At 37.0% G+C, this 523,848-nt stretch overlaps 2 protein-coding genes and 1 long non-coding RNA gene across 4 annotated transcripts; all 3 read left to right on the forward strand.

Annotated features, from left to right (window-relative positions):
* The first annotated feature begins 123,515 nt into the window (after positions 1-123,515).
* Positions 123,516-125,432, forward strand: LOC135410697 (endogenous retrovirus group K member 7 Gag polyprotein-like). The gene has a single exon (XM_064647405.1). The coding sequence runs from the start codon at positions 123,516-123,518 to the stop codon at positions 125,430-125,432; it is 1,917 nt and encodes a 638-aa protein (XP_064503475.1).
* A 9,257-nt stretch (positions 125,433-134,689) lies between these two features.
* Positions 134,690-432,692, forward strand: LOC135412059 (gamma-2-syntrophin-like). 2 transcript variants are annotated; one of them, XM_064650434.1, is made up of 29 exons: positions 134,690-135,152; positions 235,539-235,676; positions 249,565-249,621; positions 249,708-249,765; positions 264,967-265,010; positions 265,121-265,162; positions 283,209-283,296; positions 288,679-288,770; positions 302,553-302,680; positions 309,442-309,571; positions 315,964-316,002; positions 324,111-324,227; positions 331,472-331,543; positions 335,566-335,775; positions 349,613-349,705; positions 353,784-353,894; positions 393,760-393,853; positions 396,091-396,175; positions 398,819-398,988; positions 401,339-401,471; positions 406,218-406,347; positions 409,041-409,247; positions 415,475-415,990; positions 420,541-420,799; positions 421,322-421,492; positions 422,988-423,225; positions 426,301-426,509; positions 427,025-427,195; positions 430,319-432,692. In XM_064650434.1, exons 1-29 carry the CDS (start codon positions 135,081-135,083, stop codon positions 430,477-430,479), a joined length of 4,035 nt encoding a protein of 1,344 aa, XP_064506504.1. In that variant the 5' UTR covers positions 134,690-135,080; the 3' UTR covers positions 430,480-432,692. The 2 variants fall into 2 exon arrangements, with proteins under 2 accessions (XP_064506504.1, XP_064506505.1); XM_064650435.1 differs by lacking the exons at positions 393,760-393,853; positions 396,091-396,175; positions 398,819-398,988; ... (8 more) ...; positions 427,025-427,195; positions 430,319-432,692 and adding an exon at positions 359,793-376,158 and having other exon boundaries at positions 134,707-135,152.
* A 43,061-nt stretch (positions 432,693-475,753) lies between these two features.
* LOC135410622 (uncharacterized) lies at positions 475,754-486,506 on the forward strand. The gene is made up of 3 exons (XR_010428790.1): positions 475,754-475,972; positions 483,418-483,491; positions 486,288-486,506. It is a non-coding gene; the product is annotated as an uncharacterized LOC135410622 (long non-coding RNA).
* The last annotated feature ends 37,342 nt before the right edge of the window (positions 486,507-523,848 follow it).

Below are 523,848 nucleotides of genomic sequence, written 5' to 3' on the forward strand. Positions count from 1 at the left end.
GCTTATACGTAATACTAAAAATAATAAATATTATTTTCTATATGTAACTATCAGTTTTCCTTCTATCAAAGGTAGACAATCTGCAAGTCCTCTTTCTCCTCTTCATTTTGGGATAGAGGAAATCTTCAACACGTGTAATTCACTGCTGACATCTGCCATTCCACATGCTTTTTAGGATAATAAAATGGCTAATGGAGTTTTTTTGTAGGAATAATTTCTCCTGTACCTGTTACTGGGCAGACGTTTTGGACACAGAAGTGGGGCCAATGGATTTTTCTGTGTAATCTCTGAGCAATTCAGTGTTCACAAGTACACACTGTATTTCTGTGACATCTCAGAGGTGCCCAGTTTGCCCTTTTAAAATTCTTGAATTTAGCTGATTAAAAGCATCATACAAATAATAACAAAGGTAGTTTTTCCAACAGATCAATGCTGAAAAAGGTAAATTTGCTCTAGAGAAAACAAAGACAAAAGTACATACTGGTGTTAAGAAGGCCATGCCCAACACTGAGAATCTGGTGACAGCAGATGAAATGTTCAGTTCCTCTCTGCCAGCAACAGAGCTTGAAATCTCTTAAGGGCTTTCAGTTTCTTCAGCAGCCCAGGTTCTTCAGTTCACCAGGTTCTGGCAATCTACTACTTTCTCCTTATCAGGAATTAACTTGGCAAGAGAAAGGGAATTAATCTAATATGTAATTAAAACAGTCATTTAGGCTAATCTTTTGAATAAGTTGCAATTATCTCATTAGCAAATGTATGTAGATATTTTGAAATGCCATTTTGATAGTGTTATATGAGCAATTGAAAAGCCTGAATTTTGACTGGCTAAACACTGTGTTTGCACACACAGGATGTAACTGTTAGGCTGAAAGGTACAATTCTTACAGAAAGTGTGTTAATGGATATATCCAAATCTCACAAACAAAAGTGTTTTTCCTCTGCTTTTATAATAAATTAAGAAGTAATTAAATCAATTTTTCTTTAATCCTAGCTGAAACAATAGGATCCCCCTTCCATGGTGCAAACTACTCTGGCAAAGTCTGAACGGGAACTCAGCCATGTAGTCTGAAAGATTTCCTCTGAGACTTTTTGCAAATGTGATGGCTTTGGCAATGTTTTGATTACAGTTGACTATCTGAGTATTTGTGGGATCAACCAGAAAGCAAGCTGACAGGCAGATACACAGTGTGAGTTTGGTCTTGAGAGAATGGAGTACCTTTAATCATAAGACTGTTTGGAAAGAGAGTTTTAATTTCTGAACAAGGAAACTTTTGGGTTTTGTTTTTACTTCGAAAGTATATAAGTTGTCCAAGAGCTTCCCTATTCTTCTGTGATAGAAAGCTATGACAGAAAGCTTTTGTCTTTATACTTGCTAGCAGAAAACCCTCCTTCCTCCTCAGCCCCTTAGGCACCCTCTAAGCATCTCATTTTATTAACTGGAAGGGCATAGAGCTTCTCACTGGATACCCTGAAATAATCCACGTGGACCCCAGCCACTGAAAAAGTGTTCCAAAATCCTACTCAGTTTGACTTAACATGGCTTAACATGGTGAAACAGGAAAGGGCAAATACTAAGTCAGGGGAAAAGCAGGTTTGAGAGATTCTGGAACGTGAATAAACCAAACACTGTTGCTAGTTGGCAAAAAAATAGGTATTTATTAGGAAAAGGTGGCAAACAAGGAAAAGGGAAAAAAACAGGCGCCTGAGGGAAAAGGTTCAGGGCGGAGGAAAAAGTGCACCAAAAGACCCAAGAAAGATAGCTCGACACCTTACTCACTCAGGTGTCACCTGTAAGAAGGTCTTACCCACTCTACCCAGTAATAAAGCTTCTTTGTAGCAGCTGCGTGTCCTGGAGGGGTGGCAGGCTCCCACTTCAGCAGGCGTCCCCGCTAAGAGCAACTTGGTCCATCGTGAAGAGCCAACGACACCCCAAGAAGCGTCTCTGCTTTTTATAAAGTTTTTTGAGAGCACCTGCCCCGGGGAGGTGTGGCCAGCACCACCCCGTCAGGGGTTCTCAATCCCACCGCCTTGGTTATGTAAGTGCACCCCTCCTGTGCGTGCGTGAGCACTTTGGAAATTCTCCCACGCAGGCGCAGTGAACTGGGGGGGGGTCTTTCCAATTGAGGCTGGGGGATTCCTTCATCACCTTTCTCATCACTTTGTCCTCCAACTGCCCCTGACGAGCAATTGATCAATCACAACAGACCAATTAAAACAGTTTACACAGAAGTTCTCCCTCCAAGGCCAAGTTCACTGCTTTATCAGAAGACTTGGCAGGAGAAAACACATATTTCCCCGATACACATGGGAAATCATAACACAATCCTACCCAGAGTTTTAAAAAAATAAAAGAAAATTAAAAAAAAAGACACTTCTCAGGGTAAACGTAGAAGAGACCCTCCTAAAATAAATAAAATTATAAAACTGGCTCTTTTATTTTGAAAGAATCTATCTGGAACAGACTTTAAACACAGTGTTAAACACCAAGTACTGACAACCTTTCTACCCTGCTTTTAGATGATAGTTTCATGTGGTCACAAATATTAAACTGAAATATTAAACTGAATATTAATAAAAGCTGGGCATTTTTTAGGCCTGAAATAGACCATTTCACAAATCAATTCTAATTTCTTGAAATTTCAAAAAGTAAAAGAAATTTTATGAAGATATAGAATTTTATTAAAATGTAATTTTAAGCTGTCCCTTTATAACTGATAAAGAAAAACGTAGCATGCATCATTGAGTGGATTCACAGATAATATGGTGAAGGAGTCTACTCTGTTTCCTAAGAATATCAAGCTCTTAAGGAAAATTAAGTTGAGGGATGACTGGGAATAACTGAGAAAATGACCTTTTGAATATTGAGTAACTAATAGAATAATTTAGTGTAGATTAAAATGCAAAACAGTGTGAATGTGGAAAAAAAAGAGCGAACTGCATCCACACAGTGATGGTCCTGCAAACTCAGGAATGAAACCTTGTAATTAAAATTGGTAAATCTATTGAAATGCTAGTTCAGTGCTCAGTGGTGGCCAGAAAAACATGCTAGGGTTTTTTAGGAGAGGAATAGTGAAAAAAAAAAAAAATGGAAAAGAAAAAATATGAAAAATATCCTGAGTAATACTGGCACTTTCCCAAAGGACTACCCATCTTTGTTAATTTATACCTTCTAGGTTTGTGTAGCATTGGCAGTGTGGATTAGAACTTCCATTTGGTGGCACAAAGTGAGATATATATCTGGAAAGCCTCAGCAGAGCACTCAAGGAGCTGTCAGCACGCAATAGTTCCCATCTGCCTTTGCCCTCCATTTAATGAGCTGTGTTTGCAGAAAGTTATTTGGAGGGAATGCACAAGTCTTTCTCTCCCCATTCTCATCTTCAAGAGTACTTGAAAATAGACTTTGCATTTTTCTCTGACAAACCATCTGAGTGACAGGAGAAATAGAAACTACAGAAAGGGCAGCTGCCATAAAAACAAAGGGGAAAATGACACTGCCACTAACAAAGTTACAAGCTAGAATGTAGAAGTAAGCAGAGATTTTCCCTTAGCCCACAACCCTAATAAAATCTTCTGGGCTTCAATAGAGGAGAGAATAAGGAACAGAAAACTTAAAATACAAATACAAAATACAAATCATAAAAAAGCCTAAAAGCATTGCTCCAGGTACCTTGGGGTAACCACATGAGTACAAATATGCTGGCTGGTCCTGCCACTACTACTGTTGCCCATGTAGACATGACCAGGAAAGCTGGAAGAAATGCACCTTAAAAGTTCCTCTTGGATAGATGTCATTCATGCCCTATGTAAAAGCAAGATTCCTACTGGTGACATGACCACCTTTAGAGCATGTAGAAGAGCACAGACAAAGAACTAACCTTAAGTTCCTCATTTCGAATACTAAGTAAGTTTATCATAAGAACCAAATGACAATAAATATGAGAATAGGATACAGACAATACAGCAAAACTGTGTAAATATATGTATATATGTATATATGTATATATGACAGAAAAGTGAGTCATATGTGTTGTTTTGAATATATGTCATTTGAAGGCTTTATGTAAGTTACCCATTATCGCAACTTTTCTCACATTATCGAAAATACGTATTCATTGTCTCTTTCTGTTCTTTAGGATAGAATATACTTACATTATTCCATAATGTGATTTCTATCAATAATGTTTATATGGAATGGTCCTCCCTACTCTGAATGTTCTCTTCCTTTGATATGTGAACTGTATGCTTGAATGATCAATGCTGAGGTTTATCTATGGGCTTAACTGTGATTTGAAAATTTATAATGTAAATAAAATCATGATGTGTAGGTATAAAACAGACGCTTGAATTACAGGTGAAAAATAAACTTGGAAACTATGTGCCCATATATTGCCTATAAAATGTATTTTTCCAATATTACATGTGATGGTCCGTGGCAGCCATTCTCTGACTAAATGTGTTATGCATAAAGTAAACAAGTTCTTATGATACTAAAGCAATGCCCCAAAAATACATATGTCAGAATATAAAGCAAATATATACAAACTTTGTCAAAAAGTACAGTCACCCAGAAGAATGTAATTCAGATGAAGCTTCTGCATAGAAATAAAAGCAACTCTAAATCATGTGATATTGTTTTGCATTACTCCTTTCAGCTTGAAGCACCCACAGCAATGATAGGTGGCAGATGAAGATGTAGTGAAGTGGAACTAAGTGGATGTAGCTCTGTCATTGATCCTGCTTAATCTGGTCTGTCTGTCCACGATTTCTCAATGCCAAACAGCCCATTTACAGTAGTAATAGTTTTGAATGTGCTGCATGGCTCCCAGAAATCCTAGGCAACTGTCCATGATTGCATGTACAGGCTGACCTACAGATCTAAACTTCTGTTTTTGCACTTAGCGTGAATTCTCTGCAAATGTATAATAGGATCCCTTTGCATACTGACTACCCATGCAGTCCTTGCTAGAACAGGGACTAAATTCTATTCAGGTTTACCCAGACATACAAACAAGTTAAAGCACGTGCTTCATTGCCACATGCTGCAATCTCGAGGCAAGGATCAAGGTACTCCTGTTCTGAGTGGCTGGCACACACACAAATCATGAGGCAAGAGAGTTTGTTTTGTTAATTGCTGTCTTCAGCTACCTAATGCAAGGGCACAGGAAAAGGAACTGTACTCTTTGTGAAGGCACATGATAACAGGAGGAAAGGCAAAATCCACAACTTGGAGCAAGGAAAATTCCTCTTAGATATAAGGAAAGACCTCACAATGTGAACAGCAAAATATTGAAGCAAGATGGCCAGAGACATTGCAGAATTTCCATCACTGGAGCTGCTCAAAACTAAGCCAGACAATACCCTGAGCAACCCGACCCATTGAGCCTGCTTCAAGAAGGAGGTTGGATTGGATAACATCCAGAGGTCCTTTTCAGTTTACATAATTCTGTGAGTCTATAATCTGCCTGAAAGAGACTGAAATTGGCTGCTGTTTCTGACAGAAAGAAAATCACACTCTATCACCTTGTCATCTAGACGGTGTCTTTGCTATTGCTTAGTGTAAAATAAATGCAGTATAAAGCAAGCTTTTGTTTATCCCTTTTTCATCCAACAAGACAATAATTTATTTCAGAGACTCACTTCATCCTGATAATCATCCCAGCGTTACCTTCCTCTTCTCCCCTTTGTTATTTCAAAGCTCAGAAACCTGTGTCAGATTCAAGGTTGTTTATTCAAATAAAATCAATTCCCTTGGAATTACTGTGATACAAAGTCCTTATAATTTTACAGTTGATTTGGATTTAATTGATTATATTTGTATAAATTAGCCTTAAAAATTGTTTTATTTAGAAGTTTTAGAAGAGCAAACCTTTTTTATTGATATAGACTTTTTAGGAAGGAGAGACAGAAGAAATGAGGAGGCAGTGTTGCCCTCTATGCCAATGACCAGAGGGAGTTCGTGGACCTCTGGGATCGGATGAGGAGCCAACTAAGAGATTATGGGTCAGGATTAAAGGGAGGGCACGGACAGGTGACATTACAGTGAGGATCTGCTACAGGCCACCTGATCAGGAAGACTGAGTGGATGAGGCCCTCTACAGACAGATAGGAGAAGACTCACATTCACAAGTCCTGGTCCTGGTGGGGGACTTCAGCCACCCCGACATCTGTTGGAGGGACAACACAGCAGGGCATGAGCAATCTGGAGTGTCCTGGAATATGTTGATGATAACTTCCAACAACTTGGGGGTGTTCCTGGATGAGAAGATCAACATGACCTGGCAATGTGCACTTGCAACCAAAAAGGCTGCATCAAAAGTAGCATGGCCAGCAGGTCTGGGGAGCTGATTCTGCAACTCTGCTCTCATGAGACGCCACCTGGAGTACTGCATGCAGCTCTTGGGCCCCCAACACATGAGGGATGTGGATCTGCTGGAGTGAGTCCACAGGAGAGCCACACGGATGAACAGGGCAGGACTGGAGCACCTCTCCTGTGAAGAAAGGCTGAGACAGCTGGATTGTGCACCATGGATATCTTATAGCACCTTCCAGTGCTAAAAGAGGCTTACAAGATTGCTGGAGAAGGACTTGTTACAAAGGCATGTAGTGATAGGACAAGGTGGAACAGCTTTAAACTGAGAGATTAGATATTAGGAAGAGACTCTTCACTGTGAGAGTGATGAGGCACTGGAACAGGTTGCCCAGAGAAGTTGTGGCTGCCCCATTCCTGGAAGTGTTCAAGGCCTGGTTGGATGTGGCTTTGAGCAACCTGGCCCAGTGGAAGGTTCCCCTGCCCATGGCAGAGTGGTTGGAACTAGATGATCTTTAGGGTCCCTTTCAACCCAAACCATTCTGTGCTTCTGTGATATGATCTGGAATTACCTGCAGGACTTTTTTTCCCAGTAAGCTTATTCATTCAAAATGATTATTGTATATATATTTATTTGTTTTAAATAGTAAGAATACACATATATTGAGTGTCTAGAAGAACTTAACTCATTGATTTGCCTTCAATAATATAGCTCCCGCACTCTCTGTACGTAGTATAGAACATCTTGCCCCCTCAAAGTGTAATTGAGCAGTAGGATACAGATTCTAATAGCACTTTTAGGCACACAGTGTCATCATGGCTAGGCTTCGCGAACGAAGATTTAGGAAGGCTCTATCCACATTTGTTACAAGCACGCTGGTGGCTAAAGAGGCCAGTATGAGATAGATGTATCCGGTTGCAAAAGGCACAGCAGAAAGACTCCTTAGGTGGTATATTCTGCAAGGCACGATTCTTTCTGCATTGTCTTTTCTCCTCGAGAGTGATCCTGCGTGCGTTCTCAAAGGAAACAGCAGCGTTATAGATGGTGTGTCTCCAGGCCTCCCAATTTGAGGCCAGAGTAGACCAGTTCTGGTGATCAATATGGCCAAGGTTGAGATGTTGTTTCAGGAAGTCCTTGTATCTTTTCTTCAGGGCTCCTCTCTTGCGGCAGCCAGTGGCAAGTTCACCATAGAGCACAATCTTAGGGAGGCAGTGGTCCTTCATCCTTGAGACGTGCCCTGCCCATCGCAGCTGTGTTCTCAGCAACATGGCCTCAATGCTTGTGACTGCTGCTTGTTCTAGAACAGACGTATTAGTCACATAATCTGACCAGTGGATGTTTAGGATACATCTTGCCCCCTCAAAGTGTAATCAAGCGGTAGGATACAGATTCTAATAGCATTTTTAGGGACACAGAGTAATGGTCCAATAAAGCTCCATCCCAGATATAGAAGCAAAAACTGGAATGATTTATTGAACACATGAGTGCTATTTAAGGGTCTCAGGGGCTTACATGCTAATGGGGAAGCAGGGTTATTCCAAACAGGGGTTTCCACAATCTATTAGCATTTCCAGTAACAGGGGTGACATAAGGGGAAAAACGATTTTACATTTCTCAGATACAGTATTTACATTTTGGGGAAAAAGGTTTGATATTTCCAGTAAGCAGGATTACATTGGGGAAGGGTGATCGGCTTTACCCAAAAGAAGGATTTACACGGGGAGGGAGAAAACAATGGGATATCTGACAGCATCATGCAAAGTCTCTCTACATCCTCCTGGGGGAGACCAGGACAATGGATCTTGTCTGGTCTTTCAGATGGTGGGTTTTTCCTCAGGTCCTGAGCCCAAGGTTTCCTGTTTAATCCTAGCAGTTCCTTTTCTGTTGGTATTCAAATTTCAGACTGCAACAACACAGCTCCCAGTGAATTTTGGTGGACCATTATAGCTCTGTTTCTGGTTAAATGAACACAAACATACAGAATCAGGATTTGGATGAAAATACAGTGATCAGATCATTTAGAATGTATTCTCTCCAGTTATTCTCCTTTTTCTTTTCCTTAACACAAATGACAAAGTGTTTATTCAGTTAAGTGTTAGTGATAACCGAACATAGAAAATATTCTCTGTTTTTCTGTTTTTCCATCTGTAGGACATTTTGTGAACAATAGTTCTGGATACCTAGCTTAGACTTCTTTCCCAAAATATTCAGAATAGATTCAGTGGTTTTATTCAGCTCATGACATTTGAGAAATTATTCTGAGGTCAACACTGCTAGTTTTGCAAACACTCATGACAGTACTACTTTTTAAATTAACTTTCTTCTCAGAAAATATACCATATTAAAGAAGACAAAAATTCCCAGAGATTCCTCTCTTGCTCTCAGGGAATATTCTGCTGCTTTTGTGTAGATATAAACATTAATATAAATTTACACCTACACAGGTGACAGCAGAGGACATTACTCAGAGTACTCTGTGTCTGCAGTACTCCTGGGGTAAACTTCTACATAACAATCACATCCCATATCATCATATGCTTCTTTTTTCTCAAACATTTGGTACATATTCCTCACTGATCTATTTATCCTGATATTAGGTTGGTTAGAGCATGGTGCTAATAACACCAGGGTTGTGGGTTTGATCCCTATATGGGCCCTTCAGTGAAGAGCTGGACTCGATGATACTTGTGGGTCTCTTCCAACTCAGAATATTCTGTGATTCTGTGATAATAACTTTAAAATTGCAAGTGACCAATAAGAAGGTCAGCAGTTAGTCTAACAAATATAATTTTTTTAAGAGTGCTGGTAATAAGATCTGTTTTGAATCCTGATACAGGTTCTTTTTGCAAAGCTCTGTGTCCAGACATTTTTTATTAACATTTGAACTACTTGACTTAGCCAGAATATTAATGCAGCAAGCTAGCATTTTCTCAGTGTTGTACTACTATCTCACAGTTACAGTTGTGTGGTAGCCAAAAGTATGTACAAGCAATATCTTCAAGTACCACAGGAAACCTAATCAAAAGAACTCAGTAGCTGTGTTTTTGTCTTTGGTTTAGTCTATAGCTGGTGTTAAAATCTGCTTGGGGTTTTGTGCTATATGCATATTTAGCAGCTGCACCCTGTCAGTACAAAGAGCTCCTTAGGAGCTGTCCGCACATTTTATAGTTTTGGATCTGAAGTACCAAAAAATGTTCCAGCTGTAAATAATCAAGCTGGCATTCCGTCTGGAAGATATAGACCATAAACTGTCTCTGTCAAATACCTTCTAATGTTGCCTCATACTGGTACTACAACCTGCTCTCAATGCTGCATGAAGTTTACCAGCTGTTGGGCCTGTGCTAATATGCCTGGGCACGCTGGCCACAGGCTGTCACCCTGCCCACATTACAGGAGGAGCACATTCTGGTTTTGTGTATTGCCCGGAAAGGTGACCCAAATGGGCAGTTGAGACTTGACTGAAGCACTCAGGCCATCTTGCTTCAACCATGGCCATGTAATTTAGCGATGCTTTTCTGCAAGGGTTTTATTTCTGGTTGAGGAGACTCAGCGCTGACTGGAATCAGAGATGCAGCTCAGAAGCACAAATGCTTACTTAAATATCCATTAAAATGCTGTTTGGATAGCAAATCTTTTTAGTTCATTAATAATAATCAGTATGATGTGATTTATTCTGAATTTCTACAGCTAGAACCCCTATGAACCAGAAAAATGGAGTTGAATCATTTTATGTTTGTTTATATTTAAAAAAAAAAAAATCAGGCAAAAAACATAAGCAAATAAACTCCCATGGCTGCTGCTCCAGCCACTCACAATCCCAGGGCAAAGATAGTTACAACAGAAGGACAAAACAGAGTATAGAGAAACTGGAAAACAAGGTAACAGTTTACAGAAGGTGACAAGAAAGGGAGGGAAAAAGCCCTATCCATTTCTTAGGTCCACTCAGGAACATGTACAACCAACTACATATCATGATCTATGTAAGCAACATACCCTGCCTCTCAGCAAAACTTGTTACGTTAAGGAACATCCTGTACTTACTAGATAAATATCCTCAAGGCTGCCTCATATACAGTTAGCTTTAAGTGAGGACGGATCTTGAACCTATTTGCACTGTCCATAAACATTTTATATATATTATATATATATGTGTGTGTATACATATATATATATGTAAGACATGAGAGGCCATAATCTCAGCAATATAGTTATCAAAAGCAGATCAGAGGAGGACTTAAAAAAGAATAATAAAGTAATTTTGCAGATATCTAGAATGATTTACAGACATCAGAGAAGCTTGTTTGAAAGTATAGCAAGAGCTTGGGAGAGTCTAACATCAAATGTTGACCAAGGGTTTGAAATGGTCACTTATGGTAATGACTGGAAGGTTAATTAATCCAGGAATAAATTATGAAGGACCAGGAAAGCAAAGACAAATAGTTAATCCCTGGAAGACAAAAAAACTGGTGGAGACATGAAGGAGAGGGGCCTTGCAATATAGGGCAAAAATGGGGAAAATGGGTGAAAAAAGTTGTTGGGGTAACAGAGGGAGGATCTTTATTATTTAACTGGGAGGTGTTAAAGAGAAAATAAAGAAAAAAAGCATACAATATCTGTAGAAATATTAATTACTTTGGTTAAAACATTTCTTCTTTTGGGTCCTTAAATTTAAAGAATCTTGCTGATGTTTACAAAACGCTGAACATTTTTCAGAGAATCATTTGGATATAAGTGTAATTCTTATTCTATATTAAAACATTACAAAGGTCTATACATCACTTGGCTCTCACTCCAACTAAAAAAACAGAGCATTACCATGACTTCAGTGATGCATAGCCTGTGCAAGCCCTCTGCAAGGGCAAGTTTCACCCTAAGGGAAGGTTAGGTAGTACATCGTGTACTTAAATGAATAGCTTAATTCAAAAATTCTCAAAATAACAACACTGCCAGCCAATCTGTGCAGAAACATATGAAAGATTATTCATGAACTGGCTCTCTGATAATAAAATACCTACAAGATCTGCATGTCCTTATAATCAGCAAGTCACTTCTGCACAGTGAATGGACATATGTGGCATTTATTAATATAATAAATAATAAACACGCATGACCCGGTTGGTTGAGGGTCCAAACAACCAAACCTGTTTATTGGAAGCAAACAGCAACTTTTTTATGCACTTTAAAACAACACATGATTCTCTTAACCAATCACCATGTAGTGTCCCAGTGCCCATGTGTGCAGGCGTACATTAGGGACTTCATCTCCCAGGATGCCCCTTCCAGCATCCCTAGAACGTGTCCCCTACAGATGTAAAAACCTCCAGCATTCCAAATCTGTTTCAAAGGAGGCTTTTTATACACCCGCAGGACTTACACATATTGATGAGATAGGATTTGCTGTGGGGGTCCCCAGACTGCTGACTTTGATTTCTTCAAGTTGTATACACAACTCCCCATTTAGACTATTACCTCTCTCTGGTCTATTGGGTACACTTCTGTAAGTCACTGAGTACACCATGGGAAAAATAACAGAAAAATTGAAGTCTTAACCTGTCTGGTGCTAATCCAGGATCTGTTTGCCCACTTATACCAGTTATTTTTTCAGCTGTTCCATTAATCACACTAGTCTGGCAACAAAAAAAAATGCATTCAACTGCTATTACTGCTCTTTTTGTCTTTCTGTATTGTCTTCTCTGTGATTTTATTATGACTACATGAAAATGAGAGTGTATCTGGTTTTGGTTGCTGCCTGTCCTCATCTGCATTTCATTGCCCTAAATCTGTGCAAATCCAAGTTAAAGCAAGTTTCAGCATGAATTTGCAAGTCTTTCAGATTCTGTTTCTGAGAAGTAAGTTTGAAATGTGAATTTCGTTTTTTTCAGTGTCAATATAATCTCTTCTGCTTAAAAGAAAAAAAATAGGAAAAATAATATTTTCATTTTTCCTTTTTCTTTCTCCAGACTAGGAAATCAGTTAAAACATAACGCTTTACTTTCCCATTTTTCTTTTCACAGGGAAATATGAATGCTCTTTGATATCAAGCTATGACCTCCAAAAGCTAGAATGGTATCAATATACTCATGTTCATGCAATGCCAACAAATAAGAATCTGTCTCTTCCTAACTAATGGTAGATGTCTCATTAAGAACAGGAGGCTATCAGTAATAAAAAACTATTGCAATTATCAACATTTTAGTGTAAATGAAACATAGAGGGGGTGAATTTTACTCCTTGATATTGAGGACTGAATTCCTTATGACTATTGCCCCCTAGGAATATACCTTGGTCTTTTCTATTACAATCCCTTTAGGGCCATGAAAGGCAGTAATTAAATCCCCTTTTACCCTAATCTTCTCTAGGTTAAATAAACCCAGATCTCTCAGTTGCTTTCCATACACATTATGTTCCAGGTTCCTAATCATCTTAATGGTCTTTTGCTATAATTGATCCACGTTATCATTAGTTGACCAAAACTGTACATGGAATCCAAAAATGCAGCTTAGTAGGTGTTGATAGCGGAGAATAATCCCTTGTCTTAACCTGGACCAGTCAACTGACTTCTTCATTTTTGCTTATACTATCTGCCCATATATTAAAGCCTATTCCACGTTTTACTTATTCAAAGTAAGATTTTTAGAATACTCTCTAAGAATATTTAAAGAGAATATTGTCCAATTGTATTTTGAAATTGTACAATTGAACTATTATACAGTTGAACTAATCAACAATACTGTTGATTAGTTAGTTTTGAAGGAAACTCTCAGCTCTAACAGTAAACTTTATCATCAAGAACTTTATGAAAACTTTAAAATGCTTTGATAAAAAAAATTTAAATAAAAATTTAATCTTCTGATAGTTTGTTTTTCTAAGGATATTCAGTACATGTGTGTCATCCATTCACATTTTTTTTCCTCTTTGGAAACTGTCTTCACAATAACACTGAATAATTAAAGTCATAAATTCTTACGCACTTTTTATGAAATTACTTTGGTGAAGGAAAAGAAAAACATTCAGATATATGTTTGCATTCACAGGATATGTGTTTTTCTTCCACGATAAAAACAAATTTCAGAACAGTTTTGTTATTCATAGCCAATGCTTCAAGCTACACCTAAATTGATGAAATAACAGAGGATTTTAGGAAAGAGGGAATGTATGTGTTTTTCTTATAAGAAATTTTAATAAGTAAAGTCACTTTTTGACTTCATGTCAACCAGTCTATTTTATCTGGCACAAGGAAGTGTACCTGCTGTTTTAATAAATTTTTGGATTCCCTCTGCTGGACTGTCAATGGTTGTTAAATTGATGAAGGCCACTCAAGGATCTTGTAATCAGTCTTGCAAATTTCTAGTAGAGTGTAACTCTAATAAGCTCAGACTTGCATCTGAAATCAAATTTTTTCCATACAGTTGCAAAATCTCTAAGGAAAGTTTCTAGCACAATTGGTTCTAAATAAATTACGAGACACCTGGCTGTCTAATGAGGAAATTAAAGTACAAGACTGAAAAATCTGTAATTTTACAATTATTAAAATGGTAACTTCAGTGCCATGATCACAGGAAGTAAAAATGTGCAGTATAGGAAGTGAAAATCTAAACAGACATATTTTTCATTTATTTTAGGCTTATTAAAATAAGGTAGCATTAAACAATATTCTTAACAGGCAAATCTATCAGTAAATATGAGTCGGTGACTAAATGTGTCACTTTGCTTGGTTTCTTTGTTGTATTCCAGGGACATCTTGAGGTATCACTTTCAAAAGTATTTCTATTAATGCCCATTTTGAAGGTTCTTGGCCATTTGCACTTGCCCCTAATATTGCTCCCTGTGTAGGGTTTTCATGACAAAGTGTTGGCAGCAGGGGGCTGCAGAGGTGGCCCCTGTGAGAAGAGATGTGGGGCCATGCCTGGCACAGTCACTTCAGTGGGCTTCCAAACAGACCCACCATTGACAAAAGCTTGAGCCCATCAACAGCACTGGTGTCACCTCTGAGAAAATATATTTTAAAAGGTTCACATAGCAGCTTTGAGAAAAAAGTCAGAAAAAGGTGAAAGAAACAATGCTGCAGACACCAAGGTCAGTGAAGAAGGAGGGGAAGGAGGTGCTTCAGGCACTGGAGCTGAGTTTCCACTGCAGTCCTTGGTGCAGACCATGGCTGTGCTGCTTCAGCCTATGGAGATTCACGGTGGAGAAGTGATCCACAGTGGAGAAGAGATCCACCTGCAGACCATGGAGGATCTCACGTGGCAGCAGGTGAAAGTGCTCTGAAGGAAGCTGCATTTCCTGATTGCCCATGGCAGAGATGAAGTTTTATAAACTGACACCATTCCCCATCCCCCTGTGCACTTAGGGGAAGAAGGAGCAAAGATGAGCCTGAGAAGAAGAGGGGGTGGAGGGAAGGTGCTTTTCATTTTGCCTTTGCTCCTCACTATCCTTCTCTATTTTTAATTGACAATAAACTAGTCTTCCCAGAGTTGTGTCTGGTTTACCTGTGATGGTAATTTGTGAGCAATCTCTCTGTCCTTGTGGTGGTCCATGAGGTTCTCATCTTATTGTTAAAAATAAGAAAATTATCTCTGTACCTTTGAGAAGAAAGTATGCTAGATGTGGTGAGTTACTGTATATTACTGTATATTCACTGAAGTACTGATAGAAGAAGATATAAGAGACCAGCTGTGATTTTCATCTCTTTTTTTCTTTTTCTGACTTACTGGAGTAGTTAGAAAATGTCAATTTTCATTTAAAAAACAAACTTTCTAGAAATACAGTGCAAAGTGAGAAATTATTACTGGAATATTATAATAAATTTAATTTTCTTCTTATAAAGGAATTTATTTCCTTTTCTATACATGCCATAGGACAGTTCTGCACTCTGCAATGGTATTTGGAGCATTTGGAATTTGCATTTGCATCGTAAATACCATTTGCCATGGCATTTGGATTTTTAAACTTTCTTCCAATTTATCCAAATAGCTGTTTGACAGTCTCTAACAGGCTTTGTTTCTGAAGTACAGAAGTTCTTTCCTTATTTTCATAGTCTGATCCATTGCTCCCTCCAAATTCCTAGAAACAGCAACTTCAATTTTTGACTTTCTAGCAAGACCTTTAACTTCCTCCAGATGGGCATAACTTCCTACAATGCCTGCTGTGGCAGTAGGAAATATGCAAGAAGGAGGAATATATCCTTACCCCTAAGGACAGGAAACAAAAAATAATCAGAAAAAAACCATATTAGGCTTTTGCTTCCTGTAAACCTAGTTCAGATATGAGGGTGCCTGGCTATTTACATCACTAGATAAAAATTTAAATATTCAGACTCTCCAGAATCAACCCAAATTTTCTAGTATAGTCAGCAAAGTACTAAAATCAGTTTTATATTGAGACCTGAGTCTCAAGTCATGTACCATGCATATTAGGGTGGATTTTTTTTTTAGTGTTTTTGTATGTGCTATCAATGGTGCTCAGGGAATCTGGCTTAACTGAGTTGGATATTTTGGGGTGACTTTCAATGTATTTTGAAATGGTAGCCTATGTTTAAATATAAAAATAACTAAGAGTCAACAGCTTGTTTAACCTGATGGTTTCCTGGGGCCCCATCCAGTTTGAATGATTCTGAGATTTTGCAAAAGTGATGGATGTAAAGGAAAGAACTCATAGATTATATGTCTGTAAAATCCATAAGTGACGCAGGTTGTCAAGAGCACAAATTTTGAATGTGAAAGCCATCTGCAGAGGTTTATGATAACTCCAATTCTTTATGGTTGAGGGGATTCTGCAACTCATCAATGAAAAAAAATTGAGAGAACAGATCTCGAGTAACCTCCTTAGTGATGACCTAATCTCTTTTTGTTCCTTGCTATTGATGGTACTTTAACAATTCTTACTGTGGGCAAGATAATGCCATCAATTTTTAAGCAGAAGTCCTCATTAATATAAATGGGTTTTTCTACTTAGCAGGAGATAAGGGCCTGAGTTTTTACTCTGCCTTCACTATCTTTTTTCCTTCCTTTTTTTTTTCCATCCTGAACAAAATGGATTTTTTTTACGTAATATTCTACTTTCATTTGTTTTTTTTTTGCTTTACTCAATTACTTGATTCATCTCAAATCCATCACCTTGATGGATTGTAACTCTCCCACCTGAAGCAGTAGTGCACTGAAATCTGTACTTCTCATGGACTCTTTCTTCCACTTTTCCTCCCCTTCCAAGAGTTAATTCTTTGCTCCATCAGTTGTGTTCTCTGCTCATTTCTTAAAAGGAATATGTAGTAGAAATAATTGGTCTCCACTAATCAAGGAACTGAATTCCTGTCCAAGTTACCTGAATATTCTTCACCATAGATAAAAATAAAGCCTTCCACATTATTAAATTTAAACATACTTACTTACATTATTATTTGTATATTTCTATTTTATTTTTATTCAGTATTTAGCAAGATGCCCAAATTAGATGGAAAAAAGCTGAAGTGGGCTCTTATTGATATAATGGAAAATTATTTTGAAATACTACTTATAACTTTGCTGCAGAAGTCATTTACCACAGCAATAGAAAACTAAAACAAAAGATGTAGCAGAAATGAGAAAGTATGTCACTTAAGAGAATCTCTTCATAAACACTGTCAGCATAAAGATTATATTACAAACATGTTTTGACTTCTTAATGAAGCTTTGCAGGAGTATTCAAGGCATTTGAATAAATGCTTTAAAAAAATACTTAATAGAACATACAAAAATCTACTCCTTAATGTCACATCAGACTTTTCTGTGACTCTGCTCTCACCACTTCCATCTGTCCACCTCCTTACCATGTCCCTTCTCTTGTAAATCACCCTTTTTTACCATACAATGTAATTTCCTTGTTCAAGCATTTTCTTATAATTGTGTAATTATATTTAGTGTAAAAATCATCAGAGCATTAGACTTTGAGCTGACATTCAACCTATAACTGCTATGCTTATGTAATCAGACTGTTCAGAGGCTTACAAATGGAGTACATATTATTTATATTTACACCAGGGCAGATATCTCTGACATCCAGGCAAATAGCTGTCAAAATGTCAAGTTCCATTTCCAAAACAAGGAAGGTACTAAGTCTTCTCATTTAAAAGGTTGCAGGAAGGATTTTGTATTCCACTTTAAAAATTTTCAGGACCTTGCTGCACATTTGGAGGTTGGAGAGCTGATAAATACTGGTCTTGAAGTTGTAAGGATGACCTTGGTTGTATCTTCCATCAGTTCCATGTGCCACAGTATAGGAATGATTGGTGATCTCATACGTCAACAATCTGTAACTTCAAGGAGCAAATCACTTGGTGGAGTAGCATCACGGGGAGAGTTGTGCTTTAGCTATTCCAGCAGAGGCTGTTCTGTTGTAGGTAGAAATCTGCATTGACGTAAATGGGTATTTCTGACTACTAATCAATAAAAATATCTGACCTTCAATCTTCTCTGTTTTCATAGTGTTTATCTGTTTTCTTTCTCCTGGCAGATACAGATTGGTTTTCTATGCTGCCTTTGGCTTCATATGTTTTGAGGCCACATCATCAGTTTCCCTCTATGTCTAATCTTCTGTCTCATTTTCTATATTTTTTATCCTATATTGGTCCTTTGCAAACTTGTGTTAGTTTTTCCAGAACAGATAGAAAAGTCTTATTTAAATAGATTGCAATTAAACAAATTCAGTTTAGGAGGTTAAACTGTCACACATTTCAGATTTTTTTTTTCTTCAAAGGTGCAATATTGGTTTTCCAATTTTTTTGTTCAATTTCTTATTAACAAAGTTATACATAAACTGGACACCAGTGTTTTCTGAACAATACTTTAAGAAAGGATTCTTCATCTTAGTAGAAAAGTACTAATGAAGGGATCAAAAATTAAATAAAATCAGTGATCTGACACAATTTCTTCATGGTGAACTAAAAAACAATAGACTTATTAGTGAGTTCTCATTGGTCTTTTCATTAATATAATATGGTTTTTTTGAAAAGGGTTTACAGCATCATGGATTTTACTCAGTCCCTGGTGCTCAAATCAGATCTGAAAATTGATTTTTATATTGGGTAGTAGCATGTCTGGAGTTTCCAGAGAACAAGTGGAGTCACTGCATGAGACAGAGGATAGGCACATAACATTCTATCCTGTCCTTGGACAATAACTGCTCAAGAATGGATAAGAATCCTAACAAGTGACTCCCAAGTTTGTAACTGCTGCTTGTTTGGATGTTCCAGCATGGCTGAAATTTGAGATTTGATCCTGGGAGCCATCAAAGAACTTCACTAGGCACCAACTCAGCTTCTAAGACTTTGTTTCTTGGCTAGTACAAAACAGCTAACATTATCAGCACTTGGAGATGGGGAGTTCACAGCACTAAAATGCAGTAAGTACTACTCACAGATCATATAAGACAGCTTATCTGAAATACTGTAATAGGTAACTCAGAATTAATTTATATGTGTATATATTGCTCTCACATTATTTAAAAGATGTCACGTTATTGCAATAAATCTAGAATTATAAAACAAAGTCTATGATTGATAGAAGCTGGTGCTAAATAAAAAAAATATATGCAAAGAGAAGATACTCTTGAATAGTTATCTTTCTTTTAGTTATCAGGTGAGAGAAGACTTTTAATTAGCCTATGTGGTCCTTACAAAAAATGAAATTTAATTAAAATATTTTTTTTTCAATGAGTATAATTGATCCCATTTAACTATCTAAAATGTATTTAATTCTTTGAACTACATAAGATATCTATCCCAGTAGGGAAGAAAACTACTTCTGTGTGCCTATTTCTCTATATTGACAGTAAACAAAGACTAGAGTAATTCTCTTAAATGCTGAAATTTACTGTAGCCATTTCCTTTCTTTTTGTAACAAATTGGTATTATAAAGAAGAATGTATTTCTCATCTTTCTTACTTTTCACTCTTTACCCTTATTAATATCAGCCCCTTAAAACCTTTTAGGACACAGTGACTTGAATTAAATAGTTCTGGAAAGTCCATATGAGTTGAATAAAAGCTAAGATGACCATTTTAATTTCTTTGCTGCTTATGACCCGCTAGCAAACCTGCCCTCCAGACTGCACAATAATTAGAAACTAAGGGTTTGCAAGATAATGCCTTTCTTCCTTTCTTTCTGTACACTACATTGAAGATAAAAGCCAGCTTGAAAATATAACAATCCTCCAACATTGTGGTGGGTTGACCTTGGCTGGACACCAGGTGCCCACCCACTCACTCTACTCCCCTTCCAACCTGTAAAGAGGAGAGAGAGTAAGATGGAAAACAACTTGTGGGTTGGGATAAGGCAGTTCATTAAGGCAAAAGCTTGCTCATGCAAAAGTGAAGTGAACAAGGTTTATTCTCTGCTTCCCATTAGCAGCAATGTCTGGCCACTCCCGAGCAGCAGGGCTTCAGCATGCACAGCAGTTCCTCAGCAGGCATCCATTGGAAGCAATAAATGCCCCCATCCTTGCTCCTTTCCTTAGCTTTTATATCTGAGCTGACATCATATGGTACGGAATATCCCTTTGGTTAATGTGGGTCAGCTGGCCTACTTGTGTCCTCTCCCAAAAGGAATGTTACAGTGCTGATGCTGTGCTCTGCAGCAGCCAAACACCGGTGTGTTATCAACACCCTTCTAGCTGCCAATGCAAAACACAGCACTGTGAGGGCTGCTATGGGGAAATGAATGCCAGCTCAGCCAGACCCAATACAAACATATATTGATTTCAATTGATTTCCATTTTACAGAGCTTCATAATGTCCTTTAATTCTCAGCAAAGAAGAATTCATGCCCTTATAAAACGTAATCATCATAAAATGAAAAATTGTTTAATTTCTCCTCATTATTTCATTGTATTATGTGGTTCTCCCCAGTGCAATACTTCTGCTGGAGAAAAAAAGAGCATAGTTATGGAATAGCAACAGAGACTGATTTTTTTGCATCTGTAGATTTCTTGCAATGGATGCCACTCTTCATTTTCAAATCCCTCTCTGTGGGAGACTGTTCATTAAATCAACCACTGTAATATTGCTATAATGGAAGTTAAAGACTAACTTGACAAGGTGTTGTGATCAAAATAATTTTTATGTAAAAGTTAAAATTTAAACCAGATCTCTCTAGACAAGGTTTTTTACGTTGAAAGCTACTAAAAATAAAAATTAAAAAAAAATTAAAAAATTATTTCTCATTTGGTTTCATCTTATTAATGTACCTTTATGTTAGAGGAACTATTTAAAATAGAAGCTAAGACAAGATTTTTATGTACAGCTGACCATTATGTGTCAAAAGTATACATATTTTATTTTTTTAATAGGAAACTCATTACAGAATTGGAGAGGGTAAGAAGAAACCTCAGAATACAGCATCAGGATAAAAAGAAACCTCAGAATACAGCATCAGAAATATAAATTCATAATGATCTGAAATCCAAAGGTGGTACATATGCAGACTTCCATGCAGTTAATATAAAAGCTAGAACATAATCTACTGCTGGACACGCACTCAAGGGAACAAAAAATTAGTTAGTTTGAAAGAGGATTTCAGGGCAAGAGAGATTGTCAAACTGTACTATATTAGTGCTAACAGAAGCAAATTATTCATCTGACATATCTGGTATCCAAATAGTTTTGTAAAGCATTGATTGATCTAAGTTGGCTAAGTTACAGTAAATGTACATACTCCCTGTATTGCTGGGGGTAATTCAGCTCTTTCTCTTCCTTGAACCGAGGCAAGAAACTTATGTCCTAACTTAGATGCTTTAATACCTTTAAAAAAACTTGCCAGACATAATTATATTCTATTTTTATTTTCTGTCTGCAGAGATATCACAAAATTACTCTAACTCTGATTAGAAACTAACAGTAGGTTCCACCTGTCTTTGAGTGGCCACAAAAGCTGGGTAATGTACATGATTTCCATACTGATAAATGGCAAAAAAATTCATTTGTATGTATTTTTCCTTTGCCAAGATGATGACTTCAGTGGAATTAAAGCAAATGGCAAAAGAGCATGTAGAAGTACATCGCAGTCAGTGTTTTCAACTGTCATAGTCCAGTCTGGCTTCCAAAAAGTAGTTTGCAATTAATAAATTACTATTTCTAGTATTATTGTTCAGTTTTCAGCCAAAAAACTTTTATACATAAAAAATGTATGCATTCATTTGCAGCTGTGCAGGTTGTTTCCAGTGAGTATCAGACTTCACTATAATATGTGACATATATTGTATATTGTCTCTGTCACCAGTGACATGTTTTAAGAGAAATTGAATAAAAATAGAATAATAAAATGGTTTGGCTTGGAAGGGACTTTAAAAGGTCATCTAATAGAACCCTTTGCAATGAGCAGGAATATCTTCAGCTAGCCAGCTTTCTCAAAGCCCTGTCCAACTTGACCTTGAATGTTTCCAGGCGTGGGGCATCTACCACCTCTTTGGACAACCTGTTTTAGGGTTTCACTTAGTTTTCATTTTAAAAAATTCCTTATATCTAGGCTGAATCCATGTTCTTTTAGTTTAAAACCATACCCCCTTGTCCTGTCACTACATGCTAAAAATTCCCTGTTTTGCTTTTATGTAGGGCCCTTTAAGTACTGAAAAGCCACAATAAGGTCTCCCTAGAGCCTTCTCCAGAATGCACATCTCCAATTCTCCCAGCCTGTTCTCACAGGGCAGGTGTTCCAACCCTCTGATCTTCATGACCTTCCTTTGGATGTGATCTAACTGGTCCGTGTCTTTCCTGTGCTGTGGTGGTGACCTAATTGTGACCTTCCAGCACCTAAATGGAGAGTACAAGAAAGATGGAGAGAGACTTTTTATAAGGGAACGTAGTGACAGGACAAGGGGGGATGGCTTCAGACTGAAAGAGGGTAGGTTTAGATTAGACACTAGGAAGAAACTCTTCACTCTGAGGGTGGTGAGGCACTGGAACAGGTTTTCCAGAGAAGTTATGGATGACCCATACAGAGGGTATAGAGACTGGAAGACTGAATCACACTAAAAGTACACAGGTTCTGTTCTAATGGACAATATTTTTTTTTTTGTAAATTACTTTATGTTTTTTTCCCACAAAAATGTATGACTAAGCAACAGAGGGAAAACTGTTTGCTGGTTTTGGCAGGGAAAACCTGGGCAGATGGAACTCATACAAGGAGATTGACTGTTCATTGAGATGAAATGGGAGAAGTTCCTGGAAGGCTATTCCTTGTTAAGCAAGTGCTGGCTGACTGTGAAGCACTGCAGGACTAATATGAAGTCAGTCCTTACTATGAAGAGTACTGTTCCTAGAGACTTATGGGCTCTGTAGATTCTGTTAAAGCAAATCAAATAAAAACTGCTGAAAGTTTCTGAACAGAAATCAAGCTTGGAAGAAGGAATTTTTCAAGGTTTTGTGAAATCTATGGAAGTTTTGCCATCGATTAATCTAAAAGATATGAGGGTTTGAGAGGACTTTATCTGAAATGGTTCTTCATTCATTACTGTCAACATGAAATGCCTAAGGATCTGGGTAAAGAACAGGGATTCTGATCAGCCTAATTGTTTACTTCACTACATCTCTTTTTTTTTCTGCTTTTTAAGGTTTTGCATCTCTAGGTGTTATGTCGATGATTCTTTGTGGTCAGATATGCAAGAAAAATCCAGAATGACAAAATTGTGAATGAAAATAATAAATGGTGTTGCAAGGGAATTAAATACAAATCATGACAGGCTACTTAAATATATAAAAAGCCAAGAGCTCTCTCAAGAATTACTTGAACCATTAAGGGATGAGTGGGAAGCTAGTGACAGATACTGTAGCTGACAGCCTGAAAGAATTCTTTGCTTCATTATTCACACAAATAAATGGAGAGTCAAATCCCAGAGAGTAAGGAACAGTAAATTTTCCTGTGGAGTGGAACAGAGAAATTAGAGGCTTCATGTCTGTACCAGACCAGATAGTTCAAAATAGTGTATTAAATATGGTAAAGGTATTGAGCCTATGTACCTTATATCAGTGAATGATGATGGAAGTAATAGGGGATCCAGGAAACTCACCATGCAGACTTTTGAAAGTGTGGTCTTAATGGTCACTCTGAGCAGAGTCTAAAATAGAGCCCATCATTTGCACTTAATAGAGGATAGAAATTGGCTTTTTGAGGAACAAAGAGGTTTGAAAACATTAAAGTCAAAACAATCTGAATAGGAATAGGGAAGCTCCCTCCACCATCCAGAGCATCCCTCCAACTGTTGTCCCAAAAGGCCTGCCTCTATACTTTCTCCCTTCATCCCTTTTTAATTCAATCACTGCTGAAATTCCACCGTTGTTGTGAAATTCTCTGTTGACACGAAATTCTCTAGAGGTGTGTGTGGCATTCTGTCAGCCTAATGGAATAATACAGAACTACATGAAATGAAGCAAAAAATACACTAAGAGCAGTGGATCCTCTGATGTGGACTAAGAGAGTCTGAGAGGGATCGTGGGGCTGTCCTTAACGCGCACTCTGTAATCCCATAGCAGGCTTCATTTGGAGTCTGTGTTGGTTCTGGAGAACTCTGAGAGCTGTACCATCCTCACCATCACTCTACTGCTTCTAGTGACAGTCTTGATTGGTTACTGTGTATCTCATGACACCACTTTTGCCTACCCATTTGTCCCAGCTACAGCGGCTCAAAGGGGCTGTTTAAAAGGACTCTCAGTAGCAGATGGGACATAAGACATGGTTAGGAAATACGCAGAAAGGAGATTTTTTTATCCCATTTACTTTTTCCTACTTCATTTTGTTTTCTTAGGCAAACTCTCATTGAAATCCCAGGGAATTTTTTTTGAGTACAGCTTTCTGAACTGAGCCATTCTCAATTTATAGAAAAAAAGCTCTCTTTTACATGTTGTAGTCTTAGTGCAAGATTGGGATGCTCCTGTGATGGCACTGTAATGTTATTGCCTTAAGATCTCTCAGTCAATATGCATTTTTTACCTATTTCCTATTAAGGAAGTATTTATATCCCTTTTTTGGGTTTTGCTCCAAAACTTGTTTCCTTTATTTTCCTTTTACAAATAGTGTTCTATGTTTGACTATGTCAGTCAATGTTGATGAGTCCTTAAGTACCACAAACATTTATCTGAACGTGTCACAGCCCATTATTAACATGGCTGGATTTATACCTAAAGTTACCAGGATAGATAAAATTTATTTCAGCATTATTAAAGTAGTGTGATAAAGTTGAAAAGCAAAAAACACAGGCCCCAGCTTTGCAAATAATTACATCTGAGCTGCATTTTCATCATATGAGTTGTCCAAATTCCTTAGTAGGATCACTTACCTGCTCAAATATCTGTTTAGCTGATTGCAGACTGCTACTTTATTTTCTAATAATGTTGATATTTATTTTAATTTTTTTTTGTTATGGCTTTTGATAATATACTTTCAGTTTTATATAAAACTGTCTTTTATTTCCATATCACTGGAAAAAGTGAACAATTTTCTAACCTTATGGGACACTTCCTACAGCTTTTAAAGTATTTTAATGGTATTACTGTAATTCAAAATGTGTTTAATAATGTAATTCTGAATAAAAAAAAACCTCTCTTGCTAAAAATAATTGAAAACCCAGTGGGGACCTTTTAAAGAAATTGTCTTAATTAAAAAATCAGATATGACAGTGCATTTCTGTTCACTTATTTTACACTCCCCGAATTATAAAAGTCTCTTGGTTTTCAGTCTAGTAGTATTAAATTAAACTCAAAACAAGTGGGCAGAATGCATGTTTTGTATTGATTGAGTTACTAATGAAAATGGTTTCATCCCTTGAGAATACGTGCAGCCTCACGTTCTTATTTCCACACTTTTCAGGGTCCCATCCCTATTCCTATTCTTTCACAGTTTTAGAACAGTGCACTGCCTTCTAGTAACTTACATTTTATACATTTTGCCTTCCTCCCTAAATGTATTCAGATAAAGTAATATTGGGATTATATATTAAACAAAACCTTCAGCTAGCACAAATAACTGATGTCAGTGCAACTATGTTTATTGACACACAATAATGATTTGATCGCTCCAAGTACTGTTCAGGCTGGGCAGTCTGAGAGAGGCAAGTAAAGCCAAAGTTCTCTGTGAGAAAATTGAGGAACAACTTGTCTTTCCAGTAACAGAACATGTTTCAGTTCAGTTCCATCCACGTCTAAAGAGTAAAGCAGAGCAATGGTATATACACATGAGTTAGAAAGGTCATTTATCAGGGGACAAGCATTAAATAACTGGCTATTAGCAACGTGTTTTTCTGGAAGGAGCTTTCTTTTTTTTTCTTAGGGGAAATCAGCATTTTGGAGGAAAAAGGTATGCAGTCTCCTTAAACAGAACATAGAAGGTCCTGTCTGTTTGAAAGGGAAACCTTCTGTCCTTTGAGGCTGACCTAGTTGCCCAGAGAGACTGTGGAGTTTCCATTCTTGGAGATATTTGCAAAGTTACTGCACATGGTCCTGGACAACTGCCTTGAGCAGGAGGTTGGACAAGATGACTATCAGGGGTACCTTCCAGCCTCAACCATTCTGTGTTTCTGTGGAATGTTTTTGGTCTGTAACTCTAATGGAGTTTTCTGTTTTGATTTGTAATGGGTAATTTTTGAAATTATACTGGGTTTTAATCCTATGTGGGCAACTACTTTTTTCTATCCAAACTATTTGTACATGAGAAACTGTTCTTTAAAACAAAATTAATTAAAATATCTTCCACACTAACTTTATTAGAAGTGAAGGAGAATAAGGAGGAGAAGAAAAAGAACAAGAATTAAGTCCCTCTGTCTGCTCTAAACTGAGGGTTTTTTTCTAGATTTTTTTCTCATCTACTACAGTCTGTGTAAGATCACAGAGCTACAGAATGGCCTGAGTTGGAAGGGATCTTAAAGATCATTCAGTTCCAAGCTCCCTGCTGTGGAGAAGAAGAGCTTTTGTTAGACCAGGTTGCTCAGAGCTCCATCCAACGTGGCTTTAAACACTTCCAGGGATGGGGCATCCACAACTTTCAGTTTAAAGCCATTCCCCCTTGTCCTGTCACTACATGTGCCTGTAAAAAGTCCCTCTGATAAGCATCATATCACTGTCTGCTCAGTGTAGCCTGCATTAGCAAGTATGCTATTCAAAACCAACACTCAGTAGATGGGAATTCTACCAAAAAATGGAGTGAAATATAAACAAAATGTGAACTCTGAAGTACATTAAATGGAATGAAAATGGGATTAAGCTGGCAAATTGATCTATAGCAGTTCTGATGGCTTGGTTTGAGAGAGCTGGAAGTATTTCTTATATGTCTGGTTTATAGTCAAGGGAACCTTTTAGCTTTTTATCAGACAGTAAGAAGTAAGCAATGGAACAGCCACAAAGATTTTTCATCAATCCCTGATGCTGGGACAAAATGTATAACTTGCAGTGAAGTTTTGTGCACTCAGTGGACTGAGAATGCCAGCTTCTCTACTTTGGCTAATTGGTGGAAATAAGGTAAAGGCCATCTTGTTCATTATCAGATGAATATATCTTCTGAAAAAGATTAAACGTGTCCCTACGTCATCTGAGGGCAATACTCCTATGCACTCTCAAATGTTTTTCTAAGTGATGATGTCATTAAGAAAAAATGCATTTAAGAAAAAAAATCCCTTTCTTATGGAGATTCTTTTAGAAGACAAATTTTAGAATCAGGAGGAACATCTGGGACTGAATGTCATGTTTCAGTTTTGCTACAAATATTTAAGATAAAGCAAGACTGTGGTGGGGAGGAATAAATGACAATGAAATTATGAAAACAGAGAGAACTTATCATGCTGATTACTTTGATTCATTCCACCACAGCAGCAGCAGAAATTATTCATAGATGCCAGTTGGAATCCATTTATGAATGCTTTTGAGTACTCATCTAAATCATAAACAATTTTATATGTTTCACATATTCATTGCTTAAAATCTGAATGCACTAAAAAATTGTCAGTTCCTTTTTGAAAATCTCCTTAAGTCTTAGTATTGTGATGCACATATACTGAATGCCATTCTGAAGTTTTACATCAAACTTCTTATCGTGGTATTAAAATGCTTCCCAGTAATGATTGTTACTCATGTTGCCACAATACCAATCTTTTCTGTTATTCTCAGTATCACATACAAATAATATAGAATGTCTAATCGTAAGTCTTGATTTTAGTAAAAAACATAATAAAAGCTTTGAAAGAATAACTTTTTCCAGAATTGTCAGGAACAGTATGTGCATATTTAGTTCTTTTAAAAAGATCTGTCATAAATCTCACCTTAAGAAAAATGCTACCTTATTCCAGAGATTATTCATGCCTTGTCAGAATAAAAGTGATGAGGCAATACAGTCGATCTGATAAAATACCAAGTTGTGACCGCCTTGCCTCTGATACTGTATTTCATGGCATACAGTTATCAATATCCTGTGCCTTCTGCAGCCATATGACATTCACAATTATGCATCAAACAAGGCTGTGTTCTGTCTCAGTGAAGAGCTTCAAACTGTGCTGAGATTCAGTATTATTTTTTGATTTTCATAAATCAGACTCTCCTCAGAGATATCACCACAATATAGGGATAGGGATATCCCACAGATAGGGATCTAGAAAAAAAATTATGGTCTTTTCTTAATCACAGTGATATTAAGGCACAGTTGTTCTGTTCAAATTTGAAAGATTTAAAGCAGTGGTTAATCTGAATTACACCTAGTTGAAACATATTGTGGTTACATGCACAAAGCATATAAAATGTCTAAAATGCAACTAAATGTTAATATACTATGGTATAGATGGAATAGGGACCAAAGGAAAAGACTGAACACTCTACTCTTATGTAGAGTGTTGGTTTTAATTTTGTAGGTTTTAGTATTGAAGCTGTTATTTATTAGAAAAACAGTCCATTGCATTTGATATGGAAAACATTTCTTATTAATTAATATAAATTACATACTGAGATTCATCTTACCATATCTGGTATGTCATGTATTTGTAGGTTATGAAACAACTTTACTTTTAACAGAAAAGGCTAAAGAAGAAAACTTCATAGACTCGTGAAAAATGCCACAAGTGCAATAGTATATCCAACAAAGACTCCATCTCTCATCAGTAATGATGAACTTCTAGTACCTGAACACTTCACTGTCTCTACAGATAAGTTAAGTAGGTAACAACAGTTAAAGCTACTAGTCTTTAAGAACAGAACATTTGAAAGTGCTGTATGTTATACTAGTATAGCATAAACACTGAGACGAACCCAAGCAAAGTACAAGGAAAACAAACATTCTGAAAAATACAACAATTAGCAAACCCAGAAAGTTCAGGTAAATTAAAGTAGACCAAAAATGACAGTCAATATAGTCAGGGTTACCCAATGCAATCAACATCTTTTAAAATGCATATAAATGGATTTCAGTCATTGAAAACATTGTCAAGACCTAATCAGGTAACAAAATGCCTGTTCTCAGTTTACTTCTTCATGAGTCTGTGGAGTTAATGCAGTTATGTCTTATCAAAAAGTATGCAGTGTTGATTTCATTTGCAACGCCTGCAATACTGTATTATGCTAAAAAAATATCATTTTGGATTTCATTTGTATCTTATAAAGAATCCTGATGTGTGCATATATTTATATATACATTTTATATTAAAACATTCAAAACATACTTCACGGTAGTAACTTAAAATGTGTATGGAAGGGAATACATATGTAAATGTGCAATAGTTTGCAAATATGTCAAATTTTACAATAGTCATAAGTATATTACTAGTTTTATGAGTTTCTAATCCAGTTAATATGGAAACTACTTAAATAAAATTTTAAAAATTGTTGATCTTGCCTCAGAGGGTTTTTTTAAGGAAGAAATCCTTAGACTTTGATGCTATAATTGTATAATCATGATGTCATTTTGTGTAATTCTAAAAGGTTTATAAGTGTTAAATCTATTAAGGCATTTGACTCTGAGATTTAAAGTTCATCATTTTAACATCAAACCTATATAATGCTAACATATATCTTCACTGCTTTGTGGAGGTGGATGAATTTTGCTGAAATTTATTCAGAAGACATAATTGAAATTTGAACTGTGATTTCATTTCAGTCCTACCAAGTAGGAAGAAGTAAGACTCCAAAAAGAATCTTCAGAATCCAGAAAATGCTTTTCCTTGTGTTTTAGTCTAATATTTCAAGCGGCTTCTGAACAATAATTTTTACTTTGGACTTTTGGTTTTGGAGTTGTTTTGGTTTGGAGATGTTTCTAGAAATTTTTGTGAGAGAATCCAGTATTTCCAATTTTCAGGATTCAAAAATTAATTTGAAGGATTTCAAAGACCAACCATGTCTGAGAAAATTACAGACTTTACCACTGAGAGAAATTGGAAGGTTATATTTTCAAGTTTGCCTTGCTAGCATTAATAGAAGCATTCTGTTCTTGACTGATATTACATCTAATAGCTGGATCATAGTCCCTGGAAGTTTTAAGAAAAGAAGAGGTTCTATGTGATAGACTGAATTCACAGAGAAAAGCAATGTTTTTTTTCAAAAGTAGCACAAATATGTGGGAAATCTTGTAAATTCTACTATGAGTCAGGAGGCTGTAAAACCAGAAGCATCCTTGTAAAATGTAAGCTTAAAATTCAACAAAAGTTTATAAAGCCTGTGGGTATATAGAGTTCTTGAAATTCTTTAACATTAGGTAAATCAACATACCTTGAAATTATGACATCCCACTCCCTTGCTGCCACTATTCATATCTCTGTTTCTCTGCACCCTTTGTCAAAAACCTGTCAAAGATCAACACACTTTAGAAGGGCTATTTAATGAAGTTTTGTATTTACATTTGTGCAGAATGAGTGCTGAAGGTTTCACACAAAGACATTTGCATAATAAATTAGATCAGAAAATTGTTCTCATGTTTTCTTCCTAGGGGACTGATAATTATCTAAGTGGTGCACATAAAAATACCTATACAGGCAGAACACCGTGTGGTAAGTAAAGAATGTGCACGCTATGGATGTAGTGGGAGAGAAGAATATTTACAATTTTTTAATTTAGAATTGAAAAAGAACCAATCAAATTGTATCTTTGCTGTACAAAATTTCACAGTTCATTTAGATACAAACAGGAGGAGTAGGTGGTTACAGATAAGCTGAGGAGAACAGAGGGATAGAAAATGTTTATTACAATGGAACTTGGGAATTGGGGACATACAGTTGGTCTTCCATTCACAGAAAGTGGAGACAAATGTGTCCAGGTCACTAAAGAGCTGTATCACTGCCCTCTCAATAAGAAAGAAAAGAAATTAGGGCAGTGGCGATGGCAGAAGACATGTTGTGTTTCACAGAGATATAGGAAGATACTATCAAGTCTTCACTTGGAAGTAAAGTCACAGTTCTAGAGCCAGAGTACAAAATCACTTTTAGAAGAAGCTGAAAGATTTCTAGGGAGCCTGAAACAAAATGTGACTCCCCTCATAGATCATTGCCATGCATAACATGCAATTAAGACCATAGCATAACCACATGAGGAGCAGCAGGCACTTCAGAGAAAGGAGTATGACTGGATCTCAGTTGCATCTTGGCTACAGCAAAGAAGGGTCATTTGTAGAGAGGAATAAATTTGACTCAGGTTTGGGGCCACAAGCGGTATAATAAATATAGTCTGATCCCTTTCTGGAATTCAAAGGAAGGTACGTGGATCATACAGCCAATTCTTCCCCTGAAGAGACACATCCCCACTTGGAATCAAAGCCTAGCTCAAAGTCAACATATCTTTTTTTTTTTTCTGTTTCAGTGGCAAACTTTACACAGTTTGGTATCTACTCATATACTGCTTTATAGAATACTAAATGAGCAAATAGTGTTTAATCAAACTATTTTTATTATCTCAGGATTTAGCCAGAAACCACTCCTCCCTTTTCTCAGGTTTATTATACCATTTCTAAGCACAAAAATTTTTTTAAGATATTTAAAACTGGCTTGTGAAGTATATTCTACAGTAATACTTTAAAAATATTTTTCAATGCTAAATATTATTTTATGAAAATATACTTCTTTTTTTTCCACCCTAGAAATGTAAAACACTTGAGAATTTTGCAAGTCACAACTTGAGATAAATAGATTAAATAAACAATTAAGATAGAAAAAAAACCCAGATTTTTCCACTGGACTTTGGGGGCTGGATTATGTTTTTTTAACTTAGAGAAAATTGGATTTACAATAACCAAATAAGATCAAAGTCTTCACTTTGGGTAAGCAATCCTTGAAGAATATTTCTTGTCTTCCTGTCTATATGATCTAGATCTGAATTTAACATTCACATCAAAACGAAGAGGGCTTTAAAGGATTGCTATGCACCTGTAAAATCAATGTGGTTTTTTCTAAAACTCCTTTTAATTTTCCCCTTGCTTTCTCCTCTTCCCTCTCTCTTTCTTTCTTGTAAACATTTTCAAAGCTGCCTTAAAATCCTTTTTCAAATCTTATCTTCTCCCAGCCTTTTCAGTGGTGCCTTCCTTCTCTAGGAGACAATATATTCATTGAAGTAATACTGAAGTACTGCAGTGCTCAAACAGATACTCCTGTAAACTGTGTGGGTAGAAATCTACTTCTGCCTAAAACACCACTGACTTCAGGGGACAACAAAGCTGCACTATGCTAAGCAAAACAGAAGTACTGCCAAAGTGCAATATTTCCTCAGGCTTTCTGAAAAATGAGGACAAAACCTGGTGTATGAGCTTCGTTTGTAATAAAACAGGCTCATGAGCTTTCTTTTCTGGATCTATGTTAATGAAGGATAAGATGCATAGAATGACTCCTGCATTTGTTTATTTCATGGCATTTCTAGCCCCAGGCTTGTATAAAATTATGTTGCATTCAGTACTTTAAAGTTCTGAGAACCAAATACAGCAAACTGTATAACTCAGGAACATACAGATTCTTAAAAAGGTGTTGTTTCATGGCATAGAGTAACATAGTTTTACTGTGCTAATTTTTTATCAAATATAACAAGCTCTCTTTCACCATTTGAAGATTTGAAGATAAAGCAGACTCAACCCCTTGCAAAAATGTACTGTTGCTGTAACAGTAAATTTACAAAGCACCTACTAATAGATAGTTTTGTTCTAGATGTTCTCTCACTCTCTAATTATCAATTGTCTTTAAGGGGGAGTATAACATGACTTCTTCTAGGCAATTTGATATTATATCTCATCTAATGAAACACTAGAACTTCAGTAATTTTCCTATAATCTGGAGAGGAGTATCTATAATTCTTTTTAAAAGGAATATACAGAAAACATAATAGAGCATATCATCAACACAATTGCTAGTTTTGAAAAAAAAAAAAAACAAAACACCCAATCATTATATAAAATCACATTTTAGACCACTTGCTGTGTTTCTGTGATGTAGCACAAATTTTCTATACAAAGAAATCTATAATAAAGAGCTTTAAATACCAGAATGCAAAGCTCCAATTTGAATAGAAAAAGAGCTTAATAGCTTTCCTGATTACAATTAAAAGGTTTGTTCAACTCACTGTCCACAGTCAATGTAATTAGCACCTCAAATAACACTTTAATACAATTGAACTGCATAATAAAACTTCTTCACCCTGATAATTAACAAGGTTAAATGTCATTTCTTTAGCACAGAAAAATTACTGTTTAAATACTGCCCTAGTAAGATTGAATCAAATCAAGAAAACTAATCCTCAGTAGAAGCATTTATTTTATTTGTTCTTATTTACATGTAAAAAAAAATTTTCTAGATATTCTATAGGGATTTTCATAATTACATATACTCAAAATAAATTAAAAAATTAATATAAGAAAAATTAACATAAACCATGTTTTCAATAATATTTTTCCTCTGTGTTGTATTTAAGAATAAAAGATATATTTCACATAAAACTGAAAAATGCTGATGTTTTGTATGGCAGATAATCAGTGAATACCTTTGTTTTTCATCTTGCAGTTTGAAGGCATAGTGTATTGGATTATCAAATGAGATCACATTGCTGTCTTATTTCAGATTTTTACATTCTTTGATGACCTCCGTTAGACTCCTTTTAGACACCCTCTGGTTGCATGAGTAATTTCCACTCTGAGGGGGAACTATTTTCCCAAATATTAAAATTCTGACCCTGTACCACTGCTGCTGTCTCATTCTCTGACCATTTATTAACCATTTGTTTCTTTTTAGGGTCAGAGTCAAAAAAAATATAACCCTGGACCTCTGGAATATTTCATGAAAGCTATCTTCAACTACCATTCTATGACACAGTCACTTGGGGTGATCTTTGTTTGACTGGTGATATACGTATGAGCAGTTGCTTTTTTACACAATTTGCCACAGTGGGAATTTTTGTCTAGATGTTTTACCCAGTATGTGTTAGTCAGATCTGGTCTTCACCAGGTCTGGATTTAGTGCCATCCTGTCGCTCCATTCTGTGCTTATTTCATGGCAAAGTCCTTCTGTGGCCTTAACAGTTTTGGGGACAGACAACTGATCTTTTACTCCTTACAACACTCTAGGTATGCAGGCTACAAAATAAATGTTAATAGAATTTATTGGGTGAGAACAGAATTACAACCTGTCTGTCATTCCAGACTCTCTTATTCTCATTGTTCCCCCAAATCCCAACTTCCTGTGCTATGCTGGTTAGATCCTTGTAGTAGATGTTCAGTTCTTGGTGGTTTTGGGACGTGTTCCAGAAACAGCATGAAAGAGCACAACAGTAGTGTACAGTAGTATATTTCTGATAAGAAACCAATGACTTGTTCCCAAGGCTGTGGTTATTAAACAAAGTTCTGAGTGAGGAACTGTAAGGGGAAACCTAATAAGCCGAGTTGAATGAGTAAGCTAACTAAGTCATTGTGTAATTAAGTTTTGAGAAGAGACTATTTCCATAGGCCAAATTCATGAAAAAGAAGACTTCTTTACCTGATATATCCCCATACACTTCCTGAGGTGAGCAATAATAAAAATTCACTTTTACATTTGCAAACTCTACATTGAATGGCTGGTCTTTCCGAAAGTGAAAACATTGTCTAGTTTCTCATTAATACAAAAGTCTACCTTCACTATGGAAGGGCAGTGACTCTGACTTTGGATTGCAGATATCTGTGAAATTCTGAGTTTTCTCGAGCTGTAGAACACTAAAAAATAAAAGTGACGACAGTGTCACTGAGCAGGTATAAATTTGATCAAAACATCGTCTAAGGCCTGTTACCTCTGCAGTGTTACTGCTCATGACCAGAGGATCACTGACCAGGAGGAATACAGGGTATACTGTTACAAAACAATCCTGGAAAAAGGTAGTAGACCAGCCAGACACTCTGTGTTACCTTAGCCATGAAACGAATGAAATTTTTGTTGTCAATAACAGTATATTCCCATCTCCCCATAAGCAACTGAAGAAACTTGCTAATCATTAAAGACATAAAAGAAACTCAGGTTGTCAGTGGAAAGTTTAAATGAAAAATTGAAATTTAGTATTTGTGGAGGGAAGGGCTACTGTGAACAGTAGTAGGCATTTTTTATCAAGTTCAATTGTGTAATAGGTATTAAGGGAATACATGATATTGCACAGATATATTTAGCTATTTTAATAATTGGTCTATACCTAGAGACAAAGGAGAACAAACAAAATATTAATAGTATTGAATAATCAGAGTTCAGCATCTTTTGTATAAAGAAGCACTTTTAACTAACAGCTAAATAGTCATCAGCAAAAGCATTTTCCAATGGCACATGGAATGGAAAAGTTAATGATGTAGCATTACTTCTTCAAGTAAGCAAAAAAAGATTGGGCTCCTCCTTTTAGCTGTGGAAGTAGCTGTCATTCCAGGGACTAGGCCTGCAAGGTGCTGTGTATCATGAGCTTGATGATAAACCTGTTCAACACTATGGCAGAAGCAGAGAAGGAGTCATGGTCTGAGACTGTTTATTCCAGTGGGTTTGTCAGATTTAATGAAAACAAACAGCAGCATAGGAATGAGTTGAAAAGGGAGAGCTTCTGCCTTCTGATAATTACAGTAAGACACTAAGGAAAACATTTTTTATGTTCAAGCCACATTCTTAGAATCCTTTTACATTTAGTTTGCTGTAGTAGGCAGATAGCTCATCATGTAAAGATTATGTATAATTGAAATGAAAATGGTAAACAATGCAAAAGTAAATTTGGTAAGCTTTGGGAAAAGTCTATTTACTTCAGACTGCAATAACAGTGTCATATATTGTTTTATCGGCATTCTTACAAAAATGAAAAAAAAATGCCTTTGGCATATATACTTTCAGTAGGGTTACCACTTTCAGTGGCAGCTGGGAATTAGTCCGTAACTAACTATATTTTCTACCAGCTGTGTTCTATACCAGACTGGATGTTGTATTTGGTCATTTAGACCTTAGAGCACCTAGTACCTAAAAGGGGCCACCAAGAAAGCCAGAGAGGAACTTTTTATAAAAACATGTAATGATAAGACAAGGGGAATGGCTTTAAACTGAAAGATGGCAGGTTTAGATTAGATATTATGAAGAAATTCTTTACTGTGAGTGTGGTGAGGCAGTGGAACAGATTGCCCAGAGAAGCTGTGGGTGCCCCATCCTTAAAAGGGTTCAAAGCCAGGTTGGTTGGGGTTTGAGCAACCTGGTCTAGTGGAAGGTTCCCTTCCCATGGCAGGGGGTTGGAACTAGATGATTTTTAGGGTCCCTTTCAATTCAAACCATTCTATGATTCTTTGATTATTAGGTCAGTTAATTAAGAGTTTTAATTTTGATGTCTTATTTAGCTAATGTAGAATTAAACATTTTGTTAAAATTTATGCAATATCTCGGTCACACGGTGACCCTGACCCTGGTCACCTTCTGTGATGTCATGAAGTACTCTGAAAAATTAGGCACTAATGCCAGCATTAAGAATGGAAAACTACTGTAAAAATTGGCTATTCTTAGGGGAAAAAAAAGTCACTCTACAGTATTGTGTACTTTTTAAAATAGACAGTTTGCCTAAGGAAATCTGTGTCCTTTCTTCATTCTCTAGGGATAGTTGTTGTATCTTTTTCTATCCTTCTTGCTAGATTTTTTATGAGAACAGAATCAAAACTACAATGCCTCATCTGTTTGGGTTTTGTTGTTTTGTTTTGTTTTTCAACACTGCTAGATGGATCTGAGCTAGCTCTGACTGGAAACAAGAGTTTAAGCTATTTGTTGCTTATCACACAGATTATTTACAAGGCACACATCTATAACTCAGATACAGAAGGTAAGCATATCTCACATCTTGTCAAAATGCCACACTTCCTGTCAATTACATGAACTCTCATACCTTTTGTGAAGGAACAGATCACATACCTGAAACCGGGACATCCTGATCCTGACAGTTCAGCTGGGGAACATTTATATTCACTGATTGCTGCTATCACAATATCTGCTTTGAAGACATGCACACACATGAGAAAAAGCTGTAAGACTAACCTAAAGGCACGAACTGAGCTGTTTGATAACTTATACCTGCTTCTCCAGCTAATGTCCTCAACTGAAATACCAATCAAATATTATTCATCCCAGGGATTAACAGTTTGTAATTTTTTCTAAATATGTTCTATATTTTTAGCCTGTATGATTGATCAGATGTTTAGAGTATTGGCAACACTGATCATTTGAAAATCCTTGAAATATCACATGTTAAGCTCATTTTAAGCAAAATGCTTTTTTTTTTCATACAAAGCTTCAGGATGTCTTAAGGTCTTCAAGATTCCTCTCACAGTCAAAAGGGAATGGGAAATCTGCTTTATCCTAATATTTTTAAAAGTGAGACAAGATTATTACATCCTTGTGTGATTCCAGGAGTGAGGGATTTAAATGAGATTCCAAACACTGTAAGAAAATAAAACTGAACAATTTTCAAAAGAGACAGCCAGCATAAAAATAAAATGGAGAAAATGATATCACTTTTCATTATGAGTAAAACCGGTTTAGAAAATTAAAACAAGGATAAATCTTTCTACTCTGTAATCAGAAGAGGAAGCAGAAGGTGTGAATTCAAGCTAAAGAAGCAGTACCAAGAAAAAACTGCTTCTTGTATAACTCCCCTGTAACCATCTTTGAAATTCAGGAATCCCTCACAGCACTGTCTGTAACTTCAATCAGTTTCTTGCATGATTATCTGTTCAGTCTGGCAATTTCTCATGTCATTCCTCATTGTACCTTATGTCCTTTTCAGCTGGCTTAATCTTAGACCAGGGGCTAATCAGCGGCTTAGGCACCTGCCTGCAGCCCTAACAGTACATATCTTCTCGGTTTTGGATCACAAAAATAAACAGGAATTGAAATTACACTGGAGGTGCAGGAAAACTCTGGATAGAAAAAGATCTTGGAATGATTTCTATTTAGAAATTTATGGTATAAAATTATGTATATTTGAGTCACCAATCTTGAAAAGTAAAACCAAATAAATATTTTCTTTGGTGCAATTAAGGGATTGTACAAAACTGACATTCAGATGACAAATAGATACCTCAGTTTTGTTCTGGAAATTCATCTGTTTACTTAAGATGCATTCTCTCATAGATCTTTAATCTTACAGTAGTGGCAGATTTTTTTGCATCTCTACCATAAAACTGCCCTTCTTTAATATTTTTACAGCAATTTTTAAATATTCACTTTCATAATCAAGTATAATTGTTGGTCTGCTGCCTTTTATGAAAGCACTTACTCTGTATTGCACCTACACTTTAATTTTTTTAGCATGGGCAGACTGACAGAGGTGAGCAGATGCCAAATAGTCTTTCATTTTGTTATTGCATTTCCCATATTTTTCCCTTATCAACAGCTTTTTTCAGTTTGCCTACTCTTGATTAATCTAAGCCTTAATCATTCTTCTCTTTCATTATATATTATTCTGTTTTACATGTAGTTGGATATATTTTATTTGAATTGCTAAAATACTGGATATTTTTGAAAGTTGCTGGTTAGTTTTTTCCAAGGTATGGGGTTACAATTCTTCACACTTTCTCAAAAACCAATGTTTCCTTCCTAGAAAGAAACAGAATAAAGGGAAGCTGTGATGTTTTTTTGAAAAAGCACTTCCATTCATTAAACTGAGTGGGAAATGACCAAACGACTTGGATAGAAACTTGTGATTAGAGTAGAAGTATATTCTGACAAAGAATTGCGCAGCTTTGCCAGAGGAATGTGAGACTTTTTAAAAATGTAATGTGCGCTTCAAATTGATCCACAGGCAGAGGACTATTTCACCATCAATGATGATAAATCATTAAGATGTGGGCCTTTGGCAAGTTACCACACTTATAAAATGAATTATAGTCACTCTATAGTCATATAGTCATGTGAGGGCCAATAATTTTGTGCAAACTCTTATCCTGTCCAACACATGTTACTTCCTTTCAACACAAAACTTGAGTAACAGACACATAAAGCTGAGGACAAGAGTACTTTCTTGAAAAATTGTATTGTTCATAGTTCAGAACATATCCGAACTAGGTCAGTTTTTATTGGTTTGGTTTGGCTTTTTTAGGTGAAATGCATTTCTAGGTTTCTTTGAGTTTTTTGGTTCGTTGGTGGGTTATGTTGGTTTTTTTTACTTCACATGTGTTGTTACCAGCTTCTTACCAAGCATAACTAGATAATAAAGAAGAAAGCAGAAAGACCTTTCTCAGTTAGTTTAGATAAAGTCCTGCAGAGGCTGGTCTGGCTCTGGTCTTGAATGATCTTGAGAGACTTTGTCTTCAATTCTGTTCCACTTTTTATAAAAGTAAAATACAAAGTTTCTTGTTTATCTCAGAGTGGCACGGGGGTTATACTCAGAGGTGGCTAACCACTGGAAGTGCTCCAAGGTCCATTCTGGGACTTGTCCTATTTAATGTCATCAGTGACCCAGCAATGGAGCAGGCAATGGCACTGGAGCACACTCTGATCAGACTGGCAGGGGACACAGTCTGGGGAACACAGATGACCCTCTTGAGGGCAGGGCTGCTGCACAGACAGCCCTGGAGAGGCTGGAGGAATGGGGCAACAGAAACTACATGAAATTCAACAATGAAAAATGCAAAGTGCTGTACTTGGGAAGGAAGAGCTGCTGGCAACAATACCAACTTGTGCCTGACCACCTGGGGAACAGCTCTGCTGAAGAGGGCCTGGTGGGCCTGGTGGGCAGGTAGCTGAGCCTGAGCCAGCAGTAAGCCCTGGCAGCAGGGACAGCCAACAGCATTCTGGGCTGTGATAACAGAGGCATGGTCAGTAGTTCAAGACTATGCCTGTAATACAACATCCAGTTTTAGTCCCATAGTACAATAAAAACTTTCATAAATAGGAGAAAATTCAGTACAGACTCACTAGGATGGTCAAATCCTGCAGTACTTGCCCTGTGAGAAGAGGCTGAGGGACTCAGACATGTTCAGCATGAAGAAGACACAGCTCTGAGTGGGAGCAAATTAGCAGCCCAGCAGCAACTACAAGGAGATTATTAGGAAGAGGGAGTCAGACCATTTGGTGCATGGCAGCAAGAACAAAGTATCATATGTGACTTTCTGACCGGACATGAGAAGAAACATTTTCTCCATGACAACAGTCCAGCAGTAGAGCAAGTTGCTCGGAGATGTTGTGCAGTCTCTATCCTTGCAGGTTTTTGAAATGAGACTGGATAACATCCTGAACAACCTGGTATGATCTCATAGTTAACCCTGATTTGAGCAGGAAGCGGGACTAGAGACCTCCTAATTTTCACCCTAAGTTATCCAAAGATTCTGTGATATTCTTGTGAATAAAACAGAATCCTTAAAACTGCCAAAAGCAAAAATGAAAACAGTACAGGTGTAGTCAAAGTGCAGTCATGTGTTAAACATAGGCATCTCTTGGAAGATATTTTATTTTACTTACCCAGTCAGTATTCTTGACTGTCATCCTTTGTGGCTACATTAGAAGCAACCTAAAAGCCCTAACTGGGTCTCTTTGCCATTTAAATGTGAGATAAAATACATGCAAACATCTTGGTACCAGTATGTTCCAGCTGCTTTCCAGTGCTGAATTCAGTTCTTATAACAATTTTGACTTTGTGTACCTCAGAGACCATCCACATAACCAAAGAGTACTGTGAGCCTCATTGTGCCAATCTTCTTGGCTGAAGCAGTCATTAAAGGCATCAGCCTGAATTTCTAGAGTAAAAAGTTGAGTGAGATCTGTTTATGCTTCTGGTTACTTTGCTTATTTCAATGAGCTTAATAAGGCTTTAATAGTCTCAGCATTAGACAAGAAAAAGTGGAGGTTACATCCTCTTACAGAGATAATCAAATCACATCTTACATACAGAAAAAAATAGAAAAGCTTTTGAACATACCTCACTTTAGTATAAAAAAAACCCTATCCTCCTTCCCTCCAAACTGTGTTTGACTATATCCAGAACCTATTATACTCACAAAATTGTATTACTGGTTAAATATTATTCAAATTGGGGAATAAAAAAAATTATATATTATCTACTAATCCAAAATGCAATGTTTTAGAATAATATACAATTTCTCCAAGTTTTGTAAAACAAATAATGAAAGGATTTATTCCATATATGAATTGCTAGGAAGACCAAATCTTTTGTTCCCTGAATTTTCTCAGGGATCTGTAAACTTAACACTGACGCATTTAGACAGAATTGAATTTTTAATAAAAATTTTACTTAAATTCTCCATAGATGTAGTGTGAATTTCCACACTGGCTTCTTCAGGAAATGTTGTAGTGTTATGTCCAAACTATGTTGGTCTCCATTCACCAAGTGAAGAAGATCCATTGAGGATGTGCTATCCCTAGGAAGTTTAACCATCTTTTCTACAATCACCTTTGCCAAGTTAAATTCCACCACACTGCTGGTAGAGTAATAGGAGGAGATTCTGAGCAAAAGACAGAATGCCCGAAAGCAAGAGTATGTCAGATGAGTAAGGATTATTTGGTCTCAGAAGCAATCACATTAGCAACTGCCAGGATAGATATACTATTCTGAGTTAAATGATCTGGGGTACTGGAAAGCTATGCTTTAATTTGAGGAATGCACACAAGAGTCTCCAGATAGATCTTCTCCACTGGCACGTCTGTCTCCTCTCTTATCTCATTCAGTTGTGACAAATTGGAGAAAACCGTTGGCAGGGACAGCTATTGAGTCATCCAGCTTTTTAAAATGAGTCTGACTTCATCTATATTCAAGTAGTTTAACCTTAAACCATTTTTTAACTAAACCAGTAGAAAACATACATTTAGATAGTTTCATTCCATATCAAGCATATCATACTTTGTTTAATTTAAAGACTTTCTGAAATGTTCTAAGATAGATTGAAAAGGCCTTTTATTTTTCTTTTTTAAGCAAAGTGCAAATATCTACCTTTTCCAAGCACAGACTTACTGTGAGCCTGAAAGATTATGAGGAGGTTGTATTAGGGTGACTTAGTCTCTAAATTAGCATTGCTGGTAACACAGCCACACAATAAAACCACTCACAATACTGTGCAATTTGGGCATTAACATCAAGGCTGCATTCAGTTCTGCACAGGATTTCTGCTAAATGTTTTTGCAGCCTGTGTTCCTAACAGAGAGATGTGAGAAGACACACTATTCCTGCCCCTCAGCCCATCCACTATTCCCTACGTACTTTTAAAAGATGGGCATTCATGTCTTAACTTTTTCAGAAGTGAATTCTCTACTCAGAATTCCTCCCTACAGGAACATGGCAGGTTCAGTTTCTTTCCTCTTTAAAGTGAATGGCTCTCACACAATTCCCAGTTCATTCTGGATTCAGCAGGAACTGCAAGAGGCTCAGGAAGGCAGTAATACAGTTCAAAACTCAGCAGGAGTCTTGGACCCTCAGAGAGTCAAATAGAGTCTTCAAAATGCAGCCCTTCCTGGTTTCAGTTCCTGCCGAGTGCTGTGAAAGCCCACCTTTTGCTGAGCCGGAAGCCATTACCCCATCTTTTTGTTATCTCAAGCTTAGCTCAGAGGTATTTCAATAGTTGTCTTCACTGCAGCCATAGAATATTTCTTCTGAATAGATTTCTCTGGATAGGAATAGGAACAAGGCTTGCAAAGTACTGCATGCATTTGTCTTTGCACTCATGTTTAAAAATATCTTTCTAAATTATACAGCTCAAAGCCAGTAACTGACCCAAATATGAAACATATTATAATTACATCTAAAATAGAGAGGTAAAAAAAGCAAAATTAAAAAAAAACAACAACAAAACAAAACAAAAAAAAACCCAAATCAAAACCAAAACAAACAAACCAACCAACCCAGAATATTTTTTAATGTACATCTGTCACTCACAGCAGAATTTCTCTTTTGGTATTTAAACATTCCAGTTATAGTTTGAAAGAAATAGTGGTATGTATTTTGGTGGTGGATCTAATATAATATTCTAATCTCAACAAAAAATCAATTTTTGAGAGAGCAAATCACTCTTTGGAGAGAGAGGAAGGTGATTTCAAACCAATTTTATTCTTATGCTACTACTGTTGAGAGAAGTTGTGTGGCACCACAGCAGCAGTTACTCCCAGCTCTTTGTTAACATGTCTAGCCTGAAAAGGAAATGTTCATTTACTGGTTTGAAGGACAAGAATGTTTTTTAATGTCATGTTTAAGTAATGAATAACGGGATGGATTACCTTGTTCTAAAAGGCTCAGAGATACTTTAAATTGGTGTGATAGAATCCTGATCTTCTCACAGACTGAATGTAAATTCACAAGCAAATTCTCTTACGTGAATAATCCATCTCCTGCTGATGTCACTTTGACAGAATTAATAGATAGCATTCTCACCAAAGTGTATCATATGTAATATTCAATGAGATCAGAGACATTGAATGCTAAGTGTGATTTTTAAACTAATTCCAGGTTATATGATGGCATAATACACATCTTTTCTCTATACTGAAACTCTGTCATGTCTTCTATAATCCATCTGGCATAAAGACAAGTGTTTGATAATAGAATCTTATGCCATACATTTTAGATCAATCTCCAGGTATTTCACATGAACCCATTTCACTGTTTCCAGAAGTCTATGGAATTATACATAAACAGGCAGATTATGGTAAAACACTGGAAAAGATTGTCTATCCCATTCTTAAAGATGTCCATAATCTCCAGAAATGCGTCTATCAGAAATAGTATCATTTATATAGTGCTGAAACAGAATTAGGATCCAGATCAAGCATTAGGTAACTTTCCAAGAGTCCATCAGTTCTCCAGTTCTTTCCTTACATATAAATGACTTCTTTCACCTACAGCAATTGATGTAACAGAACCTCCATATGTTTATAACAGCTGTGCAAAGTATTTTCTGCCAAGTAAAAGCATGTTTTATTTATTGTGTGTATGAGACAGGGACATACAATCATGCTTTATAGTGACAGAAATTTAACAAACTCAAATTCTTTGCTGAATTTTTTTTTCAACACCTTAAAAACCTCTTTCCCAAGAGTTTTCACTTTCCAAGAGCTTCTGTACTTTCCTTTTCTTTGTACTTTCCCTTTCTTCCTTCAACAGAAACTTATGTTTCCTGTGAACAAGTTCCAGTACCTGGATGTAAGAAAACCCCTCTTGCTTCTAATGGTCAGCCATTGCTTCTTTCAAGTTCTTAATCTTCTTTGCCCAATCCATTCAAGTATCTGCTAAGCATGTTTCTAGAGTACATAACAAATTGTACATTAGAAAGTTGTCAAATGGGGCATTTCTCTTGCAAGATCATATTAGCATCAGAAAATGGAAAACATTTTCAGTAACTATCTAAAATTCTGCAATAAGATTTCCAGATTGTATTAGTAAAAACATACCTTTTTAAGAAGAGAAGGTAATTTTGTTTTATACCTCTATTCCATATCTTCTGTCAGTAACATCTAGGAAAAAATCAAAAATTTCTGCACAGAACATGGTACAAGATGAAGACCTAAATGACTAACAAACAAAGACAGTCATGTTAGATTGCAAAAACTGATATAAATTATTAAAAAAAAATTAATTAAAATATTTTTTGTCAAGCAAAATGAGGAGGAACACCTAAATTTATCTCCTTTGTTGTTTATTTAATATAAAATAAAGACAATAAAAATTTAGGATTAAAATACACTTAGAAATGTTTTCAGCTTATAACCTTTCATAAAAGTAGCACACTTGGAATTAGATTGCTTCATATTGAAGTATTTCAAGAAGCTATTTTAATAAAAGATCATTCTGACCCCCAAGTTGTATTCTTGTGGTAAGGTAATTCCCAGCTTCATACCTTAATCAGCCACTGAAAAAGCTGTATTTATAAAATGTTGATTTAAATTCATGTTTATATTATGTCTTTAATTAAAATTTTTTAACATAATTTGAAAATTTTGTACTACTATCTGGCCATGTTTCTGAAGAATGGATACAAGCTTCACCATATAAATAAGAAAATCAATTTGTATCTCACTGTGACTGTAACTTCACTACTGCCTGAAAAGCAGTAAAATGTTTCTGATTTTTGTAAAAGAACTAAAGACTTGTACAAAGCTACTTAAAAAAATTGAATCCAATATATGGCTTACTGAATTAACATACTTATATAGATCTTACTTGCTTTTTTTTTTAATACCTAAAGTATCAATTAATGAAATTTAGTGGCCACTATTAGCTCTTCATAACACAATAATGTCTTTCCAGAAAGTAATATCTACCTCACCAGTATAATTTTCACTTATCAACCCAAATATACGAGAACTAATGAATGTTGGTTAAGTACAGTTTCTGGGCTAGAGAGAAATAAGAGAAATACGGAAGGTGTTCCAAGTACAGTAAAGACCTATTGATGTCCATAAACCTGTTTTGCTAGATATTACAAGTATAGACTCAAAAATAATTTACATATGCTATCAAGGTAGGGGGGAAATGTATTACAACACTTATCCTACTGTTCCTGCCTGAACTGCCTCTGCCAGGTGTAAGTGCTGGCATCATGCTGATGTTTCCTACCCACTCTGGACAGTACAGCAAGCAGAGGTACTTTTGTGATGAGGTGGGACAGCTCACTTGACTGCATTGCTAGTATGGATGGATACAAGCTCTTCAGAAAGGGCAGACTGGGAAAACAAGGATGGGACAGTGGTTGCCCTCTATGCAAAGGAGCAGCTCGGGCTTATGGACATCTTGTAGGGCACTAGTTGAGTGAGCTTGTGGGTCAGACCAGAGGAAAGGCCAATGAGGATGATGTCTTGGAGGAAGAGTATTACTGACCCCCACATCGTGTGTGAAACTGCACAAAGTCATCTTCAAATAACTCAGCCTTTAGAAATTCCCCCCCTTCAAGGGATACTCAAAGTAGGCCACCAGTATCTACAAGGAGATCATCAGGAAGGTGGAACCAAACTCTTCACAGAACTTCTTGTATGTGCTGGAAGAATGAGTGACTATGAACACAAGTTGAAATCAGAGGTTCAGACTGAACATAAGAAGAAACTTTTTCCCCATGAAAACAGTCCAGCAGCTGAGGAAGTTGTTCAGAGATGTTGTGTAATCTCCCTCTTGGAAGTCTGCAAGACCATAACGTATAAGGCCGTACCCTCAGCATCCTGCTCTGACCTCATAGATGACCTTGCTTTGAACAGGAGGCTGGACTAGAAACCTCTTGAGGTCCCATTCACCCTGAGCTGCTCCATGATCCTGTGAAAATGATCTGTTTCTAAAGCTCTGCTATTTCACCATTGCGAAAGCATTTGCAGTTATATTCAGTAGGAATATGACACACATGTTTGTTATACCCCTTCTGTATCATATTTCTCAACATAGGAGGCTAGATAATAGAGCCGCTCCAAAGACAAAAATACTACAGATTTTATTACCAGTGAGATCAGAAGAGTCTTTTCAGGATACACAAAGGAAATAGGAAACGTACTGTGGTCCAGAGCTTGAGGGTCTGTAGTATTTACCCCAAATAAACTGTTATCAAGGAGAGTGAAGTTCATATGGAATGCAGAGATACACGGATTTTACAGGTCAGTACACTGCAGAGAAGAAAGCCCTGGACCATTCTTGCCAGCAACATATAACTTTTCAATTCTGATTGAAAAGTCAGTGGTCTAAACATAAGGGCCTGATTCATGTCTAATATTAAATGTAAATGGACGCATTTAATTATAGAACTTTACCAGTCTAAGGGAGGAACAGGAGATGAGGTAACATAATTAATTTATTTAAAATTCCTAAAATGAAAAGTGTTTATAAACAGTGTCAGTTTTCCACTTAAGTAAAAAGATTTCAGAAGCACTTAAAAAAAATTATATATATATACTTTTATATATATTTATATATATATATTTATATTTATATATATATATAAATATATAAATCATATTGGAATCCAGATCTGCTTGACAGATCTCATAAAACCACTTGAATACAGAGGAAAGCCAAGTTTGTGTTTATCCACTTCAATCTGGGATACTTAAGAAATCAGCATTAGACACATAGGACTATAAGTTGAAAATTAATTTTCTTAAAATAATAAATTAGAGGGTATTGCTTAACCATAAACCATAAAAGTAGGCAAGAAAGATAAAAAAGGAAAAGTATTCAAAGTTCTAGGAAAACACAGGGACAGAATTATCTCTGAGAATAATAACAAAATTAATTACCTGTCTTTTCACCAGGAACATTTTCTTTGTTATTTTTACTGAAATAGCAGGTACCACAAACCCTGACTCCATTGCACTTCATGCTTTCCCATATGTGAAAAGACTCTTGATGTCCCAAAGAGCTCACAAACTGAAACAATGTGTGAACATGGAAGAGGGAAGTGGAGCAGTGGGAAAGGGCAGCACAATAACAAACTGAGATGGGTTGTTATGCACTGTCCCTAACACATTTAATCACTAATGGGCTTTCTAAGAATCAGATTGTGTAGCCTTTGCTTGTATATTAATTGGAAGATTTGACCCTAAATGGGTTATTTTTAAGCCCATATCCCAAATGATAAAAAGTAAAGGAAACATATAGGAGACATTATAGTTGTTGTTTATCCTATGGTATTTTTGCAAGGCACCCCAGAGCACTCAGAATGCTAGTCTGAGTGTTGTGTAGTGTTATGCCTTCCCATAAGGTACCAATGTGTTTACTGAAAGGCACTGAACCCTTTTATTGGAACAGAAAGATCAAAACCTTTTGGGGGAATGTAGAAACTGCAAAACAAATCAAAGTCTTTGCCTTCTCTTTTTTTTTCCGGTTTCTTCACATTTGCTATTTCTCTGCCTGCAAAGAAAATGCAACTCAGAAATACAAAAAAAATTCTTCTCTTCCCATAGAGAGTTTCAAAAGAAAACTTGCTTTTAAAATGTAAATCAACCACTGTGTTAATAGGAAGAGAAAACAGGTAGGGGGAGGTAAACACCAAAAAGAAAATATATGAGATAAAATAAAATACCTCTTACTATTAGCTAAAGTAGAATGTAAAGGGATCAGTAGATATGCAAATATGCAGTATACAGATTCTTCAGCAGACTTTGGTCCTCTGATGAATAGAAAAATATGCCAAGTATTTCTGAAAAGGGTGTAAATAAATCAGATGTCTCAAGTTATGTAAAAGTAATTTCTGAAACTGGGAACCTGTCAATTGATGCACAAATAATGTGTGTAGTAAAACAATCTATCTATTATTTATGGCTGTAGTTGGGGATAGAAACAACAAAGAAAAGTTTATTCAGACAACAAAGCAGTTCTGAGTAATGAACCTTAAAAGTACATATGGTTGTGATTTTCAGAAATGACTGTAATAAAGGAACAACTACCATTAATTTTAATGAGTACTGAATGTTTTAATGATCCTAGACAGCTTTTAAAATTTCATATATCTTTTTTCTGTCTTATCTGATGGTTCAAAACAAGGCCACAGAGGTAACTTTAAGTAAGAAAGTATCAATGAAATTTTCTTCCTTTTTTTTTCCTCCAGCTTTTGAAAGTCATCAGTGAGATGAGTTGTTTCAAGATTTGAGGATTTAGGGAAAACTCAGTTGTTTAACAGCATGAACAGTAATGTCACAAAGGCAGTGAAGATATCTAAAAAGAACAAGGGAAAGGATGCTGCCTACAGCAGCAGCAGAGATTTTGACAAATGGCTGATATCAAGTAGACAGCACAGATGTAGGTGTCTTCAATTCCCTGACCAGATCAAGCCTTGTTCTAACATTGCAAATGATTGAGAAAAAGATATCTGAACACTCAGAATACCCGCAGAAAAGCTAAAAGTAGTCCCAGTGCTCCATGAGCTAGAGTCACACTTCACATGAATTAGTACAGGTCCACTGAACCCAACAGAGCCAGCCCAGTTTACACAGAAAAAACAGCAACACTATGAAAAAGAGAGTCAATGGCTACAAAAGCCGTTATATCCATGGAATCAGTAGAAAAACTGTTCTTGTAGCACAGGACACACAGTTTTAGAAAGTAGCCCACATGTTCTTTTAAGGAGCATTCACACTGTCTGTCTTTTGCCATCCAACCTTTGTGGCTAAGGAGTCTCCCTGTGTGGTCAGCAGAGAGCCATGAGCTCTTCCAGAAGGAAATTCAGGTAGCATGAGAGATCTTCTGCCCTAAACTGAACTCTGGAAGTGCATTCTTCTCCTCTGTGGCTGCACACAGATGTTATTGCTACCACCCTCCTGCCCTGGATTCACAGTTAGATTTTATGACTCCCTGCCTTTCTCTGCTGTAGAGCACAGACATTTTCCAGAGAAACAGCTGCCCAGTGCAATGTCCTTAAACTTACCAGCTATTCACCCTAATCCTTCAGAGCACTATTGCACAGTATTTAGCCGAGAAAACCAGAGTCAACAATTTTCTTTTGTCCCTCCTCACACAGATTTCAAGCCATATTAACAGGTCTTTACTATTTTTTTTAATATCATACGAAAAGCCAAAGAAGACTAAATTCACTGATGGTTTCTTAAAGAAGGATGTAAGTTTTATAGTTGAAATAAAAAATAAAATAAAAAACTTGTAGAGGAGAAAATGGAAGGTATGTGTGGGAGGGAAAAAGAAGAGGGAAGGCTATTAAAAGTTTTGCAGAAGTACATGTGAATGTACTGAGGCTAATTCAAATTGAAGTTTGAAGTTTGTCCCAGTGCAGCTGGGGTGGGTTATGGTGGTTGTCAGCAAATCATCATTAGAATGTTACAGACTCCTTCAAAAGACAAAGACAAGAGGAAAAGGACAATGAGATAATCCAAAATGTACTACAGGGTGTGGGCTGAAGCTGAAAGTAAAATAAATGGTCCAGTCAATTGAGAACTATAAAGTAAGAAGACTTTCAGTTACTCCTATTAAAACTCCTTCAGGCGAAAAAAACCTGTTTATTTTTCTTAAATAGGAAAGATGCTAATGTTTCCAAAGAGTCACCATTGACAGTAAATGCCACTTTATTCATTAATACCATGTGCAGCAAGAGGAATGTTCTAGTCCTTTTAAAATGACAGGATTTTGGAGAATCAAAGCATCTTAGGGATACATGTCTAAAAAAAAATTTTTCTTTTTCTTTTTTTCCTTTTTCTTCTTTTTTTTTTCCTTTTTCTTCTTTTTCTTTTTCTTTTTTTTTTCCTTTTCCTTTTCCTTTTTCTTTATATTAGTACCACTATCAGTGTTCCCACTAAAATAACCATGTACTCTCCCTAATTGTGCAGGAAAGAGGCAATTATGGGCTAAAAAAATACCCCTGAACACTCATACTTTATATAGTGAATTGATTTGCTAATGGGATATTTTGCCAACACCCACGTGTTTTCTTTAAACCTTACTCAAAATTCTTTTGGTTTTTGTTTCTGCTGTATATAAAGTAAAACAACTTTTCTTTGTTTTCTTTTTTTTGAAACAGCCAAAGACATGAACCTGTAAATTTCCAATATTAGGCCTTAATTCCTTCTCCCATCCTGCAAATATAAACTACCTCATAACAGAGCTGGATGAACAGCTGATCCCCGTGGCAATGGATATATTTATGATAGTTTTTCAGTCAAAATCATGAGAACTATGTGATTATCTTTACTTTGAGCATTAGTTAAAAGAAATTCTTCATAGCAAGCCACACAAGAAACACTTTTCTCTTGTCCTTGGTAAGTCTCAAGGTCAGTAATACCGAGTAGGTTCTCTATTCACCCCTGCATTTAATTTCATATGAATAATTCTCACTGCTCCTGTACAAAAACAACAACTTTCATGCCTCTCTAAAGATTTTCTCTGCTTTCATGTATTATATCAAAACTTCATACTCTGATTTTAGTAAGAGACTGTTCCAAATTACTGCAAAGCACAATTTTGCATACTTGTGTAACACTGTGTGCCAAATTTCACTTTAGATCTTGTAAGTGATGTTCAAAGTCAGTTTCTAAAGTATAGAAAAATGAATTTACTCACAATTTATATCTTCCACTCTTGTATGATGGTCTGCATTTATGAAACTCAATCACAGATCTTACTGTATTTTTTTCTTACAGTAGGTACACTTGCAACACCAAAAGAAGCTGTTCATACGAAGGTAGGTGTGATTAGAGCAGTAAAAAGAGTCTCAGTCATATATAACAGAAAAAAAAAGAAAAAATACAAAACCAAACCAAACCAACAACAACAGCAATCAAAAAAAAAAAAAAAAAAAAAGAAACCAACTAAACATATGAATACATGGCTTCTTTGTAAGGGAAATCTTTTCTGAGATGTTTACATTCAGAATTTCAATATTGTAGTAGCCTTCCATCATCAATAATTGTAAGAAACTGGTCAGCTACCCCTACTAAAAGAAGCCACTAATTGCACTTAGAAGTTGTCAGATTTCTCACTATTTCTTAGCATTTGTCAGAAGATATTCCATCTGGGAGAGCTGAGTAAACAGATGAGCAAATATTGTTCGGACAAATAACTCTGAAGATGTATTTTCCTATTTTAAAAAAAAAAATCTTTGAAACCTGTGATTCTTTCCTATTTTCAGTGATGTTTAGATAAGGGGACCTTTTTATATCAGAAAATTTCTGTGTTAGATTTCCCCAAGCAAAAATATTAAGTCTATCTCTAATTGTGAATATTAATATATTCACGTGACTGGTAAAGAAAATTTGTAAATTCTGTAAGGTATTCCCTAAATGTGTGAATTTCAGCTTCACAACCCTAAGCTGAATATTTGGCATAATGCCACACTTTATCATGATATTGAGGTACAGTACAAATTTGATCCAGTTTTCATTGGCTTTACCCCTTGTGTCTATTTTTTATCCTTCTAACCTGCAGTTTTTGAAGCCTCATCAATGTAGTTCTGTATATATGGTAGCCTGAACTTGAAATACCGAGCTGGAAGAGAAAATACGGACTGCCACGATAGGTCAGTGTTATGTGCCTAGACTGAAAAAGTCACAGCTTTAAAACTAATGTTTTAGTATGTTAATAACGGAACAAAAGTCCTAAATACCTTTCTCCATCTCCTACGTTTTTTTTGATAATTCGTAAACCAGAGACCACCTTTGTATGTTATTTCTTTTTGTTTTGCAGTTGACTGCCTCCATGCATCTTATATTCTTGAAGAGACCAGTTCTTTTATGAGTTCTCAAGAGTTCTCATAAAATCATTGAGCATGCAAAGAGGCAATGTCACTTTTCCTAACTTTCTGAAAACAGATACTTTTCCAAATGAAAGCAATCTTGATAGCTTTTCTGTCTCACTGTTGTCTTAATTTCCTTGGAGAACTTGAAAAAAACTCATCTTACCTAAAATAAACTTTAGTTATTTAAAAGTTACACTTATATCTAAACTGTGTCTAGTCTCTCAGCAACCAATAATCGTATTTTTTTTTTGTTATATTACTTGCCCACCTGAGGAACCTATTCTAGAGTGAGCATAGGAAATATAATTAAGTCTGGCTAAGTTAGACAAGATGCTTAACTTTAGATGCTGTAGTTATTCTCAGCAGTATCCCAATAACACAGTCAGACAGTGTGTACTGAATATTAAATACTGCCTTCTGAGCTTATGCTCTATAGTATCTTTGAAAAAGAGAGAGACACAGATGAGTCTTGGAAGGGATTTCTAGAATCTGAACTCTGAGATAGCACTCTCATGCTAAATAACATGTTTTGGAAAGCAGCACAAGAAACTAAGTTCGACTAGAAACTGCAAGGTAACACTGTGAGATCTGAAGAGGACCTAAGTGTGCAATATCTGCTAAGCCAAAACTGAAGCCTGTTGCCTTCTGAAGAGGCCAGGAAAAGCATGAAGGGAGGGCAGTACTAAGAATGTATTTTTCATGATTTTACAGGTAATGTGGTAGCAGTCTATTATGGGTCTCAAACATTTAGCACACTGCTAAACCGATTCATCTATTACAAGAAATATAAAACTGAGTTTAGACAAAAAGTTAGTGCAGTAAATTAATAAAGTGAATGCAAAGTAACCAGTAACACGTCAGGACCCTGAGGCCATCTCCAGCCCTTAATGTACCTTATTAGGATTCCCTTACCCCACCCATTGCCCATGACCCCATTTCAGCCTCTGCCCCAGTGCCCCCAGCTGCCCTCGTCCTGACTGGGAGTTGGGATGTGCTCTGGCTGCCAGACCCTGCCCCACTACCCCAGGGAGCCTCCACTGCCCCCCGCGCCCTGACCTGAGGAGCTACCAACATGCACTGCTCCCTGAAAATACACATAGGGAGAGAACTGCAGCATAAAACTTTGGAGCCAAATAAACAGTGTGGGATTTAGGAGCTCATTCTCCCACTTTACAGCCAGGTATGAACTTACATATGTTCCTTAACATCATTCACACAGAGAAATATGAGAATGTGTGGCAGAAGTAAATACTAGCTGTTCTACCACAGTCACATGCTGTCGCCAAAGCACATACAGACTCTCTCATCACCCATAAATTATAATTTCAATCTTCAGCTTCAGCACAGTACTAAAAAGTATCTAAGAGAATACAGCACAATTTTACAATACAATACAAGCAATTTCATTGTTTCATACAATAAAAATACAGCAGCTTCAGAAAACTTAATGATCAACTTGAGCTATAGAGCTATTGTTCTTTATCATAAAGATTTCATGAGTCAGCAACAGGAATTCACTTGTTGTTGGTATTCAAAGATGTCCATACTATGATAGTGCAACTTTTTTCATTACAACAGCATTTGCATCAAGCTGATGTTGGAAGCACTATTGTGTTTCTAAACAGTTTTTTCACACCCTCTAATGCACAAAAGGACTTCTACAGGTTGATTGTCAAGGCTGGACCAACTTCACTGAAAATCCACTCACACTGGAAATAGTGATAAATTGCCATCTGCTACAATCACTTATTGCTGTAGGTGGACGTTTGGGTGCTTTTCATCTAACCTATCTTTAGATATCTACTGCAGAGATACCTACCTGTGACCTTCCCCCTCTACGATCCCTTCATAATTATTATAGTAGAAAGAAACAGACACTCTAGGGCATGATTCATATGACCTACTTTAGGCATCTACTTTGGGAGGAGATGAATTGCACCCTAGAGGTGTCAATATCTCCTTTGATTATAGTTTTAGATCACTAGCCTCATGTACAAAGAGATGTCTAGATTTGGCCAGATGAATCTCACCCTCAGTGACATGACTGAATAGGGTCTGAGTCAGGCAAGATTTCTCTGAATGCAGCACAGAACTGGCAACGGCAGAACTGTAAACCATCAATGACCTTGAGACATCTTGTCATTCTAGTCCAGCATAAAAAAGGATGTTAGCATTCTTTACAGTATTGACTGTATTTTAACTTTTTGTCAGATTAAAAAAGTATATGAAATTAATTGCAGAATATAAACCACCTTTTTCTTTGATCATATTTTCAAAAGAGCTGCACTCATAAATCACATAGATGTTGTATTATGTACTGGTTTAATATAGTAACTATTTTCATTCAGGTCAACATATTTAAGTTTTTTCTTGTTGAAAAGTTTTTTTGATGTTTTTTATACTGTCTTGTGGATCCACATGTCATTTCACAGATTTCAAATTTTTCACTACCTAATACTCTGTTGAATGCAGAATGTATTTTATTCTGTACAATTGCAGTTTGAGTGCATATTACAACCAATTATTCCTCATTACAATGTAACTGTCTACTTATGTCAAACCTCATTACCATGTCTTAGAGTCAGAATTCTGGTACCCAGGAGTTTAAAATATTTGAATGCAAAGTAAGAAACCCAGAGAACAACAGTCTTTTGTTTATTTTTAGCATGCCAGTTTCATTAGACTGACATTTTAGAAAAATTTGACTCCAGGACCTCAACTTCCTTGCTCTGAGATAGCTGGATGCTAGTGTTATGAAATAAAGTAATACGTTTACTGAAAATTTTTGTAATTATATTGGCATGTCAGGAAAATCATTCCTCAGATTGAGATTTTTATGTGTTAGAGAATAGCAATAAAAATAATCCTGATCATCTTTAAAAAATACTATTTTGCATCTTACACTTTATGAGTACACAAAAAACTGCAGTTAAAAAATGTGCAGGGAATTTACACTGAATTTCTCTTGAACAGTAGGATCCGAATATTGTGTAGGTGCTCATGTAGCTAACAGGTTAGGGAAAGAATTTTAAAACTTACTTTTGACATAACCTACCCTGAAAGATTCTTGAGATCTCCAAGGGTCCTCATTTTCGACACTCTCTGGTTCATAGAATCATAGAATATCCTGAGTTTAAGGGATCTATCAGGACCACTGAGTCCAAGTTCTGACCCTGCACAGGATCCTCCCCAAGCATCACAGCATGTGCCTGAGAGCATTGTTCAAATGCTTCTTGAACTCTGTCGGGCTTGTTACTGTGACCACTTCCCTGGAGATCCTGTTCCAGTGCGCAACCGCCCGCTGGATAAAGAACCCCTTCCTAATATCCAACCTAAAGCTCCCCTGACACGGCTTCATGCTGAGGAACAAGAGGCTAGAAAAAAGGGACCTGGTGGTCCTGGCTGGACTGCAAGTTGAATATGAATCAGCAGTGCCCTGGCAACCAGGAGGGCCAGCTGTGTCCTGGGCTACTTAATTTCAAGCTGCCCAGCCACATACTATCAAGCTTACTACAAACCAGATTTTTTTTTGGCTTTCTGGATAATTTCTATTTTGCTTGAATTTGTAGATGAAGAAAAAGAAATAACTTATTTCAGTTGCTGTTGAGGATCACATATGGCTAAATAAAACAGATGTATAGACACCAGCACATGTGTTGAGCTAAAGCTTTAGAAAATATATTAAAAAAAAGTGTTAAACATTACATTTAGTAACTACCTATGTTTATGATTATATGTGGATGTGTACGCACACATGTATGTACATGTGATACAGGTTATTTTATGGAGAGATATAAATTAAGGAAGAAATTCACGTCTGTGGAGATTTAAAGCAAAGAATTTCAGTGCAGTCACTCCGTATTGATTAGTTCATTATTGATTACAGCACTTTTCCAGGGAGATCCTGGCAATGTTCCATCTGGAGGGAAAAAAATGTTCCTCTACATTATTCACTGGTAGAAGGGAATAGATGTTTACTTCATTATCTACCCTATGAATAAAAGCTATGTATATAAAATATTATCTCTTTACAAGTTGCTGCAGCAAGTTATTTCTCTCTAAATCTCATACATGACATTTGCTAACAAAGCCAGACTAAAAATGTCCAGAAATCACAAGTTACACCAAGTACAGGAACCTGATGCTGTCATCACTGAAACTGCACAAATCACATGTAACAACTGGAAAATGCTGGCATAAGGACTTGTAACTTTTTGATGGTTGTTTCTGTGATGGCTAAAGCTGCCCCCTTCTCTCCTACTCAGGGCAGGAGCTCTGGAGGTGTTTGGGGTGTAAAGTCTGCCCCACCCTGAGGTACCTCAGCAAAATAGCAGCTAAAGGAAGCATTAGTTTTTTGCCTCAAAATACTAAAAATAGTGGGTTTAAGTGTCAAAAGAAAAAGAAGCTGAGGAAGAGAAGAAACAAGCACTGTCATTCACAGTGTACAGTCAAGAGCACATGCTTGTCCAGTGAAACCCTTTGAAAGAAAAGCAAGGATGTAATTGTATATTGCATTACTGTCACTCAGCTGGATATCGTACACCTACCTACGAGTTGTAACACATATCTGACTTCTTGATGTTTCTGGTGCCTTCTTTTCTCCTTTTATTTTCCTTTCAAGTTTGTTTTTTCCCAGCTGATTTAATTTTTATACTCTGTCTTTCATTTCTCACTGCATGTTCATTTGCTGTTTTTTTCCTGGTCTTTCCTAGTTAATCTCTCAGATGTTTTGAATTAAGATATCTTCAGAAAGCATGGAGATGCTGCATCTCCCAGAAGCCAGTAAAGAGAACACTGATAACTGTCTCAGGCAATGCTGAAAGTTCCATATTTTCACTCAGAATAACAATTTTACACTCGCTGCGCCACTTAAAGCTTTATCACTGAGACAGATCTGTCATCTCTCCAGCAAAAAAGCCCAAACTTACAACAACAAGGAGATGCATAGCACCATTGTCCTTAATATTAATAACTCTAGCGTCCTGGGAGTGCACAAAGCACCTGTCTCTGGGCATATGGGTACAGTGCACTGCTACTCTGGAGTGCCAAGATGGGGGTGAGGAACCAGATGAAGCTCTGCGCAGAAGAACTAGATTAAAGTAAAATTAGAGAGGGAGGTTGGGAGAATAAAAGAAAAAAATATATATATATATTGTTCTGGTAAACTCCATGGTTCAGTTTCAGGAAAAAAACACAAAAACTCCAGTGATGATGTTTTATCATGCACACCTTGAGGAGTCATTGTCAAAATAACTGTTTCCTTTGGAGTCAGTTCTGTCTCCTTTCCCCAAATTAGGCGAGTATTTTAGGTGAGCCATCCTTCTGTGGCTAAAAAAGGGAAAAAAATTCTCAGAACAAAAAGATATCTGAAAGTCTTTGCTGATGTAATATTAATTTTCAAAACAAAATATTTTAGCATAGTTTTAATATTTTTTTAATGATTTCACATTTCACAAACAAAAAGGAACCATGTTTTCACTTCACTGTGTTAACATTAGTTCTGCAATTTCTTACTTTGTTTTATTTGGCAAGTTCTTACCACTTTCACTATTTACCTGAGGGCCTATTATACTGTTAACAAAAAAACCCCTACACTTTTGCACTGTTTATATTTGTGTTCATTAAAAATTTGAACAAAATCAGTTTTATTTATTTTTAATGGAAGAACCACTGGCTTTATGAACAAGAATATAAAACTCTTAATGATGTGAACCAAATGTCATGACATATGAGATATGGACTACTACTCTGTCAGATAAGTGAGCTTGGATTTTGCTACTGAAATATAGGAGTCTTTGCATTTTTATAGATGAAAGTACTTAAAAAAAAAAAAACACAGATTTGATTTACACTAAGCCACAAGAGGATCAAATAGATTGAGTGTATAGTTGTTAAAATGCACCCCTTAGATGTCAAAAAGGCTTTTCAATGATGGTGTAAATTGGATTGACTGAGATTTTTCTGCTGGTACAGCCAAGGCAAGAACCATTACACTTCATGAACATTACCCCCTTCTCAGAAGTAAAATACACTTTTTTCCACAAAAAGAGTGGAGACACTTTACCTTGCCTTCATGCCTTTACAGAACAATCTATCACAGAATCACAGAATCAACTAGGTTGGAAAAGACCTTTGAGATCATGGAGTCCAACCTATGACCTAACACTCCCTTGTCAACTAGACCATGGCACTGAGTGCCACATCCAGTCTTTCCTTAAAGACCTCCAGGGATGGTGACTCCACCACCTCCCTGGGCTACCCATTCCAATGACCAATCACCCTTTCTGTGAAGAAATTCTTCCTGGTGTTCAACCTAAACCTCGCTTGGCACAGCTTAAGACTGTGTCCTCTTGTCCTGTTGCTGGTTGCCTGGGAGAAAAGACTGACGCCCACCTGGCTACAACCTCCTTTAAGGTTGTTACAGAGAGTGATAAGGTCACTCCTGAGCCTCCTCTTCTCCAGGCTAAACAACCTCAGCTCCCTCAGCCTCTCCTCATAGGACTTGTGCTTGAGGTCCTTCACCAGCTTTGTTGCCCTTGTCTGGACCTGCTCAAGTACCTCCATATTATTTCCTAAACTGAGGGGCCCAGAATTGGACACAGTACTTGAGTTGCAGCCTTACCAGCGCTGAGTACAGGGGAAGAATCACTTCCCTGGTCCTGCTGGCCACACTTGTTTTGATACAGGCCAGGATGCCATTGGCCCTCTTGGCCACCTGGGCACACTGCTGGCTCATGTTCAGCTTCCTGTCAATCCAAACTCCCAGGTCCCTTTCTGCCTGGCTGCTTTCCAGCCACTCTGTCCCCAGCCTGTAGTGCTGCAGGGGGTTGTTGTGGCCAAAGTGCAGGACCCAGAAATCAGCTTCAGTGCACTTTCTTAATTTCTCTCTTCTATAAATTTGTGTTCTTCATTTATCTTTCTATTAAGTTCACATATCAATGAAGTTCCAATATGTTTCTACAAAATAATAATAATAATTTCTGCTTTTGTACAGTCATGATTACGGAAATAATTATATTTTGCATATTCCTCACCCTGAGCACAGCATGACACTAATAATTTATGTTAAAGCTTTTAGTTCAGGTTACTTAGTGACCACTTTTTCTACTCTCAAACTCTTTTCCTCTCCCACCTATTTAATTTTGATTCCTTGACTTTTCTATTTCTCATAGAAGGAGAATGGGAAGGAGAAAAAGAGCCCCCACAACGGTCTTTCTGTTAAAGGTGACAAGCTTCTTTGATGAAGGATCTGCAAATGTTCTAGTAGCATGTTTTGTAATTATGCAAGTATTTCACCTCTCTGATGTTTAGTTATTCTCATTTTACTTATTGTAACACATTTGGTGTTTTCATCTACATTGAATTTGCATTCTGCTGAGATTAATTTACTCTTCACTTCCACTGAATAATATAAACTGTCCTTATGAGAAGATATTCTCTTTTTTACACTTACTGCGATTAATTAATTTTAAAGCAAAATGTGTGTATTCAAATTATGGGGCCTTAGTCACTTATCATAGGATCATCCTAGAAACAGAATGGTTTGGGTTGAGAGGGTCATCTAGTCCAACCCCTCTGCAATAAGCAGGGACATTGCCAATTAAATCATGTTGCTTGTAGCCCAGTCCAACCTGACCTCAAATGTTTCCCAGAGGTGGGCCTTCTACAACCTCTCTGATCAGTTATGAAGACCATGAACTTGATAGAAACAACATAAAATATGGTATGATAAATACAATGAACTTTAGTCTCTTGAAAAATTCAAAATCTGATCTGAAAATTCCATCTTCTAATCACTGAGTTTGGTAATAAATTTGACAATTTTATTAAAATAGAGGCAATAAGTTACTCTTTGTTCTCGTAAAACATTTCAATGCAAATAGAATGACTAGACTAACTTGCCAAATGATCTTGAAGATCCTTAATCAAGAAAAAGTCCTACAGATATACCTTTGCAACAATATAACATAAAAAAAATAGAGATAGTTTATTTCCTATGCCAGATCTTGCAAAGGCCTTCAGTTTACATAGAAATTGTTATCCATACAATTGATAATTTCATGGGCTTCTAACACAAAACAACTAGCACAAAGACGACTCTTCTCCCACATATTCTAAAGAAATCATGTTGACAGCATCTATTATGGAGACTAAGGTGTCAGATATTCCAAAGAGCCCCTTCTATTGCAATCACATCTAGTTTAAAGAAAAGGTATCTTCATTCTCCACTGGAAGAGAAGTATATTAATAATTTCATAGAATAGCCTAACATGATCATAAACACATGTATGAGCTCCTCACACACATCATGTCCATCAAAAATTATGCTAGATGTATCAGAAAACTATAAATAGTATACTGAATTTATAATTCAAAATTTTTGTAGAGCTTATCAGGGACTTGCTATTATAACAGGCAATTAGAAAAAAACAAGTTTCAGTAGCTTTTTCATAGCACTTTCACTGAGTGTAACGAATCTGCCTTTGCAACAGATTTGATAAGTGTAAACTCAATGTAGCTCAGTGACTTGTTTTTACTGTTTCCATAAAACATTAATAAAAGCTTCATGATACATTATAAAAATAGTCTCCCTTCAGTGTTTGAAGAAAAAGTGGAATAATCCTAAAATATTAGAAGGAAAATCACCCAGACTAGATTACCTAAAATAAAACTCTTAAAGGAACGATATTTCAGGGAAGATGGAACTGTTCCAGTGTTTTATTTTAAAGATCAGATATATATTCCCTAAGTGAGTTTTACAGATAAGAGTGAAGGAAAATGTGCATAGATAATATACGTGACATTTCAAGGGAGGTATTGCTACAGATAAGCTGCAGATAAACATTCTCTAAAAGTGTATTATGCAATGTGCCATAAATAGCTTTTATTAAAAATAGCCTGTCTACTTAGCAAAGAATTATAGGTTTACTACTACTATTAATACCAGTAGGAAGAAGAAATCTAAGTTTAAGACAGCAGGCAAAATTGCTAAATGATTTAAATATAGAATAAATAAACAAAATATGAGAAACCATGGTGATCTTTGAAAAACTGTTTTGAAAGATTTACGGAAGAACACTTTGGAGGAGTTAAGAGAATGAGCAGGCAAGGCATGAAATCTTCAAGACTCAGGCTGAATTCCAGTAATGGGAGAAAAGACCACATTCTCATGGCTGAACACTTACAGATTAGACACACCTTGGATAACTAACCAAAGGAGGTGGACAAACACAAACTCAATACAAGAATTATTAATTTAAGGTTATACCAGTATTGTTCATTTTAACACCGTATATAGAGGATTTTGAGGGAAAGAACATGAAATTAGTAATAGGCAGTATGAATTTTACTATGGAATTCATTACTTTAAGCAAAATTTATGTGCAGATTAGAAACATTTCTTATTGTATACATTGCTGTACATTGTTACTTTAGTTTTTCACTGTTATTTTCTATTTATAGTGTTCATGCTAATGAAAACCTATTAAATCTAAGTAGTCTCCTCTTCCACATTACATGCAATATCATCTTGCTTTAATTAAATTCTATTTTGAAATAATTAAATCTTAAATTCCACACATACAAAATACAGACGACAATTATGATGTAAATTTTAGATATTAAAATGACTAAACTATTAAAGGATTTTTAATATTTCCTAGTGCATTCTCTGAGTGTCCATTTCATTCACCTGAATATCAAGACTTGTGCAATCAGCCCACAAAGATACTTTAAATTTTCAATTGAAACTTTAAAAAGTGTTTGTCTTCACTGTTCACTTAATTTAGATTCGCTTTTTTCACACTGAAGAAAATTTTAGATTTGTCAGATTCATTTTAAATGCTATTAAGCTTAAAATTAAATTATGTTGTGATTGAGAAGGAAGAGGTTAAGTTTCTGAGTATTTTAAAAGATAATAAAATTCAGAAAATAAGAAGAAGTAAAAATAAACCAAGGAATGTGATTTGGGTTTTTTTGCTGGTTTATTGGTTTTGGGGGTTTTTTTGTTATGCTTAGTCCTTGGATTTCTCTCTAGCTGTTCCAGGTTTCCCCAAGGTTAGTTTATAACATGGAGTTCTGTCTGTTCAATAGCACTTTGATCCCATAGCACTTTAACCTCCTTGATTCTAGAGCAGCTAAAGCCTGGGGAGCCTTTTCCTCCTCTTGCACCTTCTCCTCAGTTCCTCTGTTCTCCATTAAAAATCAAAAGAGGAGGCAGGGTTCTAGTCTTAGATGTCATCACATTTATCAGAGGCAGACTGAGCTTCTGTGAGTTACTGAATAGCTAACTCATGTGTTTATACAATAGAACATTTCCAAAATGAGAGACAGCGTGCTTAAATATTATTGACTTGATCCTACTTGCATCCTGAATGTGTCTCTCCCATTTTTTAGAGGAGGAGCTAATGATGAAGCTAGTAATTACTGGCTACCCTTTGCCATTTGGACCAGAAAAATCTATCCTGAACCTGAGAAATCTTTCTTTACTTGCTTACTGGTGAAAGTGTAATTTTTGGAAACATACCATTTTCATCTGACAGCCTGGATTTTTATCACAGAAACTGGATACTCAAAAAGCCCTTGACAAGCTTTAAATGGAATTTAACATACCATAGAAGTTCAATATTTTGTGGCTAACATTGCTGTAACAATGAATGTTTAAAAGCTAACTAAAATGTTTCAATAATCTTCATTTTTGGAGATGGCAAGAGGAAAATTTGATGAGACCTAATATAAAAGTTTTAAATACTCTGCTTATTCTGAGTACCTGCCTTGCTCCTGATCTCAAACCAGATCTATGCATGACCCCATGCCATAGGTAAGATGGAGAGAGAATCCCAGGCATATCACTGGAGTATCAACTTTGTTTTCCTTTAAAAGCTCCAGGGTCCTTCCTCTGCACCCCTCCCATTAACATCCCCCTCTCCCCTAGTTGTTTCTGCTTCTAGGAACCTGGTATGCTTACTTGTCACTGACCACCCCTGCTTATCTGCCTTCACCAGGTTCATCACTGGTGGGTGATGCTGACCACAGAAAAGAACAAGGGTCCAAGATCAAGGCCTGGGCATCAAGGATGAGGCTTTATCACTGATTTGCTGAATAGCAATATCACTGGTCCTGAATAGGGGTAGCCATCTGTCAAAAATTTGGTTGGGCAGCTACAGGTAAAAATGTTTGCCAGTACTGCAATGGAATTAAAACATACCAAAAAGTTATCCTGGAAATGAGAGAAAACAGGATGGATGTCCATTTCTGAATCACAAGAAACAGACAGCTGGTGTTCAAATACTGGTCTCGTGGGAAAGTGATATCTAGCACATGTAATATCAGATTTTCATTGCAAGTTTGCTTAGACTTGTTGGGCAGAATGAAACTGTCCATTTTCCCAAATTCAGACAAAAGAAGTATTGTTAAATTACCACCAACACACATGAAGAGATCGCAACACAAACAGTATTTATAGTCCTTGGAACCAGAGATCAGATGAAAAATGCAATTTCAGATGAAATATGAATTATTATTTATATGACTCCAGAAAAGTGGATGAAACTTTCTTTTCTTTCTGTCTTTAACAGAGTTTAAATAAGAGCCATTGAAAGTGAATTATATACTAAAATCTCAACATCCATAAGCAAGTCTTAGAGATTAAAAAATGTAATTTGTGTTTTTTACTAGAACCAGTATTTGTGACTTTTATACCTCAAAGACTCTCAAAAAAATACCCCTGTCATAGTAAATTATCATTTGCTTTTAACAAAAAGGTTTTGTTTATTACCAAGACATTTCCCACAAGGGAAGAGCTGTAAAAATACCTCAGACCATTAACTCCTGCATAATTATAATTAATTATTGTATTACAGTAGAGTAGATATGCAAAAAGCACCTCACTGCTCCATTGTATCGGGCATTCAATTTACACAAACACAAAGCACAAGAAACAGCCCTTGTCAGGCAAAGATTCTGATCTGAACAACACAGAGGAACAGAAGGTCAGAGATGAGAAATTTGTACAAAGTCACATAGAAAATAGGCACTGGACCATCAACCTGAATCCCAGAACAGTTCCTTTTCCATGGTGCTTGATTATATGTGTGAGATAATTTGTAAGGACTCTTTAACGGGCATGAAGTATTTTCGCTATACATAGATCACTAAATGTTGGTCCATTAATATAGGCAGATGAAGTGGGCAAAAATATAAAACTCTGGATGTCTTTTCTTACATACATCTTTTGGAGCATGCATTTACCAATTTATAGGACAAGAATTGAGGTTCTAGTGAGCAAAGGAGCCATTACATTGTTATATAGTGTCTTGTTAAAGGTTGTATTATATCAGTGACTTTCAATGAGAGTTATACAGGACATTTTGAACAATTGTATTGTAAAATCAGACCCATCACAGGACACTAAGAAGCTGGTGTTCTGTTAAGAGAAACTGATGTAATTTTCAAGGAAAGAAAAAAGCATCTATACAGAGTTCAAAGTTCTTGGATGAAGGAATTTATTCAAGGGGATCAACTAATTGTGCTATCAAAAATGTAGCACATTTCTTATACAGAAAACCAGAAACACTTATCATTTGCCTTAACATTACATTGATGTAAACTCCAGAAGGACCATCTATCTCTAGAGGAAAGGTGTCAGTTTTATCAGGTGGGAAATAATAAATGTCAACACAAAAAACAACAAAGCAATTATATTTAACAGTCTGATGACACTGACTGGCAGCAGTAGTGACAGAGATACTTATTTCATAATGACCTACAGGTTCATTTTAAAAAGCATCCTTTCAAAAACTCAGGTTTTTTATCTCATCAATTTCTAGCACTAGGAATAATGAAGTTCTTGTTCCTTGTAATAGAATTGCATTGAATCCATGTTCAATGAGTCGTAGACACTGTATATTTCCCCTTGGAGAAAGGCAATCAAAGCAGTGACGTGAAAACTTCTGCTGTTACTTTCTGACCACAAAGAGCATTTTCTGTATGTATTTACAGCAGCATTTGTGGGTCCCAGATGATTGTTAATAACCCCCTTTTCTGCCTAGTGATTCTTAACCGGTAATGGTAAGAAACACGCTACCTGCTCTGGTAAAAGACAGAGAGAGGAGCAACAAGGAAAAACATCAAAGTCAATAATATTTAGTTCGGAAAGAAAAATAAGAAGCCTGTTTCAGAAGTATTAAGTGAAGAATTGTACAGCAAAAATGAGCCTAATTATTTTATCTTTTTCTTTTTTTGGGTTTCTTTGTTTGGTTGGTTTTGTTTTAAGAATGCCATGCTATGTTTCCTGCTTTTGTGAGAAAACAAAGCACTGAAGACACAATTACTACATTTTGAAAAAGCAGATGCATATTCAATTCCCTTTTAAATATCTAGACATCTCAGAGCAGGGCTGGCTACAGGATGGACAGCAGGAAGCCACATCTCTAAGGTAATTGCTAAATTCTAAAAAGTTCAAAGGAAACGAAAAAGAACAAAATATGCAGCCCTTAAGTGAACATCTTCAAGAACCTCAACATTATTAAAAAGGGTGCCTACACACAAGAAAGCTGTAGAGGGACTTTACACAAGGGCATGTAGTGATAGGACAAGAGGAAAAGGCTTCAAACTGACAAAGGGCAGGTTTAGATTAGATATTAGGAAGAAACTCTTCACTGCAAGGGTGATGAGACACAGGAACAGGTTGCCCAGAGAAACTGTGGATGCCCCACCCCTGGAAGTGTTCAAGGCCAGGGTGGATGGAGCTTTGAGCAATGTGGTCTAGTGAAAAATGTCCCTGCCCCTGGTAGTGCGGTTGGAATTAGATGATTTTTACAGTCCATTCCACCCCAAACCATTCTATGATTCTATCATAATTTTCCAGAGCTTAATATCTGGTTTGTCAGACCACATACTTTGTCAATAGTTTAACAGAGTACTTGTTACCTACTTTGCATTCATGTTATAGTTTCTATTGTTTCAAAACTTTCTGTCTGTTCTTCCTTCCTTTTGCACTATTCTTCTTTCCTGCCGGAAAATTTTGAGAAAGTTTTCTTCTTTTCAACAAAAGTATAACATATAGAATTTTGCCTAATAATTTTATTAATTATATGTATGCATATATATTTTGCTAGATTTCAAATTCTATTTTTTCCTTTAAAGGCATTACATATTTTTCCCAACAGGGCTATAAAGAAAATTAATTCTGAAACAAGTTTTAGCGAAACTGTTCAAGGTTCCTAATTTGAACATACTATTTTTAAAATGGAAAATTCCAAATAAATGTATTTTTTTTAAAAAAAATGAGGTGTGAGCCAACTGTTAGACTGGGAATAGTTTATGAACAAAGTGGGAGAATGGTAAAAGATCATAATTCTTTTCCTCTCTGTTTTCTTTTAAGAATAAAGGTAAGCAAGAAAATGCTGTAGCATTTTTCAACTGAGACCCTAAAATTGATGGATTTGAAAACCCCTGAGATCCATTTATCTATCTCCAAAAAGAATATCAAAATACCAGCATCAGATCTGTCATGAAGTTCAAAGTCTTTTGAGGCCTCTTATTGAGAGATATAAAGCATTATTATTCACTGACCAATTTGCAAACATATGTTGTTGCTTTATTTTTTTTTTATTTTAAGTGACTGGAGCAGGTAAGCATATGTCTACTAAAATTAATGTTTCTCATATGACTCCCTTTTTTCTTTGTCAGACAGCTCTGCACTCTACCATGAAGAAAAACCTATCAAGATACAATGCCACTACATCTGACAAATGGGAACATCAGGTTTTCCAAAGTTACTGCTCTTCTACATTCTAAAATTTATCTGAAAAATATTTTTTTTCCTTAAAATCTGGAAGAAGATATTACAAAATACCCTAAAAAAGGCTAGATTCACTTGCATTTTTACTGCTCTAGAGTAGGGTCATTTTGGTATTTACAGAAAAGAATTATTCTTTCCCATCTACACATCTATGTGTATAGACATATTTTCTCATTGTGTTGGATTATTTTATTACTTTATCCTTCTATTACCTGAAGAATAATAAAATACTTTTATTTTGAATAGATGGTACAGAGACGCTGGGTAAACAAGGTCATTTGCCCTAAACCACTGAAAAACACTAAAATCAAAATTGCTTCTGTGATCAGGGAACTACTGTGCTCAGAGAACAAAACAAGCTACAGAACCTGCCTTGGGGGATTTACAGAATTTTTCCTAGAGGTGAGCTTGACAGAGAATATGAGTCTCCAGAGATTCATCTTCTAGCAACAATGTCAAATGTCAGAGAGACATTTCTAGCCTTCCTGCTCCATTTCAATGGAAAACTTGTTTTGCTACTGTATTTCATTGCACTGTCACTCTGCAGACCTCCTGCACTGTTTCTTCCTTCTCCTGTACAGTATCCTCAGCCATCGCCATCTCCTCCTCACCTCCTAGTACCTACCCAACACAATCAATGCATCACACAGAAGAGTTTATGTGGCTTGGCTCCCCTCAATGGCATGTCTCATTAGGCAACTTTGTTTGCTTCATCAGAAGAAAATTACTGAAATGACACTTTTCCAGGCTTACTTACTTTTATATATGCTATTTGACAATTTTTTATTGACTACATAGGAAAACAGGAAAACTGTCCATAGACTGCTATTTTACTGATGCCAACCTGACAGGTGTTTTTACTGATTCCTCCTGGAAGAGGCAGATACAGTACCTATCTAACTTGGAAATCTTCCTACTGTAAGAAACAGTTCTGGATTTTAATTAAAAGAGCTATTTTCTTTCTTTTAATATTGGGGAGAAAAAACGTAGACTCGTTCTTTTTAAAACACCATCTATGACCATAGGGGACGGTAGAGTAAATTTTATTGAAAAGATCAAAGGTCATATCAAACTACAAATGTTTTAAACTGTTCAATTCTAGTATTTTGTACAAGTAGTTCCACACCTCAGGCTACTGGATATTACAAGAAAAGTTATCAGCATTTTTTAAGAGAGCATATTTCTTTTGATACTCTATGCTATAAATTGTATTATTTCAGAAATTAATTGCAAAGTAGTGGAAAATGCTTCACAGTTCTTTCTGTGTACCTTCTTTTCCTTTTTTTGGTTTATAATACCTGATTTATTTTTTTTTTCTGAAAGACCTTGATCTTAGAGATGTAAAGCTAGACGATGCTTCCTGGAAATCAGTTTACAAGGTTTGTCTTCTTACTTCACCTTTGGAAATAGATTTTTTTTCTTTCCAACATTTTCATGCTCAGTAGAAATATAAAAGATATATTCAATTCAATATTTTTCACAATATTTTGAATAATATCAGTTGTTCTTTAGTTGGTTGAAAAAAAGAAACTTCCAGAGCTACAGTTCTCTGCAGACATTAAGCTCCTGGATTCACAGAATATTATGTGAAATTTTTTTAACTCACGATGGCTTTGAATTTCCTTCTACACTGCATGGAGTTACTGTTTTTAATAATTATTGTAATCATTACTTTTAATCCAGGGAAGAAATCTCTGAAGAAGGTTTCCCAGACCTATCTAAATCACCAGGTGATTCCCTCATGACATGAACTTTGAGATACCATACACAGAGTGTGTGAGAATTGTTATATGTAATTGGTTTCTGCTCCAGCTGATCCTGCAGAGGCTCCAAATGTGAAGAGTCTGAGAAGGAAGACGAGCCATTCATGTTCTTTCAAATGATTTAATGGTTAAACGGCATTATTAAAAACCACTATTTTTTTCATCTCTTCCTTTCTATGGGAAGCAATACAGATTCCCAGTGAGAGGTCTTGCATGTCAAAGCTTGTATGGCAGGAACAGGTATGCCTAGATTTCCCAAACTATGCCTTCCTTCTAAGATTTTAAACAGGATTCACATCTTCATGGCCAGGTGATATGGTTTGAAGCTGGCTCCCTGCCAAGTCTCCAAACCTTACCACAAGAAGTCCCCCCCCAAACCTCAGGGAGAAGGGAAAAAAAAACAAGAGAACCGAAACGAGAGAGAGACAGCTAAAACAATATATATATATATAAATACATTTACACTTATATTACAGTTATATACAATTGAAATATATATATACAATTTCAGAAGGAAAAGGGAAAGGGAAGAGGGAAGGGAAAAAAGGAACAAAACCAAAATAAAATATATATATATCCTGATCAATAGCCCAAGATCTAGCAACTAAAAGAATTAGCAAAAGAATATCTTACTACTCTCCTTGGGACAACGGAAAGTCACGCTGGAACGATCGCCGGCAACCTCCGTCTCCCAAGGTCAGCAAGGCCTTACCAGGCCTCGCTCCCCAACACGGCAGACTCAACAGCAGGGAACCTGCACCTCCAAAGCCACCAGAAGGAAAGAGAGCGAAGGCCTTTCCTCCTTTCTTCTTATACCCTGGCTTACGTAAAAATCGTAGGGAATACCGGGTAAGTCTGGGCACCTCCTTGGTTACAAACTGGTCACCAAGGAAGGCCTAGACTAAACTGCCACACCAGGTCAGTATTGTAAGACAAAAGGCTACTCCAGATAACTGAAGTTTTATGTCTCTCACCTTGGAGAAAGATTTACAGAGTCCTCTAAATTTCATGATATTACTTCAGATCACTCTTACACAAAAGAACTTTTAAAAAGAAACTTTTTGCATATAGCAAATATTTAAAAAATCCTTTCTTCTGTATTCAAGAAACATAAAGCTTACTCAGGTATGCTATTTTAACTATATCTGACTCTTCAACTTGCTCTGCTATAGTTCAGGGCTCATTAACATTTCCATTATAAGCCTTGATTACTCTGGCTGAGGATATCAGTTGTTACCAGCTGCATATCAGAAAATAAAGCAGGTTTTCAGCCTTGAATATATTTTAATTCATTATTAGAAAATTTGAATGTTTGACTGGTGGAAGAAGTACTTTATTCAAGAACAGATGCTCAGATTCAGTTTCAGTGAAATGTCTAAAGGTTTGTCCTATAATAATTTCTAACTAAACAAACCTGGATTAAGGAATATTATAAGGAAAACACTCAGTGGCCCTTAACGTTTATAAAAACATGAAGAAGGCTAGAACGTTTATAAAAACATGAAGAAGGCTAGACTAAAGGTTTATGTGGTGCAGGATCCTGCCTCTGACAAGGAACAAGAGAAGATGCTCTATACAATCCACTTCATCCTTGATAGAAACCATTGCAAACATTTAATATCAGAGATACTTAAGTACTTTTCTTGTGAAAAGACATACTTTAAAGATCCTCATAAATCTAAGCCATCGCTTTGTAAAACATGGCAAAAGCTTGAATTTATGAAGGCAAAATCTTGCTTGACACATCTGAAAGCCTTCTATATTGAGGTAAATAGATTAGTGGATGAGGAAAGAGCAGTATATGTTGTTTACCTTGAGTTTGGTAAAGGCTTTGATACTGCCTCCCGTCATTTGGAACTGTCTCCCTTAAAAATCATCATAGACAAATTGAGAAAGTATGGGTTACATAAGTGGACAATGAGGTAGATTGAAAACTTGATGAACAAGCAGCCCAGAGGGCTGTGATCACTGGTAAAAAGTGCAGTTAGAGGCAAGTCACTAGCAGGGTACCCAAGGGATTGATACTGGATCCAGTGCTGTTTAATATCTTCATTAATATCTTCATAATATGCTATGGAACATAATACACCCACTGCAAGTTTGCAGATGATACAAAAGTAGGAAGATAGTTGTCCTGCTTTTCAGAGTGACACATACAATCTGGAGAACTGAGAAGAGACATGAATCTCATGAAGTTCAACATGGGTAAAGGAAAAGTCCTGCACCTGGTGAGGAATAAGCCTATGTGCCTAGGGCTTGACCATTTGGAAAGCAGCTTTGTAGAAGACCTTGGGATCCTGGTGGAAAACTGGCCATAAGTGGCAAAAAGTGCCAACAGCCTTCTGCCTTCTGGTCTACATTAGGCAAAGCATTGTCATCAGGACAAGGGAGGTGATTCTTCCCCTCTACTCAGTCTTAGTGTGATTGTATCTGGTATGTCCCCAGCACAGGAAGTATATGCACTTACCAGGACAAGTCCAACATAAGGCCAAAAAGCTAATGAAGAGACTGGAGCATTTCTCACATGAGGAAAGGCTGAGGTAGCTGAGACTGTTCAGCTCCATGACGAAAAGAGTCAGGAGGATTTTGTAAATGTGTATAAATACCTTGTGGGAGGGAAGGAAGAAGAGTAAATAAGAGGAAATACCTTCTCATTGGTACCAATTTGCAGGCCAAGAAGCAACAAGGACAAATGTAAACACATTTGTGAAAATACTGTACTGCCTGAACAGAAGAAAACATTTTTTTTAATCTGAGGGTGGTCAAACACTGGAAAAAGTACTAACAGTCTTGGGCTCTCTATTTGTTGGTTAAGATGCACCAATATCCAATATCATCATGTTCAGGAGAGTATTTCATCAGCATATGGGAGCCCTAAGTCAGCCCTAACAAAGATTTGACTATCAGCTTATCCAATATTACATGAAAGATCCCACTACCATATGCAATTTTTTTGTACGTGGTAAGCTTTCCTACAGGGTCTGTCCAGTTGGAGCAGAAACACCTATTTTGAGATTTTCATCATCTCTTCGTGACCTGAAGGCTAAATCTTCAAGAAGGTTTTTTCATGACACGCAGGAAAGTTTTTCTGCTTGTGGAACTGGACACTGAAAAGCAGCTGCCTAGGGAAATTACGTTCATGGGTCTTTAAAAAGGAACTAGGAACTACTTCATAGAGGTTATATTATTAATGACACCTAAGCATCTAGGTACCTAGCAAGACAAACACAGACTGAGAATCTGGATCTATACTCAGTGATGGATTGTGACCTACAGAGGTTTAGAGGTGATAATTTTTGGAAGTGTCAGAATTTGCTAAAATTAGTTTTATGATTTTATTATTTTAATATAAAGTAATTTCAGCTATTTACAAAGGTCTGGACCTGCAATTTTAATCAGGCAGCTGGCCTTTGGAGTGATTGTGAGTATTTGCCCTTAAAGCGCATTAAAGCTACATTTTGGATGAAGATTTTGTACCTTTTTTTTTTTTAAGTTTTGTGTCTCAGCATGCCACCTCTTTAATATTGCAGTGCTTAAAATTTAAAACTCCCAGTACAATTCCTTGCTGGTGTTTCCAAGTCAGCAAATTAGCAGCCCAACACATATTATATAGGGAATAGCTCAGCAATAGAATCAAAGCTCCTCAACATCCTTCTTTTTTTAGTTTTATTATGACTTACTCTGCTGAGTGTGAACCAAATGACACATTATAAACCTCAGAGGGTCTTTTGCAGCTTCTGCTCAGACTTGAGAATTCCATCTGTTCTATTAAGGATCATTAAAATCAGGAAGTATTCCAGGCAGTTTCTGTAAAACCTAAAAGCAAAAATTATTATATTATTATAATTAGTTGGTTTTTTCTTATTCAACCAGAATAGTTTTAATCAGCAACTGGCAGAGGAAAACTCCATGGGACCTAAAGACAGAGGAGCTCATTAAATTACATAGGGAAGATACTGCATGTTCAACTCATGGTGAAAAGTATATGTTGCTACAGCAGTGAATTGGTTTTGGCACTAGACTATAAATTGTTTTGTTGCAATTTTATAAAATTAGATTTTAAAGAAAGAAGCTTATCCTATGAGGAGAAAAGCAAAAAGCTGTACAAATTACGTCTGAAAACTAGCAAACATACCCATGGCCCATTCAGGATCATAAATTTTAATAAAAATTTACATCTGTAGTATATGAATGTAAAAAGATTGTACTTACCTGTTCTGAATAATATGTCTCCACTTCTCCACTATCCCCAGCTATATTTTCAAATGAACTCCATACCATCTTCAAATTGTACACACTTAGCTCTTCATCTGGAAGTTGTATACACTTTTTCAAACACATTTGAACTTAATATACTTCAGGTGGTGTCATATTATTACCTGAATACAGTGTTGTCAACACTTCGTCATCACAAATCTGGAAGACTTAGTATTTGAAAATCTAACACAGTATTTATGCTTCCTTTTAGCATAAAGGATTTCAGCATATAGGAATCACTCCTATAAAATACATTAAGCGACTCAGTCTCACTGAAAATGATTTGCATGGCCAAGATCCTCCTTTATAATACCAATAGCCCATTAAGTCTCTGAATATGCAAGACTGATTCAGCAGGAAGCAAGGATATTATGCTGTTTATGGACATCAATTAGTTTATGTTAGACAAGTTAACAATTTAAAATTTTATTTCTTTGCCAAGCAAGCATGCAATTTCCTCCATGCTATCTTGTGAATAGCATATATCTTAATATTTTAAAAATATTTGAATCACGATTAGTATTTCAGAGTAAAAGTGGCATAATAATTCCTTAGATCAGTTCAGTTATGGTCAACTTACTGGTAAAACATATGATTTCAGTATGACTTTCTTTTTATTTATTAACTTTAAAAAAGGTTGCAGTTCAGTAAATCTCAGTGGTTTTTATCATTCATGTAATTATATCCAATTCTGTGCAATAATATATCTGATTAAAATTAAATAATTTATCTTCTTCATCCTCAAGAACTGCCAAGAACAGATTTGCAAGCATGAGTGTTGTGGAGGGATCATAAATGGTTAACAATGCTTACATTTGTCTTTTGGTTATACTGATAGATGCTGATATCTTTTCCAGTGATAACGAGTTCATAAGAAGGATTTTCAGAGGTAAAAATGTCAGGTTTTTAGGAAGAGTGTAATAACAAAAACACTGTTGAATGCATTCTTGCTTTTGCTAAAACGAATAGTGAATAATCCATAATTGCTCTGGAGTTTTTCTTCTATTTTATACTTACCTAAGCATCTTTATCTCAAAAAAACCCTCCAAACACGAACAATCCACCGAGAAAACTATTAGATTATCCCAGCGTTCTCTAAAAGAACCACATGCAAACACTTGTTTACACCTCTATATCTAGAAAGCTGGCAGGTTTTTCATATATGCTCCCTGTTATTACCAAATATAAACAATGCAATAAGACATCTGGTCTTCTAGGAAAGTTAAAATTTCCTGAAAGTTTTATTGTATGAATTTCAGAACTCTAAATTTTAAAATACACAATTTTCAGAAGAATACAGTGAACAAAACTGCGAGATAATTAATTTATATTTAGATTTCCCAAGTTCCTATGCAAATTCCACAGAAATTTGGAAAATGTGCAAATGGAGACTATTGTTTATAATGAAATTAAAACTAGGTTTACGTGATAAGCTATGACTATAAATAGTGGGAAGACAATGAGAGTCTAAAATACAAAGTATTTAAACCTATGCAGCGCAGAGCTAAAAATTAAGTAGGAGCATCATAAGGGAAGCTCTGGATATAAAATTTAGAGTCAAGGTATTCAAGGAGAGCTGTAACAGAAATAAAATTACTGAACTTCACAAAATTAACTGTAAACTTGCACTTGTACCATTTACTCAGTGGATTATTCCATTCCCTCAAAGAAACTCACTCTGATTAAGTAGACAAGGGATTCTACTAAAAAAGCAATCAAGACAGCCAAGAAACTAGAAGACATACTTGATAGTTTTCCATCTCTAGTTCCTGAGATAAGGGATAACAACTTGACTGGTTGAGTTCTTCAGAGTTGATTACGCTATCTTTTATCAACTTACCTCCTTTCCTTTGGTTAGCAAATCATATGCAATCCGCTTAAACCAGGCTTGATTGTCCTTGATTGTATCCATTATTCATGGGTGTTCACTAAAAAATTAGATGAATATGTTTCAGAGATGGTTCATGGGCTTTGGGTATTTGCTGTTAGTCAGTCAGGTGTGATGATTTTTGCTCTATAAATGGATAACTACTCTGTTACGAAAATCACGCAATGTCACATTCCCAGAGCATCAGTTATTTGTACTAAAATGAGTTTGAATTTCAGATGCACTATCCTCCCTATCCCAGAGAATTGACTCAAGTTTAATGAAAAATGAGTATTGATAATCTCAGAAAGTAAAAAAGTACAATTACTGAACAATAGAGTAAATTGCATTGTTTTTAAAAATTTGGACAGAACTTTAAAATCTTTCATTTGCTACTTTTTGTGTTTGTGACTGATGTCAGTTTTAACTTTGCATTATCTTCCTATTTAAACCATTGTGGATGTCCTTGTGTGTGTCTCTATCTCACACATTTATTAAACTAAAATAATACTTAGTAAGTATCAAAGTCGTTTAAATGACTGTGGCATGTTGTTGCCTGGAGGTGTTTGTTCATTCTTAGCCAAGGTTCAGAAATTTTACAAAGATCAAAAAATAATCCACCCAGCCACAAAACCAGACATAATTTCCAAACTGGAATTGGAACCGGTCAAAAAATATTAACAATCATCTAAAAATGAATAAGCTCATTGATTTCCAAAATAGTATATAGGTGATGACCAGAACCCTAACAATCAATTAAGGCAACAATTAGTTTTATTTAAGTTCAAAGGAAGCCATTCATCACAGATTTATCACATATCGTTTTTACTTTTTTTCTTCTTTTTAAAAAATAAATATTTATTAGCTAAGAAGCAGAATATATCCTGGGCATTTTTTTTAATGTCACTAAGAATAAACAGTAAATTACCAAAAGAAAGGTAAATGCATGTTCAACACAAACATATTAATAAAAATTAGTTCTGATTCCCTAACAATTCATGAAAAAAGACTAATTTTGGTTTAATTAATTGTTTACTCTCAACATCTTTCATATAGAGTGAACCTTCTCAAAATTATAGAAAACGCTGTTACATGAGAGGTTTTTTTGGTACCTATATTACATACCCACTGATTTCATTGACATCTTCATCAATTCTACTAATTAGCTTGTTTTTATATATATTGACTCTTTTCATTGACTTTAGCAGAATTCTACAAACTCGTTTAGTGTCTTAATAGACCATATATTCAATAGCTCAGTAATTTATTCAACCCGTAAGGCATTGTTCCTTGACTTTATTGCCCATTATGTACTCCACATAACAAATTCTCTTTACTTGTAACAAACACTAATCAAATGACAAAGGCATTCTGGCAGTCTGCTTCAAATATTAAAGATTTATGTTAACAAGATTAACATAACATAACAAGATTTTATAATCCTTGTTCACATGGTATTTAGACATTGTGTAGATTAATGCAATCTCACTCCTACAACTGTAGATCTCACAGTTCCTTCACAGTCAACTTTATTTCCCTTTGGTTTTAACTAATTGAAGATAACTACTCTACATAACTGGTCATGGTATCAGCTGTGAAAACTCCTCCTGTCAGAAAAGAGGAGAGTCTTTGACTGTCAGGGAGATTAGCTCAGTTGGTCAGAGCATGGTGCCAATAACACCAAGGTCATGGGTTTGATCCCTGTGTTGGCCATTCACTTAAGAGCTGGACTCAATGATCCTTGCGTGATTCAGCTGACTGATGCAACTGGTAGATATGAACTCCCAACTTTATGATAATACATTACAAAGTTGAAATGTGCTGTTAGAACAAAACACGGAACAAAGAAGTAGTTTCCCGAATTTACTGCAACACTTATTAGTTGCCCACATCTAATAAAAGAAAATGCTACCATAGTGCTACTTATTAATATAGCAAAGCAGAAATAGGAAAGATCAACTTCCTTTTCACTTGTCACAGCCTAAAAGAATACACATGAACCTTTGTCATAGTTACCTTAAAGAATGATCTCCCATGTAGGTCGAGTAGTGTTTATTATCATCAATATTAGAGGGTACACCATATCTTTTTTAGTACTGCCTTGTTTTATAATTCTACTGTTACCTCTTGTTGGAAGGCCTTTTTTTTTCAGATTAAAGAACATGTAAATACAAGGAATGTCATACTGCCTTACAACGGCTGTCCTGAGACAATAGTCTTTCCCGGCCAGGGACAATAGGGGTTATGGCTTAGGGAGAACCTTGCCAGCACCTGTGATCTATTCCTGTCTTATTCCTCTAACTGCCATTTTTAGATGCCTGACAAAACATTTTGATCCCTGACTATTCTGTACTTTTGTACGGAAATATTTTGTCCACATATTGAATTTTGAACTGAGCATCTTAACACCACTCTCTCTCCTCTCCCACTTTTTCCAAATTCCTTCTTCCACGTGTTTTGAATACTTTCTAATTTTTTCAAAATCTCTTCAACTTTAGACTTCAGAACTGGATGAAAAAACAGCTGCATTGATGTAATTGAAAAAGGCAATATTAATTATTTCTTCCTGGTGTTCTCCTGGCCTCCTAAAGCTCCTGTTCACTCTAGCAACATAAAGAGATTCCCTGTTCAACTGGTAATCTATTATTACCTCTCAGTCTTCCCTTTGCACTGGAACAACATATCAGCCTTCATTCATTCAAGTCTATTCTGTTTCTGGAACATTCATCTATGGACTGCTGTACTGCAGTGGAATGCAGACTAAACTGGATTCGATACGTGAGGTGTACCAGTTTATAGCGTATTTATATGCTGCTTCTCTCTAAAGGGTTTATTTATTTATACTCTGTAATTTTCTCCATATTTGAAGCAACATTGTAAAAGTAATTGTCTTTTACAAGCTAAACTGTCATGTTATTGTTCCAGAATCTGTGAATTCTGATTTCTGTTCTGCTGCACACTAACATGAGACAACATGAAGGTATCTTGTCTTCAAGGCACAGACATCTTTGCATTTGTTCATAGTTTTTTCAGTTTTCCATAAGTCAGGTATTTCCTAGAACCCTTCCCAGTTCCAAGAACGGATCTTTTAACTTGATAACTACCAAACTTCACTGTTAATTTGTAGTCTTGCTAATGAAAGAACAAATAACATTGAGATGTGAATTGTTGTCTTAAATTAATTGTTTTAAAAGCAAAATAGACAATTCTACTGAGACAAGGGATGAAGGGAAAGCAGAAACTCTAGAAAAAACTAGGAATTATTGGATACTTATTATTTTATTCCCTAGTACAATAAGATCCTTCTGGGGGATAAAATTGACCATTACTGAAATCTCTTGTCATTGCCAGCTCCTAATCTGCTAAACCCATCTGTGTTATTTAGATGTGACCTTCTTCCTGTTTTCCTCTTACCTGCTGTATTGTTTTTAAATGTTGTATCTTCAAAAACTAACTTCTTCACAGTATTTCATTGCCTCCACCCAACTACCCTTATTCATTTTGCCCAAGAACCTTCCTGCACTCTTAGCACTAATGACTTGTACTTGTCAGTTCTTCTCTACATAGTTCTTCCTTTCCTCTTATTCCCAATATAATGAAGGTAATAGAGCAGGAATATGCTCAGAGGTGTTCAATGTTCTGACAAAAAACAGGTCCACCATATTTTTCAGGGGTTTAGGGTAGTAATGCAAGAGCCTCAGTTGGTATCTCCAGCTGCAGAAATTCTTCCCCCAGCAACTTACCCCTTGTTGCCTGAATTGTTCTGAGATAGACTTGTTGGGTGAAATAAACAGGAACGATATTCTCCACTTTCTTAATGATTTTCTTTGTGGTTGTAGGCCTAAGAAATATTGGGAAGTAAGCAGATGATGAAGAAGGGGTGGTCAACCTCCAGGTGCTGAAGGGCACCCTTCCTTCTCCCAGTTCTTCAGTGTCTCCCCAAGCTACAGTGGATAGAGGAGAGGATGGCAGAGGCAATGGCAGGATCAATTGCAATCATGGGGTGAGTCAGACACACCTTCCCTTCTGTGACCAACTGGGCATTCCCTGCTGTGGCTTCAATTTTAATTTTGACACCAGACATTCTTCCTTTCTGCTGTTAAACTATGGGATTATACACTTTATCATTAGTACTGTAAAGCTCATTGCATGCTTAATGTTCTGGTTTGTCCTAATGGTGGAGGTGGTAGCACTGAATCACTGGAAAGATTAATCGTAGTAAATTTGCCTTTAGTGTCCCAAAAGAGACGTGAATAGCAACTGCAGGTTACTTACTCTGATAAAGTCTTAATCCATCTGCCTTAGTGGTTTCCAGAAATATTTGGTGGTCTTAAAGCAGTTTATACTGCTTATCCTAGGCAAGACTTCTTTTCATTAATTAACTGCTCTCCTTTATGTCCCTTATGTGTTCTTTACAGCATGCTTGTGTGATGTCTCCCATCTCAGGCAGACATAATTACATTGAGATATGAAACATTTACTATTGTGCAGCAAGAGAGGCTCGTGTATCAAGGATGTAATTTCTGTCTAACCTTATCCTTAATTCTGCTTACGTTCTATAGATAGTTGAACCAGATAAAAATGGTAAGTGACATGCTGAATTTCAGTAGCATATATTACATTTTGTTTCTTTTTGTCACCAACCTCACAGTTTCATAAACAAGCTCACCTGTTACACAGTGTTAGCTGAATTGGTAATCAGGGTGCTAGAAATACCAAAGGAAGAGCAATACCATTTTAATTGCACAGCCTGCTCTGGCTGTAACAGGGGAATGTCTGTTTAAGACAGTGCTTATCACACCATATCACATTTTAATAAAAAAAAAGTTACTTGAAGCCATCTATTAACAGTCACGTCAACAAGCTTTTTAGAAACAAAAAATTTCAATTTCTGAACATCTCTGAAAAAGGCAGAAAGTGCCAAGGATGCAAAAACAACACAGGTCTTACTACCTTGTGTAATATCTGTCTCTTGTATCCATATTCACATTTGGTCCTTAACTGCAAGCTTTTCTGGGCAGTCCTTTTTGGTACACATTCACTGCTTAATAGAGGATATATATATTATCAGTGACATTTTGCTGAAATCTCTTTAAAAGAACCCGTGACTTCGTACAGTGTCTCTGAGCAAACCATAGAAGGTAGATATTGCTTCTTTGAAGGGGTGAAATTTTAAGTCCTCTCAGTTTGGACTAGACATCTATGGGTAATGTTCAGTGGCCCCACACTTTTCTCCAATGTGCCTTTGACAGAAACTTTGCCTTTGTAACTACAGTGTCATGACCAGAAGTGAATTGCAGTAATATATGAAAGCTTCCCAGAGAAACACTGTTTCCCTGATAATTTTGCCCAAGCCAAACACAGAGGAAATGCCTCTCATGAAAGATATGTCACTGCTGTTCTTGCTGTCTATATTTTCCTTTTCCTTTTCCACTTTTGTTTATTTTTTTTCTATTTATTTCACCTGATTCTTAATCTCACTCATTATTTAAGGTAGTTGTGCATTAGGGAGCCCTTCTTAGCACCACTTGGCTGTAGGAGAGCTCGGAGAACGTTTTGAAAGCAAGTGCCCAGGGGCAAAGACGTACACATGGATCAGCAAAGGGAACAGAAGTGAGACTGCCTCCCCAGGCCCTCATGTAGAACATGCATTTCAGATGTTGAACTATTGCAAAATCAATCTGGTAGATCTCCCATTAATCTCCTATTAACTGCAGGCAGCAACTGCAATTATCATGGAAGTGATGAGAAAGATGTTATAACCACTTAGTTTGTCTTCAGTTGTTGTCTGTGCAGGGTGAGGCTTTGAAAATTCCTGCTCATTAGCAGTATTGAAATTAAAGACATTGTTCATCTTTCAACATAGCTCAAAACACAATTAAAATAAAATAACAGCTAAGATTTGGTTATTACAGACAATTTTTAATCCTATCTTCAGAAAAAAATCCTTTTAAATTCTCACATTAGCAATGAATTTAATTTTGATGTCTGCATTGCCTTTTTCAATAGCAGCTGATTCCTTTTTCTTTAAAAGAGTGGTGAAAAGAAACGTCATGAACCCCATCATAATAAGTCCACAGAGATATCTTCCTGCACACACTTCTTCATTTACTTTTACCTTCATTATTCTATTGATGATAAAATACTACTGGATTTGAAATTACACTGGACATTGCTAAAATTCATATGATGAATATTACAGTTGCACTAAATAGAAAATATTTATATATTTTTATCCATTTTCCTCACATTTGTAGTGTTACTGTGTATGATGTGTCAGCTGGACTATATGTTAGTATATATTATCTATTTGTTATGAAAACAGTACAAAATTCTTTTGAACAGGACTAGAAATGTAACATTTCTGTGTTTCTGCATGATGAGAATATATTTTTGAAAATGCAACACACTATTTGTTTTTAAAAGTTAAAGATAATAGTATTCCTATCTTTCTCTGAAAGTATTCATGTTGTACTGTCAGGAAAGATTACTGTCCAGAACTGAGCAGCTGTGTGATTTATTCTCTACAGATATACCATAATATTTGACTATTAAAGTGTTGGTGCTGATCTTCAACAACAGACGACTGGTCTGAAGGTAGTGAGGTATCTCAGTTGATTGTTCACAGTCAGTTACAGACTGATCTCCTCATTCTCTCTTTCCCCCCTTCCCACTACTGCACTTGACTAGTCTTTTTGGTGGAGAGTTGTCGTGGGGTAAAGAGAGTTTTCCCCTGGAGTTGGAAAGGGGTCAACTCCAGGGTGGTGGTGTTCTTGATGTGGAGCCAATCAGAGCTACATTTTGCTACTGTGAAAATCAACATATTGCAACAGGCCAGAAAAGAAAGGAGATGAGGTAGCTGGAAGAGAAGTAGCCATGTTGTGAAGCCATGAGGAGAGAGGGGCCAGGAGCCCTGCTGGGGGCCAAGGCCCCCAGCCCCAGCTGGGGGCTGCAGGAACTCAGAACAGTGTTAAACTGTGCCAAGTACTGTCGCTAAGAACTGGGGGAAGTTTCCTTGCTGTGAGTGGACAGCCAGAGACACTGAAAGCGGTGGAGGAGCAGCACTAAACAGAGAACTGCGGCCGAGAGCCAAAAAAGATAACAAGCGGCAGAGATGCCACGGAACCAAGCTGAGAGATGCAGGGCTGTCTGACGGAGAAAGAGAGGACCAAGCTCAGCGGAGGCTGTTTGGGGGTGAGACTTGGCTGTACTTTCCCCAAACCTTTGGAGATCCTTCTTGGAAGGAGGGAGTGGACTTCCACTTGAAGGGAGTCCTGAAATGCAGCAGCACCGGAGAGGGGAGCTGAGAAGCTCAGAAATATCCTGGAGCTGGACCGGGATGACCAGGAGGAATGTGGGGGGGCGGGGGGGGAAGAGGCTTTCCTTTCCCCCCTTCACCATACTGGCAGTTTGAGATGGAGCAAAGGAGCTCTGGTAGAACGCTTGGGGCAAAGACTGAACTCAGAGCTGCCCTAAACGTTCTGACACAGGAGAAGCTTGAATCCCCTGAGGAAAGGACTTTCACAGGATGGCCTGCATTCTGTGATATGACCGTGGTGAAGCGAGTTTTTGTCTCTGCTGGCAGTCCACGGGCGAGACCTTTGGTTGGAGCTGAAGGGCTGAGACAGGTGAGAGAAAAACCCCTACATTGTAATGAAGAGAGAGAGAGATATTTTCCAGCTACAATGGAGTGAACCTGCTGCTTGGAAGACAAAAGATTGTGCTGCCCTGAAAGTGATTTTCTTCTTTCCTTCTGAACTTTTATTGGAGGGAAAGAAGGGACTTGATCTAATGTAAATATATTGCTTTACCATAGGAGAGATAGTTAGAATAGTTGTATATAATGTATTATAGTATTTATTTGTGTGATAAACTGTAATATAATTCCCTTCCCCCCATAATGAGTTGTGTTATGTCTGGAAAACCCTCTCACACTGAAACAAATTGTGGGAGGGGGGCTTGGACTTGGAAATTGGATTTTTGAGGGTCTCAAACTATGACATAAAGAAAGACAGATTCTGGAGATGGAGCATTTAAAGTTTTGCTTTACACATGTTTTGTCATTCCTCTTTCTTCTTCAAGTTTATTTTTCCTTGAAAAAATAGAAACAGAGCTGAATTTTCTTAGATTTTTTTCACTCAGAATAAAAACTATTATAAAAATAAAAGAACATTATTAATTCATTCAAGGTCTGATATAAAATAAATAAATTGGTTTAATCATTTTAGACAAAAAATATATTCCATATAGTATGTCATGTATGAACGAGTATATCATGAAAGTTATTTTAGTATATTAGCATGCAAGCATAGTGCATCTCTTGTATCAAATTAAATTAGCACCTTTTCTGGCAATGAAGTTCAGAATTAAAATATTTTAATGTATTCACTATGTGGCTTGAAATCATTCATAGAATCTAAATTACTTTAAAAGCTCATAAATATGAATAATCAGGGGTTTTCTGCATTAGGTTTGTTTTACATTTGTCTTTAAAGATAGTAATAGAAAATTAATCATCTAGCAATGTATCAGCCATGTTATATTACAGTCATATTAGTAGAAAATACAATTTACAAGAAATTTTAATACTTCTAATTCAAATATTTTTCAATTACAAAGGGCAGATAGCATGTCTGATACCTTTCCAAAACAAGCTAGACTACTTACTTAAATGGAATTCTTCTCTTGAAAACTGTGAGAAGAGATCTGAGATTAAATTCCAAAGAATTATTTTCAATACAATTTTCTATATTTCCACACTTGGTAAAGTGTTCTGATTGGAGAAAAAACACTTGTAAAGTTTTTAAAAACTATTTGAAAAGTTTGGAGCAGTAAAAATTAGTTCCACACAAGATGTCTCTCAGGTATTGTGTATATGTTTCAATCAAACTTTGAAATTGCACATTTCATGAAATTACTAAAATATCACTGATTTTATTAATAGATGAATATTGTACATAGACTTAATTATTCAGAATACTTGGAATTCTTAATATAAAACAATACATGAAAATATCTTTTCTAATGAGTCTCTGCATTTGCTCCTAAACAACAGTTTAATATATATCATTTTATGGAACTGTTACTTAGGTTTACATTTAAGATTGTTCCATGATGCTGTCACAAGCAATAATTTGCTTCTCAGACTGATCAGTTTTCCAAAGATGGGAACAGTTTTATGTACATTTGGGGTGAAGGTATCTCCAAGAACATAGGCTCTATATGCTAAGATTACCATTTCATCTTAGAACCTTACACATGAAAAAAACCTGACCAAACTAGATGTATTCAGTTGGCTCCATCACTAATATTTATTCAGGCCAGGCATAGGCCAGTATCTGTAAAGGACTGGGACAGAGGACTGTCCTGACGTAGAATCACACAAATGTTGGTCACTAGCAGGCAAGTGCTGATGGGAGGAACACACTTTCCTCAGCTCTGCACATGGATGCAGGGTTTCCCTCACTCCTCACAGGCTTTGTAAGCTAGAGAGAGCCACAGAAAGAATGGATTTGTGGGAAAAGTGGTGTGAAAATCTTCACTATCCCAGTTAAATCTAACTCCACTGAAAAGCTGGTAGCTGAATGGAAAATGAATAAATGAGGTGTTTTCTCAAAGTGCCACGGAAGTCAAGAGAACAGCCACTAGAATCCCATAACCCTGCACCTAAATCTAGAGCTTAATAACAAAGTTTGATCTTTACTCTTAAAGATACCTTCCTCCTTTGCAGTAAAAATTCCTTGAATAAAAGACTAGGAGATTCATATTTAATTTACTGAGAATCTCTTTCTCAGATAAATAAAGCATGCAATTTGGAAAGTCAATATTTACTAAAAGTATTCACCATGTAGTCACACCTAAAATGATACAGCTCTTTGAGTTTCATTTTCTACCTACAATAAAACATAGATGTCATCAGAAAATTCAAGTAGTTTGCAGAAGAAATACTTTTATATCTTGCTTATCCATAATCTGTTGCAATATTACAAGCTAGTGTCTGCCAGTAATCTTTAGTGGTATCTAGGGTATTCTAAGTTGATTTTATTGCTCTGCATATGTTTGTATTCAAATGCAAACCCAACTACTATTTTAAACCTCTGAATCATCCTTTCCATTCCATAAATTCTCAAGAAAACAAAACAAAAAGAAAACATGCTTATTTCTGCTTTATTATGTTGTTTCTGCAAACATGAAATGCGAAATCATGGAAAATTATTTTACCATCTATTCAGCAAATTCTTAGACTTTAAGAATTTAGATAATCTGGACAACTATCCAGAATCTGAGGTGCTCATAATAGCTGATCTTCAGGGGCCTACATCATTATTGAAAGTTTTTATGCTTTTTTTCTCTTTGAAATTTGTATGACTACTCATGTTTCATTGTATTTCATTGCATTTGAACATGAAACAAATTATTCTGTCATAAAATTCTATAACATTTTTTCTCAGTTATTCTAAAGCAACCGTGTGCTGTAGAACACAGACAGTTGGTCTCTGTGGTACGCAGCTCTAAGATAACTTCAGGCCTTTGGTCTGACCTCAGGCACAGATAAATATGGAATGACTCCATGAAGCTACTCTGATTTTACTAATGTAAAAACTATTGGGAGCAGAACTACATTCATCCAGGCAAAACATTTTTTCTGTTCATTTACAGAAGCTTAACATAATTTGACTCATCAGGCATTAGCTCCTCGTGTTTGTAACTGTAGTTGTAGAGGGTGAAAAATAGCACAGGACCTTCCTTATCAACATTTCTATTCCAATAAAATAGAATTTCTCAATATATTATGAAATCAAATACTATCACTTGCACTGTGCAAGCACAGGTCAGTAAGAGCTAAAACATAAGTGTGCTAACACCCTTTCTGTCAAAATCCAAAACACTGCCCTATACAAGCTACTGTGAAGAAAATTAAGTCTATCCCAGACAGAAAGAAAAACAATACATGGGGAAATGTTACTATATCCTTATATACTCCTCCCCAGATATTTGCAACTGGCCACTGTAAAAGTTTTTATAGATGGATGCCTGTATGCTTTAGCATTGCCATTTTTATAACACCATGTCTCCTCATGGCTTTAAACTTTTATTACCAATACTTTTTGAAGAACAAAAGAATCCTTTAAATTAATACTCAACAGAGGGTATCCATTTTTCATATGGGCAACATCATGAACCTGTGCCAGGATCTGCCAACAAACCTGGAGTATGGCATACTGTTTTCACACCCCTTTTATTATTCACACACAGATTTTCAGAATATGTCAGGTTGTAACATTCTTATAGTTTGCAGAGACCATGTGCACCTTACATACAAAGTTCTTTGCTTTACTGCATCCCTTACTTTATATTAAAAAAAAATGAAAGTCTAGTAAAATCCATCAAGATGTTAAAGCAGCCCTACATAAAGTTATGCATCTTCTGAGATTTTATCTTGGCATACGGATGTAGATGATGACACAGTATTTTGGAAATAACCATGTCTGAAACTGTATATGAGGGGGTTTATTTCTTCTTATAGAAATGTTTTGTAGAAATGTTAATACTTGCTACAGGGTTCAGATTACTTTTTACATTTTATGAGTTAGAATTGTTTATAAAAAGCAAAAGAAAAAGTTCAATGCTGACTTTAATACTGAAGTTGCCATAACAGATGCCCTATAAAGAAAAAAAATTGTCTCAAACCTGTTTTAGAAAAGCATTTGGACATATGTTTGACACTACTAAAGACATATGCAAGAACTGTACAGTTTCAGAAATATATTAAAAAAGTATGAAGTACAACTCTGGCAAATATTTTTTCAGCCTATCCATATCTGTTTGAAACTTTTCATTATCTTATTTAATAACACATTCCATACCATTATATCAGTGGTGTCATACTGCAACTCAAATGAATCAAGGGCTACTTTCTCAGTAAGCATAATACAAGAGATATATGTCTGATTATACCGTGCAAGCTGCTCTGGTTTCTCTGAGAGTGAGGCAGTTGAAGCCATCAAACCATCTTTTGCTTCTGTACTTGTAGCAATTTTTCTTTGGCAAGCCCAGGTTGAATTTTCGGACACTATTCCACAACCAAGAGTACATTTTTCATGCTTCATTTTAAAAGAGAAAAAAAATTTTTTTAAAAATCTCAAAACTAACCAACCAATCAACCAACCAAGCAAACAAAAACTGGGAAAGGACACTAAAAAAAGATAGTTAAAGAATTATAGAGTGATTTTTTTCTGTATCTGAACCTATTTACTCCTTTTAAGTAGGCTAATCTACATTTTCCTAATTTATTTCTAGTAAGAAGATACTGTTGCCTGTTCAATTTTGAATGCTTCTTCTATACACTTATAGCAAAACCATGGGCTTACTATCTTTCAAAAGAATAAATTGAATAGCATTGTACACAAAATGAGATGCAGTTCTAAGTCAATAAATCATTCATTCAAAGAACCCAGGATTATACTACATTGTGCTGAACTGTCTTTATGCATATGCATTTTATTCTGATCCTGGCAAATAAAATTTATATATGAATGCTATCAAATAAAAAACCTGGAATTTTACAATTCTTATTTTTGCAAAATTTCATTAGAATCTCTTACGTATATAATCCTTGTTAACATTTTGTCTACAAGATTTTTAATTTAACTGTTATTTCAGATGTAAATATTTATCAAACTTAAATTAGTGAAGGCTTTAAAGGGCAGTGACAATTAAAACATAATGTGTATATAAAAAGAAAACAAAAAACTTACCAATTGTAAAGTCATCTATTTTATATCTGACACTATTTCTATTATTATCTATGTTGTATCTAATACCTCTGTTCTTGGCTACATCAAGAAATATGATTCCTGTCTTTGTTTGTGCTCTATCCTCATTTTCCACTGAAAAGACATAAATAAAGCACCAGTTCAGCAAATCTGCTGTTCTTTTATCCTTTCTATCCCTTTTCAGCCACAATTTCAGTGGAGCAATTTTCTCTTTTATCTTCAGTCTCCTGTAAATATATTTGAAGAATAATTTACTATTAGCTGAAAAGCACTCTGCAATTCAATGATTATTGTATTTTGGTGTCCATGATTCTCTTTTTAGTATTTTTCTGATTAGTTTTATGTCTAGTTAGTAGACAGCTCGTACTTTGAAAACCTTACATTAATATTTTACTCTGAGGTCAAAAAGCTCTGCTAACCTGGATTCGGGATTTGAACATGAGTCTTTCAACCTATACCACTCAGGAGGGAATACAGCAGCGTTATTGTTAAAGAGAAAAAAAATCATATACCATGAAAATTTTTAAAGTATGTAAGCATTCATATAGCTCTTGTCATCCCAGTATTTAGCTGCTCCCCAAATCTTTAAACAGACCAACATATCTCACTGCATTTCTCCTCTTGTATTCCCTATGAAGGAGACACAGCTGGATTGCCATGACAGGAAGTTACAAAAGGAAAACAAGTAAAAGAAATAAATGCTGGTTTTATTATGGGATTTTAAAATTTAAATGATTTTTGTCTGGTGCATCAGTGAGCATCAATTCTTGTCCACAATGAGAGCTTGGTCCTCAGAAGCTCATAAGCCTTCCAGGACTGGCTGACCTCTCCACCTGTGCCAACAACTGCAGCTGAATGGAAAGAGAAGTGATCTCCGAAGTTGTGAGGGACTGGTCCATGAAAAGAATCTTTGAACTGCATTTTACAGACATATGCTCTTCCTTTGTTACTTTTATTCCATTTCTGGAAGCAGCGCTATTTTTTGATCCAGCAATTGAAGAATGGCTCTGAGGTATCATCCTATGTAGTCCAGCAATTCACATTTGAAGGAAAAACAAACAAAAAAATAAAACTCCAAACCCAAACCCAAAACCTAAACATAACAAACACCAAACTTGCCAACTGTGTCAACTTTTGAATGGCTACTTAAGGATTGTCAGATTTTAAAGATATCTTAGAAAAGACTTCTTGTGCTATAATCTTTGAATGTGAAGGTTTGAGAATTTAAAAATTACAGTTGAAATAGTTCCAATACAAAAAGTAGTCTTTTTTTATCATGCTAAACTTTCCTCAGATGCCACAGTCACAACAATTTTAAAAGTTTTTGCCTAAAGGTTTGGGATATTTAAACTCCATTCTCTGTGTTGGATTGATCAAATACAGAATGCTCTAATTCACTAATATTATACTGAAGAAACATCCTACTGTTAAATACTAGTTCATATTAGTTGTTATTTATGACTAGTTATTTATTCATGAAAATATTCATAAATCTTTAAAGCATTACAACATTAGGCATAAACAAGGGTGTTTCAAAAATACATTCTAGCTATGTTTTTTCCTTCACTACTTGCCATTTATTATTCTATATTTTTTAAAAAGTTTCAGTCATCTAATTAAAGAAAAATACATAATTTGATTTTTGAGATGTATCACATTCACTGAGTAGTCAATATAAATAGTTCATAAAGAATAGATAGCTAGAAAATTTTTGAGAAGTCATTCATTTTGTCTGTCTGAATAATGCATACATTACGCAGAAACAGAGAGAAATTTTGTATAATCTTTATAAACCGGAATAAAAACCACAGACTCAAATACAGCCAAGAACAGATTTCCAGAGAATAATTTAACCAGCAGCACTAATGACACACGAAGAATTGTAGCATACGGTAACTCAGTGGTGTTCCCCTCAGTATTTCATTTGTCTGGTCAAACACTATGAAAACTCATAAGCATATGCACATATATGTATATATAAATTCAGAGTATATTCATGATATATATATATATTTAGTGTTTATTATCTATTTTCATTTCATAAGTAATTTTTCTTTTTGTCTACTCACATCTTCATAGACTTTCTACATAAGAGCCTACAAAGCTCAGGTTACAAATTATTGATCACAAAGAACTCCAATAATAAAGTTCTTTAATATATGTGAGCATATTTTTATACCTATATATTACAGACATTGTAAGTCAGCAATAAGGGCAGACGGAATGCTGTAAACTTTTAATGATGATGATGAGCAGGAGGTGAGGTACTTGTAAGCTAAGCTGAGTTACTTTCAGAGCTATACAGTAAGGTCTATGTCCCTTTGTCTAGCCCCGCTATTCATTTTTCTTCCACCATTCTTGGTTACTTTCCTTTATTTCCATAAATGCTTCTAAAATAGCTCCTTCCTATGAAAACTGTTTAAGAATTGTAAAAAACCCAAACAACTGAAACCTATGGAAAAAGCCAAAGCTGTCTATTCAAAGGCCATCTGACTACTTTGAAAGGCTTTCTTCAATTGCTTTGAATTATTATGAATGTTCTAATTTTTCCAGGAATATATAGATTTCTAGAGTGATAACTAAATTAAATAAATAATTTAAAAATTTCTATAGTAGGACTTTTTTTTGTACTATTAACTTCTACTTAGCTTTGCCTGTTATTTCAACCTAAATAGTGATATATCAGTGCTCACCATTCTACAGCACTGAATATGCCATTTCCTGTTTTATTTTCCCCATCCCTTCAGTAAATTCTGAAATATGGTACTTCAAACCCCTGATGAATTTCCACTTCAGTGTCCCTAATATTAATCTCATACAGTGCTTATATTTGAAAACATGAGAAAAAGATGAAAGAGAAAAAGACATTAGAATTCTTTTTAATATATTATGCTCTGCCATACCAGCATAAAGCTTATAGTTTTACTGCTGTCTTTAGTGATGAAACAGAATCAAGTCTTCAACTCTCCTTGTTTCCACAGTTATCTCCCTTAGGGATTTTGTTCAATTTTATTTTTAAAAATGTTAAGCTTTCATTAATGATTTTTCAATTTCTAACCTGTCTTTGTCAGCTGCAGCAGCAATATCAACTCTTACAGAATCCCTGGTTAAGACAAGGCAAAGGTTGGGCTTCTGTTGGTTTGCTGTTATGTGACCTCAATTCAGCAAAATACTTAAATATAATTACTGACTTCCTGTATACACACAGACATATTGACTGACTGAGACTAAATTCATGCCTGAAATCAGAGACCTACACAAATTCCAGCATGAAATTATGTTTGTATTTGAAAAAATCTTCTAGACAAGAGCAGTATATTTCAAAGAAAAATGGAAATTTGAAGAATGCCACTCTCCTTTTTATTTCTTTGGGAAAATCTTCACAGCAAAGGCACAAACTTTGCCTATTGCTGTATGAAACTCTGTGGTAGAATCAGAGTTTGCAACTGCTTATGCTTTTATAGATACTCTGTTCTTGACATACACAAGCCATTTTTTACTCGAATCACTACAGAAAATGATAGAATTGGCTTGTTTATTCCTACGTGAATAGAATGGAAACTTTTGAGAACTCATAAAGTGTTCTCTCTTTGGGCAATTTATGGCAAGTAAAATTAATAGCTGGTATGAAGAAATTGTTTTCCTCTCATGTGTTGGTGTTACTTAAAGAATATATGATAAGGCTTCACTGCTTGTTGTTTTTATTATTCATATTGTGCTAGTACTATGCAAGTTCTACCAGAATAAAGGCCCTGCTAAACCAAGAGTGTATTCTAGACCCATGCTGCACTTACGTCCCTTAAAGAGCCAGAAAAACAAAACACAGATATCCACCTCCTTGAGTCGGTAGATGGGAAAGCACTGACCTTTGCAGGCAGTTTGCATCTTCAAAGGAGGATCAATTGCCTCTGGCATTATCATTAAGTTTCCAGGTGAGAGAAGATTCCTGAGGTTCAATGCTTAAGTTACTTCAGTCACGCAGACTCTCTAGTGAGGCAGTTGAAACAAATGATAAATGAACAATTCAAAAGACATTAGTCTTCAGTCTGGAATTAGGGTTGCTACCATCAATGGAATCCTCATACCACTCAGCACGTGAGTTTTACTATCTTCTCCACATTTTACATATTTCTGTGATTAATTATATTCCAATTCTCTGTGGAATTAGCATGGGATCAAGACAGATCTTGAACAAAAAACCAATCTGAATTTCTTAATCAAGGGAATTTGTCTTACTGTGGATACACAATTTAGAAACACAAAATCACAGAATCACGGAATGGTTGAGATTGGAAGGGACCTTTAGAGGTCAGCTTGTCTAACCCTCCTGGCTTGAGCAGGGCCACCTACAGCCAGTTCCCCAGGACCATGTCCAGATGACTTCTGAGTATCTCCAAGGATGGAAACTCCACAATCTCTCTGGGCAACTTGTGCCAGTGGTCAGTCACCTGCACAGTAACAAAGTGTTACTTGACGTTCAGATTGAACTGTGTTTCAACTCGTGCCCATTTATCGCTTGTCCTGTTGCTGGGCACCACTGAAAAGAGCCTGGCTCCGTCCTTTCAGGTATTTATATACATTAATGAGGTCCCTCTGAGCCTTCTCTTCTCCAGGTTGAACAGTCCCAGCTGTTTTAGCCTTTCTTCACAGGAGAGATGCTCCCATCCTTCCATCAGTTTGTGGCCCTTCAACAGACCCTCTCTCCAGTATGTTTCCCTCTTGTACTGTCAAGCCCACAAACAGACACAGCACTCCATGTGGGGACTCACCAGTGTGAAGGGTGAGTCCCTGCCCAAGAAGTGGAAGGATCACTTTTTCTGACCTGTTTGCAATCCTTGGTCTAAGGCAGCCCAGGATACACTTAGCCTTCCTTGCAGCAAGGGCATACTGCTGGCTCCACCAGGACCCAGGACACTGGAACTCAAACAAATAGCCTTTTCCCCCCCCATACTGTAAAACAGATCTTTGCTTTTAAAAGAGTTTTTAAGCTGATGTAATATATTTCAGCATACCAGCTTTAAATTACATTTGATTTCTTAAGCAGTTAAAAATTATATGCTATGATTTCTGAATAAACAAATGCTAAGGAGAGTGAGGGAGGAAGTAACTACTTTACAGAAAGTCAGAAAGAGCTCTAACATCATGTGACCTAATCTGTGACATGGTCTAATCTTAAAAATTGACTGAATAAAAAGAAACTTAGCATATAGTCCTCTCATTATGTTCAGCCTCTAGGCTAATTTTTCTAGTATATGTTTTTTCATTAGATTAGGGACTTTTACTCGCTCAGAAGCAGCACTAGAAGAAATTAATTTTCATTAATAGTTTTTGTGGAAAAGCTAAGCAGAATTTTCTGTGCCAGATTTCAATTACTTTTTGCTTTCACTTTTCAGCAAGCCTAAAAAAATAATAAATACTAAAAAAATAATAATGTATTTCCACTCAATGTGGTGAATATTATGATTCTCCTATTGGCAAAAAAATTATTCTCCTTCATCCGTAAATATGGTTTTATTTTTTGACCTTCAGCATAATATCATCTCTTGACAGTTTATTATCTTCACCCATACTGCCAAACTTAAGGGTATATCTGTAGGACATAGCATCACACCCTACCTCCAGGGCAGGGTGTCAGATCAAACAAAGCAACTGAAGGCTAAGCCAAGTAGAACCAACAGAATATATATTTCCCTTTGAAGATAATAACAATACTTTTATATGTATAACAACACTAGATATGAGAGTGATCAGTTTTGCACAGTGAGTTCTGAATTAGGCATCTACACAATTAATGGCTTTCTTATCTTCAATGTAAAGATGGCTCTACCTATGCTGCTAGTTGTGGGCAGCGATCAGTTGTTACACAATTCTATACATGGTCAAGTAATACCCTAAAACTGATCCTATTCAGCCTCAAAGATCTGGGTTTGGGTTTTTTGAAGCAATCAGTAATTGGTCAGTTACAACTTACAGTTATACCTTTAGGCTTCTCATGTTATCCTGTTCTTGTACTTTCATGGCTATTCTGTCCTTACACCTTCTGAAGTCTCTTTTGTAGTCTCTGTTTTTCCTTATACAGCCTTGGAGAGGTGAATTGCTGATAACATAACTAATCTTTGATTATCTCATTCTGATCATACATCCATCCTCGCTCAACGGTCATCGAACAGCTCACCTCATAAACATAGTGGACTATTAGCTGGTATAGATATTCATAATACTTTGGTAAGCATCATTAGCTACAGGAATATGACTGGTATATTATTAAAATTGCCTTCCAATGTAAGCAAGTTGCCATGGTTTGAAGTCAAGATTCAGATCAAAATGAGAAGGTGCTTGTCAGTGGCTGAGCATAACTAACTCACCCCAAAACAGAGGTTATAGTAAGATTCATTACTAGCACATCTCTGTGCTGGCTTTGAATGCAGAAAAAGCTAGAGCATGCACATCTACTATCTAAACAATGTCATCATACCTTACAATTTTCTTAAGCAATCTGGGGACAGAAACGGTTCTCCAAATATCTTCCACATATTGCAGGACCTTTGGATGTACTATGAATCAATATCTTATAAGCAGGTATCTTTAGTTGTCTCATAATCAGTGAACTTGAATTGTTCAATATTTCTCCATAAATTGTTCTTCATAAATGCACTGTACAAACTGCATTTTTGACCTAAAATTTTTAGTAGAATTTCTTTTGCATATATGAAAATTTAACTTTCACCGCGTATAAACTGAGCTCACAACTATAAAAAAAGGAATTTGTCAATTACAGTTGGCATGCTGTGACCCTGATGGAGTAAAAGTATCCTCAGTTACTTCTTTAAAGTCACTTTATGCCAGATAACCATATGAAAGAAATGAGAAAATTAATAGGATTATTATGTCATGTTGGGTCATTTACATTGAGGAAAATTCTCCAGCCCTATTTCACTCATTAATCTTTTAACTCTTCAGAATCTGTGAGTTGGGTTGGTAAATGATACAGTCAGAGGTATCAGAATATGTCAGGTATATTTTGGGGCTTGAAAGAGTTCTCCTATGCTGACACAGTGGGACACAATATAAGACACAAATTTAGGTATTTGCCCATAGATGTTTACATGTGCAGCATGAGTCTAAACTCCTGTTTTGCCTACGGGATAGCATGGGATGAGTTTCATCAGCCAAAATATAGGGATCCGATATTGTGTGAGATGTTCCAATGTACTGGAAATATCTGTACGTTGTTGGCAGATCTGACATGTAACTTCCAAGAGATATTGGACCTTTTAAAGCTCTATCTGAAAGTCATATGGGCAACTTTTGGGCATCACAAGTGGGACCAGATGAATGTGTTTAAGAAACTGAATTGAATCTCTGTATGTAACCATCTGTGTTAAACCAGGACAGAGCAAGGAGTTTACCCTGACCAGTCACAAAGTGTTTTCTTTAAACAGTAAGATGAATTGCTCTCGAGGCTCTATTGACTGGATTGACTAGAACACCACTCACTAAAATAGGCTCTTAATTCTTAGGCAAAGGGATTGGTTTGGGTATGCAGACAGAAGTGTCAAGTACCACTTGATATAACACTAGAATATCTGAGTTACCTACATGTAGTTGGTAACATGACATAGGGAACAGGGTAGATGTAAGCCTTTCTGAACTGCACACCAGCAGAAAACTTCAGACCACCTCAAGCAGCACTGGACATCTTGGTGAAGGTGATTCAAACACCCAGTATACCTGTTGGTATATACATGTAGACGTAGATATGTCAAACTCAAACAAAATCTTTTCCCATTATACATGACATTCCAAGAGTGCAACTAACATGGAAATTAGATGCTATAGTGCTAGTTTTGGTTTTACAACTGTTACTTGTGTCCTTCACATAATTTTGGTAGATTTGGAAGTAACTTGTAATAACACAGGGGTTTTGACAGTTTTGAAGAATAAGTTATGACAATAAGAGCCAACCTATGAAGTTACTAGTAGACACTCTCATAGGCAGGCCTGAAGCCCATTACACTTGAATCTGGACTTTGTCAGACTGGGGGTGAAGCAAGATACCTCAGAATATATATATTTGAAACAGAACTTCACAGTGAAAACTTTTGGGCCCTTTAGTTTCCAAATAGTAATTATTCAATAGAGGGAAAGTAATTACCTTGAAAAGACAAAGAATAAAGTACTCTCTTGGTAGAACTTCTACAAACACATAAATGAGAAATGCAATGGAGAAAATGTGTGGCAGGGTCCATTCATTGCCATTGTCCAATTTTGACTGCAGAAGCTTAGTATCAGTCACAAGGCTAAACACATGCAATTCTGTGGTTTCTGGTTTGCAGCTAGTTCAAACTGTGAGACTAGCTCCTCATGTCTCTTTAAAGGACTGTTCCATCACTATAATTCACTTCCTAGGCGGTTTTAATACACTTCTCTGAATGACTTTAAAAAATGCAGTATATACTTAAATTGCTATTTATGCATTCAAAGTGAAGATGACAAAATACTGTACACCACTGTGAGACTGGCAGCTTAGAATTTGAAAATTCAGAAATAGAAACTGCTAAAAAACAAGATAATTGAACCAAATAATCTCTCTGGAGATCTAGATGTGGTAACAAAGTCTGACTTCACAGTAAGACTTTCGAATCTATAAAGCCATTAATAAAAGACAGATCCATCTAAATGGACTCAAACCTGTGAGGAAAACTAGAATACTATTAACTGGAACTACAAACTTATATTTACTTTTTATCTGAACAACCTGGTGATGGACAGTATTGCCAAAAAATAACATATTGCAGAAAAGCAGTTGAGAGAAACCAAATCAGAACTATCCAAACAGGTTTAAGACGACATTAAAGTACAAAGTGAAAAATGGGCTGTGGCTTCCTCAACTCTAAAAATTCAATCAAATTGGACTATCTATGTCTCTTTCAGTCATCTATTTTCTTCACAATATTCATGGAAAAATATTCAATAAGGTGCATTTTCCTGCTATTTCTTGGGCGTTCATTAATGAGTTTGGTGTTACGAGTATACTCAATACACTGAAATATTTTGGATCTCATTTAGTAGCTATTTGATACAAAAGTTAGGCTCATTTTACAAGGTATCCAGCCCCCACAAAAGGTTCACTTTCATGTGTACTCTTCGATAGCACACGACCGTGTTGACATACACAAGCAGAAAAAACACTTATCATCATAATAGGGACAGTTGTTCAGCCTTCAACTACTTGTTCCACAATCCAAAAAGTCCTTAATTGATATTTTGGTGATTAAGCAGGGAACAATCATCATTATATCATTGTCAATGCCACAGCACAGTTCCAGGGTTGTTCTCTAGTGTTACTCATAAAATAAAAGTCCATCAGGTGATTGCAGTGATCCTGACCAAAAATACATTGTTTAAGGTTGATTTAGTGATACATATAGATTGTGTTGTGCTGCACAAATTCCATGGCTGCACAATAACCTCTACTGTCTCCTTATAACAAACAAGCCTGCGGGCAGCTCCCACTTGGTACCAGCAATTATGCCACCTTCATAGTCTTCATCAGGAAACGTGCACACTCTCTCACTGTCTCTCTCTCTCCCCTCACCCCTACCCCAGTGCAAAACAGCAAGGTGATGTCTGATCAGTGCAAATCACACAAGCACTAAAATTAGTAGGCACAATATGTTTGCTTCAAGTTCTTGTATTAAGGTGGCACAAATACTGTATTGAAGTACCACAATATTTTTGTGAATTCTGAGTACCTTTCCATCTTCTCTCTGCTCCTGAGAAACATTTACAAAATGCAGGTTTCTTAGTGTTATGTGTATAATCTGGTTGCATTATGCAAGGATCTGTCTAAAGGTTAATGGAAGAATATACTTACAACCCAGCATCCAGGCTCTACAAAGTTCTATACAAGCTACTTCTTGGATTAACATAGAAAGTTTTTCCCATAGGATAATTAGACTGCTGATGTTATTCACTTCAAAGTGGCACTTAAATAATTGTGATGACATCTGCTAAGTGCATCTTGAGACACTCCTTTATAATTAATTACTCATTTTCATGAATCATGCATCCATCCAAAGTATACCTGTTACCAGTAAGATGGTGGTAATAGAAGTTCAACAGCATTTTTAAATTTTTTTAGTGCACTGTGGGGTTGAGATTTTTGTCTATCTTTGGTGGACATTATATCTGAATTATTTCAGTCAGACACCCTGACAGCCTTGATTCCCTGAGCTGTATCTATAACTGCTAAATCACTGAATGTTCAGGCACTGGCAAAAGGCTCAAGTTGCACAGCCTGCAAAGCTGGGCAAGGGATGCTTTTTGTGCAAAATCACTACTGAATATATGTGACAAAGGACAAGACTCATGGTACACTTTGCCTATGTGCTGAGTGCTTCTGACACAGATAAAAATATATTATTTTCATAGTACAATGTGCATATGCATTTTTGCCTATTTATGTTTGTTTGGTTTCTTATTTTCAATAAGAATTCCTGTTAATCTATGGATGCATAAAACTTATTCTAAAATAAATATAATATTTGCTTTATCATGCTATAAGGATGCTTTTCAGATAGGAGAATGTTTTTCTAACAGAATTATTACGAGTACACTATCACTAGTGAATAATAGTACTTTATGGGAAGGTTATCATATCTAAACGAAGTCCTTAGATATATATATCTTCAAAAAGCATTATTAGAACTTTTCACCTAAGGGGTATCATAGGAGAAATGTCTGGCTGTGGCTGATGGACTAATAGCTATGTTTGGTGAGGTGACATGGCTCTTTTTCATTTTTAAGTGGTATGTAGGTCTCCCATATTTCTCTCTTATCCTCCAGTCTAATTTTTGCTAGATGTAGCCTTCCAGAGTAGCCTACTTTTTACTTTTTGTCTTGTTGGATACAAGGGGACTAAACAGAAAAAATACTTTTTCTGGAGTTTCTACCATAGAATCCTTACTTATTGAGAAGGAATCTGAAAAACTATTTTGCTTTCTTCATTTATAGGCAGGGTGATGTCTGAGATGCAAATTTCACAGCAACTAGGGCTGACACATATGTATTATGACAAAGGCCAAGAAGCTACTTTACAAATATGAAATAAAAACTAAAGCAGTTGCAGCTGTTGCAATACAACAGCTATTTTTAAATATCTTTAATCAGTGGTATCTTACTGTGATCTTCATCTATCTAATAGAAGGATACAGAGCAAAAAAAGGCATTTCTTTGAAGTGTGGAGAGATGTGACAGGGGACAATGGACACAAGCTGCAACAAGGGAAATTTTGACTGGACTTATATTCTCCCCCAGTGTGGTTAAGCATTGTCAAGGATGGTGCAGGAGTCTCCAGCTTTGGAGATGCCAGCTCAAAGCTCAACAGGATGAGGCCCTGACCAACCTGCTCTAGCTGACCTCACTTCAATGAGGAAGTTGTACTAGACGATATCCAGACATCCCTTACAAACTAAATTCTCCTATGATTTTGTGATCTACTTCTTGTTCTTTCCCTTCACCATGAATAGGTTTGACCTGTGATTTAGTCAGCTTTCCTAAAAGCTACACAATATGACAAATCAATTTTTATTTAAATGATTACTCTTGAAAAAACTTTAATGTTATGACACGTCTTAAAATGTGTTATAGCTTTGTAAGAGCCTTGCCCTGCTATTTAATGTGGTAAAGCTGTCAGTGGTAAAGCTGCTACTTTATAATGAATAATGATATTTGTATAGAACTAGCACAGATTTTGCACTCCTGAAATTCTATGTTAAATGAAATCTAATGATCTGGAGATGTCACTCATTTTGCAGAATGCAAAAGATTTAATGCCATGCCTAAACAAGTTATAATTGAACTGTCCAGAAATTTCAATTGCATGAAAAGAAACAATAGCCAGATTTTGTATTGCCCCTTCCCATAATACAATTTATGTTCATTCTTTTACTGTCTGGCAATTATCATCAGTAGCTTACCAACAAGCTTATAAACATATCATCATCAACTAAATTTATACACATATTTTTAGGCTGTACATGAATTAAAATTTCATGGTGAATAAGATTTTAGTGAGATGGCCACTGACTACAGCCTCCAATGAGATTATATTCCACTGATCACAACCCTCTGAGTTCTGCCATTTGGCCAGTTCTGCCATTGGTCCACTTCACTGTCCATGCATTTAACCCACATTTCCTGAGCTTAAGTAGGAGGATCTTATGGAAGACAGTGTGAAAAGCCTTGCTGAACTCAAGGTAGACAACATCCACTGCTCTCCCCTCATCAACCCATCCTGCCATGTCATCATAGAAGGCTATCAGATTAGTCAAGCATGACCACCTTGTTGAATTCATGCTGACTACTCCTGATGACCTTCCTTTCCTCTACATGCTTGTTGATGACCTCCAGAATGATCTGTTCCATCACCTTTCCAGGGATGAAGGTGAGGCTGATTTGTTGGTAGTTTCCCAGGTCCTCCTTCCTGCCCTTTTTGAAGATGGGAGTAACGTTGTCCTTCCTTCTGTAATCTACTGTTCTCCATGATTTTTCAAAGATGATGGAGAGTGGCTTAGCACAACATTTGCGGGCTTTCTCAGCAAGTGTGGCTGCATCCCATCAGGGCCCATGGATTTATGGGTGTTAAGTCTGTTTAGGTGATCTCTAACCCAACCTTTTATAAACAAGGGGAATTTCAACAATCAATGTTATACAAATGAAAATTATGAAAATTCTTTAACTTCTAAAATCTGAAACTACTTCTGTGAAAAAAAATGTTGGCAAGGGTATTCAGCGCTACAGAGCAGCCTCTATATGTGGAAAGACCATCACTGAAATGGAGCTCTACGCCTGGGAAAAAAATCAAATATGGGATACAATGAAAATACAGAAAAAGTTGAAGAGAATACTAATTTTTTTGTAACACAAGAAGCATGTGGCACTTAAAGGAAAGGTCATGCAGTAGGTTTAAATTTGCAATAGGCATTATGTTTCTTTACTTGCTTGTTTTTTCAAATAGTGCATGACTAAATTGCAGAACTCATAGCCACGGGATATCATCCAAAAGTATATATGCTATTAAAGGGTATGGGACATTCATGTCTGTGAAGGCTGATGGGCCAGAGAAACCTCTGGATTACAAATTCACTAAAACACAACTTGTTCAAAGACAGGAAGGTTTATTGAGCTCTAGATACTCTAGATATCACATAGTTCTTATATTCTTTCCCTAAATATCTTCTGCTGACCAGATCTGAGGTAGGAGATTGAGTTATTTTGTATGGACATTTGACCTACATGTACAGATCAAAGGCTGTAGCTAGAAAACAGAGTAGAGAATGTATCCAGTCAAAGCCTGAACCACAGGAATTTTACTTGTGCTGCAGATGCATACTTTAAATTTGTAGCTCCAGGATCCAATAAAAACAGTTATTTCCTCCTATTTTTCTTAAAATAGAAACATATACTTCCATGAGCAATGGAACTAGTGATATTTGGTTTCATTTAGAGTTGTGCCTCCTGGTTAACTTTGAACTTAGAAAAAATATTTGCCATTGTTGTGGCATTACAATGTACCAGATCATTGATGTCCAACTATACTTCAGTTACAGAAGTAGTATGGTTTCTTTTCTTTATTCCATGGCAAATCCATTCTTTTTTTTTTATTACTATGTTGTGACAGACCCTTTAAATGTCCTCTGCCCTTGCTTTCTGTAGTAACCTGCAGCTACTGCTCAGTGACACATTTCTAGCATTTTTTCTTCCCTTTGACTGTTCACAACCACTACCTGGCTATGATGAGCTAAGAAATTTCAAACACTTTAAAACTATTCTACCCACATAAAACAGAGAATGCGATCTTATCATGGTTAAGACAAAATAATTCAATATTAAATGACAGTTATTTAAAGTAGATTTGTATGTTCCATTTCATCAACTTGAATTATGCTTTTAAATTATTCTCAACATTTAGTAATTATGCAGTTTTGACTCAATCAAACTATATACATAAGCAATAGTGACAGTGAGCCTGTCACCATTTATTTTCAGAATTAGCACACCACTGAGACAAATATAGGAGTACCCTAAATTTCAGCTATATGTTTGTTCTCATCAAAGACTCAGAAATGTTTAATTCTTTTTTATGAAAATCTGAACAACATATGGGAAAAAGAAAGTAAAAAAATAATTAGTCCTATTTTCAGTGCACTCCCAGGCAGATCTGGCTCAGAGATTTTGGTTCTGCAGGGATGCAAGTCCTAATTTTTTTCCTGTCTAAACTAAAATGATTCTATCAACTTATGAGAAGTTATGCTTTATAAATGTAACTTATTTAATAGATAATACTGCAAGACAGACAACGGTCTTGCTGAAATTACTACTTTTGGGAGAAAATTCTTCTGTTTATTCTGGCAGATAGCTCTACTGGTGAATAAATGATCAGCTAGTTTTGTACATCCTTGAAATGGACATATACATTTGCATAGGTACACTAGCAAGGTCAACAGGCATTTAATGTATAAAAGACAAGAAAATATTATGAACAAAATCCTCTTTCAATTATAATCTCCTTCAGTTCTAAGTACATGACCTTTAATAGCCAATTTTCCTCAGCTATACTATGTCTTTGCTTATTTTATTTTACTCTTCATGGTCTCCTGCTGGTCCAAATAAGAGCTTCCCAGATATTTGAATCGTTACAACACTGCATTTTAGGTACTTCCTATGGGAAAGCGGAGTCATGAAAACAACAGTAGAAAATGATCTTCTTTTAGCCTGAGTCTGCCTAGCTCTATCTGAGGAACAATTTACTTATATCTCAAAGTAAGAACAACAATTTTGCTCAGGACTGTTTTAGCACCTTCTGAGTGGCTGCAGTGCAGTTGTTATACTACTCATCGTTCAAGACCCATGAATCCCAGCTAATGAGTTAATTTGTGGCACATCCACAGTGAGGCTCAGCTGGCAGCCGTATGTCCTCTCCTTTCTTGGCCGCTCTCCACTCACTGGAGAAGAAAACACAACTACCTTCCTATGTGCTCTGACCAGCTGAGGTACATCCTTGTGTAGGACTCCAACCAGCACAGTCAGGGTCATATATACTGCCGAGGCTGCTCACCTGTTTCTAGTGATCCCTAAAGGTGGGAGGAAAAGGGCACTGGGTGCCTCAGTAATCTGCAGCAATCCTTGCACAGCCAAACTTCTTTCTCCTCTGGCATGGCTTTGATAGCACCTTTATTCCCTGAATTTCCTCCTTTAACTCCTCTAACTTTAACAACACGAAGAAATAATCGTTCTTCAGACAGAATTGTAAAAAGTTTGCACCTGAGGCTGTTAGATGAATGGTGGGAATAGGCTGTGACATAGGCAGCAGTTTTGGGCTCCTGAAGTGAGTGAAGGCCAGCAAGCTTGTGGAAACTGCTGCAATCTTGAAAAAGAAAAGTCAGGTAAGTAATTCCTTGCACTTCATTCTGCCACTGAATTAATTATGTGGAAAAGGGGAAGCTGTCTCTGACTGTCTCATTCCTTATCTGGGACCAAAGTTGTGCTTCCTCACCTGTGTCCCACAGATTTTTGGAACGTGAGATGTTGTTCCGCTCTAAGAAGAAACTTAGAGGACTATTTTGTTTATTACAAAGTTGTTATGCAACCTAATTTGTTGTTTAGGATTTCTTATTCAGACTTAAGCTTTGCTCAATCCTAACCCTTCGCAAAACAGTGATGCAGCTGCTTAATTGAGGTGCTGTAGTCATTTTGCCTATGCTTCTTGCCATGGTGGAAAGGAGCATTGCATGAGCAATGACATACAAAGTTATCTATTTATCTCTAAAAACTGCCACCAAAAATAAGGAATATTGGCAGGTCTAACACACATTTATGTGTTATATTATAGCTGAATAGAATAAAATCAGGCTTGCTTTTAAAATGATGAACAAAACCACCTATCAAACTTTCTTTTATGAAACACGACGATGTCAGTCTTACAATGTGATCTAAAATTTCATTTAATCTTCTTCAGTTATTGTATTTGTCTTATTATATTGCAGCAATTTAGAAAACTAAAATAAATAAAAAAACTTCCAAGGAAACTTATAGCTAAGCTATAAAACCATTTGATACAAAATTTATGTTACCAATGTGAATTTAATGTGGCAGCTTAACATGCAAAAGTAATGTAAACAGAAATGTAAGGTAGGCAGAGAGTGAGATGGCAATGACTGTGGTTGGCAGGCAAGGAAAGGAAGGGGCAAAGCCCATGGACTACTGTGGGAGAAGTGAGGAAGCAGTACCTGGAATAACAGGAGGAAAAACATCTGGTCTCAGATTTGGAGGCAAAAGGATTAGAAATCACTCATTAGGAATAAAGTATTCTCTTCAGCTTCTCTTTGAGAAGTTTTCCTGTTTCTTTCTACATATTTGCCACTTTTGTGTATTTCTGTTGCTTAAAATAAGTGTTCATAGCTATTTCTTGTACGCTTTATTTTTAAAGAACTAGCGGTAGATAGGACCCTCCTTACACCCTTATTTCTAAGTTGCTGTTTCAGGTTTAAGTGTTCAGCTGTGAGTTCAGTATTTTGAAAATTTGCTGCTTTCACACTGCTCTTTTAAAGAAAATCCCACTACTGAAAACAGAGATGATTTCAAAAATTAGCTAAGGGCATTAACTGAAAGAGTTGCTGTTTAATATTCTTCTATAAATAGCATAGTGTTTCTCTTCTCCAGAGACCAGCTGTTGTGTCTGTTTAAGAAATACACACCTATTAGACAAAAACCTGAACAAACAAATGTGATATATATATCAATTTAAATATATATAGCTTCATATATATGTATTTGGAATGTATTCAATAGATTCATTGAATTTTTTCAGTAAATAAATTCAATGAGTTTGAAATACATATATATTTCAAGAATATATATATAAAATATATTTAAAATATGTGTGTATACATATGTAAAACATATTAAAAAAAAGATATATATCAAATTTGGTGTTTAAAGGATTGGACTGATATTACCACAGCAGAGCTTTTAACCTCTAACGGGACTTGGGACTTGTTAGAGAGAAGCAGTCCTCAAGAGCCTATTCAGAATCTTTCTTCTGGGGCTTCTTGAAGTTCGGGTAGTTTCAGACTACTTGTTTGTTCTACAGCTGGTCTTCCAGGAGAAACTGCTACTTAACATTAGCTGCAATGGATGAATCTAAAAATACAAATACTTTTATGCCACAGGTAGTGCACTGACATTTTAGGAAGTAGGCTGACCTCAGTTGTTAGACAAACATATCCACTGACCGTGCTTGAAGTGGTAAAGTAAATTGTAATGTAAGTCATATGAGTAAATCCCACAGGATTTCCTCAGTACTTTCCCCTACTTGCAGAACTCATTATCACTAATAGTGAGGTGACATCAGGAAAAAAACAGGTAGCCTAAGAGCACCACTTGTTTTGTTTCATAAGTAAAGGTTAGCTGTCTATGTCACCTGAAAATGTTTATATTTCACTGGAATCTCCATGACTGTGTTTTGGAAATTCACTCAAATGCAGGGGCAGTTCTTCTCTGAAGAGCAGTAGGGTCCAGTCCCACAGGAACTTCCTAATCCTCAATAAAATCTTACTAACTTTTGTTTTTCCCCCTTTCCTAAGCATGGATGGGCCATGTCAGCACTGAGCCCAGCATCATGGCACTCCAAGACATTCACACTCACAGAAGTAGATTGCACCGCCTAGTGGGAATCCCCACCAGCTAAAAATGGCTGGAAGCACAGTTTCAGTGATATTTGCCTCGTTGTGATTAGAATAGTTTCCCTCTTTCAATTGAAATTCCTATTGTTTAGAGTTTCTAATCTTGCTTCTTCCTTTCTTAGCATATGACTATATGAAGTGTCGAAACACCTGAGCTCACGCTTTCTCCTGCTAAAGCAGGATGTACAACTGTTGCATATAGCAGAGATATCTGAAAAGATATTCTATCCTGCCATCTATAGCTTCCCCAGAAAACCTATAGCTGCCAAAGGAAGGATCAGAGGGGTCCTATGTAAAAATCTCTGAAAATATCAATTCAGCCCCAGCAAAATCATTTACATGTTGCACAGCAACGAGGCACTTCTGAGCCGGAGCTTAAACAGAAACAGATGGATGTGAATACTTCCTCAAAGCCAGAAAAGAAACAAACATATTTACGGTAGAATTATTTCCTGGCTTCCTCAATGCCAGGAAAGGACCCAACATATTTGCAGCAGAAATGCAAATATGATTCCTGACTTTTGATTCAGAGGTCTAATCTACAACACCTCAGAAAATATTCCAAGTCACTGTATCTCTATATAGCCACAACACAACCAACTACCAGACCCTAGCAGACTTTTGGTACAGGTCAAGTAAGAGATCTCCCAATGAATTAATGATTATTTGAAAGAAGTGTGCCTCTGCCATCCTCCCTCCAAATTTCAAGGCTAAACTTTTCATTGTGGCTTGCTAACAGCTTCAGTACCGTAGAATGGTACTTGGCACATTTAATTTGCTACTATAGGTATAGCCAGAGGGTCTATGAGGAGCGTTGTCAGAAGCATAGCAGATTTGAGACATCATCTGAACTACTGTGATTCTTTAAGCTCACAGAGATTGTAATACAGGCTTCCAATAATTATATGTAAGAAAACATGAAATATGGCTTGAAAGAACTCTATGGATTTATTTCAAAATCTATATATTTTTATTAGAAACCAGAGAAACACAACTCTAAAGTAAAACAGTGAAGCACAGTAATTCTGCAGAGAATTTATAGCATAGTAAGTACATACCTCATATATCATCCTCAGATTCTTACAGATAATATTTTAATTGTACTTTAGCCAATTACATATTTCCACACAAACAGAAAGCAATAACTAAAACAGCAATAGGCTTATTAATACTTACAACTTTAATTTTCCAGTAAAGGAATATAAGGCCATTAGTGAGCTCAGAACATTGTCCCTCTGGAGTAAAATAAACTGGCTTAATATTTTTGGAGCTGCTTAAAGCATAGAGCTACTGTATTTTCCTCAAATTAAAGTATTTTCATTTTACTGTGCTGAAGAAATAATCCCTCAAGTATTTATACTGCATAGATATACAACAATTGGTAATTTTGTTTAATAGTGCATAAAAAAATAAGGATAATGGATTTTGAAAAGTAAGCTTCAGCAGCTTCAGGGACCTGAGGAGGCTATATGTAGTCAAAGTGTTTGAATGGCTGCTTAAAATTAGTTTCCTGGTTTACACAAGATGTAATATGCAAAGACATGGTCCATTGATCTTCTCTCTCCATTTTAAAAGCTTGCTATCTATGTTGGTAGCTTAACTGTTTGTACATTACAGTCCTTTTTCATTCACGAGCACCTCAAAAAACTCACTAACTGTGATGGTGGAATAAAAGCAGAAAGGGCAGAACCAAAAGAAAGAATCTTGAAATGTTGGTACAGAAGAAAAAGTAATTACAAGGTGGAAGCAGTTTAGAATTCAAATACAGAACTGGGAATGCAGGTGAAATAAAGACCTGAAAAAAACCCAACAATTCGTCTCTCAATGAAGGTGAGAGAAGTCACAAAAAGCAATTGCATAAATATATTTTTAAAAAGAAATTGCTGTCCAGGAGACATTTAACCACTTTCAATTAAGTCTGGAAGAACAAGTTATCAGAAAGAGCCACAGAAATTTGCAGATCATTGCATTCCTAACAGGAAAAAAGCTTTTGAAAAATCCTCCTTTAACTTCATAAAGCAGGAAAAAATAAAAAGCAAAAATATTTAAATCCGATTTCTTTGATCATAAGCTAAACATCCAGTTTGATTATCTTTATGCCCTGCTTGGAATCAGATATTAATGGACCTCAGTAGCCCAAGGCTAAGAGAGTGACATTAGAAGAGGTTGATATAAGTTCACTAAACTAATTCACTATACTGTAGTGAATTAGAAGCCAAACCAGTTCACTCAGCTTGGATTGCATGTTCTAGCAAGGCAAAAGGGAGGATTGTACTGCAGAACAGAAAATCAGGCTCCCACACAGCCATCTACTCCAGTAAACACACAAAATACTAATAGCTTAGCCTTTTCGGCAAGAGACAATTACTACAGTAGATGTGGAATAAAACACCATTTCAGTGTCCTGCCTTTAAAGAGAACTGCTGTAAGGAAGGTTGTTAAAATGTTCGGACTAGAACAGCACATGTTTTCTGGAAAGAGGAAGCAGCACAGCCAAAAACAGCCACAGGCTGCATAAAGATGGCAGCACCTGCAATCAAGGATAGTTCTGATCACCAGGAATGATTTTAGATGCATCAGTATCAACAACACTTCTTCACAGAATTTGTTTGGGAAACTTTCAGGGTTGGATTTCTCTCATCTAATTTTAGGCTTATACCTTCCAGACTTCTGAGATGGTCCCCCAAGCTACTCAGGCAGTCAGTGTTGGAAAAATAACTAACCTTAAAAACCTAATTCATTTGACTCCTCCTAAATAACTGTTCTATGAAGATGTGAAGTCCTATCTTTGGTATTACTTTCTTTATATCTTTGCCTCAGCTGCAAAAGTCCACATGTATCACTCAGATGTAGTTTAGGTAAGTTATATAACATTAGTTAAATGTATTCTAACTCAGACATCACAAGCACTCATGAAGACAGAAACAAAATACATACATAAATTAAAAACACAGTTTAAAGAACAAACTAAATGAAAGTAAATTAAATGAAAGAAATTTAAAGCCAAAAAATAGGAGGGAATACAATCCCATAGCAGATATGTTAGTGATATCATGCTAAAGACCATGACAAAGAAGAAATATCAGAATCTTAAACTCTGTGTGAATATGCATTCAAGAATTTTCCAATCTATGCTGCAAGTTTTGCATAGGTTTATTTATGCTGAAGAAATAATTACAACCTGCTTCTGGATTCTTGTTCTCATTTTCACATTACTTTGTTTTAGGAACCTGAAAAAAGAAAAGCAGTCTGCAATATTGATATCTACTAGACATGAGTTCCCAATTTGATAATAACAGGAAAGAAATCACAAGTAATTATTAAGATTTTAAATATTTTGCAAAAGAGAATGGTTTTTAAGTACATACCAATATATGTGCTGTGTCCACATCAGCACATGAGAGGCAGATTCATAGGGAAGATCTTGGTGCTCAGGACCCTGCATTTGCCCTATATTCCTTCCAAAGTACTCTTATATAAAAGCATTGTCACTACTACATAAATTTGCAAGGAAGAAATAAGTTTGGGCCATCTGCTATAGAGTATGTTTCCTAGATTATTAATCTTGCATATTATCTATATTGACTGTGAAAGATACTGTCATACATCTAGCTGTGATCAGGCATTTGTCTTGATAATAAAGAGATGGTAGTACACACATAAACTGCAAGTATGAATAGAAAAGTGTGGGCTTCCATCTTTCTTTCATGAGAGGTTTCTTTACGACTGAAAGGTGATTTTGCATCACTAAGGCTATTTTCTGCTACCTGCTACGGAATAACTTAACTCTGATCTTCTAAGCAAACAGCTGGGGTTGTCCTCCTTGCTGTGCACCAGCAGGCAATCCAGTAAATGTGCAAGTGTGTCAGTGAAGTCCATGAGCAACGAAGTGCATGTACTGTGCGAGCAGCTGCCTGCTACTAACAAGAGCAGCTTGATTTTGTTAATAGCAACCTAATGACTAAAGGGGGTTTTAAGAAATTCTGGTTGTGATCTGTGTTTTCCCCCAGCTCAATCAGCTGTCAGAGAAGGGTGGTCTGTCCAGCACACCTTTAGCTATCTCCAAGCAACTATCAGAAACCACCAGACAAATGTATCAACTTCTGTGAAGTTTCATACCTTTGGCACTTACGTTTTTTTTCTCCTTTGACTATCAAAAGGCTTGGATAGGCCTAGAATAAATACTAAGCTTTTAGAAGTTTGAAGCAGGATGAAAACTTGCCACAGTGATGTCAAAATAATAAGTAAAATCCTTCCAGTGACATTGCATATTCCACAGTGGAGATGTGTGTATATCACACATATAAGAATTATATCCAAAAATTACTTCTTAGGGAGTTACTTCTCTTAGAAGATTTGGCATTTCCCTTCAGAGTGATAAAAAACAAAGGAGGAGTTTGCTAAAGCAAGTCCTATTTTGAAACAGTTAATGCTCTAAAATTAGAAATCCTGAGCACCCTAAACTTAGTATAAACTTCTTGTACATAATCCTCAGCAAATTAATCAATTTAGAGAATAACATTTCAATTACATTAAAAAAAAGTATGACTGCATCCCTGGATTTTAAAATTCTTTTGACTAATTCCAGATACTGTACAACCATGAGCATAGTCAAAAATGTTAAGTGAAACATTCACTTTAGCTTATAGTCGCTCAACTTTGCATATTGAATATGCTTTGAACCTTCAAATTTTTTACGCTGATGTGGAAATTTGCATCTCTTAGTGGTTCCAGTGGAACATAACATTAAAAGGTGCCATGAAATTGCATAGCCTGACAACCTGTAAATCATGAACTACAAACCTTAACTCTGTTTCTTCTCTTTTTGGTCTAATAATATGCTTTTGAACTAAGAAGCACTTGCATTTTACTATTCAGTGGTTTTAAACTGATACTTTAACTTTGTGCTATTTTTTTTCCAGGAAAATGAGGAGTAAGAGATTAGAGCAAGCTGGTGGACAAAGAAGGTAGAGAACAGCTAAACATTTTGAAAGGAGGGACGAGGAGATAGTGCTTTTGTTTTTCTTTCAATCCTACCAAGCATTCTGTCATGTTTAGTCTTACTGTTCTAAACTGCCTATGTCATTCCATTTACTGTATCAACTACGGCAGAGAGGCATTAAATTCAATAATGGATGGGTCTGTTGCAGTCCTAAGAACAGTCATAGAAAGCATTCAACTTTAAAAATAAACATGCAAAAACATGTGAAAGTACTCCCAGATGAATGTGGGTTTTTCAATGTATTTAAGAGTTCTTAAGTTCCAAATATTTAAACAAATTTATCATTTCCTAATTGTTTCTCAATTATCAGCAAAAGAATTAATTTATAGTCTCAATATTCTTAAAGTCTTTACACTTCTCAGTCTGTGGTTTGTGATTTTCATTAACCTGTTCTCCCCAAAGGTCACTTATGAATCTGTTTGCTTTCATGGGAATACAAATACAGCCTAGTCACAGACCTACAGTAACTGCATCTCATCCTTCTTTCCTAATTCATTTTGTTTTCCTCTTGGTATATTCTCTGGGGAGGTCATGCTTCCTCATGCTGCACCAACACTATAAAACCAAAAAATGCAAGCTTTTTGCAGTACTAATCTCACTTTCCTCATTTTGGTTGTTTTTTTTTTCTTACCTTAAACCTTGTAGTATTCAGAACATTACTATAGTATCCCTAGTTCTGAGTGTGAGTAATAATCTCTTGATGGCACCTACCCCAGCATGCCAGCATAAGTAAAGCCATCCTATTGCTGAGACACTGAGGTTAAAATTAATTCAGATTGATGGTGCTTTATGATTATTCTCTTTAGGTTATTTTGGGGATTTATTTACTGCTTCTGCTTCTCTATTTCTGCTTTTTAAGATGATTATCTTTACATGAAAATCTTTATTTACATGAAACATCAAAATATTTAAACTTGTTATCTTTTAAACAAAAAACTAATACTGTATTTAAAACCCTTTGTTAAATAACATTTTAAATTAATTTCAGATCACAATATTCTCCTTATCTATTCAAATATTCTGTTATAGTAGACTTTAGAGTTTTACAAGTGATGGACACTTCTTAATCTGGTAAGAAATTATTTCATTAGCTTTCTGATGTATTTTACATCGGGGGGGAAGTGATGCCTCCAAGATTAAGAGTTTCACCTTTGCCTTAAACATGTTAGAGCTAATTTTGTAGACAGTTTCCTCTGAGATCCGGTCCTCAGTATATCAGCACAGGTGCCTGAAAAGGTTAGTGCCTGCAATCACTTCAGTTCAATAACTGATCCATACAAAATGCATATGTTACATGTGTTGTGATCGAAGCACATTTTCAAAGAAAACACAGAACCCTTGGATTGTTGGTTTGTTCTCCTTTAGGAAAAAAGGACTGCAAAGAGCCCCAGATATGTTACTAACTGGTGGGCAGTCATTCTTGTTTGCTACAGGGTTGGATTACAGGTCAGGAATACAAAGGCTGCTTTTCTATTCCCACTCCAGGTGTAGAAAACTGCCATAAACCCAGCTGAGTCTATGTTGAAGGATTACATGGGAATAGTCTTGTAGTAGCTTCTGCACAAGATCTTTTCCACTTCTATGAATCATGTGAACAAGAAAAAAAGGAGATAAGGATAGCACTAATTTAACTTTAGCTAATGTCAGGCCTATAATGTATTAAGGACAGCTGGCTTTCTGACAGTGAGTTTTTGGATGAGAACTGTATGAATAGTTTTCCAGTCAAATTATCATTTTAATGTCTGTTAAAAGGCTTGGGTACAATTCACAACTTTTTTTATCCTTCTATTTAACCTTAGGGAAATTGCCACGTGTAATTTCCAAAAATGCATAAGCCTTTCACTATTAATGGACTTCTTATCCTAAGTCAATTAAGAGCTTACTGAAAGTTCTGCCAAGACTTTTCCTCCCAAGTCTGTCTGCCTTTTCTTTAAGTTTCAAGAGGAGCAGTTTTCCCATATGATCTTTTTTTAAAACATGTCTATGTACATGACTGGGAGCTTCTATACCCTAACTTAATACAAATAATTAAATAAAAATACTTAATATCCAGATTGGTTAGAGTTATTTTGTGGAAAGTCTCTGTTCTTAGGGCTGAATAATTGTAAATCAATTACAAAAGTTAAAATAAAACTCCTCCAACATTTTTAGTGACAGAGGTATCTATTCCCTCACTGCAAGCAGTACCCCAACAGGATTTTCAAAATTAAAATGATGAAACATTTTTGTAAAATGTAGTAAGCCCTAATATACTACAAACCTAGCAAAAATGTAAAAAGTAAACCTATTGTTCATAGCCAATATGTGATTTGTGAACTCTCACAACTTGGTTAACTCCAAGCAAATGTTTACTAGAACATGCAGAGGGCACTTTTCCACTGCAAGAGGTCTTTTACAAGTTTCAGCACTTGATACCAGCTGCAGTGAGAGCAGTTCTGTTAAAAAAAAACCAAAAAGTAGCAGCTGGGTTTGGTTTGCTTTGTTTTTTTAGTGTTAGAGAAACATTTTTACTCCTTTTTATCACAGTGTCCTAAAAATCAGTTAATTTAGGTTTGAAGAGAAACAAGAAGCTTGTGGGATGAGATTAGGTCTAGGAAACTGTTCCTCAAAGTCTGAAGTTTAGAAAAGTGATGGGCAAGTGAAATATGTGCTTTGACCCCACACTGCAGTTATTGCTCTCTACAATGAAAAATTGATTTTCAACACACGTTCTTAATGTGTTTTCTGAAATGCATTAAAATTTTTGAAAATGCAAGAAAATCCATGGATTTTACTTCTTTAATTTCCAAATTTCAGAATTTATTTAAATATTTTGATTTTAATTGACTTACACCATAACCCTGCACTTTGAGGGGTTAGATTTTTTTGTTTCTTCAGAGTACACTGGGGAATCTGTGCACAGAAAGTCAGATATTACAGATGCTCCTTACTTGAGTCTCTGTGTACCAAAGGGGAAAAGCAAACTCCCTGCAAATCTTTTCACACACAAAAATATGTATTTTTGCTATTCTGGAGAGCAGGCTGAAAGCAGAGAGAAGCAGAAATGGTTTTTAGTTAGGTGACTACTTTTACAAGATTTTAACTAATCCTGAATCCATCAAATGAGACAGATTTAAAATTACTGCAGTCTACAGATAGAGAGCCCTAAATTCTTGTCACTGACTGATGCTGTGTTTATCATTAAACATCTCTACTTGTAATAGCACTGAGAAAAATGTTATTATGCTGCCAAAAAGATGAAGTATTAGCAGCAGCAGCAGCAGAGGCAACATCCTATGTAAAAAGGAAAAAAAAGAAACACAAACCCCCTTGTGTTTTCAACTTTCGAGCTCCCCTACAAAAATGACAGTGTTTTTTAAAAGGTATTCTGCCATAGCAAAGACTGAAAGGCCCAGAGATTGCAGGCACAGTCTCTTTTTTAGTGGCAGTTTTACTCATAATTATAATTATAGTTATAATTCCATCTGCATATGCCAAGGTGCCGTGCATTCCCCGAGAATGAAAAGGACAAAGCCCTTGGAGAGGATGAATTTCTCTTTGTCAGCTACCCTGGCCAGGCAATGGGAGCTAGATGGGACAGTATCTCCACAGAAAATACCTACCTATATCACAGAAGCAATCTTGCTTAGGGTGATTACTCAGCTATGCTAGCCAATATGGTAACAAATCATGGTGAGGTTTTTATAATATCCAGATTGCATTAATCCTAAATAATTTAGTGACCTCTTTGTTAATTTCTGTAAGACACGTTATTTTAGTTTATTCAAATTAATACACTATTTCACCTGAGGCAAAATGTGGAGAATGGAATAACGATGACTGGTCATTACATTTTAAATCTGAATTGTAATTCACATTGAACTGTGATAATGTCAGCAAATGAACACAAAGGCTGAAAAGTATTTTTTAAAATAACACTGGAATTTTAAAGGAGGAGTAGTCTATTCGTACTCTTTTAACCATGAAAGGCCTATTTCAAGATAAATAGAAGAGGAATTGTAAGAAATGTTAGTATTAATGTAAAATTCATATCTACACTGGGTTTCCAAACACTGCTCCTGGAAGGTTTTTTATGACCAATATTAGCACTTACTCAAAAGTGTAAAGTCTTGCACCTGAGAAAACATAATCCAGGAGTGCAGCACAGGCTGCAATATGCCCAGCTGCAGAGCAGCTCTGTGGAAAGGGACCCGGTGACAAGCTCAATATGAGTGAGTGGTGTGCTGCTGCTGTGGCAAGGAACACCAACAGGATGCTGGGTTGCAACAACAAGGGCATCACCAGCAGAGACACAGAAGTCATTGTCCCATTCTACTCAGTGCTTGTCAGGCCACACCTGGAACACTCTGTTCAGTTTAGGTTCGTGGTGTGCAAAAAGATGTGGACAGACTGGAGAGGGTCCAGAGAAGGGCCACAAAGATGATCCAAGGACTAGGAAGCCTGACATATGAGGCAAGGCTGAGAAAGCTGGGTTTTTTCAGCCTTGAGAAGAGAAGGCTTAGGGGAGACCTTATCACCATGTTTCAGTATTTAAAGGGTGGCTACCAGGAAGATTGACATTCTGTTTTTACAAAGAGTCACAAGGAGTAAAGGGTACAAGTTACTCCTGGGGAGATTCTGGTTGGACACGAGGAAAATTTTTCACAATGAGAACAATTAGCCATTGGAATTATCTTCCCAGGGAAGTGGCAGATTCCCCAATGATGGAGACTTTTAAGATTCAGCTGGACAGGGTGCTGGGCCATCTTGTCTAGACTGTGATTTTGTCAAGGAAGGTTGAACCAGATGGTCCTTGAGGTTTCTTCCGATCTGGTATTCTATGATTCTATGAAAATAGTAATAGCACAAATTAAACACAAGCCTTAACAGTTCAAAACACATTCACACATTCAAACAGACATATTATCAATGGTACACAAAACTGGGCTTGCAAATTAGAGACTGCTTTTGAAAATTTCAAAACCTAATCATAGAGGACTTGTATGATGAATTTTAGTAGAATGGTCTAATATTATTGGTCTCTAACACTGAAGGAAAATATCAGATTCCTCTAAAACTTTTTGAAATAGAGAGTAGCAGCTGATTATCGGCTTCAGATTTTAGTTTTTATTTCTTAGTGATCTCAGTGAAGCAAAAGATGGATCCTTTAAGAAGTGAGAACAGCTTCAAATACAAAGAAGTGTGTTTGGGAAACAAAACTTGACAATTTTAGTTGTAGTTTTATTTAAAGTTCTTAGATTTAAGCAACCCTGAACTACAAGCAGGGCAAGAACTCATGAACTGGGTTACCATACTAAATGTGTGTTGGAACTTTGGAACTAGAGTTGAGCTTCCATTCTATGATGCAATGGAAAAATATGCTTCAGTATGGTAGATGTCTTTACATTAAAGGAAGAGTCAGGGGAAGGGGTTTTTCTGTTTTGTTTTAACAAAAGCATCTGACCTTTCTATAAGAAGACAATCTTTATGTTGTCTTGAAATTTATGGATACACAGAAGCCCCTATTATGCTATAAATAATACACTTTTGAGATCAAATTTTTCTTAGTTTAAAACTAAGCAAATTTTTTTTGAGCATAGCAAATCACTTGGCATAGGTTGGTATCAATTCTTTCAGGTAAAATATTTACCTAACAGATTAATTATGAGAGCACTAATTATTCTATATTTCTGTAAGGCAAAATGTTTCTGTCTGGGAAGGCTTTATCATTATGACCTAGTGAGGCATTTCTGTCAGGCACTAAAATTTAACATACAAATTCATTGAACTACCAGCAAACTTTGATGTTTAAATTCTTTCTGCTATGAAATGGGATGATCTATTATTTTCTGAGTAATCTTTGATGTTGGCAGTTACACAAATAAATTAGGAAAATCCCAGCGACAGGAAAAGTGTTGATGAATTACTGTATTGCATGAATAAGATTCTTAAAAGTGCAGATGAGTGACTCCCTATAAATAAATATATGGTTCACATAAATTCTTGTTAAATTAAGCTGGACAGGTATGTTGCCTAATCAGTACCCTATAGCTACAGCACAGATGTATGGAGAATTAGTTTTATAAACAGAGTTTTTTAGGAGATGACTTACTATTTCTTTGAAGTGGCGATTTCTGTTTCACTCAGTAGTGTGACATATTTTTAAACTCATATAAAACAAAACACAAGTTGCAGATAATACAGAGCAGAGTAGCAAGATTGTTCAACATCTTTTTCTGTTGTAGAGGTTAAAAGTCTTAGCAAAATACCTTGACCTAGCCTCAAGTATTTTTATTAAATTATCTAATATTTATAACCCTCAAGTAACAGAATCAATCCATCTTACTCTTCCTATGAAACACTGGAGATGGCCTATCGTCAAATGCTATAATGGTGAGAGGAAACAGTCTACTTTGCTCTGGAATTTTCTTCCTAGTCAAGGGAGGGCACAAGTTTGGCTTTTAGGTCATCATTCAGTTTCAGAAAAGCTTAGAGGTTTAGTAATCAAAGGTCTTTCAATGAGACGATATTGAGCATGAACTGTTAGTTCTCACCTATATGCTGTTCCCCATACAGAGTTGTTCCTTTCTACATTAGAGGAAAGTCCTAAGCGAATTGCTTAGTAATGTTTTCATATTTACTCAGGAGAGAGTTGGAAGACACACCTACACCACGCTTGGGTTGGCACTGTGGAGTGGAGTCTCAGTGCTTAAACCGCCTTTGGGTATTCTTCCAGGATGATGATGTGTTATCTGGAAATAAATTGAAAGGTGCTCTCTCCAACTGCTGGAACATTCAGCTAAGGAGGCCAGAGAAAACATGTACTATGTAGGCATAAGGTCCTCACATCTGTTCTCTATCTGTATCATATTTTTGGACAATACCAATTACATTACTGCTTGGGTAGTCATAGCTGGTAAATTCGAGAAGTGATGGAATACTAGGGGATATGTTGGGTTGGCTGATGGTTTTTCTTTATAGCATTTCAAATCTTCCATTTCCTGGGACATACTAAATAATTTGTATCAATTTCAATTTATGAGGGATTTACTAGCAATACTGTCTTTGTAGATTCTCTGTTCTATCTGCTCCCTTAGCAGCCCATTCCCCTTTACTAGGTAATTTTTAACATTGGTTTGTTCAGGGATGTGGTCTACAGCAGCAGAAGTGATTTGGCACAACTCAAGGGGTAGCACACATAGGATGTATGTGAAAGTTTCTTCATCAACTCCTATCACCAAATTACTCTCATTGTGGAACTATGTATTCATATAACATGGCTATTAAAAGCAAAAAAGGTTTTCTCACCTTACAGGACTTTCTTTTTCAGACTAGGTACATATATGATATACGCCCACATAAACAGGTTTGTCCCTCACTTTCGAATGAATCATAGGATTTTACCAGAAATTCATCCTATTTAACACTGATTTGTCACTCCTAAATTTTAAACAGCCTAGGCTAATGCCTTTTCTCTTTACTTAATCAATTATTGATTTTTTCCCTATTCTTCCACAAATATAAGATCTCAGGCACTGCCTCAGAGAAGAATAATTTCTGTACTATTAAATGGAATAAGTGCCTTGACCTAATTCTGTTAACTATGTCCTGAAATTATTTCTCAAAATTCCTGGTTTGTTTGTCCCAAAACACTCCTCTAATAAAAAATAAGCCTAATTATATGAGGGAAAATAGGAAAAACAGAGATAATAGTTGTTTGCCCACTGACACTTAAGAAGCCAAAGACACTTTTCTAAGTAAGAAGATTTTGTTGCTATTCTTCTTTAGCTCCGCAATGTTATTTCCTCGACCCTCCCTTAAGCATAACAGACAAAAGTTCCTACTCAAGTTTGACACTCTTTCATTACTGTGTATTAATACCTGAATTTTGTAGGGAGCATAGATCTGAACTTCAGGTTGTTTGGCACTTTGAAATGTAGTTGGAGTCTCTGGGTAGATCTTGAACTATTCAGTAAGCCAGATTGTTTCTAGAGTTCTAGAGTTCTAGAGCTTCTTAAAAATCATATTAAATTACTTCATTTTTAAATTCAGATTCCTTTTTCTTGATGTTGCTTTTCTCTGGGTATAATTAACAGTAGTATCTTCAGTGCCAAAAATACATTCGAGCTTTTGAAAAACACTCTATTTCCATCAAAATGATAATGCAGGTAAACACATTGCTGCATTATTTTTAAATATTGCAATAGAAGAGTAAAGCAGTTCCTTAATTTATAGAACCTAAAAGAGTCCACTTTCAAAGGAGAAGAAACAAAGTTAAATAGAATGAAACATGCTAGCAGTTAAGTAAACAAACAAACAACTAAGTCCTGTCAAGACTTGTGCAGAAGTACTTTTTCTGCTTACTACTCAAATAGCGATCCCTACAATCCTTTTTCATCCTTCCATAGATAAATTCTAAGTAAAAAATAACCCTATTTATACTAATTATCTTTTGCCCAAATGATCCTCTTGCATAAAAACTACTTTTTGTAGTATATCCTTGGTGACTGGAGAGTTCTTCAGCTCTCCGATTTGTTTACAGCCTATCCATATATATCAAACTGGATTGAATTTCAGATCCACCTAAAACTGTAAATGCCAATTGGTATCAAAAATAGAAGGATGCTAGCAATTGGTAAGAGCCCACAAAAGTCAATGATGATTGCAAGAAAAATTAGAAGAATTCAAAGTCATGAGTGATCAATTAAAGTATATATAAAGCATCAAATAATAATTATATGCAGATTATTTTAACTAAGTGATTGTCCTTGCTTAATAAAAACTAGATCTGAGTGGATGGAGAAGAAGCCGTTCACCTGTTCAGAATAGGGCTTTGACACAGCATTTTGACACAACGTATGACATCTACAGCTGTATCTTTGTCTCACTGAAGCTCATTGAAAAAAAAAAGAATTTAGTATGAACAGCTCACCTCTGACAGAAAGAGTAGCAATTGAATCAGTGGCTAGTTTTATGTATTGTCTTTCAGTATGTTATACCAAAATTATTAAGAAAATCTGAAGGAAATTAATGATCTGTTAATGAATATGACAGTTTCATAAAGGAAATCACGAAAAGGTGGGAAAGAAAGCAAGTATCAGGATTACAGAAAGCTTCTTTAAATTGATTAAATTTAGAATTTCTGCTGTGATGTGGCCTCAAAACTGTATCTAAGCCCTACCCCTACTATATATATCCTACCTGGATTTAGAAAACTCATCATTTTACATTCCTCATACAGGTTATCTATAGCACATTAGATACAGGTCTCACACTTAGTGAACTGGTAAAAGTCTGAGAACATAAACTCATTTAAAATACTTGAAATTTGAGAGGGTTCTTTCTTCCTGATAGTATATCAAAGTTATTTCTACTTTGATAACCACCTTCACTGAGGTACTAAGGCCATTTGGGGCATATTGGGCCATACAGTATTTTTAATGCATCTAAACCAGCTGCCATCATGTTTGCATGCAATTTATTTTGGTAGCTCCACACATGCATCTCCAATTACTATAAGATATTTTAGTGTCAATTGGTGCCCAGCTTTTTGGTCTTTACCTCACTTTAGAGAAAAAGCCTGTTCTCCAGAACAAAAGCCTCCCCTTACCTGCCAACCAGAACTGAATCAGATCATCCATTAGTGCTTGTGCAAGTGTGTGTGTGAGATGGAGTAAGTCCTCTAGAAGCTTCTTCAGGAATCCTGATCCAGTAGGGTTTTATTTCCTCTTCTCTATGGTGGAAAGAGCAGTTATACCCCTGAGCTTTATTCCTCCCTTGTATATTTTATCCCCTCTATAGAGCCATAGGGTTTCATTTCTTATCTCTTTGAGCTTTGATATTTACTCTATAACTCAAAGCTCTAGGGAAGAGGCAGAAGAATGCTCTGCGGCCAAGGACATTTACAAAGGGTTCTTCTGATTACTCCTCCTCATCTACAAAACAGACTTACCACAGATAACTCTCGGCTCTCTTTTCCTCTCAAATTTTCAGCAAGTCCTTTCAGCAAGGTTTGCACCGCTGCTTTGTTGCACTGAACCACAAGCATTTGTTTTGGCTTAACAGAACACTCATCATATGTAGAGCCACGAATTTATTAGTAGTCTAATTAGTGTCTTGGCAGTCTAATACAACAAAGACATATATTAATCCAGTTACAATGATACTAATACATGTATTCCAAATTATCCAATTATTGCTAATCCCCATTAATTTTATTCTTTCAGTTGTATGCTTTCTGCAATCTAACCCTTCTTCTAGTGTCACATTTATCCTTCCCATGACTTTCAGGATCCTAAAATTGACACTGTCAGCCTCACTTCAGAAGAGGAAGGCTTTGCACTGAGTCACCTGTGACCTGAGTTCTTTGCTGGGAAGCCTGCTCATGCTGTTCTCTCTGCTCTTGGGTCTTACGGTTATTTTTATACAGGTCTGTTTGATCACCCTGCTTTTTTCTCTCAGTTTAGTTACACAATGACCAATGACTTTTTCATTGCTACACTTCATTAGACCATACATATAACTGCAGTCAGTGTTAAGTTAAAGCAAATCCCAGTTGGGCAATAGCCTCCTAACTCCTATGACATTTTGCTGTTACACACCCACAATTGCCCAAGTTGCCACTGAGAATTCCTGAACTCAGTCATTAAGTTTATTAGAAGGCCTGTGGTCAGCTGCTCACAGCACAAGGGAGTATAAAAAGTACTGGCTGCTTTTGTTTAGGTTCACTTAATATTTGCATTTAATTACTCTGTACAGAGAGAAAATAAGCTCAATTAGCACTTCATTTGTCCATTGTATGACTGTAGAAATAAAATAAGATTATAAATAACTTGGTAAAGGCAGCTAAATGTCTTTGGAAAAGCTATTTGGTACGAATATTTGGCATTTTTTTTCCTCTATCTTATAATACAAGCATGACTGTAAACCTTAGAGCTTAAAAGCTAGAGAAAAACTGGTTAAAAAAAATTAAAATTTTGTGGTGCCAGCACACATAGTAAACTTTTGCACTGCTATAGAAAGATGAGCAGAAAAGGGATATTACCACTGCAACAAAAATTTTCTTTTATTTTCTATTCTATTTTGCACGGGGACTATTTTGTATAGAATCTCCTAGCATTTTCCAGGCAATAAAACCAGCAATAAAATTTTCACTTTCTTTTGATCGTCCACTTCTACTTTTTTCCTAACAAAGAATGTCTGTCTCAAATGAAGCTGCAGACACTTTCCTCTGAAAATGAGCTGTGAATTGATTCAAAAAGGTACAGGAATAGGATAGGATAGGATGGCATAGCATAGCATAGGAATGCAGCTACTTGAACAGTTCAAGAAATTTATTGCACCCTTGGTTCTGTTCATGAATTACCCAAAAATGAAGCAATGAATCCATAAAAATTCTGAGCATTTGTACTGAAATTATTCAATATACAAGGCCATGGAATTTTTGGCAGAAGTAGGCCATGAATTATGTACTCCTAAGTTCCTATCTGATTTATTTATTTATGACACAAACCACATAACATTGCCTTAGTTCACTGATTATAACCTACTACTGTTTTGACTTACAAACAAGTTTACTTTTTTTGTGAAACACATTTTCTTTCTTAATTAAATGAGTCTTGGTTACTTGAATATATTTATATGATAGAAGAGATTTTGGTCAAGTACTGTTGAAACATAAATAATGAATCTAAGCAAACTATGTGATATGACAAATAGCTCACAATTCATCTTATACATTGGTTACCAAACGTAAAGAACAGAAACCAGTGCAAAAGGGAGAGCTGAAAAGAGCATCACATGCTATCACACTGTGATGGGCACTTTCCAAGAAGGAGGGATTTCTACGTTCTAGTGTCTGTTTCCAGAGCTAGCAACTATTGTGATGCCAAGCAATTTCTGGATAAAACTGAGTAGTGACAGGTTCCCACAACTCATCTCTTCACCCTCTCCCAAGCTGAGTACTCTTTTGTGCTTTCTTTGGCCATAAAATACCATATTCCCTCTTGCATACTGGCAGCTTCCACAGAATGTCTTGGCATGCTGCTGTTTGTAGAGAACCAGCTCACACAAAATACTCCAGTTTGCAGAACATCAGCTCCTCCGTTTGGTAATACAAGGCAGATTTCAAGGACAAGCAAGTGAAAAAAGACAGTACATAAGAATGAGTATTTTAGCAGCACCTACAAGAAGCAGTACTAAAATCCTGCTTGGTTCCACAGTCCCATTTAGCCAACTGCTTGCCACTTGCTACTTTCTTCTTTTCCTGAGGCGGTGATAAGCACTGGAAGTCTACATTGATGTTTTCAGTGTTATCAAAACTGTCTGATTTTGAAGAATACATACTGATCAGTTCACTATCCCTCTGTAAACACCCACTGGGAATATATCTTTCAGATGTCCAGTCACTCAGTTACCCATTTTTGATCGTCTTTCATAGTAACTTGCTCAGGGCAGCAATGACGAATTGCTCTCTCGAACAGCCTGGGATACTGAACTCCTGATTGATGCAGTCAATACTCATTCCTGCGACAGTGACAGCCAAAATAGCACTGGTTTGCCCTAGCCAATCCTTAACTTTGGCAGCAGGGTGCTTTGCTAAGGTGTACCTGTTGGAGGAGATAAGGAGGAGTGGGAGCGCTATGAAGCGTGGAGAAAAATCTATAACCCTTAAATGGACTTAAAAATACCGGACTGGACAAACAATACTTATTATGACACCCACCGAATACGTCTGTTGTACCCCAGTTGCTCCCCAGTTTGTTGTTATGCTGTTATACTGTTCTATGTACCCAAGTTGTTGTTTTGCAATTTTGTCCTCCATGTTGTCCCCTTCTTCTTCCCTCAGGTTTTCCCGCCTTTCCCCTATTTTCCCGCTCCTCTGCCTGCCATTGGCTAGGTTTTGGTGCAGTGCAGAGGTTGCACCCATTGGTCCTTACCCCCGGAGACATCCAAACCCCTCCTTTCCTGACCCAGCTACCCAATCACCTTACCTCCCTAGTTGTCAATCCCATGCTCCTCCCTAGCCCAAGTTCCACCCCTTGTCCAACCCTATATAAGTTGTTACCCTCCTAATAAACGTTGGCATTGCTTCCCTCACCTTCAATCGTGTGAGAACCCTTATTGCAGTGCTCAACCCTATCCTTTATCCCTGCGGGTTGCGGCAAGTGGCGCCCAACGTGGGGCACGGTTGAAGGTCCCTTGTATCAAGGGAACTCCTGTGCCTTCACCTGGGATCAGGCAGCGTCAAGAGGGACGACTGTTCCGCCAACCCTCCCTCGAGCAGCAGACGGCTACAGACTCCGACGGTCGTGTGGGTCGCGCACCAGACAGGTGAGCCTCGAGGGACATCCCTGACACCCACCCTTCACTCCACACCCCATAATTTATTTTTAAGAGAGGAGTAACATCGGAGAGTGTCCCCACATTACACCATGGGTCTGACACTCTCCACCTCTCAAAAGTTTGTGTATAGACGCCTCAAAGACTTCGTCATCGAGCACGGCCACCCGCTCGATAAAAAATCAGCCAAAGCGTTAGCGAGGTGGCTGGACCGCCAGGGCTTTGCCATACATGATACCATCTCAATCGACAAATGGCAAGCCCTAGGATATAACCTGTGGCGGGACTCTGACAGAGGCAATAAATTAGCCAAGGAGGCGTTAATTGCTTGGAGGCTCATTCTGATGGTGCTACAGCACCAAATGATGAATGCGAACACCAGCCTCGCCAAGGACACAGTTAAGGACATGGACACTAAAACTGACTCTAACGGCACACAAAATGGCGGGGAGGACACAGACATAGACACCACCCTAGAAGATGGCGGGAGGGAGCGCGGAAGAAAGCGTCGATCTCAAAATGGCGGCGAGGAGGGACCTCAGCGACACCCAGAGAGAAGGGGGGAGGGTGAAGAGCGCGGGAAACCAGCGCGGGAAAAGAAGAGGCGGGCCCCTGTAGCTCCACCCCGTGGGCCGCCTCACCCTCCTCCCACTCGCGGCGCGAGAAGTCCCTCCCCCGACGCGCCTTCCGACACGCCCACTTCCGCCACCCCAGTCTCCTCCCCGGACGCGTCCCCTTCACGACATCAGCAGGAAGTAGTGGGCGGGGCTAGGGCAAAGGCCAAGCTCTCCTTCCGGAAAGATGGCCGCGCCCGTAGGCCCCATGGCACCAGGGCCTACCCCGCTCACCGGGACTCAGATTATGACGATGGATGGGCGCCGCGCTCCCCGGAAAGGCAGTCCTCCGTTCCGGATATCTGGGAGGCCTTCCGGGAGGAAGCGGCACGAGCCCAAGATGTTGAATTCCTCAGGGCATTTCCGGTCTATTACGAGGAGGGGAAACCCCCCGAGTGGAGACCGGTGTCCTATCCAATGTTAAAGGACATCAAAAAGGCAATCGTGGAGTATGGGTTGGGGGCCCCATTCACTATAGGCCTCTTGGAATCCTTCTTCCTTGCATATACGCTAATCCCCTATGACATTCGGGCCGTCATAGGAGGTCTTTTCACCACCGTTCAAGCCTCGGTTTTCGAGGCTGAATGGAAAAAAAGAATCGTTGCCTTTGTCAACGAAAAAATGGAAAGAAGGGGGATTCCAACCAGGCAGGCCATTGACATGCTTTATGGCGAAGGGAATTACTCCAACAGGGGGGATCAGACCCGATTAGACCCCAAATTATTAAATACAACCAAAGAATTGGCTTTAGAAGCAGTTAAAAGAGTGGCAGACGCCTATGTGCAGGCGCCCTCTTTTACACTGATAAATCAGGGAACCAAAGAGCCTTTTGTAGATTTTATTACAAGGCTCAAAGAGGCAATTGCTCGGCAGGTCCAACAAAAGGAATCTCAAGAAATTCTATTTAACCGATTAGTGATTGAAAAAGCAAACGAGGACTGCCAGAGGGTTTTGAAAATGCTTAAGGATCCCACCCTGTTGGAGATGATAGAGGCCTGCAAAAACGTATATTCCAACGCCAATAAAGCACGAGTCATGGCCGCTGCATTCTCAGGGCCCCAACACTGCTTTGAATGCGGGGAAAAAGGGCACTTTAGAAAACATTGCCCAAAATACAGGTCGGAGCCCAACCTGCCAAACACCTTATGTCGCAGGTGTGGGAAGGGGCGCCATTGGACCGCCAATTGCAGGTCCAAGACCAACCTTAATGGTGAACCCCTCTCCCCAAAACCATCTCCCAAACTCCGTAAGAAAGTGACTTTCTCATCAATGCCCAACCTAAGTCACTGTCCCTGCGAGCAGTCGGGAAACGGGGAGCTGAGCGCCAGGGGGGGCGCGATGACACAAGTTGCCCCCCATTCCATCTTGCGCCAGCCACGCCCAGCTACCCCGTAACTCGACTACCCCCGGCAGACCCTGTTCCCATTCGGGAACAGTGTAAAACCGTACCATGGATTGTCCTACAAGTCATACATCCATCCACGCACTTAAGTTCATACGAACAACTCGCAAGAGTCATACCATCTAACCCCGTGGACCCTGATTTAACTTACCTAGTGATATCACACTTTTCAGCAGTCAGCAAGGGAATTGTAGTCGTTCCCACACTCCTGACGGGCTTGGCACATAACAACATTGCCATTTGTCTAACTGTGCATCTTCCCCCCGTACAGCTGGAGGACCGCTTCCCCGTGGCGAAGATGGTCTCCACTGAAGACTTGCTGTGCGTCTTATCGGCGGATGAGGAGAAGAGGCAGGAAGCAGAAAGGGAGGTCCTATGGACCACCACTGTAAAAACATCTCGCCCACTCCTAACATGTTTTATTTACTATCCACAGCCAAAAAGACCACAGCGAGTCAAGGTGGAAGGCCTACTCGACACGGGGGCGGACGTAACGATCATAGCCTCCAGGGACTGGCCACACGCGTGGCCAGCACAGACAGCATACGTCCGTGTGAGCGGTGTGGGGGGAACACAGCACCCCGTCAGGAGTCGAGAGGTTTTAACCATCTACGGGCCGGAGGGTAGACCAGCGTCCCTCCAACCGTATGTACTGAATATTCCGGTTACTTTGTGGGGACGGGACGCCATGGAGCAGTGGGAGTTTAAATTAGGCACCCTGACTCCAGAGCCAAATTTTTAGAGGGGGTCACTGAAGTAAAGCAGCTCCCCAGACTGAGCTGGAAGACCGACACGCCAGTCTGGGTTGATCAGTGGCCCCTACCAGTAAAAAAGCTGCAAATTCTGAATAATTTGGTTGATCAGGAATTGGAAAAAGGACACTTGGAGTCTTCCACCAGTCCCTGGAACACTCCAGTGTTCGTAATTCAAAAGTCCTCAGGTTCCTGGAGATTTCTCCAGGACCTGCGCAAAGTAAATGAGGTCCTGGAGCCAATGGGAGCCCTCCAGCAGGGAATGCCTTCACCATCCATGCTCCCTGCTGAATGGCCCCTGGTGGTGATTGATATAAAGGACTGCTTCTTTCATATATTTCTTAATCCGGCTGATTCGGCTCGATTCGCTTTTTCAGTCCCTGCAATCAACTCTTGTGAACCTCACCGCAGGTTCCAGTGGCGTGTGCTTCCCCAGGGGATGAAAAATTCCCCAACTCTCTGCCAGATGTTTGTGGCAGAGGTGTTGAGGCCAATTCGGTCACAATATCCGCAATCAATCATCTTCCATTATATGGATGATGTATTGATTTGCGCAAAAAATCAATTGGCAGTCAATGAAACACTAAATTCCACAATCTCGGCACTAAAAAATAACGGATTGGAGATTTCCCCTGAGAAAGTGCAAAGGGAAGCACCATGGAGGTATCTCGGACTCCAAATTAATGTCAAAAATATTAGACCTCAATCAGTGACGATTGACAAGAATGTCCGAACTTTAAACGACCTCCAAAAGCTGCTGGGTGCGATCAATTGGATCCGACCTGTGTTGGGGATCACAACAGGAGATTTGCACCCCCTTTTCGAGCTGCTAAGAGGAGACGCTGATCTGTCCTCCCCCCGTTGCTTAACATCTGAGGCCCTCGAGTCCCTTGCTGCTGTTGAAAAGAAGATCTCCGAAAGACAGTCAAGTAGGAGGATGGAGGGACTGCCATCCTCCTTAGTAGTCATAAAAGAACAGAGACAACCGTTGGCCCTCCTGGGCCAATTTACCGGCGGATACCGAGACTTTTGCTTGTGGGAGTGGATGTTCCTCCCTCATCAATTCGGTAAGACCATCACCACTTTAATTGAAATGATTGGAAAAATAATATCAAAAGGTCGCACTAGGTGCTTAGAACTTAGTGGGGAAGAGCCAAATTTTATCTACCTCCCACTAACTTCTGAACACTTAGATCAACTGCTGCAGACCTCCACTGATTTTCAAATAGCCATCGTGGGCTACCCGGGAGAGATTCGGTTACATCTCCCGGCGTGCCCATTTATTCAAAGATTAATACATCTTCCAATTCGGCTCAAAATTATGCAATCTGAAAATCCAATTCCAAATGCAACGACTATTTTTACCGATGGCTCGGGGAGAACCGGGAACGCCGTAATAGTGTGGAGAGAAAACGGTGATTGGCATCAAGATATCCACAAAGTTCAAGGTTCTCCTCAGATTGTGGAACTCTCAGCAGTTGTACGCGCCTTCCAAATTTTCAGTGGTGAGCCAATTAACATCGTTTCTGATTCGGCTTATGTAGTGGGCGTGGTAAAGAGAATTGAAAATTCCTATTTAAAAGACGTTACCAATCAGAGTTTATTCCAATTACTAACCAAATTGTTGTCCTTAATAGAAAATCGCGAATTCGGCTATTACATCGTCCACACCCGCTCGCACACCACTCTACCTGGTCCTGTGGCGGAGGGGAATCAACTTGCTGACCATCTGGGAGGTATGGTTGTAACCCCCAATTTATATCAACAGGCGAAACTCTCGCATGAATTTTTTCACCAGAATGCGCGATCGCTACAAAAGCAATTCGGACTCAAATTATCTCAAGCAAAGGAAATCTTAAAGGCTTGCGCTGACTGCCAAACACTTACACCAGTCGTCCCAGAGGGGACAAACCCAAGGGGTTTGTCGCCCCTGGAGATCTGGCAGTCAGACGTAACCCATGTGGCCGAATTTGGGAAACTAAAATATGTACATGTGTCTATTGACACATTCTCTAAAATGATTGTGGCCACCGCGCATCCTGGGGAGAGGAGTAGTCACGTCAAGAAACACTTCCTGTCTGCATTCGCAAGGATGGGAGTCCCAAAACAGATTAAGACCGATAATGGACCCTCCTACGTGTCTGCAGACACGAAGAAGTTTTTTGAACAGTGGGGGATACAGCATACCACAGGGATTCCCCACAACCCCACAGGTCAAGGTATTGTGGAACGTGCACATCAAAATGTTAAGAACATGCTCAAAAAACAGAAAGGGGGGAGTATTGGCCTCTCCCCCCAAGAAAAATTGGAGAAAGTTATGTATGTTCTTAACTTTCTCAACATGATGGAGGACACAGAAACTCGCGCAAGCAAAAGTCCTGTGGATCGCCATTTCAGAACCACAACATCGGTTCTGACTGATCAGAAAGCCAAAGTATTATTTCGGGACCCACTAACAGAAAAATGGACGGGCCCTTTCCCCTTAATCACCTGGGGGAAGGGCTACGCTTGCGTTGCAGGTCCTGACGGGCCAAAGTGGGTCCCTGCCCGACGAGTAAAGATCTTCCGGGAATCAGCGACAACCACCACCTAACAAGAGACGCTTTACGACATGATGCTTCATACACCACCTCTCCAATGGATCCTCCTTGTGGCTACGATCATCCATCCCGCGACTACCATCCCGCTTCAAGGATGGATGAATCAACCAACGCAAAATCTTTGGGTAACGCTGGCCAAGGCTACGGGCACTGACACCTTATGCCTAGCCTTGACCAGCGCAGGTAGCCCCTTTAAGACGTGTTTGATTGGGATCCCCGTCACCCCATCCGAATGGCCCGCGTTTGTATCAAAAACGCGGGCCCAGGGACCCCTAGAACTAAACTCCCCTAACATGGCGCAAGCTATATCATCACTCACCTTCGCAGACGTCCCATTTCAAGAAATCGACCTTTTAGGTTCGCTCCCTTCCACCGCATGCATTATTTTCCACCGGTACACCCAACCTGTTCTGTTCACCCCTCTCAATGTCACAGCCTACAAGCCCATCTATAAAGGGACACACTCTCCGTGGTGCAATGGCTCAGTGGCCACTACCATACCCACCGAGCACATCCCACGGAACATGAGGCTCCCTAAGGGATTTTTCCTACTGTGCGGGGATCGGGCATGGCCAGGAATTAGGGCCTACCCGGAGGGAGGTCCTTGCACAGTAGGAAAACTTGCCCTGTTTAATCCGGCTAAATTCTATTTTGAAAATCAATTAGTGCACCAAAAAATAAGAGCCAGAAGGTCCCTTTCGTTTTCTATGGGCGCTCCCCTACGCTTCCCTAAACCTGTTGCTCCCAAACCCGCTGTTTCTGAACCAATAGTCGTTTCTAAAACCCTCCCTGAACCAGAACCGATTCGGATGCAAAATTCTCTCCCTGCACCTCATGTGAATCTTGGAAGGCCACAGTATTGGCCAACTCCTCTGCCCTTCCCCGAGGATTGTGACTCCAATATTCACATTTGGTCCAGAGTGAGAAACTTCTGGGCGTCTTTCCCTATCCCTGGGATAGGGACAGCGCATGCCCTCTCTCTCCTCACGCACCTTGGATGCTGGTTGACCAAGGAGGTGAACGCTACCACCCAGGCGATAGAGGGCCTGCTCGAAGACACCCAGAAGTTAAAAGAGGTATCTTTACAAAATCGAGCCGCCATTGATTTCCTTCTCCTGGCACATGGCCATGGGTGCCAGGAATTTGAAGGCATGTGCTGCATGAATTTCTCGGACCACTCCGAATCTATACATCAGAGCATCAACCAGCTTAAAGGATTGGTCCGAGAAATTCATCAGGACAGAGGAGGCGGTCTCGATAGCCTCTTTGATTGGATTCAGATGCCAAATTTTCCCCCCTGGACAAAGAAACTTGTTATGCTCGCTGTTTTGTTTCTTTTTGGTTTGGTCTCTGTTTGTGTTCTTTTACCTTGTCTAGTTGTTTGTCTGCGGAAGATGTTACTTAAGACCATCGAAGCGAACATAACCGCCGTTGAAAGAAATAAAGAAGGGGGAGATGTTGGAGGAGATAAGGAGGAGTGGGAGCGCTATGAAGCGTGGAGAAAAATCTATAACCCTTAAATGGACTTAAAAATACCGGACTGGACAAACAATACTTATTATGACACCCACCGAATACGTCTGTTGTACCCCAGTTGCTCCCCAGTTTGTTGTTATGCTGTTATACTGTTCTATGTACCCAAGTTGTTGTTTTGCAATTTTGTCCTCCATGTTGTCCCCTTCTTCTTCCCTCAGGTTTTCCCGCCTTTCCCCTATTTTCCCGCTCCTCTGCCTGCCATTGGCTAGGTTTTGGTGCAGTGCAGAGGTTGCACCCATTGGTCCTTACCCCCGGAGACATCCAAACCCCTCCTTTCCTGACCCAGCTACCCAATCACCTTACCTCCCTAGTTGTCAATCCCATGCTCCTCCCTAGCCCAAGTTCCACCCCTTGTCCAACCCTATATAAGTTGTTACCCTCCTAATAAACGTTGGCATTGCTTCCCTCACCTTCAATCGTGTGAGAACCCTTATTGCAGTGCTCAACCCTATCCTTTATCCCTGCGGGTTGCGGCATGTACCTATGCCTCAACAAGGGGGTCAGGAGCGGGGACAGTTCAGCAAACTTTTTAACCATCTCTCCCACATGTTGTTCAAGCAAGCTGTCTGCCCTGAAAGCATGAGATGCTTATTTCAATCACCCTTTCTCAGTGAACAATTGTTCGAGGAAGGTTTTTGTTTGTTTGTTTGAAACACAGCAGTCTCTTGCCTGTTTGAAATACAGCAGTCTCTTGCTTTCATTTGATGTTACAGAAAATTTTACTGTCTCTTTCCAGTTTGTTACTGCTGTATGTATAGTTGCGGTTTCTTACCCTACGAAATGAACTGAGGAAATTTCTGGGACAGTGAGTTACAGGGTATTTGATACATATTCTAGATTCGTGAGAGCAAGGAACTGTTGGTCATTTGAAGCAAGAGAAAATACCTGTAAATTTTAGTGATTTATCAGTGCATATTTTAAGCAGTCTCTGGAACATTACTGTCCTCTGATAGACTGTCTAGTTGTTATTCCCTTAATTTGCCCCTCACTCATAAGCTTGACACAATAAAAATGGCAAGTAGAGAGCAGATTGAGACAGAGGTCTAATGGTGATTGTCAGCATACTAGTGTCTTCTCAACTCCTTCTCCTAAACTGGCAGGTACTGGTGTCTAAATGGCAGCATCCTCATCAAGAGAGGCACCAGTTTCCTTGGGATGTGGCATTTTCACTACGCCTTACATACAGCTTCTAAATCAGAAACTTCTAACTAGTATTTCTTCCCCATAGCTTTGATCTCACCCCACAATACAAAATTAAATGGAGCAGCATTTGTTTTGGTAGTAAAATATTAAATATAATGAAGTTCACAAAGCACTGAAATTTTACAAAAGGGCCTTTTCTCTGATTAATACAGGAAATATTAACAACTAAAAAGTAAAACTGCATCTGTAAATCTTGGAGTTTATATAAAGACAAATTCCTTCACTAGCTTTGTGAATGTTTTTGTGTAGACAGACATGTTTGTAATGCCTACACCTCCTGGAAAAAACAAATTATACTCTTTCATCCACTTCTCTTGAAAAAGCCTTTAACCTTGACATCTAGTTGGCTTAGTAAAATAAATTATTTATTGTTTTAGTGCTAATAGTCTCCTGTTTCCATTCTCTAAGCCAAGTATCATCCCTGTGTGTGTTTGTATGTACAAATGCAAGCGTGTGCAGGAAAAGAGAAGGAAATAAAGACAGGTCTGTAATACAATATCTCCAGATTCAGCAGTTTGCATCTGTCTTCATGCACGCTGATTTTATTAAAATCTTTTGCACAGTTTGCAATTTTCCTGTTGTCAGCCAAGTCAGATCTTAATGAAACTTCCTGGGCATTATCTAATGTAACATCCTAAAATCATGGGTTTGACTTAAAATCATGATTATTGAAAACATTTCACATTCTCTTGAACCTTTGTCTCTCTGTATGATTACTTTCTTGATATTTTGCAGATTTTTACGAAATCTCGTGGGCTAAAAGTTCCAAATTACAGGATTTATTGTAATCCAGAGAAATAAAAACTGTCATCACTAAAATATCTACTTGACAACTGGCTTCCAATTTGCTTTATTTCAGAAACAGCAAAAGCAAAACCTTTTGCAGGATCAGAGATGCAGTGAAACTGAAAAAATACAAACACAAGAAAGGGAAAGCTTTCCACTACTAACAAAATGAACAAGGCATCAACTCCTAAAAAGCTCATACATTTCTTAAGCTATTAAACCTGATCATCCCTTGAAATAAAGAAAAGCATTAGATGAAACTATCACAAACTGGCTTAGTTCAAATTAGGTTCGAAGTAATTAATATTTTTTCCTAATCCTCCCCCAAATTATATGTACCCATGTTCAGTACAGCAATACCATTAGAAAATATAATTCAGTGATGTGTACTCATTAATTTCATAAAGAAATTTTATAATCTCATTAATAGTTCATTAGCTGTCTGATTCTCTCCAGTTTTTCGTAAATTCCATAAATCATTTATGTAAGTGTCAATCTTGAGATAAGATGTTCAGGAAGTCATATATTTTGTCCAACTGACAAAAACTTTTAAGTTTTAAAAGTACAAATTGTAGGTAAATAGAAAAATTCCAGAAAGTAAGGTTTTTCTATTCTACTTATCTCTGTAAGTCATTTCCCATATATATTCCCTGTACATCATCATACCGCTATGCTATTTATTTTGTATTTACATTAACTTGCATCTCCACTTCTAAATCCCCACTTATGCATCATATTTATGAAGGGAGACCATGAAGAAGAACCATGAGAAGCAACGCTAGATGTGATAACAAGTTAGTAGTCACAGCAAAACTATTGTTCATACTAAATACTCATCAGGACTGCTGCTCGTGTTTGTTGATTCCTGGCAACTCCCAGTCCATGGAGCCCAGAGCAATCCATCTCCAAACAAGTTGCAGCTCATCTGTGTGGCTTTGCTTTCTTTGATTGTCTTTAACCTTAAGCAGAAAGGCTTATACCTTCCATAGTGTCAGAACACTCCACAGGCACAGAAGTTTGTATGGTAGTGTTAGGCAGTGGCAGTGGCCCAATCTCATCTCTTCCAACATTTCACACTGCCAGGGTGTTGTCACACAATTTTCTACAGACATGGAGTGAGATAAATGGCTTTTTATGCATAGGATAGATTGGGGCAGATTAGCTTGAGTATGAGCTTCACCTCTTTAGGAGAATAGCATTTGACTCCTTGCTGCATGTCAAACTCCAGGCCTCTGCCACAGCAAAGGAAATGACCCAGGTACAGGTGGAGGTCCCCGAGCACCCCTTGAGAACTGAAACTCCATAATCCTACAGAGAAAACTGCCCTCATGTCCACCTCTTCCCATCTTCTGCAAGGCTCTAGTGAAGATCAAACATGTGAAACATGTGAAGATCAAACAGTAGACAGAGATAATGTTATAGGTATTTTTTGATAGGGAGACCTAGGGAGGGAGGAGTCCATACTAGGGTAAAATACAGCAGTGAGGAGCAAGGTTTCATATGGATTTACCTCCAAGCAGAAGACAATGCACATTTCTTTCCTGCTTAACCAAGAGTTAAAATCAGTGGCCGCTGCTTTTGAGGGAGAGAAAAAAAAGAAAACCTTTAAAAGTAACTTTAGAAAAAGTCTGACCAGCTCCAATCACCCTTTTTTAAATTATCTATTTGCGTGTGGTAGCTTCTCATCTTTGCATGACAGGGCAGAGGCTTCGAAAGGGAATGGAGGTGCCTTTTCAAATTACACGTAGATAAGAAAACAGAATGGCATATGCCTAAAAAACCTAATATTTTTAAGTACACTGATGGGAAAAGTTAACAGCTTTCCCCTTATTCCCCTGACAGGAGAAAAATATATCTACTAAGAAGGTAGTACATCAAAGATCAGGATGAACCTCTTCCTAGGATCAGCCTCAACATTGCCACGACTAACCTACAAGAAGCTCCCCCAAAACTGACAACCTGGGCCACGGACCATGGTTAGGAACTCAGATGCACAGAATATCAAAATCTGATTGCAATATTCATGTTTGGGAACTTCTCTTGGGAAGGATAGACTGCCCTGCGTTATCCCATGCCAAGGCTACGAAGAATACTCGAGGGATACCAAACTGCTCTTGGTTTTGATTCAGAGATCGGCGAGCGAGGGCCATGTGCTTTACTGCGGTGGAGACCGTGCGCGGCTGTGGTTTATGACCTCGCTATGGCCGCGGAAAAGCGGAGGGGCAGCGCTCGGAGTGGCAGCGCCCTCACCCCCACAGCGCCCCACATCGCCCACATTCCCCCAGCAGAGCTCCCCTGCCCGACAACTTTTCCCACAGGAGGGGCGCGGGAGGGCCGAAGCCCCAGCCCGCCCTCGCCCCGCGGGGCGGCGCGGGCGGGCCGAGCGGGGCCGTGCGGTGTCGGGGAGGAGCGCGGCAGCGCTCGTAGGAGCACCCAGAGCTCGGCTGCCGGGATGCGGCCGCAGAGGGGAGGGGAGCGGGAGCGGCGGCACCTTCCCCCCGGAGAAGAGCCAAGTTAAATAGCCAGCGCCACGCCGCCGCCTTCCTCTACCCTCCTGGCTCCGAGCCTCCGGCGAGCCCCCACGTCCCATCCCGCCCCGCCCGGGCGGCGGAGCCCAGCGCGGAGCCAGCCTGCCCCGCGGAGCCCCGCGGAGCCGGGACGTCGGCGCTGCCGGGAGGGGCGGGCGCTTGGGAGTCGGTGCCGGGGGCACCGCGTCCCGCCAAGCCGCCCGTGTGAGAGGACCACGCCAGCTGCATGGGAGGAGATGAGCGTGGCGGGGAAGCAGCCTCCTCCAGCACCGCTCGAGCGGCCCGGCAGCCTCCTCGTCCCCACCTGGGCAAGTATCCGCTCTCCCCTCCGTCCGTCCCGGTGCCAACTCTCCCCGGCGGGGCGGGGGTGGGGAGGGTCCCGCCGGCGGCGCTGCCCGGAGGGCGGGAGGGAGGCGCCTGCGTGCAGGGAGCGGGGCGGTGCGGGCTCGGGCTGGCGGCGGAGCTCCAGGAGGGACGAGGCGGCAGCTGCCGCGCGGTTCTCTCGGGCAGGATGCCCGCCATCCCGCCTTTCCGCCATCCTCCATCCCGCATCCCACCTTCCTCCCGCAGCCCCGCACCGGCCGCGGAGACGAGGAGCCGGGCGGCACCGCTCTCCCACCGCGGCCGTGCGGGACTCGTCCGGATTGATCGCGATCCCGTGACAGGCTGCAGCGTGAGGGTCAAGTTTCCCGGGGACCGCGTTGAGTCGCTCGGTGTGTAACCTAGCTGCAAGCCTGTGCTGACAGAATAAAAGATCGGCTACTTCGATGTATTTAATAGCACCTTAGGCACTTTTAAGAGAAGCCCGTGTAGGAGTTAGAAAATAACTTGCTACTTCACAGCAGCGTATTTGGCAAATCATTCACGAATGATGCCCTCTGACGGCGGTTCTCCACTGTCCTGGTTTCTATAAAATGTAGTAGGTCTGCCCTGCGGACCTTTTAAAATCATTACAAGCTCTGTGGTTTAATGTGCCGCTCTTTTTGCCATGTAAAGTTGTTTTATTGAAGCGTCATCAAAGTGGTTTTCAATCATCAGATAAAAAATTATTCATTGCATATATATATATATAAAATATTTACCATTGCAAAAATAAACAGCCCTTTATTTTTCTTTTTTGTCCTGTTCTTTGAGCTATTTCGGTGACCACAGGCTTGCAATTTTTAAAGGAAAACTGTGTTCATCTTTCTCATATTTTATCCAGAGTGTTATTGAGAATGTGTCTCAGTTGCATGAAGGCTAACTTAGAGACATGTTCCCTCTTCACAGTGAATTCATAACTGGTTTGAGCTTCTGTAATCCTAAGACTGAGAGTAAATATTTGGAAATGCAGGTGCAGAAGCAAAGGGTAGAAGATACCTGAAATTGTAAGCACGTATGACAATTGCACATAAATCTGCGGAAACAAACTGTTGTCTTGTCCAAGACAGATTTTGTATTGTGTATTTGTATTTATCTTTTGACTGTGTGTGAAGAGATGCAAAAATTTAACCTTTGGGTTTTTAGAATTTCTGTAATTCAAAAGGAAATAATGGAATCAAACGTACTGTAGAATTCTTGTATTTTAAAAGCTGTTTCACAGCTCTCAATTTGTAAGACCTGTTCATAAACTACAAAAATAATCTGTGCAGCAATTATCTAAAATGTTAACAGCTGAGTAGGTTGTATGGCAGTTCAGAATATTTCAGCGTTAAAGGTGAGGGATAATCACTACGATTAGGTGAAATTTTATGACTGGTATTCTTGAAGTTGTGTTAAATGTATATATGTTTAAGGCCAATAGGACTTGCCATTCCTGCTGTTACCCATTGGGACTTCTGCCTGTGACCAGACTAGATGCTTAATGGATGGTGAACTGACCTTTTGGACAAGAGTGTAGGAACTAAAGGCTTGTGGCTAGTTTACTTTGACCCTAAATCAGAAATAGTGCTATGAATCTAAGGCTTTGGCAGCCTATCTGTTTCAGCAAACACGGAACAATTTAGCCTCACTTTCCAGACCATTTTAAGTAGGGGTGTATGATTGAAAGAAGACATGAATATATAGTCTTAGTAAAAAAGCCATATAGACTCTTAAGTTCAACAAGGACATCTTATGGCAGATACTTAGGTGAGTTTATAACTGCCTGGCTCCCCAGAGATGCCTCCTACTAAACTTCTGCAGAGAATTATGCTCAAATGTATTAAAAAATAAGAACTTGATTTTTAATTAACAGTCTGATAAGTGCTTGAGCTATCTGACAGTATTGGAATCTAGGTCTGTTTAATTTGCTAAAAGAAAAATGTGTATTTTAATATCTGTGTATTGACTGTGTACACATTTTTCTTGGAAATAAGATGTAATAGCAGTAGTTACTATATACTAAATACTGCATACCGAGTCCAATTAATTGTTTGAGCTTCCGGTAGCTAGATAGTCTTAATACTTAAAAGATAGATGGGTTGTTTTTGTAATTTTTTTCTCTCTTTAGAAGAGAAAAAAATACTACCGCCTGGAAAGTTACTCAACATGCTTTTAAATTAAAGACAGCATGCTAGATTTGAAATACAATAGTAATATATTTTGTATGTGTGTATTTTTAACACTAACAATGTATCTAAACATTTTGAAGTGCAGTTGTTTATGTTCTGTTTTGTAGAACTGAGGTTTCAGTCAGATCTTGTCTGTAATGTTTTACCAGTCTCTTCATAGTGTAATTTCTGATACCTGTTTCATTCAGTGTCAGATTCTAATTCATCTGCTTTCAAAATCTGTAGTGAACTTTTTGTTCTGATTTCTCATATGGTCCTTTCCCTCTTTGCCCTTAGAAATACTCAAGGGGTCATATCCCTTAGGAATTGTCACTCATTATGTTAGAGTGCCTGTGCCATGATTTTATGTGGATTTTATTGATCTAGTGTGCGTTAGGTACTGTGGTTTTTATTGTGTTGCTAGAAGCTTGAAAGGGAATGATAGCCTTACTGACACTTGTACTGTTGATATACCAGGATTTTAAATGAAGAAATAAATGTACAGTCTATTGCTCTGTATAAATAAACCTTGTCACTAGTTGTGGGTTTTTTTTAAATAGGGACTTTTCTCTTAAACTTGTACCTGTTATAAGTAGTAGACCCAGTTTTCTAATAATTTCCATACGCAATCAGAAAAAAAGCTATCAGTAGACTTTTTTTTCTGGAAAAAATCCCAAGAAAAAAAGGCAGTGTGAAACTTCTTTGGATAACCCTCTTTTCTGGAGTTACCCAAATTGTGTACTCAATAAGAGAAGCAAATGCAGCACATGCAGATTTTCTGTTCCTTTCATCCCCTGCTTTTTCACTTCGGCTGTGTAGTTTACATACTTGGTTATAGATGCTGATAGTTTTTTGCTAAGTTTTTTTTTTGGAAAGCAAGTCTTGGGGCACTGATGTTTTTTCAGCATTTGGCATCTTCCAGTATAGAAGCTTCCTGAAAGTGAACACTAGGTGTCGTGTTACCACAAACATCGGTATCTTGTCTTTTCCTTCTCTATCTTTTCCGGGTCAGCATTTAATCTTGCCATTTTTGTAAAGTAGATGACCCCATTAATATTCCAAACCAGTATTTTGGTAGGTTTGGAAATCATTCATTCATCCTGATGTCACTTGTAGGAAGGTCATCTTTCCTGTGTTTTTTATGAAAAGTTATATCATCATTACTAAGGTGGCATAGATTTCAAAATTATTTCCAAGATCTGTCTATGCCACAATACAAATAAATAGTATATACTCATTAATTGAAGCTTTTTCTTTCAAACACTCATTTTCCTTTAGAATTCCTTGCTGGGCAAAAGCTGGTTTCAGAAAGTTTTGTTGTGAAGGGAACAAAATTTGTTTTCTGATTTGGGGATGGAAAACACAAGAAAATAGGTGGGAGGGGGATGGAGCTAGGGAATTGGATTTTGGGACTATCTCAAACCATGACACTGAGCCTCATGATAGAGAGGGTATGTCCAGGTATTCTGTTGTGTGAAGCCTAATAGTTACTTTCCAGTGTAAATTTTGTTGTCTTCCCACTTATTTGGAAGGTGGTTTTTTTTCCCTTAAAAATCTGTGAAATTAGTAGTTTCAAGATCCTATTAAAGAAATTTACCAAGCACTTACTAAATATCAGAATGATGAAATTTTTCATGTTTCTTCACTTGGCTTCCTTACTGCCACAAATCAAAACTAAATCCTGCTTTTACCTGTTCATATCTCCATGAAAACAGTTATCGAAGTGATAAAAAACATATTCAAGCTTATGACTTTAACATCTTAATGGAAATAAGACTTCTGCCCACCTGCTGCTTAGGAAAAGAACAGCATTGGTATTCCTTTTACACCTCAGATCTCTGTTTCATATTGTAAGCAGGTTTTTTTTCTGATGTTTTAAACATTTTATGAGATGAATATAAATAGAATCACTTTCACTTCAGGATGCAGAGACTGCTGAGAATAGAAATGGTAGTAGAGCTCAGCAGAAAGGAGCAGGGCATGACCGTGTTCGTACAACACTGACACCTAGTATTGCTTCTCAGTGGCATCACAATAATAGAGACAGCAAACACAAATCAGACTCATTCAGGGTGAAAGGGGCCTTGTGAGGTCTGTGAGCCTAACCTTCACCTGAAATCAGCAACTCTGTGGAATTCAGATTGAGTTGCTCAGGTCTTTTTCCCATAGTGTCTTTAAAACCTCCAAGGATGGAGACTGCATAGCCTCTCTGGGCAACCTGCTCTCTGCTGGATTGTTTTAATGGTGAAGCAGGGGTGCTGTTAGCTCCTCCCTTAAAGCCACTACTTCTTTAGGTTCAAACAAGCCCATCTTAGCCTCTCCTCACAGAGGACATGCTCCAGCTGTTTTGGGCATTGATTGGACTTACTCCCATTTGTCAGTATGCTTCTTGTATTGCAAGGCCCAAAACTGGGTGCAGTTTAGTGAATGCCAAGTGAAGGGAAGTGATTACATGGATCATGTCTCTTGTTGCTGATGCTGTTAGCTTTTGTGGCTGGCAGCATGCACTAGTGACTGCTGCCCAGCAGGACAGAAGGATCCTTGGTTCTTTATGGTATTACTCTTCCCCACACCTCACACACACGTCCCTTCCCAATGTCTTAGAGAAAAATCCTAAGTTTTTAAAAAGCAGATGGCTAGTATGTGTGCCTCTTCTTTTCCTCCGTTAGTTAAGAGTGAATGCATAACTCCAGGGGAATTTAGCAGATTATTGCACTTGCCTTTTTGTGTGCTGCTTGACAATTTTTGGATTTTTTTTCACCACCAAAAGCAGGAAAAGGCTGATGCTGACTTTCATCTGACTTTAAGATTCATTCACTATTTACTATAAAAATTGCATGTTAAAGTAAAGTAGTAGGAACAATCTGGTTTTACTTATCGTTCATATTACTGATGAAGCTGACAGTTAAAGCCAACTGAGGCCCAAAATTGCTTTTCACTTCAGTCACCCTTTGTCAGGAACATTAATTTACTGAAGATATAATCTAAATTTTTTTTGGTCTGTTTTCTTTGAAAAAGGCAGGCAGATTCTACTGTTTTGAACTTCTCTGTACCTGCTTGTCTGAAGAACAGTGTGACTCCAATGAGAGCTGTCATGCTGGATCTCTTCTGCCACTCTTTATTTATGTATATCAGCAGGCAGATTTCTGTAATGAGATTTACAAACTCTCTAAAGAATATAACCTTGGAAAGCTGGAACCCTTTAGCCCAATCCAATCAATATTATCTCATATATCATTTTCTTGTGAAGTTCAGATTGTTATAGGGACAAAATCCATTTGTAGTATTTAGAGAATGTAAAACATCAGTTGTTTTGTACTGTGTTTAAATAGGCATTGTACATGCTCATGCTGCATGATACTGTAAAGCCATTAGCCTTGTAATGCTTGCCTCCACCATGCCAAATTTGCATGACTGTTTTATGCCTGTTGTTTTGGGATTTTTACCTTTGCACAGTTTATCTGAGAATTTTAAGTCACCAGATGATTAAAAACTGAGGACAAACTTTTTCCTTAAACAGGCAAGTTCTGTATAATGCCATCTGCTGTGCAAAGTGCATCTGGAGTAGCTTTTTTTCATGGCCACTTAACATCTGCACTGTAAACACAGTTCCCAGAGTATAAGTGGTTGAATTCCATAGCACATCCTTGACCGGAAGCAATACTGAGTTCCACACTATATTTACAGCAGAGAGGGTTAATTGATTTGTTGAGGGCCACAGAAGCAGTGTTATTCTGGAGGTGGAGTCAAAACTTTTTGGTATCACATCTTTGTCAGCATCTCTGGATGATTCTTCCTTCCTACAAAATGGCAGTTTGGTGTTTGTACCTTTTGATGGGAATTCCCTTTTATGCCCAGTTTTGCAGGAGGCCTAGCAACAAATGGAATGAGTTCAAGTGGGGCTCAATGTAGCTCAGCTTCTGTTTTGGGATGGGCAGTTTTTACATAGCCAGTGAAAAAAGTGTTTGCTGCACTATGCATGCTGGTGAACAGGGCTTCCACAGTGAGATTACTGTGGTTCTTCCTAACAGTTGTTAACATCTATCTGTACACCAGATAAACTGTAAACAGTAGTATAATAAGTTTCAGAGTACACTGTAAAGTGGATGAACATTATTGTTCCTGCTTTCATCAGCGGCGAAGCTGAAGGAAAGTGATTTTAGTTAAGGTTTTTGAGTTGAAGGTTTTTTGGGGGTTTTCTTTGTAAATTTGGATTGAGGAATTTGTACTTCAGTACTTTACATTTTGTGAATACCTGGTGAAACTTCTCCAAACATTATGTAGAGAATGTTTTAAAAGTTTTCTTCTGTATCTCAATTAGATTTTTTTTTTTAGTCTCGGTAAATCATGCACTATCTTGTCCTATCCAATGGATGTGGACTTCTTTGGAGAACGCCTATTCATTTAACTTATGAACACAAACATTGGCTTGTGCTATTTATCTAACTAAGGACTAGTATGTACAGCATCACTATGAATATGGATATGTTATCTAGCTTATATAAAGCTAATATGTAGCATGAAAAATAGAAGAAAAGGCATACACATTCAAAACAGTGCTAAATGATATGGGAGATAGTAAGGAATATTATTTTGTTTCCTCTACAGAAGCTGTGTTTTTTCCTCTAGGTGTATGTAAAAATGTTAAATTTATTGGAGGAAAGTATCAGAAGAATTCATTTCATATTGGATATCACAAGGACACATGCATATTTGAAAGCTCTTTGTCACAATCATGTTGCCATGTTCCTCTCCAGCAAACCTGCTCAGTCAACAAGCAAAGGGATTTTTCATTTGTTTCACTGACTGCAGCTAAGATGTAGATACTAAGGAAATTCATGGACACATCTTTCTATACAAATCCTGTCTTAACAGTATTAAGTCACATTTTTAGAAAGGCTTTAAGATTACTCATAGGTGTTTTGTGTTAATAAAATGCCAGTTTCTTCTATACTAGTAAAATACTCTCTTAAAGCAGGCATAGCAATCTAATTTTATGTGATGTCTTTTCCTCCCTTTTTCTCAACACATCCTGCTGTCTTAGGCATTTTTGTAACTGCAGCATTTAGACACTCTTCTGCCACCCTTCACAAGCCCTGATGGAAAGGCAATATAATGATATGCAGTAATCTGCGCTGTGTGATCATTTCCAGAATACATTTGAAGCATAAGTAAGCATATGTTGCCAGTTGAGTCTGACAATATTGTTTTGTGATGTAGCTATTGCTTTTTGTAAAACCTTCTCCTTTTTTAGTTTTGAATTGTCAGGGTAGTTATCAGTGGCATCCTCACACTGTTTTATGCAACTATTTACGGTACTTTTCATTAAGAGATGAATTATTTACTAAGGCATCTGGTGCGTCATATGGTGCATATGCTGGATGTGCTAAACAGAATAGTCTTTTTTGAATAATAAGAGAAAAATTACATTATGTAAAAAGATTAGACTTCTTAGTGTGCTTTGAAGAGTAACTGTACTGTTCTAAAGTTTCCAAGCCCATTATTCAGGATTTTGTGATCATTAAAGGAATCTTTGATTCTTTCTAGTGGAACATGTGTGCATGCCTGCATGCATCTGTACTAATAATATGTGAAAGGACATTATTTTCTGACAAAAACTTTTCATACATAGGCTAGCTATATGATACCTCTTCTGTGACTGATAATCACAGAATATGTTATGTTAGTACCATTTACAGTTCATGAGGGAAGAAATTCTTACAGTCTGTAGAAATTATATATTCTCCAAGATTATCAAACATTAAATGAAAACCTTCTCAGTCTTTCAGTAACCTGTAGGTAATAGATGCACTTCAGTCCACCGTATCTAATTCTGTACAAACCTCCAATTTTCTTGGTATATTTAAGACAAAGATGACACTCATTTTACATTAGAAAATTACTGAAATCTACTGTAGCCAAAATTACAACTGACATCAGTTTAAGCTTGAGTTAAAAATTCGTTCCATAGTGTCATCTGCAAGGGAAGGATGGCAGAAATTGGATATGGGCCAATTTATTCACTCTTTAGAGTTATACATCTTTGCTCCCAATCAAGTAGAATTCAATATGTATAACACTTCTTACTTATAAAGTTTCAGAAGATGAAGATTAAATCTATTCAGTGTACCTTCCATTTACAAAAAATTAATTTCTTCATTGAAATCAGACTTGCAGAAGTTTTAATAGCTGTAGCTTTTTTGTCAGATGGGACATTAACAAAAGCATGGCACCATCTCTGTTTAAATAACTGTTTAAACAACTGAAGTTGGAGATGTAGCAGAGTAGTAGCAGGATGTGTTGGTCTCAAAGGCCTCCCAAAAGCAATATGGTCTTTTCAGAAAACATGCTGAATCCAATAAGAAAGCTGTCTGCTTTAAGCATAATTAGCTTAGAAATATGTGGATACTCCTAAAGGTAGATGGTCCAGGAAGCAAGTAAGTCTGAGCTGTCAACATGCTACCACAGCAACCTACTGGTGAGAGTTAATATGCTGATATTGTTCAGATCTGATTTGCATACATAACCCAAAGAGCTCTCTGTTATTTATGACAGAGAGTCAGATAATGTAAATTGTAGCTTGGACAAATGCTTTCTTCTCCTAAGTTTTACTACCTGTAATTGAACCTTTATAGGAAGAAAACAAAACTTAGATTTCTAATTCTTACCAAAGGCAATCTTGTAACAGTTGGAACCATCTCTGACTAAACCCTCAAGAATATTTCTTTCATATGTGAGGAAAGAGGAAAGAATGGGTAATACTTTACTGGCTCCTAGTCTGGAAAAAACCTAAACCAACCACAATTGACAAGCTGAGTTGATTTAGGTTTTTTTTTTGTGATCGCTTCAATTTTTACTTTATTGTGTGACTAATTGTGCTTATGTACTATTGTGCTTATTGACTCCTGTACTTCTGTGCTTCACTAGCTTGTGCTCCTTCATCATAACCTTTGCTTTACACCTAAAAAAATAAATGTTGGGCTTTCTCATTAGTTGAATATGTACCTTGTTGTAGGTGCTCCATTTCACAGTTTATCACATCAGCTGACATGAAGTTAACAAAAATGAAGAGAGGTTCTTTTTCTTCCTAAAGAACAGAAACTTTATAGGGTAGTTATAAAAAGAGATGGATGTGCAAGGAATGAGTAAGCAGAGAGGTGTTACCTAGACTTCAGGGAGTACTGGGTTGTTTTTTCTGGGTTACTTGTATATCCATTTAGTAGGGAAAATCCATACTTAAGTTTCTGCTACCTCTGTTTCTTCTTTTCATCTTTTAGCAGTTTGACAGACTTTTATGCATGTGACAAGGTTAACTTAGTGTCTGTTTGCTATAGTTTTCATAGCTAAGAATAATTAAATCTAGTAAACCTGCTTGGGTTCAATCTGTATTTCTCATAATTCCAGTGTAATTTTAATCTGACCGGGGTCAATCTAATTCAGTTTCATAAAAACATCTTATTTCATCAATTTATAGCATAAAATGAAAACTTCATCTTTTCAAATTTATAAAATTTCCCCTGTATTAGTCCAATATGTGATTCATTGCCAAGTGCCACAAAAAAAGTGCAAAGAGTGCTTCATGTATAATTTTAAGCAATTAGTGTTAAGGCTGAATGCTCTGGGAGAACTATAAAAATATTTTTTTGTAAGGCAGACTACTCTGCCTTAAAAAAAGTTATGACTTAGCCCAGCATATCTAGCAGAAGTAAAACTAAAACCCACTAACTTATTGCCATGGTTTATGTTACTAAGGTGTGAGATTAACATAATACCGTCCTATAAATTCTTTTCAGATGGAATTTATAAGAGCTAAAAAGTAAATTGTTTTGCAGAGCATCATTATTTTTGAAGTGTTTCACACTTTGGCAAATAGGGGCCAGCCAAGAGAGCTAAACAGCATAGTCTTTATTGATAGTATTGTCAATATAAATTGAAAAACTATTGTCCTAGGCAGAATGGATCTTTCCCATTTAAATTAAATAATCAAACCATTCTCCAGAATGAAAGATGAGAGAACATTTTTAAGGTCTAAGAATAGCGTTTCTCTGTAGCTGACTTGTCTGACTATAATCTCTGCTTTTATTTGTGATGTTGATGTTTCTTTAGGAGGTCTTCTGCTCACTGATAACTAATTCTCTATCTTACATTTAATTGGATGTGACTTAAAAGAACAATCAAAGCAGTATTCTCTGTTCTCTATATATCATCTGCAAGAAATAGTAAAAAGTATTTTCTTTCTTAAATGTAATGGAAAATTGTAATCTTGAACATTATTGCACAGAATAAAAATTTAGATATGCTAATTGTAAATTGCAGTCTAACACTCATCAGTTTGCTTGATATTTACAGATCAAATATCTTGTAGACCTAATTATATGTTCTTATATGAAATTAATGTGCTTTCACTAATGAGTTCCACAGATATTTTTTATGACTGTTTCAGTTAACTGAAACATAATAACTTGTCTTAGTTTTTCAAGACCTAATAGTCTTCCAGTCTCTCCACTGGTGGCACAGGAAAAACTGTTATTTAGAGGTACAGCCCTATCTTGAGATCTGGAAGTTTTGTTGGATGTCAAGTAACTGCTGTATAAGCAGAATAATACTCCATTGAACCTTTTGGAGATAGGTTTTGGTATCCTTTCTATTCTATGGAGGGGAGTTACTGACTACTGACTGTACTTACTAAGGTGGACATGGCATAGCTCCAAGCACTAAAATGCATTTGATTGTACTGTTAAAATGTTAGCATTTTCCTTTGCATAATTTTGTCCTAGGCTAATTAACAGTCATCCAGATCATATCCAGACTGTGTTTTGGGACTAACCATTCCTGTGGGCGGCACAATTGTGGTTTATGTCTTCAGGGAGCGCAAAAGCATTTAGATTCACTGATACAAGTTGTGCCACCTGACCTCCAGGCCCTCAGTTGCTTTATTTGCTCATAGAGATGACACTGCTTAGACTTGTCCTCTTTGCTGTAGCTGTCCTGTTTGTCATTGTATTAACCTGATGTGCTCAGAAGTGTTTGAGACTCACTGACCCATTTATTCAGAGGATTTTACCACCAGTGAACTGCATAAAAGACTTTTTTTTCAATAAGTATTCAGACTGTGGCTTGCAGAATGAAGCATAAAATGCTGATGGAAAATAATCCATTCTGAAGAGTCTTTATTTTATCCTAGGACATGTGCATTAATATTTTACTTTGGATTAGGAGCATGATTTTCAGGTGAATCTCATTATCGTCCATATTTATTGCCATGTAGTCTGTGTTGTAAAGTGGTTTGGAGAGCATCAAAGTTATATCCTGTGTTGGCAAGTAGCACGTCTAAATACAAGCAGATTTGTGGAATAAGGCAGAGGGACTGAACATTCACATTTCAGTTTGATTTCAGATTAGCTCTAGCCTGATCCTGTGGACTGAATGCCTCTTAGTGCTTGGTCTGTCTAGATTTGCCCTTGAAGCACCTCCAGCTTGTGTGCTCTGAGACCACAATACGATGGAGGCCAAATTATGAGAAGTAGGAATGACTGGGGCAGATTTACTTCAAAAATCTGCTTCTAGTGTGAACTAAAATGGTTGATGCAGAAGCGTCCAGGGTGAATGTCTTTCAGATGGAACTAAACTGAAAAGTGTTTCATAGATGCACTTGATTAATTGCAGCCACTAATGAGGGTTCAGTCCATAGGATCATGCTATAAAAAGTCCAAACTAAAATCTCTCCAAAATGTCCGTGGTAGAAGTGTTGCATCCCTGACAAAGGCGCTTTTACTCTGCAGATCTGCTTCTTTTTTAATGCATTACTAGCCTGTATCTGTCTAGATACAGGCTCAGTAAATTTGATTCTATATTTTATATTTCAAATGTGATTAAAAGATGAAGTCTTCTTACTATCTGCTCTCTCTCTCTCCTGCTCCCCTCCCTCTCTCTGCCGTAGTGAACAAATGAGGAGTGTAGCGGTCTCTTCCTTGCCTACCCTGCAAAACCCCCATCTTCCTTAGAGTATTAATGAATAGCACTGAAGATCAGGCTGCAAGAATAAATAGTGACAGCTCTTTTACTTCCTCCTCCTTACTTTTTCTTCCTAATTTTCTTATGTTTGAGAGAGTATGATTTGGAGAATTAGTCTCAGGTGTGCTATGAAAAGTAAGATGAAAAATATTCCTTCAATTTGCAAATTTTCTTAGTTACACAAACTGAGGAACTCTGTAGAGAAAAGAACTTTTACTGCATATTTTGTTCTTCGTGGACTGCAGAATAGTCATCATTACTTGGTGATTTTAAGAAATGAGGCAGGGCAGATTAGCAAAGAATATTCCAAACAGTAGACGTGGGTAATCTTTGACGTGTGCAAAAAGCCATTTTTTTTGCTAGGGGAAATTGTTCTTCTATTAGTAGATCGGGAGAAGTTAGGAAATAAACTAAAGATGGGGGAAGAGTTAAAAAAATCTTTTGAAAAGAATATTTTAGAAGTTTTAATTCTAGCTTAAAGCATGCTTTAACAAGAGATGACACCTATATCCTAGGATTATTATAAGGCTTTTTCTGCCTTCAAAAAGCAATACATGAATGTGACCGCAGCGCCCAGTACCCTAAGCACTTAATTCCCAGTTATTCTCAATTCCTGTTGCATGTTACCAGGTGTTGCTGGTGTCTTGACTGTTAGTTTGTCAAGCATTTAGTTATAGTGTTAGTGAAGAGAAATAAATATATGACATGAAGTTTTCTCATTATGGATCATCTGAATAGCAGGAGAGAGAATGTTTCTAATTTGATCAAGTTTAAAGAGCATATACATGTCTCCATGCCTTACCTGTGTCTGTTTATAAACTTTCCTCACTATTCAGGTTTGATATTGTACTTTGCTGTCATTTTGCTCTACTGTTCTTGCTTCTGATCACTAAGGATGCTCCTCCTGCCTGCCTCACTACCACCTGGAGCTCCCTCCTTACCTTCCCCAGTGAAGAAGCCCACTCACTGCTCCCTGGCACCTGGAGACCCAACTTGATCAGTATCAGATTGAATTGTTAATCTGCATGTCTTTCCTCCTTTTTTTTTTTTCCCCTGCAGGTGAAGTCTGCTGTTATTTTGTTTGGTCTTTGAGATGGAATATTTGCTCTTTCCAACAGCTTTTTTTCTGTATCTGAAGACTATCAATATTATCTTCTGTAGTATAAGCAGCATCAATCCTCTGACTCTTTGAATCATGAGTTTCTTTGCTATTGACTTCTTTCAGTTGGCCCATATCTGTCTCTAAGAACTGTTTACAGATCTCCAACTGTGGCCTGGTCAATATGCTGATACTCTAGAGGTATCTCATGAAGAACTCAGAATTACACATTCTGGAGCATGAAGTAGATGATTGATTTCTGTTTAGCTTGTGATTTTCCCTAATCATGCAGTTTCATTGATAGAAAAAAAGATGGTCTGATGGTTTTGTAGCTGTTTCTTTTCTGTTAAAATGGTTTTGTATGCTTGACTGTAGTTTTTCTAGCTTGGAGATCTACAACCTTTTTGATAGCAGAATCCCTTCATATAATTGCGAAGTGAATACTGTTTTAGGGATAGTCACCATATTCTGGGTATTAACAGGTTCGTAACTGAATTGATCACGACAAAGTTTAAACATTTATTTAAACAATAATTCTTTTTATAGCAGTGATAACCAGTTTAAATATTTGAGTTGGAGCTACTTGTGTGATTTCTGCATGGTATGTTCTACAAAGACTATTCAGAGCTATACATAGCAACCAAGTCCATAGATCTTTTACCACTCATTTGCTTGGTATATATAAGAACAGGAATATCAATTGTTGTTCAGTTTATTTCATGAATTCCATGGGAGAATTATTCTGCTTAAATTGCTGCTTCATTTTTCTGGAGCAAAGTAAACTGGCAATTTGTGATTCAGGAATCAGAAACCTTTCAGGAATAGTATGCCAGATAGTATGCTACTTACACCCACATGTGTATATGTCTCTGCATTTTAGGTTTTTCTGTTTCTCCAGGCTGAAGCTAAGTTTCAGTTGGAGCTGGGAGACTCTGCCTCTTGAAAGTAAGATATCTGAAATATCTGGGTGATATGTTAAAGATCACGATTCCCAGATCCAAAAAAGTTATACGAGCAATCTGTTCCTATGCAATTTCATGATGAAATAGTTATTCATGTATTCAAATTGTGATGCTAATAATTATTTCTAAAAAGAAGAAAATGAAGAAACACAAGCAGATGAAGGCCGCCTTTCCAGAGTTAAATTTGTCTTAAGGAGAAAATCAGTAGAAGACTACAATTTTAAGGATTATTAAATGTTCTTTACTATCTTACTTCTTCTCCAGAGTATTTTGACTATTAGAGTTTTATGAAGGAGAATAAAGGAAGGCTCAATTACAGACATTGTTTTAGAGTATGTTAAATAAAGATTTGGCCATAGTATTTCTCTTCTTGATCAAGAAAACTGCTTGATCTAAGGAATATAACATCTTAGCGTATCTTCATACTCGTAAACAAAGATAATTATATTCTGTCTTGCTGTGACTTAACCTAGCTGCATGAGATTACTTCTGTAATGGTGAAATTTGTAGGCAATTAGGTTCAACCATCTCTCCAGACAGAGTGGAGTGACTGACTAGAAACCACATGGAGAGAAAACTCCTCCATGAGCAAGAATGTCCATCACAATGCTTAGAATGTCAGGTAGAATTGGCAGGATAAGAACTTTGTTAAACAGGGGTCTCATGACTATGCCTTGGTGCAAATATGCAGCAAAGATGGACTACAAAGGAGGAATTTGGAGACATTGCATGGTTGTGTGGGAATGGCATCAGGACAGACAAAGCTCAGGTGGAGTTAAGATTGCAAGGGACACTGAAGGCAACAAGAAGAGCTTCTATCACTGTATTAGTATTAAAAGGCTGAACAAGGGAAATGTGTGACTTGCTGAATGGGACAGGTGAAATTGGAGACAAAGCTGAAGTACTTTGGGATGAGAGGAATAGGCCTAAAATTAAGATGAGAGGAAATAGCCTCAGGTTGTGCATGGGAAGATTTACATTGAATATTAGGAATATTTTCTTCATTGAAAGGGTTATCAAGCATTGGAACAGGCTGCCCAGGGAAGTGGCAGCCCTGGGCAGTTAAACAACTCCACTCCCTGGAGTTATTTAAAAGACATGTACATGTGGCACTTCTGACATGGTTTAGTGGTGGGCTTGATAGTGTTAGGTTTATGGTTGGACTTGATGATATTAAAGGTCTTTTCCAGCCTAAATGATTCTATGGTTCTGCTTGGTGCCTTCTTTCTCTTAGTATAAAGCTACCAGGTGTCCCTGGCCTCTGCTTTTCAGGACAATCTAAGGAGAAGAACTACCAGGAGTGGATGAGGATCTAAACACAGTTTCCCTGCAAGAACTCCATGGGGCCTGATAGGCTGCATCCAGGAGTGCTGAGAGCACTGGCTGATGTCCTTGCAAGGCCATTTCCTGTCACCTTTTAAAGATCATAGGCTTTAGGGGAGCTTCTGGCTAAGTAGAGGAAGGCCACCATAAAAACATACGGGGAAATACAGGATGGCAGCCTCACTTTGGGGCCTCACAGTATTGTGGAGTGGATCCTCTTGGAATGTGTGATGGAGATTTCATAGGCACATAAAGGAGAAGGTGATTGTGAACAGTCAGTGTGGACTTAGTAAGGGTTAAATCATGCCTGATCAACCCGGTTGCCTTTTATAATAAAATGACGGGATTTATGTACAAGGAGAGAGCAGCAGATCTTGTTTACCTGTACTTTAGTACAGCTTTTGAAACTGTCTTCCACAATATTCTTGTAGCAAGGACACCAGTGCAGTATAATAATGTTTCAATTTTGTCAGTGAAAAAAACATAAGGTTGCATTAAGGCTCTTGCTTCTTTGAAAATGCTGAAAATAAAATTTATTAGAACAGAAGGAGATCTAATCCCTAGTCAAAATATGGGAAAGCCACACAATAAAATGATCATTAGTCCAGAAATACCACATCGAGTGGACACTGTGTTACTAAATATCAACTAAGAATATTGTGTTTTCTAATAGAAAGATTTAACGTTATGGATATATAGCAATGGGATAGAGAAAGCATTTTCTAGGAGACTTCTGAAAACTAACTTTTAATTCTTTTTTCTATAATGTGAACTGTATGATGGCTTTCTGGGCTGCATGTGCACATTGCTGGATCATGTTGAGCTTCTCCTCACCCAGAACCCCCAAGTTATTCTCAGGGCTGTTCTCAATCCTCTGTCCAGCCTGTATTTGTACTTGGGATGCCCTGACTTGGGTGCAGGACCTCTCACTTGGCCTTGTTGAGCTTCATGATGTTCTCATAGGCCCATCTCTCAAGCCTGTCAAGGTACCTATGGATGGCATCCCTTCCCTCCAGCGTGTTGACCGCACTACACAGATTTGTGTTGTTGGCAAATGACAGCAAATTACCAACTTAAAGTAGGCAGAATTTTTTAATGGTGTATTACTGGGTCAGACACAACTATATTTCAAATTTAAACCTAGTTTTGCTGTTCCAGTTTTTAATTACTTACTATCAGATCTTTTAAAATAGTAGCTGAGACGGTGAGATAAATGTGTTGTGGATTTTTATTATCCTGTTCAGGATTTTTATTATAATAGAATTACTCAGATCATTAACCAGCTGAACAAAAATTGAAACTCAACCAGGACAGAGAACCAATAAACCTGGTTTGTAACCATGGAGAAAAATTATATGCATTTAAAAAGATGAAAGACTAACTAACTAAAACATGCGGAGATATAAAAAGAATGAAATGTACTAAGCAAAATGTGAGGGGAAATACCAGAAAAAAAACCAAGAAATGAAACATACTAATTATTTTCAGTAAAACCTTTTTTTCTTCTGCAACTGTGGTTGCCACCATTTTCTAGATGTAACTGAAATATTGTATTTTTTTCAAGGACTAAAACAGGAAGCAGACCTCTTTTCTATATGAAATTCTGTGTGGAAATTCAAGTAAGTAACATCTGCAGTTATTTCACAATTTATATTAACACTATACCTTAATTATTTCTATTTTCATCCTTACAGTAATAGTAACTCAATATAAATTGTTACACTTTTGTGGCAGTGACTTTAGATCCACTGGATCTCATTAATATAAATGCACTTTCTGAAGGATGCATTAACTTCAGTGAGGGTGCACAGTTTATAAATGGGTATGAATTTTTGTAACTAATTTGTCAAAATTAGGCTCTAGTCTTATTTTCCCTTATGCATGAGTGTGCATCTGCATATTTTGTTTCTTTTCTGCCTGCATTACCCCTCAGTAAATCTGGCGATTTACGCGATCAGACTGTGCTTTGCATTTATGAAGAATTTCAGAGAACATGCTTTCATGCATGGAGGCTGAATATAAATATCTTAAAGAAATGTATGGAAACAGTTTATTTTCTGGGCTGTTTAGTCCAGAAGAAAACAACATACAACAAATTCTGAAAAGTTACTTTTTCAAAAAATGTTATGCAATTCAGATTTTTGCTTGAAATTACTTATAATTTCAAAACAGAAAACAAAGAATTTTTTTACTGTTGCAGATGATGATAATTAATGTTTAGTTTGGAGGTTTTCCTTTATTGGATATGGATTTTAAAAAACTCATTAGTTCCATTAGTTCATATAGTAAAAAGTTATTTGCGTGATCATTATATTTATTATCTGTGAACAAAATAAATAACCCCCCCGTTATTTCTGTGTGATCATTGTATTCCAATTATCTGTAAACAAAATAAATAAACCCCCCATTATTTCTGTTTCACAGGACTGTTCTAAATTTCTATAAAGTGCTTCCCTTCTATAAATACTAGCCAAGATAGAAACTGTGAATGGTCTTAACTTTTTTAGGATAATTCTGTTATGTTTTTCTATACTAGGAAAGATATTGCTATGTGGTTTTGGGTGGGAACACTGGGTTTTAGTGATTCTGATCACAGATGTGAGACATCAGACCATGGATCCCAACTGCTTAAGGACAGTGGTGCCAGCAGGTTTCCATCAGGCTTGATGATCTGCTCATTTGAACATTGCATCCTCATAACCTAAAGTGTAAAACTGAGGATAAATACAAATGTTGTTTCTTACCATTTGGCATTCCTCTAACTTTGCATAATAGCTAGTGGTTTCTCTAAACTAGCTGTTAATGAGGTGGGCTCGTACCAAAGTAGCATATTCAGTAGCTAGTTTTGTAGGATTCTTAGTATGATTTACATTTTAAAATTTGATTGAAAGCGTTTGGAAAATGGAACAGTTTTGATTTACTGTCATTCACCCTTTCAGTCAAACATTTTGCAACCTTGTACTATTAAGACTGTATCAGCTTTTCTCCCATAACAAGGGTACTTTTGGCTTTGTTTCCTGATCTGACACTGAAATGCTAGATTTTTGTCAGATATTTGGGTAAGACTTCAGCCAAAATAAACTATTCCTTGTGTTTATAAATTTAAGATAAATATTTATAAGTGTTAAAAAGCTCTGAACTGAAAACAGATTTTGAACTAGTGGAGGTAGAGGATGAAAGCCAGTATTTGTTGAATATCCCTTCCTCTGGGAATCTTTTCCTTGCATGCAAAGCTTGACTCTCAGTGGCTCCATACTCTCAAGTATTAGATAAACCCCTTCTGTGTTGTGCAGCAGAAAATAGAGTTGTACATGAATATGTTGTTTCCTGCATTCTAGGATGTTTTTTTGGTCAGTGTCCAAGAATGGCTATTTACTGATGTCAAGCTTAGCACCTTCCAAACTACATTAAAACCCAATTTTAATATTGTAGTCTAGATTCAATATACGTTTTGACTCTGAAAATGGTAATTGTATATGTATTCATAGAGTGTTTGTTGTGCAACAACACTTTCAGACATACCTATTGTGGGAAGTCAAAGTTTGGGTTTTTTCAGTTTGTTTTACCTAATAAGTTTCTTTTGGCCAATTAATGTTGTGCAGACAATGTCACAAGTCTTTTCTATTTTGACTATTGCATAGACCTACTTCTGCAATGTAATTTATAGTAATTGGATTACTGAATGACTATAATAGTTATCAAGAATTGAAGTAATAGATATAGGCAGAGCAATTTCATGCTTTTCAGACGAGATTATATTACATTTAGGATAGGTCACAAATGACTTGATGCCTTCACCAATTTTAATTAACTTTAATATCTAAGAAGAAAAAAGAACATCGCTAAATTGTCAGTCATTGTAACTTTGGTTGTTATTTTACAGTGAGCAGTTTTCTATGTTAAAGATTTTATCTTTTAATTTTTTTGACATCATTCCTTTTCATGGTCTTTACAAAGCATTATTCTGGGCTGTCTTTGAAAGTGAAGTGCATGATCTGCTGGACTGAGATCGATTTTTTGTGAGCCTCCCAATGACTTTTCTGTTTGGGAGAGGACTCGTGTTGAAGCTTTAGTGCATGTATTTTGATGTTTTGTCCATGAAAGACATTTAATGTGTGGCTTGAGATATCTGTAATAAAATTGATGAGTTTTAGGGTTAAATACAAGATCTCATATTCCTTCTCCTAAGCCATGGAAACCTGCTCAAAGACAATGCTTACAAAGTAGGCAGCTCAATGCTTGTCACTGCTATTGTGCTAGTTACTGCCCTTGCAATTTCATCTCTTCTGTATGCATGCCACTAAACTTAGTGTTTTCACAGTTCTAACTTTTAGACTTCTGTGTCATTTACTTATGTCACTAAAGCTTGCAGGAAACCTCCCAGCGTGGCAGATATCTGCACAGATGCTCATTTTAAGCATGACCCATCTCTGTACTGTAATAGCTGTGCCATGGTGACAGAGGTTAGCCTAGCTATATTGAAATAGTTTAATTTTCACAATTAGCTGACCATTATAAATAGAACTTACTTTAAGGCAGAGAAAAAAACCCCCAGAATATAGAATCTAAGTTACAGTGTGGCACTTCACAAAACACTCAAGCTTTCAAAACCAGAAGCAATGAGTTTTGGTAGTGGGAGTCTGAATCCTGTCTGAACCCTGAGAGCAGCACTGGGCTGCACTGCCCCTGCCCAAGGCCCAGGAGCCCCATTTCAGCCCAGCCTGGCACCCTCTGAATTCTTGTTTGGGTGTCCTGGATTGGCCTTGTCCTGCACCTTTGCCTGATGCTTGGTGGTCCATTGCCAGGACCACCTTCGCTGCCAGCTCACTGCCCCCTTGGGAGCACCCCTTTCTCCTACTGCTCCCAGACACTGAGTGCCCTCTGTGCAGGAGCTCGCTGTGACAGCTGGGTACCTGCCATTGCCACAGGGGTTGCCCAAGGCAGTGTTTAGTCCTGTACCTGGTGGTTTTCGTCAGATAAGGAATAGAGTGGGATAAATGACAAGCAGGTGGCACTGATTTTGTTTATAGAATAGAAAATATGTGCAAAAAATACAATCGAAGGGATTTTATTTTCTGCCCCAAACTTCATTATATTCTATAAAGTTATGAATTTCAAAACTTTAAGAAAAGAAGTGAAGGTTTATAACAAAAAGCTTTATTAAATACACTGCCAGTCAAGTAATCTTTCAGGAGGCTGCTTGCTGTAGCACTTTTCATATTCATTATTACAAACTAAGCAAAATTATGCAGACTGTAATAACAAGTACTTTTTGTAACCTAATGAAATCATTTCGGTTTTGGAATATGTTTCTCCTGGAATTTATGGACAACTCATTACCATTTTGGCAAGAGAGATTTAATATTTCTGACTTCTCTGATAGGTGTCGTGTTTCAAGTGATAATGAGTCTGTAACTTTACTTGGCAGTTTGCTTAATGATCTGGTGAGTGTAATTTTTTCCTCTGGTAGGAAGGCTAATGTACCCTATTGCAGCTGTTGCCTCTTGTTCTGTCACTAAGAACAAATGAAATTAATTGATTCTGATTTTCTTTCAAATCTGTAATAGTACATTACAAAATAGTTGTCATCTCTACGGTCAGAATTTTGTTTCTAATGTGTCTGTGCTATCCAGTAAAGGATCTGATAAAATGACAACAGTATTTGGAGATAAAGAATCAAATGAATATTTCATCTACATGTTTCCATGTAGAAGTGATTTTTTGATTTCAAATCTGTGTTCTGGAAGAAGTTTGACCAAAATCCAACATAAAACAGGGTGGGGTTTTTTTCTCATTTAAATAATAAAAATTGATATTAATTGAAATTTTTAAATAATAACACATCTATTTTGATCATTTCAAAGTATTTCTGTAGACAGTAACAGTTTGAATTGAAAAATCACAACTTCATCATAAAGTAGGTTGGGAGATGGAAAATGCAGATGAGAAAAGTTAGGGCAAATACAGGGCAGTATTTGGTTCTCATTGGAGCCCAGAGTTCGCATCACAATTGAGGACAGTACTATAAAGTGTAATCTAACTATTTTTAGCAGGAAATTCATTCTGAACCCCAGTAATGTCAATGACAATACTGCATTACTAACTGCTCTCCCACCGAGATGAACAATGTATTTGCTTTGATGTTCTTTTCATACTTCCTTTTTAAGACTGTGATCCAAGGAGCATTCACATTTGCACTGGAATGACAGATGTTCTATAGCACTGTAAGAGATGTACCACAGAAATGTTGAACTGAGACCACAATTGCTTCATGTGATTGCAATGCCTGACTGTCAGCTATCAGTGTAGAGGTCCCAAAAAAAGTCTCACTGGATAGTATATGAATTAGTTAATTTATTGTGTGGAGGAGCTATATAGTCCTCATTGGAAAGTTAATTAATATTTTGAGATCAGTTACATGCAAGTGTGAACAATGTTTCCTGTCATTGATAATATAGTTTTATGTTGTGCATGCAAGTGGTTTTCATAACCTCATGTGGTCAACAGAATTTGGTTTAATACTCAACTGGAGCATTTTTGTATCTTCCTCTATCAGGCTCATAAGGCTTTAATATTAAAATTAAGAGGAAAAAGTAGGAAACTAGCTATGATAGAGGAAAACTTGAAGCTATTTCTCATGACTTTTGCAGTAAGTGACAAATTAAGGGATTGTATCACATTTTTGAAGGCTGCACTTTCTATTAGCATGGCTCTGCAGTCATGATATGATTAAAAGCTGAAGGCTACAGCCAGTGCTGAGCATGTAAGGAAGGCATCTGTAGCACACATAAGTGTCTACTGCTGGCTCTGGGCTGACACTAAGTTGAGGGTTTCAGGATTACTGTCCCACATGTTGCATGTAAAAACAAGCAACATTCTCACAGCAAGGAATATGGTTAAGTAGGTGCAAGTATATTAAATGCATCTGAGAGAAGTCCTGTGACACTTCTCCAGCGAAGGTGATGAAAGACTGAGAAAACGTTCCAAGCTGGATGTTTACATAGACCCCTACTCTCCCTTCTTCCAGACTATTTGCTTTTCGTTGTAGCATCATAGAATCCTGCTATCTATCATAACAGCCAGATCAGATGAATGCTTTTGTCATTTTCCTGTTGTTCAGTATAAGACAGTAGACATTGTCTTCTCATTTGATGGAGAAGAGGGACTTTGATCAAGTTCCAGACTGTGGGAGAGAGCCAGTAATTCTGCAGTTTCAGCTGGGTGTGTGGGGGTGTGTGTGGGATTGTTCCTATGCTCAGTTTGCAGCTGCCTGGCAAAGTCTAACATACTTGTCTCCTTATACTGATAAGCGATTGTGGGGTCCTCAACATTCAATAGTTGAGTCATGGCAGGACACTAGTAGACTCGTCTTTCTTGTACTAAGTTTGTTTTCAGACTTAATTGCAGTCTCTTTGTAAATCCAGGTGTCTCTGTGTCCTTTTTTTTGAGCCTACCACGCCTAATTTTAACTAGACTAGCACATCTGTTCTAAGTGTATTGTGCTTTTAAAGCAAGAGTGTTACGTGATGTTACTGAAACATCAGGAATTATTGTACTAGTGTTCTTTTCATCTGTTTTCAAACCTAGATTTGGCTGATTTAATGATTTCAGCAAGGGGGGTTGTGTGTGTGTATGTGCTCGGAGTGGTGCTGGAACGTAATTATGGAAGTAGAAGAGGAAAGTAGAACAGGAAAGAGTGAAGAAACCTCTTTCCTTTTGGAAATAATGTGGAGAAAATCCACATAATCTACCATTATATACAGAAAAACAAATCACCTAGTAGTATTATATTTCACTCTTCAGTTATTTCGGAATTTTCTACATTGATGTGAAAGGCAATGGTGCAACTTTGAAATACTGCCTTCTTTTAGCTGGGTTCTGAGAGCAAAACTGAAGTTGTTATGTTTTCCTGTCATGTGAGTAGTTGAATACTTTACAGTGTCTGTCAACTCCAGGAAGAATTGAAATTGCTTCTCTTTGAGTATATTACAGAATGAGGTCTTCATATTAGAATGTTACCAAAAAAAAATACAGGATAAGTGTTTCTTAGGATTTATTTTGCTTTAAGAATGACATATTTTGGGCACTAATCAGTTAGCCACTGTCATCTTAAATGCCTGATTCATTTGAAATGTGAATCAGTCCCTCATTTTGAGTCTTAGTTCAGATTAACTGCAGGTTTAAGGATATACACTTGAGTCTCTCATTTAAGGTTTTAAAGATCAAAGAGTTGCTGTCTAGCTTCAAAGTGTGTTACTAAAAACCCTACATAAACAATTAAACTTGACTCAGTGTCTTTGGAGAGAAACTTCTTAACATATGTACAGTATGGTCGTTAACACAAAATCAGAAGTATCTTAAAGGATGGTTTTATGTTTTTAGTTATTTTAGAACATTGGCAAGTTGTATGAACACAATTCAGTGATAACTACTGAAAGAGACAAAGGTTGGGAAGTAAAAATAATTTCTTAGGAATAGAGTCAAGCAACTGAAGCAAGAACTTTTCTGAACTTTTTTATGTTTGTTTTCTGTCCTTAGTGAGTTGCTGACTAATTACCTATGATGAAGGTTATCTGAAAGAAGCAGGGCATGTTTTTAAGCTGTGTTTCCTGAGAGACATTTTCTTTTCATAATACACATCTTAGCTGAATTCAGCTAGTTTTAATTGAGTAAATGTATACCCATAGATTAACTTTATTATTCATGTTGTGGAATAAAAATGAATTGATACTCACATAGTCATTTGGGAACTGAACTTTTGCTTGAGGCAGGGGGTGTAAGACAATGAGAATAATTTTGATGAAAATTATAACATCTGATAAAGTAACATTTATACAAGCCCTACATATACTTTCTATTTACATGCCTTGAGACCCAGTTATGACACTTCATTCCTTTCTGTCTTAGTCATGTAATCCCAATTTTAGCTGATTTAAGGTGATACGCAGTGGGCCTCTTCTATTTCACTGTCAGTTATTCCTCTTTTAACAGTGCTTGGTGAAAACATCCCTGGCCAGCTACGTCCTCGTGTCTTTGCAGGACTCCTCACACGTCATCAAGACTTTCCTCACCTATACCTCTCACCTTGACCATGTACAGTTACAGATTTTTCATCTGTTGTTCAAGAAATGTTCTTTGAACTGTGGCTACATTAGGTGTCTGAGGCTGCTTCTCTGAGATACAGAGGTACATTGCCACCATCACAGGTGGTATGAACAGGTGTAGGAACAACCGATGTCTTCGTCTTACAAATAGACAGTAAGAAGCATTCAGGACATAAGATGGAGGTGTCTTCAGAAAAGTCTTTATCTTTCTGAAATCCTGAAATAACTATTAATTCACATTACTTTGAGAAAAATTTGTGACTATAAGTATACTGATACTTTGTATTAATGCTATGAAAAACAATTTTCGTGATACTGTGATGCTGTGAAATGACCCAAATTCAGAAATGAGTAGGATGGACAACAGGAACAGTTTTGTTTACTGCAACTTGTGTGTCATGAAATAGCCTGCCACCAGCACGTATGAAGCATGTTTAAGGCAGTGTCACTTAAGTATGGTTTTCTTACTCTCACAGAGCTGGGCTCTGGGCTTGCCAGGTTTCAGCCTGTGTATAGCAGAGAAAGGGAGAGCAAACACCTGCACAAGAAGCCCAGGATGATGGCCTCACTGCCAGGAACATGTACACTTGCACATATAATGGGAGAAGCATATAAAAGGTTGCATTCTGGTTTTGCATTTTTCTTGCATCTTGCACTGAAAGACTGATTAGTAAGTGTGCACTTCTATGAGATCTGCAGTTACATTCCTAGACACGGTTAGTAGCCTTTAGGATTAGCCTCTCAGCAGTGCTATTAACATGAAAGACTTAAAAAGAATTTTCATTTTGAAGAAAATTAAAGACAGAATAAACCTTAAACATCATATCTTTTACTTAAGAAATCTCTAGTGGTAAAATTGGATTTATAGCTCTCTGAAACTTGTGATCAAAGTTAATGTGGAGAATAAATTTGCAGCTGCCATTGCAGACATCAAAAAAAGATTTGTATGGTTAATTGTTGGTGCCCTCCTCTCAAGCATTTTGTATGTCTTATCAGAATGTCTAACTGAGATACAGTAGCCATGAATATCTGACCAGTGGGAAAATTTTATGCAAAATCTGTGCAATCTTAATTTAAATGCAATTGAGTGAACTGATTTTTGTAGAAGGAGCATCAAAAGATGCAAGTCAGTGTCTTGTATAGTTGAAAATTCCAGTATTCCTTGCATATAATTTCTGTCAAATTATTTGGGGTAACACACATTCAGTTTTTCGCACTGAACAGTTATATCAGTCAGCTGCTTACTAGTCTTACGTGTCTGAAAATCATTGAAAACAGCTTTAAAAATCAAATCTGGTAATACTTGTGCAAGGTTCTTGAATCTTTTAGCTTAAAAAGGGTGTGTTGCCTCCTCAGTGAAGGTATAGCCTGGGTACTTCATAGAATGGTTTGGTTAGAAGGGTCCTTAAAGATCTAGTTCCAACCCCCTGCCAGGGGCAGGGACACCTTCCACTAGACCAGGTCGCTCAGAGGTCCATCCAACCTGGCCTCAAACAATTCCAAGGATGGGGCATCCACAGCCATTCTGAGCAACCTAATCCAGTGCCTCACCAATCTTATGGTGAAGAATTTCTTCCTTATACCTAATCTAAATTTACCCTCTTTCAGCTTAAAGCCATTCTTCCTTGTCTTATCACTGCATACCTTTGGAAAAAGTCCCTCTCCAACTTCTCTTCTAGGCTCTCTTCAGATACTGGAAGGCTGCTGTAAGGTCTCTCTGGAGCCTTTGCTTCTGCAGGCTGAACAATTGCAGCTTGCTCAGTGTGTCTTCAGAGAACTGAGAGTTAATTGCTTTATTTGTCACAGATTTTTTCTTTAACAAAATTTTAATGCAGAGCTGTGTTAGGGCTTGTGCTGAAACCACGGTTCTTTCGAATTTTAGTAATGGCTCTGAAGTTAACTGCATCTGTACCATCTCATGCTTGGAACTTGATTGTGGTAGATTCTTCTGGAGCAATACAGGGAAAGCTCATGTCTGACTGCTCTGTAGCCTTTAGTCATGCCCTTCTTTCCCCTCCTTGTCTAGGTATCTGCACAGCCAGCAAAAAGTGCTCTGCCCCATGAGCCTGTTGCATGTAATGCTTTCAAGACTCTAAAACAATTAGATGTTGTGTGAAAGGGGATTATAAAGTACCTGACATGAGGGATTGCTGACATGTACTACATTTTTACTTTTTTCACGTATTTAGGAAGACAGTATCTTTCTTACTGACTTTTCTATCTTCTTCGCCCTTCTAATTAGAATTATTTTTGATTAGTGAACTGTCCTGATATTGCATAGGCAGGAGAATAACTGACTGTTCCAGGTATAAGTCTTAATCAGCTTAAAATAGAATAATTTAAATTAATTTTTGAAGGGTCGGTCTTACTTTTCCAAAAAGATGAAGAATATGAATGTTTCAATTTCTGTAATGCTGTACTATTGTGGCTGTCACTCAGGCTTTTCCTGCTAATGCAATGAAAGACTAATGTATTATGATTAAGTAAAATACTTCTGGCAATCCTTTAAGGCAAGTAAATTAGTTATGAAAATATTCTATTTTAATAAAAAAGCATTCTGTTTAATTTAGAAACAAATAGCAAATCTCTGTAATGAAGAATGCTTTAAAGATACTTCCTTTTATATTTAAATTACTTTTTGAAAGAGAACATCATAATATACTTTTTGGGAGAACACAGCAATAATATCTTAGTGAAACTTGTTTAGTTAATATGCATCTCAAAGGCTTATGAATTATACTCTAGATGCTTTTAATAAACAGCATTTTTTGTATTGTTTAATAGTGATAAAATAGGAAAATGTACATGTTATACAAGAAAATGCATATTCATGCTATTAATATTTTTCATAAATAAATACTTTGGGATATTTTGATAGCAGTTTGCTTTTGACAAAACAGTCTGATGAAAAGATGCATAGTCTAATTTACTGCTCTTCTAATCTTTCATCAACACAGTTCTTGTGGGAAAGAAAGGCACAGTGTATGAAATCATTCTCCGTTCCTAATTGATAGAGGTCCTCAGCAGATATTAGAGAGCAAAAAATGAAAAAAAAATATACAGAGAGTTAACATGTTACAAAGAAAAGCTGACACATCTGTGAGTTCCTACCTGTGAGAGATCTTAGTTTTACTGGGGTTAATATTGTTCCTGCTGACGATGTTAAGTTCTGTTCATGCCAGGTAGCACACCAGTGGGGATGATCCTGCAGAATTAGTGCAGATGCACCCACTTTCTCATAATCACTGTTAAGGGTTGGATTTTTGGTCTTTCAAGTTTGTAAATGGAGATATTCAGCATGAGTCAAAAAGGTGTTATCAAGCCCTGTGTTTTATTCCAGCTACTGGCTGTTTGGCAGAAAATTTCCTCATTTACAGGTTGTCCTGTGTGTGCCTGTACACATACAAGACAACCAGGAGTTCAGGTCCAGCTGGCATGGGTTTAGGAAAGTCGAGTCCTACTTGACCAACCTGATCTCCCTTTATGACAAGGTGACCACCCTAGTGGATGAGGGAAAGGCTGTAGATGTAGTCTACCTTGACTTCAGCAAAGCCTTTGTTACTATCTTCCACAGCATTCTCCTGGAGAAAGTGGCAGCCCATGGCTTGGACAGGTGCACTTTTCATTGGGTTAAAAACTGTCTGGATGACCGGGCCCAGAGAGTGATGGTGAGTGGTGCTGCATCCAGTTGGTGGCCAGTCACTGGTGAGGTGTTCAGTATTGGGCCAGCTCTGTTAAATATCTATTGATGAGCTGGATGAGGGGATCAAGTGCACCCTCAGTCAGTTTGCTGATGATGCCAGATTAGGTGTGTGTTGATCTGCTAGAGGTAGGAAGGCTCTGCAGAAGGGTCTGGACTCACTGGATCAATGGGCCGAGGACAACCATATGAGGTTCAATAAGGTGAAGTGCCGAGTCCTACACTTGGATCACAACAACCCCATGCAGCACTAAAGGCTTGAGGAAGAGTGGCTGGAAAGCTGCCCAGTATGAAAGGACCTGGGAATGCTGGTCAACAGCTGTCTGAATATGAGCCAGCAGTGTGCCCAGGTGGCCAAGAAGGCCAAGGGCATCCTGGCCTGTATCAGAACAAGTGTGGCCAGCAGGACTATGGAAGTGATTCTTCCCCTGTACTCAGCACTGGTGAGGCCTCACCTTGAATCCTATGTCCAGTTCTGGGCCCCTCACTACAAGAAAGACATTGAGGTGCTGAAATGTGTCCAGAGAAGGGCAGTGAAGATGATGAAGGGTCTGGAGAGTAAGTCCTATGAGAAGCAGCTGAAGGAGCAGAGTTGTTCAGCCTGGAGAAAAGGAGGCTCGGGGAGGATCTCATCACTCTCTGCAACCATCTGAAAGGAGGTTGTAGGCAGGTGGTGGTCGGCCTCTTCTCCCAGGTAACGAAAAACAGGACGAGAGGACAAAGCCTCAAGCTGCACCAGGGGAGGTTCAGGTTGGACATCAGGAAGAATTTCTTCACAGAATGGGTTCTCAACCATTGGGAAAGGCTGCCCAGGGAAGTGGTAGAGTCACCATCCCTGGAGGTGTTCAAGAAAGGACTGGATGTGGCACTTAGTGCTATGGATTAGTTGATGTGGTGGTTTTTGGTCAAAGGTTGGACTCGATGATCTTGGAGGTCTTTTCCAACCTTAATGATTCTATGGTTCTGTGATTAATGCACACGAAAATACTGCCTTACAACATATTCTGAATGTTAGGAATAACTTCTCATGATATTTTTGATATAGAAACCAGCACTTTTTCTTTCACAAGTATTCTGTTTCTAAATCTACTTTAGTTCATGTTAGCAAGAAGGTTTTAAATTTTTTTGCAAGATTTTAAAAACTAAGCTTTTCCTCAAAAACACTTTTTTTTTTTTCCCCAGTCCAGGAAAATGACATGACAAGTAACTGCATTCTGTCACTTCTTGTCAGTTTTGTTCCTTTTTCTTCCTGGAAAGGAAAGCCTTTGTCAGTTTAGGGAGAGCTGTTGTCAATTTTTTGTTCTTTAATGGTGAATTAAAGTTGGCTAAGGTAACTTCTGTGTTAAGTCTGATGAAAATATTAAACTATGAGCTAAAAAGAGAAGGCGTAGAGGGATTTTTGTTTGTTCTGTTCTGTATGAATGATCTACAACTTCAACAACTCAATGTCCCTAATGAAAAGAAATATCAGGAGTATCTTTTTTCACACATGACAGATTTTTGGATTGGTTTTCTTTCAGCTTGGACAACTCTAAAAGCACCTATGTTAAATAGTATTTAAAGAGGAGAGTTTAGTTTTATTTATGTAGTTTCTGTTAAACTTTCATTTTTACAGAGGAAAGGGAAACCATGTTTAGCAACATTCTGTAACTTAAATAATTCCATTTTTTAAGACTACAATTTTATGAGAAAACCAATTTTTGCTAAGGTGCTCACAAACACCACTAAATTTGATTTCAGAATGGCGTTTCGGATGTGCTGAGTTGTACTTTAAACAAAATTTAAACATGCAAAATGCTTTTGCTTGATGAATGTGGGAGAAGTATTTTATTATTCACTCTGTTGTAAAAGCAAATGCTACTTTTAAATTAATTTTAAGTCTATTAAAACATAGCATTGGTGCACATTCTACTTTGGCTTTTGTATATTTGGATTAAATCTTTGAAAAGTTTTACTTTTCTACCTGGCAACTTAAAAGAATGACTGTTAAAAAAGTTAGCATTTTCTTAATTTTTTTTTCACTTGCAATATATGCTTATTATTTTGTCTGCTTCCTATCGATCAGTGGTTCTCTTACTACAACATAAGCTACAAAGCAAAACAAAAGATGGAACACCAAATGTTCTGGTTTTCACAAGTCATTATATTTAACATTAGGATTAGATATTTGAAACTGCTGATGCTTCATACACTTGGCATTGCAGATTTGGTCTAAAGCCAGTGTCACATCAGTATAGATCTTCCTGTTGACTCTAATAACCATTCATTTTCAGAAAGCATAGGTATATACAGATGTTCTCAAAATGGTTTCTGACTTTGTGAAAAGGCCATCTGGTTAGACATGGAGGTTTCAGGCAGAAAACTTGGCTACTCTGTGTGTGTGCCAGATCCAATGGAGCATTAAACCTTTCAATGTATTTTTGTGTAGCAACTGTCAGGAAGAATTCATTCATGTATACTCTGTGAAATCTCCAGAGGCCTCTATAAAACCATTAATATATCATTATGCGTTATGTGTAAAGACCCTTGTGACTTTATCAAATTCTCTAAGTATAATTGCTTGGGATTTTTTTCAAGATTATACAGAACTAGTATGCTCAGTATGCAATCAAGCAACTGATGTGCTCAAATTTTATTTGCTTTACATTTTACAATGCCAGTGTAACATGTCTAAAATTCAGCAAGACATAAAATGCAACCAGGAAAGGGGTATCTCTTCAGCATTGGGGAAAGAGCATGTACTCTCTGTTTCATTTGTTAAATGGTGAAAATATATGTGTGTGGAAGAAACTTGCTAATTTGCATTTGTCATGTGACCATTCTGTCATTCAAACACAAAATTCAACATCTTCATTCCTTCCAAGCAAATATTTTACAATAGTACTCTGGTTTAGGTCTTAAGTTATTGACTTTTCAACATTTTGTAAGATAAATCGTCGCCTATATGTGACTGCAGAATATAATCTTAAATAATTAAAACTAAGAAATAAATTCTCACATTAGTCTGCATTTTTTTCTGAGTTTTTAAGTCAGTCTATTTTAGATTGCATTAGGAAATTCAAACTAAGAATTACTGAAATGTATGCATGTTACACAAATAAGTTGTTCTAAAAATGAAAGTAGGTCAGATTTCTGGAAACTCCATGCTTAAGTTTGAGTGACTTCTGATTAAAAGAAACTCTGCATCCAGATACATAATGAATGTTTATTCCTAGCAGTTTATTTGCTTGTATTACTTGAATTATACAGCAGCACTGTCGTGTTGCTTGTTCAGCACTATTCTTGTTTAAATCTTGTGTAGCTACCTTTTAAAATTTTTGCATATTGTTTCTTTATATACAAAACACATAAATATCTGATCTTCACTACCAGTGATACATTCACAGATCAGAATTTAAATTCCGGTATGGAAAGGAAAATTGCTCATAATACAGTCTTGGAGGTAGTTATTTTTTAATCTTAGTGGCTTGTAAATGAAACATTTTAATAAGACAAAGGAGAAAAGGATGGTGTAAAGTCTAAGGATTTAGAAGCATTGTAGAAAGAAAGAAGAGACGTCTCAGTAGCTCATTGTAGACATTTGAACTGAAGACCATTGGATCCAGTGGGTAGACATTCCGGTGAGGTCTTTCAGGCAGGTTGTGTCAGTTCTTAGAGTCACGGAACCCCTGGGGTGGACAGGCATTTCTGGAGGTTCTCTAGTGCAGCCCCTTGTTTAGAGCACACTCATCTGGAGAATGTTGCTCAGAGCCGTGTCCAGTCAGGTCTTGCATATCTGCAAGACTGGATGCTCCACAGCTTCTTAACATTTTCCAGGGCTTGACCACTCTCACAGTAAATCTCCTGATGGTACATCTCAGTAAGACCAAGAGTAGAGCCACAGCAATGTATGACCGTACTTGCTACTTCCCATGATAAGGGATAAGCCTTCTCCTTACTGCACTCCACTGTAGTTTAACTAGAGGGCTAAGGTGTGGCTTGTCACACTGCTGCGTGCTTTTTGTCTTTTCTTCTAAACAAAATGATGGTTTTTCTTCCATGTCGCATGAGAATCACTCAGCCTGATGGCAGTACTGTTTTTCAATTCCTGTGGTGATGACAGTGTTTTAGATTAACTCCAGGTCTCATGCTTGATTTAATGACCTCAAAGAGAATTCACTAATGTGAAACTACTCAAATGCTCTTGGTCATTGACAGAGAAGAACAGCTTTGCTCAGAAAGACCTTCTTGGGAATTGGTTCAGAAAATATATGAGACTGTTTCATGCTGTTAGACACAAAATAGGGTCTTGTTGCTAGAGCAGACCACAGAGAGTCTGTACAGAAGTCTGAGTGACTAATTTTGTGGAGGAAAAAAAATTGATCTCTAAAGAATAAGGACAAAATGTTTATACTTTTCCAATGAAAAAGGATTTTGGAAAGCTTTAATGTTACTTGGAAGTTAGAATAAAAGGAAAACAAAAACCTTTAAACAGAATGTTTCCAACATGCTTGGGGAAGGAATTTGGGTACCAAGAGCCTCAAAAAGAAAGAGGGCTGCAGTAATCATACTTTTTAATTATTGTGGGTTATATGGAAGTGGAAAAGACAGAAACTTGCGTGCTAGTTTTGTATGTTTTCAACTTTTTCGTATCAGTGGGGCCTCCTATAAAATCTTACCCTTCAAGAGGAAGGCTAATGAAAAGTGTTTGACAGAATGGTGGTTCTTTCTATTTTATTTCACAACTTACAACAGGCTCTGTTATTTTTAAAGAGCAGTTAATCACACAGGCAAGTGGTGTCCAAAAGAGCATACCTGCTATGTACCTACAGGTAGGCCTGTAGCCTGAACTATCAGGCTTAGGAAATTCAGCTAACCTTGCTTATACAGATATTCTGTGTAGTTTCAAGTATACAGGTTTTGTTTTTTTTTAAAAAAAAACAGAATAAGCAAACCAATTTTATTTATTTTTTTCCCCTTTCAACATGGGAAAATCTTTGTGTTAAAAGGGATGCAATGGAGGTGGGCAAACGTGTATGTTGCCTTTTAACTTTCAGTGTCATGTAGGACAGTTTTGAGTGTATGCAGTATTGAAGTAGCTGAGAGAGCAGCCTCAAAGTAACACTGAACATGACCACAAGGAAAATACATTCTCGATCTGTTCTTGGAATTCGAATCTGAGTCTCTGAGGATCATCTGTCAGTGTTTAAAATGTAATTTCAGCATGTCTTTAAAAGAATAAGATCACTGAAATTTAGAATGTTTTGTGTCAGTTATCAAATAATACTGCCCAAAGTAATTAGAGTGTAATGTAAAATATGTTCTCATTAAGAAAGTCTGTTTGATATTTTCTCCCACTACTTTTATCTCAGGTGAAAGTTTCATTGTAAGCCTAAACTCAGGACTCTTGAGTCTGTGTCCAGTCTTTTCAAGCAATCCTAATTAAAAAATGCTTTATTCAATACATAAATTTTATTTTTATTTGCATTTCTCTTCTGGAAACAGCCAAATCTGCAGAGAGAAAAGAAAATTAGTCTATTAATTGTCTAGGATTTCTAAACATAACAAACTGAATTAATTACAGCAGTGTTCTATTCCTTCAACTATTCTTGTGTGCAGAGTAAGGCTGGGAGTACTTAATGGGGTATGTTTAACTCAGTATTTTATTACCTAAAACAAAGCCAAGGCTAATAGGGGAGAGAGTATACAGAGAACAGTAGTATCAATAAATACATAAAGAGAATAAGAAGAATGTTACCCAGAAAAAGAGTGTCAAGCTGTTGTGCTGTACTTTTCCTTTCTAAACCAAGAATTTTTCTTCCCTTGCATGGCATAGAACCCTGACTTATATACATAAAGGATGTTGAAGAAGACACATAAGAAGAATAATATGCATTTTAAAAGAAATTCTAAATAGGAACTTAAATATGGGAAAGTATCAAATTATATCCCACACTAAATCAACAGAATGGTGAATACTGCTGATTCCCTAGAATTGTCAAAAATAAGCGTGATCATATATAAAATTGAAAACAAAGAGGATGACTGCACCACATGCATCATTTTGTAATGACTGGATGAAGCTTCGCCTTACTCAGTATGGCAGTTCTAGGCAAGTACAAAATGTGCATGGTTTTGTATGACATGGTTGGCAGTAGGCACAATAAAGAAATTAGTGACTTCAGGACATTTCTTTCTATCTGGAATATTGTACAATAGTTTAGTCCTAATTAAGTAGCTTGGCTATATTTGGGTACCCCTGATATGAGCCAACTGTACTAAGTGAAAAAATTTTCTCTAGTTTGAATTGGTTTTTTTTAACAAATGATTAAAAATCACTGCACTGCAAAGTGATTATTAACACACACTCTGCAGGCAGAAGAAGAATAGAGAAAATCTTTTCAGTAAGTGAGAAGTCAGTAATTCAGTGGATAATATTATTACCCCTGATTTTGAGGAAAGTAGTTATTTGAATTTTCATCTGGATTTCTGATAAAAAGATGAATATGAGCATGGTGGAAAGAAAGAAAAATGTTAGGGAAAAGTAGATAAGAGAAGTGATTGGGGAGAGATAGAACTATCAGTTGTTAAGTAGAAAGATGTGTACAAAAAATTGTTTTATCTAAATAATTTTTAGTCTGAGTCTGTGTGAGCATATTTTGCACTTCCATGTATTTAAGGTTCAGATTTTTATTTCCATCAGTTCAGAACTCTGTGTTCAATATCCTGCAGATCAAAGGCTTTCTTGTGTTTCTTTTGGCAATAAAAGAGTGTAATTTAAGGTAGGAGAAGAAATTTTGAAGGTTGAATATTACAGGCTTTAGGGGTAACATTTATTTCTAAATGTTAAAACACCAGCAGTTTCCAGCATCTTGGTGTAGCTCAGCAAAGCCAGTCTGAACTCCACTTCTGAAGAATTTTTGATGGAAGGAAAGGCAATTTGCTGAAGAGATACCTGGCGTATCTGAATCTGGTATTTTAGCTCCCCAAAGCAATACAGATAGATTAGTATCTTTAACCAATTGTTCTCACAGAGAAGTGTAGTACTCCAGCCATTTTAGAACCACTCTAATATTTTGCTGCTTCTCAGAGCCAAGCTGCCTCACGTATCTCTCTCCTGTTTCACAAGCATTGACTGCTACTCATTCCAAGGCACTCCTTTAGCTAGAGTACCAAATACCTGTTTTTAAAGGGCTTAGATTCAAAATCAGGCTTTTAATGCTGAAAATATGTATTTTGGAAGTCTTCTGTCAGTTAAGCACTTGCGTTACTCTCCACAGTTATGAAATTAACATGACTCCCTGGGATATATTCCAACAGTGCAGTCGTTAAAATCAAACAAATCCTACTTGACTGACATGTGCAGTTTTAACTCTTTCTGAGCTTTATGAAGATACTCAGCAGAGTTTGCTTTTTGAGCAAGTTTGCAGTAATACCTTATCCTGCAAAGCTTTAAGTGAGCTTTGCTGTCACTGCAGCCCAGTGGTTTCATTTCTATTTATAGCAGGATTAAGCATAAAGTGTTCTTCTGAGTTAATTTCAAAGCTGAAAAACCACAAAATACAAAATGTCAAGAAAAACACATTTATTGAATTATTTGTCACCTGCTCCTTACATTCCAACACCAGTGTGAGCTGTTTTGTTGTTTTCATGCAGACACCCATATGCAGACACCCATATGCCTTGTCTGTGTCAGATGGACACATTTTTTGTTGAGTTCACACTTTGGTGTGGTATATTGATGGTTTTAAAAGGGCTGTCTGCTTGGGTGTTGATGAAGGTATGGCCAAAGTTGTTTTCATAGAATGTTTTGATCTGTAGATTGTGTCACTATGTAAGACTGTCAATAGGTATTTTCTTATATGCTACGGTTTGGGTTTTTTAAAATGACTAGTCACTATAATATTGGTCTTTAAAAAATACTCTGTAGTAATGACTACAACTTTTTTATTATTTCTAGAAAAAATATGCATAAATTATTCCTTATGATATTTTAGAATTGCTCCCTACTTTTGTTTGTTCCACAGCAATGGAGAGAATTCAAGATCATTACACCATTTCTGTGTCTGTATTTGTGACATTATCCCTGCTTGGAGTGTCCATCCAACCAGGCTGGTAAACTCTCTTGGAAATGGTCCCATGAGTGTGGTCACCCCTTATGCTGCTCGGGGATTGGCCACTGCCAATGCTGACTCAATGTTGAGTTTGTTAGGTCCTGGCTGTAAACAGTCATTCCAAGTTAACCTGGACAAGTGGAGCAGTAATCATCTGAATGCCTGATTGACAGTAAGCACAGCTAAAATAAGCATATATAAGCTCAGGCCAAGACAAATCCAAACCCTTGGAAGTGCGGAGACTCTGCACCATCAGTTAGTGCAGACCCTGTGACCACTTAAAGGAAAGACACAAGCCTGTTTCCTGGGCTGTTATGGAAAACCACAGCATTCTGAAATCTGGATGTTGTCTAGATGCAGGAGGCTGAAGGTTGATGGGTCTCAGACAGTGAGAGTGTCCTTTTGTCTTTTTACAGCTTGTGATCTCTCAGTGCAGTGGTTTGGGGCCAGAGAGCAAAGTTGTTCAGCTGGTGATGCCACTATACCTGGATGTGGAGTATCCTCCTTTTCAAAGACCCATGTCTTTCAAACCTTTTATGCGGCCTTGAAAAGCCCTGCCTTTTTACAGATTTACTTTTATTTTTAACACTGGCTCAGTAATAAAGGTGCTATAAAAAAAGTACCAAACAGAATGACAGTCAAGGTTAAAACTGTAAGTTAGCAACTCTTTCAGATGATGTCCATTTAGGTTTTTGCTTTGTTTAGTGTAATAGTGAGTGCAGAGGAAGTGTCTTGATGTCTTGCCAAGTCATACACACCTTTCTCCTTGCCTGTGTACAAGGGTACAGCATTTTGCTACAGTGATAACTATTCCAGGGCATTGCACCTTGATAGTCTTCGCTGGGATTGTGTCACCATGAAGTCTAGCGTTGTTTGACCCAAAACAACCAGTACTGACTCAAAGCCTTCTCAGGCAGAATCATGGGTTAGAAAGAGCCAGAGGCTCTGTGAGGCTTCTGTGACTGGGATAGAGAGGTAGAGCTTAACTGTAAGGACACGGGCTGTCAGCGGGACAGAGAACAGTCCTGGCACATTTAATTCATGAGTCTAGTCATAGTTTTTGGACTGAAGCCACTTGGGGCAGCAGCCAGCAGAGTAGACAAGGAATACACAGACCACAGACTTCTGCAGGGTCACCCCAGCTCCGAATGAGAGCTGACTGCACTCTTCACCTTGCAAAATATTTTGCTGGGGAACTGGAGCAAACAGACAGAATATGTGCTCTGGGCAGTGGTGCATCACAGTCAGCAAACTGGGAAGCCAAACATCATCCTTTTTGGCACAACAAATTTCTCTGTAACATGGCCTGGGGCTGTGCTGCTCACTAATTAAAATCTCTTGCTTCTTCCGAGGACAGGGGTAGAGGTGCTCAGGCACCTGCCCACTTCTGTGATGGTGTCCCTGTGAAGAAACAGAGCTGCTGACAGAGTGAGCTGCTAATTTAATCTCATCTGTTACTCATTCCAGCTAAAGAAGGAAGAGCCTTGGGCAAGATAAATAGATAAGGTCTGAATATGGAAGGGATAAGTTTTGTATCTGTAGGTTGTAGATCTGTTTTTCTTGCAGGTTGGGGATTCAGGCCTTGTTGTGAGAAGATAGTTGCTAGTGATGCAGTGAAGTGAGAATGGATGATGAAGCAAAACTTAAGCTGGGGCCAGGATGGACTGGGAGCAGAGCCTTGAAAGCATGGCTCCAAGGTGATCAACTGACCGTTGGATCATTCTTCAGGTCCCTTGGCCCAGCCTGGCCAGCCACTCAAGACAGGTGTAATGTGCTGTCTTGAAATGTGCATATTTTTCTGGTACTTTAGTCAACCACTCACAATAAAACCACACTGAGTGTAGCTTGTTTCTTGACTAATTACTTCTTTGGGTAACACACTTTTCTTTAAGATTATATAGACTAAAGGTACTTATAGGATACTCTGAGAAGTCCTTCTGAATGTGCTTGCAAAAAGAACATATTCGTGAGTTTCATAATCCCTGCAGCAACATGATAAGGCTTTTCCATCCTCTAGACTTACAGTGTAGATTTAAGATATTCAAAGAGCTTTTTGAAGTGCCATTCTCTTCAGAGCTGATAATTAAGGCAGATGATGAAAGGAAAGGGAGGAGTCCTGTAGAATTAGATAACAGCCTATAGTTAGGTGGTGATGGGAGAATTATATGTTAGAATGGTGACTCTTTCCAGCCATCTGTAATATATGTAAACATGTGGTACTAATTATGAGTGGCATTATATTAAATTAAAAAGATTGAATATATATTGTTTTAATGGATGCTTCATTGTATTAATTGTTTTTCAGCAGGCATCATCTGTTCCTTTAATCTTGAAATGATAATGCCTGTGCCATATGTTGTGCCGTCTTGCTCAGCTAGTATGTAGACAAGGAAGGCTTCTATGTTTTGTTTCAGAATGGAAGTTTCACTGTTGGTTTGGGGTGTGTTTTTTTGTTTATATGAAGAGACTGTTTTGGAACCCTGAGACTGGTAGGGGAATTTGTAATTGTTCATTGCGTTGTTCAGGGTACAGGAGTGGAATTTTTTATTCCTTTGAACTAAACAACTCTTAAAGAAATATATGGGCTTAATTAAGAGATATTAATAAATATTTTGTAAGGACTGCCTGAAAATGTCCACAGTCAGACTAAAGGATGGCAGTATCTAGGCCTTAATTTGGAAAGGGGCACTGCAGATGAACTTTTGCAAAACTATTTGGCAAGCTGAATTCCTTTCTTGTCAAAATATGCCCATTTCGCTTTATTTGAGAACTAAAAAGTAACCCTTACTTACAAACACCTTTTAAAATGAATTGGAACATAGGGATTGGAGTTTTCCTCAATAAAACATTAATTGCAAATGAAGCCAATATATGCCAATGCATTCTTCTATAGTGATTCTTAGTTGCAGTTTTGAGGAATGCATTTTCTGAGTATGTGAAATGTGTAACACTCCAGATCTATAGTGACTTTGGAACATTTGGCATATGTTAATTAACAGGGACTGTGGTTTTGGAGAAAACTCTCTTAGACATGAAAAACACAAGTGGATTCTGTTTTGACTAGCATTCTGTGTTTGCTGTGTTTGGGATTCTTTTTAACTTTGGGTCCTGCTATGTTTCTTCACAGTAAGTTGTCATGCTGATACTTCAAAATTGTTTGGTAAAAGCATTATGTTCATTTTTATAATCTTTAAGCATAATATACTTTCATAATATGTTGCAATTAGATTTTATATTCTCTGATGTGATTGTTTTCTAACAAGGCTTTTTTATAAATAAGCATAATTTTGTTAACATTTAGTGTAAATGATAACATATAAATATTTATTGAACTATACAACATACTAGAGATTATTATTCCAATTTATTACTATTGCTGCCTCACAGAAGGGCAGTGTTACTAATATTTCATAGATGGTTGTTTTCTGGTGGGTTTTGTTGTTTGGGTTTTTTTGTTTGTTTGTTTTTATTTTTTTGAAAATAGTAGTTACTCCATAAAAAATTGGTAAAAATGTTAATTAACTCTGCAATTTATTAAATGGTTAGTGCACACTTTTAACTTACAGTTTGTATTAAAAATGACAAATACTACATTCAGTATTTCCTGTCTCATGTTTGGAGCTGATGCAACTGTGTGTGTGAGGCTGAATTTTCTATGGTTATGAGGTGAAAGTGAAGCTAAGTATTGAGCAGGGAGGAAGGGACGCAAAGTGAATTTTGTGAGGATGCTAACCAAGGACAAGTGACAGCTCACTTAAAAGTGGCCAATGTGTTTTCTGCCCCATGTGTACCACCTGATAGGCAAAGTCTTTGGTCACCCCTGTCTCCTAACCTGTTCTGGGGCATTTGCTGGGGAATGCTAGTTAGCACAGGCAAAACTGTACCAAGGAGTAAGTTAACCTTTAATTAGTATGGGTGATTCCTGTCCATGTCCCAGTTCTGGCTCATTTGTTAAAATGAATATGCTTTGGGAAAAGTTGTAGACTTTTTTTAAAATTCATCATCACTTTTGAGCACTGATCTGACTCAGATCATTTCAGCCTGTCATCATAGGTTGGTATGAGGGCCTTGAATTGCAACCAAATCTGTAATAATTGTTTGGGGAGGGGTTTTCTGTGGGCTTGTTCTGTGCAGCTCAAATTACAGATCATTAATGGTGAACAAGGTAAATACTGTTCAACATAAGAAAAAATTGATAGCTATAAACAAGGAATTAACTAGAATGGTGGTGGCTGATGAGAAATTTATAAACTGGACATTTATTCACTTCATTGGTTTATAGGTCTATGTCCTTATTTTTTCCAGTGGATTTGTGTTTAAAAATGGTTATATGCAAAAGATCAAACTCTCCAACACCTTTTAAGGTCAATATAACAGAGGATTTCAAAAGCAGTAACTGTAGAGTTCTTTTCTGTAGAGTTCTTTTTTTCAGAAAGGCTTAGATTGAAAGTCCCATCAAAAAATTTTAGATTAATAATTTATATAAAAGATGAGTTAAATATTCATAGTGAGTATAGGAACTATGTGTCCCACCTTAAAATACTGTACGTAATATAGCAAAAATCATGCTTCCAGATTCAAAGAAACTACTGCTTTTAGCTTAAGCATATTTAAGTGGTGACAGACAGAATAAACACCTACATAACAAAAAGGATCATGGAACTTTTCAGTTTGGAGGGGGATCTCTGGAGATCATCCAGTCAAACCCATCTGCTCAGAAAAGAATCACTTACAGCAGGTTGTTCAGGGTTGTGTCTGGTTGAGTTCTGAGGATCTCCGAGGCTGGAGACTCCACAGCCTCCCATGGCAATCTGTTCTAATGTTCAGCCACCCTGTCAATAAAGTAATTTCTTTGATGATTAAATGCAGTTTTCTCTATCTCGATTTGTGCTTATTGACTCTTGTCTGTTCTGGATCTGTCTGAGTTAGTCTTCTTTGCTGCCCCCATCAGTATTTATATATGCTGAGAAGGTTCCCATGAGTCTTTTCTTTCAGTGCTGAACAGTCCCAGGTCTCTCAGCATCTCTTAATATCAGATGCCCTGTAGAAGCCCTTTGTTTTTGCTCTTCACACCTTTCACCAAATTTGGCTTCCGATGGGCTTTGGCTTTCCTAACCCCATCTCTGCACCTTGAACAGCATCTCTCTATTCCTCGTAGATCACCTGATTCTACCTCCTGTATACTTCCTTTTTCTCGCAGTCCAGTCAGAAGCACCTTATTTACCCGTGCAGGCATCTTGCCACCTTTGACTTCTTGCTTGTCAAGATCAGCTATTCTTGAGCTTGCAGGATGTAAGCCTTGAAAAATCAGTCAACTATTCTGTGCTTCCCTTGCCGGGACTATATCCTATGGAATTCTTCCAAGCTGATTCCTGAACAGACCAAAGTCTTACCTGGAGCCCAGTGTTAGCAGCCTGCTTTTTGCTTTCTTCCCTCCTCTCAACATCATGAATGCTACCATCTCAAGGTCACTGCAGTGAAGGCTATCTGTGGCCTGCACATGCCCAACTGGAGCATGTTTTTTACAAAAAAGTTATGAATAGAGCCATAAAAGAAGTCTGTTAGAGCTAAAGCTTACTAAAAGTAAAAAAAAATGAAAAAAAGGGGTCCATATGGTCCAAATGTCATATTTGGATCTGGTCATAAATTGCATTTCTGTAGATCTCTGTAGAGATTTTACTAAGTTGTATTTAGGCAGAGATTTCATTAATTTTAGATTATATTTTTTAATGTATTTCATCCATTGTGCCAGACACTGGTAAAAAAAAAACCTATTTTTGACAAGGGGTTATTTAAGTTTTTAAATGTCTGCTACATATGCTGTGAACTCTTATTTTGGTAGCACAAATGGAATTCACAAGTAGCTCCCTCACAAATTGTTTTGACACTGAAGAAGAGAATGTATGCCTTATTGGGGAGAAGAATCTTTCCTTCACTTTACATATTTATTTGTTGCTTAATAGTTAGTTCAGTGACTGTTAGAGTAGGACAGCAAGTTCCTTTTGTTACAAGTACTTCTAGTTTGGGGGCAAAAGTCCTGGAGCTTTTGAATTGTGTTGGATATTAAATTCTGCTCTTACTGATCAATTAAAATGAAAAAATACAGAAGATATTATTGCAGACTAAGAATGTTCTTTGTTCCACATGATATTTTTTAACTAATTTGAATTAAGTTTTTTCGAGTATGTTTTGGTTTGCTCTTCATTAAGATAATGGTATTATTGTAGCCTTTTCCTTTCTGACATTTTTGGTGTTTCTTGAAGAAATGTGTTTTCTGTATACATCTTTTCTTGAAGGGAAGAAGAAACAGGTACAAGGGTACTGTCTTCTGTGTCTATGCCTCATACAACCTGAAAAGTGGAAAGTAGTTTCAATCTCTTTTTTTTTTGCCTTACCATTTTGTATTTAGATACAGAGACTACTTAAAAGCATTAGAAGCACAACTAACAGAGATTATTTAACCTGTAATATCTCTTAGATGAGCAAATCAAAACATAAAAAAATGTGAGGTGTGGAAAACTATATCTCTGTAGAAGTAGTTGCTGAATGTTTTTTTATTTGGTGTTTATTGAGTAAAATTATGAAGATAACACTCTTGGACTTCACTTGGCCTTACAGTCAGTAGATGGAGGAATATGGATGAGAATAATGGTAAACCACATTTTTCTATGAGCGAATGTGTTCAGAAAGATTCAGTGCTGTTTTATCAGTCATGTCTGAAATAATGAATATGATCTGGTAGGTTTTAATATGTGGAAGTAGTCCTAAACTCTGCGAATTGCATTTGGTAAGCAAAGAGAATTTTTAAAAAATGATACTATGATTTCTTGTGTACTGCAAGAGGAGTTTTAAATTAATTTTCTGTCACTAGTGGAAAAGATAATTTCTTACTAAAATCTTGGAACTTGTACTTTATATTTTAAAAGATAATGGGAATACATAGACATAGTTAACAATAAATTATTCTAAAATCAATGAAGCTCTATCCAGTGATCTCAACTGCAGCATTTTTAGTAGGCAGTGGTCTGTATGTATTATAGAATCTTAATTTTTCTTGCATCTTCTTCTAGAATATTTCATTAACTTTCAGAGTATGGATGATAGTGTAGATGGTCGCATACTAATTCAGGTTCTCACACTTACATACACTTACATATTAGCATTGATTCTGGCTATTTTTGGAGGTGGCAAAATTTTGTATGAACATCTCAGTTTTCTGAGCAAGGTTTCTATTGCAGTCCGAAATTCGGATACCAGCAGAAAAGGAACTGCTAGAATTAAACAGGAAACCTTGGGCCACAGAGGCTGGGGAAAAAAACTATTATTTAAAAGACCAGACAAGATCCATTGACATTCATTTCATGTGAATTGTCCTGATCTCACCCAGCAGAAAGCAGAGAGACTTTGCATGATGCTATTAGATATCTCATTGTTTTCTCCCTCCCTATATAAATCCTTATTTTGCGAAAAGCTGACCACCCTTCCCCAGTAAAATCTTGCTTACTGGAAATATCAAATCCTTTTCCCCCCAAATGTAAATACTGGATTTGAGAAATGTAAATCCATTTTTCCCCTTATGTCACCCCTGTTACTGGAAATGCTAACAGATTGTGGAATCCCCTGTTTGGAATAACCCTGCCTCCTCAGTAGCATGGAAGCCCCTGAGACCCTTAAATAGCACTTGCTTGTTCAATAAATTATTCCAGTGTTTGCCCCCATAGCTGGGATCATGATAGCTTTATTAGACCATTACAGGTTTCTGTGCTGCTAAAATTACTAAAAACAGACTGTGAAATTTCTCAAACGAAGCCTGACTTCTTTTAGTTGAACAGCAACACCTTTTTGCGTCAGTTCTCAGAAAGATTATGTTCTTTTAAGTCAGTTAAATGCTTCCTTCTTATGAAGGTTTGTCTGATTTTATCTTACAGCTCTGTACTACTTGTGATGCTCAGATACGGCATCAGGAGCTGATGTTTCTACATTACAAAACCTAAGATCAGTAAGATGTTTTACCTAGTGCATGTTGATGCTGCATTTTGATACTTGGCATCAACTAATTTGTGTCTTTATGACTGTGAGGAGCTTGAGGCCACCACTGAACCCATTCCAAAGTGAGTTCAGTGTATCTAACTGTCTGTATAAAATCTTCTCTTGCCTCAAACATCCTTTTGAAACATATGCATCAATGAAATCAGATGTAAGATCTGCTTTAGAAAACCGTAGATCATTTTCGAGGAGAGACATGGCAATTTTTTGAAAGTCAGATTTCTGTGTTTATCTCAAATGTTTTGGTACTTAAATTTGCTTATCAGAGTACGAAAACAATTTGAAGTACCTTGGAAATAAAGATGAAGTTCTTGTTACACCTGGCATATTTTCTAAACGTCTTTCCTCTAGACAGATTAAACATTGGGCAATTTCCACCCAAAAGGTAATAGAGGGGATTCATCCAAGAATACTCAAAGAGCTGCCGATGTCATCGTGAGGTCTCTCAATGATTTTTGCATGGTCTTCGGGATCTAGAGAGGTCCCAGTTGACTGGAAGTTTGCCAACTGTAACTGGAAGCTCGTCCCAATTTTCAAGAAGAGCAAGAAGGATGACCCTGGAAAGTACAGTCCTGTCAGTCGCAGTTTAGTGACTGTTAAAATTATGAAGAAGATTATTCAGGGAAGTATTGAAACACACTTATGGACAACACAGTCATTGGTCACAGCCAGCAAGGCTTCATGAGCAGAAAGTCCTGCTTATCAAGCCTGATTTCCTTCTATGACAAGGTAACCCACCTACTTGATCAAAGAAGCCAGTTGTCATCTTTTTGGATTTCAGTAAAGCTTTCGATACTGTCTCTCATAGAATCCTTCTGGACAAGGTGTCCAGCACACAGCTGGATAAACACGTCAAGCAGTGGGTGAGTAACTGGCTCACGGTCAAGCACAGAGGGTAACAGTGAATGGGGTGACATCAGACTGGAGACTTGTCACTAGTGGGGTTCCTGCAGGGCTTCATCTTGGGCCCTGTGCTCTTCTAAATGTTCATGAATGTCTTGCCTGCAGGAATCGAAGGGATACTAAATAAGTTTGCAGATGATACAAAATCAGGAGGAGCTGTGGACTCCTTCGAAGGGAGGGAGGCCCTGCAAAGCAATGTGGACATCCCAGTGTGCAACAGGTATGTTTGTCTGCTCTTTCTGGGCAGTAAAATAGATCATCAGGCTGGACCTGAGCTGTTCCCTGCCATTGGCCTCAGTGATAGACGATGATTATGGTTTCATTTAGTTAATTTGTGTTTTATCCTATGGTGTCTGTTAGCTTGCTGTGGGAATAGCAGTGAGGTCCCTGATAGCTTTTGTTCTCTATGCACTCCTGAGATGTCAGTACTGTAGTATTTATATTTAACCTGGTTTATGGTTTGTATGATACCCCTGATGAGTATAACAAATCTTATTAGTATAGTAGAAGTAGATTTTTCCCATTGTTACATTGTTTGTGTTCCTGACCAGAAGAGGTGTGATATTAGAGGGTATATGAGAGCAATACAAATTGACATTATTGGCTTCTGACAACCTTTGTATCCAGCTGAAAATTTTCTGTGGAGGATGGGGTAGGGCAGCACGAGAGCAGGTTGCTTGAAGGCTATAAAATCCCTTTCCAGGAATGATTTTCAAGACTTAGTTAGACAAAGAAACATCTGAATTGGTGACTTCATGCTAGATACTCTCCTATTTAAAGTTCAACACCACACAGGATACATCCAGAGGTTTTTATCAGCACTATCCTGTGTCTTTCTTCTGGAGTGGATCAGCCAGACTCCAACCATGTGGTCACTCAGTTCAGCCTATTACTCAGGGACCTTCCATGGGAAGGAGTGGGCCCAGCATGGTCGTTCTCCTTCTGAGCCATGTATTCCCAGGTGCTCCCATATCAGACCTGACTTACAGAGGCTTGCAATGTTTCCAGTGGAAAATAAGTTTATTTAGCTATTTATTTGCAATTTACTAGTGGCCTGGTGTGATTTCCCGTGGTTCCCTTATCTGAGCAGTAACAGTAATGTATGGGTAAGGCAATACGGGCTTTTAGATTGGGTAATGTCACCCATGCAAACATGATGCAATTACATGTGGGGAGGGATGAATAAATACCATTCTTAGATATAATTTCCTTTGTCTCTAGGTTACCAGACAATCCATATTTTGAGCAAAATATCCTTCACTTGCTTAGAAAACTGCAAATACAGAAGAATCCATTTACCAAACCAGTAGCAAGTAGACATAAAGAGAAGACAGGTAAAGAGAAGGCATCAGGGAGAGACTCATGTTTGTTTTATGGTTGAGTGGTGCAGTCTAATTATGGGCAGTGCAGTCAAATTATGGCTCCTGTTTATGTCAGCAAAATCCCTGAATCCGAATAGAAGACAAGATGAAAAAGTAAATCTGATTGGGGATAAAAAAAGTCTTTTAATAGGAAATTAGTTTTGGGAAACAGCATGCTTTAATGTTAAAATCTCAAGAAATTATCTGTGAGATTTGGGGAATGCATATCTTCTGGTGTGCAGTACTTTTACACAGACATCACAAAGTTAAGACTGTCAGCCACCCATTTACAGTTTCTTTTTAAAAACTACTGGGAAGATACATGTTTTGGGAGGATGTAGTTTTTCAATTATTTGAAGTCTGGGAAGGGTAATACCTGGAAGAAAAAGTGCTTTTGCTCTCCTATGGAGTAACACACAAGGTTGAGCAAGTTTAATATCTCTAAGTGCCTTTTTCATGGAGATTATTCCAATGTTGGAATATTCCAACTGAGAGCAGGAAGAATGTTTCCTGTGCTATAGCAGAAGGCTATAAGGTCATTTGATCATCTAGAGAAATACATTTGTAATACTGAAAACATTCGCTTCTCAAAAGAATGTAACTTTTTTTTCAGACATTCTGCCTTTTCTTGTCCAAATTCACGGACTGTGCATCTTCTCAGAGCCCACTTTTCACTCACATATGCGATGGTGTATACCACTGACTACTGAACAGTAACTCCTCTGAATAACATAAATATAGAAAGGCTTCAGGCGTTCAGTAAAATACATTTCATTTTATGCTGAAGGAAAGAACTTAATCCTTGGGAACTTGCATGGTTCTAGCAGATAAAATTAAATTACTGAAACATGAAAACCTGCTGTATTTAGAACGGCCTTTAAAAATTATTTTCATGAACAGAATTTTCATGTGGAAATATTATTCATTTAGCATCTGCTTATGCATGTGATTACTGACCTAATAATTGATTACTCAAACTATAAGTTTATAAACATGTGTATCTTTGAGTTTCACAAATATATTAACTGGCTTTTTTTAATATTTAAAAAATTAATTAGGTGTACGAAACTAGATATTTTTGTTACTTTGCTTTTGTTTGAAGACAAAATGTAATGCTTTAAAAATGAAATGTGCATATTTAAATGATTAAGAACAATACTCTCTTTTAAAAAGATGATTTTCCATTCCTTATAGACCAGCCTCTCAGTGAATTAATGAGATTTTGACAGATTTTCTCTATGTAGAACTAGGTTTCTGATGAAGCCCTTATTGCTAGTTCAAATGAGTACTCTCCTTTTTAAATATAAAGGTACATGCTCCTTTAGTTGAATGATTAAAAAATAAATAATAGGACCAAAATCCATATAGCAAACACTATTTGTATTCAGTGGAGACAATGCAGGGAAATTAAGCTCTGGATACTTCTGGATTTAGAAGAATATGTATATGTCTATCTTCACTTGAAATTCGCCATTCTATTTGTCAACTGCTGGTTACAAAATACGTATTTAATAATTTTTACACACATAAGTAGTTGAAGGCAAAAAAGGATATTCTTAATACCCTTTCTTTTGAAGAAATAGTAGAGATTAATACTTATACTTTCTTTTGAAGAAATAGTAGAGATGTTCATCTCCCATTACTGATTTCTTTTTTTCCAGAGGACTTAACTGTTGTCAGCCCTTTCCAATAGGATTTGGGAATGAATTAGTATTATTAGTAAGTAAATGTGATGTCCTGTCTCTTTGTCAAGAAATATTTTATCACACTTGCTGTGGCTAATTTGCTCACAAAGAGATAACTGGCTAAAAGATGAATCAATCCAGAAGACAGAAGTGGTAAAGAGGGCATAGGCAGCGAACCTTGATTATAGAAATATTACCACTAAGTAATAACACCAAAAAGTGAGCCTGATTTGGAAGTCTAGTTGTTACTGGAGATTCAAGTTGGAAGTAGTTGCTGGAAGTGCTCTGGAGTTTGTGTTGCTGGCACAATAGCTGCTGAACTTTGAACATTGGCTGAAAAAGTAGATGTGCACCCCATGTCCAGGGTTTGGTAAGCATCCAGTTAAGTACAGCTATGGGACATCTAACAGTACTCCAGGATTAAAAGTGGATAGGACTGATTTTGGCCAAGCAGGATTGTTGAGAATCTGAGATGTAACTTTCTGTGTTTGCACTGCCTACAGACCAGCTATTTGCAGTCCCACAGCTGCTGGTTCCAAACCAGGAACCCTATCGGAGTAGCAAACTCACACCTGTATCACAAGAAATATTTTCATTGTCTGTGACTGACTATGGCTTGTCTTACCTCATTTGGCTTCCTGACAAGGCTTGTCAGGCATACTTTGTGTGCACTTAGACTTGCCTGGGGCTCTGTTACAGCTTCTTCAGTTGCAATAGCAATTGCATAATGACTGGTAATTCTTTCCTTAGCTGTTTTTATTTTAGTTTAATTTTGTAGGATTGTGTAGTGAAAAGCCATTTCCCCCCCACATACACTTCTATGACTAATAATGTAATGAGAATAAGTTGCAAACTCCACATAGAGTAAACTATGACCGTAGGAGAAAAGTATAGAAAGGTATACCAGGGGCGTAGAATGACAGCAAAGGAATTAAATTGCGAGCACAGAAGATGACACACAGATCCCAGGGCTATAAACAGCTCAACAATTACTAATCATGGGGGGAATGAAATCCTTGAAACAAAGTAAAATTGGTTTTAGGAATTCATAAAATGTCCAAATTCTAATAAAGCATGCCATTATATTAAAGTTAAATGGTACACAGAATTCCAGACCAAAGAAGAAAAAGGGATTTTTTTTCTCTCCCATCTTTAGGGGCTTCATGATCTCAGCTTTCTTCTGTTTGAGTTAGTTGTATTTAATTTCTTTCTCTGTGGAGAAAGACAAAATTAGGAAAGATAGCTATGCAATGAGATGCTTGAAAAAAAAAATCATAGACTTCATCTCAGTCTTGGCTTAACTTCAGCAGAACTGTGTAGGTATGTGCCTAAACATAAAAGTTACAGAGAATCTGAGCATGAGAGTGTAGTTCCTCATGATTTTATTTGGAACTAAGTTGAAGTCGAGTTTTGCTGACCAGTTCTTTTCATTAAGCTATTTTACAGCTTGGCACCATAAAGAGATGCTTTGTAATAACTGAAGAGGTTGCAAATTTGGGGATTGGAGGTCTGGTTTGGATTCTTAGAGTGCCTTTGCCACAAAATAAGTTTTAATTAAACCTTGAAGTCTTGTTTACCTAAGTGTCCCATTGTAGTGCTTGGAAAGAGTGCTTTTAAAATGAGTATGTGTTTATGTTACTTTTTCACCATCTTGTGTTTGCATAGAGTGCAACAGTACTCTATTATTTGTTAATAATCTATCAGTTTTGATTTTGTCTGCCTTGTGTGGCAGACAAAACATTAAATTTTAAATTTTAACATTAAAAATAATTAATTAATTTATGAATGGTATAATAATGATTTTAGTAAGTATTCATAAATCATAACATACCTATCTATTAACTAAATCTTATTGCAAGGCTTGTTACTGAAGTTCTTGCAATATTCCATCCAGTCTCTTCTTTTTTTCTCCGGATTCCTTTACACATCTCTATCAAAGACTGAGAAACAAAATATTCTTAGCAAATGAGAAGGCATTTATGATGAAAGAAACCTGATGGAAAAATGTTTCATCTTTTCTTAAAGATATTTTTTGGACCAAGTCCTTGGAAAAGTCCAATGTATTACAGAATCCCAAATAATTTGTGCAGCAGTTGTGTATAGTTACATTTAGTATTTGCATGACCAATAATTTTTAAATTTGCATCACATGCGTTCTGAAATACAGCAGCTGACTTAAAAGTAGTGTTGGTTTTGTGGTCTAATCAGATTTCAAGTTGGATATAGGCACAGTCTAATTTTTCTCAAAAATCAAATGTTGGAGTAGTTGAAAATTTTTTGATAAACATTTGAGCTTAATATTGTGAAGTGTAATTGCCTTCACCAAATTCACTAAATTATAGGTATGTATTCATGTAAAGCCATAGGTTTATGTAATTGCAGATGATTGGCAGGACTGGCTAGCGTGGTCTTAATTTACCAGTGCCTTCTCTCTTTCTAACTAAAGATATTTAGAATAGGGCAAGTGCTTGTGATAATTCTGCTATAAGGCAGGTGAATCTGGACTAAGTTGTCCAGAGGACTATGCAGTGAGATAATATGTAACGCATAGTCAAAGATGTAGAAAAGGTGTCTAGTGGAAACAGTAAGACCTTGTCAGGGCATGAGGGAGAAATGGAAAATATGGTAAGGAGGGAGAGAACCTGATAAAAAGAAAAAGAGACAAAATGGTATCAGATATTTTAAAAAGTGGGAGTTCACCTAAAACTGCTACTTAGAATAGCAGTTATGTATACAGACTTGACACCTTAGCAGCATCCTTTGCTTTGCAAGTAATGTGGGCTGTGTATTGAGAAAAAAATAAGAAGCAGTTTGTGTGCAATTACTGAGGTTTTGTCTTGTAGCATTCTGTGATTGAAGGATAGCATGTATGTACTCATTGGTGTATTGTTGTTGTGATGTTAGTTACCATAGGATGTTTTATACCATGAATGACATGTAGGATTTTCTTGACTTGTTTGCAGTTTTGATCATGTCTGAGTATTTTTGGGTGATGATATGTGGTAAGGACTGGAAAAGGGATACAGTCATGCAAGTTTCAAGTGAAGATGGATCATGTGGCAATGGTTTGCTTGCTAATAGGTCACTTATAAGAGGGATGGAAATCCTTGCAGGCAATTTCTACAGGTATAATTAACATTTTTTATGATGTCAAATGTTGTGGAAAATGTTTGTTATAGAATATGATACAAGGATCTTCCTTATGCTAGTATGGTCTTCCATTTATAATGAAATTGCAATATTGACTCAGAATAGGTGTCTGCAGAAACATATCTGGAACCCTGTTCGATCTTGCATTAAGAACTGAGGGGAGCTTGGCAATCAGTTTTCTGCTCACTTTTTTTGCTTCGTCTTTAGGTTTCATCTCTGCTTCACTCCTACTGGCCTTTATCATAGCTGTTAGCTCAGTGGGGGAATATAATATTGCTTCTTGGTAATACGGATTGAATGCTAATGTGAGTAAAACTCCTTGTACCATAAGTATTTTATAGCTACATTTATTATACACGTTGCACATAGTGTGCTTCAGAGTAATCAGAAAAGAGTAATGGATTTGGTATGTTATTCAGAGTTAATGACATCATAAATATCCTTTTAGGAGGATAATACACATAATATACAGGGCACATAGTATGCAACTTGTCAGTGCAAACTTTGGGGAGAATACAATGGCTATGTAACAACTTTATAGTTTCTATGGAACAAGTGGAGAGTGAACAGTATCCTTCAGGGCTTAAATATTTGCCAAGGAAGAAATGTAATCTGTGCACTGAACATTCTCAGAATTCTGAATTTCTGAGAAAATTAAATAATCTTTATAATGACATGACTGCTACGAGCTGGAGTTACTGTGGAGACTTTGTGAATTGGACTACCAATAGGAACAAAAATCATGTAATCATATTACGTCTAGATGAAAAACAGTTTGACATTACACTGTATCTTATAAGCACAAATTGAAATAATAAAAATTAATTTCAAAGTAGAGATGGACCATCGAATGGTAGTAAATTCTTATTCATTGGCTCTGTCACATAGCAGTACTAAACCAGTAATAACATTAGCAGAAACTGTCTTTAATAAACATGTTTGTTATCAACTCTGTTCTTTCTCTGATGTTTTGCAGAAGTTCAGAAACCTTTCACATAGAAAGTCATCTTCAATCCGCAGAAATATTTCTTCCACAAAGGGACTATTGAAGAAAACTGATTAATGCCTCACAGATTTTATATATCATACTAATAATGGCTTGAAAATTTATGTTCTTCACTGCAGAGTACACTTTTGAATATTTCTATTTCTCTTGCATCACTGGTCGGGGGTTTTTGTTTAGTTTTTTGGTTGTTTATTTTTTTCCCCCTCAAAGGAGCCCTTGAAACTTTTTTTAGCCAGCTTTTCAGTCAGCTCCCATGGAGTTGTACTTGGCTTTTCCAGAATAATAAACATGAAGTCAAATGTTTTTAATGAAACCATTTTCTACACTGAATAGTTGGAAACACAGCGAGTAAATTTTATAATTTCTTCCAAATATTTTACTTCTTGCTTTATCTGTATTGTGCCAATCCCATCAATATTTAATTCAGTCTATACCACAACAATGAAACTGGCACTTTTCTGTGTCTAGATGAGCTTTCTCAAGCATTCATCTTTGCAGTGTTTTTGAAGAGAAGCAGACTCCCTATCTTCTTTTGCAGTAATGTGCTAAGATAAAACCCTAGATGGAACACTTTTCTGAGACTAAAAAGTAATCAGATGAGACAGCCTGGAGAATAGACTGAGCATTAAGATTTGATACACAGGTCTCTGTGTGAGGTAACATAAGCAATAGATGATATGAATGTGTGTACAAACAGATCTGTTTCTTACAAACTTTAACCTCTGGTGCACGGAGTTGACACACCCCTGTGAAAATTCTTTGTAGGAGAACGAGGAGGATTACTATCAGTTGACATAACAACACTGACAACTGAAGTTAGCTGCACCTAAATGCAAGTTAGAAAATCATTTGTCTGGATGTCACAAAGAGCATCTCTACAGTAGTGTGGTGGTGTTTTTAGGCTCAGCCAAGATTGATGCAGATAAGCTGCCAGTTTCTTTACTGTGAGCTACATAATCGAATGAAGTCCTTCATGTAGTGCTGCTCACTTAAATATTGTAGTCAAATGAATCTGTTGGGCTTTTATAGCTGTCTCCCTACAAAGGAGGCCAGGAGTCAAGGATGGAAAACTGATCTTTGTGTGCTCAAGATTTGCAGTACCTATAGGTATGCTTCAAATGCAAGATAAGAAAATCATGGCCAGTCTTCACGAACGAAGATTTGGGAAAGGTCTTTACCCTTCGAGCCTGCGCAGTGGATTTTTTTTAGGTGAGACACAGTGTGCGCTGAACTGAGCCCACCCGTTAATCTTGAGGTTCATCTGCCGGGGCAGAGCGAGCTTGGACGGTGGCAGTGAGGTCCTCAGGACGTAGGTTTGTTTAGAGTGACCTTCTCTTAGATGGATGGCCTTACAGGGCTGACGAGCTCCATCTGCCTGGGGAAGTCCCCTGACCGGGAATCAAACCCGGGCTGCGGCGGTGAGAGCGCCGCATCCTAACCACTAGACCACCGGGGGCCCCAAGATAAGAAAACAGACGTTAAGAATAGAACCAGGAGTTTCTTACTGAGGTTGGAGCTGCAGTCTGGGCCCATCAGTCTGTTTCTGGCAGTGACAATGCAAGATGCTATACTATATTCTAACTTTGGAAACTGTTTTCCTTTAATGTATCTAATTTCTCTTTTTGATGATAATGCTGATAATGCAGATAAAGCTGTCTGCCTGGAGAACCAGTTTGATGACAGATTTCCCGAGTTCACTATTTGCTGTCTAAATGAGGTATTTTTGTTTGTTTTAAAACTTATCTAGTTGATGTTGCACTCTGTTGTTGTGCAGAGCACAGGGAATAGCACTCTGTTGTTTTTCAGAGCACAGGGAATAGCACTCTTGTACTTACCTTACCTGCTGCTGTCCTGATTTTACAAACCTTGTTTGTAATCTCCAGAGACTTTCACTTTTGAGAGTTCCAAATTCCTTTATTTCTGTGAAGGGCAGCTGCTCCACTCCTTAGCTGTACACTTTTAGCTCTGCTTGTCTTCCCTGAGATATAGAGACTGGAACTATGTTTAGGAATTGTGATATGTCCCATGGAAGCTTTGAATTTTATCATTAAAAATTGAAGAGGTTCCATAATAAGACTGGTGTGGTTTGTTGTGTGCCTTTTGGTGTGGATGATCATAACTTTGGTATTCAGAATCACTGTTTCTTTAATCAAGTAATACTATACTTCAGCTTAAGTAGCAGAGACTGTTTTCACATGCATTAATTTCATAACAAGCCCAAAAGTGGAGAAGATGGTGCATCAGTTCTTTATCAGCTCAATAGCAATGACTTCGTGAAGGAGTTATTATAGAACCTAATACATTTTTTGGCAAAACTAATGTTACTGATTTCTTTTCAAAACTGATCCAGGAACTTCTTACAAGGCTGTCTTGCAAGTATGGGAGTTCCATATCTCTTACTTTCAACTTTTTTTGGTAGAGAAAATCAACACTTTTCATTGCTATGCTGTGAAATTGTTGCACTATAAATTAAAAGTTTATTTTAATGACAGCTTACGTGTTAAAGGTTTTGAGGCAGTATAAATGTAAAGTTTAGTTAAATTATTTTGGAGTGAAGTATAGTTGAAAATACTTTACTTCTTAAGGAAACTGATATATTCAAGAAACATGTCAATGCCAAGTGTGTAAGTAAGCGTATGGGTTGTCTAATTGCATTAATTAATTTTACCAGACTAAATGTGTTTTGGAACTGCCAGGCAAACTATTTTGCTTTTCTATTACAATTGCAGCCTATTATATATTGAATTTTATTTACCATCGGATCATAGAATGGTTTGGGTTGCAAGGGATCTTGAAAATCTTTAATTCCAACCACCCCTGCTATGGGAAGGGGACACCTTCCAGTACACCAAGTTGTTCAAAGCCCCAGCCAACCTGGCCTTGAACCATTCCAGGGATGGGGCAGCCACAACTGCTCTTGGCAACCTTTCCAGTGCCTCACCACACTCATAGTAAAGAATTTATTCCTAATATTTATTCTAAACCTGTCCTCTTTCAGTTTAAAGTCAATCCTCCTTGTCCTCTCGCTACAGGCTCTTGTAAAATGTCCCTCTCCAGCTTTCCTGTAGGCCCTAATGAAATAATGGAAGGTTGCTGTAAGGTCTTCCTGGAGCCTTTTTTTTCTCCAGGCTTAGCAACCCCAACTCTCTCAGCCTGTCATCATAGGAGAGGTGCTCCAACCCTCTGATCATATTTTATATTTATTATTTTTTAATTTTTTTTCTTTTTAGAGTTTTAATACTTTACAAGAAATTAATCTGAGTTTATACAAAGCTACAGTTTGGGTTTTGAAGAATTTCCCTGTTTCTCTCCAAAATACCCTAGGAAGGGAAACTTTATAGCTTAAAGAGCTGAGACTATCTTATAGAGAGAAGTGATGTAGGCTCAGAAGACAGCAGTTCCCAATGAAAGCATAGCAATTGCAGTGTATTTATACCTCTGCATACTATCTCCTTCCATATGTTGGAGTAGCTATTTCATTTACACATCTCTCTGCCAGCATCCCTGTAATTTCATTATGCATATTCATCTGCCATAAACAAACATGCTATGAATATTGAAAATGTGTGCGTATCTCTGTGTATAAGTGCCTTCAAATATATCTGCTTGTGGCTGAGCAGAGGAGGAAAATATATACTAAATTGAGTCTTTTAGGTACCTGTTGTAATCATATAAATAATGTGGAATATCAAACCAGATTTTTGATAATTAATCTGACCAAAATACTTAAAAATTTACTTCCATCTTCTATCGTGTTAAAAGAATAATCTGAATTTATTTCTTACCTTTCAAGTTAGCAAGGATTTTTACACTTAGTGTGTTGCAGTACTGTATTCTATGCAGACAGAAATATTCAGAGATTTTATGTTCAGGCTTCACAACATCACAGATCACAGAATCACAGAATGGGTAAGGTTGGAAGGGACCACAGTGGGGTCATCTGCAGTCTATTCCAGTGCTGAGTCACCCTCACAGTAAAGAAGCTTTTTCCTCATGTCCAGGTGGAACTTCCTCTGCATCAGTTTCTGCCCTTGCTTCTGGTCTTTTTGCTTGGCACCACCAAGAAGAGCCTGGCTTCATCTTCTTAACACTCTCCCTTCATTGGCAGACATTGATGAGGACCCTCTCGGTCATGTTTTCTCAAGGCTGAACAGGCCAAACTCCTTCAGCCTTTCCTTGTAAAAGATGTCCTTTTAATTCAGAGTATGTGTGTGTGTTTTGTTGGGGTTTTTTTTTATGAGAATGATTTAATTTGTAGATAAACATTTGTCAATTCAGTCATTCAGTGAATGAGTTTTAATTTTTCCAGAAAAAAAAGGGATTGAAATTTCATGAGTCTGAATTACTGTGGTACAAAATTTCCAAAGAAAAGGTCCAAAAAATGGAATGGGTCTCAAAGTTCCCCTGTTGTTGAACAAGGTAAGACTTTGATACTACAGGAAAATTTCTGCTTTTGCAAAATTGTCCTAAAGATTTTGTTATCTTTGGCTTCTCTGGACACTGTTTGGACACAATTTTTTACAAGAAAAATTCTCTACCACTGTTTATCTCTCAACTTGATATGCCACTTTCCATCACTTTTTCCTGTTCTGTGCAAAGGGTTCTGGAATCGGTGTCTAGTTTGAAATTTGGAGATCTGAAGGATAGTAAAGGTTAGTGAAAATTGGTTTTACTGTTGGGTTTCTGTGGCCAGGTTTTGGTAGGGGGGCATCTACAGGGGTGGCTTCTGTGAGAAGCTTCCAGAAGCTTCCCCCATGTCCAGCAGAGCCAATGCCAGCCGGCTCCAGGACAGACCCACAACTGGCCAAGGCCAAGCCAATCAGGAATGACAGTAACACCTCTGCGATAACGTATTTAAGAAGGAAAAAAAAAGTTGTTGGGCAGATGAATATTGCAGCCAGAGAAGAGCGGCGTGAGAACACGTAAACAACAATGTAGACACCAAGGCCAGTGGAAAGGGAGGGGGAGGAGTTGCTCCAGGTGCCCTAGCTGAGATTCCCCTGCAGGCCATGATGCAGACCACAGTGAGATCTAACCCAAACTCTGCTGTGGCTACTGTACAGTTATGTATTACATATCTACCTAGATAACCACAGCTGAGCTCTGTCTAGTTTTCGTTTTTCCATAACAAGCCAAACACCCTCTCCTGATCCTGTCCTGCAGCACCTTGTCCTCTTGCCTTCTTTCTCAGCCATTTTCCACATCCGTTTAACTTATGCTACCCTGTGTCTGAGATGTCTGAGCACTTTGCTGCTTGGAAAAGTGGGCAGAAATTGCTGTCTGTGAGCCACTTGATGCCAACTCCCATAGTCCTCCAGAAGCTTGTCAAGATTTTAAGAAATGCTGCTGAAGTACAAAGAGAATAGAAACTCTCTGGGAGACCTTCAGTAGCGGTGGAATCTTTCTTCGTGCTGTAGGGAGGCAGTTAGTGCCAATTTTCTTCTGTCTTAAATTAAAAGAGTGAGTACATGGTTTGATACAGTTAAAAAAGTCCTACTCTTTCAGAGTACATTTAGCCTATAGTCAGTTTCTATTTTATTTTCTTGTCAGTTGAGCTTTAATTTTCAAAAATAACATCTAAAATTTCCCAAGGATTGTTGACTTTAATGCATTGTTCTGATTGGCAATAACTCTTAAAATAAAATACTTTTTTTTCCCCCAAAAGAACAAAAGTATAGATTTTATTAGTGAAAGAAATGGTGTAAATGTCTGCTGTCCTTTCAAGTTTAGTAGCTATTAAAAAAGCTTGTTGGCACTTTAAATCACAGGTTGTACAGCAGATACTTTATTGTTTTCTCTTAAGTTCTTTTTTAGTATTCCAAAATGGCTTCAGATGCACAGTCCTATATTTTCCAGTCTGGAATCCACATCAAGAATAAAAAACTTTTTTTTTTTTTTTTGTTTTATTGTTTCATCTCAGACAGCAAAAGAGAAAGGTAGAACTCTTCTTTGTAGAACAACGAGTGTTATTCCTTCTAGTTGCTAGTAGTAAATCCTAATTTCATCTTTCCAAGTTTACTTTAATAGTGGGACTGTGTGCTTTCATATATTGAAGTAGATTTGGGGTTTTTTTAAATTAATGAAAAAAGTAGACATTTTAATATTCTTGCATTGTTTTATTTCTTGGACTTTATTGTAACTTTGTGCTTTTCTTAGTTTGAATGTGGAGGTGAAATGACTTGCCGTTGGAAGTATTTTTGCATAAAAAACATTGATAGTAATATGAGATGTTTTAAACTACTGTAATATATAGAAACTAGTGAATTAAAGCAATATTCAAAGCGAACTGGTGATATAGAATAATGGTCTTTCAGGTGTTACATCTGCAAATGAACAGAGTTCTTATCAACCTGTCAAAAGTATGTGTGATGCAGCATATGATTTGTACAAAAACTGCATCCAGATTCTCTAAGAACATTGGAGAAAACTTTGCTTGTGGAACAGTGGGGACAAAGCTGTGATATCACAGACTTCTGTCAACAAGTGACTGACAAGTGCACTACAGATGACTGAATCTCTTCCCTTTATTGCCAGCCTCTCAACATAACAACTAAAAGAGAGATAGAACATTATTGTAAAGTAACTTATTAAGTGAAAGAAAAGATGAAATTTTGTCTGTAGAAACTACAATGACAATTACACGATCACTATATTACTTGGCAGGTTTGGGGTTTGCTCTGTGGAGTTTGAGAGTGTAATTTGTATTTTTTATTGCTAAAAAAGCAAGAAATAAAGTTACTGGCTGAAACTAGATGATCTTTAAGGTCCCTTCCAACCTAAATCATTCTGATATTTTATCAACTAAATTTAAATATTAGTGATTTAGAGTAAAACTTGGAGTTTCTGTTTTATTTTGCCAATCTAGCCTTCATGAATAGCTATTTAAATTTTCTCTCTATTTTTTTCTTTAAACTCAAAGTCTCATGCATTATACTTGATTTAGAACCCTTGGGAAATATTTTCCAGCTATTCTGTGTAATATTTTGTTCCTTTTGACAATTGGCAAATTCAGTGTTGCCTACTGTTACACCTATTCAGTGTCCTCACATACTAGTTCATTAAAATGTCACTATCAAGTGTTTTGTGTCCAAAAATGAAACCTCTGTCTATTAATAGATGTTGCTTCTTCAAGTTAAATAGTAATTTCTTAAAAATATTGAGCTGTAATTTCGTTTAGGTCAGAGAAGATGGCAAAAGTGAATATATATATATATATTTGTTCATTTAAAATCAGTTCTTGTTCATATGAGGAAGTACTGGTTAAACTGAAGCACTCTGAAAACAAGATTTCTTAGAATCAAAAGCTTAAAGAAATTCCTCCAAGTCCTCAGTGGCACACACTGCTGTGCCCAGCTCACAGACAGGTAGTGGAATTACTGAGAGGTTTTGGTTGTACTAGAGGCAGATCTGTTCCTGCAAGGGATTATAAACACTGCCAAGAAGTTGACAGTTACGGAAGTGTTTGTGTTGGAATAGGTAGAAACATCGAACAGAGGGAAGCTTCCTAGTCAGTGGCTTTTTTCTGTTGCTGCTATTTATGCATTAATCAGGTTTATTTAGGGATAGGGTTGGCTGCTTAATTTTGCTTTTTTTGTAACACTTGTTCTGATGAAAATGCTACCATCAGCTTGACTAGATCTTGCGTCCCTCATGTCCCCTCAACCTGAGCCATGTTTGACAGCAATTATATTCTTTTCCTTTCCCTTCTTCTTGCAAAGCAAATTATTTCCTTGTAATGTACTTACCTTTAATTCAATCTGCCTTGAACAGAAGTCTTTAGAATAAAGCACAATTTTAAATCTTTAATGTGTTCCAGTTTGAAATTACCTTGTGACATTTATTTTTGCTGTGATTTGCTGCATTGGTTGTTCAGAGAAACTCTACAGCATTCCTTCTCTTCCAGCCGTGGAGATCCTCATGTTTCTAGTCTTGACATTCTAGCCTTTAACATACTACCAACTCTTAACTATTTTCTTGAGAAGTACAGTTCCTCCTCTTCATATTTTAAGCTTTTTTTGTACTGAGGCTATCTCCTATCCCTGTGCCATTATCAATTTTCTTTTAAAATAACCTTATAAAAAATATAAATGCAGTATTAGGTACATTTGGTCAGAAGAGTATCCTTTGGGGAATTCCCCAAGTACCCTCCCTCTAGTTTCATGCCTTTTCCCTTGAGTGCACTGTGTCACTGTTTTCTTGACTCGTCTCCCGTTTTCTGTTTTCTTGTTTTACTGACATCTAGGAAGGTTAGCTCTATCAAATACTTCTCATCTATAGTGTCAGGGTAGATACCAAATTAAGTTGTATAAGGCAACTGTTGTTATAATGATAATGTGGTTTATCACATTTTGTATATACCCTTTAATTATTGCTTTTATAAATTTTACTGTCTCCTTGCATGGCCAGTGAGATCAGAGTAAGAGGTCATTCTTGCCAATCACCTTCCTCTGGAAGGTAATACAAGCACTTTACAGACACAGTAGTCTCAAAATCTTTATAAAAGAAATAAACTTACATAATCAGCTGTAACAAGTAAGCTCTGTTTTGTACAAGCAGAGAGGAGTATAAAAAATTGTATGTGAGGTAGCATAATTTATCTTGCTGGGAATTATTTTTTATAATGGAAACATCCCATAACAATGCAAACCTGCATGTCAAAAGAGCTGTTAATTATCAGTTATCCAGTCTTGTAAAAAGGGAGGTGAAGTAGGGGTGGTTTACCAGTGTTGGATCCTCATTTCAAATTTCTTGACATGTACTCAGTTTACATCACAGTAAGCTGACTGGGCAAATATACTGGAAAAATCTGAGCCCTTCTACTTTATTAACACTGCCATGTATATAGGCGCACATACATACGTATTCGTGTGCATGTGTAAATATGGGTATAGACTAATGTGCATAGAAATATGGATACAATAATCTGAATGCCTTATTTTATTTTTTTATTTATCTTACCCCCTTATAAAGTTTTAAGGGAAAATAAGTAAGCCTTATACTGAAAAATAATATCCAGAATTATGTCTTTAGTTTATTAAAGGGATATGTAAATTCCCATTGCAAGATTCTGAAAGCCATGTTCTGTTACACTAAGTAGAAACAGAAACCTTATCCGTCAGCATTACCCGGCTGTTTGATCCACTGCCCAGTTCACCTTCCTTGAGGCTCAGTGTCTCTTTGGAGTATGGAACAGTAGGATGAAGCACATGTAGGCAGAAATTTAAATGAACTTGATAGGAAACAAACTTTTATCTAAATGAGCACAGGGCAGGAAGCAGTATAATAAAAGCAGTCAAATTTGTGTCAAAAGTGGTTTTTTTATGTCTTGATCTTACTGTCTTTCTGCCTTGATGATGAATAGCGAAAGTTAGTATGGAAGTTAAAATATTGGAAAAAATTATTTAGTTATTAATGCCTTTTCTAATTAACTCTCTGACCACTTCAGCAGGCTACATTATTGAACTAAGCTTTGAGTTTTGTTTGCTGTCTGCTCGATATCTGAGTCTTCTTCCTCGTTCTGAACACTGGTATCAAAGATGGAACCAGGAAGGAGTTTGCATATTGGGATCCATTAGAGTGCAGGAAAAAATATAAAAATGAAATCGAAAGGTGACACAATTTAAAATCAAGCTCTCCAAACGACTTTGTGAACACAGGCTAATGATATTATAAAGTTACATTTAGCAAATGGGTGTAAATATGCATTGCTGTTATCTGTAGTCTGTGCCAGCAAGAGAAAGTCCAGCTTCATTGTGCAAGCAGGATAATTTCATTACCAAAGAACAGTTGCCAGTTTGCTGAAAGGTTTTGAGTACAGCACAGTACACTGTTTTCAGTACAGTAAAGAAGCCAAATGCCCTCCTCCAACCAGGGTGGGTTGCTGTCTGGCAGTCTTGGCAAACAAGCAGAAAAATAATCCTTTGTGCGTTTAGAAAGATCCTAATTGCCTTGAGCGTAATTAAAGGGAGCATTAGGTCTGGAAGAATAAGTGCTTCATCAATTATGATGATGTTCTTGTAATGAAGACCATTTCTTTTATCACTTCTGTAGCAATGGAATAGTAATTTACATTGATTCAAAAGCACAGGTAATGAGTCCTTAACAGGAAATGCCAGATTCCTTTAACAGAAGTTTGATTTTCATTCACCAGCAGGACTTACCTGAGACTGTGCCGAACTTCCAGCCATTAAAGTTCCTGTGCTATAGTCAAGTAATTTAGAAGTGTATCATGTATTGATTTACTGCATGACTCCTGCCTAGGAACGTGATATGGCTGATGTATAATCAGGATTGTTAGTGGTCAAATGATAGCAGGTGGATATCCTTATAATAATATTTAAGGACTATGTTGTAGATTATGACAATATGAGTGAAAGCTGAGTTTGATAATTAACGTAAGGAAATCTGTAAGATGGAGTGAGAGTATTAAGGGAAAAATAAATAGATAAGAGCACTTAGAAACAACATGATACAGGATATTTTTTATTAAGTGTACTGTAAATCAAAGTAAATGTAAAAGTAGATTGAAGAAATAAGTTGATTGTGGTCCTCCACTTCAATTTGATTGGTCATCTGGAACTGAACTGAAGTACTGAGCAAAATTTGAGTGTTGAAGTATCTGAGGCTTTTTAGGTGAAGAATTAAGTGATATCTGTGTTCAGATCCAACTGCATAATATGTTTTAGGAATGAAGGGTTGGTTGATTTTGTACTGAATTAGAAATTGTAAAAAGACTCAAATAAAACTTTGTTATTCAGAGGAATGTGTCTTGACATTTTTAAAGTGTTATCTCACAGACATTTTTATAAACTAATATAGTTTTTATAAACTAATGTGCATGTCTAATTACTAGATAGGAGTTAGATGTCAAATCACTATATATACTATGGTGTTTCCTTTGTCCATTAGAATCTCTGTGTAAGTATACTTAAGCAGAAAGCTGCTTAGGGCAGAGTGTTTGTGCTTTAAAATAGGTTATTTATAGTAAGCCATTTGTGCCAAAAGTGAATATCCAGTGAAGAACTGCTGCATGTCTGATAGTAAGTAATAATGAGAATTGCTGGAAATACTTCATTATGTTAAGAATTACTTCCGCAGGTTTCAGAAGCGTTCTGTGGAATTGCATCAATTTATTTACCTAGGCAGCAGAACTTGGAGATAAATAATAAAAATAACACGTTACTAATCCTGAATATTTTGATTTAAAAAAAAAACAAACAACCAAACACCAAAAAAACAGGGGAAGACCATTTTTATACTTTGGCCAGTACTCTGATGAAACAAAACAAAACAAAACTACTTGTTTTAAGTCCTAGGATACTTAACAAATGTTTCAAGATAGAATTCCTTTGCATAACCAATTATTAACAACACAAGAAAATAATCCCATTAGCATAGTTCTCAATGTTTTGAGAAGTTTCTTACTGTTTCATCTGAACATGGTGCTACCTTTTGAATTGAAAATTCTTCACACTAAGCATGAAACAGGTGTCAGTTTTCTATTTCATGTCTTTTGAGAAATTTGCATGGGATTAAACAGGGAAAAATAATGCTTTATTTTGCTCCAAATTAATTTATTTGCAATACTAAATTAGGAATCTAAATGTGCTTTTTCTAAAGCTATACTAGTAATCCTATATACCTTTGAAAGATTAATTGCCTTCTGTAAAAATAGGTGATCTACCATCTCATCCAGTAGTAGGAAAATGAGTCTCATTTGGTATTGGTTAAGAGCTGGAGATATGGGATGCTTTCCTGACCCGCATAATTATACTCATTTAACTTTTCCTTAATTTTTATTTCTAAAAGCAATTCAAGTTGTTTAAAATAAAAAAAAAATGCAAAATTTGATAACATGAATCTAGGTTCTGAGAACATCATATCTCAATCAGTGAATCTAGTATGTATTTTCAGACATCCCTATTTCGGTCAAGTTGTACAATTTATCGGTGGTCCACTCTGGGGCATTCCTCTGGTTGCAAATTAAACCCAGAAAAACATGTAAGTGTTCTTTTATCAGTCTGATGCCAAAGCAATAATGTTAGTGTAAAACAGGAGGTGGAATATGCAAGTGGAAGTGGAAAAGGAAAGATGCGTCTTGCTTTAGATACATTTAAGCTGTTGTAGAGACACAATTGGGTATTTTGAGATGCAATTTCTAAATAATGCAGTCAAAATACTAGTATTAAAGAAGTTCTTAATTTCTAGAACATTGAGAAACTGGAAGAGGTGAGGTAAATACAGTTACAGTTCCAATCCAGAGGAAGATTTCAGCTTTTACAGCAAGTGACCAGGGCAAAGAAGGGCATCTTTGGACTGAACTGCTGCCTTCTGCTGGTGGGGATAAACTCTGACTTTTTAGCTGGTTATTGATTGGGGTGTCCTAGGCTATGCTGTGTGTTGTGTTCACAGAATAAGAACCTAATTTGTAAGACGTATTTAGTATGTCTCATGGTTGAGGCTTTCATAACTTGACTGCCAGTTGTTCGTTGCACCGTGGCTCTTGTGTCTGCCTCAGAAGCATTTGAAAACTTTGAGGCTTTAGCATTAGTGGAAATTACACAAAAACATGCTTTGTATAAAGTTAAATAGCTCTTTATTCTTCATATGTTTAAAAGTAAAATTATAAGCTGCATGCAATTTGAATATTTATAGTTCATATGCTTGCCTCTTTTGCCATAGTTGAGCCGTTGCCATGGTTCCCATTATGCTGTCTGCTTTAGACTCAAACTTCATAAACATGCTAAATGGAACTGGGTTTCTGAAGTGTACTACACTTCTAGTGCCCTCAGCTGCATCTTGAATTGATCTGTATTTTCCACTGCATCCAGAGATCAGGACCCACAAGAAATACAAATATTAATACATAAGATTAATTCTCTTCATCTGTCTTACCAATAAAAACCAACAAATTAAGTGCATTAAGTGTATAAAGAAGTAATTAATTTTAAAAAAATTAAATTCAGTTAAATGTGGGTGACAACGCACTCAGTAGGCATAATAGTTCAGCTTTGCACTGTGCAGGGCCTGCTCCTCTTTCTGAAGGGATGTGAATGGGGATAGAGAGATAATCTAATTGTGTTTTGCAAGGATGAAAAGACTGGGGCAATTTGTAAGATACCAGTTTCAGGAAGAGGGGTTAAAACTTAGAAAAGGAGCATATTTATATATCTTGGTACTGTATTTACATCCTGTGTAAATGGTGGGTATGTGGAGGTATCCATATATCTAGTCAACTTCTCATGGAGAAACAAATGGAAAAGAAATATTGCTGTGAAGCCCTGAACCAGTACATTCATCGGGACCAAGCCATGACTTTAATTAAGAAGCAACTCTGTAAGGACAACAGACACACAGATACACTGAATTCATAGTTAAAGAGCAGAATCTTTGAACGTAGTTTCTCAATGACTTGTATAGCAGTTAATTTTTTAGTGATTTACTTTCACATTAATTGGAATGATTTTTCTGTTCCACTGCTGTTCTCTTACAAGGGGATACTGTTGGCTCCAAACAACTTAATCAGCTGTCCATTTCTGGCTATAAAGTATTAATTTTAAATGTTGGATTTCTTAACCAAAAAGACTGTTAGGTGCTGAAGCTAAATGAATTTAAATGAGAAATAATTTGCTAAATGATTTCTTAATACTCCTTTGTAAGAAGGGGGTTAATGGTGACTAACCAACTTTGATTTGTTATAAATTTAGAGATTTTAAATTGCACTTAGTTGTCTTCATATAACATAATATGCTTCAAAAATTGCTCAGAAGTTGGTGATTTTCATAAAAGGGTGCTTTTCAAACAGAACTATATGCAGCTTAATGTATTTTGGAATTAAATAGCATGGTCTGTGTTATTCCGAGAAAGCTCATTATAGTGTAATGGCTGTCTTTTGCGTCTGTAATAATTTATGCAGAAAAGAGCAGCATGCCGGGGCTTTTTTTAACCCTCAGATGTTTGATATTTGCCTACCTGTTTCAAGGATTTCAAGGAGGATGCTGGAGTCATGTGTTTGACACAAGCACTTATGAATAGGATTGAATATGGCTGCCACAATCCAGGAAACACTAAGATGTTTTAGAAAACAGTGGAGGAGTAATTGATAGGGGAGTACTCCAGAATACTCCTGGAATGCTCCAGCCAGGCTGTCAGGGCTTGTTACTACCAGGTTTGTTTGAGGCCAAAGGAGGAGGCTAAAATCTTTCAATATTGGTGATGCAGGAATGGGACTGAGCAGAGTGTCGCCACGAGGTGAAACAAAGACGGACGTAGAAGTAGGAGTGCCCCATTGAGTAGTACTACCACAGAACTAGCAGCTGGGTGCTGGAGATGCTGTAGCTGGGCTGAATAACATTTGGCAACAGTTCGTACTTTTCCAGCCTTTAAGTGTGGGTTTTTTTCAATATATTAATTTTTTAACAGCTAATATACAATGCACTTAACTGGGTGCTAAGTGCACCTGGGCCTGTCTTGCTGGTGCCAACTCTGTTCCTAGAGTTGGTGAATTTTGCTCTAGCCCCACTTCTCTCTTCCCCATCCCTTGAGGGCTGAAGGCAACCAGGCTTGTCATCTTAGGAATACACTTGACAGTTGACTAGTTTAAGCTTACTTTACTAATTAAAATGTAATTACTGTCTCAGTTTCATAAGTTCAAGAAAAAAGTAGCCACAGAGGGATCTGGTATGACACTGCTGAGGCCATTAAAGGGGTAGTCTTCATACAAAAAGGTTCTGAGCATCTTTGATGAGACTATATGATGGTACATAGGCGAAGTGTGTGAATTACTTTGTAGATTACAAATGTGCCTTTGTAACTGTATCTTTGTGTTGATCCTCTCCTTTGTAATTTGAGTTTATGACCTTGTGAAACCCATACTTTCTTGTTCATGTGTTGCTTGTATTTTGTATTTTTGTATTAAGATTGAGCTGCTGCAGGAAACATGATCATAGATTCCTGAACTGCTCATTTGTAGCAATGTCTACTGCCTTCAGTAGTGTGTGTGTATAGCACAAATCTGAAGACAAAGACTGATTTTTTAGAGAAATGAGAATCAGGTGGGCAAGGGAAGTAAAAATAATTTTGCTTAAAGAAGTCGAGAAATTTGTAAAAGCAAATTCCTATTTTTAATTAATATATTGAATAGCTAATAAATTGTTTTGCTGATTATATTAAGCAAAAGGTATTTAATATTGGACCAATAATTTTAAATTCTCTTGCAATCAGATGTTATATATCACTTATTTTTAAACCTTCTCATAACTTCAAGGTAGTAAAATATCCTACCAAGCAAAAGCGAATTTAAAAGTATTTCAGTCACTTTTTTTTTTCCATAAGTGACTTAAATGTAAGCACTGAGGAAATTATTTTAATAAATATTTGAGATCACATGTGGATGTGAAGGCTTTTAACTTCAAGTATTAATTTATGTTCAAATACATTATCTATTTGTACATATGTGAAATAAGCATTAGGCATCATCTGTAGCCTCTTTAAAAACTTTGACAATGATATTTTATTTCTCTTAATTATCTTCTTTCTGATTTTCATGTTAGTGTAAGTTAAAAATTTGTGTTACACTTAGAGGTTCAGATTCCAGATAATTTTTTTCTTTTTTCAGGTGCCATCTGAAATAGCATATTAGTTAGAGTTGCAAAACAGATTCTGTTCATCACAGTCTTTAACAAATCATTAACATTTATAATATCTGTGTTGCATTTTTAATAACGATATTGGAATTGCTGGTTTTGATATTTGGGATTTCCATTACCCCCTTTGGAAATCATCCACAATAGAGAAAAATCTTCAAAAGTTTAGTAAAAATAGTAAGTACTTGCAATTTCCATTTCTCAGCTGAGGGATTATTATAAAAGGCTTCAAATGAAGCTGACTGGAGAAAAAAAATGAAATTTATGAAATACCACTGATTGCTGCTTTGGTGACTCTCTGTTTACTTATTTCTTTTGTGTAACAAGGGGACACTTCTGAATGTATTGTTTGTGATGGGAGTTTGGTAGAATATGCTGTGATCTGGAAATCCTGACCTAGTTTTCTCATCAATACCTCGTGTTCACTAGAAGAGCCTTCAAGTTGTTTTTAGTAGGATATAAGGCCAAAATATTTCCTGTCAGGAAAGAAGATAAGATGTTAAAAGAGGGAAATACAAAGGTAGCCTGAAAAATGCATAAATCCACATCTCTTTTCCTGGCTTGTGAGAACTACAATCTAATCATGCCCAAGGAACTGTTCTTTCTCGGAGTTATGAGATATGTGGCAAGAAAACATGTACTATGCATGCTCAGTATTGCTAAGTGCTTACAAAACATGGTAAATAATTATTCCCATTCTTCCTGTTCTTTTAACCAGCCACTTCTTTGAACAGTGGTTGTGTCTCTTCTAATTGGTTTGCAAGCATGGATTTGAGAACACAGTTGAAGACCTGGACTATGCTGAGTAGTCTGTAGCTGTAGTAATTCACGCATAGAAGTGATGCTTCTCATTCAGGAGTGTGGCAAAAATTAATTTGGAAAAGAATAGTTCCAGTTGGAAGAGACATACAGTGATCATTAGTCCAACTGCTGGAAGTCATCAGGGTTGACCAAAATTTAAAGTATATTAAGAAAGGCGTTTTCCAAATGCCTTTTGAGTGCTGATAAGCTTGGGGCACTGGCCACCTCTCTACGAAGCCTGTTCCAGTGGTTGACCACCCTTGCTGTAAAAAAATGCTTCCTAATGTCCAGTCTGAACCTGCCTTGGTGAGCTTTGAAGTATTCCCATGTGTCCTGTCACTGGATCCCAGGGAGAAGAGCTCAGCACCTCTCTCTCTGCTTCCCCTCCAAAGAAAGCAATGAGCTTGCCTCAGCCTCCTTCTCTCCAAGATAGACAATCCCAAAGTTGTTAGCTGCTCATCATGGGACGTACCTTCCAGCCCTTTAGGCAGCTTTATTGTCCTCCTTGGGTTCAAGGACCTTCCCAGCCCTCTTAAATTGCTGGCCCCAGAAGTACACACAGCACTCAGAGTGAGGCCACACGAACACCGAATGCAGCGGGACAGTCACCTCTTTTGACCAGCTGGTGATGCTGTGTTTGATGTGCCCCAGAATGGGGTTTGCCCTCCTAGCTGCTGACTCCTATGGAGCCTGCTGTCAAACAGCACTCCCAGATCCCTTTCTGCAGGTCTGCTCTCCAGCCCTCTCTCCCTGTTTATACTTGTGCCATAATTACTCCATCCCAGATGCAGAATCTGGCATTTGGATTTGTTCAGTTTCATGCCTTTACTGCATGTGAAGAACTGTAAAGGAAGGATGAAGTGAAGAGAGTTGACTATTTTTTGTTATTTTTGGGGGGTTTTAAGCTCGATGATTCTCCACCTCTTAGGAAAGGCTTCTACAGATACACTGATCAGAAAAAAAAGATTAAAGAAAACTAACTCCCTGGATAAAAAGGACGGGAGAACTAGCAAGCCAACAGCAAGGCTCAAAAATTGTTTTTTTTGCCTCAGTTTCTACTGATAGTCACTCTTCCTACATCTGTCAATATGTAGGAATTTGAGACTATACCAAACTGTCTTTACATAAAGTGAAAGGACATTTTTTCTCTGTGTCTTCTGTTCACAGATTATTGTGATACAGGGTTAGGTACATTTCAGTCCATAACAATGTACAAGTTTTGCATTGTTCTGTTTGGAAAGCTTTGATGAGTTGTTTATCTGACTGAAAAATACAGTGAATAGACAGAGAAGAAGGAGATGTCATCAGGTTACAAATGGATTCTGAGTCAGTGGATCCTCCAAAGACTTTCTGTTTCTTTGACTGTCTAAATCTTGAGGTCAAGAAGCCGAAGCCATGGTTAACAAAAGGAAAACAGATAGTTTCAAATTTTCAAATTGAACCCGTAGTTCAAACTGGATTTGATATTGTCTAATGTTAGTACCAGGTGCCATGTCAAAGATTTATCTATTTTTTAAGTTTATTGTAGGATGTTTGTATTATGTAGGGTAACCTACTTCCTGTCAAAGCACTTGTAGGCGTTGAGTTATGGGACTTGTGTATCAGCTCTACAAGAGTGTTTTTAATAATATGGCAGGTGAAAAAATTAGGGTGAAAAAGTTTGGAATTGAATTTGTAATTCAGAAAAATTGTAAAAATGCTATGACAGCTGCTTTGCAGAAGGCACCAGTGGACTGAAAGGTTAAGTACTCTGTTAAAAAAAGTATCTGCAGTATTTATCTAGAAATAAATGTTTTCATTAATGACCTAAGAATAAGAATTTTAGAATCTGCCAGTGAAATCAACAAAGTTACTGATTATTCAAAGTTACATAGTATTAAATCTATATATTTGGGAAAATAAGAATAACACAAACATCCTTGATGATTAGGAGTCATAGAATGAAACAGGGTGAAATTTAATGCTAAACAAGTGCAAGGTCTTAAATGGATTTTAAGGGGGGGAAACAAAATCTTTAGATATATATTGCTATAAGCTTGAAACTCAGAAGTTACAAATGCAGAGGTGGAGAAAGAGTTTATATTAACTCTTGGCAGGATGTTTGTATAAATGACATGCTGTGCTGTTTTAATCATCTATTTTGAGAAGACTAGTTCAAAACAGGATAGGTACAAAATGAGCTGTAATTATTAAGGTGAAGAGCAGCCATGTCTTTGTTGTTGATAAAGTCTCAGTTTGCTTTTTTGCTCAGCAAAAGTCTGAGGCAGGATGTAATAGTTCTCTATACACTAGCTGCTGGGCTTGGATTTAAAAATTGCTCTTCAGACACAGGTGGGGTGAGGTCTTCATATCACTGTTTGAATGAGCACATCCTGTGGTGAATTGGGGTGGTGGGAGTTTCAACAAAGAAATGGATCACAGATACTTACTGTTCTAGTCTGCCTGGTATCAGATTGTAGTTAACTGACTAAGGTAGGACCTCAGTTTCTTCCCACTACATCATACAAGCAGGTGCATATACAATAATCATAGAATCATAGAATCGTAGAATCAGCTGGGTTGGAAGAGACCTCTGAGATCATCAAGTCCAACCCTTGATCCACTACTGCCATGGTTACTAGACCATGGCACTAAGTGCCACATCCAGTCTCATCTTAAAAACCTGCAGGGACGGAGAATCCACCACCTCCCTGGGCAGCCCATTCCAATGTCTGATTACCCTCTCTGTAAAGAATTTCTTCCTAATATCCAACCTAAACCTCCCCTGGCCCTCTTGTCTTACTGCTGGTTGCTTGGGAGAAGACACCAACCCTCCCAGCTACAACCTCCTTTCAGGTAGTTGTAGAGAGTGATGAAGTCTCCCCTGAGCCTCCTCTTCTCCAGGCTGAACAACCTCAGCCTGTCCTCATAAGGAATAATGTGCCAAACTGGAAGAGGCAGAGGTCACCGCTATTTCAAAACAGTGGCTACTTGCTGTAAAGTTCTAGGTCTTAATTCTTGTTTGCTTCATTATTATTGTAATAGTTTCACTTTAGGTAGTCCCATACTATCAGTTTGTAATTTTTCTGATTTCTGGTTGGTTTTCTCCTCTTGTGAGATGAAGATGGCAGACCAAATTGGAAAAAACAGTTACTGTGTAGGAGCCATCTAGTAGCTGCACTACATATAAGCACAGCCTGTCATGAACCACAATTCCAAAAGCACTCCATCTATAGGTAACTTAATACAATCCCTTTAAGCAGCCTTTTGTACTTCAACTCCATGTTTCTCCCTTGAATTTTAATTTCCCCATAGACAGTGCACCAAAAACTAAGTCACATTTAAATAAATAGGGGGCAGGGAGAATTTGTGTCATGGACTTTAGCAAGCTTATTTTTGATATACAATCTTCTATTAAAGTTCCTTTAAAAGGCTTTAAAAAGTCCCCCACACCAATTCTGTTTCACATTTCCTGACACATGAAAACTCAGAATTTTATTGATGGCAGTCTGCAGATAAAGCTAATGGCTAATACTTTCAATGGGAAATACAATCTGAAATAGAAAAAGAGAGGGTGTAAAAGAGGGGAAGGCAAACAAGAAACAACATGGAAGAAGTTGGAAAAATTATAGCCTTATGCAAAACAGGTAGAAAATTTGACCAATGTAACTCAGAAAAAGAAACTCTGTAGCTTAGACATATAAAACAGAAGTAGAAAAAAAGGAAACAACGAAGAGAACACAAGGCAAACAAGAGGAGCCCGTGAGTGAGCATGGCTGCAGTTCATCCCTAGCAGCTTGTCAAGCTTACTTTGCCACTGTTGGACAGGATAAGCAAACAGAAGCCTGAATTGAGAACCAAGCCGAACCACCTCACCTCAGATAAGGACAATTGGAAAGGGAAACAGACTGGAAGATGACCAGTGCTTTCTTGATTTGATGCTTTTGACATAGCACCTATTCACAACTTACAGAAGATTTATCTTGTTTAAAGCTGCCGTGCCCTAGGATTTCTGTTTAACTTCAAGTTATGAACTTCAAAAGAAAAAGAGGTTTCCTGCACCTAAGCATGTAGAAAATCACATTCTGGCCTGAAATTTTTCACTAATCCACTTTGATTTCTTCAGGAAAGAGATTCTTTTGGGGTCATGTGTGCATAGACACACAAATGTGTGTAAATAAATATAGATACTTGTATTAGCACTAGGTGATCTTGTAAAAATTCAGATACTTGCTGGTTCATTCAGAAATGCCAGAACAGTCATCTATTACACCAGATAGCTCCATCTAGAACCAGCATTTTTAATTTTTATTTTTTTAATTGAGTATTGCCTGTGACTTTAGAGCCTTTACATATTTACCTTTGCAATACATTTAGTTTTGAATTTTGTGTGTTAGGGGTTAACACTTACTTAAAATCAGAGCCTGACTGGGAGAATGGATGACACGCACAACGTAATAGGTACTTTTTAGGTATTTATATATATTCTATAAAATGAGCAGCAAAACAAACTGATCTGTTTATAGCAAATGAACCTAAAAGCAAACAGCTCCCCCTGCAAGGGCAAAATCTGAAGTCTAGCAAAATTAATACTAAAAGCAAGATCATGACTCAGTAAGACTAGTGCTGTTGACAGTAGTGGTACCAATATCACACAGCAAAAGTAAAATAAAAATCAAAAAATCTAGTATTTCTTTATTTAGACAGATACTAATGTATCTGTCTAAATTAGTTGTCACATACAGGATCCTTAACCCTCAGTGTACACTCAACAGAATTTCTTCACATTATATCTTTCAAGGATTGTAAAGACATATTGCTTGGCTGGTGAAACACAAGGCATTTTAAGATTGTTCTTTGAAGTAAAAATTCTTGTTTGTATACTATAATACAAACAAGAATTCATCTTTTATGAAGGTCTGCAATAGTCAGTTACCAGAACTGAGATTAAAGCTACTTGGTTCATCTGAGTATGCAAGGGGGGAGTTATTCAGAAGAATCTTGGCATGTTTTGTGCTGTTATTGTGCAACCAAAATAATTTTTAAAGCTTTACAGTATTAGACATGCTTTTCAGAAATTGCTGGTGCAGAACCTCTTTACAACTTCACTGTGTGTAGGAGATGCTCTCATACAAACTTGAGCTGCTCTCTCAACCTTGAAGTGTGGTCATTTCCCCCATCCTTCAGGCTGCTCCATGGCTACTTTCATTCTCTTGTCAGTCAGCTTCTCACTGATGCTAATTAGGGTGTTAGAGCCTCACATTATTAGGTCTAAATTAGATAACTTGTTGGTGAATCCAGCAAATGCTGAATAATACATTTCTGTCTGGGTTATGTAGGCTTTATGAGGAGGCTGTATGAATATGTATTGTGGGAGACATGCTTCATGGAGTGTATACATCTGCATTCACACCTATGTCAAAAATAGGTCTGTTAATTATGGTTTGTGGAGATGCCAGATATAAACAAAGAGCTGTTTTGTTAATAAATTATTTTAAAATAGTTCCTGGTATGACATAGTGTCTTTTGCAAAGGATAGTTACAGCTGGAAAGATAAAAGGCTGCAGTAATATTTGAGATCAGCACCACTGGTTGTTTCTGCTGTGTAACAGTAAATGTCAGAATACTTCTTTCCCTATTATTTCATAGTGGAATATTAACTGCTATTATACAACCTGCTGTTTACAATTGAATGCACTTCTTTTTTTTTAAATCTCAAAGGTGCAAAGAGTATGTGGATATAAAATGGATGATTTATTCCATAGTAACTCTGTCTCATCATCATTCTTCAGTGTGATGAATGTCTGCTGGCTTATCTCTTTTCATAATATAACTCTGTTTACTTGAGCATAATAGTAGACCACAGTGAGCAAACCGCTGTGGAGGAGCTGCTAAACTGCACACTCCTATTTAGACTAATGTTTTCGCATGCTGGGAATAGCAGCATTCAGGTTGTGACTGGGAGGGGACAATTTTAAAGTAATCTTTTACTATTGAAATAAAAGCAGTAGAGTTGAAGGGGCTATCTAATGTAGTAGTATACAGTGTGAGAATTCACAATGAGTTATAATGGCAAGTCCTTTGTTCCTGCAGAACAAGACATTTAAAGACTGTGGCTGAACTTTCTCTGTTACTTTGCAGTCTCTCTGGCCATTTTCAACCACTATTATTTTGGTAGGAGTGCAATAAGTTTAACTCATGCTTTCTGATTCAGTAAGTTTTACTTTGGTAATATAGGTGAATAAATTTAGGGCTTTCCATGTCCTCATTCTGGTAATGAAAAAGTTGATTCGGGGGGGGGGGGTAGTATAATTTAGGAGATGTTCTTGATAACAATTTATTAATTAGTTGTTGGTATTTTTCTTTCTTCCAACTTTAATGGAGTTGCAGTAGTACGTTTTCCAGAACAGAAACTTGTGTTTACATTTGTGTGAACTGTAATGCAGTAAAATCCTGAAGTTTTTTCGGGCATTACTGAAAAACACACACAGACAACAGTCTTGCTTTTTTGGCAGGGAATACAGTGAGCACGCTATGTAGCATTATATTACTGTATTTGTGTATAATTAGTGCTGGTGCTAGGTTTTTAACCTTAGATGGTAAAGCATTTAAAAAACGCGAAGTTGGTGATGCAACCTAGTATAATTAGTGTATCTCACTTTAATTAGAAGAATGCAGTATTAATTACACTTTGGGTGAAAAAAAAAGCCACATTGGACCGTTGAAAATATTGGTATTAACAGTTAGTAAGAAAAAAAATGTGGTATAGACAGTCTGTCAGTATGTGGTTTTCAGTCTGCCTCTTGTACTGTGATATAGTACATATCTCTGTATTGCAGATTGAATTTTTTTTCTTTATAGGCTTATATCCAATATTGAATATGGTCTCTTAGATCCCTTGTGATTTTTTTTTTTTATAGAAGAGTGATTTGGTTAGATTTAGTACACTTTACAAAGAAGTACACTATGCTCTTTTCAGTGTATCCCTTATAATTCCTTTTTATATTGCTAACAAGATAACTTCTATGGAAAGACGTTTCTTATTCTTTGAATCTATTTGTTTATTTACTAATGGAGGCACTCAAGATCAGTGTATTTGATTAATATAGCTGAGTTCTTCCATATGTATGACAACATAATTTATAGAATGTAATTTTAAAACAGGTAAATAATACCATCTATTTGGGCTATCACGGCAGTGTAATTTTATCAGACATAGAATCATAGAATCAACCAGGTTGGAAGAGACCTCTGAGGTCACCAAGTTCAACCCTTGATCCAACACCACGGCGGTTACTAGACCATGGCCCTAGGTGCCACATCCAGTCTCATCTTAAAAACCTGCAGGGACGGAGAATCCACCACTTCCCTGGGCAGCCCATTCCAATGCCTGATTACCCTCTCTGTAAAGAATTTCTTCCTAATATCCAACCTAAACCTCCCCTGGCAGAGCTTGAGACCATGCCCTCTTGTCTTACTGATAACTGCCTGGGAGAAGAGACCAACCACCTCCCCTGGCTACAACCTCCTTTCAGGTAGTTGTAGAGAGTGATGAAGTCTCCCTTGAGCCTCCTCTTCTCCAGGCTGAACAACTCCAGCTCCCTCAGCCTCTCATCATAAGACTTCTTTTGTTTTATGAGTGGATGTTTTGTACAGTGGCACAGTGGTGGACTGTTTTGGGAAGGACTGCGAAAGCCAGTCTTGGGGCACTGCCAATGTGCCCAGCTCCTGAGAATGGCATTCTGCTGCAGAACAGCGCTGAAAGGGAAGCTCCAGCTGTGGTACTTGCAGTAATAGTTTCCAGACTTTGATCTCTGGTCAGATCATGGAAGGGTATTGCCCTTTAAAGTCCTTTCAATTGAAAGTTGGGTTATACAAATACCACAAGGCTAATTAACACTGATGCAAGAGATACCTTTGGTCTGTTCCATTGCCTGCCCATAACTGGGGACTTAAAGTGTGAAAAGACAATAAAACAAGCACAGAAGGATTAGATGACAGTGTGGTGTGCCCAAGTGATGTGACAAGCAGCTTATAATATTTTATTGAATAAATCCATTACAGATTTCTAATACAGCTTTTAAAACAAAGTGCAAATGGTTGTGCAAATGCATGCAGCCAGGCACAAGGGCTTTATGGAACTGTCACCATACATGGATATAAAATAGGGTAATCTAGGTGTTTTGTTTTGAAAGGAGGACGGTTAATGAAGGGTGCTGATAATAGTGCTGCAACAGCGTCAGTGAAGTATTGACAGTTCTCTTTTTTTACTGCTCTAATGTCTGCATTATATTTTGTGGGTGACTTTTTGATATAGTGTGCTCTTTTACAAGTTGATCAAGTGACAGAAATATGAAATCAAATTATGTTCTTCAGCATTATATATAACCAGAGTTCTTTCTTGACCATGCTATTACTAATCTTGAATTATACTGGGATACTGTGCTATTTTATCAATATCAGTGTGTGTGTAAAGGTAAAGTAGAACCGGAAACTGCCTCAGTGTTCATTGGATTGGTGTCTTCATTTTTTTAATGGTTCATTTTAAATAGGGGAAACTACTTCTTGAAAATACAGTTTTAAATTAAGCTGTAGTGCAAAGTCTTCCAAACTAAATGCATTCAGTGCAATAAACCACTCACTGTTTCTTTTGGTAGCAACAGTCTTTTATGAATGTATTTATTATACCTGCTTGGCTAACCCGGCAAATATCATATGAATTTTAAAAAAACCACATGAAAACCCTATCAGGTGGATGTAGAAAGACAAATTACTCCTTTTTCCTTTTTTTTCTCCCCACATTTTCCTGGCCAGTGATGGCTTTCAGATTATTCTTGACGATGATGTTTGTCAATGAAAAAGACTTTTTCACTAAAGCCTTTCAGAGGCTCCATGAAGGTAATGGATGTGATCTGGGAACATCTGCACATAAACCCTTGTTACTATTGTCTTCTGTCCTTGTGCAAACTCTAAAAGCTGCAGATGGAGTGGTGATACCTTGCCTTGTCTTACCTGCTCTTATACTCCTCCTGCAATTTGAGCATCTCTGCCCTTGAGAAGAGCCTGGCTTTTTAAGGCTAGTGACTGGAATAGAAGTTGGCAGCCAGTTGAAGCACAGACAAGTTAGAACTTCAGTGGGTATTGCAGATAAGGGAGAATTGCACATGGATTTTCAGGAGATTTGGGGAATGAGAAACGGGCTCATTCCTTGCCATTTGTTCTTCCACAGCTAATTGTTGCTTTTGGCTTCAGGTAATGGACTCTTGCCGACTCCACAAGGACATCCTGGAGACCTCGAGTGGTGAATGTCAGTGTTTTATATGCCAAGTAGAAAATTATTAGTTAAAGGAGTTTTCTTTTTCCTGCATTCATAGGATAATAGTGTTTGTGTAATTGAAATAACAGAGAAGAATGACATTAACCATCCTTTCACTTTGACATGTTTTGTCTGCACTTTTAAGAGAGGCAGTGAGGTAATGGACACAGCTCATCCAAATGCTTAACTTTTTAAATTTTCCTGCTCAGTTCCAGGTTTTTTTAGTCAGTATTCACTACAATGCACCTTTCAGGACAAACATAACCTCTATGAAATGTAGAGGATTGGCTATTCAATGTGATTTTTGAGCAACATTTGGCATATTTTGGCTGTGCAGAAAAAAAAAATCCAGAAAGGCTTACTTTTCCAGGCCCTTTTCATGCTTTTTAAAAATAGATGTATACAAATCATAATAACTGTGATTATTTGGCAAAGCAATGTTCTTACATTTTTCTTCTTCCTATGGCAAGATGTTCAGTAAAACTTTATTTGTGTTTAAGGGAAACTAATAATTTTCTATGAGATCTCAACAATATTGTATAGTATGGCACAGCCATATTTTGTTTCCTGTCTATCTTGCAAATAACTACAAATAGGCGGGTGTTTTAGGAAATACATATCTGCTCGGTCCATTTGCTACTTTTCTTGACTCCCTGAATATGTATTTTGGCTGCAGTGCTGTCCTTTACCTATCACTTCACATTTAAAAATTCCATCTTTATTTCAGATTTAGTTTCTAAAAATTCAGTTTACTTTTTCAACACCTTGTCCAAGTAATATACATTTCAAATACCTGTTAATGAAAATGGCATTTGTTAATCTTTGGCTTATATTAGAATTGACACCAACTGGTAGGGAATATCGTTCAAATTGAAGATTTATTCAGTTTGAAAATTTACCAACAAAAATCAATCTTTATTTCAAAGTTAGATAGGAAGAAATAAAAGTTAATCACTTTTATTTCAAACATCAACTTATTTTATATCTTTTTATGGAAAATATAAAGATTAATTTAAACAAAAGGGAAAGATGAAGATTCTAAATAGGGAAAGGCAAATTCATTATGGAAATTATTTGTTTTTTAAAGGAAATCAGGAGATATAAAATATAGCAATGATAAATCATTTCATAGGGATATTTATTGAAGTATTGCCAAAATACTGACCATCTAAGTTTTAAATTTTTTTTAATCCTGTGTATTCCTGAGCTCTTGTTGTTGTTTGGATTTTTTTAAAACTTTGGCATCCTTTTCATTTCATGTTAAGCAGTTTGGTTTCCCAAGATTGTATCATTAGATCTTGCAGTCGTCTAAAAAAATGCTGACATAAAGTGTTTATTTAAAAAAAAATTCATTTCTTAATTCAGTTTTTGGACAGTTAGATTAAAATAAAAATGTGCAGAGCTTTACAAACTAGAAGTTACAACAGGAAAAAAAATAGCAGATTCTGGAAAATGCTCTTAATGAAATTAGATGCTTGACATTTTTCAGGTGAGCTTCAGGAATGAGGAAAGGACCCAAAGAATTTTAACATAAATACTGAAAAAATAAGAGACATGAAAGTCAAGCCCTAGGTAATTATCTCAGCCTCTTGACCAGGGATATGGCTTACTGGGACTTTGAACTTGAATTGCTAAACCTCTGGTCTTCCAAGAAATTTAGGAGATATAGCATTTATATATAAAGTCAAAGTGAAATATATCTGAGTCGTTTTCTGAAATACCATCTCTCAAGTTTCTTTAATTGCAATTTTAAGTGGTTAAGTGGCATCGGAGGATGTATTTAAGAGACATGGGAAGATAGCCCAGGATCTTATCTTTTGCATATTTCCTGTAGTCAGGGTGAGGTTAGAGAGTCCTAGGATGTGACAGCATTGCTGATGCAATAGCTCTGTAAGGAAACCAAGAAGATTCTTTGTAAATAGGAAGTAAAGCTGAAAGAGTTACACTTGGGAAAGTATGGCTTTAAAGAAGAAAAAAAAGTAATTGTAGTGACCTAAAGATGTTATGGGAAAACATTGTGACATTGAGGTGAAATAGTTTGTATTAAATTCCGCTTATGAGGAGCCACCATAAATCTGGACAACAGTACGTTATGGTGGTTTAGTTCACATACTCCTATGAATAATCCATATAATCAGTTTAATTGTATCTCTAGGAATCACAACTTTGGCAGTGTCTTAAAAATAGTATTTTATAGATAATAGTATAAAACTGAGTCAAGTTCTCTTGACCATATTGTTAAACATAGAAATAACGATCCTTATTTTATCATACTTACAATTCTAAATGCAATTTTGATATTAAAACTTACTTAAATTATTAAAATATTACTTAAAGTAATATTTCCTTGCTCTTTGCTCCAATAAAAATTATAAGAATTACAAGAAAAGATATATGAAATAGTCTGTAGTTATTTTTTATTTTTTTTCTGTAGCTTTTCTGAATTAAAACTACTAGTAGAAAATTAACAAAGGAGACACTGGTTACTTTTGATTTTTCATAGCATTTAGGTACAAGCACAATCAGTCACTAATTCTAATCTCATATATCATAGCATTTAATTTCACACATTTACTTCTGCATTAAACTCAGTACTTGTTTCGTGGTTGGGTTCAAGACAACCCCTGGAAGAAAACTCTGTCTGTGTATTTCGGTTATATTACTGTCAAACATCCTTTAACTTGCTTTTAAGTTCCAGCCATTGGTCTTGCTATTCCTCTCACCTTTAAAGATGCTTATGCTAAATAGTCAAGGTTGCTAAGCTTCTTTGTGATTAATAGATTAAGAAGTTTCTCATGTTTTTCTTATTGTCGAGTTCTTGAAGATGATTTTTATAACTTTCTCCTCTCCTCAGTTTTCTAATTTTTTTTTAACACATAAACCCCTAAATTAATGATGTGTTTTAGGCTTTATCTGCTGTCACTCACTACATCAAAAATTTCTTATAAGTGCGTTGCATTGGCTGGTAATGTTGAGTAGCACAGCCATTATAATTTGCTTCTTCCCAAAGGTAGCTTCTCGATTCTGCTATTAAATTATAATTCCTCAATGAAGGTTTTTTCTTCAGTATTAATTCAATAAATTATGTTTTATTTCTTCCAAGCTATCTTGGTAGCCTTTATTTGTAACCTAAATGTTAGGAATGTATGCCAATTTTCTGTCCATTGATCTAATTGTCCCTTAATTCACCTCCCCCTTTCCTTTGGTTTCCCTTCATGCCTGTTTAATTGTTAATGTCAAACAAATGCAGAATATGTAAAACATATTCTGGCTGGACGTGTGAGTGCTCCAACCCTGGATCTGTCCCTGCTACTCTCCACAGTCTACTGGGCTTCTTCTGGTACAAAAGCCCACTTGAGGTCCTTCAGGCAGATTAAGGTGGAGGTCCCCATGTGTGGCACACCCAGCCAGACTCTGATGGCCTGCAGTAAGGTGTTGATTTCAGTAGTAGGACTAGATTTCAGTAGTGCTCTTATTAAGTCCTGAGTACATACTAAAGTGGTTTGCTGAGTTTTGAGTCACTGACAACTCACCTATTTTATTAGATAATCTATTTTTTTACAGGTAGCCTTATTTTCCTATTTGATGTAAATACACTCAAATTGTCTTTTTAGGACCGTGACAGCTCTGCATTTTAGCCATTATGTATCCCCATAGGAACTGAATTAATTATAGTGATTTTACAAATTTGCCTATGTGCGAATACGTAAAAATTTCTATTTGACTGTAAAACCTGACCTGCTAAGGTTAGTGTTATATATAATTTATGATGCTCACTTTGTTTTTAAATTAATCCTCTAAAATGGTTTAAAATACATTTGTCAACACATAATCTGACCTCCAGTCTGACCCACCCCAGTAATGTTATGTTATAACTAAACTACTGAAATAGATCCATGAGACTGCTTTGCAAAATTCAGATATTGAGGCAGCATTTATGCCATGTCTTTATATTCTTTTTGTGGGATGATGACAAAGGGCTCAGGCAAGGGCTGAGGCTTGCTATCTACGCCATGCACTGCATTCTATGTTATCTTTGTAGATGGAGATCTGCGTAGTTCATGTTAAGAAAGGCTGACTTGGCTGAAGAAGGAGGTCCTGTGGAGATAGGATGCTCCTGAGAAAGAATGAAAAGTTGGACATGAGCCAACAGTGTACGCTGTTGCCCAGAAACCAACTACATCTGGGCTGCATGAAAAGCAGTGTGGCCAGCAGGACAAGGGGAGTGATTCAGCCCCTCTACTCTGCCCCCATAAGACCTGGAGCTCTGTGTCCAAGTTTGGGATCCTCAGCACAAGAAAGATGTGGACGTGTTGGAACAGATCCAGAGGAGGCCACAAAGATAATCAGAGAGCAGGAGCAGCTCTCCTCTAAGCAGGAGAGGCTTAGAGTTGGGTTTGTTCAGTCTGGACAGGAGAACAATCTGGGCTCTGGGGAGACCTTGGTGCTGCCTTCCAGTACCTGAAGGGGGCTTACAAAACAAGAGGGAGAGCCATTTTTACACAAACATGTAGTGATAGGACAAGGGTCAGTGGTTTTAAACTAAGAGAGGAGAGATTTAGATTACGCGTTAGGAAGAAATTCTTTACTGTGACGGTGGTGAGGCAGTAGAACAGGTTTCCTGGAGAAGTTGTGGATGCTCCATCCCTGGAAGTGTCCAAGGCCAGGGTGATGAGACTTTGAGAAATCTGATCTAGTGGGTGGCATTCCTGCCCATGGCAGGGGTATTGGAACCAAAGGATCTTTGAGGTCTCTATACAAAGCAAAATTTCAGCAAGAATGACTCACTACTTATTTCTTTATTCACCAGTAAATAATTTGGCCATCCTACCATATTTTGGCATAGAATACTGATGTTTTAAAGTTCTTAATAATTTTTAGAAGAATTGTAAAGACTTAAAGTAAATTCTCTGTTGATAACTGAAAGGATTTTATAATGAAAAAGAGTGGTAGCCTAGAAAATAACACAAATGTAGAGGGCCAAATCCTATTGCTGGTCTTTCATGACCTTATTTAATTTGCGAGCAGACTACAGAGCACTGAATATTTTCAGTGAATAATCTGTATTATTTGCAGTCTCAGTTGTAAGAATTGTTCCGGCACTATGGAATTCATGTTGGAATTCATGTAGAATGGGAGAACACAATTCATGTCTATCTATATGTCACTTATTAAAATCTTGTTTTTCCCACTTAGACAAACATCTGTAAAAGAATCAGCATAAACTCACTAATTCCTATTAGATATGACCTGTACCTCTCTTTGGCTGTGTTGCAGGGATGAATTTACCAGTTTAAGGAAGATTACTCTTCCTTAGATTGGGGACCCCACTGCATTGTCATCAATATTTTCCAAAAAGAATTCAGTCAGTTTATTCTCTGTAAAAAGTGTCTCCTCTGGTTTTAGGCTGTGTTATTGTTTCCATAGGGATGATTTTGTCTCTTTTCTTTGTCTCTTTTTGCTTATTTTTTTCCTTTCCAAACTACTCCTTTTTCAAGATGTATGAAAACAAGCCAATAGAAAGATATCAAACAAGCACAGACAAAGATATTGTTTTCCCTGGAAGAAACAAACAAAATTGTAGGAAAATATCCATCTTGAGGCAGTAGGAGTACTGCAGAGAAAATGATGCCAAAAGCTCAGCATTATAGTGGGAAAAAAAACCCAGTAATTAGGAGTATCTCTGCTTGTATTCTGAATAGGCACTACTGTTTTGGAATTCTCTGCCAATTACATGAATAACACAAACTATAATAGGAAGACATTTCTGTATTCATGTGGGACAAATTGAAATATTCATAAGAATGCTCATACTTTTATTTCTGTCTACATAATAATTTGAGATGCTTTTCACATGTAAACCTGACACAATTCCCTAAAATATTGTCCCAATTAAAAAAACATGCACTTTTTATACCTCTGAAATATGAATTATCTCTAATTTAGCATGGAGAGGACCAAGTCAGAAATACTTCATGTTCGAAGGCCTTTCTTAAGGGTCTGCCAAAAAAGGAAATCCACCTTATGCAATAAAGACAGTGACATTTTTGATAATTAAAAACAAAAAACAAACAAAACTGGAGGCAACTTACATTGGAGTAGTTGTAGGTGACTATGCAGACACCTGCAGAAAGGCTTTGGTAGAGAAAAGTTAGTAAAAGCAGGAGAGAAAGTATTATTGGAGAATGTCAAGGTGGAAACTTGTTGCATTTTGAGTATAAACCAAAGACAGCTTCTTTTAAGAGATAATTTATTTTTGGGGCGATGTTCATTTTTATTTAGGACATCTGACTCCATCATTTTTACATCTTTGAATATCATTAAGTTAGGAAGCTGTATAAGCAAATTCATGATCAAAATTAGAGTACAATGTAGAAGCAGCAAATCCACTTAGCAGGAGGATTAGTAATGTCTTTTCTACCTCTGTAACTTTAAAAGATTAGTTCATATTACTTTTGATTGTAAAAAGCACCAAATGTTCACAAACCATTAACTTCGAGTCTTACGATATGTTGAACATATATAATGGGAAATGAAAGATTAGTTTTGTAACTGCAATTCAATAATGTCTTATTTAACTAAGAACTGCATTTTGTAAGGTGTATACTTATGAAAATGTTCCTAGATTTTTTTAAATAATTTCTAAGTCTTATAACAGTTCCCACCCTTAATCAAATGCTCAAACATGCTGAAAACCCTTTTTAATAAAATGTAAATAAATGCCTGTCAGAAGGGCAAATAATTGATCAGGTAGATGCCACTGACACTCTGAATGCCAATTTTGTGCCTTTCTGTAGCCTTGGAACCTGCAATTTTATCCCTTGCCTGTTTTAAATTTACTGCCTAACAGTAAATACGCTGTTCTAAGTTCTCTCTCAAGATAGAGTTTCCAAAACCTGATTTTTAATGAGTGAGAGAATATGTGTATGCCACCAGGCTTGTTTCCGTACATTCTGTGGTCATATTTTATGGAGAGACACCTGGTTGATAAAATGAGAATACATTTGCCTTATCGTGCTAGCATGTCAGAGCAACTAGGTAACCTGAGTCTTCTTGCAGGTTTATTTCAGAATTTTTCCCTAAGTTAATTTGAACAGGTTTCTATTACCTGACTCCCATAACTCCTCTTTTATTTGCTGCGGATGAAGTAGGGAAAGGGTCAATAGTAGTTAAGTTGCTTAGCACTAACCAAGGATTTTTAGGATCTAACTATTCTAACTATTGGGTCCAATCTACGCTTTATATGTAGATATGAGTTATATCTTATTTTCATCTGCTATATCCTTTGTTTTACCTTACAGTCCTAACTATTTCTTAGTGCAAAAAAGACCTTTCAGGCTCTTGTTTTGCTAATTGGTTTATCCTTCAGCTCTTAGGACCACAGATTGAGCCATTTCAGATAGGGACAATTATCCATCATCTTCTGTGATGTGAGCCAATTTTATGACCCTTGGATGAAAGCAAGAATCCTGCACAATTATGCAGTAGTATGCGTAGATGCAAAAGGCACTTCTCACTGAACTCAAATACAAAAAGGAAGCATACAAGAGGTGGAAGCAGGGACAGGTGACCTGTAAGGAATGTAGAGATACTGTATCGTCATGTAGGAATTGGGTTATGAAAGCCAAAGCCCACCTGGAATTGAATCTCATTGTGGACACGAAGGGTAACAAGAAAGGATTCTACAGGTATATCGGCAGCAAAAGGATACTGCTGAGTGGGACAAAGAATCTGATGAAGGACGTGGAAAAGGCTGAGGTACTCAATGTCTTCTTCCCCTGTAATGGTTTTAATGTGTCTGCAATCCCAGGTACCCAATACCAGTGGGAAAGTTTGGAACAAGGAAGACTTTCCCTTGGTGGAGGAGGATCAGGTTATGGAACACCTAAAGAGACCAGACATACAGAAGTGAACGGTACCTCCTAGGATGTATTCACAAGTGGTCAGGGAGCTGGCTGATGTTATTTCAAGGCCACTTTTGATAATTTTTGAAAGGTCGTGGCACTTGGGACTAGAGGAAAGCCTGTCTTCAAGAAGGGCAAGAAACTTGGATCCTTCGTAAGATCCTTGGAAAAGCAATAGAGCAAATTCACCTGGAATCCACTTCCAAAGATATGATAGTGTTGCCGGTGTATTTTGGTTCTGGAAAAAATCTCCGGAGCAGTTAATTAGGGGTAAGATAAGAAAGGGTTTATTTGCCAAGGCAATAGGTGATACAAGACGCGCGCCCCCTGCCATGCCCAAGAGGTTACATTTTATAACATTATCCATCCAATCCCAGATGTGTCCACCCTTTGGCCCTTCCTCTGGACCGCCCCGGGCCCTCCCCCTGAGAATTGGGTCTGGGGTCTTTTTGGGACCACCTACTTCATCATCTTCAGCTTCATCAGAGTACAAAGGGTACATTGTTACCTAGTTTTTGACCATACTCTGTGGTTTAGGCCCTGATATGCTGTTCTCCAAACAGTCTAGGCCTTTGCCTTGACAAAAGACTAAACACTGCTACTGGATTCAGGGGTAGGTTGATATAGAAGGCATAGAATGGGGTAAAAGGGTTAGGGAATGTGTAAACAAGGGAAAGGAACAAGGGGACAAAGGGGTTTCTGCTTTTTAAAACCTACGATTCTTACCAGTCTTACAAATATTAGAAAAATAAAAAAAACCATTAGGGGCTTAAGGCATCAACAGACAAGAAGGAAGTACTCAGCATTAATTTATGACATGGAAATTTCATCTGAAGAACCTCATAGTCTTCCATAATGGAGTCATTAGGTTGGTGGATAGGGGGTTAAGAGTGGATGCTTATCTTGCAGGTGGCAAATCTTTTGACTGTCTACCTTCATATCCTCATAGAAAAACTGATGAAGTATGGACTAGATGAATGAGGAGGTGGAATTGAAAACTGGATGAATGGCCAGACTCAAAGAGTTGTGATCTCTGATATGAAGTCCAAGTTGAGAATGGTCACTAGTGGTGTACTGAGGAAATCAATAATGGATCCAGTACTGTTTACCATCTTCATTAATGCCCTGAATGATGAGACAGAGAAGAGCCTCAGCAAGTTTGCTGATGGTACAAATCTGAAGGACTGGCTGATAAACAGATGGTTGTGCTGCCTTTCAGAGGGACTGGCACTGGCTGGAGAATAGACTGACATGAAGTTCAAGAAAGGGAAATGCAAAATCCCGGACCCAGGGAGAAATAACTCCAGTCACCGGTAGAGGCTGGAGGCTGACTGGGTGGAAAGCAACTTCACAGAAAAGGACCTGTGGGTCCTAAGGGACACCAAGTTGAACATGAGCCAGCAATGCAGCCTTGTGACTGAGAACGACAACTCTCTCAGCTGCCTTAGGCAGAACTGTCAGCAGGTGGAGGGAGGTGATCCTGCATCTCTACTCAGCAGTGAATAACAAGGCAGCGTCTGAAGTTCTGTGTCCAGTTCTGTGCTCCCCATTACAAGAGAGATATGGACATGCTGGAGTAAGTCCAGCAAAGGGCCAAAGAGTTCAAGGAACTGGAGCATCTGACCTATGAGAAGAGGCTGAGTGAGCTGTGACTGTAGACCCTAAAGAAGAGAAGGCTCAGGGCAGTCTTACGAATGTGGAAAAAATTCCCAACTGGCAGGTGGTAATGAAGGCTGAGCCAGATTGTTCTAAGTAGTGCCCACTGAAAAAGGCAATGAGCACAAATTGGAACACAGTAAATTATCTTGAACACAGATTAATTTTATTTTTAACTTTTTCACAGTGAGGGTGGTCAAACACTGGAACAGGTCCCAGATCGGTTCATCCCACATCTCCATCATTCGTAACACTCAAAAAGTGACTGCACATGATCCTAAGCAGAACAACCTGATCTAGTGGGAGGCATCTCTGCCCAAGGCAGGAGAGACTGGGACTTAATGATCTTTAAGGTAAATTCCAGTCTCTTAACATTCTGTGATGATTCTATGATTTGCACAGAGGTTTGAATTATATGATCTGCAGAAGCCCCTTCAGTCCTTAGCCCTTCTGTGTTTCTGTCCCACTGTTTTCCTGTAAGTTTGAGGATTTTTTTTTAAGTTTACAGTCTCAAACGAACCAAAAAAGCCACTTGTGAGATCAGAAAAATGAACGTGATTAGCACTTCCATGCTTCTAATAATCAGATTTCTTAAAAAAAATCCACATTGCTTTTGTTTTATTAATTGATCATTCTGAAAAAAAACAAAAGCAAACAAACCAACGCAATCAGAAAAACAAGCAATGAAGAGAGCTACTATTATGGATTTTATGCATATCTTTAAGTAGATTATTCATTATAATTGTGGGGTTTTCTTTTCCTTGTTTCATAATTCCATTTGGAACATCTTCATAGAAATCTCTTCTATAGTTCAACTATAATTTTTTCAAAGATTCCAGTACTGCCTGATCAGGTTTTCATTTTTATGTTCAGTTTTCACTTTTTTTTTTTAACACAATTACTAAAACTACACTTTTGTCTGATTGTTTTTTCATTGTTTTTCAGCACGTCTTTTCATTGTATTAATCGGAAGTATTCAGTATGTAATTTGGCCCTTGGTATTCTGAGATTGCCTTGGAAATAGTCGAATTTAAAATGATACCACTTACACCTTTTTTTTAATGTCTTTTTTGTTTCTAAATTATGAAGTTGCATATGTTTATAATTTGATAATGTACCCTTTGCTTGTTCAGGAACGTCAAGGAATTTTTAATGAGGTATGAAAACCAGCATAGTTTGGGGGGTCTTGATAGCAGTTGACAAAATGGTTCAGATGGATTTCATCTAAAAAAACTTTGTGGAATCCTCAAATATGTCCTTGTGCATGAATTTTTATAGTTATGATAATAACTATGCTACAAATGTTACAACTTGAAAAGCTGTCAACATTTGTGACAAAATTTAAACTAATTATTTTTACAATGAAAGCCTGACTTGACTGAGAATTTTCAATTGACTTCAGCTTCATTGGGACTAAAATTAAATCCCTAGGATTTTTTGAACATTTGTGCTAGAATGCTGTTTCTCTTTTATAAGTGGAAAATAATAGCTTACTTTCAGGCACAAGGAATGGAGAGAGATTATTTAAGATTACTCCTAGGATTTTTAATGGCCTATTAACATCAGTGAGAATCATCTGGATACAGAAAATATATATCCCTGTAGCACAGAAATCAAAGGAGGGTAACAAAGGCTAAAGTAAGCCTTTGACATTCATGTAATGAAGAAAACCTAAGCAGAAGCAGGGGAGGTGCCCTGTACTGCACTCCTAATCAAAAAATCCGTATGTGCAGACCAGAAAATTCTGACACGTGATGCATTATGTTCAAAGGCATTGCCAAAAAAAAAAAAAAATAAAAAAGCACAGTAGGTTTTCAGCTGTATGAATAGTTAAGTCTGAAACCAGTAAGTCAAAGAAAGACTGAAGCAGTAGTATTCTCACTGTCTCTCCTCTTAACACTTCCATAGAAAAGCACATTGTTTTTCTACTATGCAGAACAGGGTAATGGAAAGTATGACAGCATGTAAAAGTGATACAAAACACACATGTCTAAATAGTATAGATGTGGCAGGAAAAATGGGATTAAATAAGCAATGATCAGCTGATCCTTAAATTGGTTCATTCATCTGTGTGATGGCACAGGTTGAGAAGGAAGTAGTAGCATGCAGTGATGCAGTTTACATTAATTGTATTCCCAGAGATCTGTCTGACAGTGGGAGAAACAGTGGTAAACCTCAGGCAGAACTCTGTTTTCCACCAGATGTGTTTTATGGGCTTGTTATTTAGCTGTACTTTCAGTTATTGGATAGCACTTGTGCTATGTACAGCTTTTGTAAATTCTGTTTCCATTTTTCACAACGAATTTTTATTACTTTGAGCAGAGTTAATATGTCAAATTCTTTTATGGATTAGTAGCCTATGCTGATAATTCCTGCAAAAGATTGATGTGTTTGTCAATGAGCACCTGCTCATTCTCTTAAGCATGCGATTTTTAGAAATTGCCTTTTTTCTTTTTTTCCCTCAATATTCATTTTCTTTCACTTTTTTCTTTTCCCCTGTTATAGCTGTTATTTCCTTTTACTGTTTTTCTGTTCTTATGTTGTCTTCTCTTCTTCTTCTCTAACTAAACTGCATTATACAAAGAACTATTCTTCTGTCTTTTCATATCCATACCTCTACTCTTCTGCTTTCCTTCACAAAGCACAGTCTTGTCTTTTACCATGTAAATTTGACTTTTAAACTTGCATAAAACTGTGAAACTGTTGATAGTATGTTTAAGATCATATACCTTTTTTGAACACAGGCCTTTTCTAAATATGCTTCAAATATACACAACAAAGGACTTTGTATTTTCACTGTCTCATCAACAAAATACTTTTGCACTCCCGGACATTACCTCCTTTGGCATTTCCACTGTGAAAAGCCATTAGGATAACCTGGCAGTAGCTCCACTGCAGTAGTGGTATGATTTCAAAATGCTGCTGATGTACAGAAAGGAACAGTTGAAACATCTGCTTAGTCTCTATTTAACTGTAGTTTTTTTTCTGTTTCTGAGTCTGTTTTTGTTCTTTGGTTCCACGTTCTGAACTTAAAATAAATCCCCTTGGTCCCATCCTTTTCTCCTTTCATTTCTCAGTGAGAAGAGTTTGCTTGTATTGTTCTGGTGAATGCCTTTCTGTGACAGTAGGATTTCCTAAAACCCTTGAATTAAAAATTCTGGTACCACTTTACTGGCTGACTTCTGTTTTATGCTCTTTCCTGCAAGAACTCATTCCTTCTAAACTTCATGCAGGAGCTCTCTTTTCCTAACTCGCTGTGGTTTCAGCATGTGCTCAGTGAAGCTCATACACCTCTCCCTCTGTTGCCTGCTCCCCTCATCATGTCTTGCTTGGAGGCCAAGCGGAGTGACTGCCCAGTTCTTTCCTGTCCTGTCCTGACTTAGGAATCCAGTCAGAGCTCATTCAGTGATCCTTGTGCTGGTCTGCAATCGATGATACAGATCATCTTTACCCCCAGCCTATGGGATTGCAGATTTTCCATGTGGTGTCAGCCAAATACTGTGCAAGTCCAGTGCCCTGTGACTAACAGTACCGAGGGACAGATCGCACTGGAGGGATAGTTACAGATAAAAGCAAATTCTGCTGCAAATTTATCTCTCTGAAACATAGATTTTTTTTTTGGTAGAATTTTATCAAAGCCCTTTAAATGTCCAAATCTTTTGTCAAGCAGCTTACTTTTAAATCATTTTTACTCAGAATGTGTTGTTGATTTTTTGATTGTTTCCTGTGTTTTGGTACATACATCCAGATGTGTAAATGCACCTCCAGAGGCTTAAGTCAAATGTTTACAGAGCCTGTGTAAACTGGTAGTCAATAAGCAAATTCTTGTAGCTGAAAAAATATGAAATAAGTTTAATCTGCCACTGCCAATATCAAACTTAGCATCAGTTCCAGAATAGTTTTGGTGGCTTTTTTTAACACTAATCTTCTTGTTTGTCTTGATGAGAATGAGAGTAGACTTTAAAAGTGTGTATGCTTTAAAAATAGGAGTTTCTTTGAGTTCTGGACAAACATTTAGTCATCCCAGACCATGTATTGTTTTTAAAATGAGAGATGAACATATATCTCCACTTGCTATCTCTGTTTACAATTTTATTGCCTTTGAAGAGTGATTTAGAATACATATTCTTCATCTCAGGAAATCTTTGTCTGAAGTCTGAATTCAAATAAATCGTTGACTTTTCAATACTTAAATTACCTAAATTTTTTCTTCAATTACTGGGTGTTGCGAAAACCCTTCAATTGTTCCTAGATTTCCTGTCTCTTCTGTGATATTTTCTTTATAAGCTTGCAGTTTCTGAATGATAACTATTTAAGATCTTGAAACTGGTTATTCAATATTCTTTTGGTGGTGGTGGTGGTGGTTTTCTTTGTTTAGTTTGGTTTTGTCCTCTGCAGAAAGCTTTAGTACTTTTTTCCTAGTTGGACTCGTTTTCATCTCTGATACTTGCTGGTATTTTTCTGTCTTCTGCATTTTGTGGACATCAGTCTATTTATTTACACTTGATACCCATTATTGCATTTTAGTTCAGGATTAATTCTAAAAGATTATGGAAGTGACCTATATTTAACAGTTGAATTTTTTTTTTCCTCCCCTCTCTGCAAAGCAAGACTCTGTTGTCGAGTTTTGGAGACTTGGCGGGAAGCCAGCTCCAAACTTGCACAAAGTTGAGTATAATAGTTTCTTGTTTGAAGTCTTTCTTTTTGCAGAAGATTCAGTTGAGATTTCTTTGCTTACCACTAATTGGTGGGATTATTTTATTCAGTAAGTACAGAAGCTTACTGGTTGAAACCTTGTATATGCATTTGAAAAAACATCATTCTTTGTAGACTTTATACCATATTGATCAACTATATGCAAATTATTTATGCAGGTATACCTTTTGGGTTTTGTTTTGTTGATATTATTCCTAAGGAACTTCCCTGAAGAACAGAATATAACTGTAGGTGCTTGTCAGTAATGTATTCTTGTTACAGGACACTTTGGGTTTGAAATTTAGGTGTAAACAGACTATTTCATCCTTTTTCATGGCATGATATGTGATCAGTTTATAAAGGAGATTCTTTTCCACCTTTTAATAATGGCTGGCTAGCTGCTGCTCTGATTTTTACTTTTGAGTATGAGATTGCCATCTAAAGTGTAACTTCTTAGAAATGTACCATCATCCTGCCCAACCTCTGTCTTATCTGGCCATTCTCTGCTAATTTCACTAGTTTTTGTAGAGGCTTATAAATATAATCCAGTTTAATTTTCCACCTTATATATATATATATATATATAAAATATATAAAAGCATATATCTTATGCTTTTCTCCTCAGTAATGCCTCTAAATTCTGTTTTTCTTTATTAATTTCATTAATTTAAATAGTTGTCATCCTCTTGATAATTTATCCCCCATAGTCAGCCTTTCATTCAGTTTGATATACTTCAGGAAAGCTCTGTTTGTTAAATAAGGTATTAAAAAGTTACTGATCATCACAGTTACCTTTGAGAATTGTAGACAAGTCTATAAGATGGTAGTTTAACAGAGGTTAAACTTAAACATGCCATTAAGTCTTTGGATAAGGCATGAAATTGGTGTATCTTGCTTCTTTCCAAGCTAGAAGCCAAGTGCATGGCTAAAAGGATTTTCACTTCCTACCTATGGGTTTATCTGAGCAACTGGCCTGTAAAAGTAGTAAAATTGTGTTTTCTATGTTTTTGTGGGGTTTTTTGTGTCTTTGATTTTTCTTTTCTGTTTGGTTGGTTGTTTTTTGTTTTTTTTTTGCCTAGACTGATGCTTGGGAACACTATTTTAAATCATATTGCATTCCTGTGATTAATCTTTGCCTCAATCTTTCTATGTCCACTAGCCCTAGAAACCAATATAGTATGAGACGTTTTTGCTGTAATGGTGATGTGGATTTCTTTGCAATTGCAGAACTCACATTAGGGTGATGAAACCCTAGAATTTACTTTTTACTACTTCAAATTCAGAAAGAACCTAGATTTACAGCCACTTTATTCAGAAATCAAGCAGTTAGATACGGCTTTGCTTAGCTGGTTTTGGCAGACAACACAACACTTTAATAGAAAAAAGAAATCTTATGCTAAAGGTTGAAAAGGAGTGAATGTGGTGGACTTGTACACAAGTGTAAAGGGGAAGGATGGCAAGAGCCGGATGAATCAAAATGTGCTATTCCATTATAAAAAAAACATGATGCCTTTATGTTGGCCATACTTGGTTTTTCTAGGTTAAAAAATTGGGTGCGTTTTTTTATTATACTCTTCGTTCTTTATTTGCCTTTTGATATAAAGACAGGAATACTTACTAATCAGCTGAAGCTCTACCAGGGTAAGCTGCATGGTATCAGTAATAGAAATTATCACAATAATTTTCTGATAATCTTTTTCTTAAATAAGCTCCAAAGGGAATGTTCTTGAGGTTTTTTTTGACTGTTGCTAAGTGGTTTAATTTGAAGTGTGAAATTTATGCTTTCTTGTTTAACTGGTATAAACTCCTGTAAGCATAGGAGTATCTTTATATTCTTAGGCTTTGTATTCTTAGGCAATTTACTTCAAGATATGATCTAAATCAGAATAAAGCTAGGTGATTTTTCTAACAGTTTGTGTCTTGGCCGTGTTCTGGGGTAGAATCTGTATTCAAATACGCAGCTCTGTTAGCATTTTTTAGAATTTTTAAGAAGGCAATTTTTATTCAACGTGACATTCTGAAAATTCATTTTTCAAACACACATTACCGAATTCAAATATTTGTGTCTGATGTTGAGAGAGATGCATGAGGATGACAATAATCAATCATATCTAATTGGCTCATGACGTACTGAGCTTGCAGTAATTAAACAAGACATTACTGCTTACTGATTAAGATCACACAGCTTGAGAGCCAGCTGTTAATCACTTTCCTTGCAGGGCTAATGTCGTTAACGGATCTATCCCTAAGGCTATTTTTGACTAGTGGACTGGCTGTGATGTAAGCAACAAAATAAACTTTTAAATTTTGTATATTGAGAGCATCTTTTCAAACTTCTGTTACCTTGTGTATGTCTCAAACCACCACAGCTGCCTGAAAATTTAGGAAGAACTCTGTTCTGAATTGCTAGAAAGTGATATAGTCACGCTGCAGTTAAAATCTTCTAAAAACTTGTAATGTTAATATACCTTTTATGAGTGTTATGTAGTGAAATGTCGATCCATAATATTGTCCTCAATAAATGCAGATGTAAAAAAAGTAAGAACAATCTTTATGAAAGATACTGATGCCCATATTTTTCTGCCAATCCTCACTGCTACCTACATGTTTCCATTCCTCAGGAAATGGTGAAGAAAAGCTTTTCTTCTTCCATGCAAGTGATGTTCTTCCTACCATTTTTTTTCCTGTTACACTTCATCCCATTTTTAATTTTTTTTTTATGTTAGTCAAGGATATTTTGAATTTGAATTCTGTCTTTATCTGAGAAAGTATCTTTGTCTTTCGATGATGATATAGAAAACATCAAACCAGTTGAAAGAGAGAGAGTACATTCGAGCTTGCTGTAACTTGGTGCTCACAGCACTGACTGCCGGGACTGCTGGAAGTTCTCTTCCTAATCTTAAGTGATGTAGAATCAAAATCGGTGACTCCAGTTCTCATGTGTCTTCAGCAAGTGTTTAAATCATCAGTGTACTACAGATACAGAATTTCAACAGAGGTAGTTTAATTTTAAAAAATGAAATTGGATTAGAGAAGTTTATCACTAGACCTATGAGATGTAAATGTTGCTGGTAAAATACTAGTCTGGAAATATAATGTGGTGGTTCAGTGGGGGAAAAAAACCTTTCAAATGTAGTTCTTAAAGAATTTTATTTACAAGTTAAGGTAATTTATAAATTAAATTTAGCAGATAAAAATTGAACTGCAGTACCTTTGAAGCATGTATTTATTAAGGATGAAGATCAGCAAATGGTGATTTTTTTCTGGAGAACCAATGTAACTCCATGCAGAGGATTTTTTTAGGTAAAGCAGGGGAAATTCCAGATGATCCATTTTTATGAGGGTCTAAGACTAATGCTTTGTTTAGTTCACAAAGCTAATGATCACAATTGCTAAAATACACTTGGGCAGAGGGCATGAGAGAGACGTTTGGAGTTACTGAGTTCACAGTTCACAGTTTAAATCAAAATAATACCACTGCACTGCTTGTACTCTGACATCTGCTCTGAATGCATACGTCTTTTTTATTTTATTTTGAATAAATAGGGGTTTATTATGAATCTCATCTGAATTTCCCAATGATATAAGTAAGAATCTTTTTTGTCTCTCTTCAAACAGTTACTATCATGAAAAGCGTAACAAGTATTGCTATAATGCGTTAGAGAAAAAAATGGACATAAGCAAGTGAACAGTTTCTATAGGAAGCTCAGTACACCTCAACACCACTTTTAAACTCTACCTTATTTTTTTGCAAGCTCTTTCAAAATAAAGCTTACAGTACTGAAGACAAGTATTTTGTGCTAGTAAGACTGAAGTTTGGCTTGGAGATGCCTGCTTGGAAGCAGAATTTGCAGCTGTGAGCTTTAGGCTGCAGATGCAGCACATTGGAAGAGTTATGGTACACTGAGTAGGGTCTCAAAACATTATGCTGAACAGGGAGTGCTTTAAAGCAAGTACACTGGCTAGGGACCTGCTTAAGTAGTCAACAATAAAACTGATAAAAGGATTCATCTGCCATTCTAGCTCCCCCTAGAGAGGAATGTTTTCTTCTCTGTGGTATTGACAGGTTTTGAGCTGTGTTGAGAAAGTATGTTTCAGTGTTTTCTTTCATTCAAAAACAGAGTAGTCTAAGCTTTCTTAAAAGTCACAGCTACTGTGATGCTTGCGCTACCCATCTCCTTTTCCTCCCACCACATAGTGAATGTGCACATGCACACCCACACACTCCTCTGCCTGAAGCCAATGTCTAGAAAACTCTCAGAGATATGAAAGTCAAGATTTAATTTCCTCATGTGCCCGAATGAATTTAAATTTATATTTCCCCTGCCTCTCAATGCAAGCACTGAAATCCTATGGATATGCAACTCCCTATGCACTTTCCTTATGCTTTTTATTACAAAACACATTTGGTATATGATTTCTAACAGTACTACATAATTTTGGGGAGTTATTTTGACTTTTCAGTCCTCAGTTTCTGATACCAGTTACTAGAACGGCTACTGTATAGACAGTTTTTAAATAAGAAATCAAGATGAATAGTTAAAATGCCGGATATACATATCTGTGCAAAGGCTAAGTTCTCATTAAAAGATTCTTGTTTGAAGAAGCACTTTGTCTGGACTGGAATTTTGCCACTAGGGCTATGTATGCCATATCTTTAACACAAGGAGAGAACAAGGGAATGTACTGAACATTGTGCTGAATGTGCTGAATTCAAAGCCATTTAAAATGGTCTAAAAAAAGCCAGCTTGAAAGGCTGAGAGAAATCTAGATTAATCTTATTGATTCTGAAAGCAAATAAGGTATTGCTGCACATCATCTTGGATCACATCACGAGTTAGATGGAGTATTAGGTAGGTATTGGATTTTAATAGGAATAGATGAGCTTCAGTGAGACTTCCAGTTGAAATAGTGTGATGGAAAATGCTAAACTATTTAATCTGTCACTCTGCATATTTCATTCATTACCTGATCATCTGTTACAAATGAAAGTTCAGAGATTTTTTCATTGTGTTTCTTCTAAACATATGTAACAATTACTAGCCAGAGAAGAGTTCTGGGTTAAAGAGCTCTCCAGAGCTCTGTTCTTTCAGTGTTTCTATAAAGCATGCTCTGGTACATCAGCAAAAGTAACTGCGGTTGCCAGTCCCGGTGGGATAGTGATGTAGAATCTCTGAACAGCAGCAAAATTCAGGGACAGTGGTTTTTCAACGCTGTAGCTCTACTCTTTGAAAATACTTGCTGTTGGGCAGCATGGCTTTTAAGTGGATGATATTGGCGTGGTTTTCATATGTTGTCATTCACAAAAATGTATTGATAAAACATCCACACATCCCAAAAATGTAAAAAAATTCAAAATCTTGGGAAAATACAGAAATGTTGGCTTCCAAACAAGTGAGAATGATTAAGACTTTATACCCTCACTGAACTTTGATTCATTTAGGCTTTCCTAGAAAACACTAAGGACAAGATTTGTCTGCCCACAATTAGACACTTATCTGAGTTGTTATTTATATTTATTTTTTAAGTCAAAGTAGAGAGCAACGATTCACTTTCTTCCTTTCTAGATGGATGTATGAAAGAGATGGGGTAGAATCATGCTTCAGAGTTGTCTCTTGCTCACCACTGGTTTGACAAAATCTAAACAGCTGTGCTGGATGTGTATTTCTCTTACAAACACAAGCTGAGAGAATTGGAGATTTTCAGCCTGGGAAAGAAAAGACTCCAGGAAGACCTTATAGCAGCCTCCCAGTACCTAAAGGAGGCTTTCAAGAAAGCCAAAGAAGAACTTTTTATAAGGGTATGTAGTGATAGAACAAGGCAGAATAGCTTTAAACTGGAAGAGAACAGGTTTAGATTAGATATTAGAAAGAAATTCTTTACTGTGAGGGTGATGCACTGCCACAGGTTGCCCAGAGGAGATGTGGATGCCCCATTCCTGGAAATGTTCAAGGCCAGGTTGGATGGGGCTTTAGGCAACCTGATCTAGTGGAAGATATCCCTGCACATGACAGGTGGGTTAGAAGTTAATGGTCTTTAAGATCTCTTCCAACCCAAGCCATTCTATGATTTTTGCACTGTAAACTTTGGTGAGATCCATTACAAGCTGAAGATACCTACATATGGGTGTCTGCTGGCATGACCAGTATTTGTATCACAGTATAAACATGGAAATCTGGTCTTGCCTCCAGCCAGAAAAGGACCTGGATATCCTAAGAAGCCTGTGTCAGCTTTACGTGTTCAGAGGTCATAGGATATCAAGTGCCCTACATGAGAATGACTGCTTTGAGCCCAGGAAAGATGAACTACATGACCAATTCACCTGAGCAACTGCTGTGTATATAATTTAAGATAAATTTAATTACTCTCTTGGCTGCATTTTCTGTTTCTGCTGTAAAGGAGTTTTTGACACTCAGTTGCTGCATAGAACTAAACCAAATCTAAATGCCTTAGTTTTAAGCTGAGCCTGCCTTTAAAGACAAAAAGGTTTTATTGACAAACGACATAGGCATTTCTCCCTAATCTTGCAGAAATAAAAATATTAATATGAAGCTAATATTTTATGTTTAATTTTATTTTAAAATCCCTTAAGCTTTCATTCAGTGCACAGGACGTGTTTCTTCTTTTATTCTTCCATTATTCAGTTCTTTACACAATCTACTATTTAACAAACTGTTAGTAAACAACCTGATTTTAAATCTTCTTTTAAAAACAAATGCTGCAACTAAAACTTAAATTATGCTTGATTTTTCTTCACTTGCATAAAGTGCATTGTTGTGGTGATGCTGTTATATACATTTTAAATTAATAAGCAAATACTAGTTTTAAATATGATCACTCATTTCAGAACAGGTCTTTTGCTTTTTCTCTTCTGTGCAGTGACTGGAAAATTCTGAAATTTCATTAGTCTGAGTATTTTAACTGCTGTAAGCAGTCCTAATGCTACAGTTTTTGTTTAAGGAAATATCTGACTGAATATTAGCAGGAAATTTGCACTGAATATTAGTGGGAAATGTAAGTAAATAAACGAGAAATTAAAATAGAATTTCTTTTGTGCTATTCATGGAGAAAACATCATTTATACCAAATAGTTGACTATCCTATATATTTTACTAGTTATTAGTCTAGTGATGAACTTAAGTAGTGCAAGTCCATCTTAATCTAAAACAAATAATGTAACAACTGTACTTAATCATGTGTTTTACAATGTGAAAACAGTTTTCTACTCTAACAGAACCCTGTATCTTAATGGCAATGCTTATGAAGGGTACAGTTAATTTTCTGACGCAGTGGAAGGAACATCTTGAAGTCAGGAACAACATTTAACTTTGCCACTTCTGGCTGAAACTGTAAAATGAGTTCACATGCCATTTATACGTACCTATCTGCTTCTAATATAGTTTCATAAGTCTTTGTACAATGAAAACCAAATAGGATATCATTAAACGGCAACACTCCTTTGTGGAACAGTACAATGGAGAAATTTTTGTAATTTTTTTTTTTTTTTTTTACTTTTTGCATATTAATGTCTACTTCAAAGACCATTTAGCCTTTATTTTCAAGTACAAAAGAAGCTTTTTTATGTCTAATCCATTTGAAGACTGAAAAGCAGACTAGTTTTCCACTTCTGTAAATAATGCTCATTTGTATGCTTTTTATGTCTTTAATGGGGTAGAGCTTGTTATTCATCATTCTGAAATGTTCATATTCTTAAATTTTTGTGTATGTCTTGCTTTTTTGCAGACTAAAACTGGTATTGCATTGTTGTATGATGAAGTATCTGAAAATGCTTATGACATCCGACTGAAGCTTACAAAAGAGGTATTAACAATTCAAAAACAAGATGTCGTCTGTGTTAGTGGAAGTGATCACAGTGCAAATGTAAGTGCTTCTCTATCTCTGTGCTTTCGACCGCGCACTTTAATGTCTTCTGCAGAGATCACTTTATTGTATTGGAGTGCAAGAGATTTTATTGGGTAATAGAAATACATGTAATTACCGGTTGTTGGGTCTTTTGTGCACACCTCTGTTCTTACCTGTAAAAACTGCTTTTTTGGCCAGGGCTATATATTCTTTATTATAACGTTCATAACCTTAACAGGAGCAAAAATGTCTATAAATACCAAAATTATAGCATTCTTCCTCCAAATATTGTTAGGCTATTAAATTAAGAGAAAAAAAGAAGACTATTTCCCAAGCATTTTAAGAGTAAACTAATACACCAGAGTCTTCTTCATTTGTGTATCAGACAGGATGTCTGTTCAAGGGCATTGAGCTGAGAGAACACTTAACAGTCACTTATTTCACTGTAACTCTCTTGCAGACACAGATGGGGCTTAATCAGTGCCAGCATGTATGTGGTGCTTTTTTTTCCCCAAAATTCAGTTATGCTGCTTTTTCAAAGCATGTGTTGCCTCTAAGCTATAGAGGACTCTTCTGTATGATCATTTCGTGATGTCGCTAGATGAACTGGTGGCATTTTGCATCAGCAGTACAGCAAGAGTGTCTAGGGTATCAGCATCCCTAAGTAGTGTATTTTATTTCCTCATATAAACAGTATTCTTCTTGAATTTAGGATACCCGTTCTTAATTTTGCTGAGTAAAATAAATTTCATGAACTCTACTGGTATTTCCTAGAGTGGCACCCTCCTCAGAGGGGGCCAAGGGAGAGCTTTTCATTCTTCTTGCTGTGTCATGTGAACTTAAAATCTGACACCTGGGGACATGAATTGAGTTTGTGATACTCTGCTAAGAATTAGAAACCAAAAAAGTATATAGTGGGTGTCCATGTATGTATATGTGAGTATGTTAGAGAGAGAGTCTACCTATATAACACATGAACATGTTTCATTCCTACCGCAGTAAATATTTATATGAATTGTTTAATATAACGCACACAATAATTTGAAATAGCTTTTAGTAGTTAGAAACATTGTGTGCTGTTTTCAAAAGTTCTCCATGGAACACTGTGAAACATGACTTGCTCTTTAGAATGTTCAAAAAGGTTGGTCTGTGAAAGGCATGTCCATTTCTGGTTGGTTTGCTGAGATAAGTATAAGCCTCCTCCATCAGCTTTGCATATACTTTCTACTTCGCTGAGAAACATGAAAAAGCACAGCTTTTTCATTTTATTTTTTTTTACCAGATATTGCTGGTAAGGCAGATAAGTTGTATGCAAACTATCGCAAGAGTCATAGTAAATATCATGTGACTGCACTATATGGTGTCTGTGCATATGATTGTACATAATTGCTATGGACTCAGTGGTGTTTAAATGCCTTGTGTATGAACTTTCATAGGAAAAGAATCGAAATTCTATCCTATGTAGTCCTAGGTTACTTTTTGATTGAATCAACACTAGCTGGTTGTGTCTGCCAAAATATTGTATCAATATGTGCATGTATTAATCAACATCCAAAATAAAGCAAAAAAAATAAAAATCCCTAGACACCCCCAAACACCAAACTAAAGCAGTACAAAAACCCACCCCAAACAACTCAAGTCTGCCTCTTTCTTTTTAATATCAAGGTTTGGGTTGATTTGGATGGATTTTATTCCTGTATTTTATGGGTACCCTAAATAGTATTTCCTGGTAGAAGACAGAGCAGGAGACAAGCTCTCATGGTTTTGAGGAGTTGAATTTTGAAAGAAATTCTGGAAAGTAATAGATTCTGCAGAGAAGGCATACGTGAGATATGCAGCCACTGCATACAAAATGAGCCCAAGTTCCTTGGTTGTATTTCATCTCCAGTAATGATCACTCAGTGGTAGAGTCTGGAAAGAAGTGATTTCCAGGGCTATGGCAGAGACAGTTTTTCCAGGTCGCAGGCATGGTGTTAATGTGTAAAAGTAAGGAAATTTAAAATACAAATCAGTGTTAATTTAGTTTGGAGTTATAAAATATTATGTGACTCTAGATATGACACCCATTCAGAAGGAATTTCTCCCACCTCATACTATTGATAGATAAGTGTGGGCAGTCCTGCCAAGCTGACCTTTCCTAGAAAACATTGTTAACGCTATTTCCTTGTTTTTCTTAAGTTTTCTCACTGAAGACTCTGAAAACTAAATTTTAAGGATCCAATCTTTTGTTTTTCTGTGTCCCTTACAAGACCTCCCCAAGGTCCCTTTCTGAAAGTGTTATCTTCAGTCCTCATATGATCCTGTTGTCAAAATCTAATGAGAAAGAGGAATTAAACCGTGACTTCGTGGCAATATTTGCTTTTTCTGTGTTATACTCTGAACCAAATAGAAACTTTCGGACAACTAGCATTTAATATAAAGGACCATTGAGTGTAACATGAAGATAAACACTGTCTTTTTTTACAGTATATAATTTTCTAGTATACAGGACCTCAAAAGCAGAATTTGAAATCAGGCTGAAATAGCTCTAGCACTGATTTTGGTAAGTTTTACATTTACAGTTACATGACATAAATTCCAAAGAGATAAATGCTTTATATTTCAAGCAGTTCAAGAAAATAGTTTTCATTCCTGTTCTGTATGATTCAAAATATTAATAGAAAATTGTAACCTGAAAGTCAGTTCTAGAACAGTCATAATTGATCACATTGCCTTACTGATTTATTCTCCTTCTTCTGTACCTTTTCATTCTCAGGTACTCGTAGTTAATCTTTATTTTATGCCCTTCATCAAACTAGCTCATTTGCCACAAAAATAGAAATAACTTTTGCCTTCTTTTTGTGCTCAACTCAAATGCATAGGAGGAAAAAAACTTTTGTTTTTAGAGTAACTTTTCTTCTTATGCGGAATATGTGTATGGAAAATTATTGGAAAAGAAAGTTCTGTCTCTACTTGTGATAATACTTTTTTCTCCAACCAGTTTTGTGGGACAGCATTTGTGGGATGCATTTGTTTGCAGGCTCCCTTTTACTGACAGGTTCATTAGTCCTGAGGAATACTGAAGACAGGATTTACAGCTATGCATATTTAGCTCTGTTAGTCTGGTCGAGTTCTGAATGCTACAGTGAGGAGATCACTAGAGCTACTGTTGTGGGTAGGACTTTCAGCAATAGAGATTATTCCCAAGGATAAAAGGCTTCTCCTATAAAATAACTTCTACTACCATTATCTGGGTCTATTCTTGTTTCATATTTTACCATCTGCCATTCATTTAAGTGTCTTAAAAGTGCTACTTTTAAGCATTGAGAAAACTTCTTCTTTGATGAGAAGCTTTAGATGTGGCTGTCTGTAATTTAATAGCAGGTCAGCCCACTTCACTAGTCCTTGCAATATTGGACTTGGGGGTAGAGTAATGAGAGAAAAACATGGTCTTTGAAATTCAAAATGTATATAGCAAAAATAATGTAAAATCAGCTGTTTCTTTTCTTTAGTATTCAAATTTTTCAGAGCAGACAAAGTGCTTTTAAGTATCTGAAAAAATCCTTATGAATATGGAGCCATTTGGGGAAATAATATTTTACAGTAGCTTTTATATAATGTTGCGGGTTTTAAAATAATTTTTATATAACTATTTATAAACATTTATTTAATTTATATTTATGTGATTTTTACACCAAGACGTATTTCAGATCCTCAGACTTGGCAGATTCTATGTTCTAAGCAAACCTTCATGACTTGGTGTTATGTCTTTGGAGATGTGAAGGCTGGAGGCAGCCTTGACCATGAGATTGTGAAGTTCAGTGTTAGGAAGCAGGGCAGCAAGTAAGATTGTAGCCATGGACTTCAGGAGAGCTAACTTCAGCCTCTTCAGAGATCTTCTAAGAAGAATCCCATGGGAACAGGCCCTGCAGGGAAGAGGGGTCCAAGAGACTTGGTTTGCATTCAAGGATTACTTCCTTCAGGCTCAAGAACCAAAGAGCAAGAAATTGGGCAAAGGGAACAAGAGACCTGCATGGATAAAAAAGAAACTATTAAAGGATGACATTAACAAAACAAAATGCTAGTTAAAAAAAAAAAAAGTTAATTTCAGCGTTCCTGTTCAGATTGATAATTAGTAAGACTGTCTAAAGTGTTTTCCTTGGCTAATGAAATAAAATTACGCAACCATCAGAGAGTCAACTATAGCACTGTATTTTTATTTTTTTTTAAAAACTGATACAGGTGTCTGTCTCACTTTACTTTAAAACTATAAATAAATTAGTCTGGAAAGAAAAATTATATCTAGCCTGCAGGCAACCAAAAAGTGAAATGAGTTGTTTGTATATTTGACTGAGATATAAACATTAGGTTTTCAACTGCATGCAGTTCATGACATTATCAGTAATGTCAAAAAAGATAGGGTTGGTTTTCTTTCCCCAGAAATACTACAGTTCAATTTTGTCAAGATGTTTTGGAGTAGCATTTTCTTTGATAGTTCTTGCAAAGCTGGTGTGGGTTTCTGTCCAAATTTCATAGTAATAAAATTTTTTTCTTGCTTAAGAAGTTCAGGACTGATTCAGACCTAAAATCTACTGAACCCACTTGTTTTTTTTTCTGATAGCAGCTGTTAATGTTTCCCTAGAAAAGCCAAACAGGGCAAGAACTTAATGCTTCTCTTAACACTTTTCCTATCACAAGTCGTACAGTGCCTCCCTAAGCAAAATACAGTTTTGTATTAGCTCTTAACAGATGTACTTTTGCTATAGCTGTCCAATATCCCCTTGAAACCATGTAGACTTTGAATGTGCAGAATTTTTTTCTCACTAGAGTCTGCTATACACTGCACAAAGATTCATCTTTTTCTGTTTGTTCTGGTCCTAGTTCCAGATAGGAACTAGGCTTCCTAATACTATCATTTTATGCCTCCTAGTTTCTGTACTGGTAAAGGCTGTAAAACTGATTCTGATTCACTGTCCTCTGTGCTACTTACTGTAGCCTCCTGATCCCCGGTCTGTCTCCTTTCCTGGATGAAGAGTTATAGCCTGTTACTCCTTGTACAGGAGCATTTTTGTGCTTCCATCATCCTTACTGTCCTTTTCTGAACAGTTTTTAACAGCTTCAGATATCAAGAAGACAAAATGATATACAGTTTTCAAGATGGGGTGATCTTTGGATTTCTGCAAGATATAATGATGTTCTATTCTTGGTCTCTGTTCTTTTAGAATTGTAGAATCATTAAGGTTGGAAAAGACCTCCAAGATCATTGAGTCCAACCTTTGACTGAACACCACCATCAAGTAAGCCATAGGACTAAGTCCCACGTCCAGTTCTTTCTTGAACACCTCCAGAGATGGTAACTCCACCACCTCCCCAGGCACCCATTCCAATGCTTAACCACCCTTTCAGTGAAAAAATTCTTCCTGATGTCCAACCTGAACCTGCCCTGGCACAACTTGGGGCTTTCTCGTCTTGTCCTATTGCTAGTTTCTTGGGAGAAGAGGCCGAATCCCCATCTTGCTACAACCTCCTTTCAGGAAGTTTTAGAAAGCAGTAAGGTCTCCCCTGAGCCTCCAGGCTAAACAACCCTGCTCTCTCATCTGCTCCTCATATGACTTATTCTCCAGACCCATCACCAGCTTCTTTACCCTTCTCTGAACATGCTCCACGTCTTTCTTGTAGTGAGAGACCCAGAACTGAACATAAGATTTGAGCTGCAGCCTCACCAATGCTGAGTATAGGGGGACAATCACTTCCCTGGTCCTGCTGACCCCACTGTTTCTGATACAGACCAGGATGCCATTATCCTTCTTGGCCACCTGGGCACGCTGCTGGCTCATTTTCAGCTAGCTGTTGGCCAGCAACCCCAGGTCCTTTTCTGCTGGACAGCTTTCCAGACACTCTTCCCCAAGCCTGCAGTGCTACATGGGGTTGCTGTGACCCAAGTGCAGGACTTGGCTCTTCACTTTATTGAGCCTCATACCTTTGTCCTTGGCCCACTGATCCAGCGAGTCCAGATCCCTCTGCAGAGCCCTCCTACCCTCTAGCAGATCGACACTCCTGTCTTTTGCTAAGACTCCCAAAAATTTTATTGGTGTTTTTGGCCACCACTGAACTCTGCACTGATGATGTTATGGAACCAGCTACTTTAATCATAACATCTTATTCTGTAATAGAAGTGACTGATTAGAATCAATCCTAATTCCTTATATAAATAATGCGCATGGGTAAAAAATCTCTCACTAGCTTTTATCTGCTATAGTATTTTGTCTGCCTTTTTGTTACCCAGTTAATATTTTTTAAGATGTTCTGCAAATATTTTCAGTTCATTTATGCCTCCTGTCTCAGCAAGCAGCAAAGATAATCTCATTGCTCACCCCTTCTTTTTTATTTCATCATGAATATTTTAAATAATGCATGTTGCAATGTAGGCAAAGGTGGAACGTCACTAGTGACCTTCCTACGTTGAGAAAGTTGCACATTTAGTTCATCACCTTGTTTTCTGTCTGGTTTTTAATTAATTTGAATTATCCATATATTTGTGCAAGGGCCTTCCCTCATGGTTCTTATGTTAGCCTAACTCACCTTTAAAAAATACATTGTCTTTTCCATGTCTGCCAGTTCTGTTGTTATAGTATCTCTTCGCTGTCTAGAGATTTTATTTTTTCTCCTATAGTTCTAACTTGTTTAGTGCAGGCCTTAAATTTCCTAAGCATTTTAAGAACTTGAACCTCTTATAAAAAAATAGGGATTTTATTTTCAATTTTGTAGTCATCATGTATCAAGGCTTTTTTGAGAAGTATTACTAGAGAGCTTCTGCATTGTTTCATCGATGTGTTCCTTCAAGAGTACAGTAAATGTATCTGGCCCTGGTGATTTGCTACTATTGCTTAGTCAATTTGTTTCTGAAGTGATTTCAAATTCAGACAGACCCATATATCCTTTGTGCTCCGAAGACAGTTGTAGGAACATGTCTAGTTTTTTTCATGCTAAGGAAAGAGTTCATTTATCTTGCCTTCAGTAGCCTTATTGACTCTGAGTATGCATTTTTATATCTGATCATAAATCAACCCTCTAGTTTATTTGGGAGACCTCTTGCACCTAATAGATTTGAAGCTTTATATTCATTTTTATTCTTTTTGAGTGTTTTTGAAACTCTTTTTCCTGCTGCTGTCTAATTTTGGTTTTTAATTTTATTTGCTTATGTTCCGGTTTCTTGTCTTTGTATGAATATATGTCCATCACTCTTTATGTGTTTACCTCTCTTAACCTCCTCTTTAGCCATGTGATTTTCATTTTTCTCCTAATTAAGCCCTTTTAATAAGCTTATTCATTGTCTCTGTGTTTCCAGTTGGTATCCTTAAGTACTCTGTTCACTGCCTATAAAGTTTTAATTTTCTTAGCTGACCTCTTTATTTTTCCATTAGACACAGTTTCTCACTTTTGCATAGTTCCCTCCTTGGTATCATAGTTCCGTAAGTGTTGAATGTAAAGTAAATAGCAGTTGCTATTACAAAGTAGCTTTTCAGTTGTAAAAAGATAAACTAGATCTTGCATACTGTACTTGACTAGGGCAAGTACTGAGTCTAGTCTTGTGAGCTCCATGAAGCAGTGACTGATAGAGACTTGATTTTTATTGACTGCATTATATCCTATGTATATCTGCCAGATCCACCGGAGGTTAAGTCAAGTCTGTTACCACCATTACATTTCTCATTCCTGTTGCCTATCTCCCTGTTTCAGTCATTGTTACGATCCTAGTTGTGTGGCCACTAGTGAAGATTCTACACCTGTATTTGGCTTGTATTTAGCCTGGAATCTGTTGGTTTACTGTTGGAGTAGTTGTCTTATTAATTTTATTTGTTCAGCTGTCCTGTATTTATACCTGTCTGCTGTCGTGGTTCACTTAAAGCCTCCAGTTATTCCACTGTTTGTCCTCGTGTTCGAAATAGCTCTGACATGAATCTCTTCCAAGACTGTGCAACCTTATTGTGAGAAATACATATCTTTCTTTTTTTGATAACTCTGGCTGCTTATCTAGCCTTTTTTTACATTTCTTGTATAATTTGTATCCCAGTATTAAAGTTTTCCCTACCTCTCCAGAGTGTTTATACCTCTGTTTAGTTCAGATTTAGTGCAATTTTGGTTTCGTTCTTGACACTCTGTTTTACAGTTCCTGTTTGTATTATTCTCTTCTTAACTTGTCCTTCACTTCTGAATACAGAATATCCCTGTTTATATTCATAATAAAAGCAGCATCCATAATTATACTGTCTTCTGTACCTGTCAACTTTTCCAGTGCTACAGTTTAAAACTTTATTTGTGGCCTTGTCGAATTGCAAGTACCAGCAGCTTTGGTTCCTTTACAATTCAGATGATGTCTGTGCTTCCTTTACAGGCTCTCTTTATTTCAAGAAAGCCTGCAGTTTATGATGATCATAAATCCATCCTCCTTGAGCCATCTCTTTAAGAAGGAAAAAAAAAAAAGTCTTGCTTATCTTCCCAGCCCTACAGGGATTACTGGACGAGTTTTGGAGAACCTTAATGTAGAAGTTCAGGTCTCTAATTTCTTTTTTTCCTACGTAATTTTCATACTTAGGACTTATTTCCTGTGTTTCTCTGCATTTTTGGTTCAGATGCAGACCAAACCCCCTTGATCCTTCTTTGGTTAAGCAGGATTCCTGTGGGAGGTGTTACCGTGCATTTGTGCAAGAGACTGAAAGTTGCTAATGTCCTAAACATTATCAAAATCATAGAAAGACTTTCTTTTCAAACTGCAAAGAAGGAACTGCCCATCTACGACCACCAAAGCACACCATGACCCCAAATATACCTCCTGACTCCGACAGGAACTTGAGATAAGACTGTTGTCAAATTATCTCAGGTCTAAGGAGAAGTAACAAAGGCTCAGGGAAGAAGAATGTATCCACAAAGAAAGCCAAAGTCAAGAGCTGTGTTAAGAATCAGCCCTAGCTGGGCTCGGCGAGTGGAGAAGGAGAAGGGTTTTGGGTGTGTGATGGCAAAATCTCTCCACACAAAAAAGAAGGAGTAAACCCCCCTGCTCCAGGAAGACCACGTACAGTTGGGACATTCACATAAGAGGCACCTGAGAAGGGGTCATAAACCATCAAAGACCCCCAAAGCACCCCCTCAGACTCATTCCTGAAGTCTTTCACTACCAGAGGACTTCATGTGACCCAGCGATGCAACAAATCCAGAGTCTGTTGCATGAGACTGTAAAACTTCCCCCCCAAGGGAGGTGCCTGGGCATCTCCTGAATGTATTTTAATCCATTGGACTCTATGTTTTGCGGGACCCTCACCACTGAGAAGACCAGAAGAACTGGACCCATGGGATGCTGCTAGGTTCCACAGAGTCGAGATACATTTTCTATTTAATCTCTCTCTGTCACTCTCTTTTTCCCCCACCCTTCTTTTTCCTCTCTCTGTCTCACATTTACTGTTAAATAAAACCTGTACTATTGACTTTGGCATCTGGTCTCATTTGCACCTTAATTCAGGTAGAGGCGTCTCTAATAATTTTAGCAACCAGATCATGACAACTTGTTCAGTTAAACACTTTGGAGTCTCCTCCCTGGAGTCATAAATGTATCTGTTTGCTTGATGGTCATCTACCACCATTACAGATGTCTGGGATTTCTGCTTTGAGAAGGGAATTTGCACATCAGGACAGTGCATTGAAATCATCCATTACAAGAACTACTAATGGAATTATTTCCCACATCACCAGCCTGTTGCATGTTCTCAATCTTCTCAGTGAGACGGATATATATCCCCTCTTCTTCTGGGGGGAAAGTACTCAGATCTAATCTTCCATGCCTTCATTTCTTCCATGAGAAAGGATGGAAAGAGATTCCTTTGAAGGTGATTTTTGTGTTCAAGGGATTTGCAACTTTATGTTGAGTTTTTCTCAACTAACACATTCTTTGTACAGCCAGACATCTGCTTCTGCCATTACTGGTACTTGTAGGGATAAGTGGAAACACTCTAATTTAAATAATTTCATGTAGTTAATGTATATTGGTGTCCTTTTTCTTTTTTTTCATTTATGGTGAGATCCATTATAGACAGGTCTATGTGACTTCATCTCTACTAGAAAATAAAACACAACCATAGCACACATTCAGCATTGGCCCACAGTTGTCTATACTGTGTGTGAGTGTGGTCCCTGATGTTTTGACTTGTGCCAAATTGTCTATACTGAGTGTTAGTTTACTCTCTGTCTTGGTTTTGGACAATTTCAGGTACAGCCTTCTCAAACAATGCCTCAGATCAAATCAGGAGATAGCGTGTGTCATGCAGTGTCCCAGTGAGGCAGTATGGATGGTAGTAATAACGTTTTCAAGGAAAGAAAATTTATTTGTGTGAACAGGAGTTTTACTGTGTTCTTTTCTGGAGAAAATCCTCCAGCCTGCTTTATTTTAGCATTAGGCATGGCTTGCAAGACTGGAGTTGTAAAACAAATAGTCTGTTCTTTGACTCGAAGAAGAGGTGAAAAATTTCTTACTGAATTCTGAATTGCCAGATAGGAAGAAAGAAAGCAAAGAAAGGTCCTGAGAAGAGAATGTGGGACTACAATAGGATAAATTAGAGGGAACAGAGAGAAGAGATCAAATAAAAGTGAATAATTATTGTTTAGCAAATTTCCCTATAAAACCTGAAGTTGAATTCAGTACTGTCTTGCTTTCAGAAGGTATCTAATGCTGAATCTCCTCTAAATCACCCAAAGTTTTTTTTTTTGTAGTGAGCATCCTATTCTGAATTTTAAGGGTCCCAATGAAGGATTAAGTGGAAATAGGCTATAATGAGCCATGTAAATTTGTGGGTTTTCCCCAACAAATGTTTTTTAATTTCCTCCTTTAAAATAAAATTTCAAATTCAAAGACTAGAAAGCCAGAAATAAACAGGCTATTATCTCTTAACTCTTGGCTTTGTGTTGTCTTCAGTGTTGGAAGATACTCAGGGAATGAGTTCAGGGGTTACAGGAAGAAAAATATAACCTCAGTATCTAGTGGTGAATAATACTTCCCCTGAAACAGAGGTGCAATATAGTCTTAGATGTGTCATGTACATAAACTAACACCAAATTAACACATCAGGCATTAGGAGCATCTCATCTTCTGCAGTAAAATTACAATGTGTTAAAATGCTGAACATTTACAGCTGAGGCTGAAACTGGTCAAGAAGGTACTTTGAGCAGATAAAGTTCATATAAATGCTTTTAAAAATGCATGTTTAGGCATTTCAAATCACTAAAACAGAATTAATCACCCCCAAATCTTTGTGTGCTTCCATTCTTCCTCTGTAGAATGAGGATACTTGTGTTGGGCTGTGAAACTAATTTTATTTATGTGAATGTCCCTACATATTGTACTGCTTACTAGCATTAAAAATTTCCTAAGCATTTTAGTAACACTGCATTTAGAACTAAACTAAATTTGCATTCATGAGATAACACAGTCCTACTCTAAATAAAGATGATTTAAATAGAAGTAAATAAAAATAGAAGTATCTGTATACTCTAAGGTCTCAAGGCCTTACGGTTCACAATCCTATTACATTAAAATATACATTACAGCTACATTACTATTAAAAGCAAGTTTTTTTAAAAAATGCGGTTATGGTGTGTCATACTGCAAAAGTTTAAAATCTTGTCTTTTGTTTATAGCCTTAATGGGTCTGTTTTCCTCTTCAAGTCATTGGCATTTTTTACTGTATCTGTCTGTAAGATTTGATCGTCTGCCAAGAAACATACCTTAAAACTGTGCTTGATCATCTCTGAAAAGTTCTCAAATAAAGCTAAATATATTTGACTCCTGGCATCTATTACAGTAATACACAAATCTCTCAAGCTATTTGACATTCCTGTAGCTCTTACCTGCTACCTCTCCTATTTCTTTGCGTCATCAAAATTATTATCAGAGCTAACTGTTTTATTTAAAGATGTGCATCACTGCCAGATACTGAAATAATTTATAGTCTCTATGTGCCTTTCAATAATGTCCTGATGATGTAGAATTACAGTAGTTATTTTTTCAGTGACTTTGTGCAGGAAGGTGGGGTTTTCTCTTACTCAGCATGGGTTTTTTGCAAGTGCTTTTCTCTATTTCTTTGAGCTTATTACCAGGATGACCTTAAATGACCTTGACCTTGAACTGCTTTATACTTAGAACCTATCCAGTTCATAATTACCTTATCACAAATGTTGTCCTTTACAAATATATATACTTTTTTTAGATCACCTTTTTTTTTTTTAAATAATAATCCAGGTATTGTCACTATCCTACAAGAAGCATTTCCACTAAGTAGTAGATTTATCTCAATTAAATTTTGATTTGGAATCTTCTCTCTGGCTGGTTTACACGTGCTTAAAATACACTGTATTATTTTGAATAGCTTTATTTTTTTAATCAAGTTTTTGTGGGGCATCAGATCACTTCCTTATAAGAGTTATTACAACAGTCAACTCTGTCATCAAGATTGGAAATTTCAGAGCAAGTATTCATGTCATTTGAAAGGTATTTTCCATACCACTTTTCCCCTTCAAAATTATTTCTCTTTAGATCACTATGGATTGGTCTTACTGCTATTCCATAATGGAATGCATGTTCATTGCCAGATTTATGCTCATCTGACCTCAAAGCATTGTAATATAATGAAGATCAAAAGTTTTGATGCAGTTCCAAATGAAGAAAAGAACCTATAAAACAATTTGAATTAGATTTTAATGAAACTGAATTATATAATCTGAAATTATGTCAGGTACCTTTTGATATGTCAGGTATCGTGTCTAAATGCAATAGTTTTCCACTTTTTTTTCCATTTTTAGCACAGACTAGTGTAGTACAGTGTTCATGGGAAGAGAAGCAATTTTGAAAATGTATGAAACTACTCCTAACTCTTTTTACTATGTGGATTACTTTTACTCCCCTAAAATGAAACTGAAATTTATGATTTATTGTGTTTCACTTTCCCCTGAGTCAATATGAATATACGTCTAGCAAGGTAAATGTTACAAAAAAAAAAGAGCTACATATATTAAAATAACTTGTTAATATATGATTATGGTCTTGACTGCTGAAATAAATATTTACATTTATCTGAATCAGTGAAATCATAAAGTACCCAGTCAGGGAGTATACATATGGGAGTATTTATGTATAATTTGATTTAAAGAAAAATCAAAAAATATATAGAAAGATGATATTCTATCCAGTACTGTTCAGCATGTTCCAGAAAAAGTTCCCTTCAAGTGTATAATTATTGTCAACAGATGAAGTGCTATTATTATATTGTCAGGCACCATGAGTTACACATTATTGAAATCTCAAATTAAGCATACTGTTAAACATATGATAGGTTTCTCTAGAAAAATATTGATAAATGTTTATCTTCTTTGTGCAGTTAAATATGAAATTCAAAAAATCAGCTATTTGAAGCAGACTATCACTAAAATTTTTTCAGCATATGCTGCAAAAGAAAAAAAAAAGTAGAAATCTGGAGATATAAATTTGAAAACATTGGCATTTTCGATCAAAGAATTAGAACACATGCATACATGATAGCTATGCAAATGCATATCTCAGAGCTCTTTGTGTAGTTTTCCAATGTCAAAACAAAGCAAAAGTATGTAAAAATTTCTGTTCAGGCAGGATATCACTTCAGGGATAGAAAAACTTACTAAAAGTCTGCATACGCAACTCACAAGTTCTGCTCTCTGTAGTAAGGAATTAAGTGATCCCTACGAATCAGTGTTGAATGATACTTCAGAACTGAACTTGATCACTCAGATTCTAGGCTGCCTTTGAGAATTAATTTTTGAAAAGTAAATGAGGACCTAGGAACATCTTCTATGATCATTCGGATATTGTATTTTCACCTAAATTTATTTTTTCTACAATTTTTTAAAGCACAGAACTGTTACACTTCGTAGACAACCAGTTGGTGGCTTGGGCTTAAGCATAAAGGTATGGGTAACTTCTCGTTTCTTCTTTTAATTTCAGTATGACCACTTCAGTCTCGAGATCTCATGGTTAATATGCCTCTCTTACAGGGTGGTGCTGAGCACAAAGTGCCTGTCGTCATATCAAAAATATTTAAAGACCAAGCAGGTAACTCATGTTATTTACTTATATAGTACCATAGTAAGTAATAGTTTCAGGAATCATTTTTTACTGCAGAAACAAAACTATGACACAGAAATCTACTGATGTTCTTAACTTTAATATTGCAGAGGATTCAAAAAATACAAACCAAATATGTATTTTCCCCACACAATAATTCACTGCTATATGGTATGACTAACTTGCCTAGATGCTAGCAGAGAGTGATTTTTAATGTTTATTGTGATGGAGATAGCACAAGATCTAAATCACTATAGTCTGTCCTAATTAAGTATTACATTGACATTTATCTAGCAAAAGGAACCTTTGGGAGACCATGTCATTCCTCAGGCTTAACTTGGCAAGTTGGAGAACTGGTCTGGAAAACAAAGAGGTTCTTCAGTAAGGTGGGCAGAATCTTGAAACATGAGCTGAGGTTCGTAGCTGATGAAATTAAAGTCTCTTCTCTGGTGGACACAGATATGGGGATTAGTTTTTTCTTTTATTTTCTGAGGCATTCTTTTACATATTTGAAAATTAGTTGTCTTTATGTGGAAAGCTTCTGTGTGTTTCCTCTCTTCCATAGAATAAATCTACCAATTTCATATAGCCTTTCCTTCAAAAAAAGACAGTGCTGCACTGTGAAGCTCAGTGCATGTCCTGCTCTGTAAAGGACTCAAAGCCAGTGACATGATCTTTTGAACTCATCAGGCTCTTTTCCTGCTTTGCTGCAATAGAGATTAAGCACATTTGCTTGGCACCATATTTGGCCTCATGCTTTTCTATGTTGCAAACTGTGCTTGTTTTTTTTCCTCTGAATTTTCTTCAGGGGGCCCTTATTTTACTTGAAATGTAATACCCAAAGTTGATAATCCATTTTCATCTCATACCTAGTGAATATTGGCTATGCCAGTACGCTGTTGGAAACACTGCTTCAAGTCTCCTGTGTACGGTACTTAAATATCTCAGTATAATGATTTATTTTATACTAGCATTTCTGCAGTGAGGAAGAGAAGGTGTTTTTATGTCAATTGTGTTACTGTACATGAAAGAGTAATAGGTTCCTTAAATACACACTATAATAAACCATACCAATAAAAGAAATGCATAATAATAATAAAATGAATATAAGCATTCAGGTCTAAGGCAAGTAATTCAGGAAATTAATCACCAACAAGGAAAGCTATCTCCTGCTCTCTTAGGACATAGTGTTCTTAATCAAGTTTAGTAGTGAGTTTGTATATAGAATACTTACATTCAGAGTTTCATACATCCTGGTTGTTTTTCTTGAACTGCATTTATTTCTAGAGTAACAAGTGCAACAACAATTTTATGGGCTCAGCTGTCAAATTTGAAAATGTCTCCTCAGATAATTCTAGTTTTAAGATCTTGTAAGATCCTTTTGTCCGAGGAAACTCCAAAATGACTAGTGGTTATAACCAGAGGCAGTGCTGTATCACAGCAAGCCTGTATGAAATGTGAATAGCATGAACATATTGACACATTTGGCAAGGTGTGAAGGAAGTAGTCTATGTAGTATCAGTTGCCCCACTGGCATGAAGTGAATCTGAGGCTTGCTTTCAGCACGTGTTGGGATGGTTCAGGTGTACTCCTGAGATCCCTTCCAGCCTGAGCAATTCTGCAATTCATTTAGTGCTGCAGATGCTAAAGATCAGAGATATGTGTTATAAATGGTTTTTGTGGCACATAGCATATCCTACATTCCCATTCTGGTTACTGAATGTCTGTGCAATAGAAAATAGTGTAAAGTTTTCTGTTTGTTTGTTTCTTCCAGAAAATGCATATGTTTAAAAAACATCAAAAGATTTTCAGCAAAATTTTGGAAATACAAAACCTTTTTCTGCAAATCTTTTTCTTTGGATTTCTTCATGATCTCACAAATCATGAAGTGCTGATGCTATTCAGTATAGGAGGAAGAGAATAAGAAAGCCTACTCACAGTGTTACTTTTCTAGTATCATATTTAACTGATAATTAATAGCAAGTGAGATAACATGTCCAAAGTTAACCCACAGGTGACCTTGAGGAAATATTTCTGATTTAAGATTTGAGTGCTTTAATGCAAAAGAAAACAATCTGGTAATATTATTTAAGGGAAAATAAGAAGCGTTCTAAAAATATGTGCATTCTTTCTCCATATATATATATGTAATATATATGAATGTACAGATATCCATACCAAAATACAGATGTATTTACATTTAAAAGAATATATGGAAAAATATTTATGTTGAATATAATGGGAGGAAATGTCAAGCATGAGGGAGAGATGAGACTTACAGTTTTACCTCAAACTAAATTTAAGACTGAACATTGTATATTCATGGTGTGGAAAAATCACCAATGGTCTTTCATTACACGAGGTGCTAATAACAGTGGAAGTTGTAGGCTGGCTTCAAAAGTGGCTTTGAGTTAAGCAGTAAGATTAGTTGCTGCTTTAAAGCAAATATACTGAATTTTAAAAAAGAAAAAAATTATATCTTGCAGTACCATTTGAAAGTACATAGTTTACCTATAATGATTTCTTATCAGGGATTTTTACTACTTTGGGTCCTTGAGTAAAATTCTTGAATTTATGTGAGTAAAATTGTCCTTAATGAGTAAAGAATTGATTTCCTAAAATGACTGACAATTTGCAATACTTTTTATGACACTTAGTGCCGGCTATATGATAACACTAAAATCATGCTTCCAACTTTTCTTTTTTTGGATAGAGTACTATTTTTTAGTTCCAAAGCTAGAAGCATAATAGAATAAAGGAGTTGCTTCTTTTTTAGATCTCTATAACCTTTGGGCTATCCTAAGTAGATTATTTAGTCAACTATCTTCGTACTATATAATTTTTTCAAATATAGAAGTGATTTTGCTGATGTTGACCTAAGCATCAGCTGACAGCATTTGCCCTTCAGTTTTTTTATATAGGATGAACATTTCAATTGGATTTCATTTCATTATTCAACACAAGCACTTCTATAGCAACAGTGTTAATAAATAACTATGCTTACAGTTTTGACCTCTCAGCTGTCTATAAATTTCAAATTAAGCTATCCTGGCTCAGTCTTCAATAAGACTTTCCTAAAGAAGTTCACCGAAACAGAAACTCAATTCAAGAACATAATTTTACATATCTGAAATACAAGATAAAGTGGTCATTCAGTGCTGGAGACTAATTTCCAGTGTATTGCAAATCACTGTAAAGAATGTCCTGATTTTTTCCTGAACACATCCTCCTCAACAGTATTAAGAGCAAGTTTTGCTAATACCAAAACCATCACTGGGTTTAGACCTTTTAATTTTTTTCTGTGGCTTCTGTCTTCCATTCTAACAAAGGGTTTTTCATACCACCTAAGCTTTTGCTAAAGTAAGTTCCAGAGAGACAAAAGTCCTGTGCCAGACGGAATGAGAACAAGTAAATGCAAACACAGTTATAAATTTAAAAGTAGAGTGATATAATTAGCTACAGAATAATTTTAATCCCATAGGTAATTATTTCACTTCCAAAGCCAGGATTTTTTTTTGCTACCCATATATCAAATCATCCAGTTGACTCAGGATATTAGCAACATTACTGATAATCTCCCAGATTATGAAAAGAAATATTGGTGTTCAACTTTCTCAGTAATATTTTATAGGCCTGATTCAGGCTTTCTCTAGTATTGAGATTTGATTTTTTTCTTTTTTTTTAATGTAATTTAATGCAGTATTGTTTTTCCTCTGTTTTCCTTTTGAAACTGGCTTAAAATAGAGTACATTGTACTCTCTCATTGTACAACAGTTGATGATTTGCTAATATCTTATAGGTTTGTAGTATTTTTATATATGTGTTATAACTAGTATTAACAGTTTATTTGTGGTAAAGGCTGCTGTAGATTTACAGTCAAATAAATGTAGAGTCCTATTCAGTCCTGTTACTGAATATCCTGAACTTGGAAAGGAGTGATACTGGTCAGAATTATTATTTTACAGTGAATTCACAAGATCCATTAAAAATACTTCAGAGAATCTTTAGATGCTAAATGTGGTAAAGTGTACAAGCTGTCATGTGTTTACATCTTTTTCTGTGTTATTCCCATTTTTGATTATTAAAGAATCTTAATGAATTTGTGGAATCTAAAGGGTGGAGATTGTAAAAATGAATAGACTTTGAAAACTCACCTCATCATACATACAAGTGACATACCGCATATAATATTGGAAATTTTAGTTTGTTAAATATCAAACAATAAGATTACTGGTTTGTGTTGCAGAATTATCAAGTTAACAATCACATGTTGCCTCTTGATGCAACTTTCCATTTTTGTGAGACCTGGTGCAATAACCTGACTACTGCTGTGAGCTCTGCTCATATCTCATATAATATGTGGAGTCAGACAAGCAGCAATGATGAAACAGAACTGTGGGTTCAGCTCATGAGGTGTCATGAAAATGGATAAATAAAATTAAATAAAACCCAGTGGAATAGGGTTAGTTTGCATTGTGCCACTTTCAAAAAAGATTCTCCCTTGAGAGCCAAAATTCATTAAAATCTTAATTTGAATGCATTTTCCCACCTTCTGTGATAAAAGTTGGCTTGTAACTCACATTTAGTGCATTTCTGACTGAGGATGCTGTATACCCTGGCAGGATTGGAATGAACTCTGGCCATTCAGCCACTGAAACATTCTTGGCTTGAAACCATGTGCTCTGCAAACACAGACTGTGTCCAAATATCACATCCTGGCTGCCTGTATTCAGGACCATCTGAAGGACGTGGTGTCAGTTTGATGAGAGCTTTTAACAGTTTCACTTACATGCCAAACAAAGATGGTTTAGTATGAAATTGTACCTCCACCCCAGGTTTTTTTTTTTGCATTGACTGCAGTCATCTCAAAGGATGTACAGCCAGGGTAACCCAGGCTAGTCTGAACAAGTTGATGTGAGATTGCAGTCAAGCTGCACAGCATAGTTGTATTAACAGCTGATGTTCTTCATCCCTACAGCTGTACTCACCTTGGCTTCATCAGCCTTGGTGTTTCATTCCACTGAGCCAGCAAGCTCAATATTAAGGACGAGCTAAGCCAGAGTTACTTTCATTTATAAGGAAGCCAGAATGGATCGAAAATTTGTGTTATGTCTTGTGCTAATGAAGGTGAAGACTGAATACAATGCCATTTTTGAACATAAGGCCTCATTAGAACAGACGACATTTGAAGTTGGTTGGTGTTTAATTTTTGGACATTCTTTCATAATATCACTTGCAAATGTCTTCATTTTTTTAAAACATTATTTTTATTTTATAGCTTTAATTTTTAATTATTTTTGCCAGTGTTATTTTTCTTTATTATTGGAAAGCTAATGATATATGAAGTTAGCCTCTTATTCATTGTTCTTTCTCTTGGACCTATGCCTTCATCTCTAAACTTATTTTCAGAAGGCATAGAAGAACATTCTTAGAATTTTGTATTTCTCTTTTATCGTTGCCTCCTTAAGACTAGACAGGCAAAAAAGGCAGTACCTTTTAATAGAAAGAACATCTTAATGAACTATTGAAGATCAGTCAACAGAGAAAAGGAAGGTATTTTGTTCTCTGAGTCAGTAAAGTTTTTGTATTCAACCTAATAGTTAAGAACATATTTAAGGTCCAGTGGTATGAATAGCAGTCACTGTATACTTAGTGAAAACAGTAGTCATTATATACATAGTGAGAAACATATGATGAATTTCTCAGTTGAGATTCTAGAACAATTTATATTACTGGGATTTGTTTTGAAGTATACTTTAGCAAAAGGCTTAAATTATTGATCTGAACATAAAGAATTCCTTTGGGTAGAAGGATGCAGAGAACTAATTTTTAAGTTTTTATTTATCTGAACAGGCATATGCTTAAAATCAGATCTAGTAAATGTTTTTTTAAGATGTTAATGTCTTAATTGTTAGAATGAAATGCATATTTTTACGCATTATAATTATTCATAAATATTTCCTGGACAGAAGAAAACTTTAATGAAATATTTGTAAGTTTCACTTAGAAATTTTGGTCTAGAATCTGTGGGGGTTTTTTTATTAATATTTAAAAGCTTTATGAATCCAGATTCACTTAGAAATTTTGTTCTAGAAGCGGGGGGGGGGTTATTAGTATTTAAAAGCTTGATGAATCCAGAATTCATTTTTACTGAGAAAACCAAAGCATTTCCACTTTAGGACAGTTTGAAATTTCTTTTTATTCTTTGGTTTGAGTAAAAATCAGAAACAGTGGATTAACTGTCCAGCTCTAGATTTAGGCAATTGTTTATGTACTTTCCGAAACTGAGGTTTTACATACATATACGTATATATTGTATGTATGTGTGTGTCTAAATAAAGTTCTGATAATGAATAATGCTTTCTTGCTAAGTGTACAAAGAAGTGGTATTCAAAGAGCATACTAATGTTCAAATACTTCTTCATGCTTGTGAAGAAGATCAAGTTTCAATAAAAGACAATTAGCTTTGCTTAATAACTGTGTTATAATACAAAAGGTTTCTGAAAATTGTATTTCAGTTCTATAGGTTTTTATGATGAAAATTCTCATTGGAAGGTGCATGTTGTAGCTTATGAAACAAAAGAGGTAGGTATAAAACCTAAAAAACATTATTTGCAATTTCAGTGGACCTATCATTCTTAAACTATAAAGTAAATAGAGAAAAATGTGAAAAATACATTGTATCTTTTTAATTGTCATCTGTTCTAGCTAGCAGTTGAATGAATAAACCGTAACTTTAGGATGCCAATTACATGTACAGTTTCTTTCTTTTCTCTATTCACCTACCTCTGATTGACAATGTAGTTAGTTCCCTTATGAACTGCAGAAATCTAATGAAATACCACTTGAAGTTACTATTTGAATTTGCACCATTACAGTCCAGGATGAAGAAAAAGGTTAATGACATTCTGTGCAGGGAAATTAGAGAATTATATAGTATGCTTTCAGATAATTTGTCCAGGAGAGAACTAACTGCCTTATGTCCCTCTGAGGATGGATGGTATTTTGGACTTTGGATTTGGAGCTTGCTTTTACCACAGTGCTTTGGTACAGAAACTGGAGAAGCAAACACCTAGACAGAAATCATCATTCAACTGCATTAAAGATTCCTGTTGCATTGAAAGATACTAATTAAAATCAGAGTAAAATTCACACAGAATATTTTGGGGCTGAAGCAGTCAAGAATCATCAGAATATTTGATGGAAAGAGCAAATGAAACTAACTTCTACTTGGAGATAATGTCACATGGAATAATATGAGGAATTTAATAACATCCTTTGACAATTTCATAGAAGTTCTAATTTTTATCTTTTCACTGTTCTTATCTTTCCCTTACTGGTCTCTGAACTAAAGACTTTTTAGGCTATTTTAGGAACTACATCTTTTCTTTTCTTGTAGCTCATTTAAAGCCTGTATTTCTGCTACTTTGGGCATCCTCCCTTAGCCTCCAGCTTTGTTTTCCAGTGTTTCACCATCACCTCTACAGTATTTAAAATTTTTGGCATAATGTAATAGAATTTAAAGGAAACATACTTGCATATTTTGGAAGACAAGATTGAAGATGCTAGATTATAATTTCCTTATATAATGTTACCTATTAATAACTTGCCATATTAAGCTCAGAAAGTCTTTTATGTGCGATATTAATCATATGTCTATTAGTGTAAACCTTATACCTTAGAATATTGCAACTATATGATGAGATTCATTTGCCTTTACACTGTACTAAATTTCTTTGTCAATTTATTCTCCTAATGGTTAATTAATTTTAAAATACACACGACTATTTTTACCTCTAAAATATTGTAATAATTCACAGAATCATAGAATTATTAAGGTTGGAAAAGACCACGGAGATCATCGAAGCCAACTATTAAACTCTTGAGATATTATCAAGTTTAGATTGATTTAACACTTTTAACACCACTAACAATATTTCTAGAAATACCACATTTTGCAATTTAAAATAGCTTTCACTGACTCTTAAGGGAGTCTTAACTATGCTTGACTAGTAGAACTTATTTTTTAAGCAAAATATAACATATTCGTAGTTATAACTGCTGCTTTTGCTTCTTAGTTCTTGCTACTTATTTCTGAATTATGTCTATGTAAAATGCATGAGTATTTTTACTTTTATTTTCAAACTCAAGGGACTGTGGTTAGGCAAGTATCCCAAGTAATAAATGACAGTAAAAATGCAGTACTTTCAGATTTTCTGAAAATACATTTAAAAAACCTTACTACCTTGCTTTTCTTACTGTCACATCTTAGTTGTCATGACTTTTCTTAAAAAGGTAACATTTTAAAGTAATTACACACCTAATGTTCCAATTCGGTTTCCTTGCTTTGATAATTATGTCTTTCTATAAAGGCAACTGAATGTAAAATGGGAAGTATTTAGTTCTACTGAGAATTTATCATGATAACCATTCCTGTGGGTTCTCTCTGCTGCAACATCTACAAGCTGATCTGAGCTACATTAGGCCTCTTTCCTTAATTAAAGAACTAAGCTGTTTTCTCAGTTTTCTTCACTGAGTTCATACTGTATAAGAATCCCATTGCCATTTGGTTTGGCTAAAGAATCTTGCATCAAGTCATAGAAATACCTGGATTCTGTGGGAAACTCAGACCATCTGAATTTTTCTCCTTTTGTTTCCTAAAGTAGGTCTGAAGTCAATTTAATTATAGTGTATGCTGGTACTTTTTACAGATAGTGTAAATTACTGACAGTGTAGTTCATGTCACAAAACTGTTTGCAATCAGAAAACCATCCTAAAGCCTTTAGATAATTTTTGCTTTAGTTCCTCCTAACAGTTACATGGGTAGAAATAGAACTGAACTTTAATACTATTTTTCCATCCTACTTTTCAAAGCACGTTTAATGAAAGATAGTAGCACACCCAGGACTATTCCAGATCCTAGTCTTCTCAGTTTTGGCATACATGCAGCCATTGTCCCCACCAGCTCAGTTAAAAATTGGCAAGTTTTGTTCGTAATATAGGCTCTTTGAATGATTAGGCAACAGTAACAAAGTGGTATTTTGAAATTAGCCTCAGAAAGCAGTTATAATATCATCTGCCTTCTAAAAGCTATGGCGTGGCATAAACAGATTTTGTTTTTAAGGTTAAGGTTCCTTAATGCCCATTGGTATGCTCTTGGGATTCCTAATTGCCCTTACACATCTTACTCATTTTACTTTTTGACATACATAAAATATAAGACAATTTATTTTTGTTTGTAATAAAGCTATATTTATTCCCTTTATAGTTTTCAGTCAAAAGTATTAGAAGTTTGTTGTTACAGTAGTTCTCCTTTCAGGTTGTATTCTATTCTTGCCACTAACAGAAAAATGGTTTTATCAGCAATATGTTCTAAAAAACTTATTTTTTGATAAGGTCGTCTCAAAGGAGAAGATGAAGGATCCAAGCCATTATCAGTCACCTATCCTCAAAACATATTTAGTTCTGTAGCACTTTCCTGTTGAAAGACATTCCCTGCTATGTCTGGTCTTTGCCCACTCCTGCATCCAGTGCCTTTCTCACCTCGTGCATTTTGTGCGTCTCGCCCATCGAAGCAACATGTTGAGCTTCAGTGCTTCAGGCTTGTGTATGTTTAGATCTAGAAGTTACTTGTTGATGGGTAGATACAGTAGTTTTAGGATTATGAGATGATCTTGCTCCACAGGCACTGAGAAAAAGAGGAGAGGAGTCCTAGTTTCCCATGTCACTTATTCAATGTGGGAAACCTGGCACATGAGAATAATGACATGGGTGTTTGATGAAACACATGGTATTATTAAGGGATTTACAGCTTTTCTTTACAAGATAAATGGGGCACATATAAAGGCGAGAAAGAAAGCTAAACTAAGGAAATCTCTTGGTTAAAAATAGAAATTCAGAAAGTTGGGTTTTTTTTTTATTTAAATGAAGACATGTAAGTCCTGTAAAGTCCTGTAAAGAGTATGCTCAGTTTTAAAAAACTTCTCTAACAAGGTAGTTTTCAATAATTGAGTTAATATAGTTCTGTTTTAAATCACATATTAAAAATCTCAAAGTGCTTGACTTAAAAAAAAAACCAAACCAAACCAACCAAAAAACCACAAAAACCACCAAACAAAAAAACCCACAACCCCCCAAAAAAACAAACCAAAAAATACTGACTCATATTGCAGCAGGTATCTTTACAGTCATGACTGTAGTTATGTCCAGTTCATGGGAGAAGAGGGAAAAATACATCTGGATATGTTGGAGTAGTCATTTGCATTCTTAATACTATTTTTTTCAGTCTTTTTATTTCATCTAGTTTCTTAACTATTCCTTTCGATTATCTTTAAGCAGTGAAATACTTATGCATAGATTTAAGCTTATGAATTACCAGTCCATGAAGTTAGTGCAGCTCATTATGTGCTTTAAGCAGCACTTTTTATCATAGGATGTAGTACCTGATGTGTTTCTCGTATGATTCAGGAATTCAATAAAAATTGAGTACTGTGACCAATCTTGAAAAATACAAGGACATCAGATTATTTACAGACTCAAATCTTCATAGAGATGTTCATCAGTTAATATGTTGTAAGTCAGAAATTCCCAAGACTATCTTCAGTAAAGTTTCCATTTCACAGCCTTGCAAATTTTGGAAAATTTGATACAGCCCTGGTGGATAGTAAAAGTAAATGAAGCAAAGTTAGAAAGGATTACTTGTTGTTTTCACTTCTCACTGAATGCTAAAGAACTTTTTATAGCTCCTGGCTCTGTCAGAGATTCTTTTTTTTTTTTTAAGATTAGAATGAGGGATCATTTGCATTTAGGAAAATATTTCAAGTCTAATATTCTCAAAAGTGTGGTTTTTTTTTTTTAATTTTTATTTTCATACCATTATTTCAACATAAGCCCCTTTAGGTTTTTCTCATGCTTTGTTCAATTCAGTATCACTTTTGAATTTAATCAATGTACAGCAACTAATCAATATTAAATGTTTTTAAACATAATTAAAATATAGAGTAAAGGTTATGTAGCACTAGTTGTTGTAACACACACTTCATTTTCTTTTACAGCCTGGTACCTTTCTACTTTTCACTGCTTTGTGCTTATTTTCTTTTCAAAGTTTTTTTTTTTTTTTTTTTGGACGTGTTCAATTCACTGCTACTAAAATATCATTTCAAATAAAACTTCAAGAGGCAAACTGGATTCTGAAAAAGTTGTGTTTATTATTTCACTGAATAAGGTTATATGCTCCTTGGTATCCCAAAGCTCTTCCTCAAGTATTTTGTTTTTAGTATTGATTCATTTTACCCATAGTGACTGATAATTTTAGAGCAGTCTTTCATAAACACCTTTGTATATGAGGATGTTACCAGTGGGAGAAAGAGTTCCACATAGCCTGGAAGAATTTACTCAATATTTTTGTCATGTAGAGAACATGTGACTTCGTGAAAACATCAGTAGATGTTTTGTCTTCAGGTTTAAATATGCCTTAGAGAAACAAGACTGCTTTTTTTTGTCTATTTCCAAGGAGTTTTTCCAGTCACTTTATTTCTAATATACTTGTAAACTATATTGTAAATTCTGCATTGTATTGGCACATCCTCTAGAATTTGATTTGGGGAACACATATTTGTTAGAAATCATTATTGATTTCAAATTATAGACCATTGTCTAAACCCAAAGTGTTTCACCATAGACGTGGAAGCACTGCCATTACAGCAGCAGCAGGTGTCTACATTATTGGTTTAGTATGCAGTGTAATGCACTTCTAGAGTAAATGCCCTGATTGTCCCAATTTCCTGGGCTTTGTTTCAGTTCACTGAGTATTTGGTATTGACCACATAATGCTCCTTCTCTCATTTACTTATGTGGACAGCCTTGATTGTTTTTAGAGACTGCAAGCAGGATATAATTGCTTTGTGCCCTTAAACTATAAAATGTATTGGCTAACACCCGTAAGGTAGCTGGGGATATTGCAGTATTCATCACCCCTGTGAAATGAGCAATGAGTCTTTGCTGACCTGTCAGTCAACAGTTCGATGAGAAAGGTTCGACCTCCATTGCTCCCTCGAAGGGAGTTGTCTTCAGTGCTGCTAAGTTACAATCCTACAGCTATCTGGTTTTCTTTCTTGAGGTTTTATACCTTTTCATATTGCTGCTTTTTCTTTTTAAGCCTTGAGTTGTTAACTAGCTCTATTGCAAGAATTTTACCTGTGTCTGGAATTTAACCTTTCCTTTTGTGCATGAATAAATAGTAGTCTATGTATTTTATTATAACTTTTGTTAGAACCAAGTAGTTTTCTTGGAAGTCTTGGACACCATTGCACAACTGTGCTGTTGTGTCACTAAGCAGTGGATCACAGATAGATGAATATCCAGGAGGATGGCGATACCTACCTACCTGCCTGCAAATCTTCACCATACACTCTTCCATCAGGATCTCAGCTTTCACACAAACATTATCTGTCTTAGTATGCTTTGCTTTCTTACCTTACATTTTTCTCTATTGATCTCTTACAGAAATTCTTTCCAAACTCATCTCTCACATCCCCATATCTCTTTCTTTACTGTGCTTTTTTCTGTATTGCTGTTTCTAACTGATCTTCCCAATAGCAACAGCGGCTTTGACCACCCAGCAGAGCCAACATGAGGGCCTCAGGAAAACAGCACTGCCTGCTGCCCACGTATGCCATACTCATCACATCTGTGGCTGCAGATCAGCTGACTGGTACTTGTTGAAGCATAAGCAAACACATATGCCTTGCTGCAGAACGTTGGAGCATGAATCCTACTGCAACCCCCACAAAGACAATCTAATATCAGAGGATTGGCTTATTAGGGTTGTCCTCCTGAAGGAGGTTGAGAACCCACTGTCCCTGTATTACAGTTGTTCAGTTGATGTCCAGCCTTTACATGGATTTCAGTTTCAGGGACCACTGCATTACTTGTAAGCAAGGTCTGCTTCTGTGTATTGTGGCCTCTTACAGCTATTACTGGCAGCAGGAGTGCATCACTGTGTGGCACTGGTGTACCTTAGGATGGGCTGCTTAGGAGCCCACAAAACAGAAAGTTTTGTGTAATAGTTTTCCTTAGGCAGCTTCTCTTCACTTGAGAGCATTTAGACTGAAAGCCCAGTCTAACTGATCTCAATGAAAATCCCTGAAACCCTTATGGTGTGGGTGTAAGGAGCTTCAGCACCAACTGCTTTGATTTGTGATCTCTCTCTGTTCTGCCTCATCACACATACCTATTCTGTTCTGGTTTCACATGGGACGGAATTAATTAATTTTGTTCTTAGTTCCTGGTACAGTGCTATGTTTTGTATCGAGTATGGGAATGACGTTGATAACACACTGGCCAAAGGAATATTCCGTACCACAGAACATCATGCTCAGTATATAAACTGGAGGGAGTTGTCTGGGAGCTACTAATCGCTGCTCAGGGATGGGATGGGCATTGGTGATGAGGAATTTTGTTGTACCTCACTTTTTTCTCTTGGATTTTATCACACACTATCTCCTTTCCACTACTATTATCATATTATACTTTACTTCAATTCTTAAACTGTTCTTATCTCACAAGATTTACCTTTTTTTTCAATTATTCTCCCCATCCCAGTGCGGGCTGGCAGATAGTGATCTGTGGGGTTTGAAAGGAGGGTTGAGCAGGTGGCTGCATGATACATAGTTGCCAGTAGATTTAAACCACAACAACTTGCTAATACAGACATAATCAAAATTTCTGCACTCACTTCTGAGTCAATCACACACATTGGGCAAGGTATGCACCCTTTGAATTTATCCTTTTCCACTTTCCTGCAACTGGAATTTCAAACACACCTCCTTCCTTCTACCTCCAATTCAAGGATGCTTCCACTTTTCTAGAACAGCCCTAACACACACGCTGAATTAAAAATTGTTCATGTGTATTTCACTATTGGTATGTATATTACTAATATCTCAAATACAAGTTTAGTATTGAGATATGCAACCTAATGCTCAGAACCTCTAGCAAAGTATGTACCCAATATAGGCTACTTTGTATTGCTTTGTAATGGTTTTGAACAGCTTTAATTCAATTCAATATCTGTACATAGATGTCTCTTTTCTATACCACCTATTACAAATTGTATGCATATTTTTAGTACAAAGTAGGATGAGAGGTGGAGTAAAGACCTTCAGTGCAACTTGTAGCATGTTATTTAAAACAAATAGTGAAATATTTCCTAGGTATTGACTAATGAACTGCTATCTTTTATCTGTGAAAAGAGTGATGAAAAATCTATTAGAAAAAAAAATTAATTTTAAAAAAGCACTATTTTGTACCAAAAGTAAATTTATAGTGGCAACAGCTGTATTGCAGAAATTGCGAGAATGTTCTATGCAGGTTTTCTTTCTTTTTTTACCTCTATTTCCATCTCTTATAATACTGCCTTTGTTAACATTTGTTGCATTCTTCTAAGCCTCAAGTTGTGACTTGAAAGATCTTGTATAAGACTAATAGGTCTTAATACTATCAGTCTTTGCAGGGTCAGAGCCTTACTTTCAATTAAGGAATACATTTCATGAGATAAACATCCTCGAATTCCACAGAAAAAATAAAGAGCTTAAAAGTTAGAGAATACACCTCAAAAAATGTCTTTCTTTGTATCTGTGCAGAATTGTTTGCAGTTTCATTGCATTATTCCCATTAACTCTGTAGGGCAGGAAACATGCAAATTGCACATTGGAATAACATTATTCTTGGGAACAAAGATAGCTTAAACTTCATGTTAAAGAATTATATTAAATTCTAGGCACAACCTCTTTAATTACAGCAGTCCCTGTAAATTTGTTCAGGGGGAAAGGAATTGCTAAGTAGTTTCAGAAATTCCTGCTTCCCTTTTGTGGAAGAATAATGAAAAGTTTGAATCACATTTTCCACATAATTTAATGAAATCCTTCATTAGTGAGAAGTGACATTTGCATTCCACACTAAACAAGTTCTTTGTGCATGGAAAGTAGCTCTCTTAATTTATTTAAAATTGCTGGGAATCTATTACCTTTGTAGGATGAATACTGATTGCTGTGCTGTTGGTATTTTCACAACCAAATCAGTTTCAAATGAAGATTACTAACAGCATGTTAAACCAATTGCTGGAAGAGAATATAGCATTTTTTTCAGTACTGCTATAAATTAAAATCTACTCCTTCTGTAATCCCACAGCTGAACAAACAGGAATGTTATTTATAGGAGATGCAATAATACAGGTCAGTAAACATTCACTTTTTTCCACAGACTTTTGTTTCATACTTGCTTTTATTTCAGTGACTAATTTACACATTGCGAATCATTTTCTCCCTATCATATCTGTTTTTAGGTTAATGGTATAAATGTAGAAAGTGCTACCCATGAAGAAGTGGTAAGTCATTCCACTTTGATTTTTTTATTGGTGTACAGAATATCTCATGCCCAAAGTGTTCTGTCTCTAGCCTTGTTTCAAATTAATTTACTCTTTTTTACTATAAAGATAGTGCTATAGTCAGATTTGTCATATATGTGATTATTAAAAATCTTCCAGTTATTTCATTCATTTTTGAAATATAGTTTCCTACAACATTTGGCCTAAACCAAAACAAAATAATTTGTTGAGTAGTGGTTAGTTTTTACTGATTTGTTTGATTTATCACATTGACTGTATGAGGATAAAGCCAGTTCACATTCAGTCCATGTGCAGTGCTTTTCCAGTCTGCAGTGCAAGGCAGTATAGATAAAAATTGTTACCCCCTGTTGACTGTTTATTGGCAGTTATCACTTGATTCACTGACAACTGTATCTCAGAATAACATCTGTAGCAACCATAATTGACATGGGCTTTGACAGTCTTATCAGCAAGGCAGAAATTACATGGCCAGAGGAACTAAACTTGCTTTTATTACTTGGAGGTGATCTCTCTAGGTCAAGATAAAGTGCAGCTGCATGATCTTGCAGTTCTTTTCTTGGTGTTGATTAATACCATCAGGCTGAATCTCTTACAGACAATCTCAGTAAAGTACTGAGTCAGGTCTATTGTGTATTGATGAACTACCCTCCTGCTGCTTGTATTGTTATTGCACATAAAAAAACCTCTAAACTTGATGAAAGTTATTCCTCACAAAATGGTAAGTTACATCCCTTAAGGATTGTTTTTCAGAACCAAGAAGTGCTCCAGAACTGTTGATGTAACACAGCAGAGATGAGGAATCAAAGAGAAAAACGTAGTGCTGCTCCTCACCCCATACATGGGAATTCAATGGAAGCATTACGCAAAATTTCCTAAAACAACTGTAGGCCATATGGCTGAAGGAAACTCAGAAAGATCTCAGTGGGCCAGGAGATAGATCTGCAAAGAGACTTTTCTACTACCGCAGCCTGTTACCATAATCAGAGTGGGGTTGGGTAAACGGGTCAGGCGGTAGAGGCTGGTTCTATGAGATTTGAGATAAGGTGGGCTGTTGCCAAAGTTCCTGAGAGAATGGAAGATTTCTTATTTTTTACTTCTATCAAAATTATGTCTTTGAATTTTTATGAAATAATAGTAAGATAAAGTTCTCTTTATTTGAATATGGTGGGTTTTCAGTTCGAAAGAAATGCTTCAGAAGATGTTTGGGTACTTAGAAACAGCACTGAAGAAGGCAGTATTATAAAACATATTAAGCTATTAATATAATAGCATAGTGATTAAGGGTAGTTGTCCAGAAAGCAGGCAGTTAAGGATGAAGAACTCATCTAACTTTTAGAAAATCATACCTACATCATCTACCTCTGTAAAGAGCACCCTATTTTCTAAGTGTCACTCAGATTAGAAGAGATATACTCCAGCACTTCTGTTCAAAAGGCAGTGTTCAAGCCTTCTGTTCAAGCCTCAGCAGTGAGGCTTGGGTAGTCTCAATTCACCATGGGTTCCAGCTTATACAACCTTGTTAACATCACACAAAATACTTAATCAGTCGGAGCCAATCAAAGGTTATTTCGTAATTCTTTTGACTTGCTTTATTTTCATCTGGCACCATGATCTCTTACATATTCAGTCATCTACTTCAAGGTGGGACTTCTGAACCATCATCCTTCAACACTGTTTGAGCACACTTCCTGCTACTTGCATTCTGGTTGCGAGAGACCTCTTTTGTAAATGTCCAACTCAACGTTACTAATTGTGCTGTGTGACCCAAGGGACTGTGTACTGGGTCTGGCTGAGACAGCAAAGACAATTATCTTTGTGACAGCCAGTAGGGTGCTGCATTTTGTGACTAAACATTAGTAAAATGCCACTGTGTTTGTTATTGCTGAGCAGTGCTTGCAGACCATTGAGGCTTTCTCTTTTTTCCCACTTTTCCACCTCTCAACAAGCAGGCAGGGAGTGGGCAAGAAGTTGGAAGGGGACATAGCCAGGAAAGCTGACCTGAACTGACCAAAGGGATATTTCGTACCATATAACATAATGCTCAGCAGTAAAAATTGTGAGGAGCATTCTCTGGAGGAAGCAGCCATTGCTCAGAGACTGAATGGGTATCGGTCTGTTTGTGGGAGGTGGTCACTGATTGCCTTCGCATCACTTGTTTTGTTTTTACCTTTGTCTTAAGTTATTAAACTGTCTTTATCTTGAAACTGTTGCTATTGTGAAAGTTTTCTTGCTTTGTTCTTCCTATTCTCTCCCATCCTGCCAGTGGGGGGAATGGAATTCAACTGAACACAGACTACTAAAAGGGGTGCTGTTGGCAAAGGTAGGGATTCTGAATTACTTCCCTAGTCCAACCTTAGTGATAAGCCAGTAAGGGGCAAAACAAGTACATGTTTCTTGCTTTTTTTGGTGTTGGACTGTTTTTTTTTAATCTATTTGTTTGTCGTTTCATGGTTTGATTATTTTATATTTTTTAATTGTAGCTTTAAAAAATGTTTTCAAGAATTTTATTTGGGTTTTTTAATTTCTTTGTTTTACAGTGGCATGTCTGGATTCTTGCTGTTTAGACTTTCCTCCCTTTTGTTCTTAATTTCTATCATTTTAGAATGTACTGCTGGTTCACACTTGCAGGATGTGAGGATGTGCACTGCATAGGCACAAACTCAGATAACCTACATTTTACTAAATTGAAGCTTAAGTGTATGTCAGTTGGGCTCACATTTGTTAAAGACTTATGACCCATTGTGGTAAATACATGGGATAGAAGGCTACAAAATCTGTGAACTTTAGGAGAGGAGGCCAGTTTGTTTTGTCTGCTACCTACTGTCTTTGCTCTGAAGATGCTTCTGTAGATAACTTGTCAGCAACAATTTAACAGCAAACTGGCTTTCCTGTTTTTCACATCTGATTACTACAGTTTGTTTTTCTCCACAATTACTCAAGCTGCTACTAGTTCTGCCTAAGGGTATGGATAGAATAAATAACTCCAAATCACGACTGGGGAAAATCTTGCTTTTACAGAATGTAATACAATAGTGTGGAAAATTGAAAATAATTTCTTTTCCTTGAAAAATAAATTTATTTTTAGAAGTAGTCTATTGGTGTGGAGAGACTGTGAATACAGAAAATGTTAATTCAGAGATTAATATAGTTTCTGTATTGCTCATCAGAGAGGAAAATTAATTTTATTTCCCTGGTGGCTAATCAGGTTGTCACTCTGCAAAACACAAAAGGAACAGACAGTTCCCTGGAGGGAAGAGAGAGAGGCAAACAGAGGGGAAGAGTATTTAGGTTGAAATTCACAAAGAAGGTATACCAATTGATATTCACCTGGCTGGGACCTCAATTTTCAAGGTGTTCACAATACACTGTGAAAGGAAATGAAACATGAGATGACAGTTTGCTGATTCAACAGAATTTTTCAGATTCATAGAATCACAGAATCGTAAAATGGTTTGAGTTGAAAAGGACATTGAACTTCATCTAGTTTCACCCCTGTGCCATGGGCAGGGAACCTGCACCAGACCAGGTTGTTCAAAGCCCCATCCAAACTGGGCCTTGAGCACTTTCAGCAGTGGAGCATCCACAGTTTCTCTGGACAACCTGTGCCAGTGCCTCATCATCCTCACAGTAAAGAATTTCTTCCTAATATCTAATCTAAATCTCCCTTCCTTAACTTTAAAACTGTTCTCCTTTGTCCTATTACTACATGCCTTTGTAAAAAGTCCCTCTCCAGCTCTCTTGTAGCTCCTTTAGGGTCTGGAAGGTGCTCGAAGGTCTCCTCAGAGCCTTCTCTTCTCCAGTCTGAACAGGCCCAACTTTCTCAGCCTGTTATCATAGCAGAGGTGCTCCAGTTCTCTGAGCATGTTCATGGCCTACCTGATGATCAGAGGACTAAAAACGCTTCCTGGCATGTTGTGGTGTGGGGCTGGGTGATTCTCTCTCTCTGTACTTGGTCGAAGGGGTAAATAACATTCATAAAGATTTCTGTGAGTCCTCGGGGTGAGCACTGCCCTATGATGAAATGCTCTAGAAATACCTATTTGTTTCCACCATAAGCAAAATATAGGTGATGTGATGAAAAAACATCACTGGAGCCTTTCAAGATGCAGTTGGACAGGGTGCTAGATAATCTCATGTAGGCTCCCTTTCACACAAAAGGTGGGGCCATATGATCTTTTGAGGTCCTTCAAAACCTGGGCTGTTTTTTATGATTCTCTGATTAGTTCAAATGTGAGTTTGTATGAAATGAATCCCATTCAAGACAAATTAAATCAAAACTGATTATTTCCATTAACTAGAAGAGGCAGGAGTGAGAGTTTAGGTATAGAAAATGGAAAACTAGGTGCTGCATGATATTTTTTTCTTGCAATATCTTATACATGTATTTTATAGTAAATTATTGTGTTTCGCACATTTTTAGTATTTCACACAAATGTTAATTTACTCGGAATTTTATTCACTGACCCAGGAAAGTACTTAAGAATATTTATTTCTTTTTATTTATGAGTAGTCTCACAGAAGGACATCACTAAATAAACAATATCCATTAAAACAAAATCCATTCAATGGGAATAATTTTATATTTTCAGAATTTCTGATTTTAGTCAGTAGTCACCACATTTTTTTTCAGATCCCCCATAACTTCAGATGTCTATAGTAATGCTATTTAATGTGTCATTGGCATGTCTGCCAGAAAGTGATGAACTTGTGCTTCATTGGGCTGATTCACTGAGATACAAGGAATGAACCTGAAAATTATTTATATACATTGAGATGTTGAGATTTTATTTTCATTCATCCCTTAAGCCATCATCCATTTTGCATTAGCTATTTCAGAATTAAATCTCTGCATAGTCTTCTGGAATTCAGTTCCAAGTGGTGGAACATAGATTATGAATTTTATCCGTACAATATCAGAAAGAAAGAGATCAAAAAGAAAGAAAAAGTAATTTTATAGCTAAAAAAAGTACATAATGATTAACTGCTCAACAAATATATTAAAATTAGTAAGATAATAAAAATATAGAACTGTAGTGATGAATTAATAAAATAATAAAAATAATTATAAAATATCTTGTCAAATTGATAGATGCTTGTGAAGTAGCAAAAATAAATTCTTTTTATTTTCTAATTTTATCATGTAGTAATATCTTATAGTCATATTAATGAGTACAGTTTATTGATCTATGCTGTTGTTAAAACCATTAATCTTTAAACAAATTAAGACATGTTTACAGTGTGAAAACTGCAGTGTTATGTTCTGTTTGTTTAACCACATGTTAATATTTGAATATGTAATTTAGTAATACTTGAGGCAACAACCTTATGACATCTGGAGAAATTAAAAATAGAATTTTCATTTAATATATGTAGAAGGTTTAATATCTTAATGTTACTGCCAGAAATAATCTGCAGTACAGAGCAGTTCAAGGAAATGCTTGTTGTTTTTCTAGACTGCCCAGGTAGCTGCTACATTAACATGTATAAATACCATTGCAGACATACATGCAATTCTGACCCAAGACTGATGCTTAACTTCAAGTTATTCCTTGAATTTCTGCAGCTCTTCCTGCAGGAAGCTTTTCAGTTTGAACCTGCTTTTTCATACAACAGAAAAAAATGTTATGAACTCATAATAAACAGTGTAATTCAAGTATGGCAAGTATAAAATGAGAGTTTGATCAGTTAAATGCAGGAAAAATAAATATTTTTCCACACAGATAGACTGTGCATGTTTCATGTCTTGGAGATCCATCTTAAGGGTGCTGAGATGAAATGTCACAGTACTGTCAGCAGTGCTCTGCATGGTTTACTTGAACAGTTAGTCCTTTGTACTCCAACTTTTTTGTTCTCTCAATATAGAAGAAATATTCTCTTAATATTGAAAGGTTGATTCTACCAGATCCAGAAGAATGAGTAACTGAGATGTGAAGGTTGTCTGATTCCTTTGCATGTCATAGAACTGTTTGATTTCTTTCTTCAACTGCATGGTTTTCTCATTGTCCTGGTACTTCCCAGAGTTTGCTTTTCAGTTTCTCCATTTTAGTAAATTCTTTCTGTTGAGAGTTTGAAAGTGATGTTTTAAGTGGTTTTCATCTAAATGAAGTTGAGCTACTTTATTCCCTACCCCTTGTTTCCACACTTGCACACCCTAACAAAAGCAATCTGTTTCTCCCATTCACTTTTTCTAGACATACTGGAAGAAAAGGTGTATGCTACTAAAAAACATTTTAAAAATGAACAGTTGCCAAAAAGAAAAAAAAATAAAGTTTTTCACATGTTCTGAAATACTCTACATGCATCACTGCAAAGTTTAGCTGCTGTTACATCTTACTGTATGAATATAAGTTAAAAAGAAGTATGTGGTATTGCACAGGAACTTAGTAGTAGTGTCTTAAATGACCTCAACATCACACTCTATTTCCAGGATTTGCCATGTGTTCAAGTACTGCAGATGCAGTAGAGTGGAAATAAGAAAGCAATCTCCAAAAATTATATTGAACATGTAGAGATGTGTGTGTGAATTTTTATTGAAGTGTATGTTTTGTCATGGGAAACCTAAAGAAATATGAAATAGAATAATCCAACAAAGCAGTCATTGTGCTTCTAGAGGGATGACAAGCAAGTCTCAGGAAAATGTTGGAGAGCAAAGAAAAGGAAGAGTAGTAGAAAAGCTAAAAAAATCTGTTTCAGTGACTATTTGAAAGGGCTCTTCCCTTCTCTCCCAGCAAGCACAGACCTCTCCAATGAAAACCCAGTAGGTCCCGGCTGGAGTCACAAGGGAGTGTGCGAGCCAACCGAGTCCGGTGGTCTGGCCTCACCAGGACGAAAAACCAGACCTTCTTTCCAAATGCCTGCACACAGATCCCCATCTCCATCCCAGAGAGCGAACTCCACCGTCAGCCCCCTCTGCCCTCGGAGCAGAGCCAGCCACCCCCTCCCAAAACTCCTCCCCTGTCCCCCCAGCCTCTGATGGGCCATCAGCGAGGAATGCAGCCTGACTAGCTAGTTCTTTTGTAAGGCTGATTAACTCCCTTCCCCCTTTCCGTTCAAACTCCATCTTTCCTACAGTGGGGGGGGGGGGGGGGGGGCCGGGGAAAGAAAAATTCTCCTGAATTTCTAACCTATAACAGCGATTTTCTTGCGTATTTGGTCACAGTAGAACAGGATTTATCATGGCAGTGAGACAAATAAATAAAAAGTGTTTTTCACATTGCTTAGATGAAAAAAGATCTGAGTTCATTTCAATTCTCCAAGTGCTTATTTGCCATGAGTATTCTGTACCTCAGCACTGCTTAAAAATAAAGCTATATAAAATCAGCATATTATAGTATAACTTTACAATTTTGTGGGATGTACAATTCAACCTCACTGTTTCCAGGTGCACTGGATTTTATCACTGAAATCATTTGGCAGCATTCCTCATTAAGAAGCAAGTATAGTATATTTTTGGTCTTCAGTGTCTTTCACATGCAAATGATAAAACTCACATGCTTTAAAACATGATTTTGCCATCTAAATTTCCACCCCTTTGCACCTTTACTGTGTTTTTATAAAAGATAGCAACATTTCAGAGAAAGATTTTTTAAAAAATGGAGTAATATAAGTACCTGTATAAAATGTATGCCTTAAAATATTACACAACTTCTGTTGTGTAATTGTGGAAATCTACTTTCTTTCAAATTCTAAACACATTAAGAAAGGGTTAAGCAGTTCATACTTCAGTACTACTATTTTACCTCCATCATTTCACAGTCATTTAATTCCCTGTGTTAAAGAAGCAGCAAGTACTCTGGCATTATGAGCATTATGTGCATAATCTTTGAGCACAAAAGCAGAGTTACTGTAATTAAAACTGATGCAGGAATTCAGCCACCTGGCACAAAGGAAGAATGGAAGTCTTTGTTAAACTATGGACACAAAATGTAGCACTTAGGTAAAGCACAACAGAGAGCATGGCTGGACAGCTGCAATTTTAAACAGTAATTCCTAGGGATTAAAGGACTTGAGTTAAAATAAATTCTTTTAAAAGAATGTGTCTCTTTTAACCCTTTGAATTTTCTACATATTTCATTTATAAATGTTGAAAGAGCTAAAAAGGATTTATAAGAAATTATACCAGCCACTTTTGTCATAAATAGAGGGACACTTTCTTTCATCTTCTCCTCCTCCTACCTGCACAAGACTGAGTACCATGGAGGTAGACTAAATATGTAAGTCAAAGGAGAACATTGGAATAAGAACTAAAGGGTGAAAGACATCTGTGGATGAGTCTGGAGGGTCTTTGAAAGGGCTGGTAAGAAAAGAAAATATAGTGTCAGGAACAGTACTGTATTATGCCCCTTGTTATCCCTGATAATCACTACAAAGAGCAATCCACTCTTGATTCCTTTGATCCTTACATCCTGTGCCCAAACTAGTCTTTGTCTTCATTTTTTGTCACTCTGCTTGGTTTCTAATGTGGCTGAGCTAACTTCTCTGAAGCAGTATACTCTCCATCTCATTTCTCCCTCTCACACCTTCCTTTTCCTCTCTAAACAATGTTTTGTGCTTTTAACTAACGTACTGCCTTGTATTAGGTGACCCTTGGTATTTTGTCAGGGTATAAAGAACTTTGGAGAGGTATACTCTAGTTCAATGTTATTAAGAAAACCAAGCTGCAAGCTAATAAAGAGTTAGGGTACACCCTTGTGATACTGAATAGATTAATTAAATAAATGTTTGTGAAAGATTAGACTTAGGCTATTTGCATAAGTGAAACTCAGTTATTTTGTATGTTGCAAGTTTCCTGAAATGGAAAGGAAAATTGTTATATTTCTGATCACAAGAAATATTAACTCCTTTCAGATCATTATATGACCTGTACATAAGTATTATTTCTCTTCAAAACGTCATTGACTTAATGGGAGTGTAATCTAAATAAGTGAATGGGTCTTAGAGATGTCACTAATATTTAAGATACATTTGTTTAGCCACTTAACTGAGGCTGGATAATAACACCATTTGTTCTTTATTGTAGATAAAGGACAAAACACTCACAGAGTACTAGTGTATTACTCATAGAGGAATAGTGTATTCATACACTTCATGTGGCAAATAAGCCAGCACATTTCATCAAAACTATTTAAGGACTGGATCAGGAAATAAAAAAGGGTTTTGGTGTTGTTTTTTGTCTGATATGATATTAGGCAGCAGAAAGTCCAATAGAAAAAGGTCTAATAAAAAAAAATATAACCCTGTATGTAAAAATTGTGAGTCTAGCTGACATCAGTACTGTGAGGAAAGAGAAAGTAATTCTTCAGAAGACTATAACATGACAATGAGATTTAGATGATATTCTCTTACCAAATAGCATGTTTTTTTCCAGTACAGGAAGTGTTTAGTATTGAATAAAGGAATATACTTTATGGGGGCCTGTATTGGCCACCAATAAGTATTGGCCTACACAGTAGCAGAATTGCAAGGAATCATGACGCAGTAGGCAAAAGGTTCAGGTGTGGGACATTGCCTAACACAGATTCCTCTCTAATGTGTGCTGAATATTGCAGATGATCTGCTGGTTTGTGGTGACAGTAGCACTTTCATGCCTGGGGAATTGTGGAAACAAAAGCACTAAGGAATGACATACAGCGGTACGACTACTATGAAATAGTGCTGAACTTTGTCCATAGATATTCCTATGTTCATCTGCATGCTGTGAGGATTTTAGTGTAAAAGAGTAATGTCTTTTGTTTTCTAGGTGCCCCAGTTCTTTAAGCCTGAAAGGATGAATATATGAGTGATTATAAATAAATTCTATGCTTGACCCAAACTGCAGGGCAATCCACTGAGTTGATCAGTCCATAGGTCTAGGACTTCTAGCTTGTACTTCAGCAGTGAATGTTGTAGAAATCAAAAGCGGTTCTCACTGCTTACTGTGTTTAGTCCTGTATTAACTCTAAATGTCTGTGAAATGTCTATTAGGCTAGAAGACTTACTACAAAAGGATCATTGTAGAAAAGTTTGTTGAGAGAAAAGGAAGAAATGCCCAAATAGTCAACAATTTCTAAATCAGAAAATGCAGCATGTGGACCTACTGGGTTTGACAACTTCAAAATCTTCTTGTTTAGTTTTTACACTCGGTAGCACAAAACAGCCTTCATTAAATATTGCCCATCCTTCAGCTGAAATTACCTTCATTGACATTTTGTACCATTGTCAGTAGATGATGGCAGAGGTTTTCTGACTGCTACTTCTCTCCTCAGAGAGACATTTCTGGTCAGATAAAATCCATTTCTAAGAACTCTGCAGGTATGTTGTAAATACAAACAAACAACAAAGAAAATCGGAACAATAAAGGCTACATGAATACCTGCATTTTTAGCTCAATCTGTGCCCATTGGAGTTTGTATAAACTCAACCACTTTACTATCATCTAGAAAGATTCTGAAGAATATGAACCTGCAGGGTTAAACTGCTCCAATTGCTTTGCTTGAAAAGGTCTGCATTTGGGATAGAAGTGTCTGCAATTCTACAGCTATAGATTCTACTTTAACATATGTGTTTCCAATCACACTTAGTCAGGAAACTCCATTTCCACATGCACTTATCTGGAAATGGAGTTTTGATACAACAGTATGTGCTGCTGACATACCAGATATGTCAGGAATGATTTAATAAAGTTTCCATCTAAGAATTGTATGTTTGTTCTCTGGTAACTTGGCCATTTCTGTCTGTCGTGAGTTTTTGATACCTGAGACAATTATTTCTTTTTACAAGTAAAATGTAACAGTAGATAAGCAATAAAACATACTGCTCATTCTAAAATTTTGAGTTCTGTAGCTTTCAACTCTTTTCATTCAGAGCACACTGATCACAGTTGAGACTGCTCTGCATTTCCAGAGAGAAGTCCCTATAATGCTCTGATATTCCTTGGAATTTTTGAAGGATGGCAAAGTTACTTTCTCAGGAATGGGTCTTCATGCTTCAGGCAATAGTTATCCCTAAGCGAATTTATTTAAACTTTCATTGCTTCAGGGAACAGCTGATTTGACTCAAAATTTATTTTCCAATGCACAATATATATCAGCATCTTTCATATTCCAAATATTTTTGTAAGCATTTTTTACACAGTGCTAATTACACACTCGTGTGTGTAATTAAATAGAAAAAATAATGTACAAAATAATGAAAAAAATTAAATAAATTCCTTTTTTTGTCTGTAATTACTGGTAATTACAACATACAAGAGCAGCACTATTTGTTTAAATTGATACTGAAGCTTTATAGTTAAAAATGTCTTTTACCGTATTTGTAGGCAGAAATAAAAGTAAGAATTGATTGAACTAAGAGAAGTTGCAGTTTAGTTTAAATCTGAAAATTTCCATAAGATGCATTGACTGTTATTTTCCTAGCATATTTGTATATGCTGTATATGTTCATATATGTATATGCTCATTGTTCAAATGCTTGTTTTGGATTAGCCAGATAATCCTTTAGAAAGAGATTATTGCTCATTGAATAGTGCAAAGCTAAGGAAGAAAGAATCAAAAGTATTTATTGGAAACTACTCCATAATTGAGCAGTGGAAAAAAGACAAGTACCAAGAACTCATTGTTTCTTGATCTAATTTAATTATGCTTCATGCTTTTCCAGTACTATTTGCAATCCAATTTTAATTTTATAAGCTTTTTTCAAAGCCATTTTGCTTCTACTGTCCTTTTTGAGACTACCTGTACTGCAAGGCATCTGTTTTTCACACACCTTCCTTGCCTACTCATTGACATATAAGCATGATACCAGATTTTTCAGCCCTGCATGTCTGGGTTGAGATGAAATTGTCAGGTTTTCAAACATAGTTCCAAATACACTTTTGCCTAGAAGGCATTTTAAGTGTTAAATACTATTGTTGATTATGAAAATTTAAGAATTTCTTAAAACTTTTAGTTCTCTAGATTTCGTTGTTTGGATTTTTTTTACTATTACATGTTATGATCTAATTCTTTTCATATGTTTTACAACAACTTCTTAGTTGTTTGCCTGCTGTATTGCAGGACTGTACATAGGCTTCCACCCAGGTACTTGTCAAGTCCGAGACTTGCACTTATGTGAATTTCAAGTGTTTTATTTGTGAAATGCTTGTACCTCAAGATCAGGCGTTCATCAGGAACTTCTTTGACTTCAGAATTTTTGCTTCAGACTTTCAGTCTGATTTTGGTGCTTAATCTTAAATATTCCTCTATAGATGCAAGATAGGATCAATTTCATTTAACTTCATAGGTTTAAAGTATGAGGTTATCATCCAGACTCTCCTTATTTAGAGATAGACACCTGTGGGTGGGGATTTCTTTTTATCCTGAGATCTTTCCTGATTTCTAGAAAAGACATTAGCAATACTTTAGAGTTGAATCTTTTAAGTAGCCAAAGTTAAATGATGTGACTTCTGCACTCAGAATAGATATTGGCTAAAGGGCCATATGGGTCAATTTATTCGTCAAAAACATTCTCCTTTTCAATTTTAATTGCTGTTACAGTTCTGATCTATAATAAGAGAGAATCTGGTTCAAACAGCCAAAACCTTGTATAAATCTCTGAGTGGTGTGAATATTTATGATCAGATATGTTTAAAGGTTTAGAGCAAATCACAGCAAACACAAGGCACCAGAATTTAAAAAGAATTTAAAAAGAATGCATTTTCCTAAATTGGGTGTTGACGTTAAAAATGAGGCAAAGAAAGTAATTTGGTTTTCCTAAAATATGGGTCATAATTTTTTCTGCAGACTCTGTACTGTAGTTAGCTAAGGGAGATATAGAATCTCCTATTTATATTTTTAACATTCTCTCTGTTCTGTTCTTGAGAAATGCATGTGAGAAAGAGAAGCATAATAAACCCTGGCTTGATGAATGCACTTAGAGATATGCAAAATCTGCAAATTGGTACCAGCATGAAAAGCAAACATTTCAGTTGATGCTCTTTTTTCGTTCATACATGTGAACACACAAGTAAGTGCATACACACAGTTAGGTGCAGTAAAAACATTTAATCAACCTTTAAAAAGCACCAAAACCTTTTTTAATCTTATTTTACAATCACTTTTACAATCCTTATTTTATATTAATACTACAGTAAGGCAACAGTGCGACAGTGACTGTTACTCCAAAGATACCAGATTTGTCTTTTTTGGGCTTACTGGACTTGTGCTAAGCACAGAGCAGTGCATTATTTAGTGACCTTCCAACTGTTAAGACCTTCTTGTGAGCACTGACATTGATTTAGTTTTGTTATTATGTATGTAGTTCAACTCTACCACCTCTTCAGGCACTACCTAAGAATACAAAGTAGCTTCAGGAGAGTATGATACAGTGTGAATATATTTTAATGTATTACTGCTCGGTAATTTTAAACCAAAACACTAATTTTAGTGTTCTTTCCTTTTCAAAATATCATTCGAAATAAAAAGTCAAATCTCATACTCTGCAACAGTGTCTAGTCTACTGTCTTGTTTTGTTCCATACAGGTTTTGGATTTAATTTACCTTCATAATATTTGATTTTCCAGAAGTATGTTAGGCAGTATGTCTATCTTGTTATCTCCTTCATCTCCTGACAAATATAAATGTTTGTGTGCAAATATTCTTTGCTTAATTAAGAGGAAACACAGTTGTTCTTCTGTGTTTTAAAGTTTTCTTCAAAATGTTTGTATTTATTAAGAAGTTAAAATTCTTCCTCGTTATTCCAAAGTCAAAATTAAAATGCTTCACTTCTTTGGCTTATCTAAAAATACAATTGTAAGAAAGTGAGTTGTCAGTATCAATTTTATTTGGTTTGTGTTTCTTCCTATTACATTTATCAGGACAGTATTGTGACTGTATTTGTTGGTCTTTAAATTTATCTATTTAATTTTATAAAACACTGATGTTGCTGAACTGATTATAGTCAGCATTTCTAATGTGTTTACTATGAAATAAAAAGTAAAGTGGTACCACGAGGTAGCATTTTATAACAGGATCTTGTATTTCCTGCCAACTTTGACTTCTCCCTTCCATGATACTGGCTTTCTGACATTTTTAATTTGGAAGGGAATATGTTGGGTCTCCTTTTCTCTTCCTACCATATAACCTTTCTGACATTATTACACCCTGTCTGGATTCACTGAACCTAGACTACGTGGTTAACATTGCTGCACTTATTCCTTTATAATTTTAACTTTCATTTTGTAAAAGTGTCTTGAACCCATGGTGGTGGGTCAGCCCAGGCCAACGGCCAAATGCCCACCCAGCTGCTTGCTCACTCCTTCTCCTCTGTGGAAGAGGGGGAGAAAGTAGAATGATAAATCTCTTTGGTCAAGATAGACAGGAAGAGCATTTGCTGATTACCATCATGGGCAAAATAGACTTGACTTAGGGAAAATTAATTAGTTCTATTGCCAGTTAAAATAGATTTGTATACTGAGAAACAGATGAAAAAATTCAGCCACGATCTTTCTCCCACCACTTTTCCTAAACTCAACTTCACTTCTTCATTCCCACCTCCTCAGCTTCTCCCTGAGCCATGGGTGGTCAGAGCCTGTGGTGAGTGCGTCAGAGCCACTGGAACCGGCTGTGTCTGGCACGGCACAGCCCCGGCGTCTCCTCACAGAGCCCCCCTGCAGCCCCACTGTCCATACAGGGATACCCAAACCCTGTACACGATTGTCACCCTCCTGATTTCACATCAGGGCATTTGTTAACTCCATGTGCTGCCAATGCAGCAGCATTGACTGCCTGCAGCTTATTGACTTGTTGAATTTTTTTCAGCCATACTACTTGGCCTAAGCTTGGATTTTTTTTCAAGGAACAGGCCAAATGTCTTTCCACTTCTTGGACTAAAGAAACCTTTATGTACGGGTCAGAGATTTAAAAAACTTGGTTTTTTGTAATTACATAAACCTTACAACCTGATTATACAGAAAATTATGAAGTAAAGCACATCAGCTGTTTGAAGTTCTTATATGTAACTTCTTAATTATTTACTTTTTTAAATAGAATAATTCATTATTTGTCTAATTTTTACATTTACTCATAGAAAATATTTCCAGTTAGTCTTTGTTGATCATAGACTCCAAAATTCAGTGATTCTGTCAGTACAGTGTAGAAAAAATTGGTTTACTGTCTTTTATAAACATTTTGGTCACATTTAAAAGCATTTGATGTAGTAGTGAAGGATTCATTGGAATTTAGTTTAGCACAAGTCATGAGGTGGTGTGGCTGGGCTACAAGGAGAGCATCAGTTCATTTCAAGGCCTGGTGCAGATATTAATGAAGTTTAGGAAGACCAATTCAGCAACTGGAGACAGAAAAGTGACTGCAGTGTAATTTAAACATATACAATTTTATGCTAAAAGTTTCTTCAGTTTTTATCATGGGTATTTTCCCTCTTAGATCAGTTTATATAGAGATACACTTATAGATGAAATACATAGAATTTCTTGTATTTATGTTTGAACTGTGTTTTCATGTATGGTCCAATATGACTATTGTAACAGCCTGTTTCATTTTTTGAACGTAGAATCATAGAATGACTTAAGTTTGAAGGGACCTTAAAGGCCATCTAGTTCTATCCCCCCTGCTATGGGCAGGGACACCTTCCACTAGACCAGGATGTTCAGAGCTCCATCCATCCTGGACTTGAACCCTTGCAGGGATGAGGCATCCACAACTTCTCTGGGCAACCTCTTCCAGTGCCTCATCACCCTAACAGTATAGAGTTTCTTCCTAATATCTAATCTAAATCTCTTCCTTTTTAGTTTAAAACTGTTTCCCCTTGTCCTATCATTAACTGCCCATGTAAAAAGTTGTTCTCCCTCATTTTTATAAGCTTCCTGTGGGTACTGGAAGTACCACTAACAGGTCTCACTAACTAGTGAGACTAACCAGTCTCACTAACTTCAATTCTCTGTGCCTGTCTTCATCGAAGAGGTGCTACAGCCCTCCAGTCATCTTCATGGCCTCCTTTGGTCCTGTTCAAAGAGGTCTATAATCATCTCCTTCAACCTGCTGGCCACGTTTCTTTCAGCACAGCCCAGGACACAGATGGTTTTCTGGGCTGTGAGCACACACTGTTGGCTCATGTTCAGCTTTTCATCCATGATAAAACCCAAGTCCTTCTCTTCAGCACTCCTCAGTGACTTCTCTCAGTCTGGGATTTCTAGTTTGATGTATTTTAATTAAATTTAGACTATTGAGCTTTACCTCTCTTAAAAATAGATTAATGATTAAAAAACATTCATGATTAAAGTAAAAGTCCATAATCTTCAAATCAGACACTGAAATTAAAAAAAAGATCTAAGTACTGCAGAATGTCAGAAGTATTTAAAAATTATGTTTAGTTGAACCTTGAGTAAAAGATTTGCATGTATGTATATAAATATATTTATTTATATATATAAAAATTAGACATATATATATATATGTATAATAGTCTGAAGATAAAGGGAAAAACTGTCTTTTTAACAGTAACAGGGTAGGACTAGCAGAGCTAGAAATCATCTTCAGTCCTAAGTAATAAATGATGTCTAAAATTCTGCAGGAAACAAGGGGCAGAGGATTTCAGGAGGCATAGTTTTCTTACACCTTAGAACAAGACATATTTGTTTGCTTTGTAGCCCTGTCACACTTTTGTATGGCCTTAAAGAAGCATTCTAATTTTGCTGTGCTTTTGTTCCTGGTTACTCCTATTGTAATATCTTGAGATGATTTAGTCAGAAATCAGTGATCATAATTTTTTTTTCCGCAATGGTTTCTCCCACAATGAACCTCAGGTTCTCTTTTAATCAATTGTCCACAAAATCTTGACTTGAGTACAACACTCAGAATACTGAGGGTGAGTATGTAGCACTAGCTGTTTTTGTAGTAAATCATTTAAATGCAGATTGAGCCTCTGGGAAAAAAAAAAAAAAAAAAAAAGAGAGAAAAAAAGAAAAATGCTTCTAAGTCTGTATGAATGCTCACTTTACCTGTTCAGGGTTTTCATCTCCATCAGACATAAACTGAGTGTTTTTATGTAGGTGAATATGTCAGTCTCTGGGGTAAGCATTATTTTAGGTACACAAATGGAAAAGTTATAATGTTTGAGGTAATGCTGCATCTCACGATGTTGATGTTTTGCTAAAATAGTGGTCTGAAACAACACAACCACCAGCTTCCTCGAAATACATTGAACCATTAAACGAATCTATGGAAGTTAGTTTGCTCCAGTTGGTTTCTTTTCTGCCTAGTACGTGCGTGCTCTGGTTGTGCTCATATTAGAGGCCACAAGCCTTAGCATCCATTTCTGACAACCTGGATCCAGGCTGCAGAGCATGAGTGCAGGCCACGTACAAACCAAATTCAATACCTGTTTCCTGGGAGTCATGGATATGAAACTGGAGAATACCTGTGCCCTGTAGTAGGAACTGAGTTCCCTTAGAGAAGTTATTTGTAGTTCCGCATTTAAAAAGGCAAACTACGTAGTAGAATGTCATGTTTCAAAGTAAATTCTGATGGTTTAAAGCATATGGGGATGTGGGGTTGTGTGTGCACATGTGTGTTCCCTTTTGGTTAGCAAATGCTCACAGACAACAAGACACAAAAATCAAGACTATATTTGAAAAACCAAAGTGTGCTTAATGTGTTACCTGAATCAATCAAATCAAATACTTAAGATATATCAATGTAGCTTTGTCTGTTTGTCTGTATACACACACAATGTGTTATATCTACATAAACACATATTTCCCTGCTACCCTATGACAGTTTTATAAAATCACGTTGTGGAAGTTGTGTTCAGCTGGTATATAAAATCAATTTGTCCAGCAAATTATTTATTCAGGTTGTTCCAGGTTGGTCTTGTCTACTCTTTTCCATTGTTGGTGTGGCCTGAGCCAAAAGCTATTCTACATTCTTACTCAGAAATGTGTATACTGAGTTTATTATAGATTAACAGGAATGTTGATTTCATTGTAAGTAATGTTCTTTCCATGAGTGATGGTTCTTTGGTTTAAAGTAGCTGTTATTTGTCACACTGACAGGTACACCTACTGCGAAATGCTGGCGATGAAGTTACCATCACCGTTCAGTACCTCAGGGAAGCTCCATCATTTTTAAAGCTCCCATTAGGTAAGAGGAAATTAATGGATAGGAGTAATTTGTTTTCCTCTTTGCAGTATTCTCATAATAAACTGACAATGACAGAAATAGGAATTCAATCCTTGAGTGTTTTACAGGAAGAAGTAGAAAATTGTCTGTCTACTTTACTGTTTAACATACAATAATCTAATGCATACTGCCTTACTCTTTATGTGTAATTTATTCAAAATAAAACTGAAAAAAATTCATTAAAATGCGGTACAGTTGTGGGTGATATCTGAAAGTTTTTCAACAGAAGCTTTGCCTGAATACAATAAAATAGTGTTTACAAACATTTGAATCATACATTGACCTTGAAAGGTACTTTCAGGACACCAAACAAATGGATAACATTAATTATGTATATTTCATAAATTACTATTTTGATTGGTTTTGTCAGAGAGCAGAGTTATGATGTGACAACTGAGTAGTTTAACAGTAGCAATACCAAATTGTGTATGAACAAATGCAGCCAAAGGAAATTTTGGGTTCTTCTGGTTAGCAGATAAAATATTCAAGTTGCACAGTTGTGATCAATGTTGCAGGTAGAAAAGTGTTCATGTCAGCTGACTTAATCAGACCAAATAATTTTGCACCAGTTTATTTTAACAGATTATTCTCCTTCCAAAATAAGCAAAAATATTTGAAATGTGTCTTGTTCTTTGGATTTATTTAAGTTGGGCTCAACTAGGTACTTGTTTTTTTCCTGATTTCAACAGAATCATAGGTGTCATAGTCTAGCTCTTGCCATTACAAGAGCACTGATTGTTTCATCTGGGTTCTTACACCAGTAAAAAGCCAACTTGACAGGCCTCTACTAAGCTGAACTATACCTTTCATGCTAAGACCTTTATTTCAGTTCTCACTGCTTATCATTTGCATTGGAATATAAATTTGAAGAAATCTTATGTTTGCATTTTGAGATCTTTGTATAGTCAATGTTTCTTTTGTTTTCCTACTTTTCCTACTAGGTCATAGGACTAATGTCTATAATGCCTTGGATAACTGTGTCCAAGGTTAAACATGATTTTGCCAAGTTAGCAACATCTTACTAGTAGTTTCTGTGTTGTTGGACATATTAATTTGTGGTTATGATAGTCCTACTAGCACTTGTATCTCATCTTGTAAATTGACATCACATACTTGAACTGTATCACTTGGTTAACCTTGGCTAAGAGCCAAACTCCTACTCAGACTCTGTTTCACTCCCTATCCTCAAACAGAACATGGGGAGAAAACAGAAAGACAAACCTCTAGGTCAAGATAGATGCATTAAGATCACTTATCAATTACCATCACGGCCAAAGCAGAGTCAACATGAGGAAACTTAGGTAAATGTATTGCCTATTAAAATAGATTCAGGCAGTGAGAAACAAAGACAAACAACACTGTCCATCACCTTCTTCACTGACCTTGAAGTTCGTTTGATTTTTTTTTCTCACTCTTTTCCTTACTCCTGTCACTGCTCTTTGCATTTTGCCCTTTCTTAAACAGTTTCCCAGAAGTGCTACCAGCTAATCTGCAGGACTCAGCTGTGCCCTCGAGTGGATCCGTGGGAGCTGCCTGGAACCATCTGTGTCTGGCACAGGGCAGCCCCGACTATGTCCCACCCCTGGAAGCATCCCAACCCCCAAAACCTTGCCAACTAAGACCCAATACACACTCTATGTGAGCTGGCTGCCACCCTTCTTGCAGGTCCACGAATATTGGTGCCCTCTTTGTACATCATGGGTGTCACTCTCTGGATTTTTAGCTATAAGCTGTCCGGAGCGGTTACTTTTTTTTTTAAGACTTTTTAAAAGCCTTTTGGTTTGTTATAACCTCGAATTCGCGTCCAGAGAAAAACTACACATTTTTGTCTAAGAGAAATTCTTTTAATTTAGTGAGAAAAATAAGACAATTTTGGCAAAAGGTTTTACAGGAGTAAAATACAACCAAGAAAAGCATTCGCTAAAATACCCAGCACAAAGACCCATTCCACAGAAAACATCCATTACAAACAATCAATATACTAGCTTTAGTAAAACACAAATCATTGGTTTTAAGTTACCCACAAGAGAAGGAAAAGAGTAACAGAAGATTCACTGCTGCTGGGAAAAGTCTTCAGGATATTTTATGGTAAAACAGGCTGTTTTCAAAATTTTTCTATTTGATAGTTATACTAAATTATCAGAATATTCTGAATTTGGAAAGCTTGCAGTGTGATTAAAAATCATCAGGAGAGTTTCATTTGATTTTGTCTTTTGGAGATTGCCTATGACATGATTATCAAGTTCAATAAATGAGTTTTTATTTATATACAAGATGTGTCCAGTATTATTCAGTAATGTTAACCACAAGACAAATTGTTTCAAATAGTAAAGTCTTGCTGACTGCTTGCTGTACATTGATCTGCTGTAGTGTGTTTTGAGGGTTGTTTGTTATTTAGAGATTTAGTGTAATTCACGGTCTGAAATAAACACTCCCTTGTTGAGGGGACTCTGAGTTGACCAGAACTTTCATAGAGATCTTTCTAGGTCTAGAAAGCCTAAGGCTTTTGAAGTTAAAAATAAAATCCAGGCTTTATTAAAATAAGTAGTAGAATGCCTTACTTTTTAAATTGAAAAATCGTAATGATTCTTTCTAAAGGATTATAAAAAGAATTATAAACAGCTCTTACTTGTTCCACAGTAAATGTGTTCTTGTTTCAGGTTTAGTGTCAGCTAACTTGGTGATTTCCTGAGTTACTGCTGGTTCTTCAAAATCCCCTGTGATCCTTACAAAGTTTCTTTCCCTCACCATGTAGTTCTGCTTTTTTTTTTCATGCTACCCCCTGGAGTGTCTCAGTGTTGTGAACTGCAGACTCCCATATCCTTGCCATCTCTCTGTCTCTCTGACCCCTTCTCACTTTACAGGGTATGTTGTGTGGGTTTGCTTTTTTTTTCTCTGAGCATACTCAGCTATTGCTCAGGCAAAGGTAAAGATCAGGCAAAGGTCTTTTCCTCTCCCACAGGATACTTCCTAACCCAAGTCTCTCAAAAGAACAAGCCACAGCTGAGAATAAGCAAATCAAACAGATAATGCCTGTCCTAGAGTAAGTTTGATTTTTCTTAGGCTGACTGTCTATGATTTGGGTGGGATAAGAGAACATCTAGGCAGTAATGATTGCTGGAAATCTCACAACATACCAAATACCTTTTTTTCTGACATCAGTACCCAGCAGGATACTCTATTGTGGCCATGGAGTGGGGAGTTATCTGTAGCAGATGTTTTATTTTACATAAACACTCTGATAGCCTGTCTCAAACTAATGTTCCAGAGTTTGAACTGGTGCCTTCCACTTGATTGGGAGTCTCATCTACTTAGGCAAGAACTGCAGTAGCAGAGAATGTATGTCCATACTGTGTTTTGTTGTAAGAACAGAGAGGAAAGACTACCTGATTACTCTAGGGCTGCCATATAAGAAGACAGAGTTCCTTGGAGAGATAAGAGCAGTGCACCTTCCAGGAAAGTAGTTGAGCATATATATGGAAGTTTTTAAAATGTTGAATGAGGTCATTAAGGAGTAGTCCATGAGTAAGTGAGGCAGAAAAGGCAGGGAGCAGACTAAAAGATTTGTGAACTTGTTTTCACTCAAGTGGTAGATGTGGCACAGTCTGAGAGAGGCTGTGTAGTTTGTTGTGACTCAGAAAATGAAAGAAAGTTGCTGAATTGAAAAGCAAGTCTGCTGGGACATTGTGGGAGGAGGGAAATTTTTTCCTTAACCTTTTGTTCTTAACTTTCTCATGTGATGGATATCAGTTTTCTCTACTTAAAAATAATTATTTATTTATTCTGCTGTAGTATTTTATGTTATGGTAAGCCCTGGATTTAGGGATTTTTAAATACCTAAATTCATGTCTTTTGATATGCTCAAATTGCTGAATAGGTGGAATAATTCCACTTTCAGAATCTGATTGACTCATGGACCTGTGATAGTTGTCTACAGCTGGAGACAGTGGGATTGCCCAGCAGGCAGACTCTTCAGTGAAGAATTTAGTGCCAACTTTTTTTCAGTATTTTTCTTAAAAAATTTAGACATTTTCTTCTGTTCCGTCAAGTCACTGTGGTCATCTACGAGTATGAACTCTGTTTTTGTGGTCTACTGTATGTATAAGGACCTACAAAATGTTGTAGCTACCAAGGTCGGTGCTTGCCTTAGATGCATAAGAGCAAAGCATAATGACTCCTTCTGCTTACATCATCTAACACTGTACAGAAAGGACTCCAAACAAAAACATGCTGAAATTCAGAGACCTCAGAGATAAGCTGAATTCTTAGACCTCAACACTGAACTGACAGAGATTTGTAATGGAGAAAATGCACTTTTGTTGAATTTAGTTCCATTTTGCTAAATCTTCCAGATGTATAGGATAGATACATACAAAAATATATGCCAAAGAATTCCTTTTTGACTTCTGTGATGTTAGGCTTGACAGACCTATAATGTGAAATGATTTACAGACAATTTCAGGTGAATTCTTTAGATGGAAAAATGAGTTTTTGGTGATTATGAATATAATGCTGTGCAATTGATTTTATGTGTGTTATTGATAAGACCAAGTGCTGTCTGACAGTAATTGTATATTATTGATGCTATTTGTTAACATTTTACATTTAAGCAGAAATTACACAATGATGTGGCTTTGTGCTGTTTCCATTATTATATGTTGCAAAAGCATTAAGCTTTCCTGGAGTCACTTTTAACTACTAAAGTAGGATCATGATGCATAACTGCTAAAAGGAGAGATATTTTGAAGAGTATAACTGTGTGGTCTTAGCGTATTGACATAGTATCAGCAATTCAGGATGATTGTTTGCTTTCAATTTCTGAATTTGAGAAGGAGCATCTTTCTTGAAAGTAATTGGCATTTTAAGGAAAAGATTTATGTGTTAGTAAAGTTATGTGTCCAGTTAGTATTTGCCTGAAAGTTTCCTGTTAGCTTTGTTTATAAATACAGTACATGGCTATACTCAAGTGGAGACTTTCAAGACTTGGTAGGAAATTTACTTATTAAATTAATGGGTTTTGTGTAATTGATTTTCCTATTTGGTTTTGAATATCCCATTGTCAGTGAAAAAAAGGCTTAATCCTGCAGACGGTTAAACATATAAATAGTTCTCATGAGTACAGCCTTTATAAGATGACATCTAGCTACCTTTTTTCTTTCTAGACATTAAATGTAGCATACAGACTTTCTATTGACTGTCTTTCTAAAATGCAAGTAGTATTTCTGTCTTGGTGTGGTGAATCATACTGAGAATTCTTCTTGTGTTTACAGTTGGAATAGATATTGACTGATACTTACATGTGGTTTTATCATAAGTTTTTATTTGTCATGATCTGATTTCCAGGTTCCCCTGGACCATCCAGTGATCATAGCAGTGGAGCTTCATCACCTCTCTTTGACAGTGGCTTACATTTAAATGGAAACTCAACTAACACGGTAAGCAAATGAATAGTAAAAACATGGTGTAAGCTATGTAAGTTCTCTTCCCATTTTGAGCTTTGAAATGCTAGTGTAAGACTACCCTAATTCTATTGGTTGTTTGCATGTTTGTTTGATTGATTTTTAAGTGCTCATACTGTAAAATTCCGTACTTAAAAAGTCACCAACATGGGGCTCTGGAATGCTAGGTTCTTACTCTGAGGCAGCTGAGAAGGTTGTAGGAATGAGCACAGTAAGATTTATTCATAGTTTACATGAATTCATCTGAACTTTTGTCATACTTTGTTGAATTATAGCATTGTACTATTGAATTTAATCCAGCTAGAGATGCTGAAATGTACATGGAATTCAGAAAATAAAGTTGAATTCTTGAGGCAAACTTTTTTGATAGGAATCTTCAGTGTCTGAAAAAACATATTTAGATAAATGCATTATATACAATAAATAAATAAATAATAAATGGAAATATGCTTTTCTGGGCTGATACTTGTACTTTAGTGCTTGGTGTCCAAACTGGTCATAGATACAGAAAGTTTCATGTTTATTTGTTTGTAATTATCCAGATAATTATTACCTCTAATTATCTTGTACTGTTGTCTTAATAAAGAGCCCAAATCTGTCCTCGGGGTTCAGCATTTTGCAATGCCTTTCTACCAGGTGCTCTGTAGACAAAGTCCTTTCTGCAAAGCACTTACATTGTGAGAAGGTGGCTATCGTCAGATGATTGCCTGTGATTGCATTAGCATGTTTTAGTAAATTGTTGCCCATTAAGTACTAGAATGAATGTGCAATAACAATTTTTAATAATAATTATTACAGTACTTTGGGAATTGCACACTGAAGTCTATGCATTATAAAAACAAATAAGTGGCTGGAGTGGTGTAGACTTGTAACAGAGTCATTTAGATTTAGTTGTCAAGGTAACACACAAAAACCTGTTTATAAGTTTGAAATATAAGTGGAAAACCAGAAAGTAAAAGAGACTACTAAGGTTCTAACTTGCTTTTATACAGCACTTAATTTTTCTAAAGCTTGACATAAAGTCACATGAAGACCTATGTATGCAGCAGACACTATGACCTAGAAGTGGAATAAAGCAGAACAATCTACCTAGTGCATTGTAAAAGTCATAATCTCCCTTTGTAGTAAACAAAATGAAAAATTACCAGATTCTTATTGTGAAATACAAGAGCAAGGTTCTAAGTACTTTGAGCGGGAATGACTGGCTTTTGAGGTGATTGACTCTCAAACTAAGCTGTGAGTGTAACTGGGCTGTGATCGCATCTAAAAGTGGTTATAAATGTGTATCAATCTAGTGAGAGCTTCTCTTTTTTTAAATTGGATATTTTCATTTTTATGGTAAAGTAAGAGCAGAACTGACATTTCCTCTAACAGTATTGCCCAGTAAGACTGATGATATTTAAATCCCTTTTTTATGTCACCCTGGTAGGGGAGATCTGACTCACCCTTAATATTGCATCTTGCAAGTTTGTATTGCAGTTGTATGTACCTTTCTAACCACACTCAAATCCATGCCATATTAGACAATGCATCTGTATTGATGAGTGGAAATGCTGCTTCAAATAGCACACAATTGAAAGGAAAGGACAGGAATGAGAGGTAAGGAATTAGTGTTAAACCAGTTTTACCAAGCTGTCATACAGCATGTCCGTTCTGAAAAACAATAGTACAGAGGTACTAGACCTAGGTTGTATCATATAGACAGTACTTTAGCCATCTTAACAGCAAGCTCTTTCTGCCTAATACCATTATACCATTTTCAGCCTGGTGCTAGCTTGCCTCTGTTAGATCTATCTTTATCACCTCTGCTGTGAAGCATCTGTTATATGTGATGTGATATCATCCTCAGGATTTATATACATCCTTTCTGTAATATCAGAGCAGTTTGCAGTATAGCACTTTAAACAGGGTTATCTGGAACCCAGAGAAATGAGCTGAAGTGCTCTCTTCACACCTAATTATTTTGTGCTTGGGCACTGTGACAAATGCTACAGGGATTGGCAGTGGCAATTATATTCATCTGTACCTTATAAGTGGTTTATTAAACACAATGTGAAATTCTAGAGGGGAAGATAAAACATACAAGGGAGGTGGTCTCTAGGCCAGTGAGTACAGGATGTTTACCTGGAGCATTCTAACTACAAAACAGTGAAGAAAATCCTGTAGAGATATTTTCCTAGATGTCTAAATATCCTAGACATCCAGGCCAGCTCCCTGGAGAAATTGGTGGTGAAAAAAAAGACCAGAAATAAAACAAATTGCTGTTTAAGACACCATGGAATAGTATGACAGTTACAATGCAAAGGCACAATGTAGTAGATTTTCATTTGTCTGAGAATCCAGCTTCCCTGAATTATCTAAAAGTAATGTACTAAAAAGTGAAGTGAGAGTGGAGTAAATTATTTTCTGTGTGTTCATGTAATTTGAATACTCTTAATTTAATTTTGATAGTATGTTAAGTTTAGTTGGTTAGATGGAACTAAACAGGCACTTAAAATTTCCTGAATTGCTTTAAAATATTTTTTATTCGATGCCTTTATTTCAGCTGCTAAATTGAACAGTTTTACTTTAAAAAAGGCGTTGCCTACTTCATCAACAAATGAAGTTTTTAAAAAAGGAAAAATGCAAATGCTACATCTTTAGTGTCTATGATAGTTCTGGTTCCAAAGACTCTATCCCAAGCACTGAAAGGCAGAAAGGAAAGAGGATCAGAGAAAGGGAGTTGGAGACTCCTGTTCTGAGAGTAAACCCATTCTGATGGATACTTTAGGGGAATGCATGACCAGAGCATTAAACTGAGATAGAATGTGTTTTATTCTTTTAAATCCTCCTGTGGTGTCTTCCAATTTGGTATAAACACACTATTGATCATTCTTAAGGTTTATTTTATTCTTTAATTTTTATCATCCTGTAGCTCACTTCAAGAAGAGAAATTTCAGTTCTTTTCTATTAGAATGGTTTTGCATGTGATACCGATTGCCTCTGCCAACTCTTCATCTGAAACTCCATGATTTTCTAACTGAATATGAGAGCAATGTAACTTCAGATTGACTTCCAGGTCGCAGTGTGTCATTTGGTAATGATTTTGGTAAAACGACTAATGTATTGAATACAAAAAATAGCTCATTCAGAGTCTTCCATTTATTTGCTGAAGGGAAACAAAATAGATGAACACAGCCAGCTACACTTAAATAGTTTGGACTGCTGCTGTGCTGAGGACCTTTATGAAATCAGATAAACACGCTGCAAATAAGTGTGCTCTTTTTTCTCAATTAATAAAACATGAAGCGACTAACCATTTTCCTTATCAGGGAAAAATAATCCAAATTTTCTGTTTCTGACTGCGCCTCTCAGAAATCATAGCAGTAGAAGCTGCAAAGAGCCTTTTAAATAAAATCTTCCTGCTCCACTATTATAGAACTGTAAGGAAATGCTTTTGATATAGAGGATTGATATTGCTTGATTTTGATTTAGCTGTACAGAAGTGATGTGTTTGTCTAATTCTGATTAGAGTTGATTGGGACTTTCACTATGATATTAGTGAAGCAAATAAAAGGTATTTTTAAAAGTCTTACCTTTTAATAACATTGATCCACACTGTCACTGCTAATCCATTTAGCAGACTTATTTCTTCTAGTATTCATCAGGTTGGTCATTTCATATGCACAGAAATTAAACACTTGTTTAATTTTCCAGTGAAGTTTAGTCAAATATGGGGTTAGGTTTGGTTTGGGTTTTTTTTTGTTTGGTTTTTAACTGAGAACCTTAACAAAAGGTAATGAAAGGAAATATGGTGTGGAAAATACAAAGTCTTACCTCATCATCATCATGGCTAGGCTTCGGGAACCTGGCTGCTGAATAAATGGATACTGAACAATATTTGCTGATTTATGACATCCAATACTAGTTTAAAAAGTGCTCACTTAAACCACTGAAAATTAATCTGATATTCACACACCTGCAAGGAAGAAAGCTTGAATTTTTAAGCAGGGGCTGGACTAAATCCAAGTCTGTTTTCACTGGAAGTCAAAGACCAATAAAGGTCAGAAAAAGATTATGGCTTTGTTATTTATCTTTCAGAAAAAAGTACAACAGGATCACAATGGAACTATTATGCCAAGCAGGAAGAAGTAACTTGCATTTGTTAGGCATCTGGTTTCATTTTTTAATTGTACATATTTTCCCCATACACAGCCCTTGCATATGAATACATTGGTTCTTTTAGTTATTAGGAATTTGTTCATTTTAATTTGTGGTAGCAGCAAAAAAAAAACAGCTTCAGAGATAAAGCCCAATTTATTTATTTTTTTATAATTTCTGATAGAAATTGATAGTTTCCTTTATCCTTATCCGTTTCTTTTTTTTTCTTAAATTACATGCAAAATTAAGATATTTTGAGTCCCTTTGCTTACTTGATGAATTATAGGGAGTGATTCATCTGACTAGTCACCACAAAATCTGCCTTTAGAGAGAGTTGTATTGCTCTGTATTGCTGCTGAGTGTACTGAGTACCTTTTATTTGCACAGATAGATAAATGAGTTTTGAGGAGTGGTGTTATTTTTTAGTGAATGATGCTCTTCTGTTTGACTTATGATTTAGGAGTACAGTATGACAGCTGTACAGGAATTAAATTTGCATTTGATTCTTGGATAAAATAATCTTTTTTTCTCTTATTATCTGTTCCTCTGTCTATACAAAGGTGCAAAATGGACCACTTCAGATCAGAGTTAGATTATAAAGAGAAGTTAGAAATTTAAAACTCTCTTGTAAGCAAATGTGAGAAAACAAAATTATGGTTATTTCTTGCCTGTTGCCAACATGGTGAACAGAAAGAGCCACCATCTTTCATGTGTTTCAGCAGGGAGTATCAGAAGTACTTGTTTGGAGGGAAATATACAGGGTAGCATTCATGAGGTAGAAGACTAAATGAAGAAGCTGAAGTGTTAGAGGAAATGAAAGGAAGGTGTTTCTTTTTTTTTTTTTTTCCCCCCAAACTAGACAGATCTGTTGCCCTGAGTTAGTGTTTGATTACTGTCCTGAGTACCAGGCCTTGGTAACGATCAGTGTGGAAGCAGAGAGGCATGTAGTGATGAGCTGTTTCTATGTTTGATGTTAGCATCAATGAACTCCAGCAGTTCAGGTACATGTGTAACTGTCTTGTAGTGAAAAATAGCAACACTGAGGTAGTGAGTTCTCCCACAAAGTTGCATCCATGGCCATTCCACAAGTTCCTGCAACAAATTGACTCTTACTGAGCTTCTAGTTAGCGATAGACGCAAGAGTCAAGGCTCAGAGTTATCCTAACCTTGAGCTAATTTTTCTAAGCAAGGACAGGTGCCCATTTGGGGATATAAAAGGCTGCCAAAAGCTGTCTCTACCAGCTGAAGTTTGGGTACACTTGCATTTATAGTGTAACACCATAATGATCTCAACATTGTACTTTTGGTTATTTTTCTTATATATTTATTATTTTCTTATATATTTCTGACTGATATTGTGGTTTTTGAGGAGTCATAATTACTTCCTGCTTTTTGTGCTGAGATTTAATATAAACTACTCTGGCCCCTGTCCCCTATCCCCAAAGGAATAATATGTCTGGGAAGTTGTTCCAGGCAAGGTTGTTGAGGTTACCCAGGAACCAATTACATAGTAGCCCAAGGGAAACAAATTAAAGAAAAAGGTGGGAGATTCTGTCAAATAGTCCATATGTATTCTCTAAAAATATCTTACTTAGGCTTGTACCCTATTGGTTCATTAAAAAAATAATAACGTGTTAGCTCCTAGCAGCACAACTGTAATGAAATATTCATTAATATTTCCATTGTAAATCACCTCTGGAGAAACTTACATAATTGAAAGGTTTTTAATTTGTTCCTCACCAGTAGAATAGTAATCCAATTGATTTAAATGCATAGCTACTGCAGTGAATAGAGCAGTAAGTCTCTAGCATGTACTGCTCTACAGGCTCTCCATGCAAACATCACATATAGGTGCTCAATCTCTGCAAACTCGTCCATTAATTAAACGAATTAAATGTCATAAAGTCATTGAAATTTCAGAAGCATGCAGCATTAGAATTAAAAGTGTTTCTTTTCTTTGATAGGAAGGAGAGGTTTCACATGCTGCTTCACTTTCCTCTCATTTCATTAAACGTCTGTCAACTAAGTTATTGTAGAATAGAGACATGTAATTAAAAGTTACTGCTTTCACTGAATTTTGAAGCCATCATATTACATGTCCAAATTGTTACTTCATCTGAAAAAAGCTTGTTTTCTTATAGAAGCCTTTATCTATTAAATGATTTGATGATGCATACTTTAGCAGATAATTACTGTCTTCTTAGAGCCGTCACAGAATTGTGCACCTGCATCTAAAAATTCCATTAAAAATACGTAAATATAGACCCTCTCCTGAATACATGTTGCATCAAAGGGATGCACGGGTATTTTGATATGATAATTAAATCCCTCTGAATTATAAGACAAGCTGAAAGCTCGGACTCCTCTTTACAGTAGTTACCACCATAATTTGTTTTATTAGCTGGGCGTCACAGGAGTTTCACTCATGTCTCTACTCCTGGCTGAACATTTGGTATTTGTGTTGTTGAACAATTAAAGTAAGGTAATGTAAGACTCTTTTACTGCTATATGGAGCAGTCTTGTTTTCTTCTCCAAGCAGCATACAGCCTCTGCTTCCTATATGTCCCTGCAATAAGTATTAGCAAATGCTCAGCCACACATAGGTCAGATAAGTTCATGGATACACTAAAAACTAACCTACTTATATAGAAAAAATATATGTAATATATATACAATATATACAAGTATTTCAGTCACTGACCTGACTAAAAACTATAGAGAGAACACACCCAATTCACTGTGAGTTGAATGGTTGCTGGTGCAAGAAATTATGTAACTAATTCTCTTCCCCCAAAATAAGTGTAAGACAAATCTTGCTATTTGAAAATCATATTATATTGAAGGCTTTCTTTTGAGAATGCTGTAATATTTTTAGTAATGGAGCTTTGACAAAATGCACTCCAGTTTGCACCAAAAAGATGCAAGAAAAGTAGTATTTTCTAATCTTAAAGTTTTTAACAAAATCCACTGAAACTTATTGGCCAATGTTTTCAGTTATACCTTAAGGAAATGAAGCTATGCCAAGACATTTTAGCTTTCCAGAGTTCAGGGCATATCTGGAAGCCACTCTTAGTCATATTGATTTAGTATTAGGTAGTCCTGCGAGAAGCAGGGATTTGGACTCAGTGATCTTTATGGGTCCCTTTCAACTTGAGATATTCTGTGGTTCTATATTTCTATGATTTCAGCCTCAGAGTTGTTTTTTCTAGGAAAATATATCAATAAATAAGCATCAAATATATTAATGTTGCTACCATTTTCATATACATATTTTACAGAGAAATATTTTATATTCTTTTCAGTAATCCTCAGAAATGCTCACTAAAATGGAAACAGCAAAAATTACCTTGAGACATAAATAACAACATCATCATTGTCATCTCTTTTTGGACCAGTGTCAACAAGGACAGTAATCTAGAATTAGTCATATGTCTTACATTTATATGTTCTTGGTAGAAATACAGGTTTATGGAGCAGGATCAAGACTTAATGATGCACTTTGAAATATTAAATCCTCTAAAGCAAAAAATGGATACATTCCAAATTATCAGTAAAAGGTTATATTTTTTTCTAATGGATATCACACTTGATTCTTATTTCATGATATAGTACAATCATAGACTCATTTAGATTAGAAAAGACCTCTGTGATCATCGAGTCCAACCCAAGCTTAACCCAGAATGGCCAAGTCCACCACCAAACCATGTTTCTAGGCACTCTGTCTACACATCTTTTAAATATCCCTAGGGACAATGACTCAGTCACTTCCCTGGACATCCTGTTCCGCTGCTTGACAACCCTTTCTGTGAAGGAATTTTTCCTAATATCAAACCTAAAATATATAGTACAAATACTATATATACTAAAACTGGTATAACCGAGGCTGTTTCTTTTTGACCCATTGCTTGTTATTTTGGAAAAGAGACTGATCCCCACCTGGCTACAGCCTCCTTTCAGGTAGTTTTAGAGAGTGATGAGGTCCCGCCAGAGCCACCTTTTCACCAGCCATTGGCCTTCTTGGCCACCTGGGCACTCTGCTGGCTCACATTCAGCCGGCTGTCAAGCAGCACCCCCAGGTCCTTTTCCACTGGGCAGTTTTCCAGCCACTCTGCCCCAAGCCTGTAGCTCTGCATGGGGTTGCTGTGACTCAAGTTCAGGACCTGACACTTGGTATTTTTAAACCTTGTTTGGTCCATCAATCCAGCCTGTCCAGATCCCTCTGCAAAGCCTTCCTACCTTCCAGTAGATCAACACTCCCACCCAACTTGCTGTCATCTACAGACTGACTGAGGGTGCTTTGATAAAGATATGGAACAGGACTGAGCCTTGGGGATCATGACTTGTGACCAGCTGACAGCACCATTCACCACCGCTCTCTGGGCTCAGCCTTCCAGCCAGTTTTTTACACAGCTAGCAGTGCACCTGTCCAAGCCATGGGCTCTCAGCTTTTCCAGGAGAATGCTGTGAAAGGCAGAGTCAAAGAGTTTATTGAAGTACAGGTAGACAACATCCACAGCCTTTCCCACATCCACTAGGCCAGTAACCCTGTCATAGAAGATCAGGCTGGTCAAGCAGCCTTTCCTAAACCCATGCTGCCTGTGCCTGATAACCTTGTTGTCCTGCACATGCCACATGATGGCACTCATGATGGTTGCTGATCAAAGCCCCATCCAGCCTGGCCTTGGATACTTCCACGGATGGGGCATCAAGACTTGCCTTTCTACAAAACAGATAGTGTTTGTAATATGCGATGAAAAGCATATTTAAAAGCAAGATTAACCATGATGAGTAATGTGATCCTGAGTATTTCTGATTCCAAATTAAGTAACCCAGCTTCAACCTTCCTGAAGCCCATGTTTAACAAAAGAGCAGTATGTCAACCTAAAATAACACTTTGGCTGCTTTCAAGGTGTGGCACTAGTACAGCTCCGCAAATTTGATGTCACAAAAAGATGAAAAATTGACAGTCCCAGCCAGCTGGGATCTTTTGCCTTCCTTCCTATGTTCTTAGTGGAAACTTAATTATAGAGACATGTCTGATTAGGTCTCTCACTTAGTGGAGGACTTTGTGGACTCATTCTGCTTCTGGGAAGACTTTTTGGCTGCCCCATAATAAGTTGTTATATAGTTGTTTAGGAGAGCAACAAAGCACTTGCCTACATTGTCCTTCTTAGGTCAGTGATATCTATTGGGATACAGAGTCAGATCGTCCTGCAGTTCAACAATACACAGCTGTCCCAGGTGGGTAGTGATTATGTGTTATTACAACCTGATTCTTGTTCACTGTTCTGTCAATAATAAGATTTTTGTGTTCAATCCATTTCTTAATGGACGGGTGTTACAAGTACATTGGCATTAACTGGCAACATTTTTGGTGGCTTCTGCAGAAAATCAAAGGTATAAAATGAACCCGAGTATAAAAGCTGTGATTGCAGAAATGATCTCTATTTTAGTGCTTTGGAGGAATGCAGTAGAGAGTTTTTAACATCAGCAGCAGCTGTTTAGTAGAGAGATGGCTTGAAGGTCAGCCAGCTCAGCACACTGGGTCAGACCAGAGAACCATCTAGCCAAAAAGCTTGTTGCCAGCAGATGCCCTCAAGAGAATGCAAAATCAGAGGAAATATGTACAATTATTTATAGAGTATATTTCCTGAACCTCCAATGACTTTTGACATATGTGCTTCTTGAAGCAGAGTTTGTTATACAGACTAATCCATTCATTCTTTGTTTTTATCCTACTGTTTTTAATTTCTGATCAATAGCCCAGCTTCCTATGTGAAAGTGGCAAGTGAACCACTGTTTCCTAATCCCTTTCTCTGTTATTTATTTTTTATATACCTTGGTCATATAATTCCCTCAGGAGTTTCTTATCAAGAATCTTTGTTGACTTAATTGTTAGAAATCGATTCCTTTCCCCACAAATGCAAGATCTAAATTTTGAGTGTTAATTGCCTGTTCATGTCCCATAACAGTATGGGGAAAGTTAATATTGTCTTTCTTCATGTGCATTGCTATACCTTTATCTATTATATTTTTAGCAGTCCTTTTATCTAAGTCATTCGGTATAATGAGCTTCTTCCACAGCTGTTTCCCATTTGGTTTTCTTTTCATTATTCTTTGTTACTTGTTATGCATAGGAAACTTGGTCAGTCTGGTGTTCACCATCTTGTCCAGATCAATAATCTCTATACTAAACAGCATATGTTACTTTGCAGGTCCACTCATAGTGCACTGCTGCTGTGTTTAGCTTGCTATAGTTTAGATAATTATTAATTTGATGATTTCACCTTATTTTACAGCAAATTAGTTAAGAACCTTTGTGAGGGACAAAAGGTTTTTTAAAATCCAAGTACACCTTAGCAAATGCTTCTTTCATATTAATTAACAGTTTTGGACTACTCTAAAAGATATGTGAGGCAAGTCCTCTGTTTACAAAAGTTGTATTAAATTGCTTCCTCCTCATTTTCTTATTTCTATCCATGTGTTTTGAAGAGGATACATATTAAATTGTTAATAGATTATAGGTTAAACAGAACAAAATGAACTGCTGGTCCTGTGACAGTATTTTGTTTCTGTGCAATAGTCTTATGGACATATTTATGCCCTTTTTGTCCTTAAGAAGATGAACAGGGGTCAGCCCAGCTTTATGCTCTACGATAGACTAGTTAGTGAAATATGGCTTAATAAGGAATAACATTTGAAACTTGGATCAGTTTGACCCCTTTGTATCCTTTCCCTGTACTTGGTTGTTAATGTTCAGACCATACAGTAGGGTTTCTGCAGACATAAATATACAGAACTGTGGTAAAAGAATCAAATATCTCCTTCTAGTGTATTTTTCAAATATCAAAACTTTGAATTTTTTTTTGAGAAGCCCCATTTTCTTTATGAGTTTACGGAAGTTGTAACAGTTTAGCATTTTGGCACAAATATGTCTATGCTGCAGTTTCATAGCTTTGGGGTTAATAGATTTTGATGAAGTGGTGTTGGCCATTTTTTCCCCTTCAGTTCATTAACCTAATGAATAACTGTCATGTACATCTTCTAATTGTTACTTAAATTGAGATATTTTTTCTTTACACTGATATCCTACTAAAGCATTTGATCGAAGAGACCAAATGAAAGCATTAAATTGCCTAAGTGACCCACTCATTAGTTTTTGGCTACCAAATGCTCTGAAATCACATACAATATCATAGAATATTGTTCAACAGCCTGCTAAAAGAAGTACAGCTAATAGTTCACAAGAAAAAGACAGATTTGTATGTTTAAGTTGTCTAGATGTTTTCTGTAACTTGAGAGTTTAGAGGATGGGAACAATAGATGAAGGTGTTGCAGGAATATTCATGTTCCTTTATTTTCTGAATCTTGGGTTTAAATTTAGTGATCATTATCAAGCATTTATGATTGATTGTTACCTTCTGCTTTATTCCTAGACATTTCAGTTTCCAGACAGACAATGGTAGATTATGTTGATCCTTTTCAACTTCAGATTGCCTGTGGTTCTGTCAATTATTTAAGTTTGTGCAGAATTCTTTAATATGTGTCAGATTATTCACTGTGATATTAATAAATTTATGCGGGGCTTTGAAGACACCTTAGCCTTTTGTGGCTAATTCTATAAAACAGGATTAGTCTTTGGACTTGATTATGAAATATTCATACTGCAAAAACACCAGGAGATCTCAATCAAATGAAAGCTGGATTGTTCCATGGATTGCAAATTCTCTAAATGAAATTCCTTTCCTCAAAGCTATTGCTGTCTAAAAGATTCTTTATGGTTACCAACTCCAGCAAATTCATTACAAATTTTTCATTTACTAGAAAAGTTTGCCTCATTCACTAAGTCTCAGTCATCCTGTTAGAATGTGAAACTCCCTATTTTGATTTACTTAAAGGAGTAAATAGAAAGATCAGCCCTTGCTGACTGTAAGCTTTAGGGAGAAAAAATAATCCTTAAATCCTTACGGGCAAGAAAAAGAAATAGACAATTCCCAGAATACTCTTTATTTTGAGTAAGTTTTATGGTTTTTGAACACCTGGGCATAACAGAGCTGAAGGTGGGTCATTCTGTAGTTTCCTCGCTCCTGTAAGTACTACTCAGTGCATATATACAACTCATATAAAAATAACCACCTTTCAACAGGAAAGTTTGCTGTAAAATATGGGAAAAAAAAAATTGATTCAGAGACAGCACAAATGCCTAACTTCAAGGTAAATATCTATGTCTTTGAATTCTTCTCAGCTGCCTGTCTGTTAATATGATTGTTATCTTTGTAAAAGGGTGACATGCTCAGTTGTCATAGTAGTGCAGGGCTATAAATGCCAATAAAAAGTTTTCAAGTTATGATTATTAAGTATTCTGTAAGAAACTCCTAGCTCATTTTATTGCGTATTTATTAAGCGTTTTTTAAGCTCATAATCATGCTCATAAATTTCAGTTGGTACACTGAGCAGTGGTTTCCAGCATTTTCTAATCCGTTTCTAATTTAATCGATTTTTACCCATAAACAATATTTTGAAATAATTTGCAAAGATGCCCAGTTACCATCTTTTTTTGGGCATACTTCCATACTTTCAGTTACTGATATAATGGTGTAAACCTCTGGAAATTATTACACAGGAAAAAAACCTACATATTCTGCAAGTGTATATCAATTAAGAAGTATATGTCTCTTCAGTGTCCTGAATATCTTAGTGCTAGTGGTTCTGCGCCAACTTTTAAAATTTCATTATTTTTTTGTCATATTTCATTCCTGGTGCCTTCATGCACTATTTACCTGCAGTACACAAGATGCTACATGTAAGAGCAGGCTGAATAGTCTGTATATAAGCTCTAGGTTGGGTTTGAACAGACCCCTTTATTATCAATAACTATATATATCCAGGTTAATTCTTCTAACCTAATTTGCATTCGAACACATTTGATATAAAGTTATTTTCTTTTGTAACATTAAATGAGTAGATTGTAAAATATTTATATTGTCACTGTTCTGAGATCTGGACATCCTTTAGTGCCTAGATAGTTTCATCAGTTTTGCCTTTCTAGTAGAAGCATTTGAAGGAGAACTTCAAAGATAAAATTTCAAAATTCATCAATCTGTATAGATAGATAGATAGATAGATAGATAGACAGATAGATATAGGTCACTCAGGAATCAGAATTTTAAATCTACTGTTAAATAATACAATGGATGAAAGCCACAATGCACAAATAAATCCTCTAATGTAGTATTTAATTAGGATATTATTTGTCTCCTTTTCTCTGATGATTTTTTTGAGGCATGTAGAATATATGTACAGACCAAATTAATTTAAACTAAGAATGTATTTTATGTCACATTTAGAGAAAATTCAGGGTATTTATGACTAAAAGCTGTTTTCTTCTTAGTAGCAGTTATTACAATTAACATCACAAGCAAAATATCAAGATGGGTTGCATTCCTTTCTACATGAATGATTCTTTTTATTTGTCTACCAAACTCTGAGTTTCTTGTATACTTTCATTGCTATGATTATTCACTTCTGAGACAAACAGAGCCAGAGGTGCATATTCATGACTTTTTCACTGTATTGTCATATAAACTGCTCTTACTCTTTCTCATTTATTCTGCACAGGCCCCATCATCACCTTCTTCACCCATAGCTAATGAACCAAAATATGAGAAGCGCTGGCTAGACACCTTATCAGTTCCTTTGTCGATGGCTCGAATCTCGAGGTACAAAACTGGAACAGATAAACTAAGGTTTGTAATCTAAAAGGGGAAGCACTGGGTTAGTTAACTGTACAAATGTTTTGAGGTGGACTGTTGGCTTTATAAGAATTATTTGAGTGGAGATATGACAGACATTAAAAAGTTCATCTTCTGTGCAGTTCATCCTCTCTTAAGATTAATGACATGCAGGGTGACTACAAAGATAAAGCAAAGCTCCTACAAATACATTTCTGTAATCTGTTGTATCTTGGGAATTCAGTGAGCATCTGCAACTAGTGCAAAGGTTAATCTTAGCGTTAGTTGAATTAACTTTGAAGGTACTACATTTGGTTCTCTATCTCTTTTAGAATACATCTATATTCGCAAATTCTAATATTGTCATCTAACTCTCCTTTTTCATTATAAATGGTAACACCATGCACAATCATCATGACTGTGCTATCACTGTCATGCAGAAACTCATATTGACAAGAGATTCTGGCAAAGTACATGGTAAAATATATTGTATTTTTGATCATAGAATTTTTTTGCAACTCAGACATAACTGATGGTTCTTAAAGTAGCTGTGGAATAGGAAGTCAGAGGTGATTTTACTGGAGTTCAGGAAAGATGAAAGCAAAATTGAAGTTTAATAAAGCATCAATAATTAATATACTTGAGAAAAGTTTAACACTTCACAGCATACATAAGCTTTTCCTAGACATCATTCCATGTGGTAGGAGTGCCTCAAATCTGCTAGTTGTTGTGGGCCAAATAGTCCATATGTATCAGAACAGGAGTTCATTCGCTGTTGTTATTTTCCGTGTTCTTTATGTGTTGCCCTATTTTTATTTGCTTCTAATACGTATTAAGGAGATAATCTCTATTGAAGCATCAACAGTGCAGGTCATCTGCTACCAGGAGGTATTAGAAATTCATGTTAAAACCTTTCTTGGTCTGTACCAAATTTGTTACCCGTTTCCTAAAAATGACCTGAAAATCATTATTTTCTAGTAGGACAGATTTTCTGCTTTAAGTTAGTGCAAATAATCTCCTAAACCACTTGGCAGCTCCTCTCCCAGATTTTGTGTTAAAGCATCACAGGTGAATAATAATAAATTATCCAGAAAAGTTTTAAGTTCTTCCATAGACTTTGTTTGAATTCTTAATTCTGTTTTATTTAGTCTCTCATCACTTCCTCCATCACTTTCTTCCTCCCTAGTTCAACTGACCAGTTCATGTTGTCCAACCTTTCCCAATCCATCCCAGCCATTCAAGGCTTAGAAGTTCTCCTGTGAATTAAGTGAACAAATCTCAGTGTGCAGATTTAGATATCAACACGTCATCAACGTAATATCAATATTCTAAAATGTAAAGGATAAGTGAAAGAAGATAGAACGTTTAAACCTCTGACTTCAGTTACCACCCTGACAGTTTGAAGCAGTTTCACTCCTGTGCTGTCCACTTCACCCATTAGATGGAGAAATCCCAAGGGATTCTAGTTCACAAAACAGTAACATGTGCATTTTGAGAATTCTTGGAAGTAAAACACCTTCAGATGTTGTACTGGGTCTAGATGAGATGGAGCTAATTTTCTTCATAGTAATCTATATGATGCTGTGTTTTTGTTTGTGACTCAAGCAATTTTAATAGCATACCAGTATTTTGGTAGTTGCCGACCAGTGCTTGTGCACCATCAAGGCCTTCTCTTTTTCTTGCTCTGCTCCCACTCAGTGAATAGGCCAAGGGGTAGGCAAGAAGTTGAGAGGAGGCACAACCAGGGCCAGTGATCCAAATTGACCAAATTGACCATTCCATGCCACGTGACATCATTGCTCAGCAATAAAAACAAAGCAAAGGGGGCTTGAGGGGAGCTAGCCTTTGCTTGGAGACTGACAGGACATCATTCTGCTTGCGAAATATGGTGAGTGGTTGCCTTTGCATCCCTTGTTTTGTTGTGGTTTGGTTTGTTGGGGGTTTTTCCTCTTCTCTTTGCTTATTAAAGTGCCTTTTTTTCAGCTCATGAGTTCTTTTATTCTTCATATTCTCTGTGCTGTGCCTCTGGAGAAGGGTGGTGGAGTGAGTAGCAGTGTGGATGATTGGCTGCTGGACCAGGATCAAGCACTCACAGATATATTTTTCTTGCAAGAATTGAGGAGCTTAGTACTTTCAGTTTCAATCTTACAGAGACATATTCTCTTGTGATGAATCTCATTCCCATATATATTTAGTATGCATACCACTCCTTAATTACTGGTGGGTTTTTTTCATTTTTGTTGTATACACTCTGAAGGAAGATGAAGTAATTCCACACAGCTTATCACCATCCTGTGATACTTTACTTCTAGTAAGTGCTCCTTGCTTATTTTGATAAAAGAACAGAAACATCTATATGAGCATTAAAGCAATATTGCCTTGAGATTAACTGTGGATGAGGTGTTTTCCATGTTCTTACTAAAAGTGTTTATTTTTGCCAAACTGCTTTTATCATAAAACCTATGATCAGTCTAAACAACAATCCTGCTTTCAGCCATATCTACACATCTCTGTTCCCTTTCACATTTCAGCCATCAGTCTAAAGTCTGGAGTGAGTCTGTTACAATTCACTTCCCTGAACGTATCACAGATCCTTCTGACCAATTTGCTAATTTTTCCATACTCTGAATATTTACTCTAAGCCTATTTGCATACACTCTTTGACAGCATGCCTGTTTTTTCTGTATTATATGAGTCCATGAGTCTGTCATGCTTGTAACTTTTTGTCTCTCTCGTGTTCTTTGTCATAACTTTGATTTGTTGCAATGCTTCATTATATTTTATCCACTAAGTTACCTCAATTGGTCTTGCAGAGGTGCCCTGGCACCAGAACAGCCAGGTTACTTTTGAAGTCAGTGTTGGAGTTGTTGAAGTGTTGGAACTATCATCTGTAGTGTCACATACACAGCTGTGTGCCTTCTGCTCAGCTAGATGGACTGTATAAAAGGTCTTTTTCCCCTACTTCCTACCAGAATTAAGTTCAGAGAGGGCTATATAATTCTTTCCATCAAAAATTACCTACAGCCCTTTGCTTTTGGCATTGCTTTTTGACTATGCAAAATATTATGGCTTATGAAAGGTTATTGAAGCCTGTAGGATCATTTTGCTGTCTGTCCACTCACAGGTAATGAACACTCTGCATTCTTCAATTCCTCTTTTCCCTAATAGGAAAACATCTGTTACATCTGGGGAATTATTGCAATTGGCTACAACCAATTGCAGAACTGTCCATACTTTTGTTACTATAATCAATCCCAAACTGATTTTTAAAAATATATAGTATTGTATTGTATATGCTATGTATGGTGTCTGTAAATGAGAATCCAGGTACTCTTGCTGTTCTGATGTGGTAAACTGCCATCAGCCAGTCTGGATGGCTCCTCTGACCTCATTCACTTTACTTCTCCAAACAATCTTCGAGATTGTTTCATATTTTTAGCATTTTTTCTTTAAATAACTCACAGATAACCTTAGGAACAAGAAAAAAGATTGTTTGTCGTACAGTTGAGCAGAGTCTGATATTTTTCCTGAATGCCATCTTTTTGTTAACCTTTATTTTATAAAAAACCCAAACAACAAAGTATGACAATGTACGGCATGTCAGCATCTTGCTCAGTATTCATTTTTCAGTTGGAAATATGTTATATAGCTAGAGTTGTCTGTTAGACTGTAGTTTACTTTTAATTCGCCTTAGATCAAATCTAGTCTAATCTAATCAGATTCAGCTGTATTGTTTCCTTTGGGGTTAAACTATGCAGTTTAAATTCTTCTGTACTCCATATGAGTTTTCTGGTAACATTGGTAAAAAAAGGGCATATTTTCAGTCTTATAGAGCAAGGGAAGAGGTCTACAGGAAGGGCTGTCTTGGTGGACACCCCTTTGAGCAAGAGTCAGCTGAGCACACTTTCAGTGATGAAGCCCTATACAAGGATTGCCCTTTCACTGGGTAAGGATTCTACCATCATAGCTTTGATATTTGAATTGGATATCTAAGCTGGGTATTGTGAGTGGCTTCTCTTCACAGCACCAAATTAAGTCTGTTTCCAGCTTCCACTGTGTATCAATGAATAGGGAATTTTCACTGTCTCAGTGGGATGTTGACAAGATCATTCCATACATCATTTCATTACAGCACTGTTGGGATCTTTGTCAGAGCCTTAGGTAAAAAGAACAATGTGCTTGAGAGGTGATTGACTCAATTTACTTGAAGACAATAAAAGGATTTGTTTTGACCTTTTCTTTCTTTCTGAAGAGTTGAAACAGATTTACTCAAATGAAAGTGACACAGAATTATGCCATTGCCACCAGGTGTTAGTAGTTACCATGATAATTCAATCATGAAAGTAAAACAGGGAATCGGCTTATATATATTTAAGTCTTCAGGCCAAGCATGTAATTTTTGCAAAAAGCAAGTATAACGCTTTATAACTCTTGTAACAGTAAAGCCTGTCATATATATCTATTCAGATCCTTTGTCTTATTAATATTGTATGTGATGTTACCTTTTTCGGCAAGGAATAGAATTCAGTATTCCCATTCACCATCAAAATCCCTACAAATGACAAAGGTTAGTTAAATAACTTTTTCACTAAGTCACGAATGAATTACTGCTTATGAACCTCTGTGTGTCATTTTGAATGCTTATGTTGGCATATATGATAGATTAAGCGGTAGAGGACTCCACCTTGGATCAGAGAACCCTAGGAAAACTCAGCAACTTCATAGAGTAGTATTTTGGATTCAGTAGTTGGCTTTCTTCTAAGTTAGTACCAAAAATGAAGCAATACAGCTATAGGTATAAATAAATAGTCTGTAAATGTAGAAGGTAGTAGTGATATTCTCCATATTATATACACAGCAAACATATACACAATCGTTCAGATAATTATAATTGTCTTTCACCGTAGTATATGACAGAAATGTAATTCTCCTGACAGTCATAGGCATTTAAATAATCTGTGAATCTTTCTGAAGTTTAGTTACTGCAACTGTTGCATGTCACTTCTTTTTACATTTACATCAGTGTACTTCCATGCAACTACTTAATGAGCCTTTGTTGTTCCTGTTGAAAAACCTTGTAGTAAAAAAAAGCATATCCCACCATCATCCAAAGGCAGGGGTTTTCAGACATACATACACAATGTGTAACTGTCTCAGTCTAAGGAGACTGGAATGTTTGCTAAAGAGGATGAGTTATGAGATAGACCAAACTTCTCTCTCTCAGCAATTGTAAATTCAAAATTAAGGGGCTTTAATCAAGGAAGTGTGGAAAAAAACCAGAAGAAATAACAACCCTTTATTAAAAGATAAATGTACGTTGGCAAGAACAGTAACAGAACACAAAAAAACCTAGACAGTAGTCCTGTACCCAAAAGTCCCCTTCAAACAAAAGAAAAAAAGTCAGAACACTTCTCTGTCCTTTAGCGCAGTTCTAATCACGGCCGGCAGGGGGCGCTGTTGGATCACTGGGGGTGCAGAGCCTGCAGTTCTCTGTCGTGGCCTGCAGGGGCGCTGTTGGGCTCTGGCGGTCACAGCGCGGGGTGGGTGGTCTGGGAGATGGTCTCGGATCGTGGGAGAAGCCGAAAAGAAACAACGGGGGGCCCTTCCCCCAATGGAAGAAGGGCAGAAGGAAAATCAGTCCACCCCCACAGGACTCACTGTGGTTCTCAGTTGATAGCGCCCCAAAAAGCTCTTCCTTTTCTCCCAGCGAGCACAGAGACTTTCCAATGAAAACACAGCAGGTCCAGGCTGGAGACAAAAGACAGCTCGCAGGCAAGTTGAGACCAGCAGTCAGGGCTGAGCAGGACAAGAAGCCAGAAAGACAGACCTCCAGGCTTTCTCTCCAAATGCATGCACGCAGACCCCCGTCTCTGTCCGAGAGAGAGAACTCCACCATCTGAACCTCTCCCCTTCTGAGAAGAGCCCCGCCACCCCCTCCCAAAACTCCTCCCCTCTCCCCCCAGCCTCTGATGGGCCATCCGTTGGGAATGTGGTCTGGCCAGCTAGTTCTTTTGTAAGGCTAAATGACTCCCTTCCCCCTTTCCATTCAAACTCCGTCTTTCCTACAGTGGGGGGCAGGAGGAAGAAAAATTCCCCCTCTCAGATTTCTAACCTATAACAGTAACTTACTGCAGATAGTGAGGAAATCATTGGCATTTGCAGAATAAAGATGCTATAAACATGTAAAAGTTGCATTAAAAGTTAATAAAATGCACTTGCACATTCCCATATGTCAATGCTGTTTTGAGAAATTTGTTTAAAGAAAAATGTTTAAAGAAACTCCTGAGTACATTTTTCAAATTCCTATGTCATAAAAGAGCTTAAAGTAAACATTACTTTGAATGACATGTAGAAAAATATTGGAAACCAAGAAATGAAAGTTAGGAAGACAGTTCTTTGCATCTTCATACATTCCTAGTAAATGAAGCTAAAATGCAATGAAGAAAATCGGCAATTCGGTTTAAAAAAAAAAAATGTTTGTTCAAAAAGATCTAATGCATACTTCCTTAATAGACTACCTTAAGTTCAGCAGTTACGAACATATTATGTGTACTCAGGGGAAGTAAATGATCAGCAGCACATGTATGCTGGTACAGAGAAAGTACTTATTGTATCTGTTGCTCCTGGTACTGCCCATTATTATCCTTCTTTTTGTTGCCTTTCTTTTGATTTGTAAACACTCAAAACTTGTCAAAAAGCATAAACATTGATAAATATTGGGCAGTTTCAGAAAACTGATGTATCTTCCTTTATGGATATATTTCTTCTTACTGCAGATCTAATGCATTTGAAGTGCTGGCACTCGATGGAGTTGGTACTGGGATACTTCAGTTTTATACAGCCCAGGAGAGTGCTGACTGGCTGAGAGCAATCTCAACTAACATCAGTGATTTGACACTTCAAAATGTATGTTACTTTCTGCATATTTTCTTGTCTATGATATTGTAAAATTATTTCTAGTTTTCAAAGGGTAGAAAACAATTCACAATTAAGAGACAATATATAAAATGATTGTGTATGGGGAGGAAAAGAGAAAGGAAAAAACAGGGAGAGGTGGTCTGATCAAAACTATCATGAAGTTTCCAGGACTTGCAGTGTTATCATAGAACAGAGAGTAGTAGAAAAACATTGCATTTATTATCTTTAAGACTTATTAAGGCAAAATATTTATCTGTAGTGGTAATTTCACAGAGCTTTAGACATGACCAAATATATAGTTTTTACATTTTTTAATTAAACTATGCTTGAAATTAACATTTGTTGATTTTGAAGTAGATGTGTGAAAATTCCATAGCTAGTGAAGGGCAATTTACAGATGCTTATTGGGAGAAGTTATTTTTACCTCTCTAAGTTGTCTAAGAGTTGATTTATTTAAGATCATATTATTTTATATTTCTCCTTTCTCTCTAGAAGTATAAAGGTGCTTATGCTATTTTAAGTTATTCCTTTAAATTAATAAGTAACATTTGTTGTTGCAAGCAGAAGTATTATCTAATCCTTGGAGAAACAGAAAATCGCTATTTGGACAGCACATTATTATTCTAACAAAGAACAGCTAAAAACTATTGAAGATTTTGGAATGAACCATAAAGTTAAATAGGGAACTGGATAATGTACAATATTGAAAATATATTTATCTTTAAGAAGTGGTAAAAATCAGTGATGAAAATATAAAAGCACTGTTATCACTGAAAGAATTGCCTGTACAGGTTTTTAATATTTTTTCTTAAATATGTTGAATCTGTAACATCTTTTATAAATTATGATTTAGTAGCATGACTTTAATTTTATGCTTTGTACTCTAGATGAACTGTTGCTTAGTTCTTCAGATTATATTGCATAGAATTTGTATTGGATTTCAACATAAATCTTTGGTTAAAAGAGATTTAAAATTTAATTTATTTTTCTAGTCATCAAAAGTTACATGGAATTCCATTTGATCACTATAGTTCATGTATTCCATTAAATCTTCAAATATTCAATTGCTTAAGTAATCTCTTTGACGAAATCATTTTTGCTTATGATGCATTCTTTATAAATATTCTCTATTTAGCGATTTACATCATGTACACAGTGTTATTATTTGACAATTCTAAGAAAGTGCATAGTAATATTTTTAGAACAATTCCAGTTCATAGTTACTTAGACAATTTGTTTTTCTTTCTAATGAAATCAACTGAATAAAAACCACTCCAAGGATATAAGTGAATAAGACAATACAAAGTGGCTATAAATGCAAGCAGCAACTTTTATTATCATAGCATGCTAGTCTGTTTTTTTCAAAGGCACTACGTGCAGTAATACATGTCCTGACATAGTATCTTCGCTGTGTTGGGACCTGTCTGAGTAGTTTCATTGGTCTTCTCCCTTACCTATTACAACACTGAATTCTGTAAATTCTGTAAAAGTAGTCCATCTGGTGTTAATATAAGTGGCTGTTCCCAGGAAAGGTCTGAGAAATAACAGTCATGAATGTCATGAACAGATGAATTCCCATGTTTTGTGGGTTTAGTTACTCTATGTTATAAACTCTATGTAGCTCATATGAGAAGCACATAAACTTTTTGCTTGGACTTAATGGACTTCATTAGGTGTGCAGCCTGTGGTACAACTGGAAAGGTCCAGCCAGAGCATTTTGATTACTGATCATCAGAACAGGAGATGTAATAGTCAGTGAGAATCCCTTTTATGGCAAACAAGTTTTAAGATGAGGATTGTGGGGTTAAAGTGCAGCAGAAGTTTACAGCAGAAGGAGGCTGGAGAGCACTTGCTGCCTCTGGACAGCCAAATAGACCACTGTCCACAGTGCTTAGGGCAAAACCTTTGTATTGGGCTTCTTGAAAGTCCATCTTGAATGCTTTTTCTTACCTTAGTGCTATCATTTCACAGAATCCTTCTTTTCTTGTCATACCTCAGAAATTGACATTAGGGAATGGATCTATAATTCCTTCAGACCTCTTTACTGTTTCTGCACTTTTCCACTTCTGTAGAGTGTCTCTCCCATTCTCCAGGAGTACCTGAAGATAATCACTACTCATTCAGAAATCCAGAATCTTCCTTATCTACTTATGGGTTATGCTGACTCTAAGTTCAGTTGCTTCTCCAAATATTTAAACTAGTCATTTCCTATTCTGTACTATGCCATAATCTCTGTATGGAAATTAATTACTAGATACATAGTCACAATGGATCTTCTTGCTGATACATTTGGCATGATATCAGCATTGTTACCTGACCTAAAATATTACTAAGTTTTTAAGCAATATTTTCCATTATTCACATTTTACTTCCACATATTTTTAGATTTTGTTTTGCTGATAATTGGTTCATGACTTTAGCAACTTTTCCTGCACCTCAGTCTTTCTTACTTAATCCGTGTGTATTCATGCTACTCTTGTATACATCCTTTGTCCTACATATTTGCATAAAATTTTGAATAATTTCTTTTAAAATTTTAGTTCTTAAAGAGCTTCTAATACAGACTGTTTTCTTACAGTGCACACAAGCTTTCCTGTATCACTTTATCCTAATATACTTCATTTTTTTTATTTTACCCTAATACAGTTTCATTCAGCAACTGGCAGCCTTTGTCAGATCTTCTGCTGATGCCAGAAGACAGTCCTAATGTAGGTAGTACAAAAATAGCTCTACCACAATGTGACACTTCTGCTATTGTCAGACTACTCTTTTGAAGTACTGAAACATCTAACTTCTATACAAAGACAAGCTCTCTGGGGATCAAGTGTAAAGGAGGAATCATCTTTCAACAGTGAAGATGTGAGGAGTTGTCACTGCATAAGGCTGCTGCCCCTGTATGTTAGCATATTTAGAAAGTGCTACTTGGTAGATGAGGAGAACTAATAATTCTGGTACCAGCCTGGAAAAAGTTAGTTCTTAGATGACAGAGGGGCACAGGGAATACTGCAACATGGAGAAAAATGTAAGGGTATCTTTTTAGCCCTCCTTACTGATACATGCTTTGTATGCTTAGCTCAGAAAATCTTCTAGTAACAATTAACTTTGCAAGCAGCATGCATTACTTTTTTTTCTGAGGACCCTTGCTCCAAATTATTCATCATTCTGTTCATATTCTGTTTTTTTCATATACTTTTCTACCAGAATCAAACTACCCTATCATCTTCCTTTGTGATTCAGTCCCCGATTTCAATGTTTGCAAAGCTCTTCGCATTTACCTTTGGCAGAAATAAATAGAGGTGAATCAGCACCTCAGATTTATTTCTTCATACACTTCTCGCAGAAGGAGGTGCAGTTGAAGAAACTGAGGGAAGAGAGGTAACAGAAACTGTCAGCGAATATTCCATGATGTAACAAGAAGCACAGGAAGCAAGTTAATCTGCATGTGCTTCTCACTGCTGCTGTTCTTAATTTCTTTCACTGGAGGGTTCTTTGTAGGCTGAAGTGACAACTTGTGATGGAAATAATTTTTTAGAAGAGAGTTTTTTGGGATAATTTATATTTCTTTCCCTATTTTACACCATTCAAATTGCCAGCTATTAGATAGCTTTTTTTCTTTGAAATATGGCACCAAACATTAATGTAGTCATAATGGGTAGAAGCATCTAAAGGTAATGCTGCCAGTTCATCTACATTACAGAGACTTGTTTCTTATATTTATAACTTTCTCAAGGTTTTGTATTTTTTCCCACTATATTCTAGTGGTCTTATTTTTTAAAAAAAATTCATAAATAAATGAGTAGCTCATAAGCAGATAAGAGAACAAGTTATGATGCACTTATTCCACTTTAAACATTATTTATGGTTTTTATAAATCATTCACACAGTTTCACAGGAGATTGATAGAAACTTAAAATTTGGAATTAAAGTAGGTTTGTTAATCCAGATCATATTTATGCCTTTTACAGCTTTTTTAATTGTATGTTATACTGTACAAACCTTTTCTTTTATTCCTTCATGGAAACACGTATCTAAGTGATACTCTGTGTTGCAGTTGAGTTAATAATAGTTAAATACTATTATAGCTAGGAAAAAAAATAGGTACCTGTCAGAATCCTTCACTCTCACTGCTGTCAGGAAAGAGAAAATAGGTTTATTATATGTGAGATAAATCCCAGCCCGAGAGGTATTTAGATTTAGGTAAACAATTCTGAACTATTTTCTTCCCAGTCTGTTCCTGTCCTATATGTATCCATTCAGAACAGAGTATAGAAATTATAATTTGTTTAATAGTTCCTTTTCAAAGTTACCTGCAGTCTTTGCAGATCCAGGTTTTTTGTTTTAGTTCCCCTGCTGTCTCCAGCTCCCATTACTGTACTGCAGTGCTAAGAACCTATGCACTGCCAACAAGGTAAATGTATCCCATTCCTGTCTCTCTGCACCAGCTGTGGAGGCATGTAGAGAACACATGCTGCCAGGTGAAGTGGAGAGTACATACTTCTCAGCCCCATAACATAGGGACGTAATATGATCTTTCCCCACAGTTACATCAGGGCTGCAGACGTCCCTGCTCTGAACAGGGATGAGCTAAGACTGTGCAGTGAATAGCTGTGGAGTCCAATGCATTCTTCCCTCTTGCCCTCTTCCCAAAGGGAAGCTGAACTGCTTATGAGGGTGCACTTCACAATACTCTACCCTCATTGTGCAGAAAAACCTGTATGGCCAGTCTCACACGATTTTTTTCCAGGCACATCTGTACCTGTTCACTTGCACTGATTTGTGCTATAGTAATCTCATTATTCAGCAAGGTTTTGGATATTTGCAAGGAAATTATATTTTCCGTGTGTATAACATGGCTTCTATATATTTACTTTGTGTGTATATTTTTGTCTGAAGCACAAGAGAAAGGTTGGGGCAGAATATGGGCAGGATGTGTCAGCATTTCTACTGACATTAGTCAGTAGTGTGTCTTTTCGTTATGTCCTGCACGACTACTCTAGCAGGATTAAACCTACCAACAAATCAGACTGGTGAGATCTGCTTCCTTCTGTGACACTGGGCATGTCACCAATTTGTTTTAACCAAGTTACAGAGTGAATTTCTTGAGTTCTCAGTGGTTTGTTACTGACAGGGCTTCAAGAATCTCTGCCACCTCTTCCCCCCATCTCAGTGCTGCAGTCCTGCTCTGGCGTAGTGCAGCCATGCAGCCTGGAGCCAGGCTGTGGTAAGCCACACCTCTGTGCATGACCTGGAAGGAACCTTGCTAGGGCCCCTTGTTCTGCTTAGCAGCTGAATTTTAGTTCCATTCTTGTCTTTGATCCATGCCTGTGCTATGCTGCAGGTGCCAGCAACTGCAGGCTGTGACCTGCCTCTGTTGTGGTAGTCCCTGTTCCTCCTCTAGGGTGGCAGGGAGGTAGTAGGGACCATGGCAGGGCCACTCCAAGGGCCTGACAGGATCTTCCAGCACACAACCCAAGGTGACAGCCAGGTCTGGCAGATGCCCCAGGCTCCCGATATCTTGGCCACCTCACCCTCAGACCCTCCGTCACTCCCCTGGAATTCTTCTGCTTGTTTCCTGTGGCATTTGTAGTTTTCCATGTGCTTATTTGTATAGGTTTTGGTTTTCTTATCACAAGCCTTTCATGTCTTCTTAAACAGGCTTTTTGATGACAAGGTCCTTTGCAAGTACTCATCAACTCTAGGACAATTTTCAGCTTACTCTTTGCAGTATCGGGAAGTCTTTTTCCAGTCTAATATTTTTCTTTCTAGATTCTTATCTATACTTATCAACATTGCACATTAAAGTGTTACGCTTTAAAGAAAGGAATATATGTCAGGGTTTGCATAGATAAGCAGTAGACAAACTTTGACTGCCAGAGAAAAGCCAAAATGAACAAAACTCTTCATTACCTAAACAAAGAGAAAAAGAGAGAGATATGTAACTTTATCTTGAAGAGCAAACTAAAAGAAAAGCCCATACAATTTTCCTTTCATCCTTCAACACATCTTACACTCTATTGTCTTCATTTCACAAGTACTCATTTGTAAATCTGCTTAAGCAATTGTTTAACTGAGTGAGGTGTCTACAGTACAGTACAATATTTTCACTCAGAGTGGCAAATTTAAGTTCATACATGCAAATCTTTATGAAGGATGTAATGAAAACTCTGATAAAAGGCTTTTGTCTTTCAAATCTTGGGTTTTTTTATAAATTCAGTATAGTAGTAAAAATCTAGTATTTAAGCACTGAATGATTTAATTTCTTACAAATATAATTTTGAAGTATTAATACTGTATTCCATAACTAAGTCAATCAATGCTAATTGCATCACAGAAACTCTTCAGCATATAAATAACTGTGTGTTCTTCCATCTCTGTCATAGATGAAAATGGCAAATAAATGCTGTTCTCCCTCAGACCAGGTAAGACTTCTATTACATTATGCTTTTTTTTTTTAATTCTTGTGATTACATTGTTGGAAAATTTGTAGAGCTTGCATATGCATATCTACTCAGTTTTAAAATTCTAAACCCAAGTTTTCTATGGTTTGAAATTCTGAAATTACCTACTCAATACAACAGATTTTTACTATTCTTACTAATCCACAATATTGAGTAGAATCTTCCACTGTAAACCTAAAAACTGGATTAGATGGAGCCGTGAAATACATGAGAGGGGAACAATGGAACTCCCAGCCAGGTCTTGGAAAGCGTAGTGTATGTTTGCATGCAACACTGCAGTAGTGAGTCTTTTAACTCTCTATTTACATCATGTGCACAGATAGCCAAGGAGTGAATTCCAAATCTGATCTGTTTGGCTTCTATCAGGCTATGCAGACTGTGTTTGTTTGTCTGTGATTTTTGGAGCTCAGAAGCCTGATGATATATTTCTTCTACTCCAACTAGACAAATGTCCCAAAGTCCAATGAATTTACTGCTTTGGGAAGCATTCTTACTTCCTGTAACAGTGCTTTGTAAAATAAAATAGTAGCATTTTCCAGGCTAATTAATTAATTCTGGAAAATACTCTGAAGCTTGTATTACAAAACTAATGAGTTACACTTACATCTGCTTTCATTGCATCAATCTGGCATTATTGCTCAAGAACACAGAGCCTAATCCTGGCTGTTTTCAAAAATGCTGGGTTTGTAGATTATAGAAGTGAAAAACAGACAAGGTGCCTTTTATAGCATTTTACTGCAGAAATTAATTACAGAATTTTTATTATGGAAGTCAAAGGCTGAGTCAAAAAATTCTTCATATCAGGATCAAATAAATATTTATTAGTTTGACATATTGAATACTTTGTCACATGTCACCATTTCATCATCTTACAATGTACTTAGACATATTTAGGCTTTCCCAGAAGTTATTAAAATATTTAAGCATTGACATTTTCTTACACAGGAAACTGTTTTCTTATATTTGGGTTAATCCTTTGAAAAAATATGCCTCAAAACCCACTACAGACTTCAATTCTGTGTATAATAGATAATAAAATTACCCCTAAAACCAAAATAAATACCTATTCCATATAAGAATTTAACATTTAGTCTTCACTGGCAATCTCTCTTCCGACACCTTGCAAGAGGATGGGCTGCAAGGTGGGGAATGGGAGAGCAAAGTCTCTCCCACTGTAAGGAAGGATCGGTTTCATGACCACTTGAGGAACCTGAACACATATAAGTCTATGGGACCTGATGAGATGCATCCCAGAGTCCTGAGAGAATTGGCTGATTGAGTTGCCAAACCACTCTCCATGATATCTGAAATTTCATGTCAGTAGGGTGAAGTCCCAGATGACTGGAAAAAGGGAAACACTGGACCCATTTTTAAACAGGATATAAAGGAGGAACCCAGGAACTACCTACATGTCAGCCTCACCTCTGTTCCTGGGAAGATCATGGAAGGGATCCTCCTAGAAGCTGTGATAAGGCACTTGGAGGACAGGGAGGTGATTTGAGACAACCAGAATGCCTTCACAGAGGGCAAGTCCTGCCTGACCAACCCTATAGCCTTCTATGGTGAGGTGACTACATCAGGGAACAAGGAAGGGCTCCAGGTGTCATTTATCTAGACTTCTGTAATGCCTTTGACACAGTCCCCCACAACATCCTCCTATCTAAATTGGAGGGAGATGGATTTGATGGGTGGACTGTCCAGCTGATAAGGAATTCGTTGGATGGTTGGATCCAGAGGATAGTAGTCAATGGCTCAGTGTTCCAATGGACATCACTGACAAGTGGTGTCCCCCAGAGGTCTGTACTGGGACCAGTACTGTTCAATGTCTTCGTCAGTGACATAAACTTGATGAGTGTGCCCTCAGCAAGTTTGCAGAAAACACCAAGTTGTGTGGTGTGGTTGACGTACCTGAAGGACAGAATGCCATCCAGAGGGACCTGGACAAGCTTGAGAAGTGGGCCCGTGGGAACTTCAGGGGGTTCAGCAAAACCAAGTGCCAGGTCCTTTACCTGGGTCAAGATAATCCCCAGTATCAATACAGGCTGGGGAATGAATCGATTGAGAGCAGCCCTGCCAAGAAGAAATTGGGGGTGCTGGTGGATGAGAGGCTGGACATGACCCAGCAATGTGCACCTGCAGCCCAGAAAGCCAAACATGCCCTGGGCTGCATCTAAAATAGAGTGCCAGAAGGTCAGGGGAGTTGATTCTGCTCCTCTGTTTTGCTCTAGAGCCCCACCTACAGTGATGCATCCTGTTCAAGAAGGACATGGATCTGTTCTAACAGATCCAGAAGAGGGCCACAAAGATGATCAAAGGGATGGAACACCTCTCCTATAGGAAAGATTGAAAGAGGGAGGGCTGTTCAGCCTAGAGAAGAGAAGGCTCCAGGATGACCTTATTGCAGCCTTCCAGTATGTAAAAGGGGGCCTATAAGAATGATTGGGACAAACTATTTAACAAGACCTGTTGTGATAGGACAAGGGGTAATAATTTTAAACTGAAAGAGGATTGATTCAGATTAGCCCTAAGGAAGAAGTTTTTTAACATTGAGGGTAGGAAAGCCCTGGCACAGATTTCCCAGAGAGGCAGTGGATGCCCCATGGCTGGAAACATTCAAGGTCAGGTTAGTCTCTGAGCAACCTGATCTAGTTGAAGATGTCCCTGCTTATTGCAGTGGGGTTGACCTAAATGACATTTAAGCTCCCTTCCAACCCCAATTATTGTATAATTTTATGATTTAATTACTTTCTTTGCCTTGACTTTTAATTATTAATTAGACTGATATGAAAAACAGGTGATTATGAGTGCCGGGGAAAAGGTATTTAATTTGGATATCCTTTGTTGCATGAACTGTCTACTGCAAGTACTTTAGTAACAATTAAAAGTTTTTTCTTATCAGTTTGGGCACATATAATGAGTTTAGGTGAAAAAAGGAAGACATACTCTCCCTCAATTTTTAAGAGGTATTGAGGACAGTCATACAACCTACATAATTTGATTTCCTAAATAAACAGGCTAGTCTCCATAAACTGCCTAGATATTCAGTGCAGAAAATTATTCTATTCCAGAGAGCTGTTCAAATGTGAAACTTGATATCAACACTTTCAATCATCCTTTATAGGACCCACTTTTGCTGTCTTGACTTGCCTCTTAGCATATCGTCTAAAGTAGGTGCCTAAAGTTAGGCGATACAAATCTATCCCACTTTTTCCATTTCTAATATAAATAGAAGGGATGATACAATTAGGACCCTAATTTCAGAAGCTGAAAATTTAAGATAGAACTGATAACAACAAACATTGGATTTTTCTCTGCCAAAAAGTGAGAAAAAATAAGTTTATAATGAATTTTGGCAGTTCAAGGAAATAAAACTAGCAGACGTAAAAATATTAAAGGAGCAAATTTGAACAATTCAGAATTTATAGGTCCTGTGAAAATTTGCTTTAAAAGCAAGCAAATTATGAATCTTTCATATATATATTTCACAAAGGCATCATATAAAACTTGGCAAAAGTAACTGAAAGCAGAAGAGGTCTTGTTCTGTCCTAGGTTAATGGAGCCTATTAATGTCAGTTACATGATATTTGTACGGATCTGAATAGCTCTTATTAATGCAATTGATTTAAAATTTAGAGAAAGGATAACCTTAAGAGATTGAAGGTCACTTGAAGAGCTGCCTTGAAGTAAAATTGGTGATAACTGAAAATTTATCTTTGCTTTTGAGCGTGGACATTCCTGGAGAATTAAGCAGTTTCATTAATGTATTGCCTGTGGTGAGTTTTCTTCATTGCCTTTAGAGTCCAGCTTAATCATTCATAAAGGGACAAGGCTGGATGTGGATAGGTTTCATTCAGATTATTTTTTCATAGGATGTTAGCAATCTAGGATTCAGGGTTATCAAGAACATAAAAAATTACTTTGCTAAACCGGGCTTTCTTTGTTTTTCATATTGCCCCGAACTGGTTTTACTGGAAACTGAATCTCCAGACCGTGCGGAATTCTGTAGGCACCTAGATAAAGAAAATCAGAAAGGACTAAGGTTCTTGGGTCTAAACCAGTTGTATTTAAGTGTCTTTGCCAAAAGATGTCAAACAAACATGGTGTGATTCTTGGGGTGGTCCTGTGCAGGGCTGTAAGTTGGACTTCAATGATCTTTATGGATCCCTTCCAACTCAGAGTATTCTATGATTCTATGACTTTGTCCTAGGACTGTTATTCAAATTTGGAGGTAAGGAAAGGTAGTAGTAGTTGTAGTTATTATTAACATATTTATACTGTTAAAATAAATGGTACCAGGTCATGAAGCTAATTGGCATGGTCTAGCTAATTCCACACTTTTAAATTCTTTTCGTCCACCAAAGCAGGGTGTCTGCATTCAAACTGCCTTTTGGAAATTATTTCCAACAGTGCTAAAATCCCAGACTGTCCATTGGAATTGTTTGGAGAGTTCTAGTTATGCTAGGACATGTCATGCTAATTATTCCATGTCAAGGACTACAAGGTCTTAAGAAATATGTAGGGATTACACAAATCTGAAAGGTGTTAAGTAAGTACCACTGCTGAAGCTCAGGTGCTAAGTGTTTATGTAACCTGTGTTGATGATGAAACACACAGCATCTATGCATCATAACTTTTGTTTCTGCTTAGTATAATTTGTTATAATACTCTAGAGATTATTTGAAAGCACTTTATTCTGTGTTATCAGTAGGCAGATAGATTTGGGACTCAATTTTCAAAAAACACACTACTGGATTGCTCTTTATTTTTTATTAAAGCAAATTAGGCAATTCTATCTCTGCATAGGTAAAAATACTTGCAAGATTTCTTATTTTGTTTCCTGGATTTTTTTTTATATTTTTAAGACTAAAACTTTTATCATGATTATTTCAGGGAATTTGTGTCTCACAGGTGACATCTCAACAGATAAGGGAAGGGCAAACGTCATGACTGTTAATGAATAAAGAAAGAGAAGTTGGATAGTTAGAGACTAGTCAATTTGACTTCAATCTGTATAAAGAAATTTGAAATAAAACAAAATACCTATGTGGAGCAGCAAGATAACAAATGAATAACCACCCTGAAAGATTTGTCAATAATAAATAGTGTCAAACAATCTAATTTTCTCCTGTGATCATGTAATGTATCTTGTGGATGTGTGCTGGAACAGATCTTGATTCCAGCAAGGTTTATGACAATTCTTGACATTACAATATTTTAAACAGTATTATATGGATTTGGTTGTACAGATTTTGTTGCATAATCCAATAATAGATATAAATGGTTCACTTTGAAAACTGACATACTGTAGAAGTGCTGAAGAGATCTGAACAGGATCCAGTTCCCCTGAATACTGCCTTTATCTATACCTTTCAAAATATGCCATCTAACACTTGCTTTGGAAAAAAACCAAAAAATTACTAAAGCTCCCTCAAGATGTACTTCTCTTTGCTTTCTTAATTTGTTATTGTTCCATTGTACCTCATGGAACAACACTGGTTGCTAACTTGCAGGTCAAGCTGGCGTCTCTTGTAGATTCTTATCCCACTTTAATTACATAAGTGTAGCCGTCTGTTCTGACATGTCATACATAGAGATCTCCTTGATTTTCTTTCTTCAGTTCCCTCTGGAGTGTTTTGCATCATTTACTTTTCATAACTATTTAACTTAAAGTACTATATACAAAATGTACTGACTGCTTTATTAAATTTAATACATGTTAAGTTTCTAGTCATTGCAGCACCCAGATGCTCTATTGCTGTAGAAAATCAATAAGTGTAAATAAGAACTTTCATTTATCTGCTATGATTGGATTACATTTTGTTAGTGACTTGTTTTATCTCATCATAATGAATGTCATTGCTCATTTTCTTCCTACAGGAACTTTTGGGTTAGAAACTTAATAATACATCAATGGTATATGGGTAGTTTTCCATGTAGCTTTGAATGGCAGTGAAAGCAATGCTGAGAATGGGACAGTTTGTAGTGTTATGCCTTGTCAGCACTCCTAAACACTTCAAATGGAAGGTTTTGATCCAAATAACTGAACAGTTTTTGTCCCAGGACTAATATTCCCACCCACGTACTAAGATCCAATTAAAATCTCAGTAACCCATGTATGAACAGATGATGATGATGATTATTATTATTATTAAGTAGCAACACTTGTTTGCTTTTGTGGAACTGAATAATTGTTATTTCTCCATTTCTGTGGTCTAAACAACCATTAAATGAACCAGTCAATAAGAAAGCTGTGTGGGAAGAAATTAAAAAAAAAATATATTTTTTTATATATATCTGTTAAAAATACATAATTTTATTATTTTATCAGTATATGCATAAGTTAATCAAACACTGTTTCTGATAAATAAAATTCTTTTATTTTCATTCTTTACTTTTTGGGGACTTTGTATAGGCAATTTTATGGACAAATATACATTTGGAATTCTCTTTTCTTTAAATTTTTTTCTCCCAAGTATTTTGTAATTGCTTCCCTCTCTTTATAAACTTGTATAGTGTACTTGCTTTTGTTATTTTCATTTTAATTTCTCCAGTTTCTTTTTTTTCTTAACAAATTCTTTCTCTTTTTAAATATCTTTTGCTTAGTCTTTTCCTCTTCCTCTTTCATATTCATTAGCACTTACTTTTCAGGTTACCATAATAAGTGGTGTCAATTTGCAGATCAGCAACTATGACTTTAGAAATGTAAAGGAAAATATAGTACTGGTCATGTACTATGATATTATATTACCACCCTAATAAACTGAATATATAATATAAATTGTAATAGAATATAAACAATAATGTAGTATATTTTGTTAAAGTGATGAGGTTTCTGAATATACTATTTTGACACTTTTGCTGACTGCTGTAGAAACAATCTTTTAGTGAAAGTTATTAAATTTGCAGAATAGCAAATAAGAACTGGAAGGGCTACTGTATTTATTGTGCTGTTTCTTAGATCTCCTTAAAATGTTAATGCAGTTTAGAGAAGGATTGTCTGGCTCAACATATTGATTTATTATTAATTAATTGATAAATTGATTGATGAGACATAACTGAGACATTAAATACCAACATTAGAAAACAACGTGTGAGGTTTTCATGATATAAGAGTATAAGCATTCATCTATACTATTAGCTAGTGCTTTGACATATCTGCCCCTGTGTAAATCATTACTGCCTGTAGGTGTAGCCTTAATTGAAAATAAGCAAGCTTATCAGCAAGAATTGTACATTCGGATTGGTGACTCAGTCTAGATTTAAATACCTGTTTCGTGAGCAATATTTTCCTCTTAAAGTATGCCAAATGGAGCCTAGAATGTTTTTCACTTGTTGTTTTTCATGGGTAACTACATTCACTATATTCTGCTACCACGCTATGACATTATTCCTTTATAAATTTGCATGCTACCTCAAAGAGGAAGCATGCAGTTTTACTTGGTAATATTATTTTTTCTTAGCATTAATTTTTCTGGAAAATAAAGGTATGCATTGTAACACTATTAAAGTTTTGTAACCACTAAATTTGACGTCTAATTCTATGAGAACCTAGATAAAGTGTATATAAAAAAATATATAAACTCTGAAAGACGATAAGTGCAGCAAAGACTTTGCTAACAGTGGCAAACATGAACCTAGAGAAAGCTGTTTGATTTGATAAATCTAGTGATTTGTTCAGGTGTATTTCTTCAGAGGTACATGGAATAGAAATGTCAGTATATCCAAGTTTTGACACTGCTATAGATAATATAGGATCATGGTTTTTATAAACTGCCTGCTGAACTACTTCTGTACACATAGGTTTCTGCTGGCTCAAGTGAGAGTCTGCTTTGAGATACATAGGTGGCTTTTAAAACTGTGATTATTTCAGATAAGATTCAGACTACCAGTACTGTAAGTTTAATTCTCTTCAGGGACTTCTGACACACTGCCACAATACTGTATGCTTCAGAAATATGCAAGTGGTGGGAAGGCAAATGTGAAGGGTATGATGCATCCCATTCTAATAAAACCACTCGTATGATCCACTTAAAAATAGAGCTTTAATGTTCAATTATTTTCTTTTACAGGTCATACATATGGGATGGGTAAATGAGAGACTTGAAGGAACTGATTCATCTCAGCTCTACAAATTCAAGTTTCTGGCACTGAAGGGTTCGTCCTTCTATATTTTCAGCACTCCACCGGTAAAAAATTAATGTTTTTGTGGCAGTTTCATTGTAAATGGATACATGTTGGTTATGTCTGGGTTTGTCTTCCTTTATCAAGTGAAGTTGTCAGCTGAGATTTCAAAATAAGTTAAAGCCAGAGATGCCACTGAATTTCAGTAAGCTTTAGAAATTTAGCCTCTTTCAAGGTCCTCTGAAAATCTTACTGTACCTGCATAGTTTAAAGAATTCCTGGTAGGGAGTGTTTTGCTTTTTGAAGTTGCCAAGGTCAGGTTTTTCTTTGGGTGGTTAGGCCTAATGTTTCTTACCTTATTTATTCTAAGGTATTTGTATATGAGTTGGCAGTTACTCTGTTTTCTTAAAGACAAAATACATCATGAAATAAACACCACAAATACTTGTGGATTTTTCACACAGGCAAAGGATTAAAGTATTACAGAGAATCCAATGCTAAGTGTATAGCCTGAAAAAGTCTTGCTTGGGTAATTTACATACCTAGTAACAAGAATTCTGTTTCACAGATGACGTACCTAATACTTTTCTAAAAATTAGTTTAAAAGAATGAAACAGAAATGAGCTGTAGAATTCTACGCTGTTACAAAAGAGTGACCCATACTTACCACATGGTAATGTTTAATCCTTCTTTCTTTTTTTCTCCAGAGAATCTTTACTTTAAACAAATGAAAAAGAATAAAATGTGTAATTAGAATGCCATTTCAATTATACAACTTGCTTACAGTTTTTCTCAGAAGATGGTCAGTCTCACAGTTTTGTCAGGTGATCCAAAGAAAATCTGACCCTTTATATGTGTACTGTCTACAGTACCTTTGAGAAGCACATACTTTTCAAAAGTTATTTATGAACCTCAATGAAATGCTATAAGTAAAATTTTCCCCTCTCTAGATTGAAATTCTTAATCCAGTGATTCCTATTAACTTCAAGCATTTTAAAATAGCCAGTAATATTCCTTTTAAAATGAGACAAGACATTTGAGAAAATCAGGGGTTCTCCCCCTCTAAAACTTGGGGTTTTAATATGTTAAGCCGAGGAACTAAAATTTCATTCAATTACTACCATCCAATTAAAATGTAAAAACAGTGCAGAAATATTAAACAAATAATTATCACACCCCATGAATGCTTTTCCTCTATAAATTTTAACCTATTTTTAAGACACATTTTGATATAACTAGAACTACCCATCTACATGATACTAACAACTTCAGGATAAACAACTTCATTTACCATGTTCAGTACTCTGTTAAGAACAGAAAAGGGAGGATGACTGGTGGTGTTAGTACGATGTTACTTAACAGAATCTGATATACTCTGCCATGTTTCTGCACAATTTATTTTTTTTTTGTAGAAACAGTGGCTTTCAAAAACATGAACAAAAGGGACCCCTTTAGTCAATATGTTATGTCATCCCAATATTATGATACACCAGTAAATGTCACAGTCTTTAAGTTATAAAAGCTGTTGACCAGTTTTATTGCTTTTTAATCATTCTGCAGATGGTTTTTATCAGAGGGAAAAAAACCAAACAAAACCCCCAAACAAACAAACAAGCAAAAACGAAAAAGAACCCCAGCAACCACCCACCTGAAGAATTCAAACACAGATCGAAGACACACTTTGAAGCTGATTATCAGTCTCCTGAGGGCACCTTCAGCCCTGGCTTTTGCTGATCCCCTTCCCTGGGGCTCACCCCAACCTTCCCACAGCCCAGGATCCCATTGCAGCCCCACCAGTGCAGCAGGACCAGTCTCCAGCTTCACAGCCCTGTCCTGCCCAGCCATGAGCCCCAGTGAGCCAGGGCCACCCAGGAGCCCATGTCTAGGCCTGGCCTCAGCCCATCCCTGCTCCCAAGGAGATGCCTGGTGCCCAGAGCTGGGGATGTCCCAGTCCCCCTGGCTGCCCTGCTCCTGGCTGGGACATGTACTGGGCCTGGCTGGGATGGAGGTCACTTTCTTCATAGCAGCCCATGAGGCAGTGGGTTTCTTATTTGTGGCCAAGGCAGTGCTGACACACCAGTGTTTGGGCTAATACTGAACAGTACTTGTACAGCCTTTCTGTTGCAAGCAGCCTGGGGGTGGGCAAGGCAGGGAGTGGGGGGGAGACACAACCAGGACAGCTGACCCAAATAGGCCAAAAGGGATATCACACACCATAAGACATCATGCTCTGTGATAACAAATGGGGATTTGGTCTTCAAAAGTAACCATTGACTGGGTGTTGGTCTGCCTTGGATGAGCAGTGTGCAATCACCTTTGCTTCAATTGATTTCTTTTTCTTTCCATCACTTATTAAACTGTCTTTATTTTGCCTCAAGAATTTTTCTTAATTTTGCTCTTCCTATTGTCTCCCTCACCCCATGGCAGGGGACAGGGAGTTAGTGAGCAGCTGTGGGTGTGTTTAGCTGTTGGACGGGATCAGCCCACTGCAGGGTGATGGGATGGGAATTAGCTGGCAAGGACCCTACCCTGACGGACCTCAAGGGAGCTCCGATGGCATCCAGGGAGCCACCAACCCACGCTGTGCCCTGACACTGGTTCCGTGTCACATGTCCCAGCTCTGTAGCTGTGCACAGACCTCTTTCACTATTTCTAGAGATACTTGAGGATATTGTTCTTACCGTTACTCCTACTGACATTTTTTTTTTTTTTCCTTGGGGGGGAAAAATGTTCTATCACAAAAATACAGATGTTTTAACTTGCTTGATCTTTAGAGGATACAAGTTTAACGTTTTATTTCAGAGATGTTGCTATTGCTATTTGTATACTGAATCAATGTAGCATATGAGAGTATCAATGTAGTGTACACATAGCAGATGACCTATAAGTTCTACACTTATTCTTATCTGTAACTTTACTACTGCCTGTAAAGGGCTTTAGTAGAATTTCCACTCTTTTTCAATTCCATTGTGTGTAAAAGATGACGTGAATGTAAATGCAAATGCAGCTGCTAGCTTTCATAAGAATGGATAACATAGTTACCCATGAGCAAAAATAAAGAAAATTGTGGAAAAATGTGGGTATTATAATATGAAAGAAATCACTATGGCAAGTAATATTCTATTTATACATTATTTCTACGATATCTCAGATGCTGTTTCCAAAAATGTAGAAGCTTTACCATAGGAGTATGTATCAAGAATGATGTGATTAACAGAGAATGGTCTTTCTGCATCCCTGAAGAGGCTTATCTGACTGTATTTAAGATATTTACAAATTTCATTTACAGATTGCTATATTACAATTGTGACACATTTCTGAAAGCTGCATATCTGAAAAACACCATTGAACAAATAGAAATTATTCTTTTAATATGCAAGCAGTATTTTATTACATTCTAAAAGCATCTGTATAATTCCTGACAATTTTCAGATATTGAAAATGTCCTGAATTTTTATTCTAGTAGAAATTGAGGAGAAAGTATTCAAAATTGTCATTCAAAATAGAACTATTTTTTATGTCATTGAAAATTTCCAGAAAAAAAATTGAATAGTTTGTTTTTATGGAATATGGGCTATATGTAGGAGGTGTTTATAGTGTTTCATTTTTTATGTCTTCCTCATAGTTCATTAGAGTTTTTCAATTAAAGTCTTCAAATAGCCGTATCTTTGGATCTACTGTGTAACCCTTATATTAGAAAACTATCTTTTTCAATGTGATTAAATAAATAGCACTGAAGTGATTTACATGAAGGCAGCTAGGCAATCACTGCATGTGCTGCTTGGAGTTTTAAGAAAAGAACGAATATGAGAATAATATGAAAATAACAGAAGTAGTTCTGCCTTTGACAGACAGTACAGAGAAGAGAAGATTGCATGATGTAGTTCACTCAAGAAGTGTTTTAATATTAGAGAGCACTGCTGTGTAAGTTCTAAATACTGGTAATTTACATTATGCATTATGTCAAAGTAACATCTTAGGAGAGAGGTGGCAATGATTTGAAGGGCATAGACTTGAACACGAATGCTTTTGGTGAACTTTCTAACTTTACACCCAAGTCTTTATCTTGTTCACATATTTGCCAGATCTGACTGCACTTTAGTGTGTGTTTTGCACTATGCAGTTTTGAGTTGATTTGGGCGTCTTTAGTATTCTTATAATGCCATGTCATAATTCATCTCAGGAACATGTCTTACTTTCTTGTTTTCCTTTTTAATATCTTCTAACTTTGTTTTTAATTATTTTTGCTTCATTTTCTTTTTCCATTGAGGAGTGAAGAAAATAGTGAAACTAATTACCGTTTAACTAGACGTTACTTCTCCCTAGACCTTTCTAGGACTTTTAGGCAGATAGGATACTTCTGCTTAATTCTCAGATAATGCAGTATCCTCTGTATTTCAGTAGAAATATTATAGACACTTTGATCTTTTTTCCCTTAAGTTTTATTCTTTAAGTTTATTCATTGTTTTTTCAATATTTTGAGGGGCTCTGGAGAATTCTAGAATCAGATTCAGTGTTCAGAGAAAATCAAAGAGTATGTTATGTTCATTTTGACTTTAGCAAGTTTTGAAGTGTGACTCTTTTACGTTCACACCATATTTCTTTATTTATTGGTGAGCTCTGAACAGGCATGAGAGTCTTTTATGCCTATTTTATAATTACAGAACTCTTGCCTAGGGAGTAACTTCTTGAGTTTGTTGTTTACTGCATGTGTTTGTTAAAATTAGTTTACTCTTTTCTCTCTATTTTAAACCATGACTTTTTAAAGAAAAGCCAGTGATTAACGCACACATTTAAAACTAAGTATATGTGGAATATGAGCATGAACTGATGCCGAGATCACCTGGTCTAACTAAGTAAAACTAGATTTTACTACTTTATTTATTTTCAGAACTTACTGTAATGCCGTTTTTTAAAACATGAGGAAATTACAGAAACTCATGCTAAAGTAAAAAGTACTTCTGCACCACTTGGAACTTCTGTAACTCTACATGCTTATTTCAGTCTCTCATTATGTGCTTAAAATTGTAACTTCACATTCCTATTTTTATATCTTTATTCATTTTTTTTTATCTTTTTGATCAGCTCTGTTTTATCTGTGTTTAAAAATGTGTTATTTTTATCTATTCTGAATATGCCTTTTTGAAACACTTTGTCAAATACTTCATAAAAAATAATTATATTGTCATGCTGAAATACTCCCAAGAAACTGCAATTTATAGAACACCTACAGGAACAGTTCCAAGGGGAAATAATGAGAAAAACTATTTTATTGCCTAAGAAATATACTTCAGGATCTCATTTATCTTAGTTACTTGTTACCCAGGTACTAAATATGTGATGATGGATAACCTACAATAAACTGAAACATTCTTTAAATCAAATGAAGGATAGTGCCCTTTTCATGAACTTTTTGAATTATTTCCGGCTTTTCTCCTTGACTAGAAGTATATGATTATTCATGATTTTTTTAAAAAGCAGTGCAGTCTATAATAATAACATTTTAGACTTAGACATACTATGATAGTTCTGATAAAACTATGAGTAATGTGTCTTTAGATTCTACTCTACTGTCTCTTTAGATTCTACTATTCCTTTGTAGTACGTTTGTTTTGCCTCCTTCAAATTCCTCTCAACATGTCATTTGTGTTCTGATCACCTTGCAATGATATTTAGACTGTTTCACTCTTTAAGTGTGGTAGCCTTTCTCTGACATACAAAGTAAAACAGAATCTTGGCTTATATACAGTTATTATCATCACTAGCTATCTTTTCGGAAAAAGTCATAAGAGGTTACACAGCATCAAAAGATCAAAGAGATGCACAGGATAATGGGAAGAAGTCTGAGGTATTCAGAGTGAATTTAATGGCACAGCAGTGTCATCATTGTCCATCATTAATAGCAGCAAAGAATCTCAACAGTTTAAATTAATCTTCAGGAATCAAAACAAATTATATGGGCAAATGAAAGTACATTCCTATCTCAAGAGTTTTTAGGTTATAGCCTGTGTCACTAAAGCCAAATTCATAAACAGCAGATTAAGTTGTGGTTTAGATTCTCATCATTTTGTTACAATTTGGTTTAATGGCTTAGATTTGAAAAAAACCTGAAAATTAAATTTTAAAATAAATTTTAAAAAGCCAAAACATGCTGATCTCCATGCAAATCATCAGGAACAATATTGGGTTTTATGGGTGAACTATGTGCTATTCTGAACACAGAGAAAAAGAATCTGCTATTGAATTTCATAGGTTTTTCCTACTTAAATTTCATCCACATAAGCCAGATGTTTTACAACAGAATTTTGCTTTACCTAAATAGTTTTAATTTGATTTTTCCACTTTTTTTTCTTTTGGGTGGGTGGCAGGAACAGGACAAAGCTGTATCAGCTCTAGAATTTTAAAATATCCTAGTTGCTGTTAGAGTTACCAAAACAGTAATTCCATATGGTAAAGGCCTCAGAGTTACAACTTAGTCAAATTCTTCACATATCTATGCAGCCATTCCTGCGTTAGCATTCACCAAGAGCTAGAATTTTGCTCGAAAATATATAAGCAAAAATAATGTGTATTCCCCTTGAATTTTTCCTGTGTATAAGTTCTTTTTTGCTTTCTTGAACTAAATAGGCTAGGTACTGTTTTCAAAAGAAAACAGATTATCACATTGTATCACAAAGTAGAATTTTGGTAAAAACTTTAAGTGTCATTCTTACTGTCAAGTTTTAACAACCTGTCATGTCAACAGGATTAAGTAATAAAATCAAAAGAAAAGAAAAAATAGATGTTTTCTTATTATTAAGCACATGGTTGACATGGTTCTTAATTTCAAATATTTCAGTTACATAGTCCTAGTTTTAGAATAAATATTGAGGTTTTTCCTCTCTAATGCATGTAAACTCGGACCTGAATTTAGGAATACGTCTTGTTCTCTTGGTTGCAAGATTTTTTTAAGATTGAGACATGACGCTGAATGACTTTGTGTTTGAAACTCTGAATTCTCTGTGTTAGCATCTTGAAAAATAAATATGCTCACGTAACTTACCACAGAGATTGCAAAGAGCTTTCCATAATACTGGTAAAAAATTCAATTAAATTTTTTAGTATCTTTTAATTACACTAAGACTACTGTTTCTGTAAAAATTGAATAGTATTTGACAGTATTTTATAATGCTGGATATTAAGTGTAGCAATGTGCCTGTATTTAAGCATCCAGTAGAATAATGATGGGTGAAATCTTTTTAGTTTTTTTCATCTCTACAAGATTTTTGAATAAATAATGTGTTGACAATATTTTCTTTTGATGTTATAGGTAAGCACACTAGACTGGGTACGAGCTGAAAAAATCTATAACCTCTGTGAGGTTCTATTTAAAATTCACAAGGTAGGTTTTCTAATGATTACGGTGGTATTATTTAGTAAAGAAAGCTTGCTTTTTCGTGTTGATGATAAGCTCAAAGTAATCTTAACTAGGAGTAACTAACATTCAAATAGTTCATCTGTTTTTATAAAAACTGTTTGTAATCTCTAGTACATTAACTGTGCAAGTATAAGAGCATATGGAAAATTAATTAAGCTCCAGGTGAACAAGTTACTCAAATGCTTTCATATTGAAGAAAGTTTTCAGTATTAGAGTTGGTTGTATGAAGTATCAGTGAGACACACAGCTAAGCATAACAAGCATAAGCCTATTTTTTCTTAGTGAGTCAGATTTTTGGGCAAACATGATGGAAAATGCTCTTGTTGTAATTTTTGTTCTATATAAAAATATCTTTATTTAATTTCAGTAATTAAAAATATAAAATTATGTCCTCGTTATATCGTTTGTAATTTGCAAATATTACAGTAAGTAATAGTACAGTAGGTTTTGCCTTACAAAGGGCAACATGTTGGATTTGTATTCCATAGAATTCATTTTCTTCCCCCAACTTGATAGAATCATGTCTTCTGTCTAGCTTGTCCCAAGCAAGGAGTTGGGGCAAAAAAATTAAATAATTGAGTTGCAGAATATATTTTCTGATAAATTGCATCAGATAGATTAATTCTACTAGCTTATCAAAAACTGCTTTGGAGGTGAGATAATGCTAGATGAGAGCCTATTTGCCTAGGAGAGTAAAATCAAACATATTTTCAGGGAAAAAAATAAAAATTCATCGTTTCAGATAAAATACTGTTTCATTCAAAAATTACAGCTCAGCTTTACTTCTCAGTGGCTGCTGTCCTTTCTCTTTTGACCATGTACTCCTGCTGTGGAAAAGGCAGCTTGTTGCCCTTTTACCTATCCAGATCCTGCACTGAAGGAGAAGTGCATATGGTTTTGATGAGGGGTTTTTGTTTTGTTTTGGGGTTTGTGGTTGGTTTTGGTTTTGTTTTGATGTTGGTTTTTTTTTTTTTTTGGTTGGTTGGTTGGTTTGTTTTGCTTTGTGTTGTTTTTTTATTTTGTTATTCAGTTACTCAGGACATAGGAAGGAAGGGTTTTGGTCAATGCCATAACAGGAAAAACAACAGGCCTGGAGTTCAGGACTAGACCTCAGCTCCACAATGCAAGACACAGGAGCACAGCCATACAGCTGAGTTTATGTGGGCAACTGCAGGTCCTGCCCATCACTGAGACATCAACAAAAGGCAGAGGTTCTGCCCCAGATCATTTATTCATTCTCCATAATATTTTTTAAATTTTACTATTTGCTGATAAGTATGTCAGGCACCAATGAAATGTATACTCGGTATGCCTTTTGAAAAGATTTTGCTGTGGCTTGAGTTTTGGTTTTGTTTTTTTCTCCTTTAAATATTACTGCTGAAACTCAGTCCTTTCTTGAATATTATGGTAATTTCAAGGATATTCTGTCCTTAAAGCAACTTCTGTGATACTTTTTCGTTAAGAAAAAGAAGTGGGCAAATAAACTATCAAAAATTCAAATCTTTAATGTTCTTGACATTTTAATAAATGAATGCTTAATTGCCAGTCTTCATGAATATGTTAACTAAAGTGCAAAAGCCCAAGTTCAACTCTTTAACCTCTTTTATGTTGATTCTTTGGTATAAATGGCAGTGAGACAAACTGAGCAAATCCAAAAAGATAGGAAAAAATCTTAAGGGATTAAGATTTCTGCATTGCCTATGAAAGACAGAGTTATGTTGTAAAAACTCCTGTTTGGGGAGGGTCTTAAGGATTTTCAGAAGCTGGTTAGAATTAGCACAGAACTGTGGTAGAGTATGCTATTGTTTCTTCTTATGAAAGATAGATTTGAAGGAGAGGTGCTCTTATTACATACCTAACTGTAAGCCTCTCATCTATGTTTATTATGTCACAAAGTTAAGCATGGAAAATTAGAACCCCATATGGAATTTATATTTTGAAACAAAATGTTCGATATATATTAGATTTGTATGTGTGTATACATTTGTATAATTACACCTGTTTGCATAGACAAACATGCATATGCAAATATGTGAATTAAAACTCATATATATAACATGCCTTGCATATACGTGGACATCTGGTGATAAAAACCAGATAATTGAAAATGTAAAATCTTTTATCACAGATGTTTATTCCTATACCTTGCCTCATAATTCATCTTTATTGGAACTTGTTTCTAGGTCAAGAATATTAGATATATTTTTAAAAGCCAGCTGTCTTAAAAACATTTCATTTTCTTTTATTGCCTGGTATTTTCAGATAAAAATTACAAAATATTAATATAATAGTCTACCAGCTATATGCAGTATATGTTGCAGTAAGCTGTGAAGCAGATGTAATACCTGTCACTCCATAGCAGCTGAACACCAGAACATATGCAGTATTTTGTTCAACTGCCTTTTCCACAGTCCAAAGGAGTGTTGTGAAAGAGCTCTGAGTTTCCTCAATTCTCTTCTCTCCTCAGGTAGCTGCAGGGCCAATTTTGTCAACAAAGTGCTGTATACCAAGGTGCCCCATGAAACACCCATAGCTCCTCCTAAATTACATAAGATTGCATGTGCCAGCTTTATGTTAGTCAGTAATTCACCAGCACAAGCAAAATTTTCAGTTCCAGTCTGAGTGTTTTGATTCTGTTTATGAATCTGAGAGCAGTACACAGAGGAGGGTGTGGTAGCAGAGCATTTCTTTCCTCTGCTTTTTATTACTAAACAGTGGATCTTCACTGCTGCCCTATGAGTATACTTGAGTGTGCATATAGAACAGGAGGGACACAAGCCCCTGAACATTAATTTTACCCGTATCAGAATATTTTAAATTACACTTGGATGCTAAAATTTTAGTTGTTCATTTTCATGTGCATAGAGTTTCAACTAGCCTCAACAGGCAATGATAGGCTAGTAGAGGTTATAGAAAACTAAATTGTAAACCTTTATACAGCTTATCCTGACTACAAGATTCTAGGACTTGGGTACAGCACAAAGCCGCATGCTAGTCTTTTCAAAGACACCTAAATCCAGTTCAAACATGACTGCTTCTACCTCAGACCTGCTTGACTAGAGTCAAGTCTTCCAAACCTAAACTGGAGTGTTAGAGAAAAACAATTCTGTTTGTGAGTGACTTTGGAAAATAATATAATTTTCATTGCTAATTATTTTGTTCTTTCTGCCCCATGATATCATAAAGAAAAGGAGATAGGAAAGGACCCTATCTGATAAACAGAAATTTAAAAATATGTGTAATTTGGAAATTTAGGCTGTGAAAATAGCTAGATGTGTAAGTAGTAGCTTTTTTATTTAGTTTTGTTTTTCTCTATGCTAATCAATGAAGTCTTGAAATATTAGGGAAGTTTCTTATATGAATTTGTTTTCATTTACAAAACATTCTATTACAGAGATATTTTTATTATGAAAGTTTAATGTGAAGTTTCTCTTCTTTATCTTGAAGGTGATGGCAGGATTTCACTTCGTTCTCCTTGTAGTTACAGAACAGCATTGAGGCTATCACGGGACACGCTTATGTTGTCATTTCCAGAATTAGTTAGTCCTTGGTACTTGATAGATTACTGCATTCATTCCTTGGGGTTTAGCATATTGGAACCCAATTAGAATGGCTGAATTATGGTCTCCTGTAGAGCTGGCACACAGCTCTCTGATTGTATTCAAAGAGTTCAGGGATTTCCTTCCTTTTCATTGTAAACAATATGTTGGTATAAACTCATTTTAAATTCTGTATGTATTGCTTAGGTAATTTTTGACAGTATTTTTGGAACTGCAGAAGTAGCTTGGATTATGTGATACTGGGTAGAGTGAATAAGAAGCAAAGAGAGAAGTTGTCTTTGACATTATTACTTAATTCTTAGACCATTTCTTCAAGGTAATAAATGCCATTATACCATAACATACCCATCACTTACAGAAGAGTGTGTTACTTCAATTGTTTACCTTTGCCAGATGAAGAATCACATACTACAACATGTCTTTCAGCTCTGGCTTGCTGATGATTGCTGGCTACAAGCAAACATGTATTTAGGTATTCATCAGGACTTTGATCTTGAAGACCAGAGGCTGTATTGTTTCAATGTTATGGCTGGACATGGCAAGAGTCATTATTTCAATGTAGAACTGGGCAGTGAATTGGCAGTGTGGGAGAAATCATTTCAAAGAGCAATTTTCTTGGAAGTTCAAAGAACCGGGGTAAGTAATGAATAATTTAAATCCTGGAGCCATTTCATCGGTAAAATAAGTATAACAAATGTTTAGGTTATTTGTCTGTTTAATAACTGCATTAGGTTGATGTCCTCCATGACTAAGGATCTGAGTACATTTTAATACACTGAAGGCTTCTGAAAGCTTCATCATCATATCAATTTTTTTTGTCAATGACTGTGTAATAGCAGTCAGTGAGCATGTTATGACAGCTTAAAAATTGGAAGTAGTAAGTTGACCTTGATTATTACAAACTGAAAATGAATAAATTTTACTACTGGAAAATTCTCTGGAGTTTATTTAGTCCACCTTGAACATTTTCTTCCAGAAAGCTTATTTTCCTCTCACGTAAGGTAAATACGTTATGTTTTACCTAATTGTTCTCTTTTGAAAGAAGAACTATTTTGCTGTTATATTGTTAATTGTGAATTGAGATTGTCCTTGTTAACACTGGAAGAGTTTGAACACAACATGAAAGCCAAAGGAAAGTTTGTGATATAGTCTTAAATTCTCAAAATTAAACAGCAAATTATCACTTTCTACTGGCTAGTAAATCTAGATCATACTCTCAAGTGAACTGAAGGTATGGGAGTGTATGGATTGAGACTATAGGCCTTCTCCAATTAAAAACATGTTTACACAGTTTAGCACAAATGCAAATTTGATTTGGTATCCTCAGGTTTGCAGGAACCTCCTAGAAATGTTTGAAATACTGAGAACCCTGGATCACAGCATTGCATTAGCACAGCTTGCAAGGAGCAAGGAGTCCCAGCACGGGTGGGATTCTAATGAAGTTTCTGGGTTCTGACAAGGTACTTACTTAGAACCATTCTATTTGTCTCTTCAGACTGATGGAGTAACAAAAGAAGAGTTGTTAATGGTAATGCTCTTGCTCCTGCACTTCTGAGAAGGGATGCAGTTTTTCAGGAAAAAAACTGATTCTTCTTGAAAAATTGCTGGGCATCAGGGAAGTATTAATAATGCATATGGAGTATTCATAAAGTATTTTCTTACATGAATTCTTCAAGAAATTATGATACAACTGTTTGTCCAATCATTCAATTCTCCTATTTATTATCCATATAAAAAGCAGATAACATATAATTAAAATTAAGTATAAGAAGGGTGGAGATTAGCTGGTTCTATATTTGGTTAGATTTTGGAATATTCACTGTTAAATCTCAAAACTTGTTATTCTTTTATATTGTAGCAATCTTAAGGAATTATTCTTTGCTTGTAGAATGATCTTTTGTGATTTGAATCCAACAGTCTTCTAGACTCATTTCATTCAAAAGATGTTACTATTTCCTGCAGCTGTGGTTTAACCTATCTGAAACCTCCAGGAGAGGTGTTCAAATAAAATCCTGATTACAGTGTTTAAATCTTCGTATGTGTGTTCCGTATCTTAATTTTCTCTCACGCAGTTGGATAGATTCAACTTTACTATAAACCACTATGTCAGTAGGGTGCAGAGTGCTACGGTCGCTCTCCAGCAGTGAAAAGTCTTCTGACTCCACTATTTTCTTTCTTCCTTCAAAATATAAATGCCACTGCGAATACCTTTCTTTTCAGAAGTATGTCAGAAGCAGCATGAATGAGGTGCAACTTAATATTATATAGATTATTTTCAGCCATAGAAAAAGAACTGGCATTTCAGTATTTGGAAAACTGAAGATATGTTAGGGTGTCTGTTAGTATGTTAAATTGTCCATTAAAGTTCTTTCTTTTGGAGAATTTTAGAAATTCTTTTTTATTCATAAATGATTGGGCAAGATTCATGGCAGGTGTTAGATTGCACTGTGTCATTTCAGCCAGTCTTATTTAAATGTGACTTGGTTCTGTTTACTGGTGTTAGGATCATGCCTATGAGTTGTTGCTAACCTTATCCTGTTCATATCCTTTGTATTTGGTGTTTCTATAATAGGAGCTATATTTCTAAGAAGATTCCATCCTTATACAGTTTATGAAAAGAAATTTTAAGGTTCAGTGGTCCTTTTGAATTTTAGCTGCCCATGTTGTGTGGGCTTTTGTTATACTTTTCTTCTGAAGATGGCAGCAGCATTAGATGACAGAAAGAATACAATAAAGCAGGAAGAAACCCCCCTCACAATACTATTCCCCTCTCAGCTATCTTAAAGCCCTATTCTAAGAAACTGTGAAATTCAGTGACCCTGATGAAATTAGTCGATTTAGAGCAATGACAGCAAGAAAACACGTTAAATCCATGTGCTAGAAATAAATGTATTTTTTTACTGGAAGAACTATTGTAGTTGCTGATGGTGTAACTTGGACAGATGAGGGCAATAAAAATGCGATAGAAGTATGACAGAAAGGCAGTTGAAAGGGAGAAAAAGTACTGTAAAAAGTATTTCCATGAGGCTGGTAATAAAAGTCAGTATTGCAATGGAGGAAGAAAGGCAGTGAAGTCCTCTGAATCATAACTTGAAGATAAATCTTCTCCCACAAATCCCGGCAAGAATATTTGTCTCATCTGGAACATCCGAAAGAGTGCAGGACCAGTAAATGATGCTCAGATTAAGTAATTTATGTTCTTTTTTTTTCCAAGTTTTTTTACAGTGTAGACAATCTTCAAAAATAAAAAGCTAGCACATTTTCCAGAGCTCTTACAAATTCTTTGACTGTTTTGGTTGGTCTTGTCAATACTATGGGATTTTATTCCATGTTTTTTCAATGTTATCTTTTTTAAATTACTTAATCAGTATTCTTCCCTTGCCTCAGACTGTTCTTTCAAAAGGAAATTATATTGACTCACCTGAGTCTTATGTGATTGTTAAATTAATGCAGAAACATCTCAAAGGGATGATTTGGATCAGTTCTGTTCAACAGGAGGATGGAGGAGGATAAATTATTTGGCAGTGGACAGAGAAAAGAGTGACAGTGATATGTTTCACTGTCAGCTGCAGAAAAACCAGCAATTTTGGCATCTTGAAACCTTTTGCATTTAAGCTTAGTTACATGGCTGGAAGAAGACAAAGAGGAATCCGCTTCACAAATGGAAGAACTCTCAGGAGATTGAAAAAAAACATGCATGGAAACTCATCTACAACAGCATTTCCAAAATACCTGCAGTTGGTATATAGTGATGAGATATGGTTACATACGCTCCTCACTTGCAATTCTAACACAAAAGAAAGTTTTCCCGTCTTACTTCCAGCTGTGATACAGATGCTACAAGTTTTTTCCAGTCTTCATACAGTTGAATAACCTAGTGTCATGAAGCCATTTGCTTTGCTTGAACAAAAAAAATGTTGTTTAATATGAGTTAATCCAAGAATTAAAATAGGTTGGATTCACTCAATTATAACAGAATATTCAAGGAGTTTCACTGCCTGGTTATTTTCTGTGCTTAAAGGTAAGTACTTCTAGTGAACTTCCTTCCGATTTTTTCTGTGGTTTAAGGGCTGATCTTGACAGACAAATAAACCCTGGAAATAATAAAATTATAATCTATATTTGGTGAGGTCAGGGATATGAAGGTATTGTGCTAAGAGAAATGTTAGCAGTAAAATTCATGTTCCTGGAATGACACAGATTCCCCCTGTGAAGAATATACCTTACAAATAAAATAAAATAAAACAAAAAAAAAATAATGAATGTTGCACATGAGAGTGACATACCTTACAGTATACTTAGTTCACCATCTTCCTTCCCCAGACTTTACATTTCCCTCTATACACTGTGTGTTTTCTGGGCTGATCTATATGAAATACCTGAGGAATCTATGATGTTATTGATTGTTAAAAATCCTCTGAAAGGATTCACTAGAACTAATTCAAAACATAAAGAAGTTAATAGACTGTTTTTAACTGATTTCAATAACTTTTCAAGGAAACCATTATTTTTTCTCATTTTCTCATAGACTATATTCTATGAATATCACTGTAGTAGAATATCTTGAGCAGCTCCAGAAAGAGCCAAAATTAATTTATGTAATTGCACGTTTATTCTTTGTCCACTGGAGATAACAATAAATTCCTCGTTATTTCAAAATTAGGAGCCAAATGGGAAAATCCTTTGCATAAAAGTTCAAATGGCTTCTAAACAATTTTTTTGTGCAACCGAATATCAATGCATATTTTAGCAATATACTTTTGTATTTGCTTAAAGTTGAACATTCAACAAGCCACTCAGAATGTAAATAGTGATATGTGCTGGTCTGGAATGCATATTCCTTGCATTCCTTGCACGGCGGCCAAACTGCATGTAAGTGTGGAATTAGCCCCACCTGAAACTATTTTTTATCATGAAAGGTAAAAGTTCAATTGAAGATTTTGGATCTCAAGAAAAGTGAAGTGTTTGTGATATTCAGATCCAGGCAGCCTAAAAAGAAGTTCAGTTCCTGGGTCTCCTTCCTGGAAAATTACACAAAATGTGTTTTCTAACCATTTTTCAGTGTCATTTTGAATTGGTCCTACTACAACTCAAGTTAGATATAATCAGAATAGGTCTTAGGGACCATGTCCTCACTGGGACTTGGTCAGAGATTAGTTACCTTTCTGCTTTTCTTTCTACCTCAGCTTACCTAAGTCTTCAGATTTCTAAGATGCTCAGGACACTTTGGCTGTCTCAGTAACTCTGCCATCAAAACAAACACACTCATTTTTTTTAGGCATCTTTGGGAATTATATAGTTCTCTAGAAACAGTAGTCTAAATCACCCTCAGACTGAGCAAAAGAAGTCCACTTAAATTAACAAAATCTAACAGAAATTGGGCAGTCTGAATAAGAACTAATTGTCATTTCTAGCTTATGAATCTATTAATTCTTCATGGTGAACTGAGAAGACAAGTAAAAGAGGATTGGTTAATCACAGTGTAAGCCTTGTGACCTGCAAATAATATATTTAAAATGCAAAAATATAAAATACAGTTGGCAATGCTATCTTACTTTTTTATTCTGTGATGATTACAAAGCACATATGAAACAGAATTATATGTAGGAATGGAAATATGCTAATTTCAGAACTAATTTCTGAGGCAAACATATAAGAAAACGGAATATCCTCATTGCATTCAGGTGAGATATTAAATAGCATTTGGATTAGGTTGGATTTATAGTGTCGTTAAAAGATACTCACCACTTCGTTACAAGAAGCGCTCGGTTTAATTACACAATTAAATTTTAGATTGTTTTCATTATGTACAGAAAGCTTATTCCAATTCCAATTTAACTAGTCATCTTTAGAAATGCTGTTAGATTCTAATTAATTTTCACAGTGATGCAAAAAACCCACCATTCTCCAACACAAAGAAAGATACTGAGAGCTATAGAGATTAATCGTAAATACATTTGCAATTGTTAAATTACTAATAATTTAACAATTCAGATAACAGATGAAAATCAAGCAGTGCACCTATTACAAATTTTTTTAAAAAGAGAATTTACCATTTACAAAGCTATTGAAATCAAACTTGTTTCTATATTCTGTATATTAAACATGATTAATACAAAAAAATGACCATTTCTAAAAATAGTAATATATTTTTAAATTACAAAAAATTTCTATTGAAAGAGTGCAGGCTTAGATTACATATTAGGAATGAATTCTCTACTGTGAGGGTGGTGAGGCATTAGAACAGGTTGCACAGAGCAGTTGTGGATGCCCCATCTCTGAAAGTGTTCAAGGCCAGGTTGGATGAAACCCTGAGCAACCTGGTCTAGTGGAAGGTGTCCCTGCCCATGGCGGGTGGTTTAGAACCCAAACCATTCTATGATTCTTTTAAATCTGTCAAGAAGTTTCTGTCATGGTATTCCAAATTTATACAGTAGTATTACCTGTAGAGTAATATCTAGATTTTTTTATATTTGATTTTATGTTTCTAAAAGTTGGCATTCCCTGTTACTCTCTACCTTTATTAGATTCCTTTAAAAGAATCAGGCGGAAAAACAAAATCCCATCATTGATTCAAAACTGAATTTTTTACTCAGGAATGTCTCTTGTTGGTATTTCTGATTAAAATCCCTTTTCAACAGTGAAATTCCAGAATTTATAAATCACCGGAGAAGAAAAAAACTTCATTATATAATAACAAACTGTATCAAAACAAAGTCATTGTCTTTACTGAAGTAAACCAGTAGAGTTCCTCTGGTTCTTTTAAAACAAATGGTGCCAGCCTGATTACTGTGATTGCCACTGAGAATCTGCCTCAGGTATGTGAAAATATACTTGGGACAATCTACAGGTAGGAAACTGTTAACATTCAAGTCACTGTTGAATTTTGGTTTTCTTTGTGGAAAAATGAGTTGCTACAAAACCATGAAGCCATTGCTCAAACACAAAGATGAGGAAGCACAATCTCTTCCTGACATAAGCCAGGGCTAAAGAACACACATTTTAAATTTTGCCTCCTAGGAGATAATCATTGCTAAGCTGCTGCCCTTAAATTTTGTCCTCTTTCCTCTATTTATCTCACTGCCTTTTCCTACAATAAATTTAAGCCATAGTCTGCATGTTCAGCAGAGGAGGTAGCAAGTCTTCCTTCTTCTGTCAGATTTACAGTAGCCATCAGTTCATATCACAGAGAGATTGCCATGGCCAAGAGTAGGCATCCACATCTGCATTATCTGCTTGTCTTGCCAAGCAATAGTTGAACCTACAAGTTGACCTCAGTCTTTCTGTAGGAACACAAGTCCCTATGGAGGAAAATTTGCTTCAGCCCACAGGTGCATGTAGCCTTTGTCTCTCTGGAATGGTGGTTTAATGCCTAATCTCAGTGATGCTAAATGTTCCTGAAAAGGCTGGCTGTCCAAGGAGAGCTCAACTAAGCAAACCATTTTTGCAGTTAGCTGCAGTTAGTGTCATGAGCATTACGAATTAAAAATTACAAATAGATTAGATCAGGTAGTTATTTCAGTAGATGCACTAAAGGCAATGAGCTTAGCAATATCCTGAGAAAGCCAGCATTTAAAATGCAGATATATTAAGAATAGGCATTATTTTCTAAAAGCACTGAGCTGGCCCCACTTCTACTGAAATAATGGAAGCTTCCTTTGAAAATTATAATGAAAATATAATGAGTACTTTAAAAATCTTACTTTTAATGCCAGAGTGTCTCTTGCATACATGTATGCTGAACCACAAATGTTCATCAGTGTTTAAAAAACAAAACTCTAATGTCTTCTTGAAATCATCAGATTATAGCACTATCATTTACAAGAGAATGTACTTTTTTTGTACTAATATCAAGCAAAGTATTTAAAAAAAGAGTCATTTTAGGGCATTAGGATGCAATTCCTTTGACTGCAGCAACAGCAGGACTTGGAGGAATGTAAAAGATTTTTAATCAGATCTGGTTTGTTTCAATAAAGTGGTTTTATTTGTATCTATACATAATTATAACATCTCTGTAACCTTTTAATTGTGACATGATGAATTCCGTAAAGGTATGGGCCAATGTTTTTTAAGTCAAGGTGATATTCATTTGATCACTCTCAAAGACATTGTTTCACTGTTCCTTTTTCACAGTTATCTGGAACAGGAATACACTTGAGCTTTGGAAGTGTGTTCTGGATGAAATTTCTGGACACTCTTCTGCTTTTGATGAATTTCAGATTTCACTGTTGTTTCATTTTCTCGTATGTAGTGCAGATTCAGAGTGAGTAGGCTTTCAATGTACTTTGTAAATGCCTCCTGAAAGTTTTACTTAAAAGGTGATATAAAATATTTTATCCTAAAATAACAGAGGTTTTTTAAATATCAGAAAGCCAAAGCATATGCATTTTTAATTCAATTATTTTGTGGTTTTAAAGAGTTTAAAAAGCAATTCTGCTTAGCACAAGTAATTCTATGCAAAAAGACTGTTGTAGAAGATTTTGCAGGCTGTGTTCAGAATTATGGGTTTTAATTTGGCCTCCTAGTAAACTCTCTGTATGTGGGCTGAGATATATTTCTCAATACAGCCATAATAACTCTAGTTGCTCTTATCTTCATCTCCACATTCTACTTAGATGTTTTTTTATGCTGAAATTCAAATTTTCTAAAAGGCTTTTTCTTGACCTAGCTGGTCCCATATTAAGGCTTTTACCAAACTGAATGGTAAATACATTGGATGCATTAATACACCTTACTCCTGTCACTGCTGTCTGACTTAATAGCTTGTAAAAAACTGTAAAAAGCTATGCAAAGTCCTCATGCAAGAATCTGTGTTCCAAACTGTCTGCTGTTGATAAATTTTTTTTCCCTCACTGTCACTGTATTTTAAATGCTGATGCGCATTGTTTTATTTCTAATGCAGAATAAAAGAGCACATAGTTTAGGTCCTTCTGTCTTTCAGGCATTAAAGTTCCTCTGACAAGTCCTACAAAATTCCATTTTATACATATACTAGCACTGACAGAAAGACTGAAAAAAAATTAATTTTAAAATTAATTATTAATTAATTAAAATTATATTTTCTATTCAAATTGGCAGCCCTGAAGTCTTTTGTTAATATGATTGAAATGTTGACCAGTAATTGATTCCTAGGGAAAAAAAAGCCCTCTTACAATTAGAGTCAATTATTATGTTAATCTTCAGTTTAATAGAGAATGACAAAGAAATTGCTTCATATATGTTTAGCTCATTAGAATTCCACTCTCGTCATCTGTATACATTTCACTTTCATAACACTTTAAGAGATCATGGACTTTGTGGAAAAGTTAACTCCTTTAAGAGGGAAAAGTGCTCAGTTTGGGGTATTTCAAGTTGTTCTGTTTGGGATTTTTAGTAAGTTATTTTTGATCTTCATATGGCTAACGTCAAATCATTTAATATTTTACAGTAAAAAATAACAGGTAAATCTCAAATAGCTCAAAAGAGCTTTGACATTAACTTTTAAGGGGTTGGACTTCATCACTAATTTAAATATGCTAAATGCATGCACTATTGTTATATATTCATTGTATCTATATTCATTGATAGTTAACTATAAAAAAAGGAAAAAGACCAGATGATGATGGCTGTTTTATTATATATGAAGTGGGTGCTGTTTTTACTGAAAAAACAAAAGTGTGTTCTCATGAACTGTGTTATTCTACATGTAAAAGGGGTGAGGTGTCTCTGGAAAACAATATTCCAAAAACATATTCATTGGATTAATAATAAAAGGTTTATTTAATTTTAATGTAAGTACTCCCCTTTCTAAGCAAATTCAAAATTTTATTAAGATTTTAGCATTTATTATATTGATGTCATTTTCACAGAGAGGCTTAGCACACATTTGATCTTAAAGCAAATAAGTGAGCACAGTGTGCAATATGTATACTATACAAATATGGTTCTTGCCTAAATGTTTTGCTGTCTGGTTATAATTTATTTTTAAAAAGTATGTGTTGAATTCTATATCATGAATATAATTAGAAGTAGTGTCTGTGTTTCCACTTACATGCAATAAACCTTTACAGCCCATCTTAGAGCAAATGTATGTCTACATGTATAAAGTAGTTAACAGAGTAGCAGAGAAAATGTATAGTTCAAGTGGTGGAGTGTAATGGTATTGCCTACTTTCCAGTTCCTTTTTGGAAAATAAACAAGGAAAACCATGTACATGCCAAGTTTGTTTTCATGTAGAATAGAAAACCAGTATTATTTCTGTATTTTGGCTGATCAAAAACACTGAAATTCCTGCTCAAAAGAACATAGTTGAGTCCAAAATGAATTAATGTATTGCATATGAATGCTGCAGTTAATGCAAAATGAGGTTTTCTTCACGCAAGGCTACAATTAACCACAATGTAGCCAAGCATCAGCTGAATTTTTGAAACTGGAAACCTGATGAGGTGTTAGGAACAACAGCTCCAGAGTTAGAAAATGTCCTTTAAAACAGATATACACTATTTTATATTTCTGAGTTGCACTTAGATGAACATCAGTGAGCCTCATTTGTTCCTTAAAAACCTTATTTGCCAGAAAAATTTCGGAAAAGGAATACTGTCTGCAAAAGGCTGGTAACTGACCCACCTGATTCTTTAAAACTGATCTTAAATGGTATTTCTTTTACTAAGAGTATTTGCTGATGACCTCAGAATGTGACATCTCGACAGACATTAATAGTAATCATGATATTAAAGAATTTTACTGAAAAACATAAGCAAGTTGAGCCACTATTTCTTAAACAGAATACAATCCCACATCAGAGTAACAGTAAAGACTGTGTGTCTTCAAAAAAGAATCCAGAGATATTACATTGGACGCCTGTGGCAGAACTTGGGCAAATTTAGGCCCTCCAGCTAAAGCATTGCTTTCCATGTGTATTCCAGTAACCACAAAAGTCTATTTCATGTCCAGATTTATTTAGAAGCATTTGGACTACCCAGTCCCAGATGAAACCAAATGTACTTATACCTTCAGCCTACCCCAGAGACCCATATGTGTGTGGAGAAATCAGAAGGCCTCTGTCTAATGTGGAGAGCATGCTTGCTTTCTTATGCCTTCCTACTATGGCTGAGTATGGACAAGGACCTCTATGGATAGAAGGAAACTGAGTAAGAGGAAGCCTTTCCTTCCCAAGCCATCTGTGTCTGGGCTGCAGTGGTGCTTGCTAACCACCAAGTCTTTTTGCTTCCTACCTCGTCACAGGCCAGTGACTAAACATGAAGTGGTCCCCCTTTCTGTTTGTGCCTCAGGTTCTGCCTGTCACTTACAGATATTTGAGGTATATCTGTGCTTTCCTCTTGGAGTGGAAACAAGACAGTCTCTCTTGTTGTCTTTTCCCATGCATTCAGTCTCCAGTTTTAGCATTTACTCACCCCTTGGCTTGGGTACCTAACACCCATAAACCAAGTGTAAAGCCCTACTTGTTATGTTAGCAGATCTGTTCAGAAACATATTCTCTCTTCTGAGGGACAGAGTCATTGTAACTGATAGTCATAAAAGCTGGTTTGGGAATTAGTTGGCCTGTCATTGAACATATTTGTGAAGTCTCTTCTCAGTGTTAGACAGAATCCTACGTCAGTCTTTGTTTTGGTCTACTGAAGCAAACTGTCCCTTGTCCTCGCCCTTTTGTAAAAACTGATGGAAGATACACATGAAAGGAGCTTTTTTTTTTGTTCCCTATTAAGAGGTAATTAACTCAACTCTTCCATGCTAATCAACTTCTGCAGATTCCAAGATGTCTGCACAGTCGTGGAAGACTAATTGATAGCAACCACTATAAAAAGTACTAAGTTTCTCAAGCCTCATAGTATTAGTTATTTGTAGGATCAAGCTGGGATGGAAGTGTCAAGAATTTTGTACGTGGGAATGAGAGGCAAGGAAGATAGAATCAGAAAGTCATTTAGGTTGGAAAAAACCTCTGAGATCATTGAATCCAACCTTTACCTGATCACCACCTTGTCAATTAGACCATGGCAGTAAGTGGTATGCACAGTCATTTCTTGAACACCAAACATAGTTCAAAGCTGAATTGTTTCTGGGAAATCTCTATGTCTGTGGGGAAGAGATTGAGTGTATATGTGCAGTCATTGTAACTATTAAGCCTTCTTAGGGTCTTGGAGGAAGATACCAGTGCCAAAGATACATTAGTGTCTTGCTTCTGATCAGTGACAGGGTGTCTAAGAAGTTCCTTATATGGATGAATCAGAAACACTGTTCTTATGCTATTTGGACAGTGATATTATCACCTTAATGATCTTTTCATGAGTTAAAAGTATATGCATTGAGACACTGATACCTGAACAATTAGACAGGTAAAAGCTTTGTAATTGTCTTTTATTACAAATATAATTATTCCACAAATCATTGCACATTGCTCAGAAAATATTGATTTAGGATGTAAACTACAATTTTCTTAGCTGTTGCAGTATGAGCCCTATTCTTTTCCTCTCTGTTGTCTAAACTGCGACTTCTCAAGCTGGCTAATATGCAGTGCTATTTTTTTTTTTTTTTTTTGCAACATTCACTGAAAGACAGCTAAGCCTAGATTTCTGATGTTAAATTTTTGTGTAAACAATTGTTGTAGATAGCCAAGGGTGATCACACAATTGCAAGTGTATGGGAAGCTTATTCCAAAGGCAGAAATGAAAAGGAATAGTGCTCTGTCCTAGTGTTAATGAGTAGAGATGAGGGTCTTTATCACAGAGCTGTCCGAGAACCTGTTCAAAGTAACTGAAGGAAGTGACATAAGGAGGCTTTTAAATTTACATGGTGAAATGCAATTCTATTGTAAAGAAAACACTACTGAGTGTGTTTTGTAGGTAAAAAACACATCTATATGTAATGTTTATCACAGTGAAAATGCAGCATATTCTGTTTGTCTCTAGTATTTGTGAAAAATTTCCAAACCAGTTCCATTATTTGCCAATACTGAATATTTTTAAAGTACTCCAGGCTAATTATTTGTGCATAGTTCATTTTAGAACATTTGGGAAATAATGGATAATAAGTTATGACTGCTGCTTAATGCCACCTTATAATTACTGAATAAAATGTAAGGATATGTAAATGTCATTCTAATTGAATATCAATCACTGAAATATTTTTAAATGCCAAATAATATGATCTTAGAACACCAATTAGCAAAATTATTTATTCAGAAATGTTATATGTCTCCATCATTGTGGAGATGATTATAATACTAATCTGCACTAATTAATTAATTTCACTCCCAACTCTTTCAAAATCTTTTATAAAATGTCATATCTGTAACTCAGAAATGCTTATTTTACTATAACTCTAAGTATTTTTATTAGTACTGGAATGAGGAAACCTTTACAATCATGCAAAAGTTTTAGGTTTTATTAAAAATCTTTAAAAAATAATTAAAATTACAATTTTCAATTTAAGCAATTACATTAATGCTTTCAGTCTCTTCTAGGCCATTCTTGTGTCAATTTTTTTTAATTTAATAAAACTATCCAGATGCAAAACTTTCGTGTCAACAAAGGTTTAAGCATGAGGCAGCATTGAGGTTTATGAAATAGCAATGAGAGTAAAGTAAAACCGCCTTGGAAGAAACAAACAAACAAATCAAAGATTTCATAAGGCACAAAGGTGTAGTCTTAAAAATGACTGATAAGGAAAGCCTTGGGACAGATGTCTACTCAGGCTGAAGGCAAAGGGCTTTTTGCTATTAGCTGTCAGTGGTGAATGTCATCAAGCTGTTTCATATTACATCAGCAGCAGAAACTTTTTCATGTCTTTTCAGAATCTATTATATACCTAAGACAGCAAGCTTTAAAAATACACAGAAAGAGTTAACTGACTTTTTACCTTAAGACTTATTCAGAAGTTTAAACAGAACTTCTGGTTTTGTTAATAAAATAGAATTTTTTCTTTCTAACCTGAAAGGTGATCATAGAGCTGGTGTATATAGAGCACTGTCTAGCAAGTATCAGTGCTAACTAAAGAGTGATAGCTATTCTCATTATCAAATTGCATTAACTAACATTAACATAGTGTTGTGCTGGCATGTCACCAGAGTTTACAAACGAAAATATGTTTTAAAATAGAAAGATTGTCTACAAAGTTTAAATCAGATGGAGAGGTCAAGTAGACAGAATGCTTTTTCATAATTAGGTTGCAATGACAAAACACTTAGGCACTGTTGCCTGCATATTTGCTGGAAGTGATGTCAGAAGTCATTAATAACTCTGGTCTAAGCAGTTTGCCAAAAGTTTGAAATAGTCAGATTTGGCTTTATTTGTTCTGTGTTGCATTTTGTAAGGGATGGTTTTCAAGAATATGGTATTTATGTAGTAATATAAAGCAGTACCAGTGTTGCCGATTGAGTGTCTTCGCATACAAAAAAAACCTCTGTGTAAAATGTTTTTTTATATGGTAAATTACAATGATGGTTGTTCTCTTAAAAATCATACTTTTTTTTTTCCAGTCTAAAACATATATGTGTAGTTGGCAAGGGGATACTCTGTGTTTCACAGTCGACTTTGCTCTAGGATTTACCTGTTTTGACAGTAAAACAAAGGTAAGAGGAAAAGAAGAGGAAAAAAACCTTGGTATTATTTTACTGTTATTGAACTTATCAGTTATTGCATTTTTTTATGTTGATGTCCAGTCTTTATTCCTCACATATACTGTTCTATTTATTTATTTAGCACTACTGAAATGTGGTCAGTTTGGGACTTGAAAGGGGCAATTATAGTTGTGCCTTAGCATGTAAAGATAAATTTTGGAGAAAGATATAAAAAGTAGTTTCCTTTTCAAGCAATAAAAGCAAAAGAAGGTTATTTAGCAGAGAACTTGGTTTGTTGTAATGAAGAAACTTCAAGATTAGTAAAAGATTACAAATCATGAAAGAAATGAAATGTCACCTGATTCTGTTTGTTTTGAAGCTACAGATATAAAATAGGATTAATTCTTCTTCTATCATAAGAAATTTAGGCCACATCTAAAATAAACAGAACAAAGGCAAATTTATTTCAAAGTCAGAATCTAAAAGGTTAAATTAACTTATCTTGCAAAACAATGGCTATATGGAAAGTGCCTACAGGGCATGGTTTATGGTACGTGCCAACTTCCAAGTCCTGTCTATAATGCTACTATTTTTTATATAATTTATTGATACTTTAAATTATTCTAAATGGATTTTAACATTTGTTTGAATTAGAAGTAAACATACATACAAATAATGTTTCTGCATTAATAGAACTATGCAGTAAAAGGACTGTCCTTTCAAATATGGTCTTCAACTCCTAACTGAAAGGATTTTTCAACTATATATTTAAAAAATTCAGTCAGTCATTCTGAGTTAAGAAGGAACACACTGCAGTTTGAAATACACAGGATCTAGGGGGGTTTTTTTGCATGTTGGTATTTTGTAGGTTTAGGGCCAGAATGGACAAGTCTATTGAAATCTTTGTGCAGAGAAATAATGACCAAGATTGCATGAAAATTTAGACTAATTTCATTAATGTGCTATCCTATGAAGTAGCATAAAATTCCACAAAATACATATGCATACCCTTCCCTGCCTCAGGTGATACTGCATTCTGAAACTGTGCTTCTTGCACGAGTATACACATTTTTCATGTAGCCACAAATTAACTATGAAAAGTAATCTCTCTATAGATTTTATAGAGTGTTTCTTTTTAATGTGAAGACTGATTGCAGATAATCCCACCTTTAAAATAATAAACTCACTCTATTGATAGGACTTTCCGTCAGAGTGCCTACCTTCAGTATTGATGATGAAGAGAATTTAGATGAACTTTTGTTGCTTACCTAAGGAGAAATACAGAATACCATCAAATAGACTGATTCTGTTGTTAAACTGTAAAAATTCTGGAGAAGTTGAGTACATTTATTTTTCATCTGTTTGAGAGATGGACATGTCCTCTGCATCCTCAAGCCCGAGTAAGGCAGTAATGGGTGACTTCTGCAGTTCATCTTATGTCCTGTAATTGTCACCTTTAGTTGATTGTGTTGCCCCATATGCATAGCTATTTCAGAATATTTCCTACCAACACAGAAAAGATTCTTAAAGTGGTCAAGCAATTAGCAGTTCATTAGGGACATAGCAATTTTGCTGAAATATCTTTCTTTTTTGAGATAATGAAAAAATTAAGGTCTTCTATTGATGCAAAGAATGCTCTTACACCACAGCAGGTGTTCCTACAGGATTATTAAAATAAAAAACAGTCTGCTGTTTGCTCTATGACTCTAAACCTGGATCTCAATTTTTGGGAAACCAGTTCATGTACTTATTGAAAAACATTCTTTTTTATAGTCTGAAAAATAATATAAAATGGGCCTTCTTATTACAAATTCTGAAACAAAAAGCACAAGAACTTTTGCTTTGGAGTGTGGTGGATTGACCCCAGCTTCCTCCTGAGCTGGGCAGAGGAGAGGAAATATAACAAGAGGCTTGTGGGTCAAGATAAGGGCAGGGAGAGATCACTCACTGCTTACCATCATGGGCAAAAGGGACTCCACTTGAGGAAATTAAACCTGAGGAAATGAAAACCTGATCTTAAAACACCTTCCTCCTACCTCTCCCTCCTTCCCAGGCTTAAATTTATTCCCTATTTTCTTTATCTCCTCCCCTCCAGTGGCACAGGCAGATCAGGAATGGGGGCTGCAGTGAGTACATCACATGTTATCTCTGCTACTCCTTCCTTCTTAGGGTGAGGACTCCTCACACTCTTCCCCTGCTCCAGAAAAGCAGTTATCCACAAACTTCCCCAACATGAGTCCTTCCCATGGGCTGCAGCTCTTCATGAACTGCTCCAGTGTGGGTCCCTCCCATGGGGTGCAGTCCTTCAGGAACAGCACCTCCTCCCGCTGCTTCGCAGACCTTGGTGCCTGCAGGGTTGTTTCTCTCACATATTCTCACTACTCTCTCTTGCACAAGAAATAAAAGTGTCTTTTAGAAAATTCTTTTCTAGAATAGTTTTGGTGGATTCTTAAAGTTATTTGGAAGAATAACTTCTTTTCCTGGGTCATCATGGGCTTAACTCATTCAGCTGTTATTGTTCTGGGCCTACCACAGAGATACTTTTATGTCTGCAGCTGCTTTATATCACATTTGTAGAGATTCTTTTTCTCTTGTTGGCTTGGCTGGTTCATCTTCCCCATCCTGTGTCTCCAGCTGCTCATCCGAGATGAAGGGATCCCAAAGTGTGCATTTTCTTCCACCTTCCAGAACTATCTACTTCTCTTCTTTCCCACTCAGTGTCAACTGTTGAGAGAGGTGATGACTCCAGCAATGCCTATTATTGCTAAATTGTTCCTAGGTTCTTGTTTCATCTCCACCTTAGCAGTTATATTACACAGCAAACATTCATCTATCCTGTTTAGAGCCAAACTCATTTAAGCTTTGAACACTTTTCAGGTGGTCTAATTAGGCCCTCTGGACCCAGTTAAAATCTGTTCATGAATGTAAAGTTTAAGCACCATCACAGTGCTGTAGCATAGTTGGGGTTTTTTTAATCTGTTATATTTCTCTAAGAAGGCAGTGACATTTATGTCTGCAGGGAACCAGGAGATAGTTTTTATTTCTAGGGCATTCCCTTTTAAACTATGAGTAGGGTTCTGAAGACTACCGGTAGCACTGGTCTACTTAAAAAATATTTTGAGAAAAGACGTGTTGGAAAATGGAATATAGTAAACTTTTTTCCATGTGTGCTTTTGAAATAGCCTTCCAAGTATTTAAATTGTGTTTCCTCAGCAGTGTCCAGGGACTGAATCACATTTCAACATGTGCAGAGAATTTTCATTAAGATTATAGGCATTAAAGGAAACATCAGCAGGAAGTCCAGATGCAAGTTATTATCTTGAGGGTTTTTGAATTATACATTTTAAGGTGATCAATAGAAAACATTCAGATAAATACAGAAAATTATCTTGGTTTCAAAAATAATTTCCCAACTTTTGTTTTAAATAGGTATCTCCATAAATATTAAAGCATATCTGTCAGTCTAGGATTTGCCAACACTAGTCAGATACCATGCATAAGCCTATAGGAGACCAAGAAGCCTAGAATTTTTATATATTTTACAAGCCACTATGTGAATTAGAACACGTCTTTGTGGTTTCCAAGACTAAATTCAATAATAATATTTTTGTGTTTCTGTAGTGTATTTGAGGATTTCAAACCACATTACACACATCAGTAAATTTAACTTTGTAGCATCTGTATAAAACAGTATTCTTTATGTTATACAGATGAGCCAGCTGGAATATGAAAGATCAAGATATGGCATGGAACTGTGTTCATAGCGAAACTGATACAAATATCTTCATAAATCTTTATGGAATTAAGCTTTTGCCATGGATCTTGATATTACATAGGCAACTGAAACATTCAACCTTCAGAGAATTTAAATCTAAATAGTTGTTTAGTCAGTGAATATCAATATTGTATCTTTTCCTTTCACATAGGATACAGAACTGTTAATTTTTATTGCTCTGCAAAGAGCCTCTTATCATGTAGTGTATTTACTGCCCTAATGCTTTATCTTAATACACAAACACTGAGCATCAATCTATATAGTTCTAGGTAAGTACATGTAACAGAGTTCTTAATCAAACTTCTTTCTCTTTAGAATGTGCTGTGGAGGTTTAAATTCTCTCAACTCAAAGGCTCTTCAGATGATGGAAAAACAAAAGTAAAGCTGCTTTTTCAGAATCTAGACACCAAACAAATTGAGACAAAGGTAAGCAATATCCCCTTTCTAAGTTTTGTAAAACATGAAATAAAATTACTGTCAAGGCATCAAAGATTTCATTTACTGCTGCACATACGTATGGTGAACATGTCACAGCTTATCAGTTTCTTCCTATTCTTTAGAAACTCCACAATAAACGGAAGTGATGTAGTACCTGTAAGTTTATTCCACTGTTTGTATAAGCCTGTTATTAAGTTGTGCTATGTTGGTATTTTAGTCTTTCAGAAAGATTCTGTGATGTTATTTCATCAACTATAATAGATATAATATCTAAAAACTGCATTTTAAAAAGATAAAGGAAAAATAAAACTATATAAATGTTAAATACATTTTTAAGCTGCTGTGTAAGTGGACTTAAATTTTTGAACACACATATGGTTACGGTTCACTAAAAATATAAAAGATTGTGTAACAGTTATTAGCTTAAAAAGGGGAATATTCTTGCAAGAGGCCAAGCAATTGCTGAAACCTATTGGTTCTTCTGTGAATTAAGAGCACTCAATGCTTTGCAGTATCTGGAACTGTGGACAAGTCCAGTCACTTCTGTAGATGAGATATTAGTAGTGCCTTTTTTTTTTTTCTCCAGCAATTATCAAATAAAAACATGAAACCTAGAATTCAGGTTCCCAACTGAATTTCAGATGTTTCTCATTCAGGACTGAAGTCATCTGGAGATTTGGCTGTAACGCCATAATCTGCACTGATTCTGCCCTGTGATCCCAAGGTTCCTACTGAATAAATAAATAAATACATAGATGATTTTTCAATCATGTGGTTTTAAAAAGAATGAGGAGAACTTTGGTTTGATATGACAGAGAAGAGGGTAAGAGTGAGGTTCAACTGAGTTTTGGTGGACAAAACCAATGAAAACAACAGTTATATAACAAAGTTATATATTACCTATCGTTCTAATGGTTAAAAAAAATTGTAAGGAGAAAATCCCTAAGCTTTCTTGTTTATCATAAAGTTACAGCAAATACATCTTTATAGATCCACATTAATAAATTATTCAGGATTTCATCAGCAAGCTTAACCTGAGTTGTCTCTTGTCTCTACTGTAAAAGATATTATATCTGTTTAAAAACTTACAATACTATAATAATAATCTATAGCAGCAGCCCATTTCCACTTCATTTCTCACAGTACTCCTTGGAGATAGAAGAAAACTGCTGTCCTCATTTTATACATGATCATCTGTTTGCAGAGAGCTTATGTATCTTGTTTCAGGTCAGAGAGAAAGATTGTATTGGTGCAAAAACTATAACATGTATCTCTGTGTATTAAATCATTAAATCCACCTGTGTGATTGACCAAAGGCTGTAATTCCATTGCTTGTAATGGAATTCTATTACTTTAATACTAAATCATTCCTCTTTCTGTTGTGGTAAACAATCTGAACTTTTAAATTTTATTTTTATTTTTTGTGCTCACCTAAATTGTTTTTAATTTTTTTACATGTATTTTACTCTTTATATTAAAAAATGTAAATTTTAGCATTTTATGAAAATTTTCTTATCTGTAAAATTATTACAAAGGTGAGTCCTTATGATAATTTTACAGCAAATTTTGTTCAGGGGACAGAGTTTTTAAAACATTTAAAAAAATTATTTTACATAGTTCCAATGAAAACAGATCGTAATTGGCAACATTTTTGTGAATATTTGTGAGGTACCTTGAAAGTATCAGATGGAAATTGATATGTAATGGTTCATACAGAATTCTAAGTATCTATGTAACTAAATGTATATATGTGTTGTAAATGTTGGCAGATCCCAGAAAAATCTCATTAAAGGCCAGAGGAAAGGATGATACTAAGTAGCTGAGGATTTATCAGGATTTCAGTGATTATACCTCTTTACCACTGCCTCTGCACAGTGCAGTGTACCCACTAGGATTCACATTAAATGAGACTGGGACACAGCTGTGCAGCCTCTCCACTTGAGATAACTGGTACATATATTCAAGAGTATGCCCACCACCCAAATGGTATGATTTCTTAGACTTCAAAGTTACAGGCTGGTTGGAAAATACCCAACACTAATACCCATAGTACAGTACAGTATCTGCCTCTGCTTATTGCACTGAAAGAGATTACATAGAGCCAGATGGTGCTATGCAGTGAAATGCAGCCAGTAATGAGAAAAAGTGTCATCAAATAATAGAAGTTTCATTTTTCCTGAGTAAATGAGCCACTATGTACAAAATGAAGCTCGATGCAGATGACTTATGTTCACTTGGCAGAAGACAGTAAAGGTTGCAAAAGAATTTTCTAGATTATGTCTAATTTTATATGCTTATAAATTCTTGGGGGGAAAAAATCTCATTTGGGAATTCTGGTTTTGTACCTTGGTTACTAGCTAGAGATGATGTTTCTCCTCCTTCCAGAAATTTTAAGCCAAGTAATTCTTTCTTTGCACTTCAGTCTTAGGTGAACAATACATTCTTCCATTTTAAAATTTTTTGTTCAAAGGAGATAATAAGGCCAAGATTCCTGTCAGTCGTTTCTCATATTCCCTACAATTTCTTCTCATAGTTTCCCAGTTCAGTACTTCTCTGAACTTACCCTGCCTCTAATACTGAGAAATTGCAAGTAATCTTAATAATAGATGCTCTTTACCTTGAATTTTAAAGAGTGCTTAAAAAAAAAAAAAAGGAAAAATTAAGATTAGTGCTTCCAAGTTCATACTGATGCTTTATCTCCCTTAGATAAAGTGTAGCTTCCTGATGATATTCCACAAGAATATTTTAATTGAACATTTCCCTTTTCTTCTCAGTCTCAAATACTTATGGAAGAAAGAAAGACAAGAAACCATTGTGTCAATAGACTATTGTGAGCCATATTGAAACCTCATCTAGACATTGATGGTCTCATAAACTTCTTGTCTGTTACACAGATAATTTAAGAGCCCTGCATATTTAACTGAGCACATTCAGCATATTTTCTTCACTGACTTCAAGCCTCAACTATTCTGTAATTTCAGAGTGGTACAGTGGTATGATGTGACGTGACTTTACAATTAGACTGCAGCAGTTTTGCAGTAAATCCTATTCTCTGAAAGGATATTTATTCCATATTTATTCCATGTAAGTCTTCTTGAGAGGTATGGCAAATAAGGAGAGGGCAAGCAAAGCTCTCACTTTACTGCAACATTAATCTCTATCATCAGTAAACCATAATGTAGCACTCAAGCCCTTCTGTATTTTTATTAACGTGTCTTTTCTTACCGAAGTCTGGATGTTTACTATTGAACATCATGAGATCTCGAAAAACATTTGCAACATAAGGTAGATAGGAGTTAAGATTCTGCTTGTGTGACAGTATTGGACAGACTGATTGCTGTTGGAAATGTATTTTAATATTTACTGGAATGAGTGAATTTAATTGGCTTCTTTTATACAAACATCTTTTCAGATGAGTTTCTTGTGCGTTAGCGAAGTCTGCATCTGCCAGTGCAACATTTAAAAGTGTTTCGGATTTAGAACTACATAGTGGCATTTGAAATCGCTCAAGCTGTAGGTGAGAATCCATCTGATTCTTCCAGACCCCTATAGAACACTGTTAAAGGACTTAAGTATAATTGAGAGAGAGAGTTGCAATTATCTGGCACTGAATGTTGGCATCATAGATCTGGTTCTTAGACTTGCAGGGTAAACGCAACGTTTTAGCTTATCCTTCTGCTGTTTGTGCAAATGACAGTCACAAAGAGGAGACCAAATAGAAGTTTGTAGCTGAAGAAGCTTTCATACCATAGATGACAATGTATCTTTGTGTGTTTATAACAAGCTGTGCAATACTAATATGTTTATTCTTCTCATCCGTGATACAGCAACCAAGCCCTGGTATACTTACTGCGATATAAAACTGAATTTAGAATTTTGGTTTCTATTTTGACTTCAATGTTATTATAATTTTAATCTGATTGGAAAAAAATATGCTCAGGAATACAGTTGTAATATTTGTAATATTTGTGCTCTTATCAACAACTAGTAAACACTGCGGGTAACCAATGTCCTTAAAGAAGTCATGAAATGCACAGGGCACAATAACACTATCTGTCAGTGTCTCCATTATTTGCCTTTTATGTGATACAGGGTCATGTTTTGTTCAAATAGTGATTCAACAGCTCTCAGAAGTAATCAATAAAATTGTGTGTATGGTAATAAGCAACAGGCCTGTCAAGTTCCTTATGATATGTGATAAATCCAGCTCTCCTACGTGGGTGGATGAAACAAGAACATATGTTTTTCTTCCTTGGCTGTGCACATACAGTGATGGTGGTCTGTGTAATGTGCTCATTTTTTATATTTTCAATACCAGCAGGAAGTTTTGCAGTCTTGTCCTCCCACTCTTTTAATCCAGTCTTTTCTGTTCTTCTCTTGATGTCTTCCTTCTAGTGCCTTTGTTGTACTTAATCCACATATTACGATACATATAGTAAACCGAAATAGCTTTGGTTATTGAAATATTAGACATGCACAGATTCTTCTAAATAACTGAAAATCTTAATTAAAGAAAAAATCAGCAGTCACAGATAAGGCAAACAAACATAAGGGTGGTATTAGATGATATAGTGCAAATAAAATGATCAGTTATTCATCTGCCTGGCTGAGTACAGAGAGAAGTGTTACTTTAAAAAAAAAATAAACTAACAGAGCAATGTAGTTGTTTGAAGAGGTGTCATTGGTGTTATTTTCTAGAAAAAGTTCACATTACATTCTAAACCTGAAGAGGCCAAATTTCCACCCTTAAAACTGTATTCAAGATAGTATCTTGCTAAGAGACATATTGTGTTCCTGTCCTCAGATCATGCAACATTTACATGTTCCCAACTCAGAAAGCCATCACTATCTTTTACTAAATCCGTACTTTCAAACTAACCCCCAGTCCTCTTCCCCTTTCCCTGTTGTAATCTACATGCAAGCTATATCCACCACCAGAACACCACTTCTCTGAGCAACCTTCACAAATACCTACGACAGACATCGAACATCCTACAAACACAAAGCACCACAGTCCTGTGGTTGTACATCCTGGCTTGTATCAGAAATAGTGTGGTCAGCAGGACTAAGGAAGTGATTGTCCCCCTGTATGCAGCACTGGTGAGGCCGCAGGTCAAATCCTGTGTTCAGTTCTGGGCCCCTCACTACAAGAAAGACACTGAGGTTCTGGAGCACATCTGGAGAAGAGCAATGAAGCTGATGAAGAGTCTGAAGCACAGGTCATATGAGGAACAACTGAGGGAGCTGGGGTTATTAGCCTGGAGAAAAGGAGTCTCAGGGAGGATCTTATTGCTCTCTACAACTACCTGAAACAAGTTACAAGTGATAGTGTGAAAGGAAACAGCCTCAAGTTGTGCCAGGGGAGGTTTAGATTGGATATTAGGAAAAATTTCTTCACTGAAAGGGTTGTCAAGCATTGGAACAGGCTGCCCAGGGAAGTGGTTGAGTCCTCAACCCTGGAGGTATTTAAAAGACATATAGATGTGGTGCTTAGAGATATGATTTGGTGGTGGACTTGGAAGTGCTGGGTTGATGGTTGGACTCAATGATCTTAAAGGTCTTTCTCAACCTAAATGATTCTATGTTGCAATATTTGAATGTTCTTGCCAGTTGACTGCATTCCTTGTTCAAGCTGAGTAAAAGGTAAACAAGGTAGCACAACGTGAAAAACTAAGTTGACATGTGACACCTGCGGTGAAGAGGGTGTGGATATACAGCTTTTATTCTTAAAAGTTTTAACTTTACATTTCCCTATAAAGATTCAAATTTCATGTTAAATCCATTGTTGTTTGCTGACTGTTCTCTTCTGTATTCATATAAAATGTTTATAAGCCTGAATATGAATTCACATTTTCTCTTCTTTTTTTTTTCTTTTACTTCTTTCAGGAACTTGAATTTCAGGATCTGACGGCAGTTTTACACTGTATTCACTCCTTTATAGCAGCAAAGGTGGCATCTGTGGATCCATTATTCATAGACAGTCAGAGTATTGCAAGAAAATATATGTACAGTAACTGATACTAGAGTATATGTTGTGACTATGGAAAATAAATTATTTTCTTAAAAAAAGTAGTTATTTCATTCACAATATTGCAACTTTGTGATTTTATAAGAAGCTTTTAGCTGTGTTATCTGTAATGTTAAGAGTTTTCACAATCTGATAAATATTTTGAATCCATGAGTTAACAAATACTAAGTCAAACTGAATCAGTTTGTCATCTTCTGCATCAATCTAAAATTCTCAATGAATATTCATTCAGTAATAGTTCTAGTGCCATTTTGATTTCTGCTCTCATGGTCATTCATACTCCCCCTTATTTGATAGAAATGTGGAGTAATACTTGAAAAGTGTGTGTCCAAAATTTGGACTCTAAGTCTCTTTTGAAAAGTGCTGCGCACACAGGCAATTTCTACAGTCTTCACTGTAGTAAAGAAGTAATTATTGAAGACAACTGCAGTAGGAATTGAACTTTTATCTTGCTTCTATATGTTTGAAAAATTATAGTTCCACAGTTGGGTTCTTTCAAGGCCTGAGAGTTTAGCTCTGGCAAAACACTAAATACTCTATTTCAGATCTAGGAAAATATTTAAGCACATGCTTGGCTCTAAGCACATTAAGTAGCCTCCGTGTATGCACAAGGTAATGTTAAGTGTGTATTTAAGTATCATGGTAGATCAACTGTGAAGAGATTTAGACTCAGCTAAGAAGCCTGCCTATAGGCACTCAGTTTTAGAAAACTTGCCATAGGGTTTCCTTATCTATGAATAAAGTTTCCATGACCCATTCATTTATTCGTTCACAGATTGCCTTGATGCTACCCTTTGATGTGATGCTCTGTATGCTTGAGAACAGCTTCTTTAATAAACTGTTTTGTTTGGAGGATGATGCTTCCAGTATAGGATGAACATAACAAAATGTAAAGATGTTTCTGGGCCACCCACCTTTTCTTTCCTACAGCTCTAACCTTGACTTATATGTAAGCAAAATGGATTTTCTCCTTGCTAAGGAAATAATATGGTTTTACTTTCAACATATTCCTAACCTTCCTTCTGAAATCATCTTCTTATATGCACAGATAATTCTTCCTGCTATCGAAAAATTATATGAAAGGAACACATTTTAATCTTAGGGCATATTCTCTGTAAATAATACCAAATATTGCAGGTTTCTGTGATAGAAGTCTCAGTTGTTCTCACATGCAGATTTGAAACAGCATCAGGCAATTACACTTTTTTTCAAAAAATAAAACAAACAAGTAGAATATCCTAGCTAGATGCAATGGATAAGGAGTGAATTCATCAAAGTCCTCCCTAAATTTTAGGCGTCTTGTAAAGCATCCTGCTAAAGTAAAAGCCTAAAGTATCCTAAGGAAAAGAAGTATGTGCCTTTAAAAGCTCCCAGGTGAGGAGTGTTATTACATAAATTCAGTGCTTAAGTTTAGTCACTTAAATTCTTCCCTTGAGGTCTTAAGCTGTCTGGGCAGACTGCAGTAGGGCCTTAGGCACGTAGTTCAAATGGGTGCTTATCTGTCCACCTAAAGCTTAGGCACAAATAAAGTGCCTAATGCAGGTGATTTGATCGTACCAGGAAGATTACTCGTTTCTAAGTGTTATCCATAGAGAAATTAATTTGAACAGTAGGCACTGTGTTGTTTAGGGTTCTGATGTTGTTTGCAAGGAGGCATAGTGGGAGTTCTAACTCCTGTTTAAACAATATTTAACAGAGGTGATAAATATTATTTTTCAATTTAAAATAAATATTTATAGTCATTGTGGTATTTTAATAGATAATCTCGTTCATATATTAAATTAAATTTAAAAGAATTCTTTCTCATACACACATTTATTCAAAATATTCCATTTTATTCTCAGCTTTCTATTTTATTTTCTGCTTGCCGTATTTACTGAGATTTTAACATTCACAAATTAAAGCATTAACATTAGAATGTATTTCTTAAATCAATTCTCAGTTATTAGCATGAACAATTATAAATGTCAGAGTGTAAGGTAAAGAATTATGGAATTTCTTCAATTTTGTTTTTCTGATATTTTGTCGTAGACAAAGTTCAACACTAATATGGTAATTACAGTAGAAAACTGTACCAACTAGTACAGAACTGATGCTACAGTCAGACCTCTAGGCTTAATGTTTTAAGAATCATGTAATTATAAACATATCTTCCAAAATACAATAAAAACTTAAAAGAAATTAATATTAGTTTATCACATAGTCTGTCAGTAATTTAGTTATTTGTTTCATGGAATTTCTAAATTCTTTTAGGCTTTTAATGAGCTATGTTTGCTACTGTTTTTGCAAGATAGTAGTTTTCTTCTTTATGTCCAAATCAATCTCAAGGAATACTAGAGAAAAATTCTTATAAATTCATCCTCTGAATTTTAGCATTGTATTTTAGAAATAATCCTCCAAACATATTTTTAATGAGGATTCTGTGTATCTTTATTTGCTCACTTGCTTTTTCTTTCTTTTCACATTGTGCAACAACCTCAAGGCAGGGACTAAAGGCCAGTCTTCTGAGCAAGCTGCCAGAGCCTGGGAAGAGCTCATGGATAGCTAGTTACTCAGCTGTTATATAGGTTGTGTAGGACTTGCATAGCACCTTGCATTTCTTTGTCAAATGCCTCATATGTGAAAATGTTGTGCTTCCAATTTGTTTGGTTGCTTATATTAATTTATCAAAATTTTTTTTTGTCAGTAAAGTGCATTATTTTGTCATTGCTTTCAGTGTGTGCATCATGTAACATGCATATATTTTTTCTGTCAAAGTTTTGAGTATTTGTGCCACTTTTCAGCTCACTAAAGACCTCAAAGTAGCAAAATAATAAGATTCACAAATGATAAATAGATCTGCTACTGTGTAGGTACCTTCCACAGTCACCTCTCAGGAATCACACTGTGGGGCAGAGAACAGTTGCTTTATGGTGACTGGGCAGCTGGAATGTCAAATATTTGATTGCTAATCAGATCACTAAAGAAATTTTAATATGCTCTGTTGTATACTGGTTATATACTAAGCTTTAGTCTTACTACCTCATTATGCATTTGTGTATAGTTTTCCTTTATTTTTTCTAGGAGGACAAAGGGATACCAGAATTGAATAAGGGGTAGGAGGAGAGAGGCATTTGCTACAGCAGCACCTTAAACAGCAGGCTACGGAAAGAAGCATACAAACATAGAGTTATAAAATTGGGCACCATCACAAATCAAGATAGTCACTTGTGATTAGAAATGAGTAAAAAGAGGGTAATCTCTGTAAATTGAAATTATGTGTTTATTTAAACTCAGAACTTGGTTAAATGGCTAAAAATAATCCATCTACAAACATGATTTTGAGCAAATGGGTAGTACTGTTGATTTATATCAGAGGAAGGCTCATCAGTGTCTTATAAATTATGGAGCAGTACAGCATGGACTTAGGCGCTGGACTTGAATCATACTGATGATTTGTTAAAATAATTTCTTGCATTTTTTGCTCTACAGTGATTAAAATCTGCAGAAAAAAATCCTGTACACAATCAAGCTAAAGTCAGCTCAGCTCTGTTCTCAGTGCATGGCTTGGTTGTGCTGCCCTGTTGAAAGCAGCAGAGCATCTAACAGGGGGGTTGTGGCCAAGCTCTGCCCAATGGCCTCAGGGATAGAAAACAGGCCCTGACAATTTTATTTATAAATTTAGATGTTGCCAGAGAGTCTCACTGACTTAATCTGACCTATATTATTTTTTTTTTGCCTGTAATCATAAAGCACAGAATTATAATATTGAGGCTGTGGCGATCCAAAGCTCAAGTTGTAGAAATCTAACTGAATTCTTCTAAGCTTAGGATCTTAGGATCTTAGGAAAAGTATTTCAAAGTGATTCCCACCCTTGAGCCAGTAGGCCTGAAGCTTAAATAATAATTTTCTGGGGGAGGAGGGCTAAGCTCTGACACACTTTGCAACCATAAATCTAAAATCCTGTCTTATATCTGAACTACATTAATTCATAACTTCAGACAAGGCATGACTTTTCCACAAAACCTTTAATGTGTAGTCTGATCTTTGTAGTGATGTAAGCAGTATTTAAAAATGCCTGAATTTCTTTTTAAGTACAGCTCCATAAATACTTCTACCAAAATACCGTCAGTGTTTTATAACACTTCCCCCCTACCTGAGTATCTCTATCACAGTGTTCAAAGTGAACTGTGTATAATGGCAATGCAATTTTTCTGCTTTTTGTTTACTGCTGTGGTTGATTTTTCATTTAATATAGTTTTCCTGTGTTCTCCAGTAAGTTTTTGAGGGCAGAGAGGGTAAATGTTAGGAAGGAAGTACTTTCCCCCATGCTCTCGTGAGTGGCAAAGCGGTGATGTCTGTCCTTCTTTCCAGTGCATGGGAAATGGGACAAAGCAGTACAAAAACAGAAGCAGGGGAGGGATGGACAGATGGACAGACTGTGCAATCTGAAAAACCTTCTTTACTTAGGTATGCAAGCTAAAAGTACCTATCACTCTTGCAAATCCATCTTTCAGTGTAGTTCTCTTACTTTGAATTGCTATTCATTGAGTTATAGATGAAAAGACTGTAAAGAAAAAATGTAAGATATATCACGTATTTTGTTGCTTAACCTATGCTTCAAAAATGTTTGGGTACTTTTGTGTTGAAACACGTCGAGAAGCAACTATCTTATGTGAACTAAAAGACCTTGTAGTAAATTTGTTAAGAAGTACAAAAGGGATTTGTGTGGCATGCAAGATGAAATTGAAGATGTATTTTAATCTAGTTCAACCAGAAAAATTGTCAAGTAATAGATTTTCATAGTTATCTAATTTCATGGACATGAGCCAAAATCCACTGCTGTTTTAAGTCCCAATGACTTTTACAGGACTTAACCTGAAAAAATATGTACTATTTTAAATAATACACAGAGGAATAAAAATGCTTTTCTTTTCTAATAGTCCCTCAGTGCACAGCTGCCTACATTGTCAGTTAAAGGTTCATTCCTACTGAAAAAACTGCTGACTTTTCAGTAAGGAATCAAACTCAGAACTGTTTGGGCTGAAGGCTGTAATCTTTTATTTGGAATGGCTGCCATTATACCCTGTACAAGTTGCAGTTATGCAGGTATTCCGACCTCTAGTTTAAATCACAGACTCTTTTTTTCAGTGCAAAAAGATGATTTATTGTGCAAGTCTACACATCAGAGCTGTGAGTGGCAGAAGCATCTCAGCTGCATAGATCTCTACGACTGTGAGTCAACCAAGCAGAGAAAGGAAGTTAAATGTAAGAAAAACTTTATTTTTCTTTCCTAATTACAAATTATTCTTGGAACATTATTTCTCTTCTATTTCTAGGCTAAGTAGCTGTAAAGTTTTTAAATGTTTCTAAATTCTCAGCTATGATGGAAATCTCATAATCAATGCTTATTAATGAGTTAAGGTAGAAATGAGTTGTCTGGCCTGTGTTAATCATCTAGTCTCCACTCTGTATTGGTGAAAAGAGATCAGCAGTTTCAGGGAGTGTTTTATTCCTACAATAGATGCCTAAAACTAGTGGATTGAATCACATTCTGAGAAGGCATCTTTCTCCATTGACAAGCCTAAATTTTCCTATACTACCACATAGGTTTTTTTGACAGCTCAATTTTCTATAGATAGCATTAATGTCAGATTTACACACCAATACAATAAAAAGTAGCAATCACGACCAGTGTTACAGGATTATGAGAATAAAATAAAACAATCCTGAAGTGAATGGAGTTTAAATCAGAAGTTTGTCATCTCCTTTAACAGGCAGAGGGGAGGAAAGAAAAAGCCTTAGCCTGTTTTTCCCAGCTAGCAGTTACTACCTAGTGCTTAGTAGAAAATATTTATCAAATGAGGCAGTAGAAATTGTACTAATTCATGGATGAGTTCTATGTCCCAGGGGATGCACTGACTCTTGGAACATTGAGCTACTCTTAAAAAAAAATATTAGAGACATTCTACTGTGTCTTTAAGCACTTCGTTCAATTAACATTCAGAACTGAGCTAAATTACTGCCCTACAACATCCATAAGTAGAGTACATAATTAGCTCACTGTTTTCTTTTTCCACGGATGACAGAAAAGTATTCCCTGGCTGCGTGAATATGAATATTTAATTGGTTTTAGAGATAAAACTTTCCCTGTGCTTTAAAGTAGAAATCTCTTACAGAACCAGTGTGTTTAGTCAGATTGTTTTATTGTTGGATAAAGCTGGAGAAAAACCCCGTTTTTTAAATGTTTCACACTAAGACTTGGAGAAGTGGTATGATTTGCATTTGTACTCTAACTATATGTAATACTATGAAGAATTTTTGGAGTAAAGGTAGCAGTTTTGCCTGCCACTCAGAGCACAGTGGCTTCCACAAAAGCTCCAGCACTTACTAGCACATATCGCATCATATTGGTACTTTCACAGAACTCAAATGGGGAAATATATGCAATCAAAGAGAAGTAGGGAACAGTAACCATCCAAACACAACTGCAAGGTTGAATGTCAAATACATTTCTGGGCTTCAGTTCTTTGTACCAGTCAATTATGTTTTTATCAGCATTTTTAGTATTATTAGAGATTTATTTCTCCCCATCACCAGGATATTCATAGCAGGATGAAAGAAAAAGTAATTAGAATCATAACCAAACTTATATTTATTTTGCCCTTTGCCTTCTTTTGGATCAAGGCACTGAGGAGTTTCAGTTAACTCGCTCCATACAGTAGGTGAGAATGCTGTTGTGACATCACCAGATTCTGAGTTCCCAGGCACTTACACAGAGTCCCAAGTCTTCCTTTTTTTCCCAGTCCTGCTAATAATCTCCTTTAGTTTGCTTGTTGATTTCCTCTGCACTTTATTTTTTTAGAGTTTTACTAAGATATCAAAATACTCTTAACATTCTTTTATTTTGTTACAATACTTGTCACCCTAATTCTATAAAGCCAAGAGCTTCTAATGCCTTTTGTTGCCACATTAACTATTTCCACTGTGTCAGTATTTTTTCATTTTATTTTAATCGCTAATAAGTTTCTCATGTTTTATATCCTGTGGAGAAAGATCTTCAATTGCAATCAGGAAATTAATTACCCCAAAAAACACAGTTTCTGAATGCTCATATGAAAAGGTTGTAAACAAGGTTTCTCTGCTTTAATCAATAAGATCTTGTACAAGATTTTCCTCTTGGAAAACTTGCACCATACTTCAGTCTTGTCTGGTATGTCCTAGTAGACCCAACAGTGCAGTATATCTTTTGCCATGCTAATTAGTATACATCCCTCAACAATAAATGCCTTCTCATTGGTAGTAAATCCATTTATATGCCATGCTCACTTATGATGTTACTTTATCTATCTTAGAAACATAGAGGTTTCTGGGTTTTTTTTCTTTATCTAAATAGCTTTACCATTCATCAAGTGGTTCTTTGCACCCAGAATTGCTTAGCTCCCCTGTCAGCAGAGAAAATGTTCTCCTAGTTGGACAACTAATATTTTGTTTCATAACAATACAGGCACATAGGCAAGGTATAGGTGTAATTTTTTTAAAAATTATTTTCAATATACTTTTTAATAAGCACAATATATTCTCTACCATCCACAGCTACACTACTTTCCCAACAGTTTGTAAGTGCCTGTATGTTAACCTGTGTATAACAGTGGATCCCATTTTTGTACAATGCTTGCTAATCGATTGCTTCAATTTTGTTGGTGCATCTTAATCTACAATATACACTACCCTTAGATTTATCATACCACTTTCATTTTTTCAAGGTCATTTTTCTGAAAGATTATATGTTGTGTTTGTCATAGCTCTTTCAAAAAAATCAATCAAACTTCATTCTTTTACAATTAAATTCTCATCTCTTGGTCTGAAAAAATTCAATTGCCTGAAAAATCTCTGTAGTTGTTCTCAAACAATTTGATTAATTGATGTTATTTTTTTCCTCCCTTTTTTTCCTTTTTTTTTTGACTAAAAATGAGAAGAAAGTTAAGATCTAAAATTTTTAGTTCTATGCTCCATCCTACTCTTCTTTTTCTCACATTCCTTTTTAATTTTAACATTCAAAGTACACCAAGAATTATGTCTCTATGGCATGAAAATGTGCCCTCCAAACTCAAAAGTTAAGAGTTGAAACTGTATGAAATAACTCCAAAGGTATGTACCTAGGGCAGGTCAGTATTCATTATTCAACACCAGAGTTTGGAAATTGCCGGAACTGTGTGCAGATCTACTTTAATTATTTGAACTCCTAATCAAATTGAAAATGAGGAAATGAGCATTTCATTAAACATTGCAAAAACTAGGAACATTTCTATAGCATAAGGAAGAGGGAATATCTTGGTATCAAGAATGTGAAGGGTTTTTGTATTAAGATGTGTTCCAAACCATGTGGACATAAGAACTACCAATTTGTGTCAGGCTGTTTTGCAACACTTAGAAAAGTGAGGGACCAGTATCAAATACATAGGAAGGAATTTCTCAGATTGATTCAACTCTTCAAAAAAATTTTTGTGTAGACAGCTCTCTTGTCTCCATCATATCAGACTTCTAAAAGCTGAACTCTGGCACCTGACAATACAACCCAGCACCATTCACTGTGTGCTACTTGCAGTGTGTTTGCAGACTGCCTGTAGGATTTTCTATCAGAGAACTGCTTCCAGCTAAGGAACAGGCAGATGATGTATTTTAAACACCTACAGAAAGGACATGTAGCTATTAACCAGGGTAAGGTAGAATCATAAAATCATAGAATCATCAAGGCTGGGAGAAGTCTTTAAGATCATCCAGTCCAACCATCTACCCAGCACTACCACTGTAACCCTAAAACCACTAAACCACATCACCCAGTGCCAGATCCAGATGCCTTTTTAACACCTCCAGAGATGGTGACTCAGCCTCCTCTCTGGGCAACCTATTCCAATACCTGACAACTCTAATAGTGAAATTTTTTTTTCTAATATCTACTCTGAATCCTTCCCATCTCAGCTTAAAGCCTTTTTCTCTTGTCCTCTCACTGCAGACACACCTCACTTACAACCTCCTTTGAAGTAGTTGTAGAGAGCAATGAGGTCCTCTCTGAGTCTCCTTACTCAAGACTAAACAAACCCAGCTCCCTCAGCCATCCCTCATAAGACATGTTTCTAGATCCTTCACCAGCCTCGTTGCCCTCCTCTGGACATCCTTCAGCATCTCATTGTCCTTTTTAAAGTGAGGGGCCCAAAACTGAGCACAGTACTCAAGGTGTGGCCTCATCAGTGCTGAGTACAGGGGGACAATCACTTCCTTAGTCCTGCTGGCCACACTATTCTTGATATAGGCCAAGATGCCGTTGTCCTTCTTGGCCATCTGGCCACACTGCTGGCTTATATTGAGCTGGCTGTCAACCAGCACTTCCAAGTCCCTTTCTGCTAAACAGCTCTCAAGACACTGCTCCCCAGCCTGTAGGGCTGCATACAGTTGTTGTGACCCAAGTGCAGGACCCGCCACTTGGCCTGTTTGAAGCTCATGCAGTTGTCCTCGGCCCAATGATTGAGTCTTCCAGGTTTCTCTGTAGAGACTTCCTGCCCTCCAGAAGATCAACATTCCCACCCAACTTAGTGGTGTCTGCAAATTTACTGAGAGTTCACTCAACCCCCATGTCCAGATTATCAACAAAGATGTTAAACAGGACCAGCCCCAAAACTGAGCTCTGGAGAACACTGCTAGCAACCAGCTGCCAACTGGATTTAGCTCCATTCACCACAGCTCTCTGGGCTCAGCCATCCAGGCAGTTTTTTCCTATTGGAGAGTCCACCCATCCAAGCTGTGTGCTGACAGTTTTTCTAGGAGGATGCTGTTGCAGATGATGCCAAATACTTTACTGAAGCCTAGATAGACTATATCCACATCCTTTCCCTCCTATACTAGGTAGGTCACTTTGTCATAGGAGAAGAGCAGGTTGGTCAAGCAAGACCTTCCTTAGGTATGGATAAAACTGTAATTCCTCTGCGAACTCTAGTTAGTGAGAATCTAGACAATGGACTGTCAGTGACAGTCCAAGCTGTTAAATGTCTTTAGAGGTTCCTTCACAGGCAGCTTGAGAAACGGAGTTCCATGACCAGCTTCCCTCTTGCTGTGAACAGATCCTGCCATGGGAAATAGATCTAGCTGTTCTAGTGTTACGTGTGATTATTTAAATTCCTCCAAAGGAACCTAATAATTAAATTGCTAAGTGTACAACCATCTACTAACTATAGGCACTCACTTTGAGTTCCTAGACCTTCACAGTTGTTTACCGATAGTTAATAACTGCAGCCAGCTGGGAATATGTTGTGCTGGTTTAAAGGTAAACCAGCAGGGGGAATGAACTCAACTCAAAAGAGAGACCACAAGTCAGAATAACAATTTAATAAAACAACACAAGTATGATTATACAGACAAACAACCGGCTTCAATCCACAAAAACCCAAATGTACAACCCAGCACCCTGGGGCATGAACAAAGCGGTGTTCCCTGGGGCCCCCCTGAGTCCAAAGTAAAGGGAGAGTGGAAAAACCTGCTGGTGGGAGAGCTGTTGCAGTCTGGTCAAAATGGTGATTGCAGTCCAGTCGAGGGTGGTGGTCTCAGTCTGGTTGAGAGCAGTGAGCTGCAGTCCTCCTCTGGATCCCACGAGTGGTAAAAAGGTTCCAAAACTCCAAGTTTAAATATTCTCCAGTTCAGGTAGGAATGCTCAGTCCTTCCCTCAGAGCAGGGAATTCCATAAAAGGGTATGAGGATGCTCAGTCCTTCCCTCAGAGCGGGGAATTCCATAAAAGAGTATGAGGACAGAAACATCTACAGGCCTCTACTGCTAACAATTTCTGGGAAATGGCATGGAAGGCTATAGAATACACAGTTTTGGGTTACACCCATACCATGATGAACTGGTCTCAGCTGGCCTAACTAGGACATATGTGTATAGATGATTGCTGTGCCTCAGTTGATGAGTGGAAGTCATCATTAAGCTGTAATAGCTTGATTACCTATGATTGCTTATCTGAGAATCTATCCTTTGACTTTTCAGGTCAAATAGATTAGCCTCACTAGAAGTGTGCTTCAGTGGTGGGTTTGAAATGAAATTAAAAGTATAGGAGATTTTCTGCAAAATATTCTTAGTCTGATGAGAGCATCATAATTGCATTATGAGTAGAAGAAAATAAACACACTTGATGAACTTGAAAAGTCTATTAAAAAGTCTATTAAAAGCCATCTTTATGTTTCTAAATTCTAATAATTTCTAGTCATATCAAACTAAGCCATTTATTTTGTATTCATGGCAACATAGCTATGCAGGGTAGGAAAGGCATCCTTTAAATCATAGTACAATCACATTTTCAAATGTGAGAGGTCATTCAGAGGATCTGCCTGTTCAGCTGCATCATTGCTTAATGTTTCTCCTTTTAAATTCATGCCTGAGTCTTTAGAGGCTTTATCCAGAGCCACCTCCACTTACTCCTGGAAGCTCTGCGTCCTGCACATTCCCTATGCTGCTACATCGGAAAGCAAAGTTCCACCATTTCTTACATGCATTTTATCTCAGATTTTTGAGAGTGAGGAACAGTTTTATATTTAGACCCAGAAAAAAAGTGCTTTTCTTCCTTGAGTCAAAATTGAAACAAAATGGGACAAATATTCTTTTCCAACCAAAATTATTTCTGTCGTTCTATGAAAAGCTGTCCTTAAGTGTAAAAAAGACCCATTTTCATTTAGCACAGTTTTTTAGTCTTTTCTACCTTCCCTTAAGCCTCCATGGGTTAGTCAAATGGCATTACAAGCAGATTAAAGGTCCTAGCAAGGGAAGTGTGGCCTCAGCCTGTCTTCTACACACACAGGGTGAAACGAAAGTGTGATTCCCAACTATTACAAGTAAAAGGAGGATGAATCTTGATAGGGAAACATCTATTAATTTGAATTTTTTTCTTGTACTTTTTTTTGTTGTCTATACTTAACTTTGGTTGTTGCCTTTTTTTCCTGGTTGAACTGATTTGCCTCCACAAACAAAAGGTTTTCTGATACCCTAACATGAATTATAAGCTGAATTTGGAAGAGTACTTACTGGGATGAATTGAAAAAGTAGATTTCTGTGCATCCCAGCACAGCTGTTGTACATCTGGCAATTCGTCCCAACCAACAATCAATCTGCCCAAGTCCAGACAGCAGAGACTTGAGTCTCCAGGATCCAGCACTTGGGGAATCCCCAACCTGTCAGTTTTCCTGCCACCACGCTTCATTTCAGAAAATAGGCCCTGGTTTATAAAGATGTTTCCAAGTTCTTCTATTTTAATAACAGCAGAGCTTAAGGGGTGATCACTCTTTTCATTAAAAATTCCCATTCTGCAGATTAGGACAAAAACCAATTCACTGTCAGCAAGTACTGAAAATGAGAGGTATCTGAATCTCCTCTTTGTGTTCTCTGATTGTCTTGGTTCCGTATTACTCTGTGATTTTAGCTGTGCTTCCTCAGCTTGTTAATCACCATGATTATCACAGCACCCACCACTTTTTTCCTCCACTTTGAAAATGGTGCCTGCTCACGCTGAAGACTTAAGAGTTGGGTTAATTCACTGCCTAGAACTTGTGCAGTTGTCTCTTGTTCACCTTGTACAGGCAACAGTGAGCTAATTTAAAGTATATAATAAGAGACAAATCTACTCGAGTGACTTGTCATTTAGTTTCAAACATTTAATATTTGCATAATTTTTTTTTTGGTGAGAAAACAATGGTTGCAGTACAATATCTGATTACAGTCAGAAAGACAAAAGATGTAAAAACCATCTTGTAAATGAGATAATTGCGTTCAGAAGGCACTTGTCTGGAACACAAAGCTCTGCAAAACCACATATAAGTACTTCTAACCACCTTTTATACATGGCCAACTTATTGCTGTTGAATCATTTTCTTTATGCCATAGCTGTGTGCAGTGTTTGAAATAAAGGACAGGACTGCATAGTCTACTGTATAAACAGAGCACTGATACTTAGAAGTAATTTTAAATATTAATTCAGTGGTGGGAAAAAATATATTTAAACTGTAAAAGTGCTCTCTCAAATGAAAAACTTGGGACGTGAACAGAAAAAAAAAAACAACAACACATGAATGAGTTCCACTGGAACAGCACGGAACCAGATGCTTGGGAATACACTGAGTCCTGAGAAACTGTTATGCAGTCTAGAGTAGGCAGTATACACAGTTACAAATTGGAAGAGTAGGAAAAGAGAATTATTCAACAATTCCTTGCACAGCATGAGCACAAATACTGCTCAATTGTTATGGAACAGTGGTCCTAAGTAGTCCAAGTGAGGTCTTGGCTTTTAGGTTTTTTTTTTTCCTTTTTGTGCTAGTGAGTGATTTTGCAAATGCAAGTACTTTCTGCATGTCTTTTTGAAGCATATATGTGTATAACTCACTGCCCTGTTCCCAAGATTATGATTTTAGTCATTCCTTTTGGGGAACAATATAAACATTCAGAGAAGAAATTCGATTCTCCAAGAGGTCACTGCTGGTCACTGAAAATTTTCTCAGCTCATTCCTTTGTGTTTGCTGTTCCCACAGCAGGTGCCTGTTCACTAGACATATTTCTACCATTAACTGCATTTTTTCACCTATACCAGCATCCTTGGATTGTTGTGTTTTTATCATATCTTGTTTAGTGCCTCTGTTAATCAATTTAATCAAAATTTCTTATTTCCAAACCACATATTTTGGAGTTCTTAAATCTCTCAAAGACAGATGGAGATAGGAACTCCATTTGGAGTTTGGAACTTTCACCTCGTTTGGAACTTTCTGATAGCTTACTATATTGACAATACAAAATGTCAGTTATTTCAAAATTTTACATTGCCATAACACTATGAGGTGTATATAAGTGATTTATTATTTATGCTTATTGCATTATCTTTATTCCAGCACAGGAGAAAAAAATAATTTAGTATTTGTTATAAGCCATGATTATTTTTAAAAAGTTAATAACAATTTATGATGTTAGATGCTCAGATCTGTATTTCCCTTTATATCCCCTGGAAAATAAATTAAAAAAAAAAAAAAAAAAGAAGAAGAAAAAAAAAGAATTGTTATGGAATAAGATGGGGGGGTAATTTTAATTCAAGTATTTCAGCATATTCTGTAGTATATTAGTTAAGTACTAGTCCTGTTTCAATAGAAGCATGATTAATGGCTTAGGTTGGTAAAGATAACATTCCCTAAATCACTTATGATTTGGAATTAAAGTTCTCAGAATGTTCTCAGGTTTCACTTAGCTGTAGAAAAATGGAGGCAAAACATTATTATTTGTGAAAGTGGTAAGTGAAAAGAAGGGAAAGCTACTTGACTTCTTATTTGAGAAAACTAGTTGTTATGTGTCCTTGAAATTTCTATTAATAGCATTCCCACTTTTATATGAATATTTCCAGGAATTTCTACCTTGAATACCACAGTCTGTCCATTGTGGGTAACAAGCACCATTAGTTACTGAGCCATTCACTAAATATGTGAGAATTTCCATCCCAAAATTATCAGTTTGAAATACCCAGCCATTGCTTCTCCTCTCGTCCATCATGCAATCTTGTTTGCAAAGTAAAAGGCAATTGCCACTTCTTGGTGAAAACTTACAAGAATATATTATGGAGGTGAAGTGTGGTGATTTTTAATGAAATTAGTGCTTTTCTCCAGTGTAAGTATATCACTGACAGTGATGTCTAGAGCTGGTTCATGTTGTGATCAGTAACCCACAATGTGGTATAAGGCTGACTCCTGTGTTCTGTTGTTCATTGAAAAAAAAAGTGTAGAATTCAGATATTCTTTTTAGTGAATTTTTATTTTCACCCAAAGTAGAAAAAGATACATGGATACTTTATAGGAAATCTTTTAAGCCACTTTCAGTCATGCCTTTGAAAGTCAATTGGCATTGTCAGAATTCCCTAAGAACTCAGGGCTCTAGGTTTAAATCATCACTGGTGACATTAATACTCAGGTTTTCACCTCTAATTGCGATTTGTTCTTATTTATACCCTGGAAATCTTTATTGAAAGGGAAAGATTATCTTCCATAATTCACATAAGTTTTGAAAAATCAAGAATATTGAAATATCTGGCACAGGAAAAAAAATCAAAGTTATCTACAGCAAGTAATTAGCACAAGATTTTCAGTTTTAAAACTTTAAACAACACAAACTCAGAATTTCTTTTTTAAGAAGAAAAACATTTGGATTAGTATACTCTATTACAGCCAATAACTATATCTTATTAAATGTTTCCTGGCAATTCACTACCTCTGTTCTAAAAATGCATTAGTTCAGCAGTTCATAATACAGCCAAATGTAAATAGGTATCAAAATTCAATACAGACACATAGAGAATGTCTGAATGTTGTTCATCTTGGTCATGAGGCAATTAGATGTTTGTTGAGGTTCTTTGGGGTTTTTGCAAATTGCAAGTTTCCTTCTGTTTTGGAGAAAGGTTGTACTGAGGGCCAAAATATCATGCACCAAAATGAGGCCATGTATATGATCATCTTAGGATAGGCAACTACTTACAGGTAATACTGTAATAAGCAAACAAAATAAAATGAACAACATTTTTTCATACTCATAGTGTTGCACATCTAAATGGTATTTACTATATATTTTATTATACATTTTATGTATTTCAGTTGGCAAATTAAAACAGACATCTGAAATAGAGAGGGTTTTTTGTGTGTAGCTTTGCTTTTTTTTTTTAATTGGAAATGCCGCCTTGCAACGTGTGTGATTGTAGATTTGCATATTGTAAAATTACTCTAATTTTATCTGCTGAGTTCAGAAAGTCAGAAAGGGATTAAATAAATGGTAAAAAATAAACTAGGGAGTAATATAAAGGCAGAGGGTATGTATTTTGCACTTTTAAATAACCTTTTATAACAAGAATCTATTATCGTACAGTATACTGTAGTTCCACTTTCTAGTGATACTCTTGCTATTGTCACAGTAGTGTCTTTAAATCTGGATATGAATAGTTTGTATATGTACACACTTCAAAAGTGATTTCTATAATGGAATATGTGCTCTCTGTCACTGTTATTAGCATCCAACTCGAAAAATATTCACCAATTATTTTTTTTATAAATTATGAATGTACAGTGTAAATTAACAAATCAGATATTGTAGCAATGAAGAAATGCACTTTAAAAATCTAAAAGTGTACATCTAAAAAAGTGTTATTTTGTATAGATGTTTTTGAATAAATGATTTATTGCTCAGTGGTGTTTTTTCTCATTTATGAAATAAATATAAGGTATTTGATAGCAGCTAGTTGAGCTTTATATTTTATCATCAATTATTTTGTTGGGTTTCTTTATAAAATCAAAGTTTCAATTAGAACAGTAACGGACTTAGTCACATTTTCCCTTTCATTCAGTAAATCATTTTTGGCTTGGTCTAATTGCTGTGAGGAAGCCAAGGTGTGATCCATGATCAGCCCACAGTCCTTTTCAGGATCAACCAGTGAGAGCACCTTCAGTCATTGAGACCAATTTTGGCCATGGAAAACAAGATATGGACAGAGGGATGCAAAACAAGTTTTTCAGTCTTAGACAGGACAAGACAGAGGCAGGGTCTAGCCTTTGTCTATAATCTGGAGTAAGGAATTGGATGCACTTGCATTTTCCATGGTTTAAATGCAGCCAGTTGAAATATACTGAAAGGTATAATGACCTTGTATAAGTTTGTTTCAGTGAGAGGTCAGTGTTGAAATCCTGAACTGAAAGGTACTAAACAGCAAAATGTCTGCAGTCTTCAAAACTGGACATAATTCAGATTTGTAATCTAAGAATTATTCTAGACTTGTTCCTTACTTTGCTAATAGAGGAAAAATGTGGCACATTAGGACCAAGTCAACCCTACTGGGCAGATGTTTGGAAGAAGTGAATTCAGAAAAGTTTTAAAAACAGGGGTTTTTTTCTTTTTTTTTTTATAGTCTTCTAGTGTATCTAGCCTCTAAGAAGAAAACACATTTACTACCACATAAATGATATTTATATTGTTAATCCACTGGTAGGACTGTTAATTGTAGAAAGAATGTTTTCCTAGAGGAAATAAGAGTATTTAAAGAAGAAGAGTATATTCTGAAGGAAAAATATAAATCCTGAATTTAAACCTAAAAGAAAAACAGAATGTGCTTGTAAGGAGCTGAGCTTGCTATCCTAGGTAATGCCAATATGGTACCATCAAAGACAACTTATAAGTAGTTAACACATTTCAGTCACCCCTCGTCTTAGCCTTTGAATCGAGAGGTATCTTAGTATCACAAGAGTGTATCCAAAATGAGACTTAGACAGCTAAACTGAAAGCATAGACTGAAAAAGCAAACACAGAAAAAGTCTTCTGTCTGTCAGCAAATCTGAAGGCTGTAAATCTTTACACATCCTTAATACCCCAAATATCCTCAAAACACACGTGTACTGATATACTCTCCATGTAGGCAGAGGTCAGCTGGGAGGCAGGCTGCTTGGTTCACAGAAAAGCTTGATGCTATAGTGCATTTTTAGAGTGCAGTCAGTCTCCTCACAAGGTGACATGGCAGCTACAATTTCTATTAAAATATGTACTTCCAGCTGGGGAAAGGTAGAGTTGCATCATTATTTAACTGCCTGATAATTACAGCAAGATCTACAGCAGGTAATTAGCACTGGGCCCGAGGGGGAAATATGTTCCTGCATTGTGGGTGTCAGTCTGGCATTTTAAGTCCAGCAGTCCCTGTAGAGGTCTAGTTCAGTGTCCAGCCTGTGAGCAGCAGCAGGGCAGGCAGGACAGGGGGGCAGGGCAGGCAGTCTCTAAGCATCTACTCTAAGCATCTACTCCTCTTTGCATGTGCCCGAGCCCTTGGGTGCAATGTCGTAGCTGCCTCCATCCTCTAAAGAGGCAGCTGTGAGTGGCAGCACTTTTTGTCCTCTTGCTGAGGTTGTGCCACTATGGAGGGGAGGAGGCTGGAGATGGAGAGAAGCACAGATGAAGGTGCAATCTTTGGTAACCCAGCAGGCAGGGAAATCATCTGGGGAAGTGTAATCCTGAGCTCTGGTCCCCTTTCCAAAGAGAAGTATGCAGAGATGTGAGGAAGGTCTCATTTATGTGCAGCTTAAAGTGCTTTTTACTATGACATATTGGACTTTTTCACTTCCCTATGGTAGTAAATTGTGCTTCTCATGACAATAGATGTAATTGCTTTGCAGTAAATTATATTAACTATTTCGGTTGGTTTGTTCTACTTTATGCTTGGACTGACAGAGCTGAATTATTTTCTGCAGTATGTAGCTCAAAAGAGAAGAAAATTCCTGGTTATTGGAAAAATGTGGGTTTTTTTCAAGTGTAGAAAAAATATTTAGACAGTGGCTAATTTTTCTTTTTTTAATGATTTTTAATAATGGTTGTGGTTAGTTGTAAACTTCTGGATTTTTTTCAAATAAAAGGAGCTATTCTTCACAGTTAATTTTTACTAAACTAGGTTGTACTCAGTCTCCCCTGCAGGCCATGAACTGGAAACATGGCACCTGACAGAGAAATTGGTGGGTTAATTTTTAAGTACCCTAAGAGAAGAGGCTATTTTCCTTTTCTCTCTTCTGAGAGCTGGACTTTGTTGTTTATATGCAGCCTTGTTTAATGATTCAGATGCAGCTTCTGTGCATCCAAAAGGGGCACTTTACTTGATGGTGTCAAAAGTAGAGAAAGAAAAGCTTAAGAGTACTTGTTCAGTATCTCTGCCATCTGTGAAATGCCCATTGCATTAAATACTTATTGCCTACCCAGCACAGAGGTTTTTAAAGTATGTAAGTGTCTCCCTGTTAGGTACAAAACTGTGATGGAAATCAAGAGAATGGTTTAGTGACAATTAAAAGAGAACCAGGACAGAAGAAGTAGGGTAAGGACAAAGAATATTGAGCAAAATAGAAAGGGAGGGAGGGAGAGAGAGAGGGAGGGAGAAAGGCTTAACAAATGGAGTCTGGGGGCATGAGAAAGGGTTGGAACTGGAAATAGAATGTGAAATCAGAAATAGGGACGTACATGACACCAACAAGGTTAGAGAGGGAAGTGGTGTAGCAAGGGTGTCCTGGCCTGGAAAAGTGGCCAATGCCTCTACCTTTTGATAGAGAATCAGAGAGGTCTTCCCTTTCAGACATTAATACAGAGCATACTATGGTGTGCTCTGGGGCGCGGGGGCAGGAAGCGGGATAAAGAAAACACTGAATAGAACTGGGTGAAAGCAGGGGTTATCAGGTAAGACATTTCCTGGTCATGCAGATAAGTTGATATAGTTTGTTACAATAAGAAAATTGCTCAAAAATAAGAGAAAAAGATCAAGGCTGTAAGGAAGGACCTCAAAAGGGAATGCTCTCATATTTTAATGTCTTGCCCAGAATATTTAAATCTTATCCATTTTCAAAGTTCTTTTGTTATAATTTGTGCACTTATCCAACTCACTCAGAGATAAGTTGTACTCATTTTAAGGAAAGGATGAGATAGTTATACCTCAGAACTCTGACCAACGTGGGGAACATGGAGAAAGATGAAAGTTCAGGAGATAAATTAGATCAAGGTAAAATACAACTGGAAAGAAAAGAGAAGAAAATAACTGGATGTTTCACCAGAAACTAGTGAGGAAAAGCCAAGAGTCAGAGTAGCCCATAAAGGGTACAGACAGCTGAGCTGCCTGAACATAGTGACTTACACACACAGGTCAGGTTAACGCTGACGCAGGTTTAAATGAGAGGCCACAACTTTATTTTTGCACAATTAATGTATTAAAGCATAACCAAAACCTCTTGACTAACTGTCCTTTGCCAATTCATTCTATGAGCATTTTTTCTTGAGAACTATTGTACTTGATCAATAGAAGATAAGGAAATATGAAAAAATAATATTAGACATAGGATGTTACTAGTAATACTTTAAATGGAGGAGATTTCACATTTCTGTAAGAGGGTCCATGTAACTAAGGGTCCATGTAACCTTGTGCCCATGCCTGTTCAACCTTCCACCATCTTCTAAAACAGCATCTGACCTCCATATCTCAGATCCAAATTCTTCAATACCCAAAACTGAGCAAACCAGTCAGTTCACTGTACAGGATGAGCTATTGGGCTCTTATGGGAAGAGATGAGCTCACTGTCTTCTACACTTTCTCCTTCTTGAATGCTGACATTGAATCTTTATGTCCCTGACATTCTCAGTGCTAAAGGAACGTATGTACACCTGTACAAGGCTGTACATACTGAAACATCTATAGCTTCATGCACATCTCCTTCCTGTCTCTCAGAGAAACATTCCTGCATCTGCTATCCTGAAACCAGGATAAAGCATCTGTTAAACAATTACCCAGACCTGGCACATGTACTATTTTAAAGAGAATGTTATGGCACAAGCAATGGAGTGCAAAAGTCGTCACAAACTGTGGTCCCTGTGGGGCTCTAGCCATCTGCTTGCTAATTATGTATACCACAGCCTGGCTGTTGCACAGAAAACAAACATTGCTGCTAGCAGGTTCATTCTACCATATAATTACTGCAACTGGCACAGGCAGAATTCCAGGAAAGTTATGTCTTTTTCTGCCCATTGCTGTTGCCATTTTTGAGTTTCCCTTTTAAAGGATCCACCTGCTCTTTCTGCCACCTTGTACCTCAGTCTATCCTGCCTGCATCTGCCTATCCTCACCTGTGCTAATCTCTCTCTGACAGTAAAAGTACATCATATTCCCCAAGACATGCTTGCTGCAAGAACTTTGTTCATATTAAGCTAATGTTGCAGTGGAGTATTTAGCTTTTTTGAGAATATTGAGCTAATGTTGATATACCATTATTTAACAACTTTTATGCAACTTTTCATAAAAATCACCTCAGAAATAATGCAGATATATTCACTGTCCAGGTAAACGAAGCTGTTCCTTGTCTCAGAGGTAACAGTTAATTCAAAACAGTCAAGGCTCCTTTGGCCAAATCTGCATGAAATACAATATCTTTATTCTTTTCTCCCCTCTGTTTCTCCCTGTGTGTCAACAGCTCTCGCCTGTGCCAAAATACTTGACAACAGGGGACAGTCCACTGTGTTCATCTGCTACAGACAGACTTGAAAAAAACCAGCCTGCGGGAATGAGCATTGCCTCCCCCAGACTGTTTGGGTTGGTGTTGCACTGCCGAGTAGTTATGCTGTTCCAGAGGCACAGAAATGTGATGACTTTTGATTAATGAAAATTCAGGTTCTTGGGTGCTATCACACTCTAGGCAGCAACTAAAAAGAGGCTGAGGATCTAACTTCTCTGTGCCTTGGGGGGAAGAAAATATAGACATCATTCTTAGATTTATGTGTATTAAGAAAAGCTACCTGGTGTCATAATATTATTTGGTTTTAAATGATATATGAAGATTAGAAACATATCTGTATGAGTTATACACTCAACTTCAGACTCTGCTTAATAATTTCTGCAGGGGAAGGATTTCTTATTCATAGTCCTTCAAAGATATTGTATGATTCTTGTCACATCCCAAAGCTTCTACTGGTCCTGTTGTCAGTGTGTCCTTATTTATGGATGAATACCCACACCAAACTGATTAATCATGTCCTCCTGTTAGAGCTCTGGGAAGTTCATTTTGTCCTCCAGAGTGGTCATCAGGAAAGCCTGGGCATGTTATTGGCACTATTCCATCACACAGTGAAGAGTCTGATATGCTCTGTTTTCCATGCTGGTCACATTCAATCACCTTGAAAAATTTAATAGAAAGCATTTTTTTTAACCAAGATATTTCCCTAATGAAGACCTTTTCATTATTTTGATATTAGTAAATTAAACTACATCAGGAAATGATTGGGATCTGGGTTATGATTACCCCTAATCTAAATTCGTGAAAATGTATCTGATATGATTTTGCCCCAGGCCAGTCAACAGCATGCTGAACAGCCCCTAGGCATGCCCGAAGAATTATCATGGGCCAGATGCTGTTTGTTACAGGCAGTGTAACCACACTCATCTTGATTTGGAGATCTCCAATAGTACGGCTGAAATCTGTAGAGTTTCATGCACCTTTGATTTACTCTACAGAAGCAACTTTTCTTTCCAGAGACTCCAGTATTCATATACAAGCTCCACCATATGTCACTGGTACTTTGTACCAGAGAAAGGCGTCCATGTCTTCCATGCATGCCTTTTGAATGAGAAGTTCTTTGATCTGTGGTGACTTTGCTGAAAACTAGAAAGAAGAGGTGGGTTTCAAAATTCTGCAAAATTACAGAGTACAATCATGGTATGGATGTGTAATACTTGTATTACAGTAACATTAATGTGTATTTTGAAGGCATTCAGCAGTGCAATGAAAGAAAGGCAGAGCTCCTTTTGGGAGCACAGGTTGCCAGTGTGCTAGAGCTACAAAAGCCACTTCCCGCAAAAAGGCATTTCAATCAAGTGTTTATTCCTCATTAACACAAATTTTATTATTTCTCATGGGAGCTGTGATCTTCTTAGAAGGCAAACAATTCTGCTATCAAATGGTATTGATCTGAATAGTGCACAGATTTGTTTTTTCTGTTGTCCATCTGGGATCAACTGCATACCTGAAGAAATGAGGAATACATTGTTAAGGAAAACTGACATAGATATTTACTAACTGTGGTACTGTCATGGTTTGAGATTGCCCCCTCGGGAGTCAGGGGCTCAGAGGTGACTGGGTGCCAGGGCAGTGTTCCCTGGAGAGCCAATCACCACTCGTCTTGTTCGCTTCTGCTAAAAATCCTATATACACAGCCACAAGAAGCTGCTGGCAGTTTTTTTGTTGTTGATGTCTGCTGCGTGTAGGTGTAGAAGGCCAGGGGGTGGCTGGGCTCCTTCTTTCCCCCCTCCGGGCAGGGAGAGGAGCCCTGCAGCCCCCCAACTCTGCCTAGGCCAGAGTTAGGGGCAGCATTTAGAGTCAGTGTTTGTGAGGGATGCGACTCACAGCACCTGAGGTAAGAGGAGAGAGGCAGGCCTTGCAGCTAAGCCCTCTTCCCCCCCTTTTTGCAGTTAAGCTGTGGAGGGGGGCCTTTTCTTTCCCTCAGCTGTAAAGTGGAGGAGAGGCTCTGCATTTGAAGCAGAGCCAAGTGGATGGGCTGATAATAAAACAGCTTGGCGCTCGGGAGAAGAATCCCAAGTGAAATTGGAGACAGGCCAAGAGCTCGGGAGTTGCCCTGGCAAAGTTTTGACCAGGGGCAGCCGAAAACTGACTTGGAGGATGCTTGATAAGCTGAACTACACTGCAGCAGCCTACGAACCGAGGTATGAGACTGAGAGAATGACACAGCAGAGACTGACATAGGACCGAGGAGAAAGGACTCAAAGCAACCTTCTTGGACTTTGCAAGGAGAAAGGACTTCAGCAACCAGCTGGAGGTTGGTGAGGGAGTGTTTCAGGTTCCCGAATACTCCCACGAGAGAGATACTGCGTTACATATCAGCCTTGAAAGGCTTCTCCTGGACTAAAGTTAAAGGGAGGGGCTTAAAAGGACTGACGGAAGTGTAATAATATATATATATAGTTGCCTTTAGTTTGTATAGTATTTATTTGTGTAAAATAAATGTCTATACTTCCCCCTTCCCCTATAGAAGCCTCTGGCTCGAAAGTTTCTCTCCGGTGTTGGGATAAATTGTGGGAAGGGGTGGGGGGAAGCCTGGAAATTGGATTTTGGATTTCTAATGTGGCTCAAACTGCCACAGGTACCTACAGCTATATGCAAAAATTTCCCAGTGGTTTACAGGAATATACACATGAGCTGACGTGACAGACAAAATCTCATCCCAGACAACCCATAACTACTGCCTAGATACCATTATATACCCTGCAATAAAGTGGTGGCTAAAAAATCAGCCAGACATCAATGGTCTGGTCATCAATGGCGGGCTGCCCAAGCAGAGCTCCTCACTGCCTGCAGCAGAGCAAGGTTGGGAAGCTGGGCAGAAGCACAGGCTGGGGAGGATGGAAAGGGCAGCATGTAGGTGTTGCTTACCAGTCTGCAGGAGGAGTAATGAGAAGATGAGGGGAGGCACAAAGTTTATGTTCTTTCTGTTGGTTCTTGGATTGGCTTGACAGTCTAAGGGAATTGCATTGGGACCTAAGAGAATTATGTGCAGGAGCCCTGAACTAAGGCAAGTCCAGGGTGTCAGGACTGTGTAGAAGGCTTTCCTTCTTCTCTTTCTTCTTGTAACCTCTTACAATTTTTAATTGGCTTGTTTGCTATTTGCAATTTATGTTTTATTCCATGGCCAAGGTTGTTTAATTCCCATAAAGCTCATTTTCTTATACCTTTTGCTGCAGAACTAAAAACTTGCTCTCTATAGGTTTCTTTTTACAAATATAAATGCTCAACCACTTCCAATACCAATTTTCAGCATTTTCTCACCAAATCAAGCGCCTTCACTTCTTTAAGCCTTATGTTGTTCAAGCTTACCCATAGTCCCCACACCTCAGAAGAGGACGTGATGAACTTATTACCAATTCCATACATTGACACCAGGCCTTTTTTTTTTTAACTCTCCCTTTACATTTCAGGGACACACATTATTTTCTCTTGCCAGAACATTAACTTGAAAAGTCTGTTGAGAATCAGTGATGAATGATTCCTTTATATCTTTTTCTTTCTTCTGAGTTGCATCTTCTCAAGGTTCTCTTATCATTAATTTATTATCTGTAAAATTTATTTCCAAAGACATCACCATATATTTGGTTGTATTAAAATATTTTTGTTGGGTTTGTCAGTCTACCACAGTATCTATTATTAATTTTACCTCAGTTCAAGTATGCAGACTTCAGTGAGAAATGAATTCTTTTGTTGTGTGTATGTAATTTCATATCTCTACATATATTTAAGTATATGTATATATTTATTTTTTTATATACGTATTTATGTACATACAAATACACACAGATACTCTTCCCTGTTCCTTCATTCCTTCAGGTATTTGGTAACATCTGCATATTTTTTACTAAGTGTTGATTGTTATTAATGCTTATTTAAGTATGATGGGGTTTGACCTTTTTATTAGTTAGTATCTAATGCTACATGCTTGTTGATTCTTATGTGCCTTTTACATCTGGATGTTTCAACATAAAAATAAGAACTGTTTTTTTCAGTCTGGGAGTTTTCTAAAAAATACTTTATCTAGCTACAGAATGCTTCAAACCCATCAGGGCATTAAAAACAACAGCTCAAGATTTGTGGAACCTTGACATGACGTCAAATAGTCAAGATGTTTTTATTACTCAGTCATAAGGCTCACTTGAACACTAAATATCCCAGAGAGTAGTGCTGTGTGACCTCTTAATATCAGCACTCATGAAGCATGTTGCATTTAATTTCTTCATATCATTTACTTTCCTGGTTTGTGACAGACTAATGGAAATTTGGAGATTAATTTGGAAGCATACTCATTTGCCTGAGTGAATATGAACTTCGATGAAACAGTTCAAGAGTATCTCATTAGATTTAAACTGTGTTATTCAATTAACAAAATATGTTTATAATGTAGGATGTTTCTAGTGAGCAGTCCATCTAATGAGCTGGTGGCCATCTCGAGAGAGTCTTTTATTACTGATTTATTGTTTTTTCACCGGGTGTTTGTTTCCCTTTATTACTTCTTTCTTCAAACTGATAACTCCAACTCTGAAATTATTTCTTACGGTGTTAATATCTACTATTGCCTTTATCTTTGAATTAATAAAAACAAATAATTAAAAATTAAATAATAAATTTGGAACGTCAGTGCCATGCATGGGAAAATGCAACCTGCCAGGCAATTCACTAAAGCAGATCAGCAGAAAGCATCTGAGTGTGAGGAGGAATTCACTGTTCTCCAAGGTGCTGCAACATTTGTGTCCACAGGGGGGCTTCTACATCACAACCTTGACATCTGTAATGCCTCATTCTGGCAATGGTATACAGCCTATAAAAATACCAGGCTCTTTGGACAGTGCAGAGAGAGAATAATGCTCTTCAGAATGGGTTATACCAATGCTGTCATACTAAGACTCTTGACCCAGCTAGTGAGAACAGCTGAGAACATATGACTAACCATGAAACATTCTTCATGGCATAAAGCATTTGCACTGATCACTGCAGGGCAAATCCTCTCTCCAGTCATGATTCCCTGTTGCTTTTCTTTTATGGATGTCCCCACCTTTTCTTGAGCACTTTGACTACACCACCTCTTTTTTTCTTTCACATCATGGGTACAAAATGAAAGCATGTTGTCACTGCCTGGATTTTCACAATAAGTTGGTCCTGTGAAGCAGGAGGTGAAATACAGTGGTCCAGTTCTTAGTGCTGTCAAAGGAGCTTCTGAAGTGAGATATCTATGTGCCATGGTTCCCACCATGGAAATATTCACAGAATATTCCACTACAAAGGGAGGACAGGAACATCTACCATCTTTTCAGTATGGAAATTAATCACTGTCACTACTTGCATCTCCCAGTTTTTCTTAAGGAATCTTAAATTCTCTTGCGTCACTAACCATACTGAGAGCCTCATTCACAGCAGACAGAATACTAAAATTGGTCTGTCATAGTTGTATTATGTGGTCATTATTTTTATTTTACTAAATCCATTTCTGTTTTCTGCTAAGTTATAAAAGATCATGCTTCTTACCTTGTTAGTACTTGATCAGCTTTATGACTACATGACACACGGTGTACCTATCAGCTATCCTTAAATACAAGACATAAACTCAATATATGGAACTGCTGTGGTCTCTGCAAGAAGGCCATGCATTCGAAGAAGGAAGAAATTTCACCATTAAGCTTGCCATTAAAATGATTTGTCTGAAAGAAACTGAATTCTCTCTGAAATCAGTGCTCTATCAAGATGAAAGATTAATTTTTTGTTCTATTTTAAAAAAAGAAAAATTTTTGTTATTCGAGCCACTAAATTTCAGACCTTCTATAGACCTTAAAATTTTTCATCTGTTTGACATCCTTCTACATGAATCATAATACTCATTAGTTAAGGCAGCTTTCAAACAGTGATATACAAGATTACCATGAATTCAAACACAAGAAATTGAGTGAACTCTCCTCTGCAGTTAAATTACCTTTCTATAGTCTTATTCTGCAAGTTACTTCAAAACCTCAGAACTTCTTAGGAACCCTTCCTGTAACAAGTTTTAAATGTTGTTTGCTTGCATGAGATAAAACTTCAATTTGGGTTTAAATCAACATTTTAACAAGACAATCTCCTGTTCCATAAATTTATTCAGTTAATATTAACTAAATTTCAGAAATCCCTGTTATTTACCTGTTACATTCCTCCTATTTCTGAGAAAAATAATTTATCTGAATACATTAAAATTAGTATACAATGACCAAATCTTATTGATCTAACTCAAGGTAAACCATTAGCCTAATATCACTGAATCATAGAATCATTTGGATTGGAAAAGACCTCCAAGGTCATTGAGTCCAACAGTTGACTGAACACCACTATCAACTAAACCATAGTTTAACCGATGCCACATCTGGTCATTTCTCAAACACTTCCAGGGGTAGTGACTCCACCACCTCCCTGGGCAGCCCATTCCAATGCTTGACAACATTTTCTGTGAAGAAAGTCTTTCTGATGTCCAACCTGAACCTCCCCTGGCACAGCTTGAGGCTTTGTCCTCAGCCATGCTTCTTATGACTTGTGCTGCACAACCTTCACCAGCTTCATTGCCCTTCTCTGGATAATCTCGAGAGCCTCAATGTCTTTCTTGTAGTGAGGACCCAGAACTGATTTGAGGACCCAGGATTTGAGCTGTGGCTCACCAGTGCTGAGTACAGGGGGACAATCAGTTCCTTAGTCCTACTGCCCACACTATTTCTGATACAAGACAGGATACCACTGGCCCTCTTGGCCACCTGGGCACACTGCTGGCTCATGTTCAGCTACTGTCAACCAGCATCCACAGGTCCTTTTCCACTGGACAGCTTTCCAGCCACTCTTCCCCAAGCCTGTATCTCTGCATGGGGTTGTGACCCAAGAGCAGGACCTGGCACTTGACCTTACTGAATCTTTGGCTTTGGCCTCAGCCTATCCAACCAGACTGTCCATAATCCCTCTGCAGAGCCTTCCTACCCTCCAGCAGATCAATACTCCTACCCAACTTGGTGTCATTTATGAATTTACTGAGGTTGATAGAGGTATTAAACAGGACTGGTCCCAGTACTGAGCCCAGGGGAACCCCACTAGCACTCAGGTGCCAGTTTGATGCAGCACCACTCACCACCATTCTCTGGGCCCGGCGATCCAGGCAGTTTTTAACCCAAAAAAGGATGCACCTGTCCAAACCGTGGGCTGCCAGCTTTTCTGGGAGAATGCTGTGGGAGGCAGTATCAAAGGCTTTAGTGAAGTCCGGGTGGACTATATCCACAGCCTTTCCCTCATCCACTAAGGGGGTCACCCCACTCCAGAAGGAGATCAGGTTGGTCAGGCAGGACCTGCCTTTCCTAAGCACATGCTGTCTGGGCCTGATCCCCTGGTTGTCCCGTATGCCCTGTGTGATCGCAGTCAAGACGATCTGTTCCCTGGCACCGAGGTCAGGCTGACAGGCATGTAGTTCCCCAGATACTCCTTCTGACCCTTCTTGTAGCCACATTGCCTAACTCTCAGTCCTCTGGGATCTCCCTGTTTAACCAGAACTGATGATAAATGATGGAAAGTGGCTTGGCAAACTCCTCCACCAGCTCCCTCAGGACCCTTGGTTGGATCCCATCCAACCCCATAGACTTGTGAGTGCCTAAATAATTCAGCAGGTCACTAACTACTTCCTCCTGGATTGCAGAGGGCCTGTTCTGCTCCATGTCCCAATCTACAAGCTCAGGGGCTGGTTGGTCTTAGAATAACAGGTCTTTCTGTTGAAGACTGAGGCAAAGAAAGCATTAAATATCTCAGCCTTTTCTTCATCCTTGGTTAAAATGTTTCCCCCCACATACAGTAAAGGATGGGAGTTTTCCTTTCCATCATTTTGTTGTAACTGTCTTTACAAAAAAACTTTTTACTGTCTTTCACAGCAGTGGTCAAATTGAGTTCTAGATGAGCTTTCTCCTTTCTAAGTTTCTCTCTACATGACCTGGCAACATCCTTGTACTGTTCCTGAGTTGCCTATAAGAAAAATAAGAAGAATAAGAGGATAAGAATATGAAATGCATTCCACCAGCCTGGGACATCTTCTCTTCTTCAAGGTGAGACCATAACTAATCCGCAAAGGCAGAGATATTATTTTAGAGAACAAGGATGGCATTTGGAAAAGCAGGTAAAAAGTCATCTGGATGGATAAAAAGTTTTTTCAGCTACAGACTATCACATTCTACCAGATCAGCAAGCTGCTTATTCCTTCTTCAAACCTACTTATTGCAGGAGTAAAGATACAAAGCTCTGCTTTTCTTTTTTTGCTTATAATATTTACCGCTAATCTAGATACTGTTAGATACTACAGCCAGCCATTTAATTATTTACTGGCCTGTTTCAGTTCAATTCCTGATCTTTTAAACTAATTGTTAATTATGTGGCAACAATTCAATCACAGAGCATGAGATAAAATAAATATATATAGAGAGAGACAGATAGATCTCTGCCCCCAAAAAATATGGTGTACAAAGACTGGAATAATATCAGAATTATTCTCTACTGTAAAACTACTTAGCCACTACTTATAAATGTATTTTTTCACCTATTATTTACCATTTAGTTTAAGACAGCTACATATACTAGTTAGGTCAAACTTCAAGTCTACACATCACGCATAAAAATTAGTCCTAAAAGCCATTTAGCATCCTATTTTGCATTTGATTAAAAAAAACCCCAATAATTAGTGTTGGGAGAAGCCTGTAAAAAAAAGGACAAGAAAAATTCCAGGCATAGTTAATTTGTGATTCAGGGGTCCCTGTTGTAAATCTTCTATCTCATAGACCTTAATATATTTTTAATCCCTAAAATTGTCAAGACATTTCTATGAACTCATATGATTTTTTTCTACCATATGTACAAGCTGTTTCATGTGTTGTTTAAATAACTGTCCTTTTTTGTTTGTTTTCTATTTGAAACCTTCTTGACCCTTGGTTCTTTACTGGAATAGACAGTGAATTATCATTACTTATTCCCCCTCGTCATCCCATTTCCGTCTTGAGAGACCCCTGCAAGGTCTTCTTCTCTATCTAAAGACATTAGTAGCAAAAAAAAAAAGTTTGTAATAAAATGAAATTAATTCCAGAAAAAACTAAGTGCTTATAGTAACCAGGAGTCATGGTATCAGTGAAACCCAGCTAAATTGATTTCTTCTACTAAACTACATTTCTTTCACCGTCTTCTTTTTTGACTTGTGACATTTTGCTTATTTTATTAAAATAAGGCTTATTTCTGTTGTTTGTATGTTGTTATGCTAGAACTTCAGCAAAATTTCTTCTGTTGAAGTATTGTGCAGTTATATGCACTTTTTGCCTCTTCTCTTGCAAGAGTGTTGTTAGAATTTTAAAAGTCAGAAGAGATCAGAAACTAATTTGACTGTTATAGATTAGACATCCATATCAACAGTGTCCTTCATGCCTTGCTAGAGCCCAGGATTGCCACTAAATTTTACAAAATAGTGTAATCTGCTAGCAAAAATAGCTCCTGCAGCTGCACAGATATGTGTCAGAGATCTCTCATTCTAATCCAATGTTTGAAAGACCTGATGATGCCTCACAGAGCCTGATAGGGCTGCAGGCTGTTACAGTGCGTATGCAGTTGTTTTGAGGCTATAGAATTGTATCTGTTTCCGGTATCAAATATCAGTTGCAATTGCATAATATTTTAAGTATGGGCTAATTTTTCTAAATACCATAGTAGGTCTGCAGAAATTCATGTGTGAGTAGTCTGAAATTCTATTGCTTTGGAGTATTTCCTTGAACAGAATTTTCTTTTTATCATCAACTCAAAGATTTATTTTATAGGTTTTTAGTTTTTAAGAACACAGATACAGTACTGCCCTTCATGTGCAGATTTAAATCTTGGGAATATAACAAATTGAATGAGTCATTTAATTTAAAGCTTACTAATATTCATATGGTTAACCGTTAAGATTCACTGTTGCTTTTCTCAAGAGTGCTGTTTAGCATAAGGACTGTTTTACGCTGGTCTTTACTCCATGTTTAGGTTGTCATTGATCTGTGCAGTTTCCTTGCTGGGTGGAAAGGTCTGACACCCTTTCTGCAGAAAGAATGGCTTAAGACAGGCAGCTCACAGACAATCTGGGACAAAGGGGTACATTCAGCAAGATATTCATTGAAATTTTCTGCATTGAGATGTGGGTAATATATGAATCTTGGACTAAGAAAATTACGGCTGTTCTTGAGCCACTAAACTTTACGCTCTGTCTTTCAGCAGATTTCAATAACAGGATACTGAATAAGCTCCAGTAAGAATAGGAATACAACTGTGTCTGTCCATGTCAATCCAGTGTAATTAAGCTTTCCCGTATGTTTTAACTAAAACTGTATTTGTGGCTCAGTGGGGAGTTAAGCATTCATACTCTTAAAATCAGAAAAACACAAAATAGATGTTGTCATTCAGTTTTTTCATCACAGACCAATTTACTACCTGTAACCATTTAAACCCAACTGTTGACAAATATTTCAACTGCAAGCAACAAGCAAAGGTTGAGATCCTTATTTAAACAAACCTTGATGTAGGTATGCTTTCTTTGAACCAAATGTGGAAGCTTTGATTTTTTTTCTGTGAAACTGCAAAGAAAATCAAACACATTTTTCACTTTCAGAAAGCCTCTAATCTCTCAGAAATTAAACCTGTGGTACTTATGAAAGAATATAGGTGAGAGCTCCTTGTTCTATTAGGTGTTTGGAATGGACCTGCTTTTCTCAATGCTTTGCTGTCTTGGGAGAAGTCAATCTACTTTATGTTTTCTTATGTAAGGAAACTTATTCTTAAAAGATTTACAATTTGGAATGTAAATTAAAGAGGTATTTCAAGTTTAACTTCATGTCTGCAATCTTAAATGCCCCAGCCAAAGAGCATAAACCTACTTTTCCAATAGAGGTCTGTTTCCCTTTGCTCTGTGCTTACTTCTCAACCACCTTACTTCTCACTCACCTTTGCACTGAACAGGTTATGGATGATATTCCTGAACTGCTGTAAGAACAACATGGAGTTTCTCCTCCAGTCAGTTCACATGCTTGTAGGTTTTCTTTCACCGCCACATACCACAGCCATAAGCTCCAGCATGCTCCCTGCTACCCAACTCCTACTTAACTTATCACATATGGCAGAGATCAAAACACTGATCTTTGGCTCCACCTTGTGATCTCCCTGTCGATACCAGCAAAGATTAAATGAGGAAATCCTGAATCCTGATTCCAGATCCAATTTTGATCTCTCTGCCTGTATAGGAAATAGAAAAAACCCCAGCCAGTCAGATTCTAAAGGTCAAACTACTGACTTTAGAAGAAGAAAGAGGGTTGAAAAGTGTAACTCAAGAAAAATATCTAGGCTCAGAAGTGTGAAATAAATTACCCCAGAGAAGAAAAAAAATAAAAAGTGCTGGAAGTTGGCAGGCAGCCTGGGGGTTATCATCTGTAACTAAAATGGTCATTTTGGTAAAGCGCCAATTATAGAATACATAAAATAGGATACAAAATTCCTGTTTCTCTCAAATACATTGACAAGAAGAACTAGTGAAAAATATACCCAGAGTTTATTTTACTGCATAACACGGCAATATATATATATATGTATATTTAGTATGAGCATTTTTTCTTCTCATTTTCAGAAACATTACTCTGATATAAGAACTGACTACATAGGTAACTCTTGGTTCCCAGCAGGAAAAAAAAAATAAGTCAAGTATTAACGTCATTTTCTGCTTTGTGGGAACATGCTGTGGTCAAAAAGATTTTGAAATTATTTGCACTGTTAAAGCTTGAGTGAGTACCAGTGCATAAAGCTGATAGCATAAGCTGAGTCCCTGGAAAGTACTTAGCTTTCATAATTCAGAACAGTTACTGCCATCGATAAAGTACAGAACTGTGGAAGATAATCTCTTCAGCAGACAAAAGGTCAGACAATAAAACTTTTGCTTTCCATTTTCTGGAAGAAATTAATCATATTAATTCATGAAATGTAAAAAGAAGGGGTGCTTTCACATGGAGTTTCTATTGGCAGTATAGTTTCCCTGAATTTTCAGACTTGATTTATTAGTATTTTTTTGATGTTGGTAGGATATAGAGCTAAAAATATTTTAACTCTTTCAATTTCTAACCAACATAGTGCATGTGAAAAATGTTACCTCTTGGATAGTTTATATATTTTCACTGCTGTAATAACTTCAGTGCACTGAAACGGAGAATGCAGCTCACCTAAGTTATGTGAGCATATTTGTTCTGCTGCTTTGATACCACAGTTACATATGGATAGGAGCCTACAGGGGTCTGACTGATGTTATTAGTAATTTGGCCACTTAATGATCTTACATGCAATCACTAATCTACAATCAAATCATGGTAGTGCACAGAGAAGTTCAAAATGAATTGTGGTAAAATACTGATGAATTTCTAATATGTAGGCTAAGTGCTGCTGATATCGTGAGAACAGATTATGTTATAAAATAAAGAGATGTGTCTCCTTGTCCTAGAGGCTTCTCAAAATGTAAAAGAAAAGTAATAAACAAGGAAGGTAAAAAGAGAAGGTGAGTTACTTTGAGCTTTGAAAACACAGTCAAACTAATTCTAAAGTAAAATTTGCTTTATCCAGGACATTATTTATAATATGGCTTATAATTAGAAGATTAAGGTATATAATTTGTCAACAATTATTTCTTCTTTCTTGTAGATGAAAGTTTTCATTATTTTGGGACTTTCAGCAGCTACAGCCTTCACAGCTGTTTTCTTTTCTTTCCTTCAGATAGGCAAAGATACCATCTTTGGTAAGTAACAGTAAAAATAAATGTTATTTTCTTTTGTTGACTGTTGAAAATACACTGGCACTGGAGACAGTTTAGCAATGGCAGTATAGCTTAATCTCTTTTTGTGTTCAAGATATACTATCTGGCTTCTGTGAGAATTATTCCATGGGTGTTTTCTTTTAAAATGCATCTTCATAAACGCGCAAAATAAAACTTTGTATGTGCAACGTATCTCAATCACTTATTCTTTGACTAGGAGTGATTTTACTTTCCTAGTGATATTCATACGTCAGATGATACATTTACAAACATGATTGACAGATTTCTTTCCCCATTTGCTAATCATTACCTTTAGTCATCCTGGGCTAGAGGCTGTTGCCACAGGAAGCCCCACCTGGCACGCTGGCCCACAAGGGTGCATATATCCTGTGGCTTCATTTGCTACTGGCACCCTGTGGATTTTAGAGCACCTCAGATAGCAATAGTCCCTATGTTCAAACAATGCAATCTTGTCATTTTTTGCATCACAGCAGTTTTATTTGCATCTGCTCAATCTAAATAAGTTAGATCTTATAAACTAGAAATGTAGGAAGACACTAGATTGAATTTTAAAAGAAATCTGCAGAGACTGATTTTACATGGAATTAGGGCAGAGATTGTAAAGAAACAGGATTTTCAAACTTTACATTCTCTTAAATCCTTTTAAGTAAAGCATTTCTTCCTAACATCTAATGTCAACCTGCCCTCGATCAGTTTAAAATCACTGCCTCTTGTCCTGTCACTATCTGTTCATATAAGTCCCTCTCCCTCCTTTTTATATACCCACTTGAGCTTCTGGAAGGCCCCATACATGAATACACATGGACTGTAAATAAATAGAAAGATGAACTGCACATGATTCTTTTTAGAGTGTCTTTTAGTCTCATGGGAACAGTATAAAATAATGTTTATTACTGCAAAAACCATGTTTTTGAAAACACTGTATTGGTACTAAAATCATACTTCTCAGCAGAATAGGAAGAGAGACAATGGAATTCAAGTATAGCAAGTGGATCTTCTCTTTTAGATAAGAGTAGGAACCAATATCACATAATGAGCAATACTTTAAGCATATTATATTTCTCAGAGGTAAACCTCCTAAAAGTAATTAGAAAACATAATAAAGTTTAAAATAATTACTTGTTGTGTTGCCTATAAAGATCAGACTTGTTTTATAACATAGACATTCAGATATAGCAGAAATCTATATGATAATATCAAATGAATCATCTGAATATTTTATCATGCATAGGTGAAAAAGAGAAATAACTACTGCTGTACTTAGATGGTGAGATCTTTAGGAGAGTGGAGTATAATTTTCCGTAGCAAAGATTACTCCTCATCACACATTATTTTCCATTAAGCTGAGTGCCCTACTCAAAAAAGAGATCACAGAAATAGTACAGTATGGACTACAGATAAAATATGTTCACCTAAAATTACACTGTACATAAATTATAAACAATTGTACATAAATTATTGTTATTATTTTTTTATTATTCATTTTCTAAGAAAAAATGGGCCATCCTACAAAGTACAGGTGGAAATTAAACCCTTGGACTTTAAATGTGACTGATTCTTTTAAAGTTGTATGTACAAAAGAGGATTAAACCAAGTTTCATGATAGCAGTATGGAAAATAGCACAGGTGAAGTATTATTAGGTTCACATATATCTTTCCATCAAACATAGATGAAGAAATGAGAATAGGACTTCGATTCATTGGTCCAATTCCAGAAGTCTTAAAGTTTTTTAATTATGCCTGAATATGTACTTGAATTCTTCATGTGTCTCAGCCTAGCTCACATTACCTGTGAGGAAGGCTCAGATTTGTCCTATCAATCCAAGGACAGATTAATGAAAAATACATATGAAGCCAATTAAGCATAACTGCATACAGAGAACACAACATGTTTCAGCTGGACCTATTATGTTTGGTACTATATAACATGTCCATAACTGGATTTATACTTAAAGGAAATCTAACTCTTCAAGCTTTACAAATTATGGAAGAATTGATTTACTACTCCTACCTTACCTTTCAGAAGGGTCAGAAGCCATAATATTAATTTCAGGAACACTAAAATAAGGAGATTATTTTAAAGGGGAAACATTGTGCATTAATATTAGAGACCTATATATTTTCTAATTTTAAGTATTTTAATAAGTACACGATTGATTAAAATATTCGTATTTCTTTTCATTTTTTTCCCTGTTAAGAAGAAATTGAAGATAACTGCATTACTAAGGCTATCCAGAAGGGTTCTAGTTTGGTGGATTATGCTGCACGTTATGAAATGAACAGGTAAAAAAAAAAAAAAGATGTGAAGAATCTATTCTGCAAAAAGCTTTAATAAGAGAAATGATGTAATTTTTCTGTTTCTTTGAGAAAACATATTGTCACAGATTCACTGCACCCATTACCTTTGAGAAATCTGATCGAATGGAAGGTATTCCTATACCTTCCTATGGCAGGAGGTTTAGATCTAGATGATCTTTAAGATCCCTTCCAACCCAAACCATTCTATGATTCTATGATTATGTCACTGATCATCTGATCCAGTATAACCTTGTGCATTATCACCATATAAATTGCTCTCCTGAAAAGTGAGAAAAATAAGAAACATAAAAATAAATAGGAATGTGTTTCTGATCTAAATAGCGGACCACATTCCATTAACATGTGACTCAAGAAATATAATTTTATGGACATTACATACTTTTGAACATTAATTTTTTTTTCCAGGGCAGGGTGAGATGGGAACAGCTCCTGTGGCTTCAGTGTCGAAACCCTGTTGCTTTAAATTGGACTGCTAAAGTGAATTTCATATTTCCCCTTCCACCTAAAACAGATGTAATGAAAAGATGAGGGAAAGGAAATATAACATTTATCTTGAACTGTGGGTAGGTAATAACTTAGGGAAAGCTCCTTTGTGCTGGAGTTATGCTATGAGAGGGATCTCTTTAAATCACGTTCTGTGTAGCTCTGACTAGATTTCTATGCTATACAGAATTAATTTCTCTCCAGAATTTGGAATACATCAGCTAAGTTTTACAGGGTTCAATTATCACACTTTTTCTTGGATTTTCTTAAAGGATTTATTCCTTTGATTTGAAAATGAGTCACAATTTGCAGAGCTCTGTGAGAGATGACTGTTTATAGGGACAGAACCTGTCAAGAACTGTGGCCATTCTATATGTAGAGACTGAGGTCATTTTCATTTTATTGTGGTTTCATTTTTGATGACAACCCTGAGGCATTTAAATTTAAAAACACAAGTCTCAACTTCTCAGTGGCTCAGCTGTCTCACGTACTAAATGGAGATACTGATGTTTATTTGATGTTTATATGATGCTTGACTGATATTATTCCCATGCAGATATTAAAATATTGAACTTGAGTTCTTGCATTTAGTTACATCATCTTTCTCTTCTTTTTAGTTGAGACACAGTTCAGGACTTTTAATACTCCAGATTTTCTGACAAATTCTTTATTGTCTATAAAAGACCTGAAAAACATGGTGCTGAAGAGCAAGATAGTTCTTTTTCATAGCAGCTCTGCTCTTCAAAGAAAAGAAATAGTTTCTTTGTAAGGAATAAATAAACATGCTAAGTCTCCTTTGGATCAATTAAGGACAAATTAAACATCTAGAAAAACCTTTGGAGTTTGTATTTTCTTGCTTAATACCTTTTATGTAAGCATGTTTCAAATTTTGCAAACAGAAATTTAACTGTTTGTTTTACCCAAATCAAAACTGTTAATTCCATTTTAAAATTTTCTTGCGCTTTAAGCACCAGAATATGACAGCAATGAATATGACAGTGCATTTTCATGAAAATTGCATATCCAAAAAAGAACTATGTTGCAGAGAAGCCCTCAGAAATATCTGAAACCTATGACCATTCCAGAAATGGAATAGACTGGAGTGTTTTTTCCTAAGCTGTAGGGATTCAGTTTAGGACTTGAGTCTTCCAGCTAAAAAGGATTTTCCCTCTGATGCACTTTTCTCAAGGCTCCTCTGCCATAAAAACCACACTGGCAAGACAGCCCATGCTGAGTTAAAAAAAAAAAATCTTGCAGTGAACCACGGAATGTTTGAGAGAGATTTGGAGACCACCTAGGCCAGTGCTGTGTTCAGAGCAGGATCAACTAGAGCAGGTTGCTCATCACACTGTCCATCTGGGCTTTGAATGTCTCCAATGATGGAGACTCCATCACCTCTCTGGGCATCCTGTTGCAGTGTCTGACTACCCTTACAGGAAAATGAGTTTTCATATGTTTAAGTGGTTAACTTTATGTTACAGAAGTTATCTCATCAAACCTGAACTCCTTGAAGTTAGAGGTAAGGCCAATCTGTAAGCTAAAATATATGGCTATATAATTGTCTAATTAAGCCCTACTAAAGTAATTGCTGAAACTCCATATACAAGTACTCAGAGCCAGGAAGGTGTTTGGACAGTTTCTAAGAATACAAGTCTCTATCATAAACTGCAGATAACATCTAAACATCTGTGGGCCAGTTGCTTGACTCCCGGATGCTAAGGCATTTGCAAATCCACCTCCAGTGATTGACATGGTCATTGGTACTAAACATCACATGAAAGCAAAGCCTACTCAAAGCACCAAGTAGGGAGCCCTCTATTGGGACTATCCCGCATAAGGTCCTCCCAGCTGCAAGCTCTGTTCATCCCAGCAGTTTCTGTCTCATCCTAAAGGCTTCCCACAAACTTAACTTTTGTTGTCTGTGTCCGATGGAAGAACACTTTCCCTTTCTGAATTTTCCTTGCAAAGCAAGATCACAAAGTAGTCTTCCTCTTTGCTTTCCCAGTGTACCCTTCAATCAAAATGTACCTTAACTTGCAACATATCCAACACAGACAAAAAAGCTATGAAAAATTCTGAAGTTCTAAAAAGTTGCAAACCTTCTGTATTTTATCTCAAATACAGAAAAATCCAAGGAAGTGGAATAGCAACCCCTACCTTGCTTCTGGCTTTCTCAAAATTTCCTGAGCAAGAGAGTCAAGATATTTCCCAAGCAGCTGAACGAATGGAAATGTCGATTCAGGTGCTGAAACAAAAAGTTTGCCAGAAGCACAAACGTTCGTTGCATCAAACTGGTAAATATAGCATATTGTCACACCTACCTCCCCCGCCCCCCACTGATTTCTTGAATGCTATGTTCTAGATTAAAGTTGAGTTAACTTCACTTTTACTTTACCTCTGGCACTAATTCATATCCTATTGTCACTCTGGGGCGAGGAAGCACTTGCTTTTGTTCTTAAAATACCTCAGTCACTGGTTTACATTTTTCTTTGCTGGAGTGTGGGTGGTGTTCCTATAGTTGAGGAGAGCAGCATCACACTATTGGCATCCTGTGAACTCATGACTGTATATTTGTATTGCCTATAAATCAGCTTGCATATCATCAGTGTTACAAGCTTCTTGTTTACAGTGAAATCTTCCTCAGCACTTTCAGTTTAGTGTTTGATCTTTTATCACTTTACAGCATTGCTATTTTCAAATACACTTCCTCTCGACATTGATTGCCTTATGCATATTCCTCTTTTAAGAAAATACATTCTTATTTCCAAAACTGATTTTATAATACATTACTGTTACACATTTATTTCCATTTTAGCTGGTTTTTTTATGTTAGAAAGGGAAAGAAAGAGAGATAGTCCAGAAAATTCAACATTGGATAATTATTTAAGTCAAGTAAAATTCTTGCTGTTAATTAGAGATGAATTTCAAGATGTCTGTCTGGTGTCTGGAAGGCTCAAAAGTTCAGAAATGTTAACTATTTTTTTCCATAATTTAAGTCTGTCACTTACATGAAATGTTCTGTCATAGTATTGTAACATGACATTTTCTTCAAGATTAGAGCTCTGTAGACAAACATAAAGCTCCACAGTTATTTTGTTATTTTATTTCCATGCAGAAGCATCTGGCTTACTAAACTAATAGGACATTTGTAGAACTAAAAATATATCTATATCGTGTGTGTGCATATATTTACACACACACAGAGATACAATTATTTTTGTGCTGTGCACTTTAAAAAGAAATTAAATTTCTAAACAGCAGAAGGGCACAAAACTCTTGTTAATTTTTAAAGCTGTACCAATATTAATGGAACCTAAATAGACATTGTACAGTCTATGTGCCACGAAAGAATAGTTTTACATGGATTAAAGAACTTGCTTGACGTTAAAGAAAACATGTGAGTCAATACCTAGGCAGCAAAGATAACTAGGTATAATTTTGAACCTGAACTAACAAGGTAGTACAGCTGTATCTACAAATTTGGAACGAGTGACTAGTACAAAATGACAAGGTTATGGAGCCAGTCTAAAAACCTCTTCTCTCTCTGTTCTCACTCCTACCTTGCACAGTTTTTAAGTGCTCAGTAGAACATTTTTCAAGCTGATTTGGCTCTTGGGCCTTTTTTTAATTTTTGCTTTTCTGGCTTAATTTTTTTGTTTGATTAATGAACTAAAGCAGCGTAGTTAAGAGTTGAATGGACAAAATGAATACGTAGTGGGACTGAGTGACCTGCATTAGCCAGTGGGTAAACAAGGGCAAGAGCTATATGTTACCTCTACCACTTTCTTCCATCATCTGATGGTTACAGTCGGTTTAAATGTCAAGGGTTCTCTGAGTTCAGGAAGCATATTCATAGAATCATACAATGTTTTGGGTTGGAAGGGACTTTAAAGACCACCTAGTTCCAATCCCCCTGCCATGGACAGGGGCACCTTCCACTAAACCATTTTGTTCCTATTTCATTTGTATATCCACCTCCAACTGGCCATACATGTGCTAAAATATATGGAGTGAGAGAGGGAGCCAGCTCTCTGGGGTTTACACAACAGGGTGACTTTGTCCCTCATCATCAGTTGCTCACTGGGAGACCCATCTTGGATCATATTACAAATATATTAATGACATGCTGTCTACTGTTATACTAGTACCTGAATTTACCTAGCTTCCAAACTTCAGCTAATAATTATGATCCTCTTCCACTCAACACTGAATTCTATAGTCAGCTACAGTGTCTTTAAATTCCTTCATCTTTCCAGTCCCACATTTTTCTTCCTTGGTATATACTTTAGGTATTGAATGACATTTTTTACACCTTTGTGGTAAGCACAGGGACCAGTCAAACAAAGGATTACAATGCAGGGAAAGAAGGAAGCAGAGATCAGGTCAAAGGAAGAGACAAAAGGGCAGGTCAACCTCAGTCCTCAGCTATTGCTGGACTACTTTCTTCTCATTCTCTGTGCATCAGATAATAAAACCAGCTCTTCCTCTAAGTATCTGAGGCAGCCTCTTGCAACACCTCTAAATAAGTACTCTTTCCTAGGAAGAAGAGAGAGAATGCTGTAGTTGCAGCTGACAATAATGCCTTTTCTACTGCAGCAGCTATATCGCATACAGCAAATTGCTTGTCTGGGTTCTTCCTTTCAGATCTTTTATCAGCTGATCTGCTCACTAGGATTGCTAATATTTCTGGATGTCTGCCTTATATGTTGCCACCAAAATGTCCAAACAATTGCTTAGCTAATAAATATCGACTCATCACTGGTGCCTGCAATAACAGGTATGTATGATAAGAATTATGCCCTGAAAAATCCTCCTTTCTTCTTCTGTAAGTTCACACTGTGTTTACTTTTTCCCAGAAAATTGGTGGAGGGGAAGTGACCTAAATCAGTTAACTTTGGCATCAACATGTCTCGACATGAAGTGCCTCTGAAAGTTCCCAGTGAAAGAACTCATCATTTAAACTTTGGTACACTAATTTTTGTAGACAGGCTCTCCCTCTGAAGGCCTCTAAGGTTATGTGAGGAACTTTACTTTTAGGGAGGACTGATTCAGTACATGCCTTTTCCTATATAAATGGAGCAGACTTAATTCTAACCCAGCATTTATTTTTGATTGAAATGGATAAAATTATATTAAGCAGGAAAATATAATTACTTTTTCAGGAGCAATAGGAAAATCTAGTAGATTCTCATTTTTATATTTTCTAACTGTTAGCAAGCATGCATCTAAATATTCTGTGTGATATATTTAATTTTATATATCTGTTTATATAAATATATGTGTAGTGGCTATCTGAATGACTATTTTTTAGTACTATGTCTACTTGTTGCCTAATCCATGTGGCAATTGTTTCCTGCAAAACCCAGTATAATAGATGTAACTGTCTCTTCAGATCCTCCAATGCAATGAGGGTGTAAAATTGAGAATGAGAGCCCTTTTAAGTTCGAGGGCAAATGATACTTATACTCTGGAGCCTCTGTATACACAGACATGAGGTCACAAACTGAAAGGCAGGCTATAATGTTACAAGTGAAGGGCTGCAGAGATGAAAGTGGAAGGCCGTTAGCGTTGCACAGGTTAAGGTGCTCTGCAATGTGGTGAATGCAAAACAATGAAATTCTGCAGTTTTATTATTCAATCAGTCTGTTTTTATGAGGTAAATCTATTTTGCTACATTCATTTGCAAGGAGCATGCCTGCTAGAGTCTTTGCTGAAAGGACACAACCTGATACCCATCAATTTTATAAATCTAACTATGTGGATACCCATAATTTCCCCCAGGCACTTGCAGAGCTGCTTGGAATCTGAACTAGCAGCTAGTATAATATTTGCACTGACAGCTCCATCAGGGCTTGAATACGTTGGCCAAGATTCATGCAGTTGAACATAGGCACATGGCTGAAGCTCTTAATTTGCAGACATGGCTGTGTAGTCTTTCTCCCTAGAGATGGAGAGAAGCACACTGCTGTAGGTAAGGTAGAAGACCTTTTTCTTTTCAGTGACTGATAATACTAGGATCTATATAGACATTTCAGTCTGGTTCCTAGAGCGGGGTAAGGTAAATAATCCATTGAGTCTGGTTAGTCTGCAGTCACTGTGTTCTACTGTGTATATTTTATGCTTGCACCACATCAGAGCTTAAACCCACCACTTGTATTTGGTGGTATTTTAGACTCTGCTCTAAATTTATGTAAAAGGTGTAAGGCAGAAAAAAACCCCAAAAACAAAGACTTTGAAACCAGTGAGTCAGATCTCACTTTGCAAGCCCCTTGAAATACTTGAATCTCTACCAAAATACATCAGCTTAAAAAGCCTCTTGTACTATAATGTAAATAACATATTCTGTGATGTAAACCAGCTTTAAAGACTTCACAGACATTTAATGAAATACCAGTCCGTGCTTTTCCTTCCTTTACAGATGTCACTTTCTGGCAGAAAATATATCAGGACATATGTTGCATTTGTACTTTTGGTCACCCAGTAAGAATGTGATGCTGTGCTGTAGTTCAGTAAATACTGCATTTCATAGTTTAAAAAGAAAACTCACACTGGAAAAGTCTTACAAGAAAAATCTGCTTAAATCTATTTAGAAGTGAATAAGGAAATGTTTCACAGATGTTTTACTAAATCAGTTCACGTTTGGCACAAATCAGATCAATTACAAAAGATTTATTTCACAGCACTGAGATTACTTTGTTTTAGTGTGCACTTCCTAGAACAAAAGCATAGCAGAATACCATAAACATGGCCTTCTATGAAGAATATCAACATGGCATCAGACATTCTAGCAGTGCCATTATCCACATTTACTATTAACAGATATCAGGAGATTCTGTTTTTCCTTCTGTCCTAAAGCATATTTGTGAATAACAAGCAAAATAAAATTACATTTTTTTAATTTTAAAATGAAGCATAAGGAACAGAAAAAAAAAATGCAAAGAGCTATTTTTCCTCCCTATTTTTCATAGCAACTAACTAGCATAGATTTTTGTATTTTTTGGTGTCTGGTGCAATGAGAGGGATTCAAGGGTGAAGAAATAACAAGTACTAAAGGAATGGAATCTTATAGTGCAATCAGATTCAACTAATCTTAGCTTTCAGAGATAGTTACATCGACTGCAAGGCTACATCTTGGGCTGTTCCAAGCAAGGAGAAGTAGAATGGAATGACAGGATGGCACCTACGAATTGTCTGTCCTTCTGGCTTGATGGACAGGCTCTTAGGTGACTAGCTTACTTTTTGTGCACCTAGTATTTGGGTATCTAGAAGGAATTTTATCAGCAGCATTTCTATTTCATTGCTCTGTCATTAACTATTCCATCAGGTAAGGAAGGACCTCAGTCTAAAGGTCTAGTACCATTAGAGTTAGGAGTATGAGTATGGATCACCTAGTGAAAAGAACAAGCAGTCTTCACTGAATCCATTGACTACAAGAAGGAATTGAGATGTTTCCTTTAGGATAGCAACTTCACTTAATACACTAAGTGTTCAATTTAGTGGCAAGCTTATTTTCCAGAAGTGTTCTATGTTTGCCAGAAATTATTTCCATGTTACTTCAGTGCATTGTAAAACATTTAAAAATCTAATTATTAAGTTGCCATATGGCATTCTTTCTACCTTAAAGTAGGCAGGACATTAAAATAACATTCAAAAGATATAAATCTGGATAGTGAACTGCAGCTTAAAACTCCAAGTTCCCTGTAAAGCAGTCCGAAAGAATCAAAATTGTACAATTTCAGTACTTCATAAGTAAATGGAAACTCTCCCTTCCCATAAACAGAATATATAGTAAGCAAATTTGACTACTCTATAATTCTGTATGTTAGCAAAATCTCATTATTTCAGCTGTCTTTTTAACTCAAGCAAGATTCCAAGACATTAACATGTTTAATATAATAATAAAAAGACATGTGAGAAGGGTTTTACTAAAGTAGTGTTCCAGTGATCTGCTAAAATACAAAAGCAATCAAGAGAAAAATCATTGGTTAAGCAGCTACATTAACATTTCATTATTTTTAATTGAGTGAAATAGCACTACACTATGTGCAGTATTTTATGCAATTTCAATAAAAGCAAATCAACTGTAACTAATTTGAATTAAATCATACTTCAACCTTCAAGTGTGAATTATTGTGGATAATTAAGTGTATTACTGCACTGTATAGCTTGCCAAATTGAGCCTCCTCAGTGTGCTGGAGATCAATGAAGTATTAATAAAATAATTGTTTCCTCTTTAGCATCCTGATAGACATACAAATCTATGTTTTAGCACTGTGTATTTCTAACTATCTAGGAATATTTCTGGTTCTTTGTGGCTTAATTGACAATTTTGGTCAACTGATTGCATTGTGAAAAATTTATTTCTTCTTTTAAATGTTGATACATATTTAACAATCATGATAAATTTTGAACAGGACAAGTTAAAAAAAAAAAACAAAAACAAACCTTAAAATATTATATTAGAAAAAAATACATTTTAAATATTCATGATAGAGGGAAAATTAAATGGGTCAAACCCAAAACTTAATGACTATAAAAATAAATAGAAGTCACCAAGAATCATTTGCTGGCCCTCAAATTACGTATGACTTTATTCTTTCTACCCTCTTGCTTTTACATTTTGGTCTACATTTTTTTACTCCTCTTCCCTCTTCCAAGTAGATTGGCTGCAGGATGACAAACTGGTATGCAGTAGTGCCAAGGTGTGCCCAGACAGGTGAAATTCAGAGAAATGCTAGTTGTCATGAGCCAAAAATACACTGCAGTTAGTGCTTAAAAGCATATTAGATGTATACCAGTGCTTGGGCTTGTGCACAGGCCCTTCCAAAGCTGTACCCAAGAAATTAGTGTAAATGCAACCAGAGGGAGCATTGCTACTGGATTTAGCCATTACTCCCCTTTCCTCAGTCCTTTCTTCTTGGGTCTTGCTAAATGATTGCTTCTCTATGACTAATGTCCATTTTTCTTTTAAGCTTTATTCACCTTTACTCTAGGGTTTCTTTACATTTTCCCAAATCTTGATTTCCTAGCTATTGCTCTAAATGAACATCTTTTCTAAAGATGCTAACAAAGGCACTTAAGAGTATATCTGACTTTATGGGGAATGAGGACACTATCAGGAAATCACCTTCATGGTAAGTATTTCAAAGATGTCAAAAGGTAACTAACTTAGAGTATAAATAGAAGTAAAATACTAATAATTCATTAGCAATTTATTTTTTAGGTTTTTTCCTTTCGAGTCAAAATGATGTTGGCATACATGAAGACCAGTATTTGATGCCTTTTCAAAAATTGCTACATGAACATCTTATTAAAATTGCATATTGCTCTGTGGCTGATGATTATTTTAGATTATTTTAGATTATTTTAGGTTATGTTGTACTCAGGCTTTATATTCATTATATAAATATATACATATATAAATATATATTATATTCAACATACCTTCATAAATTCAGGATTTTTTTTGTTGTCTTGCTATTTTTTTCTGCGGTTTTTTTTGTTTTGTTTTTTCTTTTCATAGGGAACATCCTAGATGGGGAGCATCCAACACAGCTTTGGCTAGGTGGCTTCCACCTGCCTATGAAGATGGGCTCAGCCAACCTCGAGGATGGGATCCCAGCATCCAATACAATGGATTCCAGTTACCCTTGGTTAGAAACTGTACCATGAGATCACTTGAAACACTTACACTCGGTTATAATCATACCTGCCATCACAGACCTCCATTTACAACAATAAATGAAGTATCTGCGTAAAATACTTCAAAAGTATCTGTGGAACTCAGCTAAGGAGCCACTGGCTTTGCTAAACCATAAGTTCAGCCAGCCACATGGTGAGAAGTCCCCTGCCCCTGGCTGGGGTAAGCCTATGGGACAGTGCAGTGGGGCACTGACTGCCTGGAGGGGCAGCTCTGTACTCCAAAATGTGCTGTGGTGGAAAGAGGTAGGGCATGAGCCGGCCACATGAGCCTGGTCTGGCCTGGCCTTGTGTGCACTAGATGCTGGAGAGCCAGCAGATCCACGGTGAGGATTGCTCAGGTAAAGGAAAGGTGATGCAAGGTGGACCTAATCATGACCCTCCCATGATGAAAAGGCTGCACACTGCCATGGCAAGAGGCAATGGTCACAAGTTGCTTCAGGGAAAATTTTGTCATAATATAAGAAAATAAATTTGTTGTGAGACCAACTAAATGTTGGAATAGGCTTTCGTAGGAATAGGAATTAAAGTTTGGGATATGAATTCCAGCCTAGACAACCAATGGAATATCCCTCATGGAAAATCCCCAAGATCTGGCTTGATGGGTTTCTCAATAACCTAATCCTTGCTTTCAATATGAAGTTATACATTGTGGTTTCCAGAGTTTCCTTCCAGGCTACACTTTCCAGTGATTTGTCTCAATAATGGTGCCTTTATTCAGTGAAGGAGGAGGAAGAAAACAAGTTTGGGTGTTAACAAAATAAATATAAAGCACATAGATGTGGTAGCATGCATGCAGCTGTGTGCATGTATGCTGTTTCTCATAGACTAGCAAGACTTAAATGAACGAGTATTACTGTCGAATCATAACTTCATTTTTTAGCTTGCCCAAATTACTGAGCTTAGAAAGTATTGCAATATTTGTGGATTTTACCAGCTCATATACTTGAAAAATAGCAGACCTGCTACAGAGGGAAATTTGAACAAAAATATTTGCACAGAGGAATAGGTGAAAAATTCCCCAGCGCAGTGTGCAATGATTTGAGCTGGATTTACGAGTTCTGTTTTGTCATCATTTCTTTGAAATCTGACTTTTGATGGACTCAAAGTCTTGTTATTTTAACCGCTGTATGTTTAATAAGGATAAGCAAGAGAATCTAGTGTTAATGTCATCTGCAACTCATGTTATTAATTAAATAACATTGTCTCTAAGCTGCACAATTTAGCACTCAAAGATGAAAACCTGACATTTACACAGGTAAATTTCCAGTAGATAGTACAAACTGTCTTTTTCTAAATTCATTAGGGTCCATGTTTGTAAAGTAAAACACCCTAAGAAAAGATTATATAACTGTACCAAATCTGATCATGTCTCACCATCAGCAAGATTCTCTGCTTTGTTTTGGAGTAAGATAGGATAAAACTAATGTCATAAATGCCTTTTCTCATTTACGTAATTATTTTTTTTTGTACTTTTATCTATCTAACTATTTCCTTTTAAAAGCAACATGAAAATAAAGTGAAGGTGATAGATAAATGTGAGGGTTGCTATAAAGCAATACTAGAACACAGTGTAGCTGTGTAAGTTAACAGTGATAAGAAAATCTTACGAACTGCAAGAAAAAAGTTTGTGCTTTGTGGCCACCAAAGCTATTAAAATATTGATATAAACACTTGAATTCCTGATGAGCTCTATGTATCTTGCTCTTTACTATTTCAATATAAATTCTGATGTTCCTAACAAGTCCCATGTTTTCTGTTGTCTTTAACAATTCTATTTAACTGCACCAGCCTTATACATTCATTATATAGCCCTTATATTTATTACAGACTCTGTGACACTGAGTGATATGCTGCCCTTTCAGTTGCTTGATTTCTAAGGCAGCTGCTCTATGCTGGCGAATATTTTGCAGGACGAGGGAGGAATCTGTGCATAATGACACCCTTATCTTCACAAACTGAGTGCTGATTTTGCTCTGATGGTTTTGCTTGGTTATAGTATAGGCTGGGCATGTAGCATAGATATCTCCATGTGTTCCTCCTCAGAGCATCTGTATCTCTGTGCAGCTTGCACCATAGTGCCTCGGAAATATGATTTGGCTTCTCCCTAACTGGGAAAAGGAAGCAAAGCTTTCAGCTATCTTGTGTTTGCAACCTAACTTGTCTCCTGGGCTGCATAAGCTCTTTCATTTATGTACAAAGCAGCCCAGAGCCTCTGTATATTGACAATGATTTGAGGTTGCCCAGAAAATCCATTTGTTAAAGGAGGAGAAAACAGAATAAATAGAAAGAAAACTTTTAGACGTTCTAAAGGAAACTTGTGGTTTTCAAAATTCTCTGAAAAGGAACAGATCAAAGATACACTGCTCACTGGCAAACATAGAAAAACTCAGCTGAAACATCTTTGAATCTGCTTTTTGCACCTGGATCTCGGCTCCTGAACAGAAATAAGACTCTGTCAGAGCTTGGGTTTTTGTTGTTGTTGGGTTTTTTGTTTTGTTTCGTTTTTAGGCAAATCATTAAAAGTATATAAAGTTGGGGATGGGGGAAGAGAGCTTTAATCAGTTTCCCTTACATTTTAGTGTTTTATCATTTTGTGAGAAGTAAAAACTACTTGGCACTCAAGGTAAATTAGTTCTCTTCCCAGGTTCGTGAAGTGACAAGAAAGATTATTCACGCAACTAATGAGGCTGTTACTGAAGACAACCTGTATTCTGATATTACTATGGTATGGGGACAGTACATAGACCATGACATTGCATTCACACCTCAGAGCACAAGTAGAACCACCTTCCTAAACGGGATGGACTGCCAGATGACATGTGAAAAACAAAATCCATGTTTTCCAATAAAGGTAAGATTCTAAATTAATTTCTTGAAGAGAAATTCCAGGCTCCAGACAGGTGAGTAAAGTAAAACACATATACTGAAATAATTATAAAGAAAATTGATAGACCATCAAAAAATATTAGAGCAGAAAGTGACAGAAAAATTGAAGCCTAGTGCAACTATTAAACAGGTAGATATTTAATATTTTTGTACAGATAATAAACTATAGTTAATGTACTTAATACAAGCATCAAATTTTTACCTCAGATTTATGTTGCAGAGAAACCTTACTAGTCCCTCCCAGTGTTATTGTTCTCATGCTTTAAGGTTTTGAGTTTTATTGGGAAAAATAGCAAAGTAATCATTTAAATTTTTAGCCAGATAAAGTGAAAGGATCTTAACTTTACTCACTGAAAGCAAAGGTACCTCATGCAGCTAATGCAAACTTTTGAAGAGAGCTATCTCTTCAATGTATGCATAAAATGATCTTCAGGGAACTGCTGAAACTTGCATACATCACATCTTTGCTTTCAGCAGATGGAAAATGTGAATTCAAAGCTTATTAAAGGGCTAGAAGAAACATAAATTGATATAAATATAGCATCCTGTATTCTTGATCAATTGATTTAAAAACACAGTCATTCATTCACTCAAAAAATTGAGCAACAAAGTAAAACCATGTTTTTGTTTCTCAAAGAGCAGCCTGCGCAACTCATGCGAGAGGAGAGCTCCATTTCCATTACTAGATTTTGAACTGATGCCCCCATCTCTATGCAGGGCAACCTAAACAACTTTCCTCAGTGTTGGAGCTTGATTAGTGATCAGCTTCTCTATGTACTGAAGCCAACATGGGGAATAAGTTTCATCAGAATAGAAAACCCTTTTTACCTCAACAAACTGTACTTGATAAACATGTCACAGTCTCCGTTTACTTTAAGTGCTTCATTCCTCTTTTGCTAAACATAAAGGAAAATATTTGGCTAACTTTAATGGGAACCAAGTTGGGTTTTGTGTTAAAAGGTGGCTCATCTTCCATTTGGTGAGAGAATTTAAATACAGGAAAGGTTAAGTTAAATTAATGATTGCCTGCAATTTCACCACAAGCAGGTAAATCTAGTCTGTCTTACCCTGGAGATATGGACTTTTGAGTTTGCAAGCATATCTTGAGAGCATTCAGAAAAAAACATAGGCTTCTTAGAGAATCACATTCTTTCAGACATTGAGTGACTAAGGCACAGAGTAACCTGAATTAGCCACAACAGCTCTAATTACTAAGAGTAATAGACATAGTTCTGACAAAAATCTCTAGTTTGCTATGTTTCAAATTTCCATCTGGGGCAAGAAATAATTTTTTCTGATTGTGTTGTTAAGTAATAGGCTTAGAAACATTCCATTCCCAAAGTCTTACCAGGAGAGACTAGGGCAGATATCAAGTCCCTGTCCAGCAGTGTTTTGCATGATGTGATGAAGGATCCATTTGAACCATATGATACAATATATTGACTCCCATTTTTAAAAAGTCTGTTTGCTGTACCCATAAAATTGCAAAGGCTTATGTTTTGTGTTTATGCCATATTCTTTGAAATAGCACAATTGCTATTGATTTTTAAGTGCAAAACCCCCACATTTTTTATTACCAAAAGGAATTTTTAGATTGAGAAGACTCATACTGTTTCCCAGAACTTCAATCAAATGCAGTCACAGGGACCATAGAAGTCTAATCACTGAACCCTGACTAATTCAATCCTAGAAATCCTATCTGCTTAGAAAAAGGGACAACATAGGGGATCTTTAAAAACGGACTTCAAGGCTAGCATTATTCTTGTGGTAGAGGCATTGCAGTGCAGAGAGAAAGAAGTTGTACAGATTCTCATGGCATAGATTCACAAGTGCATTCTTCAGTGCTCTAAATAAGGCACAGATTTTTGACTTTTGTCCTGGAGTTGTTTCAAACATGGTCTTGTACACAAGTTACGTGAACAGGTACAAGTCCAGCACTGAGTGTAGCCTAGACACTGCTCCTGCTCAGCAGTGTAGCCTAGCAGAGGGATGGGTCAAGGCATGCCCATGGCTACCTTTGATGTAGCCATGAGTGGCCATGGTGGGGGACATACAAAGAAATTCAGTCACAACCCTATAAGTGTTAGATAAGTTCCCCAACTTGTTGATTCGTTACATGATTACATTCCCATAAATTTTTCAGCTCCATTTTGTTATTAATCTGTTATTCACAGCTTTGATGGACAGATACAAAGATGGTTGTTCTTTTGCCTTTTTTATATGTCCAGTATTTTGTGACTGTTTTTTCTGAAAGCCAAGGAATGGATTTTGTATTAAAAAAAAGGGGGTGTTGCAGTTAGTAGTGTGACCAGAGGAACTGATTTTTACACTGCAACAAAATGCTATTACCCTCTAGAACTAATCTTCTTCCTGCAATTTTAATTAAATTAATCTCCACCTACTAAATATTTGGAAAACTGCCACAGTTAGCTTTATACAGTCATTTTGTGTATGAAGAAACTGTGGCTGGTTTCCAAAGACAGTGAAATCAATAGCTTATTATACAACAATGTAACATAGAGGCTGCAGTTTGCACTCTTGCTGTGTTCCTACAACAGCAGCACCCAAGGGAGGATCCTCGGAAAAGGACAGTGCTGCCTACAGCTGCACATGATCTCCACGGGTTTCAGTAGGGAGAGGAGACTCCTGACTGTGCAGGTTAGGGAATATGTCTGGAAAATGTTCTGAGTCATTGCGATTCAATGAAGGACTGAAAGCTGCAGTAGTGCATTAATATCAATAACAAGTGTAGGTAAATGATTCATAGGCTAACAGGAACTATTGTGATTTTCTATTCTGGACATTTTTATAATAAAGGTATAGAATTTCTCCCTGTAGCTTCTGGTAGAGCCTGGTCATTCTTTTTCTGTATCTCCTCAGTATCTCATAACATGAAAAAAAACCAAACCAAACCAAACAAATGAAAACCCTGACCAAACAAAAAAACCAAACCAAAATAAAAAAATCCACTAGCTGTAGTTTATACTTCTTTTACAGCAGCTTGACACATGGAACAGGGTTGTGGAGTTAATCTGACATTCCTCAGCTGATTATTTCAGGTTAGAGTTGAGATATAATGAGGCATTAGGAAGACTTTCATAGGAGAGCTACTGACTTCAGTAGTGAATTCAGTATTAATTACATTGATGCCAATAGGTTAGACACAGTAGGTACACATAGTATGATACAATCCAGAAAAGCTTTCAGTTACTTCAGATACAACAAGGTGGAAAAGAAACTGTCACAGAAAAGTGATGTGATTTGCAAAAGGTGACATGTAACATGACAGGTTACTGTCTCAGCTACAAATAGATCAGTCAGTGTGCACTCAACAACCAGCAAAGTGAGCCCTTGCCTTTTTCTTTTTTGTTTCAGAAGCAGCAGCTTGCTGTCAGATGAGGTCATGGACTCTCCTCCAAGTTTCATGGCCACAAATAAGCATTCATATTTTCCTCTTTTTGAAACTTTCATACACCATAAGCTAGGGGTTTTTTTAAGTCTACAGCAAAAAGGTCATTTCCCACAGAATAAATTAACAATAAGAAAGATTTTTCTCTAACTGAAATAACAGTTTACATATTGCAATGCACTTAAACAATTAGTGCCTTTCATTTTCCTACACATTAAAGAATTTCACCATCACCAGGTTTGACCATGCATATATAATAAGCATTTAAATCAACACAGTAAAACTATTGTGGCCCACAAGGGTTTTGTAGAGAGTTTTTTCCATCTAGAAGGCAAAAAACCCCGAATCAAATTAATATTATTCATTAGTTTGGGGGGGAAAAGGTGATTCTGTACCCATTTCAGCAGAAAAAGGTCTGGTTTTTCCACTTAGGTTATTTTTAATGTGTTTTGAATAATAACCTAAGGAACCTCTCATTTACACATTGAGCTGCTGGCTGCACACTACTTATACCATGAAAAGGGAAAGAATGGCATTATGCAGCTCTGTCAGTCCCTTAATGTTCATTACTGCTGGTTTTCTCCACTGGGGACCAAAATGGTTTGAATTGAAATTGCAGAGGCAGTTAACTAAAGATTATTCAGTATGAGCTTCATTCACTGTTGATAGGTTTTGGTGTGAACCTTGCTGTTTAACAATGTAAAGGCATCTCCTACATTCTTTTCCCAATAATATCTGAATTCTTCCAGGTTTTCCTGATGACTAGAAGCAGGAGATACACAAACACATACAATGCTGTGGCTGTCAAGTTCAAGTATTTCTAGTATGAGATGAGCTGCCCGCTTACATTATCAGCTAAAGGGAAAAAGAAGCCACACTAATAGCAAGAGACTTAATAACAGATACACATATTAATTAGAAAACACAAGGCAAAGAAATTATTGATTTCAAAAATCAGTGAAAGAAGGAAAAAGAAAAAGAAATTATTTCCTTCAAACATAACATTCTTTGATTTGCTAAAATCTAGGCAATGAAGAAATAATAGTAGAATTTCTTTACCAAAAAAAGTTGTAAAACAAAATAGTCACTTTCTTAATGTAAATGCTTTGTTGGTATCAATTCCTACTGACACGAATTCTCAGCATTATGAAAATTTTACCTGGTATAATAAATGAGGTAACAATGTTATTATATGAAGCTAATTAATTTCATTCCAAAATTGCATTGTTACTGTTAACCCCAAATTAATGACTGTTCTATCTTCACAGACTGATCTCTATATTATTAGAAGAATGAAGAAGAAATTACATCACTTTATATAACATATACACTTTTCACTGTCTCCTTCCAAAGAGTTCTGAAAAATGAAAAGCAAGCAGATAGAATACAAATAAGATGGGTTAGCTCAGGTGCCGGTACAAAACATTTATTTTCTCTTGCTCAAATTTTTGAATATTATTTTTTTCTGGGATATTTGAGCAGCTTTAGTTAGTGTTATTTGTATCTACTTCATGTTGATTAAATGATAAAACACTAGATTCATATTCCCTGAAACTCATACTCCATAATTATTACAAATTTTTTAATTGACATTAATCACTTTTAAACTCTTGGAATGGACAGGCTGTTATGGGTCATTGTTGGTGCGCGATGCAGTACTGTCAGAATTTGGAAATAATGTGCTTTCCAGAAAAAGAGAATTTGTAAAGCCAAATCTGCATTGGACAACACAGATTTTAGTAATTTTGCAATATGGCAGCTTTTGTTTTAGTCTTGAACTCTGTCCTTTGAAATAAACTTGATGGCCTGAGTTTTCCTCTTGGATATCCCACAAAGTGAATGAAACCTTCCTCCTTCTTCCTTTCTATCCTTCTCCAGCATTCCTGCTACCCTCCCCACAGCAGTTAAGTTATTCATATACCATATTCAGTGTTCCTCTGTGACAAAACTGGTTTAGGCTGTATTATCCTAATATTCTTATCTATGCCTCAAGATCTCATTTGGTAATTCCCACATGTTTCTCTCAGGCCCTTTGCCTATATTTGGAATAACTGACCGAATGACAGGCTGGTTCAGGCTATATCTGTGCTGACTACCACACAAAAGCTGGATCATAATTTGACCTTGGTGTCTCAACTGTGTGGGGATCAAACCAATAAAGGACTAGGCAGTCTTTCATTTAGCAAAGTCTACATGCAGCTTTTGCTTTTTATAAATATAGTCAGAATTTAATACTTGTAAGACAGCTGTCACTGTAAAATAATATGGTAAAAGAATTTTGGTGTGACTGGCAGAAAGCAGATGAATACTCACATCTTCCTTTTTTAGTTAGGAAACTGGATTACAATTCAGTATTGAACCAAAGCTTTTACGGCGTGCTGCTGCAGACATTGAAACTCATCATTATGTTTTTATGCATACATGTAAACCTGTTGTTTCACTTGCGGTTCAGTAGAACAGAATTTGACCAGATGTTCATGTCTTCACTCTGATACATTTTATGATGAATTTTGATTGTGAAGCCAGACTGATTTAGGTGTAGATGTATGACATCAGTAGCTTATGACAGAGTAAAAGTTTTGGGGTTTATCTCTGGCTTTGCTTAAGGTTCATCTCTTTGTTTATATCAGAAGGAAAACAATCTCTATGGATTTAGAATATGTAGATGAGATCTGAACAATGGAAAACTGAGAGAGAGAGGATGCAAATACTTAGACAAGCCCTAAGTTCAGCAACCACAGCTGTTCTCCTCACCTCAGAAAATGCCCTTATTTTTTATGCAGGTCACCACCAATGATACATTATCCACAGGGATGGATTGCCTGCCCTTCTACCGCTCATCTCCTGCGTGCGGCACTGGTGATCATGATAATCTTTTTGGAAATATATCAGTGCTAAATCCAAGACAACAGATCAATGGCTTAACTTCTTTCCTTGATGCTTCTACAGTCTATGGCAGTACTCCTGCTGTTGAAAACAAACTGAGGAATTTAACAAGTGAAGAAGGCCTTCTTAGAGTAAACCTTATATATTACGATAACCATCGGGAATACCTGCCTTTTACAGACCGGATCCCATCACCTTGTGCACAGGACTCAAATGCAAGTGAAGGGGAAAGGATTGAATGCTTTCTGGCCGGAGACAGTCGATCCAGTGAGGTCACGTCTCTGGCTGCTATGCACACGCTGTGGCTGAGGGAACACAACCGCCTGGCCCGAGCCCTCAAACGTATCAACAGCCACTGGAGCGCGGAGGCAGTCTACCAAGAAGCACGAAAAATTGTTGGTGCTCTGCATCAGGTTGGTTGCTTGTTTGCTTATCTACACATTGCAGTGAATATCTTAGAACAGAACTGATCATAAAACTCCAAATATGTTTCTGTGAGTGGCTTTTGACAACTTGTTACTTTTTCCTTCCCACTTATTCCTGGGCTTCGAATTTGACAGGTTTAGTTTGTTTTGTTTTCCACTCTCCTGAGTGCAATGTCCTAGTGCTTAGTTTGTCTGGACACCTCAATGCTCTGGTTTTCATGGCATTGTCTACTCAGCTCCATATTTGTGCAGGCTTCTCCAATGTCTATTTTGTCTATTGAAGAAGCCTTTTCAGATGCATTTTTTTGTAAAGAAATGTCTCTATATTTACATAGAGTTCAAAATGCTTACTTTCTCACATGTATTATATAAATAATAACTTCCTTGTGTAAAAATGCCTGTGAAGTTCTCAATGAAGTATTAATGCACGAATTTCAAGGGCTATTCTTGACAGGATGTCCTAGGGTAAAAAAGTGTTCTCCCCTGGAGTTAGAAAGTGGTAACCCCCAAGGGGGTGGTGTTTCTGGGTGCAGGGCCAATCAGAAGCTACATTTCACTCCTTTGAAATCAACATATTATAACAGACCAGAAAAGAAGGAGATGACGTAGCTGGAGGAGAAGTGTTTTAGGCCACAAGGGGAGAAGGGCCGGGAGCCCCGCTGGGGGCTAGGCCCCCCCAGCCCCTGGCTGGGGGCTGTGGAAGCCCAGAACAGTGTTAAAACTAGATCAGGTGCCGTAGTCAAAGGCTGGAGGAGTTTCTCCACTATGAGTGGGCAGCAGAAGACACTGAAAGCGACGGTGGAGCTGCACTGAACAGAGAACTGTGGCCGAGAGCCAAAGGAGACAACAAGCAGCAGAGATGGCACATAGCCGGCTGAGAGATGCAGAGATGTTCCTGCAGGAGGGAGAGCTGGCAACAAAGCAGAGAAAACTCAACACAGACTGTTTTGGGGGTAAGACTGAATTACTTTCTCAAAACCCTGAGACCTCCTAGAGAGGAGGGGTGGACTTCCAAACTCTTAGGGAGTCCTGAAATGCAGCAGCATCAGAGAGGAGGAGGAGTGAAAGTCTCTAAGGAAGTCCCCTGAAGGCTCGGGCTCGAGACTGGGATTTTCACAAAGAACAGAAGAATTCTGACTGCAATACTTAAATCTGCTGCCTTAAAAATAAAGGACATTAACTAATACCACAGAAACTAATTTGAAGGAAATGTGACCTGAAAAGTGACAAAAGGACTTTTCTCTTTTCTTCCTGGACTCTTGTTGAAGAAAAAGAGAAATTTAATCTAATGTAAATATATTATTTCATTGTAGAAGAGATAGTTAAGTTGTTACCTATATATATGTATGTAAATAAACCTTGTAAGTACTTTCCCCTTCCCCCAGTGCTGAGTAGCTGTGTTTTGTCTGAAAACCCTCTCACACTGAAGCAAATTGGGGGGGGGGCCTTGAACTTGGAAATTGGATTTTTGAGGAGTCTCAAACCACAACACAGGAGACAGCAGAGGAAATAAATGTGGGAAAATACAGAAGAAAAGTCCATAAGAATGTTTATATTAGACATGTTTTCTGATTCTTACGAATATATATATAAAATTCTCTCTTCCAGCCTTTTTTTCATTTTCCTTTTCAAACCATTGTGGCAAGGAAAGCCTACTGAGCCTTATGCAAAGTGAAATGAATTCCTGTATCTTTTGCACCTAATTTGTATTAACTTTTAGCACAAACAAAAAGTTCCTAAAAATAATCAGAAATCATGTAACCTATTTCCAAATATTTAATGTGTGACTGACATCTGTTGGAGGTGGCTCAGCCTGGAGGCAAACACAGCCAGGACACTCACTGAGTTCGTGAGGACATTTGGGAATCCCTTTTGTAATTCTGCCTTCTGAATGAGAAGAGTGTTGCCTTTAACACTAAAAGCCCGTTTGACTTGCAGTATTATCTTGTTTACAGGTCAGGATTCAGTTACTTTTGCTATAAACAGTGCACATGGGATTCATGGTATGATATAAAATGTATACCAGGCCTTTTCTGACACTCTTGTAAGACACTCAGATGCTGTTTCTGTCTGGATACTTATCCAATGATATTGCTGAATTGCTAAGAAATTAGCATTTTATTTTCTCTGATATGACTAAATGAATAACATTTAAAAGCTCTTAATCTCTCTGTTACTATCTGATCATATAGATTACAAAAGTCATGCAATCACTGAGCATATGGATCTCTGTTTAAAACACAGTGCCTATTTGTCATAATTTTTCACTGAATTTTGCTGTTGAAACAATGACCATCGTGAGACAATAGAAATATTCACATTATTGACTAAAATTGTTTTCTTCGTGGCCTCTGTAGAGCTTGGAGTTGATGCTATGAGGTGATGAATGTGTCCTAGGAGGAGCTTGGATCACCACTAATCTCATAAATGTCACAAGAAGTTAAGATCACCCATTACCTTGCAGGTTCAGACTCGTTATATCCACACACATTCCTTATGCTGCTGCAAATACCTGAAAGTTAACTTATTATTCATAAATACACTCATAATAAGTCATAAAAGATGGAGAAGTTCACTATACTAGTTTGCAATTTCTTTTCTGTATAGTCTCTTTCTGTCTCTGATTTTATGGACATATTTTGAGACAAGCACATTCCTTTGTTTCCACAGGAGATTCTCATTTGTTGAAAGAACTCTCTACTGTGAGAAAGTACTAGGCTTATTTATGCCAAATATGAAAGGAAATAAACCTTTTATATCATTCTCTGAGAGCAAGGATTGCATGCAAAAGAAATGTAACAAAAATAATTTTGATGTTTGTCAGATGCTTATACCTCCTTTAAAACTTATATGTGTGTCAGTTATGAGAACTTGTAGTGAGCCTCTCCTTGACATCACACAGACAAATTTGGGCAAGGTACATTCAGAGACTGCACAAATACTCGATGCTATTTTAGGTGTGGTTCTTTGGCAGACTCCAGTAGCAGTATCATATTCTGCTGTATTAGTAACAATTTACCCTGCAACTCTCTTTGATAGAGCCTCATTTAGCCATTGGGAATTTCCATCAAACAGATGCCCATCCTAGCTCAGGATAGACATACGACCCCTTTTTTCATACCCTGAAATGGCAACCCTTCTTTCCCTATGAAGGAAACTAGAAATTAAGATGTTGCCTCTGGAGCAAATGAAAAATCTGAGTTGCCCTTTCCTTCAAGGAGTCTGGCCTTTACGAGCAGCTTAACTCTGGGATTTACAATGAGCCAAAAAATTAGTCATACCAGGATGTTTGTATCCATGACTAACCTAGTCCTATTGAAAGTCTTTGACTGTAAAAACTATGCATCTAAAATTAGAACTGCTGTCTTGCAAAACCTTTGCAAATGTAGCAAAAGATTAACTTCTCAAATGACAGTGTCAGTATTAATTTCTTGCAATAATTTTATTTGTTTCATATGCTGCATTAAAAGGGCTATAAAAGGGATTCTAACATACTGTCTTTTAAATATTTTGTTCACTGCACAATCTAACCTGAAAACATAAACCTCTACCTTCTCAGAAAAGTGAGTAAATTCTGGAAAGGTGGGCTTGTCTCTTCACTGTGCCTAAAATAAAGATACAAGTTTTTTATAAGGTCATTTTATGCCAGTTAGCTTTTCAATATGCACTAGATCAAGTTCAAAGTACATTTGTCTGTATATTTATTGCATATTATATTGAATATATAAGGTATTTTATTGAGTTCATTATGTTTCATATTTATCTCATTTTGCTTTATTGAGTTCAGCATAATCTTTAACCTATAATGCACTTCCATTTTATTTGGTACATTAGAACATTTTCCCGTCTTTCCTTTTGCCATGATTACTCATATGCTTTTCCATGCCACTGTAATACTATTACATTATAAAAGCATTTGACAGAAGATGTTTATCATTGTTTTCATTTTTGAAATGAGTTTTTTAGAGGTCTATAAATTGGTTTGAGCTTAGTATAAAATTTCTACAAGGGGATTCTAGGCACCAGTATCTTAAAGCCTGGCCATTCCAAATAATAAGTAAAGAGGATTTGTGTCACAAATATATGGCTGAAAATACAATCTGTTCACATTAGCAAACATTCTTGAAAGATTTGATAGTCCTTCATGCTTTCATTGTGACTTTTAAGGGCATTATAATTTACACCATCACAATCAAGACTTTTAATCTCAGCACACCTCCTGTGAGCTGGATTACCCCCGTAGATTGTAAATGAGCAACACCGGTAATCTCTGCTCAGGAGGCTGTGTTATTGCATTTATGGTAGGAGCTACCAGGGACCTGATAATTGCACTGTTCTGAGCTGTGCCATGGATTCTCTCTGGGCATTTGTCTCCTTACTGCAAAAATAAGACTGATATTGTTTACCAGATAATACTGCTCTTAGTCATGACAAATGCTTGGGCATAGTTGAGTGAAGAAAAAGGTATTTAGCACCTGGGATTCATTACTATTCATCCATAGAAATGTTGAAAGATGTTTCTTTTTCTTTTCTTTCAGATTATTACTTTAAGAGATTACATTCCCAAAATCATTGGTCCAGATGCTTTTAATATGTATGTCGGCCTTTATACAGGTTATGATCCCACAGTGAATCCTACAGTTTCTAATGTATTTTCAACAGCTGCTTTTCGTTTTGGTCATGCAACAATCCAACCAATAGTAAGGCGACTGAATGCACAGTATTTAGATGATCCCGAACTCCCAAACCTTCATTTGCATGAAGTTTTCTTTAGTCCTTGGAGGCTCATTAAAGAAGGTATGGTTTTATTTAAACTGTTTCTGGGCTTTGGGTTTTTTTTCTCCTCAGAATATTGTAACTTTTTTTCAAAGTTACATATCTTGAATTAGGAATAGGAACATTTATTTAATTAGATCATTTATTTAAGTTGTTGAATGGATTCCAGAGTAGTAACTCAAACTCGGATGGTTATTCTGAATTAAATAGTTGACTGAATCAGAAAAATGTTACTCTCTAGATTAAACCAGTCTAGTAGACTGACAATAGAAGGATGATTGATGATTAAGATGCTTCATATCTTTTTTTGTGGATAAATTTATTAATAGGTTGAAAATTCTTTTCTGAAGAAAAAGATGGAGGTTATTCATAGCACTATTACTTATATTTTAAACTAAAGGAGATTTTTGCATATGTTTGAATCTAAAAGCCTGCCTGGACAATGTTTTGAAAACATAGAAACATACATGCATTCACATTTTTTAAAAAAGTTAAAGTGGTTTATATATATATGCTGTAATACTATTATTTTTGTGTTTAAAGGAGGTTTGGATCCTTTACTAAGAGGTCTTCTAGCACATTCAGCAAAACTGCAGGTGCAAGATCAACTACTGAATGAGGAGTTAACAGAAAAACTCTTTGTATTGTCAAATAATGGTTCACTTGATTTAGCATCATTAAATTTACAGCGTGGCCGTGATCATGGACTCCCAGGTCTGCTGACTTTTGTTGAATTTTCTTCCAACTGATAACTGCAGTATAACTGTTTATATTTGAAATGTAATCATAAGATTATAAATAATAATTTTGCTAATCAGAAAAGTAATTTAAGTATTTTTAAAATGTAATTTGCTAATATTTTTAACTTTGATGGACATAAAATATTCCACAGCTTTTGAAATTAAAACAATCTGGTAAATCTGGAATATAGAACAGTACTGGTGAGTGGATTGGGGTGTGCCCAGTGTAGGTACCTGAAGTTTGTTCTTGCTGGATGCAGCTCCAGAGCAGTGGGGTTTCTGTCTGCAACAGCTACTTCCCATTATCAGGCTGTCCTCAGCCTGTGGGATAGGTCAGCTTAGGCACAACCTCATTGACTCTACCAACCATAGAAGGTGTTGACAGTTATCTCCAGAAGTGGTGTAGATGGCTTAGTTAGGTACACACTTCATTTTAAGAAATATTACACGTTTGTGCCTGTTTCTTTGCCCTAAATTTTTTATTCCAGTCAGACCAGGGTAAGATTGAACTAACAGTGAAGGAGCAATAACCCATCAGGCCATGGATATACCTGCTTAGAGGAAGACTGCTGGAGCTTAGTTTAATTTGATTGCATCAGCTGTTAAAAAAATACAGTATGTTCACTGTTCAGTGTAAGAAACTCTTACAAGTATGCCACAGCTTCTGAGAGCAGAGGAGCTGGCTACCAATATGAAGCTCAAAGGCAGCTTTGGCTGCAGTGACCCTAAAATGGTGGAATTCAATATCTTTAGGACTGTAAGGAGGGAGCACAGCAAGATTGCTACCCTGGCTTTCAGGAAAGCAAACTTTTGCCTCTTGAGGGATCAGCTTGGTGGAGTACCATGGGATAAAGCCTTGGAGGGAAGAGGGGCCCAAGAAAGCTGGTTAATATGCAAGATCTAAGCTTGGGACCAATGCATCCAAACAAAGAGAAAGCCAGGCAAAAATGCCAGGAGGCCTGCATAGATGAACAAGTAGCTCCTGGAACTAGGAGGTTCCTTCCAACCCAAACCACTCTATGATTTTCTGAATGTAAAAGAAATCTATTTTCCAGAAAGCTGGACATGAGCCCACAGACACTCTCTTTAGTAAAATACTTTAGTTACTAACTTAATTCAGGTTGCTTCTTGACCACTCTTCATCTGCCTCTTGCATTCCTAGTCTAGAAATCTCAAGACACAGTGTATACTGCTATTATCATGTTTTCCTATTATCATCTATTATCATTGCTTAAATATGAGAGAATTATTTTAAACTTATTTTTCCTTCATTAAAACAATGTAGCAATTGCATATCCTGCAGTTTCAGATCCTGCCATGATTTCCCTGATCAATTCAACTTATAATAATAGGCCTCTTTTTATACATAACTGTTTATGACTATGATTAAGGTTGTGAAAATCCATTGCTTATAAATTTATTAATTTTATATATCATGCTTAGCAATCACTAATCTTCCTTTATTACAGGTTATAATGAATGGCGAGAATTCTGTGGTTTACCAAAACTGGAAACTCACACTGACCTGAATACAGTAATAATGAATCACAATGTCACTGAAAAAATCATGGAATTGTACCATAATCCTAGCAATATTGATGTTTGGCTTGGCGGTCTGGTAGAAGACTTTATTCCAGGTGCTAGAACCGGTCCCCTGTTTGCGTGTATAATTGGAAAGCAGATGAAAGCACTAAGGGATGGTGACCGGTGAGTTTATTCATGCAGTAAAATCATGTGTAAAAAAACCAATAGCAATGGAGATTTTATAGCAGCTTAAATATGCTTTAAACAAATCATGCCCCTTCCACATTTTTGTCTTAGCTCCTTCTTCATAGTCCCAATTCCAGATGACATGGAGTTTGTTTCTATGGTATTGAGGTGTCCAGCTTTGCACGCCTGCTGAAAATGCAAGGTGCCACCAGATGTTAATTGTGGCAGAGACCACTAACTTCTGTGAGGACAGATGTAGTGCTATGCAGGTTTTATTCTCCCCTTCATTGTGCTCAGGAACTGGAAGAACCTCAATTTTTTCTTTGACAACTGCAGCAAAGTCAGAATGGATGTGAAAAACCTATAATTCAGGCTTTGTAGGGGGATAATAGATACACCATATACCTGGCCTCAAGTGAACTGGGACTACAGAATGCTCACAGAATTGCCTCATTGGGCAGAGCATAGGATATCACTTCAACCAACCCTGCACAACTGCCATCAGGATCTGGTGCTGGGACAACTCTTCACACTTGGAAGGCAGGAGAAATCAGTGTCGGGTCACAACAGGGTGTAAGAAGCAGTTGTATCTTGCCTCTGCTGCTGAAGCAATTATAAACCCACCGTCTTTTCATTTCTGTCTTGTACTCGTGGCAATAATTTTGAATGTCATGAGAAGACTAATTTAAACAGCTCACACCATGCTAGCAGTGGTGTTTTAAGTATCTCTGGTCCTTACACTCACCTTTAAACTCCTCTTATCAGTCACTGTTATGGAAAGAAACCATTATGGAAATAACCATCTGAGGTAGAATTTAAATCTGAACTTTAAAAAATGTCAATTAATTAGCTCACAGGAAACAGCAATGTTATTCATAAAGGTGGTATCTTATTAGCATAAACTGTATAGACAACAAACATTCCACTGAGCTGAGTTAAAAACATGGTTGAAAGTCCTCTGAATTGTACAGGCATACTCGACCCTATCTGGAGAAGGACTATCTATGGAGGTCCTTCCGGTCTTGTTCCCTTGTTACTTATTATTCTGTGCCTTATAATACTACTGTCATTAAATAAACATAAGCATAATTGAATATGTTAACTCCTAGTTGAGAAAAAGAGAATTCTAGTAATGAAAGAATTCCACAAGTTTCTACCACAAAGTTTGTGGCAGGTAACTTAAATTTGAAATAGTATTTCTGTCATTAATACCAAAGGAACCACCTAAGAGAAGTTAGAAGTATGTGACAACGTTATAGTTGTTGCACAGTAAGCATAAGAATGGAAAAGTCTGAAACTCATTGCAATGCCTGGTCACATAGAGTATTGGGTGTTATCTGTATCTCCACCAGTGACACTACATACCTTAAATGACAGGTCAGTAAGTAGAGATTTAAAAATATTTTTTCTAACATACTCTTTAAGATCAGAAATCAGGACAAAGTGGAGTTTTTGTCTGACAGAACTCCATTCTGATAGCCCTAAAATCTTTTGTCAGTAATCTGACAAAGTATAAAAGGATTTCTTTTTCCTGTGTACTAAACCCAAGCACTGCCATAAACTCAACCACATCACCTGAAACAAGTTGTTTCCAATCCATCAGCCTTCTTTTTCCATCTCTTCCTTCTCTGAATCTTTTTGTTGATCTCAGGATTTGAAATATTTGGGCAAAAATTCTGAAGTTTTGTCATTCTTTGCATAGAGGTTTGGCTTCCTGATACAGATTGAATGGAGCAGCCTTTGTTGGAGTAAACACCTATCTGCTGAGCAGATTAAAAATCATTTTCTGCTCAAGCTTTCCCAGCAGTGTACATAAAACTGAATTTTGTGATGAAAATAGAATAGATTATAATGCACATGAAAGGGGAAATGACAGGTGTAGGAGAGCTGAGTGGAGAAAAGTGTTTAATAGCTTCCCAGGGGCCTGGGAATGGTCAGTGAAGTTTCAGCATCCTCTGAGAAGTTTGGGAACAGTGAGAAGGTGAGGTGTAAGAGGAAGGCTTCTTTATTTTTTTCTCCCTCCAGCTCCTCCACCTCTCCTGCATTTCTTGTCACAGTGCTGCTGAGCTGTGGGACATTAGCTCCACTACTGGTCCTGTAGATTGCCTCCTCCTTCAATATAGGCAATATTACCACAAATCCTGCCTAGGATTTGGGAAAATCCTAATTGACCTGACTACCAGACAGAACTATCTTGGAAGTTTAGCAGTGCTTAGCACTGTCTAATACAGATGTTCTATAAAACTCTGCAGAAGTATTAATGCAATGTCTTTATGTACAAAATGTTTATCTTCCTTTTTCCCCCCTAGTGTTTTCTTTCCTTTTACCTTTAAACATATACATTTGTGTGTATGCATATATATTTTATATAATGTATACCATTTAATAGATACATCTTTTAAGCACCAGCTGGTTATTCTGTTTGACACCACACTCCTGATCTTACAAAGAAAAGCAGCTCCTGTCTGTTCCAGACAGTCCTTTTAGCTCACCTTTTTTAAGATCAAAAGGATAATTACTGTCTTATGTTTTTCTACCATAATGAATCTGCATATCTACAGGTTTCTTAGAAAATTAAGTACTCTATATTAACCAGAGAAGCATTCAGCAATACCTGTTTTCATAGCAACCATTCAGTACTACAAGCAGAATTCAAAAGCTATAGTATGGGAATATCTATTATAGCTACTCCTGCAATTCTCCTTTAATTTATGAGTGAACAGCAAGTACCTGTGTGTAGGAGTAAGCATCCAGTTCAACCAAATTTTTTTCAAGTTTTTCTCTCAGGATCATAACATTTTTTGTGACCTAGTTTCATCAATGAAAAGTAATTCTGCAAATATGAATAATTAGTAGTTTTAACCAGCTGTCTTTAACACAGTATCTAAGTTGAATAGTACATCAGATTCACACCAGCCTCTTCAGGACTGGTTCTGTATGGCCATGGTATTTACTTTTATTACTGTTATATCTATCTACTTTTTGCTGTAATTCTTATTTTTTGGCTTTTACAAAGAATAAGCAGCTCTTTCAATTTGATCTTTTCAAAAAATTTTCTATCAATCTTTCCAGATTTTGGTGGGAAAATGATAATGTTTTCACAGAAGCTCAAAAGCATGAACTCAAAAAACACTCATTGTCCCGCGTGATTTGTGACAACACAGGAATTACTGAAGTGCCAGCAGATGCCTTTCAACTTGGAAAGTTTCCACAGGATTTTAAGCATTGTAACAATATACCTGGAATGAATTTAGAAGCTTGGCAAGAATTTTATCAGGAAGGTAACCTAGCAGTTACCATTTTTTTCTGATGGGAGGGGAGATGCAGCATTCCACATGAGGTCTCACCGCGGCAGAGTAGAGGGGGAGAATTCCCTCCCTCCCCCTGTTGGTCACACCTCCTTTGATGCAGTCCAGGATACGGCTTTCTGGTCTGAAAGTGCACATTGCCAACCTTTCTCTCCTTTCTCAAATTCGTCTGTTAAAAAGGACACAATTTGCCAACTTCATTCTGACAACTTAAATGGCTGGTGACATAACCAGACATTTTGATAGTTAGGGCAGAAGTTCTTAGAAAATATTAACTAAAAGCTCTGCAGAATGTTATTTTTACAAGGGTTATAGGTCAAACGTGGTATTCTTTTCCAGAAATGAAAAATTTAAGTCTCGATCACCTTAAAATACATGAGAAATTTCACTGAAGTTAATTTATAACAGTAATGGAGAATAATGTCCATTTGCAAGGGTAAGGTGGTAATTTTTTAAAAGCCTGTAATACAGGGGTTTTTTATTTGTAGAGGAACTATGTGGAACACCAAAGAGTGTGGAAAATGGTGATTTTGTATACTGTTCAGAATTTGGAAAAACTACAGTGACTTATACATGTCACTATGGATTTCAATTACAAGGAGAAGAGCAACTAACCTGCACAAGTAAAGGATGGAACTTTGAGGCTCCCATTTGTATAGGTATCCTTTTTTATTATTATTATTTCTAAATTTTCTAAAACCTAAAGTCCAGCAGCACTCATCAGAAGTGAACTCACTCCTATGCTTTTTTTGTAGTCAGCCTTCTGGGGTTATAGGTACAATAGTATGATATGTGAAACTCTCCTTGCTCCATAGTGCACTCCATATCTCAGTCTCTACCCATCCTAATTCAGCAATCAAATTGCTAGTAGGAAAATGACACTAAAAATCACCTAATTAAGCAAAAATAGAATCTATTAACATCCAGTAGGGGAAAAAAAAGGAGTAAATCAGAATTATACATTGCTTCCTCCTACATTCAGCACAACAGCAGACAGACAGTTGTCATTTTCCTAGCATTGTTTCAATGGATGCTCTACACAGAAATTGAGCTCCACACCACTAGGTCATGTGTCATGTTAATAATTTAAGTAAAAGTGAAAAAAAAATACTGTGAAGTGAATAAATGAAATTGCGTGAATTAATAATTACTTTAGGTCCAAACTCCCTCTCCCAAATAGCTGTGAAAAGACGTGCCAGAATTTAATTACTTCTGCAGGTACAAAAGCAGAGCAGGTGAAAAATCAGTAAAAAGCTAATTTATTTCAACATTTCATGTACATTTTCATGGGAATACTTTTCTGTTATTTTAATCATTCTTTTACCTTCTGTTTCCTTTTCGTCTCATTTTTACTGTTCAATAGAGTAGGTTAGAAGGAAAGAAAATGTGGCAAATATTTCAAGACTTTCACTCTTCACACTATGAAGCATGAATTCTCTCTATTCACATTTCAAATCTGTGTGCTTATAATGGAGTGTGTGTATGTGTGTATATACTCTCAAATACATGTATACATATATATATACACTCATACTCAAACTGCTCTACTTTATAAGAACATGAGAGAAAACTAAACCTGAAAAGGCCATATTTAGGAATATATTCTGGATAGCGGTAAATTAATTTGAATGCAAGCGCTGCAGCTGATCTGCAATAAAGTCTGCTTATCGGTATTTCTGTGATAGCAGAATAGAAAGCTATTCATTCTAATTGTATACCTGGTATGGAAAAAGTCAAATGAAATTTGCAGCTCTTTCCTTTATTCAAATCCTATTTATCCACTGAATTCCACCCACGTAAGTACCATATAAAGAAATAAAGCTGTTAAATGAATTATAATGAAACCTTTTCAATAGATTGGTGTTCTGGCAGCGAACTGAATAAATAAGTTAAATGAGTGAATCATTCTTTGTCCTAGTTTCTTTTAATATGTTCAGTAATGTAAACAAAAGATTGTATATCTGCTGTAGGAAAACAAGCTGCTGCATATATTAAATAAGTGATGCTGTTATTAAAGGAAAACCATCAAAACCCACTTATGCAGATGCTACTTGAGTTTTACAGTAGAAAGCACTTTGTTCCACTCATGTCTGTGCAATGTGTTCCCATTCTTTTAAATGTTCAGCAAATTAGGAGTAAATCAAGCAACATAATGAGGAGGATAGAGCTTAGCATTTCTGCAGATGGTTTCAAAATTATATGCTGCTCTGGAAAAGACAGAGTGGCTTGCTGACAAAAACATAGGATTCTGAGAGCTGTTAATTCCTGCTTACTAACTTCGACTTTGACAGAAATCATTTCTATTGTTTCAGGAAGTGGTTTCGTGCTAAAATATGCTACCTTCCTTTATATTAAGTGCTATCATACTCCTGATAGATAACTCTGTTTACTTTACTTTAGCAAGCTACTGCTCTTTGAGTAGTACAGTAGGCCGGTAAGGTCTGACAGACACTATTTAGTGATGAAGAAAAGAGTTAGCTAGTTAACAAATAGATTGACTATGGACCTACAGAAGCTGAAAGAGCACGTTTGGATTATAGTGCAGGCAAAGGCTGTACAGGTTCTCTTTCCCAGAAGATGATGAAGCAATGGTCATTAACCCAAAATGTAATTTTGAAGGGAATAATACTTGCTCAGATACCTTCGTCCTGAACAACAAATTCTTTTCTTGCTTCAAATTGGTGTTGTAAAAGCTATTGTTTCTTAAGGGTTCTGAAGTTTAAGATTATTCCTTGTATGATTAGTCTTTTGACTGTCTCAGTTGATAGCTAGCATTGGACACAGTTACGGTTTTGTATTAAAATTTGAGAGAATCAGGCTTGATCCTATTTACAGTGATAGAATTCCCTTAGCTACAATGCTAAAGTCAGTTAATCGTTCCTACCAACTACTTAGCTTGAAGTAGTAGATCAAACATTGTGGTAGAAAAGGAAAGGAATATAACCAAAAAGAGAAGACACTGAAGACTTAGCTAGGTGCCCACATAGAGGCTTGCAGTTCTTCCCAGGACCATTGGTCAGAGACATTAAACAAGCTGTCAAATAAACAGGACCAATGGGAAACTAACTAAAACAATACCAGACATCTATTTTTAGTCAACTGAATTCAGTCATGTGAATAAATATTGCATAGAAAAAAGAAAGGTGCAGAAATAAGGAAAAGAAATCCTTCTATCCCTCCCTGAGTAATTTCTTCCTGCACTGCATAATGTCTCCCATTTCATCATATAACCAGAATATGAGAGAAAAAGGTCTCAATGGCATCAAGAACAATATGTTTATTCACATTTTCCAATGGATAATTGTTCATCTGCTCATCATTTTCCCAGGATATTGTAATTTTACAGAATTCATATAACATCTAGAAAAAACATATTTGCATTGATATCAGAAATTACTGTTATAAATTTTGTCACCAAAGGTAACCTGAAATCTTGGCTCCTTAAAATCATTCCTAGAAGTGTATAGAACTTTGCCAGCATTATTATTTCCACTATCTCTATAGAGAACAGGATGAAAAATGTTTATGGAAGAACCTAAAGTCTTAGGACACAAACACATGCAAGAAGAGCTCTCAGATTTAAGGTCTGCAGTTTTGAAAATTCAGCCAATTGCCATTTTAAGCTTTTGGCAGTATCAATAAGGATCTTTGTCAGTATCCATGTCTCATTGAAAGTGTACAATACCTTTTATTTATGAATCCTTGTGAAAGGTGTTGGTGAGAAGTTAGTAATCCCTCTGTAATTTGTAATTATTATTGATCAGTGTGTATTCATTTTGCAGATATCAATGAATGTGAAAATAAAATTAATCTACCATGCCCTCCTTCTTCTACATGCATTAACACTGAAGGCAGCTACAAATGTCTCCATACTGATCCTTACAAGCTGGCAGAAGATGGAAGAACATGCATTGGTAATGCTTGTGAACATACTGTCCATTAGAACTTTCTCTGTTTTCTTTTATAATGCTGTAAAAAAAACATAAAACTGAGATTTATTGAAGAGTTGTTAACATATGTGAAAAACCTCTACAGAACTATGGGCTTAAAGGCACAGTCAGATTCTGTAAATAAAGGTACTGGATAAATAATACAGACAGAGAAATAAGCTTTTCATTGTCCATTCCTACTGTATAAAATCCACTGTTTTCCTTATGGTGATACCTTAACCCTTTCATAGCTAGAAGAAATTATGCATTTTCTTGGGTTTTTTCAGCTTTTCAGCATGTTAATTTGAGCCACTCGGAGTTTCATCTGAATCAGAAAATAGAAAAAAACCCACCTATTTTTCAGATGTTTCTTCTCTTTATTATTTACAATTTATTCCTTTTTCCATTCAGCCATGGCTACATTAATTTACACCTTTAAATCCAGAGACCAAAACCTGCTTTCAGATTAATTTAAGAGGCTAGTACACTGGTGTTGAGTGCAACAAGGATTTTACGAGGTCACTACACTAGCATGAATACGAGGCAGCTCCAAATATAAGGTAAATTTTATATTTCAAGGGAACAAGCAGAAAGTGCTTAGTCAGTGCTGCTGTGTCAAGTGATCATTACCCCAGACCAAGTCAAATATGCTTTTCAGAGCTTCATTTGCTTTCTGACAGGTCAAAAAAAATGGGTGCAAGTACAGCCACCAAGGCCATTGCTGTATGTCTACCATGTAAGGTTAGCACCTTCCTTTAGATCTCAGTTAATGAAGTAGTTTGTCATGTCCATGGACCTATCCTTCCATGATATGCTAAGGCTTGAATTGTTGAAGCTCTAGAGTCAGTCATAACAGTTTCTGCGATGTAACACACATTGCTTCCTCTTACATTTTAAAGCTATGGAAGAAAACATCCATTCAGGAAATGATTGGCAAAAGCTGGCAAATGATTACCTGGGTCTCACTTGCATTCTTTTATAGAAACAATGAGAGTTGCTTTACAGAATCTCTGCCATAACCACATTTTAAACTGATTGGTCAATTTGAAATCGTGCCATTAATTCAGCTGATAATTCTTTAAGCCACTGTAGAGTATCAGACATTGAATATTGGCAATAACTTCTATTGTCAAACTAACACAAATATTGAAAAACTTTAAAAAGATATCACTCCCCTTCTTAGATTCAAGCATGAAGTTGTAACTGTTCTTTACCTCATTGCCTCTTTACCTGCTCGCTGGGAGCCTCTAGTAGGTGTCCATTGCTTCTTGTCCTGTCACTGGGCACCACTGTAAAGAGCTTGGCTCCACCATCTTTGCACCCTTCCTTCAGACAAATTGATAATTTCCCCCGAGTCTTCTCTTCTCAAAGCTAAACAGTCCCAGAGCTCTCAACCTTTCTTCATGGGAGAGGTGCTCTAGACTCTGATCATCTTTGTGTCCCTTCTCTGGGCTCTCTCCAATATGTCCATGTCTCTGTTGTACTAAAGAGCCCAGTCCTGCACACAGGACTCCAGATGATGCCTCACCAGTGCTGAACAGAGGGGAAGGATCATCTCTCTTGACCTGCTGGAAATACTCTGCTTAATGCATCCTAGGATGCCATTAGTTGCTTTTTCATCGAGGTTTCATTGCTGGCTCATGTTCAAGTTGGTGTCCATGAGGACCCACTGGTCCTTCTCTGCCAAGTTGCTTTCCAGTCATTTGCTAGTGTGTAGTGGTGCCTGGGGTTATTCCTTCCCAGATGCAGGAGTCTGTATTTCCTCTGTTGAACTTTGAGGTGCCTGTCAGCCCATTTATCTAATCTATTGAGGTTCCTGGGCAACCTGCTGTAGATGATCTTGCTTAAACAGGAAGATTTGACTAGCTTATCTCAAAAGGTTCCTTCCAGCCTCAATGACTTTTTGATTCTGTGATTAGGTATGGAGAAAAGGAGCAGAATTTTAGCAGTGTTTTATATGGTTTCTCTGTAAATTGCAGTTCTTATCATGCTAGTGTGCATTGAGAAATAAGTAGTCAATTAGCTACTTGACAGTAGATTGCTCCAAAAAATATTTGTAATAATAAGTGCAAGGAAAATGTTACAGCCAACTGTGTTCTAGTTTGTTTAATTTCCATATTAAAAAAAATATGAAAAATTTACATAAAACAGTTTGTCTGTATTTTTACTTCAACTGATAAGTTCTTATCAAGGTCATTGAGTGGCTTGATTTGTTGGTCTATTGTTTTTGCATTTTTAAGGACATCATTCATAAGGCCTAGATAATTTTACCATACAGTTAGAGTAAGGTTTTGAGACTTAGTAAAAAAAGGGAGTGCAACACTTTTCTAAACCAACATACTAATAATAGATGAGCTGCTGAAATTTTAAAGTAATAAGAATTTGGAAATCTGCAGTATAGAGTGATTTAAAATTATAAGAGCACTTCACATTATAAGAATTTTAATGCTCTTAAAATTTTGAAGTGCTCTAGTATGCTAACTAGTCAATACTGCAAATCTATATAACCTTCAATCCTGCTTTTTTGGGTGGAATTCATCAGTAGTCTCAAAGCTTTCTTTTCTAAGGTTGGATAATGTTTTAACTCAGATGGAAACTTGTATACGGTAACTTTATTCAGGAAGTGAATTTATTGAATTGCCTCAAATCACAGCTGCTCATCCCTTACCACTCTGGCCCATGGTTTATGTTATATTTAGAAGGAAAAAAAAAATAAAATCAAGCAAACAAAAACCCCCCCATAAAAGTCTCAATTTTCCATCTATGCATACTCTAACCACAAGAAAAAGACTGTCACATTTTATATATCTTCACTGTTGACCCATGGTGAAAATATTTAAAATGTGTGTGTTTTGCCTCCAAAATGAAGTAGCTAAAGTTAGCTAAAGCTAACCATTTATGAAGACTTATTCAATGGGCAGAAACTTTTTAGATTGAAGTATGTCATATACATAATTACTTGTTCCTACCCTCACAACAATCAATGGAAATCAGTTTGATTTTTTAAATAAATCCTAAATTATTTGATGTTATCTCAAATAAAAAAGCAATCTCAATTTATTTAGTCACGTTTTTTTTAAAATATGACGAATATATTAAAAACCTGAAAAAGCTGTGTTAAAAATACTTCCAACAAGTACACTAGCATGTGTTTATATGATTAATGGATGAGGATTATCTAAAGTGCTCGTGGGAAATTTCTAATTCAATGAGTAATACAGTTTGAACTTTACATTTTAAATTAGATTACAAAATAATGAAAAAATCTATCGAGTGTTTTAAACTTCTATAACTTTAATGAGGCCTTTCAGTGACACTACAAAAAGAACACATTATGCATTAAAAGGATAGGAACCTATTGTGTGACTGCCCTCAGCCTCTTTCATGTCTATGTTGTGGGCAAAAAATGAACAATACTGGACTCTTACCTGGAGGATTTAATTCTGTCATTAAAGATGTCACAATCTAGTCTAAAGGAACTAACATGAACAGGTGAATAGTTTTAAAATTAAAGGAAGTCTCATGTTCATTTCTCTACTGTTGATGAGCAGGTTAATATTACCTTCAACACTGCAAACTTCAGCAAATGCGATTTTCAACTGGAAAGGAACTCATTCATTTTACCATTCTGTTTCTTACGGTGCTAACCATTACCTGTCTCTTTCAATATAAATATTCGTGTATATCCAGCCCATCTTATACTTTTTAAGGATATGGAGTCCAACTCACTTGAGAATTGACCATAAGTCTTTTCCATAACCAGTTTAACCTGGTTGTGCAGCATGTATGAAAAAAAAAAGATTAAAATCTCCAATTAAATTAATCAGAGGACGACTCCCACTAAAGAATTGCCCTTAACTGTTAATCCCAAGGACCAGCTAGGTAGACCCAGAAGTGACGTTTCAGGGTTATCTGTAATACTCTATTAATAGCTTCCTGAAAGAACAAACAAACTGAAAATTAAGAGGTGCTTCCCTCTCTGGTACTGAAATAAGATCTAGCTGCCAAGAAATGAGGGTGCTGTGTCACATTAAGTATATTCTATATAAATCAGAATGAATATTAGACATTTTGATTCATTTGATTAAAAAAAGACCCTTTAGTTTCCATCATTTTAGGAATTATCAATATCCTTTTTGTTTTACAATACTGAGTTTGAAAGTACTATGTCGGTCTTTAGTTTAACCAACATTTATCTTTAGTTTAACCAACATTTATCTTATTTATCTAAATATGCAAACATTGCTTCTGTGTAGAATTTCTGCCCGTGGTTTGTTTTTTTCTCTGCATAGTCAACCAGTAGCAAATATAAAGTTCCCAAATTTTGACCTTTTGACATATTTCTTCTTTTTGGAGTATGATGATTAGACTTTCTAAAACTTTACACTTGCTTACTGTAGAAGGTAGCAGAAAACATTCAACATATTTAAAATTTTTATTGAAAATACTGCATTAACTGAAATGGCATTGAAAACGTGGTGAACTTTTTGAGTTCAAGGAGGGGAAACGGTTTCTTTTGATATGTGTTTTTAAATTAGATTCTGTCTATTGTTTGCCGCTGTCCGAAAAGGGAGGGGGGACGACCGTGGCACTGCACGAGTCCTGGACACAAGGGTGGGATGCAGGTAGAATGCTTTATCATGTGTGTACCTGGTCTTTCATCAGCTCGGGAGGGGAAAGGGCCAGAACATAGGATGGAGCATGAGACAGACAAGCGGGGGGACAAACCAGGATAGGGACACGGGCAAAAGAGGGAGGAACGTGGAAGGAACCGGGGAGAGAGGGGGTGAATGGAGGCTGTCCCCTCTTTGCAACTCCTCCAGCCAATCGGCAGAGAAACAGGGGAGCAGGGAGGTGAACAGGCTGGGACATGCCCGGGAAATACAAATTCTGGGGAAGCATACAATGTGTATATACATAATAACTGTAAAGTCTGTATCATAAAGTCCTTTCAATCACTGTACATCTTTTTCCACTTCTGAGATTTTCCCCATTCTGATTCCTGGTCCTTCACAATTGTTGCTGCTTTGAGGTGTCTAACTGAACAATGATTACAAAAAATAGATTAAGGGTTTAACAGACTAGACCATAGGTATCCCTCTCAGACCACACTTTCCCAGTTGCTTTCTGACCCATTGCAATCTAAAAGAATGAAGTTATTGAAGTCTATAGGTCATATCATGTCACTTGACATCACGGGGGCAGACAGACTCTTTCGGAGATCCTCAGCAGAACAAGGAAACAATAAGTTGTAGTTTCAATGAAAGCTTTAATTTTTTTACAGAATATTATGATTAGCATAGCAGAAATAGTGTAGCAAAATTTTGTAAGTAGCATAGCACAGAATTTTTAGTACAGCTTAGTTTATGGTTCCTAATTACCTGGATCCTCTGCACACTGAGTCAAACCTTAATACTTGGCTTACTGTATCAATATAAGAATCATAATCTAGACTCAAAACTAGGTAAAAGAATACAAGTCATTCCCTCGGTCCTTGGAGAAAATGGATGATGGTGGAGGCATCCCTGACCACTGAGGGATCACAGGTATTGTTCACCAGCAGCAATTCCAGTGCAAGATCCACTTAGGAGTTGTAAATGCTACATTTTATAGACAATGCTCTGTGTGCTGTTACATTTCCCTGCTCTGAGAGAGGGTCATCCCAGCCTGGTTGGCCAAGTGCCTGGGACCTTCAAGGCTGGTAAAGGAGAGACGATGTAGTAATAGGAAAAGGCTTTAAACTGGAAGAGGATAGGTTTAGATTAGCTATTACAAAGAAATTGTTTACTGTAAGGGTGTTGAGGCACTGGAACAGGCTGTCCAGAGAAAATGTGGATACCCTATCCCTGGAGTTGTTCAAGGCCAGGTTGGATGGTGGTCACAGCCCTGCTGTCTCCTGGATTGCTGATACCTGGATCTATGCTGGATCTAGGGGTGCTAGCTATAATTCTCTCTTTTTCTCTCTCTTTTTTCACTTCTCCTAATCTCCTTGACATTTGGGTAACTTAAACCCAGATGGCTTGGATTTTGCTAAGATGTATGGGTTAGCATGTGCTAAGTCAAAGCTTTGTGGAATGCTTTATTTTGATTGAATGTTGCCCTTCTAACTTTTGCCAAGTTCCTTATTTTCTAAAGTTTACCAGGAAAAGTGTGTTATTTGGCCTCCTCAGAAACGTGTGCAGTGTCTTCTCCCATGCGCCCTCTCAAGGTATAAAAGAACTGAAGGCCCTTTTAATAATATCAGTAGGCGAATTTTTTTGAGCATTGTTTAGTTTTAAAGTAAAACCCCTTCGACGAGCTTGGAGCCTGGTGTCTTACAGATTGGGCTCTGAAAAACCTGGTCTACTAGGTAGAGGAGGCATCCTCTCCATGCTCCCATGGCAGAGGAGTTGGAGCAATATGGTCTTTAAGGTCCCTTCCAACCCAAACCATTCCATGACTCTATGATTCTAGGGAATTTAACAGGGAGAAGGAGAAGAAGTCTTGTGCACAGGAACTTCAGGGTCTGATGGGGAGTGGAAAGGGGACTGACACACAACCAGCTCAGTCACAGAGATTGGACATTTGCTTTATAAAATTGTGTTATCTATGCTAACTATGTTACCATGGATCAGGAACAGGGGGTACAAGCCGTCAAGGAGGACGTATAAATCACAAATGAGGAGAAATAACCATTTGTGACACTGACTCATATCTCATAAGGTAGCAGCTATCTGTACAATTCTGAACAAAACTATCTAACTAATCTTTCTAAGATATTTTGAAATTTTTGTGCATTTTCCCAATGCAATCTGTAAACTCTGATTTTCAAAGCCAATCTCCATAGTTAGGGAAGATGAAAGTATGTCAGAATTTAATTTTTGTGAAAATGTTAGCATTTAATACAATTCAACTGAGTATACAGCTTTACAACGTTAATTCCTTTTTTCAGTATGCAGTTATTTTTGTATATTATTAGAAAGTCAGTCAGTCAGTCAGTCAGTCACGGCTGGGCTTCGCAAACGAAGATTTAGGAAAGCTCTATCCACGTTTGCTACAAGCACGCTGGTGGCTAAAGAGACCAATATGAGATAGGCGTATCCGATTGCAAAAGGCACAGCAGAAAGACTCCTTAGGTGGTATATTCTGCAAGGCACGATTCTTTCTGTGCTGTCTTTTCTCCTCAAGAGTGATCCTGCATGTGTTCTAAAAGGAAACAGCAGCGTTATAGATGGTGTGTCTCCAGGTCTCCCGATTGGAGACCAGAGTGGACCAGTCATGTTGATCAATCTGGCCAAGGCTGAGATGTTGTTTCAGGGAGTCCTTGTATCTTCTCTTGGGGACTCCTCTCTTGCGGCAGCCAGTGGCAAGTTCACCATTAAGCAAGATCTTAGGGAGGTGGTGATCTTTCATCTTGGAGACGTGCCCTGCCCAGCGCAGCTGTGTTCTCATCAACATGGCTTCTATACTTGTGACTGCTGCTTGTTCTAGAACAGATGTATTGGTCACATAATCTGACCAGTGGATGTTTAGGATTGTATGGAGGCAGCATTGATGGAAGCGTTCTAAGAGTCACAGGTGATGGCAGTAGATGACCCATGATTCGGAACCATACAAGAGAGTAGACAGCACAATGGCTCTGTAAACACTGATCTTTGTACTTTTCTTCAAGTGTTTATTAGACCATTATTAGAAAGACCTATCTTTTAAAATGCATTTTACCTCAGCACAAAAGAATTTAGTTTCAAGATTCCTCACAGTCATTCAATCCAAAATGTAGTCATTTGCCTCCTAATTTTATTTAGCTTTAATTTTTTTTCTGAATTTTACAACAGTGACAGATCGTAACATTTAGATAAATGTTTTTATCTTTTTGCATGCTTTTACTGCTATGTCGAAGGAACAGAAAACCTGAAAATGACACCTCCTTAAAATTTCATTGAATTATATATAATATTGGACCAAGTTTCTTTGTTGTGCTGCAGAATGCAGAATACTGTAAGTAGTGAGTCATCACAGCAGGTGCTTTAGTCTGCAAAGTCACTTAGCAGTCTCAGCACTGCACCCTGCAGGGTTGAGAAAACCAGCTGGTCTGAGACAACAAACCCCAAGACTTTTGACAATTTTGTCAAAACTGCAGGAAAAATACGACCTTTATTTTAAAAAAATTTTGCAAGGGGAGCCCTATATTCTGTTACTCAAATAATTCTCAGTTTTGCATTTTCCAGTGGGTAGATTCATGTCTAAAGATTAACTAAGAAACAAAGATAAATGGTGAGCTATAGTCAGGGGTAGGTAAAGAGAGTAGATTGAAGCAAAAGAGTTCAGCACTTCAAATGAAGTGTGTACTAAAAGTTTTATCCACAAGTGACTGAGATGTGTAAAAGCAAAACTAAATACTTGAATTAAAGCAGAATAAGAGAAGATTTTTAGCAGCATTGTTTTGCAGTTATGATATTCTTTTCTGACATGTTCCCTTCTATTAGAATGTTTCAATGAAAAATATTAAAACTGTATTATGATTTATGTGAGTATTCATTGCAATTGCTTTGGGCATTTCAGCATACATAAGAAAAGTTTTGTACATTTATAGTAAATTTAGAGCATTGACAATTACAAAACTAAGTTACCAGTGTCATCAATTTTTTAAATCTGTACAACTTTTGGTGGAAAGCTAAGAAGAAATTAACATTCTCATTTGATTATTATTTTTCCCATCCTGTCTCACAAACTGCAGATGAATTTGGTGTACCTCTCTTCAGAATTCTGTCAGTCACAAGTCTGTCAGTGACATGATTACACCCTTTGGATATTGAAATTCAAGATAAACTGAAAATCAGATTTCCCAGCTTGGAAGGTCATTTTTATTTTGCATGGTGCTGCAAGGCACTGGAAGCATACACACCTGCCAAGCTGATGGATGCCTGCCCACTCCCAAAACAGCAAAGCAATTTTGCTAGGATACAGATGGCAGCTGAAGATGCCTTGCATACCCATCACTGCAGGGGCACAAATTCCACCCTTCAGGAAACTTTTATCACTTTATCACCATGTGCCCGTTTGTACTTGATCATACTTCTGTTTGCATCAGAGAGACAGAACAGCAGAGTGAAAAAGGTAAAAGATACTATGGCACTTGATGCAGCAGAAGAGATTCATTGTCACGGGCCACATACTGGAACCTATGTAAATGTGAATCCCCAGCCCCTGAACACAGCATAGATAGCCAACCTCCAGGCAGACCCTGCTAGCTCAGGATTAACTCAGAGGTAAACATTTCAAGAGAAAACAAATCACAAGACTGAATCACAGCTTTGACCAAACTGGAGGGCTGAAGTCATGCTGAAAAGCCAAAGGTTTTTGTACTGACCATTTCCCCAGCAGGTGTTTGCACTCTGTTACACAGTGCAACCTAAGAACCGTGATTTTAGACACTGTGTTGCTGCAGAGTGATGTTGTCAAGCTGCCTGCACAGTGCCTGGAAAGAAGTAGGCAGCCCATCCTCCATCAGGTTTATCACGCTCTTCCCATTCTCCTTTTGAGTGTTTCATGCACCTACTTGCTTATCATATACATGGCCTGCATGCTTTTTCTCTGACTTTTTATCATAAAACTGTAGAGTGCTTATCTTTTATTTCCACTCATGGTTTCCTGGGGTTTCTATATTAATTGTAATTAATTATCACTTCATTGATTTGATTGCTGAATGAGATTTGACCGCAAGGGAAATGATCACCTTTTGAAGAACACAGGAGATGTTAATATTGGATGAGTCCCCTGAAGGTGGCAAGAGAGACTTCAGTCAATGCTTAAAATGAACTACAGTTTTCCCAGCATTTATCTGTCATCGAGGTTGGCTGAGCACTACACGTTACAAGTGCTTGGTTTCACATCTTTGATAATTGTTGACATGACTGAAAAAAGAGTCCTGTATTCTCTCTTCTTTTTGAGCTCCTAAAATGAAGAATAATGGTTGCTACCACACTCTGTATAGCCAAATAACAGTAAACAAACATGTGCTGAGGTTAGTGCCCCGCTAGATGAGCTATAAATCAAAGGTACTTACCCATTTCAGTCATTAAAATCTCATGATCCTTTGTGTGAATGGAGAGACAGAGCTATGGATCAAAGTTTATGTATTCCACGATGCTTCAGATATTTTCTGACATTTTTCACTAAGATGGCAAGTAACCAAGAAGTCAGCCGGAAAACATTTAAAGAACACTGACTTTTTTGACAAAACCCAAATATATCAGCATTCATAACTTTCTTTTTCTTTTACCATTTTCCATTCTGTGAGAAAATTTGCAGGATTTTTCTGCCTCCTATTCTTAATTTTAGGAAAAATACAAAGCTCTCAGCTGCTTTAGGTCATTTTCCAGCCAGAATACCTCTAGCAATACCCTTAGTATTTTAATTCTGTCATGTCAAAGCTTACACTGGGGACTCTGATCTGAGACAAATGATCTCCAAATACCAAGTGCATAGATTGTTGACCACCCCAAAAATCTGTGAGCTTCTAAGGAAGAATTCATGGTAAGACAGTCAAGTTGTTGTTGCCTATAAAGAGTCTGCTGATTATATCTCTGAAAAATTACTGATGCTTTTACCCTAAAAATTCAAATGTGAAACTTCATTTCAACTAAAATATAAGAAATACGTCAAAGTGACAATGACAGATTTTACCAGAAAGAATTTAAATAATTGTCATGTTTTATAATGATGCTATTTGTAATCAGCTCTGACCCATTTTTTACTTTCTGAATGAATTTTCCCATTATATTCCTCTGATATATTATTCAAATAAACTCCTCATTAAATGAACTTATTTCACATGGAATGAGAACAAGTCCTTACACTGTAAAATTCTGCTATTTTCTTCCATGGGACAGAAATGCTGCCTTTGAGCTGTTCCCAAGTAAAGCAGTACTGTTCTCTTTGGTCTGTTTCTGAGCTGGTGATATTTGGTTTCTATCTGGTGTGTATTACACTTTCAAAATAAAGAGCACCTGTCGGTTTAGTTGAGGTAAGTAGCATGGGAGTATTTTAGTGAGTATATCATAAAATGATCTTGTGTTTTGTGGTATTTTTACACTTGTTTTTTGATTATTGCAAAATCTGGTGTCAATTCTCTTCATGCTAAATATAAACCCAAATGATTACACACACCCTTCAGTGAAAAAAGCCTGGAAACAATAGGAAGAAATTGAAACAACTCATATAAGGTATGTTCCTCTCTCCACAGAAACTTTAGAAATCTTCCTGCAGCAAGCATGGCCCTTGATTTCTTGCAGTTGAAGGCACACCACATAAAACCAAAATCATAAGTAATTTGGCCTAAGATAAATGAGGAAAATGATGACACATGAAGTCATTCATGCTACTGAGGAGTCATTTTAATTTAAGGATCCTATCTGAACTACTTAAATGTCCATAATAGGGAAAGCCATATTTACCAGTTCTATGGGTTTTATAGTAAATTACTCTGAAACGAATGACTGCAAAGTGTTAAGCTGATCTGTGTTTCCTTGTCTGTGCATGTGTGGGTGTTTGTGTGTACACGTGCTCTTTGGCAAAACACTTGTCAATCAGCTGGAGGGAGATGAAAAACAAAAAAATTCTCCAGATTTAAGAAGACTATTTTGAAAGCATTTCCTCTGCCCCACTTGACTAATACAAAAGAGTCAGAAATCATTTTCAAGAGCTAAGGCTGAAACCTGAACTATAGACAGCCACCAGCACTGACATTCGGCTCTCAGAAGTTTCACAAAAATATTCCAGTTGTAATTTTTCCTTTTCTTTTAATGTTTGAAAGCTGATCTAAATAACATATTTCTTTTATTTCCAAATTTTGCTCAATAATTTCTTAAAATTTACTTAAAATGATCTAGAAGACATGTTTGGATTCATACTGAATTACTCACTTTATTTGCCATCTGAGAGGTTCAGCATGTTTCCTTCTTTTGTTTTAAACAGGGTATATTCTGTTATCACATCAAGTCCATTGAACATATTAAGTGGATGGAGTTTATCTATTCAGCTACAAAAAAAATGAAGACATCTCAATCCACCATATTGCCTGATCCAACCAGTAAGGTCTAATGTCCCCTGGAATCAAAACATTGTAGAAAATATTTCTGAAGTCAAACCCTACCTCTGAGCCAAGTTTTCCTTACAGGGAAGATATTCACTGGAACTTCAGCAATACTTTAATAAAAGCATAGGCAGTTTTACAGACTGGTATATATACACAGAATAATCCAGTTTCCAAATCCAGGGTAAGGGTGTAGATGGGTTTACTCGTCTTTTCCCCCTGGATCTGAAAGATGGATGGTTCCAGATGGACGTCTGATGCAGAGTCAATCGAAAGCTGTGGTAACGCCTCTGCAAATTACACATTTGAGTAGCTGGAAGAGAAGTTTAGTGGTGCAGAAGAAAATAGAGCCACAAAGGTGGCAGAGGGGCCACCGGGTCCCATGGGGGCCAGGACCCCCCCGGCCCTGGCCCGAGGGCAGGCATGGCCAGGGCCAGGACTGGGCCTCTGGCCAAGACGTGCAGCAGAGCTCAGAAGAAATTCCAGAAAGTGAGAGAGAAACTGTCTAGGAGTTCTCTGGCCAGCCTCGCCACCTTCCCCCACCACGGGGGAGGGGTGGTGGCAGGCTGGCTGGGCCCTGAGGTGCCTGGAGTGGCAGCAGCATCCAGCACGGAGTGGAGCGTGGGCCCAGAGCGGCAGCAGAGCGTGGCACAGAGCGGAGCAAGTGGAGAAGCACAGCCAGCACAGCTACCACCGCTGCTCCAATTTGCAAGAGAGAGAGAGAGAGAGAGAGAGAGAGAGAGAGAGAGAGAGAGAGAGAGAGAAAGACCACTGGGGGGTTGCAGAGACCCTCCACACCCCAATTGGAAGAGAGACTTTAGCTATCGCCCTGAGAGTTTCTCTTCCTGCATTGGCCAGGGGTCTGAGGGGTGGTAAAAGTGTGTTAAATACTGTGTATTTTATTACTTTTTAGTTTCTATTCTGTTAACAAGAAATTTTAATATTATTCCTCACGTCAAGTCTGTCTTGCCTGTTGTGAAACCTCTCTCAGCTTGTAGCAATTTTGTGGGGGTTTGAAAAATTGGGCCAGAGTAAACCCGTGACAGTAGAAAATAGGTGCGGTAGAAATTTTGGAAGTGTTTATATAAAGCCCTGCAGAAGCACTGGGCCTTTCTTACATCTTTTACTAATGTTTTGTTTGGTAGTTTTGAGCAAATTATTGGGTTTTTGTTTTAATATACCTTTGAAAATAAGCAAAATATTTTAATTGCTGTGAGACACAACGTGGCACATGCCAATAAAGCAAAATTTGACCTTGCCCAGGAACTTGACATCAAGTGAATTCTTCTTTTCTTCCAAATGAGGTACCACAGAATGGAGGATTATGAATAAGCTTTGGAGATTAGGGGTATCAGCAGAATACTATGTGCAGACTGGGGTACAAGTCTGTTTGCAGACTTTTCTCTGAGTTGAATACCAAAATAATCAGGGAGCTAGTGAAACTGTATCAGATCGGATGTAGTTGATGACATTGTGGGTTTTAGCACACACAGAAAAGGGCAGATGACAACTATGCTCTGCATAAATTAAGGTACATGGACTTTGGGATGCAGAAAATGATCTTTAAAAGGCAAGGTGAGAAAAGATGAGTGGGTGCAGGAATCTGTCAGCAAGGTGCAGAAAGAGCAATTGTTACAAGGTGGAGGCTGAGGTAGGTGCACAAAAATTTCAAATGGAGCTCATAGCTCATGGCATATATTGACATTAACAGTGAAAATTATTTTGTGAAAAAACTAAATCAAAAGGCAAAAGACAGAGAGAAAAAGGAAGGAAAAAACTCTTCTCAGTGGCCAGTGGGAAGAGAAGTGATGGGAGTCCCCAGGTAAGTAGCCACCCCAAGGCTCCCCTCCAGTGCAGCAGGTCTCCCTTACAACACTCTCCTGCAGTAGGGAACAAGGTCTTCATCAGGACCTGTTCAAACACTTGGTGGTAGTTCCTGATTATATGTTCCTATCTCTGGCTGGCATGTGCTGGGTAGGGCTGGTGCTGCATTCTCACTACTAAACTCAGTGAAGGCGTATTACTAGATGTATGTATAATGTATGTAATGTGCCCCAAAGACCCAAACAAGGGGTAGAAAGGTTGAGTGTTTCTCCTGCCTGACGCTACTGCTTCCTTTCAGAACCCACCACAACCACATTACCAGCTTAGCTGGTGCAAGGCCATGAGAACAGATCATGGAGAGGAGAATCCAGCCCCAGGGCCCTGGAAGATCCTGAGGCTGGAGTGATGGGTACCACTTCTGGGGGAAGGCAGGATGCACACCTGCAAACAGGAGGCGGTCAGTCAGTAGGAATAAAGCTGAGTCATCAAAAGCATTCTGCAACACTCTGCACGCATACAGCAAATTAGCACAGAGCATCACCATTGTCTGGGTGGAGTATAAAAATCATTTTCTGAGCTGTGAGTCATAAAACAATTTTGTTGCTGCAGCCATTCATCAGCCTCAGCTCTCTTAAATTAGATACTAGGGATCCAAATCAGCAGAATATTTTCTACATGTGCATGGAATTAAGGCAAAACTTCAGATGCAAAATTTAAATATTCTTTTCCTTGTCTTTAGGACCATCATAATTTCCTATCACGTAAAAATCTTAGAACATCTTGGAAGACAATGGAAAATTTCAGAAAAAATATTCATTACTTTGAGAGCATTCAGTGTTCAGACACTTGGGAACTTCTTTTAACAAAGACTTTACATAATTAATATTTTCTTTAAATATTTTACACTTTTAGTATCTTCTATCGTGATTAATATGATAATTCAAATTATCTTAAATTTTAATCCAGTGTTTTGAAGTAATTAAAGACCAGTATAGTATTTACTCTGGAAAATCCAAGATGGCTTCTTATTTTCTTTGTAAACAAAAGTAAACAGCTCTATTCTTACCTAGCTCCAGACTCACAAAATAAATAAGTAAATAAGTAAAAATAAAATAAGGTAAATAAAACCCAACCAACCAATAAAACAGCTTTTACTGCTCGAGTTGCAGACACGATAATTGACATTTAATGTGCCTGTCAGAGAGCATCTGACAAGCTCTTGCTGAGAAGGGTCTGTGGTAAGTGCAAAGACACAACTGAGAGTTGTGGGGTTTGAGGCAAATGTGAGCAAAGTAAACCTCTTCGCTGATCCAGATGATTTCATGGGAGTTTTGATTACCTGCAGAAGGCCATAAATTGGCCTAACAAGCACTTTATTATTTCTAAGTAACTCCCGGAAACTGTCAGTCATCACAGTCCCTGTATGGGTCTTCTCAGTCATAAAATGGCAAATGGCCAAATATATCTGTTCCATATATACTAGTTCCAGTATTTTTCATGTCAACACTGAAATGCAAATTAATGCAAATGTTATTGCAAGTCCTGTTACATTTGAAAACTAAGTGAATATACCATGGGTGGCACTGCACGTTGGGGGAGTCACTCTAACCAAATAGGCTTTTAGAGGAAATGTTACTGCATGCAGTCAAGATGCTCTGTTGCTGAGCTCTGCCCAAAAATATGACTGCATCTGGCAAGTGGAGCTGAAAGAAGGTCCCTGAAGCCAGGGTAGACATTTGCTTCTCTCAAACCATTGCCATTACAGCTGAAATTTCACTACATCACTCTATAAGAAAGAAGGAGGGAAAAAAAAGTCTCTGGTATTATCAATCAATCTTAGACCCCTACTTCATAGTTGCCTTCACTTGATATTATTAGAGCAACATTTAAGGTGTCTGAATCAAAGCCTATCTATAGAGTTTATGGGAGGGTGAACATCCTAAAGACAGAAATTATTTAAATTTTTCTGATAGGTACATCATCCATTGTAGGATGGCTAGGAGATTGGCACCTGTAATATTTTGCATTCCTCGGGTTTTTTTATCATTTAGATGTGCTATTTTAAGTGGAAAAGTATGAAATATAGCAAAACAATCCCATAGTTTTTTCTCACAACTTCAATCTTTGAAAACAAAATGAGGAAAACTTCTTTGGTTTTCCCCTTTTTCTTGCATATGAATTTAATATTCACCAAAATGAAAGCTTGTCAAGTTGTTGGATTTATTATATTATTTTGATTTAGTGTATTTAATGTTTTCCCAAATAATTTTTAGCATCAAAGCTTAGTTACATGGTATTTTATATAAAATGTAAATATATATTTGAAAGAAAACTATTTCAACATGGCTCTGTCCTCAGGAATTTGGCATGCAGGAAGTGAAATGGTGCATTTTGGTGAAATTTAAACTCTGTCTGTGGAGAAACTAAGTTTTAGAAATCAAAATTTAAATTTTATTACTGAACTAAGGGACATAATTATGAATTGCCTCATATAATTTTTATTCTACAGACGTAAGTATCTGAAAACTCTGTACTTGCAGTTAATTTTAAATCCTCTGAAGTGCTGGCTGATTCGTTCAGGCTTTCTCCGCTCTTCAAAGTTGAAGAAACAATTGTTGAGATATTGTCCCTGCTCCTTTTAACCCATTAAAAATAAAATGTATGAGTTAGTGAATCTTCATCATTGAGAAGATGGGATACTCATATTTACTCTTGAAATTCACTCAAATCCAACCTCATTAGCTACACTTTTCAAAAGACTTGTATTTTTTTCATACTGTAAGTTATGAATCTAAGAGCCCTCTTAAACCAAGCACTGCTGTTTTAAATATAATTCAGATAAAAATGCACATCATATAAATTCCCATTAAGTAGAGAAAATCCATGGTAATATATAAACAATAGTGAAATTAATTAATGAAAATTCAAACTGGGAAAATTCAGCAGAATTTCACTTTTGCATCAAAATCCTAAAGTAGTGCTATTCCGGACAGATAGTTAGGCTAACTGCATATCCTCCACTTTAATTACAACACTCATACTTCTATTATGGCTGAAAATACAGAGAACAGATCAATGCTATACTATAAACTAGATAAAGTACTTTATCAGATGTAGGAATTATTTAAATTAACTAGCTACCTGGTTCTTTTATGGTAATGATGCTGATTTGTATTCAAGTGTCCTTCTGTAGTAGAAGATTATTCTTTGCTTTTTCTAGCAGATGTAGGAAAGCATACAAATGAAAACACTGTGACTTTATCTTAACATATGGGAGAAATGACATATCTGTATTTCTCAGGACCATATTTGGTCTGCTGGCAATTCCATTAAAATTGATTTATTACTTGCATTAAATAGGTGAGCATCAAAAGGTCAGAACCCCAAATGCAGTACTTCGGCGTTGAGAACAGCGCAGCTAGGTGGACCTACCTTAACTATGGATATGGCCCACAGTTCAGAAGACAGAATATTCCAGGGACCTCCATTTACTCAAAGTTATGAGTAGAATTCAAATTCACTTTTAAAAGACAAAATCTGTTTGAAAAGTAAAAATCTTTATGCAGAGTAAAAATATAAGAAATTTAAACAAGCCAGATACGTAAAAGAATTTGAAACTTAAAAATGTAGAAATATACTTAGTGAGACTTTAAAAGCATCAAAAGCCAAGAATTCAGTGTCCAAAACTATTGTCTAAGAGCCTATTCACAGCTTGAGCTATTTCCTTATTTAGATTTGGTTGCTGAAATAAATGGAACCATTTGCTTATATCAATACATCGAGCTTCTAAAAGGGTATTGGAATGACCAACTACTGTAAACTTGTGTCAGGGAAAAAAATTATGATAAAACTAAAGCAGACATACTTACTGGCATAACAATGATACTGCACCTGTTGGATAGTTAGGAAAAAGAATTCCCTTAGAAAATTATGGGACTTTTCTTTCTTTTTCAGTGGTCACTCAAAGTAATGGGGTCTTTTTGTTGTTGTTTGATTGGGTTTTTTTAAAATATGTTATTATTCTGTATGTGTGTTGTCTATTGTACATAGATCAAAGGCAATTAACAGAAATATGACTGTAAATTTAGGCACAGAAAGACAAATCAATTATTTCTTAGAAATAGCTTGTGACTAGCCTGTGTTTACCATGATTTTTTCTTATTGACACAAATGCTTCATCAATGTTAAACGGTTTTCTCAAATAACTTCAAGGAGATATCAGAACTAACAATTTCTGCTACCAATTTTGCATCTTAATGAACTTTCTGATAATGCAGCCCACTGCTGTTCCAGGGTCTGTCTGGAAGTGACACATTTTAGGTTTGCTGCTCTCCTCTGTCCTGTAAAATACTGCAGGGAAGGAGGGGACTGTGGGAGACAGCAGCTAGACTTGGAAAACAAAAAGTTGAGGGCAGAAAACACAGCTGACCTCTCAGCTTTTAAATTAGGGGCTTAGATAAAAGTGTCTGGCAGGTGCTTCCAGGGTTAGTCCCTCCTCTTGGCCCACAGCCTGCCTGTCCCCCAGCAGAGAGGGTGCTCCAGGAACAGCTGGCTGTCCAGGCACAAAGGACAAGACTGAATCCTGCCCTCTTCAGTGAAAGCGCTGACAGGCTGACCTCAGCTCACTACTACAATCTCTTCTTTAAATCCTGCATTTTTTTCAGACCAGATTCCTTTGCATTGCCCAGCCACGTGACTCAACTTGACAGTCTTGTGTCCTTTGATAACTTTACTCAGGGCATCATTGTAGCAGAGTCAGCCTCCCACAGCTTATCAGTCATACGACCAAACTACTATTTAGACAATCTGCTTTTAGGCCATCACATCACCATTTTTAACCTCTTCTGTCCACATGTAAAAGATTGGAGCCAGAAGAGGCAGGTGCATGAAAATATTTCTCTAAGCAGCACATAGAAGCACAGTTAGACTTTGCTTCTTGTTCCCTGTGTCCATGAAGGCAAAATGGGTCACTCTCCTGCAACTGTCTCTGCTCTGCCTCTCCCAGCATCACCCAGAAGATAAAGGGCAGGACTTTTCCTTGAGTGACTTCCCTAATGATTTAATAGTTGTGACTGACAATTCGTAGAAAATAAGGGAGAAGAAAAATTACCTGGACAAGTATAAGCTGATGATAAACAATTTAAACAGTATTTTACCAGAATATTCATTCTAAGGTAATGTGGCAGATACAGTCAGCGTTCCCTCTTTCTCTGCATCTCTTCCCTCATCTCCCTTTTTGGCATACTGCTTTTTTGGTTTAGGAAGCAGCTTGTGTTGCATAGCAGACTAGAGGTTCCTCCACGGCTAAAAGGGTTGCACTAGAGTATACAGTAATGTGGAAGTGCCTGCTAAAACAGGCTGCAGACTGGTGTCAGGGGCAGCTGTTGCTTCCAACGAAATGATTAGCAGATATTGCACTATGAACACAACCATGCAGCAAAAGATTTATTTTCTAGAAGCCTGGCATTGAGAAGAAAATGTAAGCAAGAGTGGGCCTCCTTCAGCCAAAGATGCACAAGAAAATTACTTAGAGAAGTTTTTGGTCTGATCATTTCAGAAATCTGGCTGCACCGGAGATAATTTTCATTTGAAAGTAAGCATGAAATTAGGGATTAAGGGGCTGGAGCATCTATGTTACAAGGAAAGGCTGTGGGAACTGCACCTGCTCACCCCTGAGAAGAGACAACTAAGAGGAGACCTCATCCACGTATACAAGTATCTGAAGGGAGAGTGTCAACAGGATGGAGCCAGGCTCTTCTCAGTGGTGCCAAGCAATAAGACAAGAGGCAACAGGTAGAAACTGATGCACAGGAATTTCCACCTGAATATGAGGAATAATTTCTTTACTGTGACGGTGACTGAGCACTGGAACAGATTGCCCCTAGAGGTTTTGAAGTCTCCCTCACTGAAGATATTCAAGAACCATCTGGAAGCAATCCTGTGCAATGTGTTCTAGGATGACCCTGCTTGAGCAGGGAGTTCAGACAAGATAACCCACTGGGGTTCTTTCCAACCTGACCCAGTCTATGATTCTGTGAAATTAAAAGTCAGACTGGGTTTTACAGTGTGTCTGAAGACCCACTCTCTGCACAAAAGTTGCTGGCCAGGCTAGTGAGCTCCTTGCCCCATGCACTTTGCAGGTGCCTTTTTGTCTTCCATCAGGCAGACACTTGGCAAGCACAGGTCTGGAAAGTGGAGCTGCAGGCTCCATTGAACAGAAGGCCACCCAATGCCTCAGTGTGCAACAGGCAGCTGCAGCTTCCTTCATAATGCCAGTTAACTTGTAAGAAATAAAAGCTGTTTTCTTACACAGTGACATGAGGAAAGGACATCTGGATTCATGCACAAGTATCTGGATAAGAGCAAAACTTTCTGAGTTGTTCTCAGTCCTAGTGTTCCACTGAAGTAAGCACATTATATTTTGCATCAAAGGAGCACAAAAAATTCGCCTAAAACTGACATTATCATTTGCTTGTTCTGATTCTGAACAAAACACAGAATAAAAATACAAAGAATGCTCTTAGGCTATTCCCTGTTCAGTAATTATGATTTCATTTTTTCAGCATTGAGCCATATCAGCTGCTTTTGCCAAGGCAAATTAATTAATTTATTTGCTTAATTTTCAATGCTGCCTTTATGCTACAATTATTGTGTTCAGTGGACTTGATCCTACATTAGTGTATCTTTACACAGCTCCACCTATTTTCAAGAAAAGCAGTTTTTCATGTTCATGTGATAAATATTTGTGTATAAGCAGCACTCTCAGCAGAAATACTAAGCAGTGGATTGGCACACAAATTTCATTCTGCATTTGTGGAAGGTGATGCATCACCTCTGGGAACTGGAGAAGCTTGCTGCCAAGGGCCAGCAGCTTCTATGGGGAGACTGGATGGCCTGCAGCAGCTGGAGAACTAGCTGCAGGGTTCATAAAAGGGCTCGTGTCCCCAGGCCATTTGTGGAAGTGATTTTGACTGCTGGTACTGCATGGTGATGTGAGGAGCCTCTCTCACACTTTAAAGATAAATAGGATGGCTTCTGCTATGGTGAGGAGAGGAAGCAGCAGTTGGCCAAGTGGCAGCTTTTGTCTGGGATGGTGCTTACCCGACCATTTGAGTTACTAGTGAGTCAAAAGAGAGGAGGAAGAAGGTGGAGGCTGCAAGGTTTGTCCTGCAGTCAACCATTTGCCAGCTGAAAAGACACCAGAAAAGCATTTAAACTTCAAAACAGGTAGCACAGACAATATGTAATAAAAGCATGAACTCCTCAAGTGCCTGTGAGATGAAGGAGCTGGTGCCACCATGGAATAGGCAGGGACAGGACAGCACTGACCATTCTACTGAGGTCCCTCCTGTCCCTGTGATCAGTCCCAGTTTACATCAAAATGGGGTGTCTTTTGAGTAAGAATTGTTTATGACATATGCATTACTCTGTATTGCCCTGCATAGAGAAAATTAATTTACATCGGTTCCCAGTGAAGGAAGAAATCAGTACAAAACAAAGAAAAAATAGAGATTTAACCTTCTCAGTAAATATATCCCAGACATCTTTCTAAACTTTTATATGGCCTAGCATATCATAGATTCACAGAATCATTTATTTTGGAAAAGACATCTAAGATCTTTGAGTCCAGCTGTTAACCCAGTACTGCCAAACCCTTTACTAAACCATGTCCCTAAGTGTCACATCTACATACCTTTTTATTACCTCCAGAGATGCTGACTCAACCACTTTCCTGGGCAGCCTGTTCCAGTACTTGATAACCCTTTTGGTGAAGAATATATTTTAACAATATGGTAAAATACACCAGAGTATTAGGATTGCAGAAAAGAATTCAACAGATTTTTATTGTTTCTTTTTTTTTTTTTTAGCAATCATTTGTTCACATAAAACTACACATAAATTACAATATGTTTACATGACCCATCACAACAATTTCTGGATCAATCCTGTGCACAGAGTAACTTGTATGTCACTCATAGCTAAATAGTTTAAAATCAGCAGCCAGAGTGAAATGCATGTTTTATGCTACAGCACCATCTACAGTAAGGACTGAGATATCTGTTGGTAAAGTTTCCATTTTATCAGATGATAAATCTCACAGTAGACTTGAATTTACATTTGTCTGTGGATTTGTCATGTTATTCCCAATTTGCAGTAACAAAACTCTTTAGTTACTGCTTAATGGATAAAAACCTTCCTCATCTGTTCTTGTTCTTAGTCTGCCTCACTTTTTTATATTTTATAGGCTAACTTGTATACTTTTTATCATACTGTAGTCTGTGATAACTCTTTCTAGTTCTATAAAACATAGGAAGTATTTTGATTATATCAGACGTTACAAAGAAAACATCAATCTACAACTTAAATCCTGAGTTATGTCACATGTTATGTTTCAAGCACAAGTCTCTCCACTTCCTTCTTTTGTTACGACACGTAGGTATGTAGTATTTGCTACCAGACAAGTTGTTTGTCCCATTGTGCCAGGATCCTGGTCCACTGATCATCCAAGTATATGTTAGTTAACTCCCAAGTTCTCACTCAAAGTAACTGATCGGCTTCACATGACCACTTTTGCTTGTTCGTTGTTCTGATGAGGAGAATAGAAAAAATAATGGTTTTCTTCCATGCCATTCCAGTTTCTGGAAATATCTTATCTCTAGAGGACACTATCGTATGAAAATATCTTTCAGTCTGGTTGACCATATTTATCCCTCCTCTCCTCAAATGCTTGTAATTAGACAGCATCACTGCATACCTCATTGTACACATTTAAATTTAGAATTTCTGCTCATTGTGCAAATCCTGTGGGACTTGTCTGTAGTATACCTAAAGTATAACAAGTAATTTCTCTAAATGTTGGAAATTTTTTCTGTTACTGACCTATACCAATTTGCACTGTGGGATCCAGGGAATCTGCTTTTCCCTCCAAAATTATCCAAACTACAAAATTTTATTAAGTGAACAAAAGAAACTTGTTCTAAATCTGCAATTCTGTACTGCTTACCATCTAAGTGGTAGAAAAGCTAACACTTGCACAGATCAGACCAGACACTGGAGTACATGACACAGTCTTTTTTTTTCTGTACTATTATTAACCCTTTAATTCTGTTCTGCAAATTAAAAGTTGTTGCAGGCAAAAAAAAGAACATAGGACAAGTAGGGTGAGGAGATATGGAAAATCCCAGAGTAAAACTTTCTAAGCTTCTCCCTAGTGTCCCACAGTAAAACACCTGCACCAAATTCTGAACACTTGCAGCAAAATATTATTCTTCTGACAATTTAGCGTAGTCTTAAGTGATTCACCTGATACTTTCTCCTGTGATGGCACAGGAGTTTGAGCTAAGAAACAGGTGGAATTAGAATAACAATCTTATTTAATTTGAGGGGAGCTCTATGTATGGAAAGGTTCTAAGTTTGAAATGCAGCTCCTTGCAAGTAGGCTTCACAGTTAAGACTTTTACCTTCTGTGTGTCAGAAGAGTATTGGCAGAGCTTACAAGAAGATGTGAAAGCTGTACCAGTGGCCTAATGTGGGTTCATAAGTAGAATAATTCCTGAAATGATAAAGCAGTTGCTCCACAGTTGGATCCTTTTTTTCAATAACCTTAGCACAGGGTTCATGAATTGAGAAGCCAGCTAATGCTTCCTGTAAACTGGGCAGGGCAGCAGAGACAGCTAAAAAGTCCCAAATTATCTATAATTTATAACTTTAAATGACTGAATGTGGCATTTATTTAACTTTTTCTATTTTTTTAACAAGTGCTGAGTCAGCTTCAAGACTTTTCTTGATCATAAGGTCTTCCCAAGAGTGCTATTTCATCTTTATATCTCTTCCAGATCACTCTTAACGAGTGAGAGGATTTCATTACACACAGCCTAGTCACTTAAAGACATAAGGTTTGAAACAATTAAAAAGTGTTAGACTGTCTGGTCTGAATTCCCATGTCTGACATACTTTTTATTTTTGTGCAGTTACCTTTGCATTAGATCTTATGATTTATCACAAACCCCAAAATTTATGTTTTAAAAAAGTTTGAGCAGGGTTTTCTGATCTTTTCATAGCTGAACATCGAATAAGAAAATAGGGAGGATCCTAGACATGACTGCATTAAGCCCCTTATCTGTCCTGATCTCAGAATTATACTGCCCTTTTGTATTAGGGAGAATTCGTAGCATACTGAAGCTGAAAACCATAACACCAATGAAAGCTCAACAAAACTGATATTTATTACCAAGAGGTGGCCAACAAAATGAACAAACCCAAAAGAGAGGAAGGAGGAGAGAAACAAGCCCCCAGCACGACCTCCCCAGTCACCCAGCTATTGCCCATAGAGTTGTCTTACTGACCTAGCATGCCTATCATTACCCATAGCAGAAGCTGCATCCTTGGAGAGGCAGTAAATTCACATATTGTCAGGCGTCCCTGCCAAAAGGCAACGTCCTTGACGTGAAGCTTGCTACCCTCCAAGAAAAGAACTATCTGCTTTTATACAATTAACTGATTACGTCTGCCTAGGCAGGGGTGGTCAGCACTGCCCCGCCAGAGGTTCTCAGTCCCAGCTCCTTGGTTATGCAAGTGCATCACTTCAGCGCATGCGTGAGTACTTTGGAATTTCCCTTCCACACGGAGGTATGCTACAGGGGTCTTCCCTAATTGAGTCTGGAGGCATTACTTCATCATCTTCTCTTTGGTTTCTCCTTCAAATGTCCTTGGCAGATGATGAACCAACCACAGCACAGCAATTAATACAGTTTATACAAGAAGTTCTCTCTCTAAGGACAAAGTTCCTGGTTTATCAGTGAACTTGGCAGGGAAAATATAAACTCTTACAGGTGGCTGGGCTAAACACAGACCAAAAGTATCAGCATAATTAACCCCTTATACACCTTTCTACACTCTAGTGTTGTGCCATGTTCTTACTTACAGTGCCTCTGGTTCTTCCTCTGTCTGTAAATGGGGATGACATGCCACTTTAGCTATAACTACGTTGTTATATATATATATATATATATATATATATATATATATATAAGTAACAGGATTGTGTCCCCCTGGCTTGGGAACTAATCATGGTTCTATGATAGTGAGAGCGGAAGCTTCATCACTTTTTGGATAGTCAGCTCCAGCTTTTAATGGTGCTGTGTCTTGTTTTGACTGTAAATTCTCTGGCTTCAGGTTTCACTTGCTACTTTTTGTTGCCTTTCTCTGTTGCATGTTTTCTCCACATGGAGATAATAAGGTTCTGTTAAACAAATTGTGCTTAGGACTTTTTTTTTTTTAACTAAATAAACTGGATTTTTTAAATCTCACAAAGTATTTTCCTTAGTCCTTAATTGATTTTTTGTGACTCATTTTGCACCTGTCAAACTTCTTCAAACTTTTTTTTTTAAATACTGGATGTGCCTGGTATAGATAGTAATTTCACTTCTCCTACTCATTTTTCTTTTATTAAGTTTTTACCCATCGCATCAGCTATTTTTGAAATAGTAAAAGTTGAAAGTTTCTGTCGAATTACTTCTCTTCAAGACTTCTCTAAGTTACTAAGTTTTCCAGAACAGAATACTTTCTTCATTAGGAACAGACTGCGTATTGGGAGTTTTTACCTTTAAAATCATGTCATAATTTTTAACAAAACACAAAGTTTAATTCTAATACACCTTTCCTTCTGTTCCACTAGCTATAAGGAGTCTGGGCTCATAATACCCCCAGAGACACATGAGACATGTGGCTGAGAGGAAACTGGTTGTTGAAAGTCACAGTCATTGGTTCTCTTTCAATACCTCCGGAACCTGTTCCTGTCCCAGATGCTTTCATGCCATTCAAAATCTGCTTGCATGCCAATTTTTGGATCGGCTCATAGGCTTGTAATCTTCATGCTACACATACTAACCCACTTGTACACAAAATCAGCCCTGTTCCTTTTGATACGTGATGAGCTGGAGTCTAGACCCTGACTTCCAGGGGTTTGAAATAATGACTTGTAATTTGCAGCAAAATAAACTGAATTTACTATATCATTAAAGTGCTTGCCACTCATTTTCATCTCTGTTCATCGTTGTAATGACTAAAAATTACCAGCCATAAATACATGCACTCCTTTAACTTTTCCTGGAAATTCCAAAAGGCAATTGTTTCCAGACTTTGAACACGATCTGCCAACATATGGTGAAGCTATATTCTTGCTTTGGTTTAGCAGATGCACAGAGTCCATGAACACATTTTGTTGATCCCATCTTCTTCCACCTTATCCGTTATAGCACCATTCATAATGCTTCTCACAGCTGTGAAGTATTATATTTAGTCGAGGAAGCTATTGAATTCCTCACCCTCTCCCAGCCTTTGCCAGTAGACTGCGTTCACTAGCAACCATATCACAGATTAGACCAGCATGACAGTTTTGGACACAGATAGCCAGCTCGTGATTCAACAGGCCTTTGGAAATGACATAAACATTAAGACATACACAAAAATATTTTTGTTCTAAGATTTAAGCCAAAAGTGTCAACAAGAAAGACAAATATCCATTGTTGAGAAGGAGAGTATCAGCTTTTCTCAATGCTGCCGGTGACTTTAGTGATGAAAAATATATGGGTAGCATAGTTCCCATCTCAAAACAAGGGGATGACGTGGGGTAAGAAACCCTAGCAACATCCCACCTGATTCTCCTTTGCCTTATTTTTTTTCCTAATGATTTGATACTTTAGTTCAAAGATGAGTAATAACTTTTATCACCAAAAGTTCATTTCATTGATCAGCATGCAAAAATAAATATATGAAGACTTTTTTTCCAAAAAAAAAAAAGGACTCAGGCTTCCCTAACCAAGTAAGTCCTGGGTTTGGGGCATTGTGTTAAGTGCATGCATGTATGTTCAGGAGTTGTACAAAGGAACTGCTTAAGTTATTTCATAACCATGCACTTAGAGACAAAAATAATGCAAAACACAGCTTTTGACTTTTTCAGTAGTGTTGTTTCAGAAGCTAAATAATAAAGTGCGAGAATTTAAAATCAGTAGTGAATAAATCCTTTGATTCTTATCTCAGGGGAGAAAGGCATATTCAGTTTGTTTTCTCTCAGATATTTGTGTGATCCTGTGGATTCTCTGTGTATGTATCCTAAAGTTTTATTTTTCTTAGCGGCTTTTTCACTGTTGACAAAACAGACAGATCGATCTGATGGAGAAAAGAGGTTTCAAAGGAAAAGTAGGGGTACTGCTGAAAAGAAACTTAAGCAGAAGAGATGGAATGGATCTGTGGGCACCATGGAAAGAGCATTGACACCACAACTGCAGAGACCAGACTCAGTTATCCTACCACTCAGGATTCAGTCTTACTAAGGAGAAAAGCAAGTGAAGGTCAACCTGCTAAATTTTGCTGAATGTTGTGATGAGCAAGGAAACCAGGCATGACTGACAGCACTGTACTTACTCTAGCAGAGGCCAGAGAATGACTGAAAATCACAGAATTGTGGTAGAAGTTTCTCAACATTTCAAGGACTTCTGCAAATTTTATGCTTGTGCAGATGGCTCCAGCCTTACAGTGCCCTGACGGCCAGGAGTGCATTATTTCATTTTCAGGGTGATGCCATGGGCTTCCACTGCTGCCTGATGACAAAAAATAGGCTTAGCTGGGAGCCTGTGAACTGTTCCTGATCTACTCTGTGATCTGCCAGTTGCTGCAGCTCCATCCCATGACAAGTACCTTGGGTCTCGCACCATGTGGAAGAAACTTAGAGAAGTGTGAAGTGCTTTGTGTCTCCAGCTAATGAACTTTGTGATGTTACTTCCATTATTTATGATCTGATGCAATGTATACAATTTCCTGTAAGGGACTTTTTGTGCTAAAAATGAAGTTTCTCAACTCTTATTGTCACAGGGGGAAACACTGGGCAATACCAGGCTAATACCAGGCTCATCTAAATTTATTAAGTGGGTCTAGCAAGGGATAAGTTGTGTCAGATATAGCTTTACTCAGACACAAAGATACACACAAAAATGCATTGAGTTGCCAATCAAGTGAGTGGGCACAGCAGCATTAGGGAAACGTGTTAGTCCCACCAGCAGGCTCAGTGTTGGACTCCAGCTCCAACATAGCAATATCACCTTGGGTCCTCTGCTTCCACAATGACTTCAAAGTCCACTAAAATGCTTCCCCCAATCACTGTTTCTGGAAGGGGGGTTTATAACCAGATGATGGCACAAGCTGTAAGACAAGTCAGTTCATGCTGAAATTAAAGTATGCCCTTCCAGCAGTTTCAGGTACGGCTAAATCCAAGAGGTTCCTGGAATGCATTGATGACAACTTCCTTCTCCAAGTGATAGAGAAGTGAACAAGGAGGGGTACTATGCTGGACCTCATTCTCACCAACAAGGAGATGGTGGTGGAGAATCAAGGACAGCCTTGGTTACAGCGACCATGACACGGTGGAGTTTGAGATCCTTCAGGCAATGAGAAGAGTGAGAACCAAGCTTACTACCTGGACTTGAGGAGAGCAGGCTTTGGTCTCTTAAAGGATCTCCTTGGTCAAGAGTCATGGTATACAGCCCTGAAGGGAAGAGGGGACAAAGAGAGCTGAACGATGTTCAAGATTTGTTTCCTCTGGGTTCAAGAACAAAGAGGAAATCAGAGAAGAATGCCAGAAGGCCTGCATGGATGAACAAGGAGATCTTGGACAAACTTAAACACAAACAGTTAGCTTACAGAAGGTGGAAGTAAGGAAAGGTAGCTTAGGAGGAATACAGAGAAATTGTCCAAACAACCAGGGAAATGGTTAGGAAAGTTAAAGCACTGGCAGAAGTAAATCTAGCCAAAGACATCAGGTGTAAATTCAGCGTCATTCCTGATAAGTATGAAGAGTTGATAAAACTCTCAGGTCACAGCCACTCTTTTCTTCTCTTCATCTTTTGGATCACTTAATTTCCATATTTTGTACTTTGATTCTATTTCTGCAAGAAATAGTGACGAAAAGAAGCTTGTGATATAAGTATGAGGTCTACAATGAGAACAAATCCCTAGGGAGCCTTCAGTGATGCCACACAGACCATAAATAAAAGCATTGTCTTCGAAAAATACTTCAATACAACCAGCTTATTATTGGTGCTATGTAGATCTAAGTCACTGCCTGGTTTATTCCACCTGCATAGAAAAGGCCCTCAGCCTAAAATATTTTATATAATGATCGTTTGCTAAAAAACATATTGAGTTACTTTTTAAAAGCAACTGCCTGGCTGAACTAAACAAAACGTCAAGCAGATTAGGAGTCCTTTGGCTGAACTTTTTCATTAGAAAATGCTGATTCACTCAAATTGAAATTCTGCAATGGCATGTACAGGTCTAGTGATATGTTCTCCTCATGGGGAAACTGTTGTCCAGAGCAGCACCTCTCTGCTGGGAAGCTTGATCCTGAAACCACATCTGGGACACTCACTGCATCTCTGGCCACAGAAGGTGAAAGGCATGTATTCATAAAGCAGTGCAAGGAGAACTGCTCCATTACCATGGATTGAATCAAATCAGGATCAAAGCAGTTTCTGTTTTCTTGATGTTACAGAAATTACTGCTAATCAGTACTTTGGGATCATTATCAGCAATACAACAGATAAAACTTAAGACTAGATACATACAAAGTGTAAATAGACACTGTAGGAGTAGTGTACTTTCAGTATAATTTGTAACAGGAAAGTTAAAAACTCGTTTTTGCTTAGGAAGCCTGCAAAGCGCCTTCTCAAGAGGGTTAGATTTTTTTTCCCCTTCTGCAGTCTAGAGGGAGTTGCAGAGAGAGCTGTGTTATCTCTCTCTGTCCTATGCCAGAGAGAGATAACCCCAAACAGACATGTACAGAGGCCTTGGGAAGGTGGGGGAGAAACAGAGAGGATAAAGAGGCCCTGGAAAGGGTGGGAATTTGGCTTTTTCTCCCCGGGGCCCCGTGCTTAAACAGCACTGTCAGGTTTTTTTAAATTTCTGGCCTTCTAAATAAACTTTTGAATTCCTTACCCTGCCTTGGCATTTCTGAGGATACCTCGATATCTTACTTTACAGACACCTATGAATTTCTGAACACTATTCCATAAAAAATTCCCTAAAGTTCTAATCCTACCCCAACACACACACAGACACACATACACAGAGTGACGTGCACGCTCGTGCCCTCTTTGTGGCCTTGTGAAGTTACCTGTGCACCTTGTATCCTGAGAATGAGGGTTCCCTCATTTGCAAGCTATAAATTTTCATCTCCCACCAGAGATGTGGTTGCTCCAGCTCTACATGTGCCCCTGCAGCTCCCCAAACCTGCTAGGGCTGTGACTGGTGCAAAGTGCTCCTCAGAGTCCCACTGGCATGCCAAGGTGTGAATCCCCATGTGCGTCCCTCTTCTCAGGTGGGACAGACAGCTTGTGCTGCGGCTGCGGGAAGGTTGCGATGCTGCAGGGCAGCTTCTGGCAGTGCCACACCAGTCTTTGCTTCATAAGCTTTTCTTATACCTCTGTCTCCGGGGTAAAAAAAATTAAAGGAGTCTTTTAAACTTCTTTTCAAGCTGACCCTTTTTATGATTGAAAAGTCCCCAGGCAAATGCCTGGTTGTGTTCTAATATGGCTGCTAATCATCTTCCTCCCAGCAGAACCAGTCTGTTCAAGCAATTGGGCTTCTTGGATTTTGGATGTTTGGGTCTGTTTTTTTTTTTAATCATTCCCCAACTGCAAGTAATGATTTCATCTGTTTGGATCTTTTAATAGATTGAATGGATTTGTTGAAAGTGGTAATCAAAAGTTTGAAAAGGGACTTGAGACTAGGTATTTAATTTTTATATTCCTGAAATGAGATACCTTAACAAAACCTGTTATCAAAGACACCCCAGAAGGGAAGAGAGATTAAGGGATATCTGATTGCTTAATAATACAAGCTCATAGGCAAGACAGAGCCAGACTCTTCTCAGAGGTGGTCTACAAAAGGTCGAGAAGCAACAGTTGTAAATTTCATCAGGGGAAAATTCAAGTTTTTATTTACATATAGAAAGTTCCCATGGAAGCAGTTAAGCACAAGTTGCTAGAGGAACTGTGGTATCTCCATCATTAGAGATTTTCAGAAATTGACTGGACAATCTGGAGAATAAACACCCTATTTAAGGACCTCCAGGCACCTCTCCTGAGGGAGTGTCCTAGCTTTGAGTCTGCTCGGCAAAAGTAGTTCCCTACTCCCTTTTTTCAGATGATAGATACCATCTGTGGTTGCTTTGCTGTCTGCTGAACTCTGTGCTTACTGTGTGTCAAGTGGCGCTCAAATAGAGCACACCTAATAGACCCTGCTTTTCTCGGGGTTTTAGTCAGCTCTTTGTCTCAGCTCTGAATCACAACAACAGGAACTAAAAAGACCTCTTTGTATGTTTGCATGCCAGGGGAAATTTGCAATGCCAAATGTAGACGCTAATTACAAGTATGTTCTGGAGTTTAGGTTTTACAAATTGCTCTTCTTGACTGTGGATCTGAACCTGATAGGATTTTTTGAAAGAACTCTATGTCTGAAAGCTAGACATGAAACCTATTAGATGGGACAAAAAAAAAAAAAAATCTTTTGATCACATTCAGGCTCTCAGAAGGTCTACACAGTTAAAAAAAGAAAAAAAAAAGAAAAAGAAAAAAAGAAAAGATCTGCTAAGCAGTAAACTGTCTTGAGAAAATGTATCTACAGGAACCAAAACCAGAGGATATTTGACCATTTAAAAGTCATTGGCAATGACTAAAACAAGGAGCAGAAAAACAAGGAACCTTTCTCAGTAAAATCCCCTTCTCACAGGAGTTCAGCTTATTTTCTTGCTTTGTTTGCAGTTTGGACTGTAAATGGTCCAGGTTCAACAGAAAAAGTTCAAAGGAGAATTAGTCCTGACTTTTCTGCCAGTTTTTTGGCTACAGAGTTGTAGAAATTGTAGAGCAAATATCCTCAAGCTAGTGTAAACCTAGAGCCTTTCCCTGATTTCTTGGCAACTGCACTACTACTGTGTGGGTTAAGCCTTGTCCTCATATCTCCTTGTACATTATATGCCTGCTCTTAAAAGAGCATTAACCCATCTGGGACTTTCAAGTAGTGGAGAGGTGGGTTTCTCTCTAAGGATCTCTGAAATCACAGTCTAGACACCTCTCTGGTCAGGTAGGAAGCCTAGGGCTGGGTTAGATTGCCTGAATCAGTTTATGAAAGCCTGAAGTCTGCTTTTTAAGCACTGAAGGATCCAAGTGCATCAAGTGGGTAGTGTAAATGACAGCTTCCTCTTATCTTTGAACAGCGTAGGATTTCTGCAATGTTTTTTCCAGTGCAGGACAAGAAAAATAATTTATTTCACCTATATAAAGTCATATTGTCCTTTTTAAAAGACCAAATTTTGTTCTGCTAGAGTGTGTTTTGAACGTATTTCACCCTGATAACATTCTGTTACACATGGACTCCATTATTACTACATGGATACCAAGGTGGAGGGAAAAAATGTCACTTCTAGGAGTAAAACAATTTCCCTGTTCAACAGCACAAAACCCCTTCACTAGTATATACTTTAGAAGGTGTTTCATACTTTCCAGTAAAGAAAGCTTCCTTTTACCTTTTTAAGACCTGGAGTACTTCAGTGCTGTTATAGTAATGAATAAGAGAATATATTTTCACCTTTCTCTATAAAATTGTATCTGTGGAAATAAACATGAAAACTTTTGTATTGGCTGTTACTGACATTGAAGATTATTCAATCGTTTTAGGAAATTCTAGAGTTAAGTTTCCAATGTTCATGCTAAATCTTAAGTATCATTTTTATACTACAGCCCTTAAAAACATAAGCATGTACTATTTTTTCCACAGGATACTGCGTCATTCAGTGAACAGGACAGACTGTTAGGCCTGTAGTGAATGAAACTGTTGTCTGTACAGACCCTGCCTTATGTTTGATAGAGTATGGAACTTATTTAGAAAAAAAATGGGGACTTTAGGAGGAGAAAGAATGGTCTTGTTTATCAGTGGATTGATTACAGGCTAGATATATTTCAGCCTTTTCCAGATGTCCAATTTCTCAGAAGAGCCTAATTTCAATGTTTTCTATGAAAATGAGAGTTGGAGAAAGCAGAATAGAAGGAAACATTGTGCAAAGTGGTACTTAAATGTATTTATTCATTAGCTTTTTGTATATAAATGCATTATTTTATAATGCATTTATAAATACATTAAAAATTTATAAATTTTAAACATATTAATAAATCAAGGGCATAAATCATATGTTTGTAATTAGCTGTACAAGCTGTGCAAAGTTTACAGAACTATCACATTAAGCCCAAATTGGAAGATAAATCTATCCATTGCAATATCTTGTTGTTTTCAATGCAAATGACCTTCTATTAGAATATTTGTTTCATTTTTAATTTCAGCAACATTAGCTCTGTATTGGTTTTGGCTCTGCCTATTGAGTACATAGGAATATTTGTACATTTCTTCCCCACAAGGTGGTAGTATTACTATGCTATATAGTATCTCTTCAGCATGAACTGAAGCAGTTTTATTTCCAAAAGGAATAAAATGTCATGTTATTTCATGCAATGAGTGGTATAATTTAAGCTCATGTTTGTCTAGTTAAAAGGTTAAATGACTCTACTCTCTTCAACTTTTAAGATTAAATTGTCTTTTTGTAGATATCTTTACCTAGATTTGCCTAAAGAGTAATTTTGTCTTAAGAACCCAAGAACTGAGGAATCAGTTTCTCTCTTTGTTAGAAGTGTAGTTTATTTCAATCAGACAGACAACTGATGTGTTTCTGAGTGTGGTCCACAGCTCACATTGGGGCTCTTGGGCTTGGTGACCAGCATCCCTAGGGGTGTGGCAGAAAGGGTTGGTTAAACTGGGCTGCGGAATTACAAATCTCTTTCTTCTATGTAATTGATTAAAAACCCACATTCATCACTGAAGATTCAAAATTGCTAAATATCTAGCTTAATTAACAATTTAATAAGTTTCGAAGTGATATCTCCAGTTTCTTCCTTGCTGAAGGGCCCTTCAAATATTACCTCGTTCAATCTTTTAGGGGAAAGGGAGTCTTGATGCATTTATCTAACATCCTGTTCAATCCCATCTTGAGAACCTCCAGTGGTGGGGACTCTACTACATCCCTGGAGAGGTTGTTTCAGCACCTCCCCAGGTAGGGGGAGGTTATTAACTTGTTAATATTATTAACTTGTTAATAATATAAACAAATCCTTACTAAGGGAAAAGTATTATATAAATGTACAGATTGACAGCTTTAGATCTCTCATCTATTTCTTGAAATATAAGATTAAAAATGCTAAAAATTCTTTGAAATATTTGATTTTTCTGAAGCTTCACATTTCTTCTTTAGTCAAAGCCATATCTAAAGTAAGAGAATGCATCAGACTTTAAGATTTTTACTTTAGTGAAAATATGAGAATAAATGGTATAGTATCTATAAACGGTATATATCTATAGTAAGATTGATGGAGAGATAGACAACAGATTAGCAAAGGCATATAGTGCTTTCGGAAAGCTTCATAAAAGAGTTTGGCGAAATAAACATTTGAAGAAAAGTACAAAGATCAGTGTTTACAGAGCCATTGTGCTGTCTACTCTTTTATACGGATCTGAATCATGGGTCATCTACCGCCACCACCTGTGTCTCCTAGAACGCTTCCATCAATGCTGCCTTCGTACAATCCTAAACATTCACTGGTCAGATTATGTGACTAATACATCTGTTCTAGAGCAAGCAGCAGTCACAAGTATTGAGGTCATGTTGCTGAGAACACAGCTGCGATGGGCAGGGCACGTCTCCAGGATGAAGGACCACTGCCTCCCTAAGATCTTGCTCTATGGTGAACTTGCCACTGGCTGCCGCAAGAGAGTAGCCCCAAAGAGAAGATACAAGGACTCCCTGAAACAACATCTCAACCTTGGCCATATTGATCATCATAACTGGTCTACTCTGGCCTCCAATTGGGAGGTCTGGAGACACACCATCTATAACACTGCTGATGCCTTTGAGAACACACGCAGGATCACTCTCGAGGAGAAAAGACAACACAGAAGGAATCGTGCCTTGCAGAATATACCACCTAAGGAGTCTTTCTGCTGTGCCTTTTGCAACCGGACATGCCTGTCTCGTATTGGCCTTTTTAGCCACCAGTGCGTTTGTGACAAACGTGGGTAGAGACCTTTCCCTAATCTTCGTTCGTGAAGTCTAGCCATGATGATAGTAAAATTCCTTTTACAATCTTCAACATAGCCCAAACCAGTTCTAATAAACAGTAACTAAGTGCAACTTCATGGGAAGCAAACTTTTGAAAAGCCAGTGGTTCAGCAGCCAAAATCTGCCTTCAAAAACACACACCTAATTCACACTGGGGAAATGATGTTCTTAATTATGCTTTTACAACCTGCTTCCTTGACCACTGGCACATATAATTGCAGAATTTAATATTCACATAAATGGAAGCATACTTTGGCACTGAGTGCTTTCTTCAGGAAGCTTGGTGGTCTGGGAACATTACTGATGGATCTGCAATTATGTGAGAGAAATCTATTTAAACTCAGCTCAGACCAGGTATTTTATTCCAAGCTATGAAATGGACTGATAGTATCAGTCAGTTTTGGACAAAATTTCTAGTGTGAGGAGTAGCCTCTTCAGAAAACAACCTACAACATTGCTTCAGAAAACAACCTACAAATGTAGAAAATCAACAAAAAATTCAACAATAATTTGACTGCAGGCAACTGAGACTCCTGTCAAAACTGAGGGTTCTTCTTTAATCTAAGAAGTGAAAAATGGAGACATTCTTTGTAAATAAGATGCTTTATACTAAAATCCTTAGCAACCAAATTGGTTTTCCTTTTCCCTTGAACTATATTAAGGAGAAGTTAGATGAGAAAACAATTACACGCCTATAGTATGTTTTACTGAAACTCTTTGAGATCACCGCATAATTACTTTTTAAAGCCCTTTCTCTGAAGATTTTTTTTCTTTTTTTGAATGAACAGTCTGGTTAAGAGATTTTATTTTGTAAATTGGGGGTGGGGGAGGACATATTTTATTGAAGGAATAAGAAATTTCCTACCGAAAAAGCAAGTGAATTAATTATATGCCATTGAACATTGCATCATTCTACTACAATCAATGTCTTATCATATTCACAGGTGGGAGAAAAGTAAATGGGAAAAGTAATTGGTCTAAATAGCAGCTAGTCCAGCTATTTTTATGGCCTTTGCTTTTGTGTTTGGAAGATCATAGACTGCTGACTGTACTACTTACCTTGGCCTCTGAATCTGTGAATCTTATGATTGATCTTTCCCTGTCTGTTTGGGATTTTTATAATAACATGTGAAAGGGAGTTACTCACATTGCCTGACACATACTCATGCCAAGTGCACTTTCACATTAATATGATAACATGTAAATCTCAGCTTCACAGTTTCTGTCAGCTGCCTGAGGATTTTCTCTGATAAATTTCTAGCCATAAGTAGTGTGAAGAGTTGCACACCAAGAACTACTTGTATAACTTATTTTTTATTCCATAAGTGCAATGTTGGATATCATGGGGTCCAGAAATTCACCTGCAGGAAGTCAGGACTCTTCCCCTTTCATGAGGATTTTAAACCACCAAACCATTGAGTCAGACTGCCTATTTCTGGCTGCTTCTTGCAATTTTCTACATCTGGCTACCTTGACTGAAGTAATGGTAGTACTTCCCATCCTACTTCAGTCTCACATCTGAGCTGCTCTTTGACAAGGAAAGAATTTGAGGTTTATATTCCTCCTTTAGCTGAGGCAGTAAATAAAGCTAAGTGACCCTAATTTCATCTTTTCCCAGGTATGTGTTTTAATGAATAAGATAGTTATAAAAAAGATGGGCATTTTACTCTACTATATAATCCAGTTCCAAGGCCTTCAAACATTATAATTCTACTGACAATTAAGCATAAGGACAGAACATGTAAGCACTTGGGTCTGGCACAAATTCCTAAACATACTAATGCCTGGAGTTTCCACAGAACCAGCTACAATTTTTGACACCAATTCTTGAGCATCAGAGGAATTCAGTTCATAACATGACCTATAAAGAGATAATTAATGTAACTCTAAAACATATCTTCATTAGTCAATATGCCTGCCTCGTGCCTTAACTCTGCACTTAAGGGAACAGAAAAATTTCTGTCATGGTCCATCTTTGGCAATTTCTGGTTGGCTAACCTTCTCGTCTCAGTACACAGAGGTTTGGGACTACCATTTTGAATTATACAACCCTTCCCATACCCTGAGGACTGTAACTCTCGATTCTGTATTGAATTCCAGGGAAAAGCGCCTAAAAATATAGCTGTTACACTGCCTCTTTTCAAGATCTGTAAATTTTCTTTTGGCTCTAGCCTAACTTCCCATTGAAGATCTTTTCTCTAATGTTTAAGAAGTCTATGAAACTGAGCATTTCAGATTGTTTGCTGAAAATGGAGGGCTCAGAATAAGGGTGAACAAATACTTAAGTCTGAATATACTGTGCACATTTTTATGCTTCTTCTTCCAGCTGGAGATTAATTAAATTAATGCAAATTTTTTGCAGTAAAACCTGACACTGGGAACTAAATCAGATAATTGTATGTACAGAGCTGAAGTCAAGCCTGTTTAAAGATTGCCTAAACTTCATGGTCTTTTCATATTTATCCAGACCACTTTGAGGTTTTCTGCTGAAATTATGTTTAACTTGGGGTTTTGACAGTGACACCAAGTGAAATTCTTTTCCAATTTTTAGTTTCATTAAAAGTCAAGAAAAGAGGGGGGACTATATCCTTATTTGCTGTAAACCAGCATCTCTACACTACTTTCAATAAAGTTGTGTGAGCTTACAACTACTGAAGAGCTAATCCCAGTGAAGTAAAGCCATGTGGTGAATTGAACCAAAGAAAATGTTAAAATGAGTAAGGCCAGCTGTATAGCACAGGCAGACTCTGCATCTGGGCACTGTTCCAGGTTTCCCCATTAATTGCCTCCCTATGCTACATTGATGGAAGTTTGAAGCCAGTCCAATCTCCTAAACTCCTCAGCACCACCCCTCTGTTTCTACTCCAGCTGAGGCTTCTAGACACTGCTCTCATTGGCAACAAAAATAGAAATACACACAAAGAAGTTTTCTAAACAGTACTTTGCATGAGCTGCAGAAATGGGGCTTAGTCACGCGTAACTCTAGTTCCTGGAGCAGTAGTGTTGTAGGGGCTAGTTACGAGGATCCAAGTAGAGGAAATGAGGTAGGAGGAGAGGCTGGTGCTGGGAAAACAAGGCAGGAAAAGCAGATGGAAAAATTAGAGCTTGTCTGAGATGCAAAGGAAGGGGAAAGAGCTTATCCTTGCAAAGGAAGGGGGAAGAGGCAGCTCTGAAAGCATGAAGACTTCTGAAAAAGTCTGAGTGGAAGAACAGGAAAGGATAGTGTATGAGATAAAGTTTGTGAGTGAGGAGATGTTTGCAAGGCAGATCTGTGTCTGGAAAGGAAACTGAGTTGGGTAGTGTGGTAAAGAATCAAAGAGCTCTTTTCGGACAAATACTCAAGGAATATTGAATGAACCAGGAGAGTGTGGTGGGAGTCAGCAAGAGACACTGGGGCTGGGGAGACTGGAGCTGAGAACTGGATTGGTAAGAAAGTAGATGGATAAAAGGCTCAGGGAGAAAAATATGGATTGACTGAGTAAAAATCTGGAAACAGATATGTGAGGGGAACACCTGACTGAGGAGCTGGGAGAGCAGAGAGCTTTGACACAAGGCAGGTGGTGGAGACATCAGCAAGGCTTCTCCTCAGGAAAAAAGATGGCCTGGCATGTCAGTATCCAGTAAGGTACAGTCTCCCTTAAAACTGAAACATAGATTGCCATTTCTGAGCATCAGTGTTTGCAATGGCAGCACATAACTGTGAAAACCAGAGTTAATTTTATACTGGAATGATCAAAAATAGCATATCTTGAAATGGTTCGTCCCATCAGCTAACTGTGTTGTCCAGTATTAGCATTCTGATACTTCACATCTTCCAAAGTAGCACTGCTAAAGCCTACTGGCAAGCAGTTTCAATTCCCTCTCACAGCTATTGCAGAGATTAGAGCAACTTATTACTGCTATCAATTATCTCTGAGTTGAAGTGGGACTTGAAGAGGAAATGAGAACAGAGTGAAAACCATGTTGTAGAACTGATGAACGAATGTGCACAGGCCAGAAAGGCTGTTTGGAAAGATTAATTTTTTTTCTTTACTCAAAGTGGAAAAAAGACACAACAAAACAACACAGAAAAAGTGCTTCAAGACTTTGGAAAAAAGTTCAAGAAGAGAATTTCATAGTTTTGCTATCGGTAGTTCTTCTGCCCTATGTCTTTCAGAACAGAAAAGACATACAATGAATAAGACAGGGATTCAGGGAAATGACAATTCCTGAAAAGACACGGTACTATTACAGCCCATAGGCTGTCACCATGTTCATGTGCTGTGCTGGCTATGAAGTCTGTCAGTCAGGGCGTGAAGTTCATATTTCCCTTTCCCTGGTGCCTGGTTTAGAGGACTGACTATTTACTGCTGCCTTCTCACTTCAACTGTGCTCTCCATGATAAGTGTTTAGCTTCAGTACCTGAGCCTTTTACCAAAATTCTCAAACTGGAGGGGCTGATGCCTTTAGCTAGCTCTCTCTCTGCTTCCAGTAGTTATTACACTGTTCTGTTACTGAATCGTGCATAAAAAACGTAAATATACAGAATATAGTTTCCTAAATGCTTTACCAAATATTATACATAATCAATAGCTAGTAAGCCAGAGTTTCTTTTCCCTTCCTTAGTTTCCAGGGTATGGATGAACCCTCAGTCCCCTCAGCTGTCAGAACGTCCCTGAGGAGGTACCAGCTGATGGCTGCTAGAGTACTGCTAGGGTACAGCACAGGGTGGGCTCACTGCCTCGCTCTCCTCCCAGACAAGTCCAAGTCATCCTCCAAGTATGCAGGTTATAACTCTCTGTTAGTGGGAAGTCCTCAACTGGTGAGACAGTAGTCAGGTTTAGAGTTCTCCCTACAGTGCCAAAGGAGAGTCTTGAAGCATGAATAGAGTTTTACATTTTCTCCAAGATATTCACTAGCACAGCAAGCTGCAAACTTCACTCTTTTGACTTCTGTTCTGATTAAGTCAGACTGGGCCAAACACTGCTGTCAGTTGCAGTGATTCTATTTCAATGGTACAATAGTGTAAGTACTATGACACTATATTTATAATGGCTTAAATTCCCACTTCTTCTGTACCGTTCTGTACAACTACACTCTGTCTTAGTTCCTTTTATTCGGGCCTTTCCTAAGCTTATTGTTATGTCTGACAATAGCAAGGATAGCTTTGTGTCATCTATAGTCTCCCGATTTTATAGTGTTTAGGTTGCTTTGGTGAACTACACTCCCACCTCCTAATCTCCTGTTATAAAGTTGGGATGTGAGGGGGACAGGGAGGAGGGGGGCATGCTACATGACATAGGGATTTTCCTTCTTTCAAGCAGTTATATTTTAGCAGAGTCAATGCTCTTTATCCAGAACAAAAAAAGCAGAGGTTATATGAAGAGGTTTGAAAAGAATGTGGATGGCATGTGCTGGATTTATAGCCACTTCATAAATTCCCACAAATGTTTGACTTGCTTTGTTTTTAATTGCTAGCAATGAAACAGTTCACAGTACACTACAAACACAGACCCAGCTTTTTGTTTGAGACAGTTGGAGAGGAGGGGGGGAGAGAGGGAAAAAGCTCATGAGAAACATGAATGGGTAAGTTTTGCTGACTCTTCTAACTACAGGGCCTGACAGTGGCTATAAACACATTTCCCATGATGTTAATAGCTGAGCAGGACTTTTGCTGAAAGATGTGGGAATTTGAGCTTGTCAAACCTAGACAAGTGGGAGTAAATTGCAATTAATATCTCTAAGGAACACAGCTCATTAAACAGTTGGTCTGTATTATAAAACATAACTTTGACATGTATATCATAAACAATGCATTTGCCTTACTGTTTGTTTTCAAGGTACATCTTTATTGTTTTCTGATATTTTGCTATACACAATCTGCTAGTCTATCTAATCCAAATCACAAACATCAATCCCAAATACTATTTTTTGTTATTAAGTACAACCGTTCATTCATGGTATAGCACACAAATGGACTTATTGATCATGTAACCTTATATGTTTACAAATAATGTGAAAAAAGAGAAAATGTATGCAAATGTTTGTCACAATGTGTATCTGAAAGGAGTGACATTTTCCTTTATTATCTTTCACCTGCATCTAGGGATAATTATTTCCTGAAAATCCGTATAGACAAAAATTGAAAAGAAAAAGTTTTAGCAGACATAAGCATAAGTCAGTTTCTTTTCCACTAAAAAAAAATTAAAAATAAAAATATTAAACAGAGAGGTTAAAAGTATGTTAATAAAAATATTTCAACATGCCAAAATTTCAGGAGACACAAAATTTCAATCTCATGGACTGATGTCTTGCAAAAATAGGATTTTTCTTTAGCCACTGAAGTTTTTAAAATGGCATGAGATACAAAGTTCAGGCTCTGGATCTTGTGGTATCTCTGGTTATACTAGGGATAAAGTTTCACTCAATTCAGGTGCTCACTGTGATTTACTGTGACATTTCTTTTAGCAGCAAGTATTTCACAAGTTTGTTCTTTTTAGTTGTACTTGGCTAAATCAACTGCAATATTTTTATTTCAACAAATTAATTTACCATTTTATTAGAAAGAGAAGATACTAACTGTAGTGTATCCCAATCATACCAATATCTTCTGAAAATTACTCAGTGAATTCATGGTATATTTCCTATTGGAACTGTTGATATTTTCTAAACTGAGTTTTTGCTCCGTATTTGCATGAGATCTGAGACATGTTTCTTTGCTGTTTTTAACGGAACAAAATTACAGAAACATATGTACACAGTCTTATGTTTGTAGTTTGAAACCAGATGATCTTCTAAACAGGATGAGATCTGAATGCAAACTCAGGTCTATAATATACCCCCCGTAGTTGTACTCTGGAGTTCACATAGCATTTTCCCTACAAAAGAGCCACAAAAAAGCATTATGCATTTGCCCAGTGATGTTTTCCATGTGTTTCAGTGGGTATTTCTCTGTTCACTCCCCCCATGCCCTTCATCATATGTCATCTTCCATGATACCTGTGTGATGTGTAAATATACTCTTATGCACCAATGCAATAGAATATTGTCTGCAGAGACACGCATGTTTTATAAATAATTTCCTTCATACTTCAAAACTAGATTCCAGTCAAGCACCAGTTCCTCCAAAACTTCAAAACTCACTTCTATGAATCTAATGAGGAAAGTTGCTTCCTAGCCATCTTCATCCATTCACTCCCCTTAGTTGCTTTTGCAAACAATCTCTTTACATGCTTAAATGTAGGCACAGGTTCTTTCTCCTAAAAGTTTCAGCCCTTCATTTTTTTTTATATGAGACTCTTTTTTGCGAAAGAGTAAATAGCAAAGTGCAAACCTCAGGAGGCAATTACCATCCAGCCTACTGCTCATGACTTGATATATCTCTGTCTTTGAGGTAATACCTTACTACAAACAACAGCAATTTCTTCCAAGTGCTCATGGCATCCATCATGACTTCTCTTATTCATAAAACACAGCCCTCCATACAACATTTTTGATCAGCAAGGAAACAGTGACCTGTTTGGTTTTCTTTTTTACTCTAGCCATAGAGTCACAAATCTATCCCTTAGAAGCAATAATATTAGTGGTTTCTGACCAGATGTGCAGAGTAAAGGAAAACAGTGAGGGTAGTGAGGTTATTGAAGAAAGCCAAGTGGAACAGAGAAAGTAGGATATTGTTCCTAAGAATGTATAAGAACTTGAGAGGCCATGTATTGTCAGTGCATTAATTAGAATTTCACTGCCCTTAAGCTCAGCATCGTCACCCTGGGATAGCTTCTGGTGCTGCTTCCTCCTTCTGCTGGCTCTGGCAGCCAGCACACTGGCAGCAGGGTGTGAGAGGGGGACCATGAGGTACAGCTGCGGAAAACAAAGGAAAAGTGTGTTCTTTTTGGAGTGCTGTTAAATACATTCAGCTTATATTCAATTATGTTTCATACTATAGTCACTACTGAAGTCAATAGACTTCAATTACATGCATAGCAGCAGAATGATAGTCTGAAAACACACATCTAAAAAATTTCTGGGAAATGTTGAAATAAGAAAAGAACTAGATGAAAAGTTTTTGTAATGGTTTTTGCTAGGATAGAGTTAATTTTCTTCCTAGTAGCTTGTATGGTGCTATGTTTTGGATTTATGCTGAAAACAGTGTTGAAGGATTTTTTTAGCTATTGCTGAGCAGCACTTGTGCAATGTAAAGGTCTTTTCTGCTCCTCATCTCACCTCACCACTGAGGAGGCTGGTGGTTCAAGAAGAAGCTGGTAGGAGACATAGACTGGACAGCTGACCCTGTCACAACCCACCTCTGAGGTGGGGCAACTATGTTCTTTACAAAGGATCCCTTGAAGTGGATTAAAGTGAAACGACACTACATAACCAATTATAAAAACTATAATAATTTTTTTATATTTTTTTTTTTTTTTACTTATTTTTATGGCCATGGCTAGGCTGCGCGAACGAAGATTTGGGGAGGGCTCTACCCACATTTGTTGCAAGTGCATTGGTGGCTAAAAAGGCCAATATGAGATAGACATATCTGGTTGCAACTTATTTTTAACAACTCTAGAATAATAACTGGAAAAATCGTAACTGGAAAAACTGCAACTGGGAAAATACTGTTCTGGGATTTAAGATTTACCTTAAGAGAGGAGAGGTAGAAAGAGAAAGAAAAGGGCACAGAGAAATAAGAAATGAGATAGACAGATACAGGGCAGAAGAGGCAGAGGTGTGGCACTGTATGTAGTAGAAGGGTTAGAATGTATGGAGCTCACAGCTGGCAAAGGCACAGTTGAGAGCTCTGGGTGAAAAGCAAGGAACAAACAAATAATGCAGATGTCGTTGTGGTAGTCTGCTATGACCTTCCATCCAGGATGACTATGCTCATAAATTATTCTCTGAGAAACTAAGGCACACTTGCAAATCAACTGACCTTCTCCTTATGAGGGGCTTCAACTTGCCAAAAATTACCTCAGAGCATCACACAGCTGGTACAACCCAGGCCAGAAGATTCCTAAAAAACCTGGATGACTACTTTATGGAACAGGTCCTAAGGGAGCTACTTTGGAAAGATGCCCTCCTTAATCTGCTGCTTGTCAACAGAGCAGATCTTGTGAGTGAAGTGGAGATTGGTGCCAGTCTTGGCCACAGCAACCACAAAGTGATCAAGTTTAAAATCTCTGTTGACAGGAGGAAAAGTGCCAGCAAAACCTCAACTCTGGACATGAGGAGAGCAGAATTCAGGCTGCTCAGGGAATTCAGGCTGCTGGTCATTTTTTAAACATCACCTCCTAAGGGCACAGGAGCAGGCAATTCCCAAGTGTCAGAAGTCAAGCAGGTGAGGCATAAGGCCAGCTTGGTTGAGCAGGGATCTTCTCTTGGAAATAAGGAAAAAAAGGAAGGTGTATGTGCAGTGAAAGCCAGTTCAAAGGACATAGGAAGAATATGGAGATGCTGCTTGCCACTGCAGGGAGAAAATTCATGCACTCAAAGCTCAGCTGGAGTGGAAGCTGGCCAGAAATGTGGGGAGCAATAGAAAGAATTTTTTCAAATATATTAATGGCAATAGGCAGTACAGAATATCATTGCCTGTTATAGGATGAGGATGGTCACCTCACAAACAGGGACAGAGGCAAGGTAGAAGTGTTTAAAGCTTTCTTTGCCTCTATCTTCTACAGATTACAGACCAAGGGGGTCTCAGTGCCCTGAACTGGAGGACCCTGACTGTAAGAATGATTTAAAATTCTGCAAGATCTGCTGCTCCAGCTGGATCCCTACAAATCTATGGGGCCCGATGGAATTCAGCCCAGAATCCTCAAAACACTGGCTGATGTCATTGCACAAACTGTCTCGATGATTCTTGAGTGGTCTTGGGAACCTAGAGAGGTCCCAGCTGAATGAAAGCGAGTGAGTGTTGTCCCAGTTTTAAAGAAGGGCAAGAAGGAGGACTCTGGAAACTACAGGCCTGTCAGTCTCACTTCAGTGCCTGGTAAAATTATGGAGAAGATTATTCTGGGAGGTATTGAAAAACATCTGAAAGATAACACAGTCATTGGTAACAACCAGCACAGGTTCATGAGAGGAAAGTCTTGCTTATCAAACCTGATTTCCTTTTATAACAAGGTAACCGACCTAGTGGATCAAGGGAAGCCAGTTGATGTAATCTTTTTGGATTCCAGTAAAGCTTTTGATACTGTCTGTCACAGGATCCTTCTGGACAAAATGTCCAGCACAGAGCTGGACCACCACATCATATGGTGGGTGAGCAATTGGCTCACAGGTTGAGCACAGAGGGTAATAGAGAATGGGGTGACATCAGACTGATGACCTGTCACAAGTGGGGTTCCACAGGGCTCCATCTTAGGCCCTGTGCTCTTCAACACCTTCATAAATGACTTGGATGCAGGACTGGAAGGGATAATATGTAAGTTTGGAGATGACACAAAACTGGGAGGAGCTGTTGTTCTCTTTCAAGAGATGCCCCACTACCTACTCCAGGAGGAGTTCTGGTGGGACATGTGTGGCCTTTCCTTGGAAAAAACCTGGAGTGGCTGAGAGAGAGGGTCTGCCTGTAGGCTGGAAGTCTATGGTTTTCAGTTTTGCGATGGTGTCTTGCTGCACAGGAGGGAGATTGGCACAGTAAAAAGGTTACTCTGTCTTCCTAGGATCTGCTGGTTACCAGCTGCTGGTAGTCTAAAATCTGCCCAAAATAATGTGAAGCATGGATGCTAAGTCCCTTCAAAGCTGTTCCTAACACATCACATATGTCACATTGCTAATATAGGCATAGCAACAACTTCTAGCTTCTTCTTATGCTGAAATCATGCATTTTGAGTCCAGAAGACTAGATCACCATTCTCTCTCAAAACTCACCAAATGCTGTACTATTCAGTCCTCAGAGTGCCATTAGAAACCCAGTCTCTAGACCCAGGTCATACATGACTGGGGACATACCCAAGTGGTACATCAGTGGCCTGGGTAGGTTTTTGCACTGAGTGTGGGAGTCCCACTCCTGCAAAGGCTGTCAGATGTGGGACTAATAGTTGGGCATTTGTGAAGGTCAGAATAGCAATCAGACATCATCCAGAGTCTAATGGAGCTTAAAGGGCATGAAACCCTGCAACTGATCCAGTCAAAACAAGCAAATGTCTGAGCGGTGAGTGAGAAAGTTGTAACAGGTATCTAGCAGAACTATCTGAAAGGTGCTCTTATCTTTCTCATTTTCTCACTTCTCCCTATTTCTTTGCAGCCACAGCATGGAGAAGCTGGAGGAAGAAATCTTTCAAAAACATCATTAAACCCACATGTTCAGAAAAAACACAGCATTTACACTGAATACATAATGCAGAAAATTGCTCTGTCAGAGATGTTCTTCATCTGATTATGATTGAAAAGCAAAAAATAGAAAGAATTAGTCATAAAACAACTAGCAACTGAAAACACGTGCATTTAGGTCTTTGGCTCCAGGATAAATAAAGTGCAAATGTAGATTTTTCAGATATCTGCCAGAAGTTAGATAGATATCATTATTTTAGCCTATTTAGAAGGTTGCTTGTATGAGAAGGTATTTCTGACACTGAAATACTCATTGTGAAAGAGCTTTAAAGATCTTTTTACTGACAGAGTTAGATGTTTTTCCTGCTTTTCTGTGCCTGTACAGCTGCTGTAAATGCCAATTAAGCTTAAAAATACTTGTTGATGGCAAACATAGACCATAAGGTCTATTACATCATTAGGTCTATTTACTTCTGTAAGACTTTACCTGCTCATAATGTCTGTGTTCATGGCTTAGGTGACAGACGTATTTATTCAATTAAACTAAATTTTTTTAGAAGCCCACAAATATTAGAGTTTAGTGGTCTATGTTCAAGAATAAATAGCTGAATCCAAGTCTTGGGTAATACAGTGTGACTACCAACATTTAAAAAATATTCTTGATTCAACTATCAAGCGATTTTGATAACAACCTTGAACTCCATAAGCTGAAGTTCAGATAATTCTCCTGTAATACAATTCCCTTGAGATTTATTCAGATGTCTTTACATCATATATTTTCAAAAGTACTTAGACACTGAAATCAGTTAAATCAATTTCCATGAAAGCTGTGTACTTTGTTGATGTAGGACTTTGTCTCCTTGCTTTTCAGTTTCTGATCTGTAAAGAGGGAATTTCCAAACATCGCCAGCTGTTCAAATGTCATTTTCAACAATAAATTTTCACATCAGAAAGGGTAGACTAAATCACCTGTCTGCAGAGCACAGGCAGATGTAGGTGATAAGTAGTTTATATTCTGCAGTTACTCCAAGTTTTCATAATTTTATTTGCAAAACAGCTCTATGATTATTGCAAGACTTAAAGAAGCAGAAAACATGGACATTTGGAGCTCATTGTCATTCCACAGGACATGCCACCTTCCATCATGTAACTCCTCTTCATACAACTTCTCTTTTTTACTGTCTAATTCTACCTCCATTACTAAAACACCAACTACCATAAATGACTTACGGCTGCATAGCCAAGTGTATCTCTGTGACTGTGACCCTCTGCTTCTTCATATTCTTTAACTACTTTATTATGAAGATTAAGATGGTATTCAGAAGTCTGTCATGTTACACAGAACCTCACAGCAGTAGTCAATCCCTGCTCTGAAGACCTTAGGCTCTCAATAAATACAAGAGACAAAAAATTACTGTTTTCCTGACATTACAGTTTTCCTGGCTGTAATACAATTTGATGCTTCTTCTCTGAGCACATTGGAAAGCAGAAAGTGGATAATTGCTCAGAGCAGCTCTTCCCTCTTCAGGCAGTAAGTGGCAGCATTGCAGTAGCCTTTTCTTCCCTATCTTCTTCGTTGTTGTCGTTCAAGGCAGTCCCATTTTTCTGCTAAAGCACACAAAACTCCTTAAGTAATTTTATATTTTATTATATAAAATATAATTTTATATTGTACAACAATAAATTATAATTAATATCAATAATTTTTATAAAGTTATATAAGGGAAAAAAATTTGCAGATTTGGGGCCTCTTTTGTGAATGGAGACTGTGCATATCAAAACCAACCCCTCCGTTTCCATGCTTTCAGCCAGGGAGTATTTTGTAACCTTATCAACATTTCTAAAAACTGAACAAATTAAAACAAGTATAAGAACAGCTAGAAGCTTTACTTTCTGCCCCTGAAGCAGAGGATGTGAATGGGATGTCTATAATGTAGATCTTCATTCTTAAACTTTATATTTGATAGACACTAAAAATGAACCTGCAAAATCAGCATCAGACCATTTCATGTTAACTGACTTCCAGTGATACAGGATTTTATTTACCCTGTTCTAATAGAGCTTTTTGGAACAACAGCTGTGAGTTTTTCCTGGCTCATAATCATCATCAGCCATAAGGAAACTGCAATCAGAAGGGAGGAGACAGATCTGCTGACGAAGCACAAGCCTGCCTCATATCTAACTCCCTCTTGCAGACCCCTTTGTTGGCTCTGCAGTGCTAAAAGGAACAACATACACCAAGAATTCAGTGTTGTCACTTGCATATAGTCCTAAATACAAATTACACTCTTTTCAGAGTCAGCTGAAGTCAGTGGCAATTTTCAGTTGTAGGGTAGGACTAAAGAGTGGATCTGTTCAGCAAGAAATGGATTCCCAGGATAATTGCTTTTCTGGTTAGACCTCTCTGTGGTGATTAGCTTGTGTAGTTATTAGGTCTTAGACTTTTTTCACACTATGTGGCTACGTAAAGTGATGCTAGATGTTACTTGTCAAAGGTGAGTGCTTTTGTTGGTGTGTAGGCAGTGTAGCTTTTGTTTATGCTACTGCCCTTTGCAGAGAAAATGAAGCCTTGTATGCTCTGTCTCTTATGGAAAATTGTCATTATAAAGATTCAGTTTCCCCATAAGAACACGGCAAATTGTGTGAGGCAGTTTTTCCTTGAGAAATCCTGCTTATTAGCTGTCAAGATAAGGAAATTAATGAGAAGACTCCTTTATTTTTCAGGGCACAATGGAGTATTTCCAGTGACAGCATCCTGGAAACACTTGTCAGAAAAGGAAAAAGAAAATGGCTTCATAATAACTTGTACCATGCCTATGTCAAAAAATCATGACATCTCTGAGTCCTCATTTTGAGTAGTATCATATTAACATAGGCCTGACTTGGTGCCTGGGCTTTTAAGGTCATGTTTAGGAGAACCAGTCATAATAGTATTTTAGTGGAAATTTTTAAAGTATTAGTTAAAATTATGATACATAGTGCAGTCTGGCAATTACTCAAAATTCCATTTCAGTGATATTCATGTTTTTCTGTAACACCAGGTACAAACACTTTTATTCAACATATTTTAATATACTTTGGAATACTGAAAATACAAGTGCTTTATAAATTGAAGCCATTACTATTAATTACTACTACAGAATTTTTCTTTCATCATCTCCCTGACCTTTGGGGAACATTAATGAGAAAGTTTACTCATTGTGAGTATGAGCTGGGTTTAATGAATGTCTTTCGCTGAGACTATACGACTGCTAAGATGAAAGCTCTCAAATGTTAATGCACTTGAGGTTTACAATGTCTAATGTTAATGTCACAGGACATAGGTCAGAGAAGTGAACTGGGAGTGATTGCTCATGATAACCATCTGCATGTTATTTTGCAGCAACAAAACAGAATAAACTAAGTCCCAGGACATGTCTCCTGAGTTATGAAGTTATTGCAGGACTTCATCTAGCATTAATGAGGCCTCATTTGAACAAATGGGAAATTATTGAAATAGGATATCACAGAAGTAGCTTGTGAGGCACTTATGGTTATCTATTCCAGGATGAGTTGAATTACACCAGAGGATAAAAGGCACCTCGATGACTCGTGTGAACATTGACCTTGTAGACATACTCATTATGACCAGTGAACGCAACCCATAGAGTTATATATTATCAGAAACAAAGTGGAACTGAGAGAAGGGTCTCTATGGTTCATTGATCAGCTTAGGTCCATCTTCTGAGAGACAGCCTAAGCAGAAGGCATTTGTACATATAGGCTATGTATGCAACCAACTGTAACCGAATAAGCCTGATCAGTCCTTTTGCTTAATGTGGCACAGTGAGAAAAAGTCTAAAGAAGACTAAAGGGTGAAATGAGATGAGAAATTATTTCTTCTCAGCTTTTGTCATACTCATATAGAAGGGTAGCTTGGAGGTCCTGAAAACAAGGCTGGAAGCATCTTCCCAGATAGGAGAAAATTAATCCACTAATAATTTTTAGTGGAGGAGCCTGCTATCTGACATGCAAGCCTAGAGGAACCAAGGAGGATTGGTCAGCCTGCCCCTAAGTTTGGCTTTTGTCTTGTAATCAGTAGGATGATTCCAGGACACCTCAGTTCACTGAGACCATCAACAGCAGCAAAAATGTTGTCATCATTCAAATCACATATGGGTTTTACTCTAGAGCCTTTAATATTTTAAATATAATCAAATAGTGCCATGAATTGAAAGAAAGAAAGAAACTTCTGCAGAAGAGAAGCTATGAGGATTTTACAGGTCTGGCACTGCCAGATGAACAGCAGTTAGAAATAGTACCTGAGCTGAATGGTCTGGAATGACTTTAGCCAGCTGTGACAAAACACGTATACCCAGCAGAGTGAATTACAGATGATTAATTTACATAGGAACAACAATAATTTTCTTTATGCTGATGTTGTAATTTCCTTTGTATCAGGTCACTCTTACTTATCTGATTATTTAGCTGATCAGCGACCTAAACCATCTGTATTCAATTAACAGTGTCATTCCTGCTAAAATCTGAGCTCATGTTATTTGTAGGGATATTCATAAGGTTCTGGTTAGTTTAAAGAAATGCTGTGCTGACTTAACTAACCATTCACAGGAAAGGAAGAGTTGGCACTCATTGTAGGTACTATGGTTGCTATCACATATCCTCCTTCTTTGCTACTATGGAAAGCATTTTGAAGCAGACATTTTTAAGCACCCCTTAACTGCTAACCCTTCACTGGGATACTGCAAAACAAAATGGCACAAAACATGTATTAGTTATCTGCTCACAAAGCACAACCTTGCCAAGAGTCATTTCATTTAGCTTTGGATACCTATAAGGTATAAGTTTATGTCCAAGCTCATCACCCTTGGTTCCTTCTGCCATCAGTAAGAGAATGGATTCATCTAGGACAGGATTCACCACAGCATAGACATTCACATGATGAATCCTATCAAACTGTAAAAGTGTTGATTTTCTTCATTTATGTTGATGAAATAAGCCTGACTAGTCAGAGCACAGATGCTCACATTTTAGATGTCTAAAGTGAAGGACAAGGTTTTGTTTGTTCTTTGAGAATCTGAAATGTCTATCACCTGCCATTTTGTTTTGCCATGATTCTAGGGTTTTAAGGTCAGATCATAGCATAGATTTTCAGAAAGGTAGCGTGCTCCTGGGAAATATACAAAAAGATAGAATATCTTTAACATGTAACAGAAAAGAAAAGGAGCAGTGAAAGAGGGAGAAGTTACAAACTATGTAACATACAGACTAGGTTACATGCTGCACCTCTGACAGTCTAATTTTTTTTTTCATGGCTAGGCTTCGCGAACGAAGATTTGGGAAGGCTCTATCCACATTTGCTACAGGCACACTGGTGGCTTATGAGGCCAATACGTGACAGACATATCCGATTGCAAAAGGCACAGCAGAAAGACTCCTTAGATGGTGTATTCTGCAATACACGGTTCTTTCTGCGTTACCTTTTTTCCTCGAGGGTGATCCTGCGTGTGTTCTCAAAGGAGACAGCTGCGTTATAGATGGTGTGTCTCCAGGCCTCCCAATTTGAGGCCAGAGTGGACCAGTTATGGTTATCACAAGTTGATGAGAACACAGCTGCGATGGGCAGGGCATGTCTCAAGGATGAAGGACCACCGCCTCCCTAAGATCTTGCTTTGCGGTGAACTTGCCACTGGCTGCCGCATGAGAGGAGCCCCAAAGAAAAGATACAAGGACTCCCTGAAACAACATCTCAACCTTGGCCATATTGACAGTCTAATAACATATACACAAATAGCATCCTGGTGCTTTTGCCACACTACCCTGTCCTGTGTCCATTATCCTCAGTGTTTCTATAGCACAGTAGAATACTGTCTTCTTTCTGCCTCTTGCCTGCTGGCAGTGAGTGCTCTGCATGACAGATGCAAAACTGAGCCTTGCAAAATCTAAAGCAACTTGTCTCCCTATTTTTGCTCAGTTACTCTTTAGGGGCTTAAATTTTCCTCTGGTTGTATGTCTGGGGCAGATGTATCTGTCTTACAAGCTAGTTCTTTATATATTTCTTTCTTTCTCTCATTGACTTTTCGAATCAGAAAATTCATGCTAAATAAAAAATTTCAGCATTTTCTTTCCAACAGTAGTTACTATATAAACCATAAATGCCCAGTAGTGAAATTTTGATGTTTGTTTCTAGTCAGGTACAATAAAGATTCCACACTCTAAAATGTATGTCAAAGTCATGATATTTTTCAGTTAATCTTTTTTTCTCCTTAAAGTTCAGTTTTCTTCAAATTTCTTATTCACATTATCCAAGACTGATTATATTATTTTCTTTCCTTTTCCAGACATTCTGGTGTTTTTCATTTCTTTCTGACACTTTGCATTTTCCGGGGAAATATATCCATGTATAAGGACTCTGCTCAAGAACATATCCCCAGAGAAGTTTAACAAAATTCCTCTACTTCCCACGGGCAGTGGTGTATGCACACATTGCTCTGAGGAGTGAACCCTGTTCCTGCAACAAATTGGCCCAAGAGGTGTCTTAGTAGTGTCCTAGCAATGTCTAGTTTGCTAACCACTAATTATCATTCTATTCCTCAGGGTCTATCCTATTCATAAAGAGAAAACTTTCCAGGGGCTGCCCTGAGCACTGATGAGCTTCCATCCCACCTAAGGTAATCTACATTATTTGATCACGTAACTGCCCCCAGTGCAGGGCCTTCGCTTTGTGCACCTTTCTACCTTTCTTTCTGTTATAACTGAAATTTTGAACCCTCTTTTTTTCCTGTGTATGAATTCCATTTAGATATGGCAGCTTTCCAAAACACCAGTTATATGTAACAGTATCAAGAGTACTTCATATTTTCTGTGTGTATCACATTAAGTGCATTGAAGTAAAACATTCAAATTGATTAAAGCTTCACATGTATTCCTGTGCTGGCACAATCACATATTGCTGGCACAATCTAAATCACAGATTTCTGTCACAGAAAAAGATACAGTAACTGAGTAAACTCAGATATATGCTTTACATAAATACAGTAATAAAGACCATATCAACGCCAGGTTTGCAGAGATGTTATATCTGTTATAATCAGTCAGATTTTAAAATATGGAGTGCAAGAGAAATGTACTATTTACTGGGCAATTAATTCACCAGTTAAGTTATTCTGCATTTCTTAGTGATTTTTTTATCCTGAAAAACTCAAGTCATGCTGAGACATATGAGCTGACAATTGTCCTACAACAGCCTGGATGGAAGCACCTTCCTGTAGTTCAGAGCTCACACCTCAAGGATTGCACAGCGCTAAATGACCACGATGAAGTAACTTCCATGCAGGGTGATTAGTTATCACTCCCTGTTTGTCCAACAGAATGTAAGAAGAAAAAGTGGGAAAGCAGCTATATTTGATAAATACAGCTGTATTTGATAAATACAGCTGTATTTGATAAATTTGTTCCTGTATTTGATAAATAATAGAAAGTTTCCTTTTGTCTACATTATCACTGTAATTACACTAAGATTATTGCAGCCTTTCTAAGGATCTCCTGACTTCAAACAGGAGGAAAGTCAGGAGGAAAGTTAACACGGATAACCAAAAAAAAGTCAGCCCTTTCTTTGGAAGGCATATAATTTTCAATTAAAAATCAGAATACAATGTTTGCTGGTGTTGAGTCTCCCTGGAGAACATATTTCTGCCTGTCATACCCATTTTGACATTTTGAAAGTATAAGCACAATGTCAAGTTTTATAAACATATTTTATTTTTTAATTCCTATTTGATGAGGTAAAAGAGGAGATGTTCAGGAGTGTTATCTTTCAAAGAACTAAGGGGAAAATGAAAGAACTGGCTGTATTAATTGTGGTATCTTCAAACACAGTTCACAACAATTTACAAAACGCATACATGCCTGTGTAGATTTTGGTTGCCAGTGCACTATGAGGTTTCATGCCCTGTTAAGCCAAGATATAAAGGAAGGCCTTAGCAGTGGCATGTGGCCACTGCCCAAAGGGGCTCCAGACTCATGCTGCAACCTGGTTAGTACCTGTGGCATGTCACTGCAGGCTCTGTCCTCACTTGCAGTCAGAATTCGGTTACCATGCAGTAACACATTTCTGTATCGTGTTACCGTCCATGGGCTGCTCATTCACGCTTACATAGTGCTTCTACACATTATTTCACACTGGCACAGGGAAGGTTTGAAACACAAATATCAGCCCTCAGCAAATCTTCATTTACCATTTTGCCCCTTGAAGAATTGAGGTTTCAGCATCAGTCCTTGAGCCTTTTATGTCTCATCTTAAATGGGGTCGTAATTCAAAATCTCAGTTTCTGGACTCCATTTATTTGCAGAAAGCACATCTGGACACAATATTGCCCAAACAAAGTTTCTAGACTCACTGCCTACACTTGCTCTCAAGCTGCTAGCCTGTGAAAAAGAGTTTTGTGACTAAATATAAACTGAAATCAATTTCTTTACAAAACAGATTTGTGTCCAGGGAAACTTCTTGGTTTCAGTCACTACATGTCCTAAACAAGAATTTCCATTAAAATTCCTTTGATATGTGACTACAAATATGTAAGCAGGTTAAATATGGATAAAATTGAGTTTTCTTTGCGACTTTGTTGGATGCTATAGCTAGGTCCTTTTACATTTTTCACCCATATTTCACATCTAAATACTGAGATTCTTTTTTCCTTTTAGTATTTGGGACTTGACTTGAAAAAATTAGAGTCTTTTTCAGAAGGTGCAGGCTCTGCTTTAAAAAATGAGTCCTGTTATGGTTGGGAAGCTTTGGGACACATTCATTTTAATGCTTATATGTTTTATCCCACTTATCAATGAGGCAAATTAAATCTAATTTTGTATCTTCCCATATTTACTATAAATACACTTGCTTGCTGAGAAACATCCTGTGAGAACAAAGAAAGAGCAAGTTCCCTGCTTGAGAGCTCAAAGGATTAGGCCAGTTGCAAAAGTTTCCTTTCCTGAAAGAAAACTTAGCCCAGGAAAACACAGCAGTTTGCCCCAGGCTTAATTCACTAGAAGAATCAAATCTCCTGCCAGATATTTTAGCTATGGATTAAAGCCGTTTTGCCATAAATTTTGGATATCTACATTTACTAGCCAAATGATACACTAAGATTCTTTCAAAGAGGTCAGTGGCACATAGGTGAAACCCATACTGGGTACAGTGGGGGAAACAGAGAAAGATTTTCTATAATTATGTTTGAGATTTGAAAAGTTAACAAACATGTTCTGCTATGGGGTGGAGAATGCCCCGGAGAAAATTCAGTAGTTTCCATACACTTCTCTGGTTTTGTTACTCGTCCTCCCACATTTCTCTTTCCTTCCTCATTTCCGTCACAGCTGCACTTTAAATAATCTGGGCCTGATTTCCCTTTCCCTTGCCCCTGGTTTCGCTACAGTCCGTTGGGGTTAGAGCTTGTTTTCTTTCTTTACTTCAGGTAATAGTAATGTTACACCCAGGGACATGAGGATTGAACTTGCGAGAGTGACATAGAGTTTGAGAGTGATGCTCTGAAACAAAAAGAACAAAGACTATCTATTTACACATGTCAAGTGGGTAAACTATGGAGAAATATTTTGTCCAGTTCCTTGTCTGAAGACCAAAGCATCTGTATGCAGAAGGTTTTTTCCAGTTATGCACGGGCTGTGGATGACACATCATGGAGGCTCAGAGGTGACCTCATCACCGTCTATAACTACCTGAAGGGAAGTTCTAGCCAGGTGGGGGTTGGTCTCTTCTCTCAGGCACTCAGCAATAGGACAAGGGGACAAGGGCTTAAGCTCCGCCAGGGGAAATTTAAGTTGGATATCAGGAGAAAATTCTTTACAGAGAGAGTGATCAGGCATTGGAATGGGCTGCCCAGAGAGGTGGTGGATTTACCATCCCTGGAGATTTTTAAACGCAGATTGGACGTGGCACTGAGTGCCATGATCTAGTAAATGGACTGGATTTGGACCAAGGGTTGGACTCGATGATCTCGGAGGTCTTTTCCAACCCAATCGATTCTATGATTCTATGATTCTATGTAAAAAATGGTGTTTACTGATTTGTGAGAATTTTACTCCAGATATTACATTAATGCATGTTGCAGGTAGAAGTAAAGTCAATTACAGTAATTTCAACACAAAAAAGTAACACTGTATCTATGGTGTACTGGAGCGTATTTAAGAAATTTTCTTTCTATTTTCAGTGAATAATGTCCTAAATCATCTGTAAGAAAGAGAATGGATTAGTGTTTGAAACATGCTTAGGTCTACAGCTCTAGAACTTCTAATAGTGAATTTCTTACTGCACAAATGTAATGTAAACAAAAGTAATGCACTTTATGTTTATGAAAGTTGGCACAAATAAGCTGTATAAGTGGAGGCTTCTGTTCCTTGAAAAGGATCTGTACCTGAAGAAGGAACCCCTATTTCCCTTTACATTCTTGCAGTGGCACTTACCAATGCCTTTTAAAACTACATGCTGCAAAGATTTTGGAGACAGCATCCAGGTCTTATTCTATCACTGAACAGAATAAGTCATGGTTGCTTGGATCTCTTCATGCACATGATCTACTCCCTCAGGAGACCTGGAGTCCCCATCCAGATGTAGCCCTGGATAAAACATAATGTGTAGATAAAGCCAGCAGATTTCCTGCTGATGACCAAAAGATGGGAGCAGGCCTCCCTCTGCAGAGCACTAAGACACAGTGTTTACATAACATCCTTAATCATTTTTTTCAAATGTGTCACACAGAAGTTTTACAGTGCTACTCATCTCAAATCTTCTTCCTTTCACGGTAAGAAAAGGGGCTGTTCTTGAGTCCAATCCAAGTTATTGTTCCAACTAAAGACAGATTGTGTTGCTGCATTCAGCTGTTTATAACAGAGTTTTTATATTTTTTGTGTTTTAAAGGTAGATACAGGTCTAGTCCCATCTCTCAAAGCCTTCAAAAAAAACCCAATAGAATTTATTTAATTAAAGGAAGATCTTACATCTACATGTACATGTTCTGTACATGTATAATGTATAAAATGCAGGCTCAATCAAGATGAGAAGGGCATTGAATGAAGTGTACATTGTAAAATATTGTTAAATTATGACAAACAACTTGAGTTTGAGTAGCATATGAAGTATATCACAGAACTCATTCCTAAACAAAATCAACAAGACCTTTAAAAAGTTTTCCATTTGGCCCTCACTTTCTCAGGTTATTCAAGGAAAATACACCTACAATGAAGTGTCACTGATTCAATGTACAAAGCATAAAAAGCCAAAAATAATATTAGAAGGAAAACTTACTTCACACACACACTTTCTTTTACATCCTAGAGATTTTAGCATAAATTATTGTTTTACAATTGACAGCTGTTAACATTCATAGTGTTCAGTGCACTTTAATGAACTTCATTTGAGATGAATTATATGAAATCATTCCCCAGTTAGCAGGCTCTCCATTAGCAGTGACTTCTGATGATTCCTTATAAAGACAGGACATAGCAAACATATTCTTCACTACATCCACAAATCACATGCTAGGGTCAAACAACCTTAAGATTGCAGAGCAACCATGGAATTGTGGCAGTTGCACAATGTCAAGAAAAATACTCCTTCCAGTTCAGGCCTGAAGGAGTTGTTTAGCATTGAGAGACTAGCAACCTCAAAAGAGGATATGCACATTCAAACGAGGATAGATGATACTCTAAATCTGCAGCAGTTTGTCCCACCATTAAGCCTCTTATAGAAATAAATTGAAAGAAGACAGTTCCTAGGCATTAGCTTTGAAAACAAACATTTATTAAGTTATTTATTTTTAATTACATATTAAGCATGTTAAAAGCAAGCAAAGGGCCATAATAGCAAAAGCCAATAGCCTCCTGGGTTGCATTAGGCAGAGTGTTGCCAGCAGGATGAGGAAGGTGATCCTTCCGCTCTTTTCAAAGTGGTGAGAACCATCTGGACTGTTGGGTACAGCTCTGAGCCACTCAGAACCAGAAAGACATGGACATACTGGAGTGAATTTGGCCAAGAGCCATGAATATGATATGCATATGACATTTGAGGAAAGGCTGAGGAAGATGGGACTGTTCAGCCTAAAGAAAAGAAGGCTCAAGAGAACCTTATAAATGTATGCAAAAGCCTTCTTATTCCTATTTGAAATTTTGTCTTTGTTTTTTGAAATGTAGGTTATATCACTGCTATAGTTTTCAAATAATAAATCACTTATAAGAGACCCTAATTGCATTAGATAGTGGTAGCAGCTGTGAAGGAACTAAGGGCATCTGATTTACACATCACTGTCATGCTTTTGGGCAAAGGCTGTATTTTAATCTGTTCACACACCATCCCTACATATAAAGTGATTTCTGATGAAACAAGGTAATGCAGTTCTAAGTATATATTCACAGACAGAAAGGACAGCAAGTCAGAGCCAGATCTCTCTTCAGGGCTTTGTATTATGTTGCCCATATACATTACTTGCTAATTCCATTCTGCGCATATAATTTCTACACTTAATGAACTTTACTTTTCAGAAGTTACCTTGCTATCAAGAAATGCACCAAGCGTAAGGCATGAAAATAACTAGTACTAACAACTTAATAAAAAAGTCCTAGAGCCATAAAAGAGTTCATAAATAGAAAATACATTTCAGGAAGCAGCTTGATATATGGTTATGGAACAGTTTGAACAGAGAGTGATCACACAGCACATACAGGACAACCAGGGGATCAGGCACAGCCAGCAGGAAAGGTAGGTCCTGCTTGACCAACCTGATCTCCTTTTATGACCAGGTGACCACCCTAGTGGATGAGGAAAAGGCTGTGGATGTAGGCTACCTTGACTTCAGCAAAGCTTTTGTTACTGTCTCCCACCGCATTCTCCTGGAGAAGCTGGCAGCCCATGGCTTGGACAGGTGCACTTTTTGTTGCGTTAAAAACTGTTTGAGTGGCTGCACCCGGAGAGTGGTGGTGAGTGGTGCTACATCCAGTTGGCAGCCAATCGCTAGTGGGGTTCCCCAGTGTTCAATATTGGGGTGAGTACTGTTTAATATCACTATTGATGATTTGGGTGAGGAGATTGAGTGCATTCTCACTCAGTTTGCAGACGACACCAAGTTGGGTGAGAGTGTTGATCTGCTAGAGGGTAGGAAGGCTCTGCAGAGGGATCTGGACAGGCTGGATCAATGGGCCAAGGTCAACTGTATGAGGTTCAACAAGGCCAAGTGCTCGGTCCTGCCCTTGGGTCACAACAATCCCATGCAGCACTATGGAGTAAGAGTAAGAGTGGTTGGTAAGTGGTCCAGTGGAAAAGAACTAGGGGTCCTAATGAGCCAGCAGTGTGCCCAGCTGGCCAAGAAGGGCAATGGCATCCTGGTTTGTATCAGCAACATTGTGGCCAGCAGGACTAGGGCAGTGATATTCTGTACTCAGCATTGGTGAACACACCTCAAATCCTGAGTTTGTTTCTGGGCCCCTCACTAGAAGAAAGACATTAAGGAGCTGGAGCATGTCCAGAGAAGGACAACAGAGCTGGTGAAGGGTCTGGAGCACAAGTCATATGAGGAGCAACTGAGGGAGCTGGGGTTGTTTAGCCTGGAGAAAAGGAGGTTGAGGGGTGACCTCAATCACTCTCTACAACCACTTGAAAGGAGGTTGTAGCCAGGTGGGGATCAGCCTCTTCTCCCAGGAAACTAGGGACAGGACAAGACGAAATGGCCTCAAGATGCACCAGGAGAGGTTCATTGGGAAGAATTTCTTCAATGAAAGAGTGGTTAAGCATTCAGACTGGCTGCCCAGGGAAGTGGTGGAGTCACCATCCCTGTAAATGTTCAAGAAATGACTCCATGTGGCACTTAGTGCTATGGTTTACTTGGCATGGTGACGTTCAGTCAAAGGCTGGACTCAATGATCTTGGAGGTCTTTTCCAACCTTGATGATTGTATTCTATTCTATTCTATTCTATTCTATTCTATTCTATTCTATTCTATTCTATTCTATTCTATTCTATTCTATTCTAATAATATTACAACTACTCAGAAGAATCGCACATCAAGCTCATTTTACAGTCACACTTCATTCCATTTTTACTGTCTCTACTCCAGACAGCAGGCTAAGTATAGGTATCACAAACATACAAAACCAGACGGCAGCCAGTATTCTGGCATAGCTTCCAGCTCAGCTGTCATCCCGGCTGATTCTCAGTGAGCTCAAATGTAATCCATTGAAGATGTCATTCCCACAGGAAGCTGAGGATCAGTTCACACAGGACTTTGTGTTTGTTTGCATATGCGTATTCACTGTAGTTAATGTCATTTTACTGACTGTACTTAAAAATTGCCCTCCCCCCGAACCGTGTGAAATGAGATTATCCCTCAAACCATGAGACTGTTTCTGACAAAACACACGCGAATCAAGCCACAGCTAGTCTCCCACGTTCATGAGAACTACTGGTTTCAGAAAAGAAGTATCTAAATAACTTCACATCCTATTTTCTCTGCATTACTCCTAGTAGAAATAATGGATTGGCTACCTTTTAAAGCTTATGGTCCAAAATGATTGCAAAGTGATTATTAGCAAATCTCTTATGTCTCTGACAAATATCAACCTTTTCCTTCAGAATGCTATGTCATATCATCTTCCTAGGATAAACTTTGAAACAAATGAAACTGTTTTGACTGAAACAAAATTACTGTAAGGATAAATGTGCAAATTAAAACAGCAAAAACAGGACTAGATAATAATAACAACATTATTATCTATTGTGCAATTCTAAACCAGCAAAGTCCAAATGAAGATTTTTGGTATATCTGTTACCTGTTTCTGACTGGCTGTGAAAAGATTACATCTATTTTCAAGAAAAATCTTGCTACAACACCTTTTAGCCAGCTAAATCTATTGAAGTAAATGGAGTCACATCAATTATTGAAAGATTGCAAGTGAATGAGGTAAAATCCTTTTTAGCAAAGAGTTCTCTAATAGGGAGTAGTTCCATGGCAAAAAATTACCTTTATTTGATACCCAAAGCAAAAGAAGAAAAAAATTACTAGACAAAGTGGCAAAATTTTATTCTAAAAACAAGCATCTGTCCACAAAGAATACGGAATAATCATTGTGTGATAAATGTGTGAGGTCCCAACACTGACTAGAAATGCATGGCTGTAAGACTATGTGGACAAAAACATGCATTCCACAAAGCTGATTAACTCATACAACTAAGAAAGAGAAAAACAGAAAACAAAATGTTGCCAGCTAGGATAATAAACATGCAAAAATTCCCATCTTGGATGTATTGTTAACCGTAGGACATCTGGTATCTTTTCATAGTGTGTCAGAAATTTTTTAATGTCTTGTATACCCTAGAATAAAAGTAGAGCATCTTATGTGGCACAGCTTCCAACCATAACAAAGGCAGCCAACGCTCACTCATCAGTTATGATGTGTTAAGTCTTTACACTGGTGGGACTGACCACCAGTTTACACTGTCTGGATGCCTGAGTATCCAGTTCTGGTATTACAGGACAAATCTTTTCAAATCCTTTAGCAACACTGCTAATACAAATATTATCCTGTGCCAGCACACTGTCAGGAGCCGTGATGCTGATGCTGTCCACAGGAGTCTCGAAGAAGAAATAAAAGATGAGGAAAGTGAAGTGTAAATATGAGATCATGGAAGACAAGTTGGAAAAGTTGGATAAGGATCTTAGTACTTCTGCTCTCCCAGTCTTCAGCCTTTGAAAAGGTGTCTGGGACACTCTTCCAGGAATCCCCCTCATTTCTTGACCCGGTTTCTATCCCACAGGTAAATTCTTCTGAAAATCAGAATAGCTTCACCCACCTTTTGAGATCTTAATTCTGGGGCTTACCCAAAGAGTCTCTCTATCAGAACCCAAACTTCATTTCAGTTGATGAGGCCAATGCTGATACATACTTCAGTATACTTAATTCTCCTGAAGAATACTGTCAAAGTTGGCCAGGAAAAAGCTTTGAAAGATCAGACCCAAAATCCTTAATGCTTTCTGGTTTATTTCTGTTAGTTGGGTTTTTTACATTTTAGTAAATATGAACAAATTTTTAACATTTACTGGAAAAATAGATAAATATTCAGGCACAATCTGGAGTAACAAATGTTTCCAGGGAAATTTGTGAAGTAGTATGAAAACAAAAATCCTACCTGGCAAAAAGCCAGCTAATAAAAGGATTTCTGCAATAGACAAGTGTGCTAATTCCAGAACATAGTATGACAAAAGCTCTGATAAACATCCTGAATGCTTCATCCCCAGAAAAATTCCCTCCTACATAATGACTACTCTTGCTGTGTGATCATCTCCTCCTGCATATCCCTGTGAAGAACTAGTACTCCAGGGACATTTGCCTTTGATGACTGATTTGTCTCAGCAGTTGGTGGGAGTTTGCCCTTGACTTCTGCAGAAGCTGGGTCAAGATCCAGAACAAACGGTGACAGATTTCTATTTGGATTTGCACAAACTTGGTGAAACTCTCCCCACCGCGTATAGGAGAAGGGGTAACAAACTTAATTTAAGGGTAGGGGAGGTTCTTTACCTGAGACATCTAACAACACATCAATTGATACTGTAGGCCAACTTTCTTTGTATCAAAGCAGAAGCAGTCAAATTAAGATACTATGTCCAATTTGGCAAACTTATCTGTTGTTTTAGTGAATAGGCCAAGAATTGACTAGACACTAGATCAGAGCTGGCAAAAACCCTTGTGGTTGTACTAGATTGATTTATGCTGACTGAGGATCTAGCAATATATCGTCCTCTAATAAGCTAAGGTATACAAGAGACAATGTGCTGAAACTTCTGATAGTTTTCACTGAATCTATATTACTAAGAGAAGAATTCAGAATTAATTCTGGAAACACTCAAAAATATCCATTTGCAAAACTTTTGGAATAAAGCCATTCTAGTAGCAAATATTTGGAATAGATTTGAAAGGTATTCTCCATAGAAATCCTTTCTTGAAAAAAAGAGTGCACAAAAATTTTATGCTGTAGACCAGAAGAAACGGAAGCCCTTTTCATTAGGCATAAACTCTATTTTAGCACTTAGACATAAAAAGAAAAGGATTTTCATACTAGCATTACCATTAATTCAAGGGATTGCTACTGAATACATCTATGTATAATTTCAGTGAGATTGTTTCTGATTTGAATTTACCATATCTAAAGCTGATCCCAAAATATTTCAATTTTTCATCCATTATAAAAATATTGTATAATGCCAGAGTAAGTATTTTCTTCATGCAGTTACTCATCCCACTTAAGAAGGAGTATCTTGTTATTGCAAACTACATGAGAGTAATTTTGTTAATGTAAATAGAATTCACTGGCTCTAGAATTCACTAATTATAAAATAACAATTGCAGTGATTCAAGTAAAAATTTCTGAAATTGAACAGGTAAGAATTAAAATAGCACATGGTCAAGAATCTGGAAATATGCCGTTATCTTTGTTTCACAGTTCTTTAATCCATTATATTATCAGCATATCTCTGTTGTTAGTTTTTTAGTTTCCCCAATTTTTAATTTGACTTTATATACTACCCCCATAAATTATTTTTATATAGATTCTCCTCCCTGATTTTATGGGACAACTATTCAGTGGGGGGGGGGGAGGGAAACAACTACTCTTTTCACAGATCACAGATTTTTTTCTATTTAAATATTTACTGTGCTCACATGTTGATTTATAGCTAAGGTAACAGAAATGTAACTATGCAAAGATCCCAAGGGTAGGAGTAGTCATAACTGTCCAGCTAGTGTTGGCCCACTGTCAGGCTGATTTCTGCTTTCCTCCTGAAACAAAACTGTGATTCTCTGCCAAGATTAAAAGTATGTCATGGGAAGCAATTCTTACAATTAATGTAGCCTCTTATCACTCAGCTTTCCTAATGTCATGCTTTACTGGACTTGTATAAAGAGAATGCATTTTAAAACCTAAAGTCACAAAAAGTAGCAGAAACCTAATATTTAAAATATATGATCTGGATCTCCAGCTGGTACAAACTCTACCTCACTGCAAATATTGACATAAGATCCCATTTGCAATGTTCTTTGGTTCTATAGTTCTCATATACAAGATCACAGAAGTGGATTTTTCAGCTTAACCTCCTCTCACTGGATCTGATACATCACAGAGAAAGCCATCACTTCACACAAGTGGAACATCCCTGAATGCAGCTGTTTTCAAAAACAAAACCCCATCACACCCAGTGAGCATTATGCTGAGGTTCACATTAGACAGAATTATGGAGCTTTACCTGGTGATTCTCCAAGAATTATTCACACTTACGTTGCTTCTGTGCACACAGCTGCTACTTGTCACAGAATAGCATTTCACCTACACAAGTTGTACAGACCTCTACCAGACTTGGGATGGACTGTCTCCTGGAGAATTGTTTTCTTGGTCACAAATGTCTGTGTATATAAGGGCATTCATGGCTGGGCAGTATTATGATAGCACAATAATAAATTTGTCTGTAAAAAGTTCCTGAGTAGATGATAGAAAAAGAAGTGTCTTACTAAATGAAAAAAGAAAAAGTTAGGACATTAAAATTTCTACTAAAAAAGAACTTTAAAAGTCACTGCATGGGGGAAGCAATTGAGCTGTGGACAGTTTGGGCCCTGAATTTGAGTGGCTGCAGCTGTGAAGTTGTGAAGGAATGTAAACAACGAAGATTAGAAGGTGGACAAGGATGACGGAGCTGCGGGGCAGCTGTGATAGCCAGAGAGCCTGGACTGTTTGCTGAGTGACCCTGAGTTGCAGAAGCTATAGAGGAGCCAGTCTTAAGATGTGTATGTAGTAAGGGCACCAATGGTGGTGAAACACACTAGCTAGGGGAGACTATAAATTGGCCATGTTTGTATGAAATAAAGGCTTTTTCTGCATGAAATCCCAGTGTGGTGTCTGTCCCGATGACGACAACTGCACATTGATTTCTGTGGAATTATCATCAGGTGACTCATTTTGCATCTTTCTGATATTAGAAAACTTATTGCCACATGTAGTGGGTTGACCCTGGCTGGATGACAGGTACCCTCTAAAGCTGCTCTCTCACTCCCCTCTGCAACTGGACAGAGGAGAGAAAAAAAAAACAGCTAAGGATTCATGAGTTGAGATAAGAGCTGGGAGAGGTCAGTGACTGATTACCTTCACAGGCAAAACAGACTCGAAGTGGGGATATTAATTAAATCTATTACTAACAGTATCAGAGCAAAAGAGTGAGAAATAAAATAATCTTAAAACCACCTTTCCCCCATCCATCCTTCCTTCCATGTTCTCCCTCCTCCCCCGCAGTGGTGCTGGGAATGGTGGTTGTGATCAGTTGTTTCTGCCGCTGCTCAGAGAGAGGAGTCCTTTCCCTACTCCCGTGGGGTCCTTCCCACAGGAGACAGTCAAGAGATGGACCTAGCTGGCATGAGTCCATCCCTTGGGCAACAGTTCTACATGCAACTGCTGTCCCGCGGGTCGCTCCTCCATGGGGTGCAGTCCTTTATGAATGAGCCATACCAACATGGGTCCCCCATAGGGGCCACAAGTCCTACCCAGGAAAAACCTCCTCCAGCGTGGGGTCCTCTTTCCATGGGCTGCAGGTCTCTGGCAGGACCCTGCTCCATCTTGGGCCTCCCACGGGGTCACAGCCTCCTTCATGCATCCACCTGCTCCAGCAAGGGCTCCTCCATGGGCTGCAGGGGGGTCTCTGCACCCCGATGGTCCTCCTTGGGCTGCAGGGGCACAGCTGCTCCACCATGGTCTGCACCACGGGCTGCAGGGGCCTCAGCTCCAGTGCCTGGAGCACCTCCTGCCCCTCCTTCTGCACTGACCTTGGTGTCTACCTTGTTGTTCCCATGTTCTCACTCTGCTCTCCCCTGGCTGGAATTTTCGCCTGCGCAACAACCTTCTGTTCTTAAATACGTTATCACAGAGGCGTTGGTATCACCCTTGATTGGCTTGGACTTGGCCTTGGCCAGCGGCAGGAAGCCTGTCCTGGAGCCAGCTGGCATTGGCTCCATGGGACAGGAGAAGCTTCTAGTAGCTTCTAACAGAAGCCACCCCTGTAGCCCACCCCCCCCACTACAAAAGCTGAGCCACAGAAACCCACTACACCACACATCGTAATTTCCCAGCTTTGAGATTGGTTTGTACCTTCTTAAAAAATTTCCAAAAATATTTATTGAAAACATTATATTTATCAGTAAAAAGCATGATTCGCAGCCAATTATGGAATGGAAATAGTCCCAGTAACATCGGTGTGCATAACTTTGTAAATTTATTGCAAATCATTAAAAATTATACCAGGAATCAACAGGAAATCATATTGTTGTATTATATGATTTAGAAATTTGAGAAAAATAGTGAAAGGGGGAAACTGCCTGATTTGCATTAGTATCCATACATGTATGGCTACTAATTGATTATTCAATGAATGTAAATGAGAACAATAGATTTTTGACAACTAAAATAGTGTGAAATAATCACAGAAATAGAAAAACACTGATATATATTATCTCAGGCAGATATACTGGGAAATGCCCCTCAACATTCAGCCTCCTTTTTGGTTTAAGGTATTCGCATGGACAATTAAAGCTTCCATACTCTCAGATCAAGGCCAAGCAAGGCTTTGCTGGAATCCTTTAGCTGCCAGATGAGCAGAGTCTCAGAATTTTCAGAAATTTTTCTTGCATCCTCTTGCAATGAAATGACTGCCAAGGTTAACTGTCAGATATTTGTAAGGAGCAGTAAATCTCACAGTGAGAAAGGCATTTCCCATTGTTTAGTTAAAAAAAAAAATCTCGTTGGAATATGTGTGAGAGGGAAAGACAAACTGTGCTTTGAAGCCTGGGCTTTTTTCAAGGCTAAACATCTTGAGTCTTTGCACTAAAAAACATTTGCAAAGAATTAATATGTGAATGGGAGCTAGCAGTTCAGCAGCCATTATGGAGAGAATTATAGACCTCAGTCCGAGGCTTTCCAGGGCACAGCCAGTTTTATATACTAAAAGAACAAATCTATTAGCCTAATTTCTCCTGGTTTGGCTATGAATATAGTTCACAATTAGTTTATGGTTTCTTTTGGGTGGTTGTCCTGATTTTTCTAAATATCTAAATAAAATTCCTTCAGCAGTGTTTTCTGGCCTGCATAACTCCTGTTCCTGTATATGGAGCACTTCCAAATTGGATTGCTTACCATAATCTCTTCCTGCAAGTTATATTCCATCAGAAACACCTGTGATTTTTAAATTCTTGCAACATCTTGGTATTTATAGATTAAGATCTGATATTTACGCTGTACAAGGCACATTCCTGCTGGTCCTCTAGCAAAAGAATAAAAAAAATGTAACCAAAATTGGACAGTACCATTTTTAATCAAGATAAGAATGCAATTAAAATACAAAAAGTCTTCAGGATTGCTCCACCGACCTAAAAGAAACAATAGAACCTATTTATTTTTTTTCTACACAAGCCTTATTTCCCTGCCCAAGGAATGAGATGGAGTTTCTTTTTTTCTTTCAGTTTGAGTGATGGAGCTTTCAAAAAGTAATTCCACTTGCCCTCAATTGGCAGAGAAATTCTTCAAATAAGGTTTTAATTTCTTCCTTAGAAGCAGTTTCAAATGTCATGTAGCCTGTGATGGCTACCATAGATTAGAGAACATCCATATTATCTGAATTTAAGTAATAACGATGGTGATGGACAGTGCATCTGTTAACACTCATCTTCCTATTACTTATTGCAACATGCTGCCCCAAAAAAGGTAAATATTAGATTGTGCATGAGCTTCCATTCAGATTCCTCTCTGTGTTGTCAGTCATCAATTATAGGTAAAAAAATAGCTCCTTTCATCTCGGTTTTCACACAACTTTTAGAATATAAATGACAGAACAGATTAAAAAATAGATACAGATATTTTCACATTAATATCACTTAACAATAGTGCTCCTAAATAAAAGATAGAGAAATAGGAAAATTAAAATGAAAAATTATAGGTGCAACACAGTGGCCATGAAGTCAGCAAACAGGTGACTTAATGGGAACTAGGCTGAGCTCTACACCATATATTAAGGAAGATCAAATAATTCAATAGACTTAGCTTCTGTAAATATGCAAACTGGAAACAGGAGAAATTCTCTTTCCAAACTTGTTCCCTCTCAAATATCAGTGGAACATCAACCACAATCTAGATCCTATTTTCTTTCCTACCTAGAGCTGGAATAAATATCTTGGATATGAAATTAAATAATTCATTCTGTGAAATGAATCTAATCTAATCTAATAATCTTAAACTCAGTATTATATATTCTATATGGAAATCACTGTCTGAGAAACTATTTATTCAGACCAAAAATAATCTCAAAGATTTGAGGATCAATGCTGTAAAATACCTTTGTGTTATTTTTGTCCTATGAATACCTCAATTTTCTATAGAGATCATCTTTTGCTAGTGGTGCCTCCAGTGTCATTTTAAGTGTCTAAAACAAAAGGCATTTGGCTACTTCTGTGTTAACAAATCAAGCACTGCCAGGGAACATTCCTGGGCATTGAAACTTGAACATGGTAAACTCTTAGAGCATTCCCTGGCATCATTTTTCCTAGGCCAGCAATTGCTCTATCAAACAATTTCCAGGTGTGGCCTGAGTGTTAATGCAATCCAGGGACTGATACTAAAGGATGTACAACCTGCTTTGTTGCCTAAGATGAGAATGGAATGAATCTCTTCTATGACCCTTGGCCTCAGTGCCAGAGGATAGTCCCGGGTGCACAGTTGCCTTGTAAATATGTAGCCTTTTGTGTCAGGTCAAATAAAGACAGACTTGAAATAACGTCTCAAATTCTGTACCAATGTCCTCTCACATTTTTGGTCATGAGTTTTAACTGTTCCCAGAGCAAAGTCACTTTATTTGACTATTTTCAAGATGTATTTTAGGCTTAATTACCCTGCTACTCTAAGCCCCAATTTTCTGTCATTTTTCATATTATGATTCAGATAATAAAGTTTTCCCATAGACAATTTGTTAGGCATAGAATGCCCTTTTCCCTTGTAAAAAGGTTTAGTTTGGAGTGGGTCTTAAACGTTTCTTAGTTTTTTATCTGCCTTTTTTTTCACCTGGATTTGTTAGTTCCCTTCTCTGAAAAAAAAAAAAACAAACTAGCAGCTTTCTAAAGTACAGTATGAAAAAAAAAATTGAAACCCATAGTTTTCTACATTCTCTTTCAAGCTTAGAATGGTCTAGGCAGGACTTTTACCAGATGGAGGCTCACATTTTATAACAGTACTATGGATATGTAATGAGCATTTAATTAACTCATGGCAGTCTACCTGAAAAACATTTAAAGTACAATATTTGTGAATGTGAGGTCTGCCTGTCTAAAATCAGTGCCTGAGTTCCCTGTTTAGAGGATGGAGACACCTCCTTAAACCAGGAAAGGGACAGCCATTCTGTCCAGTAGAACCACCTTCTGCAGTTGCAGTAACATACATCAAGCCTGCCTTCCTCTCCAGATTCTGGGTAATTTAGGAATCTACATTTGTCTTTAAAAGTACACAGAACAAGGATGCAGCCCATTCTTGGCTTTTTCTTGATAAGACCATGTATTCAGAGGGCATATTTTTCTTTGGCGTAACAGATTAACGATTAGAGAATTCAAGCAGCAAAGAAATAATTCAAATTCTTGGCTCAATTTTGTTCAAAAGAGAAATATTCAGGCACAAAACCATGGAGTAACTGAATGTAAGCCCCTTGCCTTCATTCTCTTTTGAAAGAAAAATGCTGAGTGCAGAAGTAAGCCAGATCTTGTGTTAGGACAGTAAGCAAGAAGGCACCACTTTCTATGCTGTTGTTCAAGTAATTAGGTGAGACAAAGCAGAGACAGAGATTTGGTGACTGCTTGCAAGAAAGTTTTATTTGTTTTATTAATAGTCCAAAATAAAACATATGCATCTTCCAAGGAGCAAGATCTAAAACATGAAGTGTCCCAGTGCTAGTCATTCAACAACATTTAGTTACTTCTTCCTTAGTCTTTTTTCATGCTAAGCAGTTTACAGACTGAACTGCACAATGGGTTTGAATTAACGTGAATAATATTCTCCACATTCATGACTTATGAATTCAGTAACTAGTCTGGTGCAAGGAGTTCAATATCTTCGCGTTTTAAGCTGTGCCTCCCACTTTCTGAATTAACACTTTAACCACCTGGGTATTGTCCAAGAAATAAGTGCTAAGGATGTCTGTTGAAATATGGACAAAAGCAAACTTCACAACAGAACAGTCCCTCTGAAGAAGAATGTTATGAAGAATGTCTGTAAAAGCGTCTTGGGAACTTGCAAGCTAAGTTAGAATGTGCCTAGTAAATACTGATGCCCAGAATTTTAGGACATCTTGAAGTTAAGACTGATAAGATTCCTGTCTGAAACACGATGAGTTTTAGAAATTCAAATTCTTACTTGGGAAGGAAGGAACCTTAGGACTACAGTTATGCTACTAAGTTAAAAATACCCAGGAACTGCTTTTGGCACCAAGGCAACCTAGTGTGAAATAGTCTGTGTCATTAACAATAAATATTTTTACCCCTCTAAAGCAGGACGTCTTCATCCAAACTGCAGACTATATTTTTTATAGCACTATTTGATTTATTGCTATACATGTTTTAGGTGAAATGGATCTCATCCAAAATTAGTACAGTTTCATATCTGATGCAATCTTCAGCAAAGTACCGTATTTTATCAGCTGTTTTTCTTTTCTGTTTTCTTCCATAAAAGTGAAACTTTTTTCTATGTTTGATTAGTAGAGTCCACGGTCCTTAACTGCTTTCTCAGTGCTGTAGGAACAAATATTTATGTTATCCATAGTGCATATTTTTTCCAGTTTTCCAAGAAGCAGTCATCTGAACACCTACAACCTTCTATTACCCTGGATCTTCATTTGCGGCTATTATTGCTATAAGTGGAAGTTTGATATGGGGATTAAAACAAAGCTTTTTCCATTGGGGATTGATGTTTAACAACACTGAGTTATCACATTTGCTCCAATGCTGTTCATTTACTCTCTGCTAAGATATTCCCATATGTTTTATGGGCTGCGAAGAGTGAACATATTTTGATAAGATTCAAACATGATATTACTGAAGCCAAATAGCTTAGCTGTTTTCCAAAAAGTATTGGACCTTTGTATGAATAGTAAAATTATCTGAGGACAGAATTTTCTTTGATATATAAGTCCTCAGGTTTTAGGTATGAACCAGTTTCCAGCTGCTGAAGAAAGAACTTCCCCATAGGTAGTATCTGCCACGGCAGCCTGTGACACCAAGTTGAAATGTCTGCTTCCAACCAGTGCTGGACAGAAATACACACATAATTCTCTGACGATAATTAACATCTTTTGTTGCTTTCACCATTAGCAGCATTCTTCACAAACATTTCCCACAATCACTCATAGTTCTAACATAGTGAATTTTCCAGTGTCATGCCCATTGTTTATTATCATCTTTCGTCATGTATGAAAAAAGGTGGGAAACAAGTTGGTGTATGCATCTGAGTCAGAAACTCAATTATAAGAAATCCTATCAGCCAATGGGGGAAAAAATAAATACAGATAAATCGTACAAACTTAGCAAGTAAAGCAACAGGGCCTGACTTTTGCGTTTCTCTGTTTGACTGCCAAATGAAAAAGTAGAGTCAAATAGTAAGATATCCAGTCCTGTCAAAAGTTACTGAGAATACACTGAAGCTCAAATAGTAAAAATTTCCAGGAAAACTGGAATCCCACTGTATGTTTTTTGCAGAGAGATCTTGCAGCAAAGCAGATTGGACTCATGCACATGATTAATTACTATGACCTGCCAGGAGTCCACATCACCATGATCCAAAAAAGAATGCAGAAAGGATAGCAAAATTACAAAACAGACTATGAAAAAAAGTCTTAAGGAAGGCAGAAGTGAAAAGGGAGTCAGTAAATTAGCTGTCAGGCTGGAGAAAACAAGACAGGAAAAGTAGTAACTCAACGGGAGACAGAACGTTCAAGGGCTCAAGCTGTCATAATAGAACAGCTGGAACAGAAGAGCCTTTTCCTATGGTAGCTATTTCTTCCCATTTTATGCTAGGATCTTGGAAGAAGAAACAGACTCCATGTATGACTTCCCTTTACTTTGTTTAGGAATTCACTGGAACATGAGGACAGAGATTACATGAATGTGATTTAAGACAAATAAATTAGAAGTTACATCAGCAGAGATCCTTGCTGGTGAAGTGCTCTCTAATATGACCTAGCAAGCTCACCATGTTTTGTCCAAATGTGAACATGTACAGCATGTTTAGTTTTGAATATCCATTAAAACAGCAGTTTAAACAAGAGGTCTCCCAACAGGAAACAGGCAAAAATGTCTAAAGCTTTGGGAAGAATGCATTTTGTTCCCATTTCTGCCAGTGAACTGCTGTTCTTTCTCCATCTGTCAGGTTTCTCAGGTCATAGTTGACAGTAATGAAGTGTCATGTAAGAAATAAATATACCATAAATGTGATAAAGAAGCTTGATAAGAAAATGTTATTAATTTTAATTGATGGTGTTGAATTAACTAAATGACCATGGGCTGTTATTGCCATGGACTTTTTTTTTTCTGAACTAAAGAAACCAAATAGCTTCAATTACTTCCTACCCTTCTCTTTTTCCTTCTCCCTCTATTGCCTAATTAAACATGATGTAAAACAATAGTAAAGAAATTACAAAATAACATTGCATGTGGTTTAGGGTCATAAAATTTTTGTTGGTAGGTATCTCTGGAGGCTATCTAGTCCAACTCCTGCCTCAGGGCCAGCTACCAAGCCAGGTCAGGTTGTTCAGAGCCTTGTCAAGTTGTTTCAAGTGTTTCAAGCATGAAGACCCTGTAGACTCTCTAGGCAGCCTCCTCCAATGCTTAACTACTGTCACAATAAATCTGGAGTAACTCTTGCTACAACTTGTGGTTGTTGCCTCCTTTCACTGACCATGACAGAATCACAGAATAGTTAGGGTTGAAAGGGACCTCTGCAGATCAATCCTCTATTAATTGTGTAGGGGTTGATTCAATCTGTCAGAGGGATCCGGTGCCATTTGAAAGGTCCTAGGATCTCCTTTTTTGACATCTTGCTGCCATCCAGTAGGGCCCAGATGTTCCAAAGTTCCTGTACAATCTCTGTCATTCTACTGTGGATGTCTGAGCCAGCCTGGGGCATTTCAGATGGCACTCGGGAACCACTGTTTTGATGGCTGGTTAAGTAAGTAATCCCCAAATACTCATAAATCACACTGAACCATATTTTAATTGCCTGCAGTGGAAGTTTAAGCACTTAAAATGCCTGTAGATAACTAACCCCAAACGTGGAGGTGTCTTTTGTGCCATCAGTGTCTGGGCTATCCTAATGCAGAGTGACAGAAGTGGCACTGCAAACATTACCTGTGGTAATGAGGCATCAGTGACAGTGGCTTTAGCCGCCTTCTGCTAATGAGAGTGGTTCTAAAAAAAAAGCTTACAATGGAATCACTGAGCAATTTTAGAGAAACCATCTGGGGAAGAATACAATGAATACATTCAGCAGGAATGAATGTCAAGTTCTGCACATAAGAGCGATCAGCTGTATAATGACAGGACGAATAATTGTGATCTCTGGTACTACAGAAAAGGGTCTGAACTACGGTGAGTCACGAGTTGAAAATGATTCAATGCTAAACTGCTACAAAAAAACAGATCATACCATACTAAAATGGATAAACAATAACTTTGTCTGCAAAACACGTGAAGTAACTCTTTCATTCTACTTGTCAGTAGCACGACCTCAGGGAGAGCACTGTGCCCATTTTTGGGCAGTGCAGATTAAGAAGAATGTGGGTCAGTCCAGACAAGCAACAAGAATGACTGAAGGTCTTAAAAACATGGCCCATAAATGTTGAAGGAACCAGGACTGGTAATCCAGATAAGGCTGAGGGAAGAAAACTTGGCATGACTTAATCTTTTCTACCTTTAGCAGTAGCAAACAGAACAAGGAGAAGAGAAAGGCACAAGGCCATTTCTGGTGCTGATCCATACTAATGACATGTGGCCACTATGATTTATTTCTCCCATGCATGTGTATCAGGAGCAGGGTCCATGCAGCCAGTTCGTCCATCACTACTGCTTAGCTCACCCTTACGAGTTAGGCTTTTGGTAGCAGAAGGCTCTGAGGAAATGTGGAGCTACTGCCAAACACTGAGGACTGTCCAATCTTGTAACCTTTTTTCCTCTATACTGTGCATCAGCTTGTATTTGTACAAAAGGGTGTTTACACCACATAAAGAGCTGATTTTAAGGATAGCTGTATTTAACACTAATTGATTTTACATAGCACTTTAAAGGCCTACAGAAGACAGATAAAAATTTAATACAATGATTTATCACCAAGACTGACAGAGTTCAAGAAGCATTTGGATGATACTCTCAGGCACGTGGTGTGACTGGGGGATAGTCCTGTGCAGGGCTAAGGGTTGGATTCAACGATCCTTGTGGGTCCCTTCCAACAAAGCATATTCTGTGCTTCTGTGATTCTGCGATTTGTTCACTACTATTGAATTCAAATATAGACATTTCTACCAACATCAAAACACAAGATGTATTTGTTAATAAATATGGACTGCAGGAAAGATTTTTGGTCTTGGTTTAAACTTGAAGGTTTAAGTTTACCAGAATTACAGTTTGGGTTGGTGGCAGAACCAACTGTGCCAAAATGTTTTTTAATAGTTATGTGGTTTTGGAAAAAAATTTCATAAAATCTCCTGAGAATTGTTGCTTTTGAGAATCTTGGCTGCATCTCAAATGGGAAACAGGCTCTTCCAGCTTTGAGATCTTACTGGAAACCATAAGCAAAGTAATGATGTTGAAGCTGGGAATTCAAATGTTTCCCCACCCTTCTTGGCTACAGATTAGATGAGCTGAATGTGACATACTAGGTTCAATCCATCTGTTCTTTCAGGCACTATCAGATGCGTAGCTCATTTCACTGACAGCAAATGCTCCAAATAATTTGTATTACTTGCATTCTGCAATAGCCTCAGTGATCTGTTCTCCTTCCCCAGTTCCCCCACAGACACAGACCTAGCTATTCATCATGTGCTCCTCACCTCATTGTACTATGAGACAGCTGTGCTCTCATGGATTGCTTGAGACCATTTGGCTGCAAAAGCTGGCTGGCAATTCCGTACAGCTGTAACCTTGGCCTGCTAACTTTCTAATGAAAGCCATGCCACGGTGGGTACCAAAGGGAAAACAAATACCCTTTTGTCCATGGAAAGTCTGGCAGGGAAGCAGATCCACTTTTGATTCAATAACAAATTTTCCTTGACTGCAGCCCTCCCTTTAATTTTTTTCACAGTTAGTCAAATTGACAGAATAGCCAAGGGCAGGACGAGACCTGCAGTACTTTGGGCTACTGCTGCCAATTATTTGAAAAAAAGAATCTATGAACAATTAGCAAAGAAACTGCTAAATCCTGTCTTACAGTGCTGCCTTATGGGAGGTGGTTTCATTCCTCCAACTGGTTTCTTTTTCGTATGCACAGACATTCAGTAGAAAAGCCTGGAGCAGTGAGGAATGTCTGGCATTTCTGCTGTCAGTGTGCATGTACATTGGAGTGCGTATTTTTAGAAGCCCATCACATCCAAGTATGCATGAATTCTCACGTAACCTCATAGCGTGAACAGCTCATGGAGTCAGGGATGTGAGGGTTTATCAGATTAAGCACACAACTTGGTTCCTGCTGAGTGTTCTCCACACAAACACATGCTGCATATTCCAATCCAGGGGCAAAATATGCTGTAAGATTTAAAAGGAGAAGAGAAGCAGGAAAGACTATGGTAGCTGGGGTATAGCATAGCTCTGCAGGGCAGAGGTAAAGTTCATTAACCTGGAGACAGAATGGGGAAATCTGGATGTTCAGTGCATTTTAGACAGATACATGCCTTTGCAAGTAGTTTTAAGAAAACATTTCTTTCTTAGGGGAAATTTTCTGTAAACAGGAGATTTCTGACCCATGTACTTTTCTGACCCATGCCCAGAAATGAAGCCTTCCTTTTTTTCTCTTGGCTGGACCATCTGACAAAGCAGCCTTTAAGTCCCTTCACAGTAGAAGAAAAGCAGGGTCAGCTTTACAAAGAAAGCCCAGGGAAGGTCAGCTTCAAAGAATTTCTGATTTGAGACGTACAGTTATTTATATAAGAAGAGAAAGGGACAAGTTTGGATTAGAATATTCTGGAGCTTTTTCAATTTCCCTTTATTTCCAATAGGGAAAAGGATACCATTTATTACAACACCAAAGCCCAGCAAATGTAAGGAAAACATTTAAGAAAATATCCCAGTGCTAGAGAAAGAGGCTTTACTGCCTGAGTCACAGAACAATTTTACAACACACTTTCAATTAAAGAGGGCACTGTTTTAAAGATAGGGTAAGAGTCTCTAAACTGCTGAGTGATTTTAGTTCCTTGAAATTTTGTAGGCCAACCGAAGGACAGTTTAAAGTGCTTTACATATCTGCTTTAGCACCGAAACATCCAAAATCACTTGACATGTAAATAATTAGGTGCACTGAAAAAATAAACAGGACAATATTCCACCAGGGTACTTTTGAAAAAACTAATTTTTTGCAGGAAAATAGGGCAGAAATAAATATGAACCGTGAGTCAAGTATTTTTTTTTTTCATGAAAGGTTTAATCAGACTTTCAGTATCTAATTTTATCACCAAAGCTTGGGCTTAAAGCCATTTGCTAAGTAAAATCCAGGTTTAAAACATTAATACAACATTCCTGCATAATGCAGCTTTGATCTAATGAATATTAACAAAGAGGTCATTTTTGTTCTATTACTCCCAGAACACAAATGAAATAGCTTTTATGCTAACTTTCTCTGATCTTGATTACATCTGTATGTCTTGTAGGTCTAAGACAGTAAGACAAAAGTAACTATGATTCTCTTGGCTTAAGGGCAATCTCTGCTTTTGGATCCAGAGATTTTTAAGAGGACTGAACTGACTTTTTTCTCCCTTTTTTTATTTTAAGTTTCTTTAAAAAAAAACAAAACAAAACAGAATGAAGAAATGGAAAAAGGAAAAAAGAGCTAATGAGATGGCTAGTGCTGCTTGTTGCTTCTTGTGAAGTTGCCCAGAATTCATAATATGTATTTCCTTCAAAGAGGAGATAAAATCTTAAATAAATAAAGATAACATATTGTCATGCTACTGGAATTGTGCAGGCTCATGCAGCCTGCAAAAACACTGTGTAAGAATATGCTGAATGTCTTTCTAGTCCCTATGGTAACCACAGGAACAATCAGTTGCTCTGAGGACAAGTGGGAAAAAATGCTATGAGAAAAACAGATCCTTTCTGACTAGAGCAAAGGCATGATCTCTGCAGCCTCCGAGCAGCAATGTACACAGTCGTTATAACTTTAAGTATGCAAACAAAGATCCAAGTATCACAAAGGGGATAAAAAATAAAGAGCTGGCACAAGACTGGAATTTTATGATCAGGCTTGAGGTACAGAGGTAATTTTCAGCCTGTAATTAATATTTTCCTGCTGCTGCTAAGGCTTCCTTAGACTAATCTCTCCTCTTTCAGGGTTCCTAATTGGATATCCTCTGAACAAAGTCCCATGGCTCATTTTGCTCAGCACCCAACATCAGTCATCTTTAGAGGTGCATCCAAGCCACTGCCAGGCATAAGTGGGATTTCCTTACTCCAGGGCAGAAATACCTATTACCACCAGCATAATATCTCTGTAGCATTCCTGTCAGAGATCATTAAGCTGAGTTTGTTGTCACAGCATTATCTTATGTGAATTTTCACAAGTGAAAAATATGAACTGTTCATACTTGAATGTATAAAAGATCAGCTTGGTATACTAAAGATAAGTAACCCTGCTGTTTTTTCTGTAGAGATCTCAGAGAGCCGGAAGGAAACTTTCCTGAGGAACATGGGGGAAAGGAAGAGGATCTGGAGCATGAATTTTCAGCAGAGAATTGGAGGAACTAGCTGGGGAAGATGAACACCTGGCATAGTAATTGAAGTTCATAACATGATTTTACATTTGAACATTAAATCTGTACCAAACATTTAAAACTGTGCATGTTAAATACAGTTTCTAAACCCATATATCTGTGCTCCAAAACATATAAAAATGTCACTAGTATAACAAATACATTAATAACTGTAACAATGAACAGTTTATAGCCAGATAAATATTACACTTGATTGTAATAATTGTCTAAATAACTAATTGAGCATCCCACAATATTCAAACTAGCAAAGTAGTCTTTTCTACTAAATACATGATTGCTTAAAAGTATTTCTTGAATCTCACTCTAAAGGTTGAAGAGTTCTTTCCTGCAGCTCACCAGAGCAATGACTGCCACTGAAAGGGACCATTTATGTTATGCCTCTGATCTAGAAAACATTGGCTTTAAAATACCAATTTAGAAATTCTTCAATTCATCATTCTCAGCAGCCATTGCCTCTTGAAAACTCTCTCCCCAATTATTTGAAAAGAAAGAAAAAGAAAGATTAAAAAAATCAACATATTTATTGTGTTACATAGAGAAAATATGTTTTTCCTTCCTGTATATCACTTCCAGAATTTCAGCAACTAGTTACTGAACTACCAAAGCTTCTGAGACCAGAGGGGTTGCTCTGCCCTAGGTAAGATAAACTGTTTTCAAGGCATTTTTTGAGTGGCACCTCCCAGGCAGAAATATTTGTACATGTGCTCCACCACACAAATGGAATTATCTGGACAGACACCCAGGACACATGTTCACTGCATGTGATGAACAGATTGACCTCTCAGAGCAGAAATGTACCTTTGCAATAGGTCTGGTCCATCCAAAATATGATCTATCAGTGAACTATATGCACAATTCAGTTAATACAGCAGTCTCAATATGCATCATGCATTACTAGCCTCCACTGTAGTAGCTGTTGTTAGTTGCTCACAAGAGACAAATTGTCCTCACTGGTCCTTTTAACCCTCAAATTTCATACATGTCCATCTGGTAAAGAACTCCACTTTCAGGGAATATTTACAGCATGTACCAATTTACTTTCCAAATCCAGAAAATATATCTTTTGTCTCTTATAACTCATGAGGCATGTGAGGATAACATCCTGGGCTGGGCATCCAATTTGGGTGTCCAAGTGAAGGGCTGTTTTTTACTTCTGCACGTGCTAAGGGAGAGCCTTAAGGAAGTTGTACAAAGGCAAACTGAAGATCATTGCTTTCCCTTGCCACACACTTCTTGTCCAAAAATCAGAGGGGAACTGATGGACACTATAAATAAGGGAAAACAAATACAAATAGATTAAAAGAGGTTACAATAAAACAGAAACTGGAAACATGCATAAGTCAAAAATAAGAAACAATTTAAATAGAGACAGGCTGGCATCAGTTCAAGGTGTGGGACTTAAGACAGTCACCTTTAAAAAGAAATCATAAAAATGTCTTGGTTGTATCAACAACTTAAGTCCTTCTACACAGTAAAACCTCTCTTTGTCTCTCTTTCTTTCATGCATCTTGTCATTTCCCTCAGGTCCTACCCCTCACAGACAAATTTTCCTCATGGTCAGAAAGGCATTATTCAGACTACCTAAACCCAGGGGGTTTTTTTAATTATACTGATAAGCTATGGTATTGTACTAGGTCTTTCACAAGGGGTGACATTTTTAGATAATACTAAATTAATACATCCTAATTTTTGGTACATTTATTTTTACTGTGTTATGACTCAAAATAACAAGACAGTTAAAAGTATTGACAATTCTGAGGAGACAAAAGTGCTTAATCTTTGCCATCTATAAAGATGAACAAATAAAAAAAACTAACATGAAAATGAGGTTACCATAATAAATAATAAAACATAATAAAACAAACTAGAATCTTTAAGGGGGAACATTTTCTGTTGTTTAAGTGGGGATAAAACATTGTTGAAAATTCTTTTAAAACTTTTATAAAATGCCCTGTCACAGGAAACATAAATGATGTTGGCTATGCCCCAGGTAGAAACAAGCTAAAATATCCACCATGAGGTCATAATGATTTCCCAGAAAGTCCTTGAATGTGAAGTGTGTTGCACAGAGGATTTTCCTGATGAAGACATTTATAAATATCTTCAAAAAAGTAAGCAAGGGAGTTCATTCTGGCAGAAGGGATCTGCTTTGAGTTATTTAGAACTTGCTCTCTCCTCATGTATTGGTGACAATTTAAATCAGTGGATACTACAGCTCAAACCACCAGAGAAGAGTAAAACCTGGGGCTGGTAACCCAATTACCTCATTCCCAGCCATAGATCTTGGGCTGCTGGGAACCATCTCTGTCCCTTTTTGGTGCAGTACAAGACACTGTTCAACCCATCTGTCTACCCTGCTCCCTTCTTACCACTTTACACACACATACACACTGAGGAAAATCTAGTTGCAGTTAGCTAGGTTAGAAAAGATAATTTGTTCCAAGCTGTTATGTTTCTCAAGTGAATGTCATATGAGTTAATAATTATGGGAACTCTTGAAACATTTCCAGCTTTACACAACATAGTTGTTTTAGGGCTCTAGTGACGTCTGTAATGTGTGGGTCTCCTGAGATTTGGAACAGATGCATTATTTTTCTCAGCCATCTGGAAGAAAGCAGAATATTGAAAAAAGCTGGTTTATAAGGACTCCCTGGTGTCCACAAACTGGTCTGGTTAATAAGAAAAAAAATATTTCTGATTTTTTCAACTGCAAAACAAATAGCTAAACATACAATTGCTGCTTTCTGTGAAGCAAATAAAAATGTCGTGAGACTTTCAAGGCTTAAAATCAACACACAGTAGCTTGCCCAGTGTCCTGTTTTGGGGGTGCATTAAAGATTTATGAATGTAATTTTCAGACCTGTCCTGTAAACCAGAAACTGAAGAGAGAACTCAAACCTGTGTGCAATTCAGTGTAGTAAATTAGGCAGTTTTAGCAGGAGTTAGAGGAAATTCATGAGGTTGTTTCAAGTTCCTAAATTTTTTTACTGGGGAAAAGACATACTTGAAGTTTAAGAGCAAAACATCTCTGGGAAAAAAAAGTGGCCAAGTTCGAATGGCAGCCCACAAAACGGGCTTTTATTCAGACAGAGAGATGTTCAGCTTGCTGAAAATGCCCTTGAAATTAACAGGCAAACTACTTCACATCCACAAATATCACCAGCCATGCTTTTTGCTTCCTCTCAATGTAATGAAATGTGGCAAAATCCTTTGTAATCTGCATTCCCTTCTTTGAAAGATAGGCACCTGTCTGTTTTTAGGCTGAAAAGAGGAACTCTATGTCTGCAGCCCTGAGCCTGCGAGCAGGCTGACTGGACTTCATCTACCAACAGTGACTTTGTAGCTGCAGCAAAGCCTCAGGAAGGGATCAGGAACATGTGAGGAGACCTTGCTGAACTCCAGGGCTCTGTCTGCTGCTCTGCTCATATATGCTCTCATGGCCTCAGAGATGCTGCCATCCATTACAAGAAATTCCCAAGTTGACTCAAGATGGAGCTTCTCTTACGTAGTTACTGTTTCTTATGTAGTTATTGTTTCTTAAAGACAAGATATAATGAATCTTCCTTTATGCAGAGGTCATGGGCTGTTACAGACCAAACTACAGAACCTGGATATTGGCAATCCCTATCCTGATGCTTTCATATCCAGGATTTCTCATGTGGTCAAGCAAAAACTTTTACTTTAAAAATGTGTTTTAAAATGTCTTCACAGGCTGACCAGAGCTTTCCCACATTAATATATACAAGGTTTTGTCTGAATTATTTTCACAAATTGACCTGAAATGTCATCACAGTTAGGTGAATGAGGTAAGGTGTTTCTTAACTACTGCTGGGAATAGAGAGGACATAGTATATACAGCAAAAAACATTTGTCAGAGACAAGAAATTTTGTCCAAGAGACACACATTTCAGCAGCAAATGTAAAGACCAATTGCTTCACCAATCATCCTGAGCTGCTGCCCTAAAAATAATATGGTTGGGTAAATAATGTTCTAAAGGAGAGAACTCCATGGCCAGCTGTGTTTGCAGGCTTTACAACCCTGAATGTTCCTCTCCTTTACATGCTACAGCTCAGCTCCAAGACATATACACTGGAATTTCCAAACAACTAGGTTTCAGACCTATTTATTGCATTGAAATTATTTTTTTGCATTTCTTTGGAACTATAAAATTTCGAAGAGAACAATCTGCATCTATTGTCAAGAGAATATCAAGTTGACTTGAAGTTATCTTTTGTTTCTGCATTTCAGAGGTCGAATGGCAATTATTAAAATATGATTTTTGCATCACTAACAAAATTCCTGCATTGTTGTTGTGTGCTGGCCAATGTGTAAGACCAACTCTTTACCACAGTCAGTTCATCTCATCTTTGAAATATTGTGACATTTACATGGCAAGAGCTGTGTAAAGGGATCAGTGTGAGAAGTAGTTGGCACTTCTCAAAAAAAAAAAAAAAAAAAAAATAAAAACAAATAAAAAGTTTCTTTTCCAAGCCTCTCCTTTGCTAAGTGGGATATAATATAAAGAAATTTAGTTATAATACTAAGAAAACAAAATATGGAATACATTCCTCTCCCTTCACCCCCCAAAATCTAAATCTTCATTATCTAGCAATGTATAATGAGCTACATCTGCAAAACAGCATTGCTGCATTTGAAAATCCCAAAGGTTTAGTGCAATTCCTAACAGATGTATCACTACTTTTACACAAAGAGGAATAACGGTTTGATTAGCTCTTCAGCCCATCAACCACAAGAAATACATCAAGTTATATCTCTGGTGATGGATATAACATCTGGTGGTGATATCATGTGCCAACTTGTTTTTTCAGCATCTTACACGGACCTAGAACTAGCTCTGGCTATGAAGCTCAGCAGAGAATTTCACTACAGTTCACTTCTTATTGCCTTTTCAGAAATGCTATGGAACATTTCACTGAAGTGATAATGCATTTATGAAGTCTATTATTTAATGAACCATTTGTCATCTTTACATCATGGATATAACCCAGGTATCAGGTTTACAGGAAATGTCTGCTTATGTTAGACTCAAAATTGCTCTGCTGGGGCTTGATGACACGCTTGATTCTTCCAGCTAAACCCAATCTGGAGCCAAACTGGAAGTGAGATGAGCATACTTGGATAAAAAGCTAATGGGAGTAGAAGGATTAGGATGAAGAGTTAAGGATACAAGGACGGGGAAAAGAGCAAACAACCAGTACAGTAGAGAAGGCAAGCTGAAGAGTGAATCAGAGAAGTGACAGCATGGTTAGATCTGAACAGGGATTGTCAGCTAACACAGAAATTACATAGAGCTGTAGTCTTCAAGTAGCTCATGTAATTGCCAGTTATTCAAGGCATCATTTAGTCCATTGGGTTTTAGATATCTAAAAACTGCCACTCTTTAAGATTGGCCTATTTGTGCTGACTTTTTGGAAAGTGCTAGTTGGAATGTAGATGAAAATATGCAGGTTCTTTCTAAAAAAAACAGTCAAGTTTGCAGGTATGAAGCTGGCATGTTTCATTTACTGTCATACAGAGCTTCATCATTCTGATCCCTTGGAGTCAGCTGCATGTCAGCATCACTGTCTGGGATTACAATCAGCTGTTCTCACATACAGAGCAGCCAAGCCTTTGGATAAAGTTGTTCTCAAGTGTGTGAATTTTCTCTGTCTTCATTTCATGAACATTTAATATTAGACACCACTTAGTTCTCAGCCTCTCAAGTACTCCTCTGACACTTTACAAACCATCAAATTACTGTCAAAGCACTAAAAAAAATAAAGTCTCAGTAGAGCTTTAAATTAAATGTTGGCAAGTAGCTGAAAATTAGCAGTAGCATGCCTTTTCTCAGTTACATATGAAGGAAAACGTGAATTCAGAGTGATTGTTTTAAAAGGGTGGCTAAAGTGTATGCTCAATGATGTTCCTTGGAAGAAAGAATGGTGCTTTGGACTCCAGGGCAAATGGAATATAAAGTCCAGACAGGGTGACATTTAATACATAACCTTAGTCTCAGTGTGTCCCTTTGGCTTAGTGTAGGTCACTCACTGTTCAGCACATTCTTTCATCATATATCCCATTTTTAGTTTCTTAACTTTCTTTGTGCATCATATTAAGTTTAATATCCAACACTTAGATTTCAGATGCTTTTGCTAGACCTGAGTATCTAAAAGAAAAATATTTATTTAAGGACGTTCTTCCATTTTAAGACAGGTACTTTTGAATATGAGGCAATGAGCACAAACTGAAACACAAGGGGTTCCCTCTGAACATCATGAAACACTTTTTTACTGTGAGGGTGACTGAGCTCTGGAAGAGATTGCCCAGAGAAGTTGTATAGTCTCTCTTCTTAGAGATATTCAAAAGTCATTTCAACATGGTCTTGGACAATGGGTGGCCCTGCTTGAGCAAGGTTGGAGCAGAGGTCCATTCCATGTCAGTCATTCTGTGATTCTGTGACCTGATACAATAAATATGGTTTACATACTATCATCAGCAGTGTATTTTCAGCTTTTCTTTTACTTTGACAGAATGCAAAGTCAACCTAGGTTCAAGATTTCTACAGATGTGAGTAAATCAGTTTGACATTTCTTTAGTTATATTTGCCTGATCAACTCACAGGAAAGGAAATTTCATTATTACCTTTAATGTGCTACTGTCTGTATTATAGCACCTACTACTTGCAAGCACTTCTCGGTGTTCAACATCAAATGATGTTAGAGAATTCCTCAAAGACTGGATGCTGGATATTCACACTATCACATAAAATGAAATAATTTTTACATTTAGCAGCTAATCACAGAATCATAGAATGGTCTCAGTTGGAAGTGACCTTAAAGATCATCTAGTTTCAACATCCCTGCTATGGGTAGGGCTCACCTTCCACTAGATCAGGTTGCTTAGAACCCCATTCAACCTGGCCTTGAACACTTCCAGGGATGGGGCATTCACAACTGCTCTGGGCAAACTGTTCCAGTACCTCACCATACTCACAGTCAAGAATTTCTTCCTAATATCTAACCTAAACCTACTCGCTCTGAATTTGAAGCTGTTGCCCCTTGTCCTGTCACTACATGCCCTTGTAAAATGTCTCTCCACAGCTTTCTTGTAGGCTCCCTTCAGGTACTGGAAGGCTGCAGTGAGATCTCCCCAAAACCTTCCCTTCTCCAGGCTGAATACCGATTCTCTCAGGTAGGAGAGGTGCTTTATCCCTCTAATCATCCTGGTGGCCTCCACTGGAGTGATCGAAACTGAAAAAGTTACTATATTTGAAAAGGCAGGAAAATCTTTTGATAGCTCTGTATTTTTTATTCAAATATACAAATTGAAAGGATACACCCTTTTCTTTGATAACGTTCTTCCTCATTCACTTCTTCATACCCCTCTTCTTCCTAAAGAGCAGATTTAGACCAGCTATCTATGTGAAAAGGTCTGTGAGTTTTCAATGACATCTTGTTCCTCGTAAAGAGTAAAGGATACATATCTTTTGCAAGGTCCCACTGATAGTTACTTATCTACATTTTTATCCTGTGTTAATAAGAAAGCAAACCATTATGCTATGAGGAGTTTATATTTTTGCAAAAAAACATCAATATTGTAAAAATATTTGCCAATGCTGCACTTTGGGAAGGCCATTGGAGATTACTACACAGTTAATACAAATTAGGACACTAATCCTGTTTTTCATTTGTGGATGTCTTATAAAACATTGTTTTGTAACATGGAAATGGGAACTGTGGAAACCCAGTCATATGATGTCTTTCACCATGCAAAAGTAGACTAGCACAGTGAGAATTCAAGGAGTTTTCAAAAAGATTAAAAACTTGGTCTGCTTCTATTATAACAACAACATGCTTATTCCACCATAGGGTACTTAAAGGTGGAATGTTCATCAAGCAAAACTGGAATATCACTCCTGGACTCTTGAATATTTTTAGGCATCACCTAAGCAGAAAAAACCACCATCACCACCACAAAAAAACACCTTATCCTCGTCTCCTGCAAATGTAGACTCCTCTTTCTTGGCCTCTAAACACAGCCTGGCAAAGACAATCTGTGGTATCAACAGAAAGACACTTCAGTTCTGGCCTAAGGTTATTAGAAACATGATCTTGGTATTCAAAGTCAAGCCTGAAGTAAATTCTAAAAGTATAAGAGGGCAGTGCTTAATCGCTATAGAACAACAAATTCCTGAGATGCCCAAAGTGATGTCATTGCAAGATTGTAGACGTTACTACTTTTATATCACAGTAATACTAATATTAATGTTTTTCTAAACTGTAAGAAAACTTCTGTGCTGACAATTTTCAAAATAAATAGTAAATACACAGACTCAGGAGCTGTTAATCATGAATAGTTGTCCTTCCAGCAGAATTAAAATTGGTCTTATCCACCACAATGCAACTCTTTCTTGTGGACCCTGTAAACATCCTTGAAAAAGAGAAAATTTGGATTATTTTATGGAAATGTGGAAAAAGCAAACTGTGAAGGTCTAGAGTTGCAAAAAAAGGAAAACCTATGTGCTATTTAACATTTCATGCCAAGAGGGTTTTATCTCATGTCTTTCTCTGACCATAATTTTAGTGGTATTTCTGATAAAGTAACTATCTTCAGATAGATTTCTACTCATTGGAAAAATGTTATATTGATTCTGTGTCTACTATTGTGCACAGTATTTTCTGTCAACAGCATAGAGACTACTACAAGGTTGTTCTTCACACTAGGAATAAATATAAATTTATTTTTGATGTTACAACACCCTGAGATTAGTTTAGTTGGTTAGAGCATGGTGTCAATAACACTCAGGTTGTGGGTTTGATCCCTGTATGGGCCATTCTAAGAGCTGGACTCGATGATCATTGTGGGTCCCTTCCAACTCGGAATATCCTGTGAAGTCTTCCAACATCAAGCAGCTAATGATCATTTGGAAAATTTGTAAGATCACTGGTGATTATCATGTGAATCTCTTAGTAAAAACACCCAGGCAAACTAGATAAGGAATTTGAAGACTGACAAAGAGTTAGATATCTAGGAAATTCTTTGCTTAATTCTACCTCTGCTCAATTTTTTACAGGGAAATCTCTAACTGAACTTCTGCAATTAATACTGCTAATTCCTTTTGGAGGAAGGGAATGAAAATGTAATTCATGCCCATAAATATATACCTATCATCAATCAGAAGAATTTGAATGCAGAAGTGAAATAGTTAGACTGTCTCTCATCCTTTATAGGGGGCATTTGTGAAAGGGGGCATCTCTACAACTTTATCAAGAAGTCCTTGATACAGAACTTGGAAGAAATAAACTTGTTACTGAGGATGATTGGACATTGCATGCAGAAGCTCTAGTGTGTTGAGAAAATGGAAGTATGTCTCATTTGATTCCATGTCTGCTTGGGAAAATTTAAGGAAGGGAAAGATGCTAATAGGCTGCAAAGTCAGCACTTTCCAGATGAATTCAGACTGAAGATTGTCTAAAAACAAGCCAGAAATTCTGATGAAAGATTGGATTGAAGACTCATCCAATATCCTGGAAAATTAACTGATGAAAACATGCTTGCGTGTGCCTTGACTGATGATGATTTCAAGTTCCCTCAGGCTCAGTGAAATCCTGGGATGTTTTATGATTGTTTAGAAACTATATCAACTGACATTTCTCCTTCAGTTTAGTTTCAGATGGGTAATCTGAGGTTCAAGTGATTTGAGGATTTATTTTTAAGGGCATAGGCTATCTGACAGGAATTAGATACGTGTAAGTTTGGTCTCACTAATTGTTCACATGCCTAATTCCATCTACATGAAAGGAAGGAAGAAAAGACAGAGAATGTCACTTCTGACTCTAAATCTCCACTATAGAGCAGCTGGTAGGAAATGACAGGCACTGAAAGGCCATTACCAGCTACTCTCAGACCTGAAAAACTTCTATGATAATCAGATCATCTAAGACTCAGCTTCCCTTTATGGTTAAAGTTCATGGAGTTGTTGTACATGTCAGATTTGTCTTCCTTTGGTAAACCAAACTCCTATTCAAAATAAAGGCAATGATCACGAAAATAAAAAAAAAAAAAACAGGGAAAGGAAATAACACATAAGAAAGAAGAACAGTAAGCTTTCTCTGAGACACAACAGGCCACCAGTCATCTTCAGAAGACTTTAAAAGGCTTTAGAGAGGTCTATATTATCATATCTTTTTTACATATGGCAGATTTCAACACTGAGAGTTTAAATTAATTGCCTGAGCGTGATGAAAGTTAACCCAAGAGCAAAACCATGCTGTCTCTTCTCTTCAAGACCAGTCTGCCTTCAATTAACTGTTCCAAATCTAGCCAGACAATGGTTAAGAGATGTTTTCCTCTCTTTCTGCCTTGGTCCAGAATATTTTTTGTGATAAAGATGTCAAATAACATCAATGTAGAATCCAACAATTCTGGAGACAGGAGGGTGAGCAGCTCAATTAGCCACGTGTCCTTTTGAACCACCCAGCAGTCCAGATGGTTTCTTTAGAGCTCTTCTGATAAACAATCTCTACAAACATGTTGCAGGGCTGATAATATAGTAATGTTTTTGTTATTGCTGAGCAGGGCTTACCCGGAGCGAAGGCTTTTTCTGCTTTTCATACTGCCATGCTGGCAAGGGAGGTTGGGGGTGCATGGGCGGTTGGGAGGAGACACAGCTGGGACAGGTGACCCAAACTGACCAAAGGGATATTCCATTCCATATGATACTACGCTCACTATATAAAGTTGGGGTAAGAAGGAGGAAGCGGGGGACATTTGGAGTGATGCTCTTTGTCTTCCCAAGTAACTGTTGTGTGTGATGGGGCCCTGGTCTCCTGGAGATGGCTGAACACCTGCCTGCACATGGGAAGCAGTGAACTATTTCCTGTTTTGCTTTGCTTGTGCGTGCAGCTTTTGCTTTCCCTCCTTAAGTGTCTTTATCTCAACCCATTAATTTTCCAGCTTTTACCCTTCCAATTCTCTCCTCAATCCCGCTGGTGAGGGAGTGAGTGAGCAGCTGCGTGGGGCTTGGTAGCCGGCTGGGGTTAAGCCATGACATACTGTCATGTCAATGTCATTAGCAAAGGAGTACACAATTTAGTAGTAGAGTAATAGCAACTTACCACCTTTTCAAATACTGCAGATAGTTCTTATACTGTATTCCTTTCACAAAGAATGGAACTTTCTAGATGATGATGAATAAATCAGCATAAAAATAAAAGCAGGTATGATGTATTTATATATGCTGCAATTCTTGAAAATAAGCCATTTACTATATATTTCTTTTTGTGCATCTGGCACTTTTGTGCAAATTTTACCATGTACTGAGCAGATGAACATGCTTAGTTTTACTTCAGGGATTATTCAACATTTTGAGGAATTGAATAGAGTTGCTCAGTGCTCAATAACCGTTCTTCTCCTCCAAAATTGCATTCTATTTAAACCACTTCAAACAAGCCCTTCCTTCCATTTTTCCAAACATTTCCTTTGAAATAACTGTGAATTGTTATTCAGACACTTCAGAATAGTTGTTGGGTAAAAGCTCTTTTAACTCCTTTAAAAACCCAATCCCTGTTTTTCTCTTAGATCCATCCCATTTGAGAGAATACTTTGGGCAGGACTTCAGATCTTTTTTTAGGTTCACCAGTGTCATGTAAGAGAGAGGCAAGCAAACTATAGAGGTCACTAGAGAGGCATAAGAAATATCATATGCATCGTAGAAATAAGTACATATAATCACTACAGTCAAAGATGGTATTATCTCAAGTAATATATTTCATGATTAAAAGAAAATACATGTAATAAAGGAATACCATTTTCAGTGGAAGTTTCCTTCCTGCCTACAGCAGGAAATTCATGTATTCCATAGAGATATTCTAACTAATTGGCTCTCAAGTTTACAAGACAAAAGGGAAGTATGGTTTTTCTGCCTGATTGCCAGAGATTTTATTCAGGGCCCAAGAGAGAAATGTATTTATGTAAGTCATGATCCTGTGCATGCTTCCTTGGTGTGCTGTCCAAGATTGATGTAACAAGCTCTGGAAATCTTCACTGAAGAGTAAAATGTGCTAACTGAGATCTGAGATAGCAGGCATCATCCTGACAGTCTGGCAAGCTGCCTAGGAGAATTCCTGAATCTGCTGGGAGAGTTACACATCTCTAAAGAGTGAAGGATTTCCTGATATCTGGCCCAAACCACAAAAGTTAGTTTTTATACGGATTCCAATTTCATTTGTAGCTAGGAACTCACAGGGATAGACCTTGTGTAATAAAAATTACATAGAAAAAAATGTAAAAAATATTTTCTAGAATAATATCACCAAGGTTTTTGTTGATGGTGTCCTGTAAAAGTAATACACTTAGTGAAATCCTGTCCTTAAATTGTAGGCACATATTATTATTGCCTAGCAATCGTATTAGGCAAGACTTGTAAGTAAATTGGTTATGAGTGTTCCTTGGAATACTTCTGTTTTCAGGAGTTGCAACTTCAAGTTCTCTGTTTATTCAGTTTTGTTGTACTGGGCACACATGAAAACAAACAAAAGTCAGGACACCAGCTTGGGATGTTAGAGAGAATAGGATTTCTTCCCAATAAAAATATATTGTTCAGTGCTGTCATATTGAACTGTAGTAGTTACTACAGTTACTGATGTTACCAAAACTGATCTCCTGATCTTGTATCTTAGACACCAAATTCCTTCTCCCTCTTAATACACTAAATCCAGAACTACAGGAATATTATTCGATTATCTGGGGGGAAATCCTGGCTCAACAAGGGTCTTTCCCAGGACTGACCGTGAATGTCGATGACGTTACCACACTGGCCTGGCAGAGACAAGATTCCAGTGCTGTCTTTTAGCTCCTGTTCAGATTTTTATGGGCTTTCAGACTGCAACAAAGGCCACCTGCCTAGATGACAGGTGAAACAAAAAAATAATGGTCCATTTAGGGAAGCAGTTTCTACAGCACTTTTGCAAGGTCATACCTTGTTAGGATCTTAAATCTTAAGTACTTAAATTTTCTATAATCCCATAGGAAAATTAAAGAACATGATTTTAAAACAGCTAAAATGAGCTGGCACAGTCATTGCCATCAGTTTTCTTCAGACCAGACTTAGTATTACCATCTTGTTTGCTTTGCAAGAACCTGTGAAAGTGAAACTGTAATATTTTCTGTGAAAGTCTGGGATTAACACTGTAGTTTGTATCTAGTAATAAGCAGTAAACTTTTGCAACTGGACGTGTCTATCTCGTATTGGCCTTTTTAGCCACCAACGCACTTGTAACAAACGTGGGTAGAGCCCTTCCCAAATCTTCATTCATGAAACCCAGCCATGATGATGATGATGACGACTCAAGATTTTGTTTACTAAATAAATGCGTGGTTGTCGTGGCATTTGTATTTTCTTTTTCTATTCTATCCCTTTTATTTTTACTATTTAAAGTAGTAATTAATAAAAAAAAAAATACCATGCAAGCAACTTTTCTATGCATAAATATTCCAATAGTCCAAATAATAAATATTATGGATTTTAAGGTAGCCATAGTTAAATACTACTGCTAATCTGCATGCTTCTAGAAAACAGGTAGGATGGTTTGCAGTGTTTCTAATGGAGAAGCAAAACCATTATCAGTAATTCTGTACAGAACAGGGAGAAACTCCTTTCTACCAGCTTGTAAACAAGTAATATCACAAAACCCACCAAGACTGGTACTTACTTGCAGTGTTAGTCTCAACAGAGACATCAAGGCTTGATTGAACTCTGGTCTTCATCTGTCTGAATAATTTTCCAGAGTTGTGGTGGATTTCATGGGCACTAGGAAGTCTTCACATCTGCTAACCACGGCTGTTCCGCAGGCCAACAAGGCATTTTATTTTCCAGTGGTGCAAATCCAACACTAAAATATGTAAAATTCCTGACCACAGCTATAGTTTAATGTAGCCCAAACTCTTTAAACTTCTAATATAAACAGTTCTCCCAGCCATATTTTTCTGCTCTTTCATAAATGTGGGCTATTCTCGTTGTAATCTAATTTAAATTAAAGACAGAACTACAGGCTGTAATACAGACAGACTGAAAGGGAAAGGCAAGATTATCACTAGAAATACACAGACAACACAGTATGTTACTACAGTGTAAATGTGGACTTTCCTATCAAAGCCTTCTCTCAAAGCTCTCACACTTAAATAGTGCGTCGAGAGTGAGGCAAACAGCAGCAGATGTGGAGGAAAAAAAGCTAGACAGTTGCCAGGTTTTTTTCATTTGTGAACATCTTCTCATCACAGAAGGGAAACAGCAGCTCGGCCTTCATTTATTTTTCCTTTACTTTCTTATTCTCTCAAATGTAGTCAGTCATACCTGGCTAATTTTTGCTACAAGGAATCTAAGAGAAGGATTTACCTGTAGCTGCATTAGAACATCTATACCAGATTAAATAATTTGAAACCTTAAGTAAATTATTTTGTCTAATGAAAATTAAAATAATTACTCATAAATCTGGCTTCCTTTTTAGATTGAGTTTATCTCATTAGTGTAACATAGTTAAAATGTTACACAGGGGAATAAAAGATATGACTCCTTCTAACAAAACTTGGGCCCATAAAATAGCTAAAAGCATCTCTAAGGTCTGGCTGAATGTGAATTCTTGGTGTGATTTAGTGAACAAAAGTCACCTTAAAACTCTGAATGTGCACCCATCTAAACCTCATAGGTTTTAAATTAAAAAACAAAAAAAGTCTGATCTAGTTTAAAAGAGTAACTAAGGGTTAGGATGAGCACTTCAGTACCTGAATAGCTGCACATACACACAAACTATTGCAGGCTGAAACTTTTTGTGAGAGTAAGTAACTCCCTACTACAATTTACATTATGGTGATGCAGAAGAAACATTTTAAAGTTTTCTATCAAGACTGCATGTCTTTTTAAGACATTATTCAAACACGAGATGT

This window comes from Pseudopipra pipra, chromosome 3 (assembly GCF_036250125.1).
Source record: "Pseudopipra pipra isolate bDixPip1 chromosome 3, bDixPip1.hap1, whole genome shotgun sequence".
Taxonomy (NCBI): domain Eukaryota; kingdom Metazoa; phylum Chordata; class Aves; order Passeriformes; family Pipridae; genus Pseudopipra; species Pseudopipra pipra.

Excerpts from the sequence above, each read along its gene's own strand:
- LOC135410697 (XM_064647405.1), top strand. The coding sequence starts at position 123,516 with ATGGGTCTGACACTCTCCACCTCTCAAAAGTTTGTGTATAGACGCCTC.
- LOC135412059 (XM_064650434.1), top strand. The coding sequence starts at position 135,081 with ATGAGCGTGGCGGGGAAGCAGCCTCCTCCAGCACCGCTCGAGCGGCCC. Across the intron at positions 249,766-264,966 it reads AATATTTAAAGACCAAGCAG|CTGAACAAACAGGAATGTTA; the intron begins GTAACTCATGTT and ends GTAATCCCACAG. Across the intron at positions 421,493-422,987 it reads CCGTGATCATGGACTCCCAG|GTTATAATGAATGGCGAGAA; the intron begins GTCTGCTGACTT and ends CCTTTATTACAG.